The sequence below is a fragment of the Schistocerca serialis genome, chromosome 8 (genome assembly GCF_023864345.2).
Source record: "Schistocerca serialis cubense isolate TAMUIC-IGC-003099 chromosome 8, iqSchSeri2.2, whole genome shotgun sequence".
NCBI classification, from domain to species: domain Eukaryota; kingdom Metazoa; phylum Arthropoda; class Insecta; order Orthoptera; family Acrididae; genus Schistocerca; species Schistocerca serialis.
In genome coordinates this window covers 548,587,748-549,164,463 of record NC_064645.1, presented here as the reverse complement: position 1 = coordinate 549,164,463, position 576,716 = coordinate 548,587,748, and the positions used below count along the sequence as shown (strand labels likewise).

The following is a 576,716-nucleotide window of genomic DNA, read 5'->3' as shown; positions in this document are numbered from 1 at the left end:
GCTGAAATGTGCAGGAGCTCCATCGTGCATGAACCACATGTTGTGTGGTACTTGTAAAGGCACATGTTCTAGCAGCACAGGCAGAGTATCCCGTATGAAATCATGATAACGTGCCCCATTGAGCGTAGGTGGAAGAACATGGGGCCCAATCAAGACATCACCAACAATGTCTGACCAAACGTTCACAGAAAATCTGTGTTGATGACGTGAAGTCAACATTACCTTCCTTTAATTGGGCCAACTGGCGGTGAATCGAGGAAGTACAGTACATACTGACGAAAAAACATTGAAATTAAGCGTTTCCGGACACATGTCCACATAACATCTTTTCTTTATTTGTGTGTGAGGAATGTTTCCTGAAAGTTTGGCCGTACCTTTTTGTAAAATAAATAACACGCCAGAAGGGCTTTAGTCACAAAATATTTGAAAGGAATGTGTGAAGGCGAGCCTCTAAGGGCTGCTCATACCTGTACAGCCACAGGTTGCTCAAAATGGTTCAAATGGCTCTGAGCACTATGGGACTTACCATCTGAGGTCATCAGGCCCCTAGAGCTTAGAGCTACTCAAACCTAACTAAACTAAGGACATCAAACACATCCACGCCCGAGACAGGATTCGAATCTGCGACCGCAGCAGTCGCGGGGTTCCGCACTGAAGCGCCTAGAACCGCTCGGCCACACCGGCCGGCCCACAGGTTGCAACGGACTCTGACCTGTTATGTATTTTATACGTGACATGTAAGTACCGTCTCTGTCTTGTAATGTTAGTCAGTACTTACACATTTTTACATAAAAATTTTTCTTCCCATAAATTGGTAATTATGTTATAGACCACTTTAAAAGTCTAAATTCTGATGAAGGCACTCTTAGAAGTGTTGAAACCTGGTAAATAAGACTAAAACATTGCGACCGAGGGCTCATTTGTTTCAATTTAAATTTATATGGCGTTGCTACTTTCCTATACAGAGCGATTTCGTGATGATATTACAAAACTTCAGGGATGATGGAGATTGTATCAGTGTATCAGTTTGAGGTAAGGCACCCTAGTTGACTTCCGGAAGGCGTTCGATACAGTTCCGCACTGTCGCCTGATAAGCAAAGTAAGAGCCTACGGAATATCAGACCAGCTGTGTGGCTGGATTGAAGAGTTTTTAGCAAACAGAACACACCATGTTGTTATCAATGGGGAGACGTCTACAGACGTTAAAGTAACCTCTGGCGTGCCACAGGGGAGTGTTATGGGACCATTGCTTTTCACAATATATACAAATGACCTAGTAGATAGTGTCGGAAGTTCCATGCGGCTTTTCGCGGATGATGCTGTAGTATACGGAGAAGTTGCAGCATTAGAAAATTGTAGCGAAATGCAGGAAGATCTGCAGCGGATAGGCACTTGGTGCAGGGAGTGGCAACTGACCCTTAACATAGACAAATGTAATGTATTGCGAATACATAGAAAGAAGGATCCTTTATTGTATAAATTATATAATAGCGGAACAAACACTGGTAGCAGTTACTTCTGTAAAATATCTGGGAGTATGCGTGCGGAACGATTTGAAGTGGAATGATAATATAAAATTAATTGTTGGTAAGGCGCGTGCCAGGTTGAGATTCATTGGGAGAGTCCTTAGAAAATGTAGTCCATCAACAAAGGAGGTGGCTTACAAAACACTCGTTCGACCTATACTTGAGTATTGCTCAACAGTGTGGGATCCGTACCAGATCGGGTTGACGGAGGAGATAGAGAAGATCCAAAGAAGAGTGGCGCGTTTCGTCACAGGGTTATTTGGTAACCGTGATAGCGTTACGGAGATGTTTAGCAAACTCAAGTGGCAGACTCTGCAAGAGAGGCGCTCTGCATCGCGGTGTAGCTTGCTCGCCAGGTTTCGAGAGGGTGCGTTTCTGGATGAGGTATCGAGTATATTGCTTCCCCCTACTTGTACCTCCCGAGGAGAACACGAATGTAAAATTAGAGAGATTCGAGCGCGTACGGAGGCTTTCAGACAGTCGTTCTTCCCGCGAACCATACGCGACTGGAACAGAAAAGGGAGGTAATGACCGTGGCACGTAAAGTGCCCTCCGCCACACACCATTGGGTGGCTTGCGGAGTATAAATGTAGATGTAGACGTAGATGTAGTTCGGGAACGACCGAGTGGGAAGGTATAAGCTTAAGTCTGTTCAAGTTCCGCCTTATCCTTGCGTAACTAAAGGCCACAACCTCCGAACCTTGGTCATGACATGCAGAATTCCCGCTGAATACTGCCCAATACCTTAAGGTAACTTCCCCTGTTGATGAGCTGGTAATGGTGCACGCCACTTGAGGTCAGAGGGACCGAAAATCCTACGTGCCTACGGTACAGTTGTTGAATTTCATTTATCTGCATAATTTTTACAAGCTGCTGGACTTAACAACAGTTGTTCAGAATGGCGTCCCCCAGCGTCAGTGCAGCTTTGGCATCGTCACACAGAGTTCTGTCATATCCTAATATCCCCGATGACGTTTGCAAAGTGTTGCAGGCACTGAGAATTCTTGCCAGGAGATCTTCTTCAGTCTCGACATATGTCTCGTACTCAAGCCTTCTCTCACGGCCCCAAAAGAAGACATCAAGAGTGGTTAGATCAGGTGTACGTGCTGGCCACGAAAGAGGACATCCTCTTCCTGTCCACTTTTCAGGAAACGTCTGATCCAGGTGTTCACGAACCCTCAGTCCAAAGTAAGGTGGGACTCCATCACGTTGGAAGCACATCCGTTCACAATAACAAGTGGGATTTTAACAACATCAGTATGGGTACATGTATTCCTCAGTCAGAGGCATCAGAAAGATTTTCGCTTATAACTTTGGACGGGGTCGCTTCCGGACCTGGGTCTCTTACCTCAAATTGATACATTTACCCTTCCCTGTCATCCATGAAAATTTCTATTATCATCACGACAAACTTTGTACACACTTTTCTTTCCTTCTAAACCTTCTGGAGAATATCTTGAACATTTGATTTAGAGATGTTGCTACACTGCGATTTTAGGTACTACTGCATTGATTGACACACAACGGTCGCACGTACGCTACTTCAACACTGCCTGCTCACAACTGCCTGGTTGAAGGCACATTTGTTACGAACAGTTCTAAGTGCAGGCTGCCACCGTAATTACTGCGCTGATGCCAGGAATAAAATGAGTCTCTGAGCTTTGTTGATAGTGTACAAAAGCATTATTGCAGGTAACTCTCACGGTGCTTTGATCATGACATCCCAATCAGAACTTTGTAATCAGTTCTACTTTAGGAAATTCTGAATACAATCACGAATCTTGTTCAAATGACTCTGAGCACTATGCGACTTAACTTCTGAGGTCATCAGTCACCTAGAACTTAGAACTAATTAAACCTAACTAACCTAAGGACATCACACACATCCATGCCCGAGGCAGGTTTCGAACCTGCGACCGTAGCGGTCGCTCGGCTCCAGAATGTAGTGCCTAGGACGAAGCTTGTCTATTATTCTTTATTTCGTTCTCTAGGCGAAATTGTTGAACCGCATCGAAAACCTTCCGAAAGTTACGGAGCACAGCATCTACGCTGGTGCCTTTGTCTACGGTCCTATGGATTATGTAGCGGAACCGAGCGAACTGAATTTCACGAGATCGCTGTCTGCGGAATCCTACAAAGCAGTATTTCCTTCTCTAAAAACGTCAACATAAGCGAGCATGAAACGTTTTTCGCGATGCTGACCTTAGTGGTATAGTGCTATAATTATGTGCATAAGTCCGTTGAGGCCTTCTTGAAATCGGGGATCCCTGCGCCTCTTTCAGTGCGATTTGAATCCTTCATTGGACCAGCAACTGACGATAAACTGCTTCTAAAAGGTGGGCAATTTCTTTCGAAAAATGTCTGTAGAATCTCATAGGGATCTCTTGCCTGTCTTCTGTTGGGTAGTTTTAGTTGCTTTTGTATTGCACGATCATTTTATGTCAATAAGTGTGATTTCACTTTTTCGTACGATAGTTAAAAATAGGAACTGTGTTACGGTCTTCCGCAGTGAAACAATTTTGTAATACCGAATTCAACAGTTCGGCTTTTTGTCTGTTATTCTCTGTTTCGTTGTCAGAACGATCACTGAGTACTATTTTAACAATGTGTTGCTGTTCCTGCACAGGTTAATGAACTACACGTTTAGGAGAAATTGGTAACTAGGAAGAATAACTGTCTAACACAATGACCTGAAACTTTGATAAATACTCTCCCATCAGGAATTCGACGAGCAGGAAAGAGCCAACGGTGTTCTTCGATAGCAGCGGGAACACTACCATTGCAGAAGCCGTAAGCAGTGTATAGATGATTTTGATTAGTTTACTGACTTTACGTAACACCAAAGCTACTTAAGATTTATCATCAGAAATATCGCCAAAACTTGCGTACATTGCACATTTCTCGTATTGCTGTCCTTACGTTCATTTTGTTTTCATTCAGCTTTTGTTTGCCAACAAGGAAGATCCTAACTTGTTTAAATCCGCGATGAAATTCTGTTTCTTTTCGTCGCAATTTTATGACACGGGAATTGAACCGCAGAGGGTCTTTCACATCCCTACTTGACCATATCCATGTCTGAAGCAATAAGTTTGAATTTTATCCACTTATGCTCTATATTTTGTGTCCAGAGACAAATATCTGATGTTGACTAGAAAGAAAACATATTTTCCTACCTTTCTTAACGTTTATTTCTACACTGGTAGCCACCGGCGCTGTGACAATTTCATTGTCAATAGTTTTCTGCTCTGCAGCAACTGAGTCGAAAATTTCCCATTTGTTAGCTACTAGCAAATCTAAGACGTCGTGGTCATGAGTAGGTTTTCTAACCGCTTGTAATCACGTATTTGGAAAGGGGTAGGACAGTGTATGGTCGTTACTGAACCGATTTTTACGTGAGGTGAACAGCAGGGAGAGAGGTTAGCGTACAAAGAGGTGCTTGATGCACCAGGCCAGATCGCTCACACAGCTGCCTTTGCACCTAGAAATTTGCTCTCAATTTATTTTAAGATGTTTGCCCACATAACCAGTTCCTTACAATTGATCCTCCATGATTTTCTTCTAACTTCTAAACTTCTAAACTTCTAACTTTAAAATTGCGTTAGAGGGTAGGAATTTCCGTCGAATGAGCATTACGCAGAACTGGGAATAAAATTGTCTTTTGAGGGACTGAAAGATTTGGAATTTCGCTAGTCATTATGTATTCCCTGAATGGAAAAGACGCTGAAATGCAAGATGTATCAAAAAGAACCATCCGATTAAAAGTGCTTCAAAAATGGTTCAAGTGGCTCTGAGCACTATGGGACTTAACTTCTGAGGTCATCAGTCCCCTAGAACTTAGAACTACTTAAACCTAACTAACGTAAGGACATCACACGCATCGATGCCCAAGGCAGGATTCGAACCTGCGACTGAAGCGGTCGCGCGGTTCCAGACTGTAGCGCCTAGAACCGCTCGGCCACACCGGCCGGCGATTAAAAACATCAAAATTATAATGTTATTTGAGGTATGTGTGTGGACGAAGTTCTGTTGGAAAGTGCAAACTCTTGAGTTTTACAGTTTGCGCTCACTTCAGTTCTAGTAAAAATGGTGTCGGGACAACAGAATGCGTTTTGTGTTCTACGTTTTGCGCAGTTCAGGTCATTAATAATTGTTCAGCGTGACTTTCGTACTAGGTATGGTGTGGATCCTCCTACAGCACAGGGCATTAGACAATGGCGTCAACAATTCCGAGAAACAGGTTGTTTATGTGCAGGCAAATAGCCGGTCCGTCCCCGTGTGTCTGAGACAGACATCCGCCATAGTTTCACAATGAGTCCGCAGAAAACCGTTCGCCATGCGGCTCGACACCTCACCATGCCCCCCACGTCCGCCTGGCTATGTTGCGTCGACGTGTACACATGAAACCATACAAAATTCAGCTACTGCAAGCTCTTCGTGAAAGCGACAAACAACAACGTGTGGAGTTCTGTAATTTCGTTCTTGGCAAGATGGAGGATTACAGTTTTCTTCCACGCTTAGTGTTTAGTGTCGAGGCAACATTACATTTAAATGGAGAGATGAACCGTCGTAATGTGAGAATACGTTTAGGAACAATCACATGAAGTTGTACAACATGAGAGGGACTCCCCAAAATTTAATGTGTTTTGCGCAGTTTCACGGGTAAAGGTGTACGGTCCATCTTTTTTGCCGAGAACACTGTTCAGGAAGCACATATCTCGATATACTTGAGAACTTACTTTTCCCACAATTGGAGACTGATACGAACGACTTTATTTACCTACAGGAAGGGGCAATGCCACACTGGCATCTGGAAGTGCGGGAATTTTCAAATGACACTATTACTGAACTGTGAAACAGTCGCACTGGACCATATGATTCAGCCTTACAGTACTGGCCTCCAAGGTCGCCTGAATTTGTGATTATTTCTTGTGGGGGTTTGTAAAAGACTCTGTTTATGTGCCTCCGTTACCATTAACAGTGAATGAACTGAGACATCCACAGCAGTTGTGGAAGCTGTAGCTCAAGACGTGCTCGCTGCAGTGTGGGAACAACATGAATACCGCATTGACATGTCGTGCATCTCACTGGGAGCGTATTAAACATCTATGAAAAGGTACGAAGTAAAAACATTTTGAGTTTCCCGTTCATCAAAAAACCAAATTCATTGTATATGTTTATTAATTTCAAGAAGACAGATGTGCCTTGTCGGATGATTCTTTTTGATACATCCTGTAAATTTTTTGTTTGTGCCAACGAAAAGCAAGCAAAAAGATATTTTACCATATTTGTCAATCGGCTTTCGTCAAGGTGAAAACTACGTCTGTAAGTCTCTGTTTATGTGCCTCCGTTACCATTAACAGTGAATGAACTGAGACATCCACAGCAGTTGTGGAAGCTGTAGCTCAAGACGCTCTCGCTGCAGTGTGGGAACAACATGAATACCGCATTGAGAGCAAATTTCTAGGTGCAAAGGCAGCTGTGTGAGCGATCTCACTGCATCTCATGCATCTCGTGCATCTCACTGGGGGCGTATTAAACATCTATGAAAAGGTACGAAGAAAAAACATTTTGAGTTTCCCGTTCATCAAAAAACCAAATTCACTGTATATGTTTATTAATTTCGAGAAGACAGATGTGCCTTGTCGGATGATTCTTTTTGATACATCCTGTAAATTTTTTGTTTGTGCCAACGAAAAGCAAGCAAAAAGATATTTTACCATATTTGTCAATCGGCTTTCGTCAAGGTGAAAACTACGTCTGTAAGTCTCTGTTTATGTGCCTCCGTTACCATTAACAGTGAACGAACTGAGACATCCACAGCAGTTGTGGAAGCTGTAGCTCAAGACGCTCTCGCTGCAGTGTGGGAACAACATGAATACCGCATTGAGAGCAAATTTCTAGGTGCAAAGGCAGCTGTGTGAGCGATCTCACTGCATCTCATGCATCTCGTGCATCTCACTGGGGGCGTATTAAACATCTATGAAAAGGTACGAAGAAAAAACATTTTGAGTTTCCCGTTCATCAAAAAACCAAATTCACTGTATATGTTTATTAATTTCAAGAAGACAGATTTGCCTTGTCGGATGATTCTTTTTGATACATCCTGTAAATTTTTTGTTTGTGCCAACGAAAAGCAAGCAAAAAGATATTTTACCATATTTGTCAATCGGCTTTCGTCAAGGTGAAAACTACGTCTGTAAGTCTCTGAACTGAGACATCCACAGCAGTTGTGGAAGCTGTAGCTCAAGACGTGCTCGCTGCAGTGTGGGAACAACATGAATACCGCATTGACATGTCGTGCATCTCACTGGGGGCGTATTAAACATCTGTGAAGAGTGGATGTGGGACGGTACTAGCAACATTCTGGTGATCCCTCAGCATACGCTCAGCCAGAAGTAAAACAGAGAAAACATGCTGCAGTCAGTACTGACAATTTTAGAGACGGAGAACGAACTTATTGGGTCAGGTTTTAAGAAACATATTACCTTTCTAAGCTACCACATAAACTTAACCTGAAATTATTTAGAGGAACCACAGACAGAGTGAAGTCCAATTTTTGGAGCATAGGTTTCAACCCTGGCGCTCCTGTATGTACTTCCACTGTAAGAAGCTGTCTGGCGATCTGGTACCACGGTTCTCATCTGGAAAGGAGATACGGATAAGTGGTGCAGCTGAATCTACTTGCTTTGCCCTGTGGTGAAAATCCCTGAGTGGATTTACGACAATCGCCTACGAAACCTGTGTGATTTTGACAATGGTCTCAGCACAGCAGATGAAATTCATGCTTCCCGACCATGGATAGAGAAGCACCAAGGAATTTACACCCATGACGCCTAGCATTTCTGAACCTTATCTTCTGAAAACGTTCCTCATGACGTCATCTGGACAGCATTTCTTGGCCTTACACTGGGTACATGAATTAATTCTCTCTCTTCGTTGGACAGAAAACACGTGTTTATTTTAATACAAAGGCTTAAAATTATAAAATAATTTACTAGAAGTAGTGTCCTTGGACAACTACAACCTGTTCCCACTTTTCGGATGATAAATGGATTCCGCGATAAAAAAAAAGATACACCAGATTAATTTGAAGTGATCCACTCCAGGAGGCAGTTTTATAGGTTGTTAAAATATGTGAAGTGTTCTTCGGAAAGGACATGCTCCTCGGACCGAAACAATGGCAATGCCTGGTGAATATGGCGGGTGGGGTAAGACATCCCATCGAAGTCCGTTCAGTGTTTCTTTCAGTCAGTTTGCAAGATGTGGTGTGGCAGTTTCATGAAGCAAAATGAGTATGTCATTTTTCTGAGCACACTGCGGGCCTTTATTATTAAGCGTGCAATTCAAATTGAGTAATTGTGCATCGTAAAGTTCAGCATTCTCTGTTTGACCCGGATGCAGCAGAATGTACGTTTGGAGCACAGCATTGTATAGTAGTGAAATGTGGATTGTGGGAAAACCGTAGCAGAAGAAAATCGAAACATTTGAGATGTGGAGCCGGCCGCTATGGCCGAGCGGTTATAGGCTCTTCAGTCCGGAACCGCGCTGCTGCTAGGGTCGCAGGTTCGAATCCTGCCTCGGGCATGGATGTGTGTGTTGTCCTTAGGTTAGTTAGGTTTAAGTAGTTCTAAGTGTAGGGGACTGATGACCTCAGATGTTAAGTCCCATAGTGCTTAGAGTCATTTGAACTAATTTGAGATGTGGTGCTAGAGACGAATACTGAAAATTAGGTGGATTTATAAGATAAGGAACGAGTAGGTTCTGCGCAGAATCTGATAAGAAAGGAATATGTGGAAAAGGAGAAGGGACAGGTTGATAGGACATCTATTAAGACCTCAGGGAACGACTTCCATGTTATTGGAGGGAGATGTAGAGGGCAAAAACTGTAGAGGAAGACAGAGATTCGAATACATCCAGCAAATAATTGAGGACTTAGATTCCAAGTGCTACTCTGAGATGAAAAGGTTGGCACAGGAAAGTAATTCGTGGCGGATCGAATCAGACCAGTCAGAAGACTGAAGATTAAAAAAAAAAAAAAAAAATCTGCTAAGTTCTTCGTAAGTCTGACTCTATTTTGTAACCACTGAGATAACATCACACTCCCTCTCAAAAAGTGAAATTCGATTTCGTTTCCTCCTCTCATTTTGGGTACTTCACTTTTGTTGGAAGGAAGTGTATAACGTCCATAAATAGAGATATCATTACACGTAAGATTTTAAAATTTGCATGTGTAGAGAAAGTGTACTCTTCTTGTGTTGGCAGCTCGTGTGGGCCGTTCTACAGGCCCGTAAATCTGAGTTCAGCACTCGGCCGATAGCCCCATTACATATTCATTCGAAAGCGAAGCACCTAACGAGACAGGCGGCCGGTTTCGTTATATCTGCGTTCCACGCGACAATGGACGCTGCCAAACGTATTTTCGAAGCTATCCAAAGCTGTCCCGCTAGATTTGCAGCACGCAACTTGCAAGACTGGAACACTGATGGCTGTTGTGATTGTAAAAGTGGGGAAAGTGTGCTTCGATGTTAATGAAGACTAATGACCGCTTTGTGTCAGAAAAAGTTACTTTACTTGGCACTAAAATTGTGAATTCCGAATTGTGTTACGTGACATATAACGGAGCGCACGAAGTCGTTAACTCTGAACAGTGAATACATGGTTTACCTCGAAATTCCCCGTCCCTTCGCCGCGGTTATTAAGACACTGATCTGCTCCCCCCCCCCCCCCCTCCTTTTTCATGATTTCCCCAAATCTCTAAAGGCAACTCCCATGATGATCCCGTGAAAAGGGCACTGCCAACTTTCTTCCCAAATTTGAGTTTTGTTTCGTTTCTAATGACCTCGTCGCCGACGGGGCGTTGAACCATTACCTTCTTTCCCTTTTTTCTGTCCTCTCTTAACTTAGGAATACAGTGAGAACTTTTTTGATTTTTCATTCTCAGAGAGCTTTTGTGAGTGATTTGTACATTGTGCCGAGAGTCAGCACGCAGGCGGTGTCCAAGAGTGTGGCAAGATCTCAGATAATCGCATTCTATGAGAGTTAAGTTCTCTAGTGTGGACGGCAACCTTTATTTCTCGACAGCTGCTCGCCGTAGTTCCCAGAGAAAAAAATAAACTGTACCGGCACTGTCTGGAGAGCTGAGAGTACTCGGAGAGTGCTGAGCGGCCATTTTGCGTCCCAGATTTGTGCCGTATTTCACAGTTTGTGCACTACCACGCCTTAGTAATGCAGTATACATTGAAGAGCCGTCCGCAGCTCGTGGTCGTGCGGTAGCGTTCTCGCTTCCCGCGCCCGGGTTCCCGGGTTCGATTCCCGGCGGGGTCAGGGATTTTCTCTGCCTCGTGATGACTGGGTGTTGTGTGCTGTCCTTAAGTTAGTCAGGTTTAAGTAGTCCTAAGTTCTAGGGGACTGATGACCATAGATGTTAAGTCCCATAGTGCTCAGAGCCATTTGAATTGAAGAGCCAAAGAAACTGGTACAGCTGCCTAATATCGTCTAGGACTCCCACGAACACGCTGAAGTCCCGCAACACGACATGGCATGGACTTGACTAATCTCTGAAGTAGTGCTGGAGGGAACTGACACCATGAATACTGCAGTGTTGTCCTTTAATCCGTAAGAGTACGAGGGGGTGAAGATCTCTTCTGAACAGCACAGTGCAAGACATCACAGATACACCCAATAATGTTCATGTCTGGGATAGTGTTTAAAGACAGAAGAGTGTTTGGAGCCACGCTGCAGCAGTTCTCGACGTGTGGGGTGTCACATTGTCCTGCTGGAATTGCCCAAGTCCATCGGAATGCATAATGGACATGGACGGATGCATGTGGTCAGACAGGATGCTTACGTGCGTGTCATCTACATCTACGAGATTATTGTGCTATTCACAATAAAGTGCCTGGCAGAGGGTTCAATGAACCAGCTTCAAGCTGTCTCTCTACCGTTCCACTCTCTAACGGCGCGCGGGAAAAACGAGCACTTAAATTTTTCTGCGCGTGCCCTGATTTCTCTTATTTTATCGTGATGATCATTTCTCTCGATGTAGGTGGCTGCCAAAAGAGCTAGATCGTAAACATAAGATGTGCAGCAGCTGTCAAGGACATAGCCAAGATTTTGTCAAAGGGGGAGTTTGATTTGTTTAAGAGGACCTGACAAATGCTCATCTTTTTCATTCATTCTGAAAACAAAGTTATTTATTTCTTAATTTTAAGTGTCAGGAAGTCGTTTCTGAAAGTATTTGTATGGAGTGTAGCCATGTATGGAAGTGAAACATGGACGATAAATACACTCCTGGAAATTGAAATAAGAACACCGTGAATTCATTGTCCCAGGAAGGGGAAACTTTATTGACACATTCCTGTGGTCAGATACATCACATGATCACACTGACAGAACCACAGGCACATAGACACAGGCAACAGAGCATGCACAATGTCGGCACTAGTACAGTGTATATCCACCTTTCGCAGCAATGCAGGCTGCTATTCTCCCATGGAGACGATCGTAGAGATGCTGGATGTAGTCCTGTGGAACAGCTTGCCATGCCATTTCCACCTGGCGCCTCAGTTGGACCAGCGTTCGTGCTGGACGTGCAGACCGCGTGAGACGACGCTTCATCCAGTCCCAAACATGCTCAATGGGGGACAGATCCGGAGATCTTGCTGGCCAGGGTAGTTGACTTACACCTTCTAGAGCACGTTGGGTGGCACGGGATACATGCGGACGTGCATTGTCCTGTTGGAACAGCAAGTTCCCTTGCCGGTCTAGGAATGGTAGAACGATGGGTTCGATGACGGTTTGGATGTACCGTGCACTATTCAGTGTCCCCTCGACGATCACCAGTGGTGTACGGCCAGTATAGGAGATCGCTCCCCACACCATGATGCCGGGTGTTGGCCCTGTGTGCCTCGGTCGTATGCAGTCCTGATTGTGGCGCTCACCTGCACGGCGCCAAACACGCATACGACCATCATTGGCACCAAGGCAGAAGCGACTCTCATCGCTGAAGACGACACGTCTCCATTCGTCCCTCCACTCACGCCTGTCGCGACACCACTGGAGGCGGGCTGCACGATGTTGGGGCGTGAGCGGAAGACGGCCTAACGGTTTGGGGGACCGTAGCCCAGCTTCATGGAGACGGTTGCGAATGGTCCTCGCCGATACCCCAGGAGCAACAGTGTCCCTAATTTGCTGGGAAGTGGCGGTGCGGTCCCCCACGGCACTGCGTAGGATCCTACGGTCTTGGCGTGCATCCGTGCGTCGCTGCGGTCCGGTCCCAGGTCGACGGGCACGTGCACCTTCCGCCGACCACTGGCGACAACATCGATGTACTGTGGAGACCTCACGCCCCACGTGTTGAGCAATTCGGCTGTACGTCCACCCGGCCTCCCGCATGCCCACTATACGCCCTCGCTCAAAGTCCGTCAACTGCACATACGGTTCACGTCCACGCTGTCGCGGCATGCTACCAGTGTTAAAGACTGCGATGGAGCTCCGTATGCCACGGCAAACTGGCTGACACTGACGGCGGCGGTGCACAAATGCTGCGCAGCTAGCGCCATTCGACGGCCAACACCGCGGTTCCTGGTGTGTCCGCTGTGCCGTGCGTGTGATCATTGCTTGTACAGCCCTCTCGCAGTGTCCGGAGCAAGTATGGTGGGTCTGACACACCGGTGTCAATGTGTTCTTTTTTCCATTTCCAGGAGTGTAGTTTGGACAAGAAGAGAATAGAAGCTTTCGAAATGTGGTGCTACAGAAGAATGCTAAAGATTAGATGGGTAGATCACATAACTAATGAGGAAGTATTGAATAGGATTGGGGAGAAGTTTGTGGCACAACTTGACCAGAAGAAGGGATCGGTTGGTAGGACATGTTCTGAGGCATCAAGGGATCACCAATTTAGTATTGGAGGGCAGTGTGGAGGGTAAAAATCGTAGAGGGAGACCAAGAGGTGAATACACTAAGCAGATTCAGAAGGATGTAGGTTGCAGTAGGTACTGGGAGATGAAGAAGCTTGCACAAGATAGAGTAGCATGGAGAGCTGCATCAAACCAGTCTCAGGACTGAAGACCACAACAAGAACAACAATTTTAAGTGGAGGATATCCTTTTGAGATGCCTCCACACAATTAGTATTTGGTCTCTAAAATTAAATAAGAAAAGCTCTTTGTAAAAAAATAATTTTTTTTTCACCAGTAACGAAAAATTAAATCTCTTTATTTCGCAATATGATGATTTCACTTTATTTCCAAACGAATTAAATTCTAGTACAATGTATGACTCTTGCTAACAAACTCTCAGTCTGCTAATATAAGGCTCATTACTACAAAGCAGAAGAATCATAACGTAGGGTTCAATAACTTTTAAAAGTAAATGGGTTCTAGCGTCTTTTGACAATAGCTGTATTTCTCCTATTACTATTTTGTATTTAAATTTACATCTTATCTGAAACCAAGACAGAACTCTTACAGCACGTCAAAGTATCCCAAGCTCCTCAATTCGATTTTGGAGCTTATTAAAGTATATTTCATTTCATTAAAATTCTTCGATTTTCGTAATTGATTAAGAACTTTTTTTACAATTATTATTTCGACATTCAGCTTGAAACTATAAAAACCAAATTTATTCAGAAAACAAAATGGAATGCACAGTTTTCAGATCGTAACACTGATTCACAATTTGATTTCAGCTATGCTTCTAATTTACGTGACCCCATTAATGAGTTAGTAAATATCCATACTACTATGGTTATACTGCCTTTGATGCTAATAAACTCCTCTATGATGTACAACATACTTGTCTTTTATATGACACATATTTTATTTTAGAAATGGGCGAACTATAGAACGCGCTGTCATCACATACCCCTAGCACTTTCCACAAATCTCACCTCATCATTCCGTTTGAACTGGTTTTCATAACTGAGTACTGCTCAGGTGACCACGTTGGGCTATATTTTGTCAACTAATGCTAGAATTTCGAGAAATTTTTTTAAATAAATGCAACTATCGCTGTTTGGTGGATATTTTTCGTTGATCAACGCGAGTTTCGGCGATACAGGCAAATGCAAGTGTAATTTTATACACTGACTAGCTGTTCTCAGCGATGCACTGCTGTGGCTCAGTCTGGGTAAATGGAAAAGAAAGAAAAGAGAAAGCACACGTTTCTGATATGTATGTGAAATGGATATACATCCTAATCTCCTTTTCCCCTGTCTCTGTCCGTCTCCTCATCCCCCCCATCTTTGTCCATTTCCTGCTCCTACCACCTCTCCCACTCCATCACCTCCCCCCCCTCTCTCTCTCTCCATCGCCTCCTGCCTCCTCTCTCTCTCTCTCTCTCTCTCTCTCTCTCTCTCTCTCTCTCCACTATCACCTCCCCTTTCAATAACCATCTTCTCCAGTGACGCAAGGCGTCGGATTGTTGGAGCTGTCGAAACACTCGTGTGTGATGGGGCTTTACCATGCTTAAGAAAAGTGTGTTCCACGTGTGAACGAGCTCTTTTGTGGTTAGAAACTCGATTACAGCACACTGTTTCTCATGTGTCGAGATAGTTACGATACGCACCGCCATGTTAAATGATTCAGTTCAGAGTCCTCTGGCGGCAGAGCCTTTCATCTTGCATCTGTGAAGCGGGAAGGTCGGCCGGAAATACGCATGACGTGTAACACGTCAATCTATATTGAGAACAGAATAAAAAAAATGGAGGCATTAGTTTTCAACACGCCCCTGTAAAACACGGACATATTCGACTGCAACATTGTGTGAAAATTTCAAAAGAATAGGTGAAGAACTTCTGGAGATTTATGATTTTGTACAAACGAACATTTATATTTGTATTTATACAGATTTTAATTTAATGTTATTTGTAGTGATGTTTTATGTTTACCACTACACTGTCTTGTGAAATACTGCAACCCAAAAATTCTACCTGTTTCCAAATAACGACTCCAGTGCTAACATTAAACTGCTATAGATAGTTAATTAGACTACTATAGTAATGTGGACACATTTTTAACTCATCATAACGCTAGTGGGTGAAACAAACTTGGTTTTCATCTTCTTACTCATTACAAGCTATCTATAATTAGGAACTATCAGAACAGCACTCAGTACAGGAACAATAAATGGTAGTACTTAAATTAAATTTTACTAGAAGGAAGAGGTGAAATGATTAAGAAAACAAAAACTGAGCTCAGGTAAGGCCAACATTGTACAGTAGATGGTATTGGACAAACGATATATCGCTAGTTGAAATCTGTCGATAGCGTTGTTGAATACCGATAGTGCATAACATTTTTCTCAGAATACTTTCAATTTCATTACATGGCAACTTAGTTGTCTGTAATTTCATTTATGTGGTAGGAAGGTGTGGACCTCCCAGATCCCTCTTTTGGCTACGTCTTCGCAGGAGCATCATTTCTGCCTGTCGTAACAACAGTAAAAAACAAAACACTTAAAAAGGAATGCAACTATTACATGACAGTAATAGACTGCCGATGTGTAAGTGAATGTGAGTGCGCGCGCGCGTATGTGTGTGTGTGTGTGTGTGTGTGTGTGTGTGTGTGTCTGTGTCTGTTTAAGTCGTCCTGTCATTGTTGCAAGTGATATCACTGAATATCCTCTAATACAACGACAGCCTGAATCTTCAGTGGTAAAATGATCAGTTTTTAATAAATTGCGTAGTTTGAATGTCATCAAGAGTAAAAGAAGTGGTTGTCAGAATGGCATCAGGATAACTGTTCAATCTGGTGGTGGTTTTCGAAGATCCTGAATATTGCAGTAGTAAAGTGACATTATCTAGCAATGAGTGGATCCATCTGTGCAATAAAGTAAGGGCAATTGCAACCATATATAATGGAATTATTAAAACTCCCTCAGTAGTATTAGATGAACATATTATTTGCTGTGGTGACTTCTCATAATGAAGATATATAATGATTCACAATGCATGCATTTACAACATCATACAGTTAAGAATTCAATATATGCAAGCTATGCTGCCCAGCATGCTGGCAGCCATAGGAAAATAGCTTCCTTGAGACGCTATAGAAGAATTTTGAAGATCTTACACACCAGAGCACACAGCTGACAGAAGAGGCCATTATCTAGCATTTTTGTGCATACTGTGTATCACTATATGATAATATGTGTTACACCACCGTGCCATGTAGTTACAGAACTGTGATCATATTTAAACATGGTCATATTTCCAACTACACACCATAGTTTAGACAGTATCTATCCACAGTAAATAGAAAAGTAAGTCATGCTCTTTTATCCCTTTAAAAACCCTCATGTACTAATGTAGTCAGTATCAAGACCAGATGGATGTGACTTCATAGTAACTGATGGGTCTTACAATACTACAGCAAAAAGAGGAATGGTTCAGTTCTGCCCAACAATATACAATTGACAACTGTGGACTTATTATATTGTGGCAAGACATACTGAAAGGTGGCTACACTGTGCCACTGCGCCAGAGATTGCGCCAAAGAGTACTATTAAGCCGCCTCCACAGTGATTGTCGAGAGTTCGTAGCAGACAGTGATTGTCGAGAGTTCGTAGCAGTCAGTGGTTGTCGAGAGTTCATGGGAGTGAGTGCTTGTGAAGAGATCGTAGAAGTCAGTGCTAGTAGAGAGCTCGTAGAGGACAGTATGTGTTAAGAGTTCGTACCGAGATGTGCTAGTGGGCACTGCTTGTCGTGAAGTCGGAGTGAGATGTGGTAGTAAAGAGTGTTGTGCCATGTTTTATGCAGTTATTTGATGGGAGAGATAGCAGATGTTATTGTAATGAGTGCATTTCGTCAATATATGAAGGTAAAAACTACAATGTTCTTTTATTAATTGTGTGTCTGAAATAATGCGTCACTACAGGTTCAGTCAACAAAGCATCTGGCTTGTGTTCTTGTATTAGAGTGAATTCTGGTTTTCTTGCGTAATTATAGTTTTTCTAAATTTCTTTTGTCACGTCAGTATAGTTGGTATTTAAAAATTCTTGTCTTGTTGGAAAAGAACCGTGCCAGATGTGGACGTTGAGTCACACTCCCACATACAGAACAGTTACTCTTGTGCTTGTTGGCTTCGTAGATTTTATAGTTGCTGGGGACTTAATTAATTAACTGTGTTTACGAAAATTTTCTTACATTGTTTGTTGCAGTCAGATAGCGTAATAATTCTAGTCAGGGCCAACCGATTACGAGACACTGCGTAATCGGACATACAGCTACTAAAAATGTTTTCAATCATTTTCAAATTTATTTAATTAAGCCCCCATGCACGTGGCGACCCTGGCAGGATCGTCCCTTGGATTCTACTGATTGTAAAAATAGTAGATGGTAGTATTGTTGTAGTAATTTGTAGTTAGTAATTGTAGTCTATTTTGCATGTGTAGATTTGGTGATTGCCATTCTTCTAATGGTATTTTTTTTCTCAGAATTTGATTTGTTGTCTTGTTTACGCGTTTGACAATCTAGTGCAATTATGTCAATTGTTTGTTAATCATGTTTGAGGGAAACATTTCATGTGAATGGTTTTGTTGGAGATAAGGAGTCATTGTGTGTAATTTTAGTACAGTGACGAATTTTTTTTATGTTTTGTAAATGATTACGCGATCAATGAAAAAGGCAAAAATGATGAATAGTGAGAATGACGAAATTGTTATCATGGGGAACTCGCCGACAGAGGAAAACAGTATGATGGATAATGAAGGGGAAAACAATGTAATAAGTCGGGAAAATAGTCCGGAACCATTTCAAAATTTTTCTCAATCAGATAATTCACAGAATCCGAGATTAACGATAGAAGATTCTGGAATAGTATCGAACACAGATAGCTTTACAGCTATGACGAAGGAAACTGGTTTTGCGGGAAATGTTAGGGGCGAAAATAATTTTGAAACAGTTACTATGGGGCAGTTGATGAGTGCTATATTAAAAATGGAAACACGAATGGAAACTTTAGGATCTGAATTAAAAACAGATATAGGAACAATTAAAACTGATATGGGAACAATGGAAACACGGATGGGAACAATGGAAACTCGGTTAGGATCTGAATTTAAAGCAGAGATGGGAACTTTGGAAACACGGATAGATTCACGAATGGGGACATGTTTCAAAAATATGAAAGATGAGTTAAAGAAAGAAATCAGGGAAGAAGTACAACCGATTCTGAATTCTCATAATAATAGATTAATTGCAGTAGAAATCAGACAAAGGGAACAGGATAGAGAACAGGAAGAAAGAGATCGCGTGATAGTACAAAAATTTTCAGAATCAAATTTACAACGTGCACACGATAAGGAAGAAATAATTAAAAGAATCGAGGAATCCGTACCAAATGACAGAATAAATAACTTAACGCAACAGTGTGAACAGTTAACTACTAAATGTGACAACACCGAAACCCGAGTCGCGACACTTACGGAAGACGTAAATAAACAGAAAGAAAAAATAGGTGACTTATCGGAAAGAGTTGAGGAAATTTCAGATAAATTGACAAATCTTAGTTTACATGGGGACAGAGATTCGGATGATACAGCTCCATTACCATTTGCAGAAACCGAAGAATACCAGAACATAAATAAGCATGTTGAAAATCAGGGAAAATTTAATGAACGCGTGAAAAGGGAATTTGAGGCATTACGAAAGCAAGTCAAGCAGATCGAAGGCGAAATTGTAGGAAAAGATAGCAGAAGAAATTTAGAATCACAGGTAGCAGAGGGGTTTGAAGAAAATAATTTGTTTCATTTACGGGATGCAACAAGAGAGCGCCAGGCGCGCGAACTTTACAATAATCGACATTCGGACTGGGACAGACGCGGTAGGTCTTTGTCGCCACGAGGCGAAAACTTTGACTATAAACACTTTTTGACTGTTCGGAAATTTAAGATCTTCCGCAACTCTAAGAATGACATACATCCATGTGCATGGTTAGATCAATTTACGTACGCACTTCCGCCAGATTTGCCACAAAGTCACAAACTAGAATTTATGTGCGGCTATTAATGTCCTCAGGGGATTCACTACTCTAAGTGAATATGTGCCGTAGCGAGCATAGGGCCCCGAGCTGTAGTGGTGCTATTTCTCTTTTAGTTTTCTGTACCGCTGCCTACTCTTTTACTATTCTTTGCATCTGTCAACACAACTCTTCGACTATCAATCTATCTAGTGAGTAAGTGAACAATAACCGGATATGACTGTTTTACCCAAAAGTGACTTTGGAAATTACCATGTGGAGTTACTGTACCTTCAGCAGCACTCATTCATAGTTTAAACGAAATTTTACCTTTTTATCTTCGTGACAACATTACTTCTTATGTTGACGACATTCTTATTGCTAAACATTCTTGGAGTGAGTACAACAAAATTTTGGATTCATTATTACGTATTTTTGCACGAGTTGGCATGACAGTGAACTTGGAAAAATCTGAATTTGGTCGTTCTCAGGTGAAATTTCTCGGTCACATTATTTCTACAGAAGGTATTCTTCCTGATCCAGAGAAATTAGATGCTATTCGTAATTATGCTGTTCCTACTACAAAACGTGACGTTCGTAGTTTCCTTGGTGTCTCTAATTTTCTTAGACGCTTTGTTAGTTTGGACGATTTGGCCACACCTCGTTTTTGCGATCTATCTGGAAACTTCTTTTTAAACGAAAATCGGGCGACAACTCCGTTTGGTTAGTTTGTATTCCTGATGTGTGGGTCAATAAATTGATTTGGTATACGCATCTCAGTTATGCACACTTTGGACCCCGAAAATGCTTTCACAAATTACGAGAAAATTGTTACTTCAGTAATATGGAAAAACGTATTCGATCTGTTCTTGCCAAATGTAAATTATGTCAAATGGCTAAGCCTCCAACGATTTCTCACAGAGCACCGTTGTTTCCCGTCATTCCAGCGAAATTAAAGGAGATGGCTGCAGTCGATTTGTTTCGTCCAGTGGTTCGTTCTACTAATGGTTTTGCGTACATTTTCGTAGCAGTGGAGTTGACGTCAAAATATGTGTGTTTTACACCTTTACGCAAAGCAACAGCTCGTTCAGTATCCAACGCTTTTATCAAACATTTTCTTAAAGAAGTCGGTCACGTTGATAAGGTTATATCAGATAATGGATCACAGTTTCGTTCTAAAATTTGGCTTCGTACTCTACAGCGTCGTAAAATTAAACCAATCTTCATTTCACTTTTTCACCCTCAATCTAACGCTTCAGAGAGATGGATGAAGGAAATCAATAAATTGTGCCGTCTTTATTGTCATCAGAATCACAGAACTTGGGATCAGTATCTTCATATTTTTCAAAACATTCTGAATGAACTCCCTAATGATTCAACTTCTTTACTTCCTTTTCCGCCTTCACGGAAACTGCGGCATTCTGAAGTTGTCAACCTGGCTCTGCAAAATATTGCATCTGCGGCTGCTAGAAGAGAGAAATCAGCTAAACGTCCTGGTCGTTCAAAATTCTTGTCAGTTGGTCAAAAGGTATTAATTAAGTCCCACCGTTTGTCTCACAAAGGAAAAGGCTTGTGTCGCAAATTTTTTCTGCTTTATAACGGTCCATATAGAATTCGCAAAATTATTCATGATAACACTGTCGAAGTAGAAACTCTTAAATCTCGACGCTCTAAAGGAATACATCATATATCAAACGTAAAAATTTTTGTGGAATGACATACTTGTGAGAAACTAACAGCTACATGTAAACATGCGGAGAGTACAAGGATACCGCGCTGTGTTTTGGCGGCGGCACATACTCAAAGCAACAGTGAAGTCTGCGCGCCGCACAAGGCAGTCGTTGACCGCAAACAATAGCTTCCTACGTCACGCGCCCACAGCTGATCGAGCGTTCAGTGCGAATGCACTGACAGCCGTAAACAAATACACAGTCTAATTTCTCCGACTAAATTCTGTATAAAGCTATAGTGACTTGATGAATTTTGTTATTAACATTCAGTATTTTCCAGGATACGGTTGTGTAAAATATTTGAGAACTTCAGGTAAATTCTGTGTGTCTCCGACGTTAAGACGACTTGCTATCGAGAAATTTTCAGGAAGAATGTAATTTCGAAGAAGAAACTAATTAACTAAAAAAAAAAAAAAAAAGGTAACTATTAATTGAGTTTATTTTCAGGTAACAAATTTCCACTTAGGTACGTACTTTAGACGTAATTTGCTGCTCGCGATTACGTGATTCATACTTTGTGCTAATTTCATGTTCTATGAATTTACGTGTAAAGCGACGTGCTTGCGTACGTTAACTGATTTTGACAATGATTATTAATGAACTGGGTTGTAATTTGTATATATTATGCATTGCTTGGCTGCACTGCTTTTTCACTGATGTCATATTTTTCTATTATGTGCCTGCTGTGCTTATTTATTTAAATTATAATTGTAACCTGATTAATTGTGCTGACTGTGATTATGTATGTAAGTTATACTTTGTGATTTATCTGCTTGCGCCTTCATGTTTACTTATTAAGATTACATATGAACATTTATTTACTTAGGCTGATATGATGCTAATGACTTGTTTATTACGTAAGATATATGTTTACTGCTATGCGTATGGATTACATATTTACACATTTCTGTTTTGTTGCCATAACTGCTCTTTAATTTGGTGTATAGAAATGCTGATATACTGTGTATAAACATAGAGTTTAGGTCACACTACTGTATTAATTATAGATTGTTCGCTTGGCAGAGCCTCGTTGTAAGAATTGTGCTGCATCCACTTGTTGACATTCTGTTCTCTACTGGTATATTTACTCGCTATTGCATGTTTTGCTTACGCTCAGTGCCTTATAGTTTTAAGATAAGAAAATTAACTGCTATAATTCGACGAACGACATTAGTACAAGAAAGTCATAGAAGTCACATGAGCTGAGGTTTTATGGAAGCTGTATAAATTTATGCTAATAGGAAGGAGGCTAACGACATGACAGACCGAAACTAGGTTTAGACCATTGACAGTATTACACTGCATTTTCGTTAGCAATTGAAATAGGAAGTGACACTTGACACAAAAAATACTCCACATGTTTGCTTCTGCTATGATTCTTGAAGTGGTGTACACACTGTGAAACATTATGATTATTCACACTCCGTAATCTTACTTAATTACTGAGAGTTATTCGAACTAAGTCTGTTAGAGGTCAGGTATGCATTTCTTTTATTTAATGATGGACAAGGAACCAAAATGTATCTTATAATTTATAATGAGTAGAAAATTTGGGTCAGATGGATTACACAGAGGTTGTGTGTGGACACTGTGTCTTCGGATTGTATGGGATGCTGAATTGAAGTTGCATTAGGATTTTATCTGTACTTGTTCGAGGAGACTGACTAGAGGAAAGAGTTGTTATGGAAGTGAAATGATATTGGTGCTGAGGTTTATATTTATCGACGTATTATTGAGGTATAGAGATTATATGAAGTTGATGATTACTGGAGTTTTTGTGGACAAGAGGTAAGGTAAATGATATTGATGATAAGACGTATTGAAGAGGTATTATTAAGGTATTATTGAGATTGTGTGAAGCTGATGATTGTTGGAGTTTGGTGTATAAGAGGTAAAGTAAGTGAGGAGCATATTTTTTTTTGTTGGTCTTATGGAACAAGGAGGATGAAGATAGCAGACTAGAACATTAAAATAGAAGGAAGATAGTCTATACACACACTTTGTTAAATAACTAAGCAGTATATACTTTTTTTTGGAGAGAGGAAGTAATTGCATATCTTTGCTCACTGACAGTTGTTCAACAACAGTACATTTGATCTGGCTTGGCAAACATTGGTCTTGACATGATGACTATGATGTTGACTAACTATTATTGACTATTGTACATTGCTGCCATTACTACTTGATACACATGATGGACATCAAATTTTGACAGAATTGCATTTACACAGTTAACACTATTCAATTACACAGTAGTACTTAATGTGGATGAAAGATGAGTGAGTGTGTTCTGTGTGTTTTCCTTTACTAATCCTACCCACCTATCTCCTAAATATTATTTTATTTGTTTGTAGTGGCTTGCACTGACACCCATGAATATTATAGGTTTACTGGTATTTGTGTATTGTAATAGTTAATAGGACAATTATCTGATATCATTTGTGTCTTTGTTATGATTTATATGTTACTGTAAAAGCATTTGTATGTGCATTCAAACAATTGTTCATGCCTGAACTGTCTGATTAGTGAAGATAAATATTCTGAACTGTTACCGGCACTTTTCAACATGATGTGTGACATTTGGTCGTGTTTAATTTCTGCTGATGAACTGTGTGATCAGTGATTGTAAAAAAAAAAAAATTATTGACTGTTACCTGTACCTTTTCTACATGATTGGTGCCACTAGGACATGTTTAATTAGTGCTCATAAACTCTGATGAACAGTGTGATCAGTGCTAGTGAGTTTGATGGAACTGCTTCTGCTGAGAGATGTGACTTTTTGCTGTCTGCACCTACTCAATATTGCTGGGTGCCACTGATGGACTGCTTCTACTGAAAAGATGTCCCCTGTTGCTGTGTGCACCTGATCAACATTGCTGATGCCACTGATGGACTGCTTCTACTGAAAAGATGTCCCCTGTTGCTGTGTGCACCTGATCAACATTGCTGATGCCAGTAATGGACTGCTTCTACTGAAATGGTGTCACTTGTTGGTGTCAGCACCTACTCAACGTTGCTGGGCGCAACTGATGGACTGCTTCTACTGAAATAATGTCACTTGTTGGTGTCTGCACCAACTCAACATTGCTGGGTGCAACTGATTGACTGCTTCTACTGAAATGATGTTACTTATGAACTGTTCCTACTGAAATGGTGTCACTTGTTGGTGTCTGCACCTGCACTCAACATTGCTGGGTGCAACTGATGAACTGTTTCTACTGAAATGAAGTCACTTGTTGCTGTTTGCACCTGCTCAACATTGCTGGGTGCAACTGATGAACTGTTTTTACTGAAATGAAGTCACTTGTTGCTGTCTGCACCTACTCAACATTGCTGGGTGCCTCTGATGGACTGCTTCTACTGAAATGATGTCACTTGTTGGTGTCTGCACCTACTCAACATTGCTGGGTGCCTCTGATGGACTGCTTCTACTGAACTAATGTGACTTGTTGCTGTGTGTACCTCTTGAACTTTACTGAGTGCCACTGTTAGAACTGTTTCTACTGAAATGATGTTACTTTTTGCTGTCTGTACCTCTGCAACTTTACTGGGTGCCACAGATGGAACTGCTTCTGCTGAAATGATGTCACTTGTTGGTGTCTGCACCTGCTCTCAACATTGCTGGGTGCAACTGATGAACTGTTTCTACTGAAATAATGTCACTTGTTGCTGTCTGCACCTGCTCAACATTGCTGGGTGCAACTGATGGACTGCTTCTACTGAAATGATGTCACTTGTTGGTGTCTGCACCTGCTCAACATTGCTGGGTGCAACTGATGGACTACTTCTGCTGAAATGATGTCACTTGTTGGTGTCTGCACCTGCTCAACATTGCTGGGTGCAACTGATGAACTGTTTCTACTGAAATGAAGTCACTTGTTGCTGTCTGCACCTACTCAACATTGCTGGGTGCCTCTGATGGACTGCTTCTACTGAACTAATGTGACTTGTTGCTGTGTGTACCTCTTGAACTTTACTGGGTGCCACAGATGGAACTGATTCTACTGAAATAATGTCACTTGTTGCTGTCTGCACCTACTCAACATTGCTGGGTGCAACTAATGGAACTACTTCTACTGAAATGATGTCACTTGTTGGTGTCTGCACCTGCTCAACATTGCGGGGTGCAACTAATGAACTGTTTTTACTGACATGAAGTCACTTGTTGCTGTCTGCACCTACTCAATATTGCTGGGTGCCACTGATGGACTGCTTCTACTGAAAAGATGTCCCCTGTTGCTGTGTGCACCTGATCAACATTGCTGATGCCACTAATGGACTGCTTCTACTGAAATGGTGTCACTTGTTGGTGTCTGCACCTACTCAACGTTGCTGGGCGCAACTGATGGGCTGTTTTTACTGAAATGATGTCACTTGTTGGTGTCTGCACCTGCTCTCAACATTGCTGGGTGCAACTGATGGACTACTCCTACTGAAATGGTGTCACTTGTTGGTGTCTGCACCTGCTCTCAACATTGCTGGGTGCAACTGATGGACTGCTTCTACTGAAATGATGGTCACTTGTTGGTGTCTGCACCTGCTCTCAACGTTGCTGGGTGCAACAGATGGAACTGTTTCTACTGAAATGAAGTCACTTATTGGTGTTTGCACCAACTCAACATTGCTGGGTGCATCTGATGGATTGCTTCTACTGAACTAATGTGACTTGTTGCTGGGTGTACCTGCTAAACTTTACTGGGTGCAGCTGATGGACTGCTTCTACTGAAAAGATGTCACTTGTTAGTATCTTTTTTTTTGTATAAACTAATCATTGAAAACATTTTATGTGAACATTTGTATAAACTGATTTTTTGTATTGAGTGAACTCTTATGTAAAGTCATATGTATGAAAATAAGTTGTATTGCTTACTGTATTTCATACATTAGGTTAGTGAAAGGTCAGTGCAAAGCCAAAATTTTAACTAATTATGTGATATTTAGGTATTAATATTATCTTTTATTTTTGTCTGTATTTTTCTGGACGAATTTGGTGGTATTTTCACCACCAATACTGGCAAAAATACCATCAAATTCTGGCCTGTGGAGGAGGGGCATATGAAAGGTGGCTACACTGTGCCACTGCGCCAGAGATTGCGCCAAAGAGTACTATTAAGCCGCCTCCACAGTGATTGTCGAGAGTTCGTAGCAGTCAGTGGTTGTCGAGAGTTCATGGGAGTGAGTGCTTGTGAAGAGATCGTAGAAGTCAGTGCTAGTAGAGAGCTCGTAGAGGACAGTATGTGTTAAGAGTTCGTACCGAGATGTGCTAGTGGGCACTGCTTGTCGTGAAGTCGGAGTGAGATGTGGTAGTAAAGAGTGTTGTGCCATGTTTTATGCAGTTATTTGATGGGAGAGATAGCAGATGTTATTGTAATGAGTGCATTTCGTCAATATATGAAGGTAAAAACTACAATGTTCTTTTATTAATTGTGTGTCTGAAATAATGCGTCACTACAGGTTCAGTCAACAAAGCATCTGGCTTGTGTTCCTGTATTAGAGTGAATTCTGGTTTTCTTGCGTAATTATAGTTTTTCTAAATTTCTTTTGTCACGTCAGTATAGTTGGTATTTAAAAATTCTTGTCTTGTTGGAAAAGAACCGTGCCAGATGTGGACGTTGAGTCACACTCCCACATACAGAACAGTTACTCTTGTGCTTGTTGGCTTCGTAGATTTTATAGTTGCTGGGGACTTAATTAATTAACTGTGTTTACGAAAATTTTCTTACATTGTTTGTTGCAGTCAGATAGCGTAATAATTCTAGTCAGGGCCAACCGATTACGAGACACTGCGTAATCGGACATACAGCTACTAAAAATATTTTCAATCATTTTCAAATTTATTTAATTAAGCCCCCATGCAATACATTATAATTGTCATTGGTTACACTGTGTGGTGGAATATACTTTCAACACGTGTATGTATTTTCGAGAAAAAATTGTTTCTACTTTATCATGGGCCTACACCTATTCTATTAGCAATACACATTAGAGTCAGGTTAAGCAGGCAGCTGTCTTCCCTACAGATGACACACAACATTGGTCACATCCTATATGACCACCAGACGGCAACCAAACTCGCTGGCCTAATGGACCTTTCCCTTGTAAGGGTCGCTTGACTGCAAATAGGACCAGTTGTATCCTAGTGTCCAGGTTATATTTAGGTCAGCACCTGGGCCCTGAAGAGCCATTTTTGAGGAGTTCACTTCAGAGCTATTGCTATGCCGTCAGCACAGGCTGCTTTCATCTCTGTGTCCGTAAAGAACAGACACCACATTTATAATTAAGGTAAAGAAGCCCAATTGATCACTTTAATGAGGAGGGGATGCACACCACTCTCGAACTCTAACAGGAATCAGCGAAATTCTGACAGAGATGAGGGTAATTGGCAAGGGGCTCTATATCAGTAGTGTGTGATAAGAGTCTGATGGCAGGCGTGCTAGGTTACTCCATGCAATTGTGATGGCCACTGTGTCCAGATGGTGCAATGGTCAGTCCATCTGCCCAGTAAGCAGAAGACTTGGGATCAAATTCTGGACTGGCAAAAATTTCAGCTTTCAAAAATAATGGTTCAAATGACTCTGAGCACTATGGGACTTAACATCTGAGGTCATCAGTCCCCTAGAACTTAGAACTACTTAAACCTAACTAACCTAAGGACATCACACACATCCATGCCCGAGGCAGGATTCGAACCTGCGACCGTAGCAGTCCCGCGGTTCTGGACTGAGCGCCTAGAACCGCACGGCCACCGCGGCCGGCTTTCAGCTTTCCCCATTGAATTAAATCAGTGCCCAGTCGCAGCTAATATCATTCATTCACTTGTATCCTGATTCATAAGGGCTGCAGGATCAAATTGTGTCTGTTCTTTCCGACATGCCGGCATCTCGTGGTCGTGCGATAGCGTTCTCGCTTCCCACGACCGGGTTCCCGGTTTCGATTCCCGGCGGGGTCAGGGATTTTCTTTGCCTCGTGATGGCTGGGTGTTGTGTGCTGTCCTTAGGTTAGTTAGGTTTAAGTAGTTCTAAGTTCTAGGGGACTGATGACCATAGATGTTAAGTCCTATAGTGCTCAGAGCCATTTGAACCATTTGAACTTTCCGACATGTCCAAAACAACAGACACCATATATACAAGAACAAGAGTCATAGTGACTGTGATTCAAAGTCTGTATGTGCTTTTAGTAATGTAAAAGCGCTGTTCAATTAGATGACAAACAAAAGGTTAAAAAATGAACAATTTCTTGTATTACTCGCAGTCTTTTCCACCCAGACAGCTCAACACACATATTGCCACCAGCATAGGCAGTCCAATGTGATTGCTGAGTGTTCACTTCCCACTAATATGCGCCTCAACCCCTAACCATACACATTCACAGGCGACCACATTGTGTGTGGGCGTGTGCGTGTGTGTGTGTGTGTGTGTGGCGAGAGAAATATTTCTCAGAATGGTGAACATCCCTGCAGTCACATAAGAGGTGGAGACTGTGAACCACATTCCATTTAAGTAATATTTTTTCTGTATTCATTATGTGAAATTTTATTGATTGCATGACTGAGGATTCTTTTCATATGCTACAGATGTTGATGACAATCAGCTGTTACCCCTTTGGAAGATGGGACAGATGCTGTATGAGGCATCTGTGGCTTTATAACTGGACCAAAAGGCAGATGCAGAAGTATGGGGGCTGTAGAGCCAACAGCACTGACCATAAATGTCTCCGTAAGCGTCAGCCCATATTCTATATATCTGCTGTTGCTATTATTGCTACCTCAAAAAACTATTATGCTCACACAGTCCTTATTTGGCGGTGAATTCTGGATGAGTGGATCTAGCGCTAGCACCCAGCAGCTTATTGTAGACGCCTGAGCCCACACCCAGACCATCTTGGACTTCAGAACTGGCACCCAGTAGCTAATATTGGGCTTCAGAGCTTGAACTTCGCCTGCACTAGCGAGCTCCAGAATTGGCGACCAAGAGCTCATCATGGACATTGGAGCCTGTACCGAGGCCATCTTGAACTTCGGCACTCGCACTAAGCAGCTATCGAAGATCCTGTTACAGTAATCTGTTGGCCAGCTTCAGTTCCTCAGTCCATCTTAACAGCAACAACGATCAGATGCAGGAGGTGTGTGACGCCACAGAATTGCCTTTTGCAGTGATTTGGGGTGCATTTGGGAATAGGATTTTACATGTCCGGATCAGAAATTTGGCTGCGTATCAAGACCTGCTCTTGTTTGTCAATGCGTGTAATTGTCGTTGGGAATGAGAAATATACAACACTCTTGATGATTCACAATATACTGCCATAAAGTAAAACGCCACTTTACGTTGTTATTTTGTCATCATCAAAAATAATGTTGTTACTGCGCCTATACATTTGTGGGGGCAGATTGGTGCGATATCATGGAGCATGCCACTTACTGAGTGGTATGAAAAATCTCTTAAAACAGGATAAAGAACCAGCGAAAGCCCTTGGCACATATGATTATGATCCCTATTTGACAGCTTTTAAGGGAGCTGTTACTATGTGAAAAATTCCAACATTGCTTGCTTTGCTAGGTATCTTCTGGCTTGTGAGAAAAATTTTGAGAAACATGCAGAGCATAAAGTAAATACTATGTGCGTGATAGTCATTGGTATTATAAACATCATGGAATTGAACTGACCGTCAAACTGCAGGACGCTGCAAAATTGGAGAGGCAGAATTTAGCATATAAATTCATATATTCACTGGAGAAGAGGAATACAAGCATCATAAGCTTGATATGCAGAAGAATAAGAAGATTGAGCATAATGTTGTCGGACCTTTCCACCGTTTCTCATTTGTAGGTCAATGCGAAAAACATGCCAATTTGTTGCTCATCTCTACTGAGTCAAAATATGTCCCACCTTGAATGAAATTTTCACTCTGCAGCGAATTGTGTGTTTCTATGAAACTCACTGGCAGGTTAAAACTGTGTTCTGGACCGAAAATCGAACTTTGGATCTTTGCCTTTCATGACCAATTGCTCTGCTGACAGAGCTACCCAGGCATGACTCACGACCTGTCTTAACAGCTACACTTCAGCCAGTACCTCGTCTCCTACCTTCCAAACTTCACAGAAGTTCTCCTAAACCTTGCAAGACTAGCACTCTTGGAAGAAGTGCTATTGTGGAGACAGGTCGTGGGTTGTGCTTGGATAGCTCAGTCAGTAGAGCACTCTCTCAAGACGGGCAAAGGTCCCTAGTTCGAGCCTTAGTCCACCACACAGTTTTAATTTTCGAGGGAGTTTCATATCAGCGCACACTTAAAAATTTCATTCTAGGAACATTCCCCAGGCGGTGGGTAACCCAGGTCTAAATTTCGCAGGGCAGCTTCTGTGAAGTTTGGAAGGTAGGAAACGAGGTACTGGCGGAAGTGAAGGTATGAGGACAAGTCGTGAGTTCTGCTTGAGTTGCTCAGTCGGTAGAGCACTTGCTCCCAAAACGCAAAGTTCCTAAGTTCGAGTTTCGGTCTCCCACTCACTTTTAATCTGCTAAGAAGTTACGAGTCCCACCTTATTTCCACATGCATGACACTATATTAGTTTTGAGTGCTTAAACCATTTTATATGAATGAATGATAAATTGACAGAGCACAGGAGAGATTGCTCTACCCAGACCTGGTACGTATAGAGATGCCTACTGAGCTACAGAAGTTCTTAAAGTTTAAGAATTTTTCTCACAAGGAGCAAGTACCATTTGTAGAATATGCAAAGTTTGAATGTCTTCTCATTTCTGTGGTAAACTGCGAGGGTGTCACCACTATCTTGTATACAACCGAAACATAATGACACAAGCTTTGCGGGTGACCCCACTGCCTCACAAACAACGCACACAGAATGATGGCATGATTTGCTGCAGAAAATATGGTTGTAAGTTCAAATGACTCAAACCTTAATTATTTTAAGTCCACTGATGTGCAAAATCCTGCGAAATTGTTGCTCTCTAAGCTTCAAACATATGCAGAGGAAGTGAATGAGATATATGGCACCAATGAATGCAACCTGAATTTCTAGCTCCCACAGCACATTCAGTGTTATTCACAATGTGAGTGCGCATGATACTCACTTCATTATTAAGTACTTGGTTTTGGTGTAGGCAGTTGTCAGATCGCTGTGCTACTTGGGGGCACAGAGAAATAAAGTACGAGGGTTGAAGTTTCAATAGTGGCAACTGTTTATTTACAGCTCGTACAAAATAGAGACGTGTTTCAAAGTTTTACTGACCTTCAGACTAGTCACCAGCATTGTGTATAACCCGTTGCCAGCGATGTGGAAGTCGTAGGATACTCTTAGCAGTGTCAGCATTTCTAAACTGAAGGAAACACTTCACGGAATTCGCTTCAGAACTGCCACAAATTCTTCGGACCGTAGACCGCGCCGCTCGAACTGTCAACACAACTGGCACTGCTAAGAGTATCCTGCTACTTCTACATCGCTGGCAACGAGTTATACATAATGCTGAAGGTCAGTAAAACTTTGAAAAGCGTATCTGTTTTGTACGAGCTGTAAATAAATAGTTGCCAATATTAAAGTTCCAACTCTCATATATGTGGTTTTCAAAGAGGGCTACCAACCACATAACGCGGAGCTTCGCAGATTTAATAAGATTTATGCAGGCATTGCTTCGGAAATTTGCTGAAACTCTATGTCAGAAGGATACGCACCTCACACGAGCTGCACAGACTGATGACATTAAGTTCCAACACATTACGAAAACTCGACCGCTGGCCCAACAGAAGAAGCCTCCCGTGCTGGCTCAGAATTATCACCAGTGGTTTAATAGCCGTGTTAGAAAATCGCTACGTAAACAAAGAGCACTTCATCTCAGATTCAAGAGACGTAAAAACCCAGCTGACAAACAAAAGCTGAACGAAGCGAAAATGAGCGTAAGGAGAGCAATGAGAGAAGCTTTCAATGATTTCCAAAGTAAGACGTTGTCAAACAACCTGAGTAAAAACCCTGAGAGATTTTGGTCGTATGTAAAATCAGTAAGTGGGTAAAAATCATCTATTCATTCTTGCAGCGACCACATCGCTACCGAAACGGAAGATAACAGAGAGTAGGCCGAAATTCTAAATTCGGTCTTCCGAAGTTGTTTCACTGCAGAAGATCGTAACACTGTCCCTCCTTTCAATCGTCGTGCGAACGCCGAAATGGCAGATATTGAGATAACCGATCGCGGAACTGAAAAGCAGTTACAATCGCTTAGTAGTGGGAAGGCTTCAGGACCAGATGAGATACCTATAAGATTCTATAAGGATTGTGCGAAAGAACTTGCTCCCCTTCTAGCAGTAATTTATCGCAGATCGCTTGAGCAACGAAAGGTGCCTAACGGCTGGAAAAAAGGGCAGGTGATTCCCGTTTTTAAGAAAGGCCACAAGACAGTCCACACATTTATAGACCTATATCGTTGACGTCAATTGGTTATAGAATTATGGAACATGTTTTATGCTCAAGAATTATGACGTTCTTGGAAAATGAAAAGCTCCTATATAAAAATCAACATGAATTCCGCAAACAGAGATCCTGCGAAACTCAGCTCGCTCTGTTCCTCCATGAGATCCACAGCGCAGTGGACAACGGCGCTCAGGCAGGTTTCAGTAAGGCATTTGACACCGTCCCGTACTGCCGTTTAATGAAAAAAAGACGAGCTTAAGTAGTATCGGAGCAGACCTGCGATTGGATTCAAGACTTTCTTGCAGATAGAACTCAACATGTCGCTGTTCACAATATATATAAATGATCTAGTAGAAACCGTCGGATGCTCTTTAAGGTTATTCGTAGATGATGCAGTTGTTTATACCAAAGTAGCAACGCCAGGAGATAGTAAGAATTTGCAGAACGACATGCAGAGAATTGATGAATGGTGCAGACTCTGGCAGTTGACTCTGAAGGTAAATAAATGTAACATAATGCACACACATAGGAAAAGAATTCCACTACTGTGTAGCAACACTATTGGTGACAAACAGCTGGAGACAGCGTCTGCTGTAAAATATCTAGGCATAACTATCCAGAGCGACCTTAAGTGGAATTACCATATAAAACAGATAGTGAGAAAAGCAGACACAAGACTCAGACTAATCGGAAGAATCTTAAGGAAATGTAACTCACCCACGAAGGAAGTGGCTTATAAGGCGCTTGTTCGCTCGATTCTTGAGAATTGTTCATCTACCTGGGATCCCTATCAGGTAGGACTGATAGAGGAGGTAGAGAAGATCTATCAAAGAGCGGCGCGTTTCGCCACAGGATCGTTTAGCTGGCGAGAGAGCGTTACGGAGATGCTAGATAAACTCCAGTGCAAACGTTACAAGAGAGACGCTGTGCATCACGGAGAGATTTTCTACTGAAATTTCGGGACAGCACTTTTCAGGAGGCGTCAGACAACATACTATTTCCCCCCACATACATCTCGCGTATTGACCATCAGGAGAAAATTCGAGAAATTAGAGCCAATACAGAAGCTTCCCGACAATCATTATTCCCACGCACTATTCGCGAGTGCAACAGGGTTGGAGGGATTGGATAGTGGTACCGAAAGTATCCTCCGCCACACACCATTAGGTGGCTTGCGGAGTATGATGAAGATGAAGGGATCTTCCCGTATGAATACCTGGATTTGACAGAGGGCTCATTGAAACCACACTAGTTGGTATATTTCCATTCTCCAGAAAACTTGCCTGATGCAGAATTTGAACACATGGTGTGTGTTTGTCACGAATTTAATATCTCTAACTTAGGTGAATATGCAGGGCTTTATATGAGCACAGATTTATTCCTCCTTGCAGATGTATTCGAACAATTCTGGAGTTATGCCTGCAACATGCATTCTGAACCTGACTACTACTACTTAGCAGTTGGGTTATCATTGGACCACAATACTCAAAAATACACTAGTCGAAATGGAGCTTTTAACCAAAGTTGTCATCATGTTGTACTTTCAGTGCGAGATGCATGGAGAGCTTTACCAATGTATTCACAGGCACAACAAGACAAACAACTCACGAATCAGTAAAATTTCAACAGTACCATCTATTCAAGTTACATCTTGTACTTGGATGTTCGGAATTTATACTGGTTTGCCATGCAGGCATTTTTAACTACTGGAGGGTCATTCTGAAATCGACTGAATGAATTTTTCAACGGTGGCAGGTGATTCTGCTGTACGTTGTGTCTTGTAGATATATTTGGCTTATCCTAATAATATGTATGATGAGGACAGTGATTTGCCATTCAATACAGAGCACCGAGATCAGCGATATGGTTCCCTCCCCAAGAGGAAGATAACGCTGAATGACAAGAAAACGGTTATACAAAGTACTGACATTTCACAAGCGCCGTTCATAGTGAGGTATAACATTGCAATATGCAACTGTTGCATGAATAGTGTACCTAAGTCATTAGCAATTTCATTGCAATGGAGATGGTATGTCTTGTGTCACCGCCAGACACCACACTTGCTAGGTGGTAGCCTTTAAATCGGCCGCGGTCCGGTAGTATACGTCGGACCCGCGTGTCGCCACTGTCAGTGATTGCAGACCGAGCGCCACCACACGGTAGGTCTAGAGAGACACCCTAGCACTCGCCCCAGTTGTACAGCCGACTTTGCTAGCGATGCTACACTTACAAATACGCTCTTATTTGCCGAGACGATAGTTAGTATAGCCTTCAACTACGTCATTTGCTACGACCTAGCAAGGCGCCATTATCAATAGATATTTAACTTGTGATGCCTGTACCGTCAGACCGATGTTCTACAATAATGGATTAAAGTTAAGTATTACAGCAACTGCGTCCGTTTTTCTAAGTTCTAATTTCCTTGTAATGTTCCAGACCTCACGCCAGCCTGCATGAGCTAAAAGCGTGCATTTCGGCCGCCTCTAGCAACACGGTGTTGGCTCTTCTGCCAACACTTCAGTATGAACTGTTGTGTGACTTTTCTCAACGACGGTTACTCTCTACACCCCTTACTACTATCTGTCGCATGCGTCCCAGGTTTCTCGTTTTAAATTTTACAAGTACTCTCAATAGCTTTAAAAATTCACATGCACAAATTGTCCGGATTAACTGTATGAGGTTAGGAGACATTATTTTACACTTCTTAGTCCGTTTTGAAAATGTGTTACATTTAAAAAATGTGAATAATTATTTTCTGCTCTTAAGTCTTGCGGGTTTGGAATTTTTCAATTGATTTCAAACATTTTGAAGAGGGTGCAACAGAGACAAATGGCAAATGTCAATTTTATTGCAGTTCCTCTTCACCTAAGTCAACCAATACATTGATTCATCCTACATATAACTCACGAAACGACCGTGAAGGTAAAAATGAGAGAGAATCGGACTCACACACAGGTTTAACAACAATCGTTCTTACCACGAAACATTCGCGACTGCAACAAGAAAAGGGAGAAATGGCAGTGGTACACAAAGTACAAAAAATGTTCAAATGTGTGTGAAATCTTATGGGACTTAACTGCTAAGGTCATCAGTCCCTAAGCTTTCACACTACTTAACCGAAATTATCCTAAGGACAAACACACACACACCCACGCCTGAGGGAGGACTCGAACCTCCGCCGGGACCACACAAAGCACCCTTCGGCACATACCAGAAAGCAAGTTGCTACTGCATTGTCGCCCAGTCCTAAGCTGTATTGAAAGTTGCAGATCTATAGCTCATCGGAAAATTAGTTTTAAATCGACTGCAAAATTTGTACCGAACACACCAACCGACAAGAAAGCGACCTGATAAAAACATGGTAAACAAAGTACTAAACCCCACCCCACAGACACGAAAGAGAGTTAATATTCCATTGTCATCCAGTTCTCACATATACTCAAAGTTTCAAGCCAGTAGTTCATTGGGAAGTTCGTTTAAAATCAATTGCTAAATTTGTAACGAACAGCCAGACAAGAAAACGACCCAATAAAAACGTGTTAAAATTAGCTGTTGCAAAAGACACACCTGGAGATGAGATTGGAATAACTAGAAATACTTACAACCTATAAATAAATTAGCGTAGTCGTAAACTAGGACAGATACTGGTTTCATTCTAGAAACTGAAGTTAAAAGGGCTATGTAAAGAACAACATTTACGTAGAAATGAAAATTAAAGTTACTGAAAATGATTTGTAACAATAATTCATAAAAAGTTTCCAAAGAACAGCAGTCTCAGAATGACAGTTTATGCGATACGAGAAAAAAAATTAAACAGAAGTAATTTAAATTTTTATTTGCTCTTTAATCTAAATTTATATGACTTCTTTAAACAACAAATGTTGGGATACAATCACGGTAGGTACTTAAATAACGTAATTACTTTCTTATATTCGCAATGCATTTATACTTCATTTTGTCAGTGAGGAATATTTGGTATGTGAACATGGTTTGTGAGCTTATAGTATTCTCTGTTAACATTCTGTATATGTACAACATATGAAACGGATATTCCACAATACCAACGTGCTTCATTATTCATGATATTTCTTGACGTTTGTATTGCTGATACATGCTAAGGTCAGGAAGTATGGCTTGGTAAATGGTAACGCCAGGTAGATGGTAGATGGTGACATTGGGTGTCGTGCCATGGTGATTGGTAACTTGAGCTAAAATGACAAGGTAAGTGGTAACGTCATGTTACAGCGAATGGTAAATGCACAACGTAGTAAATGATAGTGATTACTAGCACGAGATTGTAAATGGTAACATCACTTAGTATGGCAAACTGTATCGCTCTGTGTGGCATAGTGAACGTTAACATCCGGTAGGACACCATGGTAAAAGAGAATAATACAATTGTATTCTACACTTGTTCAGTCTTCAAGTACAGTAATGGGTCTGAGAATGTAAAAATCATAGTCATCATCTGACAACCAGAGGTATTTGATATCTCGGTGCCTTGCGCTCCCGTGGCGGCCCGTGACAGACATTGTAATGGAGTATTTACGGATTTATATAGGCAGTGGTAGCACATGATTGGATTTGTGGTCGTATTGTCAAGATACGACAGGCCAGTTCGTCACAATGTGCTTGCTGTTTAGTACCGGTTGCCCTTTGCTCCGCATTTTTACTTGTGATAACAGCAGTTGTGGCAGTTTATTGAGGTATCCACTCGACCATTTCTGCCACCAGCTACTACTGACCGACGCATTGGCACTGAAAACGCATTGCTTTTCTTCCTACTACAGTTCTGATTACCTCTCTGGCTCTTCTGTCGTCCTGTTTCGCAACTTGCTGCTAGATATGCCTGGATTAACTACATTTTCGGTAAGCTCTAGTTTCGCTTTCGTCTAACAACAGCTCAGTGAGAGCGTTGTGTCCTGGAATGAGTTGTGTAGCTCAGCTGTAAGGGTGCGAAATAGTTTACTTGTAATGACAAGATGGACGGAGAAGTTTTCCGATTCCTGTAATCTACTACTAAAATTGCAGGTGATGTTATAATACGTCATTTGATATTCAAATTAATATGAAACAGAGAATGGGAAAAAAGTGGGAAGGCATGGGTGAGAATTCAGGACTTCCAGCCGCAAAGGCATTGTGCCAAGGCAATGGCGAAAGTTGAAAATTTGTGTCGCATCGGGACTCGAACACGGATTTATCGCTTCTCACGAGCGATTGCCTTACCGCTTCGGTCATCAGGACACGATCCCTGATCAACTCAAATTTCCAAGTTATCGCACGCTGCAATGCAGTACCCCTCGATATTCAAGCTTGATTTTTTTTTTTTTTTTGGCGGGGGCGGGGGGGGGGGGGGGGGGCAGTAATGGTCACAGCTTGTGTATTTATATGTTGTTAGAGCAGCTGGTGCTACTGTTACATAATTTATTTAGTATTCTCTACAACATATCAAGTGATAGGTTTCGTTTGCTTAAACCATTACAAATGAAGTGAGGCACGCATTTCAAGGAGAACGTTGTCGCATTAAATCGTGGAGACGCATTCCTGTCTTTGGCTTTTGAAGCGTAGTCTAACATAAATAGGGGAGGATTTACAAGTATATGGATGTTGAACGGTGCACCGCCAGAGCACGCTAATGACGGCTTGGGTGTAGGGGAGACATGTAGATGCGGCCTGTGTCTAAGAAAACAGCTGTAACCGCTTGTCAGACTAGACAGACTGTAGAGCAGAGCAGGGTGGACAGTCAGGGCAGCAACACGAGCTCGGGCTCGCGGTCGCCGAGCAGCATGCGGAGGAGGCGGCCAGCGTCTTCGTCTTCGCAGTCGTCGGCAGATCCCGCAGGCAGCGCCACGGGCAGTGGCTGCGTGTGCTGGCGGTACGGGTCGCTAGAGCGCCAACGGCCCAGCGCGAACGGCGGGGACGACGCCGTCTGCACCACGAAGAAGCCCTCCTGCCTGCGGACACACAACCACATATGCTCGTCTCGTGCCTCTCGTTCAAATTCCCACTGTTCGTACAATACCTGATCAAAAGTATCCGGTCACTTCTTGGTGGGCATTAATATGAGCTGCGTCCACCCTTCGCCTACAGTGTATTTCACAATTCATCGTACACATCTCTACGGGCTGTTTTAAATAGAGAACCCATGTCCGGAAATGTCATCCAACGACGCTACAGAGCGTCAAAGTGAAAGGCGCTGGCATCTGTAAATGTTTGTATATATTGGGTGATTCTGTGATGATGTTACAAACTTTCAAGGATGATGGAACGGATAAATGTATCACTTTCTACATCTACATTTATGCTCCGCGAGCCACCCAACAGAGTGTGGCGGAGGGCACTTTACGTGCCACTGTCATTACCTCCCCTTCCTGTTCCAGCCGCGTATTGTTCGCGGGAAGAACGAATGCCGGAAAGTCTCCGTGCGCGTTCGAATCTCTCTAGTTTTACATTCGTGATTTTCTCGGGAGGTATAAGTAGGGGGAAGCAATATTTTCGATACCTCATCCAGAAACGCAGCCTCTCGAAACCTGGACAGCAAGCTACACCGCGATGCAGAGTCTGCCACTTGAGTTTGCTAAACGTCTCCGTAACGCTATCACGCTTACCAAATAACCCTGTGACGAAACACGCCGCTCTTCTTTGGATCTTCTCTATCTCCTCTGTCAACCCGACCTGGTACGGATCCCACACTGATGAGCAATACTCAAGTATAGGTCGAACGAGTGTTTTGTAAACCACCTCCTTTGTTGATGGACTACATTTTCTAAGTACTCTCCCAATGAATCTCGACCTGGCAGCCGCCTTACCAACAATTAATTTTGTATGATCATTCCGCTTCAAATCGTTCCGTACGCATACTCCCAGATATTTTACAGAAGTAACTGTTACCAGTGTTTGTTCGTCTATCATATAATCACACAATAAAGGATCCTTCTGTCTATGTATTCGCAATACATTACATTTGTCTATGGTAAGGGTCAGTTGCCACTCCCTGCACCAAGTGCCTATCCGCTGCAGATCTTCCTGCATTTCTAATGCTGCAACTTCTCTGTATACTACAGCATCATCCGCGAAAAGCCGCATGGAACTTCCGACACTATCTACTAGGTCATTTATATATATTGTGAAAAGCAATGGTCCCATAACACTCCCCTGTGGCACGTCAAAGGTTACTTTACCGCCTGTAGACGTCTCTCCATTGAGAACAACATGCTGTCTTCTGTTTGCTAAAAACTCTTCAATCCAGCCACACAGCTGGTCTGATATTCCGTAGGCTCTTACTCTGTTTATCAGGCGACAGTGCGGAACTGTATCGAACGCCTTCCGGAAGTCAAGGAAAATGGCATCTACCAGGGAGCCTGTATCTAATATTTTCTGGGTCTCATGAACAAATAAAGCGAGATGGGTCTCACACGATCGCTGTTTCCGGAATCCATGTTGATTCCTACAGTGTAGATTCTGGGTTTCCAAAAATGACATGATACGCGAGCAAAAAACATATTCTAAAATTCTACAACAGATCGATGTCAGAGATATAGGCCTATAGTTTTGCGCATCTGCTCGACGACCCTTCCTGAAAACTGGGACTATCTGTGCTCTTTTCCAATCATTTGGAACCTTCCGTTCCTCTAGAGACTTGCGGTACACGCCTGTTACAAGGGGGCAAGTTCTTTCGCGTACTCTGTGTAGAATCGAACTGGTATCCCGTCAGATCCAGTGTACTTTCCTCTGCTGTTGATTTCAGTTGCTTTTCTATTCCTTGGACACTTATTTCGATGTCAGCCATTTTTTTCGTTTGTGCGAGGATTCAGAGAAGGAACTGCAGTGCGGTCTTCCTCTGTGAAACAACTTTAGAAAAAGGTGTTTAGTATTTCAGCTTTACGCGTGTCATCCTCTGTTTCAATGCCATCATCATCCCAGAGTGTCTGAATATGCTGTTTCGAGTCACTTACTGATTTAACGTAAGACCAGAACTTCCCAGTATTTTCTGTCAAGTCGGAACATAGAATTTTACTTTCGAATTCACTGAACGCTTCACGCATAGCCCTCCTTATGCTAACTTTGACATCGTTTAGCTTCTGTTTGTCTGAGAGGTTTTGGCTGCGTTTAAATTTGCAGTGAAACTCTCTTTGCTTTCGCAGTAGTTTCCTAACTTTGTTGTTGAACCACGGTGGGTTTTTCCCGTCCCTCACAGTTTTACTCGACACGTACCTGTCTAAAACGCATTTACGATTGCCTTGAACTTTTTCCATAAACACTCAACATTGTCAGTGTCGGAACAGAAATTTTCGTTTTGATCTGTTAGGTGGTCTGAAATCTGCCTCCTATTACTCTTGCTAAACAGATAAACCTTCCTCCCTTTTTTTATATTCCTATTTACTTCCATATTCAGGATGCTCCAACGGCCTTATGATCACTGATTCCCTGTTCTGCGCTTACAGAGTCGGAAAGTTTGGGTCCGTTTGTTATCAGTAGGTCCAAGATGTTATCTCCACGAGTCGGTTCTCTGTTTAATTGCTCGAGGTAATTTTCGGATAGAGCACTCAGTATAATGTCACTCGATGCTCTGTCCCTACCACCCGTCCTAAACATCTGAGTGTCCCAGTGTATATCTGGTAAATTAAAATCTCCACCTAAGACTATAACATGCTGAGGAAATTTTCTCTCAGTTGTTCTGCCACTAATGCTGCTGAGTCGGGAGGTCGGTAAGGGTCGCCAGTTCGGGAACGAACGAGTCGAAAGCTACAAGCGAAACTCATTCTGGTACCTCTGACAGTGGAACACGTGCACCGGTACTGTTATTGCACCGCGCGGGGTAGCGGCGCGTTTTAGGGCGTCTTGTGACGGTCCGCGCGGCTCCACCCGTCGGAGGTTCGAGTCCTTGGTTCAAATGGCTCTGAGCACTATGGGACTTAACATCGATGGGCATCAGTCCCCTAGAACTTAGAACTACTTAAACCTAACTAACCTAATGTGGTGTCACCGCCAGACACCACACTTGCTAGGTGGTAGCTTTAAATCGGCCGCGGTCCATTAGTACATGTCCGACCCGCGTGTCGCCACTGTTAGTGATCGCAGACCGAGCGCCACCACACGGCAGGTCTCGAGAGACGGACTAGCACTCGCCCCAGTTGTACGGACGACGTAGCTAGCGATGCACACTGACGAAGCCTCGCTCATTTGCAGAGCAGATAGTTAGAATAGCCTTCAGCTAAGTCAATGGCTACGACCTAGCAAGGCGCCATTAGTAGTTTATTGCCTGAATCTACAGAGTCTCACTTGTATCGTCAATAGCGATGTACAACAAGGATGGATTAAAGTTAAGTATTCCAGCAGCTACGTACTTTTCTTTATAGCATTCATTACGTATCCTGTTTCAGACCTCACGCCATCCTTCGTGTGTTTATAGCGTGCATTGCGGTCCCCTCAAACCACACTGTGTCGGCACTTCTGTCGACACATCACCTAAGGACAGCACACAACACCCAGTCATCACGAGGCAGAGAAAATCCCTGACCCCGCCGGGAATCGAACCCGCACGACCACGAGCTGCGGACAGGTTCGAGTCCTCCCTCGGGCTTGGGAATGTGTGTTGTCCTTAGCACAAGTCAGTTCAAGTTGGATTAAATAATGCGTAAGCATAGTGACCGATGACCTCTGCAGTTTGGTTCCATAAGACCTTACCACAAATTTAAATTTTTGATTTAAGCTGTTGTAATCTATGGTAGGTACCTTTCAGAGGTGGTGTTGGTAAGATTGTAGGTAGGCAACTTTCAGAGGTGGTAGTATTGTGCAAGACAAGAAAAAATGTCCAGTAAACATAGGCTCTCAAATGCATACCTGAGGAGCTATGAGCAGTTGTTCATCTTCATTTCTGTGAAACACATCTCCTCTATTGAAGTAGTGTTCAAAGCTCTTAACGTATGCATTTTAGAGCTCATGTTTACTGGACATTTTTTCTTGTCTTGGTCCATAGTATCACCTCTGAAAGTTGCCCACCTACAATCTTAGCAACAACAGTAACGGTACATGCCACTGTCAGAGGCATCAGAACGGTTTTCGCTTATAACTTTGGACTCATTCGTTTCCTGCACAGAGACTCATACCTCAAAATGATACATTTATCTGTCTCCATCACCCTTGAAAATTTGTAAAATCATTACTGAACCACCCTCTATATTCCTACAGGGTGAGTCACTTAACATTACCACTGGAAACACCTCCCAGACCACAACAAACACTGAATAACCAATTCCACAGACCGAAAGTGTGGAGAGGGGCTGGTGGCATTGGTTAATACAAACCATTGAGAGATGTACGGAAGTATGATTTTCAACACATACTTATTTTTTTAAAATGGAAATCTGTTTAGCACAACTGAAAATAGAAACAAATACTTAATCAATGGCGTTTGTTACATTGTAAAATGTTAAGCACATCCGGAGTAATTTGTAACGTAAAGTTGACGCTTGAAACCTCAGACATTCAGTCGCGTGTTTAGGAAGACCACGATGTTTACGCGGCTGGCTGTCTCAGTGTCTGCATGTAGCGCTTGTTGAATTAGTCCTTACAGTCAGAATAACTGTGGTACACTGTGTTATCGGACGTCTGTAATAGTGTACTGTACACAAGTAAGAACGGAAGTTCGCACAGTAGGAACGTGAGAAGGTCGCAAGTACAACAGTGTGTACAGTGTTGTAAGAACTGTGAAAATGGTTTATTCTAGCTCTGGAAAGGTAGAGATGATACTCATTTACGGCGAGTGTAGACGAAATGAGCTGCAGCCTGCAGGTTTATGCGGTAAGGTACACGGGCAGGGATGATCCAACGCGCCGCACATTTGAAAACATCTACAAACAATTGCATGCAACAGGTATGGCCATAACACACAAACAGGTCCGTAACAAACCCATCACAGTGGATGCAGGAGCAGTTGGTGTGTTAGCTGCTGTTGCCGTGAAGCCACACGTGAGTTCACTTGAAATCGCAAGAGGCAGTGCAATGAGTCAAAGTAGTGTAATGCGCATACTTCATCGTCACAAATTTCATCCGTATCATGTGTCGCTGCATCAGCAATTACATGGAGACCACTTTAATAGTCGAGTGAATTTCTGTCAATGGGCATTAACAGAGAATGCGTTGCAGTTCTATCTGTTATGGATGAAGCAGGTTTCACAAACCAGGGTGCAGTGAATTTACGAAACATGCATTACCGGTCCGTGGACAACCCTCGCTGGCTTCGACAGGTAGAGCGACAGCGACGGTGGAATGTAAATGTATGATGCGGAGTAATTGCCGACCATCTCATTGGTCCCCACTTCATTGAAGGCACCAAAACAGCTGCAAAAATACAACGAGTTTCTTCAAAATGATCTGCCAACATTGCTAGAAAATGTCCCGCTGGAAACGCGTAGACGTATGTGGTATCAACATGATGGCGCTTCTGCACATTCTGCAACGGACACTAAGCTTACCCTTATCAGAATGTTCGACGGGCATTTCGTAGGACGTAGCGGACGCATAAATTTGCCAGCCCGTTCTCCTGATCTTACACCTATAGACTTCTTTCTGTGGGGTACGTTAAAGGAGAATGTGTACCGTGATGTGCCTACAACCCCAGAGGATGTAAAACATTGTATTGGGGCAGCCTGTGGCAACATTACACCATATTACATTGTACTGCATCGTACAAGACATTCATTACGTGGTAGGCTGAAAATGTGTGCAGCAAATGATGGGCACCGCTTTGTACATTTATTGGCTTGAAATGACAGGGCACATTCTTTTACATTCTGTAATTGAAAACAAAAAACAAATTTGTAAGTTTAACTACATTCTCATGTTAATGTACATTTTCTTCTAAGAAATCAGTGCCGTACAGCATTCTTCAGAGAAAAAGACTAATAAAAATGTTAGCATGTGGACGTAACGTGCTGCTCATGTCTCTTCTGTTCTTACGATACATCACTGTTCTTTTTGAATCCCTAATTAATTCGGTTCTCTCCGATATACACGATTGAACTGCTGAGGAGCTACTCAAGCGTCAAATTCATGTTAAAAATTACTCTGGATGTAATTACTATTTTACAATGTAACAAACGGCATTAATTAAATATTTTTTTTCTATTTTCAGTTGTGCTAAAAATAATAACAGGCTTCCATTAATAAAAACATAAATATTTTTTGAAAATCGTACTTCCGTGCATTTCTCAGTGGTTTGTATTAACCAATTCCACCAGCTCCTTTCCTCACTTTCGGTCTGTGGGATTGGTTATTCAGTGTTTGTTGTCGTTTGGGAAGCGTATCCAGTGGTATTGTTAAGTAACTCACCCTGTATACTTAACAGGCACCGGCGCCTATAACTTTGGTGCTATGTAGCGTCATTGGATGACGTTTTCGGACATGGGTTCCTGGGTAAAACTTTAAGTCCCCTCTACAAGCTCTAGAAACGTGTAACATGACTTGTGAAACACCAGCTGTGCTGGATACGCTTTCAGCGAGGCGTCTCAATGTCTTCCTCAAGAGCCGGAAGTACGTTCTCCAGTACCAATGTTGAACGCTAGGGTTTGTAGCGAAGTCAACGTCCTTACTCAGTGATCGTCAAACTTTTATGCTCAAGAGACAATACTGACATTATGAGGTGGAACCTCGCGCCGCATATTCGTAGCAATCTTATTATTAATTCCTATTCTACGTAAATAAATGTGTTATGAGCCCCTATAGAATAGTTACAGTATGGGTACAATAATGGGCACTCATCTTCATGTCGACTGTTCTTTGTTTCAGATTGCTGCCACGAAGGATGCCACCCTCGGCAACCTCAAAGTTCTGACACTATAACTGCCTGACAAACTGTTGTTGTGTTGTCTGTGTGAATGAATGATTAATTAATTAGTAACAACAATTTTACTTTTATCTAAATGCATTATGCAACATGAGACACAACCAAAATTATCATTTATCTTTTACACTATGCATTGTACTACAACAGCCTTTATTTAGTATCATATTCCTTGCAACAAATATGTACCCCATTTAAAGATGACTGTTTCCAGTGGCGGCTACTATGTAAGAGCATAAGACCACGTGAACACACTAAGTTCTGACACCTTGTGGATTTATTATTATTTTTTTCTTTGAATGCTGTTAAACGTAACATAGATACGGTAATCTGAAATACAGACTACGCCACTTAAGTCTACCGTGCAATGCTACATTGCTAGTCCTCTACACGTTCTGAAACTTGGCGAGCACATCTTCAGTTGTGCACGTTTTAAGGAGCTTTTACTCATGCACAACTGTGATGACGTAATTGCTTTAAGGATAAAACACATGTGGATTTGATAAACAATGTGCATGGTTCTCGGCGTGCACAGCCAACCATTGCACTGAAATACAAATTTAGGTCAATACCATTAGCTGGTAGCACACTGCGGCAGACGTTTATCCCCGTTCGCTTGACATAAATCCCGCTAGATGAGAGCACATTCCTCAGATGTGCAGATTCACTCACTATATACGTAGTAAAATTAGATCAGACGTCAGTGTATGTTATAGCGATAGAAAATCAATCTGTTTTGAGGCTTTGTCAATGTGTTACAGTATATTAGGTTTTGGATTTTATCATACAGTAATCCCGTTGTTTCTCAACAATGAAAAGGGTAAAAACCTTTCTTCGAAACGCAATGACGGACAATAGGCTTCCGGCATTGGCAATGCTTGCAATTAAGAAAAGGTTATGAATGACATTACAGGCTTGAATCGTAGCGAGATCGTGACAACTGCCCGATTGAAAAATATACATACAGCTTTTCTTTATAAATAGGCAGTGTCAGTCATGTTGCAGTATAGTTTTCTCTATTGAACGTGTAAATAATGTTCAAATGTGTGTGAAATCTTATGGGACTTAACTGCTAAGGTCATCAGTCCCTAAGCTTACACAGTACTTAACCTAAATTGCCCTAAGGACAAACACACACACCCATGCCCGAGGGAGGACTCGAACCTCCGTCGGGACCAGCCGCACAGTCCATGACTGCAGCACCCTAGACCGCTCGGCTAATCCCGCGCTTGAACGTGTACCTTCGGTGTGGTGTATGTGTATTAACATTAACATTTCTGTGGACTACATGGAAGAACAGTCAATTCCGTAAGTGGAAATAATGCCGTTTTCTTGCTTCAGGCTGACGAAACGGAGAGGAACGAAAGCTTACACATTACGTCCCTCTTGCCCTAAACTGTGCTTAATTATGTACAAAACAAGAAAATTCCAGGAAAACACTCCTTTCTTTTGTCACAGATACATATTACTATTAATAATATTGGTAGTGGCTGCAGTTGTATAAAACTGTAAAATCATAACTGTTATGCAGCACATACTATTTCATCCTTTTAAGTTTATCTGGACGTAAAAATTTGTGAACATGCGAAATGTATACTCACAAGCCCCCACTGATCGTTTCTGCAGCGTGAATTTTTCCACCTTGTACAAAATCTAGGGATTGATTGATGAGATGATACGGAACAAAAATTTTCTAATGAACTTATGTCCGGAAATGCATGGTTTCCACCCCACAGACCATTTATTCAGTCATGCTTTGTTACAGCGACTGCGGTCCAATACGCGCTGTGCCATGCAGCCACAGTTACAGTATACATGGTTTTCTCCTAGAGTATGGTACTGTTCCTCATATGTCGTGCCCTAGCGCACACTTCTGCCATAGTCATTGGTAATGTTCCGACAGATTCACTTCTCTTGCTGACTCACCTTGTAGTGGATGTGATACAGTGTTGTACACAATGGTTCCGTTTTCGAATCGAGTGCTTGCCGACATTGTGTTTACTTACGGAAAGGCAAATGGCAACGGGCGGCGAGCGGCAAGGTTGTGTCAGGAGACCTACTATCCCCGCCGACGACAACCACACCATTCAGTATTTGTAACAGTGTTTCGCCGTTTGTCTGACACAGGGTCGTTTCAGGAAGCAGGAAATCATGAAAGACGTCCCCGAAATGTTCGGACACCAGACTTGGAGGAAAATATGATTAACACCAGGGAAGGCGACCGCCATGTCAGTACCAGGCAGTTTGCCCGCCAGTACAGTGTAAGCCAGACGACCGTGTGAAACACTCTCCGTGACAATTGTTACTACCCTTATGACTTACAGCGTGTGCAAGGCTTACTAGCGACAGACTTTCCACATCAGGAGCAGTTTTGTCACTGGCTTCTTCAGGCCACCTTTACGAGGAACGGTATCTTCACCTTTCACAACAGTCATCTGTGGGACAGTATGCAGAATCCTCAAGGTGTGGTGATAGCGAACCATCAGCATCGGTACAGCCGGAATGTGTGGGCCGGGGTAACTGGCGACTGTATTTTGGAACCAGTCTTGCTTCCACTACGCCTAACAGGCCGGAACTACCGGCGTCTCTTGAGAGTGACTCGGTCAATACAACTTTGACTGTACTTCCAGGTAGTTTCTTCCAGAAAGGCTTCAGTTTTTGATGGCAATGTTGTACTCACTTCCGTTATGTATCATTTCTACCATGAAACTATACAGGACGAGACAGGATCACTGAAACAATTTTGTGAAAGCTCAGCTACAAAACAATTTATGGGGAGAAACATTCAAATTTCAAACAGATAAGATACAGACGCCGACAATACTGGTTACTCTTAGACGCTCAGACGGCACTATTACAAGGGGGTGGAGATGTTCAGTACAGTGCCTGCTGAACAAGCTTCTCCCTGATGACAAAAAGGCGAATGACCAGCTGCACCACACAGACTTACAAAGACAAATGGCCCCGTTACTGTCCCATTTGCCCGAGAAGATGTAGCGTTAGCAGTTAAGCAGTTAAAGAAGAAGACCACCCTCGGTATACACTCAGAAATACTAAGAAATATAGTTGCACAGATCACCCCTTTTCTAACAGAGTTACTGAGTGAAGCATTTGTGCAAGGCATGGTCCCAGCTATGTGGAACACTGCAAACGTAGTAATCATCAAAAAATCAGAAGATCGGGACTCAACATATCCGAAGACTTACAAGCTCATCTACCACGTGAACACTGACTAAGGCACAGGAGAAGCTCCTTTGCCATCAGCTACACTCACACAGGACGCTCTTCAACCTTAGTCCACATCAGTATGGCTTTAGACCCAAAAGTTCAGTACACGATGCCGTTAACCGTTTGCTGGAAATCATAGAGGACACACAACAAAAATACGCCGTAACAATAGTCATAGATATAGCCGGCGCTTTCGACAAGGTCTGGTGGCCTGCCTTCTCCGCAAGGCCACGAGAGACGCAGATACTAACAGTCCAGTGCAATGTCTTACGCGACTACTGCAAAGACAGTGTGGCTCAATGACAAGTAAGAAAGCAAAAGATTATCAAGAAAAGGCTCAATATGCGGGACAGTTTTCTGAGGTCTTGCCATAGGACCACTCCCAAATAATTTGGACGAAGGTGACATGGTTGAGGGTGTAGTAGCCTATGCTGACGAATTGCTAGTAGTAATAACTGCAAACTCGAGAGCGCAAATCGAAAGCAAAGCTACACAACTCCTTGCAAAAATAAGGGACGACTGATGCAGCCATAACAATTTCATGTTTTCAGCAAACAAGACAGTATATTTACTCATTGGCCGCTGAGGAAAAACCCACCATTAGACTGAACAAAACTAGCATACAGAAATAAAATGACAAGACACATAGTCACGTACCACGACGAATGATTAACATTCAACGAGTCCATAAGACTTACAATTGAAAAAGCGACAAGACTAACGCACAAATTTGTCACGTTAAACTCAACTCACTACAGATTACCATTGCAGACACTACGAATGTATCATACAGTCGCCTTTCAGTCTGCTATGTGCTTCGCAGCAAATGCCTGGACACATCGACTGTCACTAACGACCCGCAAACCCACTGTGAGGCGTGGACAAAGAGGTGTATTGCTCAGAATATCAGGGGCATCTGGCACCACGTCCGTAGAATCTCTATGCGCTGTACTTGCAACACACCCCATTGACATAACCATTAGACTCAGAGCAACAGCGTACTGACTCAAACGGGAAAGACTAGACAAGTTACATAGATAACAGAGGAGCATATTATTGAAAAACGCCAATTAAATCTTTTGAAGGCTGAGACACAGCAAAAAGAAAGGGAAACATCTGATAAGGTCCGTCGGGTCTTCTCCTTCTTCCAGAACATCCGGGAACGTTTGAGGCTCAGACATGTTGACCCAAGTCGCGGCATGGTACATTTCCAGACGGGCCATGGCCCTTACCCTACACACGTGTACCGCTTTGGCCTTTGTATGGAACGTGGATCTCTCGAACACACATCAATAAAATTCAGCACACCTACGCGCGTAAAACCGATGATAGAAATAACAGGAGTAGGGCAAGCTTCAAGAGGTCCAGGTAAATGGAGCATGCTTAACCGGACCACTGATGAAATATCAAGAGCGCTGCACAAGACTTATAAGCAGCAACGACCACATACAAGATCACGACCATACACAAACCCTACATTGGACAACAGAGATTCAAACGCTTATAAGGAAACAGATGACGACATGAACAGACAATTGTCACCTGATAGTAGCATATCACACGACTGCAACAATACTACAAGTAATATATACATGGAATTTTGAAATATGTTTGTAATAAGAAATAAAACAATGAATTTTCCTGTTTGTATAAAGTAAAACAAGTAATTCTTTAGCGTTCGGGATCATTATTTTCACACATGTGATTGTATAATACGTAAACTGTATAAGATGCAAACTGTAAATCAATTGAATTTTATAATATTGTACATGAACATACAAATACAGAATCATAAGACTTAATTAAACGGACGAGCTCACAACACGGATCGGAAGTGCCTTTCCGTGAGACGAGGCTCGAGGTCACCCTTCCGTGTCTCCTCTCCCGTTTACGACGCGGGAAAATGCAGGAAGTGATTGTAGGAAGAAATAGTAATGTTAAACCTCATACACAAACCATGTAATCTCACGACGTATAAACATACAGTAGCAATCATTGTAGAATAGAATACGCTAATTTAGGTGAGCAGAGTCGAAGTGTTTACCGAAGTGTTTCTACTTGAAATAGCCATGCGAAGGGACCTCTTTTACTGTCTAAATCTTTCTTTTCTTCTATTATTTCTTCTTAAGAATATAGGAAAATTTTTACTTTCCCAAAATGTACTTTATGTATCACATGTTTTTAATTAATATTGTAATTACGTAAAAAACAAGAAAACACAGCACTGAGAGAAGCTGTAGAAAAAGACCAAGAGTCTGCCTCTGCAGTTTGCTACTAATTTTTAGTAACAAACGACCCACCATAGTTACCAAACCGGTGGGTCGCTTTGCAATGCTATAAATAAATGAATGAATGAATGATAAATAAAATTAAACCAGTCTCGTGAATGCTATTATTAACCTGCCCTACCCGTTCGGTGGTTATTCTAAAACCAACGATGTGTTGGAAAATGTTTTTGGTCAACCTGTTTTCGGCTATTCTCAAAGTATTTCCGTTGAATTTGTCTCCGTTACCCCACGAAGCATATAAATTTTTCGCTGTATTTGTAAAAATCTTCATTTTCCCCAGGACTTCCACGTTCCATCTAAAGTTTTCTGTGCTTCTGATGTTCTCCTCTGAATATTTCTTACTTTTTCTAACGTGTTCGCTGTTCTGTTTAATATATGTTACTTGTTCTTTGATAATAAATTTTTGGATATATAATACCAGTTAAAAAACTCAAAAGTAGTAACAAAGCAACAATTTTAAAAATAAATTTTGCAGTAATAAGAAAGGGACACCTCCTTCACATTCTGGAACATTTTATATTTTTACTAACTGGTTTTGGCTTCTTGTACCGTCATTACGCATTGGGAAATCACCAGAAGATGATCTGAGAGGCTGAAACTAGTTAGATGTAAGTAGGCTGTTTAGGTTCTTTTATTGGTAACGCCACGTAGCGCTCTGTATGAAAATCACTGGCTGTGCTGTGTGCAGTCTGTGGCTGGTTTGCATTGTTGTTTGCTATTGTAGTGTTGGGCTGTTGGCTGTTAACAGCGCGTAGCGTTGCGCAGTTGGAGGTGAGCCGCCAGCAGTGGTGGATGTGTGGAGTGAGATGGCGGAATTTTGAGAGCGGATGATCTGGACGTGTGTCCATCAGAGACAGTACATTTGTAAGACTGGATGTCATGAACTGCTATATATATTATGACTTTTGAACACTATTAAGGTAAATACATTGTTTGTTCTCTATCAAAATCTTTCATTTGCTAACTATGCCTATCAGTAGTTAGTGCCTTCAGTGGTTTGAATCTTTTATTTAGCTGGCAGTAGTGGCGCTCGCTGTATTGCAGTAGTTCGAGTAACGAAGATTTTTGTGAGGTAAGTGATTCACGAAAGGTATAGGTTATTGTTAGTCAGGGCCATTCTTTTGTAGGGATTGCACTAAAAATATTGTGTGTCAGATTAGTGTTGATCAGAATAAGTAAAGAGCGAAATGTCTGAGAACGTTCAACAACGTAAGGGGTTAACCCGCATAGTAATTCATAAATTTTTTTAAGGGGACGTTTCATAGAGAAGAAATAACAATTCTTCTAGTATATAATTTTATATAATTATTATCCTGTTGTGTCGAAAAACATAAGAACAATTTAATTATGATAATTTGTCATTAACTGTTTCGAGTAGAAACAAGTTTTAAACAGCTCAGAAACTAATGACGTTTGACTCTGAAGATACTGAGATTTCAATTTTGAGTAATCTGACAGAATACATTTAAATTTAATTAGTTATACCAAATATCTGTTAATTATTAAGAACCACACAGAAAACCTGAAAATACATGGAGATAATAAAGCTGTTAGAAGCACAGGACAGGGGTCCGATTACCCTCAAAAAAGTTTGGGAGCGTTTCTGCTGATCGATAACGGGATATTTTCCTGACACAAAAAGACGCGCGCCCGACCCAAAGAGTAGGCAGGACGCTGCGTGCCGACAACCGTGACAAAGTTTCCCAGTTGCAAGTAATTGTGGGTGTCTAATCGCTGAAGCAGGCAGTCGGCTGTGTTTACCGAGTTTAGAGGCAGCTTAAGTCCAGCATTTAAATTAGGTGTAAATTGTTGGTCTTCCGCATACGCGGCGATAACTAAAACTTAGTAGTTTCTTGTCAGAAAAGTTTTTACTTCAGCGGCAACTGTGCGTACGTGCCTGTTACTCCGCCTGATACGCTGAACGGGAATTATCAACACGCACAAGAAAACAAAACAGGAACTGCGCCGAGCCCCGTGTAAGATACGCCGTGCTTGCTGTCTCTACTAGCGTCTTCGTGCTATGCCACCAACCGTACAACAAAGCTGTGCGTGCAGCATAAGTGACATACTGTAGGGGTAACCGTGGCGATTTCGCTCTACTTCGGCTGTTTGCTGTTACTCTGTCCATCAGCAACTGTTGTGAATAAAGTCGTCCAGATCGCTTAATATATTTTTTATGTACAGCAACGTTTCGGCTTCTGCCATCGTCAGATCAAAGCTCAGACCTGTTAAAGGTAAGTGTCAGTTGCAATGGAACCTACTACTAAGGGTAGTAGAATGATTTGAACCTTGCAAAAGTCCTACGTATGCCTCAAAAGACATCAAACACACTTTTACATTATCCTCACGACCTACTGGCGCAAAATATGTGTGATGTTTTTAGAGGTATGAGAGTTCGATCTGTTGATCTCGTCATTTATCTTATAGAAGTCGTATTAATCAGTTCATTTTGTCATTTTCGTACGTAGAGTTCAGTTAAATAATAGATTCTCTTCTGAGGTAACAGTTAAGCAAATGTTATCTATGTGTTTCTTTCGAATGAGATCCTCACATTTTTTATAATTTTGTAATCAGAATATAAAATTAAAATATTTCAATAATTATTTCAATTTTATTCTTAAGAATTTGAACACAGATTAATAAGATACAAAATCCTACACTGTAGGTAAGCTGTCAAAAGACGTTTGTTGATGTCTCTCAATACCTGTGAAAATATGTGACAAATTTTGGCGGCATCCTGTATCACGAGACGACAAAGCTAAAGAGTTGTGTGAGCACAAGTATTACGTGACCAAGAACAATACGTTATGAATAAATTGAAGTACTTCACGAAAACAGACGTCGAACGTAAGTCAAAAACAATACCACTATTGCTAATTCCGCTTGCAGCATATACAAATCGAGCAGAATCCGAGACTACAAAGAACTTGCGTCGAGAGCGGCTATCTAAAAGGTATGTACAAATTATGGTGCGCTACCTGTTCTCAAATATCTCTTAAAACATTGCAGTACATCCGTTATGTTGGCGTAAATTGCTGTTAGCAGAACTGAAGGTAGAATATGTATTGACGTCGAAAACAGAAGCAGACGCGTTACATATCCACTAAAAACTGTCACCCCAGCGATTATCGTTTCCTCCCTTTCATGCAGTTCTCTGTACCAGAACAGCTTTGTTAATGAAACTGTTCTGCTGAGATGTTAACGATGGTAAAAAAATACATACAAGCATTGGAAATCTTCTTGCTACAATTTCACTCGATGGAAACGTGAATCATTTTGTTTACAGGCCAGTGCACGCTGACGACCTTAGCTAGTAGAACCGTAGAAGATTTTTTACATTCAAACATTATGTCCCACCTGGAACGAACTAATTTCCTTCATGAAAATAAGTAACTGTTCCGAAAACATCGTTCATCCGAAACTCAACTCACGCTCTTCACACATGATATTCTCAGTATCATGGAGAGACGAAATCGGGTTTATCCAATTTTCTAAACTTTCCAAACGCTGTTTAACCAGTACCGTTTAAAGAAAGTCCACTCCTGTACAACATCCAGGTGTCCGACTGGATAGAAAGTTTCCTGTAGTGCAGCATGTAATCTTATGTACAGAAACTGAAGTGATGTCTTGTATGCTCCAGCGGAGTGTAATAGCACCGTTTTTATTCACGGTACGCATTGATAACTTCGAGGATAGTATCAGATTTATCAGGATACTTAGAGGATAGTTTCAGATTTTTCGCAGATGTTATTTTCGAAGAGATCGTGTAGGGTAACAATTGTAGTAATAACAAGTTTCGAACATGCCTGCCTGAGATAGTATTGATCAAAACTAGTAAAAATCTTCGTATAAACATATGCACGGAAACCTGTACCCGTTGAGATATGAGCCAATCTGTCCTCTCATTCCCATCTGCCTGTAACGAAGACGTAGATACTACAGACAGTGGTGACTGTTGTTAACACGTATCAGACACATTCTACAGCCCATCTTCCTCTTTGAAATACATCTGGTTCCGTTTCGGATTATGTCACATGCTCCTGTAACTTTCGCACGTTGTAGATGGGTTGGACATACACCAATGCATTTAAAGATCTCCATAACCGGAATCCAACGGGTCCAAGTCTGTTAACGGGAAGGTCATATTATCGGACATCCTCTACCAATTCACTGCACATGAAAAGTTCGGTTGTAGCTAAAGAAACTAACTGGTGACAATTCAGTAGTAGCATATTGGAAAACTGCAGTTTTTCTACAAAAGAGATTGGATAGAAAACACATATCTGGTGGAACTAACAGGCAAAATATAGCGCATTCAAAGAAAGGAAGTGCGAATGGCTACATGTTTGTGTGAGCGGCGCGAGAAAGTGCAACTGAAACGCAACCACTCGAACAAAGAGAGTATATACCACGCGAGAAGATGTTTGGAAAAATTCAAGAACCGTCTTTCACGGTCGAAAGGCAGAGTATTCTCCAGCCCACTACATACCAACACCATTGCAACAGTGTGGATAAAACTAGGATAAGAACACGTCGAACAAAAGCGTACAGGCGGTCATTTTTCTCATACTCCGTACAGGAACAGAAACAGAAGAAATCTTAATACAGGGTATCTCACAAAGGGGTTTAAACTGTTGGAACTTTAATAAGTGAGGACGTATTAAAAATAACCCGATCCAGTTGTGATTATATGGTGCTCTCATGACTAATGTGTGTAATCATTCATTTCCTTTTGTTTATTTTCAGTTCACACTAACTACACGTAAATAGCAAGAAGGCTGGAAACTAGTTCTTGGAGTAAAGAAAGTTGATTTTAAAGTGTTGTTGGAAATGTGAAAACATGAAAGAAGTGCAAAGACGACGGTGGGCAGAGTTTGATGCTGCGCCACCGTCAAGTGTAACAATAACGAAATTATTCGACAGATTTGAGAGGGAAGGGATTTTGCGTGGTACGAAAGATGGATGGACGTATTGGTACAAACTTTCACAAGGTCCCCAAAGAAGTCCACATGGCAACCTGCGCGTGAATCAAGTGTAAGTAAATCAGCGCATTTTAAAGCAAACAAAGTTGAAACCCTACATTCTCAGGTTGCTTCGCGCGATGAACGAGGACGATCCGGATAGTTGCTTCGAAATCTGTGAATGTATTTGCGATAAAGAACAGTTGACTGATGCTGGAGAGATTTAAGGAAATCACGGAAAACCTAAATGAAGATGGCTGGGCGCCGGATTGAACCGTCGTCCTCCAGAATGCGAGTCCAGTGTGCTAGCCACTGCGCCTCCTCGCTCGGTGTCAGGAGAGCTCAGTGACTTCGAACATGGATTAATAATTGGATGTCACATGAGTAATAAATCACCCCTTCTGTAGCTGTCCGAGTCGACTGTTGGCGTTGTGATTGCGAGGTAGATATGCGAAGGAACAACCACAGGTTAAACCAATACCAGGCGGACCTCACGTACTGGCACAGAGGTCCCGTCCACTGTTGCACAGGTGATTGTAAACGAACTGCATACAGCCCAAATATCACAATGATTGTAAATAGAGAATTCAAAAATTGGGTACAATGTTCAAGCAGCTCCTCATAAGCCACACACCTCTGTAGCCAGTATTAACTGACCTTTCAGGTGGTGCAGTGAGTGAAGCCATACGTTTTGGCAGTCCGATGGACTGAGTTTCAGTTTGAAAACCCCCTGGGAAATCTTACTGTTATGCCGGAGCCAAGGTAGCCCCTGAGGGCCCTCAATCCATATTACATCACAGAGGACGGGATTGTCTATGTCCAAGGCGTACCAAAAGCACCATGATAAACATCGGCTATTTACATACAAGATAATGGAAACAGACATTCCGAGCACTACTTCCTGCAGGGGGAGCTCGAGCCACAGCCTGCAAGAAGTATCACTACACCAAAACCTGATTGGCTGGAGACAGCTATTTAGGGGCTATTGCCTTTCTTTTGTTGTTCAGTCATCAACCTTGTAAACGTACATAAATAAGAGTTGTGTTTGTGAAAAACTGCGAATTGTCAGTCACTACAGTTACCAATCATGATGTGAACTACCAAGAACGTAATACCAACTACATGATGTTATGGTATGGGGGTGTTTTTCGTGGTTAGGGTATAATCGTCTTACTGAGCCTAAGAAAACGCTGAATGCGGAAGATCATGAACAGTAGAAGAACGATTGGGAGACGATGATTGTTTGTATTAGCATGACAGTGCATCATAACAGAAAGCAGCATCTGTGAGGTAATGGTTTGTGGACAGTAATATTCCTGAAATGGACTGGACTGCCCAGAGTCTCGACCTGTTCCCAATGGAACACACTTGGGGATAGTTAGAATGTCGTCATCGATGAAGACCTCAACGTCCAACTTGATTACTTTCTCCAGTCTCTGTTCCTGAGGAAGAACTGACTGCCCATTCCTCTACAGACGTTCGGATAGTTCATCGAAAGTGTCCCTCGCAGAGTTTAGGCCATATTATAGGCGGTGGACACACACCATGTTAATGTCCACTAATAGGTATCCGGATGCTTTTCATCAGATAATGTATTGTTGCAGTTGAGAGTTCGAATCGAGAACAGCTGCCAACATGAGTAACGTAGAAGTAAATATCCTCGGAGTAGTGAAGCAACTTAAATCACTTAATAAAAGCAAGTCTTCTGGTCCAGACCGTATACCAATTAGGTTCGTTTCGGAGTATGCTGATGCATTAGCTCCATACTTAACAAACATATACAACCATTGCCTCGACGAAAGATCCGTACCCAAAGACTGGAAAGTTGCACAGGTCACACCAATATTCAAGAAAGGTAGTAGGAGTAATCCTCTAAATTACAGGCCCTTATCGTTAACGTCGATGTGTAGCAGGATTTTGGAACATATATAGTTCTCAACCATTATGAATTACCTCGAATAAAACGGTCTTTTGACACACAGTCAACATGAGTTTAGAAAACATCCTTCCTGTGAAACACAACTAGCTCTTTATTCACATGAAGTGTTGAGTGCTATTGACAAGGGATTTCAGATCGATTCCGTATTTCTGGATTTCCGGAAGGCTTTTGACACTGTGCCACACAAGCGCTCATAGTGAAATTGCGTGCTTATGGAATATCGTCTCAGCAATGTGACTGGATCTGTGATTTCCTGTCAGAGAGGTCACAGTTCGCTGTAATTGACGGAAAGTCATCGAGTAAACCAGAAGTGATTTCTGGCGTTCCCCAAGGTAGTATTATAGGCCCTTTGCTGATCCTTATCTACATAAACGATTTGGGAGACAATCTGAGCAGCCGTCTTCGGTTGTTTGCACATGACGCTGTCGTTTATCGACTAATAAAATCATCAGAAGATCAAAACAAACTGTAAAACGATTTAGAAGAACTTACGGAATGTTGCGAAAAGTTGACCTTAAATAACGAAAAGTAAGGTCATCCACATGAGTGCTAAATGGATCGCGTTAAACTTCGGTTACACGATAAATCAGTCTAAACTAAAACCCATAAATTCAACTAAATATCTAAGTGTTACAATTACGAACAACTTAAATTGGAAGGAACATATAGAAAATGTTGTGGGGAAGGCTAACCAAAGACTGCGTTTTATTGGCAGGACACTTAGAAAATGTAACAGACCTACTAAAGAGACTGCGTACACTACGCTTGTCCGTCCTCTTTTAGAATACTGCTGCGCGGTGTGGGATCCTTACCAGATAAGACGACGGAGTACATCGAAAATGTTCAAAGAAGGGCAGCACGTTTTGTATTATCGCGAAATATGGGAGAGAGTGTCACAGAAATGATACAGGTTTTGGGCTGGACATCATTAAAAGAAAGGCGTTTTTCGTTGCGGCGGAATCTTCTCACGAAATTCCAATCACCAACTTTCTCCTCCAAATGCGAAAATACACTACCGGCCATTAAAATTGCTACACCACGAAGATGACGTGCTACAGACGCGAAATTTAACGGACAGGAAGAACATGCTGTGAAAAGCAAATGATTAGCTTTTCAGAGCATTCACACAAGGTTGGCGCCGGTGGCGACACCTACAACGTGCTGACATGAGGAAAGTTTCCAACCGATTTCTCATACACAAACAGCAGTTGACCGGCGTTGCCAGCTGAAACATTGTTGTGATGCCTCGTGTAAGGAGGACAAATGCGTACCATCACGTTTCCGACTTCCATAAAGGTCGGATTGTAGCCTATCGCGATTGCGGTTTATCGTAACGCGACATTGCTGCTCGCGTTGGTCGAGATCCAATGACTGTTAGCAGAATATGGAATCGGTGGGTACAGGAGGGTAATACGGAGCGCTGTGCTGGATCCCAACGGCCTCGTATCACTAGCAGTCGAGATGTCAGGAATCATATCCGCATGGTTGTAACGGATCGTGCAGCCACGTCTCGATCCCTGAGTCAACAGATGGGGACGTTTGCAAGACAACAACCATCAGCACAAACAGTTCGACGACGTTTGCAGCAGCATGGATTATCAGCTCGGAGACCATGGCGGCGGTTACCCTTGACGCTGCATCACAGACTGGGGCGCCTGTGATGGTGTACTCAACGACGAACCTGGGTGGACGAATGGCAAAACGCTATTTTTTCGGATGAATCCAGGTTCTGTTTACAGCATCTTCATGGTCGCATCTGTGTTTGGCGACATCGCGGTGAACGCACATTGGAAGCGTGTGTTCGTCATCGCCATACTGGCGTATCACTCTGCGTGATGGTATGGGGTGCCATTGGATAAACGTCTCGGTCACCTCTTGTTCGCATTGACGGCACTTTGGACAGTGGACGTTACATTTCAGATGTGTTACGACTCGTGGCTCTACCCTCCATTCGATACCTGCAAAACCCTACATTTCAGCAGGATAATGCACGACCGCATGTTGCAGGTCCTGTACAAGCCTTTCTGGATACAGGAAATGTTCGACTGCTGCCCTGGCCAGTACATTCTCCAGATCTCTCACCAATTTAAAACGTCTGGTCAATGGTGGCCGAGCAACTGGCTCGTCACAATACGAGAGTCACTACTCGTGATAAACTGTGGTATCGTGTTGAAGCTGCACGGGCAGCTGTGCCTGGACACGCCATCCAAGCCCTGTTTGACTCAATGCCCAGGCGTATCAAGATCATTATTACGGCCAGAGGTGGTTGTTCTGGGTACTGATTTCTCAGGATCTATGCACCCAAATTGCGTGAAAATGTAATCACATGTCTGTTGTAGTATAATATATTTGTCCAATGAATACCCGTTTATCATCTGCATCTCTTCTTGCTGTAGCAATCGTAATGGTAGTAATGTATGTTGTTGACACCGAGCTACATAGGGAGGAACGATCACCGTGATAAAATAAGGGAAATCAGAGCTCGTACGGAAAGATATAAGTGTTCATTCTTTCCGCGCGCTATACGAGATTGTAATAATAGAGAATTGTGAAGGTGGTTCGATGAACCCTCTACCAGGCACTTAAATGTGATTTATAGGGTATCCATGTAGATGTAGATGTATATGTAGATGTAGGTGTCTGGAAGCCTTTGATCAGATAGTGTACCGTTGCAGTTGAGAGGCTGCCACTGACCTGGGATCGAGGAACTCGCCCATGAGCACCTGGTCGCCGCGGGCGGGGCACAGGCCCAGCAGGAAGAGGCTGAGCCCGCCGCAGCGCCAGCCCCAGAAGCCGCCGCTGGCGTCACGGCCGGCCGTCACAGACTCGGCGAAGTACAGCGGCGCGCGGTGGTGCGAGCAGCCGAACCGGTCTGTCGGCACGACACACACCAAGCGCGTCACCTTGCGCAGAGCGCCACACCAGGATTATCCAAAGAAATTAATAATGCTGCACAGAAAACAGTTGGGAGGGCCAAAAATAAAAAGAAAGTGTGGTGCAGTGAAATAGGTGAAGAAGTTTTAACGAATGGGACCAATAAATGTTCTACTATGAAAAGAAATGGCACCCCAGACTATCACTCCTGGTCGTCGGGCTGTGTGGCGGTGTTTTCAGACATGTCTTCGGCTGGCAGCCTCATTGATTTGGAATTGTTCTTTAGTCATGAGTCGCGCTTCGAATTGAGCCCTGATGAATGGAGAAGCCCTAGACAGCGGTGGGATACCATCCTGAATGTCGCCCACCATACGGCATGACAACCAGGAGTGATGGTCTGATGTCCAGTTCATTTCATAGTAGGACCCCTTTGTTTGTCATCTGCAGCGCCTTTACAGCACAGAGGTACGTCGGCGATATACTACGCCCCGTTTGGTTGCCCGTCATCTCAAGCCATCCTGGGCTTACGTTTGAGCAGGATAACGCCTGCCCGCACTCAACGAGAGTTTCTACTACTTATTTCCGTGCTTGCCAAATCCTACCTTGCAAGGTCGGCCGATCCCTCGCGAATTGAGAAAGTTTGGAGTATTATGGGCAGGGCCCTCCAACCAGCTCGGGATTTTGACGATATAACGCGCCAATTGGACAGGATTTGGCACAATACCCCTGAGGAGGATATCCAACAACTCCATCAATCAGCGCCGAGCCGAATAACTCCTTGCATAAGGACCATAGGGCGAACAACGCGTTACTGACTTACTCAGTTTGTGAAGCTCTTGCTCTTGAATAAATCAGCCAATTTTTATGAAATTGTAATCATTTGTTTGTATGTACGTGTACATACTTCCGTCCCATTAGGAAAATTGCTTCGTGGTACGTCTTTTGTGATGACTTATAGTGTATATCAGATCTATAACTTTCAATCCAATAGGGTCTACTGCTGCGATGAACTTTTTGAATGATTTCCTGATGCTTTTAACTGCCATTCCCTTTATTTCATGTACGATTGTACAATTTCGGCCTTAGGCCATTTTCGAGTATTTTATGGATGATAATAGTGAATTATGCCACTTACGTACACTACTGACCATTACAATTGCTAGACCACGAAGATGACGTGCTACAGACGTGAAATTTAACCGAAAGGAAGAAGAGGCTGTGATATGCAAATGATTAGCTTTTCAGAGTATTCAGACAAGGTTGGCCCCGGTGGCGACACCTACAACGTGCTCACATGAGGAAAGTTTCCAACCCATTTCTCATACGCAAACAGCAGTTGACCGGCGTTGCCTGGTGAAACGTTGTTGTGATGCCTCGTGTAAGGAGGAGAAATGCGTACCAACAAGTTTCCCATTTTGATAAAGGTCGGATTGTAGCCTGTCGCTATTGTGGTTAATCGTATCGTGACATTGCTGCTCGCGTTGGTCGAGATCCAATGACTGTTAGCAGAATATGGAATCGGTGAGTTCAGGAGGGTAATACGGAACGCCGTGCTGGATCCCAACGGCCTCGTATCACTAGCAGTCGAGATGACAGGCATCTTATCCGCATGGCTGTAACGGATCGTGCAGCCACGTCTCGATCCCTGAGTCAACAGATGGGGACGTTTGCAAGACAACAACCATCTTCACGAACAGTTCGATAACGTTTGCAGCAGCATGGACTATCAGCTCGGAGACCATAGCTGCGGTTACCCTTGACGCTGCATCACAGACAGGAGCGCCTGCGATGGTGTACTCAACGACGAACCTGGGTGCAGGAATGGCAAAACGTCATTTTTTCGCATGAATCCAGGTTCTGATTACAGCATCATGATGGTCGCATCCGTATTTGGCGACATCGCGGGGAACGCACATTGGAAGCGTGTATTCGTCATCGCCATACTTGCGTATCACCCGGCGTGATTTTATGGGGTGCCATTGGATAAACGTCTCGGTCACCTCTTGTTCGCATTGACGGCACTTTGAACAGTGGACGTTACATTTCAGATGTGTTACGACCCGTGGCTCTACCCTTCATTCGATCCCTGCAAAACCCTACGTTTCAGCAGGATAGTGCACGACCGAATGTTGCAGGTCCTGCACGAGCCTTTCTGGATACAGAAAATGTTCGACTGCTGCCCTGACCGGCACATTCTCCAGATCTCTCACCAATTGGAAACGTCTGGTCAATGGTGGCCGAGCAACTGGCTCGTCACAATACGCCAGTCACTACTCTTGATGAACTGTGGTATCGTGTTGAAGCTGCATGGGCAGCTGTACACGCAATCCATCTGACTCAATGCTCAGGCGCATCATGGTCGTTATTACGGCCAGAGGTGGTTGTTCTGGGCACTGATTTCTCAGGATCTATGCACCCAAATTGCGTGAAAATGTAATCACATGTCAGTTCTAGTATAATATATTTGTCCAATGAATACCCGTTTATCATCTGCATTTCTTCTTGGTGTAGCAATTTTAATGGCCAGTAGTGTACGTATGACATGGAGTCATAGGAGCATTCATGGCATAATTAGTACTAAATAAACCATCCATAAAATACTTGAAAATGGCCTAAGGCCGAAATTATACAATCGCACATGAAATAAAGAGAATGACTGTTGAAGGCACCACGAAATCATTCAAAAGGGATATCAGTTCCTTGACGATCTGTTTGTCGATATTATCTCTATATAAAATGTTATTCTCCTTCTTCAACGTCGTTTCTTAAGTACTGTTTTCCTTCTTTTTTCTTAATTCTGCAACAAAAATAGCGATTCCAAACATATCAAGCACATGTCGCACCGAAAGTTTTTCTTCATTATTTGCCTCTTCCGACATAAATTACATGACGTTTCTTATAATAGCACAACTTTGCTCGCAGCTGCTGTGCACTGACACTGAGGTGCCATGCAATGTAGCAAAGAGGCAGCGACGAGAACGCTTGATGTGCGCAAGTCCACATGTGACAGTTAACTGCGGCAGCCGCCCGTTCGGAACTAAGGATGAGATTGCCCAGCGCTCAGGACGAGAAGGCGTTTTTGCGCTGGGGCCACGTTATTTTGCGCGAGCTTTGCACTTCTTCAATACTGGCACACATTCAGGTTGTCTCACCTCAGTATCGTAGCACACTGAGAGAGGAACAACAACAAGATGGCGTAACTCATCTCTGCTGTTAGTTAGAGAAGCTTATTTTTCCGAGTGAGTATCAAACCTTCAAGACTGCCCCTGGCAGGTCAGTGCCAGAGATGAGGAAGGAGTAAGCGACTGACCAGAGGTTTCGCCGCAGCCTGGCTGGTCTACGCCGCCGTTGAGGTAGAAGTCGGCGTGCCCGCAGCGCTCCAGCTTGCCCTGCACCAGCGCGTTGGTGTGCAGAACGTCCACCAGGAGCGCGTCGCTCGCGTCCAGCTTGTGGTCGCGGTTCGCAGTCACGAACAGCGGCAGCGCCGGATCCAGACCTGCACGCACACACACTCTGCATCTTTATTTATTTAACCTGATCTTACTAGGGCGATCAGGCCCTCTCCTACATCAGACCACCGTTTCACTCGTACAGTATCTTTTTTACGTCATAGTTTCCTAACAAGGGAACCTCCCCATCGTACCCCCCTCAGCTTTAGTTATAAGTTGGCACAGCGGATAGGCCTTGAAAAATTGAACACAAATCAATCGAGAAAACAGGAAGAAGTTGTGTGGAACTATGAAAAAAATTAGTAAAATATACAAACTGAGTAGTCCATGCGAAGATAGGCAACATCAAAGACAATCGGAGTCTAGGAGCGCCGTGGTCTTGTGGTTAACGAGAGCAGCTACGGAACGAGAAGTCCTGGGTTCAAGTCTTCCCTCGAGTGAAAAGTTTAATTTTTTATTTTCAGTTTATGTGACAAACACTTATGTTTTCATCACTTTTTTGCGTGTGATTATCACATCCACAAGAAAACCTAAATGGGGCAAGGTAGAAGAATCTTTTTACCCATGTACAAGTTAGGCGAGTCGACAACATATTCCTGTCATGTGACGCACATGCCGTCACCAGTGTCGTATAGAATATATCAGACGTGTTTTCCTATGGAGGAGTCGGTTGACCTATGACCTTGCGATCAAATGTTTTCGGTTCCCATTGGTGAGGCACGTCCTTTCGTCTACTAATCGCACGGTTTTGCGGTGCGGTCGCAAAACACAGACACTAAACTTATTGCAGTGAACAGAGACGTCAATGAATGAACGGACAGATCATAACTTTGCGAAAATAAAGAAAGTAAAATTTTCAGTCGAGGGAAGACCCAGGACCTCTCGTTCCGCAGCTACTCACGCTAACCACGGGACCACGGCGCTCCTGAGCTCACCTTTCCTTGATATTGCTTATCTTGCGCATGGACTACTCAGTTTGTATATTTTACTAATTTTTTTCATAGTTCCACACATCTTCTTCCTGTTTTCTCGATTGATCTGTGTTCAGTTTTTCAAGGCCTATCCACTGTGCCAACTTATAACTAAATCTGAGGGGGGTGCGATGGGGAGGTTCCCTTGTAAGAAATAACAATTTTAATATGACAAATAGTATTAAAATGATTTGAGTGTCTATAGCGACAACGTAAGTAAACAATACTGACTATGAACTAATAAAATTAATACTGGCAGTACTTCTGCTACTGCAGCTGCTGGCACTAATAATGATAACAGTAACATTAGTAATAATAGTATAATATTAACAATAATGATAGTGCCAGAAACAAAACGAATTTATTGCTGTACAAGACATATGTTTTCTGATATAGCAAGTTCTGTGGAAAGAAAATTTAAGGAGACTGCACCAAATAAGAATACTGGGTAAAAAGGAAGAGCTGATTGGGAAGATATGCAAAATGGTTCAAATGGCTCTGACAAGGGAACCTCCCCATCGCACCCCCCTCAGATTTAGTTATAATTTGATACAGTGGATAGGCCTTGCGAAACTGAACACAGATCAATCGAGAAAACAGGAAGAAGATGTGTGGAACTATGAAAAAAATTAGCAAAATATACAAACTGAGTAGTCCATGAGGAAGATAAGCAACGTCAAGGAGAATGTGTGCTGAGAAGCGCCGTGGTCTCGTGGTTAGCGTGAGCAGCTACGGAACGAAAGGTCTTTGGTTCAAGTCTTCCCTCCAGTGAAAAGTTTATATTCGTTATTTTTGCAAAGTTATGATCCGTCCGCTCGTTCATTAACGCATCTGTTCACTGTAATAAGTTTAGTGTCTGTTTTGCAACCGCACCGCAAAACCGTGCGATTAGTAGACGAAAGGACGTGCCTCTACAATGGGAACCGAAAACATTTGATCGCAAGGTCATAGGTGAACCGATTCCTCCACAGGAAAACACGTCTGATATATTCTATACGATACTGGTGACGGCATGTGCGTCACATGACAGGAATATGTTGTCGACCCACCTAACTTGTACACTTGGCGAATGGTTAAAAAGTCTCTTCTACCTTGCCCAATTTAGGTTTTCTTGTGGATGTGATAATCACTCCCAAAAAAGTGATGAAAACATAAGAGAGTGTCACGGACGGACAGACAGATAATAATTGTCTGAAAATAAAAAATTAAAGTTTTTACTTGAGGGAAGACTTGAACCAAGGACCTCTCTTCCCGCTACCGCTCACGCTAACCACGGGACCACGGCACTCCTATAGTCACCTTCTCCTTGATATTGCCTATCTTGCGCATGGACTACTCAGTTTGTATATTTTGCTTATGTTTTTCATAGTTCCATATAACTTCTTCCTGTTTTCTCGATTGATCTGTGTTCAGTTATTCAAGGCCTATCCACTGTGCCAACTTACAACTAAATCTGAGGGGGGTGCGATGGAGAGGTTCCCTTGTGAGCACTATGGGACTTAACATCTATGGTCATCAGTCTCCTAGAACTTAGAACTACTTAAACCTAACTAACCTAAGGACATCACACAACACCCAGTCATCACGAGGCAGAGAAAATCCCTGACCCCGCCGGAAATCGAACCGGGGAACCCGGGCGCGGGAAGCGAGAACGCTACCGCACGACCACGAGCTGCGGACGAAGATGAATGCATGAGGGTAACAAGTGCGTACAGGAATAACGGTAATCCTTATTGTTGCTTTAATAGATACGTCGTTAACTGTCTTCTGATGCTGGAAACGTTATTCAGTTCTCTAATATAATGTGATAGTTTATTCCAGAGTCGGGTTCCAGCTACTGCGAAGGACTTCAAGAAAGTGACTGAACGATGGAATGGGACAAAAAGAATTTTGCTCTGATGGGAACAGGTGTTTCTGCCATGTTGTTCAGACAAGGGCGTTAAAGTTGAGGAGAGATACGAGGGACAGTGTACGTTCATAAGACAGTACAGAAGACAGAGGGTGAGGGTAGCTGAGCATATGATGGTGAAATATGATTAAAGAGTCGAACAACAAAGACGTACAGAACACAGGCATTCACAGCCAGTTCCAGGCACCGTGAGCGTTCTTCAGAAAGGTTTTGCAGGATAGCATAGTTGTAATCAATAATTGGAATCATAAGTGTTAAAGTTTCTTTTTCATGTCAAGAGGAAATATGTTTTTATATTTTTATAGGGTATCGAGAGAGTCTGATGCCTTCTTGCACATTGCAGTAAGTACTCAGTCCAATTTAGATTTTCGTCCGTTATTACTCCTAGACTCTTTGCTGAAGCAAATAGGTCGACATTCGTCCCATTTAGGGTTAAAGATGGCCGGGATTCGCGATATTTCGTGCTAATGAGCCTAGAATGAACAACCAGTACCGCTTGGGTGAGCTTTAACCTTACATTCTCCGCCAATTTTGATAGTGCACACAGGTCTGTATTAAGATTCTCGATAGCTGTCTTGAGGTTTGTTGGTTTTGCACTTAGATACAAATGGAGGTCATCAGCGTACATGTGGTATTTGCAGTAGGACAAAACTGATAAAACTTATGACGTATCATTGACATATGGTGAAATGAGTATAGGACCTAACACCCAACCATGGGTAACGTCTAATTCTACCTATCTCCACTGTGACTCTGTGATGCTGGGCATGACGCATTGCTGGGAAAGCCAGGTACGAGCGAAACCATTGCACTGAAATTGGCGAGAAATTTAGGCTGCTAAGTTTGGTAATTAAAATGTTGAAGCCGACAGTGTAAAAGGCTTTGCTGAGGTCTAAGAGGAACACGATAGTTGCCTCTCGTCCATCCATGGCAAGTTTCAGTTCATTTCACGGAGCTATCACACAGCCATCATCATCGGTGTGTCACCCTCATCATATATGTCAACAGCGGCAGCATCTAACTTATACTGGCAGAAAAGGCCTACTCTAGACTTGTCACCGCTTTAGGGTGATCAGCACTGGTCTGTGTCTACGATCTACAGACACCTATGCTCAACCTGCTGTGTGGGTCTTACCAAGGAAAATTTTGTGATAACCATCGCAAAAAATTGCATTTTACTGCAATTTTCAAATTAGAAACTCATAATGCAGGAAAATATCGTAAGAATAATTAAATAACAATGGAAAACCTTGCAGAAGCCGACCTCAGGGAACATCAGTTTTTGGATCCAGAGAAGTACTGGAAAACTGCCTCTATAACTTATCTAGAAGATAGGCTGAGGAAAGCCAAACCTTCGCTTATAGCGCTTGTAGCCTTAGAGAAACATTTTGACAATGCTGACTGGAATACTCTCTTTAAAATTACAGATGTGGCAGGCGTAAAATACAGTGAAAGTTTATTTACGAACTGTACAGAAACCAGACTCTAGTCATAAGAGAAGAAGGACACCAACGAGGAGCAGTGGTTCGGAAGGAAGTGAGACTTGGTTGTAGCATATCTCCGGTGTTATTCAGTCTGTACATTGAGGAAGCAGTAGAGGAGGAGGAGGATATTAGTGTTTAACGTCCCGTCGACAACGAGGTCATTAGAGACGGAGCGCAAGCTAGGGTTAGGGAAGGATCGGGAAGGAAATCGGCCGTGCCCTTTCAAAGGAACCATCCCGGCATTTGCCTGAAGCGATTTAGGGAAATCACGGAAAACCTAAATCAGGATGGCCGGAGACGGGATTGAACCGTCGTCCTCCCGAATGCGAGTCCAGTGTGCTAACCACTGCGCCACCGCGCTCGGTGAAGCAGTAGAGGAAACCAAAGAAAAATTTGGGGAAGGAGTTAAAGTTCAGGGAGAAGAAATAAAAACTTTGAGATTTGCCGGCCTGTGGGAGACATCAAAGAGCATGGAAGAGCAGATGAACGGAATGGACAGTGTCTTCAGAAGAAGAACATCAACAAAGGATAAACAAAGGTACTCGAAAGTAGTCGAATTAAATCGGGCGATGCTGAGGGAACCATAATAGTAAATGAAACACTAAAATTACTTGATGATTATTCCTAGTTTGGCAGAAAAATAACTGATACAGTCGAATTAGAGAGGATATAAAACGTAGACTGGCTATAGAAGAATGCATTTCTCAAGAAGAGAAATTTTTAAATGTCTAATATTCACTGCAACGCCAAAGAAACTGGTATAGGCATGCGTTATGTAAACAGGCAGAATACGGCGCTGCGGTCGACAATGCCCATATAAGACAAGTGTCTGTGATTGTTGTTAGATCGGTTACTGCTGCTACAATGGTAGGTTATCAAGATTAAGGTGAGTTTGAACGTGGTGTTACAGTCGGCGCATGAGCGGTGGGTCACAACATCTCCGAGGTAGCGAAGAAAGTGAGGATTTTCCCATACGACCGTTTCAAGAGTGTACCGCGAATATCAGGAATCCGATAAAACACCAAATCTCAGACATCGCTGCGGCCGGAAAATGATTCTGCAAGAACGGGACCAAGGAAGACTGAAGAGTAAAGTTTAACATGAATAAAGTGCAACCCTTCCGCAAACTGCTGCAGATTTCGATGTTGGGTCATCAACAAGTGTCAGCGTGCGAACCATCCAACGAAACATCATCGATATGGGCTTTCGGAGCAGAAGGCACACTTATGTATCATTGATCACTCTACGATACAAAGATTTATGCCTCGCCTTGGCCCGTCAGCACCTACATAGACTGTAGATGGATGACTGGAAACATGTTGCCTGGCCAGATGAGTCTCGTTTCAAATTGTATGGAGCGGATGGATGTGTACGGGTATGGAGACTACCTCATGAATCCATGGACCCTGAATGTCAGCAGGGGACTGATTAAACTGGTGGAGGCTCTGTAATTGTGTGGGGCGTGTGCAGTTGGAGTGATATGGGATCCTTGATACGTCTAGATACGACTGTGGCAGGTGACGCATACATAAGCATCATGTCTGATCATCTGCCTCCATTCAAGTCCATTGTGCATTCCGACGGACTTGGGCAATTCCAGCAGGACAATGTGACATCCCATACGTGCAGAATTGCAACAGAGTTGCTCCAGGAACACTCTTCTCAGCTTAAACATTTCCGCTGGCCACCAAACTCCCCAGACATGAACATTATTGAGCATATTTGGGATGCCTTGCAGCGTGCTGTTCAGAACAGATCTCCACCCTCTCGTACTCTTACGTAGTTATGGACAGCCCTGCAGGATTCATGGTGTCAATCCCCTCCAGAACTTCAGACATTATTCGACTCCATTCCACGTCATGTTGCGACACTTCTGTGTGCTCGCGGAGGCCCCACACGATATGAGGCACTATACCAGTTTCTTTGGCTCTTCAGTGTAAATTTAAGGGTTAGAAAGGCTTTCTGAAGGTGTTTGTCTGAACTTTAGCCTTTTACGGAAGCTAAAGTGTGGCTTGTAAAAACTGTAGAGAGAGAGCAAGAGATGAATACAGTAAGCAGGTACATAAGGGCGTAGGTGGCAGTAGTTATTTGGATATGAAGAGGCTTGCATACGATAGAGTAGCATGAAGAGCTGCATCAAATCAGTCTTCAGACTGAAGACCACAACAACAGTCCGCAGCTCGTGGTCGTGCGGTAGCGTTGTCGCTTCCCGCGCCCGGGTTCCCGGGTTCGATTCCCGGCGGGGTCAGGGATTTTCTCTGCCTCGTGATGACTGGGTGCTGTGTGATGTCCTTAGGTTAGTTAGGTTTAAGTAGTTCTAAGTTCTAGGGGACTGATGACCATGGATGTTAAGTCCCATAGTGCTCAGAGCCATTTGAACCATTTGAACCACAACAACAACAATGCAAGATTTAATGTTTATTATTTGTTTGTATGAAGTTCTAATACACAATTTATGATTTAACGCATTTCATACATTTGTTGACGACACGCCTGTGTGTCGCTGCTGCCATCATTAGATGTGATGTCGGCTGGGTAGGAGGATGTAGCAAACAAGTGTTTACTGATATGAGAAGTACTGTGGGAGAGTGGAGCTGCATTTTTTAAAAATATTAAAGCATAGCAATACAGTACATCCTATTGTCATAGAGGTATAGAAAAGTTAATACCTTTGCAATCTGGAAAAATGACTTAAAGTCAGCGTTGTACCTGCCTGTATTAATAATTTAGCTATGTGTATTAATCTCCATCAATCTCTAATGTATCCACGACACCAACATCGGTGATTGATTGATGATAATTTAGTCACTATGTCTTCTTTGCCTGATGTGCCGAAACCGATTTGGTACCTCACGCTGGGCTTCCTGCCTGCTATCACCATACAGCAGCGCTACTCAGTCGCTGCCTGAGTACAGCTTTTCTTCGCATTTTGCTGCCGCTGCTACAGTGATGTGCAAGTAAGGAGGAGGCAGCACAATGCACTCTGTGCAGAGAGAGCTAGAGAATACTTTGTAATACTGTCAGTGTTCTCTCTCTCTCTGACCCATGCCTCGAGCTCCAGCTGTTGCCTACCTGGTAGTGGCAATACTGCGGCGAACGCCACGTCAGATGATTTCTTTCTGCTTTTGACAGACATTTATACCCTCAGACGACTATCAATGTTGCTTATTAACGTAATACCTGTCATGTTTACATTATCCTTCCCGTAATGAACACTACAGTTACTAAGTAGTATCATCATACCTAAGCTTACATTACCACTAACACACAAGAGCTATTAACCCATTAACTTACTATTATTTTTCCCCATATTTGATCACATATTTACGATTTACATTTTCGAAAATTATTGTGTCTTACACACTTTTCTCAAAATCATACAATATTTTTGACACAAATTATTTATACAACTATCCTCAGTGTTTACTGAAGTGGAATTTAGATAATACTGTTTCAGAAGTTTTTGTTGGTGGGCTATATACGAAAAAGTACAGGAATATGACACTAGACATTCCTCACGCTCTTACCATGTATAACTTTTCTTCTTCCTTGCTTTTCAGAATATATGATTTATGTGAGGGTGTTTTATTGATGAGATTGGGGGATAGTTATTAAAATGTGGAAACAAGTGCTTATAATCATAAAATAACGAAAGAAATTTGATGTGCTATTCACCACTAAATAGATGGATTTCTCAGCTTTGCACTGATATATAATATGTCACACCATTTATGAACAGAGAAGATGAACAACAAAGAAGAAGATATAACTGCTCAACTCGTCCCATAGCAGGCAGTGTAATAATGGGACTTGAAACCTATGGCTGGCTGTGAGCCAGCTGTGTAAGCCAGTGGGCTAAGTACTTAAGCTGAAATTCCATATGAAACTCAAGATAGTAAGCAATATACTCCTCAAGAACTTTTAACCATATCAAAGTAGTGTGATTCCAGTATACCTCTTACTGCTTAATGATGAGTTTCTTAACAACAACTCACAACAGATATGCAATAAGCAGTCATTAATTAGAGTGTGACAGTTTTAAGTCAGTATAGGTATTTAAACTTTTTGGACATGAATACATGAAACGTAATTATGTATGATACTATTGTATATGTGGTTATTGTATTCTGATAATAATATATTAACAATGTGCAACATCATTGTCTGGTGATTATTGTATTATTATTATTATTATTATTGTTGTCTCAGCATATCTATCTTCTTCTTTTGTGAATGCATATTTATCTTAAACAATTATTACTGTATAGCTCTGTGTACTGATCACACTGATGATGTCAGTTGTACAGGCAACATGTCGAAAGGCTAATAGCGATCATGTTCTATTCTATTTTATTCTATTGGCTGGGGCATCTTGTGGTACACTGCCCCTTGCTATTTGTGCATCGTCCCCCCACTCGCCCTCAAGATTAGATTAGATTAATACTAGTTCCATGGATCACGAATACGATATTTCATAATGATGTAGAATGAGTCAAATTTTCCAATACATGACATAATTAAGTTAATTTAACAACATAATTAAATTAATATAACAACTTTTTTATTTATTTATTTTTTAATTTTTTAAAATAATTTTTTTGTTTTTTTTCTTTTTTTCTTAATTCATATCTAAAAATTCCTCTATGGAGTAGAAGGAGTTGTCATTCAGAAATGCTTTTAATTTCTTCATAAATACTTGTTGGTTATCTGACAGACTTTTGATACTATTTGGTAAGTGACCAAAGACTTTAGTGGCAGTATGATTCACCCCTTTCTGTGCCAAAGTTAGGTTTAATCTTGAATAGTGAAGATCATCCTTTCTCCTAGTATTGTAGTTATGCACACTGCTATTACTTTTGAATTGGGTTTGGTTGTTACTAACAAATTTCATAAGAGAGAATATATACTGAGAAGCTACTGTGAATATCCCTAGATCCTTAAATAAATGTCTGCAGGATGATCTTGGGTGGACTCCAGCTATTATTCTGATTACACGCTTTTGTGCAATAAATACTTTATTCCTCAGTGATGAATTACCCCAAAATATGATGCCATATGCAAGCAATGAGTGAAAATAGGCGTAGTAAGTAATTTACTAAGATGTTTAGCACCAAAATTCGCAATGACCCTTGTTGCATAAGTAGCTGAACTCAAACGTTTCAGCAGATCATCAATTTAATCTCTCATGAATGGACACACCTAAAAATTTTGAATATTCTACCTTAGCTATATGCTTCTGATTAAGGTCTATATTTATTAATGGCGTCATACCATTTACTGTACGGAACTGTATGTACTGTGTCTTATCAAGTGCTCATCACTCTAGGGGAGGCAGTCAGCATATATATCTTATAAATAATTTATTCCCCAGATAAACGTGTCAAATAATTGAAAGGACAGTAAGGAGAGCTAACAGTGAGACTGACCGGTGATGCGCGGCAGTTTGTAGGGTCGCAGGCTGTTGGCGGCGTACGCGGCCACGTGGGCGCCCACACTGAAGCCCACCACGTGCACGTCGGTGGCGCCGCGCGTGGTCAGGGCGCGAACCAGCCCGGCGAGGCAGCGGCCAGCGAAACGTGCGTTGTGCGCCGCCATGGGGTAGCAGGGCCCAGGGGACAGCGCCGTCCAGTCCACTGAGAGCACGTTGTGGCCGCCGCGGCGCAGGTAGGCTGCCAACGGTAGCACACTTACACAAATCCATCTCTCTGTAGTCACGTATCAAATACTGATTGGACTTGCAATCGCATTCCGTGATTCACACCCAGTCCACAGTGAGAGACCACCAGTGCAATACACTACAAACCTGTTAACCAATCCCTTGAAGTCCTATAGAGCAGGCAAGTCGTCATTGATAATCTATCTGTTAGCACAGTCATGTTGACATCTGTGGAGTGAGCTGAACTGGCAGTATCTGGCAGGGAAGTCCTATTTATATCAGACACTAGGAGGTAGGGCTGCTGATATGTTTCTTGGTGGTGCCTCCTACGTCAGAAGAGTAGTGCACAGTCCTCAAAGGAGTGACTGGCTGATTGTTAGGTATTTGCGACTTATAATGCGTAACATCGGGCACATACACACTAAGGTTGTGATATCATCTGAAAAGCTCACCTACAGATCGAAAAAAAAAACCTGTAAGTGGCAGATGTCAGTGGTAGAGAGTGACAATGCATCCACACAGCGCAGCCTGCCCCACCTGCCAATGCTCCTCCAACAGTTACCAATCAGGCAACATGGAACTGTGAGCACATGGAGCCCAGGAAAGAGCTGCAGTTGGTTGTCACCTGGCCCCTACCACTCATCTCACTCAGATGACTACTGGAACTTCATTTTAATCCAAAATTAGGTGTCATAATACACTCCAAACTTCCCACTTCCTCCTAAGGTGAGGGACTGTAGTTAAAATGGGGATGCTAAACCTGCAGCCTGATGGCAAGACAATGGACCAGCAGCCAACAATACCAGCAGGCGATCGGTGGAAAACTGTACAGATTTTCAACCTGTACCTATAAAGCAAAACCACAAACCTGATCAGAAAGTTGTTAGCAACACATACTCCAAAGTAGATTCGTGGGAGAACTCTGTGAACCTTTTGAGACAAAAGTAGTGTACAGCTTCTTGTACAGATGTAGTTTCAGCATTGCAGTTTAATTATGACATACAAAAAGTAGTCAGAGAGTCGAGCACGAAGACTCAAAGTGGAATCCGACTGGGAAGAAAAACAAAGACATCAAAGTCAGTTCCTTAGCTTTTGGAGATGATACGGCCTTACTAACCGTGACCTGGGAAGAAATCAAAAAACATACTCTCGAACTATAAAAACAAGCAAGAAAAAATAAATCTCTAAACCTCCTTTGAAAAGATAAAACAAAGACAACCATAAGAAACCTACTGAAACATTTTGAAGTGGGAGAAAGAATCTACAAATTACCAAGGAGTTCCAATTTCTTGAAGAATCGATCAGCTTCAATGGCCTCGAGAAAACGGCAGTGGAATATAGAACAAATAATGTCGAACTGGTCTTCCAACTAACCAAAAACACATAACAAAATGTCCCTCTCATGGAATACACTAAAACGGGACCAAAACGGAAGCACCATGTGTAGCTACTGTTTATCTCCAACCATGATCCAGTGCAGAGACTATAGATCAAAGAAAACAAGACGTAAAGAAAAATTTTAAGCCCCAGTTGCATAACAACGTACTAATCCAGATCACAAATAAAACCCTCTAAAAAACTGAAAAATTTCTTGGACACGATGAAGAGAAGAAGAATTAATTTTTGTGGACACCTCCTCACAATGGACCCAGGTAAACTAAATAAAAAATATTTTGGCTACTTCTACAAAGATAAATTCCAAACCCATTGTTGTAAAGAAATGGAGAAGGAGTTTAAAGAGCTCCAAATAAGAGAAAATACATTTACAAATAAAACTGTAAGGAAACAGACAAGAAAAAAATAGGTCCGAAACTGAAATCCAAACTAACGATCCCAGACTGTGAAGAGGAAAAGAAAGTACGATTAGAAAGATTGAAACAATAATCGGCTACAAGAAAGGCGATTGATCTAACGTACTCGTACGTCAGGTGAAACTAAAGAAGATGAAGAAAAAAAAAGAAGATTAAAGTATTTGTAATGCATCCTGACCAAAAACTATATAGTACTTAAGACGATTTTGTGCTGTGAAGCAATTACGCAAAAGAGCTGTCTGATTGCGAATACTAACTGGGAGCAGAGTGACTTAAAGCGCGGTGTCATTATTGAATAATCGCACTATACAAAAAATTAATCACCCTAGGATATAGCACTGTGTGACAACATCTCTGGCATTGTTAATGGGCCCAACTCGGCTAACAGAAGTTCCTTTATCTATTCCATAACCATTGAATACATTGGTTGATTATTAGACCTGTAAAGCTGCCAAATTTTCTATGAGGTTAATATAGGGAGATTTAACAGGCAGTCGAGGTTCCATGTGGCGACAGTGTTCATCACAAGCGGAACATGTATGTGCTGTAGTATCGTAGCATACTTATACTGCCGGAGTGGCAGCTCGATGAAGACTCTGCAGGTGCCACGAATGGCACTTGGAACATCACCACCAATGGGATGACCTGACCAATGAAGAACCTCCTGCCTGCCGACCAAAGAAGACAGCAAGGACGGTGTTATGAGCGGTGGGCACGAGGGCGCGAGTCTTCTAGATCGAGATTAGTTCCGTGTCGTTAGTTGGTGCCGAACTTTACACCAGGCTCTGCTCGCAAACATTCAGTGTGCACAGAATGTGTCGAGCCTCTGCTTACAGCTAGCCACAGCTGCCGCCAAGTTGTCAACAGTGCAGAAGTTCTTCTGCAACAAGTTGAGTAAAATACAGGGTGTTTATAAATGAATATTGGGGTTTTAACGCTTTATAATATTTATTATATTAAACTTACAGTTATAAATGACATGTCAAATGAAAGAGCAACTCAGACAGTTTTACCAAGAACCTTATGAATGTTCAATGTGAGCACCATTTGTCACACAGCACACATCAAGTCTATAGCCGAGTTCTTCCCAAACATTGATAAATGTGTCTTCAGTGATTGTAGCAACAGCTGCTTCAATCCAGTTTCTTCATTCATGGAGGTCTGTTGGTAGCGGAAGCACATACACACGATCCTTGATGAAGCCTCAAAGGAAACAATCGCATGGCGTTAGGTCGAGTGAACGTGGAGACCACGCAAAGCAAGCCCTGTCATTGGGCCCCTTGCGGCCTACCCAGCGCTTGGGTACAGTGAAGTTCAACCAATCGCGTACTTCGCTATGCCAGTGAGGTGGCGCACCATCTTCCTGGAAAATGAAGTTCTCTGGCTCATCTTCTTCCAACTGAGGGAAGAACCATTGCTCTGGTGTATCAAGGTAAGAAGTACCAGTTACAGTAGGTTCACCAAAAAAGAAAGGGCCATAAACCTTCCGCCAGGATATGGCACAAAAAAAACAGTCACTTTAGGGGAATCTCGTTGCATTTGTACCACCTCGTGAGGACTTTCTGAGCCCCAGATGCAAACATTGTAAGTGTTTAACATGTCCACTGAGGTGAAAGGTCGATTCATCACTGAAGACAACGTGATCCAGAAAATCTTCATCGTCATGAAACAATATTTCGTTTGTGAAGTTGGCATGTAATCCATGGTCTGCCAGCTTTAGAGCCTGTCACAACTGTAAACGGTAAGGACGTAGTTGTACACGTTTTCTTAAAACTTTCCAAACAGTCGACATGGGAACTTGTAATTCACGACTAGTGCCTTCTGAACTGATTTCTTTGGGCTACGTGTGAACGACTCTCTCACTTGCTCAACAGTCTCCTCACTAACTCTTGGTCGTCCTGTGCTCTTCCCTTTACAAAGGCAGCCAGTATCTTCAGATTGATGATACCATCTACGAATGTTATAATCATTTGGTGGATCACAACCGAACTTCAGCTGGAATGCACGTTGCACAGTAACTACAGATTCGGTCTTTGCAAACTGCAAAACACAAAACGCTTTCTGTTCACAAGTCGCCATCTTCGCTACTACCGCTGTCTAGCGGATTGCGGCGGAAACATTGCGCGCTGCGTATCTGCATTGGTGCCAAACACAACTGTTTGAGTTGCTCTTTCATTTAACATATCATTTATAACTGTAAGTTTAATGTAATAAATATTATAAAGCGTTAAAACACCGATATTCATTTATAAACACCCTGCATATTTATTTAAAATGCACTTGTGTCAACTAATCTTTTGATGCCTCTCCAGATTCCTAGAGCGACAGATCCGTTTGTTCACCTTCCACTCATTTATCATTAACAGTGAATACACAACATTTTGATCCTCAGAACATTGCTGACTCGCATTGTAACACATGCTGTCTAGTTAACACAGGTGTTGTCATATTGGAAAATGGGAATTTCCACAGGATATTCATCATGAAGATGTAGAAGAAAGTGCAATATGTGATCACTGAGAAAGTTGAAATAAAAATACTGGTTCATGATCACAGTAACCTCAACGATTGAGCCTCAGAGTTAGTACGAAAAACACTCCCAAATCGTCACAGAATTATCTCAAGCGCGAACTACATTCTACACACACTGCAAGTTTAACGCTTTATTAGCCTGTCGGTGCACTCTGCACCTTGTATCATTTGAAAAGAGGTAATATCTCGACTTTTGTAGTCACAACAGACACCTCCAGTCAGCTACTGTCCGATTTGTGTTCTTTGGCTCACTGAAGAAGTGCAACTGAATGTGCCGCTGTGAGCAATGGTCTTTTGCGGGGTATCTGACCTCAAATATGCATTGCCATCCCATTCGCAATGTCCACTCGGAGGCTGGTCGAGACACGAATGGTTTGGAACAGACTGTCACTGACAATACGTGTCTCTCGACTCCAGTCCCTGTCGGTTAGGATCTTTACATGACAACTGGTCTTACGCCATGTTACGTGGCTGCGAGTGGTACACCATTCCATTTAGACACGTTGCACAGTCGCCATTGACACGTCAAAAAATTGTACAACTTCATTCACTGTGACCGAGCGGTTCTAGACCTGATAGCTCCTTTCCGCCATTCATTTATGACTGCTCGTCGACGCATCTTACTGCACTGATTCCAGGCAGCTGACGGACATTTATATAGCACTTCACTGCAACACCTTACATCAGCGGTGGAGAGTTGCATGTCCACCTCCTACAAACTCTACACTATCTACAATGCTCCAAAGTGACGAGGGAGCTATTTTGAAGGATAAGGTAAAAGTTAAAGTTCTGCATTCTGGCCCTGGACAGGCCAATCCGGCTGGATCGGCCGCTGTTTTATCAGCTATCAATGGCGCCATGGAGTGCGGTATGGTTGGGCTTGTGGCCAGTACACACATGTCCCGGTCGTTGTTAGGTTTCTTGACCTTGGAACCACTACTAAACGGTAAAGTAGCTCCCCAGTTGGCCTCAAGAGGCTGAGTGCTTCCCGTATCAGTCTCCTCATCAAGGAAAAATTCCTGGCAGTACCGGGAATCCACTCCGGATGTTCCACATGGCAGTCAGCTTCGCCGACCACTCTGCTACGGAGGCAGACTCTTTTAAGAGGGTGACTGACAATTTTTCCGGTGAGCTTACGTTGTTGCATGATGTTGGAGACGTTTGAGATTTATTCAAAATCCTGAACTAGACAGAGAGTATTGTGAAGGCGTGTGTGTATGTTTGTTTGTGTGTGTGTGTGTGTGTGTGTGTGTGTGTGTGTGTGTGTGTGTGCGGGCGCGCTTGCGTGTCTACTTATGAAAAGAAAGTTGGGAGAGGGGATTAAGGAAATATAATATAACTCGTGTTCTATTAATAACACGAGTGTCGGTGTAAGTAGTCTGCATTCTTGTATCTTATACAATAAGTAGATACCAGGGCAGAGCATGTCTCAGAAGTCAGTTGGTATGTGGAAGAGGCATCATTGGCAGCACCCCATATGCTCACCGTTCCTAATGGCAGCGAGCGGCTGGATGTCCATGCCCGAGTTGTAGCCGTGCACAATCACCTTGGTTGGCAGCGAAGGGTCGAACCAAGGACCGTCGAGGCCCGCCCAATTGTCCGAGCCATCCACCTGCACTCGGTCAGCATCATCGCCTGAACTGGAATCAGAAGCTCGCCTTAAAAATGGCTCTGCGCAGGCTTGCAGTTTATCAGCACGTATTTCTGGGTCCCCAAAGAATCAGAAACATCTATCTTACAACACAGTGTTGCAGTGAGGTGGTAGCACGCAATATTCGTGCTCAGCTACCGCCATACCATTAGTTATACTGACACATATTATTTTGTTTCTCTTTTTTTTAAAACTAAAAACATACAATATAGAAGCGAGAAGTACAATGCGTATTAGAACAGTTACAAAGTCAGTCACGTAAGATATAACGTCCCTATATTTCGTGAACGTTTCAGGTACCGCTATGAGGTTTTCAGGCGGTAGATAGTACGGTAAGGGCCATGTACTCTGGTATGTGATAAAGTGTCTTAACTCTTGTATGGATTGAGATATTGAAGCAAGTATGATACTTTTTACATAGAGTGATATACCTTTTCTAACGGCGTCCGAAACTGCTTTGAAAGGACTAGTATACTAATTTAATGCTTGTTGATTTTGAGGTTGAAAATCTTCGCAAAAATTTCGAGAAATGTACTAAAACTTGAAAACAATGTGGCCATAGTCAGCTGCTGTCGTGTAAACACCGCCTAGCAGAGCTCTCATGCGAGGCTCCGTCGTTACCTGCAGCAAGACAGGCCTACGCTACTAAGGTAAAACCTCATTTTGTATACGACACAGATATAGGATCAGCTATGATTTTTATATATGGAGCTATGGCATATGCTAGCTTCTGGCGCATTAGTCCTTGCTTAGATAACTATTTCCAATATTCGGTAAGGATGTGTACGTTTCCCGCTTTTTGTGGAAAGAACTGCAGTTTCGTCAGTCATTCTTGCATTTTTACCCTCCCCGTTGCTGCGATCTCTTGGCAGGTGATGTCTGAAGTGATTGCTGTCTCAAAAATCGACAGATACCAGTATTTGAATGCTGGATCCTATTTTTACCGGAACCGAGATTGGAATCTGCCTACACGTCGGTCAGTGGGTCTGAATATGGCGTAATATATAGCGGAAACAACAGAATAGCAAGTTGGAAATTTAGACGGCTGAAAGGTGTTTGATTTGACATTTTCATTCAGTATCTGAACACAGGGAGAATCTGTCCGAAACACACACACACTGTGGCTTACCCAGTGGTATCTCTTCTAAAAGAACAATTGAAAGCTCGTAAGAAAGTGTGCATACGTACGCCTACTTCCATATAATATCCCTGGAATAAAAATTCTTATGGGGTCGCACATGGTCGTCGTTGTTGTAGCAGACGAAACAAAATTCCATGCTACGCAAATTTCCATGATTGTGGTTCGTAACCGGCGCTTTGTCACTAAAGAGCACATGTTAGAAAAACGTAGTATCATGTCCCAAGCTATACAGAGCACACCACCAAGCTTGTGAACACACATGACTTTCGAAATGACGTCCTACGAATGCATGGTGTAGTGACAGATTATAAGGTTGGAGTTTATGTCGAAGCGAATGGTTGCCCTCTGACGGCTCCCGTATTCCTTGGCAACACGTCCGGTATCACCGTTCGCCATATAAAATTAGCATATCGAGCTTCTCCGTATTGGTGTACATATTTGCATACAAGTAATAGTGAAGCAGAATTGATCTACCGATAGACGACACATTCACTGCTTGTTCTGCAGAGCAGATAAGTAATCAGTCGAAAGGCCTGTTTATAACGCAGTAGCCGAGCCCCGTGATTTGGCTTTCAATTTTAGACATTTCTCGGATTCTTGTGCGAAGAGCTTCAACCTCAACATTAACAAGGAATTCTCGGATGCCGTTAAAGAAAGTAAATCATTCAATTAAAAAAATGATACTTGCTTCAATATCTCAACGATACCAGAGTCAAGGCCCTTCCTCATATACCAAGGTCCATGCGCCTTAGCGTACTATCATTTGTCGAAAACCTCGTTTCGATACCTGGTAGCGTTTACGAAGTAGAAGGGGTGTTGGTATTAGGTGACTAGCCTTGTACAGTCTTATCTGATGGAATGTGCTTGAGAATGGAGTTCAGACTCACCCAGTGAAGAGGAAGAAACGGACTGCTGGATCGGGGCAGTCTCCCCCTAGGACCAGCGGACAGGGACCCATGTGGACTACCCACAGCGAGGCGCTGCAGCCTGCCAAAAGTGCAAGATAATGTCATTAAACACTACGGCTATAGTTTTTTACGCCCAAAACCTCCAGATGTCAGATACTCGTATCAGTACCAAACGTTGTATGTCGACAGAGTATCAACCAAAACTCCGATTTAGTTCGTACTATGTGATTTCGTCCAGCGGAACGGGCGTAAACGTTAATTACAAGTAACAGCAGATTTACGGAGCTCAGGAAAAGAATAACCGTGAGTCAGTAATACAACTAGCTTGTGTGGGGACGTTGGTAAAGCATTACATCTTCGTACCAACGGTACCAGGTTCAACCCCCAATGATAAAAAGTATTTTTACTGTAATATGCATGAAAGTGTCCTTAGAAAATGTAGTCCATCAACAAAGGAGGTGGTTTACAAAACACTCGTTCGACGTATACTTGAGTATTGCTCATCAGTGTGGGATCCGTACCAGGTCGGGTTGACAGAGGAGATAGAGAAGATCCAAAGAAGAGCGGCGCGTTTCGTCACAGGGTTATTTGGTAAGCGTGATAGCGTTACGGAGATGTTTAGCAAACTCAAGTGGCAGACTCTGCAAGAGAGGCGCTCTGCATCGCGGTGTAGCTTGCTGTCCAGGTTTCGAGACGGTGAGTTTCTGGATGAGATATCGAATATATTGCTTAGCCCTACTTATACCTCCCGAGGAGATCACGAATGCAAAATTAGAGAGATTCGAGCGCGCACGGAGGCTTTACAGCAGTCGATCTTCCCGCGAACCATACGCGACTGGAACCGGAAAGGGAGGTAATGACAGTGGCACGTAAAGTGCCCTCCGCCACACACCGTTGGGTGGCTTGCGGAGTATATATGTAGATGTTATGCGGGACAACATGTTTATGACATGTAAAAGGGCTGTTTGGAGTTCACAGCAATGTTGTCTTGGCAGTCTGCTTTCGCTTCGTTTCTTTGAAAGTAGTAAACCTATAGAGGACATTTATAGTTTCACAGAATATACCATCAGAACACAAAAATAAAGGAACACTTGCATCACGCTTGCGGAAGCAATAATAACAATAATAACACTAATAGTAGTAATAATAAACAAAATAATAAGATCAATAATAAGTACATAACGTTCAACTAACGAAGCGAAAGCAGACACTCCGAAAAGTTCTTTTACATATAAGGAAAATGCTCTCTCATATAACAGTTTCACCCCTAAACAGCAAAAAAAAATATATAAAAAATAAAAAAATGCCGTCAGTGAGGTCTCGACACGAGACCTTTGGTAGGACGACCGCACCAACTTACCCATTTGTGGTCTACGAAACAATCACTCACAGATTACGCTTTTCCTGTGCCTCGTAGTTCTGGTGTTACCTTAAATTGCCGTTTATGCATACTCTACAGGACAACAGCACACAGCACGAAGTAAATCGGTGTTTTGGTTGATATTCGACCGACATACAACTTTTGGTACCAATCTGAGTGTCTGACATATGGAGGTTTGGGTGTTAGCTTTTTTCTACTTTGTTGGTATGGCTCTCGGCTCTACACTGGGCTGAGTTATAATATACTTCGTTCTGCAACGCTGTAAACCTACATGCATTTGATGAATAGTTAGGTGAAGAGAAGAAGAAAAGAAGAAAGGCGATTGTTGTTTAGCGTTCCGTCGACAACGAGGTTACTAAAATGTGAACCATTTTAATAACTTAATGGCTCTGAGCACTATGGGACTCAACATCTTAGGTCATCAGTCCCCTAGAACTTAGAACTACTTAAACCTAACTAACCTAAGGACATCACACACATCCATGCCCGAGGCAGGATTCGAACCTGCGACCGTAGCGGTTGCGCGGTTCCAGACTGAAGCGCCTAGAACCGCTCGGCCACTCCGGCCGGCAATGAGGTTATTAGAATCGGAGCACAAGCTCGAATTTTTGCAAGATGGGAAAGGAAATGGTTGTGGCCTTACAAAGAAACCATCCCGACATTTGTCTCTAGGGATTTAGGGAAATCGTGGGAAACCTAAATCACTGTGGCCGGACAGGGATTTGAACTGCCGTCCCGCCAAGTGCGAGTCCTGCGCCTTATCACTGCCCCACCTCGGCGATGAAAAACGAGGTAAATCAAATAAAAAGATAAAAGAGCGGATTGCCAGAGGACAAAAGGCACAAAATACATGAGGAAAAATCATTGAAAATATATTTATTGCGTTTTATGCCAGTATGAAGTGATCGTATGGCATTATTGGCCGGGAGGCCCCTTGCGGGGAAGTTCGGCAGCCGTATTGCAAGTCCTTTTTAGTTGACGCCACTTCGGCGACTCGCGAGTCAATGATGATGAACACACAACACCCAGTCATCAGGAGGCAGAGAAAATCCCTGATCCCACTGGGAACCGAACCCGGGACTACGCGCGCGGGAAGCGAGAACGCTACCGCAAGACCACGAGCTGCGGACTATGCCAGTTATAAATAGTGACCACGAGGCTAAAATACATAACCGGTGAAATGAGAAGAAACTGCACACAGGTTAGAACTGTGTCGGAATATTACAAAAAATGCACGTACACTTTTATATATTTAATAGCAGCAGCTGCCACAAGCTCAGCCAGAGTACTCTGTGTTCAAGCCTCAAGCTTTCATCGGTCTGGGTAAACGAGCAGTTACACTCAAAGACGGAAAAGTTGTCATATCGTGTACCAAAGTGATGCGGATCACCTGAATTGGTTTAGATACAATTATCAAACAACGGTAGGCTTTATGCCTAGCATGGCTGGATGCCCATGGGTTTATCGTTCAAACTGTGTGGCTCTGATCATTCTCCAATTAGACACACAGTTTATGCCTTGTTGATTTTGTAATGGTTTTTAACAAAAAACGTGACCGAATAAAGTTGAAACTGCAACACGGTTGACTTGGGTCAGCTGCCGCTGTTTGTAGCTCAACATAAAAATATCCTGGAATGTTTATTTAACACACAAAAAACTGGAAACACTGCACGTTTAGAGTAAGTCATCGAATACATTAAACAAGTAAACAAGGCTTTTGTTTTTCTATGTGTGGAATTTACCTCCTCAGTCCCTGTGTAGCTATATCCAAATTTCTTATTTTCTAGCTCAGGGAATAAACCAAATTCGCTGTACATAATTGTATTATATACTATAAACCATGAGCTTTCACTGCATCATCTTATTTCGTCTCTTCATGTTCCAGGTATCTGCTTGAAAAAGTTATTTAGTGCACTGTCAGCAAGTCTTCGAAAAATAATGATAATTTCTGTTTGTTTTTAGTAATTTTACACTATAATGTGTTTGGACTGTGCTTTAATATGCTAACATACCGTACGGCATCGAATAAGTGATTGTTTCATCAAACAACAAAGCCATATATTGTTTTTGGTGTAGCACTGGGACTACATTTGGCAACAGCTTCTATTTTCACATTCCACTGATGGTGTTTTCATAATTTTAGGAGTTTTAACATAAATAGTCTTCACTTTGAACACCTTCTGAAATTTTCGCAAATCAAATCAATTTTTTAAACTCAGTATTTCAATTTTATTGCCGGCCGGTGTGGCCGAGCGGTTCTGGAATCGCGCGACCGCTACGGCCGCAGGTTCGAATCCTGCCTCGGGCATGGATGTGTGTGATGTTCTTAGGTTAGTTAGGTTTAAGTAGTTCTAAGTTCTAGGGGACTGATGACCTCAGATGTTAAGTCCCATAGTGCTCAGAGCCATTTGAACCATTTTTTTTCAATCTTATTTTGCCCAAAAACAATGTATCAATGTAAACATTTCATTCACAGAATCGAATCTGAGGGCTGTGGAGGTTAATTAAATGAAATGAAGTTCCCATATACCTATCGTGCCCAACTGTTCCTGGAGGTTTCCCTTGGTTGTAAGGCAAATGTTGGAACTGGAACTCCCCTCCCAAATCTTCCCGACAAACATCCATCTGCTCACTGCCAGCTCTCCTAGTATTTGACGGGAAAATACCTGACTCTGCACTGGCTCAACCTAGAGAATGGAAAGAATAAACACCTGCTGCCAGTGAGTCAGCACTGGCTGATGAAGACGGTGAATATCTTAGAAAATTAGAGTTTAAATTCAAACACGACGCGGCTTGAACACCGAGAAGTAACAGGTCTTGGAGGACACCAGGATGCTGTTCCCGTATCTGCAGTGGGAAAGCTATTTCCCCGCGATGTCGTCCATTACACACCACGCTGCCAGCACGTGTTCTGGCATGCGGATTCTGAGCTCCGTCTTATGAATCAGCAATGCCACACCTGGCAGCCATCACGACCACCTGCACACTCAACGTCGTAATCACCTCCGTCGTACAACACTGGTACAAAGAGTGTACAAAAATATGGAAACACTAAAAAACAACACATTATCACACCGTGTACGGTACAGGAAAACCGTTGGCACTCAAAACAGCTCCAGTCGTCTTGGAATGGCTATATACATATCCTGTATGGTTTGCAAGGGAATCTTATACCATTCTTCCTGCAAAATAGTGGCAAGTTTGTAACGTCCCCTTAGAAAAATTATTAATGACTGTGCTAGTAAACTTCTATCTTATTTGAAACAAAGACAGCTGAGTAAAACTGAACGTACTCAGACAGTTCTCTCTTTACTTATTCTGATTATCACTAAACTGACACACAATATTTTTTAGCGCAACGCAGTCTGACTTTCAATAATCCCTACAAAAGAATGGCCCTGACTAACAATAACCTATACCTTTCATGAATCACTTACCTCACAAAAATCTTCGTTACTCGAACTACTGCAATACAGCGAGCGCCAATACTGCCAGCTAAATAAAAGATTCGAACTACTGAAGGCACAAACTACTGATACGCATAGTTAGCAAATGAAAGATTTTGATGGAGAACAAACAATGTATTTACCTTAATAATGTTCAAAAGTCATAATACATATATAATTTTGTGACATCCAATTAAACAAATTTCCCTTTTCTGATAGACACACGTCCAGATCGTCCGCTCAAAACTGGCATCTCCCTCCACATCCACCACTGCTAGCGCCTCACTTCCAACTGCTCAACACTACAATAGCGAGTATTTCAACAATGCCAACCAGCCGCAGACTGCACACAGCACAGTCAGTGATTTTCATACAGAGCGCTGCTGGCGTTACCAGCATAAAGACCTAAACAGCCTACTTACATAGCCCCCATGCTCCACACAAAAAATTTTACAAATTGTTTTTGGCAGTGCCCAATACTGATTTGAAAAATATTTTTCATAATTACAATAACAAAGATATCAAATGCACACACTTATTGATACACTGTTGGTCAAAAGCAAAAATTGTCCTCACAGCCCATAAAGACGGTCCTCATCATTCATCACAGTAATGCAAGGTATGAGCAGTAAAAGAAAATGCACTCGGAAGCAGTGGATTTCCAAGTAGTCTTGAAGAAGTAGTGTTGTCCTTCCAACGGAAAGACAGTGTTGACTCTTGACATGCAGACAGTTAATGGGCCACAACAGAGGAAACCCACAGCAGAGTCAGTCGAAGTTTTGAAGAATATTGGTAGGTAGGTCATCACAGAGCAGACCCACTGTAGTCCAGGTATACATTATATTGGTGGGCCACCAAAGGTGCAGACCCACTGTAGTCCTTGTAGAGACACTACAATCGCGAATATTTCAACAATGCCAACCAGCCACGGACTGCACACAGCACAGTCTACATCTACATCTACATCTACATCCATACTCCGCAAGCCACCTGACGGTGTGTGGCGGAGGGTACCCTGAGTACCTCTATCGGTTCTCCCTTCTATTCCAGTCTCGTATTGTTCGTGGAAAGAAGGATTGTCGGTATGCTCCTGTGTGGGCTCTAATCTCTCTGGTTTTATCCTCATGGTCTCTTCGCGAGATATACGTAGGAGGGAGCAATATACTGCTTGACTCTTCGGTGAAGGTATGTTCTCGAAACTTTAACAAATGCCCGTACCGAGCTACTGAGCGTCTCTCCTGCAGAGTCTTCCACTGGAGTTTATCTATCATCTCCGTAACGCTTTCGCGATTACTAAATGATCCTGTAACGAAGCGCGCTGCTCTCCGTTGAATCTTCTCTATCTCTTCTATCAACCCTTCTGGTACGGATCCCACACTGGTGAGCAGTATTCAAGCAGTGGGCGAACAAGCGTACTGTAACATACTTCCTTTGTTTTCGGATTGCATTTCCTTAGGATTCTTCCAATGAATCTCAGTCTGGAATCTGCTTTACCGACGATCAACTTTATATGATCATTCCATTTTAAATCGCTCCTAATGTGTACTCTCAGATAATTTATGGAATTAACTGCTTCCAGTTGATGACCTATTTTGTAGCTAAATGATAAGGGATATATCTTTCTATGTATTCGCAGCACATTACACTAGTCTACATTGAGATTCAATTGCCATTCCCTGCACCATGCGTCAATTCGCTGCAGATCCTCCTGCATTTCAGTACAATTTTCCATTGTTACAACCTCTCGATACACCACAGCATCATCTGCAAAAAGCCTCAGTGAACTTCCGATGTCATCCACCAGGTCATTTATGTATATTGTGAACAGCAACGGTCCTATGACACTCCCCTGCGGCACACCTGAAATCACTCTTACTTCGGAAGACTTCTCTCCATTGAGAATGACATGCTGCCCTCTGTTATCTAGGAACTCCTCAATCGAATCACACAATTAGTTTGATAGTCCATATGCTCTTACTTTGTTCATTAAACGACTGTGGGGAACTGTATCGAACGCCTTGCGGAAGTCAAGAAACACGGTATCTACCTGAGAACCCGTGTCTATGGCCCTCTGAGTCTCGTGGACAAATAGCGCGAGTCGGGTTTCACACGACCGTCTTTTTCGAAACCCATGCTGATTCCTAAAGAGTAGATTTCTAGTCTCCAGAAAAGTCATTATACTCGAACATAATACGTGTTCCAAAACTCCCTTTTCCAATCCTTTGGAACGCTACGCTCTTCTAGAGACCTACGGTACACCGCTGCAATAAGGGGGGCAAGTTCCTTCGCGTACTCTGTGTAAAATAGAACTGGTATCCCATCAGGTCCAGCGACCTTTCCTCTTTTGAGCGATTTTAATTGTTTCTCTATCCCTCTGTCGTCTATTTCGATATCTACCATTTTGGCATCTGTGCGACAATCTAGAGAAGGAACTACAGTGCAGTCTTCCTCTGTGAAACAGCTTTGGAAAAAGACATTTAGTATTTCGGCCTTTAGTCTGTCATCCTCTGTTTCAGTACCATTTTGGTCACAGAGTGTCTGGACATTTTGTTTTGATCACCTACCGCTTTGACATAAGACGAAAATTTCTTTGGATTTTCTGCCAAGTCAGTACATAGAACTTTACTTTCGAATTCATTGAACGCCTCTCGCATAGCCCTCCTCGCACTACATTTCGCTTCTTCAAGACTGCATGGAAATCCACTGCTTCCGAGTGATTTTCTGATTTTCATACAGAGCGCTACGTGGCATTACCAACATAAACCTAAACAGCCTACTGACCAGTTCAGGTAACGATGGTGAAGGTTGACAGCGATCATGCACACTTCTGCCCAACGTAGATAACAAGGACCCAATAATATTGAGATCTGGTGACTGTGGGGACCAGGGGAGATGGGACAGTTCTTCCTCGTGCTCACAACGCCAGTCCTGGACGATGTGAATAGGTCTCCTGTTGTCTTGAAACACAGCATCACGTTTGGAGAACATACATTGTACCACGGAAGGGACTTCATCAGCCAAATTGTACACACAATCCTTAGCAGTAATATCACCTTGCAGAGTAACCATGGGGCCCATGGATTACAAAAAATGGTTCAAATTGCCCTGAGCACTATGGGACTTAACATCTGAGGTCATCAGTCCCCTAGAACTTAGAACTACTTAAACCTAACTAACCTAAGGACATCACATACATCCATGCCCGAGGCAGGATTCGAACCTGCGATCGTAGCAGTTGCGCAGTTCCGGACTGAAGCGCCTAGAACCGCTCGGCCACCACGGCCAGCCCCATGGATTACAACAATGCGCCTACCAAAATCATCACCGACTCTCTATCACGTTGTACTCTTGTTGTAAGTTGGAAACAGTGTGAAACGAGACTCATCCGACCAAATGATGTTATTCGATTGCTCCATAATCCAGATTTTATGACTTTGGCAACACGTTTTCCTGTTACAGACGTTTGCATAACTGATGAGTCGTTTTGGAATTCAAGCTCATTTTGCAATTCTCGGATTATGGAGATCTTTTAGTGCTGTTTTGGATATGCAGGGTTCGCGAGTACAACTTCTGCGGTGACTTTTGCAGCTGTTTCCCCTTATTTTTCGTCACAATCCTCTTCAGTCACCGTCTCTCACGATCACACAGCACATACTTTGTCAGCGTTGTGGCTCAGCGGATGATGTTTTTCCGTTTTCGATATATGTAGTACAACTCTTGGATACGGTGCCTCCTGAAACACCAAACACTTCGACTCTCTTGATTAAGGAAGAGCCCGCCATTCGAGCACCAACAATTTCCCCACGTTCGCATTTACTGAGCTCCGGCACAATGCACTCTCAACTAAACAGAACACTGTTCTGACTACAACATACAGTTGCGCCGTATTGAGGATAGGTAGTGTTCGTGGTCAACCACAACAGTGAAACCACCAGGGTTGGCTATCATCTGAATTTATGTTCAAGCACGGATTTCTAGCGGTGTTTCCACGTTTTTAACCACTTCCTCTAAGTTGATCCGTCGTTTCCGACGATTTTATGGGCTGCTGATTTGCTTGACCTTCTGTTGGTTGTCGTAGTAATTCGGCGTCGTATTACTGGTAAACGCCAACGTCCTTGCCCCAGTGGTAACACTGGTTCTCGCCAGATTACCGCAGTCAAGCGCTGTCGGGCTGGGCTAGCATTTGGATGGGTGACCATCCGGTCTGCCGAGCGCTGTTGGCAAGCGGGGTGCACTCAGCCCTTGCGAGGCAAACTGAGGAGCTACTTGATTGAGAAGTAGTGGCTCCGGCCTCATAAACTGACATACGGCAGGGAGAACGGTGTGCTGACCACATACGCCTCCCCATCCGCATCCAGTGACGTCTGTGGGATGAGGATGACACGGCGGCCAGTCGGTACCGTTGGGCCTTCATGGCCTGTTCGGACGGAGTTCAGTTCTTTAGTTATTACTGGTAGACAGCATTTTCCGGACAATTTACTACCGAGGTACACGTTCACTAGAATAATTTCCATAACCGTGTGCGTGTGTGACATACGTCCTCCCAATTTACTACTACAACTCTTCAGTTTAAGTAACTTAATAAACACGTTGTGCTGCAGAAGGGATCTAGACAATATATAATTTATGAATAACAAACGATTTATGATGACGTCTTGGGTTCATGCGAATGCTCTCTATGTCTATTTAAAGTTCACTCAACTTTAATGGACACTGACACTACTCACTTTTTCACTGGAATTAGCCATTGCGCTTTAATATTCCGTTCGGTCACCTTAAAGAAAAATATACTGATTCATGTTACACAATTAATACATATTATCAAAATGTGTGTATGTATGTATGTGTGTTTGTATGTTCCACATCTCCCCTAAACCATTTCACCGATTACAGCCAAACATGGAATACATATCCATTATTGTCAGGTAACAATCGCTGTGAGGGTAAGAATCACGTACCTGTCATATTTCAGGACATAAGACGTCATAAACAATGAGATGCGAAACACTCCTGCATCAAGTACGACATTTAAATTTATTACTTTTGTGCCACTAACTCTATTCGCAACAGATTTTACAGACAGTGGCCACATATGCCGCTGAATGTACCTAGAAAATTACGTCATTGTACAATATATAGACCAGGTGATGTGACGTCATAAACAAAGAGTTGCCTGAAAAACTGCAGTATCATGCATGACGTTTAAATTAATTACTCTTTTGCTAATAACTCTTCTCGCACCATATTTCGCAGACAGTATCCAAATATGCCGCTGAATATACGTATCATTGCACAACACATTGTTCAAGAAATATGGCGTCATAAGCAATGAAATGCATAGGATAAGGCCGCATCATGCCTAAAGTTTTAAAAGATATATTCTTTACTGCTAAGACACTCCTACAGTTGAGTCAATTTAAGGAAATCTCAGACACCTGGCCGCACTTTTAATAGCTTTTAACTGCGAAGCGCAAACGGCTGGAAGCGAAAACAGTAGCCGTCTATAGAGCTATGAAGAGGAGGCGTTGCTACAGAGACGTTTGCAAAATCGTGTTGTAAACACGCTCAGCATACGGAAACTGTACGTTTCTGATAGAAAATTGATAAAATCAATACCGGGGCAATGTCGGGTTTGACAGTTAGTATTAAGTGTAAAATAATTACCCTGCCTCTCTATTCGCGCCTTGCTCATAGTTCACTACATGATCCGATGTCCCAGTCTGACAAATTCAAATGGCCCAGGGCACTATGGGACTTAACATCTGTGGTCATCGGTCCCCTAGAACTTAGAACTACTTAAACCTAAGTAACCTAAGGACATCACACACATCCATGCCCCAGGGAAGATTGGAACCTGCGCCCGTAGCGGTCGCGCAGTTCCAGACTGAAGCGTCTAGAACCGCACGGCCACGCCGGCCGGCCCCAGTCTGACAGTCCACGCGCCTTCTGCAGTCGCCGAAAGCTCATACCGCACTTTAGCTGACAGGACATCCCCGCGAAACCTTAGGTCTTGATCTCTGTTGATCTGTAGTGGATACGGAACAGTAGCCGGTCAGATATTTACCAAAGAAAAATCGCCAAATAGCCCTATGTTTTCAGCAATTATTTTATTTAGACGTCTAGTTTCGGCATCTCATTAATGCCATCTTCGGGCCCCTATGCACTCCATGTATAGACAGTCAGATACGTCGACGGATTCATAAGCGGAGCGATCAGTATCTGGATTCCGCGAATTTTTTTATGGAGTGTGTACTTCGAAGCACATACCACAAAAAAAAATCACTAAGGCCAGGTATTAATGGTTCCGGTTGCGCATATCTGATCGTCTATACATACAGTGCACAGGGGTCTGAAGATGACATTACTGAGATGCCGGAACTGATTGTCTAAATAAATTAACTTCTGAAAGCATACGGCTGTCTGGCGATTTTTCTTTGGTAAAAACCTTTCGTCTTGAGTGCAGAAGAGATGGGTAAAGGAAAGATTTGATACATCTGTACCCTTACAAGCTTACATTGAAAAACAAAAGATATTTGAAAACAAATTCACATTTTCACTACGAGGCCGATGACGTTGCGGCAGATGTTGGTACTCCTGCCTACCTGCGGGGCCGGCAGCGGCGAGCAGCGCCAGCGGCAGCAGCAGCAGTCGGGGCGAGGCGCCGTCCATGTCGGGCAGTGAGGGCCCGGCCGTCCTCAGGGCCTGGCGGCTCTCCAGCTAACGGGCCGCGGGGCGCACACGCCGTCTGCAACACAAGCGGAGCCACGACTGACTCAAGCGGAACTCGTGCGTCCGACAGACGCCGCGCCCAATGTTCATTCCACTGACACGGACGCGGCCGCGCTCGCAGACTTGTCCCTTTGTACAGTAGCGGTCAAAGAGATCTCTTTCGGCGACAGCTGAATTTAATGCAACAGCGGATAGCCCTCCTTCCTGTTCGTACTTGTGATAAACGCAAACACACATTACTTCCGGCATTGCTACGAGAAATTCTCTCAAGTACAGGGTGTCCATAAAAGAAAGTCCCAGTTATAAAAAATGTTCAAATGTGTGTGAAATCTTATGGGACTTAACTGCTAAGGTCATCAGTCCTAAGCTTACACAGTATTTAACCTAAATTATCCTAACAAGGGAACCTCCCCATCGCACCCCCCTCAGATTTAGTTATAAGTTGGCACAGTGGATAGGCCTTGAAAAACTGAACACAGATCAATCGAGAAAACAGGAAGAAGTTGTGTGGAACTATGAAAAAATAAGCAAAATATACAAACTGAGTAGTCCATGCGCAAGATAGGCAACATCAAGGGTAGTGTAAGCTCAGGAGCGCCGTGGTCCCGTGGTTAGCGTGAGCAGCTGCGGAACGAGGTCCTTGGTTCAAGTTTTCCCTCGAGTGAAAAGTTTAATTTTTTATTTTCAGTTTATGTGTCAAACTCTTATGTTTTCATCACTTTTTTGGGAGTGATTATCACATCCACAAGGAAACCTAAATCGGGCAAGGTAGAACAATCTTTTTACCCATTCGCCAAGTGTACAAGTTAGGTGGGCCGACAACATATTCCTGTCATGTGACGCACATGCCGTCACCAGTGTCGTATAGAATATATCAGACATGTTTTCCTGTGGATGAATCGGTTGACCTATGATCTTGCAATCAAATGTTTTAGGTTCCCATTGGAGATGCACATCCTTTCGTCTACTAATCGCACGGTTTTGCGGTGCGGTCGCAAAACACAGACACTAAACTTGTTACAGTGAAGAGAGACGTCAATGAACGAACGGACATATCATAACTTTGCGAAAATAAGGAAAGTAAACTTATCGCTCGAGAGAAGACTTGAACTAAGGACCTCTCCTTCTGCAGCTACTCACGCTAACCACGGGACCACGGCGCTCCTATGCTCACATTTTCCTTGATGTTGCCTATCTTGCGTATGGACTACTCAGTTTGTATATTTTGCTTATTTTTTCGTAGTTCCACACAACTTCTTCCTGTTTTCTCGATTGATCTGTGTTCAGTTTTTCAAGGCCTATCCAATGTGCCAACTTATAACTAAATCTGAGGGGGGTGCGATGGGGAGGTTCCCTTGTAACCTTGTAAGGACAAACACACACACCCATGCCCGAGGAAGGACTCGGACCTCCGCCGGGACCCAGTTATAAATTTTATAGAAGCAACTGTAAGCGTTGTGGAGTATTGGTTCAAGGGCACAATGAAACAGTAACTCAACAGTTTTAGATAAGCACTACCGCGAGTACTGCTTTGCTGTTTTCCCGCTTGCAGCACCACATACGCTACATACATTGCCGCCGGCCGCTGTGGACGAGCGGCTCTAGGCGTTTCAGTCCGGAACCACGCAACTGTTACGGTCGCAGACTCGAATCCTGCCTCGGGCATGGATGTGTGTGATGTCCTTAGCTTCGTTAGGTTTAAGTAATTCTAAGTCTAAGGGACTGGTGGCCTCAGATGTTAAGTCCCATAGTGCTCAGAGCCATTTGAACCATTTTTACGTACATTGCCTATCGAAAGCGCGGACCCATAATGATATACAGGGTGCATCTTTCCACCGTGTACAAACTCTAGGGATTGATCGATGAGAGGACACGGTAGAAAAAAGGTCTAATGAACTCCTGTCCGGAAATGCATGGTTTCCATGCTAGAGACCATTTACTCAATCATGCTTTGTTACAGAGACTGTGATCTAATACGAGCTGTACCATGCAGTCACAGTTAGTGTTGACAATGGTTTCCATGTGCCTGAACTCATGCTTGTACGCGCCGTAGCATGTTCTGTCTCACACGTTCGCATCGGGCAGGCTGCATCCGTAGAGTGTGAAGGGCAGCATGAATACGCTGCTCCAGTGTCTCCACATCTGTAATGGGCTCTGTATACACGATACTTTTGACAGACATCGCACAGGTTGAGATCCGGCGAACGAGCAGGCCATTCAGCTAGACTCCATCGTCCAATCTATCTTCCAGGGAAGACATGATTGAGATGCTTCCGAACGTTAACAACGAAGTGGGCTGGACTACCATCATGTAGCAACCACGAATCATCAATGACACTTCTTCCAGCAGGGGAGGCAAAGTCATTCGTAAGAAACGTCGATAGTTCCGGCCTGTTATGCGACGTGGAAGGAAGACTGCTCTCAATACACAGTCGCCAATTTTCCCGGCGCACACATTCCGGCTGCACCGATGCTGATGATTCGCTGTCACCATACTATTGGGGTTCTGCATACTGCCCACAGATGACTATTATGAAGCCGGCCGCGGTGGCCGAGCGGTTCTAGGCGCTTCAGTCCGGAACCGCGCGACTGCTACGGTCGCAGGTTCGAATCCTGCCTCGGGCAAGGATGTGACGTCCTTAGGTTACTCAGGTTTCAATAGTTCTAAACTCTAGGGGACTGATGACCCCAGATGTTAAGTCCCATAGTGCTCAGAGCCATTTGAACCATTTGAACTGTTATGAAAATTGAAAATACCAGTCAGCGTTAAGGTGGCCTCATCTGTGAATAGGATGGATGACACAAATCCCGGAATCGTCCTTGCCTGGTGAAGAAACCAGTGGCAAAATTGCTCCCGGTGTGGAAAGTCTGTCGTTAGTAAGCCCTGGACACGCTATAAGTGATAAGGGTAGTAACAGTTGTCATGGAGAATCTCCCGCATGAGCGTCTGGCTTACCCTGTACTGGCAGGTAACTGCCTGGTACTGATACGGCGTCGCTTTCCACAGTGTTGATCACATTTTGCTCCAGGTCTGGTGTCCGAACATTTCGGGGACGTCCTTCCTGATTTCCTGCTTCCTGAAACGACCCTGCCTCTGACAAACGGCGAAACACTGTTACAAACATTGAATGGTGTGGTTGTTGTCGGCGGGGATAAGTATCGTGATACAACCTTGCTGCCCTCCACCCGTTGCCATATGACTTTCCGTACGTAAACACCATGTCGGCAAGCTCTCGATTCAAATACGAAACCATTGCGCACAACGCTGTATCACATCCACTACAAGATGAGTCACCACGAGAAGTGAATCGGACATAACATTACCAGTTACTATGGCAAGAGGTGTGACATATGAAGAACAGTATCATACTCTAGGAGAAAGCCATGTATACTGTAACTGTGGCTGCATGGCACAGCGCGTATTAGACCGCAGTCTTTGTAACAAAGCATGACTGAATAAATGGTCCGTGGGGTGGAAACCATGCATTTCCGGACGTAAGGTCATTAGTCCTTTCTTGTTCCGTATCCTCTCATCGATCAGTGCCTAGATTTTGTACACAGTGGAAAAAATCACGCACTACTTCGAAACCGTGGCTCGATGTCCAACACACGACACATGTGGCGCAAGATGTGGATACTGTACAGGGTTATTACAAATGATTGAAGCGATTTCACAGCTCTGCAATAACTTTAGTATTTGAGATATTTTCACAATGCTTTGCACACACATACAAAAACTCAAAAAGTTTTTTTGGGCATTCACAAATGTTCGATATGTGCCCCTTTAGTGATTCGGCAAACATCAAGCCGATAATCAAGTTCCTCCCACACTCGGCGCAGCATGTCCCCATTAATGAGTTCGAAAACATTGTTGATGCGAGCTCGCAGTTCTGGCACGTTTCTTGGTAGAGGAGGTTTAAACACTGAATCTTTCACATCACTATGCGTGAAACTTGCCCGCACGCGTTCAACCGTTTCTTCGCTCACTGCAGGCCGACCTGTTGATTTACCCTTACAGAGGCATCCAGAAGCTTTAAACTGCGCATACCATCGCCGAATGGAGTTAGCAGTTGGTGGATCTTTGTTGAACTTCGTCCTGAAATGTCGTTGTACTGTTATGACTGACTGATGTGAGTGCATTTCAAGCACGACATACGCTTTCTCGGCTCCTGTCGCCATTTTGTCTCACTGTGCTCTCGAGCGCTCTGGCGGCAGAAACCTGAAGTGCGGCTTCAGCCGAACAAAACTTTATGAGTTTTTCTACGTATCTGTACCGTGTCGTGACCATATGTCAATGAATGGAGCTACAGTGAATTTATGAAACCGCTTCAATCATTTGTAATAGCCCTGTATATAACACTGGTCGTCAAACTTTTTTGATCAAAAGCCAATATTGACGCTCTGCGCCTGTTCCTTGGACCGTATATGTACCGATCTCGTTATTATTTGGTAACATACATAACTTAGTATCTTATGAGCTCGCAACAGACTAGCTACAGTAAGGTCGCGATCAGGTGGCCACCAGCTCCTTAGTAGTGCTTGTTAAAAGTCGGCACCATGCGAAACACTTCGTATCGACTGTTCTTTGTTTCGTATTGCTGCCACCCTCAACAACCCCAAAGTTGTGACACTGACGAAATGTTGTGCTCTCTGTGTGCGTGAACGATTTACTGATTAATGACAGTAATTGTACTACGTGTAAATGCCTTGTGCAATTTGAGACACGATCGCAAACGTTTACTAAATGTTTTGAATGTAATTTTCCTCTTACCAATTGCAATGTATTAAATCAGTCTTAATTCAGTTTCATTTACGTAGCTACAAACGTGAACCACATTGATGATGACCGTCTCAGTTATGAGTATTCACGAATGCATGTTACTTCGATGTCAAAATTTAGACCGTAGCATCTGTATGGTACGTCCGCGCACGCCCGAGAGTTGCCAGTGCTGGAGGAGAAAACAAAACATTCACTCTCTCTCCCACACCCTTTACTTTCTCAGGAGCTATGCTACTTACCCCTCTACCCTGAGGTAAGCAGCCAACTTTATTCAGCTCACTGCCGAATGAACCAACATTATGAAATCTACACTTTTAAGATGTTCTTAGCTATAGTTGACGTTTTGGATTCGGCTGTTGTTGGATGCTCGTTATTATAAAATACGACTGAAAACCGCACGAATACTTAGTTCGGACCGCATGCGGCTTGAGGGCCGTAGTTGACGACCACTGGGCTACAGCAGTCACTTGAGCAACTACAAAAGAAGAACCTTTACTAAGTTAAAATTAATTACAAATGAAAGTAGTAACTTTACTTCCTTTACTCACCAGTCACGTCGCCCGGGTTCCCGGGTTCGATTCCCGGCGGGGTCAGGGGTTTTCTCTGCCTCGTGATGACTGGGTGTTGTGTGATGTCCTTAGGTTAGTTAGGTTTAAGTAGTTCTAAGTTCTAGGTGACTGATGACCATAGATGTTATGTCCCATAGTGCTCAGAGCCAATCACCAGTCACATCTTTTTCATGCACTATTCCTCTTGTTGCATAAGCCGCCGGCATCAGTTCCTTTTTCCCATAACCCTGGTACACCATCGCTACGTCAGTCAGAAATGTCGGAAGAGTATCAAGAGAGTCAATTTTTCCAAGTAACCTCAAATTTTGAAATAGATTGTAACGTGTCAGGCAAATCCAACACCTTCCATGAAAACCCTGACATGATAGCAAACCCGGCAGTATGTCACATAGCTCCGAATAAATCCTGACATTAAATTAACCAAAGTAATACGATCAACGAGTGAGCAAATGGAATACCACAGACTAACACAAGAACGCCTAAATGCATGTCATACCTTCCCACCGTGAAACAGACGCAGTTCTGAGAGAAGAAACGAGAACAGAAACCGAGAGCAGAGTCGTGTAGGCTAGAAGGCCCTACGATAAGGAACGGACACCCACGTCACCAGCCGACCGCCAGGACCACCCCCCAGCCCATGTTAAAAGATAGAGCCCTCCAGAAGAACAGTATAGATCTTACGATAACACTAAAAGGACCACACCAGCTGAAAGTTTTAGCGTGAGACTATACGCGTCTCTGTTACGTTGCAAACGTTAAAAACATTGCCCCACCACGAAAAGTATAACGTTTCTCATTGGATAGACAGAATTTTTGTAGGCGGAGCTTAAGGTTAACATTGAGACCCTGCTTAGTCAGTTGAAAACACAGCCAGATACCTTTTTTTTAAACCAACTTCGGTAAATTGTAGTAAGGAGGAGTTAGAGAGAGTTGCTTCCGAGACAGTGAGTGGTGTGGAGCTGCTCCGCCCGCCGCCCCCTGACGCTGCCTAACCAACGACAAGGTAGTGAACGCATGCGATGCCGCATGAGAGCACATAAGCCTTCACTCAGAACTGCAGAAGTTTCATCTGTTACACCCCCTTTTTATGTAATAATAGTGTCGATCGTCAATTAAACTTCGTGGTATTCACATTTGCTACAGGAAGTTAAAATCTGAAATGCGATGATTTTTCTGTTATATAATTATTGAGAAGCCACATCAGCCACTGTAATTTACGAGAAGTTAAATAAGCAATTAAAGATAATTGAGGGTCACTGTAGACCAGTTTGATAGTTTTCTCTTATATGAAACTTAACTTAAATCTAGATTATAGATGTGATATGGCATAGGTCATCCTTCGATCCATTGTAGAACTTGGAAACCCATTCAGGGAATATTCGTTCACATTTTTGTTGAACGCAGTTGGTTTTTATCATCTGGTATTAAAATATTTCCTTTTATCAATAGTGCAATTTATAAACAATGTTCTGTGAGTAGAATAAAATTTCCAATGGTAAACTTAACTGCTTTTTTGACGTTATTTTACCAGCTAACTAAAAATAGGAAAGCCTTGAACCCCTTCCACTAAATTTAGTTAGTATTAAGATTCTTTTACAGGGAGTGCAGTGGAGCTGACGCTGAAATCATTAAGTATTTGATTATATCATCGCTAGTCTCACTGAACTCTTCTGAACTCTACATGTCATGTGTGGTCTAGCGTCTCCTTACCAGCAACAGGTCCCAGGTTCAAACTAGTCAATTCCCTAAAAAAAACACGCTCAGAGCGTCATTGCGCGAAAGTGGTAGGGAGACACGACTTATAGCAAACAGACACCACGTAGAATGTTAGAAGATGTTGGAAGAGGTAGGTCGTCCCTATCTCCTGTACACCCCTCTCTTTTAATCGACGATTTCACAGATTTCCGCAAGCATTCAATGTTGTGTCTATTGACAGATGGATCGTACTAAGACAAAAATTCAGCAGAACGATTCACAAATTTTGTGATCCCCCCACTGGGGGCCGAACCGCACAATACTCCTGGTTTCGGTGTGGGGCGTCGGTGAGGTGGGTGGACTGCTGTGGCCTATTGTGGCGTTGTGAACCACTGAAGGCTACAGCGGGACGAAGGCTCTCCTTCGTTTCTAGATCCCCAGTTTAATACACAACACACACCACACCAGGTGGACGAGTGCTTCAGCACTACCAACAGAGAGGTCTAGTTGAGCAACAAGATTTTTGATTGTGACCCCTCGATCATCTCGAATGAGAGTGTCCGCACGTTCCAACGTCGCAGGAGTTACAGTAGTGTGAGGCCGATCGTCAAGCGGGAGATCAGATAGGTTTGCGCGACCTTGTTGCGATGATGATAGACCTGTCACCCAACGATCCACCGTGCTTTTGTTCCCTGCAGGTCTCCGTAGACATTCCGCAAGCGCCTACGAATATCCTCGTTGCTCTGATTTTCCGCCATAAGAAACACAATGACAGCTCTCTGTTTGGTACGCACCTCCGTAACAGACGCCGTTTTGTAGTCTACGTGTAGCGTCGCTACCAATCGGAACGTCACGAGACTACAGGGGCTGAAGCGGGAATTCTCCACAACGTCCCACAACAAACTCCGCATTTTTTCAACCGAAATTGGTCTATCAAAAAAGTGTGTTGCATTTCTGATTGAATGCCCCTAGTAGATTTGCTACCCAGTTTCATTGACAAATGATATTTTTCATCTCTCATGTTTTATCGTCATTGTTGATTAATAGTGACGCAGTGGTCCTGTTCAGGTGCTGTCAGCTGGATTCCAACCACACCTTTTCCAGAGCCGGCTCTGATATGTCACGAAACCCACATTACTGTCTTCCAGTGATGATCGGCGAGATCTTAATAAACTGAGTGTAGAATCCCAAGCTTTACTTAAATTGGAACCTCTGTCATCGTTTATTGGGTTTTCCGACATCTTCATTTCGATAGATTTCTTAATTCAGCGTTTGCAGAAGCTTGGCTGTTGCATCACGATACTGCCTTCGTTCTGTTTCAGTGCTCGGCGACAGTTGATTCGGTTTATTCATCTCAATCGAGCATGGCGCTGTTGTTCCTTGCACGTACCCTTCACTATTCAAATAGATTGCTCGGATCGCGCCTCACATGGACTGCATCCCGGAGAATTACAACTCCTATGAGTAGCGTTCTGAAGGCAGGCGTTGCTGTCAAAATCAACAACGCGTGAGACAGAACGGTCATCAGAGGCACACCCTAGTAAAGCAACCTAGCAAATCATCTGTCGCCTTGCAGAGCTTCGACTATAATCGTCAAATGAAATACAACGAGAGAAATGTCACTGTGCAAACGCCAAAATTCTGGGACAGCTTCTTTAACCAGTCTGTCGAAATTAAGATGTTGGTATACCTAATAAAACAGAATGGAGGTTTCAGTTCAAGCAAGGTTTTGGATTCGGCACTCACTTTGGCGCCGGGAGTCGAACTCGGCTGTAAAGAGCTACGCAATACCAACACTACTTCCCAGACTGATGGTCCAAGCAGCGAATACATTAATCTGCCAGGAAAGTTTCATAACAATACAGCTCGCAGCACCTGTGGAAGACGAGTGGGTCGGCTGTCGAAAGTCCGTGCAGAAAAAACGAATCAACAACTCGACTGAAGACTTGAAAGCACATCCTTTAATTTTTTTCATTTCTAAAGTATTAGGGTAAATCGGTTTTTGGTGTATCATTAGACGCAGTACTTACGACCGGATTATCGTCAGTAGTGGGTGAAAGCGATATAGCCTGTGGATGTTCTCTAGTAGCGTGGGAAATTATTTGTTTCAGACTTTGGGAGAGAGACGTCGTAGTTCCTTTGTCCATCTTATGTGGATTGAGCTCGCCTGAAAGGGAAAAAATCTTGATGCTGGAGGGAATTCTGGTAGCCAGCAGCAAGCAACCACTTTCAGCTTGTTTACTAATTAATATAACTGTACCTAGAGAGATGTAAATTGTGCTTCCTGAAAATACAGGTGCCTTCAACAATTGTTGATAAACGTTAGATTAACAATGTGTTACGAGTCAACTTGGGAATGACAAGAAAAACATGGCGGAGGCCCCAGAAAAGGCTCACTCGCAACACACTCGCCGCTCGAACTAACGACCTACGTGAGAGTAGTCGCGTTACTGGTCAGCTTCCGGATCTGTACAAATGTAGATATGTTTTTAGTACAGAAGTCTTAATTATCTTGTGCTATTTTATGAACTGTGTCTTATAGTTGTGCATCGCTGGCGGTGTGGAGATGGTCATTTTGAATCATTATTGTGTAAAGCAAGATGTAGGCTACACAATGACGGTTTTAAGCATTTTGTATATCCGTAGTTTCAGGACAGCCCTGCTGTCCATAGTTAACATCAATACCTTATCGGATAGTATCAGTTCCAATCTCAGGCTATTCGAAGATGATACACTTATCTAGACGGTCACCTTTACTTAAGATTTTACAAACACCGTCTCGATGGCGCTACTGAGATTTGACCCTACAAATGTTTTAACATTTTGTGGTTTTTTATTGGTAAATCAATGCCAACTCAGGAGTTCTCCGAGAACTTTACTTACTGTGAGTGTTGGATGCTTTTTTAATTTTATTTTCATATTAAATCTATGCCTCGAATCGTTTCGTTCAAATTTTGGTAGTTAATGACCTCCAAAAAGACTGTTCAAATTTGACTTGCAGCATTTTGTGATGGTCGTGCTTCCTCTATCGATTAATTACGTGAAGGTCGACTAAACTCGATTGTTTCAAAAACGTAATGTTGTGCACAACATGACTGAAAAGGACTGACGTGTGACTAACCGCTAGTTAGAGGCCTCCTTAGGCGTATTGATAATTGCAGTATATTCTGTTTTGTGTCAACGTTTAGCTGTCTTTTGTCGATTGGTGTAAGGAAATGCTCAAAAAATTACACCAAGGAAATGCAAAATCTGTGTACCACACGTCGTAACGGAAGGTGAAACTTGAATATATCCTGCTGTGTCCTCCATAGACACGAAACACTGCCACACACACCACAGCGCCGAGACGGCCGCGGTGGTCTACCGGTTCTAGGCGCTCAGTCCGGAACCGCGCGACTGCTACGGTCGCAGGTTCGAATCCTGCCTCGGGCATGGATGTGTGTGATGTCCTTAGGTTAGTTAGGTTTAAGTAGTTCTAAGTTCTAGGGGACTGATGACCACAGATGTTAAGTCCTATAGTGCTCTGAGCCATTTGAACCATTTTTGAACCAGAGCGCCGACCTGCACGCAGCTGACAGAACTGAGTTAAGGCTACGTCCATAGAACGGACAACACTGCAAGATCTATTTTTTGCTTCCCCAACACGTTAATCAAATACACTGAAGATCCAAAGAAACTGGTACATATGCCTAATATCCTGTAGGGACCCTACGAGCAAGCAAAAAATTGAAATGAGCGTACGGCATTGTGGGCCGGGAGTCCTCCATTCGAGGAAGTTCGGCCTCCGAGGGCAAGTACTTAATTCATTCGACGCCACATTGGGCGACTTGCGCGTCGGAGATGGGGATGAAATGATGATGAGGACAACGTAACACCCAGTCCCAGAACGGAGAAAAATCTCCTGCCCCACCCGGGAATCGAACCCTGGCCCATTGGCGTGGCATTCCGCCACTCTGACCACTCAGCTAACGGGGGCGGACACGAACACGTAAAAGTGCCGCAACACGACGTGGCATGTACTCGACTAAGGTCTGATGAAGTGCTGGAGGAAACTGACACAATGAACCCTGTAGGGCTGTCCAAAATCCGTAAGACTACGAGGGGATGGAGTCACTCTGTACCAATTCTGGACGTGCGGGATGTCGCATTGTCCTGCTGGAATTACCGAAGTCCGTCGGAATGCACAATGGACATGAATGGATGCAAGTGATCAGACATGATGCTTACGTACGTGTCACCTGTCAGAGTCGCATCTAGACGTATCAGGGATCCCATATCATTCCAACTGCACACGCCCCACACCGTTACAGAGCCTCTACCATCTTGAACAGTCCCCTGCTGACATGCAGTGTCCATAGATTCATGAAGTTGTCTCCATACCCGTAAACGTCCATCCGCTCGAAACAATCTGAAGCGTGACTCGTCCAACCAGGCAACATCTTTCCAGTCATCAACAGTCCAACGTCGGTGTTGACGGGCCCAGGAGAGGCGTAAAGCTTTGTGTCGAGGAGCAGTCACCATGGATACACGAGTAGGCCTTCGGCTCCGAAAGCCATATCAATGATGTTTCGTTGAATGGTTCGTACGCTGACACTTGTAGATGGCTCGGCAATTTGCGGAAAGGCTGCACTTCTGTCATGTTCAACGATTCTCTTCAGTCGTCGTTGGTCTCGTTCTTGCAGGATCTTTTTCCTGCCACAGTGACGTTGGAGACTTGATGTTTGTACTTCATCGCTACCTCTGAGATGCTGTGTCCCATACCTCGAGCGCCGACTATACCACGTTCAAACTTACTTACATCTTGATAACCTGCCACTGCAGTAACCGATGTAACAACTGCGCCGACCGTAGTGCCGTTCTCTGCTTGTTTACGTATCTCTGTATTTGAATAGGCAAGCCTATACCTATTTCTTTGGCACTTGAGCGTAGATCGCAAGCGGACATAAATCGACGAACGGCTCCACTCAATATCTGCATCAGCATCAATGGAACTTCAAGACAGCATCCAGACCGTGTCTAAAACCTACGCCGTCTCTCCGTTTAAATGTTATTTTTTTCTAAACTATGTTGTTACAAACTGTTTTCAAAAATCGTAGTGAAATAAATTCTGTCTATTTTTGTTTGACCACAAGAATGTAGTTAGCAATGAATGTAAATATTTGCCAGCTAAGCTCAGTTATATTGCATTTAAAACATTACGTGTTGCAATTTTTATACACTATGTGATCAAAAGTATCCGAACACCCCCAAAAACATACGTTTTTCACATCAGGTCCATTGTGCTGCCACCTTCTGCCGGGTATTCCATATCAGCGACCTCAGTAGTCATTAGACATCGTGAGAGAGCAGAATGGGGTGCTCCACGGAACTCACGGACTTCGAATGTGATCAGGTGATCCGGTGTCATACGTCTTACGCGAGACTTCCACACCCCTAAACACCCCTAGGTCCACTGTTTCCGATGTGATAGTGAAACAGAAACGTGAAGGGACACGTACAGCAAAAAAGGATACAGCCCGACTTCGTCTGTTGACTGACAGAGACCGCCGACAGTTGAAGAGGGTCGTAATGTGTGATAGGCAGATATCTAACCAGACCACCACACAGAAATTCCAAACTGCATCAGGATCCACTGCAAGCACTATGATAGGCGGGAGGTGAGAAAACTTGGATTTCATGATCGAGCGGATGCTCATAAGCCACACATCATGACGGTAAATGCCAAACGGCGCCTCGCTTGGTGTAAGCAGCGTAAAAATTGGACGATTGAGCAGTAGAAATACCTCGTGTGGAGTGACGAATCACGGTACACAACGTGGCGATCCGATGGCAGGGTGTGGATATGGTGAATCCCCAGTGAGCGTCATCTGCCAGCGTGTGTAGTGCAAACATTATAATTCGGGGGCGATGGTGTTATGGTGTGGTCGTGTTTTTCATGCAGGGGACTTGCACCCTTTGTTGTTTTGCGTGGCACTATCACAGCACAGGCCTACATTGATGTTTTAAGCATCTTCTTGCTTCCCTCTGTTGAAGACCAATTCAGGGATGGCGATTGTATCTTTCAACACGATCGAGCACCAGTTCATAATGCGAGACCTGTGGCGGAGTGGACACACGACAGTAACATCCCTGTAATGGACTGGACTGCACGGAGTCCTGACCTAAATCCTGTAAAATGCTTTGGTATGTTTTGGAACGCTGACTTCGTGCCAGACGCCACCGACCGACATCGATACCTGTCCTCAGTGCAGCACTCCGGGAAGAATGGGTTGCCATTCCTCAAGAAAACTTCCACCACCTGATTGACCGCATGACTGCGAGAGTGGAGGCTGTCATCAAGGCTAAGGATGGGCCGACACCATATTGAATTCCAGAATTACCGATGGAGGGCGCCACGAACTTTTCAAACAGGTGTCCGGATACATTTGATCACATAGTGTATAAGATAGGGAGAGGCGCAAAACGTCGCATTGGCCACCGTAGAACTTATTTAGCGTCTGTAGTAATATCGATTGAAAGAGAAATACTTTACTGTTATATTAGTTAATGCTTTCATTGACTTTATACAGCAAAACCCTTTACTCTTCACAGAAATATCATAAGCGCCTACGTTAGTCTATGCCAAGTCGCAAGTTGGGCTTTAAGTCAAAATTCAGTAAGAAAATATTTAGATATTGTACTGCTTAGCTTCTCTGCTGTTCTGAAAATGAAACGATTTAAATCGTTGCAGGTCGTTCGCCTTTTGCACGGTTAGTTTAAATTCATATTTGCCGCGTAATGGTGGCGGCTGCAGCTCGTCGGCGATGACGCTAGAACAGCTAAAAATGCTAAATTGTGAAAAATTTTAGTCGATTTCATATGGAAGGGTATTTACAGTACTTAAATAATTCCAACAAGTGGTCTATAATCATATATTGAAATATTTATGAGATTTACACACACACACACACACACACACACACACACACACACACACACACAAACACACACTTGATTACTCAAACAGATGCAGTTAAACCATTAACATCGAATGTAAACAGAAGAGAGCGAAATCTGTAATGGCGCTCTTGTAATAACAAAGAATTAACATGACCACAGATATTATACAGGGTGTATATAAAGTCCGGGAACACTTTCAATTATTTGTTGCACAAGAACCAAACATTGTAGAGATATCATACATATATCACTTTCAAGAGAAACCCTGAAAGTTTTTCTTCATGTATACCGCCACAGCTAATCGCAAACATGGCGAGTTCAGGCGCGAGAGCACTTCGCCTAGAGCACTGTCACTGGATATTCCTACTTGGACATGTTGCAGAAACGGCTGATGCCTCAACTGCAATCGGACTCTCCGTTCGTCTTTCAGCAGGATGGGGCTCCATCCCATTTTCATCGCGAAGTTCGTGGGTACCTGAACACGGAGCCGCCACATCGATGGATCGGCCGTGCTACAGAAGGGGACAGCTGTTTCATGACATGGCCTCCCCGACACCACATCTCACTCCGTGTGACTTTTCTGTGGACCCGTATTAAATATGTGGTGTGCGTACCGCTTCTACCACGTGATGTAGCAGAGCTCCGGGAGAGAATACGGGAAGCGACAGCCACAGTCGACGATGCCATGCTGGGACGGGTATGGCAAGAATTCAAAAAATGGCTCTAAGCACTACGGGACTTAACATCTGAGGTCATCAGTCCCCTAGACTTGGAACTACTTAAACCTAACTAACCTAAGGGCATCACACACAATCATGCTCGAGGCAGGATTCGAACCTGCGACCGTAGCAGCAGCGCGGTTCCGGACTGAAGCGCCTAGAACCACGCGACCGCAGCGGCCGGCTGGCAAGAATTATATTACCGTTGATGTCTGCCGGGTCACTCATGGTTCGCATATCGAATGTTTGTAAAAGAAACTTTCAGAGTTTCTTCTCAAAATGTAATATGTATGAAATCTGTATAATGTTTATGTAACTCTAAGTACATCATTTTAAACATATAGTTATTCTTTGATGATTATATTAATTACAAAAATAATTTTTGATAAATAAAATACATATTACATTTTCAACACAAAATGATTCTAAGGGTTTTGTGAATGTCTGTTAGAAAAGGGTTTACGTAATTGTTCATTATTCTCCGCATGTTATAAACCGCCGCAAAGAAGAGCCAACAAGCATTCCATGAGTGGTGATAGTTATGGTTTACTGGATTTAGGACTAGGTCATGGCTAAAAGTAGATCAGTGCACGTGAACTTTAAACTATTGCCACGCACCACCTTCATAATAAAGTTAAGTAGAGCAACATTTCTATGAATAAATTATTGTAAATTGTTGATAATCTGTCTTGCAATATACCGTACTTTTATTTAGTTGTTGTCCTATACGGCCCTGTACGAGTACAGTTGCTATGTAGAAGCAAGTCACCTCGTAACAGCAACATCTAAGGGGTATTACTATCGGTATTAGTATGACGCATTAAATCGTACACTTTACCCATCGCTAGTTCTCTGAAACTTTCCTGCGGCACGCCTTTCGTCCAGCAAGGGTATTGTCTTGCTGTTTTACATGCTACGATGACCAAGGACTACCGGTCACGAGCAAGAATGAGAGTAGACAGTCGATGTCCGGGTTTCGTGCGGAAGGGTCACGCGTGGATGCGTCGCATTAAAATTATTTGAATAGTTTGTTAAAGTGACAATTTAGGAGTTTGGAAGTATTACGTCGATTGTTAGGGTAACAGCGACCAATGATACCGCTTATTTGCGGAAGGTGCGCGTAATTATTATGAAGTCCATGGATGAAACAGCATCGGTATTGTTGTTCAGTAACTTCTGGTGGCTAAACATAATACTACTTGAACAGTTATAAAATATTTCTTTAAAGTCAGTACCGCCATTAGACTGTTTCGTATTTGTAGTGTTACATTTACACGATCATGATTTCGGCTTTAAAGTGAAATTGTCAAGTGTTTTAATGTTATACAGTGCCTAAGATGGCATACTGTCGTATTTAAAATACACTATTAGACACATTGTCTAAGGGTCAAAATTTCTGGTAAAAGCCTACGGCTTTGTTTTATCACTGAATATACCATCTTGACTGAATGACAGTTGGCCAACACAGTGATCGAACAAAGCAGTAGGCTTTTGGCCAACTGTCATTCAGTCAAGATGGTATACTCAGTGATAAAACAAAGCAGTAGGCTTTTACCAGAAATATTGACCCTTAGACAATGTGTCTAATAGTGTATTTTAAATACGACAGTATGCCATCTTAGTCACTGTATAACATTAAAACACTTGTTAATGGCACTTTAAAGCCGAAATCATGATCGTGTAAACGTAACACTGCAAATAAAAAACAATCTATTGGCGGTACTGACTTTAAGGAAATATATTATGACTGTGGCCCCCCATTATGAAAAAATTATTTTAAAAAAGTTATAAAATAGGTTACGGTGGACAGTTACAACCTAAAAGAATAATTCTGGAAAACAGTACAGCAAAGGCAAACTTCAGTGTGTAGGTGGAATACATTCAACCGTCAAGACGATTATGGCTGGGTCCAGGCATTGTGAGGAAGTGTGTAGAATAATCTGTTTTGACTGGCAGCGGTTACGATTCTGCACGCTATAGAGGAACAGTCACGGAGCTCAACTGCACACATTATGTAAAAAATTCACATTCTTAGGAACTGTGTTACTTGCAAAAAGTCAAAAAGCGAAGTAAAATTATTTGTGCCATTACCCTTTCAAAGCAATGTTTTCGCACTTCAGTTTGAGGAAACGTGTCCTCTCTGTTAACCATCCTATTATACCCATGTATGATCGCCGAACAATTAACCTATAAAAAGGACTGAAGTAGTTTCAAAAATACTTACGGTGGTAAGGGGTTCTCTTTGTGCCACTTATTTATGCTTTTCACTATGCGTATTTGGTGATTATAGCATATTCCTATGAGCCATAAACTTCGCAGCTGGCAACCGTCTGGGTGTTCCACGAAATCATCAAAGGTGGTTCCTTCACGAAGCACTTCCAAGGAAACGATTTCTTTGGTTGCACTAACATTCCGTGACTACTGGTTTATAGGATCGAAAACCATCTAATGCTGAATTGGACACAGCAATTCGTTTGCCATAATTTGTCGAGAAAATAAAGAAAAACAACCGACTATATCACATTACTCTCGATCATGGCAGTGCCAAATGTCACGCAGGACACCAAGCGAGTGATTATTCGATGGAGAAAAGCATCGAAATGGTGTCTCATTGCTTGTGTTCAACTGATTTATTGCATTACGACTTCTTTTCCCCTCCCTCATCCACCTTATTTTCGTCGCCCCAAGAAGTCGTTGAATCGGTAAACGACCTTATTTTTGAAGTAACGATATCAGAATGGGAAAAATGTTTCCATAACAGGTCTGAATGCATGTGGAAGTGTATAAATTAAGACGAATAGCCGGCCGAAGTGGCCGCGCGGTTCTGGGCGCTGCAGTTTGGAACAGCGAGACCGCTACGGTCGCAGGTTCGAATCCTGCCTCGGGCATGGATGTGTGTGATGTCCTTAGGTTAGTTAGGTTTAAGTAGTTCTAAGTTCTAGGGGACTAATGACCTCAGAAGTTGAGTCCCATAGTGCTCAGAGCCATTTGAACCATTTTTTGAGACGAATATCTTGAGAAATAGTAACAGGAGTATTTTTTTACATTACAACTTGAAACGGGTCCCTTGTATAAGGAAATTCATAAATTTTCTGTAATATCCAGTAAGTTATAAATAAAATAGGCTACATGCCTCTTACAAAGGCTGTGAGTAGCTTTTAATGTAGAGAAATGCAATGTTTTACACTCCACAAACCGGAGTATCCCTTGACAACAGGATTAATGAGTCACAGCCAGAATCAGTTATGTGATACAAATATTTGGGAGGTTTGAAAGTTAATAGTGTGTAGAGATATGAAGCGGAATGGTCACATACGTTCAGTTGTAGGTAAAGCAAGTGGCACGCAGCAATACACCAGCAGAATACTGGGAAACTACACTTTGTCTAAAAAAATAAATAAAAAGGGGATTGCACACAAATAATTTGTAGGGTCCAAATCTGCCAGTGCTTACACGTATGGGACTACTGTCAGATCGGACCGACAGGAGACATTGCATGTTCCTAAGGAGCGGTGAATCCCATGGTCACCTCGTTTGACTGGGGAGAGAGCGTAATTTTTCAAAATAAGAGGAGCATCACGAAGTCGAATCGCACTATTGAACAGACGATTTATTATGTTTTTAAAACTAACTACAGACGTCAGAAACTATGCAGCACATGCTAACTAACCCTCTGAGTGTAACAGACGTGCCCTCTACATTCCATGCTGAACGCAACTCTTGTCGCTGTACTGTTGCTGTTACCTCTACTGAGAAATAGTGTTCCATTCACTATGACATGCTTTTCATCTGATGTTAAGAAAGATTTTCAGTGAAAAAATTTGATTTTTGCTTATCTTGCAGTCTGCTATCTTCGTTCGCTAAGGTACTGTATTCCTTTTTGATATTCATAATACTTGGAGCACACAGCTCGTGGTCTAGTGGCTAGCATTGCTGCCTCCGTATTACGTGGTCCTGGGCTCGATTCCCGGGCGGGATGGGGATTATCTCTGCCTGAGGACTGGGTGTCTTGTGCTCATCATTTCATGATTGTCATCATATTTGTGACAGTGGCTAGATTGGCCTGTGTAAAAATATTGGACTGTATAAAAACTGGGACTTCGTCCAGGCGCTGATGGCCACGCAGTTGAGAGCCCACAAACCAAACATCATCATCATCATAGTTAGAGTGCTGCTTAAAACTAAATTAAGCATTGGTTCAAAAATGGTTCAAATGACTCTGAGCACTATGGGACTCAACTGCTGAGGTCATTAGTCCCCTAGAACTTAGAACTAGTTAAACCTAACTAACCTAAGGACATCACAAACATCCATGCCCGAGGCAGGATTCGAACCTGCGACCGTAGCGGTCTTGCGGTTCCAGACTGCAGCGCCTTTAACCGCACGGCCACTTCGGCCGGCAATTAAGCATTGCAAATACTTTAAACAGTTTGCACTGATCGAAACGAACTGCGTGTACTTTGCTTATGGCTGAGTATAGCACATACATGCTAGTTAACGAAATGTAGATAAGATATCGAAATTTTATTTAAAACTGAGAGCAGAACGCTATCTCATTTCTTTCTCGAGTTATTGGTTTTTATGTCCAGCGGACGGTCGCAGACAATGCACCCATTTCCTTCCCTGCACATGAGGAGTCATGTGGCCATAACAACAGTCATATTTCATAAACGATTCAAGATATCGTTTTTTAAATGATAGCACGCAAAGGGGCACATATGTTTTATAAGAATTTTTAAACGCCCAACCGAAGTGTGAAAGTAGTTCGTCCGCAGCAGTGAGAGAGTCGGTGGAATTGGTTTACGTCAATAGTGCTTAACGAAAAACCCAGGGCCCACGTTTAAACACGTCCTCAGCACCTGGGGAGCGATGGAGCATGACGAGTTAACTCGTCCACAACATTCAAAAGGTTAAAGAGCCAAGAATACTGTTTTAAGTCCCAAATTTGACATGTTTTAAACGAATGAACTTTGCCTTAGGGGAAAGGTAGCAGTTATGGACTTGTGCCTGAAATGGGAAAAGTTTCCTTCATTGTGATTAGTACACAAGTGTCAGGCATGTCGTACACGTGTTTAATATTTTTATGTAGGCAAAGGAGAAAGGTTTAATCAACTGAAAGCTCAGTTTAATGGGTCTTGTATGCGCGTCAGAAACAAACTTACGCTATGTATTGTGAACTGAGCTACCACTACGCTTTTTGATTTATTAATTGCTTAATTACACACGAAACAATAAAATACAAGGAAGAATTCCTTAGGGTATTTTCGTTCAGTCGTTAAGACTACGAAAAAATGCATATTTTTCTCACCAGACACGTTTCGTTTTATTGAGGTAAGGCGATTTCGGCTTGGTTTCTCGCCTACGTCAGGTAATGTCGTCTGCTAGCGCGTCTTTGGTGTCTTTCTTCATTAGATGCTGATATGTGTAGTCTAATGCTTCGCTGCTCTGTAGAACTATGCATTTCTTCGTTTTACACAGCACTCTTTTCCATACACCACTGTTTACTGGTTATTTTTATGCTTGTAAGTACAGTTAGAAGTGTTCTGCGTAAAACTTAAGAAATGCATAGTTCTACAGAACAGCAAAAAATTAGACTACAAGTATCAGTGTCTAACGAAGAAAGACACCAAAGACGTGTTAGCGGGCGGGTTTGCCTGATGTAGACAAGAAACCAAGCCAAAATCATCACCATTTATGATGCTTTACCTCAATAAAGTGAAACCTGTCTGGGGAGATAAAAACATATTGTTTTTGTAGTTGTAACGACGGAACGGAAACAGCCGGAGGAATTGTAAAGCAACTACGGACGATATGGCCACACAAATGAAAAATGAAACATAAACAAGAAGTAGGCCTACACAAGATTTTGCAGATGTAGAAACACGATCAGATAGGAGTAATGTATTTAATGGAAATCAAATAATGGTAATAAAATGAATTTATTCATACAAATGTTAAGGTAGAGATAGCATTTTCAGACTAGTTTCTACGGGGAGAGAAAACAAATATTGCTAATAAAATTCGACAGTTCGTAACCAAATTGTCGAAATATAAAAATTAGTTACGCTGTTACGAATTTATTTAAGGGTATAAATCAAAGTAACCTAATCTCGGAAGGAGATGTTACTAAATTTCGTGAGTACATAACTGTTGCCCGGAAATTTATTCAGCGATTACATTTATATCTGAAATTTTGGAGTGTGACGTATGAAATACTGAATTGCTTAACCATTTAGCAGGCGTGTCTTTGTAAAAAGTGCGCCAACCGCAAATAACTTTGTCTTGTATCGTTCCATTGTATCGAGCAGATGGACATGTACGGGTATGGCGACAACCTCACGAATCCATGGACCTGCATGACAGCAGGGGACTTTTCAAGCTGATGGAGGATCTGTAACCGTGTGGGGCGTGTGGGGTGGAGTGATATGGGACCCCTGAGACGACTCTGACAGGTGGCATGTGCGTAAGCATCCTGTCAGATCATCTGCATCCATTCATGTCCATTGTACATTTCGACGGACTTGTACAATTCCAACAGGACAATGCGACACCCCACACGTCCAGAACTGCTACAGAGTGGCTTCATGAACACTCTTCTGAGTTTAAACACTTCCGCTGGCCACAAAACATCAGAAAATGAACATTATTGAGCGTATCTGGGATAACTCGCAACCTGCTATTCAGAAGAGATCTCAACCCCCTCGTACTCTTACGAATTTATGGACAGCTCTGCAGGATTCGTGGTGTCAATTCCTTCCAGCACTGCCGAGAATTCTTCAGGGTTGTATGGCCGTGGTCCATGAAACTCTCCTATCCCTGACGTTTCGTCCAAGGCTAAGTTGGACCTCTTCGGAGGTGCCCCTGGTTGTTGGTTGGTTGTTTTGGGGGAAGAGACCAAACAGCGAGGTCATCGGTCTCATCGGATTAGGGAAGGATGGGGAAGGAAGTCGGCCGTGCCCTTTGAAAGGAACCATCCCAGCATTGGCCTGGAGCGATTTAGGGAAATCACGGAAAACCTAAATCAGGATGGCCGGACGCGGGATTGAACCGTCGTCCTCCCGAATACGAGTCCAGTGTGCTACCACTGCGCCACCTCGCTCGGTCCCCTGGTTGTGCTGAGTCTTTCCGACTGTTGGCAAGATTCAGCACAACCAGGAGCACCTCAGACGACGTTCAACGTAGCCTTGGACGAAACGTCTGGGATAGAAGAGGTCCATGGACCACGGCCATACAACCCGGAAGAATTCTAGGTAGCTGGAACATCCGGTCGTGAAAGTTTTCATTGTATGATTAGACGACCTTCCAGCACTGTTTCAGACATCAGTCGAGTCCATGCCACGTCGTGATGCGGCACTTCTGCGTGCTCCCGGGGCCTCTACACGATATTAAGCAACTGTACCAGTGTAAAACAAACAGCGTTTTTGTCATCGTAGTCTACAAAATACGAAAAGCTGACCGACATCGAGCTCGAGTGCCTACTCAACGAGGAAACAGCTTTCTACATCGTACCAGACAACGAAAATGATGACGACTCGGAGGAAGAAGAGAAATTTATCACATAAAGTGACCAGGATTCTGGTTCTGAACAAGAACTCGATTCATATGGCCGTGAACAGCCACTCTCCACAGGTGGTATTTTTATTTGGAGGGATAAACATGAAAAAGGAATGAAATATGCGCTACTGTGACAACAAAAACAAAAAGCAGAAATGTTTTAAAAATATTTCTTAGGTCTAAAAGTGTTGTCAAAGAGGTCACAAGTGAAACAGAGGATTAATGACTATACTTATCATGGAACTGATTGACGAAATAGTGACATGCGAACTCATATATAATCTACGAAAGGAAGTGTACAATATTGTAGAGAAAGGGATATTAAAGAAACTACAAGGTGTGAAATAATAGCGGTGTTTTGACTGCTGTATCTCTTCGGGTATGAAAGATGCCCTGAAAGCTAACCGCATTAATGTCATTAAACTGTAGTCAGCAAATGGCACAGATACGGAGCTTACGGAAGCTGTTACGAGCTACAGAAGATTTCTGATCTTTTTACGTTCTTTTGTATCCGTTTTGGAGACAAGAGCACGCGAATAGATAGAACAGTAACTGATGAGCTTGATGCAAGAATGCGAATATTTGACGACTTTGGGGTGAACTGCAAGAATACTTCAAGCCTACGCAAATTTGTGACAGTACAAGAAATTTTGCAAGCTCTCTTTGGTCGCTGTTCCTCTGTCCGGTATATCCCGAACAAACCAGTGAAGTGCGGCATAAAGATTTTTGATTTAGCAGATGCTAAGATTCTTCACAAGTAGTATTGAAGTGTATTTTAGGAAACTACATGCAGGATTATACAGCGCTTCCATCTGAGAAAGGTAGAGCTGTCCATTTCTCTTTGGTTTCCAGAATGATGACTTTAGTTTCGTATGTATCGAAAAAAAAAAGCAATTCTAGCACTTTAAACTACGCACGATTTTGGAACTGTTGAAAAAGCTACATGTAAGCCAGAGATAATTTTGGATTACAGGGTAACAAAAGGAGGTATTGAAAGAGTCGGTCAAGTGGGAGGTGTGCGTTCTGTGCTCTGACCAGATTTCAAAGAGAAAAAGGGGGACACTTGTGTTTATACTCAACTTCATTATTTTACTTACGCTTACCGTACCTTTCTTGTCAGTTATCGTGATATTATGAAATCGATAATAGGCCTGTGACGATGCAGAAGCCGAAAAACCTATGGCAACAATGTATCTTAGTTTTGCGAAGTAGAAAGGAAAATGTAGGGCCGGCCGCTGTGGCTGAGCTGTTCTAGGCGCATCAGTCCGGAACCGCGCTGCTGCTACGGTCGTAGGTTCGAATACTGCCTCGGGCATGGATGTGTGTGATGTCCTTAGGTTAGCTAGGTTTAAGTAGTTCTAAGTTCTAGGGGACTGATGACCTCAGATGTTAAGTCCCATAGCCATAGCCATTTGAACCATTTGAAAATGTAGGTACATTACACATGAACAAAATTCTTTCCTTCAGAAATAATAAAGATTTACGTATACTTTTTTGTTATAATAGTCTGGAAATCTTTTTCAGTGTTTAGTCACTTAGTATTTTAGACAAGTGCAAATCGTTAATCCTAAAACCTATGTAATATTACAAATCAGTAATCACATACAAGTTGTATATTTCATCCTAAGATTTACCTTTGCTATAAGAGTATTTATCAGAAGGATGAATCGATTCTGTAATCATAAATTTCTGTGCAAGGCAGACCGAAATTAGTTTTCACAACAATAGCTGTCACTGCATCAAAACTAGAATGACCTTTTTCATCATGCCAGTACGTGTTAATTATACTGATAACCCTTCTGTCTACAGTGTCGTACTCGCAGACATAGCGCAAAATTAACCATTTTCTCTACAGTTTACAAAGAAATATCACAAATTTCAATTTTTTTAAATATTGCAACCCATCTTCTAGAGGCACTTTCTTCGTTACGCAGTCTTTGATACGCTGTTCCATTATGTTCTTAACATGTTCAGACTCATCGAATGATGAATTCTTATTGAAAGCAGACACTGGAACACCATATTGAGAGAAAAACGTAAGAGAACCCTGAGCATGAGTTCAGTGAGGCAGATTGGCGCAATGAATCTAATTATATCCCTAATGTCTGAATATTGACCCGACAGTTATCAAAAATACTCGCAGAATTATTTTAAGGCGTTGTTTCTAACAGTATACGTTTCAAAATATTTGTAAATTGCAAAACCATTTGTTGCTGACTGGACATTATTGTGCAAAACGTGAGAACCACAGCCAACACCAATAAGTGATTTATTTAATTTTGCTATAAGTTTCTGGTGAATATTATGTGTTCCGTTACGGTTGACTCCCCCAAAAATCGGTATTTATATTGTTTGCAGAAAAAAAAATTGCTGTATAAATTGAAACTGTGTATCAGTTGTTTCGTTTGGAAATCACTAATATCCAAAATTTCGACTTTTATGCTGAAACCAGGAATGCAGTATCTTACCAGTAATGGAATCATTTTTATTTTTATTCCCTTGTGATTTAATACAACATTCATTAAAGTAAAATATTTTGCATTTTTTAATTCGGTGCCTGTTGTTGTAAGAGGAAGGGGGGCGAACAGATTAACAACAACTGCTTCACTTTTAGTTATAGCACAACAATATTTAGGTCTGTCGTACAGTTTACGAATCGAGAAGTAGTACAGCCATTTGACTGAATGCTATGACTTGAAAGACGGCACAATACGCAAACGTACGTTCTTCAGAGCCAGTTATAATTCGGGCTTTCCTGGAGTGTTTATCTTAAGACACGAATTCATCGCCGTGTTACTTCTATACGCCGATGACGTCTCCTTGTGCTTCTTGCTTTGGAGGTGATCGTTTACAGCGACCTATTGGAAACACCAGCCTGCATACCATACACTGAACTTTACCGGTTACATCAGATTCTTTAAGAAACGAAATTCTTCCTTTAACCAACCTCCAGTGAGGCATTTTCACCAGACCCCATAATTTAATTTAATATTCATATTCACTGACTACTACCAATAGCAAGTCGTAACTTTATCCTCACAGCTGGTCATCCCACAGCTTTCACTTCTAAATTAGAACTGTTGTCTGTTGTTCCAACAATCGTTAGACTCGAAGTTTTGTCACTGAGTGAATGAAATCTGCCAAATATGTGCCGCCCTTTCATCTGACTACAGACTCTTAGGGTAAGCGTGCATGCATGCCAAACACACACTGCATCGCTCACATTCTTCACAAAATTGACTTCCATATGGCTGTAGTCCCGTTAGCTGGAATGGTTCAAGTGATGCTCCTTTGTACCTCGTTTGGTTTTATTTATCTCGAGGGCCATAAAGAGGAAGATCAGTAAGTTAGGGGCAGCGGACGGGATAGGTGATACCTGCTTTTGCTTTCAACATATCTCTTACTCTTTCTTTAGGCATAAGGCGGGTTAAACGAAATGTGGTATATATTGTGAAATTAAATACTTCTATAATGTTCTACTTCTAGGAAATTCGTTTCTCGAAAATATTTAATTAAATGCATACATTTTGTTTCCGAATTAAAAGCTGGGACATTTCTGTGTCCCGATCGAATTTCTCTGGACAGCGGGACATTTTTGTGAAAACCCGGACAATCCCGGCAAAGCTGGGACCTCTGGTCATCCTAGATATAGCAGGAATCAATGCTCAAATAATTTTTCATGCAAGTGAGCTAAACCCAAAAAATGGGAAGGATTTTCTTGAAATCCTTAGCATGTTCGCTTAGGAAGCCTCAGCTAGTGGAAGAAGCTAAGATTCCTTCACTTGCTGGCGCCATAGCAACTTCGTTCGAGAAACACAAAGAACCAGGGATCGAAAGAATTTAGAGGCCTGCCACCAAGAAAATAGGACGGTGTGTGACTTGTGGACGAACATAAAACACCTGCGCTAGCATAAGGTGTGACTAATGGCATTGCTTTATTTGAAAAGGACATGTGAAAAAAACACATAAATGTGAGAAGTGTCAAGCAGTTCTCAAAAATACGCAAGACAAACTCTGCAGATCTAAAGAAATTTGTGAAACTGATACTGCCTCAATATAGAAAGCTTATGCCATTTTATTCTGCAATTAAAGATTGTTGTTGTGCACTGTGTGCTTAAGAAAAGTGATGGACTTGATTAACATAACTCAGCCACGGCAGCAGAGTGATGAGGTAAAATTTTTTTTCCTATTGTTTAATTAAACAGTGATTTTCTTCAAATAATGTAAGTCTGTTCAATCACTGTTTAATTAAACTAAAATTAAACTGTGATTTAGCTCACACATGTTTAGCTTGGTAATAGAAAGACGGCTATTCTTTACATGTGTAGAAAGTACGCTGTGCGCCCACTCATGTTATGATAGATGGAGCGCCTACTAGAGACTTAATATAGGTAACAGAGCTTTTGCTTGTTGGTCATCTCTGGGGCTATCTTACGAGTTGCTGGAATTACGTAGTCATCTTTTGGGAAAGAAATATCATCGGATAGGATGTGTATCGTATCCTCCGGTCTACGGTCAAAGTTGACAAGTATAACGGTAATTTACAGTAACTTTCTTTAATGTATTACCAAGCGTATTGACCGTTAGAGGACGATTTATATTCGCACTCTTTGGCGTATAAAGCGAAGCGCACAGGGAAGCAGAGGAACATTACAAGTGGAGCTGAAATGTTGGAAAATCTTAAAGTGCAGACACTGGATAAAAATACGCTGAACACCTCATAAGCAAGTGCGTCGGGAAGTTGAAGAACCGCCTTCCTGAGCGCAGAGCCGGGACTCAGTGTGGAATGCGGACCCGCGCAACGATCGCCGCCGTCTTATGAATCACCAATGTCTGCGCACAGCTGGCAGCCGCAGCTATAATCCGACGTCCGTCCAGCGACTACAGCCAAAAGTCTCGTCCGGAGAGCAAGTGCCCGTATATCAGTGGCACACTACGCGTCGGATATTGTGAAGTTAGGAACATGAACATTGCCACCGAGGCTGAATCAGGGAATTTCATCCTGACAGATGAATCCCTCTTCTGCGTTCAGAATTATTACTTTCATTTTGTCCACAACTGACATGATTAAGACCATGACTCCGACTGACACTGCACAGTTGAATGAATTCTGCCTTAAGCCACAAAATGTTTATCACTGCGCATTCCGTTGCAAACCTCGCGGCTTTATCTTCAGCCGGTTCTTGCAGTTCTTACATTCGCTTCTCCTCATTTCTGTACCTGTTACAAAACAATATTGCCGCAGAAACTGTAGTATCAACTTTCGATACCACACTTGTTAGAGGTTGCAGTTATCGACCGCGGTCCGTATTAGTATCGTTGGACCCGCAAGTAGCGACCAGCTTCTAGTTTCTAGCGAGCTCTCGTCCACTCTTGCTCGGGAGGTCAAGTAGTAAAGTAGCACAGCCTTCAGCTGATAGGAAGCAACTTCTAACAAGGCGCTTAGTGACGTATGGCCCAAGAGAGGCCTCAATAGCTATCTGTTTATAATTATATATAGGCAGCCAAGAAGAATCCTGTACAATCAGTTAAGTACAATATATATTATTTTTTACCAACGATATCTAATTATTTTGGTCTTTGCAGATCCAGACCATGCAGCCAGCACCTAATCGACGCTACTGACAAACCTGCGGTAATGTTTCTGTTTAGCATTGGCCACCAGTCAACATTGGCGACGACTCGTTCGTTAATTTCTGGTTAAATTTCGAGCCTCTGTACAACCACAAGTAACATAATCATCTACAGAACTTAATTCTAGAAGATGTATCATGTTAGAAAGCAGTAAATGGGACGTAGACGCAGTTATTGATTCATCTCTTCTTTTTTGCTACAGCTTTCGTTCTGTTCAAAGCCAAACTCTATCATGCTTGCTAATGACCGTTCTGTCTGTTTGTGAACGCTGTAAGGCACATTATCGTTATTAGCTGTTACATTACGAAACAAATATTCTTTGTAGGATTTAGCCCAACTTTTTTTGGCTAAAATGGCTGTGAGCACTATGGGACTTAACTTCTGAGGTCATCAGTCCCCTAGAACTTAGAACTACCTAAACCTAACTAACCTAAGGACATTACACACATCCATGCCCGAGGCAGGATTCGAATCTGCGACCGTAGCGGTCGCGCGTTCTAGACTGTAGCGCCTAGAACCGCTCGGCCACTCCGGCCGGCCACTTTTTTTAATGTGGGTATATAATTATACGTAAAAAAAATAAGAACATGTTCGAAAGCAGCACAAGAAACACAGATGGCAGAACACAAAAGCATGTTCGTGTTCCATATCTAGGAATTGGTCTACAGAACAGCCATTTATTCAAGAAGACTGATTTCACAAATATTTTTCTTTTGCACTTATAAGGAGTTAGAACACGTAGTAACTAACAATACAAAATAAAACAATAAAAAATAGTGGAATATATACAGGGTGAAGAAAACATGCCGCACATGGGGATTCGTATGCGATTCCTCTTCCAGATTCAAGACAAAAGTTTATCTGGCAGAATCAGATCGGGTGCATTTTGAAAACATGTGTATGATAACGAGGAGCTGGCAGCACTATCACATCGTACAGCAGATCGGTATCTAGAGGGGTACGTCCATCACTCCACACCACCGTATCAGCCGTCATAGCTCGCTGGACGCTGGCACGGTAGCACATCGTGTTCAGTTTCAGAAGGTTAGTTGCCTCTGTAATAAAAAGAAAAAACTGAGTGAAGGATTCAACGATTAACTTCAACGAGTGTCATTGGATGTCTGCCCCGAACAAATGCGAGGAGCATAACGAACAAAAAGAGATTAAAAAAAAAAGACCGAGTATACTGCTCGGTCATCAAACCCACAACCACCATGGAGCTTTGTTTCGAATTCTCGTCAGCTTCATTTTTTTATTTTTTAGATGTCCGTTCCCTAGTTCCCGTCGTTTATAAGCTAGACATCATTTTGTCACATGACAACAGCCTATCACATACAGTGGGGTCTATTAAACTGTAGCTGGCCGCGGTGGCGGTGCGGTTCAAGGCGCTTCAGTCCGGAACCGCGGGACTGCTACGGTCGCAGGTTCGAATCCTGCCTGGGGCATGGATGTATGTGATGTCCTTAGGTTAGTTAGGTTTAAGCAGTTCTAAGTTCTAGGGGACTGATGACCTGAGATGTTAAGTCCCATAGTGCTCAGAGCCATTTGAACCATTTTATTAAACTGTATGCGTATGTCTACTAACCGCACAGTGGGCAGACATAACTGGTACTGTCAAATTCATGTAGGGCGGCTTTCTGATGGAGAACACAAACGATGAGTACGTAGATATGCCTTTGGTGTTGGGTGCATCCGATAAGCAAGCCGCTGCTGCTGCTGTTCGTACGTATTCTGTACAGTACTCTCAAAAGGCGCCATCCTGATCCGAATGTTTCACGTCATCATGAGTAAACTTTTCGAGAAACCGTAATCTTCGTCCACTAGTAACGGACAGAGAGCGTTAAAGGGCTCGATTTACTTCATAAACAGAGGACGCTAGTTTTGAAACCGCTCACCGGTCACCTCGGCGAAGTTCCCCATGATACTGCAAGACAGTCCCAGATATCTCAAAAACTGGTTGTTGATGTATTGCACGATGAAAAACTGCATCCACATCATTACACGGTAACTCAACGCAAGCCGCCAGAACACCACATTCGACGAATATAGTTTTGTGAATGGCCTTTGCGCCAAGTGAAAGATAACGAACATTTTATAAATAACGTGATATTAACTGATTAATCTAGCTTCACTCGTGGAAGTATTTTCAACCTCCACAACAGCCAGTACTCGTCGGAACACAACCCACATGTCACTCGAGAATAAGGCTTTCAGGTACGGTTTGGAAAAACCTGCAGGCTGGAATTGTAGGAGGAGAGCTTTTCGGCCCATACCTATCGCCGGACAAGTGGAATGTGCCCCTGTATCGTACGTTTCTTTGCAAAGCTTTGTCTGACGGAGTAAAAACGTTCCACTTGGTGTTCGGCGACAGTTATGGTTTCAGCATGATGGTGCACCGCCACACTTTGGAGTGTATGTGAGTAACTATTTAAATGAAGCGCTTCCAGGAAATAGGTTCGTTATGGAGGTCCAATGTTCTGGCCCCGGACCTTACTCCACTAAATTTTTGTATGTGGGGACATCTAAAGGAACAAGTTTATGGTACTCCACCTATGGAAATAGACGAAAGCATGCCGCTTCGGTAGTGGTGGATGCAGGTGCGTTGCATAGGAACCAGCAAAGTATGATCCAGCGAGTGGCGTAGTGTTTGCAAATGCAAGGTGGTCGCTGTGGACATCTTCTCTAAAGTGAATGTTGCTCGTTCGTGTATGTGCTGGCTCTCTGAAGATAAGCCTCGTCGTCAAACGTACAGAATGGAATTATGGAGGCATTTTACTGGAGCTATTTCGGGAAGTCACGGAAAACCTAAATCTGGATGGCCGGACGCGGCTTTGAACCGTCGTCCTCCCGACTGGAAGCCCAGTGTGCTAACCACTGCACCACCTCGCTCGGTGTGATTGCTTTCGCAGTGAATATCGTAGTCCCAGTACAACTGAAATGGGTGTAGCCTCGATATCAAAACGAGTAACCGCACATCACTATCGTCGTGTTGATGTCTTCTTCGGAGGATAATCATTCTCTAAAGAGTTTGCGACCCACGTTTTTATGACATGATTCTGTCCGCCCCGATGGCTGAGCGGTCAGCGTGACGGATTGCCGTCCTACGGGCTCGGGTTCGATTCCCGGCTGGGTCGGAGATTTTCTCCGCTCAGGGACTGGGTGTTGTGTTGTCTTCATCACCATTTCATCCCCATCCGGCGCGCAGGTCGCCCAATGTGGCGTCGAATGTAATAAGACCTGCAACGAGGCGGCCGGACCTGCCCCGCAAGGAGCCTCCCGGCCAATGACGCCAAACGCTCATCTCCTTAGCATGATTCTAAAACATAAAACAAAAATGGCTCTGAGCACTATGCGACTTAACTTCTGAGGTCATCAGTCGCGTAGAACTTAGAACTAATTAAACCTAACTAACCTAAGGACATCACACACATCCATGCTCGAGGCAGGATTCGAACCTGCGACCGTAGCGGTCGCTCGACTCCAGACTGTAGCGCCTAGAACCGCACGGCCACCTCGGCCGGCCGATTCTAAAACATCCAACAATGATGTTTAAGTGAAAAGTATTGGAACTTTCTCTCTGCAACTCCCAAATCACACCTGTTTTTGTGGTACATAGTTATGGGTAAATCACGATATCTGTTGAAACCCTCTGGAATATCAAAACTGTGTGCTGACCCCGGATTCGAGACAAGGCACCTTTGCCTTTCGTGGGCAAATGCTCGACGACAAACTTCTCCAAACATGACTCACAACTTGCTCTACATCTCCATCTCCAACTACATCTATACTCTGCAAGCCACCTTACGGTGTATTAACGACATAGGAGACAATCTGAGTAGCCGTCTTAGATTCCTTGCAGATGATGCTGTCATTTACCGTCTTGTGAAGTCATCAGATGATCAAAATGACTAGTAAAATGATGTAGATAAGATATCTGTGTGCTGCGAAAAGTGGCAATTGACCCTGAATAAAGAAACCTGCTAAATTTCGATTACACGATAAGTCACACAAATCTGAAGGCTGTAAATTCAACTAAATACTTATGGATTAAAATTACAAATAACCTAAATTGGAACGATCACATAAATAATATTGTGGGTAGAGCAAACCAAAGACTGCTATTCATTGGCAGAACACTTAGAAGGTGCAACAGGTCTACTAAAGAGACTGCTTACACCAATGCTTGTTCGCCCTATTCTGGAGTACTCCTGTGCGGTGTGGGATCCGCATCAGGTGGGACTGACGGATGACATCGAAAAAGTACAAAGAAGAGCAGCTCCTTTTGTATTATCGCGAAATAGGGGAGAGAGTGTCACAGACATGATACGTGGACCAGAGTGGCCATCATTAAAACAAAGGCGTTTTTCGTTGCGACGGGATCTTCTTATGAAATTTCAATCACTAGTTTTCTCCTCCGATTGCGAAAATATTCTGTTGCCATCCACCTACATAGGAAGAAATGATCATCACGATAAAATAAGAGAAATCAGAGCTGGCACAGAACAATTTAAGTGCTCATTTTTCCCGCGTGCCGTTCGGGAGTGGAACGGTCGAGAGACAGCTTGAACCCTCTGACAGACACTTTATTGTGAATAGCAGAGTAATCACATAGATTTAGATTTAGAAGTAGATGTAGAAGAGTATTTCGTGTATCAGTCTCACTTCACCTTCTCCTGTTCCAGTAACGTATTGTTCGCGGGAAGAACGACTGTTGGTGAGTCTGCGTGTGGGCTCGAATCTCTCTAATTTTATCTTGATCGTCTTTTCGAGAGGTATACGTAGGAGGAAACAATATATTGGTTGCCTATTCTAGGAATGTACGCTCTCGGAACTTCAACAATAGACCACACCTTGATGCAGAACGCATCTTTTGCAGCGTTTGTCACTGGAGCTGGATGAGCATCTCTGTGACGCTTTCGTACTTACTAAATGAACCTGTAACGAAACGTGCTGCTCTTCTTTGGATCTTCTCTATCTCCTTTATCAGTCCTATCAGGTCACATCCAATATTAACGAGCAATATTTAAGTACTGGTCGAACGAGTGTCATGTAAGCTACTTTCTTGATGGGCTATATTTCCCGGGGATTCTTCTAACGAATCTGTCAGGCATATGCCTTCTTCAGGATTAATTTCACATGGTTGTTCGACTTCCAAGTTGCTCCATATACATACTCCTAGTTGTGTTATGGAAGTAGCTGCCTTCAGTGACTGTTCTGCAACTTCGTAATCATACAATAAAGGATCTTCCTGTCTACGTATTTGCAGTACTTTACATTTGTTTATGTTGAGGATCACTTGCCGTTCCCTGCAACTAGTGTCGAACGTCTGCAGGTCTACGTGCATTCCCCTAGAGCCGCCACTTCTCTGCATACAACAGCATCATTCGCGAAAAGCGTCAAGGAAGACGTTATGTACTGTGTCATTTATGTATACAGGGTGTATCAAAAAGAATCGTCCGATTTGGTAAGTCTATATATCTGAAATTAATAAACATATACAATGAATTTTGTTTCTTGATGAACGGGAAACTCAAAGAGCTATTTTTTCATACACTTTACTTTTCATAGGTGTTCAATATGCTCCCCTTGAGGTGCACGGTATATGTGAATGTGATATCCAAACTGTTCCCACACTGCAGCAAGCATATATTGAGTTACAGCTTCCACAGCTCCTGTTATGCAATGTCTCAGTTCATTGTTGTTGGTGGTGGAGGCACATAAACAGAGCCTTTTATAAACCTCCACAAGAAATAATCACGTACAGCCATCCCCAGTGACCTCGGAGGCCAGTAATGTAAGGATGAATCATTTGGTCCAGTGCGATCGACCCATAGTTCAGCAACCCTTTTGTTTTAAAAATTCCCTCACTTCCAGATGCCTTCGTGGCGGTGCCCCGTCCTGTTCATAAATGAAGTCGTCCGAATTAGTCTCCAACTGTGAGAAAAGAAAGTTCTCAAGCATGTCGAGATATGTGCTTCCTGTAACAGTGTTCTCGGCAAAGAAAAATGGACCGTACACCTTTTTCCGTGAAACTGCACAAAGCACATTAATTTTGAGAATCTCTCTCATGTTGTACAACTTCATGTGGTTGTTCCATACCCCATATTCTTACATTATGACGGTTCACCTTTCCATTTAAATGAAACGTTGCCTCGTCACTACATCTACATCTACATCCATACTCCGCAAGCCACCTGACGATGTGTGGCGGAGGGTACTTTGAGTACCTCTATCGGTTCTCCCCTCTATTCCAGTCTCGTATTGTTCGTGGAAAGAAAGATTGTCGGTATGGCTCTACATCTACATCTACATCTACATTGATACTCCGCAAGCCACCCAACGGTGTGTGGCGGAGGGCACTTTACGTGCCACTGTCATTACCTCCCTTTCCTGTTCCAGTCACGTATGGTTCGCGGGAAGAACGACTGTCTGAAAGCCTCCGTGCGCGCTCTAATCTCTCTAATTTTACATTCGTGATCTCCTCGGGAAGTATAAGTAGGGGGAAGCAATATATTCGATACCTCATCCAGAAACGCACCCTCTCGAAACCTGGCGAGCAAGCTACACCGCGATGCAGAGCGCCTCTCTTGCAGAGTCTGCCACTTGAGTTTATTAAACATCTCCGTAACGCTATCACGCTTACCAAATAACCCAGTGACGAAACGCGCCGCTCTTCTTTGGATCTTCTCTATCTCCTCCGTCAACCCGACCTGGTACGGATCCCACACTGATGAGCAATACTCAAGTATAGGTCGAACGAGTGTTTTGTAAGCCACCTCCTTTGTTGATGGATTACATTTTCTAAGCACTCTCCCAATGAATCTCAACCTGGTACCCGCCTTACCAACAATTAGTTTTATATGATCATTCCACTTCAAATCGTTCCGTACGCATACTCCCAGATATTTTACAGAAGTAACTGCTACCAGTGTTTGTTCCGCTATCATATAATCATACAATAAAGGATCCTTCTTTCTATGTATTCGCAATACATTACATTTGTCTATGTTAAGGGTCAGTTGCCACTCCCTGCACCAAGTGCCTATCCGCTGCAGATCTTCCTGTATTTCGCTACAATTTTCTAATGCAGCAACTTCTCTGTATACTACAGCATCATCCGCGAAAAGCCGCATGGAACTTCCGACACTATCTACTAAGTCATTTATATATATTGTGAAAAGCAATGGTCCCATAACACTCCCCTGTGGCACGCCAGAGGTTACTTTAACGTCTGTAGACGTCTCTCCATTGATAACAACATGCTGTGTTCTGTTTGCTAAAAACTCTTCAATCCAGCCACACAGCTGGTCTGATATTCCGTAGGCTCTTACTTTGTTTATCAGGCGACAGTGCGGAACTGTATCGAACGCCTTCCGGAAGTCAAGAAAAATAGCATCTACCTGGGAGCCTGTATCTAATATTTTCTGGGTCTCATGAACAAATAAGGCGAGTTGGGTCTCACACGATCGCTGTTTCCGGAATCCATGTTGATTCCTACATAGTAGATTCTGGGTTTCCAGAAATGACATGATACGCGAGCAAAAAACTGTTCTAAAATTCTACAAGAGATCGACGTAAGAGATATAGGTCTATAGTTTTGCGCATCTGCTCGACGACCCTTCTTGAAGACTGGGACTATCTGTGCTCTTTTCCAATCATTTGGAACCCTCCGTTCCTCTAGAGACTTGCGGTACACGGCTGTTAGAAGGGGGGCAAGTTCTTTCGCGTACTCTGTGTAGAATCGAATTGGTATCCCGTCAGGTCCAGTGGACTTTCCTCTGTTGAGTGATTCCAGTTGCTTTTCTATTCCTTGGACACTTATATCGATGTCAGCCATTTTTTCGTTTGTGCGAGGATTTAGAGAAGGAACTGCAGTGCGGTCTTCCTCTGTGAAACAGCTTTGGAAAAAGGTGTTTAGTATTTCAGCTTTACGCGTGTCATCCTCTGTTTCAATGCCACCATCATCCCGTAGTGTCTGGATATGCTGTTTCGAGCCACTTACTGATTTAACGTAAGACCAGAACTTCCTAGGATTTTCCGTCAAGTCGGTACATAGAATTTTACTTTCGAATTCAATGAACGCTTCACGCATAGCCCTCCTTACGCTAACTTTGACATCGTTTAGCTTCTGTTTGTCTGAGAGGTTTTGGCTGCGTTTAAACTTGGAGTGGAGCTCTCTTTGCTTTCGCAGTAGTTTCCTAACTTTGTTGTTGTACCACGGTGGGTTTTTCCCGTCCCTCACAGTTTTACTCGGCACGTACCTGTCTAAAACGCATTTTACGATTGCCTTGAACTTTTTCCATAAACACTCAACATTGTCAGTGTCGGAACAGAAATTTTCGTTTTGATCTGTTAGGTAGTCTGAAATCTGCCTTCTATTACTCTTGCTAAACAGATAAACCTTCCTCCCTTTTTTTATATTCCTATTAACTTCCATATTCAGGGATGCTGCAACGGCCTTATGATCACTGATTCCCTGTTCTGTACATACAGATTCGAAAAGTTCGGGTCTGTTTGTTATCAGTAGGTCCAATATGTTATCTCCACGAGTCGGTTCTCTGTTTAATTGCTCGAGGTAATTTTCGGATAGTGCACTCAGTATAATGTCACTCGATGCTCTGTCCCTACCACCCGTCCTAAACATCTGAGTGTCCCAGTGGGCTCTAATCTCTCTGATTTTATCCTCATGGTCTCTTCGCGAGATATACGTAGGAGGGAGCAATATACTGCTTGACTCCTCGGTGAAGGTATGTTCTCGAAAATTTAACAAAAGCCCGTACCGAGCTACTGAGCGTCTCTCCTGCAGAGTTTTCCGCTGGAGTTTATCTATCATCTCCGTAACGCTTTCGCGATTACTAATTGATCCTGTAACGAAGCGCGCTGCTCTCTGTTGGATCTTCTCTATCTCTTCTATCAACCATATCTGGTACGGATCCCACACCGGTGAGCAGTATTGAAGCAGTGGGCGAACAAGTGTACTGTAACCTACTTCCTTTGTTTTCTGACTGAATTTCCTTAGGATTCTTCCAATGAATCTCAGTCTGGAATCTGCTTTACCGACGATCAACTTTATATGATCATTCCATTTTAAAGCTCTCCTAATGCGTACTCCCAGATAATTTATGGAATTAACTGCTTCCAGTTGCTGACCTGCTATATTTTAGCTAAATTATAAAGGATCTTTCTTACTATGTATTTGCAGCACATTACACTTGTCTACATTGAGATTCAATTGCCATTCCCTGCACCATGCGTCAATTCGTTGCAGATCCTCTTGCATTTCAGTACAATTTTCCATTGTTACAACCTCTCGATATGCCACTGCATCATCCGCAAAAAGCCTCAGTGAACTTCTAATGTTATCCACCAGGTCATTTACGTATATTGTGAATAGCAACGGTCCTACGACACTCCCCTGCGGCACACCTGAAATCACTCTTACATCTCTCCATTGAGAATGACACGCTGCGTTCTGTTATCTAGGAATTCTTAAATCCAATCACACAATTGGTCTGTTAGTCCATAGGCTCTTACTTCGCTCATTAAACGACTGTGGGGAACTGTGTCGAACGCCTTGCGGAAGTCAAGAAACACGGCATCTACCTGAGAACCCGTGTCTATGGCCCTCTGTCTCTCGTGGACGAATAGCGCGATTTCGGTTTCACACGATCGTCTTTTTCGAAACCCATGCTGATTCCTACAGAGTAGATTTCTAGTCTCCATAAAAGTCATTATACTCGAACATAATACGTGTTCCAAAATTCTACAACTGATCGACCGTAGAGATATAGGTGTATAGTTCTGCACATCTGTTCGACGACCCTTCTTGAAAACGGGGATGACCAGTGCCCTTTTTCCAATCCTTTGGAACGCTACGCTCTTCTAGAGACATACGGTACACCGCTGCAAGAAGGGGGGCAAGTTCCTTCGCGGCCTTTCCTCTTTTGAGCGATTTTAATGTTTTTCTATCCCTCTGTCATCTATTTCCATATCCACCATTTTGTCATCTGTGCGATAATCTAGAGAAGGAACTACAGTGCAGTTCTAAGCGTGGAAGGAAAATGTCATGCCCCATCTTGCCAAGAACGAAATTACAGAGGTCCACAAGCCGTTGCTTGTCACCTTCACAAAAAGCTTGCAGTAGCTGAATTTTGTATGGTTTCATGTGTAAACGTCGACGCAACACAACGCCAGACGGACATCGGGGGTATGTTGAGCTGCACGGTGTACGGATTTCTGCGGACTCCTTGTGAAACTGTGGCGGATGCGTTCGATGTCTGTCAGACAGTCGGGGACGGCCCAGTGATTTACCTTTACACAAACAACCTGTTTCTCGGAATTGTCCATGCCACCGTCTAATGTTCTGTGCTGTAGGAGGATCCGAACCATACCTAGTACGAAAATCACGCCGAACACTTATTACTGACCCACAATGCACAAAACGTAGAACACAAAACGCTTTCTGTTATCCCGAAACCATTTTTACCAGAACTGTAGTGCACACACTGCTTCTACCTAGCGGTATAAAACTTGAGTTTGATCTTTCCAACAGTACACATATCTCAAAGAACATAATAGTTATTATTATTTTTTTAATCGGATCTTTTTGATTCAGCAGGTACTGTGGAAAGTAATCGCCCTATAACACTACGCTGGGGCATGCCCCAAGTTACTTTTACTTCTGAAGACTTATCTCTGTCCAGAATGATATGCTGTGTTGTTTTTGCTAGAAATTCTTCATGCCAATTTGGCATGATATTCCGTTCGCTTGTGTTTTGTTCATTAGGCGTCAGTGCGGACTGATTCCTGACTCTCGTGCAGGAACAGAGCGGACTGTGTTACACAGCTTTACTTCTTCCAGTACCTCATTTCCTATCTTCCAAACTTCGCAGAAATTCTCTTTCATAGCTTGCAAGACTAGCTAATGTACTGGCAGTACTTTACATTTGTTTATGTTGACGGTCTAGTGCCATTCGGTGCACCAAGCGTCGATTCCCTGCAGGTCTTCCTACATTTCTCTACAATTTTCTAGCGTCGCGACTTCTGTGTATACAACAGCATCATCCGCGAAAAGCCTCACGGAAACAACCTATGCTTTGTGAGGGACTGTGTACAAAAATCAAAGCTGCACATACGAGCCATATCCACTGGAGTGACATGATAGCATGAACAACACTTTTTGATAAGATTACTATTTGCGTATTCTATGCGTATTTTAGTTGCGGAAACTTCACCAATTTTCTGTTTGACATTTCATATTCATATATACAAGGAATGCAGCGAGGAATGATTTCGAAAGTAGATTAATGGGAATCACAGTCAAGTTTAAGAGAAATAGCACACAAAATATAAAGTAGATTAATGAAAACCACAACAAATAAACAAAATTGGTCTTTAGTGCGCACAATATGCGACTATAAATGTAAAGAACGTAAGAGCAAAAAACCGTTGCCATTCGCGGAAAGGTATTTATTGCGCGTAACGCAACGTACAAATTGATTTGTCGTGTCTCATGCAGTCATTCATGAGTCAGGAGAGTGGTGGAGCATATAATCGATAAGCGCAACAGCAGCTGTTATCAGTAATCTCTCCAGATAGCGTAGTCGATTTCCGCTGTGTGGAACGATGTCATCATTAGGTTCTGGTGATTTTTTTTTTTTTCCTATGGTGGTGGGGCAGGGAAGAAGGACTTGTCAATATAGCAGTTACTCGGCAAACGTGCCAGAATGTTTGAGTGCCTAAAAGCACTGATGGCTACGAAAAAGGAAAGTTTCCCATGAACTACCCGGTAGAAGTCGATCTTGGGCGGTTGGTTACAGGAGCCGCTGGGAGTAGAGAGAGCAAATTTTCCGCTAGGCGCCTCCCAGCGACTATGCCTTGAGAGTAGAAACTTCTAGCGAAGGCAGTGTCCACCATCTCTAAGAACATTATTAACACTGTCAGATGCTCCACTTTCAGTGGCCGATAGAGTTCGGGCAGAGTGGGAAGCGTTCTCGAGATCTGAAGTTACCCCTTTTAAACTACCCAATCCATCTGAATGTGGTAGAGAGGTTGGAGATTGTTCTTTATTCAATGTACAAAATTATTGAAAGGGCCGATCGACTGCCAATTCCCAAGACAAAATGTCCCTCTAAAACTGTTTGTAAACTTTTCTCCTTCCATTGTCGCTGGTCAGAATCCGCCCGGCGGATTAACGACGAGGGCTGGTGTGCTGGCCAACCTGGATGTGGTTTTTAGGCGGTTTTCCACATCCCACAAGTTGAATACCCGGCTGGTCCCCCTGTCCCGCCTCAGTTACACGACCCGCAGACATTTGAGAACGTTCGAACTCTTTCATGGCTTACACTATGCACAGACAGCTAGGGTACACTAATTCCGTCCCGGAGGGTTCGGGATGGCGCCAGGAAGGACATCCGATCACCCTCTGACACTAACATCGCCACATTCATAGTCACAAGACAGACCCCGCGTTGCTTCAGTGTGGAACCGCGTGACCGCTACGGTCGCAGGTTCGAATCCTGCCTCGGGCATGGATGTGTGTGATGTCCTTAGGTTAGTTAGGTTTAATTAGTTCTAAGTTCTAGGCGACTGATGACCACAGAAGTTAAGTCGCATAGTGCTCAGAGCCATTTGAACCATTTGAACCAAGACCCCGCGTTGAAGTGGGACAAAGGCCCAAAGGAAATGATGATTGTCGCTGGTCAAAAGATAAAGCAAAACTAATAGCTGTGTGATTATGTTTGGTGTCCTGTAACACGTTGGGATATTCTAGAATAAGCTGATATGGACACAACACAACTGAACAATGTTTCTGGATTTGTCCTAGAAATGTTTCATGAACAAGCTTTCTAGCTATAGAAACGCATAGCTCATCTATACCGATCGACGGTTCGAAGAACGTAGGTGGATGTTGTACTCGCTGGGGTACCATGTGTCTCCAGGGTAAGAAAGTAATGCTGCCTAAGAAGAAAACGTTTATGGCTCTGAGCACTATGGGACTCAGCTGCTGAGGTCATTAGTCCCCTAGAACTTAGAACTAGTTCAACCTAACTAACCTAAGGACATCACAAACATCCATGCCCGAGGCAGGATTCGAACCTGCGACCGTAGCGGTCTTGCGGTTCCAGACTGCAGCGCCTTTAACCGCACGGCCACTTCGGCCGGCAAAACGTTTATGGCAACTGAGATTATGCCTACACAACGAGCGCTTCTATACGCCGAGAAGTATCTGGGTGATCAGATCTTTACCCTCTCTGATCAAGCCAGAAAATGAATCACTGTACCTCTGCAGCGGACGAAACAATCTTTCAGTGGCGCGCAGCATCATGAACCTGACGTTAGGACTCACACTAGAAATCAGAGTGTCACCCTATGCTGGGTAACACTGCTATATGACTTTCATGTAAATGAAACAGCAGCCATTTACTAGGGGGTGTGGGAACACATGGGAATTCCAGACGGAGAGCCGCGCGGGATTACCCGAGGGGTCTAGGTCGCTGCAGTCATGGACTGTGCGGGTGGTCACGGCGGAGGTTCGACTCATCCCTCGGGCATGGGTGTGTGTGTTTGTCCTAAGGATACTTTAGGTTATGTAGTGTGTAAGCTTAGGGACTGAAGACCTTAGCAGTTAAGTCCCATAAGATTTCACACACATTCCAACATTCCAGAAGGAGACATTTTATACTTCCATAACCTGGTAATCAGACATAAGTCGAATTCAGAATGACAAGAGTCATGCAAATAAAGAGGCAAAGATTGTGTCAGAATTAACATGGTGCTTATGTCCAAATTCTGGCACCATACCATGACTCGTGATCAGCCACAACTGCTACACCAGCCCGTCTTGATGGTACACTCATTATGCGACTGTGCTAAAGAAGAGGATGCCAGCATCATCTGCTACGACTGTCCGAACAAACTCATCACTATAGGGTCAACTACTGACACGCTGCCGGCCGCGGTGGTCTCGCGGTTAAGGCGCTCAGTCCGGAACCGCGCGACTGCTACGGTCGCAGGTTCGAATCCTGCCTCGGGCATGGATGTGTGTGATGTCCTTAGGTTAGTTAGGTTTAAGTAGTTCTAAGTTATAGGGGACTGATGACCACAGAAGTTAAGTCCCATAGTGCTCAGAGCCATTTGAACCATTTGAACTGACACGCTTGATCAGCATGAGCTGCCCTCTGCCGCCTTCTGCTGTATAGTCTTCCAGCTATTCCTAAAAGTCTTTAAGCTGTGGCGACTATTACATTCAACTTTAATTGATGTACAGTTCACCTTTTAATATATTTTGGTGCAAGTAAACGTATGTTGAAGGCGCTATGACTACCTACTCAGGTATTAATTAATTAAAAAATTAAAAGAAACACACTACTGGCTAATAAAATTGCTACACCACGAAGATGACGTGCTACAGACGCGAAATTTAATCGACAGGAAGAAGATGCTGTGATATGCAAATGATTAGCTTTTCAGAGCATTCACACAAGGTTGGCACCGGTGGCCACACCTACAACGTGCTGACATGAGAAAAGTTTCCAACCGATTTCTCATACACAAACAGCAGTTCACTGGCGTTGCCTGGTGAAACGTTGTTGTGATGCCTCGTGTATGGAGGAGAAATGCGTACCATCACATTTCCGGCTTTGATAAAGGTCGGATTGTAGCCTATCGCGATTGCGGTCTATCGTATCGCGACGTTGCTGCTCGCGTTGGTCGAGATCCAATGACTGTTAACAGAATATGGAATCGCTGGGTTCAGGAGGGTAATACGGAACGCCGTGCTGGATCCCAACGGCCTCGTATCACAAGCAGTCGAGATGACAGGCATCTTATCCACATGGCTGTAACGGATAGTGCAGCCACGTCTCGATCCCTGAATCAACAGATGGGGACGTTTGCAAGACAACAACCATCTGTACGAACAGTTCGACGACGTTTGCAGCAGCATGGACTATCAGCTCGGAGACCATGGCTGCGGTTACCGTTGACGCAGCATCACAGAGAGGAGCGCCTGCGATGGTATACTCAACGACGAACCTGGGTGCACGAATGTCAAAACGTCATTTTTTCGGATGAATCCAGGTTCTGTTTACAGCATCATGATAGTCACATCCATGTTTGGCGACATCGCGGTGAACGCACATTGGAAGCGTGTATTCGTCATCGTCATACTGCCGTATCACCCGGCGTGATGGTATGGGGTGCCATTGGTTACACGCCTCGGTCATCTCTTGTTCGCATTGACGGCACTTTGAACAGTGAACGTTACATTTCGGATGTATTATGACCCGTGGCTCTACCCATCATTCGATCCCTGCGAGACCCTACATTTCAGCAGGATAATGCACGACCGCATGTTGCAGGTCCTGTACGGGCCTTTATGGATACAGAAAATATTCGACTGCTACCCTGGCCAACACATTCTCCAGATCTATCACCAATTGAAAACGTATGGTCAATGGTGGCCGAGCAACTGGCTCGTCACAATACGCCAGTTACTACTCTTGATGAACTGTGGTATCGTGTTGAAGCTTCATGGGCAGCTGTGCCTGGACACGCCATCCAAGCTCTGTTTGACTCAATGCCCAGGCGTATCAAGGCTGTTATTACGGGCAAAGGTGGGTGTTCTGGTTACTGCTTTCTCAGGATCTATGCACCCAAATTGCTTGAAAATGTAATGATATGTCAGTTCTAGCATAAAATGTTTGTCCAATGAATACCCGTTTATCATCTGCATTTCTTCTTGGTGTAGCAATTTTAATGGCCAGTAGTGTACTACCTCTCTCGTAAACCAACTGCAGTCTCCAAGTATCCTGCGAACGACGTATAACCTGCAAACTGCCTGATGTATGAAAGAGCCTGTGTTATCACTCCACCATCTACTCACATGCTTTGTTATTACCAGGTACTTCTATGACACGACTTACTCCAGCTTTGACTTACAATAGTCAAGTAATCAAACTCTTCAATATTTCCACATTGTCTTGTTCCTAATTTTTACAATACTTACCTTAACATCTATCTTAACTGGAGTGTAAGATGCATCAGACCAGCGAAATACGCTCTGACTTCAAGAAGAATGTAACAAATCCAATTTCAAAGAAAGCAGATGCTGAAGAGTGTGAACAGTACCGAACTATCAGTTTAATGAGTCACGGTTGCAAAATACTTACACGAATTCTAGATTGGAAAGACTGGTAGAAGCAGACATCGGGGTAGATCTGTATGGATTCGAAGAAATGTAGGAACACGCAAAGCAATACTGCCAGACGACTTATCATAGAAGATAGGTTAAGGAAAGGCAAACCTACATTTATAGCAGTCGTAGACATAGAGAAAGCTTTTGACAATGTCGACTGCAATACTCTCTTTGAAATTCTGAACATACCAGGGTAAAATACAGGGAGCTAAATGCTATTTACAACTTGTACTGTAACCAGATGGCGGTTATAAGACTCGAGAGGTACGAAAAGGGAGAAGCGGTTGAGAAGGGAATGAGATAAAGTTGTAGCCTATTTCCGATGTTATTCATTCTGTACACTGAGCAAGCCATAAAGGAAACCAAAGAAAAATTAGGATTAGGTACTGATGTTCAGGCAGAAGATATAAAAGCTTTGAGGTTTGCCACTGGCATTATAATTCTGTCAGAGACAGCAAAGAACTTGGAAGAGCAGCTGAGCAGAATAGATCGTGTCTTGAAAGGGAGATATATGATGAACGTCAACAAAAGCAAAACAAGAATAATGGAACATAGTCGAATTAAATCGGATGAAGCTGAGGGAATTAAATTAGGAAACGAGATACTAAAAGCAGTAGATGTGTTTTGTTATTTGGGCAGCGAAATAACTGATGATGGCCAAAGTAGAGGGGATATTAAATGTAGCCTGTCAATAGCAAGAAAAATGTTTCTGAAGGAAAGAAATTTATTAACATAAAATACACCACTGGCCATTAAAATTGCTACACCAAGAAGAAATGCTTATGATAAACGGGTATTCATTGGACAAATATATTAAACTAGAAATGACATGTGATTACATTTTCACACAATGTGGGTGCACAGATCCTGAGAAATCAGTACCCAGAACAACCACCTCTGGCCGTAATAACGGCCTTGATACGCCTGGTCATTGAGTCAAACAGAGCCTGGGTGGCGTGTACAGGTACAGCTGCCCATGAAGCTTCAACACGATACCACAGTTCATCGATAGTAGTGACTGGGGTATTGTGACGAGCCAGTTGCTCAGCCAACATTGACCAGACGTTTTCAGTTGGTGAGAGATCTGGAGAATGTGCTGGCCAGGGCAGCAGTCGAACATTTTCTATATCCAGAAACGCCCGAACAAGACCTGCAACATGCGGTCGTGCATTCTCCTGTTGAAATGTAGGGTTTTGCAGGGATCGAATGAAGGGTAGAGCCACGGGTCGTAATACATCTGAAATGTAACGTCCACTGTTCAAAGTGGCGTCAATGCGAACAATAGGTGACCGAGACGTGTAACCAATGGCACCCTATACCGCCACGCCGGGTGATACACCAGTATGGCGATGACGAATACATGCTTCCAATGTGCGTTCACCGCGATGTCGCCAAGCACAGATGCGACCATCATGATGCTGTAAACAGAACCTGGATTCATCCGAAAAAATGACATTTTACCATTCGTGCACCCAGGTTCATCGTTGAGTACACCATCGCAGGCGCTCCTGTCTGTGATGCAGCGTCAAGGGTAACCGAGCTGATAGTCCATGCTGCTGCAAACGTCGTCGAACTGTTCGTGCACATGGTTGTTGTCCTGAAAACGTCCCCAACTGTTGACTCAGGGATTGAGACGTGGCTGCACGATCCGATACAGCTATGCAGATAAGATGCCTGTCATCTCGACTGCTAGTAATAGGAGGCCGTTGGGATCCAGCACGGCAATCCGTATTACCCTCCTGAAGCCACCGATTCCATATTCTGCTAACAGTCATTGGATCTCGACCAAAGCGAGCAGCAATGTCGCGATACGATAAACCGAAATCGCGATAGGCTTCAATCCGACCTTAATCAAAGTCGGAAACGTGATGGTACGCATCTCTCCTCCTTACACGAGGCATCACAACAACGTTTCACCAGGCAGAGCGGGTCAACTACTGTTTGTGTATGAGAAATCGGTTGGACAGTTTCCTCATGTGAGCACATTGTAGGTGTCGCCACCGGCGCAAACCTTGCGTAAATGCTCTGAAAAGGTAATCTATTACATATCACAGCATCTTCTTCCTGTCGATTAAATTTCGCGTCTGTAGCACGTCATCTTCGTGGTGTAGCAGTTTTAATGGCCAGTAGTGTAGATTTAAGGGTTAGGAAGTCTTTTCTGAAAGTATTTGCGGGGAGCGTAGCCATGCATGCAAATGAAACATAGATGATAAACAATTTAGACAAGAAGAGAATACAAGCTTTTGAAAACCGACTGCTGAAGATTAAATGAGTAGTTCACGTAACTAGTGGGGAGGTACTGAACAGAACTGGCGAGGAAAGAAATTTGTGGCACAACCTGACCAGAAGAAGGGATCGGCTGTAGGACACATTCTGGGACATCAAGGAATCACCACCAATTTAGTATTGGGAGGGAAATGTGGGGAGTAAAAATGGCAGAGGACAACTGTAAGCAGATTGATGTACGTTTCAGTGGTTACTCGGAGATAAAGATGCTTGCGCATGACAGAGTAGCATGGGGAGTTGCATCAGACCAGTCTTCCGACCGATGATCACATCAGACCAGTCTTCCGACCGATGATCACAGCAACAACGCCTTAACGTAAAAGCTTAACGCATGCTTTCAGTGTTCAGTTTGGAAAAAGTGTCGCAGACGGAAGCTGCTTCCGACGCGTTGCGCTCCTTACCTCGCACCAGTGTTTACAGTAGGCTGGCTGTACCAGTTGGCCTCTGGAAGGTGACTGTCTGCGCGGATCGCGGCTCTGACGCTGAAACACACAGTGCGCGGCGCGGCGGGCGGCCACTTGAGGCAGTCAGGCGATAAGGGGTCGCCAAGGACAGCCCGCTAGCTGGAATCAGCTGAGGCGAATCTCGCCCAGTGGCGGGTAATCTGAGAACTGGTGGCCGAAAAATCCTCGAACCTAACATTGCAACAAACCGCTCCCATGTCAGGAGAATAAGTACATTTTAATGTATTTGGGAACAATTTTAAAGTCTTCCTTTTTCCATTTCGCTTATTTTGTTTTATCCATTTATAGCGGCTCATTACATTGTCGTTACATTGTGGTTTGAATGCTGATGAATACATTTATACACATTCATGGTGTTGTTGCTGTTGTGGTCTTCAGTCCTGAGACTGGTTTGATGCAGCTCTCCATACTACTCTATCCTGTGCAAGCTTCTTCATCTCCCAGTACCTATACGATTTTTACCCTCCACGCTGCCCTCCAATACTAAATTGGCGATCCCTTGCTGCCTCAGAATATGCCTTACCAACCGATCCCTTCTTCTAGTCAAGTTGTGCCACAAACGCCTTTTCTCCCCAATTCTATTCAATACTTCCTCATTAGTTATGTGATCTACCCATCTAATCTTCAGCATTGTTCTGTAGCACCACATTTCGAAAGCTTCTATTCTCTTATTGTCCAAACTATTTATCATCCACGTTTCACTTCCATACATGACTACACTCCATACAAATACTTTTAGAAACGACTTCCTGACACTTAAAGCTATACTCGACGTTAACAAATTTTTCTTCTTCAGAAACGCTTTCCTTGCCATTGCCAGTCTACATTTTACATCATATCCTCTCTACTTCGACCATCATCAGTTATTTTGCTCCCCAAATAGCAAAACTCCTTTACTACTTTAAGTGTCTCATTTCCTAATCTAATTCCCTCAGCATCACCCGACTTAATTTGACTACATTCCATTATCCTCGTTTTGCTTTTGTTGGGAATATAGCGGACAGAATGAGATATTTCTACTTTGTTCTTTCTTTTTCCAGTACTGAATCCCTATTCATCACGAGCCAAGCGCCAGGCAGCGCTGCAGAGTTAGTAGGCACTGGAAGAGACATCTATCAGATTCCATGTCCAATCATCTGCAGCCAAAAGCTACCACTAGAGGAAATTAACATCCTCTGAAATTACAATGTATATTTGCGTATAATCGTTGTCAGTGAAAAAAAGGAATTTAATATAATGTATCTGATATATATTGTTTCGTTAGGCGAGAGCCTGCATCGTCTGTTTCAACGTACTCCATTTCCCGTAAAGAAAGACTTCTAATTTCCGTTCACTCCTTACATTAAACGCTTTCCATGGCTGATTTATTTAAGGTAATGTTTCGTGTAGCCACACCGTTAAAAAATAATATGCACACGTAGTGTATTTGCTAATTTTGGAACCATCCCGTAATTTTAACAACTGTAAGTTTGGTACTGGGAAGTTTCTTTTGGAATACGAGTTTTGTACCGTCGCTTACAATTACTTGCAAATCTAAATTTGGTCGTAGAACGTAGCTTTGCTTTTAAATAATTACGACTCAAAAACTTAGGGATTTCATATTTGTACTGAAAGCAGAAAATAAATGCACAGAAATGGATAATTGTGCCTAGTTGAACGTTATTTAATACGTACTTTTAACCAATTTTCTTGCAGTTACTTTATTTTATTATGCAGTTTGGTCGTTAAGCAGCAGTTGTCTCAGTTAACCGCCATTTCAGTTATGTAGAAACCAATCAGGAAGACTGTTGACGGGTCTGTTCAAATAGGGAAAAAGATATTTCGCTTTGTGTACTGAAACCGCTTAAGTAAGTATAAAGTTAAACCATTTAAGGGACCTAAATCTATTTTTAACTAACACGTCATAGTTGAATATAAAACCAGTTACATTCAGCTAAGAAAACAAGCATCAGTTTAATCAGTTTCCTCATCCCTTTCAAATTACAACTGTTTAATCTCCTTGGTGGCAATGATGTGTTGTGAATGCACGCCAATGCAAGCTTAAGACTTACAACACATAATTAGTCTTATACTGAATGACTATTTTTCACGGATAACTCATTGCACAATGAGATTCTGATAAACAATACGACAACGATATCCTCTCTTCGGAATTCTCGTTGCTCTTTGAGATTCTGATAAACAATACATTGACGATTTTGCGGAAGTGATGAATTATACGCAACGTTTCTCGGATGTGAACAGTGCGTAGCGTTGGGCAGTTGGAGGTGAGCCGCCAGCAGTGGTGGATGTGGGGAGAGAGATGCCAGAGTTTTGAGATGTTAATATGAGCGGACGATCTGGACGTGTGTCCGTCAGAAAAAGGAAATTTGTCAAAATGGATGTCACGAATTTATTTATATATTATGAATTTTGAACATTATTAAGGTAAATACATTGTTTGTTCTTTATGAGAATCTTTAATTTGCTAACTATATGCCTATCACTAGTTAGTGCCTTCAATAGTTAGAATCTTTTATATAGCTGGCAGTATTGGCGTTAGCTGTATTGCAGTAGTTCGAGTAACGAAGATTTTGGTGAGGAAAGTGATTCATGAAAGGTATAGGTTATTGTTAGTCAGGGCTATTCTTTTGTAGGGATTATTAAAAGTCAGACTGCGTTGCGCTAAAATATTGTATGTCAATTTAGAAATGATCAGAATAAGTAGAGAGAAAACTGTCTCAGTACGTTCAGTTTTACTCAGTTGTTTCAGTATCAAATAACGTAGAAGTTTATCAGCACAGTCTTTCTTTACGTTCAAAGGGAAAGTTTCAAATTTCATTTCGTGACCGAAACGCAGGCGAAGACTTTTGTTTTTACCTCTTATAGAATTTCATTTTACCCCTCATTGGAAACCACTCGTCTACGATAAGACGTGAGCTTCTAGAAGCGCCAGACTGTGAGTCCTGGATGTGGAAAATCCGTCACCGAGCAGTCAAGATGTGGCCACAATTACCGGCTTCTTAGCCACTAGATAAACACAGGGAACGAAAACTTTGAGAAAAGAAGACAATCCAGAGAGAAGACGGTAAAACAACCCACCAAGAACATAGAGATCAAACCCGATAACTGAAACGTCAGAAACTCTCGGGGAATAGAACCCTCAGAAGATGTAGTGTTTATCGGTTTGTATCTGGGTCCCACCATTCCTGCTGCTCTTCACTGATGAAACAGAGGGTACAGCTTTCCATTGTTCATTTAGTACACAAAACTGGACATTTTATCAAAATACGTCTCAAAAGAGAACCAACCTTGTGTCGAGTGTACCGAGTATTTGAATTAACACCTCTTCACTGATTTACGATACAAATTATTTCATCAACTTTCAAAAAAAAAAAAAAAAAATATTACTATTATTTTCGATTATTCCCATTTAAAGAGAGCTTTTGAACTTGAATTCCTTTATGATGATTGATTATGTTTTTTCTGAGCCCAAATTTTCTTCATGTGTTCACTGTGTTGTTTCTTTCGCTCCACTGTCCATTTGCATCCTGGTCCCTTCTGTGTTGTGGTGTCAAATTTATGTTTTTTGATGATGTTCCTGAATTCAGTTCTATTTTCTGCATCGTTTACTGTTATGTGTGTTTGTCTGAGGTCCTCTTCAACTTCTTATATCCATTTTGTTTTTCCCCTACCTGAGTTGATGACTTTAAGAATTCGCTTTGAAATTCTGTTTTCATTCATCCTGTGGATATGTCCGTAGAACTGCATTCTTCTTTTCCTTATTGTATTCGTAATCTTCTCTGTGTATTTATGTAATTCTGAGGTTGGTCTCCTTGCTCCTGGCTCCTGTATCGGACCAAAAATTTTCCTGAGAATTTTCCTTTCTTGTTTCTCTATTTCCTTGATTTTAGTTTGCCCACCTATTTGTGTTGTTTCAGATACATACAGTGCCTCCGGAAGTACGACAGTGTTGTAGTGCCTTTTGCGTTAAAGGATATGGATTTTTTGTTATAATAGTTCCACGTGAGTTTATATGCTTTCTGCAGTTTTTTTATTCTTTCCTCATTGGCCTTTAGGTTGATCCCTGATGGCTGGATGCTTTCTCCCAGGTACTTAAAATGTGGTTCTTGTACGATTTTCCCATGGGATGTCACAATAGGCAATTTGTCTTGTGGCACTCTTTCTATGTACTGGGTTTTCTCTTACGAGATTTGCAGGCCAGTTCTTTGTGCAGTTTCGTGTAACTTCTCTATGGCGTTAGTGGCTTCTTTTCTATTATTTGTGAGGATTGCAAGGTCATCTGCAAAAGCTAAACACTTCATATTGAATCTATTATCTTTTCTAATGCCAATTTGGATTCCTTTGACTTCTTTTTCCCATGTCCTGATAATTTTCTCAAGAATGATATTAAAGAGTAAAAAAATTAATATAATACAAGACTATTATTAATAAAAGTGACCTATAGGATAACTCCGGAAGCTCCTTCAGGCTGTTCACAGAAAACGCTATTGTCTGTAGGAAGGTAGCAACGCTAGTGCACTGTATCGAAATGTAAGAAGACCTGCGAAGGGTCGTCTTCGTTGCCCCTCAACCTAAGTAAATGTAACGCATTGTGCATAAATAGGCGAGGAAAGCCACAACTGTTCAATTACAATAGTAGCGACAAACCACTGGAAACTATTGCGAAACACGTAGTGACTAAAGAAAGTTACACTTGCCATCCCACGCTAAGACAACTGCGCAACAAGAATGGAACATTGTCAGAAGAGAGTGCGTGTTCGGGATTTCCTGCAGACACAGTTCTGCTGTAGTATGGGTAACAGGAGCATCACAGTGTCCGAGTGAAATGGCGCGGCAACTGGAATGTACACCGCAGCTGAAGTACCCAGGACGGTGCGATTCTTTTGGGCAAGATTTCTACATTGCGCACTCATTTACCGTGAAATTCTGGCAGTGAATGGACCAAATGCAACGTCAAACGCAGCCGTACTGAAGTGGTGCCAACCATTGCTCTTTTTCTGGAAGAACTCTGGGGGCCGCGTGCCCCTAAACTTCTCTGTCCGCAGAGTAACGTTATTCCGATGTTGGGGAACTTAGAAGTACGCTAAGAGTCTATTTCACGGACGTAAATCGGATGTATTTCTTTTTTTTCATTTTGGTAATCGCAATATGAACGATGCCAGGGCGGTCTGTGGTGAGACAAGCGATACATTAAACCGTTTTGAACGATTCCAAGCAGCAGGCAACCGTTCTCGACAACTGAATCGCTGGCAGCCAGTCAGTGAGTCTACTTTCTCGTTCTGTGAGTGAGCCAATACACAGGATACGGCATACTTGGTTTATTCACTTACTGCTCCCTTCTTGTTGGTTGTATGCGTGATTATGCAGGTTAAGGTAAGATGCGCAGCAAGATAACAAACTACCATACTTATTCTCCTACCTCTAAAAAGCTTAACTTGCCAATAAATATTGTGCGGGTGAAAAGACGTGAATTTCGACGTTATCGGTGGATGATAAAAGTGAAAATCTAAACCTGAACACTGAACCAAGTGTGAAAATATATTAAGCGAACGTGTTTACGATGGGTACCAAATGATCGTCCAGAATGTTGGACTTTGGATCAAGAAACCGCTTTTTGTAAGAAAAATGATTGGTTAATCGTTACAAAAAGGAAAAATAACTTATTTGCAAAGAAGTAGGAGATCTGGGCATAGAAAGAAATAAGCGACGCATGAATATTGTACTAGCTTGGGCTGCCTTATCTGTATCATCTAAAGGTGACTCAATAAAAGGAGAGTCGGTTAGTCTAGGGCGCCTTGTCGCGGTTCGCGCGGCTCCCCTTGTCGGAGGTTCGAGTCCTCCCTGGGGCATGAGTGCGTGTGTTTCGTTAATGTAAGTTAGTTTAAGTTAGATTAAGTAGTGTGTAAGCCTTGGGACCGATGACCTTAGCAGTTTGGTCCCATAGGAACTTACCACAAATTCCCAAGTTTCCAATAGTCTGTTAGTGGGAAAAAATATTTAAACATAAAGGAAGTTCCGCTCACCAAGCTACAACCCAAATATTACTTTGTGCTAACGAGAAGACTTTGGAAAATACTTGCACAAGGGCGTTTTACAACGAGCTGGAGACGAAGCAAATATATTTCACGCTCCTTTTAAAGTCGTGCAAAAGAAGCAGTTGATCTGCCAGAACTTAACGGAATAGACATGGGCAGCATTTCACATTCTGGAAATGCGCATACTAACATTATTAATCAGACCGCAAAGAAATGAAAAACAATTGTTGAAACAATTTGACAAGATCAAAAATATCATTAGTTTTATGAGAACACAACAATTAGCCAATTATCATGTTTAATAACCAAACACCCTGACTTGAGAGAGCTCACAAAGATTTTCATTGATGTAGTAGAGCTACATAATGGTACTGCTGAAGGTATTTGTAACGTACTGCTGTAATGTTCGGGATCCCTGGGATTTTATAATGGGTTCTTGAACCCAGCAGATTTCATGATCGGCTAAAATAGTGGAAGGAGAACCACTTTCTATAGACAGAGGATATTGCTACCTCTGAATGTGCGGAAATGTTCGACTCATCGACCTGGCCTGAAAATCCTGTAATAACATATAGTGAAACAAGTATAAAAACCTTAAGTCGTCGTTTTGGCCTTCCAGAGGGAGGAAAACTTAGAGGTTTTCGAGATTATGTGACGGAGAAGAAAATTACTCTCACTGTCACACCTACAAGAATTTCATTCCATATTTCTATCGTTACTAATCTGATGTTCGCTAAACTGACTGTTCTTCCGCTGTAGATGTATCAAACTATTAATTATGTACGCTCTTGCTTTATGAAAGGCAGACACATTGCTACAGATATCAAGAGAAAAGTAAGAAGGCGGTAAGCCTACAGAAGCCACGAACTGACGGAAGTTTGTAAACTATTGTAATGCTAGATAATGTTAATTACAATGTAGTTTCCTTCTACTAAAGCAAATAATCAACTATATTGCGAACTGTAGTGATTGTCGCTGTATAGTGCAAGAGCACCGCCTCCCTTCGGGAAGGAACGCTATCGACATAACTACAGACGACAGTGACCAGGCGTAGAGGAACTGATTCGGAGCAAGGTTTCTGGCGTGTCTCTGGACTTCCCTTAGAGATAATGAGTAGATGGTAATGATTTCCTAAGCCACTTCGTTAAGAGCGATGAGACATTGGTCATCGTATCACATCTACAAGAAAGAGAGCGTCTTTGGAATGGACACACCCCTCCTCCTCGCCTTTGCGGAACAAATGCGAAGTTGCACGGTCAACAGGGAAGGCCATGGGCACCATTTTCTTCGACCGCGGAGGACTCGTATACACAGAGTTTACGACAAAGGGCACGTCCATTAACGCCGACTCGTACTGTGCAAAACTTACATCGCAGCACAACGCCATAAAGAAGTGACGTGGAAAGTTAAGCAAAGGCATTGTTCTCCTGCTCAGCAATGGAATAACCCACACGGAGCACACAACACAAGCTTTGCTCCATGGTTTTGGATGCTAGTTTTGAAAGCATCCACCATACATTCCAGATCTTGCACCATGTGATTTCCATCTTTCGGCAAGGTGAAAGAAGATCTGGGGAAAAAAAGACGTTCACACAGCGGTTCTCCAATGCCTCCATGACCGAGAGAATTTCTGTCGTCGGGGAACTGAACGACTGGCAGGACGATCCGGCCGTTTACAGAGACTTGGCGACTACGTTCCAAAATAATGCCATAAATCTGTGGCTCTGAGTTGTAGTGAAGCCTGGCGAAACAATGCGTAGCTTACTTTTTGAATACTAGGCAGAGATTAGTTGGGAGAATCTTAAAGAAATGTAATTCATCTACGAAAGAAATGACTTACAAAACATTTGTACGACTGATTCTTGAGTGTTTAACAAAGAAATTCGCCAAACAGCCGTGCAAATTGAGAAGTTATTTTATTTTCGCTACCAGCTTGGCAGTTCAATATGCCATCTTCAGGCTCCATACGCACCACTCAAAAATCCTCGATATTAGCATACTGGGGCCACCTGCTTCTGCACGTCGTGAACTGTCATGTGCTTCCTTCGAAGACCTGAATGCAAGGAGTTGCATTCAAGTCTTTGAACGAAGCAGATGAAAGTTCACTACATCCAGAAACAGGTGGCGTTCACGCGAGCAACTGTATCCCATCCTTCTGATGAGACGATTCTTTTTTTTTTTTTTAATGAATCGTAATATTAAGGGGGTTTGCTTTGTCTGATGAATGCTAAAATTCGAGAAGAGAATATCTCGTGTTAAGAAACATTCTTTCTTATGGAGTATAGTTCGGTAGACTATTCCCCTACGTGCGTTCCCCCAATCCTTTCCATTGCCTGTTGTTAATGAGAATAGCTGTCCAGCTTGAGAAACGTTTATTAAATTATTTATGAAATTCATTGCCTCATCATTCGTACAGAAGTCGTTTAGTCAGATTCCGTTGTGAATTGTACATACATAATTGGGACGAATTTCATTATACTACCTTCCCGACTTCAGACGGCACTACACTCATTGGCACCAATAGAGAGGCATTCCCCGCTCTCGATAAGAAGCAAGGTAGCTTCACGAAGTCCATTAGATACAGCAAAAGATGCATCCTATATTTTCAGTAGTACTAAAGCTCAAAATTAGACGGAATCAGACGATCGATAGCTTCAGTGCATAAGGTTAAATCTAATTGAAAGAGCAACTGGCATCTTTTCAGATAATCGTGGATAAAACTGCATATTCGAATTTAATGTTAACTGTAATGGGGTTATATAGGGTTATAGCTAAATATAAATTGCTAATAAAAGAGAAATTTATATTTAAACCAATGAAAACCAGAAGTAGTACAAGTAAAAAATAGTAACTTATTTTTATCCACCGACATTAAGAGGAGTTTTACGAAAAGAAAATGAAAACTGGAGGCAACAATATTTGCTTCAGTTTAATATCAGTTTTAAAAAGTCTTTGGAGGATAGAAAATGAGAACGTTGTTTATTGCATATTTATAACTGAAACGCACGGTAGCCTAAATATGGTAATCACGGTACTCGTTAAGTAGACGCGTGATTCTAAGATATGGCCTTTTCGTTTAAGGGAATGTTTCATATTATGCTCGATTAACAGGCTGCATTAAGAGGCCTCAACATATAAGCCTCCAAAAGCCGACTGCAGATGGATTTTGCAGGTTCAACATTTTGTTCATCCTTAAATGTATAATTAAACAGATTTATGGCTGATTGTTGTTTCTAGTTAAATAGTTATTCATTATAGTACATCCACGTTCAACAGCAAGTCTGTCTGCGAAAAATTAAAGAAAAAGTTCGAACGGGAATAAAAATGCAATCGAGGAGCAAATATCAATGTTCTAGTTAACAGACGACATGAACCATCCGCAAATTACGGAATTTTGACGAGTAGAAAACGAAGCCCAATAGGAACGAAATTCGCTTTGACTGTAGACTTCGATTTCAAGTTTTACACGATTCAGAGTTGTTCTTGCTCAAAATTTTCGCTACGAACTTTAACATTTATATCTATACTTCTATCACCGCGAGCTAGATAATACTGTTAAAAAAGTACAACTTCCATTAAAAATGTCATATACTTCAATATATTGGATACAATATTTGTCTCTGTGTTATGGAGGGGCTGCACACTTTTCAGTCGTAAAATAGTCAGGAAGGCAAAATATTACCATCCATTATTCGTCTGCAGCTGTTATTTAAAATACCGAATCACTTTAGAGCTAGATAGAGCCTACCCTAAGTCTCAATCACGTGCGTACCTGGCAGATACGTGTCTTCCAGATGATTTCGCCCGCCGTATGTTGCGGGCGCGGCGAGCCGATACTGACAGCAGATGATAATGAACTCTTCACATCGCTATGCTTATCAGTGCCGAACACCGAGACGTCACACTGCCGTATCTGCTTATCTAGATTTCTTCGATACGATATTTGCAACTCACAAAAACATAGTATAAGAATAGCGTGTTCTGGTACATGACAGGACGACTGTCCTTTTTTCCCTAGCCTTGTGCGCAGAGATGACCTATGTGGTCAAAAGATTCTGGCTGCTACTGTTGTTCGTTCCAAAGATGTTATTGGTACAGTTAATTATATTTAGTCCTATTATTCTACTACGACGTACCCGCCAGGGTAGCCGAGAGTGCTCATGAGCTGCTTCCTGGACTCGGGCAGGCGCGCCGGTCCGGATCGAATCCGCCTGGCGCATTAACGACGAAGGCCGGTATTCCAGGCAGCCTGGATGTGGTTTTTAGGCGGTTTTCCACATCCCACTGGGTGAATACCGGGCTGGTCACCACGTTCCGCCTCAGTTCCACGACTCGCAGACATTTTAAACACGTTCGCACTATTCTATGGCTTACACTAGACGCAGACAGCTGGGGTACACTAATTCCGTCCTGGGGGTTGTTTGGGGTGGCGGCAGGATGGGCATTCAGCCACCCTCGGCAACTAACACTGCCAAATCAATAGTAATCGGGCCGACCTCGCATTGCTGCAGGAATAAGGCCTTAAGAGAATGATGATGTTTTACTATGATGTACTTTAATTTTCGGATAAGACATTCCAGAAATTAATTGTACGTCGAAGGACGAATTTGTTTCCTATTTTATTCATGTAGCGTGGCGAGCACTCGTCCGGTTTTCGTGTGAATTTCAGTGGCACATAACTAACTCTATAGTTCACCTCAAAGTCGTTCTGTGCGGCTCAAAGCGGGGCTTTGAAGAGAGCAGTCGAGCAGGTCCATCAATAATTTAAGAAAATATTCGCTTAAACTACGTCTATAATGTTAATCACCCGAAATCTCATCACTATACAACCGACGCGTTTCGGTAGAGCAAGCTCCAATCTTCAGACACACGCCACCCCAAGAATAAGTACAAGTGACTCGTCTGATTGTGAGTCATGTGTGTGGTGTACGCATTGGTGCCGGAATATTGGCGGCGCGGGAAATAGCGCTAACAAGTAGAAAAATATTTGCTATTGACAAACACAGTATAAAATACCGTATCGTCACGACGCAGATGATGTGAGAGAAGTGGACTGCTAACGGAAGCAGTCCAAGACAACTTAGACTGACATTTTTCAAATTTATAAATCGATTTGTAACTTTTATTCGATGAGGTATTCCGATTCTTGTGATTTGTGTCCGAAGATGGACTCCTATTTATCCGAAAGGCTGAACTGCTACTTTATAAATGTATAAAAACGTAGCTCCAATTTTAACTAACGCCTGAAAATATTATAAACAATTTTACATATATATATATATATATATATATATATATATATATATATAGTATAAATTTGTATATTAATTGAAAGAAATAATGTACGTATGAGATGATGTATTTTAATTATTCATGTATAATTTTGTAAAGAAGTATCTATGATAACTGAAAAGCAGCAGTTTGCTTTTGTTCTAGAATATTGTAGAACAAAAGCAAACTGGTGCTTTTCATTTATTATAATGTTGTTCTACCAAGAACCGGCGGAAGATTCTGTTAATATGAAGTATCTAAAATGTGTAAAGTAAACTCTATGAAACGAAATGTAGTAGGTACATTCGTTTGCCTATCGATATACCTCTTAATAATGCGGAACGCGACTTGTTCGCTCACTCTCTTTTGTCCTCCGCTACCGAGATAAGCTGGGTAAGTGTCATTTATACGCTTTTGTTGAATAATTATGCTAATTTGATTTTAAGATCCCTTTCCTTTCTAGTCATGTTATATGTGATTTTATTATGCATTTTTGTAGTCCAATTTCAGGTTGCTGGCACATTGTTTGGTGACCACAGCCGAACACGGTCATTGTTCATTCGCCGTTTAATCCATCAAATTATAATTCAAACGTCCCTGAGATCATTTTCACGATCTTTTTTTTTAAAATCCGGGTAATGTTATTACGCGGACCGCGTAGTATTCAGATCGGTCACTGGCCTCGAAACAATGTCGTCTACCAACGCACTCACCGGTCTGAAGTAATGACGTTGCTGGAAGGCAGAGTTCAGCTTAAGTAGAAAAGGAGAGTAAAATTTTTCTGTGTCATGTTTTATCACTTCAATAGTATTGCCTCCAGCAAAACAAGAGACATTCATGTAGTTTGCTCACGCAGTACTTACTAATTATTTAATGCTTTCTTAAAAGTCACGTTTAGTAGCAGAGATAAAATCTATTAACATTCCATTCATATCTATCTAACCAATAATAATATAAAATATTTTATTTTTTATTTTTTATTGAGAAATGCTACAGCGGGTCAGTTTTAATCTGATCAGGTTTTACAAGTTTAACATTATAATTGTGGTAGGACTGAAATAACATTTTTAAATTCTTAATGAAGATCGTGACCTCGTCCCATCTATAGTCTGATTTAAGTTAGTTGGCAGCTGACTCTTGAAGTCCATAGTTGCGGCCGTCCGATGTAGCCGCGCGGTTCTAGGCGTTTCAGTCCGGAACCGCGCTGCTGCTACCGTCGCAGGTTCGAATCCTGCCTCGGGCATGGATATGTGTGATGTCAAATGGTTCAAATGGCTCTGAGCACTATGGGACTTAACTTCTAAGGTCATCAGTCCCCTAGAACTTAGAACTACTTAAACCTAACTAACCTAAGGACATCACACTCATCCATGCCCGAGGCAGGAGTCGAACCTGCGACCGTAGCAGTCGCGCGGTTCCAGACTGTAACGCCTAGAACCGCTCGGCCACCCCGGCCGGCCCTGTGTGATGTCCTTAGGTTAGTTAGGTTTAAGTAGTTCTAAGTCTAGGGGACTGATGACCTCAGATGTTAAGTCCCATAGTGCTCAGAGCCATTTGAACCATTTGAACCAAAGTTGCGACGTCATGGCGACGGGTACACTACCTGATCAGAAGTATCCGGACGCCTGTTAATGGACATGATGACTGGGTACATCCACTCTTTATCTTTATGACAGGTTGAATTCTACTGGAGTCACTTTCAAGGAGGTGTCTGAAACATTTTGGACCCGAAAACACACAAGATAGTAATACAGGACGCTGGGGTCTGAAGAGATGTCGACGTTCTAGCTCATCCCAAAGCTGTTCAGGTCAGGTGTCTGGGCAGGAGTGCTGTTGTCCACAAACCATTGCCTCAAAGATGTTGCTTTACGACAGGGTGCATAGTGACGCTGACACAAACAACATCTACATCTACATGGTTACTCTGCAATTCACACTTAAGTGCCTGGCAGAGGGTTCATCGAACCATTTTCATACTACTTGTCTACCATTACACTGTAGAATGGCGCGTGGGAAAAAGGAACACCTATATCTTTCCGTTCGAGCTCTGATTTCTCTTATTTTATTATGAAGATCATTTCTCCCTACGTAGGTGGGTGTCAGAAAATATTTTCGCATTCGAAAGAGAAAGTTGGTGCTTGAAATTTCGTAAATAGATCTCGCCGCAAAGAAAACCGCCTTTGTTTCAGTGGCTGCCACCCCAACTTGCGTATCATATCAGTGACACTCTCACCCGTATTGCGCGATGACATGAAACCTGCCCTTCTTTGCACTTTTTCGATGTCCTCCGTCAGTCCTACCTGGTAAGGATCCCACATTGTGCAGCAATATTCCAGCAGATGACGGACAAGTATAATGCAGGCTGTCTCTTTAGTGAGTTTGTCGCATCTTCTGAGTGTTCTACCAACAAAGCGCAGTCTTTGTTTCGCCTTCCCCACAATATTATCTATGTGGTCTTCCCAATTTAAGCTGCTCGTAATTGCAATTCCTAGGTATTTAGTCAAATTGACAGCCCTTACATTTGTGCGGTTTATCGTATACCCAAAATTTATCGGCTTTCATTTAGTACCCATGTGGATGACCTCACACTTTTCTTTGTTTAGTCCCAATTTCCACTTTTCCTAGCAAACAAAAATTCACTCTAGATCATTTTGTAATTGGATCGCCTGATGATTTTACTAGACGGTAAATTACAGCGTCATCTGCAAACAATCTAAGAGGGTTACTCAGATTATCATTTATATGATCATTTTTATAAATCAGGAACAGCAGAGGGTCTATGACACTACCTTGTGGAACGCCAGTATAACTTCTGTTCTACTCGATGATTTACAGTCTATCACTACGAACTGTGACCTCTCTGGGAGGAAATCACGAATCCAGTCACACAACTGAGACGCTACTTCATATGCATGCAATTTGATTAATAGTCGCTTGTGAGGAACGGTATCAAAAGCCTTCTGGAAATCTAGGAATATGGAATCGATCTGAGATCCCTCGTCGACATCACTCATTACTTCATGGGAATAAAGAGCTAGCTGCGTTGTACAAGAACGATATTTTCTGAATCCGTGTTGGTTATGTATCAATAACTCATTTTCTTCAAGCTGATTCTTAATGTTCGATTACAGTACATGCTCTAAAATCCTACTGCAAATTGAGGTCAGTGATATGGGTCTGTAATTCAGTGGGTTACTCTTATTTCCATTCTTGAATATTGGTGTGACCTGTGTTACTTTCCTGTATTCTAACTGTTTCTGTACTGCATGCAGTCACAATGCCGTAAAATATGTTAACGTCGTTCTGAATTTAGCGTTTTCTTAAGCGCAATAACGGGACCACAGCCAAAGCGCAGTACATGCCCCATACCGTAACATCACCTCCTCCAAGCATCATTGTTGCGCGACACATGAAGTCAGGTCATGTTCTCCAAGCATTCGCCAAAGCCAAACCGTTCCAACGGCCTGCCACAGTTTAAGGCGTGAGTCATCACTCCGAATCATTTGTTTCCAGTCATTCACCGTCCAGTGGCGCTGCTCTTTGCACCATCTCTGGTGTCGTTTAATACTGACTACAGAAATGTGTCGGCCTAAGAGTAGCTGCTCGATTATTGTCCCCCATTCTTTTTAACTCCCTACGCACAGTCGTTGAGCTAGCTGGGCTGCTGGTACCGCTTTGGAACTCACGACTGATTCGTTCTGCAGACCGCGTGCGATTTTTTACCAGTCATCTGCAGCGCTCGACAGTCACTCTCCGTTAGTACACGAGGTCTGTCTGATCTTTGTTTATCCACATCCAGTGATGGCTATCAGCTAAGAAGGGAGGGGAGACAGAGAGAGAGAGAGAGAGAGAGAGAGAGAGAGAGTACGAAAGATCTATTAGATAATATGGAAAGTCACGAGAGGCTTTTCTCGAATGATGCAGTTGTGTATAGTGCACTCACAATGCTAGAAAATTGTAGCGAAATGCAGGAAGACGTGCAGAGGATCGACACGCCCCTCAACATAATCAAATGTAACAATGTGTTATGAATACATAGACAGAAAGAACCTTTTTGTATGATTATACGATTGTAGAACAATTGCTGGAAGCAGTTGCTTCCGTAAAATACGTGGAGTATGGCTATGGAGCGATTTGAAATGGAACGTTCACATAAAATTAATTGTGGGTAAGGCAGATGCCAGACTGAGATTCACTGGAAGAATCCTCAGAACATTTCACTGAATAAAGGAAGTAGCTTGCAAAATACTTGTTTGACCAATACTTGAATACTGCTCGTCAGACTGATGGCCCTACCAGATAGGACTGATAGGGGAAGTAGAGATGATCCTTAGAATAGCAGCACGTTTCGTTACAGGTTCATGTACTAAGCATGAAAGCTTCATGCTGAGGCAACTCCAGTGACATATGCAGCAAGAGAGGCATTCTGCACCATGGATTGGTGTACTGTTCAAGTCCCGAGGGCGTATATTTCTGGAAGGGTCAACTAATATAATGCTTCCTCCTTCTCCCGAAAAGGCTATGAAGGTAAACTAAGAGAGATTCGAGCCCACAGGGTGGCTTACCAGCAATTGTTCTTCCCGTAACTGGAACAGGGAAATGGGGAAGTGACACTGGACACAAAGTACCCTCCGCCACACACCGTAAGGTGATTTGTGAAGTATACATTTAGAAGTAGATGTAGATGTACTAGACATTGATGTAGACAATGTTTGCTACTGGAGTTCGTGGCTGCTCTAAACCACACATTTGCAGTGGACCTATATCTAGTGGAACGTTGTTGCATTTGTTATTGTGCACTTCAAATTTCACACATAGGCGCTTCCTGTGTCCCTGTCGGACTGGCGTTCCAAACTGCCGATGGCGTCACTTGGGCCCTGTCTGGAGTCGCCGTGCTCGTATAAGGTGCGAGATGTAGGCCTAACGCCAGTTCACACTTGCCGTCGTGTCACGTCACGTCACGTCAAAACATTTCACAATGCATTTCAAATGGCTGACGCCTGTACTGGGTGTAAATAAGAGCATGAATTGATGAAGCGATTTTCATTGGCTGGCTCTGAGCACTATGGGACTAAACATCTATGGTCATCAGTCCCCTAGAACTTAGAACTACTTAAACCTAACTAACCTAAGGACATCACACAACACCCAGCCATCACGAGGCAGAGAAAATCCCTGACCCCGCCGGGAATCGAACCCGGGAACCCGGGCGTGGGAAGCGAGAACGCTACCGCACGACCACGAGATGCGGGCCGATTTTCATTAAATAACTTTTAATTAACTATGAAAGTCAGCTCTACTGAAGGAGAAAAATACAGTTAGTTATGACATATGCTACACAGGGAAAAAAGTAACGGATAAGGTAAACATGCTGTATCTATTTCCTTGTATATGTGATATTATTCTTTGTATGTAGCTATTTTCGCTGGCAAATAAATGTCGATGTTTTGAGATGTTGTTTCACTTCTCCACAATATACCATACAAAACTGATCAATAACATTCGTTATGTAGTTTGCTTTGGTCATTAATAAAAGTATCGTCCTTAGTTCCCCAATTGCGACACTATACTTCGAGTTTTTGCATCACGGAAGGTACCTCATAACCTCACTTTCACCGTTCGATACTGCGCTAAGCGAAGTGACGTGACGTAACGTGACGTCTAGGGTGAATACACTCTGAAAACAGCGTGACGTGACGTGATCGTCCAGTGTGAATCGGCGGTTACTCTTACCATGCGTCGGCTTTGCCGCGGACCATAGGGGAAGCGGCCGGCATCCCGCACTGGGCGCATGCGCTCTCGGCTCAGCGCGTCCACCGCAACTGCCACCTCGCTGAGGCTGGCCGGCTTTTACAGCTGTCCCGCCCGCTCGCTATGCTGGGCGGACGCCGTTCACAGTTCAGCTGCCGCTGTTGCGTCATCCCAGCCTTTCTCGCGCAGCCGTTTTCCCGTCGTTCAGCTGACCCACATCGCATCGCTCTTCATTTGGCGATTTCGCCCGAGCGCGTAATTTAATTTACTGTGCGTCCGTCAGGCGACAGTGAAAGACCGTTTACCGAGGAAGAATACACCCTATTAAGTCACCGATTTTGCTCATCTTGCTCACGATTGTACGAGGGGCATTCAGTAAGTAATGCAACACTATTTTCTCTGAAAGCAGTTTAGTTCCATGCAGGATTCTCGTGCACCATATTATTCTTGAATCAGTCTAGAGGTCGACGTCGGAGCCAACGTTTCGCTGCCTCTGTAACCTCCCCATCATCCAAGCACTGCTACCCGCGGAGTGCATCCTTTCTTGGGCCAAACAGATGGTAGTCGGAAGGTGCGAGATCATGGCTCTATAGTGGATGAGGAAGAACAGTCCAATGATGTTTTGTGTGCTCCACTCGGGTGCGCGGACGTGTGAGGCCTTATGTTGTCACGGAAGAGGAGTAGTTCGTTTGCCTTTTTGTGGCGACGAACGCGATGAAGTCGTTCCTTCAGTTTCGTTAGGTTAGCACAATGTACTTCAGAGTTGATCGTTACACAGTGAGGGAGTATATCAACAGAATAACCTGCTCAGAGTCCCAGAAGACATTATGGTCCTTTGCTGCTCTTTATGGCTTCTTTTAGTCGGCGAGCAACAAGTGGGCACACACCTTTGAGTATCTCAACTGATGGGTGAATGCGTCGGCCCTTCCAACAGAGACGTCCAATTGTGCAGTGACTGTGATTTGTCGATCACTTCGATTGACAGTGTCCGCAGGAGTCACAGCTGTATGCGACCGGTCGGCATGGGGGAGATTGGACAGGTTTGCACGACCTTACTGAGATGATGACAGACACCTCACCCAATGACTCACCGTGCTTTTGTTCACTGCCAAGTCTCTGTAGACGTTCTGCAAACACCTGTGAAGATCTGCGATACTCTGGTTATTCGCCAAAAGAAACTCAATGACAGCTCTCTGCTTGGAACGCACCTCCGTTACTGACGATATTTTGAAGGCTACTTATAGCGCCGCCGCCTTTCAGACCTTCTTGAAACTATAGGGGCCGACTGCAGCAACGCCGATTAAAAGTTAACCGCGGTCAAGTCAGCATTTAACCCTGATTAACTCGATACTCAGCTGCACCAACCTCGATCAAAGTTTATCGAGGGATTTGATCGCGATTAAAGTTAACCGAGCTCGAAGGGTCGATTGTCTTGAATTGATCATGGTTAACTTATTGTAAGCATGTAACATGGCAGCGTGTTTTGACTTTTTAGATGGTATAGGAGACGAAGAAATGCTATATCTTCAACATATAAATCGTCGCAACCGTGTTGGTGTACTCGTGGAAAGGGGAAATTCTTTCGAAGATTACGGTGACCGGAAATTTGAAGAGAGGTTTCGTCTTTCAAAAGAAACAGTGTGGTGGTTATTGGATCAAATCCAAAATATGTTAGAATTTCCAACTTACCGAAATAATCCGGTCTCGCCCATGAACAGAGTCCTGATGACAACAAGGGCATACACAACTGGAGGATTTAATGTTGTAATTAGTGACAGTGCTAATGCACATTCTACAATGGCACAGAGCATTATAAGTGAAGTGTCAGGAATCATAGCAACAATGTCTTGTCAATACATAAAGTTTCCTTCTCGAGCGGAAGTACGCTCTGTGATGGATGGTTTCAACACACTGGATGTATTTCCTGGAGTCATTGGTACAGTGGATTGCGCTCACATAAGGATTCAGTCACCTGGGGGACAGAATGTAGAACTTTTCCGCAATAGGAAATCATATTTCTCCTTTAATTGTCAAGCAATCAGCGACCACAATTTAATAATACGGGACATTGTGCCTCGGTGGCCTGGCTCTGTGCACGATAGTACAATATTTCGTAATTGCGCTCGAAGGGCACAGTTTGAAAATGGTGAAATACCAGTCGGTCACTTACTAGAAGATAGTGACTACGCATGCAGACCTTACTTATTGACACCACTTTCAAATCCACAGAGTGCGGCAGAGCACCGATATAAAAGGTCTCACATTACAACAAGGAACACTGTGGAGAGACAATATGGTTTGTGGAAGAGGAGATTGCCCATTTTATCTATGGGAATGAGGTGCAATCCACAAAAGACAATGGCAATTATAGTGAGTACAGCTGTCTTGCATAATATTGCAAGGGGCACAAGCAAGGAAGAGCCACCAGAAAATACGGAAATTACGCGGCTGCTGAGGCTATTACGTAGCTAGAGAGGCCCCGATATCGGCGATAATGAGCCAGTGCCTCCCGGTCAACAAATGTATCGTGATGACACATTACCAGGACGAGAAGTTCGTCGCACTGCAATTGATGAACATTATCACTGAGGTAAACTGTTACTTAATACATGTAAAATATGTAATTATTTTTATTTGAAATTATTATAGTGCACAAATAATAAAATCTTTTTTAAACATTTACATTACATTCGGTAGAATTCTTCCGCTTCCAATATTTTAGCCGGCCGCTGTGACCGAGCGGCTCTAGGCGCTTCAGTACGGAACCGCGCGACCGCTACGGTCGCAGGTTCGAATCCTGCCTTAGGCATGGATGTGTGTGATGTCCTTAGGTTAGTTAGGTTTAAGTAGTTCTAAGTCTAGGAGACTGATGACCTCAGATGTTTAAAGTTCTATAGTACTTAGAGTCATTTGAACCAAAATTTTAATTTTTCTTTTAGTGCTAAAATTTTGAGATTTTTTTTTATTCTCATTTCTTTCATATGTTCTCTCTTCATCATTTCCAGCTGCTGCTGGAGTACTTCCACACTCTTCTGCATTACACTGTCCGGTGCAGAGGAGGAAGTTGGTTTACGTCTCGGTGGCATCCTTCTCCGTTTACATGTTTCTTGTGCTCCTGCACTTGAAGGTGTGGAAAAGGGTTGCTGAACATTCTCCATAACAACCTGTGCTGGGATAAGGCTTTCGCCAGCTTCAGCAACAATTACAGTTCCATTACTGTTTGTGGTACTGCTGGCATCGCCAACTGCTGTATCATCAGCCACACCTACATTTAGATCCATTATTACACTGTACTGCGCATCCAAATCAAAGGTATTTTCCAGGAGCTTCAATGATGAGCCAACTATTTCCAGTAGTTTTGCCTCGTGTGGACTCTTTTTAGGTACTTGTATTGCCTTCCCTCCTTCTTTTTTATAGACTTGTATCTTCTCTTCAGCCAAATCCTTCCGCAACATCCTCTTCAAATTCTCGTAACATGTTTTGAGCCTTTCAGGCCTACTTTTTGTCACACCTGAAATGGATATGAAGTAGCTGATATAATTTTTGTTGTGTGTATCTTGAATTGTTATTCAATATTAATCTTAGCACCATGAAAAATAGTGTTTTACATTAGTAACAGATATTTATTGATTTATGATTCAAATAAATTTTTACCTTACCTAGAGTTGAATTAAATTGTGTTGCTATATTTTCCCATGCATCCAGTTTTTCCATAACTGTGCAACCATCCGTTTTTTTACAATCTAATATACTTGAATTTGAGGCAGCCAACTCCAAAAGTATGTCTACTTCGAATTTGGAAAAATTTGGCGTCCTTTTCTTGTTCTCCATAGCGCAGTAACAACGCTCACACTACGCCAACAATATGAAAAGCACGCGCAGGTACCACAGACCATGGCGGTTACAACACCCTTGCCACAGGCAGACAGCGATATCATTATCTTTGCATGTACATGGGCGCTTTGCTTTGTAACACGCGGAGTTAACCGCGGTCAAACTCCCGATTAGCTAACCGCATTTTGGTAATCGGCGTTTAACTTTGGTGTAGCACAGAGACAACTTAATCGCGATTAAATTTTAACCCTGATCACGAGACCCTCGGTTATCTTGCTTTTTAATCGGCGTTGGAGCAGTTAGTCGTAGGCGCTGAAGCAGGAATGTTCCACGATGTCCCACATTAAAGTTAGCATTTTTACAAGCGTTGATGGCCCTGGATATATGTTCCTACTAACGTGTGAAGCTCTCGATAGAGTGAACAATTCGGCGATTGCTATTCTGTTTGACAACTCTCTGAAGCTACTGTGGCCGGATGGTGTGAAAAGAGACAACGTTTTGCTGCTTGTAACAGATGTTGCTTAATATATGGCCAAAGCAGCCAAAGGGCTTCAGATTCTCTACCCCAGTATGGTGTACGCCACTTGCCTTGCACATGCGTTGCACAGAGTTGCCGAAGAGGTGCGATCAAATTACCCTGACGTGGACATATTAATTTCCTGTGGCAAGAAAATCTATGTGAAGGCTCCGCTACGGGTGCAGAATTCAAGGAACAAGCAGCTTCAACGCCCCTCCCACCTAAACCTGTTCTTATACGATGGGGTTCTTGGCTTAATGCTGCTGAGTATTACTGCACCAACTGCACCCAAATAAAGACAATCTTCTGTGAGCTTGATAGCGATGAATCAAGTGCTATCAAAATTATGAAAGAAGTTTTTTCAGATACATTGTCTCGAAACTTGGTATACACCAACGCCAATTTTCAGTGATATCAAAAGCCATCTAACGACTGGAAGCTGTTGGCAGTCAGCTATGTGAGGCCCTGAGTATTGTGCAACATGTGCAGAGTGAGTTGGGTCGAGCTCGTGGTCATGTGGCTGACAAAGTGAAAACCAAATTGCAAAGTGTTCTCCAACGGAATCCTGGATATTCTACACTGTGCAAAATTAGTGACAGTCTTTCAGGGAATGCCGTAACATTTGAAGATACTGAAACACATTTTTTTCTGAGACAGGGGTTGTTTTATTCAGCATTGAAATACACCAGATTATTCCCCAATCTTTTAGCTACACAACACTATTTTTCAACGTAATCTCCATTCAATGCTACGGCCTTACGCCACCTTCAAATGAGGGCCTGTATGCCTGTACGGTACCATTCCACTGGTCGATGTCAGAGCCAACGTCGTACTGCATCAATAACTTCTTCATCATCCGCGTAGTGCCTCCCACGGGTTGCGTCCTTCATTGGGCCAAACATATGGAAATCCGACGGTGCGAGATCGGGGCTGTAGGGTGCATGAGGAAGAACAGTCCACTGAAGTTTTGTGAGCTCCTCTCGGGTGCGAAGACTTGTGTGAGGTCTTGCGTTGTCATGAAGAAGGAGAAGTTCGTTCAGATTTTTGTGCCTACGAACACGCTGAAGTCGTTTCTTCAATTTCTGAAGAGTAGCACAATACACTTCAGAGTTGATCGTTTGACCCTGGGGAAGGACATCGAACAGAATAACCCCTTCAGCGTCCCAGAAGACTGTAACCATGACTTTACCGGCTGAGGGTATGGCTTTAAACTTTTTCTTGGTAGGGGAGTGGGTGTGGCGCCACCCCATTGATTGCCGTTTTGTTTCAGGTTCGAAGTGATGAACCCATGTTTCATCGCCTGTAACAATCTTTGACAAGAAATTGTCACCCTCAGCCACATGACGAGCAAGCAATTCCGCACAGATGGTTCTCCTTTGCTCTTTATGGTGTTCGGTTAGACAACGAGGGACCCAGCGGGAACAAACCTTTGAATATCCCAACTGGTGAACAATTGTGACAGCACTACCAACAGAGATGTCAAGTTGAGCACTGAGTTGTTTGATGGTGATCCGTCGATCATCTCGAACGAGTGTGTTCGCACGCTCCGCCATTGCAGGAGTCACAGCTGTGCACGGCCGGCCCGCACGCGGGAGATCAGACAGTCTTGCTTGACCTTGCGGCGATGATGACACACGCTTTGCCCAACGACTCACCGTGCTTTTGTCCACTGCCAGATCACCGTAGACATTCTGCAAGCGCCTATGAATATCTGAGATGCCCTGGTTTTCTGCCAAAAGAAACTCGATCACTGCCCGTTGTTTGCATCGCACATCCGTTACAGACGCCATTTAAACAGCTCCGTACAGCGCCGCCACCTGTCGGAAGTCAATGAAACTCTACGAGACGAAGCGGGAATGTTTGAAAATATTCCACAAGAAATTTCCGTTTTTTTCAACCAAAATTGGCCGAGAAAAAAAATGTGTTGCATTACTTATTGAACTGCCCTCGTAGAAATAAAAACATTGTTTTAGCGTTTCGATAGATGATCTTTTCACTGTACTTTGTGTTAAGAAAATAAAACATTCAGACCTTAAATAAAAGGTGCAAATTAGCCACAGACCCTACAGAAAGAAAGAACTATACTTACAATATTTTGAGAAGTGAATTTTGTATTACTTAATGGTGAATAAAAAATTAAATAAAGAAAGAAGAATGCTTTAAATAAACTTCTATTAAGTCATATTTTATTTTTAAGGTCATATTTATGTAAGTTTTAGGTGATAAATGCTCGCTTATTTCACTGTTTTTTAGGTAATTAAAATCCGCGCCCTAGTGATGAGTGAAGGATGCGCCAGCGATGGCTTGGCTGCTCGGACACGACGGTGAGACGACCCTCGTTCTGCCAGTTGACGTAAACAGGCTGCAGAATGGCTTGCTGGAGTCTTAAATTTCCGCCCAGAGGAAGGATAGTGGTTCAGCAGACAGGAGTCACATGACTTGTGGAAGCGAAGTACGGTAGTGCACGCAAAGCAGCGCTGTTAAGCGATGCTTACGCCCCTGGCAGCGGGCCTGGCACAACACGGTACCGTAGCTGCTGCTGGAGGTTTAATTGGAAATAATCTGGTGTAATTTTGTTGTTGACACACTGTTTCCATCCCCACTCCACTGGTTTGGCAAAAAAAATGGTTTAAATCGCTCTGAGCATTATGAGACTTAACTTCTGAGGTCATCAGTCCCCTTTTTAGAACTACTTAAACCCATATAACCTAAGGACATCACACACATCGATGACCGAGGCAGGATTCGAATTTGCGATCGTAGCGGTCGCAAGGTTCCAGACTGTACGGCCTAGAACCGCTTTTTTTTCGATATAGTTCGTTGCGTTTGGTCTAGGCGGACGTCACAAGACATCAGTTGATTCCTTTACTCAGTTTTTTTTTTATGACAGAGGGCAAGCAGCCCTCTGACCGAACACGCTGAGCTACCGTCCCGGCTTAACCGCTCGCCCACCCCGGCCGGCTGGTTTGGCAACCCGTGGTACACTACTGTATGGTAGGTGGCTATGTCGTATACCTAGATATAGAGCAGCAGTTAAGTTTTGCATCCCTTCTGATGGGGTGCAAAATTTTTGCTACCAGCAAAGCCCAGCTTAAGGAGCATAATGTGGTTTCTTCTGGAAGATTTTTAATGAAATCTAAACTGTTTATGGGGATGATGTGATGAATCTTTCTAATGTGTAAAAGTAATGTTGTGAGCTTAAGCTGGCAGAACGAACGTTCATGATGAACGAAGGAGTGGGCATTCCTCAATCGTAACTGATGGGATAGTGAACAAGACTGAAGAAATGTTTCGAAGTGACAATTGATTGACTTTAGACGAGATGAATGCAATGTTTTCAGTTATCTCCAGATCTCTTCTGCGTGAAATCATTCCCGAAGCACTTGGTTTTTTAAGATTTTGTGAGGAGAGGAAACCAAAACAGTTCGCAGATCAACACGGAGTCGTGGTTAGCACACTGGACTCGCATTCGGGAGGATGACGGTTCAATCCCGTCTCCAGCCATCCTGATTTAGGTTTTCCGTGATTTCCCTAAATCGTTTCAGGCAAATGCCGGGATGGTTCCTTTGAAAGGGCACGGCCGATTTCCTTCCCAATCCTTCCCTAACCCGAGCTTGCGCTCCGTCTCTAATGACCTCGTTGTCGACGGGACGTTAAACACTAACCACCACCAACACGGAGTCAACAGAATCACATCTTCATGGGAATTTTTCGAGCACTTCAAACTGGAAGGTGAACAATTCCTTGACTCTGTTATGATAAGACGAAGCGTGACTGGCCCATTACACCCATGAGACCAAAGAAACAATCAATGCAGTGGCGGAAACCCTCCCGCCTTATGCAAAAAATTCAAAACCGTTGTTTCAGTCTGAAAGAAATGGCCTCTTATCTTTTGCGGCCGTAAGATGATTCTCATTGTATTTCCGTTTAAGGGGAAAACAATTAATAATGCGGCAGTACTGTGAAAGCCTCAAGAAACTATGGAAGGTTTCTAGACAATGCTCGTCTCCACACATCCAGTGCCACAAAGCAACTCTTGGATTCGTTCCGATAGGACATCATCAACCATCCCGTCACAGTCTTTGATCTGCCATCTCTAGATTTCCATCTTTTCACCTTTCTAAGATATTTATGGATGGAAAAAGTGTTTCTATCGACAATGAGGTTCAGAGGGCCATCAAACAATAGGGCAAAGACGCAATGGGTGAGTTTTCTGATAAAAATATGTGAAAACTCATCTTTCGGTTCAAAAAATGCATTGAGAATGAAGGCAACTACATCGAAAAATAGCGTTTAATGTACATCTGTGACTTTATAAATTGTTCGTAAACATATACTGCCGTTTCAATTTATAAACAGCTGAGTACTATTACTAATTTCTGGACAAGACTTATACTAATAGCAGATAAACAGCAGCTCTATAGTGTAACTAGGGAAGCAGCTTGTTTCAGAATATCAACTTCATTTCTAAATTCCTTGATCAAATTTACGTGGCATGAGCATGGAAAGCATTCAGCAGTAAATGGCAATTCATTGTTAATGCAGAGTACAGTTCAAGTTTTTAAAATTTCCTGGCTTTTGTTATTGTGTTCCTTGAATCACTGCACGTCCCTCAAGGTGCTCCTTGTTGATGAAATCTAAATTACTTGATGAACGAATGAATGATTAATTCTACAGGAGGCAGTTCGGGTGATGGTTTATCACCAAATCTGTTTAACATCATCCAAGAAAAAATGAAGAGTATACGGAAGATCGCGATAAACACAGAAGTAATGAAAGAGATCAGACTGGCATCAAAAAGACAAGACCTGAAGGTAGTGTTCCCAGCATTTGTGGATAATCTGGCATAAAGTAAGGCATATTTGTCTTTGGACCTTGCAGTCCCTTGCCAGGGAAATTTTTGTTGAAGGTACTTCCAACCTTTGAACAGCCTTGCATAGCCAGTTACAGTTACAATAGTTACAGCGGCCCTGTTATTCCATGTGAACTCCAGACCAATGTGTGGCTTGGCATTTTTCACATTAAGAAATCATTGCCAGAGGTGAAACAAGCAATAAGTCATAGAAAAATAAATCCTAGGACTGATGAGGTACTGAATGCCAAACTTTATATTTTCTGACTGATATTTGGCCACTCTGCCATTGACGAGTTACTAGCAAAATAAGTAGATCTCTCATGAGAAAACAGACTGGATAGGGCACTAACATGGCAAGGAAGAGCACCTGGAAATTAGATCTGAAAAATTGAGAAATTACACTAATTTAAATATCTTAGGGAATGGACAGAGTAAAATGGCTTGGATGAAGTAACAGCTTTGAAGGTGGAACTACTATACAGGATTGTGCAGAAAAATAGGTACCTACAAAAAGAAGTTAATCACCTGTAAACAAAGATCAAGCACTACAACGCAGAAGGCAGGAACTCTCTACTTCTCAGAACTAAACAAGAAAGCAATACAAAGGAAACGTAGAAGTAAGAAAGAAAAACATCGAGGAAGAATTTAAGAAAAGAAAAAGAAAAATACACTTCATGAATGATGATAATCATCACTTTTTAGCGCCAGCAAACTGGGAAGAAGAGAAAAAGTGAAGACGTGTATGCACAATCATGAAAAATTGCGGAAATAACATACAGAAGGAGATAGACATTGTATGTGCACGTTACTAGAAACAGAAAGAGTAGATTAGCAAAGAAAAATGTTCTTACTCATCGTGTTAAAACTGACCACAAATAAAAGAGGTATGAATGAAGGTGTGATTGATCCTACGGAAATCCTGTCTAAGGAGGCTAACATTCATGACTCCCGTTTTTGTCACTAGAGGACAGTACCACACGACAGAATGAAGCGACTGGCTGGTAACTATCAAGAAGTCAGTAGTGGTTCAACTATAGAGAGGGGAGGAAGCAGTTGCTGCTAGGCGAATAATGCTCACTTTGAATGGGCTCGAGATTCCCCGATACACCACAGGTTGTTGAGCCTGCTCAAACAATCACATTAGCAAGAGTGCAAAAGGTACGCTAGAAACAACGAAATAGCCCCAACAACAATCTATAAATCTGATTATAATTTGACAGTTGAGCGAGACTCAGGAGAGAGCATTAAATCAATCCAGCAACAAACTTCTGTTGTATATGAACTATTTTGCAATAAGAGTTCTGATACAATGAGTACGATAAAAAACTTTTATGCTGATTTTTAAGTAAAGCTAACAGTCAAAAGCTTTAAACGTTAAACCACAGTTTACTTGAAATATCCTTCGAAAAATGTCAATTGACTCTGAACCCAGTAAAATATTTTATTTCGTTATCAGAGACTGTATTATTACCAATTATGCATTTGAACTGTGATGTTTCCTAAAAATCAAGAAAGCCTTACACTTTTTCATCAAGATAATGCTTCCTCCACCAGCATCTTTGCCACTACCTCTGACCCGAATTCCTGTTGTTCCTCCCATATAGGATGGCGAATAATTACTCTATTGGCTTTTCATTCACTTCTAAGCCCAAACAAATTAATCATTTTATTATATTCTCATCATTCAATTCTTCAATGCCACAATTTCCACAAGCACCCAAACTTGAAATTTCAGGGCTGCATGACCTCTTGTCAGGCTGCTTTTGACAACTTCCCTGTTTCTCCAAAAATCTTGATACCAGACGCTGACATAACCACTGTGTATGTTTGGCTTGGCTCCAAAATACTCTTGCAAAACTGCAGAATATCAGAACCATTGTCCATGAGTAGCTCGGACACTAATCCACATGCTGTTACCGCTACAATAGGATTAACATCATACTTAATCTTCCATAGTTGGCAACAGCTTCTCTTCATGTAACTAACTTTTAATTACCGCTTTTTGGTCAAAATCTGGCTTAACCAGCCAATTTTTAAGTTTCACTCTCCCTAAATGAAAACACTGAATTCTTGATGCATACACTTATCAAGCGCCAGGTAGTGAGCTTCACACCACTCAGCCTGTGTTTCTAAAAGCAATATGTTCGTATTATCCTGCCCAAATGACTGGTAGTATTTACAATTACCACTGAAAACAAATTCGTAGATAACATCGCTTTTCTCCATAGGTACCTTTGCACCTGCTAATTGTTCTACGTTCTAAAGTTCCCTAGCCTATATTTGAGAAGCATTCCCAACCTGACTCTATTCTAAATTCAGTTTCAGAGCCCAAATTATCCATACTTGCCCACTATTATCTTGTGTTCCCATTGAATTATGTTCTTGTTCTTATATAGCTTTGCAGTGCCACCTGTATCATCCGCTGGAACGCACAGAAACGATCAGGGTGTATGGAACTATTACCGTTGAGAGCAACTGACGTGGTTCTGAAGTTCTTCTCCACTTGCGTCATCCCCAATCACTCGTCAAAGTCAACCGTCTCACTCCAGTGACCAGGGTCGCCATAACGCTCCATCAGTTTACCTGTCCACCAGGCTGACTGCTTGTTGCTGGGCAGGGCTGCTTCATTCTCCCAAATTCAGAGGTGGCGTACCCACTCCGCACTTCGTTTCCTTGTAATCAGGTGTTCTCCACGCCCAATTCCCTTTAAATGTGGGAATATATGATTTCGTTGTGTCTGACCGATCCCGCGCCGAGACACCATTTAGTTTTAACGGTTGATTTGGAACATGGTGACTGCCATATTCTGTCCATAGGTTATGCACTGCGTGAGTTTTGGTATCCACCATGACCGCGCGTAAGGTGCAGAAGTTCTGCAATCCTACAAAAAGTACAGGAAAATTTACAGAAAGGTGTTGCTAGCCGCAAAAAACTTTCAAACAACAAAATATTACTTGAAGCTGAAAACAAGAGCAAAGCAGCCTGGAACATCGTCAAACAGGAAACATCTAACTCTGCTAAAAAGGTCCTCAATTCACATATTAAAAACAAAGATGTACCAGTAGGTAACCCTAAAAAATTAGCTGATTTTGTAAACTCATATTTCAGTAGTATTGCAAAAAAATTACAGCAGAAATTTCCAGATACGTATGATTTACCTACTCAGAACCAGCTAACAAACTCAATGGTGCTCTTGCCAACTACAGAAAGGGAAGTGGCACTAGTAGTACACCAACTAAAAAATAAAACTTCAGTAGGACTTGATGAAATCCCAGTCTGCGTAATTAAAGATTGTATAGACTCCATAAAGGGCCCATTAACAGACATAATTAATGAATCTTTCGAATCTGGATACTTTCCGGAGTACCTAAAACAAGCAAAAGTTATACCTATCCTTAAAAACGGAGATGTGGAAAATGTAGAGAACTACAGGCCGATCTCTATACTGTCTATCATTTCTAAAATAATAGAAATACTAGTCAAAAAGAGACTGCTAAATTACCTGAATAAATATAATCTTCTTTCCAATGACCAATTTGGTTTTAGGCCCAGAAAAGGCACACAATATGCTATAGCACAGTTCACTAAAGTAATTTTAGAAGCACTGGACAAAGGTGAAAATGTAAGTGGTATCTTTTTAGACTTGTCCAAGGCCTTTGATACAGTTGACCACAAAATCTTACTTCATAAATTAGGGCAAATAGGAATAAGAGGTGTGACAAAGAAGTGGTTCAAATCATACTTGGAAAACAGAGTTCAACGAGTTGAGATGTCACAAGTTTCAAACAATTCCCTTATAAAACACCTGTCTGACCCAGAAAATGTGAATATAGGCGTCCCACAGGGAAGTGTATTAGGCCCAATATTGTTTCTTATATACATTAACGACTTCCCACAAAGTATCAGACATGGCGAAAAAATACTTTTTGCTGATGACAGCAACATAGTAATAACAGCTGAAAATCCAACACAACTGTCAGAAAGAGCAAACGAGGCTCTCAATGATGTCCACAACTGGTCATTAAAAAATAAAGTAACCCTAAATGTAAAGAAAACTAACTATATTAACTTCCAATTGAACAAAAAACACAATGCCACTAGAATAAAAGTTAATAATAATGAATTAGAATGTGTAACAAGTACAAAATTCTTAGGGATGAATGTAGACAGCCAACTGAAATGGACAAACCATGTCAACATTTTGGCAAAGAAATTATCCACAGCATGCTATGCTCTTAGAATCCTTGCACCAGTATGCAATAATACCTGTCTTAAAATAACATATTACGGATATCTACACTCAGTCCTCAGCTATGGGATCATGTTTTGGGGAACAAGTGCCAGTAACATACAAACTGTGTTCAAAGTACAAAAAAGACCCATAAGGATAATAAACAAATAGCAACAACAGGGCCCACTGTCTAGAATTATTTAGAAAGCTAGGAATTCTAACTGTTTCTTGTGAGTATATCTTTCAGAACATAATGTTCATTAAGAAAAATCTCAACATGTACAACACAAACAGCCTAATACATGACCATGAAACAAGAGCTTGTCACCGCCTCCATCTAGATAGAAAGAACAAGGCAAAGACACAAAAAAGTATATTTTACAATGGGATAAAACTGTACAACAAATTACCACAAGAAATTAAAGAAATAAATGAGCCCCTCACTTTCAGACAAAAGCTTAAAACCTTTTTAGTAAGTAAAAGTTGTTATACTGTAAAAGAATATTTAACATAGATGTAGATTATTAGCAACATATGACATTATCACCAAAATATTATGTAATTATAAATATGTGTATAACTAGTTATAAAAACTACACAAAATATGAGAAACCTGTTTAATTGTAAATGTAAATGTGTGCTCATGTGTTGTAATCTGACAACATCCATACAATATTTATTGTTCCACGGATGAATAAATAAACAAATAAATAAAAGTGGCCTACAGCCACCTTTCCATTGCTGTGTCTTCTGATGCCCACCATCTTGGCCAGGTTATTTTTCCAAAAATCGGACATAGTTGTCTTGTGACACTGCAGTCAAATCCCTACAAATATAGAATGGTGACATTCACTCAGTACAAGCGGCAAGCGATTCTGTACCCGTTCTCATGGCCATATACTTAAGCAGCTTGCTCCAGTACTTTCAAAACTCTTTGATGGTTCTCTAGTCTAGTAGGTATCTACCTGTATTTCCACTCCAGAAATCAACCAACAACTCTCTCCGGATTTTTGAAATCCAATATTTCTTCAGGTACGAAACCATTCAAATCTGACAAGCATTTGCAATGTCATTCGCCCAGAAAACCGCTCCCCTTTTAAGCCTCTCATTCCAAAAGAAATTTGTTCATGTGCCCACCAAGATGCTGGCAACACGTCTCTTAATTCCTGTATGAACAATTTCGGATGCACATTACCCCAAAAATGAAATAATTAAGCTTGCGACATCCAATAAAATCACTTCTATTGAGATAACAGGCGAATGCTGTGCTACACTTTGAGTCAATTTTAAAACTTCTTGATCATTTTTGATCAATTTCTCATCCACAACAAGATTATGTGCAACCTGCTCCTGCTGAAACGACTTATGTGTTATTCGCTCAGCATCCAGTGTGTGATTCATCTCTGTTACATTATTAATACCATTAGTACACTGATCGCGCATGATAGTATCACTTGTACGTATGAGTCAGTTCTTAACGCAAAGTCCGCTCATTTATGACTTGCTGGGGCTCAGAGTGCTCAGTGAAAACGCAATAGACACTTTCATTGGTTTCAAATCTTTTCACGATCTGTAGCTCGGATTCTTTGTATTTGCTTTGCAATGTTTGTGCACTGTACTGAGTTCCGAATCTACTTGTGATGCACTGGATTCAAACTCTGAACCAAAATGTTCATTCGAAACTGGTTTGTCTTGTTTCACCTTCAATGTGAATTTAGACGTTTAGGTAGGCACATGTGTCTGTGTTTGCTTAATTTCTGTCCCTATCTTGGAATTTACTCTATCAACCTCAATTTTTACATTTTTTGCACTGGAATTTACTTTACCAATATTTGCATGTATCTTGTCAGTGTTCTTTTCAATTTAGACTTTAAGTTACTTAACGTCTCAGTTAATGACACTATCAAAACATTTTGCCCATCAAGTATGCCACCTGGAGACCATTGCTTCTTTACTGATTCTGTTAATGGACAGGTACTAAATGGCTCAGCTTGAGTACAATTGGTTGCAATTTAACTTGAGCTTTTAAAACAACATTAGGAGATTGTGTAAGACTTTCATCTCCATGCTGTACCTGAGTACAGCATATATTAAGACTGAAAACTTCAGTACTGATAATTTCCCTCTTAACTCTGTCCAAATTAATGATATCCTCTACATCAAACTGTGGTGCAGGACTTATTGGGTCCCTGTTATTGGCCATTCTGTTCTGAAGTTTTACATGTGCGTCCAGAAGCTGAAAAAATGGTTGAAAACTCAGCTGCCTCATAGCTGTGAGATACATAGATAGTTGTCACTGCTAGGATGGGTTGGCTTCCAGCTGTGTGTCTCCAGAACAACAACATGCCAGCTCCGGCACATCTCTCATGGATCGTAGATTCAGGTGGGTTCCACAGTGACAAGCTGCAACTGAATGGTGGTCTTGTCTGCAACCAACCACGCTGAACTGACTGTCCTAACTTTCACTTTATAACTTAATTTATATCCAGCTGCTCCATCTCAGTGAAGCTTTTAACAAAACTTCCTCACTGGCGAATTCACTGAGAACTTATTACACACATTGATTACACAGCTGTGCTCAGTACTGTTTCCTGGTAACACGATTTCACAATTTAAAAAATTATTCTCCCTAACCATGAACATATTTGATATGATTCGTACAGAGAATAAGAACTGCAACCCTCAGAAATATCTGACTATATAGCCATGAAGAATTAGACATCACTCTAAACCAATAGGAGAAAGACACATAAAACACTCCTGCAAGGTGTAGTAGAACTAGCTGCCTGCAACTATGAACATAAGACTAACTGGAGTTCGTTGCCACTTGACAACAGAGACCTATCTTTTTGCTCCATGTATTCGAAGTCCATCTGCACACCTTCTACATGTTAAACCTTAATTTCCCTTACCTGTTCTGCAGTCATTCATAAGTTGAGCTTCCACTGTTAGAGCCTGATGAATCTTTACATGAATACAATGCAAATAATTAAGATGTTTATGCACCATGAAATAAATAACATGATAATCATGTAGCCTGAAGCAATGAATTAAAATTTTTACCATAAGAAACGGACCTCAGGGAGGATCAGTTTGGATTCCGTAGAAATGTTGGAACACGTGAGGCAATACTAACCTTACGACTTATCTTAGAAGAAAGATTAAGAAAAGGCAAACCTACGTTTCTAGCATTTGTAGACTTAGAGAAAGCTTTTGACAACGTTAACTGGAATACTCTCTTTCAAATTCTGAAGGTGGCAAGGGTAAAATACAGGGACCGAAAGGCTATTTACAATTGGTACAGAAACCAGATGGCAGTTATAAGAGTCGAGGGGCATGAAAGGGAAGCAGTGGTTGGGAAAGGAGTGAGACAGGGTTGTAGCCTCTCCCCAATGTTATTCAATCTGTATATTGAGCAAGCAGTAAAGGAAACAAAAGAAAAATTCGGAGTAGGTATTAAAATTCATGGAGAAGAAGTAAAAACTTTGAGGTTTGCCGATGACATTGTAATTCTGTCAGAGACAGCAAAGGACTTGGAAGAGCAGTTGAACGGAATGGACAGTGTCTTGAAAGGAGGATATAAGATGAACATCAACAAAAGCAAAACGAGGATAATGGAATGTAGTCAAATTAAATCGGGTGATGCTGAGGGGATTAGATTAGGAAATGAGACACTTAAAGTAGTAAAGGAGTTTTGCTATTTAGGGAGTAAAATAACTGATGATGGTCGAAGTAGAGAGGATATAAAATGTAGACTGGCAATGGCAAGGAAATCGTTTCTGAAGAAGAGAAATTTGTTAACATCGAGTATAGATTTAAGTGTCAGGAAGTCGTTTCTGAAAGTATTTGTGTGGAGTGTAGCCATGTATGGAAGTGAAACATGGGCGATAACCAGTTTGGACAAGAAGAGAATAGAAGCTTTCGAAATGTGGTGCTACAGAAGAATGCTGAAGATAAGGTGGGTAGATCACGTAACTAATGAGGAGGTATTGAATAGGATTGGGGAGAAGAGAAGTTTGTGGCACAACTTGACTAGAAGAAGGGATCGGTTGGTAGGACATGTTTTGAGGCATCAAGGGATCACAAATTTAGCATTGGAGGGCAGCGTGGAGGGTAAAAATCGTAGAGGAAGACCAAGAGATCAATACACTAAGCAGATTCAGAAGGATGTAGGTTGCAGTAGGTACTGGGAGATGAAGAAGCTTGCACAGGATAGAGTAGCATGGAGAGCTGCATCAAACCAGTCTCAGGACTGAAGACCACAACAACAACAACCACCATAAGAGGGAGTCAAACCCAGGCCACCTGCTTACTAGGACGATGCACTAGCCATTACACCATACTGGCACTGTGGCTGCCAGACCTGAATAATCTAGCCTAGTATGTCTCTCTCCCCAATAAAAATTCTGACTCACATCTATCTTATTGCTATTCTCTTTCTAAACTAGCATCAGTATTCCAAAGGCTCTCTAATATCACAATTGCACCTTAGCAATGAGAGAAATGTGGTTAATCCTACCTGTACCTCCGGCACAGGTGATATATTAATCATATACAGCTGATGTGCCTAAGACATACTGAGTCTCAACTTTATCTATGACAATGATTTATATGGAAGCAATGAATTAAAATTTGTATCAGTGCTGTGATTTAATGCTGGGTCTCCTACTTGCTAGGCAGGCTCCAGCGTACATCATTATTGTAGATAAAGATGAGACTCAATATGTCTCTGGAAAATCAATTGCATATGATACTCTGGTAAAACACACACAATATTGCTCAACTCTATGTCCTCCAATTTGTTTGTTGTACGTAGGTCACACAAGAAATGCAAAGATACACTGGTGTACATAATGTAAAAATGAAAGTAACTTTCAAATGGTATCACTCCGAAGTAACACAGCTTGATGAAACTTTGACCTTACAGAGAGAGAACTGCTACAGTATAGTACAGAAGGTAACTGAAAGAAATAAGTAGTGATACAAATAGAAATGGCACTTCTTTTTAAAAACTTAATTACACTGAAGTCACAATGATTTATGATAGTCCCCTGAACATTACAAAAAGCAGTACATGGTTCTTAATAGGGTATTTGATCACCTAGGACAGAAATTCATGCTATGAAACCTACTGCTGTGCTGGCAGCCCATTCCTCCACCAACACAGTTGATGACTGTTGGACTGTCTTCGGTGCATGTGGACATGCTGCTGCAATATGTCTTACAACACATCTCACATTTTCTCAATATGATTCAAGTTCAGGGGACAGATAGGCCAATCCACTTGTTCCAAGAACTCCTCCACTTGCAGTGTTTGATGTGGTTGTGCAGTGCCATCTGTAAAGATGAAGTCATGGTGGAAAGCACCCATGAATAGAGGCACATGGCGAAGGAGTACAATGCCAGAATAACTTGACCAATGAATGTATCACGTTCAAAGATTTGAAGGTTAGTATAACCATACAACATTATGTTTCCCCACACTGTAACACCTAGACAACCAAAATGATTAAGTTTCACAATGTTCCTGGATGGATTACATGTACCCTCATCTTGCCATATGAGGAAACTTCTCTCATCTGAGAAGAGCACACAATCTTAGTCCACCATTGATCCAGTCACTATGCTCTTGGCACCATCGTTAATGGAGCTGCCAGTTTCTGGATGTCAACTTGAACACAATATACTTCTTGCCTTCTTGCCAGGCAAAGAGACCATCCTTATGGAGTCACTGTGGAGCATGAGATTGTGTGTCTTAAAGTCCTGTTAAATGCAGTTGCAGTTGCACCCACAGTTTCATGTAGTTCCTCCCTGCCTGTTGTGTAATGTAGTGATCATCCGCTGCTATAGTTACCATGGTCGACCACCTCCTCTCCTTTGTGCAGCAATGGCTCGTGGTTCAAAATGCTCCCACTGCACATAAAACAATAGTGTGAGCAATAACAAACACCTGGGTTATATTCGTGACATTTCATCTGTAATCCCCTTCTTTATAAAAACTTGTTTTCTGTTTGTGTGTATCAATATTTGTATCAATACGATTGTCAATGATTCTGTACGTAAATGCTTGAGTAATAAAAGAAGGTGCAGCCTTCAGTTTTTTTAGAGTGCAGCTAGGAGGACCCTAGCTGTTTGCACTTGTTTTTCTGCTTTGAGCTATCGCAAGGTAAGCACCATAAGCTGCAGCCGTAAATTATTTCATAATATGCGAGTTTATTTTGACCTATCTGTTTCTTTCTTATTAATCCACCAGATCACATATTTACAGGAATATTTATTGAATTACAAGTTTTATTTTTCAGAATTTCTAGCAGGAAAGACACAACTCTTCGATATGGCACCGACCCACTATTGGTGTGATTTCATTACTAATTTGCAAAGTACATTTTTAAATAATTTCATTCCATTTCATTTTGTTATCTTCCTGTAGATCATTAACATGATGTAGGAATTGTCACAAGAGCAATGAACATGCAAAGTACATGTAATACAAACATAATAACAGAATCTCACTTAAATAGCTATTTTCAATGCTTTTTTGAGAGTACAACATTTGTCATGATCTTGTACACAAATGTTAAGAGAATAATTTTACACACATTCAAAGTACTCATCCACGACATAGAAACATTTGCTTAATAAGTAATTCTTAAGCTGTCTTAAATTTTACTTCATCTGTTATTTCCTTCATGCACACTGGCAGAGTATTGTAAAGTTTTATACCAAAATAACTTCATGCTTTTTGGTTTGTGTTATCCTTATTCTTTCTACATGTAAATTTTTACAATTTTGAGTATTATAATTGTTGCAGTCCTCATTGGTACTAAATTTTTCAGGTTGCTCTTGTACAAAGAAATCTTTTAAATATACACAGTGATGGTATAGTGAGAATTTGTAATTGTTTGAAGAGGGGCCTACTGTGAGTTCTTGGAGAATTGTGTATTGTAATTTGAATAGCTCTTTTCTGTTGTTTGATGGTATCTATTAAGCATGATTTAATTTTGCCCCAGAATTCTACACCACAAGACACAATAGACTGAAAGTAAGCAAAATACACTAATCTAGCACACTCTATGTTGCATTCAACAGATAGTATCCTCAATGCAAAACATGCTGAATTAAGCCTGTGGGATAAATACTTGAAATGATCTTTCCAGATTAACTTTTGCTCATCATGTGAGGAACCTACAGACAATCAGAGAAGAAGTCCAAGTTTTTCAAATCAGTCATACAGCACAGTGCAATTTTCAAATCGCAACATCCGGAGTACATCCTCTATTGCACTGCTCCCAACACCCATCTGGGATTACAATCTTCATCCTAGTAAAAGCATTTTGAAATCCATCCTTCTTCCAGTTTCCTGATGAAGTTATCCAAATGTTGCCTCTGGGCCTTGTTGCAATGAAGAACACCACCACAGGGCACAGTAACTCCTCGCTGATTGACACTCATTGTCTTTTTCCGTTCCTTCAACTGCTTCATATTGTGAGGCCAGAGCCATTTGGTGGAAGACATGCAGACTACACACCATGTGACAACCAGCTTTCTGTGCATGACTGAGAGACCTCTGGCAACATGCCCCCACCCCTTCATTCTTTTCTACCAGGTAGTTAAGTTTTGCAAAGCAGTGTAATATCACCACACACCAGAATTCATGGAGCCTGTAAAGTAGATGCTAATTCTGATTGACAAAAAACACTTTTCCATGTAACTCACTAGCGACTCACGTTTCAGTAGTGTATTTCTTGATTTCGGAAAAGCATTTGACTCAGTACCACACCTATGTTTATTGTCAAAAGTATGATCATATGGGGTATCAAGAGAAATTTGTGACTGGGTTGAAGGCTTTTTAATAGTGAGGACTCAGCATGTTGTCTTGGATGGAGAGTTATTGTCAGATGTTGGGTAACTTCAAGTGTGCTGCAGGGAAGTGTGTTGCTGTTCATGTTGTATGGTAATGACCTAGCAGACAATATTAACAGTAAAATCAGGCTTTTTAAAGAAGATGCAGTTATCTATAATGAAGTATTATCTCAAAGAAGTTGCATAAATATTCAGTCAGATCTTGATAAGATATCAAAGTGGTGCTGAGATTGGCAACTTCCATCAAAAGTTCTGAAATATAAAATTTTCCACTTCACAAAATGAAAAAACATAGTATCCTATGACTATAATATCAATGAGTCACTGTTGGAATCAGCCAACTCATACAAATACATGGGTATAACACTTTGTAGGAATATGAAATTGACTGACCACATAGGTTCAGTTGTAGGTAAAGCAGGTGGTAAACTTCGGTTTATTGGCAGAATAATGGGGAAGTGCAATCAGTCTACAAAGAAGACTGCTTCCAAATCACTCTTGTGATCCATTCTAGAATATTGCTCAAGTATGTGGGACCTGTACTAGATAGCAATAACAGAGGATACTGAACGTATACAGAGAAGGGAAGCACAAATGGTCACAGGTTTGTTTGGCCCATGGAGTGTGTCAGAGATACTGAGGAACTGAACTGGAAGACTCTTGAAGACAGTCGCAAACTATCCTGAGAAAGTCTATTAACAAAATTTCAATAACCAACTTTAAATGATTTCTCTATTAATCTGGAAATATACTACAACCACCTGCGTATAGTTCACATAGGGATCTTGAGGATAAGATTAGAATAATTACTTCATGCACACAGGCATTCAGACAATCATTCTTCCCAGGATCCATATGTGGATGGAACAGGAAGACACCCAAATAACTGCCATGCACCTTGTAGCGGTTTGCAGAGTATAGATGCAGATGTAATACCACAATAATACTGCCACTGCCATGAAGGACCTGGGAAATGAAATCCATGGATTGTTCTGAATCTGCTTGTCAAAAAGCAGCACTATATTCTTCAAGACAATAATATTAACCCACACAGTCATGACCAGAAGGTCATCAGTGGCAAATTAATACAATACTGGGAAACCTCACAACCAGATAATAAGCATCATCCAACTTACCAACAGTGCGGCGAGAGCTGGCATAACAGTGTGAATAAGCTTTGTTCATTTACATTACCAATATACACTCCTGGAAATTGAAATAAGAACACCGTGAATTCATTGTCCCAGGAAGGGGAAACTTTATTGACACATTCCTGGGGTCAGATACATCACATGATCACACTGACAGAACCACAGGCACATAGACACAGGCAACAGAGCATGCACAATGTCGGCACTAGTACAGTGTATATCCACCTTTCGCAGCAATGCAGGCTGCTATTCTCCCATGGAGACGATCGTAGAGATGCTGGATGTAGTCCTGTGGAACGGCTTGCCATGCCATTTCCACCTGGCGCCTCAGTTGGACCAGCGTTCGTGCTGGACGTGCAGACCGCGTGAGACGACGCTTCATCCAGTCCCAAACATGCTCAATGGGGGACAGATCCAGAGATCTTGCTGGCCAGGGTAGTTGACTTACACCTTCTAGAGCACGTTGGGTGGCACGGGATACATGCGGACGTGCATTGTCCTGTTGGAACAGCAAGTTCCCTTGCCGGTCTAGGAATGGTAGAACGATGGGTTCGATGACGGTTTGGATGTACCGTGCACTATTCAGTGTCCCCTCGATGATCACCAGTGGTGTACGGCCAGTGTAGGAGATCGCTCCCCACACCATGATGCCGGGTGTTGGCCCTGTGTGCCTCGGTCATATGCAGTCCTGATTGTGGCGCTCACCTGCACGGCGCCAAACACGCATACGACCATCATTGGCACCAAGGCAGAAGCGACTCTCATCGCTGAAGATGACACGTCTCCATTCGTCCCTCCATTCATGCCTGTCGCGACACCACTGGAGGCGGGCTGCACGATGTTGGGGCGTGAGCAGAAGACAGCCTAACGGTGTGCGTAACCGTAGCCCAGCTTCATGGAGACAGTTGTGAATGGTTCTCGCCAATACCCCAGGAGCAACAGTGTCTTTAATTTGCTGGGAAGTGGCGGTGCGGTCCCCTACGGCACTGCGTAGGATCCTACAGTCTTGGCGTGCATCCGTGCGTCGCTGCGGTCCGGTCCCAGGTCGACGGGCACGTGCACCTTCCACCGACCACTGGCAACAACATCGATGTACTGTGGAGACCTCACCCCCCACGTGTTGAACAATTTGGCGGTACGTCCACCCGGCCTCCCGCATGCCCACTATACGCCCTCGCTCAAAGTCCGTCAACTGCACATACGGTTCACGTCCACGCTGTCGCGGCATGCTACCAGTGTTAAAGGCTGCGATGGAGCTCCGTATGCCACAGCAAACTGGCTGACACTGACGGCGGCGGTGCACAAATGCTGCACAGCTAGCGCCATTCGACGGCCAACACCGTGGTTCCTGGTGTGTCCGCTGTGCCGTGCGTGTGATTATTGCTTGTACAGCCCTCTCGCAGTGTCCGGGGCAAGTATGGTGGGTCTGACACACCGGTGTCAATGTGTTCTTTTTTCCATTTCCAGGAGTGTATAACACTGTAGATATTGTCACAATAAAAGTTATAGCTTCATAAAACCAATTAAAGTCACTGCTTACACCACTTTTCATAGTCCAACTTTGTCAACATAAAGTTACCTATTACAAAACTTATTGTACCACTGAAGTGGAATTGCCATCAAACATAGGTCATTCCTCAGCCAAAACCTAACCCATTCTAGTTCAAAAAATGATCTGCAACCCCTTTTTATAACTTTTATGCCGACGATGCCGCCCAACAACTCACTTTCCTAATATTTACACTTTTGATAATATCTTGTCCTACACCAGTTCTTCGATTGGCAGCTCTTGCATTGTTTTACTTGAAATAATTTTACCGACATCCTAACTGCTTAAAAATGTATTGGAAGGACTATTTCTTTCTCCCTGGCTTCAGGGCTTGAGACGGGTCCAATGACTCATTGATATTTATTATTTTACTGTGAGTTATGGTGATCCTAATTGCAATGGAGGTGCAAGGATATGGAATGAGTCAATGTTAACAATACAGCAGCACACAATATGGTTAATTCATAACAAGTCTCACAGTAACAATATGGGACACTAGAAGAAATAAAAATAGATTAGATACATCAGAATTAACACTTATGTGTACACATTCAGATTATCAGTTTCAGAGTATTTGAGCAAAACTATAACATTACAGCAACAAATAGTTTACATTTAAGTTTTCATTGCATGGATAACTAGGTTGTATAGTAAAAACTTGCTCCTACGCACTAAAAAATTCACTAATTGAATAGAATGACTTTTGTATTAGGTAATCCTTCAGTTTTCTCTTGAACTTTGGTGTTTCGGGAGCAAGACTTTTGATGACACATAGAGAACTGTAAATTCTGATGCCTGTATAATTTACTCCTTTCTGTACAAGGCTATAGTTTGACTGGTTAATATGAAAGTCCTCTTTTGACCTTGTGTTGTGATCATGATATTCACAATAGGTTTTGAAGAGAGAGTGGTTTTTATTAATGAAACATAGAAGGGAGTATATGTACTGAGATATCATTGTAAATACCTGTAGTTTCCTAAACTGATTCTTGCATGAGTGCCTTGGTTGCACACCACTCATGATACATGTAGCTCCGTTCTGAGCAATAAAAACTTTTTTTGCCAAGGGCTAGTTGCCCCAAAATATGATTCCATATGACTAAAGTGCATGGAAATATCCAAAGTAAGCAGCTTTTATGGTCTCCTTATGTGTGGTTGATGCAATTATGCATATGACAAATGTTGCACAATGTAGCCTTTTTTCTAGATCTAGGATAAGGTTGGACAAATTCAGTTTGGAGTCTATGTACACACCCAGGAACTTAAAAGAGTTGACTTGCTATATTTGTTGTCCATTACGTTCTATATTTATATCCCATAGTTCTTTCCCGCATTTCAGAATGTCATCAAATGTATTGTTTGCAGATGTTTCCCAGTTGTTCCCTGTTGCTTTACCAACTAGAAGAGAAGTATCATCAAGGAATAGCGTGAACTTGCTCACTGAGATAGTGCAGTGTGGGAGGTCATTTATAAATATAAAAACAGTAAGGGTCCCAGTACCGAGCCTTCCTATCTGTAAGGTAGGATTTAATCCATGTCCCCATTATTCCACTTAACCCATAGAAAAGCACTCCATCGTCAGGCCACAACTGACCTACCAGGACCATCCGGCCGCTGTGTCATCCTCAGTGGAGGGTGCAGATAGGAGGGGCGTGGGGTCAGCACACAGCTCTCCCGGTCATTACGATGCTTTTCTTTGACCGGAGCCACTACTATTCGGTCGAGTAGCTCCTCAATTGGCATCACGAAGCTGAGTGCACCCCGAAAAATGGCAACAGTACATGGCGGCCTGGATGGTCACCCATCCAAGTGCCGACCACGCCCGACAGTGCTTAACTTCGGTGATCTCATGGGAACCGGTGTATCTACTGCGACAAGGCCATTGCCCACTTAACCCATAGTAGTCTGCTTTATCAGAATTTCAAGGTTGACACAGTCAAAAGCTTTGGATAGGTCACATAAGATTATAATTGGTGCCATTTTTCTGTTAAGAGAATCAAGAATTTGACTGGTGAAAGAGAAAATATCATCATCAATTGATATGCCTTGCCAGAAACCAAACTGACGTTTACTGAGAATGTTATGGCTGTTCAGGAGATTAACAATTCTCCTGTACACCAGTTTCTCAGGGACCTTCAAAAAACTTGTTAGTAGGGATATTGGGCAGTAGTTTGTTACATCAGTTTTTTCACCTTTCTTGTAAAGTGGTTTCATACAGGCATATTTTAATCTAAGTAGAACAATACCTTGTTTTAGAGATTCATTAAAAATGTGACACAAGATTGCATTTATAGAGCCATGACAGTGCTTAAGTATCTTAGTTGAAATATTATCAAACCCACAAGAGTTTTCTGACTTCATCTCTCTGATTGTCTTATTGATCTCACTAATTGTTATGGGGGTTATCTGCATCTGGCAAACTCTGGCATTGTTAGCTTTATGCAAAATGGTTATCGCATCACCCATTGAGCCTTCACCACCAATTTTTTCTGTAGTTGTACTTCCTGAATATTTTTTACAATATTTCCATCCTGAATTAATTCTACATCAACCATGTACTCTACTTTTTTACCACTCTTCCTTTTTTTAACACGCCAGATGGTTTTTGATTTGTTGTTTGAGTTACCAATTTCAGATGTTACATACATAGTTTTGGATTTTTTATTATCCTTTTTAAAATATTGCAGTACAATCTAAAGTCCTCCTTTTTGATGGGATCAGTAGATAGCCTTAGGGATTCATATAAATTTCTTTTTGTTCTACAGGAAATTCTGATCCCTTCAGTAATCCAGGGTTTCTATTTTGCAGCCTGAGGATTGTTTCTAGGGATTATTTTTGGAAATACAGTTTCAAACATTGACACAAACTCATTAGAGAACAGATTAAATTTTTCATTAATATTCCTCTCCATATTCCTGGCCCCATAATCTGCATCTCGCTTTCATTTCTTTCCTGTCGTATCCTTCGACCGAGGCTCCAGAACTCCAGACTCCAGAACTGGGTAACTTGCATTTTAATGGGCCCTTGGCAGCTCATCATGTTACAATGTTCATACTTGGCCATTGAGTTCCCAAGCGCATTCTGACACTAACGCTCAATTAAAATTTAAATATTTCCATCTGAAATTAGATAGCACACACATAAAGATAGGTTCCACTGTCAGTCTTTCTCTTACCCTACTGACTTAATAATGCAGCTTAGTTGATGGGAAATGGGTGTAGGCTGTGAGATGGCATATCACTGCCACCCCTCAGCACATTAGAAGCTGTACCTGCTAGTGAAGAAATCCAGTGAGAACATCGGGACAGCTTTAGGAGTAATAAGGCAGGCAATCGTACTCCTGATGATCTAGGGAAAAAATCAGGTTAAAATTGCTAGAACTCTCACTGGTGGATTATTCAAAGTAGTCCTCCATATGCATCCTACCATAAATTACAATTTGTGGAGTTAACATGTCCAACACAGTAATGTGTCATGGCAAGAACATTTCTTCTAATTTCAACAAATTTAATGTTATTACATAGTTTTGACCAGATGAAGCACTTCTTTTTATTTACTTAATTTTTTATTTTGCTATATTTCATTGAATATTTACTGGTTAAATGTGTGGATTCTGGCTGACAGTACCAACTGTACCGGGTCCCATTCTGTGGTCTGAAAGAAATGTTTTGATAAAGTGAATTTTCATAGGAGGTTACTTTATTGTCAGTTGGATGTAGGAGTACTGGCTATCTTTGGGTAGGGCAAAGCTGGCTTTCAGGATGGTGTATTGCGTATGCATATTGAAGTGAGTAATGGAAATCAACAGGTGCCGATTGTTACAATACAAGATGTTTTGGACTAAGTGAATAATTTGAAGGGATTTCAGAAAAACGGTAAGAAATACAGAAGATATGTTGTAAGTAAAAAGGAGAATGAAGCCCCAAGAAACAATGTTGCTATTTAAGCATGACTAGAGGAGATAAAATGGTTACTCAACTGTTCCCCTAGGCCACAGTAGGCTATATTAATGAAGAAGTATGTGACAAAATCAGGTATTTACCTAAGTTCTGAAATTATCCTCTGCTTTGTTTATAAACATCTGTATGCAAAAGTGTTGTACACAATGTATAGAACCATATCAAATTTCACCTTTGACTGTTTATACAGGTGCAGTCATATTAATGTCAATGTGCAACAACCACTCAAAGATGGCAGGTGGCAGTACTATATATAAGTAGGATACATAAGTGTGTCAGGGGGTATGCTGAAAACAGTGCAGTTGTCATAATGCAAAAATGGGTCGATATATCTTATTCCAAAAGGGCATGATCATTGGCTTTTATGGCAAGGGTGGAAGCATTTCCAAAGCAGTTAAGTATGTAAACCATATGCACGCTGCCATGGGTAAAGTATATTGTGTATGGCGAAATGATGCAATCCCAAAGTGATGCCAAGGTAACTGAGGTGCACCATGGGCCAGAGATGGCAGAAGTGATTGATGGCTAGGGCAATGCAAACAGAAGAATGGGTGTGTAACTGTTGAGCAACAGACCACCCAGATGAACCAAGAGGCTACCAGCAGTGTCTGTCAATGACCATTCAGCAAATGTTGCTGGATATGGACCTCCGCAGCACACGCTTGGTTCATGCCCCCAAGCTGATTGCTATTCATCAGTGACAAAGGCTGTAATTTGCACACTAAAGCTGCAAGTGAACATCCACTCAGTGGTGACAGGTGGCTTTTTCAGATTAATCGTGTTTTATGTTCCATGTGACAGATGGCCGATAGCCTGTACAGCCAGCAACAACTGTTGACAGGGTCCATGCCAGAGGTGGGAGCATTGTGGTCTGGGAAATGTTTTGTGGCTTCCATGAGTGATCTTGTCATTCTGGCAGGCACAATGGATCAACACAAATATGTATCTATCCTTGGATACTGTGTTCACTAGCACATGTAGTTTGATTTTTCCTTGGCACGATGGCATTTACCAGCAGGACAATATAATGTGTCACAGCTCGCAGTATACGTGCATGGTTTGAAGAGCACCACGATGAGTTTACCATACTCTCTGGCCATCAAAGTCCAGAGATTTAAACTCAACTGATAATCTGTGGGACAACTTCGATCATACTGTTCGTGCCGTGGATCTTCCACTGAGAAGCCTAGGGCCATGGCACTGGAATCAGCATGGCTCCACATTTCTGTTGGTACCTTCCAGAACCTCACTGACTCTCTTCCTGCAAATTCACATTGCAAAAGGTTGTTATTTTGGCATTTGGCACGTGGTCACATTAATCTGACTGAACTTTGTAGTATATATGAAGTAGTTAAATTTACATCTACATTTGTATTTTACAAAACACCTTATATTTTTTGGTTGTGTTCCACTGCCGTTTTTTACCATTTGAAAATGGTACATTTGAAGGACAACTGCCAGTAAGCTTCTACGTGAGCCCAGCTTTCTATGATTTTACTATCATGATCATTTTGGAAGATTTATGTGCGACAAAGGAGTATGAACCTTAAGTTCTCTTGGGTTGGTTGGTTGGTTTGGGGAAGGAGACCAGACAGCATGGTCATTGGTCTCATCGGGTTAGGGAAGGAAATCGGCCGTGCCCTTTCAGAGGAACCATCCCGGCATTTGCCTGGAGTGATTTAGGGAAATCACGGAAAACCTAAATCAGGATGGCCGGACGCGAGTTCTCTTGGGCTGTACACTCTTGATGTTTTAATGTTCCACTACTTTGGAATGTGTGACATCTAGCTTGGAACATCAGCAGCTGTAGTTGGATGAGCATCTCTTTGATACTCTTTTGCTTATTAAACTATCTGTCATGAAATTTGCCTCTTTTCTTTGAATCATCTTTGTCTACTCTATCAATTCAGTTTGGTGAGAGTTTCACACAGATGTGCAATACTCAAGAATAAGATGAGTGAAAGTTTTGTAAGGATACCTCTAACAAATTTCAGCCAGGCACCTGCATTTCCTATGACTGGTTTTATGTGGCTTTTCCACATAAGACTACTTTTGATTTGTAGTATAAGATGTTATAACTACATTTTCTCTTTTAATAATCATAAAATAATCTGTAGTTTAATAAACAACTAATCGACTAGCAAAAAAAAAAAAAAAAAAAAAAAAAAAAAAAAAAAAAAAAAAAAAAAAAAAAAAAAAACACCTTAGTCAAGTGACAGATATTGACTGCTAGTAAGAAGAAATCAGCAGAAGTTATGATGACAATGTGGTAGAAACAAGGTGTATGCACTGGAACAGGTTATTTTCTATGGAGTTCTGCAGTTCTTTCATTACATAGAGAGTATGAAGACGATTGGAGAAGGGATTCGTTGACCATTTCATACTGTGTTGCAGATCAATGTCTGGAACAAGATGCTATATACTTCCAATTTATATTGTATGCTGAAGAGTATTCTGACTAAAGGGTTGTTGTCAGTCACTCCATTAGAGAAAACTAAATACAATCTACAAGTCAACTAACTATGAATTATGAAAGTGAAATAATTATCAATATTTTTGGCATCAGCAGCCCAAACTGAAAACATGTTCTGTTAATGGAGCCACATTATTCCTTCAAAAAGCTACTAACAAAAAAAAAAGCAGATTAAAATGTCTCCTATTACAGTACATGAAACTGAGAATTCTGTTTGGCATTGATGGTATCTCTTCAAGGTTACTGAAGGAATGCTATAAGCCAATAAGAAAAATACTGTGCCATACATTCAATGAATCCGTCCAGCATGGGATTGTTCCTGAGAGACTAAAGTATGCTATTGTCAAACATCTATTTAAAAAAGTGATAAAACTGACATCACCAACCATCATCTTATCTCCCTTTTAACAACCTTACCTAAATTCTTGAGAAATTTGTTCACATAAGACTTATTGGCCACCTCATTCATTATAAGGTGTTAAACAGTAGCTAGTTTAGATTTCAACAGGGTGTATCAACAGAACAAGCTATTTTCTCCTTCAGCCACCAAATCTTAGAGCCTTTTAATAATAAATTATCTTCTGTGACCTTTCTAAGGCCCATGATAGGGGTAACCATGAAATCATTTTAGCAAAGGCTGAATATTGTGGTATAAGTGGACTAGCTGGCTCGTGGATTAAATACTATCTAACTGGAAGAAAGCAGAAGATCATGTTGAACAACTCTGAGGGGCACTCTGTGTCATCTAACTGGGGCTCTATTGGCTGTGGTGTTCCTCAGAGCTCTGTACTTGGACCCCTTCTCTTCCTCGTCTATATCAATGACCTCCCTTGTGTACTAGCTTTAAAACTCATTTTCCCTTTTGCTAATGACACCAATATCCTCATCAACAAAATTCCCAACCATGGTCTTGAGGAATAAACCAATATTGTTTTTAATGAAGTACTTAACTGGTTTGGTAATAATCAGTTATCATTAAATGTTAACAAGACCCAATTTGTTCATTTCCAAGTAAGTAAAAAAATGAAGGATCAATTAAGTATTAAATGTAATGGTCATGAGTTACTTTAAGTTGAGTCATCCAAGTTCCTGGGTGTACACATTGACAGCAATCTAAAATGGCCTGAACATATTTTACAATTTCTCAAAAAACTCAGCTCAGCAACATTCACTATCTGTATTCACTGTCTGTGACCGAAACACCACAAAAACTGCTTATTTTAGTTACTTCCACGCACTATTGTTGTATAGCATAGTTTTCTGAGATAATTAGCCACTTTCCGAAAGAATATTCAGTATCAAAAAGAGAGTTATTAGGATAATAAGCAAAGTCCAGCCTAGACATACTTGTAGAACCTTTCTAGAAAATTAGGGATACTGACAACTGCATGTCAATATATCTACTCACTTTTATGTTTCATTGGTAAAAATGAGCAACTATACAAAACCAGTGATTCATACCATACCCACAACACCAGGAGGAAGATGGACCTCCATTATGAATTAAAAAGCCTTAGTATTGTACAAAAATGAGTCTATTACATGAACTGCAAGATATTCAGTGCTCCCCACTATCACTGAAATCACTTGTCAATGAGCGTCCCAAAGTTAAACAACAGCTCAAACACTATGTAATAAATAATTACTTTTATTCAGTTGAAGAATATTTCAATTGTATTAACTCCAATTGATTTAAGTCTGATGTACTCTTATGCATTATGATAGTTGGAATCATTCTTAACATTACTATGTCTTTTACGTAATTATTAAGATCTACATCCATTTTAACTTTTTAAGTGTAATTTGGTCTATAACTATTAATGTGTATTTTGCCTTATACCGGTACCTATATCTCCTCTTGCAAGAGAGTTTTTTATGTGTTTCTTTTGTATAATTTGTAATAATCTGACATGTCCTACATCCATGTGAATGTCTAGCTGTACCGGATTTATGGGACCTAAATAAATAAATAAGAAAGGGGTACTCTCAAATGTGGCATGTGTTGAAAGAATGAAAGAAGATATATTGTGAACAGTTTTTGCACAGTTATGTCATTTGAGATTGAATACTAGCTCTGTTTGGATGAAGACAACACAAAGGCATTTTCAAAGGAACCATCCCAGTATTTGCCTTAATTGATTTAGGAACACAATGACAGACTTAGATCTTAGCAACCAGATGGGGCCTGAATCCTGCTCATCCCAAAAGTGTCTCCGATGTCTCACCCACTGCAACCATAAAAAGGTTAAGCATTGACACTGAAGAGAATGTTACAAGGGTCAGTAGCAGGCTGAACGAGGAATGTTTTCTACAAATACAAACCACAAAAATACAAACTAAGTAGTGTGGAAATATACGTGAACAGACAAGAAAGTTGCATAAAGCTTATATTATTCATGAATAAGCATGCTGAGAGTATTGTGTAATGAAAGGAAGACATTTCTTCTGCATGAAAGAAAGTTCAATGGATTTTGAAGAAATCATTGTAACATAAGCAATCTGATTATGCACTTAAGTAACTGCAATGGATGTAGTCTGTATGATAGGAAATTTGTTAGTGAAACAGGATCTAAAATAGATGGTCCATGATATGTGAAAGTGGCCCATTCTTTCACATTGAAATAAATGAAAATCATTTGAAATTATCGTTCATGAATCTCAACAGATTTTTTCATAGTACAGGAAAGTCAAAATAAGCACAAGCATAAAAAAGTAACAAAAATCATTAGACTGCTAAAAATATATTCACTCATGTTGCTAAATTTCTGTATACATTAAAATTGGTGAAATCATATTCGATTTGGCAGAGCCTGACTAGTGAAAGTTTTGTGGCATGTCTATGTCTTTTGCTATGTGTCAAGGTCACCTGAAATATGAGGTAGGCTCACCATCTATTAAACAATTAGAGAGTATTTTTTTAATAAATAGGTCTAAATACAGACTGCTTTATCTCTGCCAATATTCTAAAAACAATTTTGAAAACATTTACAACACATAATAAAGTACTATTTGCCTCACAATTTTGAGTCTGTAAAAGATACACAATAGAGAAATTTATATTTGACCTCAATGGTGCAATGTGCAAAGTAAACAATCCTGCTGGATATTCCCGCAACCTTGAATAGTACTGTGGTACTTTAATTGTGCTGGTCATAAAATATTAATAGAGAAGTTCATTATAGTGTCTATTAATGGTATCCATTGTGCCTGGATATGATCAATTCTAAATAATAAAAGATAAAAGTCACTTCAACTGATACTGGACCAAGAATAAGACAAATCTAAAACAATCATAAGTTACATCAGTCTAGGCTTCACAATTGGAATCATGATGCTTGTAACATACCTAAACGATGTGTCAAAGGCAATACAAGGGCTATAAATAGCTATAATGATTACTGGTGCTCAAACATTCTGGTAAAGTGTCTGAGCTCAACAGTTCTGCTCACAGTTAAATGAAGAGTTAAGCAAACAGAACATGTTTACAGTTACTGTTTTACTTTGGTTCTCATACAAATTATGTAACAGAATTCCATATAGATTATTCAGACTGCACACTGCTCAGCATGTCTAAAGTCTTTCATGCTATGTGGATAACAGACTGAAGTGAAACATTCACACTGATATTTTATCAAATGAATTAAAGTTCTGACATCCACTAAGTATTAAATTGAGGTGTTTCCCTCTGTGTATGCATAAAACTTACCACATCTAGCATATTTTCCATTCAGTACTTGCTTATCAGTACATTTTAGAGATGAGCAGTTAATGACAAAACAACTTTTCTACAAAAAAATGTATGACAATGTTAGGCAGCCAGTGATAATTTATTAGCTTCTGCACAAATTAAAAAATAAATACATAAATAAATAAGAAGCTAAAAATTCAAATTGTAGATTATTCTGTTTTTGTCTAAAAGTACAAAAAGAAGTTCAGTAGTCTAACATTAATCCTTTTAACAAGCTGCGAACCACTACTAAAGAGGAAACTGAGAACAGCCATACACTTGAGAACATGTTTTCTGCTATCTTTTTAGTATGACTTCTGAACGACTGAAATCAGGCACAACAAAATTCTGTTAGTAGATTTTAAGACTGAAGTAAGTGTGAACAGACACAGAAATAAGTTTTTATTGTTTATGTGTGTTTGTGTGTGTGTGTGTGTGTGTGTGTGTGTGTGTGTGTGTGTGTATGTGTGTGTGATAATCAAACAAATATGCTTATTATGTTTGTGTAATTATTCACTCCTGTAGAATAACAGAAGTGTATGACTAAAGAAGCTCCTTTTTCCCCAGTAAAAGCTATTGTCATCCTAGTCAGTATTAGAGCACAGAGTTTATGAAATTCCCTCATATGTAGTTATGAGAAAAATGGAAATTTACACAAGTTACACAAAACTGACCCTTATTTCAAAGTTTTAAATTACGTATTTTGAGGTATAATACACATTTCACACTATGCTACATAATTTGACAAAGGTTAATATTATTGTGGAATTATTATACATTCCCATAAGTCCCATACATTATTGTTACATAACAAGACAGGAAAAAATTAAATTTTATTATTGTGTTTCACATACTGTTATCTATCCTATTATACACTATGCTAAATTGCACAATTTCGATAAAGACAACAATGTCTCATTTTGAACACTTTCCTTTCTTGTTCGCAAACACTTCACAATGTGTAACAGTCAGTTGTATTTAAGTTAATTGTGGCACAGGTTGTGTCTTCCTTGTTGTTAAAGTTGAAAACATGGATTTCTATCAACAGTGCTTTAACCATAAAATATTCCCCTGCCAAACTTCTAATAAATGTAAAGGATGGATGATGCAATCTCAAATTGAACAACATTTACAAAGCCATCTACATATTACAACTAAATAGCATATTTTGTCCAAGAAACATGTTCAACTTACACAATCATAAGGACACCTACAGCATCTAACAGTGAATTACTGAAAGAACTGTGTTTTGCATTGGCTGCAGTGAACATACCCTGGAACAAATTTCAGGTACCTGAATTCAAGCATTTCTTACAGAAATGCTGCAATCACAACATTCCTAATAAGTCCACTCTCAGGAAGAATGACCAGGATTTTTGCTATGTTGACGTACTACAAAAAATCAGGGCTGACACTGGCAAATCAGCTACATCCCCAGATGAGACAATGGATGCTGCAGGCCATATCATCACTAATCTTATTGTGGGCAAGCTGGACTCTGAGGCTGCATCTACACCCTATTTAATTTATCATAAACCTTTAGAGGTAACAAATAGTTCAACAATTGCTAGATTCAGTAATTATGGGCTTAAAGTACTATGGTCATGTGGCATAAAGGAAGAGAGGGTCATATTGAGTACACAGATGCAGCTTCATACATGTTGAAAGTGTGGAAATCACTTTAGGTATTTTATCCAAACTTAGTGGAGATTACATGTGCAGCTCATGCATTGAAATGAGTGGCAGGGACAATTAGATATCAATTCCCAGAAGTAAATGCACTGATATCAGCAACAAAGAAGGTTTTCTTGAAATTCTTGGAATATTTTTAACATGTACAATGCTACAAGCAGCAGCTACATGATATGCCTCTACCTGTGGAGCGAGATAAAGTAGGCCACATGGACTGAAGCTGTGATTTTCTACCATAAGTACTTTGAATCTGTGAAGTCAGTGATGAAGAACTTCTCTTCTGATCCTATGGTGTCTGCAAGTAAACTCTAGTTAGTGTTCAACAGCTCTTAAGTGCTCAGTTCAGTTTCATACATCACAAGTCACTTCATCCAGCTTCCTGACAGTATCAAAAAACTGCAGACTTCAAGTATATCTCTCCAAGAGGCCGTGAGAATAATGGAAGATGCAGTTCAGAAGGTTTGTGTTGTACCATGTGAAATGGGTGGTGTGCTTTCCAGTCGGAAAGGTCGGCCCTCAACGTTGGGGCAGAAGTGTTTCACTGCCTCACAAACTGCTAAAAGTTTGTGGCTGAAGGCTAAGTATTTTTGTTGGGCTCGTGAAAGTTTCTTCAAAAATAACTGAAGTGGCATGACCACGTCATTGTGGCATTGTTGTAGGACTATGTCTACAACGGAGTCATTGGCATCCATCATGATGAAGAGTTGAGCATTTGATATTGGATGAGTGAGGGTGATGGCTCATGCAAGAGAGTCTTTCAGGACCTGGATGGCTGCATGCATTGGTACCATCCTTGTAAGTTTGCTTGCCGGCAATGGCATTAGTGAGGGTGGCCTACGTGTTGGCTGCTGCAGGCAAATGGCGACGGTAGTAGTTTATAATTTCCAGAAACCAACAGAGCACTTTGTATGCGGTAGGGAGTGGCATGGATAAGATTGATTGCACCTTTGTTTCAGTCGGGTGTATACCAGCGGCCGAGACTGTGTACCCCAAGAACTGGACAGATTGTTGGCGCAGTTGTAGTTTGTCAGTGTTGATCTCGACTCTGTTTGATGAGAGAGTGTCCTTTACTATCATGATGTGGCATTTGTGATCTTGCACTGATTTGCTGAAGTTCAGGATATTGTCAAGACATATGAAACAGAAGTTGAACTAGAGCAAGAGAGAGCCAATAAAGCATTGCCATGTCTAGGCAGTGTTTTTTAACCTGAATGGCATGAAATGGAACTCGTACAACCTGATAGGGGTGATAATCACTGTTTTCGGAATGTCTTTGGCTGTGACTGGTATTTGGTGATAAGCGCGTCTGCAGTCCAGTAAGCTGGAAATTGTAGCACCCATGAGAAAGTGAATGAAGTTGGAAATGTTCAGTGTCACATAATTGTCCATCATTGTTCTAGTGTTGAAGCATCTGTAATCGCCACATATACAAAAGAGCCATCCTGTTTAGGGGTGAGGCGTATGGGTGATAACCAATTGCTGTCAGAGGGTTGTAAAATTCCTGCCTCAAGAAGTTCCTGTATTAGTTGGTGAGCCGAGCGTACCTTGAGTGGGTTAAGGTGGGGAGCCTTGTGACAAATGGTGAGCTCTAGGATGTGATGATGCGATGAACAGTTCCGTTGTAACAGTGGAAACTGAATGTTCGATGACTGCGAGGGGTGGGATGTGGTGTCAGTTGATTTATTAGTGGCGTATGGCTAAGAAGCAGCTTAATTATCTGATCAAGAGGGGCATTGCACTGAAAACGTCATGTATTTGTTTTGTTTACACAGGTGTGGTTGGCAGTTTGTTAATGCCGAGCGTGAGGCAGGCACGAGTGGTGTGCTTAGAGGATGTGTATTTGCTGTAGTGTGTGAGAGAGGCGTGCTAGGTGGTGGCGACCCTCCTGGCATGTGTGGAGCTATGGAGCAAGCTGTGAGAGGAGGCACGGGAGGGGGTGTGAATGTTTATCAACACACTGGGCAGGCGGGTGCACCCGTGGCAGTTGGGGCATGGTCGGAGCCCGGACGGCTGGATTTTCACGAGGCATGCAAGTGTCAGTTTGCGAAACAGGAGAGAGAGACATTGAGTGGAACACACATGATGGGGTGGGGGAGGTGGGAATAACACTGTGTGGTTGAGACTGAAGTCAAACGAGATAGGTATGGTGTTGTTAACCTGTGTGCTGTTGGTCAGGTGCAGCAGATGAAGGCTCAGGTGTCGACGCTGCCGAGCAGTGTGAATTGATGCAGGCAGTGATAGTGGCTAGCTTGTCCTCGGCACGTGCAATGCGATATTTCTAAACAGCGTTCTCACTGAGGAGGGCTCGTGTCTTGGCACTTTCTTTCAGGACGTGATTCACAGTTGCACAAGTCCTGCTCGCAAGAGCCGTGCATTGATGGACTAAACAGATAATGGTATTTACACTCAGAGCATGTGGTGGAGCATGGTCACATGGGATGTGAAAGTTAGGCATTTGAAGACAGGGGATAGAAGTCGATTCTCAGGATTGGTTCTGCGATGTCCACCACGTGGAAGATCCAGGGGAGGGAGAGTCAGTTAGAGAGGTGAAGTTGAAGCTTGACGGAGCTGCAGGTCTGGAGTGGAAATGAGTTCATGACTTGCAGAAGAGAGCATGTGTGTGTGTGAGAAGGCGTGTGTCTATCAATTTAGGTATGACTGAAACGTCAGTGCCGGTGTCCACAAGGAAGCTGCAACTTGAAGAATACTCTTTGACATAAAGGCAGCTGTTCAATGGGACAGAGGCATGGATGGAATGTAGTGTGGGTTGACGCTTATTGGACGATTGACGTTTTGGATACTTCCACGGGCTGCGGCAAATTTTTGTGTCATCGCCAAATATGGTGTGGTACCAACAGTGACGGTATGTTAGGAGAGGAGGCGGCCAGTCATCCTCTATGTGTTCTGGTTCATATACCATGGTAGTCGGCGCAGGAGCGATGATATGCAGTGGCTCGGTGGGCAGAGAGTGCACTTGCTGAGTGCCAAGTGGCGCAGCAGTCTGGAGGGGCAGAGTGCGGCCTGCCCCTGCCTGCAGCCGGGCGAGCTACTGGTGCTGGAGTGCCAGCCTGTTGTGTGTGCTCCATCCGCAGACACAAACCAATTTATTAGAGAGTGTGGGGCAGGAGATGAACCTGGAGATCTGTAGGCAGTTTTGATAACCACACCAACTACAAGGTTTCATCTGGCATCATCTGCTTGCTGACCAGGAGGCAAAGACAGTGCCAAAACTGGTACGAGGTGCGGTCACCAAGATGTTCCTCATACAGTATTCACAGAATAACCTCTTGTGGGGAACATGAGAGGCACTCAATGATAGTCTGTTTTGTGAAATTGTACTTTGAAGATAGTGGCAGTGTCAGAAGTAGGTCACAGATCAGGTCTGCATGCCTGTGCAGTTGAGTCATGAGGCACAGGAATTTTGAATTGTCATCAGTGATGTGGTACAGCTCAAACAAGTTCTCCACCAGTGCAAACCATGTTGCTGGATTGTCCTCAGATAGGGGAGGGGGGGGGGGTGAGGGCAGGGCCAGTAAGGAGGCTGGTGGTGGCAACAAAGGAACAGCTAGATCTGCATCTGAGTCCCTCATATCACTCATATGACACGGATGCTGAAGCGGCGTGGTCGACACAGGCAGCACTGCACTGGGTATGACTGAGCAGTCCATTGGAGCAAATGAGAATGGCACCGAAGCACAAGGAAATGATGCTGTAGAGCTATCTGATGCAATGTTTGTGGCGTGGAAGTCTGACATGGAAGGCATGGCCGGCACCATGTGAAAAGCGAGTGGGTGAAAGGCTGCAGCTGAAGCTTCCTGCAAGTTTACTTGTGGTGGTGGGAGGGGTGGAAGAGCAGATGTACGTGGAGCAGCACAGTAAAATGTTCCCATTGGGCTGTTGACATGACGAGCCGGGCATGTTCCGAGCAGCGGAAATCACAGTTAGTATCACCACGTGGCACAGTGTTCACATCAGGTGGGGGCCCATAAAGTGCACTGAGGGGCTGAACGGTCACTAGGGGAGGAAACTGGCCTGGAAATATTCATGATATATATTTGGTGTTGTCCACTTTGTAAACTGATGAAGCAGTAAAGCACTTAGGCATCAAGGGAGCATGATCGCTACATGTGGTCTGTCCTAACAAAGGTGAGGTTGCACACAGCACTGTTGTAACAGTCGCCTAGGCAGCCGACATCTAATACATAGTTTGTGTGTGAATGAAGAATCCACATCAGTGTGATTAAATGCAGGAACTTTGCTCTCCTCATTATCATTTTCGAAATGCATGTGTCGATGCACACTCACTGGAGGGGCAAAGCCTGAATCTGCAGTCACATGTTGCACTGTTGAGTAGCGAAAGTGTTGAGGTGACGAAACTGCAAGAAATGTATTGTAGAATCCAGGTGGTGCTGAAGCAATGAAATGTCCCATTGTAGATGCAGAAGCTTTGATATCCATGGTGCGGCAGGATACGTGGCCAAGTAGAACAAACGATGGTATAAACAAAGCCAGCGTGCAAATTCTTACTCATGGTCACCACTGTGAGATTTCAGTTGGGTTGTAGCCCAAGGAAACACACTCATTCTGTAAGGCTCAGTGTATTTCATTACAGATGTCCACATTACAACAAATCGTACAGCCAACTGGACAAGCAAGATGGTGTGGACCATTAGGTTCAGAGCCAAAGAACTTGTGATGGCAGTGATATATCATTCATACTTGTTGTCACCACACTAACAAACACCACTGACTTGAGTACATGAAAAACTGCTTATCATAGTTATTGTGAATCTGTCATTAGATATGGAATAATTTTCTGGAGAAGTTCAATTAGTGTATCTCAAATACTGAAACTGCAAAAGAAAACTGTCCAATACATATGTACTGCACAGCAAACAGAGCCTTGTCGCCCATTATTGGAAACTGTAAATCCTAACTGTTCCCTCCATATACATTTATGATATTATAATCTTCCTACACAGTAGACAAAAACTATTTGAGGAGAATCATTTTAACCATACACGAATCAAATGATTTAGATTATGAATGTTATGAGATAAATAAACCACAATTCACAGTTCACATCCCATTCATTGTACAATATATTCTAAGCTCAAACATAATGAGAGATTTCCATCATAACTAGGTCATCCACAACAAGCAGCAAGAATTCTGAAAATGTAGCTCATGTGATACTCAACTATCAGATTTTCACATGATATCCCAAAGCCACAACTCAGGGAATCAGTTATATGCAGATTTTCTAGACTTCCAAAAAGCATTTGACTGAGCACCACATCAATGCTTATTAACAAAAGTGTAATCATATGGGGTAATATATGAAATTTATGACTGAATTTAGAATTTTTTAGTAGGGTGAATGCAGCGTGTAATCTTGGATAGTCATCAAGAGACACAGAAGCAACTCCAGGTGTGCCTTGTGGAAATGTGTTGGGACCCTTGCTGTTCATGTTGCACGTTAATGACCTGGCAGGAAATATTAACAGCACAAATACACTTCTTGGGGTGGGCATATTGTATAAATCCCACAATATTTCATTGATACAACTGTTTGACATTTCCAGGTGGTGATGGTTGCTGTTGTCACTGCTGCAAAAGTAGTTGCTGTTGACATTGCTGCAAAACATGACTCATAACAATCATGCAGCAGCATCAAAATTTATCAGACCAGGAATAGGCAATATGCGTATACAGGCAGATGCTCACAGTTGGAGGAAAGTGGCACTCATAGTACCCCCAACCAGGAGCTGCAGAAAGGCTTTTGTGGACAAAGACTGTGCTGCCAGACACTTCTGTGGTTAAAAGATGAATTAAATCTCAGCAGTGTGTTGCATTGAGTCATGAATCAGAAGTTCTTGTTTCTCCTGTTTTAATTTAATGGCAGCCAATGCTGGATTCCATGTGGCACTTAATTGGAAACCTGCATCCCTGTTGATAAGATTGTCTGCTGTACAGATATGTATAGCCTCCTTAACAACACAGTCCCAGAACAGTGACGCTAAGGATAAAACTTCAGTCACGTCATAAAACATGTAATGCCCCATGTCCAGAGAATGCTCCGCTACTGCTGATGGCAATGTTCTCACATGGTTTGATATGTTTGCCCTATATAAGATTTGCACATTGGCGTGGATCTTATCTATGCCACATTTCCTAAGTCCAAACCCATCTTTGACTGAAAGCAACAAATTCCTCAGTTTTGCTGGTGGCCAAAAAACACACTTGGTGTCATGTCTCTTGAAGATATGCTGCCGTTTGCAATGTGTGGCTATGATCTTCAGTTACATCCCTGCTCTGAACATGCTAAGAATGGAATGCATGGCGTTTATACCTATCAGATTGGCCTTTTTGTTGGAACACTGTTCTTAGATGTAGCTCACCAGGCAGACTACTGGTATCTGAGACCAAATGTGTTCTATGTACCAAAGAGTGTAAGACAATACCATGGCTCCTGGCAAGGAGAAACTACATGCACCATTTTCCTCCAATTATGAGTATCTTCCCACACATTTATTGCCTGCTCCTCACCAGACAAATTTTGATGCTGCTGCTTGATTATCATTAGTCTTGTCTTACAGCAGTAATTCTGACCTCATATATTTCAGAGGTGATGCAGTTATCTATAATAATGTACTATCTGAAAGAACCTGCACAGATATTCAGTCAGATCATGATAAGGTTTTAAAATGGTACAAAAACTGGCAGCTTGCTTTAAATGTTCAGAGATGTTAAACTGAGCACTTCAAAATATGTAAAATCATGGTATCACTATTGAAATCAGTCAGCTAATGGGAATATGTGAGTGTAACAATTCATGGGGGTAAGAAACGGAATGATTACATAGGTTCAATCATAGGTAAATTAACTGGCAGACACTGGTTCATTGGTAAGGTACTGGGAAAATGGAACCAGCCTACAAAGTGATGAAGTGTGTGGGACCCATACCAAATAGGTCTAACAGGGGATGTTGAATGTATACAAAAAGGGAACATAATCATGACATGTCTGCTTGCTCCACAGGAGAGAGGCACAGAAATATTGAAAAACATGAACTTGCCAGGAGCCATGTTATTGTCTTACACTCTTTGGTACATAGAACACATTTGGTCTCAGATACCAATAGTCTGCCTGGTGAGCTACATCTAAGAACAGTGTTCCAACAAAAAGGCCAATCTGATAGGTAGAAACGCCATGCATTCCATTCTAAGCAAGTTCAGAGCAGGGATGTAACTGAAGATCATAGCCACACATTGCAAATGGCGGCATATCTTCAAGAATAGAAAGAATCTTCAAGACACATGACATCAAGTGTGTTTTTTGGCCACCAGCAAAACTGAGGAATTTGTTGCTTTCAGTCAAAGATGGGTTGGAAAGCCTGCTTGCAAAGACTCAATTATCAAAATAAGTGAATAATCTAGGAATATAATGTGCCCTCATATTGTTATCATAAGGTCTGTGGAGATTAGATTACTCTTATAACAGATGCACAGATGCATCTAAGCAGTCATTCTCCCCATGTGTCATATGCAAATGGAATGAGAAAAACCCTAATATGTGGTACAAGGAGGCATACCCTCTGTCATGCAATTCACAGTGGTTAACACAGTATGCAAAAGAAGATGTGGATCCCTTTGACTTCCAATATGTTCACTCTGCCTATTTTAGGGTATTTGTTCTGAAAGACAGAGCTGCCAAATAAGTATAGGCAAAGTTACAATGATCAGGAGAGAAACAAAAAACAGCAATTTAGGTAGCATGAGCTTGCTATTTATGTGACTTGTCTAAGGCCTTTGACTGTGTGGACCACAACATTCTCTTACATAAGGCTAATTTTTATGGCTTGCGAGGTAGCATTGGTAGATGGATAGAATCATATCTGCAAAACAGAAAACAGAAGGTGATAATTAATGGTGCCAATGATAGTCCCATTTCTTCTGATTGGGGCACATTAAAGTGTGGTGTGCCTCAGGGGTCCATCCTAGGACCTTTGCTTTTCCTTATCTTCATCAATGATCTCCCACTTTGCACAGACACCGAGTGTAAATTTACTCTTTTTGCCGATGACACCACTATTCTGCTTGAAAGTCGAACTAACAGTGACCTAGAAAATAAATGTAATGCTGTACTCGTTGACATCCTACACTGGTTTAAGTGCAACGGACTAACTCTAAACATTCAGAAAACTCAGTATATGCAATTTCACACATCTCAACAAGAAAATGAAGTATGCCACTTAAACTGTGGTAACCAAAATATACTACACTGTGAATCATCTAAGTTCTTGGGCATTCTAATTGATGGCAAGCTGAACTGGTCTGAGCATATCTTAGACCTACATAGAAGGCTCAGTGTGGCAACTTATGCTCTGCATGTAATCACCCCCATTGGTGATGAGGACGCTACTAAAGCTGCCTACTTTGGTTATTTTCATTCTATCATGTCGTATGGCATAATATTTTGGGGCAACAAGCCTTTAGCCAAAAAAATATTTACTGCACAGAAGAGAGCTGTTAGAATCATGAGTGGTGTTCATCCAAGATATTCTTGCAGAAGTCTGTTTCATAAGTTACAAATATTAACACTTACCTCTCAATTCATATTTTCTTTGATGATTTTTGTTTCTAACAACCTATCTCTTTTTAAAACTAATAGTGAATGTCATGATCATAATACTAGGTCTAAAAATGACCTACACAGGGATCTGAAACATTTAAGTCTTGTTCAGAAAGGTGTTCATTATTCAGCCACAAAAATTTTCAACTCCCTTCCATCAGGTATTAAAGATCACATTAATATCTTACCTACTTTTAAATGTAAATTGAGAGAATACCTAATGGTAAATTCCTTCTATTCTCTTGATGAGTATCTACAGATAAAGCAATGATTTTTTATACTGATAAAAATTTGTTTGCTATAGATCACATTAACTGTTTAATTTGGAAAATGTACTATACTTCCTTTTTAGGTATTGTTTTATATTACTTGAGCTATACCTTTGATTTGATTTTAACCTACAAACTTATTCATAATCTTATGGTACATTTTTGTCATTTTATATATGTGTATTATTTGTTTAATTTGGAAAATGTACTATATTTCCTTTTTAGGTATTGTTGTATATTACTTGAGCTATACCTTTGATTTGATTTTAACCTACAAACTTATTCATAATCTTATGGTACATTTTTGTCATTTTATATATGTGTATTATATCTGTTGTATGTAATCATGACTCATTCCACATCCTTGTGATTTATCACAATACGGATTAATGGAATACGAAATAAATAAATAAATAAAAAAATAAAGAAAAAAGAAATTGATCAATACAGGAACTGAAAAATCTGGAGGTGTTTCTATAGATGTCCTACACATAACAGAACATCATTTAGAATTCACAGATATTGAAAAATATGCACTTAAATGTGTAGAAGTTACTGTGACATTATTAGGGACATCATATGAAAAAGGGGAGAATGGCTTAAGTCCTATACACAAAAGGTAGAGTTAAGTCCCAGGCCATAGACCCCAGTGAATACTGCAGTGAACAGCTGTTTGAGTGCTGTACTTCAGTATAATAGACTTCGAAACTTTCAAGATAGCAGTTCTGATTGTGTACAATAACAAATATTTTGTACTTCATCACACTATTAGACATGACACTAAAAAGTACAAATAATTGAAAAATAAGAGCATGTGGAGATTGCAGTACTGACTGCATCTCAGATAGTTCTGATAAAGGGCACTTAGAATTACCAACTGATCTCTACAGTAAATTCCATCAAGCAAAGGACATAGTGCAACAGCATTTTCTAATTTATTCCTAAATTCAGTTGTATTTTATGAAACAGATAACAAATGGTTATCTGGCCATGATTATCAAACAGCAGTGATACAGCACCTTCCACCAATTGGGTTTAACTGAGAAAAGAAACGTACAATTTTACTGAATCATAAATGTTGATGCAGTTATACTATTTGGAGAGAATTGACAGCCAGAACAACGGTAGGAAGTTTACAAAGGTCACATAGTAACTAAGACATTTCTTTCTGAAAAATGTTCCTACATTCTACAAATCCAGTTTTCTTTTAAAATAGACCAAGAACAACTGCTGCAATAGTTAAGACAAAGAATTACCAAAATCTGGGATCAAATAGTCTTGTGCCAGCTGCCAGGAAGAGAGAGCTTTGTTAATGAAGAGGACTAGCTGAAATTAAGAAATAAAGGGCACTACAAGCTCTATTGCAAAATTCTTTACTGTTTCAGAAAGAAGGCAAAAACCATGTACTATGCACAAAAAAAATCTAAATTTCTAAATCAAATGAAAGGCTGTTTGAAGCATTTTTAGGCACAAAATAGATGAACTCAGCCAGTAAAATGATATTCAGCTCACTGACGGCAGTAGCAGTCAACTAGATAGTACTGAATTCAAATCATTTGTTAGTAAATTCAATGAATTCTTCCTAACAGTACTTGAAAGTACAAGGACAATAAAAGATAATCAAAAGCATATTCATTAGACATACTTAGACAGGCACTGCATACTCCAGCACCAAAGACCAATTCTGTCTAATCACGTAATCACTAGGTCACGTAACCAGTCAATGTGACAAGTTGAATTTCTTGAATAACAAATAATTTCATAGTAACACTCATTTATAAAAATAGAGTTAAACAAGTGCCCCCAATTATAGGCCCATCTACCAACTGGAGAGTTCTAAAAATGACTGAGAATGTGGCTTACAACAGAATATTGAACCACCTATCTGACAATAATATTTTAGCAGCAGCTCAGTTTTGCTTAATTTAAAGTTCCTTTACTGAGGAAGAAATATATGATCCCACGAAGTAAGTCATGGTAACTCTAAACAACAGAAATTATTCATCTGTCATTTTCTGTGATCTTTCTAAGGTTGTGTAGATCATAAGATTCTACTAGGAAAATTAAAATGATATGGTTGGAGGTGTTCCTCTTGCGGTCAGTCATATCTAGGAACATTCTGGGAATAGGATTATTTTGTAATGAACATGTGATATATATTAAAGACTAGGGTTATTATGACCTCAGTAGCTATTTTTCTTATTGTGAGTATGTAAGTAAATTATTTTTTACTTTTTAATAAATACTGGTAACTAACTCACTTATTCAGTTTATTGAACAGAATACATTTTGAACCACAAATTTCATTTATTAGTGTTACAATATTGTACAACATAGCCTTTTAAATATATGTGACCATAAGTTAAGCTAGGTATCATTTATCCATTATCGATGATCATGTGCAGTGGTACATAGCTATGCTTTAGAAGTTATATACTGCTTGATATTTCTGCTGCTAATCCAACCTCCTGTTTATGTATCTGAAATTGAGATAGTTACAAGAAATAATAACTTCACTCTTGCATTTATGAATATTAATTTGTTTTTCATTACAGGCGTGAACTCTGTATAATTCCATTAACCCTTATCAATGAAGTGTTGGTTGGTCTAAATTTAATTTTGGTACCAGCAGTTCTATACATGGCAGATGAGGAAGATTTAAATAACTGAGATAATCTTGTTTTATAAAATTTTCCACCATACATTATTTTATAAAATTCTTTCCATTTAAGGCTAAATACAAATTGTAGGAGTTTGTAATGAAAGTTTCAGTATCTTATATTAAACAATAGAGCACATGTACATTTTTTTTATTAATAAGTGTACAATTTTTTTTTTTAATTAACAAGCATACCCTCTTTCCTGTAAGTTATGAGCATGATTGTAGTGCCTTGATAATGGCACAAAACTAATCACAGCCAGCTTGTCGTGAGTTGTTCTGCTTCTAAACCTCAACTGTGCCTTACCAGTTGTTTGGTTTTGGGGTTGTGTATTCACTCAGCTTATGAACTGTCAACCGGCCGAAGTGGCCGTGCGTTAAAGGCGCTGCAGTCTGGAACTGCAAGACCGCTACAGTCGCAGGTTCGAATCCTGCCTCGGGCATGGATGTTTGTGATGTCCTTAGGTTAGTTAGGTTTAACTAGTTCTAAGTTCTAGGGGACTAATGACCTCAGCAGTTGAGTCCCATAGTGCTCAGAGCCATTTGAACCATTTTTTTATGAACTGTTATCTCACTGGTATGGGAATGCATCATGATTAGATAAGAGGTAATTGAAGATATTCTTGTTGCAAGTACATCGACTGGCTTCTTGAATGCAGTGCAACTGTTATACTTTTCAACACCTTTGCAAAACTGATAGTCTTCACGCTAGGCATCTTGGCAGTGGCAAAGATGCTGTGATAACACTAGATTTTGATAGCTAGCTTTAGCAATGCAGTTCCAACTGGTATGCATGCTGTAGCACAAGCAATTGGTGCACTGATAAAGGAAGATTAGAATTTAACATCTTGGCCATCTTCATGTTATCAGAGTTGGAGCAAAAGCTTATACAGGACATTGAAAGGAGAGGAAATCAACAGTGTATTTCTCAAAGGGACCATCACAACATTTGCCTTAAACAATTTAATCTGGCTGACTGGATGGTGACTTGACCCATGAAACTTCCTGACAGATTAAAACTGTATGCCGGACCGAGACTCAAACTCAGGACCTTTGCCTTCTGTGGGCAAGTGCTCTACAATCTGATCTACCCAAACATGACTCATGCCCCATCCTCACAGCTTTACTTCCACCAGTACCTCATATCCTACTTTCCAAACTTCACAGAATCTCTCCTGCGATGGTAGAGCACTTGCCTGCGAAAGCCAAAGGTCCTGAGTTCAAGTCTCGGTCCGGCACACATTTTTAATCTGCCAGGAAGTTTCATATCAGTCAAACCTCTTAGCCACTTCATCACTTTGTAAAACATTATGGGCATAGATCATATAACTATTTAGAGGGTCTTCAAGAGTGTAACCTATATTGTGTCACATTAGGATGATCCAACTACAAACCTGGTGTGGCATTCATGCATTTGTTTTTTCATCAAAATAATGGTAATGGTGTTGGCTTTCGAGCAATACTATTATTCACAGAAGAGGCATAATTTGTAGTAGTCAGCTATTTTAACAGGATGGTTGTAAGTTGGAGAATGAGATCCTATGTGTAAATTACTGTTTGTTATCACTAACAAAGATTTTCATAAAGATTTTTGGTAGTGTTCTTCTTTCAGCCCTATTTAACTGGAGAACCTTACTACAAGAGTCTGCACACCACAATTACAAAACAGCTGGTCACAATACCACTTTCTTTGCACAGCTATCTCTCTTTCTATTGCTGATGTGTGAGAACAACTAACTGTAAACTTTAGGAACAATGGGAAAGTCAAGCAGGATCTGTTACCTGGCCAGTATCTTCACCTGATTTATTGTATCTTGATTCAATTCTTTGGTGGCTGTCAAAACAGTAGTTTACATTACTCCTATTGTCACCATAGCTGATTGATTTCACAAATCAGCCATGCACTTGATGACATGAAACAGAATCCTGCTATCCTCGATAGAGGATTGCAGCAAAAGTAACAATTACGTGATGAGTTTCAGAGAAAACATTTTGAACACCTGTTGTGACTTTATCTGAATATGTCTTTAATGAAACATAATAAACGCACAATTCTCATTATTCATTCTCAGAACTTTACAGTCACCTTATGTACATAACTCATGAAGCATTGGTTCATGAGCTTGTGTGTGGAGGCTTTCATACTTAAAACTTGTCAGTGGAATCCTAAAACATGCTTCATATTTTCATTAGGTGTTTTTGTAATCAGTTATGGCATATGAATATGGGACAAAGAGAGAAGCATTCAGATTAAAAAGGGCATAAGCCAGGTACACAGTCTTCCTTCACAGCTGCATAACCTATATACAAAAAAAAGCAATGAAGGAAATAAAATAAGGATTCAGAAGTAGATTAAAATTCGGGGTGAAAGAATGTCAATAATAAAACTTTGTGACAATATTTTTACTCTCTGTTAAGGTGAGGGAGAATTACAAGGCCTGTTTAATGGAATGAACAGTTAAAGTAAGAAGAACAAGGATCAAGAATAAAACAAAAAGATGAAAGTATGATGGAGCAGCAGATGTTGAATCACTGACAAACTATATTGAAATTTGGGACCATGTTTGAGGGGCATTCTACACTGATTTACACTATTTTTATGCTTATTAAAAACCTTTATGTGTTGGACATCTTTGAATCATGTTTTTGGAGTCTGTCACATCCACCGTCAGACAGCTGCTCACACTTTTGAACATCTGTGAAATGATGTCCATGCAGCAGTTTCTTTGTAGCATTGAATAGTTGGTAATCATAATGGACAAGTCAGGAGAATATGGAGAGTGTGGCAGCACCTAGAACCTCATGTCAACAATGACAGCTGTGATTGTTCCAGTCATATGGGGATGAATGTTATTGTGCTGAAAGAGCATTCACTTCACCCATTTTCCAGGCCATTTCTTTTGGAATGCACAATGAGACCCTTTGGAGGTCACATTATGCAATTAAAAAGAAATGGCCAGAATGGGGCCACAAAGATACCTCAGAATGGACACCATTTCACAAATGCCCGGGAACAGCTAGCAGCTGACCTGTGGTGGGTGCAACATACCCCTAGGAGGGCCTACAGAGGACCTATATCAGTGATGCAAATGTGTGCAGCTTAATGGAGACTATATTGAGGTAATGCAAGTGTCTACTGAGGCATATAGATTCTTAGTGAGTGAGTGAGTGAGTGAGTGAGAGAGAGAGAGAGAGAGAGAGAGAGAGAGAGAAAGAGAGAGTAATAAAGGGTAAATCAGCATGGAACATGTCTCACTGTAGACAAAGTAAAGAAACTTTGCTTCCTTGGAAACATGATGAATAATGCAATGAGGATTTAAGTAGCAAATGAGCACAAGAAAAAAAGAGCATTATCCATAAAATAAGTCTGTTAGTATGAAACCTAGGTGTTAACTTGAGAAAGAAATTTCTGAGAGTGTCACTCAGAGGTATTATAAAGCATAGAAATGAATTGTTGGCTGTAATAAAATTGGGAAAGAAAAGAATCCAATCATTTGGTACATGATGTTACGAAAGGATGCTGAAAATGGAGTAGACTGTTAGGATAAGAAATGAGGAGATTCTCCACAGAAGTGATAAAGAGAGGAGTGTATGGAAAACACTAAGATCAGGATGACAGGGCATGTGTTAAGATATCAGAGTATAATGTGAATGATTCCAGAGGGCGCTATAGAGGAAAAATTGTTTACTGGAAGACAGAGACTGGAATACATATAATGTGTAATTGAGGATGTTCGGTTCAGGTGCTGAGATTAAGAGACTGGCACAGAAGAAGAGATTGTGGCAGGACACAGAAGACTGATAACCTAAAGAGATAAAGGAATTACAGGTGAATAAAATATTGCATCTTTAAATGCATTTTAAATACCATAATGAATTACATGACAGATCTATCAAAAATGACTGGTGACTGTGTATTGACACTTCATGATTGTGTGACCAAAGATTAAATTCACAGTCAGTACCGAATGCACCCTGTTGAGAAGATGGGAGAAAGATGTCAATGGTGATATGGACACTTTCTTCAAGTAGATCAAGAAACAATAGTAAATCTTTGGTTTTCATTGAAAGTCAATGGTAAATGACCTATGGGAATACTAAGACAATGTTGGCTAGATATCCTCCAGTGAGTCTCCACCAAGACAAAGCTCAAGATTATGCCAACTGGAGCTAGAGAGCAAAAAAGGCAGACTTCTGTACATTGAGGGACAAACACTGGGGATGAAAAAGAAGATCATGTATTTACAAATTATAAATAATCAGTGTAAGGTTGTTTCATTTGGCTATTGTGTATTGTTAGTCCTGACAATCCTTTTTTGCTGCATTTTATGTGTAGGGGGAGCACAGATAGTAGAAAACTAAAAAGGAGAAGTAAGGATTTGAGAGGTGAGGATGGAAATTATGAGACATTAGAAGAAATAAACCTTTACAACATGGTAAAAGAGAAAAGTGCTTTCCCTCTATTGGCTATGTTGATGCTACTTCTGTTTCTGTTAGCTTGCCACATCTCACTGTCACAAGAAGACCAATATAGCATATCTGCTGGTGGAACACAATGTCTTATCAGATTAAGTTCTCAAATGCAGGATGGTGTCACAGTGCTAGGATTGTGCTATGTAGTCAGTGTCAGCTGCTGTCTCTGGTGCCACTGTTGTCATAGTTGTTGCCGGCTGGTTTCCCAATGCGAAAGGTGGTGTTTCCGCTGTCTCCACAATGAATACCCCTCGGGTCCTGCACACAACACATTCATCCATTTATACACTGTCTTTCATACTTCCTTTCAAGAAGGAGAACCTTCAGGGATGTGGACAAGTCCAGTTACACATTACAAAAGACAAAAAAATTGTTGAAATCTAATCTGTATACCATATTAACAATAATCTATCATTATACTGCTTACTGTCAGTCTCGGTAGCTGAGTGTTCAAAGTAGATGACTGTCATGCAGAGAACCTGTGTTCAATTCCTAGTATTACCATATTACCAGGGATTTTTCCTTGGTGGGAGGACTGGAACGGGGTGCAGTCAGCCTTGTGAAGCCAACTGAGGACTTACTTGAATGAACAGTAGAGCTTCCAAGGTCAAGAAACCTGACAAAGACTGGGAGAATGGTGTGCTGTCCACATGTCTCTCCACAGTACATCCCGTGACATGAATGGTAGAGGATGAGTTGGCCGCAACTGGATCATTTAGGGCTAGAATGCGGAACTTTACCTACCATAACTATCTTTATTGCTTGATATTTTTTCAACAAAACTAGAAACATAGCTGTTACATTCAAAAAAGCTGTTACTTCCTCAGTTGCATTAAATAACTGCTATTTGTAGATTAATACTTATTTAGCTTCCTAAATATGTAAATAATGAGCCCAGTTTACAGTATATTATAAACTGTTAACTGCAATGTCAGCTGTAATGTTACAAGCAGCTGGTTCGGCTGCTGAAGGGCAGACTGAATCTAACAGGTTGGCTGTGGGACAGCGTGAATGTCTGTTGGGGCGGCCAGCTGTCAGATGGACTGTGAGTGCTAGTAAAGGTGCCTAGCAAGTCACATGGGACAGCGGTTATCAGGGTTTTCCCAGGCTGAAAGAGCAATCTGTTCGGTTGACATGATCACAGGATGAGCTAAGATGGATGGAACAGTGACTTGGAATTTCATCAATAAAATATGTAAAATACGTTATGAACATGCTAGAGAAAAGACAATGGCAGCTTTGGGACCATGATAATGGGAAGAGCTCACTGAACATAAATCCATGCCTGAAGCTTTAATAATTAAAAATTATTAATATTATAACAATTATTGTCTGTAATAAATTGTAACAACTGAAACCATTACAAAAGTGACACTTATGATACACTAGATGAAATAGAATAATGTCAGCAATATAATGAACAGATTACTTTTCCAACTAAACAAATATACAAAAATGTCATAAACAATTTAGTTTGTTTATGTAAATAGTGCCATAACCATGGAATCCTCCGCAGAGGCACAAATGATCTCATCAGCATTAGTTTCCTTGTTTAATATCCCAATAATTTTTATTTATTTATTTTATTATCCATCTTTAGGCACTAAAAATGCAACTGATGTCGTCACTTGTGTGCATATACAGTTTACATAACTGACAGAAATGTTCTGATATTTTGCAGATCATTATTGTCTAATAAGATACAAAAATTTGTCCTTGATGCTGCAAAAGGTATTTGCATTATATTTACATGTATAAGTTTAATCTAAGTGAAACTATATTAGTACCGGTACTTAAGATCATCTTTAGTGCACATTATAAACTCTTCTATTGTATAAAAAGCTTTTTCTCTAAGCCATTTCTTTGTGACACTTTTAAACTCATTCAGTGACACATTATGTGCCTCTATTGGCAACATGTTAAATAGTTTTACTCCCATGTACCTGCAACTATCTTGAGTTTTCTTTAGTCTAGCAACTGGGATGTCAATTTGCTGTTTTATACGTGTGTCACGGTGATGGATAGATTGTCATAGTTTGTGACTTTGTTGGTTTTCTTTTGTGTGTATCAGACAACTTAGTATAAGGAGGGGTGCAACTGAACTGTTAGTATTTTTAGATTTTTGAAATATAGTCTACAAGACATTATTTCTGACTCCATGGATGCATCTGACTGCCTTCTTTTGCCAAATGAAAACTTGTTTAGCTCTGGGTGAGTTTCCCCACAACAAAGTGGCATATGTTAAATGGGTGTGGAAAAAGGCATAGTATGCATTGAGTAATAGCTTACCACTGACACATGACCTTAGTTTACCTAACAAATATGTCACACATGCTAACTTAGTACAAATATAATCGTTATGACTCTTCCACGTTAATTTTGGGTCAAGATGGATCCCAAGTAGTTTAGCTGAGACACAATCAATCTTATCGCTCTTAACACACAACCTAAAGAGAATATTTACAGTTTTATCATGATTTATAAGCAAGTCATTGAGTTGGAACCACTTGATGGCTGCTCTGAGATGAGCCTCACTTTTCTCGTTTAATTTTCCTAAATCTTTCCCTGCTGTAACAAAAGTTGTATCATCTGCATAGAGTGTAGATTTACGTAACATGGTGCTGGGCAAGTCATTTACATATATTATAAAAAGTAAAGGTCCAAACACAGAGCCTTGTGGTACACCCTGCATGATATCCAAGACATTTGACCTCATATGCACAATTTGTTTTCTGTCGCTCAGATAGGATCTGATCAGAGATAGTTCTGAGTCTCTAATACCACAGCAGTGCAGTTTTTCTAGTAGTATCCTGTGACTGACAGAGTCAAATGCCTTGCTGAGGTCCACAAGAGTCGAATTAACTGATAATCCTGATTCGAATGATGACAATATATATGAAACAACATCTTGAACTGCTTTTGCCATTGACAGGCCGGACCTGAAGCCATACTGAGAGTCACTAAGAATATTATTCACAGACAGATGTTGACTGATTTGGAGCTGTATGCAATATTCCACTACTTTTGATAATGTACATTTAATTATATTTGTTATTTATGCAATAGTTCAAGTTAGCATTTTGACTTGAGGGTTGGATGCGGCAGTACGTCTGAGATTTGTTTAAAATTGTTGAAGTAACACATAAGCGAGTTTACTAAGAGGTTGTAAAACAACCACAAAAATTTCTATATGTTTTATGATAAGTATTACAAAATTATTGTGAAAATTACGAATGGTGGTCAGGATGAAAGCATCTGCACTGAGTCAAGGAGAGGTCATCTGACTGAACCTTTAAGTAACCATGCAAGGCAAAGCTTGTGGACTTTCGTCAGTCATCTTGTGCATGGAGTTTTGGTGAGGTATTTTTGTCTGGAATCACTAAAGTTATGGGCAGTGTGTAGGCCTCGAATGTTACTTTTGTGTAGAGGACTTAGAATAAGCTTGTGATAACTTATGAATCTCGGGACTCCGATTTCAGTCTGGGCAAGTTAGTGTTGAGATCTCACTTCAGCAACTTCAGTTGCTATTGTGTGTCATTGTGAACTAGTAAAGATTTGTGGTTTAACAGATTTATATTGTGATGAACTTGAACTGATTTTGTTGGATTAACATTAATGACTATAAAATTTAGATTCGCTGGGGATGATAAAACTCATGCTAGTGAATGTTGAGGGATAGATCTGGTTTTTGAGAGTTTATTGCGCTGATGTACTTTATTATTTAGTGCATGCTGCTGAGTGTAAATGCTGTGTATTTACAACACAATTCAAAATTTTACACTGAACAGTTATTCAATGAATTATTTGTATGTGGCCACCACTTGCACACATTGTATTTTTCTGAAGAATAAATGAGATTTATATCAGAGTTAAAATAAATCTGTTTTATTTTACTATCCTAGGTGATTTCAAACAACAGAGCCATCCTCAGTACACCTTTTATTAACTTATTTGCTAATGTCCCATTGGTAGTATAAGACTTTGATATAAATATAATTAAGTATGTTGTTGTACTATAGAGCAACAGTGTATGGCCTCCCCCTATTAATAATAACGAGCCATGCTTAAAGTTATTAGCTGTACATTGTCAACACTCTGGTGGAACTTATTACTGCACTGCAATTGTTTGTATCGAAAGGGATACACTGAGTGAGGAGTAGGAACTAGAAACCCACGAGTAACACTGCACAGCATTACAAAAAAAACACTGTACTTGCCATTATCTAGCAGAAATTTCCAATCATTTAATCTAGATATTATAAAAATTTTATTAGAATGAATGACTAATAAGATTTGTTTTGAATTTTTTTGAAATGTTTGGAATTCCCAATTTCTTGGTTTATTTTAGATGGATGATGTCAGGAAGATGGGTTCAATAAAACTGATCCACTATAGATAACATTTCACTGTAAACTCTATCATAGAAAATGTCAAGGTTACAATTTCTAAACACATATTGCAGATAAAGAATTTACAAAATGCTTTTGATAAGCTGAAGAGAACTAGATTATGAGACATAATGTGTGGAAAAGGATATCCTGCATATCCCATTCGAGTTAAAAATAAAAAGCAATTCAGCCTATAGACATGTGTACACATTCTTAACTCAGGAAGAAGTAACTGCTGTATCCCACTACCAGTATGTGTGAGTGTGAGTGCATCAAGTGTAGTGTTGCCATACCTGTGTACTTAAATCAAAGACCAACTGTATCAGTGTGGGCCAGCCACTCGCAACCACCTGTAAGAAGCTTGCACATGGCAGAGTCTCTGGCACACCGCCTACTGGTGACTTGCAGCTATATATGCAAGGAGCAGTGCTGACTCACTCCCACTATGTTCTTTTAGTTTGTACAGCTGACATCAGCTGTTCTGTGTATCGCTTATATGTGGAGTCACGAGAGGCTTATTTCCGTTATTGTTCAGAGGCTTATGAAAAAAGCCATATTCATGGTACTTGGATTGGTTTCATGTATTATTTGGTTACAAATACACAACTGGCAATGAGTTTGGAATGGTTTCTTTGTGTGCAGTCTTTAAGTGTTGTTTCATCAGGTTTACTCATTATGGATGCCGCGCTACCGGCCACGATTGAACAGCTTACTTCGGCAGTGATCACTTTGTCAGTTTCCATTAACAGACAGGGCACCACTCCACCAGTCTATCTACCCACTTTTCCTCCATATGATGATTCACCCAAGTACTGGAAGGTCACAAACCTCAGCATTTTTTGGCTTTCAATGTGACAGACTCAAATTTGTGCAAAGTCTTATTTGCTCTCATGGATTCCATCTGAGATGTATCACTTACTGTGTCAACTTGTGCCATTACAAGAACCTGCAGCTCGTACTTTTGCTCATATGGGCAGTTTATTGTCTAAATACCATTGTAAACAAATGCATGTCATACGGCACGAGTTGAGTTGTATTGATGCCACAAGAAACCAAACCAGTCATACAGGGCCTGGGCAGCCAAGCTTCGCAGCTTTAGCCATAAGTGTTAGTTCACTGTTGATGCCCATAATGACTCTTATGCAGACTTTATGGTGCATGACACAATTATCTCTTTAGCTCCAGAAGGAAATTTGAAAATTTGTGGTAAGGTCTTATAGGATCAAACTGCTGAGGTCATCGGTCCCTAAGCTAACCCACTACTTAATCTAACTTAAAATAACTTATTCTAAGGATAACACACACACCCATGCCCAAGGGAGGACTCGAACCTCCAATGGGGAGAGCCGCGTGGACGGTGACAAGATGCATCAGACCGCGCGGCTAACCCATGAAGCTGTGCCAGAAGGCTTCACTCTTTGAAAGCACCACACTGGCAGAAGTTTTGCAAATAGAACAATCTTTTGAAATTTCTTGGGATGGGTGATCAAACCTAAAGTGTGGGCCGAGGTGGCCGAGGTGCCCACTAGGACGACACAAGGAGGTGACAGTGGCAGTAAACATACGCACCTAGCGCCAAGCAGACCAAGGTCTGCCCAAGCAGCTGCGATCACCACAGCATTTTTTGTTTCCATCTTTTCCTTTCTGTCTTGTTCAGCATGAACATTCGGCATACTCTAAGCACTTGGCCACTCGTAATGCTTGCCAGTAGAAAGGCCACATCGCCTCCAAATGTCGTTCGCTCAAGGTTGCTCAGGATATGGTCATGGACGTAAACTGTATGACTTGAGTGCTCATAACTTCTCCCAAGTTGTTTATGGAGTTAAGTGTTTTTCGCTGAGTGCCACGGCTACAGGTTGACAAAGGTGCTACAGAAAAGTTATTGAATTCTCAAACTTATAGCCTCCCGGCTGTTGACACTGGTTGTGGAAGCTGGTCAGTTATAACAAACAGTACATTGTGCTGTTGGGACAATTTATGGCATCTGCCATTTACAAGTCCGTGGTTCGTTACATTACACTGTGGTGGTTGCTGATGCCAGTATTGAGAACTTGTCGGGACGAACGCATTTCAGGCATTTGGATTTCGTATCAGCAATGCTGTTCATGTTGTGTCGATCAGTTACTGTATTCTCAATTGGAAACACTGTGTGAGTTTTCAGACTTGTCAAAAGGTAAAGGGTGTGCTACAAATTTTTCTGCTCATATTTCTTTGAAATCCATGGCTCAGCATTTTCATCTTGCAGAATTGGACAGACTTTAATCTTTACGGGTGGTGCAATGTGTTATGGCTAGTGAATGTCATCTCCGCTGGTTGTAGGTCGGAAACCGTCAGGAAAACTTCTCCTCTGTGGCAACCTCTGTACTACTGTCAATGCACAGTTGATTGTGTATATGTATTCTCTCCTCTACCAGGAGGAACTGTTGCCACAAATATCGGGTGGCCAGTACTTTTTTAAAATTGTTTTGTCTGAAGGGTATCTGAAGGTTCCTGTGGACGAAGAGACAGCTACTTCTGGTTTGGGTACTCCTTTTGGTCTCTAACTATATTTGTGCCTTCCTTTTGGTGTGGCTACCACCCCTGCTATTTTCCAACAATTTTTAGAGCAATTTACTATGCCTGTCATAGGTTGCATTAATTATCTCGATGATACTGTTATCACAGGTTCCTCCATGGTCGATCACTAGAAAGATATGTGAACTTTTTTTTCTCTCTTACAGTCCACAGGCTTACGGTGTAACCTCATGAAACATGTCTTTCCAGCCTTCTGTTGTTTATTTGGGTTTTGAGGTCTCGCAGGGTGGAATTTGTCCTTTGCAAGACCACATCTCCGCTTTTACATCAATGCCTCACTCCTCGTCCATGAAGGAGCTTCAGGCCTTCCTAAGGAAGGTAGGCTACTACCATAAATTCCTGCCAGGGGTGGTCACATTGGTCTACCCGTTGCAGATCTCGTTACGCAAGACTGTACCATTTTGCTGGAGCCTGTATTGCAAACACGCTTTTCGAATGTTGAAATACTCAACCCCTTGTTTAGCTACGTTGTCTCCAGACCAGCACATAATTTTGGCGACTGACACAGTACAGCCTTGGCGTGGTCCTAGCACACCAACACACCAACAGTTCTGAATTACCTGCTGCTTTTGCCTCCATATCTCTCACTCTGGCCCAGCAACATTACCCTTGAGTGCAAAGAGAGTCTCTTGCCTTAGTCTATACTCTCCAGAAATTTCGTGTTTTTTTATGGCTTAAAGTTACTGACCACAAGTCCTTGGTTCCCTTGTTTGACTCTCACATTTCCTTGCCTGACAAAGCAGCACACCACCTGCAACGATTTCTCGCTACAATTACGAAATCCATTTTCCAACTGAATCTGAATGTACCAATGTGGATGCCTTGTCCCACCTTACTGTTTGTTCTAATCCTGACTTTGATACTGAAGAACTGTCTAGATTCCATCTTGGTACTGAAACACAGGCCTTGGTCAAGCATTTCTAGTTACGAGCTCGTACATGGCAACCACCGTTGTCGCCAACCCAGTTCTCCACCAGCTGGTTCAGTTTGTTCAACTGCTCTGACCAGATAAGCCATCGCGACAGGCTTCGGACCCCCTGTGTAAGTATTTTTCCTCATGGCATCGCCTCTCTGTTTTTATGATGTTTTGCTGCTGTCCGCAGAAGATCTCTCTCCCAGAGTAGTCATTCCCGCTTGTTATGGCGAAATGTTCTCCACCAGGAGAATTGGGGAGTTTTTCACAGGCACTAAACTGTTAGCTAGAAGACATAATTTTTGGTCGAAGTTTGATGACAAAATTGTCGCAGCTTGTGAGCAGTATGTTCGACAACAGGCAGCTTCCAGGGCGTCTGTCTTCCTGGCCGCTCCACACCAGCCAATAGAACACATTAATGTAGACTTTGCGGGTCCCTTCTTGAATTCCTATTGGTTCTTGGTTGTGGATATATTTTCCCAGTTTCCTTACATTCTCTGGTGTGCTACAACATCGACTGAAGTGACAATTTGTAGGCAGTTGGGGGTTTTCTTTCTATTCAGGGGTTGCCTTGTACCTTAGTTTCCGACAATGGACCCCAGTTCGTTTCTCACATTTTTCAGTTATTTTGTTTCCATCATGGCATTTGTCATGTTACTGCTCCATCATTTCATCACCCTCAATCGAACAGTGAGGTGGAATGAACAGTGCATATGTTCAAGACCCAAATGAAAAACAGGTTGTTGGGGATTCTTCACTGGATGACGCCCTTGTCCATTTTCTGAGCCTCTATCGCACACAGCCTGGCTGAGTTGCTTCACAGCTATGCACACTCTTCCACATTCTGCATCCTTCACTGAACCTGCCACAGTCGGTTTCGTCTGATCCCTTTGCGCTGGGATCGCCACTGTGGGCACGAGGGTTTGGTCCTGGCCTACATGGTTGATGGGGATGCCGTTTTTGTGATGTCTGTATGGCCGATGTGCTGGTGGCATGCCACTTTGATCGGTTGCGCCCTTGCTCACTGCCGGAAGCTACTGGTTTGCAAGTGTGGCCCGGTTGCCGTAGCCTGTCCTGCCAGCCTCCACCTTGAGGAGGCACTCCCATTCCACTGGCTGCCTCCTTCATGTGTAGCGGCCAGGGGTTCCACAAGCACCAGTTGCTGGTCTGTCTCTGGTCTCTCGTCCATTGGTGCAACCTGCTGTTCCAGTTGGATTGCCTCCACTGGCCCCCTTGCCATCATCACCTCAGCAATCATCGCTGGTGGGTCCAGCCTCACCTCCTCCACACTAGGACCTGCACGCTGATGACAAAGCAGAGATGGTTATGGCACCCTCCTCTCCGGTTGGCACCGGCTGCCAGCACTCCGGATCCAATAGATGTTACTCTTGTCAGGCCGCTGGCATCTCCTCTGTCGCCTGGGAACCCTTTTGCATGAGGGAGTGGTGTACTGTATCATGCTATGAGTGTGTGTGAGTGCACTGAGTGCAGTGTTATCCCACATGTTTACTTTAATCAACCACCAGCTGTATCAGCATGGGCCAGCCACTTCCAACCACTAGAGGCTACTCATAGGAAGCATGCACATGGCGTGGTCTCCACTGTGCTGTCTGACAGTGACTTGTGCCCTTATATATGTGGAGCAGTGCTGACTCACAGTCATTATGTTCTTTTAGTCTGTACCGATTACATCAGTTTGTGTGTGTATCACGTATGTTGTACCTTCTGTTCGATTCTTTTATCTTGTTTCACGTGGAGTCACAAGATGCTTATTTCCATTATTATTCAAAGGTTTATGAATAAAGCCATATTTGTATTACTGGTATCGGTTTCGTGTGTTACTTGGTTACTACAGTAACGATATTAATTTACAAAAAACATATGGAGTACGACAAACCTACAGTATATCCGCCACTCTGTTTAATATATACATAGACCACACCGAAAAAGAATGAAAGAAAGAAGTAGACTCAGGAATAAAAATTTCTGAAGATACAGTTGTAAACAGTCTTTATAATATGCTGCCAATATTACTATTACACAAACAGACAACAAAAAAACAGATGATGAACTTCTGTGACCCTTCTACAAATTAGAACAGACTGCAAAGACTCTATATATATCATTAATGAAATCTATGAAACGGAAGCAATAGCTCTCCAATTTAAATATTCAAGCAAAGACAGTTATCTGTAATACTAATAGTGAACACTTCTGTTAACTAGAGGTTGGTATAAGTAAGAATGTACAAATAGAAATGAAGGTATAATGCTTCGAGTACATATATGATCAAATGACAGAATAACAAGACAAGGAAAGATTAAAGAATAAACATTTATGGCATAATGGCGGTGTCAGTTGCAACATATGGGGCCAGAGAGACTACAACAATATCCAAACAGCGGAAATAAGATTTCTAAGGAGGTTATAGAATACTTAGGTTGGTCTGGATAAATTAGCATGAAATACCAGAAGAAGTAAATTGTATTATAATTAGAACAACAATAGTAGCAAACAGGAAGAGGTGCAAAGATTATATTAACAGTAGAGACGAGAGAAGATTTCCTAAACTAATCCTAATGTGAATCTCCATTTCCGATGACCACAATGAGCACCACATTGAGCAGCTGCTGTGGCTGAGTGATTATAGGTGCTTCAGTCGGGAACCGCACTGCTGCTACGGTCGCAGGTTCGAATCCTGCCTCGGGCATGGATGTGTGTGATGTCCTTGGGTAAGTTAAGTTTAAGTAATTCTAAGACTAGGGGACTGATGACCTCAGATGTTAAGTCTCATAGTGCTTGGAGCCATTTGAACCTTTTTTGAGCACCACGTTGTACGCTGCAACACCACGGGCTTCATTACACATGGAAATGAAATCACACATAATGGACACTCTAGGACTGACGTAGTGTTTTGTTTATGGACGGAACTCAGACCTGTTTATACCCTGACATTACCATACAACGTGTTTGGAGTCAACCCCATAATATTGAACACCTCCAACACTGTCCTATACATGCATCAAGTTGGTGGTTGGTGGAGTGGTGATGTGAAGTGACATTACATGGGGCCAGCTTACAGCTCTCTTGGTTGTTGGGGGCAATCTCTCAGTTCTATGGTACAGAGATGAGATTCTGCAATCAATAGTGGGACCCTATCACCAACATTTTGGTGACAATTTCATCTTGGTGGATGATCTTCTTACTCACCGTACTGTTCTCATGAACTCATGAACATGTTCCTTACACATGTTAGGATCACCAGATTGGAGTGAGCTGCATGTTCCCTGAACATGTACCCAATCGAACATCTGCGTGATTGAAACGAGCTATTCTTTGACGTCAACAATGGCCATGTACTCTGTGCAACTTACACAGCATCACCATTGAAGAGTGGGACAATTTGGACCAGGGCTGGCTTGATGATCTCATCGAAAGGTATACAATGATGGATTCAAACTTCATCTGAGTAAGGAGAGTTCCACAATGTATTGACATTGCTCAGGAAGCCCCCTACATGGGAAGCAGACGATTTTGTCATTAGACAAATATTTGTTTTTTTTTAATTTTTTTTATTATTTTGTGATCTAAACACACTGCAGATGAATACATAAGGATGCCTCACAGCCAATTTTTGTTTCCTGTGCCACAGATTTCGAAATAAAGGGGTGAAGCAAAACTTCTGTTGATGTGCATATATCGTGTAGAGAAGAAGAAGAACAAGTAGGCAGTGTTTGGAGACGCACCCTGTGGGGCAGTGCTCGCCCATGAGGACAGCCTGCTTGCGTGCCTGCTCACCATCCGGGCACCAGCCCAGAGTGTGCTGCCAGTAGGATGGGCACGGCAAACCCCAAAAGCCCGCAGCACTCTCCACCGACTCTGCGAAGTACACCGCCGACATGAGGTGCGAGCACACTGGCTCATCTGCAACATACACCGCATACTGGGGATAACAGCTTGCAGCACCACCACTTCATTCATCTACAACTTGTGTTAAAAAAAATTAACAGCTCTAAACCTCAATCTACGCTCTACCACTGTTTTTATTTCATACTTCGTACTAAGCATTGATGTAACAGCACACAGAACGCTGCTCTGGGCCGTGCACATCTAGTCTGAATCACATCACTTTGGTAGCAGAGCATAGTTAGAGTACTGCATAGTACTGGGCTATCAGGATTAAGAAGGTGGAACAATTGATTGAGCTTTGGTCATAAATTTTACATAAAACATTTATTGAAACTTTTATTACAATTAACATTAACTCATTTCAGCCTGCGAAAGCCCACTTACATGAACTCACAGCTCAAAAAATTATGAATTTAAGAGCAATCCAGAATTACTTACGAGACTTAAAATTTTGCAGATACGAATCACTTAACAAAACAATTCAGCAAATAACCTCTCATCAAGAATGCTTTAGTCAAAATGTCGTTCAATAACTCGAACAGGTTTGGAAGTAACAGCGAATTCAGAAAACAATATTAGAAAAAGAAAGGCTGGCACATAATGCAAGAGTCAAAAACTCTTATCTGAAGAAAGAATTAATGCTTTAGCTATTAAGAAACTGACAAGTAATACCTAACTGTAATGTATACATCACAATGAGGTGGACTGAGAGAGAGGGATGAGAAGATCGACAGAAAGAGAGGGAAGGAGAAATAGAGAGACAGAAAAAGTAAGAGTAAAAGGACACAGAAAGAGGAAAGGACGAATTGAGAGGAGAGTGGGAAAATGGGGAGATTGGCTGAAAGAGGGGGAGGGAGATGCGCAGAGAGAAAAGTGGGTGGAGGGGGTGGACAAAGAGAGAGGGGAGAAGGAGATGGACAGAGGGGGAATGAAGTCTGACAGAGAGAGTGTAGGATGAGATAGAAAGAGAGAGGGAGAGGAAGAGATTGACAGGGAGAGGTGGAGGAGGATAAGTCGTAAGCAGGTGGAAGATGGATAAGGGAAGCAAGTAAGTGGAAAAGAGTGAGTGAGAGACGAGATGGACAGAGGGGAGTGGAGGCGATGGGTAGAAAGAGGAGAGGAGGAAATGGACAGAGATAGGGGGAAGAGGATAAGGATATATGGGAATGAGGAGATGGGTAGGGAGAACGGAGGGAGGAGAAAGGGAGATGGGCAGAGATGCAGGTGAATCTGTGGGTTATGGCTACTATATATATATATATATATATATATATATAGGGAAACATTCCACGTGGGAAAAATGCACTCCTGGAAATTGAAATAAGAACACCGTGAATTCATTGTCCCAGGAAGGGGAAACTTTATTGACACATTCCTGGGGTCAGATACATCACATGATCACACTGACAGAACCACAGGCACATAGACACAGGCAACAGAGCATGCACAATGTCGGCACTAGTACAGTGTATATCCACCTTTCGCAGCAATGCAGGCTGCTATTCTCCCATGGAGACGATCGTAGAGATGCTGGATGTAGTCCTGTGGAACGGCTTGCCATGCCATTTCCACCTGGCGCCTCAGTTGGACCAGCGTTCGTGCTGGACGTGCAGACCGCGTGAGACGACGCTTCATCCAGTCCCAAACATGCTCAATGGGGGACAGATCCGGAGATCTTGCTGGCCAGGGTAGTTGACTTACACCTTCTAGAGCACGTTGGGTGGCACGGGATACTTGCGGACGTGCATTGTCCTGCTGGAACAGCAAGTTCCCTTGCCGGTCTAGGAATGGTAGAACGATGGGTTCGATGACAGTTTGGATGTACCGTGCACTATTCAGTGTCCCCTCGACGATCACCAGTGGTGTACGGCCAGTGTAGGAGATCGCTCCCCACACCATGATGCCGGGTGTTGGCCCTGTGTGCCTCGGTCGTAAGCAGTCCTGATTGTGGCGCTCACCTGCACGGCGCCAAACACGCATATGACCATCATTGGCACCAAGGCAGAAGCGACTCTCATCGCTGAAGACGACACGTCTCCATTCGTCCCTCCATTCACGCCTGTCGCGACACCACTGGAGGCGGGCTTCACGATGTTGGGGCGTGAGCGGAAGACGGCCTAACGGTGTGCGGGACCGTAGCCCAGCTTCATGGAGACGGTTGCGAATGATCCTCGCCGATACCCCAGGAGCAACAGTGTCCCTAATTTGCTGGGAAGTGGCGGTGCGGTCCCCTACGGCACTGCGTAGGATCCTACGGTCTTGGCGTGCATCCGTGCGTCGCTGCGGTCCGGTCCCAGGTCGACGGGCACGTGCACCTTCCGCCGACCACTGGCGACAACATCGATGTACTGTGGAGACCTCACGCCCCACGTGTTGAGCAATTCGGCGGTACGTCCACCCGGCCTCCCGCATGCCCACTATACGCCCTCGCTCAAAGTCCGTCAACTGCACATACGGTTCACGTCCACGCTGTCGCGGCATGCTACCAGTGTTAAAGACTGCGATGGAGCTCCGTATGCCACGGCAAACTGGCTGACACTGACGGCGGCGGTGCACAAATGCTGCGCAGCTAGCGCCATTCGACGGCCAACACTGCGGTTCCTGGTGTGTCCGCTGTGCCGTGCGTGTGATCATTGCTTGTACAGCCCTCTCGCAGTGTCCGGAGCAAGTATGGTGGGTCTGACACACCGGTGTCAATGTGTTCTTTTTTCCATTTCCAGGAGTGTATATCTAAAAACAAAGATGATGTGACTTACCAAACGAAAGCGCTGGCAGGTCGATAGACGCACAAACAGACACAAACATACACACAAAATTCAAGCTTTCGCAATAAACTGTTGCCTCATCCGGAAAGAGGGAAGGAGAGGGAAAGACGAAAGGATGTGATTTTTAAGGGAGAGGGTAAGGAGTTATTTCAATCCCGGGAGCGGAAAGACTTACCTTAGGGGGAAAAAAGGACGGGTATACACTAGCACACACACACATATCCATCCACACACACACACACAGATATATATATATATATATATATATATATATATATATATATATATATATATATATATATATATATAGATATATATAAAAAGCAGCGCATATGTATGTATTTCTGGGATCTGCCCTCAAACCCCTGGATCGATTTCAAATAAATTTGGAACACAAATGGCGAGCTTCATGAGTATCAGTGCTGTGGAGTTTGCAACCTCCCAGCTGCAATACAAAGGGAGATACAGGCAAAAAAGTGTGTTTTCAGACCCTGCCACATATGTTTACCTGCACAAGAGGCATTTTAAATGGGAATATATCAGCCTGCCTTATCGACCTGCTTGGGATGGCAGGCTACATATCAGGAGTAAGAAACAATTATCCCACTATGACATGTAGGCTGCCAGGCATGATAGGTGTGCTTTGCAAGGTAGCCTAAATGTCCGAGGCAAAAAACAGTTTTCAAGCCCTGCACGATAAGCATGTTGCAGGTGTGGTATCAGTCGACTTTATTGAACAGTTTTATAGGGACTCCATGTGCAGGTGGGCACATACCATATATAGAAAACTTTTACATTAAATGACTCTGGTCGCAGAATCCTGTACATTTACAAGGGGGATTAGGGTTTAGTATCCTGTCGACAGTGATATCATTAGAGATGGAGCACTCACAGTAAGGATTCTGGGAAATCACGGACAACCTAAATCTGGATGGTTGACAAAGGAGTTGGATCACCATCCTGCAGTATTTGAGTGCAGTGTCTTAGCATAGCGGTTGTCGTCCTTCATCACATTTATGGATGCGTGATTTGAGGAAAGTTAAATGATTCAAACACGTGGTTTATCATGAAAACGTCTATCCGCTCATCAGTCGAACTTTATTGTGTGACAAAATTCTGCCAGAACTAAATTGTTAATAATTAGAAGGCTAGTAAAGAGTAAAAGAGCGGCTGAGGCCACAACCGGTGGATCACATCTCTACGTGTTTGTTGCGCAGTATTTGTTTTGTCTTTGACGTCATCGTACAAGCATAGGCGCATGCGCGTGATGATAGATAAATGGGCTCTGTGTAAAGTTATAAACTGGTGTAGCGTGGATGTGTGATTAGCTGGAACATTAAATCAGGTGTTACTGTGACGAGCTTACAGAGCACTACTACAACCACAGCGAGACAATAAAAATATTCGCCAGAGTATAAGTGAAATCTGTATTAAATTGAAAATTACAAAGTAGTGAAAAACATCCTCTCATTTTAATATAATCCATTATGGAGTCGAGGTAGAAGTTGTCGTTATACTGGTTATCACTGTTAGCATTCAACCGCGATTCTTATACATATATTTTAACAACGCGTTTCAAGAGACAATGCTCTCATCATCAGGTTGTAAAGTCTATGTCATGAAATTAAACGGACAAAAAAGACAAAATACCATCACAAATAGTTGGGAACTCCATAGAGTAAAACAGAAGATAACGTAGAATAATAGTATAGAATATAACGTAGAAATATTGCATGTAGAAAAGAAAGGGAGGAAACCTGATTTACTAGAGGAATTCGAGATAGCTATCCATGAAAAGAAACAAAGCAATATTCTAAATGCACAAGATAATTTTAAAGAAATGAGATTTTTTAGCGGGTTTTTAGAATTATTTTAGGGTAGGTATGCGACTTAAAACTTGTAGCATGTCACTGACGGAGTTGCGAGAGGCTAACGATGGCAGACCAATGCAATAAGGAAATAAGGCGCCCAATAGCATAGCGTTACCGTCAAGCACACGGCTGTAACCACGCCACAACACCTAGGCACGTCAGTCCACAACAGCTCCCGAGCCGGCGCAGTGCGACAGCATACTTGGTAGCTATGGGACGGCCATCGATTTGTGTCAACAACTTCAAGGTAAGACGAGGACCCACAGTCCAATATACTTTTAATTCTGTTTTACTCTATGGAGTTCCCAACTATCTGTGATGGTATTTTGTCTTTTTTGTCCGTTTAATTTCATGACATAGACTTTACAACCTGATGATGAGAGCATTGTCTCTTGAAACGCGTTGTTAAAATATATGTATAAGAATCGCGGTTGAATGCTAACAGTGATAACCATCCTCTCATTTGACTGCATGAGCAGTGACGTCACGATAAGTCGCGCGTGACGTCTTATCAGCGCTTCCGCTCCCGAGGCAGCTGCAGGCTCATTCGACTCGAGGCAGCCGCACCGAGCACACAGCCATGCTTTATTCGAGCAGCATGTGAACATACACAAATTCAATCATATTACTACACATTGATCTTGCCAAAAGCCGAGAAGCGATTCTTCTTAGTGTTTTAGCTCCCTGGGGCATTCTGGGATGCTCTCTGGGTTCTCCTGGGTGCTCTGGGATGTTCTCTGGGCTAGGTGGATGAGCTGAGTAATTGCTTTGCTGAAATAATCGGAATAATACAAAGTATTTTAGACCAGTTGCGCTACTATGCCAACTTTACAAATTGCTGCTAAGGTCGATTGTAACTCGTCTATCTCCTGTAATTGACCTCTTACTTATACTTCATCAGTCTGTATTTTGACGTGGCAAAAGCTATGGCGGACAGCAGCTAAATGTTTACAGATGATGGATCTGAAGCTCGTAAGGTGACAGGAGTGATATTTGTCGACTTATCAGCAGTGTATGACATTGTCACTCACCAGTTATTTCTAGCCAAGGTCTACAACCTGACCGAGGATTTTAGCCTAACTGGGCTCATCACCACTCCTTTGAAGAGTCGCAGATTCTTCGTCGATTTCTAAGATCACCGCAGCCGATGGAGAATGCAGAAAGTCGCTCTCCAGCAGGAAGTGTGCCGGCTACAATTCTGTCCGATGTCTACATAAATGACTATCCCCTATCACCCAACAGCAGTAACTTCTTTTATACCAATGGCCTCGCTCTAGCCACGCAGAGCACAGATTTTGAATCAGTGGAGAAGGCCCCCACGAATGCCCTTAACAACTTTCCAAATACAACACAAACCAACTTCAGCCAAATCCCACAAAGGCGCAATGTGGGCTTTTCATTTTAGAAACAGGGAAGCTAGTCGCAAACTAAAGATAGTATGGTCAGGTGTTGAAATTGAACACTGTGAGGTCCCAAAACACCTACAAGTGACACTAGATACAGTTCTTACTTTCAAGAAGCATCGTATGAACTGCAAGGCAGAGGTTTCCACAAGGAACATTCTTTTACAGAAACTGGCCGTATCAAAGTGGGGCTGAAACTCTACGACCCTCTGCAATGGCACTATGCCATTCTGTGGCAGGGCATGTAAATCCTTTTTGGTACATTTCAAAACATGCCAGACAGGTGAGCATAGCTCTCAGTCACACATGCAGAGTCATAACATGCTGCTTTAAATCCACTACAGTCGAACAGCTTTACCACCTCGCAAGGAATATCATCAGCACGACCACACCATAACACCACCGCCTCCGAATTTTACTGTTGGAACTACACATGCTGGCAGATGATGTTCACTGGGCATTCGCCATACCCACACCCTGTCACTGGATCGCCACATTGCATACCGTGATTCGTCACTCCACACAACGTTTTTCCACTGTTCAATCGTCCAATGTTTACGCTCCTTACACCAAGAGAGGCGTCGTTAGGTATTTACCGGTGTGTCGTGTGGCTTATGGGCAGCCGCTTGACCATGATATCCAAGTTTTCTCACCTCCCACGTAACTGTCCTAGTACTTGCAGTGAATCCGGATGCAGTTTGGAATTCCTGTGTGATGGTCTGATAGATGTCTGCCTATTACACATTACGACCCTCTTCAACTGTCAGCGGTCTCTGTCAGTCAGCAGACGAGGACGGCCTGTACGATTTTGTACTGTACGTGTCCCTTTGCGTTTCCACATCACTATGACATCGGAAATAGAGGACCTGGGGACATTTAGGAGTGTGGAAATCTCGCGTGCAGATGTACGACACAAGTGACACCCAATCACCTGACCACATTTGAAGTCCGTGAGTTTCGCGGAGCGCTCCATTCTGCTCTCTCACGATGTCTAATGACTACTGAGGTCGCTGATACGAAGTACCTGGCAGTAGGTGGCAGCACAATGCATCTAATATGAAAAACGTATATTTTTGGGGGTGTCCGGATGCTTTTGATCAGACAGTATACAGGGTGTTACAAAAAGGTACGGCCAAACTTTCATGAAACATTCCTCACACACATATAAAGAAAAGATGTTATGTGGACATGTGTCCGGAAACGCTTAATTTCCATGTTAGAGCTCATTTTAGTTTGTTCTTCCACCTACGCTCAATGGAGCACGTTATCATGATTTCATACGGGATACTCTACCTGTGCTGCTAGAACATGTGTCTCCACAAGTACGACACAACATGTGGTTCATGCACGATGGAGATCCTGCACATTCGTACGCTTCTCAACAACGGATTCGGTGACCGATGCATTGGTAGAGGCGGATCAATTCCATGGCCTCCACCCTCTCCTGACTTCAACCCTCTTGATTTTCATTTATGGTGGCATTTGAAAGCTCTTGTCTACGCAACCCCGGTACCAAATGTAGAGACTCTTGGTGCTCGTATTGTGGACGGCTATTATACAATACGCCATTCTCCAGGGCTGCATCAGCGCATCAGGGATTCCATGCGACGGAGGGTGGATGCTTGTATCCTCGCTAACGGAGGACATTTTGAACTTTTCCTGCAACAAAGTGTTTGAAGTCACGCTGGTACGATCTGTTGCTGTGCGTTTCCATTCCATGATTAATGTGATTTGAAGAGAAGTAATAAAATGAGCTCTAACATGGAAAGTAAGCGTTTCTGGACACATGTCCACATAACATATTTTCTTTCTTTGTGTGTGAGGAATGTTTCCTGAAAGTTTGGCCGTATCTTTTTGTAACACCCTGTATATCGATTCCATCCTTAGTTTCATTACAAAACTTCGCAGTTTCTGAAAGTTTCTTCTCATTATTCTCATACATCTTACATCCAGCATGCATGTTACTCAGGATACGTATACTTTTTTTCTTTTTCCATTGGTATGTTGAGAGATGATTGTCGCCTGACTTGTGTGTTGCATGAAATGTGTCGTCTCCACTTCACGCTGCAGGAAGAACCTCCTTGAGTGAGCCCCGAAGAGCGCCAACGTAACTTGTTCCTTTTTGTTTCAGGTGATCTGCCAGTTTCACGGAGGTGAAGAAGTCAGTCGTGACGTCCCCCAAAGTCAACGCGCCTGACATTTGTTGTCGTGTAAGAGAACTGTTAGCAGCGTTCCAGACAGCAGTGTCGAAGGGGCGGGGGATTCGCCACTGTATAATATGTTATTCTGTAGCATTCCATTGTCACTCCGTAGGTCTGCACGTCACCAGTCCATAGAAAACGGAGAGCCACGCTGATACAAAGTGTCATCCAACCCCCAAATACTTCGTTTTTCACGTTCTTTCTGGCTCAAAGTATCATAATATACTCTTAACATCTCGTGAATAACGTCGAGGCACGCCCGGAAACTATTTAGTGTCTGAAGACCGATGTTACTGATATCAAATTGCGTTAAAAGGCGCATGGGTCAAAAATGACCCACATGGTACTACTGGCATAACAGGTAAATTTTTCATACTTCTAGGTGAGCTAGGGGGATGAAATTTTGGTGAGTTGTACAACCCCATACATGATGAAAAGCCGCGGGAGCGTTTGGTCCTGTGATGATTATGGAGTAAAACCAACGTGGGTCAAAAATGATACACATGGTACTTCTAGTGTTTAAAGATTGATAGTTAAATTATGTATTCATACGAAACACTTGTTACGATTGTATCTCGACGTTTTCACGAAAAATCTACGGCACGGAGCTGAACTGCACGCGCACAATTTTTTCAGAAGCATCAACTATCGTGCTCGGCTAAAGTGCTAAGAGAGAATTAATATGGTCACAATGAACTTTTTAAACTGATCGTTCTGTTGCATTCTCGTGAGCAACTAAGCAAGGACAAAATACACATTAAGGAAGTATGAGGGGATGCGGGCTTTGAGGCTTTATTACGGAACGACTATTGTTGGTGCGTTAAACAATTGATTAACTTGACGAAATGTCTATTTTTTTCTCTCTTGTGATTTACACCATGAAATAAAAAACGAATAAAATCGAAAGAGACACATATGAGCTACTTGCACCGAAGTTTTACGACATGTGCATTGTCCCTCTGTTAAGACCCTTGTTCAGCTACGGCCAATGACTGATCAAGTTTTGTTGTAGCCAAAAGGGGTAATGTGGTGTAGCAGGTGTAGCAACAGCTTTACAAGAAAAATATGTGACGTGTTATACGTTACTGCAGAGCGGATGAACTCGAGAGAGGCTGCAGGTACAATGCAAGCGTGGCTAGAAGAGAGAGGAGGGACTGACTCACTGCGCGCTTCTCGGCATGCGGGCTGATGTGTGCCGCCGTTGACGTAGAAGTCTGCGTGGCCCGACGGCTCGATCTTGCCGAAGACGCCGGCGTTGGTGTGGATGGCGTCCACGAAGTCGGCGTCGCTGGGGTCCAGCTTCCAGGAGGACTTGAGCGTCGCGAAGAACGGCAGCGCCGGGTCCAGCCCTGCACAGCGTACGAAGCGACCCCCGTCAAGGTCACGCACAGACATCACCTCAGTTGCATGTTGCGTTAGCAAATACCGAATGAAAAACGGTGGAGGCTTATCCGAGTCTCAACTTTTGCTGTGATGGTCCCATTACGTCAGTTTATTAAGTAAACACTGGTCACTATGACATATGACACTAAAATTACTAAGAATTACGAGAGTATATGACAATGGATAACAATAATATTACGAAGGGGGGGAGGAGGGCGTGTGGAGGTTAGTACGGACCCCAATTTTTTACGTAACATTTATTGGATCTAAAATTAATAGTGGCGTTTATAACGCTACTGGCTCACCGCGTTAGCTGTTTCCTATTAACCGAACTTCTAGCACTGTCACAGGAAGGTCGAGTATAATGCAACCGCGGAATGTCAAATGCCAAATATGACCTTAACATGCGGTAAGTGTTACACTCTGGGAGGAATTTTGCAAAGTTTGACCATGCATTAACCTAACGGACAGAGGGAATCGAACGTGAATTTCGTAAGGGTGGCAATTAGTAGAAATCAGAAAGACTATAATTAATTAATTTAATTTGCGGCAAGAGCTTCGGGACCAAACTGCTCATGTCATCGGTCCCCAAGCTTACGCACTACTTAAACTAACTGACGCTATGGACCAGACACACACCTATGTCCGAGGGAGGACTCGAACCTCCAACGGGACGACCTGAGCGGACCGTGACAAGGCACCCTAGACCACGCGGCAGAAAGACTATAGTTTAGAAAATCATGAAAGAAGATAAAATTTACTAAATGAAACAAGAAACGGTCGCCAGCCTAATTAGGCGTAATAGTGTGCAAACATTATTCTCAATGGATTTATATATATACTATTGCAAAAGGAACTTTCATTAATTCTTTCTTTGTAAAGTGCAATGAACACCTATAATGACCAGACGAATTATACAGTGGGTAGCTGTAGTTATCAACAGCATAGGTTAGCAGTCACAGAAAAGTAAAAGGGACTTTACCCCTGTTAACTACAGTCATCACCTTAACCTTTAACTAATTCAGCACAAAAAATGTTCCCTAACACAACACGGGACTACAAAGCACCTGACAAGAGTTCAAATGTAACTAACACACACACACACACACACACACACACATATATATATATATATATATATATATATATATATATATATATATGTATATATATACTCCTGGAAATGGATAAAAGAACACATTGACACCGGTGTGTCAGACCCACCATACTTGCTCCGGACACTGCGAGAGGGCTGTACAAGCAATGATCACACGCACGGCACAGCGGACACACCAGGAACCGCGGTGTTGGCCGTCGAATGGCGCTAGCTGCGCAGCATTTGTGCACCGCCGCCGTCAGTGTCAGCCAGTTTGCCGTGGCATACGGAGCTCCATCGCAGTCTATAACACTGGTAGCATGCCGCGACAGCGTGGACGTGAACCGTATGTGCAGTTGACGGACTTTGAGCGAGGGCGTATAGTGGGCATGCGGGAGGCCGGGTGGACGTACCGCCGAATTGCTCAACACGTGGGGCGTGAGGTCTCCACAGTACATCGATGTTGTCGCCGGTGGTCGGCGGAAGGTGCACGTGCCCGTCGACCTGGGACCGGACCGCAGCGACGCACGGATGCACGCCAAGGCCGTAGGATCCTACGCAGTGCCGTAGGGGACCGCACCGCCACTTCCCAGCAAATTAGGGACACTGTTGCTCCTGGGGTATCGGCGAGGACCATTCGCAACCGTCTCCATGAAGCTGGGCTACGGTCCCGCACACCGTTAGGCCGTCTTCCGCTCACGCCCCAACATCGTGCAGCCCGCCTCCAGTGGTGTCGCGACAGGCGTGAATGGAGGGACGAATGGAGACGTGTCGTCTTCAGCGATGAGAGTCGCTTCTGCCTTGGTGCCAATGATGGTCGTATGCGTGTTTGGCGCCGTGCAGGTGAGCGCCACAATCAGGACTGCATACGACCGAGGCACACAGGGCCAACACCCGGCATCATGGTGTGGGGAGCGATCTCCTACACTGGCCGTACACCACTGGTGATCGTCGAGGGGACACTGAATAGTGCACGGTACATCCAAACCGTCATCGAACCCATCGTTCTACCATTCCTAGACCGGCAAGGGAACTTGCTGTTCCAACAGGACAATGTACGTCCGCATGTATCCCGTGCCACCCAACGTGCTCTAGAAGGTGTACGTCAACTACCCTGGCCAGCAAGATCTCCGGATCTGTCCCCCATTGAGCATGTTTGGGACTGGATGAAGCGTCGTCTCACGCGGTCTGCACGTCCAGCACGAACGCTGGTCCAACTGAGGCGCCAGGTGGAAATGGCATGGCAAGCCGTTCCACAGAACTACATCCAGCATCTCTACGATCGTCTCCATGGGAGAATAGCAGCCTGCATTGCTGCGAAAGGTGGATATACACTGTACTAGTGCCGACATTGTGCATGCTCTGTTGCCTGTGTCTATGTGCCTGTGGTTCTGTCAGTGTGATCATGTGATGTATCTGACCCCAGGAATGTGTCAATAACGTTTCCCCTTCCTGGGACAATGAATTCACGGTGTTCTTATTTCAATTTCCAGGAGTGTATATATATATATATATATATATATATATATATATATATATATATCACAAATGCAATAATATGACGCTGAAATAACACATTTCATATTCACTCCAATGTAGTAATGTTTCAGATTTCGTTAGCAAAACTAGATTCAAATTGACTTTTCTCCTTCTAGTAAAGGTTAAAATGGGGGTCCTTAAACTGTCCCTTCCTTTTTAAGTAACTCCGTTCACATTTATGAAACAACTTGCATCACATAAATACTGAACTACAACCCCACTTAAGATTATTTAGCTCTCAATACTTTAAAAGAATTTACACTAGCAATATTCTTATTAAGCTTTGGAAACAAGTTCAGGTTCAAGTTAAATTTTAAACAGGATCAAAATTAAGTGCCTCATAACACCACTTGTGGAGCAAGTGATTTTAACTAACCACATTTGTGAACTTTAGCACTAAAACTTAGATACATTTAAATTAAAAACAAATTATTAGTTCTTCAAAAATAGGATACTCGGTCTTTAGCACTTTTAGGATAGGACCCTACTTGGTATCATGAAGTGGACAATTTCAATGATCAAACAGAAATTTTGCAACACTTGAATTATTATTGCAACAAACACACACAAGCACACTGGTTCACACTGGTATACATATCTGTTCTCCACAGTTGTTAAAGCAGTGGCGCAATAGTGGTGGCAAGCACGCGGCAGCTATCTGGTCTCTTCTCTGGCGGTTTAATGCTCTATTTCATTTCTTCTTGGCGGTGACTTAATCATTTTTAGACCAGTTCCAAATGCGAGAGCACCATTTTACAGTTAGAATCAGCAGACCGCCACTTACACCTTTTCTTGCGCGCCAAGCCCCTTCCATAATGGAGGGGTTTCCCTACGCTTTTTCTTTCCTTACAAAACAACTCCCTAAGTATGAACTAGTTCTTTACATACAATTTTGTTCTTACAAACATACATATTTAATAAAGTCTCATTATTTAAGCACACTGTAAAGTTAAACAAATTATACATCATAAAGTTCCATTTCCCTCCAACAATTCAAAGATCTTAACTCATACAGAATAAACACTACAGAGTTACATATACTTAATTACATTATATTAACTACTCATAATCTATAATGCTGTTACACCTTGAAATATTCCCTCTTCGTCCCCTATAGTTTCATGAAGTTCCGACAGGCGGCACCGTTGTACACAGACTGTAAAATGGCGTCAGTAACAGAGGTGCATTCCAAGCAGAGAGCTGTAATTGAGCTACTTTGATGGAAAACCAGAGCGTTGCAGATATTCATAGGAGCTTGCAAAATGTCTACGGAGATCTGGCAGAGAACGAAAGCACGGTGAGCCATTGGGCGACGCGTCTGGCATCATCGAAACAAGGTCGCGCGAACCTGTCCGAACTCCCGCATGCCACGAGGCTGCACGCAGCTGTCTCTCCTGGCAGAACGTGTGGACATTCTCGCTCGAGGTGATCAAGGAATCACAGTCAAACACCTGTCTGCACAACTGGACGTCTCTGGCGGTAATGCTGACAACCTAGTCCACCAGTTGGTGTACTGAAATGTGTGTAGTCGCTCGGTTTATCGTTGCGTAACAGAAGCCCATAAAGAGCAACGAAGGACCATCTGTCCGGAACTGTTTGCGTGTTACGAAGCTGATTGTGACAATTGTTTGTCAAAAATCGTCACAGATGACGAAACATGAGTTCGTTACTCCAAACCGGAAGCAAAACGGCAATCCACGCACTGACACCACACCACCTCTCCTCCGAAAAGAAAGCGCGCCCTCAACCGGTGAAGTCATGGCGACGGTGGGACTCTGATATACCTCTTCTCTTTGATGCCCTTCCTCTTGCGGCTACGATTAACTCTCAAGTGTACTGTGCTACCCTCAGGAAATTGAAGAAACGACTTCAGCATGTTTGTTTCCACAAAAATGCAAAAGAACTCCTTCTCCATGACAACGCATGGAGAGAAGCTCACGAAGCTTCGTTGGACTGTTCTTCCTCATCCACGTTTGACATATTGAAGGATGTATTACGTGGGAAGCATTACGTGAACAATGGATAGGTTGAAACTTTCTGGCAGATTAAAACTGTGTGCCGGACCGAGACTCGAACTCGAGACCTTTGCCTTTCGCGGGTAAGTGCTCTACCAACTGAGCTACCCAAGCACGACTCACGCCCCGTCCTCACAGCTTTACTTCAGCCAGTACCTCGTCTCCTACCTTCCAAACTTTACAGAAGCTCTCCTGGCAGAAGTAAAGCTGTGAGGACGGGGCGTGAGTCGTGCTTGGGTAGCTCAGTTGGTAGAGCACTTGCCCGCGAAAGGCAAAGGTCCCGAGTTCGAGTCTCGGCCCGGCACACAGTTTTAATCTGCCAGGAAGTTTCACATCAGCGCACACTACGCTATAGAGTGAAAATGTCATTGTAATGGATAGGTTACTGGTACAGCCAGAAATTGGCTTCGACGTTGACCAGTAGAGCGGTATCTGATGTAAGGAAATATTATTATTATTATTATTTAAGCATCAGATTGAGAAGGGGAAGCAACGTATATTTGCGTGGCTCCCTTTCCCGTTTAGAAAGTGCCGCGTACCATTGTGGAACAGTAAGGCTTTGTGCGAGCGATGTGCGAATAGAGAAGTTTGCTAAGAAATTCCCGGACGTCACTCGCACTGAAAATGTACCTAAGGGCCAGTTTAAAACTGAGATTGACGAATATCACAAGGGGGCGGGGGGGGGGGGGGGGATAAAGTAGTATGTTCTGTTCGCACAATGACACGTCGGACACAGTTGGCTCTGTAAAAAAAATTGGCAGATAGAAAGTAAATGATTAAGCAAACACAAATTTAGAGAATTTGATACTGTAATTACGAACTTGGACGTACATTTAACATGTTAACACTTACGTCAATAACAATGACAGAGCTTGAGCGGTTTGAAAAGTTTAGAAATCACGTAGAAATGTCCATTCATTAACCACTCTGTGTTTTTCACACATACTAGTCTCACACGCAACAAAATAACAGTATTTATCAATAGATTAGAAGAAATTACAAATCTTATAATGACGTCTATGTAATGGTGCGTCCGTATTATACAGCAGATAAAAAGAGAGTGATATTGTCCGGCAGTGGACGATGGGTTGCGCGCTTGTTTCTTTGTAATTTTCAACCGTCTTCAGAGTCTGTCTTTAACGTCGATGTTTTTACATGCGCGTTGAATTAGTCTATAGTTTCTCAAGCGCGTCAGTGGCGCTGGATTCATTTCTCCTTGTAAATCGTCAAAATACATGATTACAATGCGTAGTTAAAAATTACACATTGGCAAATAAATGGCTCTTGGCCTCTTTCATTACTCAAATCAGTGTTTTATGTGACGAGCTGTGGCGGTGTGGAAATATAATATCTCAGGTACCATGCGGGCATACAGGCTCTCCCAGTAAGGTGGCGCAAGGCCGTCGCGTTAAACGGAGATTGTGTTGAAAAATAGGGCTTTGTAGCTAAAAGAGTGGGAATAATATGGTGAATTCGGATCCTGAATGAAGTCAACATGCTTTCAGATAAAAAGGTTGTTTTGCATTACTTATTGAACCCCCATCGTAGTTAACATGCGAGCTAATTAGGGTTACATATTTTAATCAATATTGTTCATGTATCCATCGGCGACTTTTCAACCACTCTTGAAGACACGGAGAAAAATTGCATATCTTGATGATGGAAACAACACAGTCGCAAATAAAACACAAGGTCCCCTGAACTTTAATTTACAAAGAGAAAAGAAAAAATCAAACTACATATATATGACAACACTACACATTATGGAACAAGTACCCGCCTCCATAGGTTGCACTTCAAGGTTCTACATTACCGAAGGTACTTCCTGCCAGCTAGCAGAAACAGTGGGACAAAGTCCTGTATCTTGATTTTGGTGGAAATCTGCGTGTACTTAACTGGATCCTGCACCGCATTGAGACTGAAGATATTGTTAAGCAAACACGATAAGGTTCCATTGCAAGGAATGGTATACTCAGATTGGATGGACTTACAGAAATGTCTGTCTGGAAGAACTGTTCAGGATTCCAAAGGACTGGACTTCAAGCATTTCACGATGATTACAAACACGAGGGCGTGCTGAAAAGTAACGCCACTGAATTTTTTATGTGAAAACTCGTAAACCTTTTTGATAAAACAAGCGTTATCAACAATATGCATCTTTATTTTTCATGTCTACATATTGGTAGCCCTCCGTCTTTAGAAGGCTCAGAATTGTAGAGTGTAAAAAGGCGATGTTTAATGTAACTATGTCGATACATGAGAAACAGCGTGCTGTAATCGAGTTTCGAATTTGAGGAGTTCGTCTACACAAAGAGCCCCCTCACCTTCGTCATGACGATGCTAGGCCACACAAGGACACTGTGGCATTTGTAACGACCCGACGCCTTGGGTTCACTCTCGTCGATCATCCTTCATACCATCCCGACTTAACCCTGTCCGATTTTAATGTTTCCAAAACTTAGAGAATACCTTCCAGGATATCACATTGATAGTGATACAACGGTGCAAACAGAGGTGAAGCTGCTGCTCCATCAATACAGTCAAACACTCTACAGGGACGGTGTGGTTTGCACACTGGACTCGCATTCGGGAGGACGACGTTTCAAACCCGCGTGCGGCCATCTTGATTTACGTTTTCCGTGATTTCCCCAAATCGCTTCAGGTAAATGCCGGGATGGTTCCTTTGAAAGGGCACAGCCGACTTCCTTCCCTAATCCGATGGGACCGATGACCTCGCTGTTTGGTCCCTCCCCCAAATCAACCAATCAACCAGTGACGGTATCAACAAACTGATCTCCCGTTGGGAGAAATATGATCGCCGCCAGGGTGACAATGTTGAGAAATAATTCTGTAGACTATAAGAACAAAAATGTAAAATGTTAATAACGTCTGTTTTATTTAATAAGCTGTGAGTGTTTTCACATAAAAAATTCGCATTACTTTTCAGCACGGCCTCGTACTTCAGAGAACAAGTTTGGAAAAGCTGCCCTAAGCCACTGCTAGTAAACTTAAACAGTTTCAGGTTCAAAATCGTTCAAATGGCTCTGAGCACTATGGGACTTAACATCTGAAGTCATCAGTCCCCTCGACTTAGAACTACTTAAACCTAAGTAACCTAAGGACATCACACACATCCATGCCCGAGGCAGGATTCGAACCTGCGACCATAGCAGCAGCGCGGTTCCGGACTGAAGCGCCTAGAACCGCTCGGTCACAGCTGCCGGCAATCAGTTTCAGTGGACGGGTACAGACATTGTGATCAAGAGCAGGATTTAAAACGAAAGGCTACACGCCATTCCATGTAGTGCCAATTGGCCAAAAGACTCAGGAGAAACGTTATCCGCTAAACTGCTACCATCTACAGTGTGAGTCAGGTGGGAAGGTACATGTTTAGAGGGGTGATAGCAACAGTGATTTTGAAAACAAAACGTGATTTGCACATGTGACCTGTTCGTACCAGCTTCCGAGGTAACTAATGAAAACAATGGGTAACAGAACAAATGCAGATGATTGTAAATGAAAGACTGTGATCTAATGATGTGTTTAATTATATGCATGTTCTCACAAAATATGTTCAAAACGTCCACCGATACCTGCACTGCATTTTGCAACTCTTGTAAACAGTTGCTGTGTTGCTGATTTGAGCTCATCGTACGACCCTTTACTTGAACACACGCTTGTAAAATACGAACAAGAAACCGCTCCTTTGTGACGAGTGCATTGAAATGATTAGTGAAGGCAGCACTAAGTGGTCTAATGTCGCTTCGGTTGTATTCGCGTGTGAGTTCTGGTGTAGGACATGCGACTGACGCCTGTGATTTTCGAACAGCTGTATGTGGCTACGGTAAATAAAAGGGCATATGTTCATTTTAAGTTTTTTGTTCAGTATCACCAACAATATCACCCCTCAAAGCTTGTACACTACTGGCCATTAAAATTGATACATCGCGAAGATGAGGTGCTACAGACGCTAAATTTAACCGACAGGAAGAAGATGCTGTGATATGCAAATGATTAGCTTTTCAGAGCATTCACACAAGGTTGGCGCCGGTGGCGACACCTACAACGTGCTGACATGAGGAAAGTTTCAAACCGATTACTCATACACAAACAGCAGTTGACCGGCCGTTGCCTGGTGAAACGTTGTTGTGATGCCTCGTGTAAGGAGGAGAAATGCGTACCATCATCATGTTTCCGACTTTGATAAAGGTCGGATTGTAGCCTATCGCGATTGCGGTTTATCGTATCGCGACATCGCTGCTCGCGTTGGTCGAGATCCAATGACTGTTAGCAGAATACGGAATCGGTGGGTTCAGGAGGGTAACACGGAACGCCGTGCTTTATCCCAACGGCCTCGTATCACTAGCAGTCGAGATGACAGGCATCTTATCAGCATGACTGTAACGGATCGTGCAGCCACGTCTCGATCCCTGAGTCAACAGATTGGGACGTTTGCAAGACAACAACCATCTGCACGAGCAATTCGACGACGTTTGCAGCAGCATGGACCATCAGTTCGGAGACCATGGCTGCATCACAGACAGGAGCGCCTGCGATGGTGTAGTGGGTGCACGAACGGCAATACATCATTTTTTCGGATGAATCCAGGTTCTGTTTACAGCATCTTGATGGTCGCACCCGCGTTTGGCGACATCGCGGTAAACGCACATCGGAAGCGTGTATTCTTCATCGCCATACTGGCGTATCACCCGGCGAGATGGGACGAGGTGCCATTGGTTACACGTCTCGGTCAAAAAAATGGCTCTGAGCACTATGGGACTCAACACCTTAGGTCATAAGTACCCTAGAACTTAGCACTACTTAAACCTAACTAACCTAAGGAAATCACACACATCCATGCCCGAGGCAGGATTCGAACCTGCGACCGTAGCAGTCCCGCGGTTCCGGACTGCAGCGCCAGAACCGCACGGCCACTGCGGCCGGCGTCTCGGTCACCTCTTGTTCGCATTGACGGCACTTTGAACAGTGGACGTTACATTTCAGATGTGTTACGACCCGTGTCTCTACCCTCCATTCGATCCCTGCGAAAACCTACATTTCAGCAGGATAATGCAAGACCACATATTGGAGGTCCTGTATGGGCCTCTCTGGATACAGAAAATGTACGACTGCTACCCTGGCCAGCACATTCTCCAGATCTCTCACCAATTGGAAACTTCTGGTGAATGGTGGCCGAGCAACTGGCTCGTCACAATACACCAGTCACTACTCTTGATGAACTGTGGTATCGTGTTGAAGCTGCATGGGCAGCTGTACCTGTACACGCCATCCAAACTCTGTTTAACTCAATGCCCAGGCGTATCAAAGTCGTTATTACGGCCAGAGGTGGGTGTTCTGGGTACTGATTTCTCAGGATCATAGATCCTGCACCCAAATTGCGTGAAAATGTAATGACATGTCAGTTCTAGTATAATATATTTGTCCAATGAATATCCGTTTATCATCTGCATTTCTTCTTGGTGTAGCAAGTTTAATGGCCAGTAGTGTACTTTTCCTCCGGACTCGCCCTATAGTTTTTTATGAGAACTGTATTATATGTTTTTATACTGTTACAATGTTAATGGCAAAGAGAAAAAAATTGTGTGTGTGTTGTGTTAAAAGAAAATACCGTGGTGAATGACGGACCCCGTCAGCAAGGGTGCATGTTAGTGCACAGGTGGAAATGCTGCAAGGCATTTGAATACAAATGCCTTTTGGTATTATCGATGAAAGTGTTTCACTTTATAAAAAAATATTTACACTATTCAGCTGAAGATCCTTCTGCAATAAGAATACGTTCATTTGTATTTTGTGTAATACATAAAATGGCCCTAATTTCTACTTCTTTTTGTGCCCCAGTTAAAAAATATGATATATGTGTGCAAATAGCAAAAAGTGTAATAAATGTGTTAAAAAAAAAAGTAGCTGAAGTCGGCAGCGCACATCCGTGCTGCGGAACTCAACTTCGAAGCAGCCAGTTCAAGTCCTCGTGGAGGAACAAATTTTCACCCCAGTATTTGTTCAGCAAGGGGTGGGGAGGCAGTGGTGTAAGCTTCCTGATCACCAGAATTGGCAGCTCCAACGTTAGGCGGGTGATGGAGCCCCTTAGGGAAATAGCGGAAAGGTCGGGGAAGAAGGCCAGTGTTCACTCTGTCTGCTTGCCGGGGGGTCTCATCCGAGATGTGGGGGAGGCCCTACCGGCAGCGATAGAGAGCACTGGGTGCACCCGACTGCAAATTGTTGCTCATGTCGGCACCAATGACTCCTGCCGTCTGGGTTCAGAGGTCATCCTCAGTTCGTACAGGCGGTTGGCGGAATTGGTGAAGGCGGAAAGCCTCGCTCGCGGGGTGGAATCAGAGCTAACTATTTGTAGTATCGTTCCCAGAATCGATCGCGGTCCTTTGGTTTGGAGCTGAGTGGAAGGCTTAAACCAGAGGCTCAGATGATTCTGCGGAGATCTGGGGTGCAAATTTCTCGACCTCCGCTATCGGGTGGAGAAATTTAGGGTCCCCCTGAATAGGTCAGGCGTGCACTACATGCCGGAAGCGGCTACAAGGGTAGCGGAGTACGTGTGGAGTGCACATGGGGGTTTTTTAGGTTAGAGAATTCCCTCCCTAGGCCCGACAAGACGCCTCCTGAGACGCGGTAAGGTAGGAGTAGGCAAAATGCAACAGGGAATAACAATATTAATATGCTAATAGTAAACTGCAGGAGCGTCTATAGAAAGGTCCCAGAACTGCTCTCATTAATAAACGGTCACAACGCCCATATAGTACTGGGGACAGAAAGTTGGCTGAAACCAGACGTAAACAGTAATGAAATCCTAAACTCAGATTGGAATGTATACTGCAGAGACAGGCTGGACAGTGAAGGGGGAGGCGTGTTTAAAGCGATAAGAAGTGCGATAGTATCGAAAGAAATTGACGGAGATCCGAAATGTGAAATGATTTGGGTGTAGGTCACGGTTAAAGCAGGCTCACAAGGAGAGGCCGCCAATTGTGAAATTCAGATTCGATTCATACTACGCATAATAAAAGCTCATGGCCAGAGGTGTAATGTGGCAAAGCACCAAGATGAACCTCTCAGCCGTTGTCGAGAAAATCGACAGTTAAAAGAAACCATTGCGGTGAAATACTCTCTACGACTAATAATTTTCCACAGCGTCGTGGCGGAGCGGTAAGCGCTCGGGTTTGTAATCCGAAGGTCGCCGGATCGAATCTCGTACCATGCAGTTTTTTTTTAGTATTTGTTTTTTATAATTCAAATGTATATATACATATATATATATATATATATATATATATATATATATATATATATATATATAAATTCCCGGCAATCAGTTGCAACAATTATGCATATAATAAGTTGTTGAAAGTCGTTTGTCGTGGAAAAACTGGCGACTTCGAACATCATTATGTTTTCCGCAAACAAAGTTGTATTTCACAAATGTTATTAATTGTCTTCATAATGTTAACCACGTATAGTTAACGGAAGACGTAGAAACGATATTCCGAAACGAATACGTATAGCGTAAGTCAAACGTTCGAATTGGAATAGAGACCCGACGAACACAAATTCGCCGTGGCAGGTATGAAATATAAACTCCGTTACTCGCTCGTTACACTTGAAGGACAGATGTTGAATGGGCCGAAACGAGCCGCCGCATAACAGCGTAGTTGCCTGCTAACTTCGAAAGAAGGTAGATCCGGTCCCTAGCGCAACTTATAACATCGTCGAAAATCAGTGGGGACGGGAGAGCTTTGGTAGGCCCCGTTAAAAAAACGGAAAAATGGAGGCGGTACAATTGGAGAGCGATCCGCCTTCACCAGCATGCATAAGCAATTCATTAATAGTTTTTATATATATATATATATATATATATATATATATATATATATATATATATAGTTGAATTACAAAAAACTAATAATAAAAAAAATTGCATGGCGCGAGATTCGATCCGGCGACCTTCGGATTACAAACCCGAGCGCTTACCGCTGCGCCACGACGCTGTGGAAAATTATTAGTCGTAGATAGTATTTCACCGCAACGGTTTCTTTTAACTGTCGATTTTCTCGACAACGGCTGAGAAGTGCATCTTGGTGCTTTGCCACATTACACCTCTGGCCATGAGCTTTTATTATGCGCAGTATGAATCGAATCTGAATTTCACAATTGGCGGTCTCCCCTTGTCAGACATGGTAATTGGATGTCTCTATAGGCCCCCTGGCTCAGCAGCTGTTGTGGCTGAGCACCTGAAGGATAATTTGGAAAATATTTCGAGTAGATTTCCCTACCATGTCATAGTTCTGGGTGGAGATTTTAATTTGCCGGATATAGACTGGGAGACTCAAACGTTCATAACGGGTGGCAGGGACAAAGAGTCCAGTGAATTTTTTTTAAGTGCTTTATCTGAAAACTACCTTGAGCAGTTAAACAGAGAACCGACTCGTGGCGATAACATATTAAACCTTCTGGTGACAAACAGACCCGAACTATTTGAAACAGTTAACGCAGAACAGGGAATCAGCGATCATAAAGTGGCTACGGCATCGATGATTTCAGCCGTAAATAGAAATATTAAAAGTGGTAGGAAGATTTTTCTGTTTAGCAAAAGTGACAAAAAGCAGATTTCAGAGTACTTGATGGCTCAACACAAAAGTTTTGTCTCAAGTACAGATAGTGTTGAGGATCAGTGGACAAAGTTCAAAACCATCGTACATTATGCGTTAGATGAGTATGTGCCAAGCAAGATCGTAAGAGATGGAAAAGAGCCACCGTGGTACAACAACCGAGTTAGAAAACTGCTGCGGAAGCAAAGGGAACTTCACAGCAAACATAAACATAGCCAAAGCATTGCAGACTAACAAAAATTACGAGAAGCAAAATGTAGTGTGAGGAGGGTTATGCGAGAGGCGTTCAATGAATTCGAAAGTAAAGTTCCATGTACTGACTTGGCAGAAAATCCTAAGAAATTTTAGTCTTATGTCAAAGTGGTAGGTGGATCAAAACAAAATGTCCAAACACTCTGTGACCAAAATGGTACTGAAACAGAGGATGACACACTAAAGGCCGAAATACTAAATGTCTTTTTCCAAAGCTGTTTTACAGAGGAAGACTGCACTGTAGTTCCTTCTCTAGATTGTCACACAGATGACAAAATGGTAGATATCGAAATAGACGACAGAGGGATAGAGAAACAATTAAAATCGCTCAAAAGAGGGAAGGCCGCTGGACCTGATGGGATACCAGTTCGATTTTACACAGAGTACGCGAAGGAACTTGCCCCCCCCTTCTTGCAGCGGTGTACCGTAGGTCTCTATAGGAGCGTAGTGTTCCAAAGGATTGGAAAAGGGCACAGGTCATCCATGTTTTCAAGAAGGGACGTCGAACAGATGCGCAGAACTAAAGACCTATATCTCTAACGTCGATCAGTTGTAGAATTTTGGAACACGTATTATGTTCGAGCATAATGACTTTTCTAGAGACTAGAAATCTACTCTGTAGGAATCAGCATGGGTTTCGAAAAAGACGGTCATGTGAATCCCAGCTCGCGATATACGTCCACGAGACTCAGAGGGCCATAGACACGGGTTCACAGGTAGATGCTGTGTTTCTTGACTTCCGCAAGGCGTTCGATACAGTTCCCCACAGTCGTTTAATGAACAAAGTAAGAGCATATGGACTATCAGACCAATTGTGTGATTGGATTGAGGAGTTCCTAGATAACAGAACGCTGCATGTCATTCTCAATGGAGAGAGGTCTCCTGAAGTAAGAGTGATTTCAGGTGTGCCGCAGGGGAGTGTCATAGGACCGTTGCTATTCACAATATACATAAATGACCTGGTGGATGACATCGGAAGTTCACTGAGGCTTTTGCAGATGATGCTGTGGTGTATCGAGATGTTGTAACAATGGAAAAAGTGTACTGAAATGCAGGAGGATCTGCAGCGAATTGACGAATGGTGCAGGGAATGGCAATTGAATCTCAATGTAGACAAGTGTAATGTGCTGCGAATACATAGAAAGATAGATCCCTTATCATTTAGCTACAAAATAGCAGGTCAGCAACTGGAAGCAGTTAATTCCATAAATTATCTGGGAGTAGGCATTAGGAGTGATTTAAAATGGAATGATCATATAAAGTTGATCGTCGATAAAGCAGATGCCAGACTGAGATTCATTGGAAGAATCCTAAGGAAGTGCAATCCGAAAACAAAGGAAGTAGGTTACAGTACGCTTGTTCGCCCACTGCTTGAATACTGCTCAGCAGTGTGGGATCCGTACCAGATAGGGTTGATAGAAGAGATAGAGAAGATCCAACGGAGAGCAGCTCGCTTCGTTACAGGATCATTTAGTAATTGCGAAAGCATTACGGAGATGATAGATAAACTCCAGTGGAAGACTCTGCAGGAGAGACGCTCAGTAGCTCGGTACGGGCTTTTGTTAAAGTTATGAGAACATACCTTCACCGAAGAGTCAAGCTGTATATTGCTCCCTCCTACGAATATCTCGCGAAGAGACCATTAGGATAAAATCAGAGAGATTAGAGCCCACACAGAGGCATACCGACAATCATTCTTTCCACGAACAATACGAGACTGGAACAGAAGGGAGAACCGATAGAGGTACTCAGGGTACCCTCCGCCACACACCGTCAGGTGGCTTGCGGAGTATGGATGTAGATGTAGATGTAGATGAATTTGCACCTATCGACTGTTGTGGATTAAATTTTCAACATCTCCTGAGTGACCGATATAGCGAAGTCATGCTGTTGTCTGTTATAAGGCAAGAAGTCCGTGGCGAAATGGAGAAAGTCTTGCGAACCATCAGTGATTGGCGCAGAGACTAGCAGTTGACCACAAACCTAAATAAATGTAGCGTGAAATTACAGTGAAATGATTACCCCTAGCTGCATACAGGCGTTGATATAACTCAACGGGGAGAGTTGAAAGTGTATGCCCCGACCGAGACTCGAATCCGGGATCTCCTGCTTACATGGCAGACTCTCTATCCATCTGAGCCATCGAGGACACAGAGGATAGTGCGACTGCAGGAACGTACCTCTGGCACACCTAGCGTGAGACACACATTCCCAACTTATTGTCCCGCATTATATTCATAGTGCCCATCCCCATTATACTCATTAATCCCGGCACTGTTCGTGCATCCGCACAGAGGAAGAAGATGGTTAAATAGCCGGTGTGGTCCATTGATCGTGACCGGGCCAAATATCTCACAAAATAAGCGTCAAACGAAAAAACTACAAAGAACGGAACTTGTCTAGCTTTAAGGAGAAAACCAGATGGCGCTATGGTTGGCCCACTAGATGGCGCTGCCATAAGTCAAACGGATATCAACTGCGTTTTTTAAAATAGGGACCCCCATATTTATTACATATTTGTATAGTACGTAAAGAAATATGAATGTTTTAGTTGGACCACATTTTTCGCTTTGTGATAGATGGCGCTGCAATAGTCACAAACATATGGCTCACAATGTTAGACGAACAGTTGGTAACAGTTAGGTTTTTTAAATTAAGATACAGAACGTAGGTACTTTCGAACATTTTATTTCGGTTGTTCCAATGTGCTACATGTACCTTTGTGAACTTATCATTTCTGAGAACGCATGCTCTTACAGCATGATCACCTGTAAATATCACATTAATGCAATAAATGCTCAAAATGATGTCCGTCAACCTCAATGCATTTGGCAATACGTGTAACGACATTCCTCTCAACAGCGAGTAGTTCGCCTTCCGTAATGTTCGCACATGCATTGACAATGCGCTGACGCATGTTGTCAGGCGTTGTCGGTGGATCACGATAGCAAATATCCTTCAGCTTTCCCCACGGAAAGAAATCCGGGGACGTCTGATCCGGTGAACGTACGGGCCATGGTATGGTGTTTCGACGACCAATCCACCTGTCATGAAATACGCTATTCAATACCGCTTCAACCGCACGCGAGCTATGTGCCGGACATCCATCATGTTGGAAGTACATCGCCATTCTGTCATGCAGTGAAACATCTTGTAGTACCACCGGTAGAACACTACGTAGGAAATCAGCATACATTGCACCATTTAGATTGCCATCGATAAAATGGGGGCCAATTATCCTTCCTCCAATAATGCCGCACCATACATCAACCCGCCAAGGTCGCTGATGTTCCACTTGTCGCAGCCATCGTGGATTTTCCGGTGCCCAATAGTGCATTTTATCATACAATGTAAGCTTTCACGGCCGGTATTGTCTTCACTTAAAACTTCCGGGCTGATAGGCCGTGGTCGAAGTATAAAACTCTCCCCTGACGTTTCGTCTCCGACTGTGGGAGATTCTGGTAAACGAAGCTATCTTATGCAAAGCGGATATTTTTCCTACCGATATTGTGGCATTATTCCGACACTGCCTCACCACAACCTATTTTCAATACAATAATAACTTTTACGAACAGATTGACGGGGTAGCTATGGGCAGTCCACTCAGTCCTGCTGTGGCTAACCTATTTATGGAGACTTTTGAACAACGGGCGTTGCAGACTGCCAGTAAGAGACCAGCCAGATGGTATCGCTATGTCGATGACACGTTCGTAGTACGGACACACGGAGCAGAGGAGTTGGATGCCTTCCTGACACATTTAAACAGCATTAACCCGAAAATCCAATTCACTATGGAGACGGAAAGGAATGGGCAATTGAACTTCCTGGATGTGTCTGTGATTAAACGACAGGACGGAACGTTGGACCGTAAGGTGCATAGAAAGCCCACACATACCGATCGTTATCTACACAAAGAATCAAACCACCACCCTAGACAAAAAAGAGGTGTAATGAAAACTTTGGTGGACAGGGCGTACAAACTTTGTGAACCTGTTTATTTAAAAGATTAGATTGAACATCTACGGTCAACTTTCGTGAAGAATGGCTTTTCTAGCAAGGATATAGATCGAGCACTTCGCTCTAGGCAGAGAATCAGGAGTAACGACGAACAACAGTCGTCCAAGGGCAAAGTTTTTCTTCCGTTCATTAGTAAGGTCACAGACCGCATTGGGAAAGTTTTAGGCAAGTATGGGGTGGAAACTATTTTCAGACCCACCAGAAAAATAAAAGAATTTTTAAGGTCGGCTAAAGATGCACGACGCCCTTTGGCTACACAGGGGGTATATAAAATTCCTTGCAGTTGTGGACAGGTTTACATCGGTACCACAAAGAGAAATGTGAACACCCGTCTTGTTGAGCATAAGAGGAATTGCCGCCTGGGTCACACGGATAAATCGGCCGTAGCGGAACATGTTTACCAGGAAGGTGATCATGAAATAAAATTCAGCGAGACGAGCGTCATATCAAAAACCTCGCATTATTATGCACGCTTGTATAGAGAGGCTATCGAGATTGATAAACATCGTAATAATTTTAACAGGAAAGACGAAGGTGTTAAACTGGATAAAATTTGGATGTCAGCGTTGCACCGCAAGCGTGACGATCGATTACTTTCAATCGAGAATGTTGGCATTACCAGAGACAATCTCATAGCCGACGTCACGTGATCGACAGTGGCGCCCTCTGTACTGCCTATATAATCAGCGCTTCCTCGAGTTCTCTTCGCAGTTCGCCGCTTTACCTCCGAGGATGTCTCCCGCATTCGGAGACGAAACGTCAGGGGAGAGTTTTATACTTCGATCACGGCCTATCAGCCTGGAAGTTTTAAGTGAAGAGTGCATTTTATGCCGGTTCACGTTACCGCTGTAGGTGAATGAGGCTTCGTCGCTAAATAGAATGCGTGCAAAAAATCTGTCATCGTCCCATAATTTCTCTTGTGTCCAGTGGCAGAACTGTACACGACGTTTTTAAGATTCCCGATTCTCATGCAATTTGTCTGCTACTGACGTGTGGATTAGGCGCGACAGCAGCTAAAACACCTACTTGGGCATCATCATTTGTTGCAGATCGTGGTTGACGTTTCACATGTGGCTGAACACTTCCTGTTTGCTTAAAAAACGTAACTATCCGGCGAACGGTCCGGACACTTTGTTTATGTCGTCCAGGATACCGAGCAGCATACATAGCAAACGCCCGTTGGCCATTTTGATCACAATAGCCATACATCAACACGATATTGGCCTTTTCCGCAATTGGTAAACGGTCCATTTTAACACGGGTAATGTATACCGTCCGCACTGGCGGAATGTTAAGTGATACCACGAAGTTTGTGACTATTACAGCGCAATCTATCACAAAGCGAAAAAAAGTGGTCCAACTAAAACATTCATATTTCTTTTCGTACTACACGAATAAGTGATAAAAAATTGAGGTTCCTATTTAAAAAAAAACAGTTGATATCTGTACTGTCTGCCATAGCGTTCCCTAAATTGCAGGCAGCACCGCATAACAGCCACGCTATGAGGGAAACAAACCAACAGCCAAACAGGGGAAGACATCAGGTAAACACGCCGAAGACTCCAGTCGATTTATAGGAACCTTTCCTTACAGAGGTCGCCGCGACATATCCGGCCACGGATTCCTACGCCGGGTTTCTATTGGCTGCAGCTCACTATATAGACCCGGCCGGTCGAAGGCAGACCAGTCTTCGTCCTCTGCTAATGGCAACCGCTATAGCAGAGTCTCCGAGAAGATATCACCGAAGCTGCTGTACTACACCGCCGATCGAAGTACCAGCCGACCGAGAGGAACCACATCTCCGGCTAGATCGACAGACATCTACATCTACTGTACAGCCAGCTATTGTATTGTAGAAGAAGTTACGTTCATTAAACTGTTAGAGAATACAACAGTGGCGACGAGTAAGGATTCGACAACCCAAAGAAGATGGAATCACAACAACAACAAGCACAACCACAGCTGCAACAGCAGAATCTATCAGTGCAACAGGTACTGAATCAACTTTTTCAACAGTTCGCGATACTGCAGCAGCAACTGATTGCCGATATTCAAAGTCTTCACCGTCCACCGACACCACCAGCATTCCCAGCATTCGATGAAGACGCTGAAGATTGGGAAACATACGAAAAGAGGATTCGTCAACATTTCCGGACTCATCAGGTATCCCAGAAAAATGATCAGAGAGCCTATTTTCTTTCTTGGAATGTCTCCTGGCGAAACTCCAGCCACGTGATCCTGACAGTCTTACCTTCACCGCCATATGTGAGTGTGTCACCTCCTACGATCGCCGCAGATATTACGTCGTGGCAGCAAGAGTGGAATTTCACCAGAGTCGAAAGAAACCCGATAAGACGTACCGACAATGGGCTGCTGAGCTCCCAGGTCTCGCTCGGAAGTGCAACTTTGTCACCCGCATATCCCGGAAATCTTACGCAGATGACATGGTCCAGGATCACCTGATCCAAGCAGCCCCAGACTCGGATTTCTGCCACAACGCCTTAAAGTTGGAGGACCCGTAGCTAGATCAAATCATGGAACTTGCATTCAAGTTTGAAGGTTCCACTGCAGCTGACCGCAGATTGAAAACGTGGCCGACGTTGCACCCATCCGAGAAGAGACTACCGACGTCCAGGAGGACGTCGCGACCATATACGCACCTTCACGCCGCACTGCCCAGCGCAACACCCCGGCATCTTCTCGGCGTATGGAAAAGAAAAAAAGACGGTCGTTCCAGGAAGACAACCAGCAGCCGCCGTTGGGCCAGCAACGCCGCCGCAGGGAACCCCTGCGCCTTCCATCTTGTGCGGGATGATACTCCCAGCATGAACGCGAGGATTGTCCTGACCGCTGGGTGACGTGTCGCCATTGCAGTCGGGACGGGCACCTTGCATCTTTCTGTCGCTCTGCCACGGCGCCGATCTCCACGCGCTCCGACGCTGAGGCGTCCATGGACATAAACCAAGTTGTGTCTTCGGCGTCCCCCAAACTGTATATTGGTGTCACCATATTGGGTAAGCCAGTTCGAATGCAGGTCGATACAGGGGCTGCGGTATCCCTGCTCAATTACACTACCTACACCGTTTTAGGAGCGCCAAGCCTCCAACTGTCTCCTCGACGCCTCCTTACGTACAACAGACAGGAAATCGCTTTGTTGGGGCAGTTCACGACGGTGGTTTCTTACAAATCTGTCAGTCATACGATTTCTTTTCTAGCAGTCAACAGTTCCGATGCTACCAATCTGTTTGGGTTGGATGCTTTCCAAATGTTCGGGTTCACAATCGACGATCATGTGCATCTGGTTTCTCCACAGGTGCCGTTTCCCAAAGTTGACTCTCTCTGCACCGAATTCCAGGATCTCTTCTCCCCCGGCATCAGGTGCACCAAGGGGATTGCAGCGACCGTCCACCTCCAGCCGTTAACCCCCTCGATATTTCCGGGCGAGGCAGGTCCCCGTCGCTCTCCAGCAGCTGCTGCACGATGAATTGGACCGTCTGCAACAGGAAGGGGTGCTACGGCCTGTTCAGTTCAGCCCCTGGGCCACGCCTCTCGTCATCGTCCAGAAGCCAGGCAGGCGTCTCCATCTCTGTGGAGACTTTTCGGCGACCCTCCAGGTGGACGACTTTCCGCTCCCTTGGCCTGATGATCTCTTCCGTAAATTGGCTGGTGGTCGTTACTTTACCAAAATTGATCTCGCTGAGGCGTACCTCCAGGTTCCTTTGGATGAAGCTTCTCAAGCCCTCACCATTCTGAATACACAGGCCAGTCTGTTCCAAGTCACACTCCTCATGTTTGGTCTGGCTAGCGCCCCAGCCATTTTCCAACGCTTCTTGGAACAACTTCTGTAGGACATTCCCGGTTGCATTAATTACCTGGACGACATTGTCGTTACAGGCCCTACTGCTGCAGTCCATCTTACCAACTTCCGTCAGCTGTTTCTTCGCCTCCGCCAGACTGGGCTAAAATGCAGTAAGGAGAAGTGTTCCTTCTTTCAACTTTCTATTTCCTATTTAGCACATGTTATTTCACATAAAGGCATCTCTCCATCATTTTCCTATGTGGACGCCATACACTGCCTGCCTCCTCCATGGAATGTCGGCTTCAGTTGGTCCCCGGCCTGTCAGACGGCCTTTTCCACCCTCAAACACCAGTTGCAATCGGCCTCCTGCCTGATGCCATATGATCTGTCTCTGCCGTTGCTCCTGGCCACGGATGCCTCTGATTACAGGGTCTGGGCTGTCCTCTCCCACAAGCTTCCGGATGGGACAGAACGTCTGGTGGCTTTTCTATCCAAGGCCCTAACTGCCACCTAGCTGAAGTACTCTCAGATCGAAAAGGAGGCATTGGCTATCGTATTCGCCTGTGCCAAACTCACGCCTTTTTTATATGGATGGGACTTTCATATCGTCACTGACCACAAGCCCCTCCTCTCCCTGTTTTCCCTGGAGGCCCGGCTTCCTGCGAAGACGTCTCAGAGGCTTCAACAGTGGGCCCTGTTCCTCTTGCAATTCCGTTACACCTTGCATTTTAAGTCCACCTCCCAGCACGCCAACGCAGATGCTCTTTCCCACCTTCCTCTTGGTCCCGACCCTGCGTTTGACTCTTCGGACGTCCTCGTGCTCCAAGTTGATGAAGCGATCCACGACACCCTGCACGGGTTTCCCATCACGGCCTCCACGGTAGCCATTGCGACCACGCGTGACCCATTGTTGCGCCGTGTCCGCTCCTATGTTCAGCGCCAGTGGCCCAGCTGTGCCCTTACCCGCGACCAGCAGCACCTTTGGTTCTTTTTTTCTATCCGCCATCAGCTGTCGGCTATGGATGGTGTCCTATTGTGGGTAGCCTCTACTTCCACTCCGTGTGTGGTCATTCCCCAGCATCTATGGAGCGAAGTCTTGCGTCTCTTACATCAAGGCCATTGGGGAATCACTCCCACCAAGGCGTTGGCCTGGCATCACGTCTTTTAGTTCGGGCTTACCAGGGACGTCACTCACATGCTTCAGAATTGTTCCACGTGCGCCAAACAGCTGTCCCGGCCGCCTCAAACCTTCCTCTCTTGGCCTAAGCCGGCGGGTAACTGGGATCGCATTCATTTGTATTTCGCCAGCCCCTTCCTCGGCTACCAATGGCTTCTCATCACCAATGCCTTTTCACATTTTCCGTTCATTATCCATTGTACCAGCACCACTTCGGAAGCGACCCTCGCTGCTCTCCAGAAAGTTTTTTCCTTCGAAGGGTTGCCGCTAACAATTGTTACCGATAATGGCCCTCAATTCCAGAGCCAGGAATTCGCGATGTTTTGTTCTGCCAACAGCATCCAACACGTCCTCACTCTGCCCTTTCACCCACAATCGAACGGCGAGGCCAAACACCTTGTCCGGACATTTAAGGCCCAAATGACAAAATATGCCTCTGCCCACACTTTGGATGAGTCGCTGACATTGTTCCTCAGTTCCTATCGGTCGACGCCCATCGGCTCCCATAGTCCGGCGAAACTTTTGCGTGGCCGGCAACATCATGCCCTTTTGCACCTCCTCCGGCCCGGACCCAAACAACAGATTCCGACTGCACAGGCTCCCTTTGTTCCAGGGTCCCTTATCTGGGCGCGAGGTTTCGGCCCGAGAGCCAGATGGATTCAGGGGGTGATCGTCTGGCCGCGAGGCCGTCAGCTCTTTGACGTCCGCATCGCTGACACAGTGGTCCACCGGCACTGCAACCAACTCCGGCGCCAGTATTAGGGTTTTCCGACCACCTCTTCTTTCCAGCAAGCCGCTCTGCCGCCTTCTTCCGGCCGCCCGGATGTGCTCCCTTCCACCGATGGTCGGAGTGCAGGGGCACCAGACCCTGTCCAGCAGCAACAGCCGTCATCTCCACAGCGGCTGCAAGCTCCACCGGCTCCTCCGCCGGCCCGAGCAGCTGTACCACCCGCTAACGTTGACGATGCTCCCATGCCCTTGGCACCGCTGCCGCCGATGTCGCAGCCTAGCCAGCGACGCCCACACAGTCCACTTTCCGGGCAGCATCCCGCGGACGTCGATGAACCTATGCCCCTGGCACTGTCGCGGCCGGCTTCCTCGCCTCTTCCGCGACGCAGCTCCGCCCGTCTGGCCCGCCATGCCGCTCCCTACTCTGCGGGGGCGAGTTTTCACCGCCTCCTCGACGAGGCCGCCAAGGCCGAGCAGGACGATGACGCCCTCCTCCCCCTCCCCCCCCCCCCCCCCCCGGGAAGGGAGGTGTGTACTGTCTGCCATCGGGTTCCCCTAAATGGCAGGCAGCACCGCATAACAGCCACGCTATGAGGTTAACAAACCAACAGCCAAACAGGCGAAGACATCAGGTAAACACGCCGAAGATTCCAGTTGATTTATAGGGACCTTTCCTTGCAGAGGTCGCCGCGACATATCCGGCCACGGATTCCTACGCCAGGTATCTATTGGCTCCAGCTCACTATGTAGGCCCGGCCGGTCGAAGGCAGACCAGTCTTCATCCGCTGCTAATGGCAACCGCTATAGCAGAGTCTCCAAGGAGATATCACCGAAGCCGCTGTACTGCACCACCGATCGAAGTACCAGCCAACCGAGAGAAACCACATCTCCGGCTAGATCGACGAATGTCTACATCTATTGTACAGCCAGCTATTGTATTGTAGAAGAAGTTACGTTCAATAAACTGTTGGAGAATACAACAATATCTGTCCAACTAAAACATTCATATTTCTTTATGTATTACACGAATATGTAATAAAAAATTGAGGTTCCTATTTAAAAAAACCAGTTGATATCCGTTTGACCTATGGCAGCGCCATCTAGCGGGCCAACCATAGCGCCATCTGGTTTCCCCCTTCAAGCTAGACGAGTTTCGTTCTTTGTAGTTTTTTCGTTTGATGCTTATTTCGTGAGATACCGTAAAATACCTAAAAGCTGTCCTGAGCGACCTGAGGTTATCACATAGGACCGGTTGCAAGAAAAGTACAAGGCAGGAAAAATCTCAAGTAAATGTACAGAGGGTGGACAAAAGTATGGAAACACGAAAAACAGTACACATTACCATGCACAATACGGTGTAGGGAACCCATTGGCATTCAATGGATAACTACAGGTCCACTATAGTTTTCATGTGAATCTTATATATTCAACCTGAAAAATAGTGTCGAATTCACGTAACAGTGATGGAGGTGGACAGCACCACACTGTCTTTTATGCTAAGTAGTTCATAAAGGCTCAATAATATTTCGATCCAGTGAGTGTGGTGACCAGGGAATATGCGACAATTCATTCTTGTACTCGCAAAACCAGTCCTGGACGTTACGAGCTGCGTGAACAGGGGCCCCTGTCGTCATTGGGAAACAAACATTGTACCACGGAATAGACCTGATCAGTCAAAGTTGTCACATAACCTTGGTAGTAATACGATTTTGCAGAGTAAACATGAGGTCGATGGAATACCACGATATGGCTGCTCAAATCATCACCGAACCCCGGCCATGTTTCGCACTTGGGGCGTAATGACGACCAGAAGAAGGAACGGCGTGAAACGAGACTCAACTGTCCAAATGAGTTTCTTCCTTTTCACCATATCCCACGGTTTATGGCTTCGACATAACGTTTTTCCTGCTACAGGCGTTTGAGTCACTGATAAGTGTTTTCGTATGCCAGCTCACCCTACAATTACCTGCTTATGGTGCTCCCTTCGTGTTGTTTTTTTGCCGACAGGGTCCACGTGTGCGACATTTAGCTCTGAAGTGACTTTTGCAGCTGTCGTCCTCTTATTTTTCGTCAAAGTCCTCTTCAGTGACCATCTGTCACGATTACTCAACTCACACTGTCGTCTCCGTTCGAACTTAGTGGATGATGTCTTTCAGCTTTTCCTGTACGCGACATAAATTGTCGGTAGTGTTCCTCTTGAAACACCAAACACTTTGGTTACGTTGCTTATGGAAACACTCGCCATACGAGCATTTCTGAGCATTGCTGGAGAATTAAATAAAAATTTAGTTTCTACAGGAAATCATAAAAATTTCTTAGCAAGACGTCTGAAATACTCCTCTGTGATACAGACAAGAGGGAGATTGAGTCAATAATTAAATCACTGAAGACTAAGGACTCTCATGGTTATGATGGAGTGTCTAGTAGAATATTAAAGCACTGTGCTGCACATGTTAGCCCTGTATTTAGTCATATTTGTAATTTTTCCTTTAGGAATGGTCAGTTTCCTGAGCGATTAAAGTACTCAGTAGTAAAGCCGCTTTATAAAAAGGGAGAAGGGGATAATGTAGATAATTTTAGACCTATTTCTATGCCATCAGTATTTGCAAAAGTTATCGAAAAGGCTGTGTATGTAAAGTTAATTGATCATTTTATATCACACGATTTGCTATCAAATGTACAGTTCGGCTTTAGAAGTCGTTTGACAACTGAAAATGCTATATTCTCTTTTCTCTGTGAGGTACTGGATGGGCTAAACAAAAAGTTTCGAACGCTTCGCGTATTTTTGATTTAACAAAGGCATTTTACTCTGTTGATCTCACAATATTGCTCCAGAAGTTGGACCATTACGGAATAAGGGGAGTAGCTCACAATTGGTTCACCTCTTACTTTAGCAACAGGCAGCAAAAGGTCATTATTCACAATGTTGATAACGGCTGTGACGTGGGATCTGAGTGGGGTACTGTCAAGTGGGGGGTGCCCCGGGGATCAGTGTTGGTGCCGCTTCTGTTCATTATTTATACAAATGATATGCCCTCTAGTATTATGGGTAACTCTAAAATATTTCTGTTTGCTGATGACACTAGCTTGGTAGTAAAGGATGTTGTGTGCAACATTGACTCGGTTTCAAGTAGTGCAGTACATGACCTCAGTTCATGGCTTGTAGAAAATAAATTAACGTTAAATCACAGTAAGACTCGGTTTTTACAGTTTTAACACACAATTCAACAAAACCTGACGTTTTAATCTCACAGAACGGGCACATGATTAGTGAAACTAAACAGTTCAAATTCCTAGGTGCTCAGATAGATAGTAAGCTGTCGTGGAAAGCCCACGTTCAGGATCTTGTTCAAAGACTTAATACTGCCATTTTCACTATTCGAACGGTATCGAAAGTGAGTGATACTTTGACACGTAAATTAGTCTACTTTGCTTATTTTCATTCACTTATGTCGTATGGTATTATGTTTTGGGGTAACTCTTCCCATTCTAGAAGGATATTTTTGACTCAGAAGCGGGCGGTTCGGGCAATAAGTGGTGTGAGTTCACGAACCTCTTGTCGACCTCTTTTCACGAGTCTGGGTATTTTGACATTGGCCTCTCAATATGTATATTTCTTATTGTCTTTTCTTGTTCCCAATATTAGTTTATTTCCAACAATAAGCAGCTTTCGCTCGGTTAATACTCGGCAGAAATCAAACCTCCATCTGGATCGGACTTCCTTAACTCTTGTGCAAAAAGGTGTGCAGTATACTGCTGCATCCATTTTCAATAAGCTGCCGCTCGAATTCAAAAATCTTAGCAGTAATCCACGCGCTTTCAAATCGAAACTGAAGAGTTTCCTCATGGGTCACTCCTTCTATTCTGTCGAGGAGTTCCTTGAAAAATTAAGCTGATTCTCATTGTATTGCTGATAACGTTTGCTTAAACTTATGGACTGATTTTCTTTCAGGTTCATGAACATTTATATTTCTCTGTTATTACTTTTATGTTGTAAGTTCATGTACTGACACGTTCCATGACCTTGGAGATTTGCTCCTCAATTTGGTCCTACGGAACTTGACATGTAAATAAATAAATAAATAAATAAATAAAAATAAATACGAGCACCAAAAATTTGCGTACCTTCGAATCCATTTAGCTCCGATCTAATACTTGAGGCAAATGACAGGACGATTCTTTTGGAAAGGATACTGCAGATTTCCTTACCAATCCTTCCACTACCCGGCCTTGTGCTCCGTCTCTAACGACCGCGTTGTCGACGGGACGCTAAAACCTAATCTTTCACCTATATTTCTGAGAGCGCCGTTGCTAAGGCTACGGCCCTTTTTTTTCCAGTGGGATACGAGCTGGAAAGAATGCGACAGAAAAATAGAAATGCAGCTTCTGCGTGAGGACGGCCACACAGCGCCTGAGTTAGGGCAGCTGCTGTACAGGTGCCAGCTGGTGTGGCCAAGCGGTTCTAGGCGCTTCAGTCTGGAACCTCGCGACCGCTACGGCCGCAGGTTCGAATCCTGCCTCGGGCATGGATGTGTGTGATATCCTTAGGTTAGTTAGGTTTAAGTAGTTCTAAGTTCTAGGGGACTGATGAACTAAGATGTTACGTCCCATGTTGCTCTGAGCCATTTGAACTATTTTTTTGCTGTACCGGCGCTGCGCGTTTCCGAGGTCGCACACAGCAAAATGCACTACGACCAATTTTTCTGCTGGAATTCCAGTTGCCAGAGTGACCACACAAGCAGTTTTGCTCGCAGCGTTCAGTCTGTCGCTCGTTCCTAATCACAGCGCTGTTTTATGACACGCAAAATGGAGTTCTTCGACACTGAGCTCATTCTGAAACTCCATAAATATCCATATTTTTATGACATAAGGTATCCCGAGCATAAAAACGGAAGTATGAAGATGGAGCTGTGGCACCCAATATCTCCAGTCATGTTTTCAATCAACAGAGTAATTTATTGAGATAAATTAAACATTTATGTTGAATGTTCCATTACTTTTGTTCGCTGCAGTGTAGAAAATGTTTGGAGGCCAACAGGAAGCAGTTCGCAATCAGTTCAGTAGTTGACGTAACTGCACCGTCGCCAAATATTTCAACTCCACCTTTGGCTGGACCTGTTCCAATGTCCCCAAAATAGTCGAGAAAAAGATACTTTACGCGTACTCCAGGTCCATTAAAACAGGAAATAATCAGTGTAATTAAAAATAATGTAAGACGACCGCCCCAGAATAGATATCTTGATGAATTTTTTTTTACCATTCTAGATTACAGTGAAGAAGAAATTGAGACGAACAGACAAACTTGATTCTCAAGTGAAAGTTTTACAGTTAGTGCAGGCTTATTTAAAGAGATCAGTACATTCCCCAGCACAATCCAATACAGTTATACATTATGTGGTCAAAAGTATACGGACACATGGCTGAAAATGACTTACAAGTTCGTGGATCCCTCCATCGGTAATGCTGGAATTCAGAATGGTATTGGTCCACCCTTAGCCTTGATGACAGCTTCCACTCTCGCAGGCATACGTTCAATCAGTTGCTGGAAGGTTTCTTGGGGAATGGCAGCCCATTCTTCACGGATTGCTGCACTGAGGCGAGGTATCGATGTCCGTCGGTGACGCCTGGCACGAAGACAGCGTTCCAAAACATCCCAGAGGTGTTCTATAGGATTCAGTAAGGACTCTGTGCACGCCAGTCCATTACAGGGACGTTATTGTCGTGTAACCAATCCCCCACAGCCCGTGCATTATGAACAGGTGCTCGATCGTGTTGAAAGATGCAATCGTCATCCCCGAATTGCTCTTCAACAGTGGGAAGCAAGAAGGTGCTTAAAATATTTAGGTCAGTGCTGTGAAAGTGCCACGCCAAACAACAAGGGGTGCAAGCCCCCTCCATGAAAAACACGACCACAGCACAACACCACCGCCTCCGAATTTTACTGTTGGCACTATACACGCTGGCAGATGACGTCACCGAGCATTCGCCATACCAGCACCCTGCCATCGGATCGCCACATGATTCTTCACTTCACACAACGTTTTTACACTGTTCAGTCGTCCAATGTTCACGCTCCTTACACCAAGAGAGGTGTCGTTTGGTGTTTACCGGCGTGATGTGGGGCTTATGAGTAGCCGATCGACCATGAAATCCAAGTTTTCTCACTTCCCGCCTAACTGTCATAGTACTTGCAGTGGATCCTGATGCAGTTTGGAATTCCTGTGTGATGGTCTGGATAGATGTCTGCCTATCACACATTACGACTCACTTCAACTGTCGGCGGACTCCGTCTGTCGACAGACGAGGTCGGCCTGTACCCTTTTGTGCTGTACGTGTCCCTTCCCGCTTCCACTTCACTATCACATCGGAAACAGTGGACCTATGGATGTTTAGGAATGTGGACATCTCGCGTACAGACTTATGGCACAAGTGACACCCAATCACCTGACCACGTTCGAAGTCCGTGAGTTCTGCAGAGCGCCCCATTCTACTCTCTCACGATGTTTGATGAATATTGAGGTCGCTGATATGGAGTACCTGGCAGTAGGTGGCAGTACAATGCACCTAATATGAAAAACGTATGTTTTTGGGGTGTCCGGATACTTTTAATTACATAGTGTATTTGATTCTACCCTCGTTATCCTTCCATCGTGATCTAACTAATCTGCAGTACCAGAACAGTTCTCGACGGAAAGTAGTGCGGGATCTGAGTCGGATACTGACGATTCTGTCATATCACTTGTCAGTCTGTAACCGTAATATGGTGGTAAGCTCTACAGGTCCAAACTGCTGAGGTCATCTGTCCCTAGGCTTACACACTACTCAATCTAATTTAAACTAACTTACTCTACGGACAACACACCCACCCATCCATGTCTGAGGGAGGACTCGAACCTCCGCCGGGGGGGGGGGGGGGGGGGAGGGGGGAGAGACGCGCGAAAGGCGCCTTAGAACGCACAGCTACCCCGCACAGCAACAGTAATATGATACACGTCATTGTAATAAATACCGTGATCGTACTCGCGGCGTTGTTCCACCGGCACCTGCACTTGGCCACCGGACACCAATACCCGGCAGTTTTTCGTGCTCTGTTTGACTGTCCCACTTGCAGGAATTCTTGCCACGTTTTCTCAAGCTCGCATCACGCTGTGAGAAACGCACGTGGGGCAGTAGCCTAAGAAAGCAATGCGGCTGTGACATTCATACTCACACACTGCAAGGTCTTAGGTGCTGTATTCATTCTGTTTATAGTGAATGTACAGGGTGACAATTATTGAACTGTACGAAATAAAATCGTCACAATTTCTGAAAGGTTTGCGTTATGACGTTAAAAGTGCATGGCTGGGAGCGGAGCACGTTGGGAATTAGCATGTATTGTATGGTTTGGTTTAGCGACGAAGCCCACTTTTATTTGGATGTGTTCGTCAATAAGCAAAACTAGCGCATTTGGTGACTGAGAATCCGCATTTCGCCATCGAGATGTCTCTTCAGCCTCAACGGGTGACCGTGTGATGTGCGAAGTCCAGTCACGGAATAATCGGTGCCATATTCCTCGATGGCACAGTGACTACCGAACGGTACGTGAAGGTTTTGGAAGATGATTTCATCCCCATTATCCAACGTGACCCTGATTTCGACAAGATGTGGTTCATGCAAGACGGAGCTCGACCCCATCGAAGCAGGAGAGTGTCTGATGTCCCGGAGGAGCGCTTTGGGGACCGCATTCTGGAGCTGCGGTACCCAGAGGCCACTGGCATGCGCCTCGATTGGCCGCCATACTCTCTGAATCTGAAGTCATGCGACTTCTTTTTGTGGGGCCATATTACAGACGAAGGTGTACAGCAATTACCCCAAAACCATTGATTAGCAGAAGACAGCCATTCAAGAGGTCATAGAAAGAATCGATGTTCCTACACTTCAGCGGGTCGTGCAGAATTTCGCTATTCGTCTGCGCACAGGCAGGCATATGGAACATGTCATAACCTACATCCGAATATCTGTTGTGACGTTTACATATTGAATGAAGTGTGTGTACGCCGTGATTTGTAACTAATTTCCGTTTTTTCGTATAGTTCAATGACTGTCACCTGGCATGTAAGGCATAATTATGTTTTTAAGACCTACTGCTGCACTCTGTTCTTTACATCTAGATCTGCATACGTATCCCTCAAGCCACCGTACGATGCAAAACGGAGGGAATTTTGTACCACTATTAGCCATGTCCTTCCCTGTTCCACTCGCAAACAGAGCGAGGGAAAAACAACTTTCTAAAATCATCCGTACGACCCCTAATATCTCGCATCTAATCTTCGTAGTCTTTACGCGAAATCTGCGTTGCCAACAGTCGACCTCTAATATCGGTCCTCTAAATTTCCGCAGTAGTACCTTGTGAAAAGAGCGTTGTCTTCCCTTCAGAGATCCCCACTGGAGTTCTCGAAGCATCTCCATAATACTTATGTGCTGATCGAACCTACCGGTAAGAAATCTAGCAGCACGACACTCAGTCGCTTCGATGTCTGCCTTTAATCCTACCTGGTGGGGATCCCCATCTCTCGAATAGTAATCAAGAACGGGTCGCAGGGTGAGCTGTAAATTCCAAAAATTCTCCCAACAAAACGACGTCGTACATTCACGTTTCCTATTATCAAACTGACTTGCTCATTTCAATTCATATCATATCACTTTGCTACGTTGTGTTATTATTGTTGTGGTCTTCAGTCCAGAGACTGGTTTGATGCAGCTCTCCATTCTACTCTATCCTGTGCAAGCTTCTTCATCTCCCAGTACCTACTGCTACCTACATCCTTCTGTGGCTGCTTAGTGTATTCGTCTCCTGGTCTCCCTTTATGATTATTACCCTCCACGCTACCCTCGATTACTAAATCGGTGATCCCTTGATGCCTCAGAACACGTCCTAAGAACCGATCCCTTCTTCTTGTCAAGGTGTGCCACAAATTTCTCTTCTCCCCAATTCTATTCAATACCTCCTCATTAGTTATGTGATCTACCCATCTAATCTTCAGCATTCTTCTGTAGCACCACATTTCGAAAGCTTCTATTCTCTTCTTGTCCAAACTATTTATCGTCCACGTTTCACTTCCGAACATGGCTACACTCCATACAAATACTTTTAGAAACGACTTCCTGACGCTTAAATCTATGCTCGATGTTAACAAATTTCTCTTCTTCAGAAACGCTTTCCTTGCCATTGCCAGTCTACATTTTACATCCTCTCTACTTCGACCATCATCAGTTATTTTGCCCCCCAAATAGCAAAACTCATTTACTACTTTAAGCGTCTCATTTCCTAATCTAATACCCTCAGCATCACCCGATTTAATTCGACTACATTCCATTATCCTCGTTTCACTTTTGATGGTGTTCATCTTATATCCTCCTTTCAAGACACTGTCCATTCCGTTCAGCTGCTCCTCCAAGTCGTTTGCTGTCTCTGACAGAATTACTATGTCATCGGCGAACCTCAAAGTTTTAATTTCTTCTCCATGGACTTCAATTCCTACTCCCAATTTTTCATTTGTTTCCTTTGCTGCTTGCTTAATATACAGATTGAATAACATCGGAGATAGACCACAACCCTGTCTCGCTCCCTTCCCAACCATTGCTACCCTTTCATGCGCCTCGACTCTTATAACTGCCATCTGGTTTCTGTACAAATTGTAAATAGCCTTTCGTTCCCTGTATTTTACGCTGCCACTTTCAGAATTTGAAAGAGAGTATTCCAGTCAACATTGTCAAAAGCTTTCTCTAAGTCTACAAACACTAGAAACGTAGGTTTGCTACGTTACGCTTAGATATTTATTCGAAGTGGGTGGATCACGCAACAGTCTGCTGATGTTGTATTCAAATGTTACAGGATTGTTTTTCCTGCTCATCCGCATTAACTTACATTAGGTGTAGAGCAAGCTCCCATTCATCGAGACCACTGTCTACTTCACATTGTATCCTCCCACAGTCACCTTCCCGTACACCACAGCGTATCAGCAAACATGCGTAAATTGCTGCTCATCCTGTCAGTCAGTTCATTTATGTATAGAGAGAATAAAATCAGTCCTATGACACTTCTATGGGGAACACCTGACGATACCTTTGTCTCCGATGAGTACTCGCCGTCGAGGACAACGTATTGGCTTCTGTTACTTAAAAACTCTTCGAGTCACTCACGTCTCTGCAAAACTAATCCATATGCTCGTCCTTCGCCAACAGTCTACAGTGGGCATTGTGGCAATTGATTTCTTATTCTTAGGAAAGCAATATTTTATCGGCAGTTTCCAAAAATAACCCCAAAAAATTTTGGTCGTTCGTAAAATCTATGAACGCTACAAATAATTCGATACCTTCTCTTGCTGACAGTACGGGTATTGTAACGGATGATGATAAACAGAAGGCCGAAATTCTGAACCTAGCTTTCAAAAACTCGTTTACGGTAGAGGAATGTAGCACCATTCCCCCTTTCAATTATCGAACAAACGCAAGGATGGATGACATAGTGTTTAGTGTGTCTGGGATCCCTAGACGCCAGGAAGGCATCTGGCCCAGACGGTATCCCCGTAAGATTATATATTGAGTGTGCTAAAAATATAGCACCATTCTTATCCATCGTCTATCAGATATCATTGGAACAGCGGAAAGTTCCACTGGAATGGAAAAAGGCCCAGGTCATAGCAATCTATAGAAAGGGTAGAAAATCGGATGCACATAATTACCGGCCAGTTTCACTGACATCGATTTGTTGTAGAAACATGAAACATGTTTTGTGTTCAGACATAATGACCTTTCTCGACTCTGAGAAGCTCATCTGCAGTTCTAGGAAACAGCCGTCATGCGAGACACAGCTGGCCCTCTTTGTGCATGATATACAACAGGCTCTAGACACCGGCTCCCAGGTTGATGCCATATTTCTCGACTTTCGAAAGGCGTTCGACTCAGCCCCGCACTGTCACTTGCACCAAAAAGTGCACGCTTACGGTCTATCCGATGGCATATGCGGTTGGATAGAAAGTTTTCTAACAGACAGAGAGCAGTATGTCGTCCTGAATTGGGTGACTTCAACAGAAACAAGAGTAACTTAAGGCGTGCCCCAGGGCAGCGTAATAGGTCCGCTGTTTTTTACGATTTACATAAACGATCTGGTTGATAGTATTGACAGCGGCATAGACTGTTTGCCGATGATGCTGTAGTCTACAGGAAAGTAGTATGACACGAAAGTTGTGAACAAATCAACGAGGATTTGCGGAAAATAAATGCGTGGTGTAATGACTGGCAGTTATCTCTCAATATTAGTGTCACCTACTGCGTATAACAAGGCGAAAATCCCCATTAATGTAGGAGTACAAAATAAATGCCCAGTCTTTGGAAGCGGTAACGCCCGTCAAATATCTGGGTATGACTATTCAAAATGATCTCAAATGGAACGATCAAATTACGCAAGTAACTGGTAAGGCGAACTCTAGATTGCGGTATATTGGTAGAATCCTGAAGTGATGCAGTCTTTCAACAAAGAAAATTGCTTACAATACTTTAGTTCGTCCAGTTTTACATTATTGATCGTCTGTATGGGACCCTTACCAGTTGGGTCTAAGTGAAGAGATTGAAAAGGTCCGAAGAAGAGCGGCAAGATTCGTGACTGGTACATTTAGCCATCGCTACAGCGTTACAAATTTCATAGAAAGTTTGAGGTTGGATACACTTGCAGACAGACAACGCGCTAAACGGAAGAGTTCCTACAGAAGGGTTCCTACAGCGACGTACGCCGTTGCTTAGCATCTGTTTGAGTGAAGTCGACTGGCGGGCAACACGAATGGTTCTGTCCTTGTTCAACAGAATCTTACTAAAACTGTGAAACGCAGGAAAAATGCGAGACGCAGACAGAAGGTAAGACATCAACAGACATCTGCGTTCTGCCAATCCGTGCCGCCCAAACCTTACTGTGGACGCATGACGTAAATCCTTACAGGTATGTATGTTTTATGAATATCTTCGACACTGCAGTTATATTCATAATTATCTGATTTTGGAAACCAGTCATCCACACTATTTATCACTGTTAAGTCTGGGGCAGTATGTGTGGTAAAAGGACGAATTTTATAAATCTTGTAGCTACCGGGAAACCGGAATACTATAATCAGCACACTCTCCTACGAGGTTTCCGTGGCAAGAACTCCCATTATTCGTTCATATAGATAATATCTGACAAATCGATTGTATCACCATGATGTTTTCCCTGCACAGTTCATCAGAAGAATTTTCCAAGAATGATTGCCCATCGACGTCACTGGGTCCAAACGATACATATCGAAAGTGCAATCGTAAATCGATCATGCGACTCCGGTGGCGGGCGTTGCGATCAGTTATTTGTGATCGTCATTTTTATCTGTTTCCTTTTGTTCCCGTAGATGCTCTAAATTACATTCCTCCGCTAATTATTTGTGAGTTGTTAGGGAAACCCAGACGATTTATGTCCTTAGTGGGTGGGATGTGTGGTGCTCTTGATGTTTCTTCGGTGGATTCTCTCACATGGAAAAATTCAATTCCATGTTTATCCAGCGTAAAAAATTGTTTGATTTTTTGTCTCAAATATGGAGACTACCGGACGAGGATAGAAGGGACTGTGTAGACGGGTGGTGCGAAGTGTGTAAAACTTCGTAACATCAGTTTCATGCTGAAATACAATTTCATTGCGGATAGTGCCGAAAACGAACGAGTATCAGGAACAATGCATGGTTCGACTCTTCCAAATTATCCATCCAGACAGCCGGCTGGGGTGGCCGAGCGGTTCTAGGCGCTACAGTCTGGAACCGCGCGACTGCTACGGTCGCAGGTTCGAATCCTGCCTCGGGCATGGATGTGTGTGATATCCTTAGGTTAGTTAGGTTTAATTAGTTCTAAGTTCTAGGGGTCTGATGACCTTAGAAGTTAAGTCCCATAGTGCTCAGAGCCATTGACGCATTTTTATCCATCCAGACCACCGTAGTGGACTTTGACAGGACGACAACACCGACGACGAGTAGTGTTAGTCGCCTCCTTTGCAATTACAAGTATATTTGCAACGCTCTTCTTTTGTCATTGGCTGGCCGTGGTGGCCGAGAGGTTCTAGGCGCTACAGTCTGGAACCGCGCGACCGCTACGGTCGCAGGTTCGAATCCTGCCTCGGGCATGGATGTGTGTGATGTCCTTAGGTTAGGTAGGTTTAAGTAGTTCTAAGTTCTAGGGGACTGATGACCACAGCAGTTAAGTCCCATAGTCCTCAGAGCCATTTGAACCATTTTTTTGTCATTGCTGTAGTGAGCACCCCAAACATACTCATAACGCCCGCCACCAGAGCTGCATGATCGATTTACGATCGCACGTTCGATATGTATCGTTTGGACCCCGCGACTTCGATAGGCACTCATTCTTGGAAATTACCAGAATTTCTAACACATTGTAGACGAATTTTAGATATTAAGCTGCATTTTTGTTAGAACATTAATTTGCCTTTTAATTCATGGCTTCTTATAAACGGAATGAAATGTGATTTAAAATTGTTGTTCCTGCCTACGTGTAGTTAAATAAGGGTGGTCAGCTTTATCGTCCTATTGTCGCCTCAGTTCGTATCCTCAGTCCCAGTACAGTGAGCCCACATTTTCTTGGCTTCTTGTCTCCCTAGTAATGAGAATCAAGAGGTCTCTGGAGGTCGAGTTGGTAATATACTGAGTCTTCTCGCTGCCAGCACTGCGCGCAAACAGGTTTAACTCCAGAATAGCATTGCTTAATGCTGTGATTCATCTCGGTGACGTCCTCTTGCGCTGTTCTGTACTTCCTTGATCTGGCACAATCATTCACTCCGAGAACTCTGGTGCATCAGTGGCTGACGGGAGTAGCTGCTGCGATAGAAATCTGACTGATATTCATCTGTTTTCGGTCGCTACCAGCTTTCAATACCGTGAGCAAAGGCTGTCTTCATTGAATGCATCAGTAAATTTAAACCATTTCAAATTCAATTACATATAAAATTTCTGTTATCTTTAACTCCGCTTCTTACGTCTGGTTTCGTGTACGAGAACATAGACTCTCCGAACTCATTGTTGTCTGCTTGCTAAACTGACTAAGTGATATCCATTTATGCCAGAATGCTTTGCAAAATCAGTTTTGATTATTTTAATGCAGGGAGAGACGTCATTTGGCTGGGTGATTTTACTAACTAACTCGTTTTCATTAGTTCGTTTTCCTATCTGTCTGTCTCCTCAGTATAAATTTTGGAATTGATAGTAAACAGTCTTTCCTTGAACTACAGACCTGGAACTTTCAGCATACTCAAAAGTGGATGACAATGTAATATTAATTCGCTTTCGTGTTTGGTCTGTGGTGAAGGATACTTTGTTTTTCTGTCTACTTGGTACAAATATTGCAATTGCTTTCAGACTAACTTCTTTATGAGCTAAGGATTGAAACTTTCTATATAATCAGCGCTCACTCCACTGCAGAGTGAAAATCTCATTCTGAACTTTCAATATAGCTTGGAACTGGATAATAATGTAATACTAACTCCTTTCTTGTCTGGTGTGTGGCGGAGGGTACTTTGTGTACCACTGCTGTTGCCCCCTTTTTCTGTTCCAGTCGCGAATGTTTCACGCTAAAAAAAGATTGCTGGTGAGCCTCTGTGTGAGCTCGAATCATTCTAATTTTTACCTTCGCAGTCTTTTCGCGAGATACTCGTAGGAGAAAGCGATATACTGGCTGAGTCAGGCGGAGAGAAACTGAAATAAACCTGGACTTACCACATGTCTGTGTTATAATCTCATCAAAATGTTTGAAGTCAATTGAAGAATTTCACACGCAAAAGACTAAAAAGCAGAAAATAATTAATTAAGCAATGTTAATAGAAAACGTTGTTAAAACAGACTGAAAAGTATAAACTAATATCTCCCAACTCCATAGAGATTACTGACCCTATGCAGATAGTCCTGAAAATGTGTGTTTGTGAATTTTTAATAGCTGTGAAATTGCTTGTAAGATTTAGAACGAAAAATGCAGAAAACATGCAATAGTTCACATCGTCAGTATTATCTGTTGCATGAGCCCCATGTTTCTCATCAATACCTATAACTACATCATATTTCGCAAACTATCTAACGGTGCGTCGCGGAAGGTACTTATGTTGCCACTAACTGATAGCCCCTTCCCTGCTACACTCGCGAATGACGTGTAGGAAGAATGATTATCTGTAAGCCTGTGTATTAACTCTAATTTCTCGAATTCTCTCGTCGTGGTCAGTTCGTGAGATGTATGAGGGAGACACTAATATGTTGTCTGTAACGTTCCCTGGCAGCACACACACTATTAATAAAATGAAATGACATTTAATTGTACTATGTACGCCACTATGAAGCAATCCGTATGTACTGTAATTGTTTAACAAAAAAAATATTATTTAATTTTGTATAAAGGACATTCGTTATTATTGTAATATTTTCTGTAATAATATTCTCGATGTATTTATGATTGTAATATTTCTATACTCATAATGTAATTACCAAATATGTTAATATCTGCGATAAAAAAAATGTAAAATACAGCCACAGAGGAAAATAATGTTGTAAGATTACAAAGAGACATTGACAATCAGCAATAGTATAAATAGGAATACATAATGTGCATTCTTTGTCGTCTTCCTCGAGAGCTGAGAGAGAGAGGAACCTGTGACGTAGCATTTTATGAATGAGTAGACTTCTTTTGTCTGTATCTATCTTTAGCCGCCATTAGAGGAGAAATTACAAAGTAATGTAAGTTTGTGGTCTAAATACATTATAATTTATCAAAATTGTGTATTACTAATGTAAATCAGCTTGCCCATGTCATCTATAACATTTCTTTAAAGAATTTTCAGCATTTTTAGCGATTATCGTTGGTGTTGCTGGGCTGTGCCGCGACCGAACGATTTGCAGCGGCGGCACATTTAAAAAATTGTTCCGCAAAAAAAAAAAATTAACCAAACCCGTAAATCGGGAGCAGATAAAATTAGCAATGAATTACGAAATATTTTTCTTTTACAGCGATCCTGAGGCTGACGGAATTTATTACTGGTTTTACATTTGTGCATTCATAGGCGGATAATTAACGTTGAAGTTGTTAATCTGTTGGTTCCTGCAATTTCTAAAGCAAATAACTTAAACGTATAGTGAAGTGTGTTTTGTCAATGATAATTATACGTTCAGGTCGGCTTGGCAATATTTAACCATTTTATGCTAACAGAGACAGTCTTGTGTTCCATAGCTAACGCCGGTAAAGAATTCAGTAAATATTTAAAAAACAACTGCATTTAGAAAACGTGTGCCAAGGCCGAAGTACGTAAAAAATTTAATTTATATAATTTTCAACTAAATGTTCTTAATCAGTTAGTATGAATTTATCAGCATGAGAGGGTTGCTAAGGTTCACGTAATTTTAAATGTGCTTAATTCTGTCTAAATGAATTTTTATTACCACACGTAAATAAGGGATTCTACAACAAAGTTGGTACTGAAAGAGCGAAGAACAAAAATATTTAAAGCAACATTTCTTCTCCATTTTCAAATCCACTATCATTCATTTTCATTTTTACATTATATATATATATATATATATATATATATATATATATATATATATATATATATATATATATATATATATATATTCATTAAATGTCCGACTCTTCCCGGAAAGTACTCTCACGACATTTCAATAGTAAACGTCTCCGTGATGTTGAACGCCTCTCTTCAAACGCCTGCAGCTGGAGTTTGTTCAGCACCTCTCATTCTGACTAAAGGAACCTGTGACGAAACGCGTCGCTCTTCGTTGTATCTCCTCTATCTCTTCTACCAGTCCTACCTGGTAAGGATATTGACTGATGAACAATACTCAAGAATCGGTAAACAAGGGCTTTCTAAGACACTTCTTTCGTGAATGAATTACATTTCCTTAAGAACGCGCTATGAAACTCAGTCTGGCATCTGCTTTTCCTACCATCTGTTTTCTGTGATCATTCCAGTTAAGATCGCTCTGGATATTTACTCCTAAATATTTCACGGTAGATGCTGTTTGTAGGAATTTGTCATCATTAGTGTAGTTGTACAGTAGTGGATGTCTTTTCCTGTGTTGGCTCGGATATGTTACATTTATTTACGTTCAGGGTGAACTTCCAGAGCCTTCACTATTCATCAATCCTCTGCAGGTCATCCTGCAAATCGATACCGTTCTTTGGCGTTGCTACTTTCTTATATACAGCCGCATCATCTGCGAACAGTCTTAAAGATCATTTATATACATTGTAGACAGTAACGGTCCTATCACAGTTCCTTGGGGTATGCCGGAAATAAAAATGAGGGTACGGCATTATGGGCTGGGGGTCCCCCATTCGGGGAAGTTCGGCCGCCGAGAGCAAGTACTAATTGCATTCGACGCCACATTGGGCGACTTGCGCGTCGGAGATGGGGATGACATGATGAGGACAATACAACACCCAGTCCCTGAGCGGAGAAAATCTCCTGCTCCAGCTGGGAATCGAACCTGTGCCTCTTGGCGTGGCATTTCGCCGCGCTGACAACTCAGCTAACGGGGGTGGACCGGACTCCGGAAATTACCTTTATAGCTGTCTATTTTGTTGCGTTAAGAACGACGTGTTGAGTTCTGTCATCAACGAAGTCTTGAATCAAGTAGCGAATCTGGTCCGCTACTCCATAAGCTTGTTTTTTTTTTCGCTAATAGTCAGTGCAGGATGGTGCAAATGCGTTCCTGAGGTCAAAGGACACGGCATCAACTACACCGCCGTTGTGTACAGCGGTCTGGATCTCACGGAGGAACAGTGCGCGCTAAGTTTGGCATGATCTCTGACTGCGGAATCCACGTTGTTTTTATAGTCGAGATTTTCGTTGACCAAAAACATCATAATTCTTCACCATAAAACATGTTCTGTAACTCTACAACAGACTGACGACAACGATATAGGCCTGTAATTACGTTCATCTCTCGTTTTAAGTCTTACAAGTATTTTCATAGCTATTAAAAATTGACGAACACAAAGTTTCGGGACTATCTGCATCCCTATGGAGTTGGGAGAAATTATTTCATACTTTTCAGTCCGTTTAAACAACGTTTTATATTAACGTTTTTTAAGTACTTATTTTCTGATTTTTAGGTTAGGAGAGCTTTGAAAACATGTTATATTAAAAATTTATTTTTATTTCAATAATTATTACTGTTTCGTGTCTTTTTAGTTTCTTTGTTCCGGGCGCCAGTGTTCCCTTAACCTCGCGGTTGACCATGCACTGGGTAGATATTTACCCAGTAGAACAGCTCATAATAGGAGGGAATTTTCATTGTATGGTATACAGTCACTATAAAGAAACTTCTAAAGAAACAGAGATTACTGCATAATAAGTGTCAAACAATGCGTAGGGCTACAGATACGGAATGAAACGCGTTAGGCTCTCAAGAGAGCAATACGTGATGCCTTTAATGACTACCGCAGCAGAGTATCTTCAACCGATCTTTCACAAACTCCAAAGAAATTCTGGTTGTGTGTAAAGGCGGTTACAGGCACCAAAGCTAGTGTCCTGCCCCTAGCGAATGAGCCAGTAACTGGAACTGAGGGTAGCAAAGCAAAAGCCGAAATGCTCAAATGCTTAGCTTCGTTTTCAAATGTTACTTTACAAAGGAAAACACAGGAGAAATGCCCAGATTTAATCCTCGTGCCACTAAAAAGATGAATGAGGGAAGCATTAGAGTCAGTGGTGTTGAGAAACAGCTGAAAGCGTTAAAACTGAACAAAGCTCGGGAGCCCAATGGAATCTTAGAGCTTATTCTGAGCTCAAGCATAATGAGGTATCTTCAACAGAATGACATCGTCAGTGGCAAACAGAATGGATTCCTAAACATCGATCATGTGAAACACAACTCGTATTTTTCTCACATGACACACTGAAAGAATTGGATCCAGGCAGTCAGGTAGATGAAGTTTGTCTTGATTTCCAAAAAGCATCTGATTCAGTACCACATCTTCGCTTATTATCAAAAGTACAATTATATAGAGTATGAAGTGAAATTGTGACTGGACTGAGGGCTTCTTGGTAGGGAGGACACAGCCTATTGCCCTGGATGTAGAGTCTTCGTCAGATGTAGAAAGAACTTCGTGTGTGCGCCAGGAAAGTGTGTCGGGACTCTTGCTGTTGATGTTATACGTTAATGACATTGCAGACAATATTAACAGTAACATCAGCCTTTTTTCAGGTATACAGTTATCCAATATGAAGCGCTGTCTGAAAGAAGCTGCATAAATATTCAGTCAGATCTTGATAAGATTTCAAAGTGTTGCATAGATTAGTAACTTGCTTTAAACGTCCAGAAATGTAAATCTGTGCACTTCACAAAACAGAAAAAATAGGATCCTATGACTATAATATCAATGAGTCACTGTTGGCATCGGCCAGCTCATACAAATACCTGGACGTAACACATTGTAGGGATATGAAATGGAGTGATCACATAGGCTCAGTCGCAGGTTTACTGGTAGAATGCTGGGAAAGTGCAATCAGTGTACAAAGCAGATTGCTTACAAATCACTCATGCAACCGGTTCTAGAATACTGCTCAAGTGCGGGGGACCAGTACCTTACAGGACTAACAAAGGGTATCGAATGTATACAGAGAAGAGCAGCACGAATCGTCACAGGTCTGTTTGATCCTTGGGGGAGTGACACAGAGCTACTGAAGGAAATGAGCTGGAAGGCTCTTGAAGACAGACGTAAACTATTCGGAGAAAGTCTATTAACGAAGTTTCAAGAACCGGCATTAAATGATGACTCTAGAAATGTATTATGACGCCTTACATATCGCTCACATAGGGGTCGTTCAAAAATGGCTCTGAGCACTATGGGACTTAACATCTGAGGTCATCAGTCCCCTAGAACTTGGAACTACTTAAACCTAACTAACCTAAGGACACCACACACATCCATGCCCGAGGCAGGATTCGAACCTGCGACCGTAGTGGTCGCGCGGTTCCAGACTGAAGCGCCTAGAACCGCTCGGCCACACGTGCCGGCACATGGCGGTCGTGTGTATAATTATTTCACTCACAAAGACATTCAAACAATCATTCTTCACGCGCTCTATTATAGAACTGTTGATGTTTTTAAAAATATCGAGAGAACGATATATAGATATTTAAGTAAATATCATTATCGACATGTGATATATCGAGAAGAACTATCGTATAATGACGGTGAGTATATCGATAATGATGTGTTGGTAAATGTGCCAACCCTTGCAGATAGAGGAGGCCGAAATGGAAGCTATCTAACGCAGACGGGCGTGAATTCTGGAACAGGATAAGTATTGGATGCTAATAAGAAAAGTATGCAGCTCCTCGAATACTTAACTTTTATTTATACTTGTTGTGAATACAGCATTCCGGATGAGACATTTCATACTATAACTATCAAACTATCACTTGCTATGTAAGGCTAATGGCGCCTTGCTAGGTCGTAGCCATGGACTTAGCTGAAGGCTAGTCTAACTGTCTCTCGGCAAATGAGAGAAAGGCTTCGTAAGTGTAGTTGCTAGCAAAGTCGTCGTACAACTGGGGCGAGTGCTAGTCCGTATCTCGAGACCTGCCTTGTGGTGGCGCTCGGTCTGCGATCACACAGTGGCGACACGCGGGTCCGACATGTACTAAATGGACCACCTAGCAAGTGTGGTGTCTGGCGGTGACACCACAGATAAAAATATCGGCTGCACATTGTAAATACTGCCAGTTTTAGAGCTGTATATGTAAGTATTGATTTATTATTAGATACTCTATATATCAACAAGCCAGCAGCTTGTTTATCCCCCTGAGAGCAAGAATTAATAGGAAATAAATGCACATTCATGCTTGGCGATTACCGCTTTGCAGAGCTGCATGTAAGAGCCACAGTAAAAGGTGTCCGATGGGTCCGTCATTCGTTTCGTCACATATCGAATTTGTCTGGAACACTTCATGTTGACTTCTCTGGTTTTTTTTTTTTTTTATTGCTGCAAACGCCAGCGAACTAGCAGTCGTCGTGTCAAAATTGTGTGGTGAAGTGCAACGTTGCAGTTTCTGTTGGTAGCGCCGAGCGCCTATTGCATCAGCATTTCCCCCCACAGGTCTCTGCCCGCCTCAAAGACCAGTCTTAAACTAGTTGCGTAAAAGTTGTTTTTTAACGCAACGGGTCTCCTATTTATTCACATCGGAAATCTTGTTATTCCATTCAAACCGCCACCCCCCCCCCCCTTTTCACAGTGCAATTGGACTTCTTCGTGTCAGCTATAGGCATACTAGCTTCACACAATCAAAGCGTAAGACTCGACGTGATGAAAGCTCAAAAAGTAGTAACACAATTTCAGGAGAACGATATCAAATATTTACCGAAAATTGTTAAAAAGTACAGTATAAAGTAAAAATATCGTCATGAATGCGACGTCGGAATATCGATAAATCGGTGAAAAAAATATCACCAGTATATTTCGTTACTTCTTTCGAAAAAATATTGATATATCGATAATTAGTCGACTGTCGCACTCCATACGTGAATGATACGGGAAGAAGCCCAAATAATTGGTACAAAGGTAGTACCCTCTGCCATGCACTTGGCAGTGGTTTGCAGAGTATAGACGTAGATACAGATGTAGGGAACCCCGGGGCGATACAGCGGTTGTCCCATCTCTGTTACAGCCCTGCGTCGCAGCTCTTGGAACTCAGACTTGATGTTTTCACCTCGCTTCGGCCAGACTCAACACGACGCAGCACTTCTGGCGAAATCGGACGGCGCGCCAGCCGCGGGGAAAGCAAACGGGCCCCAGCGTCCATCAGTATTCGGCGCCGCCAACCGGAGCCAGCATTCCGCGCACGTACCACGCCAGATCCTCCTGCCGATGTCGCCGTATTGTGAGCTTCAACACTCTCCAGGCATGGATTTACTGGCTACAGGTGCCTGTGTGGGGACGCCTTGTTCTGCCTCTTGTTCCCGCCAAGTTTTTTCTACAGACGTCTCACTCATCGTCATCTCATTAAAAACTATTCGGACGTTTTAGCAAGTGATAAGGAGGAATGTCCAGCTTCCGTAGCTCATTTACTTACTTATTACTTTTTTAATGTAACTATTGTGTGCAATCTTTATTTTCCTTTTCATTAGGATTCATATTTCTTAATTACCCTCGTATAGCGCTTCCTGGGTGAAGAAGACGACCTGCAGGAAAAGGCGGCAGATCATTTTTAAATACCGTCCATTACCATGAAGACTTTAATTTCACTTGACAAAGGAAACACTTCTCGACAGGACAATAGCCGACAACTCCTAATAAACGGTGGAAATGAAGAGTAGATTAGGAAAACTGGGTGGGGGAAGGAGGAACTGTTAATGACAAAGTAACCAATAACTGTTAATGACCAAGTAACCGATAACTGTATCGGACTGCTGGAAAGAACACTCAGGTTCAATTCTTGGAAGTGCCAAGAATTTTTCTGAATCTAATGTAGTCGCTGACGCCAAAAATGCTTAGTGGCAATCAGTAGTTCGCTTCTTACTATAGTGAACCACGAGCGGGCTCGGAAGAAAGACAGTTTTCGCGTACATTTATTTAGTGGCACACAGTATTAGCAACGAATGTGTGTCCTGAAATATTTATACGATGGAGGCTTGATTGATATTAATAAACAGTGTTTAAATTGAATTCAACAGTGAGTGACATAATTTAGCAGTGGAAGAAACCTCATTCACATTAGCCATAAATATGGGGCACTTATAAATTAGTTACACAAAAGTAACCTTCAACTGCGAAAGGGGTAAATAAGTTCAAATGGCTCTGAGCACTATGGGACTTAACTTCTGAGGTCATCAGTCCCCTAGAACTTAGAACTAACTAACCTAAGGACATCACACACACCCATGCCCGAGGCAGGATTCGAACCTGCGACCGAAGCGGTCGCGCGGTTCCAGACTGTAGCGCCTAGAACCTCTCGGCCACCCCGGCGGCGGTAAATAACTGATAGAAATTTTTGATACATCACTGAATGCAGTATATCTTCAAGTTTTATTCCCACCTAAGACTGTTAGTTCCCGACGTTCCCGATAGGTGGCCAGCGCGAATGAGTTATTCAAACAGACTACGTGGAGTCTTACACTGAAGCGCCAAAGAAACTTGTATAGGAGTGCGGATTCAGATGCAGAGATATGTAAAAAGGTAGAATAAGGCACCGCGGTCGGCAACGCCTATGAAGACAAGTGTCTGGGGCAGTTGGTAGATCGGTTACTGCTGCTACAATGGTAGGTTATCAAGATTTAAGTGAGTTTGAACGTGGTGTTACAGTCGGCGCACGAGCGATAGGACACAGCGTCTCCGAGGTGGAGCAGAAAGTGAGGGTTTTCCCAAACGACCATTTCACGAGTGTACCGTGAATGTCAGGTAACCGGTAAAATATCAAATTTCTAACATCGTTGCGGCGGGAAAAAGATCCTGCAAGAACGGGACCAACGACAATTGAAGAGACATGTTCAACTTTTGTCGTCCTGTCTTCCTCAGTTGCGTGTAATATTACGGTATATTGATAACTTTTACTTATTGTTGCTGTCAGACGGTCCATAAGTAAAAATTATCAATATACCGTACAATTGAAGAGACTTAATCGTTCAACATGCCAGAAGTGCAACCCTTCGGCAAATTGCTGCAGATTTCATTGCTGGGCCATCAACAAGTGTCAGCGTGCGAACCATTCAACGAAACATCATCGATATGGGCTTTCGGAGCCGAAGGACCACTCGTGCACCCTTGATGATTGCACGACACAAAGCTTTACGTCTCGCCCGGGCCCGTCAACGTCGACATTGGACTGTTGAGGACCTACATGTTACCTGGTCGGACGAGTCTCATTTCAAATTGTATCGAGCGGATGGACGTGTACGGGTATGGAGACAATCCATCAATCCATGGACCCTGCATGTCAGCAGGGGACTCTTGAAGTTGGTAGAGGCTCTGTAATAGTGTGGAGTGTGTGCAGTTGGAGTAATATGGGAGCCCTGGTATGTCTAGATACGACTCTGACAGGTGACTCGTACGCTAGCATCCTATCTGATCACCTGCGTCCATTTACATCCGTTGTGCATTCTCTTCTGAGTTTAAACACTTCTGCTGGCCACCAAACTCCCCAGACATGAACATTATTGAGCATATCTGGGATGCCTTGCAACGTGCTGTTCAGAAGAGATCTCCACCCTGTCGTACTATTACAGAGTTATGGACAGCCCTGCAGGATTCATAGTGCCAGTTCCCTCCAGCAGCACTTCAGACATTAGTCGAGTCCACACCACGTCGTGTTGCGACACTTCTGCGTGCTCGCGGGGGCCCTACACGACATTACGCAGGTGTACCTGTTTCTTTGGCTCTTCAGCGTGTAACAGTGCAGAGCGTGCGCAATGCTGTTTATGGTTTCATGAATCCAGATCTGCTGCTAAAGTTCACAGACAATTCAGGACCACTTCAAGACAGACTGTTATTATTTGGCACAACCGTTTCACCGAAACTGGCTGTGTATCACTTAGGATGCCAGGTCAGAGTCGGCCAGACGTCTCTGACGCAGCAATTGAACAAGTTCGGCAGTCTTTCAATCAAAGCCCGCGCAAATCAACGAGACCTGCCAGCTTAGAATTTAATATGCCTGGTGTTACAGTGTAGTACGTATCACGGAACGTCACTCATTCAAACCCTACAAACTGGAACTGTTGCAAACTTTAAGAGAAAGTGACAAAGAAAAACAAGCTGAGTATTGTGTACAAACGGTCAACAAAATTCAAACCGAAGATGATTTTCTTAATAAAACTGTGTTCAGTGGCGAAGCAACCTTCCATGCCTTCGGTAAAGTGAATGGGCATAGTGTTCGGATATGCGGTGAGCAGAAACCACATCACATAATCGAGCATGTACGGGACTCATCCATGGTAAATTTTCCTTGCGCTCTAAGCTGTAACGAGATTTACGATCATTTCTTTTTTTCCGAGTCAACTGTAACTGGCATATTGCACCTGGACATGCTTGAGCATTATCTAACGCCTCAGTTACAAAAGGATATGAGCACAGCACGTATTTACTAGCAAAATGGCACGTCACCACATTATCATCGTTAAGTTGTCGCGTATATCCGAAGGAATGTGCCGAACTGAACTGGACGTTGTGGAACAATATCCTGGCGACCTTGTTCATCTGATTTAACCATAGTGGACTTCAGTGTATGGTGGTACCTTAAAGATAGTGTTTGTTCCTTAGATTCTGGAAAACGCCGACGAGCAGCGAAAACGGATTACACAAGAAGACTTGCTTCATAGAATCTGGCACGGAACTGATTACAGATGGGACATTTGTCGTGTTACAAAAGGTATCCACATGGAACATTTGTAGATAAAACCTGAAGATATACTTCATTCAGTGCCGTATCAAACATTTCTGTAAGTTGTTTACCCTTTTCACAATTAAAGGTTACTTTTGTATAACTAATTCATAAAAATCCTGTATAGGTCACAATAGTTGAAAACAGATGTTCAGGAGGCAACGTAGTTTCGACATGGCGACACCTGCTCCAGCACCCTAAAATCAACGCAATCTTCGGATGAGTCCGAGAAGTCAACCTGACAAAACGGTGAGTATAACAGCTCCAGAATGAGATTTTCACTCTGCAGCGGAGTGTGCGCCGATGTGAAACTTCCTGGCAGGTTAAAACTGTGTGCCGGACCGAGACTCTAACTAGGGACCTTTACCTTTCGTGGGAAAGTGCTCTACCATCTGAGCTACCCAAGCACGACTCACTACCCGTCCTCACAGCTTCACTTCCGCCAGTACCTCATATGCTACCTTTCAAACTACACAGAAACTCTCTTGCGGAACTTGCAGAACTAGCATCCCCGGAAGATAGGATATTGCGGAGACATGGTTTTGCCACAGCCTGGGGGATGTTTCCAGAATAAGATTTTCACTCTGCAGCGGAGTGTGTGCCGACGTGAAACTTCCTGGCAGAAACTGTGTGCCGGGCTGAGACTCGAACTTGGGACCTTTGCCTTTCGCGACCAAGTGCTCTACAATCCGAGCAATCCAAGCGTGACTCACGACCCGTCCTCACAGCTTTACTTCCGCCAGTATCTCGTCTCCTTCCTTTCAAACTTCACAGAAACTCTCCTGCGAAGTTTGGAAGGTAGGAGACTAGGTACTGGCAGAAGTAAAGCTGTGAGGACGGGTCATGAGTCGTGCTTGGATTGCTAAGCCGGCACGGTAGCTCAGCGTTTTCGGTCAGAGGGTTAGCTGCCCTCTGTAATAAAAAAAACTGTGTTAATGGATGAACGATGAAGCAGAACAAACGTCATGGGACGTCCGCCCCGAAAAAATAGAACGAATAATAACGAACAAAATGATATAAACAAATTGATGGTAGAGCACTTGCCAGCGAAAGGCAAAGGTCCCGAGTTCGAGTGTCGGCCCGGCACACAGTTTTAATCTGCCAGCAACTTTCAGTATAACACCTATTTGCAATAGTGTGCCTCGTGGAGAACTGGATACAGTATTGTTTAGGAGTGAATAGGAAAGGAAGGAAAGTGTCGATTATGTTGATAATTTTTTATTCACGAACGAGATTTTAAATTATATATACTGTTGTAACGAATGGTGACTATGGTGCAAACCATTGCAGTGGTTAATAAAGAACAAAAACGTAGCGATATATTTAGTGAAGGACACCTGAACATTTGAATGAATACAGAACAGAATTTTGAGTTTGTTAATACTGCGAATTGTGTAACTGAGGATAGCAGCACCTGCAATTTAGATTCAACAACGCACAGTTCAACCATAGCAGTTAGCCAGAAAACAGTAACGAACCAGGAGTGGCCGTGCGGTTCTAGGCGCTACAGTCTGGAACCGAGCGACCACTACGGTCGCAGGTTCGAATCCTGCCTCGGGCATGGATGTGTGTGATGTCCTTAGGTAGGTTAGGTTTAATTAGTTCTAAGTTCTAGGCGACTGATGACCTCAGCAGTTAAGTGTCATAATGCTCAGAGCCATTTGAACCATTTTTGAAGTAAAGATGTAAGATGGCAAGAACTATGCCCCTTACATGAAGTCATTAAAGATCACCTAACTCACGTTGAGTGAGCAGTAGGGCTGAACAAAATGACTGACAAGGCACAATGCATCTTGTAGAGGGTATAGTATGGACGTAGTGGAATAATTAATGTCGGGTGATGGTTTTAAAGTAAGTCACATGACATGAAAACTTTGTGGAAACGAGTCAATTTACTGGACGCTAGTTTACCCCAGGGAAGCATTTAGAGTTGAGCATGGCCGGCCGGGGGAGCGGCTAAGGGAAGCGACAATAGGCAGCTTAGGGCGGCTCAAGCTCTGAGAAAGCGGTAACGGTGCACAGCCTCCAGCCGCCTTAAGATGACTGACAGTGAGTGGGTGGTTGACCCCTGCTCCATGCTGCTGTACCGGGAAACAGACGGAGAACTTTACACCTGTTGATAGATGTCCGTCGTCCCGTTTTCTGTGAAACATGTGATAGAGCCACACAAAGCTACGGTGGAGCGGTCAACAGAGGTCAAAATATGCGTGTTCGTGACTATAGCAACTTCGCAGTGAATTCATGGTCCACAGAGCCTGAAGTAAATCAGGTGAAGAGTGACAGCATGAAATACGCCGGCCTCCGATGGAACATAGAATCAAGGAATTTGAAGTACTCTCCTGGGAGTCAGAATTCCGGAAAACTTGGTGTTTGTGCAGCCGCTAACCTTGATGGGTGGCCTCTTGGGGGAGCTAAATAGAAGAAGTTGAGAGGAAGGGAAATTTTGTGGGAATTTGTTCACTTCCTAGAGCAGGCATTGGTTGGCACTGGGAAGCGACGCATAATTAACGCGACTTGTGCTGCAATTGGCATAAGTGATTTTGCTGGAGGGGAAACCGAGGCGAAGAGCAACTGGCAGAAGTCTCAGTAGAGGTCTTCTGTTCCCAGCTTGCGTAGGGTGCGGACGTGGCATTCTTTACTCAGCTTGCCTGGGAAAGAGTGAGCATCTCTGCAGTTCAGGACCTAGCAAATGGAACGATTGAGCTTGGAGATAGGAAGTTTTGGTTCAGCTATATACTGAGCAAGATAGCTAGGAGTGAATAGACGAGCGCAGCCTTGCAGTACCACGAGGTCGGCCGACGTCTGCACAACGACGACGCTCCGCCACGCTGTATTCGGTGATATTGCGCCCTCTCCGGCCACTGATTAATTTGTTGGATCACGTTGGCAAAGTTTCCATGAGGGTTTCATGGGCCGTGTATTGCAGAATACTTCCTGCACTTCCCATTACGCCTGGGTCAGTCGATAGGAACTACTTTTGAGTTATCGCGCTTTACTCCATGCAAACGCAATTTATTACCACTGCCTGATAGGAGAGTCTTGTAATGTGATGATTGAAGGTAGGGAGTTAAAATAAATTTGTGCTAATCGACTGCATCTGTTTTCAATCAAGTACTTGAAATCCCAAGTCACTTTCTTAATTAATTTTATGTTCAACATTTGCATCTGGTGTTCAACAGCTGAATATAACATCAATGTGAACCCCTTTTTAATTAAAAGTGATCAATTCCGAATAAATTAATGTCAACACTGCCACCGCAATTCAATCAGGAGTCACAGGGCCATATTACTTTTTTGCATTATCCGATATTGCGGCAGTTTTGCACTCTCTGTTGATCTGTTAGTCAATTAGTTGGGGTGAACACACGCCAAAATCAGCTAAGTGACAGGTGGGGTGTTACATATGTCCATCCCATGCCTGGATACGATACCTTGGGATTTGCTAGGAAGTAGTCTTGAAAAAGGAAATTTTTCCCCATGATCCATTGCTTACCCATTTCAAATCGAAAAAACGGGTAGCATTAGTTACAATAAGTTACATTATCTTCTTCATGTGCTGTCCTTTCAAATTGACATTTATAGGTGCGTATGCAATATATTTGTGATTTGTTGGAGTACTTATGATGTGCAGTGCCGTAATCAGCTGACGCTGAGCACACAGAACACAATCATCGGTACTAGACCTTTTGGGGAATGCTTCATGAACTATTTGTCGGGTCACTGCTCACACCCAGTGTATCAATTTGTGTCCTGATATATGTTTTGCGTTATCTAATTATTGAGTGTAAGGGGTACTTGGATTTTGAGTTTTCGTGTAACATAAAAGTGCAAATGATAACGAAGGGAAAAGCCAAGACAACGGCAAAATATAATCAGACCGTTACTCGGGAGAACATGGGTTATAGTAGGGAAAGCTCTACCGATGAGCGTGTCGAACGCGAGTTGCAACTTCCTGAAACAGTGTCTCAAGACTGGTTTAGTCCGCTGAATAGCAAGGACGTTGATTCAGGCAGTGATACTGAGGGCTCGGGGGACGCATGGAGTACAGTATTAATCCATAAGTATGGAAGATCCAGCCTAAGAAGCCAGAGTGTGTTGGAACAAAACGGTGTCCGACGATTATCAAACGATTCATTCACAAGTGATCCGACGGGGGCGCGGAGACGGTACTTGTCTACATATCGAAGGGTTCCTCAGAACAGAGGAGAAGAGTCGCATTTTCAACCACAAAAGGACGAGGATCAAAATGCAGCTACTCTCAAAAACATTACGGACCTGTTGCAACAAATGCAAACGGTGAACTTAGAGCAGAGCGCCAATCTTAATGCCGAAATTAAAAAGGCGAATTCGGAGCTGAAAGAGAACCTTAATGCCGAAATTAAAAAGGCGAATTCGGAGCTGAAAGAGCAGAGCGCCAACCTTAATGCCGAAATTAAAAAGGCGAATTCGGAGTTGAAAGAGCAAGTAAAAGAGGAGGTAAAGAATCTCGGCGTCAAAATAAAGAAAGAGATTGTCATCATCAAACGAACGTCAATTGAAGCCAAATTAATTGCGAAAGGTGCAAGGAAAAAACGAGAGAAACTAGGGACTCCACGCAAAGCACGGCAAAAGTAGGAAAGGTCATGTTATCAAGGCTACAAAGCCGGATAAAACGTGTCGAAGAAAAGCAGCAACCGGACATAGGGCCTAACGAGATGTTGAAAGAGGAGGTGGCGATATTAAAAAGAAATTTAGCGGACGAGGTAAAACGTCTCATTACAGAGACATTAGGAAAGAAGAAGGGTGTAAGTACTGCGTCGACTGAACCGTCAGTTGCCGGAACACAGATAACCGCTTCACGGTGTGACAAAGTTGACACTATAAGCAGCGGGAGCCACGCCTTGATTCACAGCTCTGAGGCAACGACCGAGGTAAACACGGAGAGCGCGCAGCAGTCCAGTGAGCACAAGTGCTGTCGGCTGATTAGATGTACCGAACAACTGTCGAACAAACAGAGGGGGCGAGATGACGATAGTGTGTCGGAACGAATTAGTCCACATCCCGAAGTTCAAACGAATCGTAAGAACGGGCGAAATAACTGGAATGATGACCGGTTTGACTACAAACATTTTGTATCAGTATGAAAGTTCAATCACTACAAGGACGAAGGTAGTAGCTTGCATCCAAAAACTTTTATGGGACAATTCGAGTTATCTTTGCCCCCACACTGGCCATTGATGTCCCAGCTGGATTTTGTGTGCTCCCATATGGAGGACGCGACCGCTGAGTACATGAGAAATGTAGCGAAGACGAGCGTCTCGTTCGAAGAATTCTAAAATGCCTTCTTGGGCAAGTATTGGTCTAAAGAAACCCAAGAACGGATCAAACAAGAAATTATGATGTCCAGAGATATGGAGCGGGCTGGGTACCGGAGTCTGGTCAATTTTTTTGAAAATATGACAAAAAGGAACCAGTACCTAGACAACCCATGTAGCGGTGCGGAAATCATCAGATTATGCTACATGAAACTTCCCATCTCGTATCAACAATTACTTGCCGGTCGTTGTGGTAGCGATACTGAGTTATTTAAGGGCATTTTGCGCAAACTGGAATTCGCATTTCAAGAGGAACAGGCGCGGGAGAAACCCCGACAGCGTGAACAAAATAACAACCGTCGCAATAATGGACCTCAGTGGGATAGTAGGCCAGTGCCGAACTACAACGGCCACAATCAAGATAAAAGTAATGGAAACTCGAAAAGAAGGTACACGTAAGAAGAGCGACACTCTCCGGTGAAACATAATATATTACAAAGGACTTGGGGCGGTAACCAACAATCAGGAAGGGACAGGAATAATGGTTACCAAAGTAACAACCAGGAAGAGGTCGAAGTCCGCCCTCCGAAGCCTGGTCCATCTCCCTTCACGGGCAGGATTACGAATGACTAGACCAGAGCGCGGACGTAGTAAATATAGGCTTAGAATAAGGATTTTGTTAAAGTGTCTTGTTTGTTTGTGTATATACTGATCTTAGTGGTAGAATGTCTCGTTTATATGTGCCTATATTTTGTGTTTTATTATTAATAATGATATCTCGCCTCTCGATGCTGACCGAGCGAGGTGGCGCAGTGGTTAGCACACTGGACTCGCATTCGGGAGGACGACGGTTCAATCCCGTCTCCGGCCATCCTGATTTAGGTTTTCCGTGATTTCCCTAAATCGCTTCAGGCAAATGCCGGGATGGTTCCTTTGAAAGGGCGCGGCCGATTCCCTTCCCCATCCTTCCCTTACCCGAGCTTGCGCTCCGTCTCTAATGACCTCGTTGTCGACGGGACGTTAAACACTAATCTCCTCCTCCTCCTTTCGATGCTGAGAAAGTGAAGCACTAGATTATTACGTAAAAACACATGATTAACGAATGGAATACAAGTATTTCTGGGCGTACACCTAGAGAAAGATAACTTAGGAAGTCTGTAAATTACAGAAAGGTTCCCGTAATTGTATCTCCGTCATTGGAGAGCATATTTAAGGTGGCCAGTCCCGTGGGTCGTTACGAGGACGCACCGACGCATCTCGTATTCTCCTGAATAAGTAAGAGGTGGACAGCTATGCGCAGTTGCGTGAATTAGAGCACCCAGTGTATGTTAAAATGAACGGGATGTAATCATCTACAGAGCGAACAGAAGCATTTTTTTTTTTTTTTTTTTTTTTTTAAATGGACTTGTAGTCCGGGGTGATATGTTACAATACAGCATCACCGGTCTATTGCGGTCTAACTGTGTTGGTGAAGCAGTAAATTTCCACAGGGCAGTGACTGCGTCACTGCAACTCACTTTGGAGGTGTGGCGGTGGGACTTGTAGTCCCGTACCACCCTCTGACGGTGATAGTACTACATGAGGCAGGCAGAAAAATTTTGCCTAACATGGGCAGGTGAAGGTGTGGCGGTGGGACTTATAGTCCCGTGGCGAGAGGAACAGAAGCATTGAGAAGCATTGATACGCCAGAAATACTTGTTGATACCAAGATAGTGTAACAACTGCGAGTGTGAGCAGTGAGCTATATTTGTGTTGTGCCATTATGACATTGCTAATCCGAAACATGTTCACAGGCCTTAAAAACCACTCGTGACAAAAGGAGAAAACGGGAAGAAAATAGAGGAGAGAAGAAGTGTCGCAATAGAACACGATAAAGGGCGCTATCCAAACTTCCAACAAAAATCTTGGTAAGACTGACACATGTCTAAGTTTGTTGTGTTTTATATATGTTCGCAGGCACAATAAGAGGGACGTTTGCCACATAGGGAATTCAGAAGAAAAAACAGGATTAGAGATAAAAAGTAGTAAATAGTAGATATGTAGTCGGGTTGGCCAACACCGTGTTAGCCGTAGGAATTGGTAGTTAGAAATGATGATGGGATCCTGTCCAAATAATCTTAATTCCCTACTCCTTGATTGTGTGTGTGTGTGAGCGACTGTGAAGCAAGCTGTCTTGTTCATTTTTACGTTTATGTATAAAAAAAGTATGGTACTGATGGTTAAACATAAGCACTTTCCACGTGCTAAAATTAGTTGTCTTAGTGTGTTAAGGTGGCGTAACTGAGCAAGAGGGAGTTGAAGCTACGACACCTGGCACACCGCACACGAGCTGACAAGGAACGAGGACGACAGCAATGAGGGGAGCTCACAGCTGACGATGATGATGGCATGCAGACCACACCCTGAATCGACGGGGACGGTGTTCAACTCAGCAGCTAAGGAGAGGTGACATCCAGCACCTCTGTGTACGACAAAGAGGGCGGTCCTGGTCTCTGTACACGGTGCGGATCGGGGGGCAGCAATGAAGAGGTCCAAGAAGGTTTCTATATTTGTTGCTCGCCACGTCAGGTGGAGCGACAGCCCAGCTGACCTTTTGTGCCTAAGGACACCAACATTGAGGGCCTGAGCGAAGAACAGGCTCTTGTCTTATCACGGTCCCTCCCTTGCCCTAAAAGGTCTATAGAAGGAGAAATGACCTGTGGCTGAGCCGCGAGAGGTCACCGATCATAGATGCACCGATGGGATCTTGTGCCTGTCGGACGAGATGTCAACAACGAGCTCTTAGGTGAGAGCCATCCTGTCTCAAGAACATGCGGGCACCTGTGGCGCCATCTCCGTAATCGACGTTGCTCTCTTCTCAGCCGTTAGCCATCCCTCAACTTGCTAGTCAGAACTAATGTCACTTCTGTTCCTGCAAGAAACTTGTGCCGTGTGTGTGAGTGTGTCAGTGTGGATTCAAATGAATAACATGCGCCACAACGAACGTACTCATTTGTTCTGTTTATGAATTATGTTATAGGAAGGTTATGATTTTATAAATGTGCCATTTGTTAAAACGTCGTATATTTGTCATAACACGTCTGTTTGTGTTAGGATAAGATTTCATACTTATACCTTGTTACAAATACACAACAGTGGTTGCTCAATACGCGAGGATTCTTGTTATTTTGGTTGTGTTTTATAGATACGTATAAAAAAAAGGGTACATGTGTATACACAACCCCAGACACTGGTCTGGGCCAGACCTTGTTGAGTTGTATAAAGATGACACATACACCATGCACAATATAAACGTCCAGAGACAGTGAGATAAAATACCTTTATTTATAAAATATCAAATGGGCCTTCACATATAATTGAATGAGAGCAACCACTATCAACTTCACAAAATGTTACATGAATATTGTTCACGCATGAATTTAGGAATTTAAGTCGAGTACGGATGGATAACTGAGAGTGAATGGACCTTAAGTTATAATTGCGGGTCTTGCCATTCAAATGACAAGCACAGAGGTGCTTAAACATGTGTATTTGCCCTTTGCGACGTGTGTCCTTGTAATATAATTGTAGTTTTCTTTTGAGTACGCTGACCAACAATTGTCTCAGGAATCGGCACAGATTAAAGTAAAATTAGACTAAATAATGACCATGTCTTTAACAGTAAATCCAGTCATTGAAGGCAGGTACCCTAGGAATGAGTGGGAGTTTGCATCAGAGAGGAGGCAGTGGTAATCAATCGCCCGTAACTACTCAGGCAAACGGATTAAAAATACCAGTTATGGAGATATTAATTTAGCACCACAGGTGGTAACACCATAGCAGTCATCACCTGTACTACAAAATTGATTTGAAGAGAGGGGCTACGTAAGATGGCAAGAACTATTCCCCTTACATGAAGTCATTAAAGATCACCTAACTCACGTTGAGTGAGCAGTAGGGCTGAACAAAATGACTGACAAGGCACAATGCATCTTGTAGAGGGTATAGTATGGACGTAGTGGAATAATTAATGTCGGGTGATGGTTTTAAAGTAAGTTACACGACATGAAAACTTTGTGGAAACGAGTCGATTTACTGGATGCTAGTTTACCCCAGGGAAGCATTTCTAGTTGAGCGTGGCTGTCCGGGGCAGCGTCTAAGGGAAGCGACAATAGGCAGCTTAGGGCGGCTCAAGCTCTGAGAAAGCGGTAATGGTGCGCGGCCTCCAGGCGCCTTAAGATGACTGACAGTGAGTGGGTGGTTGACCCCGACTCCATGCTGCTGTACCAGGAGACAGACGGAGTACTTCACACCTGTTGATAAATGTCCGTCATCCCGTTTTCTGTGAAACATGCGAGAAAGCTGCGCAAAGCTACGGTGGAGCGGTCAACAGAGGTCAAAATATGCGTGTTCGTGACTATACCAACTTCGCAGTCAATTCACAGTCCACAGAGCCTGAAGTAAATCAGGTGAAGAGCGACAGCATGAAATACACCGGCCTCCGATGGGAGCGTAGGACCAAGGGATTTTAAGTACTCTCCTTGGAGTCAGAATTCCGGAAAACTTGGTGTTTGTGCAGCCGCTAACCTTGATGGGTGGCCTCTGGGGGGGAGCTAAATAGATGAAGTTGAGAGGAAGGGAAATTTTGTGGGAATTTGTTCACTTCCCATAGCAGACATTGGTCGGCACTGGGAAGCGACACATAATTAACGCGACTTACGCTGCAATTGGCGTAAGTGATTTTGCTGGAGGGGAAACCGAGATGAAGAGCGGACTGGCAGAAGTCTCAGTAGGTCTTCCATTCCCAGCTTGCCTAGAGTGCGGACGTGGCATTCTTTACTCAGCTTGCCTGGGAAAGAGTGAGCATCTCTGCAGTTTAGGACCTAGCAAATGGAACGATTGAGCTTGGAGATAGGAAGTTTTGGTTCAGGTATATACTGAGCAAGATAGCTAGGAGTGAATAGACAAGCGCAGCCTTGCAGCATCATGAGGTCGGCCGACGTCTGCACAACGACGCCGCTCCGCCACGCTGTATTCGGTGATATTGCGCCCTCTCCAGCCACTGATTAATTTGTTGGATCACTTCAGCAAAGTTTCCATGAGGGTTTCATGGGCCGTGTATTGTAGAATTCTTCCTGCACTTCGCATTACGCCTGGGTCAGTCGATAGGAATTACTTTTGAGTTATCACGCTTTACTCCATGCAAACGCAATTTATTACCACTGCCTGATAGGAGAGTCTTGTAATGTGATGATTGAAGGTAGGGAGTTAAAATAAATTTGTGCTAATCGACTGCATCTGTTTTCAATCAAGTAGTTGAAATCCCAAGTCACTTTCTTCATTAATTTTATGTTCAACATTTGCATCTGGTGTTCAATAGCTGAATATAACATCAATGTGAACACCTTTTTAGTTAAAAGTGATCAATTCCGAATAAATTAATGTCAACACTGCCACCGCAGTTTAATCAGGGGTCACAGGGCCATATTACTTTTTTGCGTTATCCGATATTGCGGCAGTTTTGCACTCTCTGTTGATCTGTTAGTCAATTAGTTGGGGTGAACACACGCCAAAACCAGCTAAGTGACGGGCGGGGTGTTACAACGAACTGTCTAAGCAATCATTTAATGCTAGTGTTTATGCTAGAAGTTAACGACTCTCGTTAAGAAATTAAAAACTCTCGTCAAGAAATCTAAGACACTCGACAGGAAATTAAAAGGGAAGCTATTAATGCAGAGCTACGATAATCTGTTGCAATAAATTATGAAATATAATTGGTAGTCTGTGAACGGAGCACAGTAACACATTTAATCAAAAGAATGATAAACTCTGAAATCAATTTCAGATCAAACGTGAGGGACTCAAAGCTGAAAAACAAGATTTTAAGACACAGATTGACGAACACTGTGAACAAACGAAAATGTTCGATAACGAGGCTCGTGTTAAAATTCGTGTCCACAATGGCGAAACAGCGCGCGCAAAAAGTGCTTGCCGCAGCAACAAAGAGACGATTCTAAAATTAATGGGTGGGATTCAGACGCAGTGGAGTGAGTTGAGCAGCAAAGTACACACACTACGCAGGAAATTCTTGGAATGCAAGGAAGGATCGAAGGAAGTGAGTAAAGACTTTGTACGGAAAGCTATTAATGCAGAGCTACGATAATCTGTTGTAACATAGTTGATGTGCCGCAAGTAATTGTAGACATTTAGATGAGTGCCCTAAATTTCCAAGAATATGTTCCCAAACTTAGTGTCTACCCCCAGCTTTCATAAAACAGTTCAAACATCCATTTCCGAAACATTAAACTGAACAAACTAAAAAAGATACGTGCTTCATCCACATGAAAGGTGAAGCACATATCTGGGGTATTAGTGTATTCGACAACTATTTCACGTACAAAGAAATGGAAACAGCGTTCTTAAATAAATTTTGTTTTCGAGAAAAACGGTGTGCCATAAAATAAAAAATTCTTACACCCCCGAACTAGGCAAGCCATCACGGTATTATGCGAGAGTAAACACAGAAAACTGATATGGCAATGCATACCTCGGCGAACCGGTTAAAAAGAAAGAATTAGTATCAATTTTAACACAGAAGTTACCACTCGTTTTATGTAAAGAGTTGGCACTCAGCCCGCATTTGAATACGGAACAAGTGTGTTTAGTGGTCGATCGTACTGAAGTCCTCGTAACAGAATGAGAACAACGAGAGAGAAATAAGACGATCACCAAAATCGCTATACTGGGCCATCACGAGGAGAATTTCAGGATTATGGACGACCAAGTAGATTAGGTCGATGAGACGACAGCAGGCAACTAAGGGACGAATATGACCCATAGAACGGATTTACCCAAATCATCAACCTAATCGATCGGAGTATGCAGGAGACGGGGCGCCGAACTATCTCGCTATTTGCCGCGAACGCAACCCGCGAGAGTGACGGTAAACTAAATAAAGTTTCGGCAACGGCCTGCTGCTACACTGATGTGAGAAACGCGTCAGATGTCACAATGAAAGCCATTAAATGCGAACTTATCACAGATGTGAAGGAAGACCTACACAGAGATGAAGAAGGGAATGATAAAGAAATCTTAATGGTTTTTGTAGAAGTGGAAATAAGCGGAATAATTATGAATGCCTTAGTGGATCGTAAAATTTAGTTTCATAACTGAAACAGCACATAAATGCTTCTGTATAGTATCGCGTAACTTTTTTTTTTTGAATGAAAGAGAACACTCTGATAACTGAATGAAGCGTTTTGTTAAAAATACTCTTTTATGTTTGTTAAAAGCCACGGCTAAATTTTCTCAGGGCGCTATCGCCAGAAATACCATACGTATTCCAACGTGAAGACATCCATCTTACTCACGGTGGATTAAGAAAAAACTTTCTTTAATATTAGGCGATAAGCCAATTAAACACAATGCCTAATTATTTTTTTCTGTGAGGCTTGATGCTACAGGATAGGTGCCTATGTGCAATTGGAAAATATTACAAGATGCCGTTTAGTATTTATTGAGATTATTTTTTAATACTTTTAGCAATAAATTATTAAAACGGCATATATCATTTTTATTGTTAATGGCGTCGCTACGACAATGAGCCTATACAAAATGGCCAGGGCAACATCTAATTATTACGTAGCTAAATCATGGGCAGGTAAGGCACTTGCTACTGACAAAACCACAATTTTGAATGATTATTTATATATATATATATATATATATATATATATATATATATATATATATATATATATTCAAAATATTACTAATATTATTACAGATAATTGTCTTAGTTACGGACCGTGAACAATAATCGTCCGTCAGCTAGAACATCAGAACCAAGAAGGCAATGAAAGAAAAAACGTTCATCCCTTCTGTACCAAATGACAAAGATACTACACATTACTATTCTGAGAGCGCATATAGCGCTTCCATTGTTGTGTATCGATAATTTAATTTATACTCTTTTTTTCCGGAGGCTATGCTATAATAGCATGAAAAAGGCTAATATGCTCCTCTTTTAAAAGATTCCGAAAATTTCCCTGAATCGCCAGCCAATTTCCTTCTCCATCCTTGACACAATATTTCATCACGTCGATGTTGACGGGACGTTAAACCCAATCCTCCTTCCTTCGCTGTCACTGTCTCCCTCTTGCTCTCTCTTACTGTTACCATCTCATTCATTCCTTCCCACTGCTGCTAACTCTTTCCACTGTCACTATCTCTCTCTTTCCCATTGTCATTGTCGTAGACTCCATCTCTCACTATTACTGGCTCTCAACCACTTCCACTATCTCTTTTTATTCTTCTCTCATTGGCACTACCTCCTTCACTCTTTCCCTAGCACTGTTTTGTCACTGTCAACTATGTACCGCTTCCACTGTGTCCCGCTCTTTCTCACACACACAGCCATCGTGGTCTTTGCTCTTTCTATACTACAACCACTGTCTCCTATTTTTGGAAAATTGGAAATTTGTGGTAAGGTCTTATGGGACCAAACAACTGTCATCAGGCCCTAAGCCTACACACTACTTAATCTAACTTAAACTAACTTACGCTAAGGACAACACACACACTCATGCCCGAGGGAGGACTTGAACCTCCGACGGGAGGAGCCGCACGGACCGTGACAAAGCGCCTGAGACCGCGCGGCTGGCTCCTATCTTCCACTACTTATTTCTCCAGCTCTTTCCAACTACCACTGTCTTCTTCTATCTCAGCACGAAAAGTGTGAATGTGTTCGCATGCTAAAATTTTTAAGAAAATTTTCGATGATTCTGATCAAGGTAGAATGGGGAAGCTGGTACCTGACTCTTCAGTCAGAGTATTAACAAGAGCCTATTAGCCTTTTCTATGCTCCGAAAGAGCATTTTTCCGCTGGTTCCCTTCTTTCCCCCCCCCCCCCCCCCCCCCCCCCCCCCGCTACAGCGTGTCACATGTGAAAAGAATTTTATGGGTCAGTAAAATTTTGATAGTTTGCTTATATGAAATTGGGATAGCACAAAGGTGCACAATTTTACACCTCTTACCGGATTTTATGCAAAAGTTTTGCATGTGCTTCAGTACTATAATATGAGGTTCCCAGAATCCTTCTGATGATACGAGAGACACTACGTCACTTCATAAGAAGCGTTTTCGCCCCACACCGTATATTTCGTGTGCATTTTACGTGTACAAGTAGGGTAACTTTGAACATCTGTACCTCAGAAACGGATAAATATATCAAGAAAATTTTCAGGTTCGTCCGAGATCGGGTTCTTAGGAATGTATTGTAGAAGTTCTAGCCATTTGCTGTGCATAGCTGTCTTGGAATCCGTGGATCGGGCTGGTACCCAAAAACCATGTGTTCGGCTGTTTCCCCATAGCGGATAAAAATTTTTGTAAACGGTAACATGGCACTTCTAGACAAACGGCTAATGAATATACCACTAAATTTTGAGCAATTTGCTTCGGTTAGATATTTAGATATCCGCTCCTGACAGCGAAAAAGTGGTGAAAAACGCGTTTTTCACCTTTCTCATAAACCGCTCATGAACTAAATGATGCCTCCATAAGCACTTCATGGTGCACCGTAGACGAGATCAAATTCAAAAAGAATCAACCGATCTGCTCTGTTTGCCGAAGCTAGAGGAGGTATCTAATATTCAAACTTTGACGCTGTACTGTAGGATAATGACACTAAGATCATCCTTCTATTGGGTATACAAATGGTCCCTAGCCCAAGGACTATCCAGAACACTTGGACCTACCTTTCCATCACCAGTAGAACCCGAGAATCCCGTTTTTATGCGCGGCGTTTTGGAACATATCAGGTAGCACATGCCGGTGGATACCTACCGACAATCTGGTTGCCTTCGCAGCATTTGTTGATGATGGTGTGCTTATTGTCATTGCTGTAGGTAATCGTAGCAAACACATCAAACATCAGGCACTACTAAAGCTCAAAAGTCAGGAAGATGAGTACAAGCAGACCGTACTGATTTTGGCTCTCTTAATATTGGCCGAATTCTCGGTATCGATTGGTTCAAATGTTCAAATGTGTGTGAAATCTTGTGGGACTTAACTGCTAAGGTCATCAGTCCCTAAGCTTACACGGTACTTAACCTAAATTATCCTATGGACAAACACACACACTCATGCCCGAGGGAGGACTCGAACCTCCGCCGGGACCAGCCGCACAGTCTATGACTGAAGCGCCTGAGACCGCTCGGCTAATATTGATTGGTTAACTGAAATGAAATGTAAAGTAGATTTTAAGAAAGCTGTCTTCGTGTGAAGATAAACAATGGAGAGAAGTGAAGGGATTTGTTAGTGAAGATAACATGAGCTCTGCGTGTGCCAGCATGAGGTTAATGCGTTTTCGACAAGAAGAGGGAACTACAAATTTAAATAACTGTCTCCCTGCGCGATGTATGAACCTTCTTCTGTAATGATGCGAAAAAAAGGCCAGAGGCCAGAAGTTCATATGACATGTAAAGCGGGCTAATGCTGCCCCATTGGTACCAAATTTAATCATAAATCTGGCCAATGCCGCCGTGGAAGTGTCACACGAAGGGAGGGTCGTCACAATACCTCTTACCCACCTTTCGCCCCCTCATATGACGGCTCTGCGATGGAGGTCAGAACCGCGTCGCCCAGCGTAGAAATCAAGCAGTTTTCTTACGAGCAGTGGCCGAAGAAAACACACATCGCCGCTCGGAATCGACAGGAAAAGGCCTCAGCGGGTAGCGTAAAGGGGTCAATGAAATCATCCTTTTGTGCTGATTCCCACACATCTGTCGATAGAAAAACGAGTTTGCGGTGTGATAACGCCACAGGAAGACGTTCTTGGCAATCGTTGGCAGTCCTGACATCGCCTGACGCTTCAAACCTTCTCTAAAGACATTGTGGACTAGCAACCCCACTGAATGCGACCTCACTCCTTCTTGCTCTGGTGTACAGGGTGTAACTACCAGGTACCACTCAAAACCATTCGACGAAATTTGAACATGATCCGATGCAGCAAAGGGGACTTATGCTTCTTCAGTGCTTCTATTTCTCGCCCTCCTATGATGTGATCACGGAGGTCTGCGACAGTAATACACGCGTGAATGAAACGGCAAAAATTGGGTCCTGTAAGACCCCAGTTCGGTAATAACCTCGGTGGCAGCCGCTCCCAATTATTGAGAATTCCAAAACACACCTTTACGGAGAAAACGTTAGAAGTACTGCTACATCCCTGCATGTAGGCAACCACTAGATAAAACTCCAGTGCCAGTTGCCTTTCTGCAGGCGCTTAATACTACTTCGGAAGTTTTTTTCTGCAAAGGCACAGTTTTAAATTTCTCTATAGATGTTCGGGGGAAGGGGAGGAAGTGTCATTGAGGTCACGCATGATTCATTTTCGTACACTCCTCCGTAATCACACCACAGCTGCCAATGGGACATCTTTAGCCCACTTTACATGTCACATGAACCTCTGGCCCTTTTTTCGCATGTGTCGACACCTTGCTTGTAGAAGTGTCACTGAGCCCGAGGGTGATGTCACAAGGTACAACGCTTTTGCACCATTACACGTGTAAGTAGGCTGTTTAGGTTTTTATGTTGGTAACGCCACGTAGCGCTCTGTATGGAAATCACTGACTGTGCTGTGTGAAATCTGTGGCTGGTTTGCATTGTTGGAATATTCGCTATTGTACAGTTGGGAAGTTGGATATGAACAGCGTGTAGCGTTGTGCAGTTGGAGGTGAGCCCCCAGCAGTGGTGGATGTGGGGAGTGAGATGGCAGAGTTTTGAGAGCGGACGATCTGGACGTGTGCCTGTCAGTAAAAGGAAATTTGTAAGACTGAATGTCATGAACAGATTTTACATACAAGGTGAGTCACTTAACGTTACCGCTGGATATATTTCGTAAACCACATCAAATACTGACGAACCGATTCCACAGACCGAACGTGAGGAGAGGGGCTATTGTAATTGTTTAATACAAACCATACAAAAATGCACGGAAGTATGTTTTTTAACACAAACCTACGTTTTTTAAAAATGGAACCCCGTTAGTTTTGTTAGCACATCTGAACATATAAACAAATACGTAATCATTGCCGTTTGTTGCACTGTAAAATGTTAATTACATCCGGAGATATTGTAACCTAAAGTTGACGCTTGAGTACCACTCCTCCGCTGTTCGATCGTGTGTATCGGGGAGCACCGAATTACGTAGGGATCCAAAGGGAACGGTGATGGACCTTAGGTACAGAAGAGACTGGAACAGCACATTACGTCCACATGCTAACACATTTTTATTGGTCTTTTTCACTGACGCACATGTACATTACCATGAGGGGTGAGGTACACGTACACATGTGGTTTCCGTTTTCAATTACGGAGTGGAATAGAGTGTGTCCCGACATGTCACGCCAATAGATTTTCAATTTGGTGGCCATCATTTGCTGCACACAACTGCAATCTCTGGCGTAATGAATGTCGTACACGCCGCAGTACATCTGGTGTAATGTCGCCGCAGGCTGCCATAATACGTTGTTTCATATCCTCTGGGGTCGTAGGCACATTACGGTACACATTCTCCTTTAACGTACCCCACAGAAAGAAGTCCAGAGGTGTAAGATCAGGAGAACTGGCTGGCCAATTTATGCGTCCTCCACGTCCTATGAAACGCCCGTCGAACATCCTGTCAAGGGTCAGCCTGGTGTTAATTTCTGAATGTGCAGGTGCACCATCATGCTGATACCACATACGTCGACGCGTTTCCGGTGGGACATTTTCGAGCAACGTTGGCAGATCATTCTGTAGAAACGCGATGTATGTTGCAGCGGAGGAGTGGTACTCAAGCGTCAACTTTAGGTTACAATATCTCCGGATGTAATAAACATTTTACAATGCAACAAATGGCACTGATTACGTATTTGTTTATATGTTCAGATGTGCTAACAAAACTAACGTGGTTCCATTTAAAAAACGTAGGTTTGTGTTAAAAAACATACTTCCGTGCATTTTTGTATGGTTTGTATTAAACAATTACACTAGCCCCTCTCCTCACGTTCGGGCTGTGGAATCGGTTCGTCAGTATTTGATGTGGTTTACGAAATATATCCAGCGGTAACGTTAGGTGACTCACCCTATATATATATATATATATATATATATATATATATATATATATATATATATATATAATGCCTTTTGAACACTATTAAGGTAAAAACATTGTTTGTTCACCATCAAAATCTTTCATTTGCTAACTATGCCTATCAGTAGTTAGAATCTTTTATTTAGCTGGTAGTATTGGCGCACGCTGTATTGCAGTAGTTTGAGTAACGAAGATTTTTGTGACGTAAGTGATACATGAAAGGTATAGGTTATTGTTAGTCAGGGCCATTCTTTTGTAGGAATTAATTATTAAGTCAGAATGCGTTGCGCTAAAATAATAATAATAATAATAATAATAATATTGTGTGTCAGTTTACTGTTGATCAGAATAAGTAAAGAGATAAATGTCTGAGTACGTTCAGTTTTGCTCAGCTGTTTGAAAATCAAATAATGTAACAGGTTTACCAGCACTGTCATTCTTAATTTTTCTAAGGGGTGTTACACACGTTGCGGTCATCTTTGAGCCAAATTTCAAACTGATGCATCGCAGTGGGAGACAACTGCAATGTTTCGAAAAGGTGATCCTTTAATTCTGTTGTGCAGTGTATTTTCAAAAACACCTTGTTTGATCAAAGAATGCACCTGCAAAATTAAAATCAAGAATCACGAACCATATCGCAGTAATTCTCATCCAGTAGCCTTGATTAAGAGAGATAATGGGCAATGAGGATGAAACAATAATGATGGTAAAATTATTCTATTGCTAACTTAGTAACTACCCGTCCACCATAGACAAAATGCACATTTCGGTCCGTGTAAACACAGTGTAGACGCACGCGCCCAAGAGGCCGCCCACTGACCTGTGATCCTGCGGACCCTGGAGCCCGTGGCGTCCAGCAGGTGGTTGCTGGCGAAGGCGGAGATGTGCGCCCCCAGGCTGTGGCCCACCAGGTGCACGTCCAGGGGGGCGCCGCCGCCGCCGCCGTGGATACGCTGCAACCGCACAAGGCTACGTTAGACCTGGGAGTGTGCGGCTGGGTGCGAAACCCAAGCAACTGCTGCACCTCGGTAAACGATGACCACTCATTAAAAAAAGTTTTGTATCACCCCGGCTCCCAGAACTCCTGAAGATAGACGTTGACTGTAGATATTGTACCACAGACACAGTCCCTCTGAGTGTTCAGAGATGTCACTAAACCTGCCCAGAGACGTAAACAATCATGCATAAGCGGCGCCTATTACGCGGAGGGGGTCCGACAGCCGATCAGTTTCAGCCATTCCACCAGGGAGAAGGTACATGGCACGTGTTGTCTGTAGTTCAACCATGCCTTGACGGTCATTACCGCGGTTCTATCGCGTCCGCATTGTAACTTTGTGCCAGGAAGGCCTCTCAATAAGGGAAGTGTCCAGGCCTCTTGGAGTGAACCTAAGCGATGTTGTTCGAACATGCAGGAGATACAGAGAGACAGGAACTGTCGATGATATGCCTCGCTCAGGCAGCCCAAGGGCTACTACTGCAGTGGATGACTGCTACCTACGAATTATGGCTCGGAGGAACCCTGATAGCAACGCCACCATGTTGAATAATGCTTTTCGTGCAGCCACAGGATGTCGTGTTACGTCTCAAACTGTGCGCAATAGGCTGCATGATGCGCAACTTCACTCCCGACGTACATGGCGAGGTCCATCTTTGCAACCACGACACCATGCAGCGCCGTACAGATGGGCCCAACAACATGCCGAATCGAACGCTCAGGATTGGCATCACGTTCTCTTCACCGACGGGTGTAGCATATGACTTCAACCAGAAAATCGTCGGAGACGTGTTTGGAGGCAACCTGGTCAGGCTGAATGCCTCAGACACACTATTCAGCGACTGCAGCAAGGTGGAGTTTCCCTGCTGTTTTGGGGTGGCGCTATGTGGGGCCGACGTACGCCGCTGGTGTTCATGGAAGGCATCGTAATGGCTGTACGATACGTGAGTTACGTTCTCCGACTGATAGTGTAACCATATCGGCAGTATATTGGCGAGGCATTCGTCTTCATGGATGACAATTCACACCCTCATCGTGCACATCTTGTGGATGACTTCCTTCAGGATAACGACATCGCACGACTAGAGTGGCCAGCACGTTCTCCAGACATGAACCCTATCGAACATGCCTGGGATAGATTAAAAAGGGCTGTTTATGGACGATGTGACCCACCAACCACTCTGACCGATCTATGCCGAAACGCCGATGAGGAGTGGGACAATCTGGACCAACAGTGCCTTGATGAACTTGTGGATAATATGCCACGACGAATACAGGCATGCATCAGTGCAAGAGGACGTGCTACTGGGTATTAGAGGTACTGGTGTGTACAGTAGTCTGGATCACCACCTCTGAAGGTCTCACTGTATGGTGGTGCAACAAGCAATGTGTGGTTTTCATGAGCTATAAAATGGGCGGAAATGATGTTTATGTTGATCTCTGTTCCAATTTTCTATACAGGTTCCGGTACTCTCGCAACCGAGGTGATGCAAAACTTTTTTTGCTGTGTGTATATCACATTTTGGCTCACTGTAATAAAGTGGCACAGCACATGAGACACGCTACCATAGCAACGGATGTGCCTTTTTCTGTTTACAAGTAGACCTATTTGTAATTGGAAAGTTAACCACCCTGGAAGAAGTTGTATATCAATGAAAATGGCAGACGCGGCTGATGTGAGTTTCATTGCAAAGTATATTGTATTCTCAAATAAGAGCACAGAAAAGGAAACAGATCAATCAAATTGAAAGCCGAGTGTCAAGAAAAGAAAGAGCAATGGTGGAGAATTTTATATTTCTGTGACTGGTGAAGAGGTCCTGAAAAAACTACATCAAAACTGGTATATGTAAGAATGTTGTATACCATTTTATGAAGAAACCTGGGCAATGATTCTTTTGTCTAACTACCTTGTTTTTGACAGGATATTTTAGAACAGTGGGAGCTAAATGTATTGTTTTGGGGCATAGCTTTCTGCCTACGGACCCCACTGTTGCATTGACTGGGAAAAAAGAAGAGTGGTGAATGTCATGATTACCTATGAATGGAAGTACGCAATAGCGGAAGCTTGTTTCAGCACACCTTCCATTACAAAGGCAATGAACCAGAATGATTTTACTGCTGTCAATATTCTTGAAGTAATTATGAAGTCTGTCCCAAACATGAATACTACTAGTTGTTGTTGCTGTGGCCTTCAGTCCAGAGACTGGTTTGATGCAGCTCTCCATGCTACTCTATCCTCTGCAAGCTTCTTCATCTCCCAGTACCTACTGCAACTTACATCCCTCCGAATCTGCTTAGTGTATTCATCTCTTGGTCGCCCTCTGCAATTTTTACCCTCTATGCTGCCCTCCAATACTAAATTCGTGATCCCTTGATGCCTCAGAACTTGTCCTACCGACCGATCCCTCCTTCTAGTCAAGTTGTGCCACAAATTTCTCTTCTCCCCCATTCTATTCAATACAACCTCATTAGTTATGTGATCTACTCATCTAATCTTCAGCATTCTTCTGTAGCACCACATTTCGAAAGCTTCTATTTTCTTTTTGTCCAAACTATTTACCGTCCACCTTTCACTTCCACACATGGCTACACTCCATGCAAATACTTTCAGAAACAACTTCCTGTCACTTAAATCTATACATGATGTTAACAAATTTCTCTTCTTTAGAAACGCTTCCCTTGCCATTGCTAGTCTACATTTTATATCCTCTCTACTTCGACCATCATCAGTTATTTTGCTCCCCAAGTAGCAAAACTCCTTTACTACTTTAAGTGTCTCATTTCCTAATCGAATTCCCTCAGCATCACCTGACTTAATTCGACTACATTCCATTATCCTCGTTTTGATTTTGTTGATGTTCATCTTATATCCTCCTTTCAAGACACTGTTCATTCCGTTCAACTGCTCTTCCAGGTCCTTTGCTGTCTCTGACAGAATTACAATGTCATCGGTGAACGCCGAAGTTTTTGTTTTCTACTCCGAATTTTTGTTTTGTTTCCTTTACTGCTTGCTCAATGTACAGATTTAATAACATCGAGGGTATCGTACAACCTTGTCTCACTCCCTTTCCACCCACTGCTTCCCTTTCATGCCCTCGACTCTTATAACTGCCATCTCGTTTCTGTACAAATTGTAAATAGCTCTTCGCTCCCTGTATTTTACCATGGCACCTTCAGAATTTGAAAGAGAGTATTCCAGTCAACATTGTCAAAGTTACATGATTGAATATAAATGCAGATGATACAATTGCAATGCACCTGCGTTTAATCAGAGTGTCACAGTACCTTCGATATGTCGCTCCTTGCTAAAAAACATAATAATGGTTGTTAAAGGTCCATTAAATTGCAATGTAGGTACCTGTGGCGTCGACCAATCTCCTCAAAACACCTAGAATGGAATCCACAGCTTTCTGGAGAAAGTTATGTGGAATGTTGATAAGAACTTCCCAGGCCCGTGCTACCAGTTCGTCCAGTGTGCGAGGTTTCGTCAGGCACAGGATGTCAGGTCTGGACTGCTTGCAAGCCATTCATCAGGCCCCTGTCTTCTCAACCAACGTCCTGGCAACTTTCATCCAACCAGTACCGCATGACATTTGCAAAGTGAGGCAGTGCGCCGTCTTGTATGAAGGTAATGTCGCCGGCATTTTCCCATACAGATACTGTAGACCAAACGTAATCCTGAAGCATTTGAAGGTAGCATTCCCCATTCATTGTGTCATGCAGGAGATAAGGACTGATAACATTTGTAGCCGTTATTCCACACCACGAGGTCACTTTAGAATGAAAATGCATCTTCTCCACCGTAACTCCAGGATCCTATGCCACCCAGTAATGGCAGTTGTGCCAACTGACGAACCCCCCCCCCCCCCCTCTCACCACATAGAATACGGTCCCGTCCCTCCAGAGAATGATGTGAAACAATTGAGGCCAATCTTAGTACTAACCCAACATCAACTCCCCATCCCCATTCTGTGATCACAGTCTTCTGGTGTCAGTTGCTGCACGTAACGGGGTTTCCATGCTCGAAACTTTAATTCCTTATGCAACATCTGACGGACAACTTGCCTTGTGAGTCCGCTCTCACGATCTGCCTGGCGTGTTGATTTCCCGGAGCTACGACTGAACTGAACATGTTATGCACAGTCGTCACATTCGCAGGACAGCATGACGTGGATGTAAGTCCTTTTTTTTCGCTGCATTCTTTACCGAATCTGTGGCCATTAGCTTCGTATAATAATTCTTTATTGCCTCCAAACAAATCGTGGCACTCCTTTCCTTCACCGTACGCCACCTTCTCTGCACAAGAACAATCGAATTCCACACTTCATAGCGTGAAGCAATCTGTGCACGTTCTCTAACTGTAAGACGGTAGGCCATCTTTGTTTTTGTTGAGTGTACCGCCTCTCGTGGCCACCGATGGCACTACGTGGCATGAAAAATCACTATCCTATTTAATGTTCTGTACGTTTGCGCTATTTCCAGCATTATTCCATCAATATTAACAACTTAACAACCATTTAATGATACCTACTTTCTTCCCGCCCATCCTGTGTAAAGAGTATTTTAGATGAGCTTACCTTCTGAACAGTTCAGTTTATTTTTCCGCCATTTAATTTTCTCTTTGTCATTATTTCTTTTAATATACAGAAGTAGCTTTTTTTAGTTTGGAGGTTAATTAAATACACTATATTATTTTAGTATGTCTGATAATAAATTCTGTTTATAGTTTCCATTATTTTTGACACCATAAAAGAAAATTATTTTTTAAATTAACACAGTTGTTTGATAATGCACTTTTATAATATATGTAACGTTCTTACACAGAAAGCTACGTAAAAATTAAGATAACTTTCTAAATATTATAAAATATGCTAAATAAATGTTGCTGGTCTATGATACATACTGTATTACTTGATTATAAATAATGAAATATGTAAAAAATAATACCAAATGGGAACAACAATAATTTTTATGAAATTGTGAGATACAACCTTCTCTGAGGGAGGTCTTCAGATCATCGGAACATCATCCACGATACAAATCTCACTGGGAGAACATGCAAAAGAAAGCCGTATATACAGAATCAATTTTCTATCATTTTTCGATCTCGCATCCGGAATAGCAACATTTTTTCTTCCGATATGTTGGCTATGAGCCTCACAGCCATCTTCATGTTGAGCAGATGACTGACATCCGAGTAACCATAAGTGCTAAAATATAAACTATCCCGAGGAGGACTACTTACAAAGTTTGAAGAACAGGCTTTAAATGATGACTCTAGGAATATGCTACAACTCCTTACACATCGCTATCGTAAGGATTGTGAATTCAATATTAGACTACTACGACACGTACGGAGGCATTTAAACAATCATTTTTCCCTCACTCCATACATGAATGGAACGGGGAAAAAAACCTAATAACTGGTAAGATGTGTAGTACTCTCTTAGCCATGCACTTCACGGTGGTTTGTAAAGTACAGACGTAGATATAGAGTGGGCTGAGCAGCGCATGCGCCACAGATAATACAATTGGGACAACAGCGTTAGTTATAGCGAAAACTTACGATTCAAAATGTTACAAGTGCAGAGCATAAAAAAAAGCTGATGCAACTCCACAATGCTTATAAAACATGTAGTTAAGCATTGCAATTCGTGCCAATATTTTGCAACCCTGACTGATGAAATTGATAGTTCAGCAATATTCACACCTGTTGACTGCTGCCTTCTTTGCAATAGGAATTATTATATTGTTCCTGAAGCTTAGGGTACTTCGTCTGTCTCATATATATGGCATACCAAGTGGAACAGTTTGTCATGGCTATTTATCTCAAAGATCCCAATAATTCTGAGGGAATGTCGTCTTATCTGCGGACTTAATGCTCTGTCAAGTTATTTTCGCAGTACGATATCTGTTATCTCACCTCTTCTACTACACATGACACATTTACAATTAAATCAATACAATGAAGTGAATACCCTTAGCTGCATACAGGCATCGATATACGTCAACAGGGACAATTGAAAATCTGTGCCCCAACTGGGACTCGAACCCGGGATCTCCTGCTTGCATGGCAGACGCTCTATCTATCTGAGCCACCGAGAACACAGAGCAGAGTGCGACTGCAGGGACTTATCTCTGGCTTGCCTCCCGTGAGACCCATTATACTCATTACTCGCAGCCTTACCGATTCCCCGTAAGAGTTCGGGCAATGTGTGTGCATCCGCACAGAAGATGGTGTAATGGCTGGTGAGCCTTACATATATATAAGATGGATGTGCGGATGCACACACATTGCCCGAACTCTTACGGGAATCGATAAAGCCGCGAGTAATGAGTGTAATGGGCAGGGGCACTACGAACGTAGTGCGGGACAACAAGTTGAGAATGTGGGTCTCACAAGAGGCGTGCGAGAGATAAGTCCCTGCAGTCGCACTATACTCTGTGCCCTCGGTGGCTCAGATAGAAGCCGGCACGGTAGCTCAGCGTGTTCGGTCAGAGAGCTAGTTAGCCTCTGAAATAAAAAAAAAAAAAACTGAGTGTAAGGATTAACAAACGAAATTTAACGGTTGTCATGTGACGTCCGCAACGGCCAAACCCAACGATAAGAAAAAAAGAGGATAGAGTGTCTGCATGTAAGTAGGAGATCCCAGGTTCGAGTCCCAGTCGGGACACAAATTTTCAGCTGTGCCCATTGACATATATCAACGCCTGTATGCAGCTAACGGTATTCATTCATTGTATCGATTTAATTGTAAATCGTCCTGCAGTCAATTTAAGTTCTAATTATAAGAAACCTTTGTATCTTTTGTAGATTACAGACTTTGTATTAATATCGTGCTATGACACAAACATTGCAGCGGATGGCGTACAGGGGTTGGAGTTAAGCATCGTGGTCAGGAACCATATGAGCTGCATCTACCTTGCAGCATGACCTGTGACGTAACCGTGCACAGCAGTGTTGGGCAGTTTCTCTTTGACGAGGAGACAACAGGCTGGGGCCAGCAATGATTATCCTTGTGTTCACATCGTATTATGTGACTCTATTCAAAAAACATCAACTGCATTGTAGGCGGCTCTGTCTGTAGATAATGATACAGGGAGTGGACAAAAACACGATGCAAAACAAAAAAAAAAACTGTTGACATTCAAAGCAGCTTCCAGTAGTCTCGGAATGGATAAATGCAAGTTCTATATGGTCTCAAGGGAATCTTACACCACACTACCTGCAAAATAGTGACATGTGCAGGTGACTGGTGGAGGTGGTAGTGACCATGCACCCCTCTCCTCAAATCAGACTACAAAGGCTCAGTAATACTGAAATCCGTGACTGGTGGACTCATGTTCACAAAACCAGTCCGGGACAATGCGAGCTGTGTGAGCAGGGACCCCGTCGTCTTGAACATTGGGAAATGAACATTGCACCATGCGACGGATCCGATCAGCCAAAACGATCACACAGTCCTTAGCAGTAACGTGACTTTGCAGACTAACCATGGAGCCCATGGAATACCATGATATGGCGGTGAAAATCATCATCGAACCTCCGCCACGTTTCATTGTTGGGACGTAATCTCGGTCAGAAGTGCGAAACAGTGTGACATAAGAGTCATCCAGTCAAAATACAATACTGGCCATTAAAATTGCTACACCAAGAAGAAATGCAGATGATAAACGGGTATTCATTGGCCAAATATATTATACTAGAACTGACATGTGATTACATGTTCACGCAATTTGGTGCATATATCCTGAGAAATCAGTACCCAGAACAACCATCTCTGGCCGTAATAACGGCCTTGATACGCCTGGGCATTGAGTCAAACAGAGCTTAAATGGCGTGTACAGGTACAGCTGCCCATGCAGCATCAACATGGTACCACAGTTCATCAAGAGTAGTGACTGGCGTATTGTGACGAGCCAGTTGCTCGGCCACCATTGACCAGACGGTTTCAATTGGTGAGAGATCTGGAGAGTGTTCTGGCCAGGGCAGCAGTCGAACATTTTCTGTATCCAGAAAGGCCCATACAGTACCTGCAACATGCGGTCCTGCATTATCCTGCTGAAATGTAGGGTTTCGCAGGGATCGAATGAAGGGTAGAGCCACGGGTCGTAACACATCTGAAATGTAACGTCCACTGTTCAAAGTGCCGTTAAAGCGAACAAGAGGTGACCGAGACGTGTAACCAATGGCACCCCACACCATCTCGCCAGGTGATACGCCAGTATGACGATGACGAATACACGCTTCCAATGTGCGTTCGCCGCGCTGTCGCCAAACACGGATGCGACCATCATGATGCTGTAAACAGAACCTGGATTCATCCGAAAAAATGACGTTTTGTCATTCGTGCACGCAGGTTCGTCGTTGAGTACACCATCGCAGGCGCTCCTGTCTGTGATGCAGTGTCAAGGGTAACCGCAGCCATGGTCTCCGGGCTGATAGTCCATGCTGCTGCATCACTGTTCGTGCAGATGGTTGTTGTCTTGCAAACGTACCCATCTGTTGACTCAGGGATCGAGACGTGGCTGCACGATCCGTTACAGCCATGCGGATAAGATGCCTGTCATCTCGACTGCTAGTGATACGGGGCCGTTGGGACCCAGCACGGCGTTTCGTATTTCCCTCCTGAAACCACCGATTCCATATTCTGCTAACAGTCATTGGATCTCGACCAACGCTCAGCCGCAATGTCGCGATACTATAAACCGCAATCGCGATAGGCTACAATCCGACCTTTATCAAAGTCGGAAACGTGATGGTACGCATTTCTCCTCCTTACACGAGGCATCACATAAACGTTTCACCAGGCAACGCCGGTCAACTGCTGTTTGTGTATGAGAAATCGGTTGGAAACTTTCCTCATGTCAGCACGTTGTAGGTGTCGCCACCGGCGCCAACCTTGTGTGAATGCTCTGAAAAGCTAATCATTTGCATATCACAGCATCTTCTTCATGTCGGTTATATTTCGCGTTGTAGCACGTCATTTGCGTGGTGTAGCAATTTTAATGGCCAGTAGTGTACTTTCTTCCGTTACCGCATAGTTACGGTTTTGGCAGCACGTTTTCCTCTTACAGATATTTTTATCACTAACGTGTGGTTTGTGGAATTCCAGCTCGCCCCGCAGTTCCCTGCTTACGAAGCTCCCTTCGTGTTGTTTTGCTGCTGACATGGTTCGCGAGTGTGGCATAAGGTCTTGCTGCGACTCTCGCAGCTATCTTCCTGTTATTTACCGTCACACTGATATTTTACGTCACAATCCTCTTCAATGACGGTTTGTCACGATCACTCAACGCACATACTTTCGTCCGCTTTGCGACTTAGCGGATGGTGTTCTTCCGCTTTCCCTGTATGCAGTATAAATCTTCGATATGGTATCTCTTGAAACATCACACACTTCGGCTACCTTGGTTACGAGAGAATCCGCCACACGAGCAACAACAATTTGCCCATGACCGAAATCACTTAGCTGTGACATAATGATGCACCCCCAACAACACGGAACGACTGACGCTGCAACGTATTCATGACAATGAACAGGCGCCTTCTGTGGTTAAATAAAACAATGCAACGTGCTGGCTGGACTAGCATCTCCATTTATTTTCACACATGCGTTTCTGCCTTTATCTCCATATTTTTGGCCAGTCCCGGTAAAATGGAAGTGAGCGTATGCCATCGTTGGTCGGGAGGCCCCATTCTGTGAAGTTCGGCCGCCAAGTGCAAGTCTTATTTTAGTCGACGCCACATTGGGTGACTTGCGCGCTGGTGATGAGGATGAAATGTGGTGAGGACAACGCAACACCCAGTCCCCGAGCGGAGAAAATCTGAAACCGGCCGGGGATCGAACCCGGTCCCACTTGCATAGGAAGCGAGCACGTTACCACACAGCTAAGCAGGCAGTCACGGTAAAAGATGGTGAGAAAACTGTGTACAGTCAGAGCTGTGAAACTGTGAACAATGTATACAAGTTCGAGAATGACAGTGATTCAGTCAATCTATTACTTTGAAAGGAAATTTGTAACATGTTGTTCGTACTACCTGTATATCCACAAGTAACGTATAATGCTTTGTAGCGATGCTCATAGGGTTACACTGAAGCTGGATGACTTACGGCACCAAAGGAGAAAAATAGAAAATAAAAGCTGACGTTGTTGATACATTCATTGTTCGATGGAGAATGTGGTATTTGCACCAAACGAATTGTGATTGCCAACTTCGAGAACACTGGTTGCAGTTTTATGAGACGAGACGGATTATTGAGACATCAGACGGGCTCTACAAAAGACCATTAATTCTTTAGCATTTAGATGCAGAAAAACCACAAATCAGTTAAATTACATTATTTTCATCATGGCAACAACAACAGCAACCGTTATGAAATTGTCTCGAATGAAAAACAGCCCACAGTTGCACTAAATTATGTTTATTTTAAACCTTGACCATGGTTTCTGCTATAACAATGTAGCCTTCTTCAGAAGTCATACACACTAATAAATGAAAAATGTCTTAGCCCAGAGGCTGCGTCAACACCAATAAAATAACTTCAACAGACATAAGCCTGTTTCGAACATAAGTATGTCCTCTGCCACCACCACTGTTATACTGGGCGCACGGTTGTCAAATGTGCTGCACCCCGCGCACCACAGGTGTCGCTCACCACAGTGAGCGACGGGCGACCGTGCGCCCAGTATAACAGTGGTGGTGGCAGAGGACATACTTATGTTCGAAACAGGCTTATGTCTGTTGAAGTTATTTTATTGGTGTTGACGCAGCCTCTGGGCTAAGACATTTTTCATTTATTAGTGTGTATGACTTCTGAAGAAGGCTACATTGTTACAGCAGAAACCATGGTCAAGGTTTAAAATAAACATAATTTAGTGCAACTGTCGGCTGTTTTTCATTCGAGACAAGTTAAATCACGTTTGAATTATGGAAATATCAGTTTACAATTGTAAATTGTAGTTTATTTTTCATTTGTTGTTGAATGTAACGATGTCCATATAAAAACTTTACTTTTCATTTTGAGTAAAATGTAACTGTTTTTGCTTGACATAAAAATGTAATACTTTCCTAAGTAGAAACTCTGCCTGTCATCTTTTTTTGTATTTTTAAAATTTTCTATATAAGTAATACCGGGAGGTTATAAGAAAAGTGGAGCTACTCACAGAGGTCCAGTGTGCACTGTAATTACCGTATGGCAGCGAAAGTTGGTAGATATGCTAACGCGTTAATGCAGAACCGATTTACGCTGGAGAAAAATTTGTTCCAGTTTTGGCCACCGGACGCAGATCTGGCGCTGGACGCTGTTTGTATGACGGTATGACATTCACACTGTCATTTGACAAGCCATAACGTGCGTGAAAATATACATATCGGGAAGAGAGACCGCATGTTGTTAGTGAAACTGTTTTCTGTGAATGGCAGCAATTACAGTGCTGCACTGAGTGAGTACCACCGAGTGAGAGGTCTGAGGAGATGCCCGATGTCATTAAATGATTTAAAGAATATGGTAATGAAATTCGGAAACGGGGGTCAGCTTTTTGTTTCACTTGGAAGGCGTGCTATCCCGGTGGAAGTTACTGACGAGGTAGTGTAAGTAGGCTGTTTAGGTTTTATGTTGGTAACGTCACGTAGCGCTCTGTTTGAAAATCACTGACTGTGCTGTGTGCAGCCTGTGGCTGGTTTGCATTGTTAGAATATTTGCTATTGTAGTGTTGGGCAGTTGGATGTGAGCCGCCAGCAGTGGTGGATGTGGGGAGAGAGATGGCAGAATTTTGAGAGCGGACGATCTGGACGTGTGTCTATCAGAAAGAGTAAATTTGTAATACTGCACATCATGAACTGATATATATATATATATGATGACTTTTGAACATTATTAAGGTAAATACATTGTTTGTTCTCTATCAAAATCTTTCATTTGCTAACTATGCCTATCAGTAGTTAGTGCCTTCAGTAGTTAGAATCTTTTATTTAGCTGGCAGTATTAGCGCTCGCTGTATTGCAGTAGTTCGAGTAACGAAGATTTTTGTGAGGTAAGTGATACATGAAAGGTATAGGTTATTGTTAGTCAGGACCATTCTTTTGTAGAGATTATTGAAAGTCAGACTGCGTTGCGCTAAAAATATTGTGTGTCAGTTTAGTGTTGACCAGAATAAGTAAAGAGCGAAATGTCTGAGTACGTTTAGTGCTGCTCAGCTGTTTTAAAATCAAATAACGTAGAGGATTACCAGCGCAGTAATTCATTAATTTTTCTAAGGGGACGTTTCAGTAGCTTTTGCTGTAACTGACCATGCAACACTGCTCGTGCTGTACCACGAGAGTCATCCAGCCCATGATCAAAAATGCGGAAAGTTTTGCGCTCTATATTACGCTGGTAACCGTACACGATCCAGACGGTGAAGTAACTGAAACCTCATGGTCCAGAGCAACGATCTGAATTTGCTCTTAGATTTCTGGCACCGATCGAAATTGATGATATGTGGCTGGGCAATATTCTATGGAGTAACGAGGCACATTATAAACTGCAGGCTGCAGTGAATAGACAGAGTTGCCGAATATGGGGTAGTGAAAAGCCGTGTGCTTTGCACGATGAGCCGCTGCACTCGCCGTATGTGACTGTGTGGTGTGGATTCACAGGCACCTTTATTCTCGGGTTGTTGTTCTTTGAAGAGAATACACCCAGAGGGCCTGTCAGGTGTACCAAGTTCGCCTTGTACAGCATGTGATTCATGCTTTGTAAGAGCGCAATTTTGTGGAAACCATAGTTTTCATACAAGGTGGGGAAGCACCTCATTTCGGTCGCCCTGTGAAAGATTTGCTTAATGCAGCTTTGTAGTCTCAGAGGTCTTTCAGATGCATGGCAGATTCCACCGTAACTGTTGGGATCAACTGCTGATTACGCCGTTTTACGGATGCAGCATCTCTTCGACGTCTCCAGTACTCATATTGAGCAAACTGTGTAAGCGACGTTTAATTATAAAATCAACGATATGTTTTTCTCACTTGTTTGACTTTCTCTGCCCACGTCCCCTTCCTAATCCATTACATATGGAAACATTTCTACGTATCTGTCTTGCATTTACAGCGCCAGATTTGCAGCTGGTGGTCAAAACTGGAACTTTTTTTCCATCGTAAATCGGTTCCGTATTAACACATTAGCATATCTAACAAGTTTTGGCATAAAAATTCGAAAGCTGGTTTATGAAGAAATAAGCGGTGTTTTTCAGAACATTAGGAAAATGGTTCCTATTTAATATTTTTGTCGTTTTCTGCCAAACACCAACGGAAAAGATAGTTAATGTTATTAAGACGATACGTGGCATATAAAACAACACACTGTGGCTATCAACTGCATTGACATCAACACACATATTACTGCACTGACTGCTAGCTTGCCGTCAGATGCTAAGTCTCATATTCCATCCAGTATTCTAATATAACACGGGAAGCGATTTTAAAAGGATACACTAACAATAAACTGACTCGTTCCACATCATTTCGGTAGCAAAAATCGTTCAAATATTCTATGTAACGTGTGACTAATTAACCAACAGAAGGCAAGTTTTCCCGTTCCACAATATTTCGGCAAGAAAAATAAAATCGTTCAAATGGTCTATTTACCGTGTAACTGAGTAAGTAACTAACAGAAAGCAAGTTTGAGGTAGTGCTTCACAAAACTTAGCAATTCAGCTCCCCTTGCCAGCATCTAGTACGCGGGGCTATGATTCAGTCTCTCCCTAATACAAGTATACAATAATACAGCTATACAATATTGTAAACCTGTGACTTTTGCGTGATGTGTCACCTACACGTGGAGTCCGCCCCTGGTAGCTGAGTGGTCAGCGCGACGGAATGTCATATCTCACGGCCCAGGTTCGATTCGCGGCTAGGTCGGAGATTTTCTCCGCTCAGGGATTGGGTGTTGTGTTGTCCTTATCACCATCATTTCATCTCCATTGACACGCAAGTCGCCGCAGTGGCGTCAGCTCGAAAGACTTGCACCCGGCGAACAGTCTACCCGCCGGGAGGCCCTAGCCACACGGCATTTCCATTTTACCTACACGTGGAAAGGCTCAGGTACTGTTTAGTACAGTTCCTTTCAAAGTAAGAATTCTTAATTAATTGAATAATAATATTTTCAAACACGGATTCAAAATCGAGGGAAATTTGCGAACCTAATGTCAGTAATAACAGGCCGATTACGAAAAAGTACTGAACAATTGGACAACTTATTAGACAAATATCAATAATATCCATTTTCTTGGACCTTCTGAATCCGCTATGTGTTCGTAGACGTCACACCGTGTAATAGTGGGGGTGCATCGGTTTTATATCAGCCGAATAGTTAATTTGAAAAATTCACAAGGTGGCGTACATCACTAAAAGCCAGATCCGGTGCGTTCAGTTTCTCGATGCAGACTCTCCAGAGTCGAAGGAGGCGGCTCTTTCGCTGCAGTCGCGTTCCTTGTGCCAGCACAGAATAGTCAACTTGAATTCCAGAGAGTCTTTTCCTACTTCTCCAATCAAAAACCGCTGGAACGACCAGTTCTGTCCCCTGTCCAGAAAGGTTGGCTAGAGGAGATATTATTTCTGGAGTAGGTAGTCCACAGTGTTTGCTCAAAAGCAATAAAGCCATGAAGTCTCCGAGCCCACTCTTATGCAGACTTCAGACAGGGTCCATTCGATTGGAGATATGGTGGTGTTAAATCGTTTGTTAATCTTTAGTTAAACTGGCTTTCACTACTACTGAATCAGCCAGGCATAGAGTCATATCAACAGACTTCTTCTCGCGCCGTGAAGGTACTGACCTCTGCCATTGAAATCAAGCGTGGTCGCAGTTTGCTTCGTCAACTGCACCAATGCTGCTGGGATAACAGTTGCCACACTTACTGTCCCTTATATGTGAATCCCTTGTCTCTCATGCGCAGGCTTATTTCTTCTGTACGTTCCTTACGTTGGTTTATCACATCTCACTCATTAGGAATCTCTAGGGATTGGTCGGACTTGTACTTCTTGTTCATTTGTTTTCTTGTCTTCACTTCATTTTCTCAGGAGGACAAGAAATCCGGAATTGTGGTCTGATCTCGTCCCATGCTGTAACAAGACGTTTCATCTTTTACTTTTGGAAGACCAGTAAATCTGAACAATTAAACTTCGAACACAAAACAGTCTGCTTTTTCTGATGCAGTACGTCAGAAAAAAATAAACGTTCTCCAGAAATTTTTCTTAGTAATGTGAAGTAAAAGTTCGTCAATAACAATTGTTCTTCAAGGAAAAGAAAATGCCTTCTTGAGAGTTAAGTTCTCTTGGCCAATGAAAAGTCTGTCTTCAAAACAAAATAAGAGGGGTATTCGGAAAGTAAGTTGCGATCGGCCGCGAAGTGGAAACCACTGTTTCAACCAAAAATGTTTGGTTTGCAACGACTAGCTACAACTTCCAGCTACATATACGTATATGTAGTCGCCGCTCCGAGTTAGACATTTGTCGTGGCGTTGTATAAGCTTTCCAATACCATCGTCAGAAGGCAGTCACCAGCGCCAATTCTCTACGCTGCTCTACAACTCATTTTTTTTTTTTTTTTTTTTTTTTTTTTGTGCCAGAGTGTTGTCTTCATAGCCAGCAGTTGATATGAGCAGAGATGAAACTCAGAGGGAGCCAGTTACGGAGTGTATTGTGGGTGATCAAATACTTCCCATCGAAAACGCTGCAGGAGCATCCTCATTGCAGAAGGAAACGCATGACAGTTATGTTATGTGAGCTGAATAGCGTCAGACGAAATTTCTCAACAGACCCTCGTACTTGGCTGGAGACACACTTTTCTAGGCATCTTTACTCGCTCACTGTGTGCTCAGATCTGAAAAGAACGACGTGACGCGATCGACGGACGTACCTGAGACGCTGCCCAACACATCTGTGCAAAGCTTCATAGGATATAGTTTCCATTTCGCGACTGATCGGAACTTACTTAAAAAACACGACCCTCGATTGTTTAAAGAGTCGAACTCTCACGTATAAAACATAGCATCTCTCGGACGATGTGTCATACAATGCCGCAGATTCACTCAGTGGTAAATGCGGATACTGGATACTAGATACTGTTTACTGGCGTCTCTCTCGGCTTCACCAACGCCGCCAACCCACAACGCATCTATACTTATCGGGTTATCGTCAGCTTAACTCTGCGTTCAGGCTAGTTTCCGCGGTATCTGGCTCAAACCCTAGAGGGCTCCCCGGTAACCAGCCAGAAGGCGCAGAAGATAACAACAGGGGTCGCTCCAGACGCGCACCTCTTGCTGCATCTGCCTCAACTTCGGCAGTCAATAGGAAAACTGTAACCTTCTGTCGTGCGAGTATTTCCGACCGAGCGGAGGCGACTAGAGCCAATCTGCACCTAACACCGGTCCGACTAGTGTCGGAATACGCAGATGTGGTGTGGGCAAAGGCCGCAGATTCGTTCATCGCAACGCTGCAAAGGATCCAGAACCGAGCTCTGAAGACTGCTCTACGTCTTCCGAGGAAATAATCCACTCGCCTGCTGCACGAGGACACAGGCATCCCGCCCCTGAAGGACAGATTCAGGATCATCGCGAGATCCTTGTATGAGAAAGCGCGACAATCCATCAACTGGTTCATCCGTGGCCGCCAGCCACATCACAGGCGAACCACACGTTGGCCTGACATGCTGTGAGAATAATTTTCTCGCACAACACACGGGATGTCATCACCACATCTGTTGTAACTGCGACCAGGACGGTCGCGGGGTAGCAATGACGGAAGGCGCGGCAGGACCCGTGGAGAGGCCCGCAAACAACAACACAACGGAAGAGGACAGACACGACCAACGAAGGACAGAACGAATACAAGACCGAACAACAGAGTTACAAGGAAACAAACACGTCCACTCGTACACGAACCAGGAAGTAAGCAGTCTAGCGCAAAGTGAGGTGCAAACCGACGCAAGCAAGATTAGACTGACTGGTTGAGCTTTTTTTTTCTTCCTTTATTGAGTTTCGATTCCCCCTGAAGGGGGCGGGCTGGCAGCAGCTTACTACGCCGCTCTTCAGCCTACAGAATTTGTTTTAAAAAGATGAAGATAATAAAAAACAACAGTTGGTGGTATAATCGGTGACTTAAAGGTAAAATGGCAGAAAATTCTGGAACTTAAAACATAAAACACAGGGTTGATGATGCTAAGAAAATACACAGGAGGCAGAAAAATAACAGACAGACAATTAAAAAACACAGCGACAGTCTGGTTTCTGTTCGCAAGAGATATAAAATGCACACCCAGCGACAGCATGATTTCTGTTCGCAACACTGTTGAAAGACGCACAACACTGAACACTCACTTAAATACTGCACTAAAAGGTTGGCACAAATATGACATACACAGCCGAGAGCAGGTGGGGGGGGGGGGGGGGGCGGGGGGGAAAGGACAGATGATGGGAAAATAGAAAAGGGTGGAAAGGAGAGGAAAAGTGAAGGGGGGAGGAGGGAAAGGAGCCAATGGAGAATGAGGACCCATAAGAGGGGTGGGGGTGCTGAGCAGACGTGCCAGGGAGTGGGAAAGGCAGAGGAGGGGAATACAAAAGGACTGGGGGGGGGGGGAAGGGAGATAGGGAGAGGTTGGGCGGGGAGAAAACACAGGATGGAAGGGGGTAGGAAGAGGGAGCCCAGGGAAAGGACGGAGGAAAGGAGGGGGGTGAGGATCAGAGTTGATAGGAGGGATAAATGGAGGGAGGGAGGGCATCATCTGGGAGGGGGAGTTGATGGAAGCCACCTTGGGAAAGGAGATGTCGGGTGTAGAGATGGAGGGTAGGGGGGATACAACAGTGATGACGTGGCAGGAGGTGGGGATGGGAGAGGAGAGGAGCAACCAGGGGGTGAGGGGGTTCAAGGCGGCGGGAGGTGTAGAGGATGCGGATATGTTCGAGGAATAGGAGCAGATGGGGGAAAGGAATGAGATCATAGAGGATCCGCGTGGGGGACAGGAGGCGTATACGGAAGGCGAGGCGGAGTGCATGACGCTCAAGGATCTGGAGGGACTTATAGAATTTGGAGGGGGAGATATCCAGGCAGGACTGGCATAACAGAGGATGGGATGGATTAAGGATTTGTAGGTGTGGAGGATGGTAGAGGGGTGCAACCCCCATGTCCGGCCAGAGAGGAGTTTGAGGAGTCGGAGGCAGTTGTGGGCTTTGGATTGGATGGAGCGGAGATGAGGGATCCAGGTGAGGTGACGGTCAATGGTGAGGCCAAGGTAGGTGAGGGTGGGGGTGAGGCAGACAGGATGGGCGCAGACAGTTAGGGAGAAATCCAGGAGCCGGAAGGAGCGAGTGGTACGACCTACGATGATTGCCTGGGTCTTGGAAGGATTGATTTTCGGGAGCCACTGGTTACACCATGCAGCAAAAAGGTCAAGGCGATTCTGGAAAAGGCATTGGGATCGTTGAAGGGTAGGAGCGAGGGCGAGGAATGTGGTGTCATCAGCATATTGCAAGAGGTGTACTGGAGAGGGGGGGGGGGGTTGGGGCACATCTGCCGTGTACAGGAGGTAGAGGAGAGGGGAGAGGACAGGCCCTGGGGCACACCAGCAGAGGGGTAGAAGGTGTGGGAATTGGGATTATGGATGGTAACATAGGAGGGGCGGTGGGAGAGGAAGGAGGCCATCAGACGGATGCAGTTGATAGGAAGGGCGTAGGTTTGGAGTTCAAACAGGAGACCGGGATGCCAGACACGGTCGTAGGCCTTTTCAAGATCAAGGGAGACAAAAATGGTGGAGGTACAGGAGTTAAGCTGGAGGGAGAGGAGATGAGTGAGGCGGAGGAGTTGGTCATCAGCAGAGAAGGAAGGTCAAAAGCCACATTGGGTGCTGGGGAGGAGGTGGTTTTGGCAGAGGTGGTGATGGATGCGCCAGGAAAGGATGCCTTCCAAGAGCTTGCTGAACACCGATGTGAGACAGATAGGACAATAGGAAGAGGCATCAGATGGAGGCTTGTTGGGTTTGGAGAACATCAGGATACAGGAGGTTTTCCACAGGTCGGGATAGAAGCCAGTGGCAAGGATGACATTGTAGAGGGTGGCAAGGATTGAAAGGACGGAGGGAGGGCTGTGTTTGAGGTGGCGGTAGGCAATGCAGTCGTGGCTGGGAGCAGTGTTGCGTTTAGTGCGGAGTGTGAGGCTGATGTCCTGTGTAGTGATGGGACTGTTAAGTTCGGATGGTGGTGTGTGGCCCAATTACTGCAAGCTAGGAGCAAGGGGAGAAACAGAGGTATTCGTATGGTCCATGATGTCAGGGAAGAGGGAATAATCAAAGTGGGGATCATCTGGGATGGAAAAAACATCAGAGAGGTGAGAGACAAAGTGGTTGGCCTTACTGAGGTTGTCAGGAAAGGGACGGTCATTAAGGAGGAGAGGGTACTTGGGGTGGGGCGGTTCCCAGTAAGGCAATGGAAAGCAGACCAATACTTGGAAGAGTTTATGGGGAGCGTGGTGTTGAGTTGTGTACATGTCTGGCGCCAGGCACGGCGTTTCTTCGCTGTATGCAGGTTGCGGATGTCGCAATTGCCAGTGGTGGGTAAGTGTATCCCGGTCACGAGTGCGGGAAAAGAGCGGTAGAGGCGGCGGGACTCTCGAAGGAGGAGGACGGCCTGTGGAGGCAGGGTGGGGCAGTGAAGGTGGATGGCTTTGGTGGGGATATGGGTGGCGACGGCGTCAGACAAGGTCTGGTGCAGGAGGGCAGCAGTGCGAGAGATGTCGTCAGGAGATTGGAGGGTAAGGTCGTGGCCGGCAACCTGGGTGTGAATGGAGTCCCGGTAGGCATCCCAGTTGGCACAGGAGTAATCATGGACAAGTTTAGGAGGGACGTCAGGGCGGGGAGCGTTGCGGGGATGGCGACCATTAGAGATAGTGAGGAGAACAGGAGCATGGTCACTGCCAATGAGGTCAAGGACATCTGCGGTGATGCGCCCAGGGAGGTTGGGAGAGGCGAGGACCACATCGGGGCCAGCCAAAGTGGCCGTGCGGTTAAAGGCGCTGCAGTCTGGAACCGCAAGACCACTACGGTCGCAGGTTCGAATCCTGGCTCGGGCATGGATGTTTGTGATGTCATTAGGTTAGTTATGTTTAACTAGTTCTAAGTTCTAGGGGACTAATGACCTTAGCAGTTGAGTCCCATAGTGCTCAGAGCCATTTGAACCATTTAGCCACATCGGGAGTGGTGTTGGATTCGGGTCGGGTGTGCTGAGGCAGGGGAACCAGGTCTCCCTGGAGGGTGGTGAGAAACTGATGCCACTGCTGGAGGTCAGCAGGATCACGGCTGTGGATATTGAGGTCGGCGGCAATCACGTAGGTGGAGAAGGTGCGGTCAATGTGGGCCAGGAAATCGTACGGGGTGGGGGTGCGAGGGCAGACATAAATGGTGGCACAGGTGATGATAAGGGTGGGGAAGAAGAGGCTGAGAGTGAGATGCTCGGCAGGATTGTTAAGGAAAGGTTGGGGCCAGATGGGGAGGTGCTTGAGGTGGCCTATAGCAACTTCGCCACGCGCCAGAGGGTACGGATTATCGGTGCGATGAAAGGTGTAAGGAGCCGTGTAGATGGAGATACGGGGTTGAAGGAAGGTTTCATTGAGGACGAAGGCATCCACGCAGTGCTAACTGAGGGTGTGGAGGAAGAGGAGTTTGTGGAAGGGCAAGGAGCGAATGTTGCAGTACAGGATACGGTAGGGTTGTTGTACCATGGCAGGGGAGAGTTAAACGAGGGTGGTGAGGGGGGTGAAGGTGAAGTGGGCCTGGTTGTGGGAGTATGTGGCATAGGTGGTAAGATGGAAGATGGAACGGGCAGCGAGGGCGATTTGGGAAAGGGTGTGGGAGCGCTGGAAGGGGTGGATGTTTTGGAGCACAATGGTGATGAAACTGGTTGAGCGAGAGGCCGGCGCTTAAGTACGCTATCGGGGGCGCCGCTATTGGTCGCTGGGACCACGTGTTCCATGGTGGCGCCCTCACACTAAAAGCGGGCCAGGTGGCGCAGAGACCTCTATGGGTCTTTGCCGTCCATTACATCTGACGCGGATTCAAATACCGTGGCGCGCGGTACCAGAACATCACCCAAAGACAATTCGTGTAGATAAGATTTTTCTTTTCTTCTCCATAGGAACAACAGGACCAGCATTTTCATGTTTGCACTAGTCAACATGTCGAGCAAGGAAAGCTCGCCAATGGAACCTCAGCGACAGTTCCGTCTTTGCCAGCCAGCGAGTGATGGATACTGCCTCGGATAGGACGTCGCCTGTACCTCGTGGACGGGTTAGTTCCCGCGACCTGTGCTCTGAGCCTTGCTGTTCTTCGCCTTGGAAAAATGGTGCTGCTCATGAGATAGAATTTTGAATGCGTATTATGTTTTGAAGATAGGCTCTTCATTGGTCAATGGAACGTAATATACGCTCTGAAGAATCTATCTTCGTTTCGTTGAGGAACAGTTGTTTGTGACAAACTTTTCCTTCACATTACTAAGAAGGATTTCTGGAGATTTTAGCCAAGCCTACAGGTGACGCTGTTGTATTTGACCACGAGTGCCACCTGTGCAATGTCCTCAATACAGTACAAGTTCATTCGTGGTCATAACAGTGCTCTGTGTAGTTGTAAGTGCATTATGTCGGAGCTAAGCGAATTCGAAGGTGGGAAGATTCTTGATGCTCGTATGGTGAGTGCTTCTGTAATCAAGGTAGCCAATATGAGTGGTGTTTCAAGAGGCACTGTATCAGAGACCTATACCACATAAACTGTAACCAGAGAAACATCTTCTGATAAGACGCAACACGGACGAATGTGTACGTGTGTGTGTGTGTGTGTGTGTGTGTGTGTGTGTGTGTGTGTGTGTGTGTGTGTGTTTGTGTGTGTGTGCGTGCGTGCGTGCGTGTGTGTGTTTATTTTTTATTTTTGGAGGTGATCGTGACTGCCGGTGACTGAAGAGAATTCTGAGGAAAAATAGAGGACGACAGTGCAAAAGTCACTGTGTGTGTGTTTAAGTGAGCTGGAATTCCAAGCCGGCTGAAGTGGTCGTGCGGTTCTAGGCGCTGCAGTCTGGAACCGCGAGAGCGCTACGGTCGTAGGTTCAAATCCTGCCTCGGGCATGGATGTGTGTGATGTTCTTAGGTTAGTTAGGTTTAACTAGTTCTAAGTTCTAGGGGACTAATGACCTCAGAAGTTGAGTCCCATAATGCTCAGAGCCATTTTTTGGGATTCCAAAACTACTCATCAGTGATGCAAATGTCCATATCAGGAAAATGTGGTGCTGAAGCTGTAAGAGCTGGACTATGGAGAATGGAACAAAGTCATTTGGTGGGATGAGTCTTGTTTCACTTTCTCTGAAACTTCTGGCTACGATTCCAACCCAAGAGTGAAACATGACACGGATTTGGTAATGATTTGGGCAGCCATATCATGGTGTTCCATGGGTACTATCGTTAGTTAGGGAAATGTTCCTGACTAGGATTATGAATGTGACCATTTTTGGCTGATCAGGCCCCAAGGTACAGTGTTCGTTCCCCAGTGGTGATGCTGTGTCCCGAGACGGCACGGCCCCTCTTCACACAGCTGGCATCGTCCAGGACTGGTTTTGTGAGCACGAATTTGAATTTCGCATCTCTCCTGACTTTTACATTCACCATTACTGAGCCTTGGTGGTCTAGTTTGGAAAGAAAGTATCCACCTCCACAATCGTTACCTGAACTTGCCAGTATCTTGCAGGAAGACTTAGTTCCCTTGAAAGCCATTCAGGACCTCTATTTACCCATTCTGAAACGACTAGAAGCTGCTTTGAGTGCCACAGGCTTTCCTACACCTACCAGGAATGGTACCGAGCGAGGTGGCGCATTGGTTAGCACACTGGACTCGCATTCGGGAGAACGACGGTTCAGTCCCGTGTCCGACCATCCTGATTTAGGTTTTCTGTGATTTCCCTAAATCGCTCTGGGCAAATGCCGGGATGGTTCCCTTGAAAGTGCACGGCTGATTTCCTCCCCCATCCTTCCCTAATCCAATGAGACCGATGACCTCGCTGATCGGTCTCTTCCCCCAAACAACCCAACCCAGGAATGGTAACATTATGTGTTTTTTTGTGTTTCCATAGTCTCTTAACCCCCTGTACCCCAGGGAGAGTGTGTGGTGACGCACCTGGAGCCGCTGCAGCATGGCGGCGAGGCAGCGTCCTGCGTGCAGCGTGTTGAGCACGGCGGCCAGGTAGCAAGGAGACGGCGCCAGGTAGCCCCAGTCCACCACCAGCACGTTCAGACCGCCCGCGCGCAGGTATGCTGCACACAACAAACAACACGTCAGCTGTTTTCTCCACTTATGTAGGGCAAAGGATAGCATCAGGGGGTATTCCGAGGTAACATGAGTGCGTACATGCAAAAAAAGCACAAGCACGAGAAGGACCCGCACCCTAACGGTCCCATACAAACTTCATTGTTGTATCTAGATAGTTCATCTACATTCTGCAGGGTGCACACTAATAAAACCGACCAAGTGTAGGGACGGATTCCTGACTGTAAATCGAGGAGAAAAAGCCCTAAGAACATGTGTCCAGAAATGCGTCTTTGCCACGTTAGATGGCGCTGACGAATGGCAGTTCCTCTGACCACGTGTGTTCCTTGTGTGTTGCAGGCATTGTGATTGACACAGTGTACTGTAAGCAGCAGAATGGTCCAGTATTCACGTCAGGAACAAGCTGAGATGGCGTTTGCGTACGGGCAAGCAGATGGAAAAAGTGGAGGGGTAGCACAGCTATACCAAAACGAGTACCCTCGCAGGCACCAACCACATTCCACAACATTTCAAGCCTTTTTTCGGCGTTTGTGTGATCATGTGTCTTTTCAGACAGACGAACGTGTAGGGAGGCAGCGGACTGTGAGTACACCAGATTTGGAGGGCATGGTTATACAGGATATTGAGACCAACCCTAGTACATGCTCCATCCAAGTGGCCTACCAACGTGGTGTAAGCAAAAGTACGATTGTGTGTATCCAAAATGACAACCGCTGCTATCCATATCACTTACAGTCCCCAGGAGGACTTTGAAATCCTGTTGTGACGTGGATGCGATCAGCTCTCTATTGCGGGACGATTTTCTGGCGTTGCACGTACGCCGTCCATTTCCGGACACATGTTCATAGGACATTTTTTCCTCTATTTCCAGTCAGGAATCCGTCCCTGCAGTTTGTCGGTTTTATTAATGGTCACCCCGTATAGGTTCTGATGAGTGAGTTTATGAGTATCCAAGTATGTGACATAAATGGCCGTATGTTCTGATTGCATTCACTTAGACGCATAAATTTTTTACACCGCCAAGGGACCGTACAACTTAGTATGTGACATAAATTTCAACTTGATACCTCTAACCGTCCCTGAGAAAAGGTATTTTAATAGAACCACAGACACACTGATCCTATAAGGGTTCAGTTTTTAACGACTGAGATACCGAACACTAAAAAGTAGATTACAAGGTCTATCAGAAAGTAAACCGCTTTCTTCCTACAGGGCCTGGCAGAAAAACAGGTCGATTTGCATATAGCGACATACAAGGGGTGTTTGAAAAGTCCGTGCAAAGTCCGAGAGATGGCACCACCGGCGCGCATCGAGGTCATGTTTAGTTAGTAGCATCTTTGGAAAGAAGGCACACCAAGTTTTAGCCATATAGGTCTACTTCTTTGTGTTTGGCATACGGGCGAATCAAGGAAGTCGAGTGATTGTCAAAAAATGGACGAAAAAGAATTTCGTGTGGCGATTAAACATTACTCTATGAAAGGCAAAACGCGTCAGGAAACTAAAGAGAAGCTTGACTCTGCACCTTCGATTAGAACAGTTCATAATTAGTTTCAAAAATTTCGGAGTGGCCATATGGGCCCGAGTGATGATGAACGTTCTGGACGCCCTGTGGAGGCTACAACTCCAGAAATCATTGATAAAATCTATGATATGGAGATGGATGACAGAAGAGTTAAGGTGCATGAGATTGCTAGTGCTGTGGTCATCTCGAATGAGCGGGTACATAATATTTTGCATAAACATTTGGACATGAGAAAGCTATCCACAAGATGGGTTGCACGATTGCTCACGCTAGACCAAAAACGGAATCGTGTGAAGTGTTGCAAGGATGGTTTGCAGAGGTTCAGGAAGAATCTGCAGAACTTTAAGCGTCGTTTCGTCACTGTGGATGAAACATGGATACATTACTATACTCCTGAGACCAAAGAACAATCTAAACAATGGGTTACCGAGGGAGAATCTGCACCAAAAAAGGCGAAGACCACTCCTTCGGCCGGAAAGGTTATGGCGACTGTCTTTTTGGATTTGCAAGGGATAATCCTCATCGACTATCTGGAAAAGGGTAAAACTATTACAGGTGTATATTATTCATCGTTATTGGACCGTTTGAAAACCGAGCTGCAAAAAAAATGCCGGCGATTGGACCGCAAAAAAGGCCTTTTCCATCACGACAATGCACCAGCACACACCTCAGCAGTTGTGGTTCGCAAAATTAATGGAAATAGGATTCAAACACGTTTCACATCCCCCCTTTTCTCGAGACTTGGCTCCCTGGGGCTACTATTTGTTCCCCAATTTGAAGAAATGGCCGGCGGGACAATGATTTTATTCAAACGAGGAGGTGATTGCAGCAACTAATAGCTATTTTGCAGACTTGGACAATTCCTATTATTCGGAAGGGATCAACAAATTAGAACAGCGTTGGATGAAGTGTATAAGTCTAAAAGGAGACTATGTCGAAAAATAAAAAGAAGTTTACCCCAAACACGTAAGTAGTTTTTATTTTTGCGCGGACTTTTCAAATGCCCCTCATATAGCGAAACTGGCCAGGGGTTATGTTGTGAAACAGTTTCAGTCACAACAGCGAAACCATTAGGTATTGCCATTTCGTGCACTGTTCTAGTTTTGAAAGTTATGTTTTGTAGATGGCCACCATTGGTACGTTGACAATCTGCAGTTTAAATCTTTCTCGGTACTTTCGTTCTAGCATTTGTATAGGAATGTTTCTGATTTCTTCACCAATGGTGTCTTTCAGTTCCGCAATTACGTGTGCACGTCTAGCATAAACGCTGTTTCAGGAACCCCCAAAGAAAGCAATGCCAGACCGATAAGACGGCAGATCTAGGGGGCCACAAAATGTCCCCATTCCTTGAAGTCATCTGGTTACTAAACACACTGCACATGTCACTGAAATTTGAGCACCATGAGACGTAGCACCACACGCTGAAACGAATACTCATTTGCAGGAAACTATTCAAGTTGATATGCACGGAATGCATCAACCATGGCAGCTTACCGCTGACATGTGATTGTGGTTGCTCGTCCATATTCATCCTCAAAAAACAAAGGCTTATTATGTCCACTGAAGAAACAGCGCACCACACTGACATTCCGATAGCCCACCCGGCTAGCCGCGTGGTGTAACGCGCTGCTTCGCCAGCGGGAATGCATGCCGGTCCCCGGCACGAATCCACCCGGCTGATTAGTGTCGAGGTCCGGTTTGCCGGCCTGCCTGGGATGTTTTTCAAGGCGGTTTTACATTTGCCTTGGCGAATGCGGGCTGGTTTCCCTTATTCCGCCTCAGTTACACTATGTCGCCGATTGCTGTGCAAACACTGTCTCCACGTACGTGTACTCCATAATTAATCTACCACACAAACATTTGGGGTTATACTTGTCTGCTGTGAGAAGTTCCCCAATAGCTTGTGCCGATGGTACAGGATCGTTCCGTCTAAGGGTGAATTGACGACGTTAGTCCCGTATAGCAGCAACACAGGCACCGCTTTTGTAAAAGGCTTAAAAGCCATAGCACGTTCAGGCCCACTGCAGCATCCCACCTCGGCAAATGGCGCACCTACCTGAAACATACAACAAACTTTCAGTGTTGCCAATAATACCATTTCACTTTTAGAGACCAATTAAAACAGACAGTTTTTTTGCCACACACTGTACTACAAACAAATATTTCTTGCATTGTATTAGTGATTAACCGTTTTTTTTTTTCTTCTGTACCTCGAACAGCCTTTACGTAGTGAGAAGTTTCATCACAACGGATCAGCTCGAAGGTAGGGGACGAGCAGTTTACAACGGACACATTGGCATCAGTAAGGAGAAAAGGCGGGGGTGGGGGTGGGTGCAAGAGGGCACTTGCGCCCCCCCCCCCGCCCCCCCCCCCCCCACCCTCCGCACTCCCTCTTGGAATAGAGTTCTTATTCATTATATTCATTACAGAGGTATCTGGGATATGTGGACTTCTCTGTGTCACCCATAAAATGTAGGCCTTATGGTATACCAAATCACGAAAGTGAGCAACTCATTTATAACCAAAATGACAATTTTAGTCTCTCCCCGTCACCCACTTCCACCCATGGATAAATTTCTGAGGATGGCCATGGATAGACATTAAGCTGTAATCATCTCCTAGGAAAAATCAAAACTTGGTGATGCTGTTAGTCTTCCTCTGCACATTCACTCTCCAATGTGACACATTTCATGAACAATGGATGACCTGGCGGAGAACTTGTTGTAGAAGTTTACATTTTGGCTGATTAAGAAATAGTCCCAACTCCTCGTTCTGCAAATGTCTGCCACGCAATGGTTTTCTGATCCCAGGAAAAAGAAGAAGTGACTGGGTGCCATGGTAGGCGAATATAGGGTGGTGAGGCCATATTTGATAGCCCAAAAAAGCAGCATGTGTGACTGGCCTGCGCTGAAAGAGATGGAGCAGTGTCATAAACCTCACAGTCTGCCACTAACCTATTGGCGCCATACCATGACAACCTCAAAACGTACTAAGCATCAGCTTGCCCAATGATGGTGGGGTCTTTGCCCTTTCCAGCGGTGGCGAATCCATATGTTTCCGATGCTCTCTCTCCTCCTTTGTCTCGGGGTCAGAGTAATACACCCAGCACTCTTTCATTCTGATCAGGGAGCTGAATAAATCATCTGGATTCTCCTGATGAAGCTGTAGCATGTCCGCAGCTGCCTCGCTTCGGCAGACTTTTTGAATAGGCGCGATCATTTGTGAAAGCCAGAGATGGTAAAAGTAACCCATGACAGTTTGTCCACTCTTAGTTTCGTTTCGACTACGATGCGGTGATTTTCGAACACCAGGATCCTCACGTCTCTTCTGATTCACAGTTCCACACAGAGGATGGTCATCGAATTTTGTAGTCCTGTCTTCCTCAGTTGCGTGTAATATTACGGTATATTGTTAATATTTACTTATGGACCGTCTACAGCAACTGAATAAAACACAATTTTAGTGCCATACGCGTTTCGCCTTTATTTTCTGCAAGGCATCATCAGTGGCCTGGAATATGTACATATGTTAGCTATTTTATTTACATTTTTGTCACTGTGCGTATAGGTTATAAACAGTTCTGGTGGTTGCTATTTCCTATTAAGTAGTAATGTTTTGAACTGTACTTACAGGTTGCGTGGACAATTTCTTACGTATTACGCTCCTGTTGCATTTTTGGTGTTGTTCTTCTTCTTACGAACGCCAATTTGCGGTTTTTTCCACATTCCACAGCACTATGCACTGAACGCTTGTTTTAATGCAATGTTTTGGTTTCTGTTGCAACCTCACCACAGACGCAATAAAAGAAATAACAGATATGCTCAGACTGACAACTGAACAAAACTACTTTCAGTCTGAGAAAGAATATTATCTACAAACTGATGGACTGCCCAATATCAGGAACACTAGCAAATATTTTCATCAGTCACCTAGAAAATCAGATATTTGAAAAGATAACCACAAATGAAAGTTTCAAAATCATATGTTGGTACAGATACGTGGATGACATTATTTGTCTGGTAGATGAGCCAAGTGAAAAAATAGATGAACTCCACTCAGAAATAAACAAAGCTCATCAGAACATAAAATTCACACTTGAAAAAGAAAAAGAAAATCAAATAAATTTTCTTGACATTACAATTAAAAAAGAAAATGGCAAACATACATTTAACATCTTTAGAAAACCAACAGCCACAGACACAATAATAAATTCCACATCCAACCACCCCCATAGCCAGAAACTTGCAGCACTAAGACACATGTTGTATAGATTAAACAGAATCCCACTCAGCAAGAGAAACTATGAACAAGAAATGAGTACAATCATACAAATAGCTAGGAACAACGGGTATGACACACATGTGGTACACAGGCTCAATCAAAAAATAAAAACACAAATAAAAAACAAACACAACATTTCCAGAATACAAAAGAACTCACAAGCTGAAAACTTACAAACACACTCAACAAACACACACAATGACAACACCACACAGAAAAGAACCAGATGGTACACCATGACCTACACACATAAACTAACACACAGAGTTGCAAACATCTTAAAGAGACAGGGCTTCAAAATAGCATATAAGCCTGGGCAAACCCTTCAATCACACCTAAGCCAGCCAGCTACCAAGAGGGACAAATTCCAACAATCAGGAATATATAAACTTGAATGTCAAAGTTGTGATGCAGTATACATAGGCATGACATGCAGGAATTTTGAAACAAGATACAAAGAACATATCAGATGTTGGAAGTATGAAACAAACCATTCCACATTTGCAGAGCATTTAAAACACTACAACCATCATCCTACAAACATGGAACAAGAAATGAAAATAATGAGAATAAGTAACCAGTAACCATGACAAACATCTTATACAAACACAAGAAAACTTCCACATCCAGAAAGCCATAGCAGAAAACAAACATGTGATAAATGAACAAACACACATCAGCACAGGCTCCCTACTACAGTTAATAAAGGAAATGATAACGTAAAACAAGAAAACTCTTACCCACACCATCTGGACCCACCCACCCACACACACACACACACACACACACACACAAATAAAATAAAATAAAATAAAAATAAAATGAAGTAAAATAATATAAAATTAATATCACACCAAAACACACACACACACGCGCACACACACAAACGCGCACACAAATGCATACACGAACAGACCAGAGATACTTCAATAATTACACTCATAAGTTTCGATCTTTGGCAAAAACATTTGACAGTCGGCAACAGAAACCAAAACATTGCATTAAAACAAGCGTTCAGTGCATAGTGCTGTGGAATGTGGAAAGTAAGAAGAAGAACAACACCAAAAATGCAACAGGAGCGTAATACGTAAGAAATTGTCCACGCAACCTGTAAGTACAGTTCAAAACATTACTACTTAATAGGAAATAGCAACCACCAGAACTGTTTATAACCTATACGCACAGTGACAAAAATGTAAATAAAATAGCTAACATATGTACATATTCCAGGCCACTGATGATGCCTTGCAGAAAATAAAGGCGAAACGCGTATGGCACTAAAATTGTGTTTTATTCAGTTGCTGTCAGACGGTCCATAAGTAAAAATTATCAATATGCCGATGGTCATCGACTTTGTTCTTCAGCATTCAGAGCATGGAATTTTCGGTGCCGCATGACCTCTGCGTCGTTTGAGGGCGCATTGTTGCCATGCACTTCCACCAGTTCACCATGGATTGTTGCAGTGTTACTCTCCTTCAAATGCAGAAAACGAATCACCTCACGACGCTCATACGTTCTCAGCGGGCTGAACAATTTCGTTTCAGCGCTCCTAGCGCGGTGCTACGACACTTTGACGCAAGGTATTTAATGTGCACCAGGACTGCACACATGTTGAGACGAAGCAAGTTGAGTATCCATTGTCATCTGGTTTTTTTTCGGCCTCCCAAGATTTTCTAAATTTTTTCCTAAACTATTATAATGACAATATGATAGTTTACCTGGTAACCAGTGAGTGCATAGTAATTTCAGACTCATAAATAATCTTAATCCCATTAAATTTAACTGCTCTTTATGTACTACTAGCTAATATTGTTGCAATGATCTGATTAATTAACTCAGAAACTTCGTAATTACGAAATATTGTTAACTGAAAAGGTTAACGCAGTACGACCTTACATATTTAGTGAGCAGTAGGAAACATATTTCAGCATATTGACGCATGTCATTTGAAAGTATATCTCTCGCGCTTTTCCATAAGGTATCTAAAATTGTCTGAAACTAATTATCTTTCGAATTAATCAACATCAAAGCACTAGACCATTGCTAACTTCAATTACAAATTACTGTTAGATTCTGAACTTTGGAATTATAATTTCGTTGATATATTTTTTATGTTTCGTTTGACGTGCAGCATTTATTAATTAACACACTAATTAGAAAGTTCAATATTTTGAGGGTCATAAAATATTTTATTTAAGATGGTTGCCGTCAATAGTGAGTAGTGTAAAACATACTGTTCATAGGCGAAACTATATACAGATGTAGCACATCTGAGATCAGGCAGTCTGCGGTTGAGAGTAAAACGAGCAACACCTACGTCTCTTGTCGTGAACAACGTGCTGTAGTCTGACAGCTAACATTCTGAAATATTTGTATATACTGCATACAGTTCGTTTTCGTGAGTTTAATTCATGACTTCTATGACAATAATTACTAATTAATTCCGAGAGAGATCTTACTAGAGGAACAGAGTGATTATTGACTTCTGTCACCAATGACTGGTTAGCAGAGCGTGTTGACGGACTCACTGATTATGTCTGTGCACTATTTTAATTGTTTCGAATATCTTAAAAGTCATACGAGGACAGCGATATGATGAACTGATACGTTAAATTTTTGCCACATGCAAATTCTTTTGAACTACTGGATTGTGTTGTGTGACTACTGCACTACGACCATTTAACAGTTTAGGAACTACTGCTATAGGTAGCAATCGGCTTTCCTTTAGTTCGAACTATATGTGAGACCCGAGACTGTCAGCGAATGCTTTAAACCAAGAGACACCATTGGTGTCGACCACAATATTGCTATAGACTCTTAGTAGAACTAACTTCTTTCAAGTAGTTTTGGAGCCAGCGTAGTTACAGAGAAGAATAGAAGACTCTTGTGCATAAGGAAGCAAGTTTGTTCTAATGTGCCTGCCAGAAAACAAAAAACTAATCATTTAATTCAGTTTGTTCGAAGAGATAATTAAAATTTTATGACACACCTCTTAGTCTTATGACGTACAAGAAACAAATCGAGATTGATGCTACAGATTTTACTAATTACCAAATATGTTCAGTTATTGATGATCGTCTTCAAACTAGGACCTATAGTCCAGTCTCGATATCTCGAACTGGGGACCTAACAAAAAATTCAAATAGTTCAGAGTTCGACTTAACGGAAACTTGAATGACCAAAGTGGAATCAGAAAAACCGTCGAAATAAGAGTATGTTCAAAACCGCTACTGTACTTTCAATAACATTTGCCTTCCTTTATAAAAGGAAGCAAAATGTAATGGCTTGGTTCAATCCCGGAAGTACCGGGTATCTTGTCCGGGGCTAAAAGGCGATCGGGGCTATGGGCCCGCCACCCTCCCCTTCCTATTGCAGTGGCGAAGAAAAGCTGCACTTTAAAAATGGTTCAAATGGCTCTGAGCACTATGGGACTCAACTGCTGAGGTCATTAGTCCCCTAGAACTTAGAACTAGTTAAACCTAACTAACCTAAGGACATCACAAACATCCATGCCCGAGGCAGGATTCGAACCTGCGACCGTAGCGGTCTTGCGGTTCCAGACTGCAGCGCCTTTAACCGCACGGCCACTTCGGCCGGCAGCTGCACTTTAGCTGCAGTCAGGTTAATAAGCCGGTCAACGGCTTGCGCCACGCCTTCAAATTTACCTTTTAGTTATTTTTCATTTACTTTAACATTTGAAATTAAAGTCATACACAAATTTCATGGAATACAAAAGAAAACATCTGTTTCATTCTATTCTCCATGCTCAACAAGCTGTGTCATCAACGCCCGCAGTTTCTCCGCAAATCATCTTAAGAACCAAATTATGTCTTTATAGTTAGTGTGCCACCGCTCGCCTGAGCGAACCTTTCAGTGCCGAGACTAACAGCAAGTGAGTTAGCTTTTTTAAGCACATAACCTTAGACTGGTATTTTTTGTCCTCTACATTGACTAAGCCATTTCAACTAACATTCAGCGTGACACTTCCACTTTCTCGCTCCATATGAGCGACAGTAGTCAGATCGATCGATTACAGGATTGCTGATAGTGTGGATGAAAGAATCCCGAAAGTTTTCGCTACGTCCTTCTTTGGTCAAATGTTTGAGCTGAGCGAAAACAAGACCTGCTATGAATCACGCAATGGGATTTTGTCCGAATTTTCGTAGCCAAACAAAGAGTGGGTACTTGACAAATGGGGTATCAAAGTGACCAAAGTGAGGTCTAGTTTTACAAAAACATACTTAATTGCTTGAAAGTAATCAGGGTGATTACGAAAATCTTTCTTAGTGATTTGAGGAACATTTGAAATATTTCAAGAGCGGGTAGCTTTATAACTGTCAAAAAATTCATCTCTTCAAGGCCTAGCAGTTTCGCAACTAATAAGTTGCATTGGTGTGATAATTAACTGTTAAAATAGTTTTCTTCGAATCAAGAACGAAACTGAGGACATTTCGAGAACAGAAGACAGTAGAAAACTAAATGAGGGGTCGAAAAGATCACGCTTTTCTCACAAAATCTGCAAATAAAAAAGTCTAAAAGACAGTCGTATGTTTTGTGAAATTACACTCCTGGAAATGGAAAAAAGAACACATTGACACCGGTGTGTCAGACCCACCATACTTGCTCCGGACACTGCGAGAGGGCTGTACAAGCAATGATCACACGCAAGGCACAGCGGACACACCAGGAACCGCGGTGTTGGCCGTCGAATGGCGCTAGCTGCGCAGCATTTGTGCACCGCCGCCGTCAGTGTCAGCCAGTTTGCCGTGGCATACGGAGCTCCATCGCAGTCTTTAACACTCGTAGCATGCCGCGACAGCGTGGACGTGAACCGTATGTGCAGTTGACGGACTTTGAGCGAGGGCGTATAGTGGGCATGCGGGAGGCCGGGTGGACGTACCGCCGAATTGCTCAACACGTGGGGCGTGAGGTCTCCACAATACATCGATGTTGTCGCCAGTGGTCGGCGGAAGGTGCACGTGCCCGTCGACCTGGGACCGGACCGCAGCGACGCACGGATGCACGCCAAGACCGTAGGATCCTACGCAGGGCCGTAGGGGACCGCACCGCCATTTCCCAGCAAATTAGGGACACTGTTGCTCCTGGGGTATCGGCGAGGACCATTCGCAACCGTCTCCATGAAGCTGGGCTACGGTCCCGCACACCGTTAGGCCGTCTTCCGCTCACGCCCCAACATCGTGCAGCCCGCCTCCAGTGGTGTAGCGACAGGCGTGAATGGAGAGACGAATGGAGACGTGTCGTCTTCAGCGATGAGAGTCGCTTCTGCCCTGGTGCCAATGATGGTCGTATGCGTGTTTGGCGCCGTGCAGGTGAGCGCCACAATCAGGACTGCATACGACCAAGGCACACAGGGCCAACACCCGGCATCATGGTGTGGGGAGCGATCTCCTACACTGGCCGTACACCACTGGTGATCGTCGAGGGGACACTGAATAGTGCACGGTACATCCAAACCGTCATCGAACCCATCGTTCTACCATTCCTAGACCGGCAAGGGAACTTGCTGTTCCAACAGGACAATGCACGTCCGCATGTATCCCGTGCTACCCAACGTGCTCTAGAAGGTGTACGTCAACTACCCTGGCCAGCAAGATCTTCGTATCTGTCCCCCATTGAGCATGTTTGGGACTGGATGAAGCGTCGTCTCACGCGGTCTGGACGTCCAGCACGAACGCTGGTCCAACTGAGGCGCCAGGTGGAAATGGCATGGCAAGCCGTTCCACAGGACTACATCCAGCATCTATACGATCGTCTCCATGGGAGAATAGCAGCCTGCATTGCTGCGAAAGGTGGATATACACTGTACTAGTGCCGACATTGTGCATGCTCTGTTGCCTGTGTCTATGTGCCTGTGGTTCTGTCAGTGTGATCATGTGATGTATCTGACCCCAGGAATGTGTCAATAAAGTTTCCCCTTCCTGGGACAATGAATTCACGGTGTTCTTATTTCAATTTCCAGGAGTGTATTTGTGTAAAAGTAGGAAATAAAATGGATTAGATAAACTATTAATGCTCCTTTGATTAATGCTCCAAATCATGTGCAGCAAATGAGGAGCCAGTTGAGATTTTAAAGTTTAATGTTTAATTCTTCAGTGCTATAATTTTAAAGAGTGCTAGAGGATATTTGCCTGGTGGGTTATGTTGACCGTGCAGTCTGTTGTATCTGCCCTGACATATTTCTGTCATCTACACTCAAAGATGTAAAAATGTTCCAACAACTTTCCAGTCTCAAAAATGTTTCACTAGAAAATCCTTCAAACACCGGGAAGGGAAATGTGCCTTATCAACCTGCGTTTCATTTGCTGTACATGATTTCGAACATCATTCACAGGTGTGTTAAGTGATTCTCGAATGTATTTTATTTCTTATTTTTTGACAAATAATTTCACAAAAATCTGACCTTTTTTTCTTCAAACTTTTGTTTTCACTACACATTACATGGCCTCATTAACCCTCTTTTTTTCTGCAAACATCAAAATCTGAACTTCTTTGATGTCTTTTTGCAACTGATTTATGTACTGTGGTAAGTTACGCACTATTGGGACAAAAAACGAGTGTCGCAAAAAGTTGCATGACGAAGAAACTATCTGAACAATTCGCAAAACAATTAGAATTACCTAGTGTTCACCAGCCACTAACTTCGAATTGGGGTATAAACTGTTTTCGGTACTATTTGTCATGACAATCCATTCACTTTATCCAGCGTATCAGAACACGTGATTTATTCGACCACCGACATTTTTTCAAGGGACTTCACAACTTGTTTGATTGATCGAGAAACTCGATTTACCGAAGTTAGAATTGGCACGAGCTGTATCTGTATTTGAGTCCACGCACTCTACAGTTGTTCCTTCCACTGCTCAAAACATTCCTCCACATTATTTCCCGCGAGCTTACGTAAAGCTCCGCCAATTATCCCGTCCGGCAAGGTGGAAGAATACATATTTGGTAAACTGCACACCAAAAGCCAATGAACTAAAAGTTTTCTTTGGCACATTTTACAGTTGAATCCGTCTTCAGAAATAATTAATAATGCAGCCAGTCTCTTTTTGTCGGAATATGTACAATGCCACTAGATAATAAAACACTGGTCATGATACTAATTAATATTGTGGCTGAAGCTAAACAATTAGACCACCAACATTATGATTAAAACTCTTTTTGTCAAAATGTGTACTGTGACACTAGATAATTAAATACTTGTCATAATAGTAATTAATACTGTGGTTGAAGGTAAGCAATTAGACCACCAACTTTATTATTAAAACTTCTTATCATTCGATTACAGTTATCCAAAGTATTGAGTGATTATAGAGTACTGGACGAATTACAGGACTATGTATTTTTATCGACACTGAACGCCCATCTTCAGGGAGAAACCTCAAATTCAACGTTCTGTTTGTTGATAAGTAATACTCCAAACTGCAATCGCAAGAAATAAAAAAAAATGAAAGTGTGAACGACTATGGGAATCCATCCCGCATGAAACTAGTGAACTGAAGCCTAACATATGCCTTACCTGCAATAGGGTCTTTGTTAACACTGCATTTTATACCCGCACAAGTCATCCCACCCAGGTAGCCTATTAGTATGAGTAGCTGAATGTGACGCACTGATATTGGAAATTTGTGGTAAGTTCCTATGCGACCAAACTGCTGAGGTCATCGGTCCCTAGGTTTACACACTATTCAATCTAACCTGATAGGAGGGGAGCCACGCGAACCGTGGCAGGGTGCCTCAGACCACGCGGCTACCAGCACGGTCTCACTGATATTGTCGTTAAAGGGTGCTACTTTTCTGCAGTTTGGGAAGCGCCCAGTTTTACATTTCTGTACGTTTAAAGCAAGTTGCCAAAATTTGCAGCACTTTGACATCTTATCGGGATGTGGCTGGGTAATTGTGCAGCTTTACTTTCTAATGTATAACAATCGAGGCAACTATGAAATCTTCACGGGTTATCACCCGAGTGGCGACTTCGCCTGAAGATGATGGATACGCATTCCATTGACGCGTTGCGACTAGAAGACGACGCCACTCGGCCGATAACCCGTGAAGATTTCGTAGCTGAAATACGCCGAGAAAGCCTCTAATCGCATAAACCGAGGCAGCGATTGCAGGGCACTTGGCGGTAAGTGTAGCCGTTCAGTGGCAGATGGCGTTCGCAGAAGCGAACAGCGAGCCAAATTCCGCTCCAGCGGACTGCACTGGGCTCGGCCGTTCGTGGAGAACTGGACGTTACCCGCGATTGCGTCACCGCTTCGCCTCATGAGCCAACAGTCCGAGCGCACGGAGCCGCAATTAGCGGTCAGTTAGTGCGCCACTGGAGGGTTAACGCTAGCGCCGTACACATCTGAAACTGGCCCCTAATCTTCTAACTCAAATAAACTAAATTTCAGTAAGTCATTATAATGTCAATATGTAGAGTGTTAAAAAAAGTGTCTAATACTTTGAGAGATGGTATGTATGTCTGTATGTATGTATTGAACTGGGGATCTAGAAACGACGGAGAGGCCTCGTCGCCGTCATAGCCCACACTGGTCCACAACCCCACAACAGGCTACAGCAGTCCACTCACCCCACCGCTGCCCTCTACCGAACGCAGGGTTATTGTGCGGTTCGGCCCCCAGTGGACCCCACGGGAACGTCTCATTCCAGACGAGTGTAACCCCAACGTGTGCGTGGTAGAGTAATTATGGTGTACGCCTACGTGGAGACAGTGTTTGCGCAGCAATCGCCGACATAGTGCAACTGAGGCGGAATAGGGGGAACCAGCCCGCATTCGCCGAGACAGGTGGAAAACCACCTTAAAAACCATCCACAGGCTGGCCGGCACTCCGGACCTCGACACTAATCCACCGGGCGGGTTCGTGCCGAGGACCGGCACATCTTCCCGCTCGGGAAGCAGTGCGTTAGGCTTATTTCACATCAACCCGGCAGCCGACAAGCCTGTATTTTTGCCGGGCCGACACGGGACCTACCGTCTCTTCACACATAGCCGGCAGCCGCATGGCATGCCGTGCCGTCCTTTCGCGTCTCGTGCATATTCAGTTGACCTCGACATAAATGGAGCACGACCAGCTATTAGCGTGGTATCTGTTGTACAGACGTTTGATAAACAGTAGAAGAAGAAGAGTGGATTGGGTCCATCCACTCAGTATGAGAAGAGACGAAGTGGGTGCAGTCTTTGTTCTTTTTGAGGAATTAAGGGGAGATGAAAATAAGTTTTTTAATTATTTTCGGATGAGTTTACGAACTTTTACACATGCACGAATGAAGAGTTCCATTCAACGCGTTAATACATCCTTCCGAGAATGTATCCAGCCCATACAAATGTTGGCAATTAGAGTCAGCCGCGCGGGGTAGCCGCGCGGTCTTGGGCGCCTTGACACGGTCCGTGCTCCTCCCGTCGGAGGTTCGAGTCCTCCCTCGGGCATCGGTGTGTGTTGTCCATAGCGTAAGTTAGTTTAAGTTAGATTAAGTAGTGTGTAGGCTTGGGGACCGATGACCTCTGCAGTTTGGTCCCATAAGACCTTACCACAAATTTCCAAATTAAAAAATGGCTCTGAGCACTATGGGACTTAATTTCTGAGGTCATCAGTCCCCTAGAACTTAGAACTACTTAAATCTAACTAACCTAAGGACATCACACACATCCACGCCCGAGCCAGGACTCGAACCTGCGGCCGTAGCGGTCGCGCGGTTCCAGACTGTAGCGCCTACAACCGCTCGGCCACTCCGGTCGGCAATTTCCAAATTTCAATTACAGTCATGTGAGTGGGAAAGAAAACAATAGCTGAAATTTTAAAAAAATTATTATCCTTAAGGATGTATAGTTTTGCTATGACCTTAAAAAATTAAAACATTGGTTAAATATTTCCACAATCAGTAAAGCAGTCACATGTGTGTGCCAAGCTATTTGGTCTCTGCGATATGAATGTATACCTCTACCCACCAAAGACGACTTTGTAAACATTGCTGGAAAATTTGAGCAAAGAGCAAAGTTTCCTCACTGTGTTGAAGCTTTAGATGGAAAGTACATTCGTATCGTCCATTCATGATCCATTTAACTCATTGTACTACAGTTACAAAGGATATTCATCTATAGTGTTGGCGGCTGTGGCTGACTCTACTATAGATTTATCAACGTAGATATCGGCAATTATGCTAAAGAGAGTAGCTCTACTATAGTTAAAGAATGTTCTTTGTGGAAATCACTGATGGAAATAACTGTTAATTCCTGAAGACAGGTGCCTTCAGACTACAGTAAGTCCAAAGGTATCTCATTTTTTTGTTGGTGATGAAGCGTTTGGACTGCATCAACAACTTCTACGACCATACTCTGGGCACCAATTAACAGTTGCTAAAAGAGAGTTGAATTATCCCCTGTCAAGAGTCCAGAGGTAGGTAGAATGTTCATTTGGAATACTGACTAATAAATGGAGGATTTTCCACAGAGTTATAAATTTAAAACCCGATTTTTCTCTTGACATTGTCAAGGCGTGTGTTGTTTTGCACAATACCGAAGGTACTCTGTCCATAACTGGACTTGAGAAAGTATAACAATAAGTGAATGTGTATGTGGGTGAATTTCTCCCAATAATGTACGAAAAATGATGACGGATTATTTTATGACACTGGAGGGATCTGTGAAATTACAATTATCTAAAATTTAATGTGTCACTGATGTAATTTTTTTGTATTTAACGTAAAAAATAAAGATTTGTACTTACCATAGTCGTCTCTGTCTTCGTCACACATCCATTCAAAGCCTTCGTTCAGTTCTTTGCAAACTTCGATTCATGCACTCCGTGTTTGTGTTCTGCCCTTATGGACAAGTACCTAAAGTCTTGTCCCACAAAACTGGTCATTCCTGAACTAATGTCATAAGGATTTCGGTATCAATTTCCACCTTGATTAGAAATGTCCAGAAGAGATTGAACCACCAAAAAAGCAAAAAACAACTGGCCGGCACACGATAGTTGTCGGGTATATGTGTAGCGCTCTACTGTTCTGCGTGGCCCACCACCTGCGCCGGTATTTCCGCACGACACCGACATCGGGCCGACACAGTGGGGGCCGCCGCCATCCCGGCTGTCGGCCGTCGTTCAGCCGTCCACGTCGTCTGTCGGCCAGGTGTGAAACGTCCCGTAAGCGCCACACCCTCACAACCGGCTAGACGATGCCGGCTGCCGGACCTTCTTCCAAAGGCGGATTCACTTATGTGTTTGCTGTTATTGCGCTGTTTGTACGTACAAATGAGATAGTACATTTACATTTTCTCTCTTCCATCACTTGTTAGCAATGGAAGCCTACCACTCGACAAGTGAAATGGCGGATAATTACAAATTTGTGGGAAGAAAAAAAAATTATATAAAAAAGTACTGACTAGCGATACAAGACGGAGACAGTCCCTACATGTCACGTATAAAATAAATAACAGGCCAGAAGGTTTAAATGGTTTAAATGGCTCTGAGCACTACGCGACTTAACTTCTGAGGTCATCAGTCGCCTAGAACTCAGAACTAATTAAACCTAACCAACCTAAGGACATCACACACATCCATGCCCGAGGCAGGATTCGAACCTGCGACCGTAGCGGTCACGCGGTTCCAGACTGAAGCGCCTAGAACCGCACGGCCTCACCGGCCGGCTCAGGCCAGAAGGGCTTTAGTCACAAAATATTTAAAAGGAATGTGTGAATGCGAGCCTCTAAAGGCTGCTCATACCTGTGCAGCCCACAAATTTGCAATAATGTTATTGACCACTTTAAACGTCTAAATTCTGATGAAGCCACTCTTAGAAGCGTTGAAACCTGCTTAATAAGACTAAAAACTTGTGACCGAGGGCTCATTTGTTTCAATTTTAATTTATATACGGCCACTGAACCAAGCAGCCATGTTCAAAACTTTAAGAAATGGTCACAGCCTGCGAGCCCGCGCCCTCGACGCTGAAAAATATTCACAGCGCAGGGTGGACTCTGATAAGCTGTTCGGCAGACTTTCCAGCGTCTGAGGGACACAGATAGCCTTGCACCTCGGAAGACTGACTGTGGAGGGCTCCTGCGCAGAGAGCACGTATGACATCGAGGAGCGTGAGCTACGTTCGTTGGAGGAAATCCCTGGGACAATCAGCAGCAGCAGAAGGCGTCTCTCACTCTCTTGTCTGGAGGGTACTTCATGAGCAATTGCTGTTCTCATATCATCTACAGAGCGTTCAGGTCCTAACGCTACAGGATCATCACGGCAGACGGCTGTTCTGTCAATGGCTGTTGCAGACGTCTGCCGCAGATCCACTGGTCACATACAAGATTTTATTTACCGATGAGGCACGGTTCACAAGAAATGGTGTTGTGAATTTCCATAATCAGCTTGTATGATGAGATGCAAATCCCCAAGCAACTCAGAAGGAGGGCATCAACACCGATTATCAATCAACGTATGGGCAGGCGCACTTGACGATAGATTAATGGGGCCATACGTGCTGCCGCAAAAGTTAACTGGCGCTCATTACTGGACTCTCTCACAAATTTACTGCCTATGTAGCTGCAGACTGTGCCATTACAGCAACGAATACATATGTGGTTCATGCATGATGGCGCAATAGCACACTTTCGTCACCATGTGTGCGAACATCTGGACATTCAGGTCCGCTGGATTCGTCAGAGCGCTTCACACCTTGGCCTGCTCGTTCCTCAGTCCCCTAGACTTTTGATTATGGGGGCACTTGAAGTAATGGTCTACGCCACGCCAATCAGCCATTTGCGGACACTACAGGGTCGCGGCTTCAATGTGTGCCACCAGGCACCACAACAACCTGCTATACTTCAGAGGTTGCGTCATTCCTTACGCTGGAGGGCAGATAGGTGTACTTTCATGAATGGACGAATCGTTGAACTTGCTGTAAACACGTGTTTATCGCAGAAAGTATGCATTACTCGACCCATGTTTACTGCACTTTTTTTTTTGTCTCGATGCGTACTATCACCTCCCAAAGTATTCGACACTTTTTTTGAACACCCTGTATAGAGAAGATAAGCTAAGAAAATCATTCTAATCCAACAGAGAACTAAAAGGCTGTTAAGTGGTTGTATAATAGCAATTCAGTGTGAAACGGCCTGGCGCAAGTCTTTCAACTGAACCCCTCTTATACGGATTGCGTGGCTGATTTATCCTACTGGGGAAAGTGGACCAACAGTTTAGCGTGGAATCTGAAGCGCGTGAAGTGATATTAGCAAGAATTCTTACGTCGTCCGTACTGGATTGTGATTTGGAAATTGTGCCTGTGTTATTTTAAAATTTTTTACTCGTTCTGCCCAACCACAGAGCTGTTTGACCTTATTTAGCACACTTTTCCTTCTTTTCCTCCCAGAGTCTCTTCATTTGTTCACTGTTTTTCTTTTTACGTTCTCTTATTCATCCCGAGCTCCGTGGGACAGGCATCTCAGCAAATGTGTGTTTGTGAATTACTGTTTTATGTTTCCTTCTACCTTGAACCAATTCTTCACAAACAACAATTTTTTCTGGGTCTTCATTAACTTCTGTCACACAGTTGTTATTTTTTACATGTAAGCTAAGTTTACATTTTTTTATGAGCTCGTTGTTGTCAAATCTATATAGCTGACCGTAAAACTGTAACCAGCCTCTCTTGACTGCGTTTGTCATTCACATTTCAGTCCTAAGATTTTTCCTTTCTTTTTATTCAATGATTTGCGTTTGGAGTCTGTCACCATTTATCACGGTTTCAGATGAATTAGGAGTTTGTGCTATAACGTCGTAATTTTTCCTTTCGTAATGCTTTTTTCTTGTACCTGTTCCGAGAGAGTTTGTATGCTCTTTGTATTTTAACAATTTTTTTCTTTGTTACCATTTGTATTTAGATCTGCCGGACCATTGATTTCTCCTGGGTATCTGAATTCTTGTACCTCTTTTTCGAATTTAGTGAATAAAGGTTAATTGGTAAATCTGGCACCTTGCATCTAAGTTTTCGACTTTTATTTGTGGGCCTGTTGCCGCCTACTCTATGTAGTGACCGTAGAACTGTAATCGTCGTTTGCTAATGATCCTTATCATATTTTCTGTAGCCGGCCGTTGTGGCCGAGCGGTTCTAGGCGCTTCAGTCCGGAACCGCGCTGCTGCTACGGTCGCAGGTTCGAATCCTGCCTCGGGCATGGATGTGTGTGCTGTCCTTAGGTTAGTTAGGTTTAAGTAGTTCTAAGTTTTAGGGGAATGGTGACCTCAGATGCTAAGTCCCATAGTGCTCAGAGCCATTTGAACCATATTTTCTGTAAGCTGATAGATTTACGATCCAGTTTGAGTTGTTTGGCCCGCTGAAAAGGCACAGATTTACGTGTCACTACGGACAGCGGCTTTTTATGAGGTAGCCTACTGAGAGTAGCAGCTACTGTTGGGTTTGAAACCGATTGTCATTGACAGCGCTTTACAGTCCTTTGGATCTTGTTCGATATTGCTGCGCCCGTTATTTTTACGCCATGTTACGTGGATGCGAGTGTCTTGCCTTTCCTCGTACACATATTGGACGATCCACGTTCATTCACGTTCACACATGTATAAATCAGGCAACTTCATTCGCTGAGTTGTTATGCACACTTGCGAACAGCTACATGGGCATTCCGATGGTAACGTTTCTCTATCCCACTGTAGGCATATATGTGTAGTGTCTTTTCTTTAGGTCATGTCCGAAAGAACAGACACCATTCTTGATCCCGCAATCGTACGTATACATGATGAAACGAAATAAATTATGACACCGGCCGGAGCTGATCGCCGGCCGCGGTGACCGAGCGGTTCTAGGTTCTTCAGTGCGGAATCGCGCGACTGCTACGGTCGCAGGTTCGAATCCTGCCTCGGGCATGGATGTGTGTGATGTCCTTAGGTTAGTTAGGTTTAAGTAGTTCTAAGTTCTAGGGGACTGATGACCTCCGATGTTAAGTCCCATAGTGCTCAGAGCCATTTTTGAACCGCAGATGACCACTGAAATGAATACAACGTTAACAAGTGAAAATTTGTCTCGAACCTCTACTTGAAACCGCAGTTATCGCTTTACGCGAGCTGTCACATTCACTTTTCGGACATCCGAGCACTTTTTTCGCCTGTAGGACCAACTAAGTAGTGTGCTACAAGTTGGGACTTTTGGTCTAACGGAAAGCGTGCTCGGATAGCCGAATCCGTGAAGGCGACCACTCTTCTACAGCGGGAAATCCGGAGAGGAGGCCGGGTCCGGCACAAATTTTCGCTTCTCGCCGTTGAATTCATTTCAATATCCTATTGCGAAATTTATTTCATTTCGTCACCTACTGCAGGTGCATCGTGGTATTTACGTGAGCCATTCAGTACCAACCGACGTGTTTCCACCGTTAGTTGGCCAGTACTCTCGCCGACAACCTTCGTTTTCGTGCAGTTTTTTGCGCTACTTGAGTTCTAACACCGTGAATAATGGAAATAATTACAACAACGAAAGGAAAGCCTTGTCTTTTCAAGGACTGTCATCATTACAGGTGCACCGAAAACGGAGTGAACTGGTTGTGCACGAATTCTGAACGGAGTAAGTGTGAAGGCCGTTTAAAAATTGCGAATGGCAGTATTTGAGCTAACAGCAACATTCTTGTCTACTTGACGAATCGAATACGTAGATTAAAAAGCGAATGCGTAACTACTGCCTGTTTTCCCAGATTTTTAAAAGAGAGATTTCGAGATCTGTAACGTCGTCTCAAATATGCCAAATTATGGGTACTCCAAGTCTGCATTGTATAAAGCAACAGGGGAAGTTATTGGGATGACTCACAATCCTGGCACTATTTCAGAGATTCAACTGAGTGAAGGCATTCTGAAATTAACTGAAGAAATAACTTGCTGAAAACTGACGATGCGTCTATTCCTCACAGAAGAATCCTGTTGTTCCGTTGTGAAAAGCTGACAAAATTTTGTGTGGGAATGGAACTGTTCTTATGGATGACTCATATGACAGTTGTTCGAAACAGTTCAGACAATTTCACACAATAAGCGGCGATATCGGAAGCACAGAACAGGAGAAGAAAGTATTTCCTGTTTTACTTGCTTTGCTCATCAGACAAAATTCAAAATAAATATGAAAGACCTTTTCGGGATTGCAAAATAAGATGACCGGGTGGTCGCCGGAAACTGCAGTGCTAGACTTCGAAATGGTAACAATTAAAGCAATGAAAACAGTGTTCCCTGAATCCCTTTCCGGTTGCAGTTTGCACTTCAGTCGATGTCTGTGGCAGAAATAGAAGAACTGGGATTAACGGAGGAATACAGAAGTAGAGAAGAGGTCCGACTACTTTGTAGCATGTGTTCTGCAGTGGCACATTTTCCACTAAACAGCGTTGATAAAGCGTTTATGGTTATCATAAAGGAAATGCCCGGTGGAGAAAAGGTCACGCATTTCTCAGACCATATGCGCAATCAGTGAATGCAAAATACTAGTATACCAGTTCAAATGTGGAATGTTTTGAATCAGCGGCACAGGACCACGAACGTTGTCGAAGGTTGCTACAGAAAACTGAAGTCCTCAATAAATCAAAAACATCCGAAGGTATAATTGCTGATAAATAAGCTGAAGAAAGATTCAGTTAATGCTATGTTTGAAATTAAAAAAGACTCCATTGGCCTGCCCCTTCAAAAATAAAAGACGTACATAAATCTTAACAAAAGAATAACAGATATTATCGGTAAGCATGCGACATCTTGGGCTACCTAATAAGTTCCAAATCGTGCATAAAAACGGGATTCCTCAGGGGCTTATACATCGGGTCCTGTTGGTGATAGCAAGGTAGCGTCAAGTATTCTGGATGGCCCTTTGGACGATGGACCATTTGTTACCCAGCAAAAGGAGCGTCTTAGTGGCGCTATCCTACAGTGTAAGTCAAATTATGAATATTACATACTTCCTCCTTGTTAGGCAAATGGAGCAAATAGAATGGTTCTTTTTGCATTTGATGTGGCCTACGTGGGCCTTAAGAAGCTTCTGGAGGCAACATTAGTTCATGGCCGGTTCCTTAGAAAACCTCAAATCAAAAAGGTTTTTCGCCATTTATCGTACCAGTACCGAGCAGTGAGTTCCAACACGACTGTTCACAGTAAATGGCTGAAATTTTTACAACATATTCCTACGATCACGATTCGAACATACTCGACAATTTTCTTGACATCTTTATCCGTTTCCAAGATACAGAGGTTCAAGGAAACCTTACATGCACACGTGAAATACGGGGTGAGGCGGGGTCTAAATAGCAAACAATCGCAGCAGTTTCAAGAAATTTTTACTTTAAATTGTCTAGGCATTTTGATAGATATACCACCTTCCTGTTACTAAAAATCTTTACCTGCTATCGAGAAGCATCTGAAAAACTGTTTTTGGGTACCAAAACAGAGCCGCAGATACCAAGACAGCTATGCACAGAAGATGGGTGCAATTTTTACGGTATATTCGTAAGATCCCATAGGAATGTTCTTGTAACTAAAAGGGTCGGAAAATCCACGGCTACAATATCTGTGTCCGAAATTTCATGTTTAGATCACGAGTCGCAAAGTCAACGGCCAAAAAGTCCACGACAACCGCACATAATAGGTACTTCCCGCCTTCCTGTCGTATCTTCACATCGAGCCATGTTACTGCGCTCATTCCGTACAACCTGCGGGCATTTCGCTGCGACGGCTTCTGTCAGGCGTAAAGGTTGACATGAGCGCTTGGCACCGGCTCTGCATCACATGCGCTTTTCTGAAGGGATGATTTTTCTGGTGAGTTCTTTTAGCTCTAACACATAGCCGTGTTCTGCGAAAAACAAACCTACAGTTTGACGCCACGACGACGTTGATATTACAGACGGAGCACAAACTCGGATTTGACGAATGTGAGATAAAATGGTAGTCGTGACCTTTTTAAGAAACCTAGCTGGCATCGCCTGGTGCGAACCAGGAATAAGAATTAAAGTATAGATCAGTATCGGCATGGTAGGTCGGGAATGAAAATCTAGTTCCGCGTCTTTAACACTGGCCACTGGGTCCATCACAATCTAGCTCATGACAGCATTTTCATAATATTCTGAAAGTCGTAGACAGACTATATCGCTCATTATCGTCGAAGCGTAGCAACGTGTTTCCAGACTGACGCGAAACAAATGACGCACATGTACTTTTTCCGGACCCTAACAGGAGGACAGTGAAACTAAACAGCAAAATTTAATATTGCAGTCTACAAAGCTAATAACGTGACTGCAAAATTTCAGCTTTTTTAAAAATATCTGTAACGAAGTAATACCTGAGAAAGATGCACTGATATTCTGTAAGATCTTGATAATATTTCATATTGGCGCGAACATTGGCAGCTTCCGTCAAATATTCTAAAACATAAAACTGTGCCTTTTGAAAAACGAAAAAAAAAACCTAGTAGCCTATGACTACAGTATCAGTGATTCACAAATGGAATCAGTCAACTCATACAAATGTCTGTGTGTAAAAATTTGTTGGGGTATGAAATGGAATGGTCACATAGGCTCGGTCAAACGCAAAGGAGGTGGCAGACGCAGCTCACCGATAGTATACTGGGAAACTGGAGTCAGTCTACAAACCTTGTAGCTTACAAAACACTCGTGCACCCCTAGAGAACATTGCTCAAGTGTGTGGGACCCATACCACATAGGACTAACAGGGAATACTGAATGTATACAGAGAAGGGCAGCACGAACAGGCACCGGTTTGTTTGGCACATACGGGAGAAGCTGAACAATCTGAACTGGCAGACGTTTGAAGATAGACGCAAACTTCCCTGCTAAAGCCTACTTACAACAGTAATATCACAAATTGAGTCCGCCTTGACGCAAAACACCGTGTTACTCGTTTATTTCTTTATCATCCCAAACTAGTTTCGGCGACAAATATCACCATCATCAGTGGGGTTTTTTAAATCTAAAACATGCAGAAAAATGGTATGGTTGTACAACCACAGTAAAACATTATTGCATTTTCACAAATCGTCTTTTGAAATATTGTTTTATATTGATCCTTTCATACTACCTTATTTATTGTATGCTGCAGCATGTTTATAAGCAATTATTGGCGCTGTTTGTGACATATTTTCTGTGCACTTTTTTCTGTTGCCTTCTTTTTATTTAGCGAACATCGTGTCATCTGCAACCATGTGAGCGGCTGTTAGTAAACAAATACTCAACGGTGAACTTCGTACATCAGCAGTATAGGCTATACTGGGGATTGTGGTAGTGTTGTGGAAACCAGTTAATTTGGTGTGTATTTAGCTGTTGCTTAGCTATTCATGTACTCACGTTCGTTGCATGGTGTGTGGTTGCTTTTTACACAGAAAAAACAAAACTTTTTGTTTCTGATCCAGAATGTTACGCCATCTTGCTGTTCGCGCGTGTCGCGAGATCCGTATCGCAAGTGGCGAGAAAGGCTATGAAAACTATAGCGCGAATTACGACGACTTCTGTTCACTATTTATGTCTCTGTGTGTGATGGGGAAGTGGTTCTTTTGCGTGTGTGTGCTTTCTGTTCTGTCCTCGGTGAGTTCTCTCAGAGCGGCAAAGAGTGTGTTGTTGCAGAGAGTTGTGTTTTCACTTGTTACATATTTCCCTTCGACTATGGCCTTTTGTATGTGGTAATTTTCTTCTATTGTCAGTTGTCGGTATAAACTGTTGCTGTTTCTCAGAATGCGTAGATCGTTTTCGATATTAGTGGGGTTATGGGTTTTGTTTATTAGATGTTCTGCAAATTGTGCTGTCACTTCTTAGAGCTCTCATGTGCTCTGTGTACCTCGTTCGGAAATTTCTGCTTGTTTGTCCTATGTAGTGGGCCTGACAAGAGTTGCAAGTGAGTTGATATATTCCAGCGTTGCTGAATTTGTCTGAGGTTTTTCTGACTGATCTTAGTCTTCTCTTAACTGTATTGTTTGTTCTGAATGTTAATGGGATCCCTTGCCTTTTTAAGATTTTCCTATTCTATGTGATATTTTGTTATTGTATGTTAGTGTGTACCATCTCTCTCTTATTCTGGATCAGAAACAAAGTGCAAAAGTTTTGTTTTTTCTGTGTAAAAAGCAACCACACACCATCCAACGAACGTGAGTACACGAATAGCTAAGCAACAGCTAAATACACACCAAAATAACTGGTTTCCTCAACACTACCACAACCCCAAGTATATACTGCTGACATACGAAGTTCACCGTTGAGTATTTGTTTACTAACAACCGCTCACATGGTTGCAGATGACATGATGTTCGCTAAATAAAAAGAAGGCAACAGAAAAAAGTGCACAGAAAATATGTCACAAACAGCGCCAACAATTGCTTAAAACATGCTGTAGCATACAATAAATAAGGCATAAGGTGATATTTGTCGCCGAAACTAGTTTGGGATAATAAAGAAATAAACGAATAACACGCTGTTTTGCATCAAGGCGGACTCAATTTGTGATATTACTGTTTTTCTATGCAAACACGGACGAAATGGAAAGGTTCTAAGATAATATTAATGCCTACTTACAATGTTATAAGAACCAGAGTTACGCGAGAGTTCTTTAAGCAGACTGCTCATGCTCCATAGGCAAATGGAACAGGAAGAACTTAGTACAATGGGAAGTACCTGTGGCATGAAGTTCACAGTGGTTAAACGTCTAGGAGTGGTAGATTATGTCATGGAGAACAACGTTTGTTAGAAACAAGATGTTCGCTGTTGCTTCCGGCGTCAATGACACGGTTCTTTACCAACACGATGGAACTCTGGCCCACTTCTCACTTGGTGTTCGTGAACGCCTGAATGAACTGTTCTCTTGCCAATGGATAGGACGTGGGTCTCCAAATTCACCAGTCCTTTATACCCGGCCGCCTAACAGATCCAACCTGTCGACGACGACGCTCTGTGAGCAAATGTGCCTCAAGTCTTCCAGCATATGACACTGCAGCTGTTAAAGCGGATGAGATGGAGGACGTGGAGGTTACCTGAACTGTGCAGGAATAATGGTTGTGCACGTACGGAAGTTAAGGACAAATGACTGTGTCATTGAAGTTACAAGCGTGTAAAGGACTTTCTGGAGACCCAGTATATGAGAGGAAAGTTCCTGCAACGGCGCACAGCAAGCTGGATGTTTCAGTGAAGCCAGTGTGGCGTACAGCAATTCTAATATAGTGATCATATGCCAAAGGCGTTGTCAACAGTGTCGCGTCGCCCACAACGAATCTAGCACTGGTTATCACACGACTATCCCACGTGCCCACTTGTGATGCTACACCCTCCAGCTGTGACAAACCATTAGCGCCATATCAGAACTAGGTCAGTTAGAGATTAACAGATCTTGAGACTAGCAATTTCATTAATTAATTTCTACCTTAATTATATTCGTGGTTTTATGGGTATCGCGAGAGCAAACGAGGGATACCAAGTATACAGTATAAATTTTTGCTGGTCGTAATGGCTATTAACTCGGGTACTGATAATTTTCGCCAAGATGGCGTTTTAAGTTGTACGAGACATCTATCAGTAAAGTTTGAAAGGTCCACCTCACAAGAATACCCCAGACAGGTGCCTGTGCAGCGGTTCTGCCTGTTAGGAGAAGTCAGTGTCTGGCAACCTAACCCAGCTAAGCAACCTGCCTAAAACTGTGTAGATGAGCACAGGTAGGTTGGCTACGAAAAGTAGAGGACTCTGCGCGGTCGGTCATTTTCTTTGAAGCCCGATGTTTCAGTAATCCCCACAGCAAGAGATCTGCCTCGCTCGAACCCGAGTTCAAAAAATGGCTCTGAGCACTATGGGTCTTAACATCTGTGGTCATCAGTCCCCTAGAACTTAGAACTACTTAAACCTAACTAACCTAAGGACATCACACACATCCATGCCCGAGGCAGGATTCGAACCTGCGACCGTAGCGGTCACGCGGTTCCAGACTGAAGCGCCTAGAACCGCACAGCCACACCGGCCGGCCGAACCCGAGTCCTTCTGCTATTAAGACACGCTTCCATGACTCCAGACCAGATGGTTCTACCGTTTATGGGCCATGTTGAGACAGTATAACTGAGTACTACAGATACCATAAAGTTTAATAACAGATCAGCGGATAGTTGGAGAAATAGCTAATGACCTCCTCCTGCTGTAGGAGTGCACTAAGAAACAACGTCTTGACTGACCTCCAAGTAGTGGCTGAAATGCTTTCGCCAGGCCTAAAAGCGAAATTCCACACTACAGGAAAGAATTTCCACTAGCATTCTACAAATTTTGCTATGAGCTTGTCCATACATCTGATTCGACAACTCAGTGTCTTCATGTTACTAAACGAATTATTATCAGCATCTTTGGTTACTATTGCATAATGGTCTCTTTTCCCGCACATAGACATATTCGCTCGCCAAGAACACATATTTCTAACATTCCTGTGGAGTCTTGAGTACTATTTGTTTCTGCCACATCTCCAAATTCCACGTCCTGTTGAGTTATCAGTTTGTCAGGTCCCGCCATTGCATTGTCTCCAACCTTGCCAGCCAACGATATGTGCTGGGTGTCCGTCCAGTCCGTCTGGGTACACAATAGTGCCTGGGACGCCTTTGTCCAGTGTGGAGCCTGTACCCTTGCGTTTTGTCAATGTGGCCAGAGGTCCTCTCATACAGATACACCACGTGCTGACATCAGAGCCTGTGGCGTGGAATTAAAGATGGCGTGAATATGTTCCTCCGAAGAAATGGTCGTGTATAAATTTAGAGTGCTCTGGGTACTGAAAGGGTGTGATGAAAAAGTCGGCGAAGAAGTACTATCCAGATATGTGAGATGGGCAACACGGCAATCGAACGTGCAGGTCTTCAAGCTTTGGAGAAGGCTTGCAAGTCAGTTATTGTTGCCATGTGGAGTTTTCCGTTAGGCAAGGGGGAGCGAGCAGTACTCCAGGCTCTACAGCTCCGTGATGTAAAGATGTGTTCAGATTCTCCTCAGTTGAGGAGATAGTGACGATGCATCCATATCACTGACATCCCCATGCCGTGGCTACATTTATGACTACAGCTACGTCTACATCTACACTCTGCAAGTTCCTCATGGTGTGTAAGACAGCGTGACACATGCTACTGCAACGTTCCATCTTTACGGTTTTAGAGAGTATCTCTCTCGCTCACCCTCAATTAGGAGTTTTATTTTTTTTCATTTTCTGTCCTCCCAGTGTGTGGTTTTTCGTGGCTGACCAGACATTGTCTCCCTTTTTTTTTTTGGTCATCAATCTACTGACTGATTTGATGCGGCGCGCCACGAATTCCTTTCCTTTTCTTCATCTCAGAGTAGCACTTGCAACCTACGTCCTCAATTATTTGCTTGACGTATTCCAATCTCTGTCTTCCTCTACAGTTTTTGCTCTCTACAGCTCCCTCTAGTACCATGGAAGTCATTCCCTCATGTCTTAGCAGATGTCCTATCATCCTGTCCCTTCTCCTTATCAGTGTTTTCCACATATTCCTTTCCTCTCCGATTCTGCGTAGTACCTTCTCATTCCTTACCTTATCAGTCCACCTAATTTTCAACATTCGTCTATGGCACCACATCTCAAATGCTTCGATTCACTTCTGTTCCGGTTTTCCCACAGTCCATGTTTCACTACCGTACAATGCTGTACTCCAGACGTACATCCTCAGAAATTTCTTCCTCAAATTAAGGCCGGTTTTTGATATTAGACTTCTCTTGGCCAGAAATGCCTTTTTTGCCATAGCGAGTCTGCTTTTGATGTCCTACTTGCTCCTTCCGTCATTGGTTATTTTACTGCCTAGGTAGCAGAATTACTTAACTTCATTGACTTCGTGACCATCAATCCTGATGTTAAGTTTCTCGCTGTTCTCATTTCTATTACTTCTCATTACCTTCGTCTTCCTCCGATTTACTCTCAAACCATACTGTGTACTCATTAGACTGTTCATTCCGTTCAACAGATCATTTAATTCTTCTTCTCTTTCACTCAGGATAGCAATGTCATCAGCAAATCGTATCATTGATATCCTTTCACCTTGTATTTTAATTCCAGTCCTGAATCTTTCTTTTATTTCCATCATTGCTTCCTCGATGTACAGATTGAAGAGTAGGGGCACTTCCTTCTTGATCGTCCACTCTTATTATTCCCTCTTGGTTGTTGTACATATTGTATATGACCCGTCTCTCCCTATAGCTTACCCCTACTTTTTTCAGTATCTCGAACAGCTTGCACCATTTTATATTGTCGAACGCTTTTTCCAGGTCGACAAATCCTATGAAAGTGTCTTGATTTTTCTTTAGCCTTGCTTCCATAATTAGCCGTAACGTCAGAATTGCCTCTCTCGTCCTTTTACTTTTCCTAAAACCAAACTGATCGTCACCTAGCGCATTCTCAATTTTCTTTTCCATTCTTCTGTATATTATTCTTGTAAGCAGCTTCAATGCATGAGCTGTTAAGCTGATTGTGGGATAATTCTCGCACTTTTCAGCTCTTGCCGTCTTCGGAATTGTGTGGATGTTGCTTTTCTGAAAGTCAGATGGTATATCGCCAGACTCATATATTCTACACACCAACGTGAATAGTCGTTTTGTTGCCACTTCCCCCAATGATTTTAGAAATTCTGATGGAATGTTATCCATCCCTTCTGCCTTATTTGACCGTAAGTCCTCCAAAGCTCTTTTAAATTCCGATTCTAATACTGGACCCCTATCTCTTCTAAATCGACCCCTGTTTCTTCTTCTATCACATCAGACAAATCTTCACCCTCATAGAGGCTTTCAATGTATTCTTTCCACCTATCTGCTCTCTCCTCTGCATTTAACAGTGGACTTCCCGTTGCACTCTTAATGTTACCACCGTTGCTTTTAATGTCACCAAAGGTTGTTTTGACTTTCCTGTACGCTGAGTCTGTCCTTCCGACAATCACATCTTTTTCGATGTCTTCACATTTTTCCTGCAGCCATTTCGTCTTAGCTTCCCTGCACTTCCTATTTATTTCATTCCTCAGCGACTTGTATTTCTGTATTCCTGATTTCCCCGGAACATGTTTGTACTTCCTCCTTTCATCAATCAACTGAAGTATTTCTTCTGTTACCCATGGTTTCTTCGCAGCTACCTTCTTTGTACCTAGGTTTTCCTTCCCAACTTCTGTGATGGCCCTTTTTAGAGATGTCCATTCCTCTTCAACTGTACTGCCTACTGCGCTATTCCTTATTGCTGTATCTATAGCGTTAGAGAACTTCAAACGTATCTCGTCATTCCTTAGTACTTCCGTATCCCACTTCTTTGCGTATTGATTCTTCCTGACTAATGCTTTGAACTTCAGCCTACTCTTCATCACTACTATATTGTGATCTGAGTCTATATCTGCTCCTGGGTACGCCTTACAATCCAGTATCTGATTTCGGAATCTCTGTCTGACCATGATGTAATCTAATTGAAATCCTCCCGTATCTCCCGGCCTTTTCCAAGTATACCTCCTCCTCTTGTGATTCTTGAACAGGGTATTCGCTATTACTAGCTGAAACTTGTTACCTAACTCAATTAGTCTTTCTCCTCTTTCATTCCTTGTCCCAAGCCCATATTCTCCTGTAACCTACTCCTTCCCCTACAACTGGATTGCAGTCGCCCATGACCCGTGGTCTAGGGGTAGCGTCTTTGATTCATAATCAAAACGTCTTCGGTCCCGGGTTCGATCCCCGCCACTGCCTAAATTTTGATAAATAATCAGCATTGGCGGCCGAAGACTTCCGGCATAAGAAGTCAGCCTCATTCTGCCAACGGCCTTGTCAAAGAGGGCGGAGGAGCGGATAGAGGTTCAGGGCACTCTCTTGTCCTAGGGGTGGGAAATTTCCCCTAAAGGCGGAAGAATCAGCAATGATCAACGACATGAGGATGCAGAAGGCAATGGAAACCACTGCATTAAAGACACGTAACGTGTATCCACAGAACATGTGGCCTGTAATTGAAGAAGTGTCATGATGATCTCTCCATTGGCAAAAGATTCCGGAATAGTCCCCCATTCGGATCTCCGGGAGGGGACTGCCAAGGGGGAGGTTACCATGAGAAAAAGATTGAATAATCAACGAAAGGATAACGTTCTACGAGTCGGGGCGTGGAATGTCAGAAGCTTGAACGTGGTAGGGAAACTAGAAAATCTAAAAAGGGAAATGCAAAGGCTCAATCGAGATATAGCAGGGGTCAGTGAAGTGAAGTGGAAGGAAGACAAGGATTTCTGGTCAGATGAGTATCGGGTAATATCAACAGCAGCAGAAAATGGTATAACAGGTGTAGCATTCGTTATGAATAGGAAGGTAGGGCAGAGGGTGTGTTACTGTGAATAGTTTAGTGACCGGATTGTTCTATTCAGAATCGACAGCAGACCAACACCGACAACGATAGTTCAGGTATACATGCCGACGTCGCAAGCTGAAGATGAACAGATAGAAAAAGTGTATGAGGATATTTGAAGGGTAATGCAGTATGTAAAGGGGGACGAAAATCTAATAGTCATGGGCGACTGGAATGCAGTTCTCCTAGTCCAGTAAAACGTGTATGATATCTAGGCACCTTCGCTACATATGTCAGTGCCTTTTTACTTTTTTCAATCGTGAGAGCTCCATTATTAATTTATTTGTGACTCTTCCTCAAAATATACTTAATTAATTGAGTATGTAGTCGACTCCTCTTTAAGTACAGTTGTGTTGTCACATTCAGTCGTAAATCTGTCACCACATCTAATCTATTCCACTGTGATTTTAGAGAAATTCACGGTCAGGGCAAGGAGTGAGGTAGTTTGTACTCGTTTCCAAGCAACACAGATGGGAATGCGGTCCCAACTTTTGCCACACAGGAGCCCAATTTAGTTCTGGTGGTGGAGCTCAAGAGCCAGGTTCGACTGCCGATCCACTGTGTTCAGACTGTGTCAACACAAAGCTATCGTAACAACACGCAAGCATGCTGTTTGGGCACTGGTACTGACTGCTGAATTACTAGCCTACGTTGGCCTAGCGACATTTGCAGTTTGCTTTTTTTTTTCTTGGGCCCACACCATGTGCTACACCTGCTCAGCTTAACAGGGACGACTCCACTACAAGCGTGGACTGGCTGTCAACTTCTCAGGAAATGTATGTGGTTGCTCCATGATGTCCTGTCCGCCACTATGGACTTGGCAATCACCAGAACAGCTGTTTTGTACAACTAAGGTCTAGCTTTAATTTTAAGCCCATTTTATTATGAATTTTGTTTAGCAGATAAATAGCTTGTTATCTAGTTTCAACAGAAGACAAAGAACAAACGTGGTTGTCTATCAGACAGAAAATCACTCCTTTCATGATACATGCTTTACATACGTAAACTTCACCTATATGTAAACTGCACAACTGCCAGACATCTTCAGGTGAGCCGAATGAGGACTGACAAAGACGTTCTCCGCTCTATCTTATATAGTGCGCTGATGGTACTGCCACACAAGCGTTGAAATCGCGGAAACAGAAGGACCATACCGCCCAGCAGCAGCTCGAGAAGAAGACGCGAGAAGACTTCGATAGCTGCGGCCAGCGACAATACCGACGGCATCTGAGTCTTACAGTTCCACCACCGAGGGCGCTGCTGCTGGGCGGTGTGGTCCTTCTGTCTCCGTGATTTCAATGCATGCGTGGCATTACCATCAGCACACTATATAAGATGGAGCGGAGAACTTATTTGTATCCATCCTCACCTGACGCATCCACCAGCACCTTCACCAGCACCACCTCCTTCTCTCTACCCAGTGTGGCTTTCGACCGTCCTTCTCTACCAATGACCTTCTCCTTCACCTCACCCACCTCCTCTCACAACAACTAAATTCCCGTCGCTCAACCATCTTCCTCTTTCTCGACCTTGAACGTGCCTACGACCGTGTATGGCATTCCAGTCTCCTCTTCAAGCTCAAAACCTTCGCCCTTCCTACTAACTAAGTCTGTATGATCGCCTCCTTCCATTCTCACTGTCCTTCCTACGCCACCATTCATAACACGGGTTCCTACACCTTCCACCCCTCCGCCAGTGTGCCCCAAGGTTCTGTCCTCTCCCCTCTTCTCTAATTTCTTTACACTGCGGACATGCCACCACCTTCACACCCTTACACCTTCTCCAATACGCCAATGACAACGCCTTCCTTGCCCTCGCCCCCACCCTGCAACGCTCCCAGCACCTTCTCCAATCCCATCTTGACTGGTTCACCACTTGATGTAAACAGTGGATGCTCAAGGTCAATCCTTCCAAAACTCAGAAGATCATTGTAGACAAAAGCACCCCTTCCTTCCATTTCCTAGATTTTTATCTCACTGTCTACAGCCATCCTATCAACCTCACCCCACCCTCCAGTACCTTGGTGTCATCCTTGACCGTCACCTCTACTGGACCCCCAATCTCTGGATGATCCAAGCTAAGGCACGCTCCCGACTCCACCTCCTCAAGCTCCTTTCTGGCCGCACATGGGGTCTGGACCCATCCACAGTTCTCCACACCTATAAATCCCTCATCCGCCCCATCCTCTGTTTACCCATCCTGCCTGGATCTCCTCCCCTCCTACCTTCTACAAGTCCCTTCGAATTCTATAACGCCATGCACTCCACCTCGCCTATCGCATCCGCCTCGCATCCACCACATGGATCCTCTATGACTTAATTCCTTTTCCATACCACCTCCTCTTTCTTGAACGGATACGGATCCTTTACACCTCCCATACACTTGATCTGCCTCACCCACTTGTCTCTTCCACCCTTTCCTCTCCCATCCGCTGCCATGCCTATACACCTGGATCCCACCCGCTCTCCATCTTACCATAATCAATACCCTTGCCCAAGGTGACTTCCGACAACTTCCCCTCCCAGATAATGCCCTTGTCCCCTCCATCTACCCCTCCTACCAGTTTTGAATCCTCCCCTTCCTACTCCTGCGTTTTTCCTCCAGGGTACCTTCTTTCCCTTCTCTCCCTCCTCACTTCCTCTCTCCTCTCTCCCTCTCCTCCCCCTCCCTGGGCTTCCACACACCCCATACCCTCTCCCCTCTCCCTCCCATCTTCTCTCCACCTGGCATCTTTTGCCCCCTCCCCCCTACCCTACCGTATTTCCCTGCAGTAGGCCCCCCTTTTTCTTCGTGCAACAGGGTGTTTATAGAGCGCCGAAGGTCACCATCATTGTGTTAGTTTTTTTCTTCATCTTAGTGCAATGGTGTTTCTTTGGCAGTGCTCCTACATTCATGTGTTCAACCATCTGTCTACGTCTGTGCACTAAGCTGAACTTCCCTGTGCGACCAGTGCCTTCCGTGAATGACTTCATTTCTTTTTCATTTGTCTGTCTCCTGTTTTTATGTCTCCTGATTTTATGTCTTCATGTTTCTTGTATTTTTTTTTCTGTGGCCGAAGAGCTGCATGGATAGGCCGCTGCCAGCCTACCTTTTGTAAAGGTTTAAAATAACAAGAAAGAAAAAAAGTCCTTGTTTGGCACACCTGAAGATGGCTGGCAGTTGTTTGACCGAAATATCGTGGAATGAAGTTTACGACGACTGGCTGCAATTCCAAAATCTCTTTGAACAGTTGATTCGCCGGGAAAATTTTAAATTTTACATGTGTTACATATTCTGCCATAAGTTAGTATTACATATTATCTGCTCAAAAGTATCTGGACACCTATTAGTGGACATTAATATGAAGTGTGTCCATAATTCGCCTTTATGATGGCTTGAACTCTGCTTGAGAAAGTTTCAAAGAGATATCCGAACGTCTCTGGAGGTAGCACATTCTTCCTCAACCGCTAAAATCAGAGAAGTGGACGTTCTAACTAACCCTAAAGGTGTTCCATTGGTATAGGTCAGGACTATTAGCAAGCCAGTCTATTTCAGCAATGTTATTGTCCACGGACCATTGTCTTACAGATGCTGCTTTATGACAGGATGCATTGTTGTGCTAATACACACAGTCCGCAGCTTGTGGTCTAGTGACTAGTGTTGCTGGCTCTCGAACATGGGGTCTCGGGTTATATTCCCGACCGGGTTGGGGACTTTCTCTGACTGGGTATTGGGTGTTGGTGTTTTCATTATCATCATCATTCGTGACAGTGGCAAGACTGGACTGTGTAAAAACTGGAACTTCGTACAGGCGCTGATGACTGTGCAGTCGAGTGCCCCAAAAACCAAACATCATCTAATACACACAGTCGTCGTCTTCCAACCGTTCCTCTACTGTGCACAGTGCACAATGCTGTAAAATGTGTTAATACTCTTCTGCATTTGGCGTTTCCTTAAGCGCAATAAGGGGACCACATCATTACCACCTTCTCTGTACCTCACTGTTGGCACTACATGAGGGCATCTAATGTTTTTCAGACTTTCTCCTACTCAAACCTTTCCGTCGGATTGCCGTAGGGTGTAGCGTGATTCATTATTTAAAATCATTCCATTCCGGTCATTCAATGTCCGGTGGCGCTCCACTTGACGCCTCCCCAAGTGTCGCTTAGCACTGACTGCAGAAATGTGTGGGTTATGACGACCTGCTTGACCATTGTAAGCCATTCTTTTTAATACCTTGTGCACAGTCATTGTGCTAGATGGATTGCTGGTAGCACTCTGGAACTCACGGGCGATTCCTTTTGTTGATTTTATGCGGTTTTTTACAGCTGCATTTCACAATGCTCGACGGTTGCTGTCCACCAGTTCATTTGGTCTGCGTAGGCTTGGTTTAGTTATAGTTATTCCTTCACGTGTCCACTTCACAGTGGCATTACCAACAGCCGACGTGGGCAGCTTTAGAATGATTGAAATATCCATGATATACTTATTGCTCAGGTGAAATCGGATTACTAATCCCTGTGAGATGTCATTGAGCTCTCATGATCGAATCATGCTGCTGTTACTGATTCTCTACTAACAATACAATACTCCCCATCTCCAATTATAGTGGCGGGTCTGCCTGTCGTGACATCTAGTGATAAATTTCCTATTACAAGGCGTGTTTTTTTAAGTAAGGTCCGATTGAACATAAGTACACAACGAAAGGTTATTTCAAGAAAGTAAATTTATTTTCAGAAACTACATACTTCACTCTATTTTTCGACATAGTTGCCAAGTTTGTTGAAACATGTATCATACCTCTCAACGAATTTTAAAATACCCTCTTCATAAAAACTTGCCGCCTTCTCCGATAACCAAGAGTTCACTGCCGTTTTCAAATCCTTGTCATCATTGTAACGGTTGCCACTGAGGTGTTGTTTGAGGTGGATGAACAGATGGTAATCGCTCGGCGCAAGATCGGGACTGTAGGGTGGATGGGTGGGTGGTCTGAAACTTCCCAGCCAAAACTGTCCAATAAATCGAGTGTCTGACCTACAGTGTGAGGTCTTGCATTGTCATGGAGAAGGACAATTCCCTTTGTCAGCGTGCCGCGTCTTTTGTTTTGAATCGCTCTGTGTAGCTTTCTCAGGGTTTGGCAGTATGTTTCTGCATGAAGTCGACCAACAAAACACAGTGCCTATCCCAAAACACCGACGCCCTGATTTTGCGATGGGACAGTGTCTGTTTGGCCTTCACCTTCACTGGCGAGTATGTGTGTTGTGTGTCTCCATTCCTTGCTCTGTTGCTTCGATTCGGGCGTGATATGCGAAACCCATGTTTCGTTTCCAGTTACGATCAGACTCAAGAAGTCGTCACCTTCTTCGTGATAACGAGTCAAGAGTTTCATCACACACTCAATAAATGGTTCAAATGGCTCTAAGCACTATGGGACTTAACATCTGAAGTCATCAGTCCCCTAGATATAGACCTACTTAAACTTAACTAACCGAAGGACATCACACGCATCCATGCCCGAGGCAGGATTCGAACCTGCAACCGTAGCAGCAGCGCGGATCCGGACTGTAGCGCCTAGAACCGCTCGGCCACATCGGCCGGCTCACACTCAAATCTTTGGTTTTTGTGGTCCTCTGTTAGGAGTTTTGGGACCCAACAGGAGCACAGTTTCCTAAACTTTATGTGTTCAGAAACAATATTGTAAAGCACTGGTCACGATACATCAGGAAATTCGTTTGAGAGACCTGTTATTGTGAAGCGCCTGCTCTCACGAATCCTCGCTTCAACTGAAGCCACCAAATCGTCCGTAATCAAAGAAAGGCTACCGGAGCGGTCCTCATCTGGACGTTGTCACGGCCATCTTTGAATTCTTGTACCCACTTACGCACTTTGCTTTCACTCGTAACAGTAGCACCGTTCACTTCGCAAATGTGTCGATGAATTTCTGCAGCAGACACGTTCCTTGCTGACAAAAACCGTTATAACTGAGCGAACCTCACACGCGGCGGGCGAGTTGATAGTCTTAAAAATTTTGAAAGACAGAACAGAACTGTAAAGGATAGCTACAGAGCTGAAACTGAGTAGAGTTGTTCCCGAGGCATGCCGGTACACGACGCTCGCGCTCGTTGCGGTATACGCGCGAACTACGAGTGCATACAATAAAACGGACCTTACTTAAAAAAACACGCCTCGTACATATGCCTGCCTGGATACTTTCAATGAAATAGGGTATTCGGCATGGCAGGTGATTAATTTTTTGTCTAGTCGGGCGTACTGTGCATTGAGTGTGAGAACTGCAGAGACGCACGCACCTTGTCGGACCATCTTGGTGACGTTGAAGTCGACGCCGCCCACGTAGCCGTGCACGATCACCTTGGTGGGGCGGCGCGGGTCGAAGACGCCGTCCAGCCGCTGCTCGCCGTCTTCCAGGCGCAGCTCCACCGGCTCGTCCGGGTGCTCGCTACAAAGACACGTGTCTTCACAAATAATGTTCTCCATAAACACTCACACTGAGGTGACAGAAGTCGTGGGACAGCGACATGCACGTATACAGATGGCGGTAGTATCGCGTACACAACATATAAAAGAGCAGTGCAGTGGCTGAGCTGTCATTTGTACTCAGGTGACTGATGTGGAAAGGTGTCCGACGTGGCTTTGACCGCGACTTTTAACGCAGGATTGTACTTGCAGATAAGCGTATGCGACATTCCATTTCGGAAATCGTTAGATAATTCAATATTCCGAGATCCACAGTGTCAAGAGAGTGCCGAGATACCAAATTTCCTATCACAACAGACAACGCAGCAGCCTATAGCCTTCACTTAACGACCGACAGCAGCGGCGAGTTGTCTGTGGTAATAGACAAGCAACACTGCGTGAACTAACCACAGAGATCAATGTGGGATGTACGACGAACATACACGGTTGTGACTTCATAATGATGTTGGCTGTGTTTACACGGAATGTACTAGTTCCTCTGGTCCAACAGATCACTGACTGGAAATGTTTACGTTCGGTTACTTGGAGACCATTTTCGGCCATTCATCGATTTATGATCCTAAACAGCGATGGAACTTTTATCGATGACAGTGTGTCACGTCACCAGGCCACAGTTCAAGCAAATGATCTGGCCACCCAGATCACCCGACATGAATCCCATCGAACGTTTATGAGACAGAATCGAAAGGTCAGTTTTTGCACAAAATCCTGCACCGGCAACACTTTCGCAATTATGGACGGCTGTAGAGGCAGCGTGGCTCAATATTCCAGTAATGGACTTTCAACGACTTGTTGAGTCCCTGCCACGTCGAGTTGCTGCATTATTACGACCAAAAGGAGTCCCGAAACGATTATCTGGCGGTACCTCATGACTTTTGTCACCTCAGAGTATATACACTGTTGAGTCACATTATTGAACCAATGTTTATTAAAATTTTCACCAAGGACACATCTGATTAAATAACTTTATAATACAGAGAGCTGCACTGCCAAACGGAAACAAGAAGTGCCCAGAAGACATCATCGGTGGAACTTCGTACACGTACACGCCATCCACCAGTATTTAAGTAATTTGAGATGCAATTCTGTGTGACAAATAGAACGCCCACCATAGTATATTGGTGTTGTTCGGGTTTAGTGTTGTTACCAGGCCTGGTTGGGTATGTAAAGGCTGTGAACAGCGCCTGATGTTTAGTGATCATTGTGAAGGACACAGAGACGACACTTACTGACGACACAACTGACAATAGTTTGGTTGGTTGGTCGATTTGTGGGAAGGGACCAAACAGGGTCCCATTGGTTTAAGGAAGGATGGGGAAGGATGTTGGCCGTTCCCCTTCAAAGGAACCACCCCGGTATTTTCCTGAAGCGATTTAGGGAGATCATGGGAACCTAAATCAGGATGGACGGACGAGAGTTTGAACCGTCGTCCTCCCGAATGCGAGTTCAGTGTGCTAACCACTGCGCCACCTCGCCCATTGACAGTAGCCTGAAAGGGGCCTCAATGTGGTTCTCCATTTGGCCACATTGGCGATTGGTACAATATCCAGATTTGTGGAGCAGTGCAATGTGATAGTGGCCCGATGTTGGCCTGCATGGGATCGTGGGACAAGCATACTCGTTGTCTAGGTTCCAGCAGATCACATCTGACCACCACAAGCGAGCATTGCCATATTTTCCACCAACTATATCATAACCCCTTCATAGAGCTTGCCATCTGAGAACAAGTAGTAATGGGTTTCCTGCAACATTCTAAGTCTTCCTGCACCATTCGTGCAGCAGCTGGTCTAAGGAACTGACATTAACACAACAACAAAAATGGATGCGTTTAGAGTGGTACCATCACCAGGAAACGTGGGCTTCTGAAGAATTGCGCGCTGCATTGTGTGCTGAGATGAATCGTCGTTCTGCATTATTCCGGATGACCATTGTCGGTGAGTATGTTGGAGACCTGGAGACAGTTCTCATTCTTCCTGTGTTTCCGAGAGACTTATCGTCTTACTCCCGATATCACGCTGTGGGGAGCCATCAGATATGATTCCGAGGCACGGCTAGTCGCAACTGACGGAACTGTGACGTCATGATGGCGCGTCACGGACATTCTGCGTCCTCAAGTGTTAGCTCTTACCTGACAGTACCGTGGTGCCACCTTCAACGTGCAACATATGTCTCTGAACTGCCTGCATGTTTTCAGGGTACTCCTGTCGCCACCAAGATCCCCAGACCTGTGTCCAATAGAAAATGTTTGGGGCCAGCACAGATGTCAACTCCATGCCAGTGACAGTATTCAGGATATCAAGAACATTTACGACACTTGTGGGCCATCTTTCCTCAGAAGAGGATACAGCAGCTTCATGAGATCCTTCCCAACCAAAACAGTGCATGTATTGGGTCAGTGGAGGTGTAACATTATATTAAAAAGTGGGCTCATGCTGCCAAGTTCTTTGTAAATTTGACTCGCTGTTGTAATCACTGAAACAACACTAAATACCCTCTCAACCTGCGAATGTTTATTTTGCTTCCTCCTCCCCTGCTGGGTGCTTCACTTGTTTTTTGTCTGGCAGTGTACGAGGTGCGACTATAAAGTAATGAGACTGATTTTCTTTGCAAGATGTGACAACCCTGCAGGCTTGCGTAGGTACAATATATTTGACCTTGGTCTATAAGCTGATTCTAGTCCAAGCGGCACATCGATGCAACTGCTCAGTCATGAGTTGTGCCGTAATAAGTTAACACGTGTTTGTGTCTTTCGTTACGAAAATGGAACCGCATAATATTGCGAAACGGTATGCCATTTCTTTTTGCATTAAATTGGGTGAAAACACGACGAAAACTTCCGGTAAGCTTCAGAAGGCTTTTGGAGAGGAGGTTATGTCAAGAGATCAAGTTTTTCATTGGCATTAAATGTTTAGTGGAGGCAGAACGAATGTTGAAGATGAAGACCGCAGTGGACGACCATCAATCTCACGGATGGATGTCAACTTGGCCAGGGTGCGTGAAATGGCTCTGAGCACTATGGGACTTAACATCTGAGGTCATCAGTCCCCTAGAAGTTAGAACTACTTAAACCTAACTAACCTAAGGACATCACACACATCCATGTCCGAGGCAGGATTCGAACCTGTGACTGTAGCGGTCGCGCGGTTCCAGACTGTAGCTCCTAGAACCGCTCGGCCACTCCAGCCGGCAGGTTGCGTGAACTCGTATCATCTGATCGAAGATTATCCATGAAAATGATTGCAGAAGAACTGAACATCAATCAAGAAACGGTTCGTCTAATAGTAACTGAAGATCTTGGTATGAGAAAGATTTGTGCAAAAATGGCCCCCAAAAATCTCACATCACAACAGCGAGAAACACGGGAAAATGTGGCAGTCGATCTGTTAGAGCAAACGGAAATCAATCCAGAATGGTTGAGTCGTGTTATCACTGGTGATGAAAGTTGGTTTTTTCAGTACGATCAAGAGACAAAACGCCAAAGTTCGCAATGGTGCTCAAAAGGATCACTCAGACCAAAAAAAGCTCAAGCTCGCATGTCAAAGTCAAAAGTGAAATGCATGTTTGTGTGCTTCTTTGGTTCCAAGGGAATTGTTCATAATGGACAAACAGTTAACCAATATTACTACAAAGAAATTTTAGAAAGACTTCATAGAAGAGTTCTTCATGTCCGTGCCAACACTGGATTTTGCATCACGATAATGCGCTATCCCATACTGCTCTGTCAGTACAGCAATTTTTAAACTCAAAACAAATTTCAGTACTATTACAGCCACCTTATTCACCGGATATGGCTCCGTGCGACTTTTTTTTTATTCCAAGAGTCAAAACGGCGGTCAAGGGACACCATTTTCAAACAACACGAGATATCCAAAAAGCTGTAACGAGGGTCTTGGAGGATATTAGAGAAGATGAGTTCCAGAAATGTTACCATCAATAGCAGAAGCGCTGGAAAATGTGTTTGCAATCAGAAGGGAACTACTTTGAAGGAGACAACACTAAACTTAACTAAAACGGTAAGCAACATTTTTTCACATCAGTCTCATTACTTTATTGTCGCACCTCGTATGTGACGATAAACAAATGATTAGGGCTAGAATACTCTACATGATTTTAACTCTAAGAATTCAGTTTCCTGGAAAGCTCCCAAAGACGTTTAGTTACAGGTTTTGTCGAGCTCTAACTTGGGAAGTCATTTATTCAGCAAAGTATTTGTTATTTGAGGGTCATTTTTAAAGTAAGAACCGACAGCGCATCGTTTTCGCGCATCCTGCCACGGTCGCCCGCTCTTGGCCAGTCTCCCACCACGCCGCCATTACGTTTGACATCTCTGCCGGAGTTGTTTGTATTGTTATACTGCTTCGTCTGTCGCCATCAGTAATCCTGTCAATTGTGAAGTGAGGTCGGTTATTAGGCTCTCAAATGCAAGACATGTTCGTCTGGCTGAAACTCACCAGCAGCTTGTTGCAGTCTGTGGTGCTGGTGTAGTGAGTGATGGTAATATGCGTAAATAGTGTAGATTGTTCAATGAAGGAAGGGCAAATGTGCATGATGAAGAACGATCTGGATGGTCTGCTGTCATGAATGAAGACTTGATACAAAAATTTGACGAGGCAGTTCGCCAAAACAGGCACTTCGCTATTAACGAGTTGCATCAGAAATTTCCACAAATTTTAAGATCAGTGGTTTTTCACATTGTCACTGACAAACTTCACTACAAAAAAAATGTGTGTGAGATGGGTGCCGAAAACGTTGACAGAAGAACACAAAACAATGTGAATGGCACGTTCTTTGTACGTTTTGGAACGCTGTCACAAGGGTGGTGACGAGTTCTTGAGTCACATTGTGACCGGTGATGAAACGTGGATAGCGCGCTACACTCCAGAGAATTAACGTCAATCCAATGAGTGGCGTCATTCAAAGTCCCCGACGAAACAACGAAAATTCAAACAAGAATCTTCAACATGGAAAATCATGGCCACGATTTTTTGGGACCGGAAAGGCATTCTTCTGTTAGACATTTTGCCAAGTGGAATGCAATAAATGCTGAGAGGTACTGTGAAATATTATTAAAGCTTAGGGGCGCGCTATTCAAAACTTTCGCCGGGGACTGCTCTCTGGCGGCGTCGCTCTGCTTCACGACAATGCTCAACCTGCCGTTGCGGCAGGAACAAAGACGCAGTCCCACAAGTTTCATTGGGAATTAGTGGATCACGCACCGTACAGCCCTGACTTAGCACCATCGCGCTTTCATCTGTTTCCAAAACTGAACGAATTTCCTTGTGGAAAGCGCTTGGAAAATGATGACACGTTGAAGTAACTGTTACTAACTGATTTAACTGTCAGGCGCAGAGTTGATCCAGGGACCCAAAAGCTGGTGCGACGACTTGAAATAGTTTAAATGTTCAGTGTGACTATGCTGAAAAGAGAAAAAATGTGCATATTGTAGTTTCTGATACATTTCACTCTATTACAAATCGGTTCTTAATTTAAAAATGACCCTCGTATTACCCATTTGGAGAAACTACAAGGTGTAGAACTTTGCTTCCGCCGGTTTTTCCCCGACATTAACGAAAGAAATTGGTTACACATGTATCATTCAAAGTGTTTTCCATCGCTGACCACTACTTTTTCCCCTCTTTCGGGCAGTGTACGAATCCCGCGTCGAAAAAAAATTTCATCTTTTGAAGCGCTCCACGAGTCGATCCAATTTGTGACTTCTTCATGAGATCGGAAGTGTTGCTCAGCCAGGCTATGCGCCATTGATCTAAACAGGCGATAGTCAGAGGGAGCAATGTATGGAGAATAAGGCGGGTGGGGTAGGACTTCCCATTTCAACGTTTCCAAGTACGTTTTGACCTCTTTTGCGACGTGGGGTCGAGCGTCGTCGTGCTGCAAAATCACTTTACTGTGCCTCTCGCTGTATTGTGGCCCTTTGTCTTTTAATGCTCTGCTCAGACGCATTAATTGTGTTCGATAACGAGCACCTGTGATTGTTTCACTTGGTTTTAACACTTCATAGTACTTGACGCCGAGCTGGTCCCACCAAATGCAGAACATGATCTTGGAGCCGTGAAAGCCGTGAATATTCGGTTTGGCCGTCGACGTGAAAGCATGGCCGGGATATCGCCATGATTTTTTTTCGTTTAGGGTTATCATAATGAACCCATTTTTCGTCCCCGGTCACAATAGATGCAGAAATCCCTTCCGCTTTTGCCTCTGAAGCAACTGTTCACAAACACACAAACGCCGTTCAACGTCTTTTGGTTTCAGCACACACGGGACCCAATTTCCTTCTTCCTGAATCATGCCCATAGCCTTGAGACTTTTTGAAATGGCTTGCTGTGTCACTCCACCCACTAATCCTGCCAATTCTTCTTGAACTTGACGCGAGTCTAAACTCAGCAATGTCTCCAATTCTGCATCTTCGAAAACATTCTCTCTTCCACCACTACGCCGGTCTACGACGTTAAAATCACCGCTAAACTCATGTGCTGCTGACGAGGAAACGCTACCGAACTGCGCGTCTTACGATCTGACCTACCAATAGGGAGGCTTGAAGGTGGTCACGTGGGGGTGGAACCATGGCCAGCTGCCGGGAGCGGACACGCCGTTCGCTCTCTTCTGCTGGCAGCTTCCAAACCGATCAGACGCCCTCTTCACCTGCTGTCTTGGGCGGCTGCCCCTTCAGTCTCGGTGGCTTCTCCAGGCCTGACTCTTTTTACGGCGTTAAAACTTCGTACAGTTTAAACTATGTTTTATTCTTCACCTCAACTGGTGCCTACTGCTTTCCCTTCTTGGCCAATCCTGACGCATTAACAAAGATTTGTATATCAGTATGCCCATGGAACATTATGTCTCCCCGCACAATAACACTGAGACCACAAAATCGATCATGTTCGACAATGTTCTTGGGTGCATTACATGGTCTCACCTGTCGCCATATCACGGGGCATCCAGTAATGTCTTAATGGATGCCGCACCTCATGCTGTGAAGTGGGTACAACATCTGCACATCGATGGAAAGTCAACAGTCTTGAATGCTACATACCTTATTCCTTTGTGTCTGTTATATGGTATTTACTGCGTTCTTTATATTCTCCTACATGTGTCGCACGTTTGTTTTCTTGTTTATTGTTGTATTTGTGTTTGTATATGTGCTTCTGCCATGCGCAATACAATAAATAAGTAACAAATTCAGGAAAACCATGGAAAACCTAAATGAAGATGGAAGGACAAAGCAAATTTCAAGCTCCTGGATATGAGGTCAGTGACTTAACAAATGCGCTGCCTCTTCGGTTGGTGTCTATTGTACAATGTTCTGTTGATTATACACAATTTGCACAAGATAATTTGAGTATAAAATATGTTTTTGTACTGTGACCTCGCATCTCTCTACACTGCCACCGAACTCGTTAATTTTCTGGGTCCAAAATCGTGTAACACGAATCGTTTGTGGTCTGAATTCAGGAAGTCTTGCAGAAGCCGTTCAGTCAACTGTGTAGTCTGACTGTTGCTTCTTAGTAGGTTATTCCTTAACGAAGTTAGTCATAAATACTGTATCTCTCTTTCCTCAGTTCACGTATCGATACCAAGGATAAGAAGCCTCCATAAATGCTTACGGTCACTTACTTTTGTCCGTAAAGGCATCCATTATTCAGAAACACGCTTAAATGACCTGCCAGCAACCTGTTAGTAGATATAGTTTAAGAGGAAGTAAAAGCTTTTATTGGTGGTCAGCTCCTTCTGTTCCATTGACGAATTTCTTACAAGAACCAGTTGATGCACTTATTATTAACAATTTGTGTATCTAGACAGCAACGATACCTTGTTAGATTAGAATATGTAGATTGAGGGTGGAGTGGGAAGAAAGGACATAACGTGAATGATGTGCAGTACCCGACTTCCACATGTATTCAGCCCAGCATCGTAATCTGTGGATATAAGCATCGTACATTGCCTTCTTTTCCCGAAGCTCGTCCACAGTAGCCTGTACATATGTTGTATATTTCAGTAAGCACATATTTACTTGGTTGTGATGAATTTCTATTAATGTGTAAATGAAAATGTTTAAAATTCTTGACTGTTTTCTACACTTTCCAGCACCGTCTCATTAGGCTCTATGGAAGAAACTCTAGTATACCACCGGTTCCTTCCACGCTGCACATCCTTAAGAACTCCTCGGTATGAGGCTATGGGAAGAGCAGTGTAACTATTGTATTACATGACTGCCTGGTGACTGTTCTTTCGGACAAGTCTGAAAGAACAGCACCACGCATTTATGTAACTGAGTCGTCTCGAATGGCAATGAACACACCATCTGCAGTGCGGATGCACAATTAGATCCGACCTCTTGTGGGAACCTCAAAGTTGCGAGCATGGACTGTGGATAGGTGACAGTAGGTGGGAATACGGGTCGGACGAGAGGCCTGCCGCGGTAGTCCGAGAAATTGCGATAAACACTGAGTCTGGGTGGCGCCGTGATTAACGCAACTGCGTAGTAAGCAAGAGGTTCCCGGTTCGAATCCCGGCCTGCCACACATTTTCACTTGTCGCCGCTGATTAGGCATAAAGTCCCAATGCAACTGACATCAATACTCTCTTTCCTTTCCTTTCTTCCCACTCCACCTTCAATCTACATGTTCTAATCTAACAAGGCATCGTTGATGTCTAGATACACAAATTTCCTCCCTTGGAATAACCGACGTTTGCGATGACCGAATTAACGTAATTATCCAATTGTTGGTTGACGGTGACCATTATAAGCGGACCCTGTTACAGGTAGCGAGAAACACAGAAGCAAGTAAGGGGAGGAAAAGTCAGTCACTGCAAATCGTCTCAACAATCCATTAGAACTGCGCCTGAACACATTCAGTCACAACTGGGCAGCAGTCACACTATTTGCGGTAACGGTTATATGAGTCTCTTTTGGTCAAAAGAAGGCAGGCTTCGAACTCATGACGTCAACAGGTTTCTCAAATGGTGATAAAAGATTTTAAATATCCAGTCAGTTTCAGTATTGAACACCTTCGTCACCTCAACGACCTCGACACAACAAGGTACCGTCTGGAATGAGGCCCACTCAGTCTTTTGAGGCCCATTGACGAGCTGCTGGAATAAAAGAGCAGCAGACTCATCAGGATTCATCTACTGGTAATAGCGGCTGGAGGTATGGACGCTATGCTGATCACAGATCCCACGGTCATAGATCACTGGCCACTGCCTTGTAGACAACAGTCGACCTGTGGGAACAGGCATAAGGCCTAACCCCTGAGTAGTGGGGATTAGTGGTTGATTCGGGGGAAGGGACCAAACAGCGAGGTCATTTGTCCCATTAGGGAAGAATGGGAAATGGTCGGTCGTTCCTTTCAAAGGAACAATACCGGCATTTGCCTGAGGCGATTGAGGGAAATCACGGAAAATCTAAATCAGGATGGCCGGACGCGGGTTTGAACCGTCGTCCTCCCGAATGCGAGTCCAGTGTGCTAACCTCTGCACCGCCTCGCTCGGTCCCTGAGTGGTGTTTACGTTTACATGTATCCAAAAACCTTCAATTTATCAAACATAAATTGTGCGAGTATATGCAAAAATATAAAATGAAGAGAGGAATACCGACCTCAGAGTCGCTCAGACTCTTGCTGAATCTCTCATTGCTGCGAGTATCGCTATTCGCTCCCCGCTCGAGGCGCTTTAATTCCTGCCGGAGCATCAGGCAACTGAGCGATCGAGGTATTAGACATTCTCGAAATCGTGAAAAGAATGGCGTCTAATTTCCTTTGCAGCCACCATGGTTGGAGCATTCCTTCGGCTTTTAAGTGGCTTAGCTCATGAAATCATTATTAATTCTCTCACCCGTCCAGCTAGTGGCCCGGAACTTATGATCCGGTTGACAACAGGACACAAAAGCTCTAACTGTTCTTCCTCCTAACAGGGATCGAGGGTAATAAAACCACTGTTACGGTTGATTCTCCATTACAGCCTGTCCTACGCCGCGTTAAGCGACGGAATACCAAGGTGACGACTTCTTCTGTGCAGGCTTCGCATCTAACATTAGCCGACGGATAAACATTGCGTCACTTCGTTTTTCTCCCACGTCTTTGTGGGTCCCTGCGGCGTTGTGAGAGATTCTGAACAGACGGTCAGCTGTAACTTTGGAGAGATGCCAAGCCCTGTAAGAACACGAGATATATTTGCAAAGCAATACCTAAATCCTAATAAGCACTGCTCCGCAGTACTCTTTTATTCAAAGTCTCTATGTGATACCGGATCATTAAAAGAAAAATGAATTAACTGACTATTGCATTGCTTAACCATAGACAATTGCGTGCAGTTTTAAAGAAGAACTCGTGACACTTGTGTAATATTCTACAATATTTCTTATTTTCCTGACCAGTTTATTCTACCACGAAGGAACGAAACATCCAATTAGTGCAGCTAAATGTGCAAACACACTATAATCGTTCGTAAATTAGAATAATTTAATGGAACAAGATTCAAAAGTATCTCAGCACACATCTTTGATCTAACAAAATTCACAACCATACGTATAAGAGGCAGTCACATGAAAAAGAGACAGATGGGAAAAAGGAAGTAAATTGTTTATTATTTCAGAACTGTTAATACATTTTTCTCACTGTGAGACAAAGCGGCCAATACCTTCATGGAAGAATGTTTATGGTTGCCTACGGAAGCACGATTGTAGCCAGACGTGCTACTCTTCGCCCATAGCGAATCGATGAGCACGAGTATCTTTCTTTAGGGTACCAAAAGCATTTAAGTCGCGTGGGAGAGATCGGTACTGTGTGGAGGATGTGTAAGGACTTGCGAGCGAAACTTCGACAACGTAAACGAAACGGTATCATTCTGTTGCAGGATAATGTCTGCTCACGAGTTGCGAACGTTGTTTCGACTACGTTATGTTTCGCTGGAAAGCCCTTACACATCCTCCACACAGTACCGATTTCTCCCCATGCGATTTCCATATTTTTGGAGCCCTGAAGAAAGACGATAGTTGCCTCAGACTTGCTTCGGACGAAGAGGTGCATGCCTGGGTGCAATCACGGTTTCGTAGACAGCTACAAACATTTTCCCATAAAGGCATTGACCGTCTCATCTCTATGTCTACATCTACATCTACGTGATTACTCTGCTATTCACAATAAAGTGCCTGCCAGAGGGTTCAATGAACCACCTTCAAGCTGTCTCTCTACAGTTCCACTCTCGAACGGCACGCGGGAAAAACGCGCACTTAAATTTTTCTGTGCGAGCTCTGATTTCTTTTATTTTATCGTGATGATCATTTCTCCCTATGTAGGTGGGTGCCAACAGAATGTTTCCGCAATTGGAGGAGAAAACTGGCGATTGAAATTTCATGAGAAGATCCCGTCGCAACGAAAAACGCCTTTGTTTTAATGATTGCCACTCCAATTCACGTATCATGTCTGTAGCACTGTCTCCTCTATTTCGCGATAATACAAAACGAGCCGCCCTTCTATGAACTTTTTCGATGTCATCCGTCAGTCCCACCTGATGCGGATCCCACACCGCACAGCAATACTCCAGAATAGGGCGGATAAGCGTGGCGTAAGCAGTCTCTTTAGTAGACCTGTTGCACCTTCTAAGTATTCTGCCAATGAATCGCAGTCTTTGGTTTGATCTTCCCACAATATAATCGATGTGATTGTTCCAATTTAGGTTATTTGTAATTGTAAACCCTAAGTATTTAGTTGAATTTACAGCCTTCAGAGTTGTGTGACTTATCGCGCAATCGAAATTTAGCTGATTTCTTTTAGTACTCATGTGAATAACTTCACACTTTTCCTTATTCAGGGTCAATTGCCACTTTTCGCACCATACAGATATCTTATCTAAATCATTTTGCAAGTCGTTTTGATCATCAGATGACTTTACAAGACGGTAAATGGCAGCATCATCTGAAAATAATCTAAGAGGGCTACTCGGATTGTCTCCTATGTCGTTAATATAGATCAGGAACAATAGAGGGCCTATAACACTTCCTTGGGGAACGCCGGATATTAGTTCTGTTTTGCTCGATGACTTTTCGTCTATTACTACGATCTGTGACCTCTCTGACAGGAAATCACGAATCCGATCGCACAACTCAGGCGATATTTCCTGGCAGATTAAAACTCGGTCCAGCACACAGTTTTAACCTTCCAGGAAGTTGCATATCAGCGCACACTCCGCTGTAGAGTGAAAATTTCATTCCAGTAACTTAGGCGATACTCCGTAGGAACGCAGTTTGGTTAAAAGACGCTTGTGAAGAGCCTTCTGGAAATCTGAAAATATGGAATCAATTTGACATCCCCCGTCGATAGCACTTCTTACTTCATAAGTATAAAGAGCTAGTTGTGTTTCACAAGAACGATATTTTTTGAAACCGTGCTGACTATGTGTCAATAAATCGTTTTCTTCGAAGTACTTCATAATGTTCGAATGCAATATATGTTCAAAAACCCTACTGCAAATCGACGTTAGTGATATTGGCCTGTAATTCAGCGAATTACTCCTACTTCCCTTTTTGTGTATTGGTGTGACTTGAGCAATTTTCCACTCTTCAGGTACGGCTCTTTCTGTGAGCGAGTGGTTGTATATAATTGCTAAATATGGAGCTATTTTATCAGCATACTCTGAGAGGGACCTGACTATTATACAATCTGGACCGAAGGGCTTGCCTTTATTAAGTGATTTAAGCTGCTTCGTTACTCCGAGGATATCTACTACTCCTATGTTTCTCACGGTGGGATAAATGTATTAACAGTTGCAACGATTACTTTTGAAATAATAAAGAGTTTGCTTACGTTTCTTTCCCGTGTGTGTCAATTTTAAATATTCTATTCCATTCCTTTACGGGAGATACAGCAACAGTAAATAAATTATTCAAATGGGTGAAAAGCCTCTGTTGCAATTATGTTATTGTTTTATTAATTCCAATTACGCGTTTCACCTGGTTAGCACATCAGACTGGAGCAGTCAACAAATAATAACAACTCAGGTATATTAATCAAACGAGCAGCGGATCTAATATCGCTAATAGGTGAGCAAACTTTAAAAAAAAAACTGTAAAATTTAGTTAGTTGAACGCTGAGGGCGTTAAGCATGTAGCCAGATTGTCATGATATTGTTCCAGTCTAATGATGCACTGACCCCGTGAAACGCATATTTGTCATCAATAAAACAATTAAATAACTGCAACAGAGACTAGCTGACAAACAAAAGCTGAACGAAGCGAAAATGAGCGTAAGGAGAGCAATGAGACAACCGTTCAATGATTTCGAAAGTAAGACGTTGTCAACCGATTTGAGTAAAATCCTTAAGAGATTTTGGTCGTATGTAAAATTAGTAAGTGGGTCAAAATCATCTATTCATCTCTCAGGGACCACACCGGCACAGAAAGGGAAGATAACAGAGAGAAGGCCGAAATACTGAATTCTGTCTCCTGAAGTTGTTTCATCGCGGAAGGTCGTAACACTGTCCCTCCTTTCAGTTGTCGTGCGAACGTCGAAATGACAGATATTGAGATAACCGATCGCGTAATTGAAAAGCAGCTACAAACGCTTAGTAGTGGAAAGGCTTCAGGACCAGATGAGATACCTATAAGATTCTATGAAGATTATGCGAAAGAACTTGCCCCCTTCTAGCAGTAATTTATCGTAGATTGCTTGAACTACGAAAGATACCTAACGACTGGAAAAAGCGCAGGTCATTCCCGGTTTTAAAAAAGGCCGTAAGACAGATCCACACAATTATAGACCTATATCGTTGACGTCAATTTGTTGTGGATTTGTGGAATATGTTTTGTGCTAAAGAATTATGACGTTTTTGAAAAATGAAGAGCTCCTCTAGCATTTGACACCACCCCGCGTTGCCGCTTAATTAAAAAAAAAAAAAAAAAAAAAAAAAAAAAACGGGATTACGGAGTATCGGTGCAGAACTGCGATTGGATTCAAGACTTTCTTGTAGATAGAACTCAACACGTCTCTCTTAACGGAATTAAATCGACAGAGGTAAAGGTAATATTCGGAGTACCACAGCGAAGTGTGATAGGACCGTTGCTGTTCACAATGTATATAAATGACCTAGTAGAAAACGTTGCATGCTCTTTAAGGCTGTTCCCATATGATGCAGTTGTCTATACCAAAGTAGCAACGCCAGAAGATAGTAAGAATTTGCAGAACGACCTGCAGAGAATTGATGAATGGTGCAGACTCTGGCAGTTGACCCTGAACGTAAATAAATGTAACATATTGCACATACATAGGAAAAGAAATCCACTACTGTAAAGATACACTACTGATGACAAACAGCTTGAGACAGCGTCTGCCGTAAAGTATCTAGGCGTAACTATCCAGAGCGACCTTAAGTCGAATGACTATGTAAAACAGATAGTGGGAAAAGCAGACACAAGACTACGATTCATCGGAAGAATCGTAAGGAAATGAAACTCACCCACGAAAGAAGTGGCTTATAAGGCTCTTCTTCGCCCGATTCTTGAGTATTGTTCATCTATCTGGGATCCCTATTAGGTAGGAATGATAGAGGAGATAGAGAAGACCCAACGAAGACCGGCGCGTTTCGTCATGGGGTCATTTAGCTGGCGAGAGAGAGTTACGGAGATGCTAAACAAACTCCACTGGCAGACTTTTCATGAGAGACGTTGTGCATCACGGAGAGATTTACTATTGAAATTTCGGAACAGCACTTTTCAGGAGGAGTCAAACAACATATTACTTCCCCCCCCCCTCCCTCCCCCCCCCCCCCACATATATCTCGCGTATTGAGCAAGAGGAGAAAATTCCATAAATTAGAGCCAATACATAGATTTACCGACAATCGTTCTTCTCACTCACTATTCGCGAGTGGAACAGGGTTGGAGGGATCAGAAAGTGGTACCGAAAGTACCCTCCACCACACACCAGTAGGTGGCTTGCGGAGTATGATGTAGATGTAGATGTAGGTGAGTGTCTTGTGTTTATTTGAGTGCCCCTTATATTTATTTTCAAGTTGATGGCCTAACAATCGGAAACTGGTTAGTTGAATACTAAATTTCGTGTAACTTTACACAAAAGTTTTGTGTTTTTCATTCGTAAAGAAGTGAAATTTTTATGTACATGTTAATAAGTACACTGGACCAAAAAGTAGATCACTATCATGCATATCCTGTAAATTACATCGAGCATCCTTGAAATGCGCAAACACCAGTTTTTGTAACAAGTGTGCCTTTTCCTCACTTCAATATCCGTAGTTTTTCTTATGCACTACACGATCATATTGCTGCGGACTTATCAAAATCTGTTCATGAGTATTTTTTTACTGTGCTGCCTATGATCTTCCATGTACTTATGAATGTTTCGTGCCCGCTCCTTGGACGACGATTATCCTTTACTGCGTTTCACTAGAGACGGGAATTGTGGCTCCCTGTCCAACAGAGATTATGAACTACATGGCTCGGCATCTGTTTCAGTATCATTTTCACTTGTTAAGCAAGTATCGTCATCACTGTACACCTCACATATGAAGGGCTTATTTCATTAGTGGTACAACTCCATTGTTGTTCATATTGAGATACAGAATCCTAAAGTTAAATGAGCGCTGAAAAATCTGCAGTTGAGATACCAGAAATATTCAAGCATATGGCTTCTTGCTAGAGATGAAACCTTTCATCGTGTTTGTTTGGCTCATTAATTTCAGAAGCATTATAGACAGAAAAGTGGAGGTAATGGACTTGTACCACTATTGAAATAAGCCCATCATATATTGTCCGCACAGTCGAGCACAAACGACACCACACATTCCACTGACTCATCTTGCAGAAACGCTAATACTTCATCTGCCACTTCTTTCTCTCTCTGCAAAATTCCTTGGTTCCTTTCTGACGAAATGTCAAATTCGGCAAGCGCTGTATTCGGTATAACGCAATGTTTGCTTTGTTCACCGTTGCCATTACTCTGCTTTATATCAATACCACTAGCACTGTTGTGAGTTACTCGTCGACAAAGCAGTTAAACTATGCTCTGTAGCCTCATGCTGTACTCACGATTGCACACCTCCAGCCCCACCCCTGTTACCAGTAAAGACAATATTGCGGTTGTATGGTAGACAATGTGTCGGACATCGAATGTCGTAATCAACATTAATCTTTCGCGACCTCTCACTCAAGGGGTTCCTAATGAGACGTACATAACTTTGTATAACTGTAGGTTCTTTTGTCATACAGAGTTATTCAGGGTGGTCCATTGATCGTGATGGGGCAAATATCTCACGAAATAAGCGTCAAACGAAAAAACTACGCCGGCCGGGGTGGCCGAGCGGTTCTAGGCGCTACAGTCTGGAACCGCGCGATCACTAAGGTCGTGTGATGTCCTTAGGTTAGTTAGGTTTAAGTAGTTCTAAGTTCTAGGGGACTGATGACCACAGATGTTAAGTCCCATAGTGCTCAGAGCCATTTGAACCATTTTTGAACACTTCCTGTTTCCTTAATTAACGTATCTACCTGGCGAACGGTCCGGACACTTGGATGATGTCGTCCAGGATACCGAGCAGCATACATAGCACACGCCCGTTAGGCATTTTGATCACAATAGCCATACATCAACACGATATCGACCTTTTCCGCAATTGGTAAACGGTCCATTTTAACACGGGTAGTGTATCACGAAGCAAATACCGTCCGCACGTGATACCACGTACTTATACGTTTGTGACTATTACAGCGCCATCTACCACGAAACGAGAAAAGTGGTCCAACTAGAACATTCATATTTCTTTACGTACTACACGAATATGTAATAAAAATGGTTGTTCCTATTTAAAAAAACGCAGTTGATATTCGTTTGACCTATGGCAACGCCATCTAGCGGGCCAACCATAGCGCCATCTGGTTTCCCCCTTCAAGCTAGACGAGTTTCGTTCTTTGTAGTTTTTTCGTTTGATGCTTGTTTCGTGAGATGTTTGGACCGGTCACTATCAATGGACCACCCTGAGAATAATGTTCTTGATAGAAACAAATACTCTGTAATGCTGACGCTCTCATAAAAGTCTCCGAGTGTTAGTAATGCTTAGTAGTGTCGGGCATCGTTGATGTAATGTCCTCACTGCAGTTTTCCGTAGTACTGTTGATAACTCTACAGATGCACTGAAGCTGGGGCCGAAGCACTGAGCGCGGCAGTTTAAAACGACGTGCCAGCCAATCAGCGTCGTGAGAAGTTAGGTCATATCGGTTTATCGTCCTCTGGTGGCGAGTACGCGTGGAATCGCCTCTCCGAGAACAGCAAGCGAGCTCTCCCAGCGGCGTCATGGTGCGAGGTTTAAACGTGCCGTCTCCCTCTAGCTGTGAGCAGCGCGGCACACTGGGTGCAGTCGACGAAGAAGCCGCCATACCGCAATACACTCGTCATCAAGGTGCAGAAGAAACGGCAGAAAAAGCACATGCTACCAGTCAATTATTGCCTACCACCTACTCCTATTGTCTATTACTTATGCAGATGTTGTCAGACATAAAAGACCTAAAAATACACTACTGGCCATTGAAATTGCTACACCAAGAAGAAATGCAGATGATAAACGGGTATTCATTGGACAAATATGTTATACTAGAACTGACATGTGATTACATTTTCACGCAATTTGGGTGCATAGATCCTGAGAAATCAGTACCCACAACAACCACCTCTGGCCGTAATAACGGCCTTGATATGCCTGGGCATTGAGTCAAACAGAGCTTGGATGGCGTGTACAGGTACAGCTGCCCGTGCAGCTACCACAGTTTATCAAGAGTAGTTACTGGCGTATTGTGACGAGCCAGTTGCTCGGGCACCATTGACTAGACGTTTTCAACTTGTGAGAGATCTAGAGAATGTGCTGGGCAGGGCAGCAGTCGAACATTTTCTGTAGCCAGAAAGGCCCGTACAGGACCTGCAACATGCGGTCGTGCATTATCTTGCTGAAATGTAGGGTTTCGCAGGGATCGAATGGAGGGTAGAGCTACGGGTCGTAACACATCTGAAATGTAACGTCCACTGTTCAAAGTGCCGTCAATGCGAACAAGAGTTGACCGAGACGTGTAACCAATGGCACCCCACACCATCACGCCGGGTGACACACAAGTATGGCGATGACGAATACACGCTTCCAATGTGCGTTCACCGCGACGTCGCCAGACATGGATGCGACCATCATGATGCTGTAAACAGAACCTGGAGTCACACGAAAAAATGACGTTTTGTCATTCGTGCACCCATGAGTGCACCATCGCAGGCGCTCCTCTCTGTGGTGCAGCGTCAAGGGTAACCGCAGCCATGGTCTCCGAGCTGATAGTCCACGCTGCTGAAAACGTCGTCGAACTGTTCGTGCAGATGATTGTTGTCTTGCAAACGTCCCCGTCTGGTGACTCAGCGATCGAGACGTGGCTGCACGATCCGTTACAGCCATGCGCATAAGATACTAGGCCGTTGGGAAACAGCACGGCGTTTCGTATTACCCTCCTGAACCCACCGATTCCATATTCTGCTAACAGTCACTGGATCTCGACCAACGCGAGCAGCAATGTCGCGATACGATAAACCGCAATCGCGATAGGCTACAATCCGACCTTTTTCGAAGTCGGAAACGTGATGGTACGCATTTCTCCTCCTTACACGAGGCATCAAAACAACGTTTCACCAGGCAACGCCGGTCAGCTGCTGTTTGTGTATGAGAAATCGGTTGGAAACTTTCTTTATGTCAGCACGTTGTAGGTGTCGCCACCGGCGCCAGCCTTGTGTGAATCCTACGAAAAGCTAATCATTTGCATTTCACAACATATTCTTCCTGTCGGTTAAATTTCGCGTCTGTAGCCCGTCATCTTCGTGGTGTAGCAAGTTTAATGGCCAGTAGTGTAATATTTCGAATAATAACATTCCATAACCTCATACAGGATCAAATTGTTAAGTAACTCATCTACATATACAATTACATCGATATACCGCAATCCACCTTACGGCGAGTGGCGGAGGTACCCTGAACCACTACCAATTATTTCCATCCCTGTTCCACTCGCAGAGTGAGGGAGACTGTCTACATGCCTCCGTATGAGCCCTAATTTATCTTACCTTACCTTTGTGGTCCTTACGCGTAATGTAGTAACACTTACATGTTGTTTGAACCTACCGGTAACGATCCTAGCAGCCCGCCTCTGAATTTCTTCGATGTTTTCCTTCAATCCGACCTGGTACGGATCCTAAACACTCGAGCAGTACTCAAGAATAGGTCGCACATGCGTCCTACATGCGGTTTCCTTTACAGATGAACCACACTTTTCTAGAGTTCTCCCAATAAACCCTAGTCGATCATTCGACTTTCCTATCGCAATCCTCACAAGCTCGTTTAATTTCATATCGCTTTGCAACGTTTATCCCAGATATTTAAACGTCGTTGTTTTGTGAACCGAGACACTGTGTATCCGAACATTTGTTTTTCCTACCCATCCGCTTTAAATTACATTTTTCTGCGTTCAGAGCTAGCCGTCATTCATCACAGCACCTAGAAATTTTTTCTAAGTCGTCTTGTACCTTCCTACAGTCACTCGACTTCGACACCTTAACGTACACCACAACATCATCAGCAGAAAACCGCAGATTGCAGTCCGCCAAATTATTTACGTATATAGAGAACAATAGCGGTCCTAACACACCTCCCTGGGGCACTCCTGACGATATCCTTGTCTCTGATGAACACTCGCAGTCGAGGTCAACATACTGGGTTCTATAACTTAAGAAGTATTCAAGCCAGTCACTTATCTCTGAACCTGTTCCACATGCTCGTACCTTCTTTAACAACCTGCAACGGGGTACCGTATCAAACATCTAGAAATATGGGCCGGCCGGAGTGACCGAGTGGTTCTAGGCGCTACAGTCTGGAACCGCGGGGTAGTTCTAAGTTCTAGGGGACTGATGACCTCAGAAGTTAAGTCCCATAGTACTCAGAGCCATTTGAACCATTTTAGAAATATGTCATCTGCCTGATTCCCTTCATCCATAGTTCGCAGTATATCATGTAAGAAAAGTGCAAGCTGAGTTTCGAATGAGCCATTCTTTCTAAAATCATGCTCATTTGTGGACATAAGCTTCTCAGTCTCAATAAAATTTATTATATTCGAACTGAGAATATGATCAATCCAAGCTATAATTTTCCGAGTTCAAAAGCGCTTAGTATTAACTTCTGCTTTGCAGTGTATTTATACCTGAATGAAATTTGCCATGAATAATATTCACTCTTTTAAACCAGTAGCTCAGTTCGTAAAATGAATATTACAAATAAGAATAATCTTCACAGAGGCTTCAAATCACTTACATTGATCCAGAAAATTGTCCAGCACTCAGGAAGATACATTTCCAGTAACTTGCCAGCAACCACAAAAAGCTTAAGTACTAATAAAATTCATTTAATCGGAACCTAAAGAATTTATTGGTGACCAAGTCCTCCAAATCCACTGATGAATATCTAAGTAGAGCCAACAGATGTTTATATGTTGCTAATACTCAAGGGACGCGTGTCCGTAAATTTAGTTGGTAGCTAAAATTATTCACTACAGACCAATGATGTTTATACATGCGAGTAGCCTCAGTCTCTCCCATTGTGCACTATGGTGTTTAGGCCGCGCTGGGTGAAAGTGGGTGGTTGTAGGTGACGAAAATTGTAATGCTGATTCGGCGCTGCCAACTCAAATTGCGAAGCGCAATCTCTGCCTAGCGCGTATTAGTAATATTTATAATTATCACAGGAAAAAAATAATGAAGGAAAAACTACTCTCGAAAATTGTGGTTCAGTTCCAGTTCAGCAATTAAAGGAGGAGTAATTAATATCTGTGTTTAAAAAAAAGGAAGGTGAAAATATATTGGAAAAATGCCCAAACGTAAAAACAACTTTTCGCGACCCTGTATAGTGTCGAAAAAACGAAAGGTGGCGCGGAACAACGAAACCGATGAAGAAAGAAGCATGTCTAGCAGTGTTCTCTTACATATAAGATATTTGTCCGTATAATGATTTTTAAAAAATAACGAAAAAGTCTTGCACCGCAGTTTTTTGTCATTATTACATTCATAAAACTACTGGCAGGAAACAAAAACGCCAGCGAAGCGGATTATTTTCAGCTGGTATCAAGTAATGCGGGTATTAGTTCAACCTGATTTCTGCATATCTTCAGCTCAATAACGTAATCAATGTAAATGAGGCTTGTAAAATGATTTACTGTCTGATAATGTATCTGTTTAATAGCCTAATATTTATAATCCCAGCATACTCGAAATTTCTAGTTGTTTACTCCTTTTTTAACGAAAACATGTTTCAGATTTTTTGACTTATTCCATATCCTTTAGGACTAGTTCGCTTGAGGTTTGTGGAAGGTACATTAATAAATCTCTTATTCTTTGTAAATGTGTATTGGGTATTCTTGTTTAATGACAATTCTCACAACCTTGATGATTTCCTCACTCGGCGTATCTATAGAACAAAAAGTACATCTAATGTGGTCTATATGTAGTATACTCTAGTCTAAGCTAATGTAATCGAAACTGTTCACTTTCTGTACTGTTTGGCCCACTGCAGACGTGCACCTTCACGTGCCGCTGTGAGAGACCACTGCTCAGTGGTCTTTTACGAGAGTTGTATTGCCTTAAGCATTTCATCTCATTTTCATCGACTCGCAAGTCGCCGAAGGGGATAGAAACATTTGCAGCAGCTGGACGAGTAATACCGGGCTTGGTCTCCCAGCCAGGAATGCCATAAATCATTTCAAATATTTTTTATGATGAACCGGACTCATAAAGTCCACTGCATGCAGTTCCCTTTTCAATGTTCGCGCCTGACATTGGTTCACATGGACTAGCATTCACTGCCAACAGCAATCCATGTCGGGTTTGGATCCGATTGATAGTGACAAGGCACTTCGCTTTCTTTCGGCGTGTTACGTGGCTGTGAGTGGTACATCATTCTTTGCACAGCCAGCATTGAGACATCAATCGGTCGAGAAACTTCATTCGCAGTGTGGTGGGGGGTACGTCCAAGCAGGGTGCTTCATTTCTGGCATTCTGCCACGTCTCCACGTTGACCCACTTCACTGCACAGCTTCCATACAACTGACTGCTGAATGCACATCACTGTCACCGTCATTAGTTACGGCAGCGGCGGAGGTTCAGGACCATTACATTCCACAATACGGGTGATTCAAAAAGAATACCACAACTTTAGGAATTTAAAACTCTGCAACGACAAAAGGCAGAGCTAAGCACTATCTGTTGGCGAATTAAGGGAGCTATAAAGTTTCATTTAGTTGTACATTTGTTCGCTTGAGGTGCTGCTGACTAGGCGTCAGCGTCAGTTGATGCTAAGATGGCGACCGCTCAACAGAAAGCTTTTTGTGTTATTGAGTACGGCAGAAGTGAGTCGACGACAGTTGTTCAGCGTGCATTTCGAACGAAGTATGGTGTTAAACCTCCTGATAGGTGGTGTATTAAACGTTGGTATAAACAGTTTACAGAGAATGGGTGTTTGTGCAAAGGGAAAAGTTCTGGACGGCCGAGAACGAGTGATGAAAATGTAGCACGCATCCAGCAAGCATTTGTTCGCAGCCCAGGAAAATCGACTCGCAGAGCTAGCAGAGAGCTGCAAATTCCACAATCAACTGTATGGAGAGCCCTACGAAAAAGGTTAGTTATGAAACCTGAACGTCAACTACCCGAGGCGATGGATCGGCCGCCAGGCAGCCCGTGACAGAGCACTTCATCACTGGCCTCCAAGAAGCCCTGATCTTACCCCCTGCGATTTTTCTTATGGGGGTATGTTAAGGATATGGTGTTTCGGCCACCTCTCCCAGCCACCATTGATGATTTAAAACGAGAAATAACAGCAGCTATCCAAACTGTTACGCCTGATATGCTACAGAAGAGTGTGGAACGAGTTGGAGTATCGGGTTGATATTGCTCGTGTGTCTGGAGGGGGCCATATTGAACATCTCTGAACTTGTTTTTGAGTGAAAAAAAAAAACCTTTTTAAATACTCTTTGTAATGATGTATAACAGAAGGTTATATTATGTTTCTTTCATTAAATAAACATTTTTTAAGTTGTGGTATTCTTTTTGAATCACCCTGTACATACAAATAAAAGTGGCAAAAATTTGGAAATTGGTGGTAAGTTCCTATGGGACCAAACTGGTGAGGTCATCGGTTCCTAGGCTAAACTAACTTACGCTAAAGACAACACACACCCATGCCCGAGGGAGGACTCGAACCTCCGACGGGAGGAGCCGCGCGAACCGTGGTAAGGCGCCCTAGACCGAGCGGCAAGCCACCGCAGCATAAAAGTGGTCCGCAGATCAGAGTTTCAGGGTACAAAGAAACACAGCGTAGGAAAGGAAATACAGTACTAACATGGCTACTGCAGGTGTTTAAAGTGACCACCATTCATCTCTAGGCACTTCTGGGCCTTGGTTAGCAAATTGCTAAGGCGGATCGAAACTGGACTGCTGCAATTGCTGCTGTCTCATCCGGAATGTTCCGCTCCAGTTCCTGAAGACTATGAGAGTTGTTGCGATACACCTTAGACTTGACGGCTCTTCACACAAAGTAATCGCACACTGACTGATCGGGTGATCTGGTTGGCCAGCTAGGGCCGTGACCAGACTCACCTCCGCTAACAACTCTGTCAGACGTGAAGTTAGTCCAAATGTGCTTCAAGGTTCGGCCAGCTGTATGGGCAATTGCTCCATCCTGTTGGAAGTAACTATGGGCTTTTCACCGTTAGTGTTGCCACAAATGGTTTCACAATGCTCTCAATGTAACGCGCCGAAGTCAGCGTCCGATGAAAGAAGATGGGACCAATAATGTGGCGTGCAGACACTGTACACGAAACCCCAACCTTCTGATCATGCAATAGTGTTTTGTGGGAGTTACGCGGATTCCCACTGCCCAGGACATGTGATTCTGTGAGTTGACATAACCACTCACGCAAAACCACGCTTCTTCACACATGAAAAAAATGACCAAGCCATTCACTGTGCTGGAGGCGCTGACGAGCATCTGCTGGTTTTAATGCATGACCGAGAGAGACGCGGCAGCGACGCATGGGTAGCTCCAGATGGAATATTCGTCCGCATGATCGGCATGATATATCGGTATCTTACGACAGGCGTCCGGTTGATTTGATAGAACTCTGAAACATTTTATAGTGGACTGCAGCCACATTTTCTGGTGAGCGGACATGTTTTGGAACGTTTTTTGACCTGTTCAAAAAAGATCCTGGCTGACGCGATTTTCAGACTAAGCGTTCCATGGCACTCTTTGCTGGCACTTTGACACCACTGAACTTCTCAGCAAACAACTAACCTCACCGTTTCCACGACTTTGTTGTCACGTAACTTTCCATAACGAACACCTGCTGCTCTAGTGTGAGTACATCGTCCGCTTTGCACCGTTCCACTCACACTGACACAGCCCGAACTATGCTCTGAACCGGTGTAGGTCGCCGGCCGCGGTGGTCTAGCGGTTCTAGGTGCTGAGTCCGGAGCCGCACGACTGCTACGGTCGCAGGTTCGAATCCTGCCTCGGGCATGGATGTGTGTGATGTCCTTAGGTTAGTTAGGTTTAAGTAGTTCTAAGTTCTAGGGGACTGATGACCATCGATGTTAAGTCCCATAGTGCTCAGAGCCATTTGAACCAACCGGTGTAGGTCAAATGGCGGGCGTACACATGGTGTGCGCGTCACGGGATGTGGTTATATGCATACATTAACCTCCAGTCGTATTCACTCTTCCAGACCACTTTTATTTGCCCCACCCTGTATAAATTAACTTGTAGATAAATAATGCACACGTATCACTAAAGGCAGAAAGCTGGATGAAATCAGATGCTAATAAGCAATGAAATACTGAATTCTCATAACAGATTTTGCTGAATACTTTTACTATCTCGACGTAATACCCATGGCTTCACCCAAGTATGTTTCCTTTCCTTCCGCCACTTTTTCTTCTAAATGCACTCACAGAGCAACTGTGGTACAAGCAACTGCAGCGCATAACAACAAGTTGTTGTTGTCCGCCATATTGAAATCTGACGAAAATTATGACGACAGTGTAATACCCCTTTTTAGTACCATGTCAAAGATCTTTGTCAAAGAAATATGATGGAGTACTACCGGCCTAAGGGCGAGACAGCATCACTGAATACGGTTGTAAATACGAGTATAACTAAAGTCAGGAAGGTCTTTTTGTTTAGCAAGAGCGATAAGAGACAGATTTAAGATTACTTGACAGATCATCTCGAAAATTTCATCACCAGCACTAACAGCGCTAAGCATCAAAGGACGAAGTTCACGAGCGTCGTACAAAACGCTTCAGACAAGTATGTAACGAGCAGAATTGTGAGGGATGGAAAACATCCACCGTGTCACCGTGTTTCGACAACGGTAATCAAACTAAGCCAAAAAGAGGACGGCTGTGCATGGAGCGTTCTGTCTACCGACTTGACAAAACATACTAAGAAGTTCTGGTCTTATGCTAAATCAGTGAATCAATCGAAGCCATCTGTCCAGACACTCCGTCATCTTAACGACACTGAAACAAAGAATAACAGAAAAAGGCCAAAATAGTAAAAGTCTTTTTCCAAAACTATTTCACAGAGGAAGATCACACTTTAGCTCCTCCTTTAAATCGTCGCACGAACGACAAAATGAAAGAATCGAAATAAGTGACTAAATGATAGAAAAGCAAATGAAATCGCTAAAGGAGGAAAGGCCACTGGACCTGACGAGACACCAGCTCGATTCTACACGGAGCATGCGAAAGAGCTTGCCCCTGTGTCAACGGGAGTGTACCGTTGGTCTCTTGACGGGCGAAGCGTTCCTAATGATTGGAAAAAGCACAGGTCATTCGTGTTTTCAGGAATGGTCGCCGAACAGACACACAAAAATATAGGTCTATGTCCCTGACGTTGGTCCTCTGTACAGTTCTGGAATACGTTTTATGCTCGTGTATTAGGAAATTTTTGGAGACCAAAAATCTCCTCTTTAGGGACCAACATGGGTTCCAAAAACAAAAATCGTCCAGGTGACACAGGATGCAGAAGGTACAGGCGCCCAGGTAGATACCGTGATCCATGACTTCCGAAAGGCATTCGGTACAGTGTGGAATATCAGACCAGCTGTATGACTGGATTCAAGAGTTTCTAGCAAACAGAGACCAGCACGTCATTCTGAACGGAGAGAAATCTACAGACGTAGAAGTAACTCCGGAAGTGCCGCCGAATACTGTAGGACAATTATGTTGCGCAATGTACCGGGTGGTTATAATTAAACTTTGCTTATTTAACACGGAAACTAATTACCGTACGAATACCAAACAAGGTAGCATTAATGTCAAGGACATGCGGAAGATAAATAATGCAGAATTAATTCAATTGAAACGCTTGTAATGAGCTGCTACGGTACATCATACCATTACATACCGGTACCATTACTGTAACAAAATGGGCTCAATATGGCAACCCATCAGTGTCGAGAAGAGGCTGAAAGCGCAGGATTGTATTCTGCACACCAGATCGAAGCATGTCCGTAGGTGTGCTGGCTACCTCTCTTGATATGCTGGGTTTCTATTCAGCACATGTGTAAATGTTCACCTTGTAAACCCTGTCCTTTAGGTAGCCCCACAATCAGATATCACAGGGAATGAGATTAAGTGATCGTACTGGCCAAGCATTTGGAAACTATCGGCTGTTAATTCGAGCAGGAGCGTATCACAGTAATGCTGGCCAATCACATTGCACGTCTTGTTCCTTGAGCGCCAACCTGTTCAGAAAGAATGGGCCAATAATGAACGTAGCCGTGAAGCCACAACATACGGTGACACGTTCACCACACAGAGGAACTTCATGCACCGTGACTGGTGGTGAAGATCCTCACACTTGGCAGTTGTGCGTGTGTTCAGTGAAAAATGAGCTTCATCTGTCCGTAGGATGGTGCAGGGCCAACCCTCGTCAACTTCAATCCTTGCGAGAAAGTGGAGAGCGAAGTCAACACGTCGTTGTGCGTCCTGTGGTGCAAGCTGCTGTACGATATGGATCTTGTACGGATACCACTTGAGAATGGTGAAGCATCTTCCGTACAGTGGACCACGGGATGTTCAACTGTCATGACACAGCACGCGCGCTGTCTGAAGATTGGAAACAGCTCGCAGCGTTGTCTGCCACAGAACAGCGATTTCATGAACCACCTGTGGTGCAACAGGTAGTTGGCCTCTTTCCAGAGCAACGCCCAGTTCTCCAGTTGATTAGAAATTCTTCATTATGCTCCGCACAGCAGGTGGAGAAAGAGGACCCTTCCGTAATCCTTTCAGCAGGCGATATTCTCGAAGTGCAGCCGCAGCATTACTGTTGTTTTGATAATAGAGCACCAATAATGCCCTGCTCCTTTCGTCCAAGCTCATATTGAGACGTCAACAAGAGCACTTCGACTAGTCAGGTGTGTGAGACTACGAATCACGGTGCCTGATCACGGCACCTGGTGGCCATAGTTGGAACTGGACGGTGGCGCTGTGACGCATAGAAATCATGCTCCCCATACCTTGGACACTATTGCTACCAAGTTTGGTACTCGTACGATAATAACTTTCCGTGTGATAACGTGTTAAATAGGGAACATTTAACTGTAGCCACCCGGTATATAAACAGTTGGCAAATGACGCAACCACCCACAAATAGTTTTTGAGTGTTTTCGTCTACCATGTTAGTCGTCAGATGGCTAACAATTTTCGTTAGGTAGAGTTTGGGTTGACAGCATGTAGTTTGCTGGACACTGCACAAGAATATTTGATTATTTAGTGGCACTTTATTCTCTGTTTCATTAATAAAAATACGCTAAAGTGCTTGCAATATATGAGGCAAAATACTTGTGTTCACTTATATACATTCCAGCTGGTGGCGGTTCGTTTTGTTGTGGTCCATTCAAAAAGTATTTGTGGCTGGTTGCTTAATTCACCAAGTATCATTAACAGGCGCGAAATTCAGAAGATCCAACGCGGATAATAACAATATATATATAACCTATTAGATAACATCGGAAGTTCCATGAGCCTTTTCGTGGATGATGCTGTTGTATACAGAGAAGTTGCGACACTACAAAATTGTAGGGAAATGCAAGAAGACCTGTGGAGGATCGACGTGAGGCTCAATGAGTTGCAACTGATCCTCAACATGAACAATTGTAAGGTATTGCGAAGACGTAGATAGAAAGACCCTTTACTGCATGATTACACAACTACAGAACAATTGCTGCAAGCAGATACTTCCATAAAACATCTAGGAGTTTGCCTACGAAGAGACCTGAAATGGAGCGAGAATCCTCACGAAAGTGTGCCACAGCGGCCGGCATGCAATTCTCCATGGACGCACCAGCACATCAGGGATTCAATGCAACAATGGGTTGATGGATGTATCTTTGCTAATGGAGGGCATTTTTAACATCTCATTTAGGAAAGTGTTTCACAGTGTGCTGTTCAGTTTTTTTCTTGTGTGTTTCACGTGAGTAAACTCTTGAAGAGTTGTAGAAACTGATCTCTAACATGGAAATAAGGCGTTTCCCGATCCATGTTCAAATGTTCAATCCCGGGTCCGGCCATCCTGATTTAGTTTTTTATGGTTTCCCTACATCGCTCCAGGCAAATTCCGGGATGGTTCCACTGAAAGGGCACGGCCGACTTCCATCCCCGTCCTTCCCTAATCCTTTGGGGCCGATGACCTCGCTGTTTGGTCTCTTCCCCCAACCAGCCCAACCCAAATGTTCAAATGTGTGTGAAATCTTATGGGACTTAACTGCTAAGGTCATCAGTCCCTAAGCTTACACTGGATTAACATAAATTATCCTAAGGACAAACAGACACACCCATGCCTCAGGGAGGACTCGAACCTCCGCCGGGACCCGATCCATGTCCGTGAACATATTTTCTTTCTGTACGTCTGAAGAACGTTTCGTGATGGTTTGGCCGTAGGTTTGGTTTCACCCTGTAGAGAGCACTTCGTGTATCAGGTACACAGTGATGAGGAGACTGGAAGAAGGTAGAGAGAGATGGATGATGATGGATGATAATGCATGATGATGATGATGATGGTGATGTTTGCTTTGCGGGTCGCTTAACTGCACTGTTATCAGCACCCGTACAAATTCCCAATCTTTACACAGTCCGATCTCGCCACTTCTATGAATCATGATGAAATGACGAGGACAACTCAAACACCCAGTCCCCAGGCGGAGAAAATCCCCCCCCCCCCCCTGGAGAGAGATGCAGAACGGTACCATACCAATCTTCGAAACGTCAACAATCGATTGAGTCCAACGCCAAAAAACCAAAGATTTAAAGACATGTCGGTAGCTTACCTGTGAAAGAGGTAGAAGACGACATTGCTGCTGCAGTTGGTGGACAACTCCAGGGTGCACGGACCAATCACCCATTCAGGTTGCACTCCAGCCGTTGCTGCCAAAACACAAACATTCCATCTTTACTGGCGTCTTCTGCAAAGTTTCAGACTACTCTACGTGCTGCACTTTCATAACAACACATTGAAGAAACGTTGGAGTTCCTTTAGCAAGCTCCGAAAGGTTAACGAGTATCCTTTTCGGTGGTGGCAGCGGGCGTTGGGACAGGTTGTCACGACTAACGGACCTCCGTCGAGGTTCGTTTCTTAAGTACACTGCTGGGCTATAAAACTGGAGCACCGCGACTGCGGAATGCAGAGAACGTCAGTTTGGTGTAAGATGTACTACATGCTCAGATATGCAAATGGTTAGCATTCCAGCGCAACCACTCAACGCCTTTGGGAGTGGCGCCATCTGCGTTTTCTATACAAAGAAATACTACAGAGCGCGTTTTTCATTCTGAAATCGCATTGTAGTGTTCGTAGTTGGTGAGAGGATGAGGCTAGCTCTGGTGTAAGAAGGAGAGACGCCTGCCAGCACTTGCTGTCGTTCTGAGTATCGACGCTGCAGTCTGTCGTTCCGCAATGTCGCTGCTCGGAATGGCCGGCACGCCACGAGTCGTAAGAATGTGGAGTATATGGACTGAGGAGAGACACTCTGAAAGTCATAGAACAGGGCCGGCCACGGCGTGTCAAAGTTCAAGCGTGCAGCGTCTGTGGGCCGCGTGTGGGCGAAGGCCCGACATGGCACTCGGGTTTGCTCGGCCCTTCTCGGAAGTTCTCGGAACAGCGCCACGTTTCATGTAACATTGCGGTGCGGCGTTTTTCGGTCGGCACAACTCTCTGAGTTCGGCAGAATCGTGGTGTCAGCACTGTTTTGCTACTTGTTCCTGGTATGGAGGACATTCACAGGTCCAGTGGCTGTTTGCAAAAAAGAGGCAGTCTAGGGATCTAACGTCACAATCCTTTAAAATGAATGGGACTGACAGAAGAGAGGGATGACAATTCTCAATTCGCATAAGCGATGGATAGTGCTTATTTGCCATGAAATGACGTTACAATACCACGCAGACACAATTTAAATATTTAGATGACAGTAAAAGAACGAAAAATTACAACGATCCACAAGACGGGATTCAGTGTCTTGTACATCAAAAAGCACTTTTTGAGGAATTTGCAGGCATGCAGCATGGAAAGATATTGGTGGTATCAACAGTAAGTTTTCTGATTACTCCACTGTGAGTTGTAACTGTTTTCGATGGAACTGAATGGAGAGTATGGAGACTTTATTTATTACTGTAAAATACGTTGGTTAAGTCTCAGGCACCTCGGTTTTAGCAAGATGTAACATTTACTATGGTAGGATGTACAGAGAGGCCATAGATAAACAAAGCACAAAAACAATTTCAACAGAAAAGGAGAAGGATTGAAATTAGGCATGTTGTGTGCCTTAGTGTTAAAAAAAAAATGAACACTGCCAACTGTTCCCCATTACAAGCTCCACAACATATGTCGGAGCGACTCCACGAGCTTAAGTAGCAGTCTGATGACGTCAGGAACCGACCGTTGCGTAGATATAATCAGTTCAGCTTGCTGAATTTGGCTGAGTCTGTAACAGCTTTCTGAGTCATTACAGCCACTGACGGTGCGTGCAGCATTGGAAGACGAAACGTTAGGCAGAGAATTATGTCCTGGACCACGGCCTAAGGCCCATAATACACATATCAGCAATATTTGTAATTTATATTTTTTCCAAAAATATTGTGACACATTTAGCCGCGAAATGTTCCCTGGAAAAACCTGCCAGTCAAACTTTTGAATAATTCCGCAATTTGTATACCAACTGTGACATCCAGTGCAAAGGAGCGTCATGGTTTTGAGAATCAGAATTCTTGTCCAAACCGCCGTTGTTCATACTGTCAGTCAGATTCTCTCTACAACCACGAAGACATTTCTTCCATAACTCACTACCGGCGTCAGACAGAGCTCTGAAAAATAACGATGTCCGTGACAGATGTTGATAGACTCTGGTTATGTGTAGAGCCTTCTCCGATCCATGGTATATACTACATTTGCAGCAAATGTACTGTCGCACTGGTCATAAACCATGTAAAGATGCAAAATGTGTATTATATTCTGAATTTACGAGTATATTATGTTATTGTCACATATAGCAAAGGAAATATTACATGGTGAAACAGAAAAACAGGAACTTTTGAAACACCCAATAGAAATAGAAAAAAACAGGAGGAAACTTTTGCTGAGAGCATTTGAATCATCACAACTTGCCTTTTAAGAGGTAGTAATCCAAATTATATATATATATATATATATATATATATATATATATATATATATATATTATGAGGGCTGGAACTTAAATAGCGGCAACTATTTGTTCACAACCGATACAAAACAGTTACATGTTTGCACCTGTTACTGCCCTTCAGAGTAGTCACCAGCGTTATCTAGAAACCGTTGCCAGCGATGTGGAAGGCGTAGTATACCGTTAGCAGAGTTTAAGTTCCAAACCTCGTATATAATATTATATACCGGTATATAATATTATATCATGTTTGAATATTATATCCATATTCTCAGTAAGAATATAATAAATTTCCTAGAGGCCGAAAAGCTAGCTTTTGTTCTCGAATCAGCACGGTTTTAGAGAGTAGCATGCGCGCGAAATTCAGTTTGTCCTTTTCTCACATGATATACTGAGAACTATGGATGAAGGGCAACAGACAGGTTACACTATTCTAGATTTCTGGAAAGCATCTGTCACAGTGCCGCACAGCAGACTGTTAACGAAGGTACGAGCATATGGGAAAGGTTCCCAGACATGGGAGTGGCTCGAAGACTTATTGAGTAATAGACCCTATTACGTTGTCCTCGACGTTGAGTGTTCAGCACAGACAAGGGTATGGTCAGGTGTGTCCCATGGAAGTGTGATAGGGCCTCTACTTTTTTTCAGTACTCATAAATAATCTAGCGGACAGTGTGGATAGCTACTTGTGATTGTTTGCTGATGATACTCTGGTGTACGGGATGGTGTCGAGGTTGAGTGACTGTAGGAGGATACAACAACGTCGTAGTTGATGTAATGCATGGCAGCTAATTCTAAATTTACAAAAATATACTTTAATGCGGATGAGCAGGAAAAACAGACCGGTAATGTTCGGATACAGCATTAGCAGTGTCCTGCTTGACATCTACATCTACATCTACATTTATACTCCGCAAGCCACCCAACGGTGTGTGGCGGAGGGCACTTTACGTGCCACTGTCATTACCTCCTTTTCCTGTTCCAGTCGCGTATGGTTCGCGGGAAGAACGACTGTCTGAAAGCCTCCGTGCGCGCTCTAATCTCTCTAATTTTACATTCGTAATCTCCTCGGGAGGTATAAGTAGGGGGAAGCAATATATTCGATACCTCATCCAGAAACGCACCCTCTCGAAACCTGGCGAGCAAGCTACACCGCGATGCAGAGCGCCTCTCTTGCAGAGTCTGCCACTTGAGTTTATTGAACATCTCCGTAACGCTATCACGGTTACCAAATAACCCTGTGACGAAACGCGCCGCTCTTCTTTGGATCTTCTCTATCTCCTCCGTCAAACCGATCTGGTTCGGATCCCACACTGATGAGCAATACTCAAGTATAGGTCGAACGAGTGTTTTATAAGCCGCCTCCTTTGTTGATGGACTACATTTTCTAAGCACTCTCCCAATGAATCTCAACCTGGTACCCGCCTTACCAACCATTAATTTTATATGATCATTCCACTTCAAATCGTTCCGCACGCATACTCCCAGATATTTTACAGAAGTAATTGCTACCAGTGTTTGTTCCGCTAGCATATAATCATACAGTAAAGGATCCTTCTTTCTATGTATTCGCAATACATTACATTTGTCTATGTTAAGGGACAGTTGCCACTCCCTGCACCAAGTGCCTATCCGCTGCAGATCTTCCTGCATTTCGCTACAATTTTCTAATGCTGCAACTTCTCTGTATACTACAGCATCATCCGCGAAGAGCCGCATGGAACTTCCGACACTATCTACTAGGTCATTTATATATATTGGGAAAAGCAATGGTCCCATAACACTCCCCTGTGGCACGCCAGAGGTTAATTTAACGTCTGTAGACGTCTCTCCATTGATAACAACATGCTGTGTTCTGTTTGCTAAAAACTCTTCAATCCAGCCACACAGCTGGTCTGATATTCCGTAGGCTCTTACTTTGTTTATCAGGCGACAGTGCGGAACTGTATCGAACGCCTTCCGGAAGTCAAGAAAAATAGCATCTACCTGGGAGCCTGTATCTAATATTTTCTGGGTCTCATGAACAAATAAAGCGAGTTGGGTCTCACACGATCGCTGTTTCCGGAATCCATGTTGATTCCTACATAGTAGATTCTGGGTTTCCAAAAACGACATGATACTCGAGCAAAAAACATGTTCTAAAATTCTACAACAGATCGACGTGAGAGATATAGGTCTATAGTTTTGCGCATCTGCTCGACGACCCTTCTTGAAGACTGGGACTACCTGTGCTCTTTTCCAATCATTTGGAACCCTCCGTTCCTCTAGAGACTTGCGGTACACGGCTGTTAGAAGGCGGGCAAGTTCTTTCGCGTAATCCGTGTAGAATCGAATTGGTATCCCGTCAGGTCCAGTGGACTTTCCTCTATTGAGTGATTCCAGTTGCTTTTCTATTCCTTGGACACTTATTTCGAAGTCAGCCATTTTTTCGTTTGTGCGAGGATTTAGAGAAGGAACTGCAGTGCGGTCTTCCTCTGTGAAACAGCTTTGGAAAAAGGTGTTTAGTATTTCAGCTTTACGCGTGTCATCCTCTGTTTCAATGCCATCATCATCCCGGAGTGTCTGGATATGCTGTTTCGAGCCACTTACTGATTTAACGTAAGACCAGAACTTCCTAGGATTTTCTGTCAAGTCGGTACATAGAATTTTACTTTCGAATTCACTGAACGCTTCACGCATAGCCCTCCTTACGCTAACTTTGACATCGTTTAGCTTCTGTTTGTCTGAGAGGTTTTGGCTGCGTTTAAACTTGGAGTGAAGCTCTCTTTGCTTTCGCAGTAGTTTCCTAACTTTGTTGTTATACCACGGTGGGTTTTTCCCGTCCCTCACAGTTTTACTCGTCACGTACCTGTCTGAAACGCATTTAACGATTGTCTTGAACTTTTTCCATAAACACTCAACATTGTCAGTGTCGGAACAGAAATTTTCGTTTTGATCTGTTAGGTAGTCTGAAATCTGCCTTCTATTACCTCCCTTAAATATATGGGCCTAACGTTGCAAAGCGGTATGAAATGAACGAGCATGTGAAAATTGCGGTAGCGTAGGCATATGGTCGACTTCGGTTTAGTGGGAGAATTTTGGGAAAGTGTGTTTCATCTGTGAAAAAGACCACATACAGGACATCAGTGCGACCTATTCTTGAATACTGATCGAGTGTTTGGGATCCGCAACAGGTCGGATTAAAAGAAGACATAGAAGCGATTCAGAGGTGTTGTTACCGGTAGGTTCTAACTACACGCAGTATTACGGGGATGCTTCGGGAACTCAAATGGATATCACTGGAGGAAAGGCGACGTTCGAGAAACGCTTGGGGATTATTTAGAGAACCGGAATTTATAGGTGACTGCACGTCCTTTCTACTGCCACCAACGTACGTTTTGAGTAAGGACCACGAAGATAAGATGCGAGAAATCGGGGCTTATATAGAGGCATACATATAGTCGTTTTTGCCTCACTCTATTTGCAAATGGAATGCCGGCCGCGGTGGCCGTGCCGTTCTAGGCGCTCAGTCCGGAACCGTGGGACTGCTACGGTCGCAGGTTCGAATCCTGCCTCGGGCATGGATATGTGTGATGTCCTTAGGTTAGTTAGGTTTAAGTAGTTCTAAGTTCTAGGGGAGTGATGACCTAAGATGTTAAGTCCCATAGTGCTCAGAGCCATTTGCAAATGGAATAGGAAACCAAATAACTAGTAGTGGTACAGGGAACCCTCCGCCACGCACCGTACGGTGGCTTGCCAAGTATGTATGTACACTAGTGTCCAAAATTAAAGCAACAAACGGAAATTTTCCAAAGTTGCGTTTATTTTGCCACAAAACAGTATAACCAGGTGAAAGCAAAGCAGAAACAATGTAAAGAATATAGAACGTAAACTAAAGCAACATGCATAGCGGTAAACAAAAATGTTCGTTTTTTTTTCAACTAAGCGGATTTGCACACACATGCCGACAATTGTTTAATGTGCTGAGTATGGGGTGTGACCACCTCTGGCAGCAATACAGGCCTGACAACGACGGGACATGCTGCGAATGAAGTCATCAGTGTCTTGTTGAGGCAACAACGCCCATTGTTCGTGCAGAAGTGCTCGTTAGCCTTGGGGTGTGGTTGGTGGATGCTTACGTGATGCAACCCGTCTCCTTAGTGCATCTCAGATATGCTCTATGGGAATAAGTATGAAGTATGGTATCGGGAGAGCGAGGAGGCCACGCCATGTGTGCAATATCTCTTGTTTCCAAGAAACCATCAACCACACTTGCTCTGAAAGGTCGAGCATTATCAGTACGGAGTCTGGGCCTACAGCGCCTCGCAGCAATCGCACGAGGTCTCAAGATCTCATCACGCTACCTGGCAGCAGTTAAACTTTGCAGATTCAACCGTAGAAGTTCATGTAGAGATGCTCGAGTGGTCAACATAATCCCTGTCCACACAATTGTTGTTGTTGTTGTTGTGGTCTTCAGTCCTGAGACTGGTTTGATGCAGCTCTCCATGCTACTCTATCCTGTGCAAGCTTTTTCATCTCCCAGTACCTACTGCAACCTACATCCTTCTGAATCTGCTTAGCGTATTCATCTCTTGGTCTCCCTCTACGATTTTTACCCTCCACGCTGCCCTCCAATACTAAATTGGTGATCCCTTGATGCCTCAGAACATGTCCTACCAACCGATCCCTTCTTCTGGTCAAGTTGTGCAACAAACTTCTCTCCTCCCCAATCCTATTCAATACTTCCTCATTAGTTATGTGATCTACCCATCTAATCTTCAGCATTCTTCTGTAGCACCACATTTCGAAAGCTTCTATTCTCTTCGTGTCCAAACTATTTATCGTCCATGTTTCACTTCCATACATGGCTACACTCCATACAAATACTTTCAGAAATGACTTCCTGACACTTAAATCAATACTGGATGTTAACAAATTTCTCTTCTTCAGAAACGCTTTCCTTGCCATTGCCAGCCTACATTTTATATCCTCTCTACTTCGACCATCATCAGTTATTTTGCTCCCCAAATAGCAAAACTCCTTTACTACTTTAAGTGCCTCATTTCCTAATCTAATTCCCTCAGCATCACCCGACTTAATTAGACTACATTCCATTATCCTTGTTTTGCTTTTGTTGATGTTCATCTTATATCCTCCTTTCAAGACACTGTCCATTCCATTCAACTGCTCTTCCAAGTCCTTTGCTGTCTCTGACAGAATTACAATGTCATCGGCGAACCTCAAAGTTTTTATTTCTTCTCCATGAATTTTAATACCTACTCCGAATTTTTCTTTTGTTTCCTTTACTGCTTGCTCAATATACAGATTGAACAACATCGGGGAGAGGCTACAACCCTGTCTTACTCCCTTCCCAACCACTGCTTCCCTTTCATGTCCCTCGACTCTTATAACTGCCATCTGGTTTCTGTACAAATTGTATATAGCCTTTCGCTCCCTGTATTTTACCCTTGCCACCTTTAGAATTTGAAAGAGAGTATTCCAGTCAACATTGTCAAAAGCTTTCTCTAAGTCTACAAATGCTAGAAACGTAGGTTTGCCTTTCCTTAATCTTTCTTCTAAGATAAGTCGTAAGGTCAGGATTGCCTCACGTGTTCCAGTGTTTCTACGGAATCCAAACTGATCTTCCCCGAGGTTGGCTTCTACTAGTTTTTCCATTCGTCTGTAAAGAATTCGTGTTAGTATTTTGCAGCTGTGACTTATTAAGCTGATAGTTCGGTAATTTTCACATCTGTCAACACCTGCTTTCTTTGGGATTGGAATTATTATATTCTTCTTGAAGTCTGAGGGTATTTCGCCTGTTTCATACATCTTGCTCACCAGATGGTAGAGTTTTGTCAGGACTGGCTCTCCCACGGCTGTCAGTAGTTCCAATGGAATATTGTCTACTCCGGGGGCCTTGTTTCGACTCAGGTCTTTCAGTGCTCTGTCAAACTCTTCACGCAGTATCATATCTGTCCACACAATTAGGGATCCAAATTTTTCCACAATGTTTTGGTCCCGAAATCGTATTCAACATTCCCTCCAGAGTCGAATCTGTCGAGAGTCACTCCCCAGACCGAATTGGGACTCATCTGGGAAAAGAACTTTGGCCCACTACTCACCCGTCCAGGTGGCAAGTTGACGACTCCAATCTAGACATTCCTTTCTGTGAAGATGTGTTATGGGTACTCATACAGCAAGTTTCCGACTATAAGGGAAACTATGCCGAAGCCTTCTGTGCACCGTTTGCCTCGATACAGCACAACCAGTGGATGCTGCGAGTTTACATGGCTGTTGCCGTGTAGTACTAAGGCGGCACCGTCGTACCCATACAGCCAAATAACGGACTTCTGTTTCTGATGTCACTCGTGGTTGGCCCTGCCGTGGTCTTTGGGATACAGTTTTGGCCTCTGTAAATTGTCGCCATATCCGAGAAAAAACAGAACGAGTCACATTAATCCATCGGGCCACATCAGTTTGCGACTGTCTTGTCTCCATTCTTCCTATGGTCCTTCACTGCAGAAAGCCTGGTACTCGTCTTCTCTGTGCCATACTGCACCGTCTGTGACTGTGTACATAGCGATTGTGGATGTGCGACTATCCCGTTTCATAGGTGCCCTGAAGTCGTCACTGGTGTGGTTGTCCATTGACCGGAATGCCATCTTCGGTACAGAACACGATCATGCAGACATCCGTTGACAGTTTGTGTGAATATATCTTGAATTGGACACCAGTGTAGGTGTAGATAGTGTCCTCCTGTAACTATGCATTCTTCCAATCTGCTGTTAAGGTTCCTCCTCGATTACCGTTACATCTCAGATGGGATCCCACGAATTTCGTTCTGAATTCTTTGTTTCAGTTCATCCAGTATTCTTGACCGAGTCGTGTAGGCCAACTCTTAAGCCAGCCCCGCAAGAAAAAAATCACAGACGCAAAAATCCGGTTATCTTGGAGGGGCCAAGGAATGTCCGAGTCTTGAGAGGCCGCAGTTACTGAAGAGTTCTTGCACAGGTGTAATTGATTGCGTTGCAGTGTACAATGTCGCACCATGCCGTTTAAACCAGTTTTAGTGAAGTTGTAGAATATTTTTCAATGTACGTGCAAAGAAAGGTTGCATCATAATCCCTGTGATCCGCTCTTCATTTCCGAATAAGTAAGGGCTGATGACCCAGTGTTACGAAACTACACAACATTCTGATGTATGACGGGCGTTCATTAACTTCATTAGAGTTTCTGCCTGCCCAGTAACGGTAGTCCTGCCCATTTACGTAACTTGTGAGATGAAAATGAGCCTCATCTGACAGCCACAGCTTGTACAGAAATCCATTGTCCTCGTTTATGTTTGTCATAATTTGCTTACAAAATTCTAATCGCAACTGGTAATTATTTTTTTCAGTTGTTCCACGATCCGCAATTTGTATGGATGAAATTTTAAATGGAAATGGAGAATTCGGCGAAATTCTCTCTAGTCATTCTGTCCACACTGCTTCCTTATGAACTGAATGCCGTGGACCCCATAAAACTGAAACGCGCATATCTTCGAGACTCAGTGGAGTATGTGCACTTCTCGATGGCCTTGATGGTACATTTTTAGAGCACATCCAGTTCCTTTAAATATATTAATCCAAACGTCGGAACTCCCTCTTCGCACTTTCCAAACTACCACTGTTTTTGTAAAATATCTTTAGGCAAAAGCATGCTCTTGACCGTTCCACAGATCCGTAGTTACTCGTTGGCTAGATTGTTTACAGTTCGAGGTCACTGCTCCACAGTGCTGTCAACAGCATATGGCTGGCTTTGTGCATTTTTGTGTCACCAATGCGTTATGTCCTCTGGAAAATATGACTAATACTATGTCATTCATAGACAATCAGAGGAAGAGAACCGTTGACAGACAACAGAAGAATATGGAGAGGCAATCTAGACAAAGGACGAAAGCCTCTGAAAGAAGCACAAAAGCACAAATAAAGAGCTACCAAGTGAATCAGAAAGTCCTACCTTAGCTCCGAGACTTCATGAAACTGCTGTTCAAACTTTAGACTTCGTTTACTGAAAATGTGTGTTCTTGTCATATAAAGAATATTTTGAGGTGAAATTTTAGATATAAATACATAACATTTTCAGGGCCAGTCCAGCAAATCAATTTACACGTTTTACCTTAGACTTCTAGTAATATGTTGAAATTAAAGATTAACGCCAACAGGAGATTGGATACAAGAAACATAACCTCAATTTAACCCATCTAGTCTCTACAAATATCCTGGTCTTTCTAGCCAACAGTATAGAGGAGGTTACTCGCCAACTAGGTGGCCGCTACAGCAAAGACCGGTTCGAAGTTCAGAATACATAAAACTGAGTTCATTACAAACCTACAATACATAAAACTGAGTTCAATACCTACCTACAGTCAGTCCCATCTACAATTCCACTAGAAAGCACCACCAATCGTGCAGTCCCTGCGGCCAAATATTTAGGAGAATGGATTTCAGCAAATGAGGCTGAGAATTTGGCAATAGATATCAGACATACTAAGTTGAAGAGAGTCTACCATCCCTGAAAGAGAATTTACATCTCCAAGAATATGTCTAAGAACCTTAAACTCAAACATTGCAACTCAGCAATACTGTACGCCTTTGAATGCCTCTTGATGAACAGGAACGGCCCACTCAGGAAACTGGAGTCCAAGGAACTGAAAATGTTAAGGAGAATACTAGGGCCAATGAGAGAAGAGGGTGGCTCCTACAAGACCAGACTCAGCAGTGAGCTGTAGCATCTCCAAGAAGACATAATCACATCAATGAGGAAAAGGTGACTGGCCTTCTATGGTCATTTAACCCAAATGAACTCATGCAGACTCAGGAATGGGATATTCACCATGACGTGCAGAGAGAAAGCATCCAAGAGCAAATGGATCACATCAAACCCGAAGCAACTTGAAATTCCGTTAGAAACCATAGAGTACAGGTCCAGATTCCGGCAGAAAACTCTACAAGACGTACCGGTATTCCCAGTGTCCCTTACCAACAAAATGATCACAGAACTGGGGGCAAAGTGGACGTACGAGAGAAAGCTTGCTCACAGCCATAGAATGAATGCTTTTTGGCACAAGACGAAACAGGAGACACATGTAAAGAATCAAACGTGCCTTGTGGACCTAAGTAGGCCCTAACAAAAAGAAGAAGTACCAACAAAAGATGGTGAAAAATTTTTCAATTTTTCCAGGCATAATATATTTTTGAAATAATAATTAATTTATTGAAATAATTTTGACTAAACTTATCTTTATAGTGCATATAGAGCTGAAGAAAACGACCCTTAAATTTAACAGAGCCGTATAGCTGGATCTGGTTCTTCTTAATGGAGGTGGTCGTGTCCTATCCTCGCAGTCAACAAGGTAAGACAAGACTACGCGTCGCCAGTGTTATAGAGGTGTACCCCAGTGCAGAGAATGTCTGGCTATTGTCTGTTTCCTCCAGATCTCCCACCCACTGAGAACATTTGATCATTGGTTGCCGACGGGCTGGTACACCACAACACGTCAGCCACTAAGATTAATGCAAAAAATATTCAAATGTGTGTGAATTCCTAAGGGATCAAAGCGCTGCGGTCATCGGTCCCTAGACTTACACTCTACTTAAACTAACTTATGCTAAGAACAACACACACGCCCATGCCCGAGGGAGGACTCGGACATCCGGCGGGAGGGACCGCGCAATCCGTGACATGGCGCCTCAAACCGCACGGCCACTCCGCGCGGCGATTAATGGAATCTGGAATAGACTTGGAGACGCGTGGAATACCTCAACCGTGTCTTTCATCTAAGCTTAGTTGACTACATTACCAGTTGGGTTACCATGTTGTTGCTGACAGAAGTGGTAGCTCCGTATAGTAAATTAAGTACCCTGTATTTCCCCAAACCATCTAAAATCTGTCTTCTTACTATACTGTAAAAACATAGCAACGCAGAATTCGTTACTTACGTTCTGCATCTACATATATACTCCGCAAGCCACCACACAGTGCATGGCGAAGGGTACGCAGTGACAGCATTAGTCATTCTCTTTCCAGTTCGGGCAGGGATACAACAACTGCTTACATTGAAGGGCCAAAATATTATTACCACCTGCTTAACAGCTTGTTTGTCCGTCCGTCGAACGAAATACATAACTGATTCTGCATGTCAGAGATCCAGCAGTTCACTGGTAGGTTTTTGGAGGTATGTGGCACTGGATGTCTACGCACGGGTCACGTAATTCGCATAAATATTGGGCTGCTGATATACGTGCGCGGTGATGGCGTCTTATAGCGACCCAGATGGATTCTGTAGAACATACAGCAAGCGAATTTGGCCGCCGAGACATCATGAGAGTTCACTTTAACGCTCCTCCAAGCACTGTAGCACGGTTCTGGCTCTGGGACACGGACAATTATATTGCTGAAAGATAACATCACCATTGGAGAAGACATCAAGCGTGAAGGTACGCATGTTGTTCTCAGCTGTCAGCGTTCGATTACCGCCACAGGTCGCATGCAACCGCAGGAGAATGACTCCCACAGCATAATACTGCTCCCGCCTGCCTGTGTCCGGGGCGCGCTGCACGTTTCGAGCCTCCGTTTACTTCGATGGCGCCATTGTGGAGACGTGAAGCGACTTAGAACAGCAAATATGTGATTCACCCGAAGACCTGACAAGTTTCTGTTGTCCGACGGTGGAATCCAAATGGTCCCGTGCCCACTGCGATCGTAATTGACGATGTCGCTGGGTCAATATGTGAACACGTATGGGGGGGTCTGCTGCGGATGTTCAATAACATACCATGAACAGTGTGCTCCGAAACATTCGCGCGTGCACCAGCATTGTATTCTTTTGGCAGAGAGGCCACAGATCACCATCTGTCCTACTTTACAGAGCAGACAAGTCTCCGAACTGAAGCTTCTGTGAAGAGTCGTGGATGTCCAACCATATAGTGCCTAGTGGCAGTTTTGCTATCCTACCTCTTTCTGTAGACGCTCACGACAGTAGCACGTGAACATTCGGGTTCTTAATTTGCTTGATCTGGAAACTTAACTTGAATAGAGTCCATGTGTTGTGGTACAAACTCATCAGCAATAGTCTTCTCTTGCAGACAATATCAGTAATCTTGCTATTACAAACTTTAGTTTTACTGCGAGTAAAGTACAAGTCCCGCTATAATCAGTAATCTGGTCACTATGTACTAGCCTGTTGCGATCTATTCCCGCTCTGTGAGTGGACTGACAGACGCCAAACTGGATGAGTGAGTCAGTGAGTGAGTCTGAGCAACTGAGTGAGGCTCTCCGGTCAGCAGCGGCGGTCTAAATACATGCTGTTGAGAGGGCGCTGGCGGCATATTGCTTGTCGGTGTGTCTCTGGCCTCTCCCGTGATAGGCGCGCTTGATAAAGCGCCTACTTATCGATCTTCGCGTTTCATCCTTGCCAACCGGTGTGCCAGTGGTTGGTGGTCGTAATGTATACTGGATTTCTCTCATTTTGTCTTACAAGGGAACCTCCCCATCGCACCCCCCTCAGATTTAGTTATAAGTTGGCACAGTGGATAGGCCTTGAAAAACTGAACACATATCAATCGAGAAAACAGGAAGAAGTTATGTGGAACTATGAAAAAAATAAGCAAAATATACAAACTGAGTAGTCCATGTGCAACATGGGCAACATCAAGGAGAATGTGAGATCGGGAGCGCCGTGGTTCCGTGGTAAGCATAAGCAGCTGCGGAACGAGGGGTCCTAGGTTCAAGTCTTCCCTCGAGTGAAAAGTTTAATATTTTATTTTCAGACAATTATCAAAGTTCAGGCACTCACACATAATCAACTTTGCTCTCCAAAATTCCAGGACAGTTCAGATTTGCTTGGACATATGCAGGATTTGACGGTCTACACACGGAAAAATTTGAAAACATATGTTTTGACAGAGCACAGGGAAAACTGTGCGACTGTGAAACTGTTGCAGCCATTTGTTGCAGTTTATGTGACAAACTCTTATGTTTTCATCACTTTTTTGGGAATGATTATCACATCCACAGGAAAACCTAAATCGGGCAAGGAAGAAGAATCTTTTTACCCATTTGCCAAGTGTACAAGTTAGGTGGGTCGACAACATATTCCTGTCATGAGTCACCAGTGTTGTATAGAATATATCAGACGTGTTTTCCTGTGGAGGAATCGGTTGACGTATGACCTATCGATCAAATATTTTCGGTTCCCATTGGAGAGGCACGTCCTTTCGTCTACTAATCGCACGGTTTTGTGGTGCGGTCGCAAAAAACAGACACTAAACTTATTACAGTGAACAGAGACGTCAATGAACGAACGGACAGATCATAACTTTGAAGGAAAATAAAAAAAGTAATTTTTTCACTACAGGAAAGGCTTGAACCTAGGACCTCTCGTTCCGCAGCTGCTCACGCTAACCACGGGACCACGGTTCTCCCGATCTTACTTCTCCTTGATGTTGCCCACGTTGCGCATGGAGTACTCAGTTTGTATATTTTGCTTATTTTTTTCATAGTTCTACACAACTTCTTCCTGTTTTCTCGATTGATCTGTGTTCAGTTTTTCAAGGTCTATCCACTGTGCCAACTTATAACTAAATCTGAGGGGGGTGCGATGTGGAGGTTTCCTTGTTAGGGATACTTATGTGTGATATAAGTTGCTGGCAGTTGGCTCGTTCTGCAGTCTATTATAAATGCCACTTCTCCAGTCTTCGTCAATAGTGTTTCGAGAAAATAATTTCTTCTTCCCTCCAGGGATTCACTTTTGAGTTCATGGGGCGTTTCCATAATACTCGTGTATTGATAGAACTTGTCGGTAACAAATCTAGCAGCCTGCCTACGAATGCCTCGATTTCCTTTAATTTGATCTGGCGAGGATACCAAACTCTCGATCTGTACACTGTGTAATGCAGAATACCGCAAATTCTGTGTTCGGACGCTAAAGGATATTTTCATTAACTTATGTTTCCCCACATTTAGAACAACCTATCTATCATCACACCAAATGGAAATTCTATTCAAGCCATCTTGTGTCCTCCTCCAGACATTCCTGTCCACTACAGTGTCATCAGAAAACAATTGCAGATTGCCACCTTCTAATGTTGCAGATATAGTGGCAAGCAGTGTCCTTAAAAGAAAATAAATTACTGGGTTTAAAAATAATGTGGCTGTGTTGTTTGAGACTTTCCCAGCGTGATATCTACTTCAGTGGTTCACGGGCGTCACATCGGATAATGTGAAAGCTGCACAATATTCCAACAAGGCAACTGCTCGTCATCCTCAGGTGCTTACTGATCACTTCTTGCAATGGTTCACCAATATATGCACTGACTCGCTAGAAAACCGCAAGCGCCAAGGGGTCGGGCTATAATGTCATTGTGAGATATCATAGAGGATGTAGGCATAACCAGAGCCTCCCTGCCGGAGAAACGGGCCACGGTATTCGCACGCGACACTCAGGAAAAGCGTGTCCGCGAATCGCAGCCCACTGCTCACGCAGGTGGTGTTGGGACTGTGTGCCCCAGTACATGCAGCCGCATGAAAAGATCGCCGTCTTTCCGTAGTTCATGCTACGTCCCACATCAAGAGAGTGTTCCAGTCTTCAACAGACTTTTCTAACTAAATATAGATGCACTGAACATAGATGTAACGCCAGATTAAGGCAGCCAGAAAAGGCTGATGTTGTTGGACAATGTCTTTAGACAGGACATAGCATGAACTATGGAGAGACAAAGATCCTTTCGTCCGCCTCCACGTACTAGTGCTCCATCATTAAAGAAGCAGTCGAAATATATATGAGTAACGTCCTGATTAATAGAGACGCGGGATTCTAACTCAGCAAGGCATGGTAACCAGCACTAGCGGCACTAACGCATGTTCGGCCGCAGACAAACGAATCAGAGTCAACACAGAAGGGGAATCGGTGTCTGGGCACTTAACTTGGGTGCCAACACACTTCCCGCGCGTACGCCGGACCGCGATTTGCGCCTACGAAGACCGTGACACATTTCTCTGACAGGGGATCCTGGATGTCGACGTCCTCAGTGACACGTCTACGATGACGTGACGGCTCTACCCCTTGCTGCCTATGCTGTTCTGGCGAACCAGCGCATACACTACTGATCATTAAAATTGCTACACCAAGAAGAAATGCAGATGATAAACGGGTATTCATGGGACAAATATATTATACTAGAACTGACATGTGATTACACTTTCACGCAATTTGGGTGCATAGATCCTGAGAAATCAGTACCCAGAACAACCATCTATGGCCGTAATAACGGCCTTGATACGCCTGAGCATTGAGTCAAACAGAGCTCGGATGGCGTGTACAGGTACAGCTGCCCATGCAGCTTCAACACGATACCACAGTTCATCGAGAGTAGTGACTGGCGTACAGTGACGAGCCAGTTGCTCGGCCACCACTGACCAGACGTTTTCAGTTGGTGAGAGATCTGGAGAATGTGGTGGCCAGGGCAGCAGTTGAACATTTACTGTATCCAGAAACGCCCGTACAGGACCTGCAACATGCGGTCGTGCATTATCCTGCTGAAATGTAGGGTTTCGCAGGGATTGAATGAAGGGTAGAGCCACGGGTCGTAACACATCTGAAATGTAACGTCCACTGTTCAAAGTGCCATCAAGCGAACAAGAGGCGACCGAGACGCGTAACCAATGGCACCCCATACCATCACGCTGGGTGATACGCCAGTATGGCGCTGACGAATACACGCTTCCAATGTGCGTTCACCGCGATGTCGCCAAGCACCGATGCGACCATCATGATGCTGTAAACAGAACCTGGATTCATCCGAAAAAATGACGTTTTGCCATTCGTGCACCCAGGTTCGTCGTTGAGTACACCATCGTAGGCGCGTGATGCAGCGTCAAGGGTAACCGCAGCCATGATCTCCGAGCTGATAGTCCATGCTGCTGCTAACCTCGTCGAACTGTTCGTGCACATGGTTGTTCTCTTGCAAACGTCCCCATCTGTTGACTCAGGGATCGAGACGTGGCTGCACGATCCGTTACAGCCATACGGATAAGATGCCTGTCATCTCGACTGCTAGTGATACGAGGCCGTTGGGATCCAGCACGGCGTTCCGTATTACCCTCCTGAACTCACCGATTCCATATTCTGCTAACAGTCATTGGATCTCGACCAACGCGAGCAGCAATGTCGCGATACGATAAACCGCAATCGCGATAGGCTACAATCCGACCTTTATCAAAGTCGGAAATGTGATGGTATGCATTTCTCCTCCTTACACGAGGCATCAAAACAACGTTTCACCAGGCAACGCCGGTCAACTGCTGTTTGTGTATGAGAAATCGGTTGGAAAATTTCCTCATGTCAGCACGTTGTAGGTGTCACCACCGGCGCCAACCTTGTATGAATGCTCTGAAAAGCTAATCATTTGCATATCACAGAATCTTCTTCCTGTCGGTTAAATTTCGCTTCTATAGGACGTCATCTTCGTGGTGTGGCAATTTTAATGGCCAGTAGTGTATATTGCCAAGCCACTGGAGCAACACGTCAGTAGACACCTGAAGACGACGGGCAGCTGTCTCATTGAAATAGTGTGCAGCTTTCACAATAATATCCCACGCGACACCCTTGAACCACTGAAGCAATAATGTGGCTGATTGCAGTTTTGTTCCTCATTGACAGAAACGATTTTTTACAGCTACTGTAACTTTTCAGTTTTAAATTACTGAAAGCATGTGAGTAACACAGTGATGAACCTGAGCTCCTGCGACACGTGTCTTGCGGGGACTGCTTTCTGACATATTGTGCAGTCCTTCACTTAAAATATCAAGAGACTATCTACCGTGTCAGAGTGCACGTAATAGTCTCATAAATAATTAAAAATGAAAAAATAATAAATTCGATAGTGCTCCCTAAAATTTGATAACACTATCAGGAACAGAAAAATTATGCCTGTTTGGACATCACAGCCCTCTTGTGAAGGTGCTGTTGGTGTAAGCCGCTTCTTAGCAAATGGTTCAAATGGCTCTGAGCACTATGGGACTCAACCGCTGTGGTCATAAGTCCCCTAGAACTTAGAACTAGTTAAACCTAACTAACCTAAGGACATCACACACATCCATGCCCGAGGCAGGATTCGAATCTGCGACCGTAGCGGTCGTGCGGTTCCAGACTGTAGCGGCTTTAACCGCTCGGCCACTCCGGCCGGCGCTTCTTAGCAATAACCACGGTAAGAGGAAGAGAGAAATATGTTTCATAGCACTGACGATTGCTGAGTAGCACTGCATCTACAGAAGACTGGAAGCTACTGAAACTGTTGTTCGAGACAAGCTGTCAGTAACTCCGTGAGCCCATGATTATGGTCGTGTTCAGGGCACCACATATCTAAGTACATGAAATGTATTTGCAGTTGCAAATATGGATAACCATCTGCTGTATAACGGAATGCCGACAGTGAAAATTTGTGCTGCACTGGGACTGAAACCCGGTTTTGCCGCTTGTCACGGGCAGTCACCTTACCATCCGAGCACAATTCACTGTCAGACCCACACTTCCGTATGCTGTCAACGGCGTGTCTACAACCCGCACTCGTACATCCATTACGTATATTCCCATACAGGGGAGACATTTTAATTGACTGTCGCTTTCCCGGAGTGGACAGATAAGTATGGTATTGTACTGGCTTGTGTGAACAACACAGGCACCGAAATATTGTACATATCTAAGTGGCAAATAAAACTTAATTTGTATGAAATCACTGCTACATTGCAGTCACTTTTCATTTTCCACTTGTGAATGTGAAAGATGAGCTATCTAATTCGCTTTTTATAATTATGGAATTTACAAATTGAACAGGCTCAATTATTTGTTACTGCAATTTATTTTCTGGATGAGTAGTCGCTAACAGATGATCAGTGGTCCTTTTATGACAAAGGAGATCGTTAAATTAATTGTCCATGCACCTGTTTCCACAGCAGTGATTCCATCATCCTAAAAGGAGCACACAAATCAACCTATCGATGATTGTCTAATTTTAAATATCATCTTTATCAATTCATACGATGAAAATACACGCATCGGAAACGGTTTTGCATCACCCCGATCCCCAGAACTCCCGATAGACGTTGTCTGTGGATATTGTATCACACACACAGTCCCTTTGACTGTTCAGAGCTGTCACTAAACCCGCCCAAAGATGTAAACAACCAAGCATGAGCAGCGCCTATCAGACGGAGGGGCCGGCTGCGGTGACCGAGCGGTTCTAGGCTCTTCAGTCCGGAACCGCACGACTGCTACGGTCGCAGGTTCGATTTCTGCCTCGGGCATGGATGTGTGTGATGTGCTTAGGTTAGTTAGGTTTAAGTAGTTCTAAGTTTTAGGAGACTGATGACCTCAGATGTTAAGTCCCATAGTGCTCAGAGCCATTTGAACCATTTTTTTTTTTTTTTTTTTTTTTTTTTTTTTTTTTTTTTTTTTTTTTTTTGAGACGGAGGGGGTCCGACAGCCTATCAGTTCCAGTCATTCCACCAGGAAGGAGGTACACGGCTCGTGTTGTCTGTAGTTCATCCATGCCTCGACGGTTAATACCGCGGTTCGATCGCATCCACATTGTTACTTTGTGCCAGAAAGGGCTCTCAACAAGGGAAGTGTCTAGGCGCCTCGGAGTGAACCAAAGCGATGTTGTTCGAACATAGAGGAGACACAGAGAGAAAGGAACTGTCGATGACATGCCTCGCTCAGGCCGCCCAAGGGCTACTACTGCAGTGGATGACCACTACATACGGATTTTGGCTCGGAGGAACCCTGACAGCAACACCACCATGTTGAATAATGCTTTTCGTGCAGCCATAGGACGTCGCTTTACGACTCAAACTGTCCGCAAGAGGCTGCATGATGCGCAACTTCACTCCAGATGTACATGGCGATGCCCATCTTTGCAACCACGCCAGCATGCAGCGCCGTACAGTTGCGCCCAACAGCATGCCGAGTGGACCGCTCACGATTGCATCACCTTCTCTTCACGAATGAGTGTCACATATGCCTTCAACGAGACAATCGTCGGAGACGTGTTTGGAGGCAACCCGGTCAGGCTGGACTTCTTAGACACACCGTCCAGCGAGTGCAGCAAGACTGTTTTGGGGTGGCATTATGTGGGGCCGACGTATGCAGCTGGTGGTCATGGATGGCGTCGAAACGGCTGTACGATACGTGAATGGCATCCTCCGACCGATAGCGCAACCATATCGGCAGCATATTGGCGAGGCATTCGTCTTCATGGACGACAATTCGCGCCCCCATCGTGCACACCTTGTAAATGGCTTCCTTCAGAGCTCGACTAGAGCAGCTAGCGTGTTCTCCAGACATGAACCCTATCGAATATGCCTGGGATAGATTGAAAATGTCTGTTGATGGACGATGTGACCCACCAACCACTCTGAGGGTTCTACGCCGAATCACCGTTGAGGAGTCGGACAATCTGGACCAACAGTGCCTTGATGAACTTGTTGATAGTATGCCACGACGAATAGAGGCATGCACCAACGCAAGAGGACGTGCTACTGGATATTAGAGGTACCGTTGTGTACAGTAATCTGGACCACCAACTCTGAAGATCTCGCTGTATGGTGGTACAACTTGCAATGTGTGGTTCTTACGAGCAATAAGAAGGGCGGAAATGATGTTCATATTGATCTCTATTCCAATTTTCTGTACAGGCTTCGAAACTCTCGGAATCGAGGTGACGCAAAACTTTTTTTGATGTGTGTATTTATACTGATGAAACCCAGGCATATTGCAACCGTTCAGTGCATTGTCTAACAATACAGAGTTTAGTAGATCCTCTCTCAAAGACATTACCCAATCCCTCTTTGATATTCAGGACACACGTCTGAGACGTGGCAGTAATATGTGCAGTCCCTGACCACGCTCATTGCGAAGTATTTGTTTCTGTGATTAACAGGAGGAAATGGATGGAGCAGAAAGTTTTTGGGTCTGTCGGTTATTTAAGAAAGTTTGGTGAAGACCGCATAGTGATCGGAGTTGTAGATCACGACATATTTCAATTTTAATTAAGCACTGCAATCAGAATTTGTGGTATTGCGCGAAGGCAAGAGGCGACCATTTTCGCGTTGGTGATGCGGCAGAGCGCCCAAAGACGCTACGTCATCACGGCTGGCTTCAGCACGATTATGGAATTTTTTTGGAAGGCTAGCGTAACGATAAAAAAGGCACAAACTAAAAGTTAGCGCAATTTCAGAGAGCAGACGCCCCATGGAAACCAGTAAATGGACGTCTCTAACGAATGGACGACCAAGGAAAGAAAACTAATCTAGCACTAAAACTCGTTTTATAAGAATAGCCGGCCGAAGTGGCCGTGCGGTTAAAGGCGCTGCAGTCTGGAGCCGCGAGACCGCTACGGTCGCAGGTTCGAATCCTGCCTCGGGCATGGATGTTTGTGATGTCCTTAGGTTAGTTAGGTTTAAATAGTTCTAAGTTCTAGGGAACTAATGACCTCAGCAGTTGAGTCCCATAGTGCTCAGAGCCATTTTTTTATAAGAATAAGAATGAACCGAGAATTATTTCAGAGAGAGTCTCGGAAGAGGTTCAAAATGGTTCAAATGGCTCTGAGCACTATGGGACTTAACATCTGTGGTCATCAGTCCCCTAGAACTTAGAACTACTTAAACCTAACTAACCTAAGGACATCACACACATCCATGCCCGAGGCAGGATTCGAACCTGCGACCGTAGCAGTCGCGCGGTTCCGGACTGGGCGCCTAGAACCGCTAGACCACCGCGGCCGGCCTCGGAAGAGGATCCACTGACGAAACCGATTTAGGACACTACAAATTTGAAAGGAAAATAATCGTCAAAGTGGCTTCTCTAACGTCACAACATTCTCAAATGTTACCAGTAAGAGTGGTGGACCATTTTATGACGGAGACCGTTTCGGAACTTGACTGAGGTCAGACTCTGTCAACTGGCAGCCCGCCTTAAGCCTCGTATTACTTCATTTCATTTAAATAAGCCCCAAATCGTAAACTCGCGTAGGCAGCGATTTCAATTGGTGTTTCAAAATACATTTTTGCTGACGACAACATCGTCAGACTTGGATGGTGATAGGTTAACTGAACAAAGCGTATCACGCATCATCCAACCAAAGTCGGTAGATTAGACAGGGCTAGTTATCGAGTTGTGTACTTGCTCAGTGTTTCTGTAGAATGTCGATTATGGCTATCTGGTTGCTACTGTGTGGCTTAGCATAGTATGTGTTTTTGTCTTTGAGAAATCGTAAGTCTCATTGCCAGAAGATACCAAAACTATCCTGGAAGTTCATGTTTAGACTCCTTGGCAGAGCAACAAAGTGATTGTGATGTTCATCTATATCTACATCTACATTTATACTCCGCAAGCCACCCAACGGTGTGTAGCGGAGGGCACATTACGTGCCACTGTCATTACCTCCCATTCCTATTCCAGTCGCGTATGGTTCGCGGGAAGAACGACTGCCGGAAAGCCTCCGTGCGCACCCGAATTTCTCAAATTTTACATTCGTGATCTCCTCGGGAGGTATAAGTAGGGGGAAGCAATATATTTGATACCTCATTCAGAAACGCACCCTCTCGAAACCTGGACAGCAAGCTACACCGCAATGCAGAGCGCCTCTCTTGCAGAGTCTGCCACTTGAGTTTGCTAAATATCTCCGTAACGCTATCACGCTTACCAAATAACCCTGTGACGAAACGCGCCGCTCTTCTTTGGATCTTCTCTATCTCCTCCGTCAAACTGATCTGGTACGGATCCCACACTGATGAGCAATCCTCAAGTATAGGTCGAACGAGTGTTTTGTAAGCCACCTCCTTTGTTGATGGACTACATTTTCTAAGCACTCTCCCAATGAATCTCAACCTGGCACCCACCTTACCAACAATAAATTTTATATGATCATTCCACTTGAAATCGTTCCATACGCATACTCCCAGATATTTTACAAAAGTAACTGCTACCAGTGTTTGTTCCGCTATCATATAATCATACAATAAAGGATCCTTCTTTCTATGTAGACTATTCGCAATACATTACATTTGTCTATGTTAAGGGTCAGTTGACACTCCCTATACCAAGTGCCTATCCGCTGCAGATCTTCCTGCATTTCGCTGCAATTTTCTAATGTTGCAACTTCTCTGTATACTACGGCATCATCCGCGAAAAGCCGCATGGAACTTCCGACAATATCTACTAGGTCATTTATATATATTGGGAAAAGCAATGGTCTCATAACACTCCCCTGTGGCACGCTAGAGGTTAATTTAACGTCTGTAGACGTCTCTCCATTGAGAACAACATGCTGTGTTCTGTTTGCTAAAAACTCTTCAATCCAGCCACACAGCTGGTCTGATATTCCGTAGGCTCTTACTTTGTTTATCAGGCGACAGTGCGGAACTGTATCGAACGCCTTCCGGAAGTCAAGGAAAATGGCATCTACCTGGGAGCCTGTATCTAATATTTTCTGGGTCTCATGAACAAATAAAGGGAGTTGGGTCTCACACGATCGCTGTTTCCGGAATCCATGTTGATTCCTACAGGGTAGATTCTGGGTTTCCAGAATTGACATGATACGCAAGCAAAACACACGTTCTAAAATTCTACAACAGATCGATGTCAGAGATATAGGTCTATAGTTTTGCGCATCTGCTCGACGACCCTTCTTGAAGACTAGGACTACCTGTGCTCTTTTCCAATCATTTGGAACCTTCCGTTCCTCTGGAGGCTTGCGGTACACGGCTGTTAGAAGGGGGGAAAGTTCTTTCGCGTACTCTGTGTAGAATCGAATTGGTATCCCGACAGGTCCAGTGGACTTCCCTCTGTTGAATGATTTCAGTTGCTTTTCTATTCCTTGGACACTTATTTCGATGTCAGCTGTTTTTTCGTTTGTGCGTGGATTTAGAGAAGGAACTGCAGTGCGGTCTTCCTCTGTGACACAGCTTTGGAAAAAGGTGTTTAGTATTTCAGCTTTACGCGTGTCATCCTCTGCTTCAATGCCATCATCGTCCCAGAGTGTCTGGATATGCTGTTTCGAGCCACTTACTGGTTTAACGTAAGACCAGAACTTCCTAGGATTTTCTGTCAAGTCGGTACATAGAATTTTACTTTCGAGTTATGTTATGTTATGTGTAAGTAGCTAATTCGGTAGCGTGGAGTTGTCAATCTTAATTAGTTTCAGTCTCGCAAGCTCTCTAAATTCCCATGAGTATTACTGTGAGCTTTGCATAAATGCTGTAACGTATGTACACCAACTTAGAGGACAAAGGGCTTCAATAATGTATTTGATTTTACAGATTAGTTTGCTCTTTCTTTAACGGCGTACCAAACCCTTCCCGAGTCTTCTGGCACTCAAGCAGGTTTAAATAAGGTGCAAATACGAGTATGTGAGCGCAGCACAAGTGCAACTGCCTTATAGGTAAGGACAAGTAGCTTTAACAGGTCGAGAATGTGCTGCTGGACTTCTAGTACGCAGCATCTGAAGGTAGGTCTGCGTCGTAACTAGTCCGCACCTCTCTCAGATCACGGCTTACGCTTACTGTCCCAAACAGTTTATTCCGCATTACATTGCGGGAGTGATTTTTTGGCTCGTTCTTCCTCTTGGTGTAAGCCAATGTAGTTCAAATGCTGGAATAAATTGTCCGGGAAGATTTTTTTCTAAGTAACCTCAAATTGCTAAACCACATTAATTTCATTATGAAGACAGAACATTACCACAATCTGCTCAACAGCTCGATAGTCCTCCTATATAACGTAAAGCAGCAATGATTTTACGTGGCGTGCATTCGATATGTCCTTTATATTTTTTCGGAGATATTTAGTACCACATGCCTACGCACAGGTCACGAAATTACCTTAAATTACGGACTGGTTGTTAATGGACGCAGGTCTGGTGAACGTTGGTGTCCTGATGTGCTGCATCAGATTCAGATGAGGCAAATTTGATGGTCAGGACATCAACGTGAGTTCACTATTGTGCTCCTCAAACCACTGTAGTGTGATTTTTGGCTTTGTGACATACACTGCCACACGTCTACTTTATTGTAAACGGTATAAATTCGTGCCCCAATTATTAACATAGATTCCTAAATGCACAACTCCCGTGGATATTTATTTTGTAGTATTTCGTTGTCATGGGTTTCAGGTACAAAGGTTTGTACGTGTGTCTGAGGTGACCTTACATCTTTACAGACGAGAAACAGAATCTTCGACTGATATTTGTTTATTATTGATCTGTACATAAGCACATTATGAGATCGATGCCTTCATTCATCTTGCTGAATGAGTGAGTCAGTGTTTCACCTCCATCCTTGGTAAAAACAATCCACTTGCATCTTGGAAACACACGCTCATTTGTCGTGCCGGCCGCGGTGGTCTAGCGGTTCTAGGCGCTCAGTCCGGAACCGCGCGACTGCTACGGTCGCAGGTTCGAATCCTGCCTCGGGCATGGATGTGTGTGATGTCCGTAGGTTAGTTAGGTTTAAGTAGTTCTAAGTTCTAGGGGACTGATGACCACAGATGTTAAGTCCCATAGTGCTCAGAGCCATTTGAACCAATCATTTGTCGTCTGCCAAAGCGTCTGCCAAGATCTCATCACACCAACCTTCCACGCAAGGGTTGCAGCCAAAAAAGACCGCCCTTCAGTCGAGGGTGCGTCTTTTATTCTAGTGAAGTCATTCCCATGGTGACAGAAAAGTCAAAATTACGACGTATCTAACGATTCAAATTAAGTATCGTGTAAACGTATGTTGATGGTTAATAACACGGATACTTAAGTGTATCCAAATGTCACTGGGAATCAGACACAAATTGTCGATTCTGGTCACATGCAAATAGTGTATGTAATATTTTGACTGAATGGGGTTTAAGGGGGGTGTAAAAGACTAAAAACTTATAAAAACAGAAGTCACCAGGAAAAAATGCCAAAATATTATCAGAATATAAAGGGTGATTCACGAAGATATGCAAATATTTTGATACGTTATTCTACAAGAAAAACTAAAGAAAAAAGTCCACATAAACATAGGTCCGCAAATGTTTATTTACGGAGTTACGGCTAATAAAAGATATTGCCTGAAATTTAGCAACTTCGCTAATATGAAGCCATCGCAAAACCACACTAGGTCAAAGTAAAGTACAATTTTCATTTATTTTGTTGTTATTGATCTGGCTAATCTAATAAAACATGTCCCTAGACGTGTATCTGCAGTAGTTTTCCAAAACATCCAGAGAAGCAAAGAAGTAATTTCGTAAAATTTTTAATTTCATAACTACTTGGTCCAATTTGTTTTTTAAATTCCAGACAATTGCACAACGTTTTCAACAGAAGTTGAGGAGAATTTAACTGTGGTAATAACGTTAACTGAAACTGCATGAATGTGTCAGATAACATGCTTTTATCAATACCATAGCACACGCGAATTCACGTGAAACCGAAAGAAACAAACCTCAGTGTTAAGGAAGTTGTACAGAGTACATACAATTTCACAATACATTCACACTAAGTGTTCAAAAATGTCTCCACTGATTTCAACTCATTTAGCTGCACGATTATAAACAGATTTTGTTGCTCGTGTCAGTTTCATAGGGTTGATCTTAACTTCGTCTATTGCATTCATAATGAGAGCAACTAATGTTTCAAGTGTATTGACTTTGTCCTCATAAACTATGTCTTTCATCCATTCCCAGACATTAAAATCCATTGGTGTTAAATCGGGCGATCTTGATGGCCACAGACGTGTAGCACCACGACCAATCTATTTCTGGGGAAAATGTTCATATAAATGTGTAGCAACGGCGTTGATGAAATGTGGAAGCGCGCCGTCATGCTGAAAAAACATTTGCAGTCGCGTAGCAAGTAGAACATCTTCGAGCAAGCGGGGCATTTCTTCTTGAAGGAACTGTAAGTACGTCTTGCCAGTTAGACATCCTGGGAAAATAAATGGTCCAATAATGTGTGAGTTGATTATACCACACCACACATTTATGCTAAATCGCTGCTGGAAATTGTGTTGCACTGTTGCATGTGGGTTTGCTTCAGACCATACGTGCTCGTTATGTATTTTGTTTATACCATCTCGAGTAAACTGTGCCTCATCAGTAAACGAAATGCATTTGCGTAACTGCCAATTAGTATTTAACGAGTTGCACAACTCCAAGCGAAGGGCAGGATCTCTCGGATGTAAATGTTGCCCTTTTTGTTTATGGTAAGGATACAGATTATTGTACTTCAGTGTACGCCATGCCTTAGACTGTGAAATGCCTAATCATTGAGAGATATGTCGTGTACTGGTACCCGGGGTACGCTGAACAGCATCCATAATATCCACATCATTGTCTTCACATATCGAGCTCTTGTATTGATTATGAACACTAGGTGGAGAACCTGACTCCTGTAACGTTCGAAATACTCCAGTAATGTTTGTGCATTTGGAATCCTCTGAGTTGGATAACGTAGGAGATATTCGTTAACTGCAGACGTAGCATTACCATCACATTTGCCATAAATAAACACCATGTCGGCGTATTCCTCTGAACGCATCCTTATTTCATAAATAATCTACGAACTGCAACAGTTACTGTGTGGTTTCACTAAAATGCACTGTTGTTATTATGTTCTTTCACTGAACAATACAGAAAACTAACTCGGTTCAAGGTTAGGGAACTACTGAAACAACTCACTACCGGTTGCCAACAAGAACATAAACGTTTCCAGATTCTTAATGGAAAGTAAACAAATTTACTTGTATAATAATCTTTGCTTCCCTGGATATAATGGAAAACTACTGCAGATACACGTTTGGGACATGTTACATTCACCAGATCAATAACAACAAAATAAATGGAAATTGTGCTTTACTTTGACCTTGTACAGTTTTGCGATGGCTTCATATTAGCGAAGTTGCTAAAATTCAGGCAAAATCTTCTATTAGCCGTAACTCCGTAACTTAACATTTGCGGACCTATGTTTAGTTTTGCTTGTAGGATAACATATTAAAATATTTGCATATCTTCGTGAATCACCCTGTATATCAAAGGCTCAGTTTTATGAGAGGATTACAGAAGATGATTGGATTTCGTTCTGGTTGGTTTGTTTGGGGAAGGAGACCAGACAGCGAGGTCATCGGTCTCATCGGATTAGGGAAGGACAGGGAAGGAAGTCGGCCGTGCCCTTTGAAAGGAACCATCCCGGCATTTGCCTGGAGCGATTTAGGGAAATCACGGAAAACCTAAATCAGGATGGCCGGACGCGGGATTGAACCGTCGTCCTCCCGAATGCGAGTCCAGTGTCTAACCACTGCGCCATTTCGTTCTGGCAAAGTGTTATGAAAGTTATCTATATGTCTCTTCCGACGTTAGCAATTAAAGCAAGGCGCCGGCCGGGGTGTCCGAGCGGTTCTAGGCGCTACAGTCTGGAACCGCGCGATCACTACAGTCGCAGGTTTGAATCCTGCCTCGGGCATGGACGTGTGTGATGTCCTTAGGTTAGTTAGGTTTAAGTCGTTCTAAGTTCTAGGGGACTGATGACCTCAGAAGTTAAGTCCCATAGTGCTCAGAGCCATTTGAACCATTTGAATTACAGCAACTAAAACATCGTCTTTTAAGTGGACTTAGCCGTCAGAAGTGAGGTAGTTTATTTCGATTGAAATATGTCAGTTACTTCAAAAGACTATTCTATAAAAGTTTCAAAAGTAAGATGAGTAGCGTTATCGTTACAAACTTTGTAGAATTAGTTAGTGGACGCTATCTGTCACAAAACTATCATGTCACTTTGAAAATGAGGTAGTTCTGATTCCGAATACATGTTAATAAAGTTGCGGATAATTTGCAAAAGACAAACTTCAACCACACGAAGAAAGCTGGTGAAATAAATATAAATGAAAAGACTGATGGGAGGAAGGGGCGGATAATTTCAGGTAATTCTATGTAGTGACTGAAATTGTCCGTTATGTTACATTGGAAGCAATTTTTATTGCACAGAATTTAGGTTGTGACGAACAGACGAGTTTTCATCGGAAGCAATCGATTTGGAATAGATCTGTTGGTCCCAATCGATCTCAGATTTATGAACAGAGCTGTCCACTTCCTACTGAAGACTATACCGACGTCATGGCCGCTCGGAAGGCGTCTAACAACAGGGACAAACAAATGAGCAAGAGTCACCAACAAAAATTCCAGAGGTGAGTGCAGTGCCAAAGAAAAGCAAGTTAAATATGTCGCCGTAATCAACAACAAGCGTTCGAACAGTATGACTTAAAGTAAGAAGAGAGCGAGTTATTTTTGCTTGCGCTCCAGTTTTAAAAGTAAAATTGGTGTGTAATGGCCAGATTTAAAGCTGTATGTTATTACCTTAGGTTTCGCGAGATAACGAGTGGTATTGCACCTTTAACGTAGCTTAGGTACATGTAATTGGGAACACGTGGCGTCTTTTATTTAGGCTGAACACTGTGTCAGAAAGTACGACTGTGTCGCAAAAGCGCGACACGCTATCTCCCGGAAGCAGAGTGAGAAAATTGCAAAGCAAGAAACTAGAAGACTTCAAACGGCCTGATAAAAAGTAGATAGTGCGTCTTTTCGTACAAAAACTGTTTAGTGCCTACATGATAACGATAGATGACAATGTGGACTTCGCTTTCTCAGTAATAAGCGCACGTACATGACGTCATCCCTGCAGTGGGGCACACTATCCCGTCGAGGGCGCGATAGGACCGCCCTAACAAATACTTTGCCTGTGCGACTCTTTCTTGTACGGGGACGAGTAATGACTTCCGTTGAAATAGTGGTATCTATTGGCTCTCAGCTGCTGTGTGTAATGCTTTGGTAAAAATATTTCTGTGACCTCCACATGAGCTGTTTGCCCGAATACAATGACCTCCACATGAAATATTTGCCTGAATACAGTGCCCCAGTAACGAAGCCGAGCGCACAACGAATGTTGAATCTGAAGGTTTCCTCACACAGAGTATGCATCAAGGCTTGGATCTGATCGCCTAGCAACGTAATATCATGTTCTACACCGGATGCTTATACGTAGCGGTAATTTGAGGCTATTTTTCATCCACTCGTGAACTACTAGCACTAACTATGTAGCAGTTCTTACCAGATCGTGACACAGACAGCAGCAAATACAGCTGAATAGAAAAAGAAAAAAAAGGAAAGAACTGAAAAAAATGATTATTTTTCCTCTCTATTAGTTGATGTCCACTCCTGATTGTTTTTCATTACCATGGACCAAAGTGATCTGCCCGGTCACTCTTTGGCCATAGTGACATCACAAAGGAAAATGAAAAAATTGAGGATACAATACTAAATTACTTTTGTGCGAGATTACATCAGTGATGAAGATCTCAACGTGCTTCTTACCTTTTATTGTCACTCAAGTGTGAAAATAAGAGATACAGTAATAATTGTGCGTGGCACTGAAAGTCAGCTCATGGCTCGGCTGTAGCCTAGCCCCATGTTATTCAGTTTATGCATACAGTTAGCAGTAAAGCAAACCACGGAGGAGTTTAGAAAAGGAAATTATAGCTGGAAGACAAGAAATAAAATCTTTGAAGTTTGCCGATGAGATTATAAATCTGCCAAGGGACAGTATAGAAATTGGAAGATCAATTAAACGGAATTGATACTATCTTGAAAGGTGTTTATAAGATGAACATTTTAAAAAACATGAAACAAGGATAATGGAATGGGACCGAATTATAGCTGGTAGTGCTGAAGGATTTATATTAGGAAATCAGAAAGCGAAGGTAATGGCCAAGGTTTCGTAGCAAGATAACTGACGATGCCCAAACTAGACAGGATGTAAAATGCAGACTTGCGACAGCGAGAAAATATTTTCTATAAAAGAGAAACATTTTAAAATCGAATAAAAATTTGAGTGGTAGGAAGCTTTTTCTGGTTATATTTGTCTACGGTAAGATAGTGAAATGTGAATGATAAGCAGTTCAGAAGAGAATACAATAGTAGCTTCTGGTATGTGGTGCTATAGAAGAATTGTTGTTGTTGTGGTCTTCAGTCCTGAGACTGGTTTGATGCAGCTCTCCATGCTAATCTATCCTGTGCGAGCTCCTTCATCTCCCAGTACCTACTGCAACCTGCATCCTTCTGAATCTGCTTAGTGTATTCATCTCTTGGTCTCCCTCTACGATTTTTACCCTCCACACTGCCCTCCAGTGCTAAATTTGTGATCCCTTGATGCCTCAGGACATGTCCTACCAACCGGTCCCTTCTTCTAGTCAAGTTGTGCCACAAACTTCTTCTCTCCCCAATCCTATTCAACACCTCCTCATTAGTTATGTGATCTACCCACCTAATGTTCAACATTCTTCTGTAGCACCACATTTCGAAAGCTTCTATTCTCTTCTTGTCCAAACTATTTATTGTCCATGTTTCACTTCCATACATGGCTATACTCCATACAAATACTTTCAGAAACGACTTCCTGACACTTAAATCTATACTCGATGTTAACAAATTTCTCTTCTTGAGAAATGCTTTCCTTGCCATTGCCAGTCTACATTTTATATCCTCTCTACTTCGACCATCATCAGTTATTTTGCTCCCCAAATAACAAAATAGAAGAATAGGTAGAATGAATAGATAGTGGTACTGAATCTACTGATCGACTGGAGGGGGGGGGGGAGAAATTAACGGCACGGCTTGACAAAATAAAGAGAGCGGTTGATGGGACACATTCTGAGGCTCAAAGAAAGGGCGAGAGATCAAAAGTTGAGGGGAACACAGGCTTGACTACAGTAGGCTGGTTCAAGTGAGTGTAGGTTGAGTAGACAGGCAGAAATGAAAAGACTTTCAAAGGATAGTTTTACGTACAGAGCTGTGAGAAGGTACCAGACAAGTCTTCTAACTGAAGAACCTAACAACAACAACAACAGATGAAATAAAACCTCTGGTGCTAATGTGTTCAATTAGAGTCGATAATGAACATGTAGAGGAACTGGTCCCTTTTCTAGCAAAAGTGGGTCGCTGGAATAACGAAGTGTCACATGCGGCCGGAAAAATGCTCAGGACGTTCCAATCAATAATAAGCGTCGAAGTATCGATACACCGGCAGTGAAACAACCTTTGTCTCTTTGTTACATTTTCCTTGATGATTTGCATGTAAACTCATTCTACATGTAGGGCGAAGCAAGGCTACGAACCTAACGACGATGACAAAGGAGCAGTTTTACATTCCACTGTCGAGGCGATGCTTCATCATGCAGTAGCATCGAATACGCTACCTTGTGGAACATCATAAGAGAAATGCTCGCCACTGTAGGAGGTATCACTAAATGACGCAAGTTCGGTACTACATGACCAGCGGGTAGCCTATTCGTATCCTGGAGACGCAGTGGGCTAACTCGCTTCAAAACGTGGGCATAATACAAAAATTGATATAAAATACTACAAAACTGTGTTCTTCTTAGGTTATTTGGGTGGCATATTAGGATTCCGATGTCTGCATTATAAAATTAAAAATGGCGAATCGAAATTGGCGGATCAAAAATCATAAATTCAGCGGATTCGAGTAAAACTTCGAAATTACCATATTGAAATGTTTCCAGTCGAAATGGTTCACATGGCTCTGAGCACTACGGGACTTAACATCGGAAGTCATCAGTCCCCTGGAACTTAGAACTACTTAATCCTAACTAACCTAAGGACATCACACATATCCATGCCCGAGGCAGGATTCGAACCTGCACCGTAGCAGTCGCGCGGTTGTGGACTGCAGCGCCTAGAACCGTTCGGCCACCGCGGCCGGCTCCAATCGAAATCGTAGTCACGTTCGTCGCTTATGCCATTACTGCTTTCAGTAGGATTGTCCACTACGAGATGGTTCGAAAAACAAATCTTTTACCTTAGCTGGCATCTGTTTGTCTTCTTCAATTGTCACTTTCTGGACTGTTAGAGATGACAGGATCCGCAAACATCAGAAGCGGATGCAACGCGACATGATTAGTTTTCTCACGGAAATATTTGGGTGTCAAAGCGTCTTGATAACGCCGGATATCCTTATTTTGAGCTTCGTGCGCATCTTTGGATAGCCGATCAGTCAGCAATGGAGCAGCTTCGATTATGGCATATCCGTGCGTCAAAACTTCCTGGACTGTCGGCATCGGGCTTTATTGCAGAATATTGTGAGTAAGGTCAAGTTGCCCGACCGGCTAGCGGCCTGGTCTAAAGCGCCACTTCAAAAGCGGGAGGCGTGCCGGTCCCCGGCACGAATCAGCCCGGCTGATTAGTGTCGGGGTCCGGTGTGCCGACCAGTCTGTGGATGGTTTTTAAGGCAGCTTTCCATCTACCTCGGTCAATGCAGGCTGGTTCCCCTTATTCCGCCTCAGCTACACTATGTCGGCGATTGCTGCGCAAACACCGTTTCCACGTACGTGAACACCGTAAGTACTCTACCACGCAAACATTTGGGGCTACATTCGTCTGGCATGAGACGTTCCTGGGGGGTCTAGAACACTTAATAACAAGTGATGCTGTTTAATGACACGCTTGATAAACTCACGGGGCAAAGCATTCGTCACCGACTAAAGAGTACACTGATCGCTCTAAAGCGCTGTAGATAGAGTAGAATTGGTACCAGATGGTCATGTGACCCTCCACCCTAACGTAGGTGATGGAAGTGTACGTATGTACCAGTCAGTTGTAAGGAAGGTAGAGCAATAACATGGATTGACGGTGAGACGGACGGAAGGGCAGAAACCAGGGACCGTGATTGGATGTGTCCATGACCACGCCATAAATGAAGTTGCCTGATTCGTTGGTGTATCAAAACAGCCTGTGCAACGTGTCTGCATGGAATGGTGTACCACTCACAGCCACGTGACACAGCTTAATGACAGTGGTCCTCCAAACATACTAATCGACAGGGACCAGAGACGAGTACGACGCCTCGTCAACGAAGGTAGGTTCCAAAGCTAACAGGAATTACTATCGTCAATGATAGCAGGACCACCTCAAGCACTTCCAAGTGAACATTACGGAGAGAATTGTTGCGACGGACATTTGGAATGGCATATCTCTCAAAATCCCTCTGCTTACACGGTACATAGAGTTGCAGATACTCAGCAGGTCAAACAACAAATGAACTGGACTGTAGGTTACCGAGTTTGCGTCTGGTGCTCTTCTTACAGTCTACAAGGTTGTGATACGCACGCTACTTCTCACAAATGTTAACCCTTTCCCTTCGATTTTTTTCGCCCTGTACTGCCACTTCACTCGTAATATTTGCACTGAGAATAACCTCTATCCGCTCCCCGTGGACGCAGACATTAAAATTCTCCAAACGGACGCAGACAATGTAGCCATCCGGCTTCGTCTGGTAGGCGAGCGGCGGGGTCCAGTGCACTAAACGATTTGCGAGGCGTATGGCCCGACGCTGCCCACATCCCAGACATCCTGCTCGCCTCGCTACAAAAAAAGGCGAAAACGCAGGGCATCCCCCTGGGGTGCGACGAGCGGGCCGTATTATGCTCTTGTTTCACAGGGAGCCGTAACGCCACGCGTCGTCCCACGCCAAACAAAGTGAGCCAGCCCCATCACTCAGTTTCTATGTAAGAAAATCAGACCTCTCATTCCAGATTTCATTACTCTAGTGGCCTCAATTGGCCGTCACAACTCGGGAACTTACCGAAAAAAGTTGAATCAAGGCAAGAAATGGAAGGGACAAGCCACGAGAGCTTGGCGTCTTTCAAAATAAACAATAAAACAAATTACACTTATATTATTACACTGAACATGTCCTGCTTTGTCTTTCATTCTGCGTATTCCAGACCGTAGGTCTCTAGAAGAGCGTAGCGTTCCAAAGGATTGGCTCTGAGCACTATGGGACTCGACGTCTGAGGTCATCAGTCCCCTAGAACTTAGAACTACTTAAACCTAACTAACCTAAGGGCATCACACACATCCATGCCCGAGGCAGGATTCGAACCTGCGACCGTAGCGGTCGCGCGGTTCCAGGCTGTAGCGCCTAGAACCGCTCGGCCACATCGGCCGGCGTTCCAAAGGATTGGAAAAGGGCACAGGTCATCCCCGTTTTCAAGAAGGGACGTCGAACAGATGTGCAGAACTATAGACCTATATCTCTAACGTCGATCAGTTGCAGAATTTTGGAACACGTTATATGTTCGAGTATAATGACTTTTCTGGAGACTAGAAATCTACTCTGTAGGAATTAGCATGAGTTTCGAAAAAGACGATCGTGTGAAACCCAGCTCGCGCTATTCATCTACGAGACTCAGAGGGCCACAGACACGGATTCCCAGGTAGATGCCGTGTTTCTTGACTTCCGCAAGGCGTTCGATACAGTTCTCCACAGTCGTTTAATGAACAGAGTAAGAGCATATGGACTATCAGACCAATTCTGTGATTGGATTGAAGAGTTCCTGGATAACAGAACGCAGCATGTCATTCTCAATGGAGAGAAGTCTTCTGAAGTAAGAGTGATTTCAGGTGTGTCGCAGGGGAGTGTCGTAGGACCGTTGTTATTCACAATATACGTAAATGACCTTGTGGATAACATCGGAAGTTCACTGAGGCTTTTTTCGGATAATGCTGTAGTACATCGAGAGGTTGTAACAATGGATAATTGTACTGAAATGCAGGAGGATCTTTAACGAATTGACGCATGGTGCAGGGAATGGCAATTCAATCTCAATGTAGACAAGAGTAATGTGCTGCGAATACATAGAAAGAAAGATCCTTTATGATTTGTCTGTAATATAGCAGGTCAGCAACTGGAACCAGTTAATTCCATAAATTATCTGGGAGTAGGCATTAGGAGAGATTTAAAATGAATGATCATATAAAGTTGATCGTCGGTAAAGCAGATGCCAGACTGAGATTCATTGGAAGAATCCTAAGGAAATGCAATCCGAAAACAAAGGAAGTAGGTCACAGTACACTTGTTCGCCCACTGCTTGAATTCTGCTCAGCGGTGTGGGATCCTTACTAGATATGGTTGATAGAAGAGATAGAGAAGATCCAACGGAGAGCAGCGCGCTTCGTTACAGGATCATTTAGTAATCGCGAAAGCGTTACGGAGATGATAAATAAACTCCAGTGGAAGACTCTGCAAGAGAGACGCTAAGTAGCTCGGTACGGGATTTTGTTGAAGTTTCGGGAACATACCTTCACCGAGGAGTCAAGCAGTGTATTGGTCCCTCCTAAGTATATCTCGCGGCCTATACAGGGTGTTAAAAAAAGGTACGGCAAAACTTGCAGGAACATTCCCCACACACAAATAAAGAAAAGATGTTATGTATACATGTGTCCGGAAACGCTTAATTTCCATGTTAGAGCTCATTTTAGTTTCGTCAGTATGTACTCCAACGTGATCAAATTGTAAATTTTCACAATCAACATGTGTGGGCTGACGAGAATCCGCACGCAGTTGTGCAATCACGTCATCAACACAGATTTTCTGTGAACGTTTGGGCAGGCATTGTTTGTGATGTCTTGATTGGGCCCCATGTTCTTCCACCTACGCTCAATGGAGCACGTTATCATGATTTCATACGGGATACTCTACCTGTGCTGCTAGAACATGTGCCTTTACAAGTACGACACAACATGTGGCTCATGCGCGATGGAGCTCCTGCACATTTCGGTCGAAGTGTTCGTACGCTTCTCAACAAACAGATTCGGTGACCGATGGATTGGTAGAGGCGGACCAATTTCATGGTCTCCACGCTCTCCTGACCTCAACCCTCTTGACTTTCATTTATAGGAGCATTTGAAAGCTCTCGTCTACGCAACCCCGGAACCAAATGTAGAGACTCTTCGTGCTCGCCGGCCGGTGTGGCCGTGCGGTTCTAGGCGCTTCAGTTTGGAACCGCGTGACCGCTACGGCCGCAGGTTCGAATCCTGCATCGGGCATGGATGTGTGTGATGTCCTTAGGTTAGTTAGGTTTAAGTAGTTCTAAGTTCTAGGGGACTTATGACCTCAGATGTTGAGTCCCATAGTGTTGAGAGCCATTTCTTCGTGCTCGTATTGTGGACGGCTGTGATACAATACGCCATTCTCCAAGGCTGCATCAGTGCATCAGGGATTCCATGCGACGGAGGGTGGAGGCATGTATCCTCGTTAACGGAGGACATTTTGAACATTTCCTGTAACAAAGTGTTTGAAGTCACGCTGGCACGTTCTGTTGCTGTGTGTTTCCATTCCATGATTAATGTGATTTGAAGAGAAGTAATAAAATGAGCTCTAACATGGAAAGTAAGCGTTTCCGGACGCATTTCCACGTAGCATATTTTCTCTCTTTGTGTGTGCGGAATGTTCCTGAAAGTTTGGCCGTACCTTTTTGTAACACCCTGTATAGGGGCCGCCGCTTGCGCTGAGAAGTCAGTTCCTGCGAGATCGTGTACCAGCACTCTCACCTGAAGATGGCGGCCGGTTGGGCCGTTATGATCCGGCTGCACACCCGAGAAGAGTATTATAACTACTGTTGTCATCGCTCACCCAATATCTCCAATATTGTTTTAGGATTATCACATGAATCCCCGACTTTTATTGTTATAGTTCCAAAAACTACCATCGTCCTTAGAAGTGAACGAGAAACGTGAAAACGAAACAATAGCGGCATGCGTCCGACAAATGTGTTTCTTCGTAGATTCATCGCTTGCTGACCCATTTCAGAACACTTCAGTATAAAAAATATGGCGGTGAGAATTCCGATATACGAGTTATAGCGAACTGAAGTTTGAGTCTGTTACAATATTTACGCTGTCGGTGCTGCGCCGCCGGTCGAGCGCTATGGGTTCATAATGTTTTCCAAAGAAATTTACCTGCTGTGGCCCCCCCTCTTAGCGATGGTACGCTGTCTACGTCAGAAAATCCAGAGACAGAGGCGGGCGCCCAGCCAGTGGTTGTCTGCGGCGCACCTCTTGGCGCACCAGACGGTGAGGCCACGTCAAGGCCGCGGCCAGCTGTCGCGTTGCCAAGGAAGGCCGCGTGGACGCAACTAAGTCCCCGTTGACTTCCGCTGATTCGGATATACTAAACTGCGCGTCATTTACCACGGCGGCCGAGTTTAGGTTCGTTCTGCGCATCTGACGTCACAAAACACAGTCAGCCAATGAACAGAGAACGACGTTGCCAGAGCTCGACTGCAGTACAGAGTGTGGAACAGTGTCTTCAGTTTTAGAAACGTTCAGTCATAAATAAAGTAATTGAACAAAAGCAATGTCTTGATAGCAGACTTTCTTTTATGGAAAGTTTGGAAAAAGCATTCTTTATACCAATTGCTTCATATTCTATTGATTAATTAAACCAAACAAGCAATAAGCCTCGTAATTCAGGCGATAGCAATGGAAGGTGTTTGTATTATTCTCACTAACCGCTTTTTCGCAATAAATAACAGCGGTAATTGATTATTTCCTATTGTACTTCGACGAAACGTGAGTAATTCATAGTCATACCAACAGTGTTTGTCGGTTTTTTGCGTGATATTTTAAAGTCCTCCGGTATTTCTATTGAATGACGAGCTGCGTTAGCGTAATGGTTAAAGTGTATGGCTGCTGGGCCAAAGGTTCTGAGTTCTAATTTTGTTTGGAGCTTAATATTTTCTTTATTTAAAAACAATATCGAAGTGTCTTACTTCATGAATTTTATTCGTTTTAATGTAATTTTTGGAAATTTCTAGTGGCAACTAAAATCGACCATACGGAAAGTATACGCTATGGACTTTTACCTCTGCAAACTCTTCAAAATTTCGTGCAATGGTTTACTACATCTAATGCTGTACAATAACTGCGTTGAACATCGAATCAAAATTAAGTCATTTATCGGGGGAAGGTATCAGTCAAAAAGGTGTGTAAAAATCAAATTTTTGGGCCAAACAGTTTTTGTAAAATCGGATGATAAAGTGAGTCAAAGCAGTGAAACACCATGAGTCTGCACAGGCGAGCAGTGCAGTGATGACAAAATCGCGCACAGTGCGGAATGCGGGGAGCACGTCTCTGTAGCAGCGAAAGGGTTAATGCGGCCGTGGTGGTTTTACTTCATAAACTGCGCGATCCCCCCTAAACGTGAAGTCTGCGAACTATACTATGGTGCCGCTTCTCTTGGCGCGTACAACTGGCAACACAGCAATCTCTCGAGTCTGGGCGGGCATGCGCAAACCGCCAAGATAAAAGAATTGAACAATAGGAGTGGCGTCTGTTAGCGCGACAGATAATGAATGTGAACCATTAACTACCTACCTTCATGTTCAGAAAAAGAGAACACCTTGAACGACTATACAGAGAGATCGGAAATTCCCGTTACAGACTGCTAGGACATGTAGAGGGCAGTGAGTACATAACATTTTGAATAGGTTCAAATGGTTCAAATGGCACTGACCACTATGGGACCCAACATCTGAGGTCATCAGTCCCCTAGAACTTAGAACTACTTAAACCTAACTAACCTAAGGACATCACACAAATCCATGCCTGAAGCAGGATTTGAACCTGCGACCGTAGCGGTCGCGCGGTTCCAGACTGAAGCATCTAGAACCGCTCTGCCACAACGGCCGGCATTTTGAATGGGAACCCATGTCTGGAATTGTATCGTTTCCGTTCTAAGACAGTTTCAATTCAGATGTGTACCTCGTCAACGTCTGCTTAGGGCAAGAGAAACGTCTCAGAGTTCCCTGTCCTGGCATGCAACAGGGTAGACACGATGACGTGTACTACGTCAAACGATCCCCAGATGTCACTTATTGTCTGCGAGTCAATACCTGTGCATCACCGATAGAGGAAACATGCTGCAGTACACGTTTGCGGAATACACAGACGTGCTCCTGGTGTATGGCGAAGCTGGAGGTAACGGAAGAGCTGCTAGTCGGCTGTATCACGAACGTTTTCCACGCCGTCACACTCCAACGCACAAACTGTTTGCCCAAGTTACACAACGGCTACGAGAAACGGGTACCTTCACCGTGAGCAGGCAGGGCTGTGGTGCTCTCCAAGGCGACGCCGCACTCCCGAATTTGAAGAACGTGTACTGTGTCGCATTGAAGACCGCCCGTCAACGAGTTCGCGAACAATTGCGCGTGCCATGGTTGTTAGTCACAGTACCTTCTTTGACATCCTGCATGAGCAACAATTACATCCGTACCACTTACAAAGGGTACTCACTATGGGTCCAGCAGACTTTCCACAACGCGTCGCCTTCTGCACACGGTTCCTACACCGTTGCATCGACGCGCCCTTGTTCCCACGTCGAGTTCTCTTCACAGATGAATGTAGGTTCACAAGGGATTGTGTTCTGAAGGCTCCAAATAGCCATGTCTGGGCGGACGAAAACCCTCATGCCACACATGTTCAGTGATTTCAAGACAGGTTTGGAATTAACGTGTGGGCAGGTATTCTGGACGGTCTTATGATTGGACCATACCTCCTTCCATCCAAGTTCACGGGTCCCACATACTTCGTCTTCCTACGACACTAATGGACCCGTTCTTGGAAGCTGTGCCATTGAATGTCCGTCAGAAAATGTGGTTTCAGCATGATGGAGCACCACCTCACTTTTCACTGGCTGTCCGGAGATATCTTCAACAGACGGTAGGGTGAAAGATGGATAGGCTGTGGTGGTCCAACCGCGTGGCCGCCACGATCGCCGGATTTAACCCCTATGGTGGACCCCGGTGGGGTCGTATGAAGAGCCTAATTTATGAGAGACCTGTAGAGACAGAGGAAGATCTGCTGGCACGAGTTCTGGCCGCTGCACAAGACATTGAAGAGACACCAGGTGGGATGAAGAGAGTGTGCCAGAACATGCCTCGGAGGTACAGTGTGTGTAACAACGTTGGTACTCGCCACATCGAGCCGCTGTTGTAATGCATCGGTACGTTGCGACTGGTGCCGTAGATGCTGGGTTCTTGTTGCTGTTGACTTATGTAAACCATAAGGTGTACGTTGTAATGCAAATGCGTAAGTAATAATGGAACGAGTCGCTATTCTTTTCTAATGGATTGCAACAGTTGTACTGGGTCACGCCTAAAGTACATTCCTCACGTGGGTGGGATGAGATAATCATCTGCATTGAAACTGTCGTAGAACGGAATCGATACGTTTCCGGACATGGATTCCTATTAAAAATGTTATGTAGTCACCACCCTCTACATGTCCTAGAAATTTGTAACGGGAATTTCCGACCACCCTGCAGGTGGGACGTTATATTCACACGACATGTACATTAGTATGTTCTGCAGAATGATTAGCGTTTTAACCATGTCGGCCCTCAGGGTTCAAGGTCAACATCGATATTGCGGCGCAACACCACGTACTGGTAAGATATGCCTCCGGCTCTCGACCGAGCGAGGTGGCGCAGTGGATAGCACACTGAACTCGCATTCGGGAGGGCGACGGTTCAATCCCGCGTCCGCCCATCCTAATTTAGGTTTTCCGTGATTTCTCTAAATCGCTCCAGGCAAATGCCGGGATGGTTCCTTTGAAAGGGCACGGCCAACTTCCTTCCCAGTCCTTCCCTAATCCGATGAGACCGATGACCTCGCTGTCTGGTCTCCTCCCCCAAACAACGCCAATCCGGCTCCCTTTGTCGCTATGAACGGAAGGTAATAAACCAGTGTGACTTGAGCAGACGTGCAGGATGTCTCGCAGAAGTAGGCGCGAACCGTACCGTCAAATCAGTGAGTTTGAGAGAGGGCGCATTATTGGCATGAGTGAATGTGATGAATCAATCCAAAAAACTGCTGCACGTGTAGGACGAAGTGTTTCGGCAGGGCGACGGGTGTGTGCAGCATACTGGTTCACGGAGGGCCACAGAACATGACGAGATGGGTGAGGTCCCACCACCCAGACCACCCAATGAGAAAATCAACACCTCATCCGAATGGCATTGCAGGACAGCTCTGGGTCCTTCTCGGCTCTGGCGCAACAGTGGAACAATGTAACACATCGTACAATATCAAGAGTGACAGTCCGTCCCCGCTTATTACGGCATCGGTTACGTGCGCGTCGTCCACTTCTCCGCCTACCTTTGACGAATGTGCAGAAACATGTTAGACGGCAATGGCGTGTGGAGACAGGAATGGCATCAGATAGTGTTTTCAGATGAATGCAGGTTCTGTTTGCTTGAAAATCGCAGATAGGGGGAGGGCATCACAGTGACTGCATTCGCACAAGACATACAGCGCCAAATCAACGCCTTATGGCCTGGGGTGCTATTGGTTACAACCATAAATCACAGCTGATGTGTGCCCAGGGCACTGCGACCAGTGTGGCCTACGTGAATGATATCCTGCAACCTGTAGCCACATCCTTTCTGCACAACACCTACACTCCTGGAAATTGAAATAAGAACACCGTGAATTCATTGTCCCAGGAAGGGGAAACTTTATTGACACATTCCTGGGGTCAGATACATCACATGATCACACTGACAGAACCACAGGCACATAGACACAGGCAACAGAGCATGCACAATGTCGGCACTAGTACAGTGTATATCCACCCTTCGCAGCAATGCAGGCTGCTATTCTACCATGGAGACGATCGTAGAGATGCTGGATGTAGTCCTGTGGAACGGCTTGCCATGCCATTTCCACCTGGCGCCTCAGTTGGACCAGCGTTCGTGCTGGACGTGCAGACCGCGTGAGACGACGCTTCATCCAGTCCCAAACATGCTCAATGGGGGACAGATCCGGAGATCTTGCTGGCCAGGGTAGTTGACTTACACCTTCTAGAGCACGTTGGGTGGCACGGGATACATGCGGACGTGCATTGTCCTGTTGGAACAGCAAGTTCCCTTGCCGGTCTAGGAATGGTAGAACGATGGGTTCGATGACGGTTTGGATGTACCGTGCACTATTCAGTGTCCCCTCGACGATCACCAGTGGTGTACGGCCAGTGTAGGAGATCGCTCCCCACACCATGATGCCGGGTGTTGGCCCTGTGTGCCTCGGTCGTATGCAGTCCTGATTGTGGCGCTCACCTGCACGGCGCCAAACACGCATACGACCATCATTGGCACCAAGGCAGAAGCGACTCTCATCGCTGAAGACGACACGTCTCCATTCGTCCCTCCATTCACGCCTGTCGCGACACCACTGGAGGCGGGCTGCACGATGTTGGGGCGTGAGCGGAAGACGGCCTAACGGTGTGCGGGACCGTAGCCCAGCTTCATGGAGACGGTTGCGAATGGTCCTCGCCGATACCCCAGGAGCAACAGTGTCCCTAATTTGCTGGGAAGTGGCGGTGCGGTCCCCTACGGCACTGCGTAGGATCCTACGGTCTTGGCGTGCATCCGTGCGTCGCTGCGGTCCGGTCCCAGGTCGACGGGCACGTGCACCTTCCGCCGACCACTGGCGACAACATCGATGTACTGTGGAGACCTCACGCCCCACGTGTTGAGCAATTCGGCGGTACGTCCACCCGGCCTCCCGCATGCCCACTAAACGCCCTCGCTCAAAGTCCGTCAACTGCACTACGGTTCACGTCCACGCTGTCGCGGCATGCTACCAGTGTTAAAGACTGCGATGGAGCTCCGTATGCCACGGCAAACTGGCTGACACTGACGGCGGCGGTGCACAAATGCTGCGCAGCTAGCGCCATTCGACGACCAACACCGCGGTTCCTGGTGTGTCCGCTGTGCCGTGCGTGTGATCATTGCTTGTACAGTCCCCTCGCAGTGTCCGGAGCAAGTATGATGGGTCTGACACAACGGTGTCAATGTGTTCTTTTTTCCATTTCCAGGAGTGTAGATGCCATTTTTCAACAAGACAATGCACGACCACATGTCGCTGCATAAACACGTGCCTCCCTGGTGTCACAGGATGTCAGCCTTTAAGCCTGATCCACCAGATCACCGGACTTGTCCAATCGAAAATGTGTAGAATATGACGAAACGACGGGTGCAGCGCTGTGACTCAATGCCAATCACCACAGATGAGCTTTGGAACCAGGTGAATGCAGCACGGATGGCTATACCGTAGCACGCCATTCGCGCCTTATACACTTCGATGCCATCACGCATGGAACAAGTTATCAGGGCCTAAGGCGGATCCTCTGCCTATTAGGCAACATGACACATGCTGAACTGAGGTGACTGTAATGCTAATCATTTTTGCAGAACATACTAAAGGACAAGTCCTGTGAATGTGAAAGTCCTACCTCTAGTTGTTCAAGGTGTTCTGTTTTCTCTGAACATGAGTGTACCCTACTCCGCAACCCACGTATGGTGCGTCGCAGGGATACCCTGTAGCACTAGTAGTCATTTCCTTTCCTGTTCCTCTCGCAAATAGAACGAGGGAGAAACGAATGTCGATATGCTTCCGCAAGAGCCCAAATCTCTCCACTCTTATTTTTATGGTCCTTGTGCGAAATGTACGTTGATGGCAGTAGAATCGTTCTGCAGTCAGCCTCAAATGCCGGATCTATAAATTTTCTCAATAGTGCTCCTCAAAAAAAGCGTCCCTTCCCTCCAGGGATTCCTGTTTGATTTCCCGAAGCATATCCGTAATACACTACTGGCAATTAAAACTGCTACACCAAGAAGAAATGCAGATGATAAACGGGTATTCATCGAACAAATATTTTATACTAGAACTGACATGGGATTAGACTTTTTTTACTTTTAGACTAACATATTAAAATATCTGTATACCTTCGTGAATGATCCTATATATCAAAGACTCAGTTTTATGAGAGGATTAAAAAAGATGATTGGATTTCGTCCTGGCAAAGTATTATGAAAGTTATCTATATGTCTCTACCGACGTTTAAATTACATTAAAAGCAATTAAAACATCGTCTTTTAAGTGGACTTAGTCGTCAGAAGTGAGGTATTTTTCGTCGATTGAAATATATCAGTTGCTTCAAAAGACAATTCTGAAAAAGTTTCAAAAGTAAGATGACTAGTGTTCTCGTTACAAACTTTGTAGAATTAGTTAGTGGACGTTATCCGTCACAAAACTACACTACTGGCCATTAAACTTGCTACACCAAGAAGAAATGCAGGTGATAAACAGGTATTCATTGGAAAAATATATTATACGAGAACTGACGTGTGATTACAGTTTCACACAATTTGGGTGGATAGATCCTGAGAAATCAGTACCCAGAACAACCACCTCTGGCCGTAATGACGGCCTTGATACGCCTGGGCATTGAGTCAAACAGAGCTTGGATGGCGTGTACAGGTACAGCTGCCCATGCAGCTTCAACACGATACCACAGTTCATCAAGAGTAGTGACTGGCGTATTGTGACGAGCCAGGTACTAGGTCACCATTGACCAGACGTTTGCAGTTGGTGAGAGATCTAGAGAATGTACTGGACAGGGCAGCAGTCGAACATTTTCTGTATCCAGAAAGGCCTGTACAGGACCTGCAACATGCGGTCGTGCATTATCCTGCTGAAATGTAGGGTTTTGCAGGGATCGAATGAAGGGTAGCGCCACGGGTCGTAACACATCTGACATGTAACGTCCACTGTTCAAAGTGCCTTCAAAGCGAACAAGAGGTGACCGAGACGTGTAACCAATGGCACCCCATACCATCACGCCGGGTGATACGGCGGTATGGCGATGACGAATACATACTTCCAATGTGCGTTCACCGCGAAGTCGCCAAACACAGATGTGACCATCATGATGCTGCAAACAGAACTTGTATTCATCCGAAAAAATGACGTTTTGCAATTCGTGCACCCAGGTTCGTCGGTGAGTACACCATCGCAGGCGCTCCTGCCTGTGATGCAGCGTCAAGAGTAACCGCATCCATGGTCTCCGAGGTGATAGTCCATGCTGCTGCAAACGTCGTCGAACTGTTCGTGCAGATGGTTGTTGTCTTGCAAACGTCCCCATCTGTTGACTCAGGGATCGAGACGTGGCTGCACGATCCGTTACAGCCATGCGGATAAGATGCCTGTCATCTCGAGTGCTAGTGATACGAGGCCGTTGGGATCCAGCACGGCGTTCCGTATTACCCTCCTGAACCCACCGATTCCATATTCTGCTAACAGTCGTTGGATCTCGACCAACGCCAGCAGCAATGACGCGATACGATAAACCGCAATCGCGATAGGCTACAATCCGACCTTTATCAAAGTCGGAAACGTGATGGTACGCATTTCTCCTCCTTAGACGAGGCATCACAACAACGTTTCACCAGGCAACGCCGGCCAACTGCTGTTTGTGTATTAGAAATCGGTTGAAAACTGTCCTCATGTCAGCACGTTGTAGGTGTCGCCACCGGCGCCAGCCTTGTGTGAATGCTATGAAAAGCTAATCATTTGCATTTCACAACATATTCTTCCTGTCGGTTAAATTTCGCGTCTGTAGCACGTCATCTTCGTGGTGTAGCAATTTTAATGGCCAGTAGTGTACTTGTGGGTTGTTCGGATCTGCCGGTAACAAATCCAGCAGCCACCTCTGAAATGCTACAATGTCTTCCTTAAATCCGATCTGGTGAGTATCCCAAACACTTTAACAGTACTCAAAAATACGTCTCCTTTACAGATGAATTACACTTTCCTATTTTCTCCCACTAAACGAAGTCGACCATTCGGCCTGCCTACCAAAACGTACAATGCTCGTTCCATTTCATATGCTTCGGAACGTTGCTTACAGGTATTTAATCGTCATGGTTATATCAAGCAGTACACTGTACTAGAACATTTAGGTTTTTTTTGTTCCTACGCATTTGCATTAACTTACATTTCTCTACATTTAAAGCTATCTGCTGTTCACCACATCAAGTAGAAACTTTGTCAATTCATCTTCTATCCTCCTATAATCACTCAACGGGAAACTGCCGCCTGCCATAATCTTCCTCCGCGACAACGCACGCTCTCACGCCGTTGCCAAAACCTTCGATAAGATTCAATCTTTTCGTTGATCTGGTGCAGCGTAACAGACAGTGTGTTGCTATAAACGGCGATTATGTGGAAAAGAAGATATATAGTAAAATATTATTGTCTATGAAAAACTTTTCACCTAATCTTATTTTTTTACGACCAGACGGACCTTAGTTTTGAAATACCGCCCGTACTTAAGAAGTCTTCAAACCAGTCACATATCTGGGAACCTATTCCGTATGCTCGTACCTTCGTTAACAGTCGCGAGTGTGGCTCCGTTTCAAATGCCTTACGGAAATCTAGGAATATGGAATCCATCTGTTGCCCTTCATGCATGGTTCGCAGTATACAATGTGAGAAAAGTGCAAGCTAATTTTCGCACAAGCGATGCTTTCTAAAACCGTGCTGATTTTTGGACAGAAACTTTTCCCTCTCAAGGAAATATTCTAAAGATTATATGGGTAGATCACATAACTATTGGGGAGACACTGAATATAACTGAGGAGAAAAGAAATTTGTAGCAGAATCTGAGTAGAAGAAAGATTTGGTCAGTAGGACACATTCTGCGACATCAAAGGATCACAAATTTAGTACTGGAGGGTAATGTGGGAGGTAAAAAACGTTAGGATGATCAATAGATGAATACTGTAAGCAGCTTAAGAAGGACTTAAGTTAAAATACTGAGCTATTACAAATGATTGAAGCGATTTCATAAATTCACTGTAGCTCCATTCATTGACATATGGTCACGACACACTACAAATACGTAGAAAAACTCATAAAGTTTTGTTCGGCTGAAGCCGCACTTCAGGTTTCTGCCGCCAGAGCGCTCGAGAGCGCAGTGAGACAAATTGGCGACAGGAGCCGAGAAAGCGTATGTCGTGCTTGAAATGCACTCACATCAGTCAGTCATAACAGTGCAACGACACTTCAGGACGAAGTTCAACAAAGATCCACCAACTGCTAACTCCATTCGGCGATGGTATGCGCAGTTTAAAGCTTCTGGATGCCTCTGTAAGGGGAAATCAACGGGTCGGCCTGCAGTGAGCGAAGAAACGGTTGAACGCGTGCGGGCAAGTTTCACGCGTAGCCCGCGGAAGTCGACGAATAAAGCAAGCAGGGAGCTAAACGTACCACAGCCGACGGTTTGGAAAATCTTACGGAAAAGGCTAAAGCAGAATCCTTACCGTTTACAATTGCTACAAGCCCTGACACCCGATGACAAAGTCAAACGCTTTGAATTTTCGGCGCGGTTGCAACAGCTCATGGAAGAGGATGCGTTCAGTGCGAAACTTGTTTTCAGTGATGAAGCAACATTTTTTCTTAATGGTGAAGTGATCAGACACAGTGTGCGAATCTGGGCGGTAGAGAATCCTCACGCATTCGTGCAGCAAATTCGCAATTCACCAAAAGTTAACGTGTTTTGTGCAATCTCACGGTTTAAAGTTTACGGCCCCTTTTTCTTCTGCGAAAAAAACGTTACAGGACACGTGTATCTGGACATGCTGGAAAACTGGCTCATGCCACAACTGGAGACCGACAACGCCGACTTCATCTTTCAACAGGATGGTGCTCCACCGCACTTCCATCATGATGTTCGGCATTTCTTAAACAGCAGATTGGAAAACCGATGGGTCGGTCGTGGTGGAGATCATGATCAGCAATTCATGTCATGGCCTCCACGCTCTCCCGACTTAACCCCATGCGATTTCTTTCTGTGGGGTTATGTGAAAGATTCAGTGTTTAAACCACCTCTACCAAGAAACGTGCCAGAACTGCGAGCTCGCATCAACGATGCTTTCGAACTCATTGATGGGGACATGCTGCGCCGAGTGTGGGAGGAACTTGATTATCGGCTTGATGTCTGCCGAATCACTAAAGGGGCATATATCGAACATTTGTGAATGCCTAAAAAAACTTTTTGAGTTTTTGTATGTGTGTGCAAAGCATTGTGAAAATATCTCAAATAATAAAGTTATTGTAGAGCTGTGAAATCGCTTCAATCATTTGTAATAACCCTGTAGTTACTGAGAGATAAGGTTTTCACAGGATAGAGTAACACGGAGAGCTGCATCGAACCAGTCTTCGGACTGAAGAAGACAACAACTGACAATATGTTCAAGGATTCTGCAGCCTACTGGTGTTAAAGATATTGATCTTTAATTTTGTGGGTCCGTTCTTTTACCCTTCTTATGTACAAGAGTCACCTGCGCTTTTTTTCAGTCGCTTGAAACCCTCCACGGGGCGAATGATTCGCGATAAATGCAAGCTAAATAAGGGGCCATTGCCGTATGGTACTTTTTGTACAATCGAATTGGGATTTCATCCGGATCTGGTGAGTTATTTTCTTTCAACTCTTTCAGTCTTCATTCTACATCAGGGATGATTATTACAATGTCCTCCATACCAGAGTCTGTAAACGATGGTATGTTCGCATGATTTTCCTGCGTGAACAATTTCTTAAATGTGAAATTTAAAATCTCGTCTTTTTTGCCATCTGTTGCCACATCAAACTGGTCAACAAGCGACAGGATAGAAGACTTAGATACACTTAGCGATTTTGCATAGGACCGGAACTTTCTCAGATTCTCGACAGATCTATTGCTAAGGTATGACTGTGGCAGTTGTTTGCTTCGCGCAACAATCTTTTTACAGATGCACGAATTCTATTAACATTTGGCTGCCCTAATTTTCGCTTTCTCTTTTGAACCAAGAATGCAACAGCCTTTGCTTCATCAGCATTTTTCGAATTTCTTTTCGGAAGACCGTCTGTCTGTACCCCTGTATTTTGTTGCGTCTCTGTAAAATAAAGAAGTTGCGTGAAAGTCGTCGAGTTCATGTTGTCGCTGAACGAATCTGGGGACAAAGACTTTGTTCTGCGAATTAAAGTCAAATGAATTTCAGTTGCATGTTTGATTCTTATACCAGACGTGTTTGTTAGTGAACACGTATGCAGTTGTTTCATCACTTTTTTCCGTATTGGAGACCACGTCATAGTATAAAATTGTTGTGACTGACAATTCGCAATTTTACACAAACACAACTTTATTGATGTAAGTACACAATGTTGATGACTGAACATAGAAACGAAAAGTAACAATAACGATAAAAGTTTCCTAATTGAGGCAAACAAAAGTTCACTTCTATTTTTCCACAAAGGTTCGCGGTAACATACTCATACAGTCCAATTCCGAGACGAAGACGTAATCTTCAACGGTCGCAGTACACGAGGTCGGCATCCGGCGTGAACTCAACTTCGGGCCTGGTTCTAGCCCCGAAATAGCTGTCTCCAGCCAATCAGGTTTTGGCGTAGTGATACTTCCTGCAGGCCGTGGCTCGAGCTCCCCCTGTAGGAAGTAGTGCTCGGAATGCCTGTTTCCATTACCTTGTACGTAAATAGCCGGTGTTTACTATGGTGCTCGCATTCGGAAGGACGACGGTTCAATCCCGCGTCCGGCCATCCTGATTTAGGTTTTCCGTGATTCCCCTAAATCACTCCAGGCAAATGCCGGGATAGTTCCTCTGAAAGGGCACGGCCGACTTGCTTCCCCATCCTTCCCTAATCCGATGAGACCGATGACCCCGCTGTCTGGTCTCCTTCCCCAAACCAACCAACCAACCTTTACTATGGTGCTTTTGGGTACGCCTTGGGCATAGACAACCTCGTCCTCTGTGGTGTTACATGGGATGCCGGCCCTCAGAGACTACCTTGGCTCCGGTATAACAAAAATGATGAACCAATGATTCTGTTATTAAACTGCGTTGATGAAGGCCGCTTGCAACAGAGGTGGAAATTTTGTTGTCGCATCTTACAACGTGACGTAATAAACAAGAAGGAAGAATTTCATGGAAATTGATTCCGGTTGCGACAGCCTTTGATCTCACAAGAGTGGACTATGACTCGAAGTACGTAGCAGTGTGGTCCGTAAGGCTATGAACGCATGAAAGGACAAACGTATGCTAATCTTCTTCCTCAGCAGTCTGTCTTGACCTTCGTCAGGGTGGAGCACGCTATCTTGAGATTTATAAGAATAATGTCACCACCATGTACGAAAATAATAAAACAGAAGGACATCCCATTTGAAAAATAGCATTTACGATCTCATTGCCTTCATTATGTTCAGATAGCGCTTAAAAATGAGTCACGCTCGAAACCGGTAGCAGGAAATAAGAAAGATATAAAAAAGCAGCTCTAGTGACTACGATTACAATGCAGCATACAAATACACTGAGTTGATAAAAGTCATGGAATACCTCCTAATATCATATCGGACGTCCTTTTTCCCGGCGCAGTGCATAAACTCTACGGGGCATCGGCTCAACAAATCATTGGAAGTCCCCTGCAGAAATACTGAATCACCTTGTCTCTATAGCCGTCTACAACTGCGAAAATGTTGCCGGTGCAGGATTTTGTTCACGAACTGACCTCTCGATTATGTCCCATATATCTTCGATGAAATTCATGTCGGGCGATCTGGATGGCCAAATCATTCGCCCCAGAATGTTCTTCAAGCCAATCGCGAACAATTGTGGCCCGGTGACATGGCGCATTGTCATCCATAAAAATTCCGTCGTTGTTTGGGATCATGAAGTCCACGAATAGCTGCAGATGGTCTCCCAGTAGCCGAACATAACTATTTTCAGTCAATGATCGGTTCACTTGAATCAAATGGCTCTGAGCACTATGCGACTTAACTTCTGAGGTCATCAGTCACCTAGAACTAATTAAACCTAACTAACCTAAGGACATCACGCACATCCATGCCCGAGGCAGGATTCGAACCTGCGACCGTAGCGGTCGCTCGGTTCCAGACTGTAGCGCCTAGAACCGCACGGCCATTCCGGCCGGCACACTTGAATCAGAGGACCCTGTCCATTGCATGTAAACCCTGCCCACACCATTATAAAGCCACACCAGCTTGCACAGTGTTCTGTTGACAACCTTGGTCCATTGTTTCGTGGGATCTGCGCCACACTCGAACTCTACAATCAGGTCTTACCAACTGAAATCGAGACTCATCTGACTAGGCCACGGTTTTCCAGCTATCTAGGGTCGAACCGACATGGTCACGAGCCCAGGAGATGTACTGCAGGCGATGTCGTGCTGTTAGCAAAGGCACTTACGTCGGTCGTCTGCTACCATAGCCCATTAACGCAGTATTTCGGTGCACTTTCCTAACTTATACGTTCTTCTTACGTCCCATATTGATTTCTGTGGTTATTTCAAGCAGTGTTACTTGTCTGTTAGCACTGACAACTCTACACTAGTGCCGCTGCTTTCGGTCGTTAAGTGAAGGCAGTTGGGCACTGCGTTGCCCTTGGTGAGAGGTAATGCCCGAAACTTGGTATTCTCCGGACGCTCTTGATACTGTGGATCTCTGATATTGAATTCCCCAACGATTTCCGAAACGGAATGTCCCATTTGTCTACCTTCAACTACTGTTCAGCGTTCGAAGTGTGTTAATTGCCGTCGTGCGGCTATAATCACATCGGACACGTTTTCACATGAATGATCTGAGTACAGATGACATCTACGCCAATGTACTGTTCTTTTGTACCTCGTTTACGCAACACTATCGCTATTTGTATGTGTATATATTGGTATCCCATGACATCTGTCACGTCACTATACGAGTACATGGAAGGTATCTAAGTACCCAACCAACGTTACCTCGCTTTGCGAAAAGATCGTTTACCTTCGACTTTCAACGGAAACTTGCCTTTTGCTGTGTGTTCGAAGTACGTGTCCACACCGCAGTAGAAAGCTTTTCCTCATCCTCTCAACGCCAGGTGTCACTCCGAACCGCCTGCGAATTCCGTGACTGGTCGCATGATCACGAACTTTCAGGATAGGTGTTCACCGAAACATTTTACATTCCATTATAGCAATTCATCCTGTTTCTTTTGTTGCGGGGCAACATTCTGCACCATACAAGGCAACTGGGCGGAATGCAGAGCGGTGTACTTTCGATTTGAGTTGGCCCGGGATCTTCTTATAACAGAGCACTCCAGTCTTTGCCCGCCATTTAAGCCACGCACTGCCAACGCAGCATGTGATTTCAGAAACGAGAGAACCGTGAAATAACAAACCGCGTTAACAACGCCAGGCATCAATGCCGGACAGTGACTGGTATACTTCGTGACAAGAAGATCCCGGACCGACTCTAAGTGTATAGTAATACAATTAAATCTACATCTATTTCTACATGGATACTCTGCAAATGACATTTAAGTGCCTGGCAGAGGGTTCATTGAAGCACCTGAGGGCATAAAAGGCATAAAAGTTGCAGCTAACAAGCACCAATTAGTGAAAACATAGAGCTTTAGTCAATAGAAGCCCAATATCAAGCCACGCATTTCCCGCTATTAAGGTATTAGGGGCGTTACGGGACACTGCTGTAGTTCGTATTCCGCTGGAATCACACGTACTCATATCGCAATCCAGAGCTAGGTTAACCAACCGCTGGTCTGGTATACTGGCCAGGCAGAATGTGGCTTGTAAGCGGCTTCTGACAATCGCACAGGCAAATCCTAGGCCGGTGCCAACAGCCGCTTCATAACATACGACACACAAACAGTTTAATTACAGGCACAATTATACACAGGGCAAAGTTAACGCGATTCACAGACCGGTGGCTCTTACTACGTATCTCCTCTAGGGTAACTGACGGCTGTGGTGACCGGAAGGGAACCCAGCCACACAGCAGAGATCATGAGAACGCTGCTGCAAATGAACGTCATACACTGGGAGAACTGCTTGGAGGCTGGAGGGAAAGCTGTTGTTAAAAGCAGTGTCCATTACATTCCCATATCAGTAATGTCGATTTGTAGTAGGGTTTTGGAACTTATACTGTATTCGAACATTATAAAACTGTAAATGTCGTGTGACCAGGGCCTCCCGTCAGGTAGACCGTTCGCCGGGTACAAGTCTTTCGATTTGACGTTACTTCGGCGACTTGCGCGTTGATGGGGATGAAATGATGATGAGTAGGACAGCACAACACCCAGTCCCTGAGTGGAGAAAATATCCGACCCAGCCGGGAATCGAACCCCGGCCCTTAGGATTGACATTCTGTCGCGCTGACCTCTCAGCTACCGGGGGCGAACTTCAAACATTATGAAGTACCTCGAAGAAAACGATTTATTGACACGTAGTCAGCACGGATTCAGAAAATATCGTTCTTGCGAAACACGACTAGCTCTTTATACTCAAGAAGTAATGAGTGCTATCGACAAGGGATGTCAAATTGATTCCATATTTTTAGATTTCCAGAACGCTTTTGACACCGTTCCCCACAAGCGTCTAACCAAACTGCAAGCCTATGGAATATCGCCTCAGTTGTGCGACTGGATTCGTGGTTTCCTAAGGTCACAGTTCGCAGTAATAGACGGAGAGTCATCACGTAAAACAGAAATAATATCCGGCTTTCCCCAAGGAAGTGTTATAGGCCCTCTATTGTTCCTGATCTATGTTAACGACATAGGAGACAATCTAAGCAGCCGTCTTAGATTGTTTGCAGATGACGCTGTGATTTACCATCTTGTAAAGTCATTAGATGACCAAAACGAATTGCCAAATGATTTAGATAAGATATCTGTCTGGTACGAAAAGTGGCAATTGACCCTGAGTAAAGAAAAGTGTGATGCTATTCACATCAGTACTAAAAGAAATTCGCTAATTTAGATTACGCGATAAGTCACAAAAATTTCAAGGCTTTAAATTCAACTAAATACTTAGAGGTTACTATTACAAATATCCTAAATTGGAACGATCACACAGATAATGTTGTGAATAGAGCCAACCAGACTCCGATTCATTGGCAGAACACTTAGAAGGTGCAACATGTCTACTAAAGAGACTGCTTACACCAGGCTTGTCAGCACTATTCTGGAGTATTGCTGTGCGGTGTGGGATCCGCATCAGGTGGGACTGACGGATGACATCGAAAATGTACAAAGAAGGGCAACTCGTTTTGTATTATCGCGAAGTAGGGGAGATAGTGCCACAGACATGATTCGTAAATTGGAGTGACAATCATAAAAACAAAGGCGTTTTTCGTTGCGAGGGGGTCTTCTCATGAAATTTCAATCACCAGTTTTCTCCGACGATTGCTGGAACATTCTGTTGGCACCCACCTACATAGGAAGAAATGATCATCACAATAAAATAAGAGAAATCAGGGCTCGCACAGAAAAATTTAAGTGCTCGTTTCTCCCGGGCGCCGTTCGAGAGTGGAACGGTAGAGATACGGCTAGAAGGTGGTTCAAAATAATTTAAATGGCTCTGAGCGCTATGGGACTTAACATCGAAGGTCATCAGTCCCCTGGAACTTAGAACTACTTAAACCTAACTAACCTAAGGACATCACACATATCCATGCCCGAGGAAGGATTCGAACCTGCGACCGTAGCAGTCACGCGGTTCCGGACGGAAGCGCATAGAACCGCTCGGCCACCGCGGCCGGCTTCAAGGTGGTTCATTGAACCCTCTGCCAGGCACTTTATTGTGAATAGCAGAGTAATCACGTAGGTGTAGACGTGAATGTAGACGTGATGCATAACATTATCTTTTATGGATGCATTCAGTCTTCGTACGGATAGTTGCTGCTTTCTTTGAGCTCAACCATTCCTCTTTCTTTCCTTATGTTAGCCTAAAGACACCATTTCTCACCACCAGTACCGATAATGGATAGCTAGATAGGAATGGTCGATGTTGTTCATGACCCAGTTGATGAGCAAGCAGAGAAGCACATACGGCCACTTGCTTAGAGCATGTGATACCCATACGCTCGAGTGGTTTTGGCATAGAGCATGCGATACCCACATGCCCGGTCTTTGGACCTTCCTCACTGCATGAAAATGGCGCACGATGCTGCAATAACATCTTACAGTTCTGGAGTACAGTTACGTGGATCATTGTGAATTAATGTGTTCAAACGATTTTCGTGAAACCCCAAATGTCTTCCTGAACGTGTAGAGTCACTAATGTCAAAACGATCCTCCTTAAAACGAGAAAACCATTTTCTTTCCGTACTGTGTCCAATGGCATTATCCCCATACACGGCGCTGCTGTCACCCCACTGCTGAACTCAAACAGAAGAATGTGTCGGTAATGTTCCGATTTCTCCACTTGGCGCTCCAGTTTCTAGCGTCCACAGCTCCACTCACTAACTCCAAATGACAAAAGGGCGGTATGTAAACTCAAATAGCAACAGTGAACCACAAATAAAAACTGACAAACGATAAATAAACCCATTGCAACCGGAATACCCACAAGCAAAACGAAAACGCTATGAACTTATGAACCAACATAGTCATATCAACAATATTCTCTAACTTATAATATCTGTTGTGTCATTGATCTCTGCGAGCTGTTATATTTATGGGACTGCAATAACAACAAGAGCCTGGTCAGCAACGATAGGCGGAAGTTTTCTCTTATTTGTTGGCTGGCCAGTGTGGCCGTGCGGTTCTAGGCGCTTCAGTCTGGAACCGCGTGACCGCAACGGTCGCAGGTTCGAATCCTGCCTCGGGCATGGATGTGTGTGATGTCCTTAGGTTAGTTAGGTTTAATTAGTTCTAAGTTCTAGGGGACTGATGACCTCGGATGTTAAGTCCCATAGTGCTCAGAGCCAATTTCTTATTTGTTGTTTTTAAGTTACCAATACTGTGACCAGCTTTTACTATTCGTCACGCAGGAAGATTCGATATGCAGTTGTGAATTTGAAGATGTGACAGCATACAGGAAGAAGTCAAAATGTGTGATAATTCAACGCTGAGGTTTAGGAAAAATAATTTGTTTTCCGGTCGCTTCAAGATATCCTCCATATTAAGGACTTAGGGAGCCTGACGCCGGAAATCAAGTTATTCAAGATAACTAAAATGACGAGTAAGGAAGTTGAAATAAATTTCAGCCAACACATTTACAGGAGAGTAGATTGAGTATGTGACTGTAATATCAGAAACAAATTGTATTGTTTCCGTGTTTTTTGTTTTAAAAAGAGACAGACAGACAGAAAGAACACGCTGGGTGCGAAAAGACTTGGAGACTAAGAGACGTTGACGATCTCGTACATTAAACACGGAAAATAAAAGAAACATGAGCGGTCCACATCAAATGTAACTGCACAGCTAGAGCACAATCTTTTAGGGGAACAGGATATTAGACTACAACTGGATGTTGGTTATAGGCAGTCAACTGAAAGACACAATGATCAGATCTACAAATATTGTTACGTTTACTCTAACACTGTGGACTGTGTGAAATTTTATCGTAGTCTTGAGCATGCATTTCGTGTACACTGGAGGTTTATCATTACCGAGCAAGAAAATAAATTGCTGCCACTGATTTTGTATCAGTTATCGTCGATAACATAACCGATATTTCAACGATTTAGCAGTTTGCTATGGCTATCAGGTACGTTTCGTCTAAGGGAAAATTTGTAGAAAGGTTTTAAACGTTCCTCAGTCGTCATGAACATGATACAAAAACGTTACCACAATGGCTTAAAGAAACGTACTATACATCATGAGTCGTCGTCCAGATGTGCAGACTCTTCTGAGAGAGCATCTTAGACATATCTATTTATTCGTTGTTATGCTCGTACATGTAAGCGGATTTCGGCCCAAAGAACGATTCTTGAGTATGGACTTTTGAGTTTTTTGGCTTTTGCTGACCTTTGTGAGGTTCTTACTTCTTTTTTTTCACAGTTCTTCACAGCGAACAGCGAGCTAATTGACATAATGAACAGGAAAGTCCCCGTAATTCGCAAAACAAAATGGAATTTTTAACTGAGAACTGAGCTTGTTGTGTACGAAAATAGATAGCATCTTTTAGAATGGCTGGAGTACATTCAGCTTAAATCTCGACAAACTGCAAAAATTACTCAAAAAAGAGGCTGCGCCCGAAGTAAATTTTGGTTGTCGGTATTTTCTAATATTATGCCACACGTTGAGATATTGTACAGCAAATACCAAAAATGCGCGGTTGGCCATTGACCGAACAACAGAGGGGGGAACATTTCAAAAACGCCGTGCAGCATATACGAGACAGCATTACTGACATGATTTATATGTGCTGAAAACTCCTGGGTTCTGCGAGGATACACATGGAAACGAATTCCAAAACCTGTTGTTAGCAAAAGCAGTGTGTGATACAATAATGGCTCAGGTTGTTGAACACTTTGATTTCACAGGGTATCTCGTCGTGCAAGCTTATTTATTTCTGAAAAATTTACTTCGTTTATAAGTCAATTTCCACAAAGCTTGTCGCAGAGGTCTTACATATCCCTTCGCTGATGTAAATAAGCTGAGAACAGAAAAACGTTCAAATGTGTGTGAATTCCTATGCGACCAAACTGCTGTGGTCATCGGTCCCTAGACTTATACACTACTTTAAGCTAAGAACAACACACACACACACCCATGCCCGAGGGAAGATTCGAACCCCCGATGGGAGGGGCAGCGCAATCCGTGACATGGCACTTCAAACCACGCCGCCACTCCGCGTGACTGAGAACAAAACTTCAGATACTCTACACGAGGAGCGAGTTTGTAACTCTCACAGGTGCTGTTCTGCTTCTGCAATTCGCGTTCCAAAATAATTTGCAGAAGCCTTTTAGGGATAAAATGAAAGTCCAGAAACCGATCTTTATCAAACCGGCAACGGTGACAGCGTATGAAGCAGAGCGATTTTCTCTGCTCTGTAGAGAATATAATTTTTCTACGAGGTACCACGGCTAACGACAGATGCAGTGCTCTCTATCGGGAGAGATTTCGTACACAGCATCGTAGGCTCCATTGAATGCTTCATTGACAGAGTCTCTGCTCTTAAGGAGCGGAGAACGGATTTTTCATACAAACATTCATCCTAAGGTAAGCGTGTTTCCGTATAGCAGTTATGTTACTGTTCATTTTTAGCCTTTTTATGTTAGTTCGAACTTTGCAGTCCATCTTCCAGTGAACCCCTAGGACAGTGATTCCCGAACTTTTCCTCAGGCGGACCTCTTTGAGAATTTTGATACACTTTCATGGAATACCTTGTCTTAGTTTGAAGGTTACTAAAATTTTTAAAAATGAGGAAAACCTGTGTTATTCAGTGATTACTTCAATTGTAAATCATAAATAATAACACAATAATCACAATAAAATTTTACAAAATAATTTTGTCTAAACGTCGAAAAAATTGTATTAATTATTTTTTGCAGAGCACTTGTTCACTTTCCGTGAAACTCGCAGTTCGGGAAATTCTGCCCTAGCAAAAACTCCACCAACCGTCAAGGTGCCATTCATCTCACCAACCAGAAATTCGGTCTAAGTATCCTCCTACAGTCGTTTACAGACGACTCCTTCCCTCATACCACATCGCCATCACGAAACAGCTTCCGGCCGCTGTTGCCGAGAGGTTCTAGGCGCTTCAGTCCGGAACCGCGCACCTGCTACGGTCGCAGGTTCGAATCCTGCTTCGGACATGGATGTGTGTGTTGTCCTTACGTTAGTTAGGCTTAAGTAGTTCTAAGTCTACGGGGCTGATGACTTCAAGTGTAAAGTCCCATAGTTCTTAGCGCCATTTGAACCATTTGGACTAAACAGCTGTAGATTGCTGCTCATCCCGTCCGCCAGATCATTCATGTATATAGAAAATAATAGCAATCCTATCACATTTCCCTGCGGCACTCCCGCCAATAACCTTGTCTCTGATGAACTCTCGCCGTCGAGGATAATGAGCTGGATTCTATTACTTAAGAAGTCTTCGAGCCACTTACATATCTGGGAACCTAATCCGTATGCTCGTACCTTCGTTAACAGTCTCCAGTGGAACACCATGTCAAATGCTTTCCAGAAATCTAGAAATACGAGTATGTAATCTGTCTGTTGCTGTTCATCTATAGATCGCAGTATACTTATGAGAAAAGAGCAAAATGGGATTCGCATGAGCGATGCTTTCAGAAACCGTGCTGGTTCTTGAACATAAGCTTTTCGATCTCTAGAAAATCTATTATATTCGGACTCAGAATATGGTCAAGAAGTTCTACAGGATGTAATCCTCAAACACCAATAATTTGGATTACTGTCTCTTAAAATGCAAGTTGTGGTGGTTCAATTGCTCTCAGTGAAAGTTTTCTATTGAATTTTTTTCTATTTTAACTGGGTGTTTGAAAAGTTTCCGTTTTTCTGTGTCACCCTATAATATTTTTCCTTTGCTGTACATAACAAGAGCATCATATGATTATAAATTTAGAACACAATACATATCTTGGCTCTTTACATGGATTATGCCCAGTGCGGCGATACATTTGGTGCAAATACGTTAGATACCAAGGATCAGAGAAACCACGAAATACAACCAGAGACTACCGTCATCTGGACGTTATAGACATCAAACTTATTTTTCAGAGCTCTGTCTGACACTGAGTTATGGAAGAAATCTCTTCATGGTTGTACAGAGAATCGGATTGAGAGAGCCAACAATGGTGATTTGTACCCTAATTTTGGTTCTAAAAACCATGACGTTTCTTTGCACAGGATGTAACATTTGACATATAATCTGTGGAATTAATTAAAAGTTTGAAAAGCGGGTTTTTTCAGCCAACAAGTTGCGACAAACGTGTGTCAGAAATTTTTAGACAATAAATTAAGATTACTCAGAGTTACGATAAGTTCAAAATACTTGTGTCATTTTAAAGAGGTGATAATAACAATTTTGTGGCTCAGTGGCCTAATGCGAGTCTTCTGTTGGACGCCTCTTCGTCGACTTGCGTGTCCCCAACATACCCCAGTTCTCCAAACGGGCGAAGGGGAACTACAGTCTAATGGGGAGTCCGAACCACGTGTCACTTGTCGTTTCTGGCAGTCCCTCACATCATTAACAAGTGAACGCTATATTAAAACGAAGACTGAAAAATCCGTGGTCCGGCCAAGATTCCAACCCGCGACCTCTCGGTTTCCAGGCACACGCTTTACCGCTTTTTTCCCATAACAGTAATTTATTGAGTAATCTACATGTACTAAATCAAATGGCTCTGAGCACTATGGGACTTAACATCTGAGGTCACCAGTCCCCTAGAACTTAGAACTACTTAAACATAACCAACTTAAGGACATCACACACATCCATGCCCGAGGCGGGAGTCGAACCTGCGACCGTAGCGGTCGCGCGGTTCCAGACTGAAGCGCCTAGTACCGCTCGGCCACACAGGCCGGCAATCTACATGTACTGATAACTTACATTGCCATTAAGATAATAAACATGGATATAACACGGCTTCCATAACAGAAAATAGAATTAATTAGACGTAGCGCTAAACAAGACAGAATATTCGTGCAAACAGGAATCACCCCTCGCCCCTCCATCACTCAAATGTTCCCTCACAACGTAGCTCTTTTGTTTTGTCTTGATACGGCCTTCGCAACCACACATACATGCATACACACATTCAGTAACTGAGGTGGCGAATAAAAACCAATCAGTCAAACAGTTTACCTGCGAGCGCCAGCAGCGCGGCGAGCAATCGGCGGACGGCCGGCATGTGTAGCGACTGGCGCCAGTCCCGTGGCGCACTGGCTTCACGCCGCCAGCTACGATACGCTAAGGTACCCCGTCCCCACTGGCGTCTGTGGTGGGGGCACGGTCCGTGGCGCTGCGGTCGCGCACCCCTTTATCCGCAGGCACGCCGTAACATTATTGTGGTGAAATTCTAGAACTCATCGAAATTCTAGAACTCACCACGAGCTCTCAGTGAGATCCTCGCCATAAGCAAGCACCTCGAGCAAGTCTGAAAGAAATGTACTACTCACGATGTACAGTGGACATCGGTCCTAATAGCGAAAGCTGACACCGCCGGAAGTAACAGAAGAAGATAATAGAACCAAAACCAGCGGAGCAGCTTAAATCACTTACTGAATGCAGTTCTCCGGTCCACAGCTTGTGAACTGCGGACAGCCGTCTCTTAATCATGTGAACTGCGGGAAGGGGTAAACTTGGGACTTGCGAAATGCCGGCAGAGAATTAGTCAGCCAGTTACCATTGCCAGGGAGACATCACGAGGAGACTGGCTGATGGTCTCCCATATCCGCGACCGAAATTATAACTAAAATAACAATCAACAAACACATCATTGGAAATCATTACATCGTCAAAAATAAGTCGGCTGGTTTCTTCTTCAGTTCTTGGGACAAAAACTTACCTGAAGCTAACTCTTTTAATAAATGATGGAAGCTGTAGAAATGAACTAAGATTTGTATCACAGCCGTGACTCGTACCCGGATCTTCTTGCTTACTAGACAGAAATGCTAATCATTACACCACCGTAGCGCTATAGTCAACATTGCTGCACGAACTACCCAAGTGAATGCCCTCCCCAACACAACCTCATGTCTTTAGCTTATTTTCTCCGTACATACAATGCTGACTACAGTGCCCCAGTGGCGTAATGGTTAGCATCTCTGTCTACTAAACAGGAAGACCTGGGGTCGAGTCTCTGCTGTGGCACAAATTTAGTTCACTTCTTCAGATTCCCTCATTATCTTAGATAGCGACGAGACTTATATGTTTCCGGGAAAATTTAATTATAAGATCTATTAACAAAACAGAAACAATCGATGACTCCTTTCCTCAAGTCTTCCATTTCCTCCCGTTAAAAAGCTTCCTTCTCAACAGTTTTGTTTTCGTCGCTTGGCACTGTTCGCACTCCTGATTTTCACGTATGCGTCTGCTTGCACATCAAGCAGAATTCCGCAAGACTGTAGACAGAAGGGTGGACAGAATAAAACGGATCCTTCAGTTTAGAACAGAGAGCTTCACAACCGTCGGTGGTACGGTTGCAGGTGGGCGAGTGTTCGGCCCAGACAGCTAGATGAAACAAGGCTTCAGGGCGTAAATACGCGTCGAAAACGTAGTCAGTAAATTTTACTATTGCAGGTTTCTGTTTGAACATGAGCTCCTCGTCTTCCCCACACAGAGTCACCAGGGATAATTGCCTCTAAATCATCAGTGAAACAATCCATCACCTCACCTAGATTCAAGAAAGGCACACCGAAGAATTTATTCTCTGGCGTGCTGGAAGCTGCGTTTTCGACAGGCCTAGCTCCTGTATCCTCCACCACCGAGACTGAGCAAGGTGAAACCAACAGCCACTGATACTTGAATTTGATCCAGTGCTGTTCATTGCTTCGTTAATGCCACTTTTAAAAACGATAAAAACCTCTACAGGTTGAATGTCGTGGCCATGAGAATTTTGCGCAACATGCTGTAACACTGTATTTTATGAACACGGCCGTTTATCAGCCAGGACGACGAATACAAATGGCACGTAGACACTATCTATCAGACCATGAAAGGTGAATGATTGTGCGAAATATCGTGGATAATTCTTAAACGTACCATTCACATATATTTGCGACATCTCACTCAGTACTTTCAAATTTGTAGGTATTGAAAATATAAAGAAGTTAACATCGTCGTTCGTCATCAAAAACTGTTCGTCACGACTCTTCTTCAGTGTGAGGAGCTTTATATTGTCGAGCGTTTCGTTTTCGCTACGGGGAAAGTTTAGGTGGAATGTTCATTGAGCAAGATGTATTTTGCATCGAATGCAGCTCTCGTCTTCCTGTGTGAGAGTTTCGATATCACCGTTCTTCATCAGCCTTGACGCATCAACTCATCCAGCCTGCACGAAATATCTTCGAGTCCTTTTCCTTTTTCGTAAGTTGCTCAACTTTCACCGGTTCAACTCTTGTCTCGTTGGTTTTTCATGGTTATGTTTGACACAGCTGGGTATAACTTTGTAGCCAATCGACACTCCAAGTAGTCATTACAAGTATTCTTAGCACAAGCAGATCTCAGTGTACCATTCTTCAAATATTCATCTTCTGGATTTGCAGCTCTTGCATTTTTTTCCGTGTTTGCAGTTAAAATTATTGGATATAAGCTCCGCCTTTTAGGCAAACCACTGTTTTTTTTTGGTACCCAAACATGTTTCGGCAACTCTGCGCCATCATCAGTGGGTTTTGTTTAATGAAAAACTGTAAAAATTAAACAATTTTAGGTTGTAGGTGATCTTACAAAATTAGGCCTAAAGACAATTTTTGTTCGGTTTTGTTCTTATCAGGATTTTGCATTATATGGTTTTGCAGGACCATCTGTGTGGTGTCCTGCACCGATAGCTTTCATCTGCAAAGCAACGATGTAAATGTGAATTTTATTCGCGACTTAATACATCCTGTGATTTTTAAAAACGTGATTTTGCTGTGACAGTATGTTTTGTGTATATATTTATTGTTATTCACGTTTTGTTGTGACTGATCCTTCTTCTTTCGCATTCTGTGGGTACTGAACACACATATTACATGTACATTGTGTCATTTCGGTTGAACAAATGACTTTTTATTTCACGTAACGCGGTGTACTCGCTGTTTTTGGAGTTTGGCACGGAATTTTAATATTGTTTTGTTTTATCTCTCTTTATTGTGTGTGTCACCCTTCAGATTCGAATGAATCGGTTCTATTAAGAAATTCGTCGGCGGAGTGGAAGGAGTTGGACACCGGACTCGCCCACGGGAGGCGGACAGTTGAGATCCCCGTCCGGCCATCCAGATTTAGCTTTTCTGTAATTTCGTTAAATCGCTTGAGGCAAATTCTGGGATGGTTCCTTTGTAAAAGGCACGGCCAGTTTCTTGCTCAAATTCCAGCCTGTGCTCCCTTCCTAATGATCAAGTAGTCGACGGGACGTTAAACTCTAAACTTCCTTCCTTCATCTTGCAACTCCCGAGCAACTTTCTTTCGTCACCGTTTATGTTCAAGTTTTTAAAGTTTTATTAGAAAATTTGCTATAACCCTTTTTGCTCCAAAAACATACGAGAAAATGTGGTGGCCAGAGCCAATCAACATACCAGCATAATCAGCGACATCTCTTATTCTGATTCGATGATCATTCATAACCAGTTCTTTCACATTTTACACGATATCATCGCTTAAGTTGCCAGGGAATTTATCAAGTTGATCTATAGGAAATGGTGTTTGACACTCATATTACACCCCAGGTCATGAAATGCTGACGACGTATCACCTATGAAACTAAAATTTTTGAATTTTTTGAAAATATAGTTAGCGATCTTAAAATTTGTTAAAATTGAAATTTAAAACCGTCTTGATCGCAATTTTTTTATTGGAGTGAGTGACCGGTTTCGACTCTTCAATAGAGTCATCTTCAGACTCCAGAGCGGTGGATTTACACTGCCAGACGAATTCCGTCGACCCTGGACGCTCTTGCGAGGGTCGACGGAACTCGTCTGGCAGTGTAAATCCACCGCTCTGGAGTCTGAAGATGACTCTATTGAAGAGTCGAAACCGGTCACTCACTCCAATAAAAAAATTGCGATCAAGACGGTTTTAAATTTCAATTTTAACCTACAAAACTTCCAAAGTTAGCAGCATTTTTATTACCATGGAAGTTTTCCATTACTGCCACGAGTGACACCCATGCAGTCTTTCTTTTGGTATCCATCTTTGTGATAAATTCATTATCACGTAGAAGTGCCTGAACTTGGCGTCCACTAAACACTACTGTCTTGATCTTCTCAAGAGACAAAGCAGGAAGAGTGCTGACCACATGTTGGAAGCATTCCCTGCTCTATCTACCGCTTTAACTAACCGTTTAATGAAACCCTGTATGATGTGTAGTAAAGGGGAAGTTGTTTTCTCTCGACTAACAATTGAATCATTGACAACAATTGGCATACTGGATGCAGAGTCTCACGTATGGCCCACTCCCTCTGGTTCCAGTGTCTGTCACCTGCTCGGCTGTCCCACAAGCAAAGAAAGCAGGGATACTTTGTACATCCTCTCTGTTAACCCAGCAGCAAATTAAGCGGTTAATCGTAGTCTCTATGTCATTATGCTCCTCTCGTAAATACATATATGAACAATTGGAACATGTGCACAGACATTTCCATTATGTAGTACAACACACTTCAGACTGTGTTTTGAATTGTCTACAAATAAACGCAAGTCATCTGGACTGTACAATGTAATACGTAGAGAAGACCTGAGATATTATATGCCCATGAACAAATTTCTTTTTCTCTGTTAAATATCAAAGAAAAGACCCCTTCCAGCTTTCATTAATTTGAGACTTTTGCACTATCACTCAGCACACCACTTCACCTATAAGTTTGGAGAGAGACCAAAATTCGTTTCAAGCTCCTATGTTTGCGAAACACTTCAGGGAGGTCTTCTTTAATCCTCCAGCATCCATCTGCAATCTTATATTTGTCCCATCTCCCTTGTAAGTATTTACTATAACCGAAAAAAACTGGAACGGGAAAAATCAGTAAAAGAATCAGTAAATAAATATCATGCAACTGAGTGTCGTAGCGGCCCCTTATTATTAGAGGGCCCGCAGAACCGACTTGCAAGATGGGTTGCCGACCCCCTTTCAGGATCGCGGAGAGAAACATCGCCAGCGGACTGAAATAATAACAGATTTTCCAAATAAACAGGGAACTACTTACCTAGACAACATGTGACAGTGTTCCACCAATCGGAACTCATATGACTGATGTGGCACTCCGCCGACCTGGCTTTATAAGTACGCCTAGACGGTCAGACCGGCAGTGTTTACCAACCAGGAACAAATGGTTCAAATGGCTCTGAGCACTATGGGACCTAACATGTGAGGTCATCAGTCCCTTACAACTTAGAACTACTTAAACCTAACCAACCTAAGGACATCACACACATCCATGCCCGAGGCAGGATTCGAATCTACGACAGTAGCGGTCGCGCGGTTCCAGACTGCAGCGCCTAGAACCGCTCGGCCACACCAGCCGGCTAACCAGGAACAGCTCCGGCCATTACTTACGCCGGCCCTAGCCTTGTATTCACTCGCCGTAGTCTTTTAGTAGCACGTTGTATTTTGCAGAGTAGTTTTGGTCAGTATTTTCCTCCACTGTCGTGTTTCCTTATCTGTTTTGGCACCACAGAGTAGTGGTTTTTTTCTGCTTTGTGTATGCAAAGAAGGCATCTTTTTTTTAATTGTAATAAAGTGTGTTCAAATTTACTGTTAGTTCTTTCCTGCCGACCGCAGGATAGTACACTGAGAGTTCGAAAAATCTGTTGTCCAGTATAATCGCCGATACTACCACAACACATGTAACCTTTTTTGACAGGTGACAGCACACTGACTGATATGGCTAACACGGTGCAGATACTTATCTGACATGTTTACAAACACAAAAAGAAAAACAATCGCGCGAATCAATCTAGTACAACAAGCGAAATTGCATAATTCTCATTACTTTCTGAACACGCTTCGTAGAATACTACTTCAGCAAGTTGTATGTCACAATTGACTGTACACACCTACCTGTTGAAGGAGGTCTTCCACGTGTCCTTTTCACATTTTGATTCAATAGTGGTCTCATCTCTGCAGTGAGTTACAGATTTCTTGAATCCCCCGGTCATCTAACAATCTTGGCAAGACTAAATTTCGTTGCTCCGACCCTCCGACCGTATCAACGGGAGTGCTGTACACTTCACTTCTGAGATGACACCAGACAGAAAAATCCAGAGGAATGGTGTCACATGGTCTTCGAGACCAAGATACAGCCTCTGCTGGTCCATACTGGACCATAGTAGAGCAAGAGATGTCGAAGTACATCAGCGGGAAAATGTGTTTGGGACCCTGTTCTGCATCTGTCAGATTTCCCAACCATGGCTTGTTGGTGAAATTTGAATCCCAATAGATGGAGACTGAATCAAAAATTACACGTTTCAAATATTTTAGCACTAACTAGGACAATATTTCATACTGTGGTGAATAGTGGCTGGTAACCGTGCAGTCGCAGTCATCTTGCAAACGGCCTGCTTGCGGAAGCACGATAACAGAAACGTTTTTGTTTATATTATTGCTTATTTTTACCTATGTAAATTTTCGCTGTTCATTACTATACGAGCGCGAGCTGAAAAATAATGCCTCCAAATTTCATTTTTATTCTGTTCACGATATCGGCTCGGGTATTATCTGCCAAGCATATTACTCTGTCGACTTTCCCGCTGCGCTGGCGCAATTTGCAACCCTCGGCCGCTAGAGGGCTCCTAATTGTAGCGTGTAACTCGGTGGCATGACGGTGCACGAGAAACAGCGTGCTGTAATCGTGTTTCTGACTGTCCACACATGGAGCACGCTCTCCTTCGGCATGGGAATGCCAAATCACACGAGCACCACGCCGTCTGCAACAATCCAACGCCTTAGGTTCACTGTCCTCGAGCATCCTCCATACAACCCTGACTTGCTCCCATCCGATTTCCATCTGTTTCCAAACCTTAAAGAACACATTCGAGGACGTCATCTCCCCGTCCCGCTCCTCGCCCTGACATTCCACCTAAACTTGTCCACGATTACTGCCGCGCCAACTGGCTGCCTACCGGGACTCCATACAACCCAGGTCGAACGCCACGACCTTACCCTCCAATCTCCTGATGACGTCTCCCGAACCGCTGCCTTCCTCCTCCAGACCTTGTCTGACGCCGTAGCCATCCATATCCCTACCAAAGCCATCCACCCTCACCGCCCAGCCCTGCCCCCACAGGCCGTCCTTCTCCTTCGTGAATCCCGCTGCCTCTACCGATCTTTTCTCCGCACTCGTGACCGGGACACACTCACCTGCCACCGGCAATTGCAACGACACATCTGCAACATGCTTACTGCGAAGAAACGCCATGCCTGGTGACAGACATGCGCACAACTCAACGCCACACTCCCAATAAACTCTTCAAAGTATTGCTCTACTTTCCACCTCTTTACTGGGAACCGCCCTACCCTGCGGTACCCTCTCCTCCTTGATGTTCATCCCTTTCCTGTCAACCTCAGTAAGGCCAACCACTTTGCCTCCCACCTATCCAATGTCTTTTCCATTACCGATGATCCGCAATTTGATTATTCCCTCTTCCCCAACGTCATCGAACGTACAGATACCTCTGTTCCTCCCCTTGCTCCTAGATTCCAGTACTTGGGCCATACAACGCCATCTCACCTTAACACTCCCATCACTACACAGGACATCAGCCTCACACTCCACACTAAACGCAACACTGCTCCCAACCACGACCGCGTTACCTACCGCCATCTCAAACACTGCCCTCCCTCCTTCCTTGCAGTCCTTGCCACCCTCTACAACGTAATCCTTGCCACCGGCTTCTACCCCGACCCGTGGAAAATCTCCCATATCCTGATGTTCTCCAAACCCAACAAGCCTCCATCTGATGCCTCTTCCTATCGCCCTATACGTCTCACCTCAGTGTTCAGCAAGCTCTTGGAATCCATCCTTACCCAGCGCATCCATCACCACCTCCACTGACACCACCTCCTCCCCAACACCCAATGTGGCTTTCGATCTTCCTTCTCTGCTGATGACCAACTCCTACGCCTCACTCATCTCCTTTCCCTCCAGCTTAACTCCCATCGCTCCGCCATTTTTGTCTCCCTCACCTTTGAAAAGGCCTATGAGTGTGTACGGCATCCTGGTCTCCTGTTCAAACTCAAGACCTTCGACGATGTCGCAGCTTATGATGCGCCCTTCCTATCAACTATGTCCATCTGATTGCCTCCTTCCTCTCCCGCCGCCCCTCCTATGTTACCATCCATAACACCGATTCCTACATTTCTACCCGTCTGCGGGTGTGCCCCAGGGCTCTCCCCTCTCCCCTCTCCTCTACCTCCTGTACACGGCAGATATGCCCCACCCACCACCACCCCCTCCAGTACACCTCCTGCAATATGCTGATCACACCGCTTTTCTTGCCCTCACTCCTACCCTTCATCGGTCCCAATGCCTTCTCCAGAATAAGCTTAACCTTTTTGCCGCATGGCATAACCAGCGGCTCCTGGAAATCAATCCTTCCAAGACCCAGGCAATCATCATAGGTCGTATCACTCGCTCCTTCCCGCTCGTTGATTTTCCCCTTACCATCTGCGCCCATCCTGTCCACCTCTCCCCACCCTCACCTACCTTGGCCCGAGCATAGACCATCACACCACCTGGATCCCTCATCACCGCTCTATCCAATCCAGTGCCCACAACTGACTCCAACTCCTTAAACTCCTCTCTGGCTGGACATGGAGGGTGAACTCCACTACCAACCTCCACACCTACAAATCCTTAATTCTCCCATCCTCTGTTATGTCAGTCCTGCCTGGATATCCGTCCCCCCAAATTCTATAAGTCCCTCCAGATCCTCGAGCACCATGCACTGTGCCTCGCCTTCCATATATGCCTCCCATCCCCCACGCGGATCCTCTATAACCTGATTCCTTTCCCCCATCTGTTCCTTTTCCTAAAACGTATCCACATCCTCTACATCTCCCACTGCCTTGATCCCCCTTGCTCCTCTCCTCTCCAACCCCCACCCACTGCGACACCTTCACCATTGTATCCCCCCTACCCTCCACCTTTTCACCCTTCATCTCCTTTCCTGAGGTTGCTTCCACCAACTCCCCCTCTCGCTCCATTTATCCATCCTGTCAACTCTGATCCTTACCTCCCTCCCCCTCCCTCCCTCTGTCCTTTTCCTGGGCTCCCTCTCCCCCCCACTTCTATCCTGTTCTTCCCCACCTCTCCCCTCTTCGACTCCTTCTCCCCCAAGTCCTTTTGCTTTCCCCTCCACTGCCTTCCCCACTCCTTCTTGTGTCTGCTCTGCCCCCCCCCCTTTTCCTATGTCCTCTTCCTCCATCGGCTCTCCCCTTTTTCTTTCCCACTCCTAACCCCTTTTTTTCCCCCTCATCGGTCCAGGTCCTCCCCCCCCCCCCCACCCCCACCTAACGCCGTGTCGCCTATAGTGCTGTTTTCAGTGAATGTTCAGTGTTGTGCGTCCCCTGTCAGTGTTGCGAACAGCCACCATACTGTCGCTAGTTGTGTTTTTTTATATCGTGCGAACAGACACCCGACTGTCGCCGTGGCTTTTAATTGTTCCTGTCTACTTACTGTGTGTCTTCATCCGCATCGTCACCAGCGTGTTTTTATATTCTAAATTTCGCAACTTTCCTCCATTTGACTGTTATTAACAAAGTCACCGTTTTATCACCTATTTTATTGTTTGGTATCTTACCATTGTGCTGTTTAACTCTTCTCTCGGCTGTAGATCAGCGTATTAAGGTAAAAAAAGGACATCACTTTGATAGTGATAATGCAGTGCAGACAGAGATGAGGTCGTGGCTCCATAAACAAAGTGGAACATAATACAGTGACGGTATTAACAAACTAGTTTCCCGTTAGGAGAAATTTGTTCGTCGCCAGAGTGACTATGTTGGGAAATAAATACGTAGACAAGGAGAATAAAGATTCAGGATGTTAATAAAGTTCGTTTAATTCAAAAATCTTTCAGAATTTTCAAATAAAAAATTAGAAGGCATTACTTTCCAGCACCCCCTCGTACAACCTTATAGGAAATTCGACGTTATAGGGACACATACGAATCGGAGAAGTTTTTATTTAAATGTGACCAATCGTAATTCTCTGTAGAGCTACACCTTTCTGAAAGCAACCCCCTAAAAATTAAAATTTGCCAAAAGCGAATAAACTGAACCATTTTACGCATGCAATGTCGCAAAAATATTCTGCAAAATTACAAATTAAATTTTAATAAATTGAGCCGTGTCACGGCTGAGCATTTTTGATTTACCCGCGAGATTATTTCAGTTGTTTTCGCCGCAGCGATAGGGGGCGTGGTCGCTGAGCGCTGTTGGCGCTGGTGCGCGGAGCAACAGTTTTTGGAGGACGGCTCGGTCGGGACATGGTGGTGACAGGACGGAAGCGGCGGGGAGTCAACTGGTGCCTGCCGATTAAGGAATGCGATGAGTGTGGCTGTTTGCGATCACGTGGGGAGGACGAAATGCTCGCTTGCTTAGCGTAGTTCTCAATGACCAGCTGTTGTTTGTTGGGCCTAGCACTCGAGTGTAACAGGAAACTGCATTGGTGTGGTTCTCGTCACCTGGCTAAGGCCGAAATTTTCATATACTTTTATTATATTTCATGACCATTACTTTATTATGAGGTTGGTACTTGTAACCAACATTTTGTGATTTGGAGTAATTCAGAATATCATCATATGCCAGGTGTCTACTGCGAATAATTCTTAATTTGTTCCATAGTGTATGGCACGGGAGCCACTACCATCGATCATTTTATGAAAGTTCTGTCCAACTTATTATTACATTAGTCTTTGTTAAAATTGATGCGTTTAAATTGCAAATTTCCTAATTCTACTAATATTGCTTGGGATAAACCCATCTATTTCTTGATATTGCCATATTTCTGTATTAAGTTGTGTTCCTTCCCGAGACTGATTGAATTGATTGTGGAACACGTGGGAAGGGGGGGGGGGGGGAGGGGAGTATTTAAATGAAAATTTGCTAGATAACACAACCGTCGTGAAATTGAAAACTTGACAATGTTTACTCATGTCAGCAGTCGTTAATGTTATTTCTGTCTTGTAGCTTATTTAACTGATATAAAATAATTTAGAAATTTTGTGTATCTGTCACGAAAGTGAACTGATGTCACATGACATTGACATTTGTGTAGGGTTTACGTAAGCTTAAGTGAAATAAAAAAAACTGACTATCATTGCCACATTTTGTTTTTAGCAGGCAGTAGGGAATTTGTTGCACTCTTACCAAATTGGATTTTTTAAAGGTTTGATTTACATGCAGTACAAATCACAAGTTCAATATTTTTCTGGTGTAATTGTTAATATTTGTACATGTTGCACTATTGTACGATATAATATACTTTTTACTAACAGTACCCTTATGTAATGTTTCAGAGTAGAGCTGCATGTTCTTCTAGAGAATGTTTTAAAAAAAATTATTGCTAAAATTTCCTTTTAAACTGTTAATTGTATTAACTTGGATGTATAACCAATTATTGTTAAATAATGAATTTGTGTCAACATGGCTTGGACCAAATAAATGTGCCTACACCTTCCCCATCCTGGCTCTGCTACCGTCTGTACATCACATAAATGTTACAACATTGTTAGAATACGTTTAGCGATTTTGCTCTATTAGGCAGAAACCGGAATGTACTTATAAGGGTCGAAGGACAAGAAGGGACGCTATTGTTGGGAAGGAAGTGAGGGACGCCGGCCGTTGTGACCGAGCGGTTCTAGGCGCTTCAGTCCGGAACCGCGCTGCTGCTACGGTCGCAGGTTCGAATCCTGCCTCGGGCATGGATGTGTGTGATGTCCTTAGGTTAGTTAGGTTTAAGTAATTCTCATTCTAGGACACCGATGACCTCAGATGTTAAGTCCCATAGTGCTTTTTGAGTGAGAGACGCACGTAGCCTACCCCTGATGCTTCCATTGTATACAATGTGCAAGCCGTGAAGGAAACCAAGGAGATATCTGGAAAAGAAATTAAAATTCAGAAAGAAGACGAAAATTACCTGGTACATAGATGAGTTATGTTATTTGGGAAGCAAAATAGCTAATGATGGCCGAACTAGGGAAGATATAAAATGAAGACTGTAAATAAAAAGAAAAACGTTTCTGAAAAAGAAAAATTTGCTAACATCTAATACGAATTTAAGTGTTCAGAAGTCATCTCTGAAGGTATTTGTCTGGTGTGTAGCTTCGTTCGCAACGTGGGCGATATGCAGTGCAGACAAGAAGAGAATGCAAGCTCTTGAAATAAGGTGCTACTGGAGAATTCTGAAGACTAGACGGGTAGATCGGATAACTAATGAAGGGTTACTGTATTAAGTGGGAAAAAAGAAATTTACGCACAGCTTGACTGAAAGAAGGGATCGGTTGATAGGATACTTCCTGAGGCGTCAATGAATTGCCAGTTTGGTAATGGGGGGAAGTGTGAGGAATAAAAATTGTATAGGGCACTAAGGCTTGAATACAGTAATAAGTTCAAAGAGATTTATGGTGGTCCAACCAAAACATTCATATTTCTTTACGTACTACACGAATATGTAATAAAAATGGGGGTACATGTTTAAAAAACCGCAATTGATATCCGTTTGACCCATGGCAGCGCCATGTAGCGGGCCAACCATAGCGCCATCTGATTTCCCCCTTCAAGCTAGACAAGTTTCCGTCTTTGTAGTTTTTTCGTTTGACGCTTATTTCGTGAGATATTTGGCCTGGTACGATCAATGGACCACCCTGTATCTCTTCATCAGTAACATTACCAGATGGTAAATCAAGTATAGCCTTAGAAAGGTTGGCAAATGAAATTTTAATGGACTTTAATAAATGATTCTTAGCCAATTCTCTAGCACCAAACCTTGGGAAAACATAATATATTCATTTCAGAACTTGTAAAAGGTTCCCGCCTGTATATGCCTAAATACCACGACAAGCAATTCTTGGAATGACGGCTTAGTAATAAATTTAAGTGGGAGGAGCATACCACAGAACTGCTGAAACACTAAACAATTGCTATGCAAATGTGTCAGACATAGATGATATAAAAATAAAAATCTTCCATAATTCATCAAGCCAAGCTAAAATTTTGAGCCCAAAAACACGCAATACGAATTACTTGCGGTATATAGTCAAAAAGTCCTGTAGAGGGCTGTTTAAGGAACTAGGGATAATAACTGCTGCTTCTAAATATATTTATTCTTTAATGAAATGTGCCATTAAAATATATATCTTTTTTTCATATCAACAGCTCTGGTCGTGGAATCAATACTAGAAATAAGAATAACTTTTTCAAAGACTTATAGTCACTTACTTTGGTTCAGAAAGGTGTCCACTATTCGGCAATACACTTTTGCAATAACGTGCCAGCGGTCATAAAAAAGTTTAACTAATAATAAAATTCAGCTTGAGAAGAGTCTATAGGATTTATTGGCGGCAGTTCCTTCTACTCCACTGATGAATTTCTCAGGGGAACGGATTGTTACATGTATATTATTAATATCACGTAATATGAATATTGCATACAAATTGACTTCTGTACAAATTTCGTGCAGTAATGCGATCACTGTAAATAAGTGCTGTAATTTTATATAATTTAATTTTTTTATTTGATGATGCGTGACTACAAAAGCCTAAGAGTTATCATACGATCGTAACTGTATTGACCATTTAATATTTGGTGAAAGTTTTATATTCTTTTAAATGTAAATATGCTTAAGATATTTTTTACCGATTCCACATCCACAAGAGCAGTTTCATTTGGGATCTGTGGAAGATACATTAGCATATCTGTCCTTATTTTGTAAATATTATTGTATATTCTTGTTTTCTGGCATGTTCCACATCCCAGAGGATCTCTTCACTATGGATTAACTTAATCGGAAAGTGCATCTAATCAAATCTCAAACAACTGCGAACACTGGAAGTTGTGATGTCAGCGAGAAGCGGCGAATGTCAACAGCTGTCTTGTGTTGTATCAACAATGTGTTGGGTATAAAAACTTGTTGGCCATGAGTTTGTTACGAGATCGTTATTTAAGTACAGTGAAGTCATATTGAGTGTTTCAAAGTTGTGTTTGTGTGAGTTTAACGCAACATAATATACGTTTATGCAGTTCCATCTTCATTACGATTATGAATTGTCGCGCGCGAAAAGCTAATGGATATTACACAGCGGGAGGCAAGATACATGTATTCAGGATTCCTAAATACGATACAATGAGACACAAATGGCTCCATTAAATCTCAAGGCAGAATCTCACAATTACTAATTTAATCACTGATAAGTTTTGTATTGAATGTAATCTGGTAATGAGTGCTTTAGGTTGTGGTACATTATTATTTACCGGATCACTTGGCTAGAATATATTACAAATATTGTAGTTCACTGCTCATTTCTGAGTGGTGTACCAAGCGTTTCAAAGCTAGCTACATTATCTGGGAAGTATCGACAGAACTGATCCACTTTCAAAAGCACGGCATGATTCAAATTCTGTGCCAAGCGTTTTTCCGATCTGTCCAGCCTACCTATTTTCAACTGGAAGACCATGCAGAAGGGACCAGAAGAGAAAGGTTGTTGGAGCAGCGGTATTGCAGGGTAGCACCAATATTTGTGCAGCCATCCATAATGAGTATTTCAAAAGAATTTCATATAACAGCATTTATAAGCTGAAAGATGATGTTAATGTGACATCTTTACAGAAGAACTGAGCGAAAGTAGTGAAACAAGAATGTTTCATTTTTGTGTGTATCGCTCTATTGTGCAACCCATTACTTAGTGTTTATTGTTATTGATAACCATTTGAAAGTGGAAGTCCTTGCAAAAGAAGTTTCAATTTAAAAAAATCTGTGTGAATACAACCGACTGTGATGTGCATGCCTCAGTATTACGTATTGTATGAAAATATTATTTGGATATGTGTGAATGTTTTACTAAACAACTACTGTAGACTACATTTAAAACAGCCACAGATATTCCTAACAGTTTTCCAAAGACGTCAAAACTTTTGCTTAAAAACGAGCAAGTAATGTTGTATATGGTATGTACAAAATTAATCGCATTTATGAGTTCTTAATTTTTTTTGCCTCATTTCCTCGCAAACAGTTGTATGTGTTTTCTCTGTCAACTAATGTCATTCAAGTATCAACTCAAAAATCGCTCATTTTACAAGTCACACAATTCTTTTGGTGTTGGCTGCTTTATATTACGAACACCGCTTGGCTATGGATTGCCAACAGCATCGCTGTAACGGCCATATTTGAAAACGATACTTTCTTCGAAAAACACACTTCGCCTGTGAACTACGTGACGTACTCCAGAAGTTCACATGTAATCTTGTTGAGTGAATGCTAAAGGGTTCTTTCTCCTTTTTAGGGGCATTTGTGGCATTTATCCGCATTTAAATTATGAAGGCAGTATCATATGAGATGACCAAAAAAAAAATCGCATACGAGGACAGTGTGGCGAAAACGGACATGCCATTGAAAAGACATTTTTTGAACATTAGTAGCAATCATTTCCTATCGACTACTGAATAAAAACTTCTCCACGCATTATGGTCTCTTGAACCGCAAGTACCCATATTGCTGCTGAATATTTTCTAATTACTTTCACTTGACCAAAATCATGTCGTCTCAATTTATTCTTCGTCTTTAATAACCTACGAAGAACTTCTTTGGTCTAGCTATAACGATTGTATGCAAAACCTTGAAACTATATCACCGACAAATTATTAAATGTGTGTGTTGTCTTATCGTATCTACCAGATTACTTACAAGGATCATGTATATAGACGTCTAGTGTAATAAGACATTTACTTTTTTTCCTTTATTTTGTTTTAGGTATTTGGCCATTGCCAACCAGATGTCAATACATTTGCATGGTATAATTCTTAAGGGGTATTCTGCTATGCACTTCATTGATAGCTAATTACAAAAAAAGTGTAATAAGTTGCCGTTGTTATTGGAAGGGGTTCATTTGGCTACTCGCCTGGGTTTACTCCGTCAGCATGATGAAGTCGCTAAACATTCCGTGCCCCAAGTAAGATCTCATTTTCTAACTGATAGATGGACCGCGCAGATCTGTTTTATTGCCCATTAAGGTTACTGCTCTTTGTCCTTCTACATTATCTCTCAGGAGACTGATGAAGAAACAAAGTTGGAAGAAAAAAATAAACTTAAGAGACGAGTTATGTGCTCACATTATGTGCAATAATACCATTATGTTGCTGTTGTTGTCTTTAGCCCGAAGATTAGTTTCCTGCAATTACCCACGCCACTCTATCCCGTGCAGGCCCCTTCATCTCTGCATAACTACTGCAACCTGCATATACACCAGGTACCACATACCTCCAGAAACCTACCACCGATGCGTCAAATCCATGCCACACACAGTTGCTGCTGTATAGACGGCTTCACACACGCAACAAAAGTGTCGCCAAAGCTAGTGGCATACTCTAGTTGCATAGTAGTTACATGTGTGAACTCCCAGTATTTTGTGACATAAAAAAAGGTTAAGCTAGGTTGTACTTTGTTGCACCACTTTCCTACCACCACCGCTCCCTGGTGGCAGTACATCGAAACACGAGCATTCTGTCGCAATTATCGTGGTGTAGTTGCTGCCGTACGCCATTCGATTTCAGCGTTTTTTTATGTATGTACAAACAAGTGAAAACAGTGGTCGGCAGGTACACTTCCTCAGCTTCTAGAATTAAAAGAACAGCAACCTATGTTTGATTTTCTGCAGCAGAGAGAGAGAGAGAGAGAGAGAGAGAGAGAGAGAGAGAGAGAGTGTGTGTGTGTGTGTGTGTGTGTGTGTGTGTGTGTGTGTGTGCAAGCCTATGACGTATCCCACAGTCTTAAAAGATTTTTGAATGAATAGAGAAACTTAATATATGTGACCACAAGAGCGTGCCGGATAAACTTCGTAATTTGTGAGACGAAGCATTGTATAAATCGTGGATTATATGCAAGAAATAGTTCCAGAATGTGATGTGGCAGCTGTTAAACTAAAAATTAGTTATTCAAAATGCCTATATCAACGAATATAATAAGATTCTAAAATCTTGGAAGAGTGGCATATCTGTCGATGATATTTACATGCCAGCTGTTGGTTAGTTTGCTATTACAGACATCATTTTCGTCTCTGGGCTTTATTTCTTTTAGAAACGTGTTTGATTTCCCTGATTTTTCCCAGTGCGAAATCTATTTTTGGAACCAACATTTAGACTTCGTGTTCTTTGTGTTTAATTGTTGTCACAGCTCTAAGGTCATAACCTGCACATAACATTCATACCCGCCCATATGATTTCAATTGACGCCATACTGAAAGCTGTGCAACTGCGAACGGTAGCTTATGATGCCATTACACCAAGACACAAGTTGTGGCGCCTCATTAGATGCGTGTGTGCAACCGGCTTATTGCGTTCCAACACGCTACTAAGCAGGCGCTCATAATGTGTTGTCTCACCAAAGAATGTCTCACTTCATCGAAAGTCCCACCAAGTCTGAAACACACGCAATGCGCTGTTTTCCTAGATAAAAGACATGAAACCAGTCGAAATTCATCTGAAAATTAATAAAGTTCGTGGTGAAACACAATAAATGGTGGAATGGTAAGAGAACAGGTTAGACAGCTTGAAGATGGCCGTATTAATGTTCTTGAAAGAGGGTCAAATTTGCGACCACCTGCCAGTCCTGAAGACCTGATGCAGAAAAGAGACACAAACCCACCATGTAGACCTGATCTATTGCCCAGTGCACACCATTTGTTCCTGGATTCAAGATCAAGCAGAGGAGGGAGTTGCTTATCCCCAGACCCCCGAAAATATCTCTGTAACCGAAGTAGCATTCTGCCTCGCAAAATAGATTGATGTGTTAATTCAGCATCAGTCTGAAAGAAAGTAAAAACATGTCACGGATATTTGTAAGTCACCAATTGTCTCTGTGATCGACAGTCGGGTATCACGCATGTCACAAGATTTCGTGCAGACGTGACGTATTTTGATGCTGTATCGAAGCAAATCGAAGACGGAAAGAACTGTCTATCGACTTATTGATCGCAACGTTCACAACATGCAAAGCGATCATTACGTTCAAAACAGCAAAATTCGCTTCACTTAGAGAGAATTGGAGGTTGCGCTTTTTCTTTACTGCTGTATAGGTTAAGCTCGATGTGACGTTGTTTACAAATGTGTGAAGTTCTGATTCATGAGGATTGTGCACTGCACAAGGGAGAGATTAAAATGTTTGCAAGAATTAATTCACAAACTTATTGAAAAAGTTGTGCTAACTATTTCTCCCTGTACGCCTTCATCAACGCGAATTTGATACACGTTGATTTACAAGCAAGCAGCAGCTGAAACCGGCCGGCATTGAATACACTTATGTATATATTCAACATTGTTCATTAAAGTGTCTCAACAACGTAAGTTTATTTTTAGAAACGTTGAAAACTAGTTACAGGAGTCGGTCTGTTATTGAAAAGGATGGACAGCCATTCTAGCTGACGAAATAAAGTGGCCGCTCATTTAACTTACGTTCTACACTACTGGCCATGAAAATTGCTACACCAAGAAGAAATGCAGATGATAAATGGGTCTTCATTGGACAAATATATTATACTAGAACTGACATGTGATTATATTTTCACGGAATTGGGGTGCATAGATCCTGAGAAATCAGTACCCAGAACAACCGCCTCTGGCCGTAATAACGGCCTTGATACGCCTGGGCATTGAGTCGAACAGAGCTTCGATGGCGTGTACAGGTACAGCTGCCCATGCAGCTTCAACACGTTACCACAGTTCATCAAGAGTAGTGACACGTTTTCAGTTGGTGAGAGATCTGGAGAATGTGCTGGACAGGGCAGCAGTCGAACATTTTCTGTATCCAGAAAGGCCCGTACCGGATCCGCAACATGCGGTAGTGCATTATCCTGCTGAAATGTAGGATTTCGCAGGGATCGAATGAAGGGTAGAGCCACGGGTCGTAACACATCTGAAATGTAACGCCCACTGTTCAAAGTGCTGTCAATGCGAACAAAAGGTGACCGAGACGTGTAACCAATGGCACCCCATACCATCACGCCGGATGATACGCCAGTATGGCAATGACGAATACACGCTTCCAATGTGCGTTCACCGCGATGTTTCTAAACACGGATGCGACCATCATGATTCTGTAAACAGAACCTAGATTCATTCGAAAAAATGACGTTTTGCCATTCGTGCACCCACGTTCGTCGTTGAGTACACCATCGCAGGCGCTCCTGTCTGTGATGCAGCGTGAAGGGTAACCGCAGACATGGTCTCCGAGCTAATAGTCCATGCTGCTGCAAACGCCGTCGAACTGTTCATGCAGATTGTTGTTGTCTTGCAAATGTCCCCATCGGTTGACTCAGGGATCGAGACGTGGCTGCACGATGCAGCCATGCAGATAAGATGCATGTCATCTCGACTGCTAGTGATACGAGGCCGTTGGGATCCAGCACGGCGTTCCGTATTACCCTCCTGAACCCACCGATTCCATATTCTGCTAACAGTCATTGGATCTCGACCAACGCGAGCATCAATGTCGCGATACGATAAACCGCAATCGCGATAGGCTACAATCCGATCTTTATCAAAGTCTGAAATGTGATGGTACGCATTTCTCCTCCTTACACGAGGCATCAAACAACGTTTCACCAGGCAACTGATGTTTGTGAATGAGAAATCGGTTGGAAACTTTCCTCATGTCAGCACGTTGTAGGTGTCGCCACCGGCGCCAACCTTGCGTGAATGCTCTGAAAGGCTAATCATTTGCATATCACAGCATCTTCTTCCTGTTGGTTAAATTTCGCGTCTGTAGCACGTCATCTTCGAGGCGTAGCAATTTTAATGACCAGTAGTGTATGAATACACGCTATTTCAAAACATCAGCACATTGAGCTCGAAAACCGCGTCCGTATTGGTACAATTTGTTGCAACAAAATAACTAAAACCATCATAGTGATAGTTAAATACGCACTTTAATTGAAGACATTCTCGTCTGACAAAGAAATGTCCTAAAAGAACTTGCTCGGAAATTTCCTTTTATTCTCTTCAGACTGAAGTGAAAGAAATCATGGGATACCGTGTCGGACCTCCTTCTGGCCGGCGTAATGCGGCAACTCGACGTAGCATGGACTCAACAAGTCGTTGGAAATCGCCTGCTGCCTCTACAGCTGTCCACAATTGCGAAAGTGTTGCCGCTTCAGGATGTTGTGCACAAACTGACCTCTCAATTATGTCCCATAAATGTTCGATAGCATTCACGACAGGGTCGTCAGGTCATTCGCTCGAATTGTCCAGAATGTTCTTCAAACCAGTCGCGAACACCAGTGGCACATGACATCGTTGTTTGAAAACATGCATTCCATGAATAGCTACAAATGGTCTATAATGTGGCTGAACGTCACCAACTCCAGTCAATGATTCAGTTGGACTAGAGAACCCCGTCCATTGCCTGTAAACACAGCCCACATCATGACGAAGCCACCACCAGGTTGCACAGTGCCCTGTTGACAGCTTGGGTCCAGGGCCTCATAGGGTCCGTGCAACACTCGAAACCTACCATCATCTCTTATCAAAGGAAATCGGGAATCATCTCATCAGGCCATGGTTTCCAATCGTCCAGAGTCCAATCGATTCGGTCACGAGCCCTGGAGAGCCGCTATAGGCGATATCGTGCTGTTAGCAAAGGCACTCGCGTCGGACGTCTGCTGCGGTAACCCATTAACTCCAAATTTTGCCGCACTATCCTACCGGTTACGTTCGTCGTACGTCTGACATTGATTTCTGCGATTATTTCACGCAGTGTTGCTTGTCTGTTAACAGTAAAAACTCTACGCAAACGCCGCTGCTCCCGGTCGTTAATTGAATGCCGTCGCCACTGTGATATCCGTGGTAAGGGGTAGTGCCTGAAATTTGGCATTCTCGGCACACGCTTGACACTGTGGATCTCGGAATATTCAATTCCCTAAAATTTCCGAAATGGGATATCCCACGCGTCTAGCTCCAACTAAGATTCCGTTTTCAAGGTCTGCCTGTACCCGTCATATGGCAATAACCACGTTGGATGCCTTTTCACATGAAGCACCTGAGTACAAATGACAGCACCGCTAATGCACGGCCCTGGTGTACGCGGTACTACCGCCACCTTTATAAGTGCGCATCGCCATCCCACGACTTTGGTGACCTCAGTGCAGATAGCTGAAACTAAGTTACATTTTAATTTTTTTGCAAATGTGTCAGTCTTTTGTATGCTTTTTATTCGGTGGTGGTTTGTTTCACTCGTCGTTGCGTGTTTCATGCTTCATTTGTAAATTACTGACAAGACAACACACTCCTGAGGGAACACTCTTATATGTACGTAAGATCGAATATTACACAACATACTTCTGTTAAGCTGATAAGGATGCCACAGAATCTTTTATAAAGGGCAAAACTAAATTTAGATGTGGCGCGAACCAGCAACCTTCTGCTTCGCAATTCCACACCATGATTACGTTGCGCCGGCCGTTGTGGCCGAGCGGTTCTAGGCCCTTCAGTCTGGAACCGCGCGACCGCTACGGTCGCAGGCTCGAATCCTGCCTCGGGCATGGATGTGTAATGTTCTTAGGTTAGTTAGATTTAAGTAGTTCTAAGTTCTAGGGCAGTGATGACCTCAGATGTTAAGTCCCATAGTGCTCAGAGCCTTTTGAGCCATTCTTTGATTACGTTGCGAAATTTTAGATTCTGTATTGTGACATATGACGTTTAATTATAATAATAATTATAATGAATCGTACCAAGTAAGACGTGTTCTTACAAATCTTCGATAATGCATGCGACGTCAAAGTGACGTCATGTATCCGCAAAGTCTTTTGAATTGTTACCTGTGCGAGAGAAGCCCGCATCGAACGATAACGAAAGTCGACAGCAGTTCCTGCGGTTGTCGACACTGTGTGTGACGTCAAAATGACATCACGTTTGTAGGGAAAAAATGGTTCAAATGGCTCTGAGCACTATGGGACTTAACTTCTGAGGTCATCAGTCCCCTAGAACTTAGAACTACTTCAACCTAACTAACCTAAGGACATCACACACATCCATGCCCGAGGCAGGATTCGAACCTGCGACCGTAGCGGTCGCGCAGTTCCAGACTGTAGCGCCTAGAACCACTCGGCCACTTCGGCCGGCCCGTTTGTAGGAAATGTGGAATAAATGTTACCCGTGACAATTGGATCAGCGTACTTGGTTCCCTTTTGTTTGGCGCGCTATTGGAAATGGTTTGCGCCAAGAGTAACGAGAAGTCGGTAAGTAGTGGAGTGAAAGATGGGCTGGCTTACATGACAGAGCTAAGGAAGGAGATGGGTCGTGAAAAGATGTTAATTTTGTATATGCCGGCCGCTGTGTCCGAACGGTTCTAGGCGCTTCGGTCCGGAATAGCGCTGCTGCTACGGTCGCAGGTTCGAATCCTGCCTCGGGCATGGATGTGTGTGATGTCCTTAAGTTAGTTAGGTTTTAGTTCTAAATCTAGGGGACTGATGACCTCAGATAAGTCCCATAGTGCTTAGAGCCATTTGAACCATTTTTTGTATTAAACGGTGTTTAGTGATGTGCATTCGCATGAACACATCACGGAATAGTGCAGGGGTTCGCAAAATATATGAAGGTGAATCGAATCGAGAGAAACACACGCTGATACCCGCGTGCATCCCCTGCGCCGCATGTATGACACTATTTGATTAATTCTACTGCCACGAACGGATATTTGGTGTACTGCAGTGACTGCATTTGTGTGTGGCCTCAAGGAATATTATACAGAATGTGAACAGTGCAACCCTGTGAAGTGCTTAACCTCATAAAATACTGAAGTCTCATCACACTCGTGTTACTCAATTCGTAGCGTACTACCCATTAAAATTCTCCCTGTAGTAAGTTGTTTGTTGTAGCAACATTTCAGCTTGCTTAAGCCTAGTCTACACGACGACATTGGGTTGCGCCACTCGTTTTGTTGAATGAGTTGCACGCAAGTGGTTTCATGTATGACTGTAGACACGGCGACACCAGTATACACTTTCGTCGTTTTGTGGATCCCTGAGTCCTGTCTGAAATGAAAGTTTTGGCAGCTGCACGTCTCACGAGTTGTGGTGGAGTTAAAGCCTGTTGCATGGAATCGCTGCATAAGAAAAAAATAAGAAACTTGTTTCGATTCGTGACTGAATGAAGAAAAGACGAAAGCTCGGTTGCTCAATGGAGTGAAAGACCGAAGTTGACACAAAGGACCTGCACACGACATTCTCTCATAATTATTAAAGTCTTTGGATGACCAAACAGTGACTTAAATTAGTTTGATTTGACATAATATGTTCTGCTTGATATGCACCAACTAAGAGACAGATGAAATACCGTCAGACCTAAAGAAAAAAGTAATAATAATAACAACAACAAAAACAAAGGCTGGACCTTGTGACCGAGTGGTTCTAGGCGCTTCAGGCCGGAACCGCGCAACTGCTACGGTCGCAGGTTCGAATCCTGCCTCGGGAATGGATGTGTGTGACTTCCTTAGGCTAGTTAGGTTTAAGTAGTTCCAAGTTCTAGGGGACTGATGACATCAGATGTTTCAATTAAGAAAACATAACAATTTAATTTTTAAGGCAAAAATGAAAACCCATATCCTCTTTATTTGGACTATGTCCATCGTTTTGTACCACAGATGTAGGTAAGTATCGTAGAAAAATAAAAAACAATCATTTTCGCAGCATCGAGCACATCATACAAATGCTGCATTTTTACATTTGGTACTGTACCATTACAATATGACTCAACGGAACTGATCTGGAGCCAAGCTGCGGGATTTGGCCCGAGAAGTAACAAGACTGTTAAGCTGCCAGACGCACTGGAACTAACACACTCAGCTTTTTCACACGTCACTGCCGAACGCTGGCGGGATATAGAACGGCTCGTCATAAAAGAAAAAGAGAAAATGCTACGGCTGGTTGGCTTCGTGGATTCTGTTGTTGATAGGCTCTTTCAACGTAGCAGGTGACACTTCCAGAACTGAAATGTATTTCTCGGATTCGGATAAAGAACGGGCTAAGAGATTACCAGACGACTGACTGTACGTAATATCTTCAGTGGTTTCAATATTTAACTATACGGTGAATTCTTCAATACTCTCTTACGTTGCACACAGCTCATGCAGAAAAATTGCACTGTGGTTAAGTCAGCAATTTACATCATTCTTGTTTTCAATTACAACAGTATGTTAGCTAAAACAGTTAACGTGTTGTAGTTTTTCGTCTAATCGTCTAAGAAGCGTATTGTGGGAGATTTGCAGTGTATTGATTCATTCTGCTTACAAATTAAATGACGTTCGAAGTTGTAATGGTCCTCTGCTCGTCTCTTTTTTACGTGTGAACTGTAGCTAGCCACGTCACTGCAGGCTATCTGTTCCAACCGACCGGTCAGTGCTGTCTAAGATAAATCCGCCGGTGAAGCTGTTGTTCCGTATTATCGCTAAGTCGATGTGCGCGTAACGCACAGCACAAAACGTACCCTCCTTATCGTACTTAACAGTACTACGCACAACACAAAACGTACCCTTCTTATCGTACTTAACAGTACTACGCACAGCACGAAATGTACCCTTCTTATCGTACTTAACAGTACTCCGGACAGCTTGGCTGCAGTCATACGTGAAACGGTTCAAATGGCTCTGAGCACTATGGGACTTAACATCTATGGTCATCAGTCCCCTAGAACTTAGAACTACTTGAACCTAACTAACCTAAGGACATCACACAACACCCAGTCATCACGAGGCAGAGAAAATCCCTGACCCCGCCGGGAATCGAACCCGGGAACCCGGGCGTAGGAAGCGAGAACGCTACCGCACGACCACGAGCTGCGGACACGTGAAACGAAAATCCAATGAGGTTCCAGCAAACGCGGAAGAATACATAGTGCAATGTTTACATCTGGTTTACTCTTATGATGAACGGATTATAATAGTGGTACGGGGTATCCACCACCACGCACCATACGGTGGACTGCGGAGAGGCGTTGTAGATGTAGATGAAGAAAGCCGCACAGATATTCAGTCAGACCTTGATAACATTTTGAAGTGGTGGAACCGTTGGCAACTTGCTATAAATGAATAGAAATGTGAAACTGTTTACTTCACAAAACGAAGAAACTGAGTCACAGCAAGAATTAAACAAATCATGCAGATATCTGGGACATTAAGTGCCGATCCATTATATGCCGCAGATTAATTACAGCGTGCACATAAGCATTTTACCAATCACTATTCCCGCGCTCCATACACGAATGGAACGGGAAAAAGTCCTAACATGTGCTGCAGTGGTAAGTATCCTCTGCCATTCACTTCATAGCGGTTTCTCAGATCATAGATGTGCCTGTAAGTGTAAAAGCTGGACCTAAATCCTATGACTGGAAGACTGTGAACGGCAGGCAGGAGGTGAGACAGGGTTGTAGCAAATCCAACATGTTATTCGATCTGTAAATTGAGCAAGCAGTAAAGGAAATCAAGATGAAATTTGAAAAAGGGTTTAAATTTCAGGAAAAAAAAATAATTTCTGAGGTTCGCCGATGACACTATATCTGTCAGTGATGGCAAAGGACCTGGGAGATAAGGTGAACAGAACGATTATTGACTTGAAAAGAGGTTACAAGATTTACATCAACAAAAGCAAAAAAAGAGTTATGGAATCTAGTCGATTTAAATCAGGTGATGCTGAGGAAATTACATTTCGAAATAAGACACTAAAGGAGTAGGTGAGTTTTGTCATTTGGGGAGAAAAGAAGTAATAATGGGCGAAGTAGAGGATATACAAAGTAACAATTATTGAAACTTCCTGGCAGATTAAAACTGTGTGCCGGACCGAGACTCGAACTCGGGACCTTTTCCTTTCGCAGGCAAGTGCTCTGCCATCTGAGCTACCCAAGCACGACTCACGAGCCGTCCCCACAGCTTCATTTCTACCAGTAGCTTGCCTCCTACCTTCCAAACCTGTAGAGCACTTCCCCGCGAAAGGCAAAGGTCCGAGTTCGAGTCTCGGTCCGGCACACAGTTTTAATCTGCCAGGAAGTTTCATATCCACTGCAGAGTGAAAATCTCATTCTGCAAACATCCCTCAGGCTATGGCTAAGCAATGTCTCCGCAATATCGTTTCTTCCAGGAGCGCTAGTTCTACAAGGTTCGCAGGAGAGCTTCCGTGAAGTTTGGAAGGTAGGAGACGAGGTACTGGCAGAACTGAAGCTGTGAGGACGGGGCGTGTGTCGTGCTTGGGTATTTCAGATAGTGGAGCACTTGCCCGCGAAAGGTAAAGGTCCCGAGATCGAGTCTCGGTCCGGCACACAGTTTTAATCTGCCAGGAAGTTTCACATCAGCGCATACTCCGCTGCAGAGTGAAAGTCTCATTCTGGTAACAATTGTTGAACTATATGGGGCAAAAAGATGAAAATTAGTTACAAGCTGCGGCCTACACACATTTTATTCAACATGTAAACGCCACAACAGATATTCGGATTTAGGCTATGACATGTTCGATATGCCTGCCACCACTGGCGATGATGTGGCGCAAACAAATAGCGAAACTCTGCATGACCCGCTGAAGTGTCGGAACATCGATGCTGTCGTTCACCTCCTGAATGGTTGATTTCAGCTCAGAAATGGTTTTTGCGTTATTGCTGTACACCTTGTCTTTAATACAGCCCCACAAAAAGGAGTCGCATGTGTTTAGATCCGAAGAATATGACGGCCAATCGAGGCCCATGCCAGTGGCCTAAGGGTACCCCTGAGTCAGAATGCGGTCCCCGAAGCACTCTCCTGCTTTGATGAGGTCGAGCTCCGTCTTGCATGAACCACATGTTGTTGAAATCAGGGTCACTTTTTATAACGGGGATGAGACCATCAACCAGAACCTTCAAGTACCATTCGGTACTCACTGTGCCATCAAGGAATATCGCACTGATTATTCCTAGACATTGCACACCAAACAGTCACCCGTTGAGGGCAAAGATACTTCTCGATCGCGAAATGTGGATTCTCAGTCCCCCAAATCGCCAATTTTGCATATTGACGAACCCATCCGAATGAAAGTGGGCATCGTCGCTGTACATAAAGAGCAATCAAAAAGTTTCTGCTCGAAGACTACACACTCCAGAATCGGTATGCCAGACAAAATTGGCCTGAGCATCGAGGCAATCATGCCACCGAAGCACCAGGTTGAAGATACCCGTTTGGTAAAACACCGTGTGGTGCCGTAACTGCCTGCTGCGCGTCTTCGTCCGATAAGAATCGTCGAACCTTGAAGGCCTTTTAGGGATCAAAGGCGTGATAATCGCTTCGGAAGAGATCAGAACTATGTGCTGGTTGCACATGTCTCTCCCCCTTGAGTCGGCATAATGAATGAGGCCGGCCTCACAGATGGACCGAAGTCTTGCGCCGAATCGCAACCAGCAAAGAACTTGGTGCATCACTCCACTACGGTGGTTTGCGACAGACATGCTGTCCCACAGACGGTCTTCATTCTCTGATGAATGTGAATCAGTGTTTATCCTTCGGCAGCAAAGAAAAAAAACAGTAGTACATTGGTGCAAAAAAATGGTTCAAATGGCTCTGAGCACTATGCGACTTAACTTCTGAGGTCATCAGTCGCCTAGAACTTAGAACTAATTAAACCTAACTAACCTAAGGACATCACACACATCCACGCCCGAGGCAGGATTCGAACCTGCGACCGAAGCGGTCACGCGGTTCCAGACTGAAGCGCCTTTAACCGCACGGCCACACCGGCCGGCCTACATTGGTGCAATCTGGACACATTTGGCAATAACGTCGCCATACTTCACGTTTCGGCGTTTACCGCATGTTCGTCAGAAAGACGCGAATGGCACACTAATCCCTTGCGTACATGTCAGTTTTTATACACTGAAGCGCCAAAGAAACTGGTATAGGCATGCGTATTCAAATACAGAGATAGGTAAATAGGCAGAATATAAGGAAACAAGGGTTGTTAGATTGTTTACTGCTGCTACAATGGCAGGTTATCAAGATTTAAGTAAGTTTGAACGTGGTGTTGTAGTCGGCGCACGAGCGATGGGACACAGCATCTCCTAGGTAGCGATGAAGTGGGGTTTTTCCCCTTATGACCATTTCACTAGTTTACCGTGAGTATCGGGAGTCCGGTAAGACATCAAAACTCCGACATCGCTGCGGCCGGAAGAAGATCCGGCAATAACGGAAACAAAGACGACTGAAGAGAATCGTTCAACGTGACAGAAGGACAACTCTTCCACAAATTGCTGAAGATTTCAATGCTGGGCCATCAACAAGTGTCAGCATGCGAACCATCAATGAAACATCATCGATAAGGGCTTTCGGAGCCGAAGGTCCACTCGTTTACCCTTGATGACTGCACGACACAAAGCTTTACGCCTCGTCTGGGCCCATCACCGACATTAGACTGTTGATCACTGGAAACATGTTGTCTGGTCGGACGACACTCGTATCAAATTGTATCGAGCGGATGGAATTGTACGGGTATGGAGACAACCTCATGAATACATGGACTTGCATGTCAGCAGGGGACTCTTCAATCTGATGCAGGCTCTGTAATGGTATGGGGCGTGTGTAGCTGGAGTGGTATTGGATCCCTCACAGGTGACACGTACGTAAGCATTCTGTCTGATCACCTGCATCCATTCATCTCCTTTGTGCATTCCAATGGACTTGGGCAATTCTAGCAGAACAATGCGACATCCCACACGTCCAGAATTGCTACAGAGTGGCTCCAGGAACAGTCTTTTGAGTTTAAGCACTTCCACTGGCTACCAGACTCACTACACATGAACATTATTGAGCATATCTGGGATGCCTTGCAACGTGCTGTTCAGCAGAGGTCTCCACCCCTCGTACTCTTACGGATTTATGGACAGCCCTGCAGGATTCATGGTGTCAATTCGCTCCAACACTACTTTAGACATTAGTCGAATCCGTACCACGTCGTGTCAAGGCACTTCTGCGTGCTCTCGGGGGCCCTACGCTTATTAGGCAGGTGTACCAGTTTCTTTGGCTCTTCAGTGTATATGCGCATCGGAGTCGTGCTAAGTTGCACATAAGCTGCAGCAAAGTCCTCAACAGAAACTTTTTGATCGCCCATTATAAAACAGAGACTGCCAATAGCAAGAAAAACAGTCTGAAAAATAAAAATTTGTTAACATAGATTATAAATTTCTTAAGTGTAGCCTAGCATGGAAGTGAAAAGTGAACAATAAACACTACAGACAGAAAGACATGAGATACTTTTGGAATGTGGAACTGCAGAAGAACGTTGAATATTAGATGGGTAGATCAGATAACTAATGAAGTGGCATCAAATTGAATCGGAGAGAAATGAGCTTTATGACAGAAATTGACAAAAAGAGAGCGTAGGCTGATAGGATACAACCTGAGACATCAATTAATTGCTAATTTGGTAACGGATGCAAGTGAGGGAAGGTAAAATTTTAGAGGAAGTCTAAGGCTTAGGTTCCAAAATAATGTAGGTTGTAGTTCATATACAGAGATGAAGACACTAGTATTGGGCTGATAGTTCCATGTTTCATTATAATTGTTCCGACTTATGGAACTCTATGTGGTGATCCAGCCGATGTATAGAAATCTGTTTGTTAGTATCATGCATAATGATAAGAACTGCAAGGACCATGCCACTGACAGCTGCTTCATTTAATTTTTTTATCTAATTATATAGTTGCACGTTTCTCTATTTAATGGGATGTACGAGGGCAAGTCCAAATGCAAAGGGACTTTTGCAATTTCTCGCCGTAGGGCTTGGTAACACGCTAGTACCCAGGACTGTAGAATGGTTGCATGCAAGAATTGTACATAATGTGTCACTCTTATTCCTGTGTTATTTGTTCTACTGTAGCAGACTGTGAAACATGAGAACTCCATTGTCTATTTGCACCAAGGAGGAAATGAGGGCAGTGATTCGCTTTCTGTTTGCGCAAGGTGTTAAACCTGCGGAAACTATTCGTCTAATGCAAACGCTGTATGGCGGCAGCTGTTCATCGCGAATTAAGATCTACGAATAGGTAGAGCGCTTCACACAGGAAAGAACTTCTCTGTGTGACGAGAAAGATCGGGCGCGCCATCGACGTCAACAACTGAGGATAATTTGGAAGTTACTCATGGTATGGTGATGAAAAACAGACGAATCGCAACAGAGGAAATCACGAATACTTTACATATCATTCATGGTCCAGTGTATTCCATCTTTCAGAAAGTGTGTGCAAGATGGGTAACGAAAGAATTGTCAGCGCAGGATAAGGCGCAAAGGATGGACATCTCCCGTAAACATTTGACTCGTTATCATCGCGAGGGAAATGGATTTTTGCGGCAAATAGTTACAGTAGACGAAACATGGGTGCAAGATCATGAACCGAAAAGTGAAGGTGCGAGCATGGTTTGAAAACACTCATCATCACCAGAAGTTAAGAAATTTAAACGTCAACCACCAGCTGATAAGATTATGCTAACACTATTCTGGGACATGTAAGATGTTGTAGCCGTTCATTTCACCCAAAGAAGCGAAACTGTGAATAGTGAGAACTATAGTGATGTGTTGCGAACTAAATTGAAACCTGCGATCAGATCCAAACGTCGCGGAAAACTATGGAAAGGTGTCATCCTGCAGCAAGACAACGCTCGCCCATATTCTGCGAAATGGACGGCCGAAAGAAACAATAAAGGAGTTGGTATTCGAATTTCTGGAACACCCGCCATACAGGCCAGACCTGACTCCGAGCGTATTTCCATACGTTTGGACCTTTGAAGGAAGGGTTCAGGGGAAGAACATTAGCAACCGATGAAGAAGTCATTGATGTGGCGCAACATCGGTTACAGGTATAACCAAAAAACTTTTTTTCCAACGGAATCAAAACACTCGTGATACGTTTAACAAAGTGCGTCGAAGCGCAGGGAGATTATTTAGAAGAATAATGTATGTTTCATTTTTCTATCATTAGAATAAATATTCCTTTTCTCAAAAGTCCATTAGCTTTTTGACTTCCCTCACACATCTCCGCAGAAAAAAATTAATGGATCATGGAAAAGGCAGCCTCGAAAGCCGTTTGTGGGCGGCAGGTATGTCCATAGGGATGGGGCGATTTGTGACAGGAGGTCGACCTTAGAAGAAGACAATGCCCCGACCACTCATCAGAGCTAGGATGCATCAGCCACACCACTTGGTCACTGTGGCGCCAGGAGCTCGCGTGCAGCTCCAAGTCCTTAGAATTGCGAACTTCATCCGGCACTGCACTCAAAGAATCGGTTTGGGAACAATGTTGTGAGTCAGCCTCATGCGAAATAAATTGTCATATCAACCGCTGTTCTCGTTAAAAAGAAACTCTTGGTGATGTGTTTTCTCTGACAGGCCTTTCTAGACAACTGTGGAAAGCCATCCTGGCAAAATGAAGCAATCTCGTTGTCTTGACGTTGGAAGTCTTTGTATCGGTTATTGTTAGTGTTCAAATGGTTCAAAAGGCTCTGAGCACTATGGTACTTAACATCTGATATCATCAGTTCCCTAGAACTCAGAACTACTTAAACCTAACTAACCTAAGGACATCACACACATCCACGCCCAAGGCAGGATTCGATCCTGCGACCGCAGCAGTCGCGCGGTTCCGGACTGAAGTGCCTAGAACTGCTCGGCCACCGCGGCCGGCTGTTAGTGTTTATCTCCTCTTTTGTAGGGCAGGAACGACACCATCCGGACGTAAACTACGTGAACAACAAATTTCTCTCTCGTGGCGGTGGAAAGCATCTCATTGGGTGGCTGAAAAATATACACTGGCAGAAAAAATATCGCAACACCAAGGAGGAAATGTGTGACATAAAAGAAAGTTGGTGGGCGTCTTTCTACATCTGAAAGATGATGTCTATTGAAATTTCGTGCCAGTCGCATACGAGTGGCGGCGATTAGCCGTGAGCGTTAGTTACCTTTGAGACTGGCCGTGATGAGTTGAAGTCGGTCAAGAATACATTTAAGGCGACAAAGAGGCCATTATCAACATCTCACTGAGTTTGCACAATGTCGTGTGATAGAGCTACGAGACGCTGCGATACTGCAAAAAGACTTGGCACGAATGTGGCCACTTACACTAATACTGGCACACACAAGAATGTACGGTCGCAAAAGACCGGGCTCCAGACGGCAACAAAGCACTACCGAGGGGGAAGATCACCTCGTTCAGCATATGGCTCTGCTGCATGGCTCTACATCTGCAGCACCAATTTAAGCAGCAGTTGACCCCTCATTGACATCTTTTTTTTTCGTCTAACAAAACACTACTGGTCTGTTTTCTAGAAAACGATGAACAGACTCTCAACTATATTACGACTAAGCATATCTACTTTTTAGTTCATTAGAATGTATACAGCAGTTCTATTTTACAATCTTTCTCTGTTATACAACATTTCCCATCTCTTAGCAAGCTCCTTGAAGGGGCCAGTACCCATCCCTAACTACGTGGAAGTAGACGGGATTTAGCACCTAGCACACACTACTGCCAGCCCAATAACAAATAATTTTAATATCCAATAACAAAACATTAACAATTTAATTATTAGTCTACAGGTGCTCACTTGAGCTAACCCACCATCAAGAGCAGGCCCAAACACTAATTCACTCAAGTTAGGTTAAGTCGGAAGGTCAAGAGGAGGCAATCCATCAACTAAGGTCCGTTCCTGTCGACTCCATCCTATCCCTAGATTTCGCTATGTGGGGAAGTCTTCCATCGCTTACATCTTTGCCTCTGTAACCTTCATAGACAGTCTGGTAATTAAAACCATTCCGAGGAGGAGCGGTCTCGCCAGAGACTGGCCTGCCCTCATCGATGGAAAACATAATCGTACTTTGACTCATTTCAATTACTGACAATGTGTGCCTCTCAGCACACACGACTTTCCTCTCCTATCTTTCGTTACGCTGCAGCATTTCTCTTTGATAAGCTTGCTGAGCGTCGATCGAAATCTTTTGTTAGATCACACTAAATTTTACATTTCTCATCAACACCAAAAGCACCATAAACGTCTTTTCCTCCAATGGTTTGCCTCTCCTTACGCAACTTGTGCGTTGTTAGGACACCCAAAGACTATACGTTCCAGGATTCCCATCTCTGCCCCACAATCACAAGCTGGCTCTGGGCTTTTCCCCATCCTATGCAGATACAACGGATAGGTTCCGTGACCAGTTAGGAAATGCACTATCCCTTTTGTTCGTTGAAAACACTTCATTTTAAGTCTTTCTCGAATGGAAGGTAAGAAATCATATACTCGCCTAGCTCTCTCAGATGAATCCCATTCCCTTTGCCAAATTTCTAAGAGTTGGCTTTTAATGTCTCTGCTATTTTGACAGGCTCTCCCCATTATATTCTTCACAGTCACATTTACAGCGACGCAACGAGCCGTTACAAATCGGTTACTTCAATGACAGCTCCAAGCCAGAAGCCCTGTGGCGTGCATTCCATCGACCCCAAACCATCGCCATTTGCGACTTTTTTTTAAGCGATGTCAAGCGAGAGCTCATTGGAAGGCAGTTGCGTTTTCTGATGAAAGCTGGTTCTGCCTCACTGCCAGCGATGATGATGATGTTTGGTTTGCAGGATGCTCAACTGCGCGGTTATCAGCGCCCGTGCAAATTCCCAACCTTTGCTCAGTCCAATCTCGCCACTTGTCATGAATGATAATGATGAGGACAGCACAAACACGCAGTCATCTAAAGGCAGGTGAAAATCCCTGACTCCATCATTGCCAGTGGTGGTCGTATGTTGGTTAGAAGGGGGACAGTTGAGGGCCTGCAAACAACCTGTCTGCATGCTAGACACACTTGACCTACATTTGCAGTTATGGTCTAGGGTGTGATTTCGTATGATAGCAGGAGCACTCCCATGGCTATCCCACGCACCCTGACTGCAAACTTGTACGTCAATGTGGTGATTCAGCCGGTCGTGCTGCCATTAATGGATAGCATACCAGGGGGTCTTTTCCAACAGAATGATGATCGCCCGCACACCGCGCAGAAACAAGCGTAACTTCAGGCGTGCCCCAGGGCAGCGTAATAGGTCCGCTGCTTTTTACGATTTACATAAACGATCTGGTTGATGGTATTGACAGCGGCATTAGACTTTTTGCCGATGATGCTGTAGCCTACAGGAAAGTAGTATCACACGAAAGCTGTGAACAAATCAATGAGGATTTGCAGAAAATATATGCGTGTTGTAATGACTGGCAGTTATCTCTGGATATCAGTAAGTGTAACGTAATGCGTATAACATCCGAAAATCCCCATTAATCTACGAGTACAAAATAAATGCCCAGTCTTTGGATGCGGTGACATCCGTCAAGTATCTGGGTGTGACTATTCGAAATGACCTCAAATGGAATGATCAGATTACACAAGTAACGGGCAAGGCGAACTCTAGACTGAGGTTTATTGGTAGAATCCTGAAGCGATGCAGTCCTTCAACAGAGGAAATTGCTTACAATACGTTAGTGCGTCCAGTCTTAGAGTATTGTTCTTTTGTATGGGACCCTTACCAGTTGGGTCTCATTCAAGAGATTGAAAAGGTCCAAAGGAGAGCGACAAGATTAGTGACTGGTTCATTTAGCCATCGCGAGAGCGTTACAAATCTCATAGTAAGTTTGAAGTGGGATACACTTACAGATAGACGACGCCCTAAACGAAAGAGGCTGCTCACTAAATTCCGAAATCCGATCTTCGCCGAGGATGTAGAGCATATATTATTGTCACCAACTTTCAAATCGCGCAATGATCACCATTCAAAGATAATGGAAATTAGAGCTCGTACTGAGGCGTTCAGACAATCGTTTTTTCCTAGTGCGATCCGCGAGTGGAACAGAGGGGGGGAGGGAATATGACTTTGGCTCGAATTGCACTCTCCGCCACGCACCACTTACTGACTAGCGGAGTAATATATGTAGATGTAGCTGTTATAATGCAACACGCTCTACAGAGTCTCGACATCTTGCCTTGACTTGGTCTATCGCCAGATCTGTCTCCAGTCGAACAAATATGGGACAACATCGAACGACAACTCCAGTGTCAGGCACAAACAGCATTAACCGTGCCTGTATTGACCGACCAAGTGCAACGGGCACGGAACTCCGTCCCACAAACTGACATCCGGCATCTGTACAACACAATGCAAGCACGTTTGTACGCATGCATGCAACACCCTGGCGGTTACACGGCTTATTAATTTACCAGCATTTCATATTTGCAATGGCTTATTTCGCGCTTACGTTAACCTGTGTTCTTGCAATGTTAATCATTTAAACATGTTACCTAGACAAATGTACTCCCGGAACTTGGTATACTACATTAATTATTTTTTGGTACTGTGATTTTTTTCCGTCACTGTATCTGCTACGTGGGATGCTGAAGCTTCGTTTCTCAAATTTCACTGGACAATATTTGGGCGAGCCTTCACATTGGAGGAGTAAAGTTCGTACCGACTATTGCGGGAGTCTCTGTAGTGGAGACGAATGTAAAATTTTGGGGAGACTTGGTCAGGGGATGCAGAGGAAAACACTCGATCGGAAGACGTGGACAAGAGGTACACAGTTGCATGCAAGAATCAGCTCATCACTCCATAACTGATGGGCTGTTGCTGCCAGCAGGCCGTAGCAGATTCAAGTCTTATCGCTCTGAGCCGTCGATTCCGTTGAGAATAGCTTGCTGCGTTGGCCGTAACGAGAAGAGAATGGCTAGGTGTTTTCGATTCGTTTCTTTTAAACATGTTTAGACAAAACGGCTTGATGTTTCCTCTTGTAACAGATGGATTATCCATAACCGAATAGGTCCAGACTGTTACATGTGGAACCAGTGCCTTGTTTCATAGCACTATCGGAGCAATCATTATGCACCGAACTCGATTATGCGTTTCAGGGAACAACCTACTGAGATGTCTCTCACTCTTGGATTATCCGTTCCTTGTGGGCATGCCAAGCAGATATAAACTCAGTTAAGTTGTCTCGATGTTCACGGCTTGTATTTCCTTTTAGTTCTGTATTTTATTAATCTCGTTAATGTGTACTTTTTTCTTGTGTGTGTGTTTGCAAAGAGTAAATACAATTGGGGTTAATCTGGAGAAATACTATGAATTCAGTAGACAGATAACATACCACAGATATCATTCGTTAATGATCTTGTAGGAACCGACACCAGAATTCACTTATGAGGGCCTTTCTTTCTTCATAATGCGATCTATTGAGTGACAAATTCAATTATGGATCTGATTACACCGTCGATCTAGCAGTAATAGATCACAAAAACGACGGAAAGGTTCCTTATTATCGGTGAAAGCTTAATCAGACAAGTTCGGACTGAAGTCGACAGTAACAATAATAAGCAGAAACTAGTACGGCATGCCAGATGTTTTTGATGGCTGAAAACAATTTTTATTTGTGACAAATAATTAGGCTCTAGGAAAAGATTTATTAATACACCAGCGTGGTCACTCTCAATCTGAATGTCCTGGAACTTGAGAACTAGCTGTGGGTATCTGGTCCTCCTTCAAGAATTCGCTCCTGTTCGAACGCTTTCACCGCTTTCAAGCACGACTAAAACGAACAAGATAAATTTAGCTTCTTAACAGTTTTTGCAAGAGTACTTAGCATTACCTGTGTCCTGTTCTTTTCAGGACATTTTCCTTGCTTCGACAACAAGTGTTCAGTTTCCAGGTACTAGTCAGAAACACGAAAGCCTTTTTCCTGGGACCGTTAACAGTTCCCACAACACCTACTTGTCATGAACAAGTCGTAAAACACTACTGCAGTCATCAACAAAAGACATTTCAAACAAAGAGAGAAAATTCTGATCCATATAAAATCGCTTAGATAATCAAAATAATCTATTCAGTCACTCGTGGATCTAGGTTGGTGCCCAAACAGGCAACGACGCAAGCATACCCGAAATTTTAAATCCTGCTTCTAAATCACGTACTAAGTTCGTGACACTGTGCCAACGTGAGACACGAACATGCGAGTGGACGCCACACATGTAAACATCCCGGTGTCGAGAGTTAGCTGAAGTCTTTAAAACCGAATAACGCACTAACCATGACGGTATACTAACCACGAGGTATACGGGTCAAGTGGTACAGTGAGTACGTTACAAGATTATCTCCCTTTTCCGCATTCAAATATGTCGAGCCTTTCATCCTGTGAACACTACCAAGTGACTGAAAAATGACTGAAAAAAGTGTGCATTTCTCCCGTTTATAAGAAGTTTAACAGAACAAATGTGAAAAGATATAAAAAGTACCATGAACGTCAGTCTGTTATATTTTTACATGACGTTATATTATGCGTATTCCAACCATCTTGTGAATGGGGCTCTTTGGGATGTGCGCCTTGGTACACAAAACAGGTCAGAACACTGTTGTAGAAACAACGAAAACAGCATGCTAAATTTGAACGAACGCACAATCTCCAAGATAGGCGATCTTTTACAGAAGCTCGAAATTTAGCGCGGACTTCAATGCGAGATGTTACAATAATTTCCAAAACAAAACTTTGTCTCGAAACCTAGCAGAAAATCGAAAGAAATTCAGGTCGAGTGTAAAATATGCTAGGCACAAGACACAATCAATGCCTTCTCAGCGCAATAGCAATGGACATACTACAGACGGCACTGCTGCCGAAGCAGGGTTACTAAACACAGCCTTCCGAAATTCCTTCACCAAAGAAGACCAAATAAATATTCCAGAATTCGAATCAAAAACAGCTGCCAACATGAGTGACTGGAAATAGATATTCTTTGAGTAGTGAAGCAACTTCAATAACTTAATAAAAGCAAATCCTTCCGTCTAGACTGTATACCAATTAGGTTCCTTTCAGAGTATGCTGATGAAATAGTTCCTTAGTTAACAATCATGTTCAACCGCTCGCTCGACGAAAGATCCGTATAGGTCACACCAATATTCAAGAGAGGTAGTGGGAGTAATCCACTAAATTACACGATTTGGAACATATATTGTGTTCGAACATTATGAATTATTTCGAAGATAACAGTCTATTGACACACAGTCAACATGGATTTAGAAAAAATAGTTCCTGTGAAACACAGCTAGCTTTTTACTCTCACGAAATGTTGACTGCTATTGGGAAGGGATTTGAAATTGATTCCTCATTCTTAGATTTCCAGAACGTTTTTGACACTGTACCACACAGGCAGCTGGTAGTAAAATTGCGTGCTAATGGAATATCTTCTCAGTTATAAGACTGGACTGGTGATTTCCTGTCAGTGAGGTCACACAGTTCATAGTAATTTATGGAAAGTCATCGAGTGATGATGTTTGTTTTGTGGGGTGCTCAACTGCGCGGTCATCAGCGTCTGTACAAAGTCCCATTTTTTTCACAGTCCAATCTAGTCACTGCCACGAATGATGATGATAATGTTGAAATGATGAGGACAACACAAACACCCAGTCCCTGGACAGATAAAAATCCCCAACCCGGCCGGGAATCGAACCCAGGACCCCTTGATCCAGAGGCAGCAACGCTAGCCACTAGACCACGAGTTGCAAACAAGTCGTCGGCTAAAATGGAAGTCATTTCTGGCGTTCCCCAAGATAGTTTTATAGGCCCTCTGTTGTTCCTTATGTATACAAACGATTTAGGTGACAATTTGAGCTGCTGTCTTAGGTTGTTTGCAGGTGATGCTGTCGTTTATCGTCTAGCAAAGTCATCAGAAGATCAAAACAAATTGGAAAACTATTCAGAAAAGATATCTGTATGCTGCGAAAATTCGCAACTGACCCTAAATGATGAAAAGTGTGAGGTTATCCAGATGAGTGCTAAACGGAGTCTGTTAAACTTAGTTTACATGATAAATCAGCCAAATCTAGACCGTAAATTCAACTAAATACCTAGAAATTACAATAATGAACAACTTAAATTGGAAATAACACATAGAAAATATTGTAGGGAAGGCGAATCAAAGACTGCGTTTTATTGACAGAACAATTAAAAAGTGTAGTACATCTACTAAAGAGACTGCCTACACTACACTTGTCCGTCCTCTTTTGGAGTACTACTGCATGGTCTGGAATCATTACCAGATAGAATTAACGAAGTACATTGAGAAAGTTCAAAAAAGCGCAGCACGTTTTGTACGTTTTGTATTATCGCTAAATAAGGGAGTGAGTATCACCGACATGATACAGAACATAGGGTAGACCTCTTTTTTTAAAAAAAAAAAAAAAAAGGCGTTTTTCGTTCTCCGGAAATTTCAAACACCTACTTTCTCCTCCGAATGCGAAAATATTTTATTGACGCCGACCTGTATCGGAAGAAATGATCATCATAATAAAATAAGTGAAATCAAAACTCGCACGGAAAGATATAGGTGTTCGTTTTTTCTGCGCACTGTTCGAGATTGGGATAATAGAGAAATATTTTGAAGGTGGTTCGCTGAACCCTTCGCTACACATTTAAGTGTGATTTACAGAGTAGCCATGTAGATTTGTAAGATGGCTGCCGGCCCTCGAAGTACTGATCATTAAATCATATTGCTAAACACCGATCTATAGAAGGGAAGGTAAATTTAGTATTATCTGATAATAAACATTATAAATATTTTCAAATGAATATCAAATTGTCATAGAAATAATAATAATACTGTATTAATATTAAATACCGTGGTTTTTCAGAATTGCAAAAATATGTTCAACATTTTTTTTAGTATTTCAGTTTCTAGTCTGAAATAGTTTTTTTTGTTGGCTTGTTTATGTTCGAATATGATCAAAATAATATTAGACTATCCGTTTAAAAATAAATAAAAATCAAAATTTCGTATTGTGTAAAGAATGTTAGTGATTCGGTAATGACCTTATTGAATGTAAGGAGCTGTACATTAAAGACAAAAGTGTATCATTGACCAGTCCCATTACAACCCCAAGCCCAGAAGCTATTTTTTAAATATTTTAGTTTCGAAAAAGAACGCTTCCTTTTGCAACAGCTTTAGGTTCTGCTAGATAAGTCAGAACGGTTATGCATATGTCAGGGTAGCTCGATATCATCTCTCTTACGTCTTGTTATCGTTTGTTATTTTCCATAATTGTGCAGTGATTATATTCCAGGTGTCCTCTTAGAATAAACAACAGATCGAGAGGTGCCGCAACTTTTAAACATACAGGAATCCCGGCTACGGCCCACGCCGTTGCTTAGCATCAGTTTGAGAGGAGACGATTAGAGAGCAGCGCAGATGTGTCTGTCCCTAGTCAGCAAAGCTTAGGAAACACGTGAAATACAGTAAGTGGACGGCGCAATGATAGCAGTCAGAAGGCAAGTCATCAACGAACATGAGAAATCAGCCAGTCTGTGACACTCAAAACACAGGCGTAAAATTGGTTGCACCTTGCTGATGACGCCCAACAGGCAAATATGTATAAATATGCAGATCTCTTAACAAGGTAGTTATATCCAGGGGAATTTTATTTTGCAAACTAGTCATCCAAACTGTTTGTCACTCGTTGTTTGAAGTAGTTTGTCTTGGAGGACTCCGAATTTTAGAAATCTTGCAAGTATAGGAAAATCGGACTCCTACAAGTTCTCCACTCTCCTATGAAATTCCCATGCCAAGTCTGCTTCTGTATAAACTTGTATTGATAATGTTCAACCATCTGAGTATGTCGACATGGTGTATTGAAACACTCGCTTTCCTTGCAAGTATTACACGAAATAATAAATCTCCATAAGAATTTCTTACACATTGTAAATGGATTTCATGCTTTAAGATCTATTTTTCTCTTTAAACTGATTTGTCTTTTGACTCAATCTGTCTGTTAACATGCGATACGAAATTGGTGCTTCTGGTGACAAATAGTTAAATTTATCGTATTTTTGTGAAATTAATTCGTATCCTCAATTCCAGAACAGATCGAACAGCGTTTGTTGGCTTCACATTTCTACAGCAGTAGATAGGTAAAGGTTGCTGCCAAATTTGGATATCAAACAATATTGTGCACAGTAGAGACAACACTATAGGCGTCACTGGTTAATGCTGCGTTTCATTTCGGTGATAATTTCTATCAATAAGCATAATTTCGCATATGGCCTCTTACGCATCTGTGTAGCCCGTGGCCTGACAGAGCAAGTAGTCCCCCCGACGACGAGTCCATTAAAGGCCCGACATACGAGCGATATATCTCTGTCATTCTTGCCACCAATATCGCCTGCCATCGGGCGTTCTCACCGATCCGCAGAAAAAGATTGATTTGAAAAGCGATTTTAACCAGTACTTCGAATGCCAATGAATCGAGAAGTTGAGTCCTGTTTAGCAGAAGTGGATTTAATCTGTTTATGTTGACTATCACTAGAAGGCAAAAAGAGAGCAGAATTCATTTGACCGATCGGTTTTAGTAGCTTTTCCTAGTCTCTGCTCAATTGTTGTTTGTCACTCTTTTTTCCTTTCGCTCCTTCGGGTGCCAGAAGGCTTCTTGTTCTTGGTTGGTTGCCCTGGTTATAATATATGAGCGTATTCTCGAACTATTAACAATAACTGAAAATCAACATCGTTTCAAATTAGACAAAAGCACAACGAATGGGATATACGGTGTAATAATGATAGATCGACAGCAAGAAACAAAAACAGTTGGAGCTATTTATCGATCCAGAGAAAGCCTTTGATAGCTTGCCTCGACCATTACTACGGCATGATCTAAGAGCGCACGAAGGACCTTCTGAGTTAACGAGCATTTCGCTCTCATTTAAGTATATGGCCAAAAGAGAGAGCCTTCCAAGAATTGTGAAACGAATCCTGTCGTCCAAGACCGTGTGCCACAAAGAGCGCAGATTCGGCACGAGATATGGAAATTCGCAGGCGGTTATTGTGCTGGATGAGACCAAGCTGATCAGGCCTAAGCACTATAGTATGTGAGTGAGACATATGAGAACCTACAACATATGGAAACCCAGTAGGAGCTGTTTTTGCCCAGGGAGGCCTAGCAGTGTTAAATATGGCGGACCTAAGATCGGTCATAACGGGAAACATTTATGAAAACTATTTATTTCTGTAGTAATTCAGGGAATGAAGCCACAGTAATTTTAATCTACCATCTTTCTTGAATTTTCATGGTGGTCCTAAAAAACTTGAATATTGATCATATCTATAATAGTTTAGGATTTACTGTTTAAGTGTAGTTATCAAGTTTTGTAACAAAGACCTAAATGCTAAAATCTGAACGCTTTCGTCGATCTTAACGATCGACATTTCATACAAAAGCGCATCATTAAAATGACAAATGTTGTAGATATCAGCTCTGTAAATTTATTTGTTTAAAAGATATATCAATTTAAACTATCAGTATTTTCAGTTAAGCATCAGATCATCATTTCCTACACACAAAACACATTGAACGATGACAGCATGACACCTTATTGAATCATTAGGTAATAGTATATTTGTTGTAAAGTTTAGTGCATAATAGTCACTTTCGTTCTTTATTTATTTATCAGAAAGCGCATTGGTGCAAGGCTACTGTCCATGGCATTCAAAGTTAAGAAGGAAATTGTACTGGTTTTATGTAAAAGAATTTATCAAATGGCTCTGAGCGCTATGGGACTTAACATCTATGGTCATTAGTCCCCTAGAACTTAGAACTACTTAAACCTAACTAACCTAAGGACAGCACACAACACCCAGCCATCACGAGGCAGAGAAAATCCCTGACCCCACCGGGAATCGAACCCGGGAACCCGGGCGTGGGAAGCGAGAACGCTACCGCACGATCACGAGATGCGGGCAAGAATTTATCGTTTATTATGTAATGGATATTATTGTTACTTTATTTAGAACGTGAAAGTGGTCAGGCTCTGAGTATTTAAATATGTTGAAATGTAAAATAATGTAGAATAAGCCGTAGCCAATCAGATGGACGTCTTCAGGGAAGGGAACTGCACTAGTCAGTTGAGTGACGATGTTCGGCACGAGAGAGACGCGACCGGAGGTGGGCAGAGAGACAGTGCTGCTCTAGACACCAAAGGGTACAGTTCGAATTGAGACACGAAAGCGGAAAGTCGGTCTTCAGTTAGCTAGGAAGTGAAACGACTAGGAAAATTTCGCATTTTGTGGTATCGCGGAACTTAGTCTCTGAACGGTGAGCAGCCGCGCGCCTGGTGTGAACTCTTTTAACTTTCCGCGTAGATAACGAGGTGAAGTACTGGACTTGTATTTTGCGATGAGATTGTGAATGATCGAACTGTGTCAAATGCATATACGCTCGAGTGTAACTGTAACTCTAAATACGACCACTTTCGCCATTAGTTTGCTTTCTGAATGAACATTATTCTAACCAAATCGCAACTGTGTGGCATACATCATTTATGGGTCGTTAATTTACCTCCCGATAGCTTTATTACTATTATTATATGTTGTATTAACTTATTATCTTTCAAACAATTTCGCAAACTTGCTAGCAACTAGACAATTTAACCAAACGGTCACAAGTGTCTAATTTAGGGCGTGTAATGCTACATGTGTGGTTCAATCCTTGGACGAGTTTGAGCCAAGACATTTCGACAAAGAGGAAGCGCATGTGAGCCCGAACATCTTTGGGATGTTAGCTCGCAACCTGAATATCATGCTAATATTACTTCAGGTACGAACAACCATGCCTAGGCAAGTGCCAAGAGCCCAGTTTGGACAGTTTCGAAATAAATGCTAGGATGCGCCATGAGTGCGCTCTCACAAGGGAAAGTCACGATATGTTGTCGCGCAAATTCTATTCATAGATAGTGCAGTTAATACAACAACAAAATTTACATACGATTACACGAACAAAATTATAGGTGCTATGGACTATTAGAACAGGAGATGTCAGTCGTCAAACCTGCTATGAGAATACTGTAAGTATGGATGATTTATTTACACGACTACACTATCGGAGGCAAAAAAATACGCAAGTGAAATGGTTCAAATGGCTCTGAGCACTATGGTACTTAGCTTCTGAGGTCATCAGTCCCCTAGAACTTAGAACTACTTAAACCTAACTAACCTAGGGACATCACACACATCCATCCCCGAGGCAGGATTCTAACCTGCGACCGTAGCAGTCGAGCGGTTCCAGACTGTAGCGCCTATAACCGCACAGCCACTATTATTTGAGAGATTTTTTAAAACATTTCTGACATAATTTAATGATAACATCCCCATAAAGAAATGCAAATTAACTGACAATGGCTTTACAAACAGGGCTACAAACCGACAAAATTCATGGTTCACTAAACAATCATCACATATGAAAAACCAAGTTATGGTGTTGCTCAATATATGTAGCAGTCAGAAATCAGAACATGCCAGATTAGCCAATATAAAACGCAGGAATGAGTATAATAAAGCCATCGTGGCAGCCAAAACAGCACATAATTTCAGTACCATTGATAATTCCACAAATATGTGCAAAGCTGCATGGAAAATAATAGCCGACCGAAGTGGCCGTGCGGTTAAAGGCGCTGCAGTCTGGAACCGCAAGACCGCTCTGGTCGCAGGTTCGAATCCTGCCTCGGGCATGGATGTTTGTGATGTCCTTAGGTTAGTTAGGTTTAACTAGTTCTAAGTTCTAGGGGACTAATGACCTCAGCAGTTGAGTCCCATAGTGTTCAGAGCCATTTGAACCATTTTTTGAAAATAATAAATGGTGTTGCTAAAGATGTAAGAAGCAAAAAAATAAATACACTACTGGCCATTAAAACTGCTACACCATGAAGATGACGTGCTACAGACGCGAAATTTAACCGACAGGAAGAAGATGCTGTGATATGCAAAAAATTAGCTTTTCAGAGCATTCACACATGTTTGGCGCCGGTGGCGACACCTACAACGTATTGACATGAGGAAAGTTTCCAACCGATTTCTCATACACATACAGCAGTTGACCGGAGTTGCCTGGTGAAACGTTGTTGTGATGCCTCGTGTAAGGAGGAGAAATGCGTACCATCACGTTTCCGATTTTGATAAAGGTCGGATTGTAGCCTATCGCCATTGCGGTCTATCGTATCGCGACATTGCTGCTCGCGTTGGTCGAGATCCAATGACTATTAGCAGAATATGGAATCGGTGGGTTCAGGAGGGTAATACGGAACGCCGTGCAGGATCCCAACGGCCTCGTATCACTAGCAGTCGAAATGACAGGCATCTTATCCTCATGGCTGTAGTGGATCGTGCAGCCACGTCTCGATCCCTGAGTCAACAGATGGGGACGTTTGCAAGACAACAACCATCTGCACGAACAGTTCGATGACGTTTGCAGCAGCATGGACTATCACCTCGGAGACCATGGCTGCGGTTACTCTTGACGCTGCATCACAGACAGGAGCGCCTGCGATGGTGTACGCAACGACGAACCTGGGTGCACGAATGGCAAAACATTTTTTGGGATGAATCCGGGTTCTGTTTACAGCATCATGATGGTCACATCCGAGTTTGGCGACATCGCGGTGAACGCACATTGGAAGCGTGTGTTCGTCATCGCCATACTAGCATATCAATCGGCGTGATGGTATGGGGTGCCATTGGTTACATTCTCGGTCACCTCTTGTTCGCATTGACGGCACTTTGAACAGTGGACGTTACATTTCAGATGTGTTACGACCTGTGGCTCTACCCTTCATTCGATCCCTGAGAGACCCTACATTTCAGCAGGATAATGCACGACCGCATGTTGCAGTTCCTGTACGTGCCTTTATGGATACAGAAAACGTTCGACTGCTGCCCTGGCCAGCACATTCTCCAGATCTCCCACTAACTGAAAACGTCTGGTCAATGGTGGTCGTGCATCTGGGTCGTCACAATACGCCAGTCAATACTCTTGATGAACTGTGGTATCGTGTTGAAGTTGCATGGGCAGCTGCACCTGTACACGTCGTCCAAGCTCTGTTTGACTCAATGCCCAGTCGTATCAAGGCCGTTATTACGGCCAGAGGTCGTTGTTCTGGGTACTGATTTCTCAAGATCTATGCTCTCAAATTGCGTGAAAATGCAATCACATGTCAGTTCTAGTATAATACACTTGTCCAATGAATACACGTCTATCATCTGCATTTCTTCTTGGTGTAGCAATTTTAATGGTCAGTAGTGCAGAAGTCCCCAAAAATTCAATGATTTCTTTATTAAATCTGTTGTAGATGTAGGAATTACTGTAATCAAACCTGATATCGGTTCATCAGAGCTACTTTCTAAAAATGTTTGCAGATCACCAACAGACGCAGGTACGTTCATGTTCTCTGAGGTCTCACCTAGTCATGTCCTAAGCATTGTAAAACGGTTGAAATCTTCAGACAGTGTAGATATATATGACATATCCTGTAATTTAGTAAAGAAAGTAATAGACTATATTGTGTAGCCGTTAAAATTCTGTATAAATAAATGCATATCTGATGGATATTTTCCTGAAAAACTCAAAGTGGCTAGGGTAGTTCCAATATATAAAAATGGAGATATAGACTCACCTTCCAGTTACAGACCAATCTCCATAGTCCCAGATTTTTCTAAAAGACTGGAATGTGTAATTTACCAACAGCTATCGGTTTATTTTGAAAAATTAGGAATAATTAGAGAATCTCAATATGGTTTTAGGAAAAAGTTGTCTACTGTGGATGCTATAGACTTTGTAGTCAAATACTTACATCAAATGTTTGAGGATAAGGGCTATGCTCAACTCACATTTTGTGATCTAAGCAAAGCTTTTGACTGTGTAAAGCATAAGCCACTCCTAGAAAAACTGGAATTATATGGCATTAGATATAACAGCCTTAAATTAATAAAATCATATCTTCAGAATCATAACCAAGTTGTTTGTGGAGGGAAAGAAGTGTCGAGTATAGAACAAGTCAAGGTAGGTGTTCCGCAGGGATCTGTGCTGGGCCCCTTTTTGTTCCTGATAATCATAAATGATCTGCCGTCATTTATCAAGTCCACCACTGTGTTGTATGCAGATGATACAACATTTATTCATGCTAGTGATGATTTCAATAGCCTTAAAACTTGTGCAGCAAAGGCAATTGACCAAGCATCCTATTGGTTCAAGGCAAATGGATTCCTGCTGAATGAAAACAAAACACAGCAGATGGTTTGTAGTCTTAGAGACAAGCTTCTGTCAGATGATCCAAGTTATGTCAAAATTTTGGGGGTATATATAGTTGATAAATTATCTTGGGGTCAACATATACAATATATTAGTGGTAAGTTGTCAAGAGTTATTTACCCGTTAAGGCGACTTATGGATTGTGTTCCTGAAAAATATGTTAGAACATCCTATTTTTCATTCTTTCAAAGTATAATAACATATGGAATTATTTTGTGGGGGAACTCTAGCTCTGTACATGACATTAATACTGCAAAAAAAAGCTATTAGGATGATTACTGATTCTGCGTATAAGGCACACTGTAAACCATTGTAAAAAATTGTGACTGTTATAAACTTGTACATATACTATGTTCTAATTTATACAAAGAAGAAATTACCACAAACAAAAACCAGAGAAAATGTACATAGCCACAATACAAGAAGGGATAGGTGCCTCTATATTCCTTACCACAGATTGTCAAAGTCACTCAACAGCTATGAAATCATGGGGTACAAATTATTTAATAATCTTCCTCAATCTATTCTAGAATTACCTGAACAATTATTCAAACAAACAATTCATGACTGGCTAGTCCTCCACCCATTCTACGATATAAGAGAATTTATCAACTGTAATATAATACTATAATGTTAACAACAAACCTGTTGTTTCTTTGAAACTATTAATTGTATTTTAGTATGTATATGACGTTGTCTATTGCTGCAATGGCCAAATGACAATAAAATTATTATTATTATTACTATTATTATTATTATTATTATTATTATTATACGCAAGTCAGCAATAACAGCATGGTCAGTGCATAGACAGTTCACGCAGTGTCCACATTTGATGAAAGCAGGTTGGTCACAGCTCTTCTCGAAACACTCTTCCGTTAGTCCTTCTTCGAAGCAATACCCCAAGAATGTCTGAAGCACACCAGGAAGGTCCTTGATCTATCCGCATTGAAAAAAGGGCAAATTTGATGAAGATGGAGAGTCATGCCGCCGAGAACTCGGAATACACAAACCATTGAAGGCCCAAGAAGTGATCTCTATGCCATATGTTAATATCATTGTCAGAAGATACCATAATTGTATCTGTAATAAACTTCACAAATTTTTCGTATGGACAAAGAAGGAAACATCGGCAGGTTGCACAATGCCTGCGCACTTTCCTGGAATCAGCTTCTTGATGAATTCACCGCCTTCAGGAACTGATGAGTTATATTTCGTCATTTATATTGGCTGTCGAGGAGTCATCTAAAAGAAGGGCTTTAGTTTTTTCTTCTGCATATCTGACTATATTACTTGGTCTACGAATACTTTTAAATCCCTAGCAAACGACTCGATTTTCGGTAAATTTGTATTCATAACTGCAGGAAAATTTCCGGTAGGCTCCGTTACAAGGCCATGCCAATGGGGTAGCAGTGTATCATACATCACAATCCCAGGAATTATCATATAAGAGTGTGTGGCTGCCGCTATGGATCCAACCGCGCCAAAGACATGTTTGCTTCCCTTCACTGCTTGAGTCCGTTCAGATCGTAACTCTTTTATCAGATCTTGATTGGTCGGCATTAATTACTTTACATGGAGACAGACATTTTTCCTCAATAAAAGACTTGATTTCTCTCGAGAAACGATAACTTTTAGTTGGATATTGGCTTTCCCTTCAATCAACCTCTTGCTAACTTTGTGGGTTATTTTGTGACAGACAATTTTAATCTTGTGATTCCTGAAATTTTCCCAGGGGAAAATATTCATGAAGTTTCGGGACTGCAGCTACATAACGTCGGCTTCTTGCCACACAAGAAGTCAACCCTATTCGGCTGCAATCCCGAAACTTCATGGAATAATTTTATTACTACATTTAAATTTCTTTGTCCACACGAGCTGGAAGCTTTGAACTGCAGTGACTTGTGAAGGTCAATTTTCTTCTTAATTTTCAGTCCCCAATGTCTCAATGTACAATCATGTAGGCCTATTACTGCGTTTCCCTGTCTCTTTACTCACCTAATTCACGATTTGTCATATCTTGCAGAAATCTTACGTTTGATGAATGACAGTGTTTTAACCTGTTTTCAAAGTTTTGTAACTAAGTCTTGCTATCTTTTTGTCCTTTTCTGTACCAACATTGTTGTAATTTTCAGGCACGGTCTCGTATCAATTGCTAAACCAGGGCGACAGAGACAAGGAGGATCAACATTTCCATTTTTCCTTCTGGAAACTTCATTCGTTCTCTTGGAAGTGATGGCTGATAAGATGAACCGCTGCTTCCCGAAATCCGCTCTTAATTACATTGTTTCACCCTTCACTGCCATGGCACTAACATTTTCTTCTTGTGATGCCCCTTCATCTATAAAAGTGTAGTAACCCATGCTATTACAGCATCCTCTTCTGTCAAATGTTGCTTTGTTTGTCCATAAATCTTATCCAGTAGATACGTTTTCTGCAATACCAAAGTACTCCTCGAACAGTTTCACAGCCTGCCTCACTGTCCAGTGTGAAAAACTTACTAACTCCGTAAACAGATTCCATACCACTAAGATAATATGATCTACTCTAACAAAAAGCCATCTGACGTTTTGTGACCATTTCGCTGTTTGCAGAGCGATACGTAAATGGAGGGCTTTAGTAGAGCGGGGAAACCTATTACCGCTCCACCTATTTCTACCTCTTCTGTCAAAACCATTGCAGCATAGCAGTGGGTTTACGCAGGTTAGACTGAGATGGGAAGTGGTTAAAACTGCTGCAACGGCGGTCCCCACTCACGAGGGGCCTCAGGACGGGGCCAGGTGACGTAAAACGCTATTGTTACTAGCCATCGTAGGAACGGTAGTGACGTGTAGCTTTCAGCTAAGCGCTAGTGCTGCCATAGTTGGAGTTTGTTAATGTAAAGGCCAGAAACATACCCAACTACAGGGTAGGAGGAGGGAAGGGACCTAGACGCGGTTGGCCAGGGGCATCAGGGAGGTGCACTGCCCCACGACAGATTGGCCGACGACTATAAAGTGTCGGTGGATTGGTGGGCCCACTATAGATAGGGAGAAATAGTCCGCCACGACAATCCTTTAAAAAGCCATTTTTTTTCCCCCAGGGAGTTCTCAGTCAGTCCTCTGAGACGCCAACTCTATGTCGCTCGCCGTCATCCTCGGGTAAATTCCGTCAAGTCTCGTTTTTCCACTTGGAGTGCTGCTCTCAAAGTTTGTACTTTACAGGGCTGCTAGTTAGTTTCTGTTAGCTCTCACCCCGCGGACTCAAAAACTGACCTCTGTTGTGCAACCGGTTGCAACCTTTGCTGTTTCTAATGTTTAGAATTAGCTTTCAGTGTACGAGTCTAAAAGCAAGTAAGTAGTATTATTCAGATCCCTGAGTTCCTCGAGTTTCCTACCGCGAGCGCCATATCGAATACCAGAATCCGCACCTCTCGTAGGTGCCTTCTGACAGTTTTTGGTGCTGATCCACGCAATCATCCTACCATTATCGGGAGTTTGTCTTTCTGCATTTGCTCCTAACCGCTCGACAGTTGTAGACTGACCTGTAACCCTGTCTTCCCTCTATCCCATGTTATTACTATTATTCTCATGTCAGAAGTATACATAAAACAAAGTGTATGCGATTGTTGACAGATCAGCAAAGTTTATATAATCTTTACCCAAAATTTGGCCACTTCCAGTGCATTTTCCGTTGCCTGGTGAAGATCATCTTTTGTGCAGGTGGTTGGACACAGTCGACACTGAAGCATATGTTGAACAGTCTGTTCTTCCCCGCAGTCACACTGGGTTTTGTTTTCTTCAGTGTATCCCCATTTTGCCACATTAACCCGTGGTCTGCCCACTCCTGACTTCAGCCTATTCAAGGACTTCCAGACTGGCCAGTTCTCATCATGACCAGGGCGTAAAGAGTAGGAAAATCTTTTCGTACCAGGAGAGTGGGATGTTTCAGCCCTCCATAGCTGCAGCCTGACTTCTTCATCAGTCGTTGTTAGTTTCTCCGATGTCCTGACGAAGCTTTTCCTTGACATTAGTAGTTGTGGTTACGGTTGTTGCCCATGCATGGGATGCGTTTTTTCCTGCTCCAATTTCGTTCTTTTCCTTTTGCTGCTATTCCTCTTCGAACAGAAGGCGATGCAATTCCTGCAAGATGATAGAGCCTTTCGACTGGAGCTGACTTCAAGCAGCCTGTTGTAATTCTGCATCTGTCGTTTAGGGTAATATCTACCGTTTGTAATGCGTTGTCTTGTACGAAAGAGGACGGCCATACTCTGCAGCAGAGTATCATAACGCCATTGCAGAACTTCGGATGGTTTCAGCTTGATCGTCCCACTGTGATCCGACCAGTCTTCTCAGTAGGTTGTTCCTGGTGCAGACTTGCATTGAAATTCATGCAGTGGTTTCCCTATTTCTCAGATGGGAAGTACACACTTGTGTCTTTCATGGGTTTGTTTCAAGCTAGTTCATTCTGTAGAATTTTGACAAATCTTCAAGAGCACTCTTTAGGGAGCCTCCCCGAAGATTCCGATTGAGAAAAGCAATCGGGCATACTCTGGGCTGATGGCTGATACTTTCACACTAGAAACATCTATATACAAGCCATTTTTACGGTCGCAGCTAAGCGTTCTCCTATGTTATGACACGACAGGAGTCTTCATCAGAGGTAAAGGTACCATAAGGGCACGCCAGAGAAGTGCGACAGATTACATCTAAACGATCTGACGGAGACAGTCAGCATAAGTCTGTGAATGTTTGCTGCAGACACTGCAGTGTACGTGAATGTGTCGTGTTGAGTGACTGTATGGGAATACAAGACTACCTGGACAGATTTTATATTTGTTCTGGTCAATGGCACCTTGTTTTATATATGGAAAAATGTAACTTAATGCAAAAGAATAGGAAAAACAATCCTCTAATGTTAGAATACATTATTAGTGATGTGCTTGATACAGTCATGTCACATATATCAAGTCGTTACGTTGCAAATCGACATGAAATGTAATGAGCACTTAATATAGGCTGAACGGAAAACAAATGGTTTACTTAGGTTTATTGGTAGAGTTCTAGGAAAGTGTATCTCATCTATAAAGAGTACCACATACAGAACACCTGTGCGACCCGTTTTCGAGTACCGTTCGAGTTCTCGTTACCGTAGGTTTATAGCCACGCAAGTATAACGGAAATGCTCCGTGAGCTCAAATGGCAATCCCTAGAGGGAATGAGACATTCTTCTGGCGAAACACAATTGAGAAAGTTTAGGAAACCGCTCCAGAAAGATCCTACTGCCACCAACGTAAATTTCGCCAAAGGGCAGCAGAGACAAGATAAGAGAAATCAGAGCTCTTAACGAAGTATTCAGATTGTTGTTTTCTCCGCGCTTCACTAGTGAGTGGAACAGGAAAGAGAATAACTAGCCATGCGCCGTATGGTGGCTTGTGGATTATGTATGTAATGAAATAATTGAAGAGCCCCTCTGAAATCAATTTTAACCGATTTGACGAAATCGGTAGGGCATTCATGCGCTGGACAAGGTTTTCGATGCTGCAGCTCACCCTCCAAGCCATGCGCCACACTTACTTAGTGCCAAAGCTTCAGGACCGGACGGCGCAGGCGCATGGTGGTCCAATTAAGAACGTAACCTGCAGGTAAACCACATGCGGGCGCTCGACACTGCCTTCGGCGGTTATCAGTAAACAAAAAAGCGAAACCAGGCCAGCATCCGGTCCCACGACTGGCTATTACGGCCATCAGCTGTTGACGAAATTTCGTGAGCCTCCAAAAGGTCAACTTGCTCGATAGCAGGTGCTGGCAGAATACTACACTTCCCAACTGCCGAGAGCAATTTGGTTTCATCACAGCTAAGATCTGCAGGTGGCTAGCTAACGCAGAAATCGAAACCCTGAGCGTTACTTCTATCGCATCGGCAGGGAAAACTATGGTAAGAATGGCAACATGTGCAAGTGTTCGTAAGAATTCGAACCTATTGTCACTGAATGTATCGTTTACGCAAACATTGGTCTAATGGCTCCCTCGAAACTATCCATTTGCTATTTTGCCTCTTTTGACTCCATATGTACAATTTTTGTTTGAAATATTGAGATAATATCTCATTACCTTTACTTTATACATGAAAAATCCTTTTATATATATTGCCCCAGTGTGTACTTACTCCAATCTTCTATTAGTCCCTCCCCACTCTCTTGGTCCATCTGTTCCTCTCCCTTCTCTCTGTCCATCTGCTCCTTCCCCCTCTGTTCATTTCATCCTCTCGCTCTTACTTCCTCCTCCCCCTGTTCATCTCCTCCTCATCCCTTCTAAAACCATCTCCATCTCCTCTGTCTCTCTGTCCAGCTCCTCCTACTCCTTACCCTTTTCGTCTCCCTCCCTCTGTCTGTCACCTCCTACCCACTCCCTCTCTGTCCATCTCCTCCTCCCCCTCTCTATCTTCCATCTCCTCCTCTTTCTTCTCTTTTATCTCTTTCTCCCCCTCTCCCTGTCTATCTCCTCCTCCCCCCTCTCTATCTCCTCCACGTCTTCCATTTGTCCATCTCCTCCTGCCCACTCTCTCTGTCCATCTGCTCCTCTTACCTAACTCTATCCATTTCTCTCTAACCCTCTCACTGTCCACCTCGTCCACCCCCTCCTAATCTATGTCAATTTTCTCCTACACCTCTCAGTAAGTCCATTTCCGCCTGTCCCTCTCTCTTCCCAGTACGACACTCACCACACCAAGTTAGGTAGAAATCGACCCAGGTGTTTAGGAAGAGCCTTTCATCCTCTGCTTTGTCTATGTACGCAGTTGTCATATTTAACATATTTCACTCATATTTGAACACATATTTCACCTGTATCCCGAGTGAATTTCGCCCTGCAACTTCATTTTCACGCAGTTCAATATTTATGACATCATATCACCTGAACTAGGCATCATACAATGAGGTAATTTCGCAGATACATCCCGTGATTTATGCAGATCCTGTCTGCGAAATGTGTTGCGATTAGAGTCAGTAACAAAGAAGCAATAAATTAAAATTTCATGTGCATCTCAGCGTTTATGACACCATTACGTATGCATATTCATCAGCACATTTGGATACTGCCTGCGAAATGTGTTGCAAATAAAGTTAGTAGCAAAGAAGTAATAAATTAACATCTACATCATACTCCGCAAGCCACCTAATGGTGTGTGGCGGAGGGTACTTTCGGTACCACTCTCTGATCCCTCCAACCCTGTTCCACTCGCGAATAGTGCGTGGGAAGAATGATTGCCGTACGCCTCTGTATTTTTTCTAATTTCTCGAATTTTATCCTCGTGGTCAATACGGGAGATGTATGTGGGGGGAAGTAATATGTTGTCCGACTCCTCCTGAAAAGTGTTGTCTCGAAATTTCAGTAGTAAATCTCTCCGTGATCCACAACGCCTCGCTTGTAACGCCTGCCAGTGGAGTTTGCTTAGCATCTCCGTAACGCTCTCTCGCCAGCTAAACAATCCTGTGACGAAACGCACCGCTCTTCGTTGGATCTTCTCTGTCTCCTCTGTCCTACCTGACAGGGATCCCAGATAGATGAACAGTACTCAAGAATCGGGAGAACAAGCGCCTTATAAGCCACTTCTTTCGTGGATCAGTTACATTTCCTTACGATTCTTACGATGAATCTGAGTGTGCTGTCTGCTTTTCGCTCTGTCTGTTTTATATGGTCATTCCACTTAAGGTCGCTGTTGATAGTTACGCCTAGATATTTTACGACAGACGCTGTTTCCAGCTGTTTACCATCAATGGTGTAGCTGTACAGTAGTGGATTTCTTTTCATACGTATGCGCAACTTATTACATTTATTTACGTTCAGGGTCAACAGAAGGAGCCTGCACAATTCATCAATTCTCTGCAGGTCGTTCTGCAAATTCTTACTATCTTCTGGCAGTGCTACTTTGGTATAGACAACTGCATCATCTGAGAGTAGTCTTAAAGAGCATCCGACGCTTTCCACTAGATCATTTACATATACTGTAAACAGCAACGGTCTTATCACACTTCCCTGTGGTACTTCGGATATTACCTGTACATCTGTCGATTTAGTTCCGTTAAAAGAGACGTCTTGAGTTCTATCTGCAAGAAAGTCACGAGTCCAATCGCAAGTTTGCTCTGATACTCCGTAAGCTCGTACTTTTTTCATTAAAGGGCAATACGGGATGATGTGAAATGCCTTACTGAAATCAAGGAACACGGCATCAACATGAGCGCCGTTGTCCAGTGCGCTATGGATCTCATGGAGGAACAGAACGAGTGGGGGTTCGCAGGATCACTGTTTGCGGAATCCATGTTGATTTTTATAGAGGAGATGTTCATTTTTCAAAAACGTCACAATTCGTGAGCATTAAACATATTCTACAATTCTTCAAGAGATTGACGTAAACGATATAGGTCTGTAATTGTGTAGATATATCTTACGGCCATTCTTAAAAACGGGAATGACCTGCACTTTTTCCAGTCTTTAGGTACCTTTCGTTGCTCAAGCGTTCTACGGTAAACTACTGCTAGAAGGGAAACAAGTTCTTTCGCATAATCTTTATAGAATCTTATAGGTATCTCATATGGTCCTGACGCCTTTCCGAATTCAGTATCTCGGACTTCTCTGTTATCTTTCGTTTCGGTGCCGCTATGGTCGCTGAGAGAATGCATAGATGATTTTGACCCACTTACTGATTTTACATACGACCAAAATCTCTTAATGTTTTTACTCACGTCGGTTGACAACGACTTACTTTCAAAATTTGAACGTCATACATGATGCAGCAGTTTTTCACGCATGTCAGTGTTAATGACATATCATCTCCTGAACTACGCGTATAATGATGTATGTACTTTTGGGGCTTCATTTAGTGGTATATGTGAAGACTGTCAGCAAAATTTGTCGCGAATACGGTTATCAGTAACGAAGTAATAAATTAAAACGTTATTCCTGATGCAACAGTTTTACTACATGAACAGCGAACAAACTTTTCTCTTATCGTCATTTTGTGGGGGTTGTCAGCGAGAAAAAGTTTCGCAAAGATTTGAAATTATGTGACAGTTTGTTGCAAGTCTCTTAAGTGCTTTCGTTCTCAAATACTGGATGAATAAAGTCTAGGTATTCGCCTGTCGTGGGATACACTTCTTTTTCACCCCCAACCGTTTGACAGGTAGGTGGTTCTTACCCCTACAGCACTCTTTCCAGACGGTAAGTGAAATGTGTACCAGGTTTGGTTGTAACCAGCCCATTGGTTTGGATAGAATAAACCGAATAATCTGTTTATTATTTCAAAATAAATCGCCATAACTGTTAATAAAAGAACTGCAAAGTAAGATGAGACGGTCTGTGCCATCATGGAAAACTGTTTGCAATTTCCTATGGAACCATGATTGTATCCAACGTGTTGCCAAGGTTGTTTCGAGTACGTTGCAGAAGCTTCGCTGGGAAGCCCTTACACATCCCCCATACAGTCCCGATCTCTCCCCATGCGATTTCCATATCTTTTTAGCTCTGAAGAAAGGCATTCGTGGCCATCCATTTCCTTCGAACGAAGAGCGCCTGGATACAATAGTGGCAGACATTTTCCCTTGAAGCCACTGACCGTCTTGTCTCATAATGGGATTAATGTATAAACGGTTATGGCGATCACTTCTCTTTTCTTTGTTATTTTGTCACTAGATAAGAAGGTGTTAAGCTGACCAACTACCCTTTTTGCTTGCCAAATTTTTGTTATGTCTTGTGTACCTACTCCATTTGTTGTAAAAGTGATGCCTAAGGATTTAAGTGTATAGACATTTTTAATTTTGTGTAATCTCGCATCCACTACCATGTATGCTTTTCAGTATTTATTTTTCTCCTTTACGTATACACTCTAAGGAGAAAAAAAACGATCCACCACAAAGGAATTATTCGAATGGGAGAGAAATCGGTAAATGTGATGTACATGTACAGACAAACAAAGGAGTATAATTTCAGAAAAAATGGATGATTTATTCAAGAGAAAGAGATACACAAATTGAGCAAGTCAATAACGCGTTGATCCACCTCTGGCTCTTATGCAGCAGTTATTCGTCTTGGCGTTGACTGACAGGATCGTAGGATATCCTCCTCAGGGATATCGGGTCAAATTCTGTCCAGTCAGCGCGTTACATAGTCAAAATCATGAGCTGGCTAGAAGGCCTTGCCCATAATGCACCGACCATTCTCAGTTGGGGAGAGATACGGAGACCTTGCTAGCAAAGGTAGGGTCTGTCAAGTAGTAGAAATCCTCGCAGTGTGCAGGCAGGCATTATCTTGCTGAAATGTTAGTCCAGGATGGCTTGCCACAAAGGGTAACAAAGCGGAGCACTGTGCTGTAAGAATGCTGCAGATGACAACCAAAGGGATCCTGCTATGAAAAGAAATGGCACTCCAGAATACGATTCACAACTGTCTGGTCGAATGGCGGGTGACAGTCAGGTTGATATCCCATTACTATGCGGGGCTTCTCCAGATGAATTCATTCCTAACGTCAAGTTTCAAATTACAGTGGTTCTGTCTTGCAGTAACATAGCCTCTACTGGGCACAAATAATAACAATTGTTAATTACTAGCAAATACTGAATAGCCCTTTCAATTCTGATAATGGAACTTCCTGACAGACCAGAATTCAACCAAGTACAATTGCATTTCACAAGCAATACTCACACCAAATGAGTAGAAAACCATGTAAAAGCCATGACACAGACTAGTAAGTCTCCCTGGATAGTGTAGCTGATAAGTACATTTCTCAGATAGGTAGAAGCTCACAGTTCAAGTCATCCTCAGAACATAATTTTTATCTACCAAGAAGTTTCATTGTATTACATCCTCAATGTCACAGCTTTCATACTGCCAATAGTCTTAAAGGTTTAGTAATCATTCTGGAACCTCATCAAGAAAATCATTCTGCTGCTGCTTTCCAAAAATAAATTATAAGTACAGTACAGATTTTCCAATAACAAATTACATAAACAGCATGGCTCCCTCATCATGCTTCCATATAGCAATAAAACTAATGTTGGAAATTAAATGAGAAATAAACGTTACTACTGTGAAGCACTGATACTTGTTTTTACATTCTGATCCACCTCAGGCTACTAACTTCAATGAAGTATGATTAAAAGCTTTTCAAAGCATTTTTGGATTTTTATTTTACGTGTATTATGGCAAGAACAACATGACAGCATAAAATGTACTATGCTTTACAAGCATCTGTGGATTCAGGAAGTATCTACAACACCAAACACTTGCTAAAACTAGAATCTTATCACTCAGTAAATATAAAATATTAAGTTTCAATCAAACTCTGAGATCAGTATTTCATCAAGGACATTTGGTACTGAGAACACTTGACAACAGACTTTTGAAGTGTTACATCCATCACACACACAGAACCTCAGTACAACAAATATAAACTAGCAAAACCATATCCTGGTACTTCACTGAGGAGAGGGGGCCCATTTAATTATAAAATAAACAGTAACTCCCTTCCTGTTCACTGGCATTCTTTGTATCTGAGAGACCAACACTACTGAAATTGTTGGTATATATAGCCCATTTACACCAAGATTATCCACAGATTTTTCAGACCGCATTCCACATTCCAGCACATTTCTACACCAGGGCTTAGTTTTGAATGCAAAACTAAATCAAAATTCTCATCAACATTGTTCAACAATAGTGTCATCATATACTTTTCTACAATGCCATAAAACATTCTTTGCATTGAGTATCAATGATTAAAAACACATCAACTTTTCACAGTTTCTCCTGCAACTGATATCGTACAGAAAGCCCTAGAAATACAAGCTGTGGTGGATGCAAAACCGAAGCAAAATTTTTGTTCTTCACTGCTGAAAAACAGTGTTAACATATAGTTTTTAACAATGCTACAAGAACATTATTTGTAATAGTTGTGACTTACTAGTAAACACACTAACTTTTCATAGTTTATCCAGCACCTGTAGTTTTGTACTGGACCTGTGCAACATGAACAGCCTACAGCATAAGCAATCCAGTCAGGAAAAGCTTCATTTAGTGACAGAATGCATGCCAAATTTTTAATAATGATTTGGAGCCTGCAAACAATACATTTAATACATTTTAACTTTTTTTTTACAATATAATCTTGTTTAAGGGCAATTATGAACTATATTTTTAGAACAAAAGTTAAATTTTTCTGTGTAAATCTTGACATCATGGACGAATCTCTCATGCGCGATATTAAATTTTAATAAAATTTAGAAAATACAAGTTAAGAAAAGTGTAGTACACAAATGACACTGATAAACATTACAAAAGTGTGTAAAGATAATCAGAATGTTTCAAGAACGATCTAGATTACTTGAGCAAAACTGAATAACGAGTGCTTCAGGAAACATAATTACGAAACAGTACAAGTAGTAATATTAATGAGAACTTAAGTTTTAGAATTAGTGGAGGAGCATGGTAGATAATCAGGAATTCAAACATTGTTTACATTTTTGACAGATATATCCTGTTTGAGATCTTCAGTTGTGCTAACAGAAAATGAGGACAAATAGAATTAAAAATATATTTTGCTTCTGTGTGTGTGTGTGTGTGTGTGTGTGTGTGTGTGTGTGTGTGTGTGTGTGTGCGCACGCGTGCGCGTGAGTGCCCTCGTTTTACCTCTGAACAAGAATTTTTTCCAAAAGTTGAGCAATTTTCCTCTTATGCTATGTAGTTGTCCAATTTCAGTACCTATTCTATTTGGTATGCTGCAGTCTGTCCTTGTGAAATTATAGTAAAACAATTGTTTTCATTCTTAAAACAAGGAATATTATTTATGAAAGAAAGTCAACAGTGGAATATTTTCTACACATCAAGCTAAGTGTACCAATTGGCATGATGACTGAGGTAACTGAAATGTTTACATAAATATTATTTAAAACCGTATCATACAATATATATAATAATATAATATATATAATAAAAAATAATGGCAAACTGAAAAGTTCTCAGACTGGTAAATAGATTGCATTGATATACATGAAATTTTGTTTTTGGTATGTAGTTTCATGTTGCTCAAAAGTGTAAGTGACTTGCCTGTTTACTCTGCACAGCAGTTTTGTTTGTATTGTTTTCGAAAGCAATTCTACTGTGTGTGATTTTCTGAGTGGAAAAACTAGAATACTATTCAATCATAATATTCCTCAATTTGACAGTAGAGTGTATCCTAATATAATTGGCAAATGTTTATAAAGCCTTCTCAGCAGTTAAGAAACAGATAGTTGAACTGAAATAGCACTGTACTTCTCTCAAAGGCCATCAACATGGTGTTCCAAAATGGCAATCACAAGTGAAGACGTCTACAAAGAGCACAGCATGGTGTTGGATGAATGACAGTTCAAGGGGTATGTAATGTCTGATGACACAGGCATACTATAAGAAAGATTTTATGCATATTACATGTAGAATTAACCATTACAAAGCTTTTTGTGAGATAGGTGCTTCATTTGCAAAACACTGGTGAAAAGCAGATGCATCTCATTGTGTGTGCAACTAGTTATTGTAGATGAGCTGCATCACTACTTAATGCCCTAAATGAAATGATAATAGGAGCTAGCTGACATACAATAAAAGAGATGAAGTTAACTCGATATTCCAGAATGACATGTTCTTGTTCATTTTCTTTAAATACATGAAAGTAGTGTTGAATACAATGCAAAGAGGCTTATATTGGGACAGAAACAAATAATTACAATGACCTTTAAGCTATGAGAAAACAAAGTGCAGGAGATTGGAAATCCCTAAATATTTAAATACAACCTAAAAGAATACTTCATAAGCCACTCCTCCTAGAATTTATCACAGTACTTGAATGTAAATTCCACATAACTCTAATATTTGTACTAGGTACATCCTTACTTTGCCAGTATATAGACAGTTGGTGGTGGTCTGTGTAAAACTGCATAAATGCTTTTCTTGAAGTATTATGTAAAAATAGCTGCAAAAAAAAAAAAAAAAAAAAAAAAAAAAAAAAAAAAAAAAAAAAAAAAAAAAAAAAAACCAGTGGCCTTCCTCCCTCCCCCCTACCCCCACCCCACCCCCTGTCCCATAACATCTGTTTTTCTCCTAACATAAATACATAAAGTTATCTAGACATAAATACCCTAATTATAGTTCATTAAGTCAGCAATAGTCATAATTTGTTGTTACCATACTTTACAGAAGTACCTAGCAGTGGTTGCTTCTCCCTGTTAATGTGTAAGTTATTCATTCTACATTCCTGAAGGCTTCATGCTGGAGTTTACAGGCTTCATGCAGGAGTTTACAGAACATGATGCCTGAGTGGGTGAGTGAGAGACAGTAAGGGTGTAAAGTACGAATTATTCAAACATTCCTTCTGTTCACCTAGTATTGGAACTGTAAACGTACCATGTACACTTATGCTTACTCAGGGCAATGTATTTTTTCTTAATTGGGCTGCCATTGCCACCAAGAAACAATAATGTGGCTCAAGAATGTGATAAGCATGGTTGCGGTGGAGCAAGTAGTGCACTGAATGATTTCGTGGAGTAAGGTTGAGGCATAGTGCCGTATACCTACCCTTCCTTGGAGGCGGTTAAGTGGGAGATGTGTCTCAGAGCTGGATAGTGACAGATGGTGACGCGAGACTGGACGTGCACATAGTTTATGTATCAGCTGATAGAGGACAGTATTGGATAGGGGACTGTGATTTAGTTTCGATTGTGCCCACTAGAGTAAACTAAAGTAATAGAATGTTTTTCATAAAGTGTTCTAGTATTTTCATAAAGTGTTATTATGTCTTTTTGTGTATGTAAAACGTTATAAATGTGTTTTAGCAGTATGAATGATACGTGAGTGTGGTTCAAATGGTTCAAATGGCTCTGAGCACTATGGGACTTAACATCTATGGTCATCAGTCCCCTAGAACTTAGAACTACTTAAACCTAACTAACCTAAGGACATCACACACATCCATGCCCGAGGCAGGATTCGAACCTGCGACCGTAGCAGTCGCGCGGCTCCGGACTGAGCGCCTAGAACCGCTAGACATGTGAGTGTGGTTTAAGGTTAATATGAAGATTATTGTTTAATGAGTTATGTAGTGGGATTTAGTGTGGGAACATTTCAAAGAAGTATGGATGTGGACAAAGGGGATTTTTGTAGAATAGATTTGTAAAGTAAGTTTATGGTAAAGGGAAAGTTAATTCAGGTATAAATAACAATAGTAAGTAACTTTATGCATAAAGAAAACTTCAGCATATTAGATAATTACGTCGGTAAAAAGTGCAGTTGTTAGGTTTACTATTTTGCGATCGGTTATTGATGAAAAGCGTGGACTGACACAGGAGAATGTTGTTTTGCTATTGGCTGTTGAGTAAAATGACCAACGGTAAAGCAATATTCTTCACGCGCCTTTCTCTGCTGGTAGGGAAGACTTAAGAGTATTCTAGAGAGGAGTCGGAGCCTAGCCATGAAACAGTTTGGACGTGTGTAGTAGTAGCTCCGATGGAAATGATAAGTTGTCGGATCTAGCAGTGTTTCATACATAAAAAATGTTGTAAAGTGACGGCATAATTATTCCGATGGGTGTGTAGAAATTTCCGAATTTTTAAGTGAATTTTGTGACGAGAAAAGACATAAATTCCACATGGCGTATTGAGCAGGTCGGTGGCTAAAAACTGTGATTGTATTAGGTACCGACTGTCTTAATATTTGGCAAGCATTCTCAATCAAAGACAATCCGTATTTTTTGTAGCTATTACGTTTTCGGGAAATGCAACACCATAAACTTGCTAATGTGAGTGAAAGGGATGGTGAGTGACTGTGTTAAGGCTAGCATGGGCTTGGCAGTGATACTTGTTCACCTCAGTCGCAGAATATATTAATTAAGGAAAAAATTTCCAACCTTTCATTTCGTGCGAAAACTTTCTCCCGAAACGTAGATTAGTGACTTTAATTGCAGCCTAGTTCACATCAAAGTACAGTAGGTTTTGCTCGGCTTCCCTACTGATGATCTGCTGAGACAATGTTCACAGGTAGGTGCAGGTTTGTCGTAAAGGGACAGAAGGAACCGCGCCGCCTTACGGTCAATGCATATGAGATGAGGGAATTAAGTCATCAGTTTTGTAAAGTTCATATTATGATGACTTTAAATCTATCAAAATTCAAGCTATCACAAATTATTGAAAATATGCAGATTTTCTGTGGAATTAATCAAAATTTCTCACTGCAATGGACAATATTATAATGGTTGTACAGTGTTTGTTAAATGTTTTATGACCAAAAGCGATAGTTACAATAAACAGAATTCACATTATATTTATCTGGGAAAGCTAATAATCTGTAAAAGGCAGCTCAAGCAGGAAGCTAGAATTGTATTAAATAGATTGGACACAGACAGGCATTAACTGAGTATTTGAAAATAAACTCAAACAATAGTGAAATTCAGTGTTAAAACTATGTTCATTTCAGGGTTTTCTTTCAACAATAACATACAATTTAAAACAAGGATTCTAACAATGATCATATTAGTTGAAGTACACACTCAATTATCAAAGAAAATGATCCACAGATGCACATTCATCATTATCTTGTACTGTTTCCAGCCCCAGGTTGGGCCTGTCTGGAACATAACCCTCACCATATAGTCCTATTTTCCCACCATCTTTCTGCGTTCATTCCAGTCCAGTCCTCACCTCTTTTCTCCAGACATACCCTGTACCTTTCAGCCATCTATCTCTCGGTCTTCCTCTTCACTGTTCCCCTTGCATCTCCATTTCATGTATCCTCGTTTTCATTCTCTTTAAGTGTCCATACAATCTCCTTTCATTCCTCATGCTATCCCTCCTTGCTATTCCTCTCCTATGCCTGTAATCTGCTTACATCTCTTTTCTTCATTAACCACATTTCAGATGCATAGGTCAGTATTGGAATGTAGTGCTTTCCATGGATTACTTCCTTGCTTTTTTGTGGGACATCTTTATTCTAAACCAGGCTCCTAACACTTTGCATGGATGCTTCTACCTGTCTGCCATGTTTATTTATCTCTTTCTCATTTTTTCTCTATCACACTTTCCAAGTACTTACCGCTCCCTCCTTCAATTGTTCACCTCCAACCCTTATTCCACTAGCTGGTCCATCTTTCTTTCTAATTGTACTAAGGACCTCACATTTGTTTACATTAAATTTCATTCCATATTATCTCACAATTTCTTCCCAAGCACCCAGCTGTTTCTGAGCCTCGTCCTCCCTGTTTGCCAAGGTCATCAAGTCATCCATGAACTCCATTCCTTTCATCTTGTCTTCTCCACTTTTTTCTGCCATCTTATCATTATTTCACCCAGTACCACAATCAAAAGGAGAGGTGACAATGCACTGCCCCGTTTCACTCCACTTGTTTGCTGGAAACAATTTGTCCTTTCATTTCACACTTCCACATAACTCAGACTTCCACAGTACATCTCTTCCACTCTGTTTGTTGTCTTTTTTTCCACACCCTTACACCCTTCTTTTCTACTGCTTCCCAGACATTTCTTTTACAGGTGCTATCAAATGCCTTTTCTGTATCGAGAAAGGCCATCACAAGGCCTTGCCCAAATTCATAGTGGTGCTGTTGGAGCTCCCTAACAGCAAATATGAGGTCAACACTTGATCTCCCAGGTTTGAAGCCATGCTGTTCCTCTCTCAATTTAGTCTTGATCCTTGTTGGGATTCTACTCTCCAGGATCTCATTGTATACATTGGCACAGAGCTGTATCTGTGACTCTCCTGTAGTTTATAGTATCCTCCCTACTCCCTTTCTTGAATACAGGGCAAATTAGTGTCCACTTCCAATCTCCTAGAGTCTTCTTCTCATTCCACAATCCCCTCATCACACAATACAGCCCGTTTTCCAACCTTCCAGGCTTACTTCAACACTTACTTCGTCCATATCTGGTGCCTTTCTTCTCCAGTGCCAGTGCCATTTCCATTTCTTTCCATGTCAGGTCCTCCACCCCCCCCCCCCCCCCACCCCCCACCCCGCCCAAGTTTACTTCTACCTTCTTCCCTCCATTATCATTCCAAGTCCGTTCAGATTTAGCAAGTACTCAAATTACTCCTTCCACACTGTCTCAGTACCCATTTGTTATTAATCTCTTCCACATTTCTATCCATCATTGCTGCATCCTCTCTCAAACCTCTCCTCTTACTTATGACCAAACGATATAGAGCTTTCTTACTTCCTCTGCTACCTTCCTCCATCATTTTTGTCCGTTCTCCCATCCCCTTTTTGTCTCCTCCGCTTGTTTGCTACTTTCTTTGCTTTCTCGTGCTACTCTCTCACCTGAACATTAACAAATGATGAAATTAAAAATAGAAAATAGTAGATACCTTACATGTGGCTTATCATGCTATGATTTCACTCTCATGTGAGGCATGTAACAGTGACTATTAGAAACTTTACATCAATCTACACTAGTGACAGTGATTGGAACTGCAACAGCTGTCAGCAGTAGGATTAATTACATTGATCAAGTTAGCAACAACAGGAAGTAGTTGCCAAGGATTTAACCACCACAATACATTTGATCAACTAAATAGCAGCAACATCCTTCAAGCAATGGACTATAGTTTCACAGCACAAAAACAAGTAAATGCCATAATCACAATCAATTGCATTTTCAAGCATAGTTTGCTTTGCATGCCAGTAGTAGGTGTTTTTGGATGGGAACTTTGAAAAGCTCAGAACAGTGTATTGAACACTGATTTGCAGGAACTAAATTCTACCTGAACTGTATAACAGCATTAGAATATAGTGACAATTGTAGTTTGTTATCATTAAATAATTATGGCAGGGAAGGGAGAAGCAGATGGTAATCAGAAAAGCTCTGCTGTATAAACTGGATGCAGAAATGAAACTGGAAGAGGTACACACAGGGTTTTTGGATGGCAGTAACGTGGTTAACAGTCTGACGGATAACATCTATGAAGAACGAAACTGTATCTTACCATGCGTAGAATGACAGAATATCACAGCAGACAGTGGGAAAACATCATAGAGACACAAGCATCATTTGATTGGCAGGTCACAACTGGGCTCATTGTGACACAGTTGAAGATACTGGAGGAGGCGTGAACTAGTAAGATGTCCGGAAAAAATTGTTAAGAAGCTAAAACAGAACCAGATAGAGTTAAAACAGAATCAGGACAACACAGAAAGCAGAATTCGAAGCACACTAAATAAGCAGCAGGAAGAACTAGAAAGCAGTATGTACATACTGCAACAAAAGACACTGACAACTGGTGAATCAGTAAACAAAATAATGCAGCCAGACCTTTAGGAAGATTTTCGTAGCAAAATAACATTCGACAAATTTAGTCAAATACAAAAATTACATCCAGTACTATTCATGTGGAGTTTCAAAGGCGTGTTATCACATAGTTTCCCAGAGGCTCATAAAATAATGTATGTAACAAAATGCTTGAAAGACTAAGTTGCAAGATGGGGAAATGAAATGATCATACAGCTTTATTGTCTGGGAGGCTGGGTCTGGGGTTGTTTGTCTGGTTGCTTTCTATTTGTCGCTGTTTCAGTGACTTGTTTGCTGAAGAAGACAAGAGGAATTGATTGGATAACACACTCAGTTCCCGAGCAAAGAAAATCTTTTACCTGGCCTGGATTCAAACCCAGGACCCTTTGCTCTAGTTAACCACTAGATTGCGAGCTGCAGACACAAGTTGGCAAGGGTAGCTAGGAAAATACAAGGTAACACAAACAAATTTTGAAATGGCAGTTCTAGTAAGGTAGTTGTAGAAGACTAAACAAAGTAACTTTGGTTTGTAACTGATGAGCATTTCTTCAAAACTCAATAAACACAAAAAAAGTAAATTTTTCAGGAAACACATATTTTAAATACCCAACTGATATAAATGCTAATTATGTAAACGAGATATTTTAACATTTACACAGCTTTTTTACCCACAATCCCAACTGTGTTCTTCACTTTTCTAAAATTTTCGTTGTTTATTGCAGAATAAAGAGATGGAGTTTCCAAGTTTTCTTCAAAAGTTGATAAATGCAAAGACGAAATTTAAAAGTTCTGTTATTAAAATTGTTTTTTTCTGATTCCTTTTATCTCTAAGATTAATTGCAAAGAAAGCTACTTTTGTGTTCATTTTGGATAGAAATATAATAATGCACTACAATATGACACTTTAGTATTATACTTTTCCATAAATGTTTGATAAGTAAAAGTGCAAAACACCAACAAACACTATTGAAATACAACACAGAATACTGGCTACAACAATACTAAACTACAAACCTACTGATCACTTTCAACAATGTTCTCATACAACTATACTGCTTGTACAGGTGGAAGTCCAAACTGTCGGGCAGCTGAGCGTGATAAGAAAGTAAACAGCCACTGAGTTATAAAGAGACAAAACAAGCTCTGTGTAGGGACCTGTCATAAGCAGTCAATTAGGAGTATCAACAGAGAGAGAAGTCTGGGAGTGGAGAGAGAAAGAAAGAGTGCCCTTGGTGAGGACAGCACCACGTTATGAGGAGCCACTGAAGGGCTCAGGACACAGTGCATGACAATATAGGGAGAAGCACCTCTATCCTTCCACCCAGCTTCTGAAGGAAAATAATGAAATACTTAAACAATACCAAATAAGGATAAGTTGCACTCGACACTAAGTCATGCCAAGTGCCGACAGGGTCGAATTTGGAAAGCTAACAAAACTCGGGAGCACACACTCTCGAGGTTAAGCTCCAGGCAATGACAGTAGCCAGCGTGGCTAGCAGCAGCCGACTTGGTCTGAGGAATGGGCTGTGGGCAGGCCACCAGAGATAGTCTCTGATGAGCGTTTAGGCAGTAGCTGTGGGACTCTGATATAAAGTGCTAGTGTGGGTAGCAGTTTCACTGAAGAGCTACTATCAGGCAGTCAGAACGGTGGTAGTTAGTCACCGTCTCTGTGAAAGAATTGGCCATTCCATTGGTATAATCACCAATGCAGTTATGGTGATCTGTATTCTTTCTGAATAAACTAGAACTTGTGTAACGTTTGGAATAGTTTATTTCCACCCACTTCCTAGCCTTGTACCTTCACACCAGGTATTTCAACATCTTAGCCAGATCAAAAAGTCTCCCTCTCGCTAAGGTCAACTGGTTAATCTCTTTCACGAACCGTGTCGCTCAATCCCCAGCGAAACCCACACTTGGGACGCGACACACTGCTTCAGTATATTAAAATGCCTCACAAGTTTTACGACACACTTTTTCCTTTCCTTGATGACCAGGTTCTTCTTTCATAAAGTGGCTGTTTTCCTCACTTCCTGACTGTAGTGTCAGGATTTCCATACCTCAACCTCTACAGGACTTCCATTACAAGTGTACGATACAGACAACAAACAGGACTTCAATTGTAAGTGTCTGATACTAACAACAATACCTTCTTCTTAGACTTTTCATGAGCCATCACTTGCTGAGCTGTTATTTTGAAAAGCATCTTACATCATAGGGCTTTTGATGCACTCGACTTGCAATCCTTTGCTTGAGCAATAATCAGGAGTTGATGTCGTTTTGTAAAACTATTCTCCATTCAGGTCTCTCAGAGGCAAAGCACAGTTGGAATTTACCGGTTTTTGTTGTAGCTAGCTGAGAGTAAGTATTCAGTTTTGCAAAAACTTGTAGTTTTCAATATCCTATAACAAAGTAAAAAATGGCTTTTGACAATACTATTCTAATCATTCTAATGATTCTCTTCAAGCTGACGAAACAATTGATGGGATCCCTGCTTTAGATGAGAGGGGTAGGCTGTGCATCAAGGGCACCTGGTAAGTTTAAGCAACTATACATGCAATACATAAAATTTTTTACTTACTGTTTTTTTTTTTAATTTGACAGTTGCCCATATATTTTCACTGGTTCCGAAGTCAGAAAAAAAAAAAAAAAAAAAAAAAAAAATTTATTTGGACCATTTTCTGGGTGGGACACCTCAAGGTTTTTGAGAAAAATTCAATAGAGCAGAGGTAACTTGGTTGCATCCTTTCATCGTCCTATTTCAAGCCAAGTATAAAAATAGATCTTTTCCTTTGTCTATGCTCAGGAATGGATTACAATCCACAAATTCTATAGTCAAACCTGTCTTCAATAGAATACTTCACCTACACTTAGTTTTAGTATTGGTTGATTTTGCCATATGCCAAAATACATTCCAACCACATTTTGATTTTTCATCTTCGTTATTGCATAGAACTTTGTTGCACTAAGTTTGTGCAACTCATGGCTGGTTATTAATTGATTCTTTTTCTCCAAGTCTTGTTTCTTTTGAGTCTGTCCTTGGACAATCCCTGATGTTGTCTGTAATGTTGCAGCTCATACAGGTACAGTCTGGTGACTTTTTTTCTTATATGGTACTTTATAAAAGCAGTATTCTTTGTTTTTGGCTCTTTCCTGATGTTTCTTTTGCTTGACAAAGCTGGCTCAAATTGAGCAATAATCAGGAGTTAATGTTGTTTTGTAAACTTATTCACCATTCAGGTCTCTCAGAAGCAAAGCACAGTTGGAATTTACCAACTTTTGCTTTAGCTAGCTGAGAGTAAATATTCAGTTTTCCAAAAACTTGTAGTTTTCAATACCCAATAACAAAGTAAGTAATGGCTTTTGACAAAACTATTCTAATAATTCTAATGACTCTCTTCAAGCCGATGAAACAATTGATATGTGGATCCCTGCTTTAGATGAGAGTGGTAGGCTGTGCATCAAGGGCACCTGGTAAGTTTAAGCAACTACACATCTCATACACTTTAGTTAATTTGGCAGTTGCCCGTATCTCCATGTGTAACATGAGCAGGTTGCATCTTTACTTTCTTTCCCCTCATATCTAGCCCATTTTTCTGATGAGTTTCACATTTACGAAAGGTCACAAATAATTGTGGTTGTAATGGCATGGGCTTGAGTCAGGTCCTGATGCTGAATTCCAGGCACTGACTGACACCCGCTGTTTCAGCTGTTACAGCATGCCACTTAATGGTGACACAGGTGCTAGGTAAATAACTAGCACTATAAATTTTCATGGCACTCAGCGGGTATCATATGTCATTTCAACTTCAGCAAGAATTGCTTTATTGTATCTAAAATATGGCTGTCTGGCCACGTGAGACAGGTTGCAATAGCTGAGCTTTGAAACAGTGTGGGCTGTGTGCCAACTGCCATCACAAGGCTGCCAACTTTGTTCTGTCTCAACGGGAGGAACTATAGAGGGGCATTATAGAGGAAAGAACACTTCTACATACTATTGTGAAGAACTTAACAAGATAACTCAGAAACAGGGACACACTGTCAAGTTTTGTGGAGTGGATAAAGAAGGTAAACATTGATATGTATAAACTGAAAGGTGACAGGCAAAAGGCAGGAGACAGAACAGAGAGCGAAAGATGCATTTTTGTGGGGTTTGCCTATAGAGAGGTTATGTAACTTACATTTAAAATTTCCACAAACTTTAAATACAGTAGTAGCATTTGTGGTAACTTTGGCCAAGGTTTATCCGTTTCCACCCGAACCCACATGATTGTGCGGGTTCGGTTTTTATTTTTTTACAACAAACTAAATCGCTTGCCTTGCTTCCAACCAACCTGCAACGATCGTGCAGGTTGTGCACTACGCATTTCTCATGTTTATGTTGCCATTCGGCGCCAACAGATTGCAGCACATGTTGTTTAAGTTGATCGAGAAGTGAGCATTATGCCGGCGCCTAGTTAGTAGCTCATAATTCAGTTAAATTGAATTGTTTCGGCGATCTGCTGGATCTGGTTATTTGTAATAGTATGTACAACGTTGTGATATTGATAATTATTAGCAACTTCATATCTTTGCACGGTAATTGCACATTACATTTGTACTAGCACGATTGTGCGAGTTAGGTGTTGACTGTGTCCTCGAGTGGGTGTTGTTGATTGTGTCATTGACCTCCCTATATTACTGCTTTTCATGAGGTTTTGAACGGGAAAGTTTTTATGCACATTCCCATTATCGTATGCAGGTTTATCAGACAATCGAATCCGTTCTCTATTAGAGGATTCGGATTTGAGTGGCATTTCATCAGATGAAGACAACGAGTTTGTTCCTTCTCCTTCAAATATTCAGCAGGCAGATGACTCGTTTGATGATTTGAGTGCCGAAGAAGTTCCTGAAGAGCGCAGGAGTTCACACAGTGTCACAGGTGTCACGCCACTGCTTTTTCGGAGATCAAATTTTGTTCAGAAGTTTCATCCACCAAACATTAATTACAGTGCTGTTGAGGTCAGTGACAAAGAGGTGCGATCTGAGTTACCTATTTCTTGTATCATTCCCATTTTCTTACTAAAATATCTTCTTTTTAATTCTAGAGTCTTTCACCAATTGGAACTCCTGCTGAATTTTTCTGTGAATATTTCAGTGAAAAGTTTTTTGAAGAGGCAGTGAAATATACAAATATGTATAGTGATGCAAAGACAGGGAAATCCCTAGGGACAACAGCTCATGAACTGAAGGTGTTTTTTGGGATAAATGTAATGATAGGCTGCGTAAGGTATCCTAGGCTACCCATGTACTGGAAAAATCTATTTATTTATCAGCTATTAGTGACACTATGTCTAGAGACCGGTTCCTTGCACTCAGGAATAATGTGCACTTTGTTGATACTATAAAACCACCTGAAGAGGCTAAAACTAATAGACTGTGGAAAGTTCAGCCAGTGATCGACACAGTAAGAAGAAGATGTCACAGTTTGCCTCGTAGCTTTAACTACTACAGTCTTGATGAGCAAATGATCCCTTTTACTGGGCGTTGCAAACTGAAGCAATATGCCAAAGGAAAACCAAGGCCTGTAGGTCTTAAAAACTTTATCATGACCTCAGCATCAGGTATAGTGTTGGATTTTGAAATTTATCAGGGGGCTACTACACCTGTGGGGATAAGTCATTAGGATTAGGCCCTTCTGTTATTTTAAGACTAACACAAACTCTCCCACAAGGAAGTTTTGTTTATTTCGATAGGCACTTTACCACAATTCTTCTCTTAGCAAAGCTTAAGGAGAAAGGAATTAAGGCTACTGGCACAATAATGGTAAACAGAATTAAAAATTTTAATTTGAAAGAGGGAAGAATGAAAAGAGGAGAGTGTCATTCATATGTTAGAGCAGATGAAGCTGTAGTAATTACTGAGTGGCAGGACAGTCCGAGGGTCGTGATAGCATCCACTTGTGCTGGCATTGAGCCAAAATGTAAAGTTCAAAGGTGGTGTAAGCAGGAGGGTCACTATCTTGATGTAGATTGCCCTTTTGTAATTCAGCAGTACAATGCCAATATGGGTGGCGTAGACATTCATGACCAGCAGGTTGAGTGTCACCGAACGTGGTTCAGAATCAGAAAATGGACACTCAAGTGCTTGCTACATTTCATAGACCTTTCAGTGGTCAACTGCTGGTTTCTCTACAGAGAGCACTGTCGTGAAAACCAGACTGCCAAAAAGAACATTATGGATCTGTTGAAATTTAGAATGTCTCTAGCTGAGGCTCTTCTGTCATGTCCAGACAGAAAGACGAGAGCTGAAGAGTTTGAAACACCATTAGATGATACGGTAAGTACCTCCACAAAGGCAAAAGTTTACAAACCCCATCCGAAATCAGGTTTGGACAAGCGATATGATGGGTATGATCACTGGCCAACAGTGGATGATATTTTGTCACCATGAACATGTCAGTACGAGCGCTGCAGTTCCAGAACAAAGACAAAGTGCATAAAATGCAATCAGTACTTATGTCTTGCAAAAGGAAAGGATTGTTTCAAATTATCTCACGAAAAGTGAAGCAGTCTGAACCATGACTTTGCGTTACAAAATAAATAAAAAAAAAAAATTATTAATTTTTTTGCCACGGAATATGATTTGCAATCTATGTAACATTTTTTTTATAATAACTAATAAATAAAAGTAATGAAAGAATAATTTTTTATTCATAACTGTTCCTCAGGTAACTTATAATATCAAACAAATAGCAGGAAGTCAGAGAATAATTTTGGTGAAATTAAAACTGACCCTCAGGATTGTGCTAGTTGTTTTCCCGCTACATTTTTTATGGAAGAGTTTTTTTTATTATTTTTCCCAGTGTCTACTATGCCCAAGTATACAGAGAATTCAACTTTATTCACCATTTTTTTTTTTTTTTAAAAAAAAGAGGTGTTCAGGGTGGAAAGGGTTATGCAGTGACTGAGCCTAATGTGAGGAAAGTAGCTTTTAATATTGAGACTGTGTGTTATAAATGTGGTCAGCTGGGCCACAGATGGTGGTATTGCAAAAAATCACAGTGTAAGAAGTGTAAATGGGTTGGACATTCTATGAGATTGCCACTGCAGGGATTCACAAACAAGAGAGTGAGTCATGTGGTACGTATTGCGCTACAGTGTTAAATGAAAGAGGGAATGGTGCAATCAGTGTGTGGCATACCCATTGCCTGTTAGCCCAAAGCAGCCTGTGCAGAATCGGTGGCAGTTGTTTAACAATATGTCTAGGAGGAAGGAGAGTGCAAACTTTGCAAAATATGAGATGGCAGGTATCCTTAGCCAGTCAGAACATACTCGGTATAAAACATTTAAACCCACCCCGTTGTACGCAAAGTTAGATAGCTGGGGATACCATTCATACCATTCAATCACTTGGCTCGGAAGTGCTGGGTTTTCAGTCAGGGGGGAAGGGGAAGGAGTGGGGGGGGGGGGGGGCAAGGCTTTGAAGTGTGCTTAGAAGTTCTCCACAACATAGGCATAAACTGCAACATGCTTTGATTTTCTGATTAAATATCATCTCTAAGTCAATCTGCAACAGTGCATAGTGGACCTGGATGGGACATACTTCCCTCCTGATTTTACTGCTGAAATCACTGAACCACTCAAGGTAGAATGCAGGCATGGGGGAAGCTGGCCTAACTGTGATCTAGATCTCATATACTCGACTTGTGATGTATGCCGAAAGGTACAAGGGAGGTAGTCTGGGTGGGTGTGGGAGTGGATATCCCAATTTATACTCTGGTTGTGAAACCTCGATGAAAAATGAAGAATTGGATAAGATACAGTGTTTTATTAACTGCAGTTTATCCTATATATGAGAGGCTGGCAGAAGCTGGGTAGTGGTGTTAGCACAGATATTTTCGGTTCACTTGAAGTGGAGCCATCATGAGGTGTACTGATAACTGACTTGGAATCATTGAAGGAGGAAGAATTAGATATGAATTTCACGAAAGAGTATTTGGAGCTGGGACAGTCTATCTATTTATCTGAATTGCAGGAAAAAATAAAGGATGTGATGGAAAGATTATTAGAAAATGAAGTTGTTCAATCCTCCCTCACAATTGCCAGCTACGCTATTAATGCAGCGTAGGAATGAAGCACAAATGTATAGAAAACTATATGGAATTTCACATCATCATCAACCAGTTGTGGAGGAATTTATTAATATGTTTCTTCTACTTCAGTCATGTGACAACGTGCACAACCAAAAGTTGGGAGGATACCACCCTTTTCACTGACTACTGTTAATGTAGTTAATTGTAATTACTGTTGCTCTCTGTTTCATATAAGTGAATATTATCTGAACCATGGACCTTGTCGTTAGTGGGGAGGCTTGCGTGCCTAAGCAATGCAGGTAGCTGTAGCGTAGGTGCAACCACAATGAAGGGGTATCTGTTGAGAGGCCATACAAATGTGTGGTTCCTGAGGAGGGGCAGCAGCCTTTTCAGTAGTTGCAGTGGCAACAGTCTGGATAATTGACTGATCTGGCCTTGTAACACCAACAAAAATGGCCTTGCTGTGCTGGTACTACAAATGGCTGAAAGCAAAGGGAAACTACAGCCGTAATTTTTCCCGAGGGCTTGCTGCTTTACTGTATGATTAAATGATGATTGCGCCCTCTTGGGTACAATATTCCGGAGGTAAAATAGTACCCACTCGGATCTCCGAGTGGGGACGACTCAGGAGGACGTTGTTATCAGGAGAAAGAAACTGGTGTTCTACGGATTGGAACCCTTAATCGGGCAGGTAGGTTAGAAAATTTAAAAAGGGAAATGGATAGGTTAAAGCCAGATATAGTGGGAATTAGTGAAGTTCGATTTCAGGGGGGAACAAGACTTCTGGTCAGGTGAATACAGGGTTATAAATACAAAATCAAATAGGGGTAATGCAGGAGTAGGTTTAACCCTTTGAATGTCAAGGTAATGGTTTATCGTCACCCCCTACTGATGCTAATACTGTCAGGGTGCCGATTCGTCGGTACTCTGCTTCATCTTGTTTAGCTTACAGAATCGGGTGCTAGATGGTGTTGGCATGCTGATTACAGATGCTCTTTGCCTCGAGCTACGTGTAGGTCGACAGTTATCAACAATTGAGCATTGTTTCAGCGAAATATTAGCGTTCAATTATTCCACTTTTGCATCGTTTGTTTATTGATGTCATGTTTTTCACTACATATTTACATTCTGTTATTGCATTCTACATTCTTGTTTTTGCGCAGTACTGTTATTTATCACTGTTTCTGTGTGTTTTTCTTCACGTTAAGAGTTTACAGTTAGTTTATTTTCTCCGCTTTTTGTGAAAAATGCGACCTACACCAGGCCACAGCAGAGGACTTACCGACAAAGAAATGAGTGAACTTTTAGAATGTACTAGTGATACAGAGTGTTTTAGCGAAAGCAGTAACAGTTCAGAAAGTGACAGTGATGTACTTGACAATATTGTGAACGAAAGTGAAGATTAAATGGAAGATGTACAATACACTGAAGTAATTGCACCTGATCACTACAGCCATTACCCCATCCATTTCAAGAGCTGCCAGGACCAAAACATATGCCGCCAGCAGGAATTCCTGTGATAGAATATTCCAGTCTATTCTTTACTACAACATTGCTGCAGCTTATTGTAACTGAAACAAATCACTCAGCTTAACAGTTTATGACTAAACATGCTATATTGTACATACTGCATAAGAAATGGAAGAATGTGACAAGTACCTACGTAAGAGGTTTTATTGCTTGCTTACTAAATATGGGACTCAATATAAGGCCCACAATGCTCTCATACTGGAACACAAAACCGTCACAGGCATTTCCATGGTTTGGTAAAATGTTTTCTGCCCACCAATTTAGGCATCTTATGAAATTCTTTCATCTTGTGGATAGTGAGAAATGTCCAGCACCAGACCCATGTATCAGGTACCACCCATTGGTAGATCATGCTAATAATATATTTAGGCATCATTACACACCTCATGAACAACTTAGTATTGAGTCTAGTTGGCACTAAACGCCACACTTCCCTATTACAGTATTTGCCAAACAAACACCACCACCGATGGGGAATCAAATTCTGGATGCTGTGTGATTCTGCAACACACTATTGTCTTGGGTTTTACACTTACAGAGGTGCAAAAGCCAAGAAGATAAGGCTGAGATTGCAAGACATGGCTTAGGTTACTGTGTTGTCCAGAAGTTACTGTGTTTGGGCAATTATTTGGACAAGGGATATCATATCTTTGTGGACAACTTTTTCATGTCAGTACCACTTTATAAATTAGGTACATACATTACTGGCACTGTAAGAAAAAACAGGAAATATTTGCCAGAGCAATTTAGAAAGAAATTTGGAATTGGGGAAAAGACGTATTGTAAGTCAGGTCCACTACTAGCATGTGTGTACTGAGAGAAATAATCCCAGCGTACCCCCGTTCTCTTATTGTCAAGTAAAGTTGGTGATGGTTAAATTGAAGTCCAAAATAAAAATAAAACAGTAAGAAAGCCAGAAATAAAACACCAGTACAACCAGTATATGGGTGGAATAGACACATCCGACATGATGCTGTATGCATATTTGGATGAGAGACGTACTCTTCGTTACTGGAAGAAGGTAGCTTTTAACATAATGTCAAGAATGGTGCTGAACTCTTACATATTTTACAAAGAGCATAATAAAGGAAGGAAAGTTGTTTCCAGATATGTATACTCTGTAATGATAATTGAAGCCTTGTCAGATGAATGGCTGCAAGAAAAAAATGCAACTGATGATCCCCGTGGTTCTCTGGGTTTTAGAAAACTTCCAGAGAAGAAAGAGTCAAGATGCTATGTGTGTCCTAGTGAGGGAAGGAAAAGAAGGTCAAGAACTGTTTGTAATAGACGTAATAAGGGATTGCATGGTGAATGTTTTCCTAAACACAAATGCCAAGTCATACTGTAGACATGAAAATTCTGTAATGTTCTCCTTCCAGGAATTTCTCACTTCAAGCCTTGCCTCTCAATCTTTCTTGAAATACCTAAATCCTACTCCCAACATCACCACAGCTGAAGCCCAGGCTATCCATGATCTGAAGGCTGACCGATCCATTGTCATTCTTCCGGCTGACAAGAGTTCCACGACCGTGGTACTTGATCGTCGGGAGTATGTGGCTGAGGGACTGCGTCAGCTTTCAGACAACACTACATACAAAGTTTGCCAAGGTAATCCCATTCCTGATGTCCAGGCGGAGCTTCAAGGAATCCTCAGAACCACAGGCCCCCTACAAAACCTTTCACTTGACTCCATCAACCTCCTGACCCCACCGATACCCCGCACCCCTACCTTCTACCTACTTCCTAAAATTCACAAACACAAACATCCCGGCTGTCCCATTGTAGCTGGTTACCAAGCCCCCACAGAACGTATCTCTGCCTACGTAGATCAACACCTTCAACCCATTATATGCAGTCTCCATCCTTACCCAATCTGTTACCCCTGGAAACCATCCTTGTAACCATATATGCCACTTCCTTATACACAAATATCCCACATGTCCAGGGCCTTGCTGCGATGGAGCACTTCCTTTCACGCCGATCACCTGCTACCCTACCTAAAGCCTCTTTCCTCATTACCTTAGCCAGCTTCATCCTAACCCACAACTACTTCACTTTTGAAGGCCAGACATACCAACAATTAAAGGGAATAGCCATGGGTACCAGGATGGCCCCCTCGTACGCCAACCTATTTATGGGTCGCTTAGAGGAAGCCTTCTTGGTTAGTCAAGCCTGCCAACCCAAAGTTTGGTACAAATTTAATGATGACATCTTCATGATCTGGACTCACAGTGAAGAAGATCTCCAGAATTTCCTCTCCAACCTCAACTCTTTTGGTTCCATCACATTCACGTGGTCCTACTCCAAATCCCATGCCACTTTCCTCGACATTGACCTCCATCTGTCCAATGGCCAGCTTCACACATCCGTCCATATCAAACCCACTAACAAGCAGCAGTACCTCCATTATGACAGCTGCCACCCATTTCATATCAAATGGTCCCTTCCCTACAGCTTAGGTCCTCGTGGCAAATGAATCTGCTCCAGTCCAGAATCCCTGAACCATTACACCAATAACATGAAAACAGCTTTCGCGTCCCGCAACTACCCTCCCGACCTGGTACAGAAGCAAATAGCTAGTGCCACTCCCTCATCCCCTCAGACCCAGAACCTCTCACAGAAGAACCCCAAAAGTGCCCCACTTGTGACAGGATACTTTCCGGGACTGGATCAGACTCTGAATGTAGCTCTCCAGCAGGGATACGAATTTCTCAAATCCTGCCCTGAAATGAGATCCATCCTTCATGAAATCCTCCCCACTCCACCAAGAGTGTCTTTCCGACGTCCACCTAACCTTCGTAGCCTCTTGGTTCATCCCTATGAAATCCCCAAACCACCTTCCCTACCCTCTGGCTCCTACCCTTGTAACCACCCCCGGTGTAAAACCTGTCCTATGCACCCTCTCACAACCATCTACTCCAGTCCCGTAATGCGGAAGGTGTACACGATCAAAGGCAGAGCAACATGTGAAAGCTCCCACGTGATTTACCAACTGACATGCCTACACTGTGAAGCCTTCTATGTGGGAATGACCAGCAACAATCGGTCCATTCACATGAACGGACACAGGCAGACAGTGTTTGTTGGTAATGAGGATCACCCTGTGGCTAAACATGCCTTGGTGCACGGCCAGCACATCTTGGCACAGTGTTACACCGTCTGTGTTATCTGGATACTTCCCACTGACACCAACCTATCAGAACGCTGGAGATGGGAACTTGCCCTTCAATATATTCTCTCTTCCCATTACCCACCAGGCCTCAACCTCTGCTAATTTCAAGCTGCCGCCCCTCGTACCTCACCTGTCATTCAACAACATCTTTGCCTCTGTACTTCCGCCTCGACTGACATCTCTGCCCAACCTCTTTGCATTTACATATGTCTGCCTGTGTCTGTATATGTGCGGATGGATGTGTGTGTGTGCGCACGAGGGTATACCTGTCCTTTTTTCCCCCTAAGGTAAGTCTTTCCGTTCCCAGGATTGGAATGACTCCTTGCCCTCTCCCTTAAAACCCGCATCCTTTTGTCTTTCCCTCTCCTTTCTGATGAAGCAACCATGGGTTGCGAAAGCTTAAATATTTGTGTGTGTGTGTGTTTGTGTGTTTTTTATTTTATTGTGTCTATCAACATACCAGCGCTTTCTTGTTTGGTAAGTTAAAATATATGTTTTGGACTGCCACAATCAAATTCATTTGAAACATTATGATAATCTGTGTAAGCCATAATATTATACATACTTTTATGGGTAAGTGGTAATGTTTTCATGTTTTTAAAGTGAATACTGTGTGATATATGGCAATTTAAATAGAATGTAGCACAATGGTATAAATATGCATGACATTTTTAGCACACACCACTCCAAATCGGCTGACTGCAAAAGGGCTAACAATTAATAAAAAAAATATGAATGTGGGTAAGCTACTGCAAACAGCATAGTGAATGCATTATTGTGGTCAAGATAGATACAAAGCCCATACCTACCACAGTAGTACAAGTTTATATGCCAACTAGCTCCACAGATGACAAAGAGATTGATGAAATGTATGATGAGATAAAAGAAATTATTCAGATAGTGAAGGGTGACGAAAATTTAATAGTCGTGGGTGACTGGAATTTGATAGTAGAAAAAGGAAGGGAAGGTAATGTAGTAGGTGAATATGGAATGGGGGTAAGGAATGAAAGAGGAAGCCACCTGGTAGAATTTTCCACAGAACATAACTTAATCATAGCTAACACTTGGTTTAAGAACCATGAAAGAAGGCTGCATACATGGAAGAGGCCTTGAAATACTGGAAGGTTTCACATAGATTATATAATGGTATGACAGAGATTTAGGAAGCAGGTTTTAAATTGTAAGGCATTTCCAGGGGCAGATGTGGACTCTGACCACAATCTATTGGTTATGAACTGTAGATTAAAACTGAAGAAACTGCAAAAAGGTGGGAATTTAAGGAGATAGGACCTGGAATAACTGACAGAACCAGAGGTTGTAGAGAGTTTCAGAGAGAGCATTAGGGAAGGATTGACAAGAATGGAGGGAAGAAATACAGTAGAAGAAAAATGGGTTGCTTTGAGAGATGAAATAGTGAAGGCAGAAGAGGATCAAGTAGGTAAAAAGACGAGAGCTGGTACAAATCCTTGGGTAACAGAAGATATATTGAATTTAACTGATGAAAGGAGAAAATATAGAAATGCAGTAAACGAAGCAGGCAAAAAGGAATACAAACATCTCAAAAACGAGATCGACAGGAAGTGCAAAGTAGCTAAGCAGGGATGGCTAGAGGACAAATGTAAGGATGTAGAGGCATATATCACTAGGGATAAGATAGATACTGCCTACAGGAAAATTAAAGAGACCTTTGGAGAAAGGAGAACCACTTGCATGAATATCAAGAGCTCAGATGGAAACCCAGTTCTAAGCAAAGAAGGGAAAGTAAAAAGATGGAAGGAGTATATAGAGGATCTATACAAGGGCTATGTACTTGACAATATTATGGAAGTGGAAGAGGATGTAGATGAAATGGGAGATATGATACTGCATGAAGAGTTTGACAGAGCACTGAAAGACCTAAGTCGAGACGAGCAGTTGAACAGAATGGACAGTGTCTTAAAAGGAGGATATAAGATGAACATCAACAAAAGCAAAATGAGGATAATGGAATGTAGTCGAATTAAATTGGGTGATGCTGAGGGAAATAGATTAGGAAATGAGGCAAAAAGGGAATTAGATTAGGAAATGAGGCAAAAAGGGAATTAGATTAGGAAATGAGGTACTTAAGTAGTAAACGAGCTTTGCTATTTGGGGAGCAAAATAACTGATGATGGTCGAAGTAGAGAGGATATACAATGTAGACTGGTAATGGAAAGGAAAGTGCTTCTGAGGATGAGAAATTTGTTAACATCGAGTATAGATTTAAGAGTCAGGAAGTTGTTTCTGAAAGTATTTGTATGGAGTGTAGCCATGTATGGAAGTGAAACGTGGACGATAAATAGTGTAGACAAGAAGAGAATAGAAGCTTTCAAAATGTGGTGCTACATAAGAATGCTGAAGATTAGATGGGTAGATGATATAACTAATGAGGATGTATTGAACAGAACTGGGGAGAAGAGAAATTTGTGGCTCTACTTGACTAGAAGACGGGTCGGTTGGTAGGACATGTTCTGAGGCATCAAAGGATTACCAATTTAGTATTGGTGGGCAGTGTGGAGGGTAAAAATCATAGAGGGAGACCAAGAGATGAATACACTTAGCAGATTCAGAAGGATGTAGGTTGCAGTACGTACTGGGAGATGAAGAAGCTTGCACAGGATAGAGTAGCATGGAGAGCTGCATCAAACCAGTCTCTGGACTGAAGACCACAACAACAACAACATTCTAATATGTCATGCATGACAACAAGCTTGATTTATAATTACAAAAATCTAATCATCTAGAGGTCAAAGCTTTTCTGTCCGTGTTTGGTTACAAATAAATTTGTTTTTGGAGAGTATCTGTCATGAGCAAAACACAATTTTTATTTTTATTTCCCACATGTTTCCCTGAATTTAGGAGGGGGGATATCTTTCCACAAAGACAAAAAATGCTATTTACCCCTTTTTCACTCATAAATTTGAGTTTTGAAGACAGTATTTACTTATTTGAAAACCATATATATGCTGTAGATTTCCTTGATTTTTATTTTACTTAATGCTGTTGTTTTGTTTCATGGTTTGACATCTGCAACCATACAGAACTTAAAGTTCAAAATTTTATGATTGGGCAAGTAATTGTTGTGCTTACCATTAACTAATACTATGCAGAAGATTGTGTGTGTGTGTGTGTGTGTGTGTGTGTGTGTGTGTGTGTGTGTGTGTCTTTGCAATATGTTTCACTTACTTTTTTTGGTTTCCCCCTTATAGCAAGCAAACACACACACACACACACACACACACACACACACACACACACACACACACACACACACGCACGCACACACTTCCACATAGCATTAGTTAATGACATGCATAACCATAACATGTCCAGTTGTAAAATGTGAAAGTAAATAATTGTCCTACAATAAGTTCTATAAGGTTACAGATGACAAACTGTGCCACAAAACAACTGTGCTAAATAACTTAGAAAACAAGGAAACCACAGCATGTGGTAACTAGATACGTATTCAGAACTTTGTCCATATTTCATACACGTAAATACTGGCTTAAAAACTCAAATCTGTACCTGTGCAAGTGGTAAAGTGAATTTTTCCTATTTTATTGACAGACCAAAAAACTGGTGATGCTCAAACTTCAACAAAACTTGTCTGGGAAACAAAAATAAAAATTTTGTTTTGCTCAAGGTGGACCCTCACCTAAACCAAACAAAAATTATGAATGAATGAGCATTTATCCACTACTGACAAAAGTCTTATACGCAAGAACAAGATAACATATATACAGAATTCTTGGAAGGGCAGCTCAAAGAAAATCAATACCTTGACATACCACTTGAAGAATTCACTGTAGTACGATGGGTGCTAAATCATTTACCAGTAAATGCACGAGAGAAACTTTTTGGAACAATCAGAAAAACAGTAGACCATGCGAGAAGAGTTCTTGACAAATTCTGAGAACACAGTAGGGGCATCCACAGTATTTCTTTCAACTCTGAAAGAAGAAAGTAAAAATGGATGAGACAGACGTGAGTTTCATGAACCATGTGATAACAGGTGAATTTCCAGGTATTGCTGGTAAAACAGACATGGGAGAGAGGCAGCAAGTACAAACTAAACAAAAAGACGGAACTGTGTCCACAATATAATTTCTCGAGAGAAGAATAACATGACTAATGTTTATGCTCTTTATGGGTATGCTGCTGGAATATGATCGTCTTCACTACACGATATTTTGGCGCTCTATCTGACCACCATCTTCAGGTGCGATTGCTGAGTCTGGCGGCTGGATGGATCGCTGAAATATCGTGTAGTGAAGACGATCGTATCCGACAGCATACCCATGAAGGGCATAAACATATAAGATGCCAGGAAAATCTATGGAATCACAACATGCCTGATGTTTTATGTTACAAAGAAGGAGAATATCAGTCCTGACACTGTTAGGGGCACTCAGGGCATTAGGAGAAATAAGGAACTGGAAGAAGAGCTACACTGTATGAAAGAAAGGAAATCTTTTACATGAGGGTACACAGAAGCAAATGATTTGGGGCAGAAAGAAGCAAGATTCAAGAAGGAAGATAAAGAAAAAAAGAGGAAGGTATAGTAGAAAACCAAATACAAGGTAAAAAAAATTAGCAACAGGAGAAATACAAATGGCAGCATCAATAACAGAAATTTCTTTGGAAGAAAAATGAGACAGTTAGCAAACAAAGAAGACCCTGCATAAAACAAAAGCCAAAAAAGGGGAGAAAAGATTACCACATCAAGCGAGCAGCAAATACAACACTGAAAACGTCATTATGAAAATGTCATTATGTGGGACTATATCATGTGGAGGAACCTAAACACTACAAGTCTTCCAATAAATTAACTAATGAATACAAACTGGATGGATGTACACAACTTGTCTATACAGTTAATCGTTCTTTGTCACTGTGAACTCTATGGAATGTGAATTTGTCACTCTCAGAAAGACGTATAGTGTATTAATTAGACACTGTGAGCTTAAATTCAGATAGGAATGTATATATATTGTGCACATGAAGCATGTTTTCTACCCTAAACAAACTTGAGACACTGAATTTGCTTGGTTTCATTCAGAACAGTCACTGACAGGCATGCTGCGTGCACAGTGGGGATCTGTGATAGTGGCCACTCTACCGTAGCAGCAAGTGAGACACAGCTGTCTTAAAGTTGTGGAGATTAATGCATACTGAGATACAGCACTGAGTCTTTTCCATTGGCATCCACTGCACTGGTAGAGTATTGTGCACATGTGGATGGTCTATCCTTTCTCCTGGGTCTAACCCCAATAAATGACCACAAATTTGCTAAGTGGTATGCATTATAAATAATACTGCTGCCTGTTATCAATGGGCAGTGATGCAGAAAGACAATCCTCACACATAAAATAAAGTTTATTGGTGGACCATACCCATCAGTCTACAAAGTTTAGACTCTGGATTAAAGAGAGAGAGAGAGAGAGAGAGATATATATATATATATATATATATATATATATATATATATATATATAGAGAGAGAGAGAGAGAGAGAGAGAGAGAAGTTAAGATTGTGGTTTTAATACTTCATGTTTTTAACATCAAAACACCCACCTGCTCCCCCCTCCTCCACTGACTTCAACATACAGAACGTTTATACAACCACACGGGACTGCCGAAAGTCCTTCTCTGACATGCTGTTCAACTTACATGTTGAGAATGGCTGTGATATGGGGTCTGAGTGGGGCACAGTCGAATGGGGGGTGCCCCAGGGATCAGTGATGGGGCCACTCCTGTTCCTTATTTATGTAAATGATATGCCCTTTAGTATTACAGGTAATTCTAAAACATTTCTGTTTGCTGCTGACACTAGCTTGGTAGTAAAGGATGTTGTGTGCAACACTGGCTCTGTTTCAAATAGTGCAGTTCATGACATAAGTTCATGGCCTGCAGGAAATAAACCAATGTTAAATCACTGTAAGACTCAGTTTTTACAGTTTCTAACACACAATTCAACAAAACCCAACGTTCTAATTTCACAGAATGGGCATATGATTAGTGAAACTGAACAGTTGAAATTTCTAGGTGTTCAGATAGACAGTAAACTGTTATGGAAAACCCACATTCAGGATCTTATTGAATGACTTCAGGCAGCCATTTTTATTATTCGAATGGTATCTGAAGTAAGTGATAATTCGACACAAAAATTAGTCTACTTTGATTATTTTCATTCACTTATGACATACAGAATATTATTTTGAGTTAACTCTTCCCATTCTCAAAGCATATTTTTAGCTCAGAAATGGGCAGTTCGGGCAATAAGTGGTGTAAGATTGTGAACTGCTTGTCGACCCCTGTTCAATAGTCTGGGTATTGTGACACTGGCCTCTCAATATACATATTATTTACTGTCGTTTCTTGTTAACAATATCAGTTTATTCCCAACAATTAACAGCGTTCACTCAGTTAACACAAGACAGAAATCCATTACGAGGAGCCCTAGTGGCAGATCTTTCCACCATAAAGACCAACAGGGATGAATTTTCTCAGTCAGCCCTTAGAATTGTAATACTGAATACTGAAGGTATTTCATTTAATTGAGAAGTTTTACTGTCTATCATCTGCAAACAAACAGCCTGCTATTTTCTGTTAATTCAAGAGAACCACAGGGATCCAAAAGATCAAAGTCCAAAAATAAATGGATGAATTTCATCACTAAAAGACTAAATATAATGTAGGACAGTGTAGTGACTGCAGAGCCTGGCCTAAAAAGCATTTCAGTACCTTCAACATCAGATAATGACATAAAATACTGAGGGTTCAGATTCAGTCACATATAGTGACATTCATACATAAACTATGTAACACTAGCGTCAGCATTTTTTAAAATAAGGTCTGGGCTCACAATTTTTGTAAAGGTTACTGAAAGTTGTCATTCCGCTTAAGCTGTACCAAATATCTTTATTTTTATATATCACAACAGACAGACAGACAGACAATGTTCACTACTAAATTACACAGGTATAACGTTGCTGATGAAATCACATTGCACAAAGGTGAGGCGGTTAAAACTATGTATTTATCCTTACCACACAACAGACCTGTTTCTGAAAGAATAGCCAAGTAATTTAAAAACACCATAGTGATAACGGGCTTCAACACTAACAATACACTAGGCCACACCATACATCAGAACATCCAATGTAATAAATCTTATGCACATCTAGAGTATACAGAATTAACTGTGGAGAGTGCAATAATTCTTATGCAGGTCAGATTGGCAGAAGCTTTAGTTATCATTTTAGGGAACACTGGAACACCAGCAAGAACTGTAAATTGTTGTTTGCTAACTGTCTTCAAGTAACCAAATACAACTTAGATGATACTGACAACTCTTTAGAAATTCTACATAGAATCGGCAAAGATAGGCAACTTAACTATTTAGAAAAGATTGAAATTTATAGGGCATTTAGAGACCAGCTGGAATGCATTTTAAATGTGCAGACTGAGCTATTTCTTGACCGCTTCACATTTTGTGATTGGTCTTCAATAAGTTGGTTTCACCTTAGTTGATTTTGGCATGTAATCCTGGTCATGCTACACTTATTTCTAACAAGTATTGCTTTCTTTCTACAGCATCTTATGTCTGTGCATTACTTGTATCTCACCACATTTTAGTCTTCAATTGTGCCCTTGTAAGGGTATTGATCACTGGTTTTATTTATTTTTACCTGGAGTTTTTACTTCGTTTATACCTATGTTTATGGGCACAATTTTGTTGTGACTATTATTATCTTATGACTACACTGCTGTTATCATATGAGTTGCACTTAGAGAACTTGTCATTACTTGCTTTCAGTGAGAATGTTCACATTTGGTATGTGTTTTGATTGTAAAAAAAAAAATGATTCGCCTGTGCTTATATTGTGTATGTTTATTTTGACACATAAGTTTGCTGTCAATTTTACATTATATTTTAGAATGCCATTTCTTTTGACAGGCAATCAGCTTTAATTTTACTGCTTGACAGAACAGTCATAGTAAAAGTATAAGCACTTATGTGCTCACATTTTACTTACTTTTATTCATGTGTCAGTGTTATTTATCAACTTTATTTTATTTAATACTTTTTCATTATTTCTGTTCTTTTCTGTGTACATGGGCATAACATATGATGCCAACTCTGACAAGCATCTTTGCACTTTCAGGTTTATACTTGCAGTATGTAAGACCTTTGTCACTTTTCCACCACTTGTGTTTCTTCCACCACACTGGTTTCATGTGACTTGTCTCCTGTGTCTATTGTGAACATGGGTTTTATCATTATGTCCAGTGTTCGTCACTTTTTAACCTGAGGTAATGTGTGTTCTCGCTTGGTGTTCAGAAGAACAGATGGACTTATGCCACCATATGTTGTTGATTTTATAATGTTCGGTACCATGTTGCCATACATTACAACTTCATATTGTTAAGTGGATACCATTGCCACATGTATGTAATTATACATTCTTATTTTTCTTTAGGTAAAATTTGTGTAGTTTTTTTGGGGCTGACTGCTTCCAGACCACCTGATGATGACAAAATGTCGAAATTGCTAACAAGTTGTGTAAACAATAAGGATTTTTAATAAAGCCTATGAGGAATGATAACTTTCAGTAACTAACTTCAGCATCACAGAACCACTTAACTTTCACCATCAATCAACAAAGTTAATAGGTGATTTTAACTGCCACAGTACATCATGGGTCTATGAGGAAAGCAATAAAAATGGTGAAGAACTGTAAGACTGGGTTGGAAAGATGAGATTAGTGTTAATCCATGACACAAAAATCCTTCAACAGTAGAAGATGGCATAATAAAATTAATCCAGATACCATTTCTGTCAATGAACACATTACAAAGCAAGTAAAGAAGATTGCTGCAGAGCCACTTCCATGGAAACAACATCAACCTATTACTTGTTCTGTTGACAGTTGTGAAACCAAGGATTGTCCCGCTCAAAACACAATTTAACTCCAAGAAAGCAAAGTGGAAGAATTTCAGATCATAACTTTGTATGGAAGTCCTAAAACTCAACCCATCTCCAGATGTTGTTGTTGTTGTGGTCTTCAGTCCTGAGACTGGTTTGATGCAGCTCTCCATGCTACTCTATCCTGTGCAAGCTTTTTCATCTCCCAGTACCTACTGCAACCTACGTCCTTCTGAATCTGCTTAGTGTATTCATCTCTTGGTCTCCCTCTACGATTTTTACCCTCCACGCTGCCCTCCAATACTAAATTGGTGATCCCTTGATGCCTCAGAACATGTCCTACCAACCGATCCCTTCTTCTGGTCAAGTTGTGCCACAAACTTCTCTTCTCCCCAATCCTATTCAATACTTCCTCATTAGTTATGTGATCTACCCATCTAATCTTCAGCATTCTTCTGTAGCACCACATTTCGAAAGCTTCTATTCTCTTCTTGTCCAAACTATTTATCGTCCATGTTTCACTTCCATACATGGCTACACTCCATACGAATACTTTCAGAAATGACTTCCTGACACTTAAATCAATACTGGATGTTAACAAATTTCTCTTCTTCAGAAACGCTTTCCTTGCCATTGCCAGCCTACATTTTATGTCCTCTCTACTTCGACCATCATCAGTTATTTTGCTCCCCAAATAGCAAAACTCCTTTACTACTTTAAGTGTCTCATTTCCTAATCTAATTCCCTCAGCATCACCCGACTTAATTAGACTACATTCCATTATCCTTGTTTTGCTTTTGTTGATGTTCATCTTATATCCTCCTTTCAAGACACTGTCCATTCCATTCAACTGCTCTTCCAAGTCCTTTGCTGTCTCTGACAGAATTACAATGTCATCGGCAAACCTCAAAGTTTTTATTTCTTCTCCATGAATTTTAATACCTACTCCGAATTTTTCTTTTGTTTCCTTTATTGCTTGCTCAATATACAGATTGAACAACATCGGGGAGAGGCTACAACCCTGTCTTACTCCCTTCCCAACCATTGCTTCCCTTTCATGTCCCTCGACTCTTATAACTGCCATCTGCTTTCTGTACAAATTGTAAATAGCCTTTCGCTCCCTGTATTTTACCCCTGCCACCTTTAGAATTTGAAAGAGAGTATTCCAGTCAACGTTGTCAAAAGCTTTCTCTAAGTCTACAAATGCTAGAAACGTAGGTTTGCCTTTCCTTAATCTTTCTTCTAAGATAAGTCGTAAGGTCAGTATTGCCTCACGTGTTCCAGTGTTTCTACGGAATCCAAACTGATCTTCCCCGAGGTTGGCTTCTACTAGTTTTTCCATTCGTCTGTAAAGAATTCGTGTTAGTATTTTGCAGCTGTGACTTATTAAGCTGATAGTTCGGTAATTTTCACATCTGTCAACACCTGCTTTCTTTGGGATTGGAATTATTATATTCTTCTTGAAGTCTGAGGGTATTTCGCCTGTTTCATACATCTTGCTCACCAGATGGTAGAGTTTTGTCAGGACTGGCTCTCCCACGGCCGTCAGTAGTTCCAATGGAATATTGTCTACTCCGGGGGCCTTGTTTCGACTCAGGTCTTTCAGTGCTCTGTCAAACTCTTCACGCAGTATCGTATCTCCCATTTCATCTTCATCTACATCCTCTTCCATTTCCATAATATTGTCCTCAAGTACATCGCCCTTGTATAGACCCTCTATATACTCCTTCCACCTTTCTGCTTTCCCTTCTTTGCTTAGAACTGGGTTTCCATCTGAGCTCTTGATATTCATACAAGTCGTTCTCTTATCTCCAGATATGTATGGAAATATATGTTTGATATGTATGATGTCAGATATGTATGACCAATTTGTTAAATCACTGCAAGTCATCTCAAGTAAATATATTCCACCATGATGCAGAATGAACCACATCCAAGAATTCATTGAAATTCTAAGTTTCTCTTTGTGAGATACAAACAATTATTTGGCAATGACCTATTCTCTGAGGAAGCAACTCAAACAGGTGAAGACCTCTGCTTATCACCTCCAAGAACTAAAAAGAATCAAATCTAGATATGAAACAGAACAGCCAAAAAGCATCAAAATTATTGGAGAACCTGAACAGTGACCCAGCCACTGATGCTCCTGATCTCTCGAAGGTAATTTCCTGCACAAATTGCCCATCAATTACTTCTGAATGATATAACTAAAGGAAGATCAAAAAACTCCAAACTCCTGGGACACACTGATGAGAAAGACTACCCCTGCACTCCTTTCACCTGGAAAGAACTGGATGCTGTTTTCAAGCCTATGAATAACAATAAAACTGCAGACCTAGATGACACACTATGAACAGAACAAATTAAAATGTTTAGACCTGCTACAAAGCAGTGGAAACAAAATCTTACCAACACCTGTATTTTAACCCTTTAATGCATACTATAGCTGATAAGCTACAGACCTCATTTCTTCAATTTATTCCATATGGAGAAACATTTTCGATCAAATTCGTTATGTAGCTAAGTGTATACACTCCGCTGCAGTTTCTAGTAGTTCTTCATAGCGATCATAGATGGCAGGACGAGCTGAAGCAGTTCGACAGTGAGCTGTGTGGACATACTGCCAAGTGTGTGTTTTGGCGGAAAGTTGAGGTGTGTTTTTGGTGTTTGTGCACTGATTTCTGGGTTTGAAAATTACTTTTTCATTTTGAAAACGTAAGTAGATATGGTGTAAACAGTTAATTCGAGTGTCTTTGCGATAGATTTGAAATGAGGCCTGTTTTTGTGTATGTAGCTTATCAGCTACATTTTTCATTTACTGCATTTCAGGCGCTGACGTAAAAATGTCTCGAAAGAGTCAAGAAGAAATGCTTATGGAATGGTTAGAGATTCCACTAAGCAGTGATGATGATCTTGAGTGTTTCTCTGACGATTCCATTCAAGATGAGACATATGTTGCTCCAGAATCTGTTGATTGTGATAGTGACAGTAGTGACGAAGAAAGTCAAGTACCAGTAATTAGGACTGAAGATGTTTCTGGAACAAGACAATCTGATGTTATAATGAAGGAATCGACGTCACAGTTGTCTGATAATGCTCTGAAACTGCCATGCAGCAGCAAAAATGTTACCAAAAACAGCAGGAGTGTGGTTTGGAAAGATAAACAGTTGATTATTCCCGAACTGCAGTCAAAATTTCATGGCAATACTTCGTTACCAGAAGAAGTAATAAACTTAAATACTCCATACCAATTCTTCAAACATATATTTCCATCTAAATTGTTTGATCTAATTGTCGAAGAGTCTCATAGATACAGTGTGCAGTGTAATCCTGATAGACCAATAGATTTATCCTGTGATGACATAAAAAAATTTATAGGCATCTGTCTCGTAATGTCAATAGTTCATGTACCTAATACGAGGGATTACTGGGGAGAAGTTACTGGTACTCATCTGATCAAGACAACAATGACAGTGAATCAGTATGAGCAAATACGTAAGTTTCTTCACTTCAATGACAACAGTGCAATGATACCCAGGGGTGAAAAAGGTCATGATAGACTCTTCAAGATAAGACCCATAATAGAATTGATGAGATCTCGGTTTCAAACAATACCTGTTGAGGAGTGTGTTTCTGTTGATGAACAGATATGTTCAACAAAGGCTAGAAGTTATTTGAAACAATACATGCCAAACAAGCCTCATAAATATGGATACAAATTATTTGTTATTAGTGGCATATCTGGTTATGCCTACGATTTTGAGATTTTCACTGGAGATGAAAATGAACCAGAAAAAGGAGTTACTGGGGAGGAAGATTGGGAGCAAGTGCAAATGTTGTAGTTCGACTCAGTAGGATACTACCAAGAAATATGAACCACAAACTGTACTGTGACAATTATTACACAAGTCTGCCACTGCTTGTATGGTTAGATAAGCAAGGAATTTACTCACTTGGGACAGTCAGAAGAAACAGAGTGCCAGACTGCAAGCTCCCTTCAGAAGCTGAGCTGAAGAAAATGGCACGAGGTGCATCAGTAGAGCGCGTCGCAACAGTGGATGGTGTCGACATATCAAATGTAGTGTGGAAAGATAACAAGAGTGTGATGTTGCTTTCTACACTTGCTGGACAGCAGCCTATTCATGAAGCAGGGAGGTATGACAAAAAAACAAAGTCAAGAATAACAATACCTTGTCCACAAATAATTAAGCTCTACAATAAACATATGGGAGGTGTTGACCTTCTTGACAGCATAATGGGTCAACATAAAATTCTTGTGAAAAGTCGAAAATGGTATATAAGATTGTTTTACCATCTCCTGGACATGGGAGTAGTCAATTCCTGGCTGTTGTATAGGAGAGTAGCAGAAACCAAAGGGATTAGGAGAACTATGAAACTCTCCGAATTTCGAATGGAAATTGCTCACTGTTTGTGTCGCTCAGGTCAAACTTCAGCAAAACGTGGAAGGCCAAGTAATGAACTCGAAAACCAAATACAAGCTAAGAAGACAAAGGGGCCCACAGCACATGTACCTCCACAAGATGTAAGGCTGGATCAAGTAGGTCACCTGCCTTCGCACTTGCAAGTGAGACAGAGGTGCAAAATGCCAGGATGCAAGGGATTTTCCTGGGTTCAGTGTAATAAATGTGCAGTTGCATTGTGTTTGCACAAACAAAAGAACTGTTTTCAAACTTTTCATGTAAAGTGATTATCACATGCTTGGGTACAAACCTGTTGGAACTAGATACCTTATTGTTCATAAATAAAAGTGTATAAAATATACAATAAATGCTCAATATTTACAACATTAATGTCCTATTTATTATTTTAGGGTTTTTCCCTTCCTATACAAAGTATTTAATCATAATCAACAATTAAATTACGAGAGATTTGGTCAAAATTGAGGGAGCAAAATAAGCACATTTATTGTGGCTCGTAAGGTGCTAACTCAAAATGTAGCTGATCAGCTACAAAGCGATTTTCAACAATAGTGCTTTGTTAATTTAATTTAAAAAATTTTTCAATATTTTTTTCGAAATGTAGGCACTATAAACTAAACATGGTAATTTTTACAGCTTGAAATAAAAAATCATGCATTTAAGGGTTAAAATTGCAGATTAACACAGTTTAGCACAAAGTTAAAGTAGCAGCACTTCTAAATCCTATGAAAGAGTCAACAAACCCAAAAAGATTCTGTCACATTTCACTTCTCTGCCATTTCTATAATGTATTGGAAAGAATGATTCTAATCAGATATGAGTGTGTGTCAACAAAAGCCTCATACGAGAGCAATCAGACTTTCTCCCAGAAAGGTCTTGCTGCTGACAGATCCACCGCATTAATGATGGGTATGCAAGAGTTTAAGTTACAGATGTGACTCTCATTGATCTTACAGCAGCTTATGACACAGTCAGCCACAAAAAGCCAGTTAAAAAGTGTACTTAATAGTAAAGCATTACTGATTAAGATACTTCACCCAATGTTTGCTGCAAAATATGACACGGGCATCAGCAAACAAAACAAGAAAAGTCTATGGAGGATTTAAAAAAAAAAAAAAAAAAAAAAAGGCCTCCTTCAGGGAGGTCTACTGTCCCTGCTGTTATGTAACATCTACACAAATGACCAACCTATTAGCTGTGGAACTAAAGAATTTATTTATGCTAAAGATACAGTCATTGCTCCCCAAGTTAAAAACTTTGAGAAGGTAGAGATGAAACTGACAAGAACTCTCAAAAGCGTGGCAAGTACTATGATGATGACAATCTGGATGTAAGTTCTGGAAAGATGTGAGTTAGTGTATTTCATCTAAGAAAAAGGGAAGCCAAAAGGAAACTGAAGGTCACTTGGAGAAGAGAACAAACATTCCACTTCAGTCCTCACAAATACTCTGGAGTACTCCCTTGCATTCAAAGCTGACTGGAAAGAAACAAACAGGAAAAACATCATCCACAAAGTTACAGGATCCACCTGAGGCACTCAACAAAAAGTACGCTGAACATCTGCCCTGGACTATGCTTCTCTGCAGCAGAATATTCTGCACCAGTTTGGCAAATTCTGTACTTATCAAACAGGCTGATACAGCTATGAACGGGACTAAATTCATTGTGATGGTCTATGACCAACTGGTGTCAGAAACTATAATAAATTACAGATATACAACCAACTGGTACTCACAAGAAAGCACCTTCAAAAATAGAGAAGAAGAAATAGGAAAATGATCCTAGAAATCCCTTATCTGGACACGAGCCTCAACAATCAAGACTCAGATCAGGAAAGAGCCTCATGCAGGCAACTACAGCAATTCCTTCATTTCCCAGAACCCACCACATGGAATTTTAGTGAGATCCTTTGCCTAAAGGACACCAAATGAATGCCAAAGACAAAACTGCTTTGAGTGACATGGAAGTCACTAAACAGATTAACCATTGGGGTGTCATGATGCAAAGTCAATCTACATCTACATCTACATCCATACTCCGCAAGCCACCTGACGGTGTGTGGCGGAGGGTACCCTGAGTACCTCTATCGGTTCTCCCTTCTATTCCAGTCTCGTATTGTTCGTGGAAAGAAAGATTGTCAGTATGCTTCTGTGTGGGCTCTAATCTCTCTGATTTTATCCTCATGGTCTCTTCACGAGATATACGTAGGAGGGAGCAATATACTGCTGGACTCTTCGGTGAAGGTATGTTCTCGAAACTTTAACAAAAGCCCATACCGAGCTACTGAGCGTCTCTCCTGCAGAGTCTTCCACTGGAGTTTATCTATCATCTCCGTAACGCTTTTGCGATTACTAAATGATCCTGTAACGAAGTGCGCTGCTCTCCGTTGGATCTTCTCTATCTCTTCTATCAACCCTATCTGGTACGGGTCCCACACCACTGAGCTGTATTCAAGCAGTGGGCGAACGAGTGTACTGTAACCTACTTCCTTTGTTTTCGGATTGCATTTCCTTAGGATTCTTCCAATGAATCTCAGTCTGGCATCTGCTTTACCGACAATCAACTTTATATGATCATTCCATTTTAAATCACTCCTAATGCCTACTCCCAGATAATTTATGGAATTAACTGCTTCCAGTTGCTGACCCGCTATTTTGTAGCTAAATGATAAGAGATCTATCTTTCTATGTATTCGCAGCACATTACACTTGTCTACATTGAGATTCAATTGCCATTCCCTGCACCATGTGTCAATTCGCTGCAGATCCTCCTGCATTTCAGTACAATTTTCCATTGTTACAACCTCTCGATACACCACAGCATCATCTGCAAAAAGCCTCAGTGAACTTCCGATGTCATCCACCAGGTCATTTATGTATATTGTGAACAGCAACGGTCCCATGACACTCCCCTGTGGCACGCCTGAAATCACTCTTACTTCGGAAGACTTCTCTCCATTGAGAATGACATGCTGCGTTCTGTTGTCTAGGAACTCCTCAATCCAATCACACAACTGGTCTGATAGTCCATATGCTCTTACTTTGTTCATTAAATGACTGTGGGGAACTGTATCGAACGCCTTGCAGAAGTCAAGAAACACTGCATATACCTGGGAATGCGTGTCTATGGCCCTCTGAGTCTCGTGGACGAATAGCGCGAGCTGGGTTTCACACGACCGTCTTTTTCGAAACCCATGCTGATTCCTACAGAGTAGATTTCTAGTCCCAGAAAAGTCATTATACTCGAATATAATACGTGTTCCAAAATTCTACAACTGATCGACGTTAGAGATATAGGTCTATAGTTCTGCACATCTGTTCGACGTCCCTTCTTGAAAATGGGGATGACCTCCGCCCTTTTCCAATCCTTTGGAACACTACGCTCTTCTAGAGACCTACGGTACACCGCTGCAAGAAGGGGGGCAAGTTCCTTCGCGTACTCTGTGTAAAATAGAACTGGTATCCCATCAGGTCCAGCGGCCTTCCCTCTTTTGAGCGATTTTAATTGTTTCTCTATCCCTCTGTCATCTATTTCGATATCTACCATTTTGTCATCTGTGTGACAATCTAGAGAAGGAACTACAGTGCAGTCTTCCTATGTGAAACAGCTTTGGAAAAAGACATTTAGTATTTCGGCCTTTAGTCTGTCATCCTCTGTTTCAGTACCATTTTGGTCACAGAGTGTCTGGACATTTTGTTTTGATCCACATACCACTTTGACATAAGACCAGAATTTCTTAGGATTTTCTGCCAAGTCAGTACATAGAACATTACTTTCGAATTCATTGAACGCCTCTCGCATAGCCCTCCTCACACTACATTTCGCTTCGCGTAATTTTTGTTAGTCTGCAAGGCTTTGGCTATGTTTATGTTTGCTGTGAAGTTCCCTTTGCTTCCGCAGCAGTTTTCTAACTCGGTTGTTGTACCACGGTGGCTCTTTTCCATCTCTTACGATCTTGCTTGGCACATACTCATCTAACGCATATTTTACGATGGTTTTGAACTTTGTCCACTGATCCTCAACACTATCTGTACTTGAGACAAAACTTTTGTGTTGAGCCGTCAGGTACTCTGTAATCTGCTTTTTGTCACTTTTGCTAAACAGAAAAATCTTCCTACCTTTTTTAATATTTCTATTTACGGCTGAAATCATCAATGCCGTAACTGCTTTATGATCGCTGATTCCCTGTTCTGCGATACCTGTTTCAAATAGCTCGGGTCTGTTTGTCACCAGAAGGTCTAATATGTTATCGCCCCGAGTCGGTTCTCTGTTTAACTGCTCAAGGTAGTTTTCAGATAAAGCACTTAAAAAAATTTCACTGGATTCTTTGTCCCTGCCACCCGTTATGAACGTTTGAGTCTCCCAGTCTATATCCGGCAAATTAAAATCTCCACCCAGAACTATAACATGGTGGGGAAATCTACTCGAAATATTTTCCAAATTATCCTTCAGGTGCTCAGCCACAACAGCTGCTGAGCCAGGGGGCCTATAAAGACATCCAATTACCATGTCTGAGCTTGCTTTAACCGTGACCTTCACCCAAATCATTTCACATTTCGGATCTCCGTCAATTTCCTTCTTCAATACTATTGGACTTCTTATCGCTATAAACATGCCTCCCCCTTCACTGTCCAGCCTGTCTCTGCAGTATACATTCCAATCTGAGTTTAGGATTTCATTACTGTTTACGTCTGGTTTCAGCCAACTTTCTGTCCCTAGCACTATATGGGCGTTATGACCGTTTATTAATGAGAGCAGTTCTGGGACCTTTCTATAGATGCTCCTGCAGTTTACTATTAGCACATTAATATTGTTATTCCCTGTTGCATTTTGCCTACTCCTACCTTGCCGCGTCTCAGGAGGCGTCTTGTCGGGCCTAGGGAGGGAATTCTCTAACCTAAAAAACCCCCATGTGCACTCCACACGTACTCCGCTACCCTTGTAGCCGCTTCCGGCATGTAGTGCACGCCTGACCTATTCAGGGGGACCCTACATTTCTCCACCCGATAGCGGAGGTCGAGAAATTTGTACCCCAGATCTCCGCAGAATCGTCTGAGCCTCTGGTTTAAGCCTTCCACTCGGCTCCAAACCAGAGGACCGCGATCGGTTCTGGGAACGATACTACAAATAGTTAGCTCTGATTTCACCCCGTGAGCGAGGCTTTCCGCCTTCACCAATTCCGCCAACCGCCTGTACGAACTGAGGATGACCTCTGAACCCAGACGGCAGGAATCATTGGTGCCGACATGAGCAACGATTTGCAGTCGGGTGCACCCAGTGCTCTCTATCGCCGCAGCTAGGGCCTCCTCCACATCTCGGATGAGACCCCCCGGCAAGCAGAATGAACACTGGCCTTCTTCCCCGACCTTTTCGCTATTTCCCTAAGGGGCTCCATCACCCGCCTAACGTTGGAGCTCCCAATAACCAATAAACCCCTCGCCCCGTGTGCCTGCTCGGACCTTGCTGAAGGAGCAGCCACATGTCCACTCACAGGCAGAGCGGGCGATGCCACACGGCCAGCCACCACATTTACCCTCTGCCTCGTACGCCACGTACGCCGCTGAACCCGCCACTCCCCTTGGGGAGAGGGTGGCCCAACCGCGCCCGGTACCCGCGAAGATGTCTCGACAGCAGGGACAGTGGGTGAAGCATGTAACACCTGGGGTGTACCTTGCGATGCACCAGACTCCCCACTGCTGCTACACTCCGAGGCAGCAGCCTTAAGACGGCTGACCGCGGCCATCAACACGTTCAGCTGTTCGCGAATAGTGGCCAGCTCCTCCTGCGTCCATACACAGCAGTCACACATCCTATCCATCCTAAGGAATCAATTTACTGAAGAGAGTTAATCAACTTTTAACTAGGCTGCTAATTCACTAAAGGCGGCTGACTATTGACTAAACTGTGATTGCTAGCCACTTCTTGTAGAAAACAAGGAAAATAGCACTACCTGTCTCTGGACTGTATTGAAAACAAACACTAGCACTACTGGCACTATGGTTGAGTAAAGGGACTCTCTCTGACTGTATTCAAAACAAACATGAAATCTATGGAACACTATTAATAGCACTCGACAAATAAAGCTTCCTAAAAGCAAAAACACATGGAAGAAGAAGTGACAAGTAAGAAAAATACAGTTAATACTTAAATTAAGGTAGCTTGCTGCACAGCAGACGTGAAGCAGACGGCGGTTAGGACGACACTCTCAGCAAATAGGAACTCGGCTGTTATGACAAAATTTTCCGATGTGGTAGTGACCTGCAGGACCTACAATATCTGCTAGCTGGCAGGAACATGTCAGACACAGTCACTACCAGTGATCTTGCAGCAGCTAACAAAGCAGCAGTCAAAACTGCTAAATGCTGCTTATTTTTTTTTTTTTTTTTTTTTTTTTTTTTTTTACATGAATGTTATTAGTGCCCTATCAGTATTGTAATAAATTCATGACCTGGACACACAAAATAAGTACATAAATGATAATATATAATTTAAAATGAGGATTCTAGCCAAAAATTGTATTTGTTAAGGAAAATGGCAATTGTTAATAACACTGTGATCTATGATGTGAGCTCAGAACTCATCAACAGTCCTATGCCTGAATATTAACAAGCCAAAACAGGGTATTGCATGGAATCCATACCCAGGGTCCTGGTGAAGACTATAATAACGATAGTGGCAGAGGAGGAGACTATGACCCTACTTTCTAGAGATTAATGACGAGGAGTACACTGACTTGAGGTAGAGTGGAAGCTAAAAGGCTAAAAGGGATAACCTGAAAAATGAATCTTCAGAAGTGAGGAGACCTTGAGATTCAGCTTCTGAACAAATGAAATTGTCCAGCTTTCTCTTCTGCAATGATATTAATGACTACAGAAGCGATTTTAAAATGTAGTACCTTTCCAAAAATACAGCTATTTTCGCCCAGACAGGTCAACATAAGCATTTGGGGACATGAAATGAAGAAAAATAAGCAGTTTGTTGCAAAAATTGTAAAACATATAAACGAAATCTCAAGGGAAGCGACAACATCGTTTCATGACTACACGAGAATAATGAACACTGATAATGCTCCTTGGTGGGGGGGGGGGGGGGGGGGGGGGGGGGGGGAGTGCGGCAATAAGTATAATACGTGTAAAATGCAAGAGAGTAAACCACTTTAGCTGTGTTAACGAACATGCCAAGCAGAAGATCTGGATGTGCGGTAAATGTGATGATGATGAATTAGGCTTAAAACTTAGAAATGAAAACTGTGCAAATGAAGTAATCAATGTGCTAGTGAATGAGATTACGGAACTGAAACGTAAATATAACACAATGCTACAGCAAAAAACTGTGTGTGAACATAATCTGCAAAATAAGTGTATAAAACAGAGCAGTACAGTGTCCACTGCATCTACTGAAAGTACTACCTGCAGTGGTACTGTGGAAGATGAACTGTGTAAGAAGTGTATCAAAACAGTGAAAACTGGTGTTACTTGTAACCAATGCAATAAAAGGTTTCATTTTCAATGTGGCAAACTAGATCCTTTAGTGAGGGTGGACAAAAAACTGACCCTGGACTGGATATATGGAGAGTGTAAATCTAAATTTTCACCATCTCAGATTAGTAGCAGTAGAGAAACAGCTGATGAGTGCCACAGATTGTCTGCAGAGAGGGCTGGGTCACTTTCAGACAGCAAGAAGGACAACAGCAGACATGCAAGAAATTTATTCATCAGTTATTCTCAAGACAGTGTAGTCAAAAGTGTTCACTCATCACAGCCGAAATACAGTTTGCCAAAGAAAATGCACAAGCTAGCAGAACAAGTCAGTCTTGCTCCTTCACCAGTGTTACCTAATTCTCCACTCCAAGATTCAGGCAGCAAAAAGTCTGCCAGAACAGACAGAACACACATAAGTAGGCATCCAATAAAGTTCCAACTGAAATGTTAAAATGTTGAGAAAATCATCATAATTTATGCGGATAGCCATGGAAAAAGACTCTCAGTTTCACTTAGTGAAAACATAAACTTTGATTATTCTGTGTTTGCTAAGGTAAAACCTGGTGCTCCATTTAAGTCTGTTGTTGAAAACTTAACCACCGAAACAAAGATGACCGTATTGTGATCATAGGAGGCGCCAATGACAAATACAAAAATGAAAGCAAATCCACACTGCAAAATTACAGGAAGTTACTGGCCCAATTGCACCACACCAATGTTGTGATAACTAACACACTGGTACAGTACGATCTTCCAGAGTGGACTTGTGTAAATAGGTAAATAGAGGCTCACAATACAGTGTCACAGAAATTATGTAAAACATTCAGCTGTGTACACTTGGTAGATGCCAGCAAACTGAAAGTGATGAACACACATGGAAGGGACTTCACATGAACATGAAAGGTAAATTCAGATTAGTGAACAAAACATGAAACGTAAATTGAGATTAGTGAACAAAATAAAAAGTCTCTGTGCCCTGCTTTGCAAGAAGAAGAAACCAGTTGCCCTACATTACAATCACGGCACTTTTTTAGAGAAGAGAAACACTACAGCAAAGTTTCAGCAACAAAAACAACAATAAACTATAAGGTGACATCGACAAATAGGTATTCATCTGTGTCAAAAGAAAATAATGCAGAACAACAAGAACTGACAAGAAGAGTAAGTGCACTGAATAAGTCTGAAGTAGACTTATTAACAGCTTGCAATTAAAAAGCCTAATGTTCCTTCACATAAATGTACAGTCCCTAAAAAATTAACTTCTAGGACTCCAATACTGGCTGCAAAAGTTACACTGTAGCATTCTCATGATAAATGAACACTGATTATCATGTAGAGAACTAGAGTTAAGTGTACCAAATGGCTATGAATTAGTTACAGGCTACAGCAGGACAAATATGAAACAGGGTGGTGTGTCTATCTATATTAATAAAACTCTAAAACAAAACTAAGAAATTATAGATGTAAATGCACATTGTGTAGAATCTAGCTTTGAAGCTGCAGCAATACTGTTGCCAAGATTGGAAACTACAGAAGTGTCTGTATGTTGCCCTCCCAATCACAATGATGATTTGTTTATAGAAAGTCTTCAGAAGCTTATGTTACTTAAGTATAAAAACTGCAGAGTTTTAATATTTGGTGACATTAATATAGACATTAGGATTAGGAGTAGAAATGTAAGCAATTAACTCAATACACTAAGTTCACTAAATTTTTACTGTATAAATGACAAGCTCACCAGACTGAATGTATGTTTGGATAATGTTATCTGTAATTTTTACATGAGCAGATATCAACTCAATACAATCAAATTAGGTATTTCTGACCACAAAGGATTGTGGCTAAGAGTTCCCCTAGATCATGAAAAAGATAGTTGCCAGGAAAAAAAATCAAACCTATTAATGAACAGAAGCTAAACAATCTAAAATCTAAATTAACATTCATAGACTGGAATGAAACACTTACTCATGATATGGATGTTAATGAGTCAGCCAAAAGACTTTTAGAAGTGGTAACAGAGATCTTTCAAAAAGTATGCCCTAGATATTGTAAGCCAGGAAGTTTAAAACACTGGTACACACCACAACTAAATAACTTAAAAATTTGATAGATCATAACACAATAAGGTGGATAGAGATAAATACAAGACCACAAAAAAGCACTACAGAACTGCAACCAAGACAGCAAAATGCAAAGCCAATGATGGACACGGTCTTAACTCTTCAAATAAACATAAAGTGGCATGGGAAGTTATCAAAACTGGAATAAATTGTAAAAAGAAAGATAGCAGCATTCCAAGTCCTCCTGATACACTAAATAAATACTTTGCCAATCCTATACCAGAAACTGACAGCAAGGCCGAAGCACTGCTGCCACCATTACACAATAAACCAACTGAATGTTTTGAATGAAATCATGTAACTTGCCAACATGTCATTGAAGCAATAGCTAAACTCAGTAGTCTCAGAACAGAAGATTACTATGGCTCTTCTAACTTTCTTATTAAACAAATAAGAAAAGAGATAACAACAAAATTAATAGACAAAATATTAACAGAGGGAGTGTAACCGGAATGTCTAAAAATATCCATAACCAAGCCAGTCCATAAAATTACCTGAAAATTACCAACCCATTTCAGTAGTCCCAATTATTTCCAAAATAACAGATCACTGTATGTACCAGTACATGAATCAATATTATAATAAGCTAATCTGTCCTGCACAGTATGGCTTTAGATCTACCCTTTCCCCTATGAAAGCAGTTGACAGCATAATAACAAAATTATATGACTGTTTTGAAACTACGTCAATAAGCTGTGCGACAATACTGGACTTAAAGAAAGCCTTTGATACAGTATCCCATGTTATCCTAATAAGAAAGTTACAGTACTATGGAACTGGAGAGAAGGCACTTGGGCCCTTTCTGTTCATTATATATATAAATGATCTGCCTTCCATATTGCCCTGTGACATTGTACTACATGCATATGACACCACATTAATAGCTCAGAATACTAACATGGATAAGTTACAGCTGAATGTAGCAATAGCAGCAGATGTCTGTACCTCCTGGTTTCAGGCTAATGCACTACACATAAATAATAGCCAATCAGAGGACACTGTATTATCTGAATGCCCTCAAGAAGGAAAATACATCAGAGAAACTTCTTGGATTTCACATTGATCAAAGTTTAAGCTGAGATACACAAATGGATGAGTTATGCTCCAGACTCACATGTGTGATTTATCTGCAGTATAAGTTGAGAGGCTGTGTGAGTGAAACTCTGTTGCTCTATGCACACTTTGCTTTTTTCAGTTCCCTTCCAACATACGGAATTTTGCTTTGGGGAAACTGACCTGGATCTAAGAACGTATTTAAATGGCAAAGAAAGGCCAGCCCACGCATTTCAGGACTCACACCAGGAGAATCATGTAGACACTACTTCAAAGAAATGAATATAATTACAGTACCTAAGTTTGTGTAGGCAGTCGTGGTCTTGGAAAGAGAAATGACAGAGGTGAATGGTTAATTGACTTCTGCAGGGAAAGGCAGCTGATAGTGGCAAACACATGGTTCAAGAACCATAAGAGGAGGCTCTACACTTGGAAATCACCAGGGGATAAATATAGAAACCAAATCGATTTTATACTGGTAGAAGAAAGATACAGGAATGGAATCAAGAAGGTGCACACATTACCAGGTGCAGATATTAATAGTGACCACAACTTACTTATGGCAGAAATAGAAATAAGAATGAAAAAACTGAAAAAGGCGACAATGGTGAAGAAATGGGATCTAGAGAAGATAAGGTACAACAAAGAACAAATTACAGAAATGCTGTCTCGGGACTTTCTAAACACATTACGAGACAAAGAAGCACCTGATAATGCCAACGAGTACTGGAATATGCTGAAAGAAGGAATCATTAAAGCAGGACAGCAAAATATAGGATATGTAAAAGGGAAAAGGTCAAAAAAACCATGGGTCACACAAGAAATGATTTCCAAGATGGGGGAGAGAAGAAAATTGAAAAACAAGAACACTGAAGATGCAAGAAAGATATACCGAAGGTTAAATAACGAACTGCGAAGAGAAACAGAGCAGGCTAGGAAAAAATGGCTAAAAGAGGAATGTGATGAAATTGAAGAACTGGACAGGAAGGGAAGATACGACTTACTATACAACAGAGTAAAGACTATGACATGGGAACAAAACAGAGCAGGAAGTGCTACTATGGAAATTTTGAGTAAAGACGAAGAGGTAGTGTATAAAGATCGTGACGATGTCCTCCAGAGATGGGAAGAATATATTAAAGAGCTATATGACACAAATAGCAAACCAGAAACTCTGGAACTTGAATCACACAACAGTGTAAGTGATGAAGAGAAAGGACCGACCATCATAATGGAAGAAGTAAAGTCTGCCATTGCTGCAATGAAAAATGGCAAGGCAAGAGGTACAGATACAATACCGGGAGAAATACTAAAATGCTTGAACCACAATGGAATAAGAGAAATATTGAGGTTATGTAATAAAATATATGACAGTGGTGAATGGCCTGAGGACTTTTTGACAACAGTAATGATTCCATTACCGAAAAAACAAGGAACCAAGAAATGCAGCGAGCACAGGACAATCAGCCTCATTTCACATGCAGCCAAAGTGATGTTAAGAATAATTAATAAAAGACTTGAAAAAGTAATAGAGGAGAATATCGGCGAGGAGCAGTTTGGCTTTAGACGGAATACGGGCACCAGAGATGCAATAGGGCTCCTACGAATCTTGGGAGAAAGGTTTATTGAAAAAGGAAGAGACCTATATATGTGCTTCATCGATTTAGAAAAGGCATTTGACAATGTGGTTTGGGACAAGCTGGCGACTATTATGAGGGAAAAGAGAGTGGACTGGAAAACCAGAAGACTTATAAACTCATTGTACCTTAATCAAAAAGTTTCAGTTAAAGTGAGAGGAGAAAGTATAAACTGGATCAGACTAGGGAAAGGAGTAAGACAAGGATGCTGTTTATCACCTACTCTTTTCAATCTGTACTTGGAAAATATGATTGACCAATGTTCATTAGATGACAAAGGAGCAGAAATTGGAGGAAGAAGAGTAGGGTGCTTGAGATTTGCTGATGACATGGTCCTTCTAGCCACAGGGGAAAAAGAATTACAGGATTTGGTGGACAACATTGCAACTAACGGAAAAAAATATGGAATGAAAATTAACACAAATAACACAAAAGTATTGGCAATAGGAGGAAATAAGGAAATAAAAATTGTGCTGAATGGAGAAACACTAGAACAGGTGCAAAATTTTAAGTATCTTGGAAGCAGGATAGACACCGACTGGAAGTGCACCACAGAAAGGATAGCAATGGCAAAAGAGGCGTTTTATAAGAAAAGGAGAATCTTCTGCAGCGGTATGGACAGAGAACTCAGAAAGAGACTCATAAAATGTCTTGTATGGAGTGTTTTTCTATATGGCGCTGAAACATGGACTATGAGGAAAAAAGACAGAGAAAGGCTGGAGGCTTTTGAGATCTGGACATGGCGGAAGATGGAAAGAATAAGTTGGATGGACAGAGTAAAAAATGAAGAGGTACTGAGGAGAGTGGGAGAGAAAAGGCAGTTACTAGATGTAATAAAGAGAAGAAAAAGAAATTGGATTGGGCATATATTAAGAAAGAATGACGGACTGATAAAAACAGTTTTAGAAGGTTATGTAGAAGGGAAAAGGAAGCGAGGAAGGAAGAGATTCCAGATACTGGATGACATGATGGACGGTACAACATACAGCAGCCTTAAGAAGGAAGCAATGGATCGCAGAAAATGGAGAGGCAAAGGACCTGCTAATATAGCAGATAACTGATGATGATGATGATGATGATGACCTAAGTTTGTATATTTGTAGTTCCCTAGTATACATGAGAGAAAATCTGGATAATTTTGACCTTAGGCTGTCAAGACTCCATCAGAACACTAGACAGAGGCATGCAACTGACAAGCCTCATGCCAAACTAGCAAAGATCCACAGTAGCTAAAAATGCCTTGGTGTCACATATTTTAACAAACTACCTTAAAATGCCCACTCAGTGCCCCTGAATAAATTCAAAAGTGTAATAACGAAGTGTGTAAAAAGCAAAGCCTTCTACACAGTGAAAGAATTTAAAGCATGTTTAATAGAAGATTTTGAGTTTTGAGATGAGACTATAGTAAATTATAAATTGTAATATTTTATGAAGCTACCAGTGTGCTATGTTGATTCACTGTGCCATATTGTATAAGGCAATATAGAGATAAAATTTATGATTATTATAAATGTATACAGATTATTTAGATACAAAGAGACTAACATGATATGCTGATTCATTGTGGCAAACTGTATATAGTTTGCAAAATGTGATCAGTTTGTGTTACAATGTACTTCTCTGAATAGATACTTGTGTAAAAGCCTCCTTGCAAATAATTATGCAAGGATATTTGTAAAATAACTTAATGCTGTAACTATAAAACATATGACACCAATTACATGTAAACAGGTTCAAAGAGGAATAAATATTCTATTCTATTACATCTTTTTGTGAGATTACTACATTTTGCACCTTTTCCCTTCTATTCCATGTTTAAGAACCTTTCCCCCTATTTTTATCTGCATTTTTAATAGACTATACAGACTTTTCCCTCTTCTTGAATAGGATTAAAATATCTGGTTTAATCAGAAGTCAAAATGGTAAATAAATATTAAAATATACTTTATGGAAAGTATCAGTAATTATTCACACCTCCAGTACAATAACCAGAGTTTCTCGGTATGTAAGGAGCTATTCAGCTCAAAGCACCAGCAACTTAATGTCAAAAACAATGAAATGATGTGTGTAATCCAATATAACAGAACCCTGTAAATGAGACAAAGAAATTTAATGTAGCTGGTTTAAACCCAAATAAAGTAATTTCATCAGTACCTCTTTGTATGTTTCTTGCAGAACCTTCGCCCGCCCCTTTTCTGAGCGTATTTGCACCTTGAAATCCTTCCACTATTAATCGTGGTGCAACACCCGATGCTACATCACAACCCAAGAGGAAAACACACAAAACTCAATATGTGATTCAAATCAGAACTGGTACACTAAATATGCTGACAAAAACTGGCTAAACAGAGGAATGTGTAGCTTGACGAAAATGAGGAAAATCAACATACTTGGACACAGTGAAACCAAATGGAAGTCTCAAAAGCACTCAGAGAAGGATATCATGTACAGTGGAAGCTCATATAGCGAGCACAATTTGTTCCAGGCTCTTACTCGTAGCGTGAAACACTCGTTAAATGAAACAATTTATTCCATATCAATTAACATAAAATATGATAATGTGTTCCATGCAGAAAAAGTACTAAATTTTTTTTTTTTATTCATGCCATTTATTCAAAGAAAATTATACGCACAGTATTATGTACTTTTTTACGAAAAGGAAAGTTGCCACTCACCATATAAAGGAGATGCTGAGTCACAGATAGGCACAACAAAAAGGCTGTTACAAATAACCTTTTGGGCGGCGAGGCCTTTTGTCAAAATAGATGACATGCACATGCACATGCACACGCACACGCGCACACACACACCGCTCTCTCTCTCTCTCTCTCTCTCTCTCTCTCTCTCTCTCTCTCTCTCTCCCTCTCTCTCTCTCTCCCTCTCTCTCTCTCTCATGCAAATGCAACTCATATACACATGACTGCAGCATCTGGCAGCTGAACTTTTCATATTAAAGTACATAATACTGTATGTATAATTTTCTTTTAATAAATGACATGAATAAGAAAAAGTTCATTCTTTTTTACTAGGAAGCTACCTACAGTAATTTGTTCTACGAACACTTCAGCACTCGGCAAAAATGTGACACAGCATTATTGTCAAATAAATTTTTAGCACACAGAGCTACTGTGTTATTGGGGTGATGATTTTTAGTGTATGATGCAACTAATTCCAATGTATGAAGATAGTAACTGTTCCGAAAGAACATATACCAATGATGACCCTGCAGCTTCTCTAGAAAGAAATGATAATTAATTGGAACCTTCGGCTGCCAACAGGTGTAGTTGATACACCTCAACGGGGACAGCTGAAAATGTGTGCCCCAATCGGAACTCGAACCCGGAATCTCCTGCTTACATGGCAGACACTCTAGCCATCTGAGTCACTGATGGCACAGAGGATAGTGCGACTGCAGGGACTTATCCCTTGCACGCTTCTCGTGAGACCCACATTCCCAACTGTCCACAACCTACATTTGTAATGTTCCTAAGAATATTTGCCCAGTCACTCGCGCCAACTAAGGTAGCGATTCCTGTAAGAGTTCGTGCTAAGTGTGTGCAGTTGCACAGAAGGAGGTCAATGGCCAGGTAGCCTTTAACTATATGAAGATAGTAGCTCCCCCCATGAAACCTGGACCTTGCCGTTGGTTGGGAGGCTTGCGTGCCTCAACGATACACATAGCCATACCATAGGTGCAACCACAACGGAGGGGTATCTGTTGAGAGGCCATACAAACGTGTGGTTCCTGAAGAGGGGCAGCAGCCTTTTCAGTGGTTGCAGGGGCAACAGTCTGTGTGATTGACTGATCTGGCCTTGTAACACTAACCAAAATGGCCTTGCTGTTCTGGTACTGCGAACGGCTGAAAACAAGGGGAACCTACAGCCGTAATTTTTCCCGAGGGCATGCAGCTTTACTGTATGATTAAATGATGATGGCGTCCTCTTGGGTAAAATATTCCGGAGGTAAAATAGTCTCCCATTCGGATCTCCGGGCGGGGACTGCTCAAGAGAACGAAGAGGACGTTGTTATCAGGAGAAAGAAAATTAGCGTTCTACGCATTGGAGCGTGGAATGTCAGATCCCTTAATCGGACAGGTAGGTTAGAAAATTTAAAAAGGGAAATGGATAGGTTAAAGTTAGATATAGTGGGAAATAGTGAAGTTCGGTGGCAGGAGGACCAGGACTTTTGGTCAGGTGAATACAGGGTTATAAATACAAAATCAAATAGGGGTAATGCAGGAGTAGGTTTAATAATGAATAAAAAATAGGAGTACGGGTAAGCTACTACAAACAGCATAGTGAACGCATTATTGTGGCCAAGATAGACACGAAGCTCATGCCTACTACAGTAGTACAAGTTTATATGCCAACTAGCTCTGCAGGTGACGAAGAAATTGATGAAATGTATGATGAGATAAAAGAAATTATTCAGGTAGTGAAGGGAGACGAAAATTTAATAGTCATGCGTGACTGGAATTAAAGAGTAGGAAAAGGGAGAGAAGGAAATGTAGCAGGTGAATATGGATTGGGGCTAAGAAATGAAAGAAGAAGCCACCTGGTAGAATTTTGCGCAGAGCATAACTTAATCATAGCTAACACTTGGTTCAAGAATCATGAAAGAAGGTTGTATACATGGAAGAACCCTGGAGATACTAAAAGGTATCAGAGAGATTATATAATGGTAAGACAGAGATTTAGGAACCAGGTTTTAAATTGCAAGACATTTCCAGGGGCAGATGTGGACTCTGACCACAATCTATTGGTTATGAACTGTAGATTAAAACTGAAGAAATTGCAAAAAGGTGGGAATTTAAGGAGATGGGACCTGGATAAACTGAAAGAACCAGAGGATGTACAGAGTTTCAGGGAGAGCATAAGGGAACAATTGACAGGAATGGGGGGAAAGAAATACAGTGGAAGAAGAATGGGTAGCTTTGAGGGATGAAATAGTGAAGGCAGCAGAGGATCAAATAGGTAATAGGCAAGGGCTAGTAGAAACCCTTGGGTAACAGAAGAAATATTGAATTTAATTGTTGAAAGGAGAAAATACAGGGTGTTTCAAAAATGACCGGTATATTTGAAACGGCAATAAAAGCTAAACGAGCAGCGATAGAAATACACCGTTTGTTGCAATATGCTTGGGACAACAGTACATTTTCAGGCGGACAAACTTTCGAAATTACAGTAGTTACAATTTTCAACAACAGATGGTGCTGCAAGTGATGTGAAACATATAGAAGACAACGCAGTCTGTGGGTGCGCCATTCTGTACGTCGTCTTTCTGCTGTAAGCGTGTGCTGTTCACAATGTGCAAGTGTGCTGTAGACAACATAGTTTATTCCTTAGAACAGAGGATTTTTCTGGTGTTGGAATTCCACCGCCTAGAACACAGTGTTGTTGCAACAAGACGAAGTTTTCAACGGAGGTTTAATGTAACCAAAGGACCGAAAAGCGATACAATAAAGGATCTGTTTGAAAAATTTCAACGGACTGGGAACGTGACGGATGAACGTGCTGGAAAGGTAGGGCGACTGCGTACGGCAACCACAGAGGGCAACGCGCAGCTAGTGCAGCAGGTGATCCAACAGTGGCCTCGGGTTTCCATTCGCCGTGTTGCAGCTGCGGTCCAAATGACCCGAACGTCCACTTATCGTCTCATGCGCCAGAGTTTACACCTCTATCCATACAAAATTCAAACGCGGCAACCCCTCAGCGCCGCTACCATTGCTGCACGAGAGACATTCGCTAACGATATAGTGCACAGGATTGATGACGGCGATATGCATGTGGGCATCATTTGGTTTACTGACGAAGCTTATTTTTACCTGGACGGCTTCGTCAATAAACAGAACTGGCGCATATGGAGAACCGAAAAGCCCCATGTTGCAGTCCCATCGTCCCTGCATCCTCAAAAAGTACTGGTCCGAGCCGCCATTTCTTCCAAAGGAATCATTGGCCCATTTTTCAGATCCGAAACGATTACTGCATCATGCTATCTGGACATTCTTCGTGAATTTGTGGCGGTACAAACTGCCTTAGACGACACTGCGAACACCTCGTGGTTTATGCAAGATGGTGCCCGGCCACATCGCACGGCCGACGTCTTTAATTTCCTGAATGAGTATTTCGATGATCGTGTGATTGCTTTGGGCTATCCGAAACATACAGGAGGCGGTGTGGATTGGCCTCCCTATTCGCCAGACATGAACCCCTGTGACTTCTTTCTGTGGGGACACTTGAAAGACCAGGTGTACCGCCAGAATCCAGAAACAATTGAACAGCTGAAGCAGTACATCTCATCTGCATGTGAAGCCATTCCGCCAGACACGTTGTCAAAGGTTTCGGGTAATTTCATTCAGAGACTACGCCATATTATTGCTACGCATGGTGGATATGTGGAAAATATCGTACTATAGAGTTTCCCAGACCGCAGCGCCATCTGTTGTTGAAAATTGTAACTACTGTAGTTTCGAAAGTTTGTCTGCCTGAAAATGTACTGTTGTCCCAAGCATATTGCGACAAACGGTGTATTTCTATCGCTGCTCGTTTAGTTTTTATTGCCGTTTCAAATATACCGGTCATTTTTGAAACACCCTGTATAAAAATGCAGTAAATGAAGAAGGCAAAAAGGAATACAAACGTCTCAAAAATGAGATCGACAGGAAGTGCAAAATGGCTAAGCAGGGATGGCTAGAGGACAAATGTAAGGATGTAGAGGCTCATCTCACTAGGGGTAAGATTGATACTGCCTACAGGAAAATTAGAGACACCTTTGGAGAAAGGAGAACCACTTGCATAAATATCAAGAGCTTTGATGGAAACCCAGTTCTAAGCAAAGAAGGGAAAGCAGAAAGGTGGAAGGAGTATATAGAGGGTCTATACAAGAACGCTGTACTTGAGGACAATATTATGGAAATGGAAGAGGATGTAGATGAAGATGAAATGGGAGATATGATACTGTGTGAAGAGTTTGACAGAGCACCGAAAGACCTGAGTCGAAACAAGGCCCCCGGAGTAGACAACATTCCATTAAAACTACTGACAGCCTTGGGAGAGCCAGTCCCGACAAAACTCTACCATCTGGTGAGCAAGATGAATGAGACAGGCGAAATACCCTCAGACTTCAAGAAGGATATAATAATTCCAATCCTAAAGAAAGCAGGTGTTGACAGATGTGAAAATTACCGAACTATCAGTTTAATAAGACACAGCTGCAAAATACTAACGCGAATTCTTTACAGATGAATGGAAAAACTGATAGAAGCTGACCTCGGGGACGATCAGTTTGGATTCCGTAGAAATGTTGGAACACGTGAGGCAATACTGACCCTATGACTTATCTTAGAAGAAAGATTAAGGAAAGGCAAACCTATGTTTCTAGCATTTGTAGACTTAGAGAAAGCTTTTGACAATGTTCACTGGAATACTCTCTTTCAAATTCTGAAGGTGGCAGGGGTAAAATACAGGGAACGAAAGGTTATTTACAATTTGTACAGAAACCAGATGGCAGTTATAAGAGTCGAGGGGTATGACAGGGAAGCAGTGGTTGGAAGGGAGTGAGACTGGGCTGTAGCCTCTCTCCGATGTTATTCAATCTGTATATTGAGCAAGCAATAAAGGAAACAAAAGAAAAGGAGAAGAAATAAAAACTTTGAGGTTCACCGATGACACTGTAATTCTGTCAGAGACAGCAGAGGACCTGGAAGAGCAGCTGAATGGAATGAACAGTGTCTTGAAAGGAGGATATAAGAGGAACATCAACAAAAGCAAAACGTGGATAATGGAATGTAGTCGAATTAAATCGGGTGATGCTGAGGGAATTAGATTAGGAAATGAGACACTTAAAGTAGTAAAGGAGTTTTGCTATTTAGGGAGCAAAATAACTGATGATGGTCGATGTATAGAGGATATAAAATGTAGACTGGCAATGGCAAGGAAAGCATTTCTGAAGAAGAGAAATTTGTTAACATCGAGTATAGATTTAAATGTCAGGAAATCATTTCTGAAAGTATTTGTATGGAGTGTAGCCATGTATGGAAGTGAAACGTGGAAGATAAATAGCTTAGACAAGAAGAGAATGGAAGCTTCCGAAATGTGGTGCTACAGAAGAATGCTGAAGATTAGATGGGTAGATCACATAACTAATGAGGAGGTGTTGAACAGAATTGAGGAGAAGAGGAGCTTGTAGCACAACTTGACTAGAAGGATGAGGACATGTTCTGAGGCATCAAGGGATCTACAATTTAGTATTGGAGGGCAGCACGGAGGGCAAAAATCATAGAGGGAGACCAAGAGATGAATACACTAAGCAGATTCAGAAGGATGTAGGCTGCAGTAGGTACTGGGAGATGAAGAAGCTTGCACAGGATAGAGTAGCATGGTGAGCTGCATCAAACCAGTCCCAGGACTGAAGACTACAACAACAACAACAACAACAACTCTTCCGAAAGAAGATATACCAATGATGACCATGCAGCTTCCCTAGAAAGAAATAATAATTAATTGAAAACCTCAGCTGCCAACAGGTGTAGTTGATATACCTCAATGGGGGACAGCTGAAAATGTGTGCCCCAATCGGAACTCGAACCCAGGATCTCCTGCTTACATGGCAGATGCTCTATCCATCTGAGCCACTGAGAGCACAGAGGATAGCTCAACTGCAGGGACTTATCCCTTGCATGCTTCCCGTGAGACCCACATTCCCAACTGCCCACAACCTACATTTGTAATGTTCCTAAAGGATATTTGCCAATTAACTCATTACTTGTGCCAACTAAGGTGAAGATTCCTGTATCATGCAGTAGATGTAAAATCTGTTTCTGATTGGGTACCTCACATTGAGCTAAAATTAAATTCTTCCCAGAACATCAATATCATTCAGTGCTACGTAGGATGCCTGTGTACAAGATAATTTTGAAGAAGATATTGAGGAAAGAATAAGACAGGAACGAACAATTATCACAGGTGGTGTGTATGCCCAACTGGGGACTTCAAGAGATGGGTATGATAGTATCCTGGAGTCACTTGACTGAGGTCTATGGTACTCACAAGGTAACAGACTCCCTGATTTCTGTATGAGGAACAACCTTGTAGTACGGAACTCATGGTATCAAACACAAGATTCGGATGAGATGGAGAAAATGAACCTCTTATATGCTATATATTGAATGAGGAACAAATGCAAAATAGATTACTGGATGTTAAAGTGAACCCTAGAGGTTTCTTGGAAAGTGATCACAGTCTGCTCATTGGTTGTTCAGGCTCACTGAGCTAAAAGAAATAAGAAGGACACAGGAGAAGAAACTCAGGACAAGAAAAATGAAAGCAAGTTCCAAGATAACATCAAGACTATATTTCCAAGGATGGATATAAAAATAGCTGAGGAGAAATGGAAAGATCTGAGAGTAAATTTTATCACAATACCTCAGCAGGTCTGTCAGTGAACCAGTGGCATAAGAAACTGCGAGTCGAATGACAGTACAAGAACTGCGGTCCCGAACAAGAAAAACATGTCTAGAAAATACTTCAAAGCCCAGACTGACTATAATAAGGAACTATACAGTATTACTAACTGACAAGCAAGCATAGTTGTTACAGAAAAGTAAGAGAAGTGAATAAATAAGTGGAGTGATGAAATGAGAGAGATGACGATAATGGCAATAACAAAAACTATAAGGGACGATGAAACAGAAAAAATTATGAGAAACATCCCAAGTACTTAACAGATAATAAAGGAAATCTCTGCATAGATGATGATAAGATTAAAGAAACTTGCAAGTCTCACTTTGATGAGTTGCTAAATGTAAATTATATACACCATACACAAGAAGACAGTGCTGTATCACATCCATCCAATTCAGACAACGGGACAGAGATAACTTGGAATGATACTGAATATGCCCGGAAATACAGAAACACTGAAAAAATCAGCTGATATCGATGAAGCATCTGGGTGTAGTGGAACAGACCCCTCCCCACTGACGCAAATGACGAAAAAGGAAAATGTTTATTTATTTTTTTTTTTATTCAAATGAAATTACACAATTAATTATTTAAATTATCATTTTTGTAAATTAATATTAAAATAAATAAATAAATTTTCCTGTAAACGTGCTCTTTGGTTGGAAGCAGCGAAGACAAGGTATTGCTATCTCTGACCAAAGAGGTGCAGTAGCGTTGATAGACGTTCGCCAGTCGAGAGCGGCAGCAGTTGCAATTAAGATCTCTTACTGTGATAACACATAGAGCAGTTCATAGGAACAGTGCAAGTGACTGATGTATTCTTGTAAATGATATTGACCAGTTTGAAGATTCAATAATGTCAGATTTCATTGCAACTCAATTTCGTATGGTCGTAAATAAGTACAAGCAATAAATGAATATGAAAAACAGCAAGGTCAAGAGTTAGAAAAAAATCATTTCCATACCTACCTACTTCAAGAATCGGAGGGAGAAAATCAATGGAGACAATAGCCTGACCAGCAGCTATCAAGAGAAAACGAAGATCTACACAGCCTACTGTAAAATTAGGTAAAAAGGGATTCTAAAAGCAAATTCACTCTGTTAAATCTCAAAAATTATCCAAGGTTGTTATTTCTGTAGTAACTTGACCCATATTGTCCGATACGGTCATGAAAAGTTACATTCTCAATACTGCATTAAAAACACTTTCTTTTGGCGACTTAGAAAACTTTAATAGAAATTTGTTCACATAGAAATAAATTTTCTTTTGGCAATTTTACTTTGGATCGAAAATCAGGGGTAGTCTCATTCACGAGTTCCTATCACCCTAAACTTTAAAAAATAAACTACCTACCAAAAAACCAAATTTACTACAGAATTGGCGACTGTGACAGGACATGAATATGAGAATGTGTAAAATTTTATAAAAATTGTAGACTTAAAGAAAGTATTTATTGATTCTGTCTTTGTCATTGTTAACATAACGTCAATTTCTGTTACATGTAACAACTTCAAAATTGAGTGCAACATTTCTGGATGAGCAATGCACATAATATAAAAGGAAAAGTAGTAATATATTAAAAAAGGAGACAGAAAAAACGGTGAAAGAAGTACATAAGTGCATTCTTATCAGCAAACAATCAGAAGACACCAATGGTGAGTGATAAAATGCAAATTCATACTGATTCTTTACGCAAGTCGTAACATCTTGTAGTTCATACTTTGCCGCCTATATCTATCGCTTACGCTGCTATTGTGTGGTTAGAGAAAGCGTGTGACGTAAGCCGAATTGACAAAGAGCATTGTCTTTACGTACCCAGTGTTAGAGCACGCTTGGCGGAATACGCGAGTGCAGTGAAGTTTTGTAACACCTACATTCACATTTTTGACAAATCTGAAAGTGAAAAACATCATTTATAGTGCAAAATTTGTGTATTCGTAAAAAATCTTAACATCAATAATGTCGCAATTGTCGAGTAACGATTCAGAAGCCATGTTGCGCACTACAGGTGACGTCAAAGGCCACGTCAACGAACGTGTTGCTATGGACACAGCTGACCTACATGTAAACAATATGAAAGACGCGACAGTCAATATTACTGATTTGGACATACAAAGTAGTGTTGACAAAGATACACAACCGATTAACACAGCTTCGGACACGTTAAGTTCTGGTAGTAGCAGTAACGGTCTTGGCCCAGAAACTTACGATAGTCCCAACACACTAAGGAAAATAATTTACGTACCAAACAGAGATAAAAAACAAACACAAATTTCGAGTGCATGTGAATTGCAGAACACACGACCTGTAACTTCACAACCCGACACAACACATTCTGCACAGCAATTAGGCAATGTAGCAGGAAATGGAGCGTTTGCGGCCTTGCTCACTTTCCTAGGAGAAAGACTCGCACAGATCACACAAAAGATAGACGAATCGAGCGAGAAAACTAGGTATGACTTAACACAGAAAATGGATGAAATGAATAGGGACTTAACACGGTTAAATCAGAAGGTAGAAGAATCAAAGAGGGATATAACGCAGCAGGTAAGAGGGGTAAAAGACCAAGTACAGAGCCTCACAGTGCAGTTAAAACACCTCACTGTGGAGCATTACGAATTTAAGAACCAATTAGAAACGGTTTTAGACAATGTACCAAGTGAACATTACAAAATTATCCTTGGAGATTTTAATGCGAAAATAGGGAAAGAAGCAGCCTTCATGGGGACCATCGGAAAGCACAGTTTACATGATGTGAGCAGTGATAACGGCACTAGGCTGGTTAGCTTTGCGACTGCAAAAGGCTTGTTTATAAGTAGTACTGATTTCGACAGGAAGAGAATACATAAAGGAACCTGGGTGTTTCCAGATGGGAAAACAGTGAACCAAATTGACCACCTAATTGTAGAGAAGAGAATAAAGAAGTGGATACAAAATGTTAGAATGGCAAGAGGTGCGGAACGTGGATCAGACCACTTCCTTGTCAGAGGAAGGATGAAAACAATATGGAGAGCCAGGAAGCACAAAAGAATGCAAAGAGTCACTCGATATGACTATGAGAGTCTGACTGAAGATAATATAAGAAGAACTTTCAAGATAGCACTAACAAACCGTTTTGAGGCTTTGAATGAAAAGGAAGGAGATACTGTGGTAGATCAGAACTGGAAGGCGATTGCAGAGACCATTAAAGAAACAGCCCAAGAAGTAATCCCAAAGCGAACTAGGGGAAAAAGAGTGTGGTTCAATGAGGAGTGTGAGGGAGCTATCAGGGAGAGACAATGGGCCAAACTACTGCAGATACAAAGCAATATGCAAGAAGAAGAAAAATCGAAGTTTGAAGAAACACGACGGCAGACCCAAGCCACATTGAGGAAAGCAAAGAGAAAATATGTTAAAAGTATCATGGAGGAAGCTGAACAAGACTTTCATGGAAATAGGTATAAAGAACTTTATAGAAAAGTGAAAAGTTTTAAAGGAGGGACATACCATCAACACACATTCATAAAAGATGCCAATGGAAGAATGTTAACAGAAGACCAAAAAATTGGAAGAAGATGGAGGGAATACTTCAGAGAATTACTAAACTCTGATGAACCAACCGAACTACTTGAGTTTGATGAACCAGTAACAGTAGACCCAGAATATCCTCCACCCACCATTGAAGAGATAAGGAACCAGATTAAAAACCTTAAGAATGGTAAAAGTACAGGTGAGGACGGTATTCCTGCTGAACTTCTCAAGGCTGGAGACGAAACCCTCTGTTTCAAAATCCACAAGCTAATCAAGCAAATTTGGGTAAAACATGAAATACCAGAGGAATGGAAGGTAGCTGTGATATGCCCCATATATAAAAAGAAAGACAAATCCGTATGTGACAACTACAGGGGCATAGTGCTACTCAACACCTGTTATAAGATCTTCTCCAACTGCCTATTAGAACAAATAAAACCTATAACAGACATAATTGGAGAATACCAAGGAGGTTTCCAGGCAGGGTGATCAACCACGGACCAGATTTTTGTCCTAAAACAGGTCTGTGAAAAAATGTACGAATACGGACGAGAGATACATCTCCTGTTTGTAGACTTCAAGAAGGCTTACAACAGTATACATAGACCTAGCCTGATTATAACTATGACAGAGTTTGGTATACCAAAGAAGTTGGTCAAACTGGTAGAGGTATGCCTAAATGACACAAAACTTAAGGTTAAGGTAGGCAATCAAATGACAGAAAGCTTCCAAGTTGTAACAGGATTACGCCAAGGAGATGGGCTATCACCTGTCCTCTTCAACCTGGCACTTGAGAAGGTAATGCGGGATTTCAACAAAGAAAACATCAAGGGCATTCAAATTGGTAATGAACACATTACATATCTGGCCTATGCAGACGACATTGCACTATTAGCATGCACACAAGAAGATCTGAAGAGAAGTATCCAGACCTTGGAGTTATTGGCAGCTAGGATCGGTCTACAAATTAGCTCTGAAAAGACAGAGTATATGACCATAGGAAGAAAGATCCAGAACTCTCAAGATTTAATTGTGAACAACACCAGGTATAAACATGTGAAAGAGTTCAAATACCTTGGATCATTTTACAGAAGTAACATCAACTGAAGCAGAGATAAAAACACGACTACGGGCGGGAAACAGATACTATCACTCTCTAGACCCTATATTAAAATGTAGAAGTGTCTCACAACAACTAAAGCTATGGTTGTATAAAACATTAATAATGCCAGTAGTACTTTATGGTTCTCAAACCTGGAGCACTCGAAAACAAGACCTTAAGCGACTGCTAACATTTGAAAGGAAAGTCCTCAGGAAAATATTTGGACCAGTCAGAGATCAGACTACTGGAGAATGGAGGAGACGCCATAACACTGAATTAGAAGAGCTGTACAAGGAGCCTAACAACATGGGAGTGATGAGAAGCAAAAGACTGCAATGGGCTGGACATGTTGTTAGAATGGAGGCAACAAGATGGCCCAAAATCACAATGGACTGGATCCCGTCAGGCAGCAGACCAGTGGGAAGACCTAGAAAGAGGTGGATCGATGGAGTGAGAGAAGACCTGTTGCAGCTGGGAGTCAATGGAAAACTGGAGACAGATAGCAGAAGACAGAGATGGATGGAGAGCTCTAACTGTGGTGGCGCGCGGTCCTCTGGGCCTGATCGCGTGAAGTCAGAAGTCATTAGGTACACTACATCAACAACAAGAACAATTACAGTCATCACAGAACAAACTGATTACTGATGTAGGAAACATGAAAACCGAAGTAAACAGTATACAGGAGAATTATGGAAACATTCCAACAGAGGTTACAAAACTGTCAGATCGAATAGGATCACTAGAATTAGAGCAAAAACAGATCAAGGAAGATCTAAGCTTAGTAAAGGAAAGTCTAGAAGACCCTACAACGGCACAAAAGGTGGTGCATGAATACGGCACACGCCTTACAGGTTTCGAAAGACATCTAGCTGAAATAGACAGAAATAGTTGAGAGAGTAATGAAACAGGTTAAGACTGCCCTAGAGCAAACCAAACAAACATCTGTAGAGACAAACACACAAACAGAAACACCTAGAACCGTCACTACTGACACTGCTATAAGCAACCCACCAAGCATTGAATTTGGTAATGAAAAGAGTATTGTACGAGTACAAGATCAGGTACAGCAACGGTACACACCACAAGCGAAAGATAGAACTTCACCAGCTGTTAGCTGCTTACACAACATGCCGTCAAGTAGCAATTATACACCGCATTGCTCGTGTAGTCATTCATCAACACCACACGCAACTTTCATAGACAAAAGCTTACTGAAGTACAGGCAGTTCCAGGTATTTTCTGCGGAAAATAAAAAAGTTCACCCTGTTGTCTTCCTCAAATCATTCAAAAACATTTTGCCACAGTATTGGAGTGAGGAGCAGAAAATACAGTATGTCATTGGGTACATACAAGGAGAAGCTGCCCTATGGGTGAATGAAATTGCAGAATACTGCCACACCTATTCAGATTTTGAAAATGCATTCCTAGGCAAATTTTGGTCCCAGGGAATTCAGGAACGATTGCGGAAAGAGGTATTCCACCCTGAACCATTCAATCCAAAAAGCGGAGGATTACGTAAATATTTCGAAAAATATCTAAATAAAACTCGATATTGGCATAAAGCCATATCTTATGTTGATGTTTTGGAAATTCTTAAAGAGAAGTTACCAATCCCGATCAGAGAAAGACTCGCCACAGTACCGGCAGATAATGTTGACTATTTTCTATCAGTACTGGACACCTTTGACCTGATTCACAAGGACGGTCAAAGGCAGAACAGCAACAACAGCAATAACAGTAACCGCAACGGCAATAATCGTAACGTAATTACAATCACAATAATAATAATACACCCGGCAGGCAAACAAAACAACTTAACTACCCGCGGGGGCAGAATGGTCAAACATATGGAAACAAACCGTGGAACCGCAGGGAAAACAGATACAATCCCGGGTATCAAAACGGCAGAAATAGGAACAGGGGCAGATGTCAGCCAAATTCACATTGGCAAAATAATAACACACAGAACAATAACAGAAACAGCAACACTTTTGGAAGAAACAGGCGAGCCACATATCCAGCAACTGGCAATGCATGGCAAGCGCAAACGCCAAGTGTAAATATTATTGAATTGAATGACAACAACACAGCCAGTACACCCGTACTAGCTAACGGAAGCGTTGCCAACACCGCGGAAAACAGCACGCGACACTGCTCACCCCCGCAGCGGTAGTCGCAGCGGAGTAGGGGGCAATAACACGAAAACAATAAACCTTATCAGATATGACATGGACACGGAGATGGAGGAAGATTTGTGCTTTGACAGAACAATTTGTACACATCGACAAGAATATGAGGTACAAGCGTTGGTTGAAGGGACACTAGGAGGCGTACCTGTGAAAATTGTTATGGGCACAGGCGCATCCGTGAATGTAATGTCAACCAGCTTGTTCGAACAGATTAACAAGACAACAGTATTGCCTACCTTTCCAGTGCAGAATTGCAAAATATTAAGTGCTATGGGGAATAAGTCAAAGGGAGTTAAAATACAGACACTAGCACCGGTTACACTGGCGAACATAGAAATAAAATGCTCATTTTTATTAGTTGAAAAGCTCATAGTAAACTGTATCCTAGGAATAGAATTTTTCAGACAACACCAAGTTACACTGGACATAGCCATAGGTAAAGGCACATTTCAGTTTGAGGGAAAGGTATTTTCTGTGGACATGATAAGAACACCTGCAATGCATAGTAGATATTGTCATTTGGTTAATCTCGAGCTAACACTACCCAAAATTCTATTTACAAATCAACAGCAACACTATCCTGGAGGTGACACAGAACACGTGAGCACACAAGAAATTATAGAGAAGGTACATGAGTGCAACAGCGTAACGCCTGAGCAACAACGTGAACTTTGTGATGTACTGTGTATACATAAACAAGTATTTAGTAAAAGACCAGGAGTAGTGAAGGATTACGTGTACAGAATGGACGTTAAACCACATGAAACCTTTTGCCATTCTTCTTACGCTATACCATGGGCCAAGAGGGAGGCAGTAAACAAAGAGATAGAGCGAATGCTGAAATGGAAAATTATAGAGCCATCTCAGTCACCTTACTGCAGTCCCCTCTTGCCAGTTACCAAATCTGATGGTACAGTAAGACTTGTTTTGGATGCTAGAGCCATCAATAAAATTATTATCCCGGTAAGAACAAAACCAGGTAAGTTGGACGAGCAACTACTAATGCTTTATGGTGTAAAATTTCTATCAACTATCGATCTGAAAACATCATACTGGCAAATAGTAATGCATGTAGATAGCCGTAAATACACAGCAATTGTATGTGATGGGAGAAGCTATCAATTTTGTGTGGTACCTTTTGGCCTGAATGTCAGCACAGGAGTATTTATAGCAGCCTTGGATCAAGTACTTGGGCCTGAATTACGTAGTCGTGTAACAGTATATGTAGATGATTTACTCATTGCTACAGCCACTTGGAGAGAACATTTAGATTTACTAAACAAAGTGTTGACAAAATTTTCAGAGTATGGAGTTACTGTGAATCTTAAAAAGTCAAAATTTGCCAGGCAGGAAGTGAAATTTTTGGGTCACATCATTTCTGAGGAAGGAATAAGACCAGACACAAGTAAAATAGATGCAATCAGGAATTGTCCTACTCCTCAAACAAAGAAACAGCTTAAGGCATTTCTAGGATTAGCATCATTCTTTAGGAAGTTTATGCCACACCAAATTTTAAATAGTGAAGCTCTGTTAAACCTATTGAGAAAAAACAACACATGGATTTGGACACAGGAATGTCAGAAAGATTTTGATGCTATCAAACAAGCTTTAGTAAATGCAGACTTATTACATCACCCAGATATGACACAGGATTTCTGTTTAGCCACTGATGTTGCACTAGCTGTTGTATGGGCATTCAGGAAATTTAGATACTATCTGTGGGGTAACCGCATTAAAGTCTTTTGTGACCACCAAGCTTTATCATTTCTATTGACATGCAGACTATTACATGCCAGGTTAGCTCGTTGGTGTCTTTACCTGCAAAAATTTCAATTCGAAATAGTCCATATGGATGGAAAGCAAAACGTTATAGCTGATGCTTTGTCGAGATTACCTCAAAATTTAACAGAATTTACAGAACTTACAGAACAGACAACAGACTTTAGAATCCTATTAATGTATGATGGTACTTATAGACCATATTATCTAAAACTTTGCAAAAATATGAAATTCCTGCAAGAGAAAGACCCACAATGGAAGTCAGTAAAAGAAGAACTAATTAAGGGAGAGAACAACAAGATCTCTACACACTACCGTTTATCTGAAGGAGTTTTGTTTTATAGGCATACATCCACTTCAAGGCATTGGTGTGTATGCATACCTGAAGACTCTGTGGAGAACTTTATACAACACACTCATCGGGTTTGGGGGCACTATGGTGTTTCCAAATGCATGAGTAAGATATCCATTTATTGCTACTTTCCAAACATGCGTAGGCGCATTCAACAAGTACTTAGATATTGAACCATTTGTCAAAAGGTGAAACACGACAACAAGGACACAAGAACAGAGTTACATCCTATAATACCAGAGAGGCCTTTATCAATAGTAGCTTTAGATGCTGCAGGACCCTTACGCACATCAAAAGGAGGAACTAAATATGTGATTGCATTATATGATCTATACACAAAATATTTGAAATTGTTTGCCACAAAAACTGTTACCTCACAACCCATCATTAAGAGAATCAAAGAAGATTACATTACACGAGTGGGCAAACCACAGGCAATTCTTACTGATAACGCAACGACTTTCACGAGCCACAGATGGAAGAGTTTTATGACAGAACAAGACAAGACACATACTCATTTCACGATTTCACCCAGAAGCAAATCCGGTGGGACGGGTATTCAAAGAATGGAACAGGTTCATCAGAACATACATCCCACATAAACAGACTAAATGGTTAGAATACCTTACACCACTCGAAGAAATTTTTAACAATCTACCACACACATCTACAGGGCTATTTCAAATGATTGAAGCGATTTCATAAATTCACTGTAGCTCCATTCATTGACATATGGTCACGACATACTACAGATACGTAGAAAAACTCATAAAGTTTTGTTCGGCTGAAGCCGCACTTAGGTTTCTGCCGCCAGAGCGCTCGAGAGCACAGTGAGACAAAATGGCGACAGGAGCCGAGAAAGCATATGTCGTGCTTGAAATGCTCTCACATCAGTCAGTCATAACAGTGCAACGACACTTCAGGACAAAGTTCAACAAAGATCCACCAACTGCTAACTCCATTCGGCGATGGTATGCGCAGTTTAAAGCTTCTGGATGCCTCTGTAAGGGGAAATCAACGGGTCGGCCTGCAGTGAGCAAAGAAATGGTTGAACGCGTGCGGGCAAGTTTCACGCGTAGCCTGCGGAAGTCGACGAATAAAGCAAGCAGGGAGCTAAACGTACCACAGCCGACGGTTTGGAAAATCTTACGGAAAAGGCTAAAGCAGAAGCCTTACCGTTTACAATTGCTACAAGCCCTGACACCTGATGACAAAGTCAAACGCTTTGAATTT

At 42.8% G+C, this 576,716-nt stretch overlaps 3 protein-coding genes, 1 non-coding gene and 1 pseudogene across 4 annotated transcripts; 2 read left to right on the top strand and 3 right to left on the bottom strand.

The window, feature by feature from the left end:
- Nucleotides 1-36,437: 36,437 nt before the first annotated feature.
- LOC126416630 (phospholipase A1 member A-like) lies at nucleotides 36,438-140,714 on the bottom strand. The gene is made up of 8 exons (XM_050084392.1): nucleotides 140,606-140,714; nucleotides 93,704-93,846; nucleotides 82,254-82,353; nucleotides 80,060-80,214; nucleotides 74,002-74,244; nucleotides 64,073-64,258; nucleotides 60,583-60,760; nucleotides 36,438-38,582 (listed from the first exon to the last, which is right to left on the bottom strand). The coding sequence occupies exons 2-8, from the start codon at nucleotides 93,768-93,770 to the stop codon at nucleotides 38,372-38,374; spliced, it is 1,140 nt and encodes a 379-aa protein (XP_049940349.1). The 5' UTR covers nucleotides 93,771-93,846; nucleotides 140,606-140,714; the 3' UTR covers nucleotides 36,438-38,371.
- Nucleotides 140,715-183,497: 42,783 nt separating this feature from the next.
- On the bottom strand, nucleotides 183,498-183,615 carry LOC126417761 (5S ribosomal RNA; annotated as a pseudogene).
- Nucleotides 183,616-204,735: 21,120 nt separating this feature from the next.
- LOC126416368 (pancreatic triacylglycerol lipase-like) lies at nucleotides 204,736-452,262 on the bottom strand. The gene is made up of 8 exons (XM_050084048.1): nucleotides 452,199-452,262; nucleotides 390,497-390,593; nucleotides 360,897-361,045; nucleotides 322,297-322,433; nucleotides 298,946-299,078; nucleotides 230,802-230,987; nucleotides 221,236-221,413; nucleotides 204,736-209,872 (listed from the first exon to the last, which is right to left on the bottom strand). The coding sequence occupies exons 1-8, from the start codon at nucleotides 452,242-452,244 to the stop codon at nucleotides 209,743-209,745; spliced, it is 1,056 nt and encodes a 351-aa protein (XP_049940005.1). The 5' UTR covers nucleotides 452,245-452,262; the 3' UTR covers nucleotides 204,736-209,742.
- Nucleotides 235,902-235,976, top strand: Trnas-cga (transfer RNA serine (anticodon CGA)). Its single transcript has one exon. It is a non-coding gene; the product is annotated as a tRNA-Ser (tRNA).
- Nucleotides 452,263-543,201: 90,939 nt separating the features above from the next.
- Nucleotides 543,202-544,200, top strand: LOC126417112 (piggyBac transposable element-derived protein 4-like). The gene has a single exon (XM_050085007.1). The coding sequence runs from the start codon at nucleotides 543,202-543,204 to the stop codon at nucleotides 544,198-544,200; it is 999 nt and encodes a 332-aa protein (XP_049940964.1).
- Nucleotides 544,201-576,716: the final 32,516 nt, after the last annotated feature.

Coding starts and splice junctions, on each gene's coding strand:
- LOC126416368 (XM_050084048.1), bottom strand. CDS start 452,244: ATGCCGGCCGTCCGCCGATTGCTCGCCGCGCTGCTGGCGCTCGCAG. Junction 361,046..390,496: donor GTCTTCTACCTCTTTCACAG/GTAAGCTACCGA, acceptor GTGTCTTTGTAG/CGAGCACCCGGACGAGCCGG. Junction 322,434..360,896: donor CACCAAGATGGTCCGACAAG/GTGCGTGCGTCT, acceptor TGTTGTGTGCAG/CATACCTGCGCGCGGGCGGT.
- LOC126417112 (XM_050085007.1), top strand. CDS start 543,202: ATGTCTCGAAAGAGTCAAGAAGAAATGCTTATGGAATGGTTAGAGATT.
- LOC126416630 (XM_050084392.1), bottom strand. CDS start 93,770: ATGGACGGCGCCTCGCCCCGACTGCTGCTGCTGCCGCTGGCGCTGCTC. Junction 74,245..80,059: donor GCTCGCTGCCATTAGGAACG/GTGAGCATATGG, acceptor TACCGTTGGCAG/CCTACCTGCGCCGCGGCGGC. Junction 60,761..64,072: donor AGGCTGCGGCGAAACCTCTG/GTCAGTCGCTTA, acceptor TCGTGCCGACAG/ACCGGTTCGGCTGCTCGCAC.